At 38.2% G+C, this 576,716-nt stretch overlaps 2 protein-coding genes across 14 annotated transcripts; one reads left to right on the top strand and one right to left on the bottom strand.

The window, feature by feature from the left end:
* Positions 1-101,781: 101,781 nt before the first annotated feature.
* On the bottom strand, positions 101,782-250,508 carry LOC136873612 (deubiquitinase DESI2). Of its 8 annotated transcripts, none has more exons than XM_067146717.2 (6): positions 250,159-250,508; positions 215,649-215,802; positions 166,140-166,212; positions 165,902-165,995; positions 144,647-144,788; positions 101,782-103,235 (listed from the first exon to the last, which is right to left on the bottom strand). In XM_067146717.2, the coding sequence occupies exons 2-6, from the start codon at positions 215,772-215,774 to the stop codon at positions 103,071-103,073; spliced, it is 600 nt and encodes a 199-aa protein (XP_067002818.1). In that variant the 5' UTR covers positions 215,775-215,802; positions 250,159-250,508; the 3' UTR covers positions 101,782-103,070. The 8 variants fall into 8 exon arrangements, with proteins under 8 accessions (XP_067002818.1, XP_067002815.1, XP_067002834.1 ...); XM_067146714.2 differs by having other exon boundaries at positions 250,163-250,508; XM_067146733.2 differs by having other exon boundaries at positions 215,649-215,755; positions 250,163-250,508.
* Positions 250,509-250,759: 251 nt separating this feature from the next.
* On the top strand, positions 250,760-462,715 carry LOC136857549 (tectonin beta-propeller repeat-containing protein 2). Of its 6 annotated transcripts, none has more exons than XM_067136303.2 (18): positions 250,760-250,821; positions 252,582-252,778; positions 258,763-259,001; positions 277,341-277,496; positions 291,762-291,893; positions 291,990-292,150; positions 310,762-310,897; positions 337,331-337,637; positions 338,904-339,142; positions 352,185-352,425; positions 359,765-361,206; positions 362,085-362,274; positions 369,121-369,278; positions 372,148-372,301; positions 403,525-403,697; positions 416,834-416,979; positions 450,395-450,516; positions 460,874-462,715. In XM_067136303.2, exons 3-18 carry the CDS (start codon positions 258,777-258,779, stop codon positions 461,032-461,034), a joined length of 4,143 nt encoding a protein of 1,380 aa, XP_066992404.2. In that variant the 5' UTR covers positions 250,760-250,821; positions 252,582-252,778; positions 258,763-258,776; the 3' UTR covers positions 461,035-462,715. The 6 variants fall into 6 exon arrangements, with proteins under 6 accessions (XP_066992404.2, XP_066992402.2, XP_066992406.2 ...); XM_067136301.2 differs by having other exon boundaries at positions 258,750-259,001; XM_067136302.2 differs by having other exon boundaries at positions 250,784-251,129; positions 258,750-259,001.
* The last annotated feature ends 114,001 nt before the right edge of the window (positions 462,716-576,716 follow it).

Genomic DNA, 576,716 nt, shown 5'->3' with positions numbered 1-576,716 from the left:
TGTAACGAGACCGATTCTGAAAAAATTATCAGAGTTCGAGGCTCGTGATTCGGGATGGTCTCTGCTACGAATTCGCGAATTGCGGATAAACATTAATAAAAATGTAGGTTTTCACGTGGGCAAGTCGCCAACTAGTCTAACGTTGCCTACAGCAATTCGAAACAAGAAAGCAGTTATTAATCTGCGGAACACACGAGATGCTTGCTTTGCGTGGAGTGTAGTTGCTGGCTTAGTTCCAGCTAAACATCATGTAGATCGCATTTCTTCTTATCCACATTATAATGCAATTTTAAATTTAAAAGACATACCAATCCCGATGGAAATGAGATACATGAGAAAATTTGAAGATCAAAACGAAATCTCCGTGAATGTATTCGGAGCGCAGTATGACGAGAACAACTGGGTGTGCATAGGACGGAATGATGACAAAAAAGAGTTTACTCTTGTACCTTTGTACATTTCACATAAAACGTGTGAAAAGATCGTAGATCTTCTAATGCTTCAGATTGGCGACAGTGAGAAGTATCACTTTTGTTTGATTAAGAATCTTCCACGTCTTGTGCGCTCATCTCTTACGAAGAACCATAATAGAATTTATATTTGCAGACGGTGTTTGTCTTACTTTTCTAATAAGGAAAAATTAGCTTTGCATACTAATAACTGTATACAATTTCCGGTGGGCAAAAGTATAATGCCTTCGGATAGCGAACGGCTAGTGTACTTTACCGAGTATAAGGTTAAAGAGCCAGTGCCTTTTATTGTGTATGCTGACACAGAATGCATACTGAAACCTGTGTCTACTTGTTTTCCAAGTGATGACACCTCACATTCAACTCCAATTCACGAACATGTGCCATACAGCGTAGCATATTATTTACACTGTAGTTTTGACAGAGATTTGTGCTCTTTCAAACTCTATCGAGGTAGTGATTGTGTAAAATGGTTCGTAGATGAGATGTATAACTTGGTGGACACGCTTGCGCCCTATTATTTTGATACGAAACCAATGTTAGCATTAACTGTTGAGCAAGAAAATGAATTTCTTTCGTCTACATTATGTCACATATGTGAGAAGGAAATTGCAGATAATGAAATTAAAGTTCGCGATCATTGTCATTTAACGGGTGTTTACAGGGGATCAGCACATCAATTGTGTAACTTACAGTATCGTAAAATTTCTATCTTGCCGGTAGCATTCCATAATTTGACAGCCTATGATGGTCATTTCATAATTAGAGAACTGCATAGGAAGGGAGGGGATGTTGTGACAAATCACAGAACGAACATTAAACTATTAGCAGTGAACATGGAACGATACAAAGGATTTTCAAACTTTATACGTTATAACCAAAGACAGTGTGTTGAACTAAGATTTATAGACACTTACAACTTTATTCCTTTTTCGCTGGACAAAATGTCGCTATTACTTAGTGACGAGTCAAAGCTTGTAACGAGACGGTATTTCACCGATGATTTACAGTTTAAACTCGCTTCTCGGAAAGGGATATTTCCATACGAATATGTTACTAGTATGGAGGTGTTAGACGACACTAGTTTACCGTCAAGGAGTTCATTCTTTAGCTCTTTAAAGGGTGAAACTGTTTCGGAAGAAAACTACGCGTTTGCTCAGCTTATTTGGAATAAGTTTAACTGTAAATCGTTGGGTGAATATTCTGATCTTTACTTGAAAATCGATACTTTACTCTTGGCCGATGTATTTGAAAACTTTAGATTGAGTGGAAAAGAGACATATGGTATTGATGCCGCTCATTTCTACACGGTACCGTCTATGGCATGGAGTGCTATGAAGAAAATAACAGCTGTCCAGCTAGAATTACTTCAGGATATCGACATGCTGCAGTTTTTCGAACGCTCCATACGCGGTGGTAATGTGCAATGCGTTACGCGGCATGCAGTAGCAAATAACAAGTACATGTTAACATACGATGAGTCCAAACCGGAATCATACATAATGTACTTTGACGTGAACAATTTGTATGGATTCGCTATGCAACAGTTTCTTCCAACGGGCGGCTTTCAATGGGTCGAAAACGTTGAGAATTTAGACATTATGAATGTAGGAGATGAAGCAGATGTTGGGTTTATGGTAGAAGTTGATTTAATCTACCCGCTAGAACTTCATGATAAACATGCCGATTATCCATTGTGTCCTGAAAAATCTACGAAACTAATGAGCACTCTTTACAACAAGGAACGGTATGTTCTTCATTATAGGCTATTAAAACAGTGTGTAGAATTAGGTATGAAAGTAGCTCACATTTACAGAGCGATTCAGTTTAATCAGAGCGCATGGTTAAAATGCTACATTGATTTGAACACAGAGAAACGAAAGTTAGCAAAAAATGAGTTCGAGAAAAGTTTCTATAAATTAATGAATAACGCAATTTTTGGTCGTTCATTAATGAACGTAAGGAAGCTGCGCGACGTCAGATGGGTCACACAGTGGAAGGGACGTTATGGTGCTGGTACGTTGATCTCAAGAGCAAACTTCAAACGTCGTATTATAGTAGACGAACAGTGTATGGTTATCGAAATGAAGAAACTTCAAATTCATCACAATCAACCGGTTTACCTCGGTGCTACAATTTTAGATTTGTCAAAAATGAAAATGAACGATTTTCACTACAACGTTATTTTGAGAAACACAGAATCAAACTCACAACTACTCTACACTGACACCGACAGTTTAATATACAATTTTTCATTTGATATCTATGAGTTTATGAAGGAAAATTCAGTTTTGTTTGATACAGGAAATTATGATGAAAATAATCCTTTCCAAATTGAAAGAAAAAATTCAGGTGAAATAGGTTTGATGAAGGATGAAAACGGTGGAAGTATTGTTGAAGAATTTGTAGGTTTGAGACCAAAGATGTATGCTATTAAGTTGTGTGAAAAAGAGAAACCTACATGTAAAGCTAAGGGTGTCAAAAAAAATGTTGTCGATCACCTTACAATTGATCAGTATAGACGTTGTCTGTATGAAGGTGAACAAGTGACCAAACTACAAGTGTGCATTACTTCCAATTCTCATTCTGTGTTCACGGTTCGTCAATACAAACTAGCACTCACAGCTAATGATGACAAAAGGTACATCACAGATAACAAAATTAATACATTACCATTTGGACATTACAGTCTTGCAGAGAAAAGAAGTATAACTAATGTATAGCTATCTTGCAAAGTAGGTTTGCTTTTTTTGTGAACACCTCCTCCACTTTGTCATCAGTTTATCCCTCTGTATGTAAAATAATGTAATTTTCTCTGAAGGTGAATATTAAGTAATAAGAGGAGAAGCTCCTATGATTACTTTAATCATTTTTTATTTTAGAGAAACTTTTGTTTCATTCTGTAATTAATGAAAAAAAATGTAAGCTTATAGAATTTCAAACTAGATAAACATTTCACTCGCTGTTTCTTTTATTCAATGTATTGTACTGTATTTATACTTTTAAAGTACATTGCATACTATTATATTTATTTAATTATGAAAAAAAAGGAATCTTATAGAATTACACTCGCTGTTTAAGTACATTGTATACTATTGTACTGTAAGTTAATTTTCTATCATTTATATATTAAAGTGCATTGTAAACCTTTATTTAATCTTTTTTCTTTTTCGAAAAAAATAAAAACTCTACACTAGATGATCAAAAAGTTGATTTTCTTTCAAACTATCCTGCGCAGCCTCTCCTTTTATTCCTTGTACTCTTAACTAAAGTAGGAGTAGGAGAATGAAAAAAAAGAAAACATATTTCTTTTTTACAATCAAGTTTATTGAATAGGAAACTACAGAGGTTTTTCAAAATATAAACTTCTGATTGAATTTGTAACTGCAACCACGAGGAGAGATCTGCAGAGACTGAATCTTCTACCGCCACCAGAGGAGAGTCCTGCAGAGGGAAAAAAAAGAAAGAAAAATTAGTTGATAGCAGCATAAAACAGAAAAAGCAAGCAAGAAAAAAAAAGGAACTATTTTTTTTCTTTACCTTAATAATTGATGAAATAGTAACTAATATCAAGCTCAGACGTCGTTGTTGTTGTTGTTGTTGTTGATCCCACTATGAGGAGACACCTGCAGAGGAGAAAAAATAAATAAATTAGTTAGAAGCAGAATAAAACCGAAAAAAAAAAACAACCAAGGAAAAAAGGATGGTATTATATCTATATTTTTTTTCACCTTAATAATTGATGTATTAGTAGCTGATATCAAGCTCGGACGATGTCGTTGTTGTTAGCTCCTGAATCCTGACAAGCCTGGTGTAAGTTCGCCTTCAGATGATCTGGTAGATACTGCCAGAGCGCACTTAACTGATGTTGTTCGTAAATAGATAATATGTTTTCAGGGAAGAAAGCCCACTCAAATTTATTGAATCTGCTCACACCTTCTTTCTTAAATTTGTTTATCACTGAACACACTATTCTCATCACACCATCTGTCGATTTTAGCCAACTATGAACTGCGTGAACGTTGAACATAGCACAGCTGCCTGAATGTCTTGCAACATGTGGTAAATGGCGCGGACAGTCAACAGGGAAACACTCGTTACGCATTGTTCTTAAATCAGGTACACCTTCTATAGTGTTCAAGTCAATTATGCATGTACGAGGATACTCTTGCAGTGCTAATAGACGTAACTCATTAACACAGTTGCACACAACCAGATATTGGTATTGTTGTTCACTGAGAAGATTGAAAAACGACGTAAGCGTGAAATCTAAATTAGGTACACTCATACCTAATAGAGCAGTAGATAACACATTTGTAGACGAATCTATATTACAACAGGCTATCTCGTAACCTCCAGTAGGTAACCTCTGAATGTCAACTATCACTCCTCTGGGTTTTGCACTCATGGTGTGCTTGATATCGAAGAACTGAAGCAGAGAATCTTCACTCTCTCGTTTATATACACTATTAGAAAGAAAAAAAGGAAGAAAAACTCGCGCAATATTATTGGAAGAAAAATACTTCATTCGTTAGTGGTTTATAATTTATTATGCAATCATGAATAATAATGCAATGCAGAGTAGTGTTGGCTGGAATAGGTTCGTTTGTTTCAATTTCAACGCGAACATCTACAGAGGAAGATTTTATCGATTCAACCTGTTCCATGCAATTAACAACAACAATAGGACAATGCGAGTGAAATTCACTTCGTGATATGTTCGGTTCGGAACGATTATCATCAAGCTGATAGTACGCATTACGAAACTTGATGAACATATCATACAATTCACTGTAGTCGCCATTGTTAAAATTAGCTACAGCCTTTTCATAGGGATAAAAGTTTGAATTTAAGAATACGCCAACGGATCGAATATTACAGTGATCGAACAGAGAAGAAGAAACATTAATTTTCTTACGATCGGTTTGGAAAGCAAGCATAAAAACTCTCGGTTTTTCTATTTGTGACGTAGTCATAACAGTCCAATTAATTTTCGTTGAATTTGGAATAGTAGGTAACTCGTGATAACTCCACGATCGAAATGCTACAGGAATAGAAGGATTTTTTTGGATTAACTTTATGCGTTTAACTTCTTCCTCGTCGGACAGTATTAGAGTTGGTAGCTTTATATACATTTTTCGTACTTTGACTTTAGCTGTATCTTCCGCGTTGGCTGAAAACAGTGCACATTTGTCATCTCTAGAACGAATAAAGATAAATTCAAGTTTACAGTTTATGAATGGTTTCCTGTAGTCTTCAAATAATCCGCAAAGAAGACTCAGTGGGATAATTGCATGGAACAGCTTTGTAGTCGCGTGGACAATATTAGCTTCGTTTGGTGGTGTAGAAATTGATGGAAAATAGCCAGCATTTTGCAGCGCTAACATTTCATTTTTAGAATAAGAGGCGAAAGTTTTTATAGCACTAGTTGTGCCTACACGTCGTGTTCTTTCAATCTCTTTCCCATTCAATTCAATACGCATTTCATCGAAGAGATTTGCTGCAAAGTTTTGATCGGGAACGGCTGTAGCTGAAGGTGTATTATCTGCGCTTGATCTAACTATTTCACCTTCGATGTGAACATCAGCTTCAGAGGGTAAAAATATATGTTCTTGGTTGTGTACAGGAACTCGAATTTCATCGTTGTTTTCATATTTCGTGCCAGCATATGGATGATAGCTCCTTACTTCCCGCCTAGCAACTCTGTTGTCAAATATAACTTTGTCCGTTACGTTGAACATATTTCTCCTTGATGTTAGCGTGATTGTACACAAAAAGAGACTAAAGTAGTTTTTCGTAGAGAATTAGAATTTATATGCTTTATCCTGGGGGGGCAGTCGGTAGCATTGTAAAGTGATTTCGCACAAAAAGAGAGTGATGTTACCTTGATTACGCACACGAAAAGAGAGTAAAGTAGTTTCTGTAGGAGAAATAGAACTTATAGTAGTCGGTAGCCTAGCGATTGTAAAAAGTCTTTATTGTTTGTGGTTAATTTTTTCTTGTCGCGTACACGATGAGATTGTTTTTTTAGCTTTACTCTATATTTTACTACTCTAGCTGCTTCCTCTTTTAATCCTCGGTTTTTTGAGTGGTTGTTGTAAATTACTACCATGATGTTGTTGTTCAACTGTTCCTTACTCGAATGATAGTACATAAGTGTACGCTTTATGTTATATATGATTACTGTATTTTTACTGGACGAATAATTAACTCTACTGTTACATCCTCATTTTGTAAGTCGATTGGGTTTTCGAACTGATCTTCGAGTACAACGGATATATGTTGAATAACACTAGTGTTTACCGGTAAGAAGCTTATAGTTGACGGTTGAACTACGATAGGATAGCCTGCTGGAACAAGCGGTTTAAAATTGTATAACGAATGTGTTTGTTTACCGTTGAGGTAGGAACCGGAACCTAACACGAGATTACAACATACACGAATCGAGTTCACGTTATTAATTTTAATAATCTCTCCTGAAATATGTAATTTATTAGCATCATATTTTCGGCGTGAAAATCCTAACAAATCAGCAATTGAATCGGAAACATCAAAGTCTACGTCTAGGTTGGAGGACATTTTACAGCGAAGATAGGTCTTTTCGTAAGTAATAGTAATAAGTTTACTATCTCCATCTAGAGGGTCATTCTCCTCTTCGAGAATAGGAAAGTTGTTAATTATTGCTTCTTGAACTAGAGCTCCTATTTCCGAAAAAGTGTAACTACCTTCCGGTAATGTGAGTACAGTTGTTTTGTCTCCCTTCATTTTAATACCAATCTGGTTATTTGTGCTATTAACGATTACGTTACCTATTTCATTCAGCTGTGATTCATGGTTAGCATATTTCTCATATACATTTAACAGATAACCTAAGCTAGTGCCAACACTGTTCGGTACATTGAAATCAATGTCAAACGGAGAATGCATAGTAGGTTTGTTGTTAATAGTCGAGATAAAAAAACTAAGTTCTGGAGTGTACTCCCGCAGAAATAGTTTCACATTTTTAATAGTTAGCAAACTTTCTATTTTTGCAACAAGATCTTCGAATTCATAAATGCCTTCTGCTACACTCAAAAGAATTTTTTTACCATTCAAATATATAGCAAACTTATTATTTTTACTAGTGACATTTCGAATACTATTAGATGTAAATAGTGCGGCAAGACCTATTTCATAGAAAGAAGCTCTATTCAAATAAATCGGAGTTTCTAATACTACATCAATCTTCGAGCCTCTACCCTCGAGTGTAATCCGTCTTTCATACGGCATCGTGCACACTGAACACAAATACTAAGGTCTTGCTTTATTTATACAGTATAAAAATAGTAAACACAGATGACCACAAATTGATGAATTAAAAGTTTGATAAGAATGAAAATTATATCGAATGTAACAGTTTCTTAAATATTCTAATACCTCTTTAGGGGGACGTAAATTACCAAAACTATCGAAGTAGTAGACATACGCACCTCGTTTACTGAACGCAACCCAGTGCGAACCAGATTTACTTATCGGATCTAAATTCAAAATACAACTCTCATTTTTACGAGAAATTTTCGGTAACGTATCTCGCATAAACACACCTCTGAAGTAGGGAATTTTTAAACGATATGCATAACGATACAGATCTATGTTAGTTAATGCTCTATTCGGCAGACCTTCCATTATCTTTTGTATGCTGGAGGATTTAAGTAAATGCCCTTTCCTTTGTTTCGAGTAGAAAGCCCTTTCCCACGCATCGCTTCTAGCATTCGATTGTGGCGCTTCATTTCTTTTAATTCTTCCTGTGCGGCTTTCGCCTTGTTTACAGCCGATGCTATGCCCGCAGCTCCACTTGCTAGACCGCCCAAGCCCGACAAGGCTGCAAATATCGGAAGGAGTGGAAGAAAACCACCTTTCTTTTTTTTTTACAGCATGTTGTCTTTTTTTTGGTTTTACTCGTTCTCTTCGATGTTTTGATTTTCTTCTTCGTCTACCACCACCTACTTTAGTTTTCGCTTTCATAATACCCGTAACTGCTAGTGCAGCTGCTCTTTCTCCTAATGATGCGTCCTGAGAGTTTACACGAGACCAAGCCTTAGAGGCTAAGATTTCATCTGCTTCTTTCCTTCTGTTCTGGTCTTTGTATGTAGCGTAAGCGATATCGTGTTCTTTACATGCCTTATCTAATGGATTTATTCCTTGATCACCACGCTTAAGTCGTTTTTCTAACTTTGTCCCAGGTCCACAGAATTCATAACCTGGTATGTGCAATTCTACTGGTAAATTATCTATAGCTTTATTAAGAACTTTGCCTATTATTCCTCCTTTCCCTACTCGTTTACATGGAGCTGATACAACGTTGCGTCTTCGACGCAGCATACTCAAATAAGAGCTCCTGCTATCAAGTGTGTTGTTATATACGAATTACATTTTTACACGATGTGCAACTGTTGAGTACTAAAAATGTATGTAAGTTTATTTTTTTTATTTTTTTTTCTGAAAGGTAGAAAGATATATATATAAGAGAGATATTTTTCTGCTCTCCTCATTTTACAGCGACATGGCGTACATTCCTCGTCCGTTAAATTTAAAATCTGAGGTAGATCGGATAAGGACTTTCGCTAGATGGCGTGTACCGTGGATAGACCCCTTAAGTTTAGCTAAAGCTGGATTTTACTTCACGGGATACCTAGATGCAGTTAAATGTATTTTTTGCGGAATCGAATTATTTTCGTGGGATAAAGATGATGATCCGTTAACAGAACATAGAAAATGGTCGCCTTCTTGTCGGTATATGAGAGGTTGTGAAGTTGGCAACATAGTATTAGATCACTATAACAGGACAGCTCTTCCAGCACTTCTTAATACTACGTGTAGTGTGATGCACGAACCATTTTGGAACTAGATAAGTAAAACAGAAGGTAAAAAAAAGTTCGTGTTTATTTAGTAATCAACAATAACTTTGAGAAAAAAGAAATCCACTGTGCACTCGATCGTTGAAAATTATCATCATCAAAAGAAAGTGATGGTGAAGACAATAAAACAATCGATATCTTTACCTGTTGCAAATCTGAACGACACAAAACGTTCAGTAGGAAAGAAAAATAAACATAGTAAACTGTTGCCGGACACAATACGCTGTCTCATATGCGGACCATCGAATGCAGGGAAGACTAATGTAATGATTAATTTGTTATTGCAACCGAACGGGTTACGTTTTGAGAATGTGTATGTTTACTCAAAATCATTGTCGCAGAAGAAATATATTGAGCTAGAGAAGCTTTTAAAATCTATTAAAGAAATAAAATGCGAGTTTTACTCTGATCGTGAGCAAGTAATACCGCCAGAAAAAGCTCAAAGAAATTCCGTGTTTATTTTTGACGATGTAGCAAGCGACAAACAGCAGCACATGAAAGACTACTTTAGTAGAGGTCGACACCATATCGTGGATGTTTTTTACTTATGTCAGACCTATTCCTGCATTCCCAAACAACTTATTAGAGACAACGCTAATTTCATTATTCTGTTTAAACAAGATGCAAGAAATCTTCGGCATGTCTACGACGATCACGTGAACACCGATATGAGTTACAACCAGTTCACTGATTTATGTTATCGTTGTTGGTCACAGTCGAAATTCAGCTTTCTCGTTATCGATAAGGATAGCGAAATAAGCAAAGGTCGATATCGAAATGGATTCGATATATTTTATGTGATATAAATACGAGAGTGTATACATTAACGAACTCATTTTCGAATTGTTGAGTAGAGAAAGAACATCACGATGGCATCAAACAACAGAACCAGTAACGTGTATGTAACGCGACCATCATCACGTCATGATATTGCTACTAAATCATATGTAGATGAAAAAATGATGGTTAATACAAATTACGTAACATCAACATCTGACGGAAACTTAAGTATTCATGGTAAACGTTTAAAGAACGTCGGCAATCCTATAAACATGGAGGATGCTTGTAATAAACATTATGTGTTAAAAACCGTTAAGGACAGTATTAATAAAGAAGAAATACAACGTGACATTTTAGATCCTAAAAATGAAATACATGACATATGTGAACTAGAAGAGGATGCAGTTGATTTTAAGAACAAAAGGCTGAAAGGAATAGCTCCAGCGATGAATGGAAACGAAGCAGTTTCGCTTGACACAATGCGTACGCACACTAACCATGTGCAGAGAAATTTAGAGAAACGAGTTAACGACGTTTCTGCACGCATAGAATATGTTGATTCTCTTTTACGTGATATTGTGGATGATCACCTTCCTGTAACTGACAATATCCTCAACATGAACAACAAGAGAATATCGGGTGTGGCAGATCCTGAAGAGGAACAAGATGCAATTTCGCTTTTATTTTTAGAAAAGCATACAAAAGGTAGACTACTACAAGTGAATGACGATGGATCGATAGATATGCAAAATAAACGAGTAACAAACATCGGTAAACCTATTCATTCGACGGATGCGATTAATAAAGCATACCTAGAAAAACATTCAGCAGCGCGTGAAGAACTCGAAAAACTGAAGAATGAAATAAGCAATCAACAGAAACTAAACGTTGATGTAGGTGGTACTTTGAGTATGGAAAATAAGCGAATTACTAACGTACATAATCCGTTAAATGAGAAAGATGTTGCAAATAAAGTCTTTGTAGAACAGTATGCAGCTGCGCGGAGAGAAGTTGACGAGTTAAAACTTGTCATATCTAAACTTCAGAAAAATTCTCTACCAGTAGAATCTAACGGAGAATTAAATATGAAGAACAAACGAATTACAAATGTTGATTCACCTATCCACGAGCAAGATGTTGTTAACAAACAGTATTTAGAAACGTTTGCTACTGCAAAAGAAGAGTTTGAAGTGATGAAAAAGGAACTGCACAAAAAACCAAGAAAAGCTCTTTTTCAAATTAACAGTCTACCGTCAAATCAGTCACCAATATATATGCTACAAAACTGTCGTCTTATGTATAAGCTTCCCTATACGGGTACACTTACACCGTTAACAAGTACACGTGGTTCTCTGGTATATGCGATGATTAATCACGTGAACAATCCAATCGAATTAGAAGTAGGTACACCAATTGCTGTAAAGGGAGGTGATGAAATTCAATTCCGCCTAAAAGACCCAGAACAATGGAATACTAACGATCTTCCGCTCCATATACTCTTTGAATATACTATATATGAGTAAAACAATAGACGTTACGCTTCAGTTTAAAAAATGCAGGCGAACATAGTGGAAAAAAGTCGTGTAAAGGACAAACTAGCAAAATTAAGAAAAGATGTAAAAAAAAAATATAACTCTCTTAAAGCAGATATGGCTTTAAACCAACTAAAGTTAGAAGAAACATTTAAACCAATAACTGCACCATTAAATAAACTACAGCAGCTTACAGTTAGCTCGAATGGATTAATTGCAAAGAAAAATCGAAAATTGAATAGTTATATAAGTGATGAGGCAGAAGAAGAATCGGAAGAAGAAGAAGAAACTCTGGACAGAAAGGTTACAACTCTCCTGCAAAATTATCTTAACCCACAATTGAGACACAAAGTTGATAGAATATTCGGGGTTCGAGTAGTTCATGGAGAACACTATTTAGGGAGTAAAAAAGTACTGTTTCGCGATAACAATCTTATAATTGACAATTTTAACTATCCTTTAACTGAAGGTCTCCTTGAATTAATATTTCAGAAAGATCCGGACGCACAGTTGTATGATGATAAGGATCTGTCAGCTTACAGTCATATATTAAATTACACTAACGTGCACAGGAAACAGTATGACGCAGGCAAGCCAATGAGAGGCACGAAATCGCTCAAATTTCAAAAAATTATCAAGCCATTAGTAGAAGATGCAAAAGTGAAAAAAGGAAGGAGCACACCAAAATTTGTAAGTGTGCACAAATACAAACGTACAGGAAGAGGATCAAAAGTAGCCAAGTGGAAAAATGAACAAAGAAAGAAGATCGAATTAGTTCACTGGAATGATCCAAACAGTCTAGTAGAGAGACTGAAAAAGTTAATAGCATCTAGAAGTGCTGGTCATTCGTCACACGAAAACGAAATCTTGTCAATCGAAGAAGAACTTCGAAAGTCGAGGTACATCGAATAAATGAACACTGCGCGGTGGGACGAACTTCCGTTCGCAAATATATTTAAAGCGGTTAGATTCTCAAAGGATATTTCAGTAATCTATGAAATTGGATGTGAAGACAGAAGAAGCAACTGGCAACAACTGGCTATAGATCGACTGCGATTCAAGAAACGAATAGACGACACAGAACGAATTCTTTTACCTATACTTTATGAACAATATCAGAGAAGAAATAGCGAAAGAACTCCACGCTCCAGTGCGAAAGAATTTTGAAAGACGGAGCGTTATTAGCCGGGGGAGAGATGATTTACATCAAGCGGATCTTGTTGATATGTCTCTGTTTTCGAAAGTTAATAGTGGATATAAATACATGTTAACTGTTATTGATGTTTATTCAAAGTATGCCTGGGCAGTTCCACTTAAAACAAAAACAGGAAACGAAGTAGTGGAGAATATGGAACGCATCTATTCAAAATGTAAACGCTATCCAAAACATCTGCAAACTGACAGGGGAAAAGAATTTTATAATAAGATTTTTCAACAGTGGATTACAATAAGAAAAATTAAGCACTATTCGACAGGGAGCAGCTTGAAGGCAAGCGTAGTTGAACGCTTCAATCGAACACTGAAGCAGTGGATGTGGAGGAAATTCTCGGCGTGCGGATCATACCACTGGCTTCGCATGCTACCAAAACTATTAGATGAATATAATAATCGAAAACATCGTACGATTGGTATGAAACCTATAGACGTCACAAACAATCTACAACAACTTGCTACTGTGTACAAATTACGGGAAATGAAGAAAAAGAAGTCACCTTATCCACCAAAATTTAAAGTAGGTGACACAGTACGAATAAGTAAAATTAAGCGATATTTTACAAAGGGCTATACTCCTAATTGGAGTAATGAATTATTTACTGTAAGAAAAGTAAAAGAAACATCACCGAGAACTTACTTGCTTCACGACTATCAAAATAAACCAATATTTGGTGCGTTCTATGAACAAGAACTGCAGAAGACAAAACATCCTAAAATATACCTCATTGATAAAATTTTAAAAAGAAAGAACGACAAAGTTTTCGTATCGTGGCTAGGATTCGACGCCACGCATAATTCATGGATTCCGAAGGAATATGTATTCTAAAAAAAAATCAATAGTAAGTACGCTAGTATAATATATTTTTAATTTTTTACTCTAATGTCTGATAGATTTACCATCTTATAGTGTCCTCTCTCTATTGTTGCAGACTTCCCTTGCTCAAGAAACTGTGCTGTTTGTTTTGTTGATGACAACGTTGGACATTACCTCAAGCAAGAAGATATTTCCACCTCAACTCTGCATAATTAATTCGAAACATTTGTGTAACATGTGTCGTAATAAATTATAATAAACAAAATTTAACAAAATTTAACTCTTATAATTTTTTTAATAAAAAATTAAACTCCATCCTTTTTCCTACTCCTTTACGTATCTGTGTTAGTGTGACATAAAATAAATCTCTTTAATTAGTTTATCTTCCTAAGAGCAGAAAAAAAATGAAAGCAAAAAAAAATATTTTTTACACTCACCTATATCGGTTCAAAGAAATTTAATTCTTCTGGTCTTACAGGCTCTTCTACTTGTTGTTGTTCATATACTATATTAAAGAAAAAGATAATGTAAAATTAAAATCTTTCGCAATCCTACAGTAAACGAATTTCTTAAAATTAAACAAAAGTTGAAACTCACCAATAACATCTTCATTACTTTCTTCTATCATAGCTCGTAGCTCAGCTAATATCGCGCAGCAGAGAAAGTAATTAAATTTATGAATTAAAAATAGGTGGAAATAAGGGCTATTGCGCCGTGATATAATGTCGGAGTACACACTAATAAAGAGCTGAAACTCTTCGTCAGTGAACTCCCTCATTCTATTCACAATGGCGCGTTCAAAGCCACCCTCTACTTCCACAATATTATTTAATTCACATTCTTCTTGTAGTCTGATTACATCCCTGAGCGCCACTAGCTTTTCTACAAGGCTACGTTGTACAGCAGTCATTTTTCTAAACTTTAACGTACCTACAGCAACCGATTCGCAGTATATATACCTGTTCTAACGGCGATATGTAATTTGAAACAACAACTAGTTTCAAAAAAACCTGCCTGGATACAACATCTGCTAGTAAGCCGCGACCCGGATTTAAGTTCAAGCATCCTTTTTTTTGTAGCCTTGATGAAACCGTGGTCAAAGCACGACCATGACCAGCAATGACCGCGAAAGAAGTAAGGCGTTAACCGGTTTATGCGAAAGCTGCTTGCAGAAAACATCCGGGATAGATATACACTACAAAGGAATGTTCTGCTTCAAACATATGTCTACAAAATAATAATTTTACACACAATAAAGTCGCGTCTGGTAAATATAATGTGAGATTATTTTACACCTAGCATTAAAATTTATATATAAAGCAAGTGAATTCGCTCACATCTAGAAGAGTACAAGTTCGATCCTCCTCGTTGGCAATCATAAAATTATTCTCTCTAGTTCGCTATTTTCACACTAGGCAACTGCTAAGAGAAGTGTACTTTAAAGCTAACTGGAGTATACGCCATGTCAGTGTGACGTAACGTAAACTGTAGCACACTATTTAAAAAAGTGTGTGAATAAATATTAAGGTAATGTCTTTGTTGACAACAGTGTGTGCGTGTCATCAGTCATGGAGCGACAAGTAAAGAATGAGTTTGGTGAGAAGAGAAACCGTAACATCCAGTGTAAATGTGAACTTTGTACACCAAGTATTAAACCTGATCCTTTACGTACAATATATTTCTCACTAGTAAGTGAGGCTATTACATCATACTATACACATGGCAGTTTACTTCGAATGCCACAACATCTAATTCGCTATTTACCATCTGGGTTTCTCTCAACATATGCCGCTAAAGATTTAGATGAAGCATGGGAGAAACTACCCTACTATGTAAAAGCAAAACTGGAAATAGCAGTCTGCAGCCCTTGTGTGAGACATTATTGCTACAGAGGACAAGACGAGGTTGATGGTTTTGACGGAGCGAATCCAATGATTAAAGACTGTGAAGCATGTAAGAAAGAATTTAATCATGTATTTTGAACTAACAGGTAAATAAAACACTGTGATGTTCCACTTATTATTCGAGTTGCTTGAATAATTCATCCTAACCTATATATGCATACACGTATTTTTTTTTACACCAACCAAATGCTATAACCTTGAATCCTTTACCAGATTTTATTTTTTCTATCCTCAAATCAACAACCTGTGTAGGTGTGACAAATTATAGCTTTCACTCACACACTGTCTCAATTCAGAGGTTGATTAAGAAATATTCCTTAATATTTTATTTTAAAAGAAACCATGCTTTACAGTTTTTCAACCAATATTTCGGCTACGTGGCAGCACGTTCTTTTGTTAAAACACTGTTGTGTTTGATGTCTTTGGTCACTGAAGTTCTTTGCTGCTGTTCTTTGCGGTGAATTCACGCGCCCCTAACTGATTCATTAGACGATTTATTATTTCATCTTCCCTGCTAAACATATATATTCGATATAATTTTTGATGAGATGACACATCATGTGTTAGCCATAACTAATTTATTCGTTCGGAGATCATAATGCATTTTTTTTGTGTTAGCCATCTTGGACAAAGATAATAAGAAATCACAGACATGACACTCTCATGTATGGGCTGTTTGACCTCGATGAGTATAAACAGTTGCCAACGTATCCAACAAAAATGGCGAGATGTTTTTGTTTTATTCCGTATGTAAAAATTCATACTATCGCGTTCGTAACAACGGAATGTCTTAATCAACCTCTGATTTCAGACTTTATCCGAGTTTTTTTTTTAATTTGTTTTTTACCTAGTACAATGATATTTCATAGATGACATTTATTGATGTAAGGTTAGTAAACAATGCGTGTATCTATCGTCAAGAATTACAGCTAGATGTGCATCCTGTTGAAAAAATAATTAAAGGTAAGTAGTCATGAAAAATATTTTTATTATTTAATTAAACTAAGCACTTTTAACCAGTTGGCTAGAGTTGTTACTCGCTAACCTTCAACAGACCAAAGCTGGAGGAGAGGAGCGATTCTTTTTTACAAAAAAAATCTCATATCCTGTTCACCTTTTGGGCAGCAAGTAACCTTGTCAAGCAAATCCAGTTGCTGCAATTATTTAACATGTAGCTGTCTCACCTTGAGCAGTGAGAGGAACTCCACCAAGTAACTTTTAGAAGCAAATCTACTCACAGAACCTTGCCTTTCAAGAAATATTTACCTCTTACATAAAGACCTCTGGGTAAGTGTAGTTAACATTTCCTGCATGCACCCTAACAAGTAAAAAGAACTCTGCAAAAAAAATATATATAAATTTAGTACCATATCTAACATGATGATTTTTGTCAAAATGTCTTTCCTGTCACCAACATAAACATTTCAAGAGGTAATCACATAGCCAAGTAGGGTAGAATATTTTTTTTTATAATTGAGCTAAGCACTTTTATTACACTCAATAGAGAATCTTTTTTTTTTTTAATCTCTACTAGAAGAGTGAGGTTAATAGTGAACTTGTATTGCTCTTACAATACCTTTCAGTAAAAAGATACTCAATTACGCACCAAAACAAGTGATGTCACCTATCACGCCCACCCACCCTAAGCATAGCAGTAGTAAGCTACCGCAAGGAGCGACATTCCACACTTGTGTGTAGCCTTGACAGCGAGAGGCGCCCCCCGCACGTGCCTTGCCAAGTGAGAGGCCCCTTCAGGGAGTGAAGCGCACGGGGCATGCGCAGTGGCTGCCGCTGGTCCAGAATTCTTCTATCGAAAGTCTGGTCCAGCTTTCTTCTAGATACTCTACTCACATACATGTAGTCATACTTCGTCTCCCATCATTACAGGCTCACCAGCCTCTCTCACGCTTTATTTAGCCATATCAACAGATAGTGGCTTTACAAAAACATATTTTTCCCTTCTCTGTTTTTTTTTTTTTACCATTCACCTGAAAATAATGACAAAACAAAAAAAGCCCCTTCACACGTTCTCTCCCTCGCAAACCGAACACAATCGTCAAGACACCGATCTGCACACACAAACAAAGTTCAATCAATAATAAGGTTAATTCAATTGCAGGATTTCGGCATTACAATGACCGTCTGTTGCCTTGATATGAATTTACATGACGGTTCCACATGGGAGTACCGTTAACATGACTGACAATCCTTCTCCACTTGGAGATGATATTATATAGCCACCTTTGGCCAAACTACCCTCCTGTGGGAACTTAGTCTACAGAACCGATTTTTACTGTTCTTCTGAGTAGCGTACGGTTGCTTCAAATTCTCTGAACACAATCCGGGATTGCATAATGGCGCATAATTCTTTTATAACATTTACTCCCACTCTCGTGCCGTCTGCATTTACTGCCAAATATTTTACAGGCTCTTTTTCTACCGCATAAAAATGTACTGATGGCAGATCACGAGGTAACACATAGTTGTTCAGTTTAGTAGCGGTGTTGATGATAAGCATATAAGGATTTCTCGTAAAGAACTGAATTGTTAAATTACCTCATAAGATAGGCACTACATTTGGTCGATGTAACAGAGTTTGAACAAATAGGCGCGTCTTTCAACAAATTTCCTTCTGGAGCTATTTAGTGGTCTAAAATCTTTACCATTAATGACCAAATTCTTCCACATTCAATTTCCTGATGTTTACTACGGCAGTTTCATCACCAACTCTTCTTAAAGTGTACTTTTTATTAGAAAAAGTTGTCCGGAAATTTCCTTGCCCCTTCTACACGTGCAAGTGATTAATTTCTTTAGCGTGAGTATGAGAACCACCACCTGTTTCTCCACGTGCCGTCTCTGATCAGAGATTTTAAAAAATAGCTAGAGCTCATGACTTGTAATTTATATGGGACATCATGTAATGACTTTAGGACTCTGGTTCCCTATGGCACAAATGTCATAGGTTCAGTACGAAGAGATAGAAGATTTAATACAATATGTCAAAGGTGACGAGAATCTAATTGTGATGGGAGGCTGGAATGCAGTCGTAGGCCAAGGAAGAGAAGGTGACATAGTAGGGGAATTCGGATTGGGACAAAGGAATGAAAGAGGAAGCTGGCTGGTTGAATTCTGAACCGATCATAATTTAGTCCCTGCTAACACTTGGTTCAAACACCACAAATGATGGCTGTATACATGAACGAGACCTGGAGACACTGGAAAGTATCAAAGAGAATTAATTATGATTAGACAGAGATTCAGAAACCAGGTGTTCGATTGCAAGACTTTCCCAGGAGCAGATGTGGACTCTGACCACAACCTGTTGGTCATGAAATGCCATCTGAAATTGAAGAAGTTGAAGAAAGAAAGAAATGCAAGGAGATGGGATCTAAACAAGTTGAAAGAAAAGAGTGATGGATTGTTTCGAGGAACATGTAACACAAGGACTAAATGAAAAGGCTAAAGGAAACACAGTAGAGGAAGAATGGACAGTCATGAAGAATGAGATCAGTAAGGCTGCTGAAGAAAATTTAGGGAAAAAGGAAAGATCACCTAAAAAACAATGGATAACTCAAGATATACCAGACCTGATTGACGAACGATGAAAGTATAAGAATGCAGAATATGAGGAGGGCAGAAAAGAATACAGGCGAATAATGAAGTAGATAGAAAGTGCAGGACAGCTAAGGAAGAACGACCGAAAGAGAAGTGCAAGGATGTTGTAAGGTTGTATGGTCCTAGGAAAGATAGATGCTGCATACAGGAAAATCCAGGAAACCTTCGGAAAAAGGAAAATAAGGTGTATGAATATTAAAAGCTCAGATGGAAAACCACTTCTAGGGAAAGAAGACAAGCTAGAAAGATGGCAGGAACATATCCAACAGATGCATCAAGGTAAAGAAGTAGATGATAGGGTTCTGGAACAAGAAGAGGCTGTTGATGCTGACTACATGGGAGATCCAATTTTGAGGTCAGAATCCGACAGAGCTTTGAGAGACCTACATCGGAACAAGGCACCAGGAATTGATGACACGCCCTCAGAATTACTGACTGCCTTAGGAGAAACCAGCATGGAGAGGTTATTCCATCTAGTGTGTAAGATGTGTGATACAGGAGAAATGCCATCCGATTTTCGGCAGAATGTTGTTATACCTATTCCCAAGGAAGCCGGTGCTGACAAGTGTGAAAACTACCGCACCATTAGTTTAGTATCTCACACCTGCAAAATTTTAACACGTCTTATTTACAGAAGAATGGAAAGACAACTTGAAACTGAGTTGGAAGAAGATCAATTTGGCTTCAGAAGAGATGTGGGAACACGTGAAACAATCCTAACTTTAAGAAAGACAACCCCACGTACATGGATTTTGTAGATCTAGAAAAGGCATTCGATAACGTTAATTGGACCAAGCTCTTTGAGATTCTGAAAGTGATCGGGATCAGATACCGAGAAAGGAGAATTATCTACAATCTATACAAGAATCAGTCTGCAGTGATAAGAATCGAGGGCTTTGAAAAGAGGAAGCAATCTAGAAAGGAGTGAGGCAAAGCTGCAGTTTGTCCCCTCTCCTTTTCGATATTTACATAAAACAGGCAGTAAAGGAAATCAAAGAGAAATTTGGAAAGGGAATCACAATCCAAGGAGAGGAAATCAAAACCTTGAGATTTGCTGATGATATTACCGAGCTCGATAGCTGCAGTCGCTTAAGTGCGGCCAGTATCCAGTATTCGGGAGACAGCAGGTTCGAACCCCACTGTCGGCAGCCCTGAAGATGGTTTTCCGTGGTTTCCCATTTTCACACCAGGCAAATGCTGGGGCTGTACCTTAATTAAGGCCACGGCCGCTTCCTTCCCACTCCTAGCCCTTTCCTGTCCTATCGTCGCCGTAAGACCTATCTGTGTCAGTGCGACGTAAAGCAACTAGCAAAAAAAAAGATATTGTTATTTTATCTGAGACTGCAGAAGATCTCGAGAAGCTGCTGAATGGTATGGATGAAGTCTTGGGTAAGGAGTACAAGATGAAAATAAGTACGGTAAGTCCAAAACAAAAGTAATAGAGTGCAGTCGAACAAAGTCAGGTGATGTAGGAAACATTAGATTAGGAAATGAAGTCTTAAAGGAAGTAGATGAATATTGTTACTTGGGTAGTAAAATAACTAATGATGGTAGAAGTAAGGAGGACATAAAATACAGACTAGCACAAGCAAGGAAGGCCTTTCTTACAAAAAGAAATTTGTTCATTTAATTTATATAGGATTTTAAAATATGTTTTTGAAGACTTTTGTTTGGAGCGTGGCACTGTATGGAAGTGAAACACGGATGATAACTAGGTCAGAAAGAAAGAGAATAGAAGCTTTTGAAATGTGGTGTTACAGAAGAATATTGAAAGTGAGATGGGTAGATACAATCGCGAATGAAGAGATATTGAATCGAATTGATGAGAGGAGATCGGTTTGGCAAAATTTGACCAGAAGAAGAGATAGAATGATAGCGCACACCTTAAGACACCCAGTGTACGCGGTAAGAACAGTAGGGGTAGACCAAGATACGAATATGACAAACATTAGAGCAGATGTAGGATGTAGAAGTTATGTAGAAATGAAAAGTTTGGCACAGGATAGGGTGGCGTGGATAGCTGCATCAAACAGTCTATGGACTGATGACTCAAACAACAACAACAATAACAAAAAGTATAATTTATAATGATTGGATGGAATGTTGCTGTAATATTCTTAATACAAGAGATGGGTGATTGATGAGTTGAACATACATTAATGAGTCACATTGTAAATGTAAAGGCAGTGAGGCCGTAGATAATGGGGGAACGAACAAAGGACTTACAGGTTAAGAGGAGTAGAAAGGAGTTAAGATCCCACCGAGCGCCGGCTAAGCGTCGGACCAGCCGGGCACTGGCGGCGGTCTTGGTTTTGAGGTGGAGGAAGTGTCCATCGAAATGGATTCTTAGGTATTTTAGGGTGGATTTGGTGCGAACGGGGGTATCACGGATCTGGAGGTGGAGATTGTGGGGATCACGGGTTCTGCTGAATCTCCGGCGTTTGCGATGAAATAGGAGGGACTGGGTTTTAGATGGGTTTAGTTTAAGGTGCCACCGGTCACACCAGGAAATGAAGGAGTCTAGGTAAGGTTGGATGGCACGGTTAATAGATTGTCTGGAGTAGAGTGGGCGAGGATGGTGGTGTCATTCGCAAATTGAAGAAGTTGAATCGGGGTTGAAGGCTTGGGTATTTCTGCTCCAAATAGGAGAAAGGGGAAGGAGGAGAGTGGTTAGCCTTGTGGGACGCCCAGTAGAAGAGGAAAAGAAGGAGAGAATTGCTGGTTGATGGAGATCTGGATCGTGCTGTTGCTGAGTAAGGAGGTGTAAACCAGATGAAGGAGAGAGGAAGAGCAAAGAAATGTAGCTTGGTAAAGAGGGCCGGGTGGTAGATGGAATCAAATGCTAGGTGGAAATCAAACGTGATTAGAAGGGCGAGACGGGCGCAATTAACATTATTGGATGAGATTTGGACCAGACGAAGGAGTTGATCAGTGGTGGACAGTCCAGGACGGAAGGAAGGAAGTGGTTACTGTGTAGATGCGGGTGGAGACGGCGAACAAGGATTTTATCGAGGATTTTGGCAAGGACCGTAGGGCAATAGGAGTCAAGGTCTGAGGGAGGTTTGCCGGATTTGGGGAAAAAGGATCATTGTGGTTTGTTTCCAGGATGAAGGGTAAAAGCCGGTTCTAAGGATAAATCTGTAGAGTGTGGCTAGGATGGTGAAAAGAATCAGGATAGGATTGACGGATGTGTAGGTAGCGGGTCTTGTCATGTCCAGGGGGCAGTATTACGTGTTTTGGATAGGACAGATAGGATTTCGGATGGGGTGATGGGATCATCTAGGGCAGGGATGGCGAACCTTTTCCTACTAGTGTGCCATTTTAACTCTGGTTTATTATTATCATCTGTTGACTGTGCCACTTGTTGTTTTTATTTCCATTACGGGATGTCTACAACCTACAACCCCCACCCCCACCCCACTCTCGAGACTTCCTTTCTAAATTCCCGATTATGTTTCATAATAATTTATTTATTTATTCATTTACTGATTCATTCATGTATTTATTTATTATACATATGTCTTGTAAATACATTTGATTGCATGTTCCGTGGTGCTGTACCTCAATTATGGCCACGGCAGTTTCCCCACTCCTAAGCCTCTCCTACCCCATCGTCGCCACAAGACGTATCTATGTCGGTGCACTTAAAACAAGTTTTTTAAAATAATTATTAGATATAAAAATCAAAAGAACTAATATTGCAAATGGACTTCACTTCCTCCATTAGGAAGTTGTTTGTAGTTTGTACGCTCAACAATTAAACTAATTTCTCCCTCATCACATTTCCATAAGGAAATCTAAAAAATATATTAAAAAACAGCTATCCTTGTTTGTAAGGGCACATTCATGCTTTCATCAAAACATGCTGCATATATGTGGGAGTTATCCAAATTAGCTTTCAATTGCACTGAAACTTCTTCACTCTTTTTTATTATTCTATCCTTGACAGCAGTTCAGTTGGCTGGCATTCCTTTAATTCTGTTAATTATTAGTTGTTTGTTAGGGAAATTTTCAAATAATGTGTCGGACGTCAACAAGAAACTTTCTTTGAACAACTCACCGTCAGATCCCATGCATGCTGTACTGTGCAGTGAAACAGCCGCACTGACATTCCTTGGCCGGACAGATAATACAAAAGAACTAGTTTGTTTGTGTAATGTTCGATATTTTGTGAAACGAACTCTCTTCTTTCTTCATTTGAAATGGAACCAGCATTTGAAAGACCAGTCTCGAAATTGCGCTTTACATTAAATGTGGGGGATACAATTGTTTTCGAGCACAGGCAACACATCTTTTTATCAGTCCGAATACCCTTGAAAAAATACGGTCACCACCTTTGTTAAGTTTCCGTTCTTTTCGGCACCGAAAACATGTTTGCGATGTCCGTATACAAAACTACCAGAAAACGACACTATCTCACTTGACTTTCGGACCTATCAGTGTAGCAGTGTTGCCATATTGCACGTCCGAATGGAACTAGTATTGAGATTTTCGATATTTATTTCTTACACGTGAAACACTATAAGATATGCACTGTCTGTAGTACAAGACGTATATATAAAATACTAGCAAGATACCCGTGCTTCGCTACGGTGTAATACTGAAATTTATAATTGAATGCTTATTGTTTTAGATATAAAATCCGCCGAAATTCGCGATCTTCGTTTACTGCGAGAATCCGCCAAAATTCGCGATCTGACTCGTTTTCTGATAGATTACGGCAAGTTTCCTCCCATTTTTCAATCTTTCCTTCCAGCAATCGATTTCGTACTTCCCGGGCTAGGTCCAGGTATTCCACCCGGTCAGTTGGGTCCCTAAATCTTTGCAATCTTTTCCTATAAGCATTTTTAATATGGATCAAATCTTTCAGGAGATCCGGCGTGGTGTCGTCTTGGGTGCCTTGGCGGTACTGAACTCGCGGCCGGACTGTATTAGGAGTCATTACCAGGCCACAACCCGTTTCCAGCGCGGTTCGCGCTATTTGACGACGGTCCAGAACATTATTATTATTATTATTATGATTATTATTATTATTATTATTATTATTATTATTATTATTATTATTATTATTATTAGATGTTCTGGACCCCACAGCAAGATGCAAGACCGCTACTTAGCGGTAAATTACATCTGCTGCCATTGTCATTGTTGAAAATGTGACCAGCACCATTGTCGCGCGTAAGCAAGTGTGCGGGATGTCTGGCGATACGAATGACATACTTCCGTGCATTATTGACCTTATTATAGAGGTGAACAATGTGACGGTCAATCTCATTCCTATCATTTATTTCAAATGTATTTACATTTGTATTTATATGCCAGGAGAATGTACCGGTACTGTAATCTATGAACGTTCTACGAAGGAAAATATTGCTGTTGAAAACGAACCCAGGAAAGATTAAAAATGATTGGTTTATTTTCAGAATATGTACATCGGAAGTATACAGCCTGTTTCCAGTCATTCGACAGTGTCAGGAAAGGAATGAATAAAGCCCTATCTAGCGGCGACAATAGGAATTGTGCCGGCTGCCGAAGCACTCCTCTGGGGCAATGATCGATGAATGACAAATGAAATGAAATATTGGACAGTGTTGCTGGAATGAATGATGACAGGGAAAACCGGAGTATCCGGAGAAAAAACTGTCCCGCCTCCGTTTTGTCCAGCACGAATGTCACATGGAGTGACCGGGATTTGAACGACGGAACCCAGCTGTGAGAGGCCGGCGCGCTGCCGCTTGAGCAACGGAGGCTCCTTATAAGTACATTATGAACAGTAAAATCAATTGGCCTCACCTCCCTTTACACCCCACCGCCGTTAAGTTCATTTACCCCCCCCCCCCAAAAAAAAAATAATTAAAAGACGTGTTTCTTTATGTTTAAAGGAGATTCCAAACACCAATATTCACGTCTATTACCTTCAGTTTTGAGATATAAGTATCCCCATAAAAATAATTCACTTTTTTCACTTCCTTTCACACTCCTCCCCACCCCAAGTGAATTATCCGGCAAAAAATACTTTTTCTTTAATAGTAAAGGATCTTCTAAATAGCAATTATCACGACTCTAACTTCTTCAGTTTTTGATTTATGTGTCCTCATGAAAGGAATTCAACCTGTTTTCACTCCCGCCCCCCAAGATGGTATCCCCCCAAAACGCGTTTTTCTTTGTTTTTAAAGGAGATCCAAATACCACTTTTCACGTCCGTAACAACTTTAGTTTTTATTAGATGTATGTATTAATACAATTAAGTCAATTAATTTTTTAATTCTTTCATCCCCACGCCCCCCCCCCCTTCATTGGATTTTCCGAGAATACGTGTTTCTTTACTTTTAAAGCAGATTCCAAATATCAAATTTCACGTCTGTAACATCTTCATTTTTGAAATATCAGTAGCCTAATTAAAAGAATTCGACACCATTTTCAGTCACTTTTACCCCCCCCCCCTCCAAACAAGTGGTGTTTCCGAAAACTAAACATACACGTTTCTTTATTTTTAATAGAGATAAAAATACCACTTTTCACTACCGTAACATGTTAAGTTTTTTGAGATATATTGTACAAATTCTCATTTTAAAATTTCACCCCTTTTCAGTTCCCCTTAAGTGAAGTTTCCAAAAAAAAAAAACCACCTATCTTTCTTTACACTTACAGGAGATTCCAAATACCCACTTTTTACGTCTGTAATATTTTACGTTTCTCAGATATTCTGTAGATATTGTCTTTCAAAAAATTCACCCCAATTTGCCACTCCTGATTCACCGCCATTAATTGGACTTTCCAAGAACAAAAAAATACGTGTTGCTTTATTTTTAAAGGAGATACCATATACAAATTCTCAGGTCTGTAATATTTTCAGTTTCTGAGATATAAGTACCGGTATTCTGATTAAAGGCATTCAACCCCTTTTTCACCTTTCCTATTGGGATATTCTGAAAACAAAAAAATACGTGTTTCCTTATTTTTAAAGAAGATTCTAAATACAAATTTTTACATCTTAAAATTAAAAGTTTTGAGATATAGATACACTCATTTTAAAATTTCACCCCCCCCCCCTTTTCACCCCCTTAGCGACGGAATATCCAAAAATCCTCTCTTAGCGAGCACCTACATCTCTATATGAATATATCCCCAAAATTTCATTTCTTTACGTCCAGTAGTTTTGGCTCGGCGATGATTAGTCAGTCAGTCAGTCAGTCAGTCAGTCAGTCAGTCAGGACAAGTTCTTTTATATATATAGACTAGCAAGGTACCCGTGCTTCGCTACGGTATTATACTTAAATTTATAATTGAATGCTTATTGATTTAGATATATAATCCGCCAAAATTAGCGATCTGACTCGTTTTCTGCGAGAATCCGCCAAAATTCGAGATCTGACTCGTTTTCTAATTGATTACGGCAAGTCTCCCTCCATTTTTCAATCTTTCTTTCCAGCAATCGATTTCGTACTTCCCGGGCAAGGTCCAGGTATTCCACCCGGTCAGTTGCGTCCCTAAATCTTTGCCATCTTCTCCTATAAGCATTTTTAATATGGATGAAATCCTTCAGGGGATCCGGCGTGGTGTCGTCTTGGGTACCTTGGGGGTTCTGAACCCGCAGCCGGACTGCATTCTTAGTCATTACTCGTCCAGGACCCGTTTCCAGCGCGGTCCGCACATTTGACGACGATCCTTATTATTATTATTATTATTATTATTATTATTATTATTATTATTATTATCATTATTATTATTATTATTATTATAGATGTTCTGGACCCAACAGCAAGATGCAAGACCGCTACTTGGCGGTAAATTACATCTGCTGTCATTGTCATTGTTGAGAATGTGACCAGCACCATTGTCGCGCGTAGGCAAGTGTGGGGGAATTCTGGCCATACGAATGACATACTTCCGTGCATTATTGACCTTGTTATAGAGGTGAAAAACTGGACGGTCAATCTCATTCCTATAGTTTATTTCAAATGTGTTTACATTTTTATTTATATGCTAGGAGAAGGTACTGTAATCTAAGAACGTTCTCCGAAGGGAAAGATGGCTCTTGAAAACGAACCCAGGAAAGATTAAAAATGATCGGTTTATGATCAGAATAAGTACATCGAAAATCTACAGCCTGTTTCCAGTCATTCGACAGGGTCAGGAATGGTATGAATAAAGCCCCATCTAACGGCGACAATAGGAATTGTGCCGGCAGCCGAAACCTGTCGCACCCCTCTGGGGCAATGATTAATGGATGACAAATTAAATAAAATTATATTGGACAGTGTTGCTGGAATGAATGATGACAGGGAAAACCGGAGTATCCGGAGAAAAACCTGTCCCACCTCCGTTTTGTCCAGCACGAATGTCACATGGAGAGACCGGGATTTGAACCACGGAACCCAGCTGTGAGAGGCCGCCGCGCTGCCGCCTGAGCAACGGAGGCTCCTTATAAATACATTATGAACAGTAAAATCAATTGGTCTCAACTCCTTTTACAACCCACCGCCGTTAAGTTTATTTACCCCCCCCCCCCCTAAAAATTAAAAGAAGGCGTGTTTCTTTATGTTTAAAGGAGATTTCAAACACCATTGTTTACGTCTATTACCTTCAGTTTTCAGATTAAAATAATTCAATTTTTTTCACTTTCACACTCCTCCCCTCCCCTCAAGTCAATTTTCCGGCAAAAAATACTTGTTTCTTTAATAGTAAAGGATCTTCTAAATACCAATTATCACGAGTGTAACTTCTTCAGTTTTTGATTTATGTGTCCTCATGAAAGGAATTCAACTCCTTTTCACTCACGCCTCCCAAGATGATTCCCCCCCCACAAAACGGGCTTTTCTTTGTCTTTAAAAGAAATCCAAATACCAATTTTCACGTCTGTAGGCCCTAACAACTTTAGTTTTTATTAGATGTAAGTATTTTCATACAATTAAGTCAATTAATTTTTCAATTCTTTCACCTCCCCCCCTCCCCATTCATTGGATTTTCCGAGAATTCGTGCTTCTTTACTTTTAAAGCAGCTTCCAAATATCAAATTTCACGTCTGTAACATCTTCATTTTTGAGATAACAGTAGCCTAATTAAAAGAATTCAACACCATTTTCAGTCACTTTTACCCCCCCTCCCCCCCAGCCAAGGGCTATATCCGAAAACTAAACATACACGTTTCCTTATTTTTTTAGAGATAAAAATACCATTTTTCACTTCTGTCACATGTTAAGTTTCTTGAGATATACTGTATAAATTCTCATTTTAAAATTTAACCCCCTTTTTAGTTCCCCTTAAGAGGAGTTTCCAAAAACAAATCGCCTATGTTTCTTTACATTTACAGGAGATTCCAAATATCATTTTTTACGTCTGTAACATTCTATGTTTCTCAGATATTCTGGAGATACTGTCTTTCAAAAAATTCACCCAAATATGTCACTCCGGTTTAACCGCCATTAATTGGATTCTCCAAAAACAAAAAAATACGTGTTTCTTTATTTTTAAAGGAGATTCCATATACAAATTTTCAGTTCTATAATATCTTCAGTTTCTGAGATGTATGTATCCTCATTAAAGGCATTCAACCCATTATTCACCCTTTTACACCCCTCCTATTGGGATTTTCCGAAAACAAAAAATACATGTTTCTTTATTTTTAAAGGAGATTCAAAATGCCAATTTTCACATCTATAAACGTTTAAAATTTTAGGATGTAGATACGCTCATTTTAAAATTTCACTCCCCTTTTCACCCCCTTAGCAATGGAATATCAAAAAATCCTCTCTTAGCGAGAACCTACATCTTAATATGAATGTATCCCCAAAATTTCATTTCATTATGTCCAGTAGTTTTGGCTCGGCGATGATGAATCAGTCAGTCAGTCAGTCAGTCAGTCAGTCAGTCAGTCAGTCAGTCAGTCAGTCAGTCAGTCAGTCAGTCAGTCAGTCAGTCAGGACAAGCTATTTTATATATATAGATTATGTTCATGTGGCGTACCACCAAAATCATGTTCGCCATCCCTGATCTAGGGGGTGGTTTGTGAGACTGTGGTTCGTGGAGGGTGTGAGTGTGGGAGAGGAGGCTAGGTGTAGGTAAAGCTGATTGTCAGAAATATCGAAATTTGAGTCAGCATGTGTGTTGAAACGGCGTTTGAAGTGTTGGGCAAAGATCTCTAGTTTCTCCTTGGTGTTGCGTTGAGCGATGCCACAGTCGATGATCGGGTTTTTAGGAGTAGAGGATTGACCAAGGAGAGTGTTCAGCTTGCGCCAATATTTGGATGGATGTGCATGGAGAGTGTCGAGAGGGTGCAGGTATGGGCGCAGCAGGTATGGGTGTGAGGTGCAAGGTAGTTCTGGATAGTGCGAAGGGTCTGTCGATGTAGGTGGAGGAAGTAAGTATCGCGAGTGGATTTGAATTTGCGAAGGTAGGATTGTGAGAGCTTTTGGGAGTGGACGAAACGGGGAGGAAGTCGGGGTTGGGACGGTGAGTGAAGGGTGGTGGGAATGTGGGCCGAAGATGCAGTAGTAATTGTGGATAGGATATAGGTGTTCAGGGTGTTTACAGATTGTTGACCATTCAGTGGAAGAGGGTTTTTTCAGGGCTTGGGATTGATGAGCCTGGTAGGAGGGCCAGTCCTCTTGGGCAAAGTTGGTAATGCGGATAGGGTGGTGAGGTGGAGACCGGTGGTTAACAGAGGGGATTTGGAGAAGGGTGGGGAGGTGGTCACTGCTAATACTTGGAAGTAGAGAGACTTGTAGGAGGTGGGCAAGTGAATTTTGGGCGATGATGGTGTCTGGGGTGGTGTTGGAGGAAGGCCAGGTGTGTCCAGGAATAGGGATGAGGGAGCAATCAATGTGGTTAAGTAGGTTTTGCCTGAGGATCCTTTCATTTAGTTTCAAATTGTCATTTCATTCCCACCCAGAGAAGGATGGGTGAGCCATTAGCTGAACTAGCAGCTCTTAGGCCTTTGGAAGAGAAAAGAGTGGGGAAATTTTGAAAAGAGAGAGGAGTATGTGGTGCACATACGTAAAGGAGAGGTACGTAGCATGGCGCAGAAGCTAAGGTGAACAACAAGCGGACCTGCAAGAGAGACACGCACCACACTCCCCAAAGATTGAACCCCCACGAAAAACCCCGTTTATTTTCAATGAAACCAAATACAGACATGTGAAGAAAAGCACTGAAAATACAGGACAGAATAATATTACAAGCAAAGAAAATTGTGTCTGCTGATGGGAGTCTTTGCACTAAACATGGGTAAAATAAAGTTTTTCGCTTATTCTGCAGCGAAGTAGTAACACAAGATTAAACATGGTGAAGGAATAAAACAGCAAACATGTTTATATGGGACAACATATACACAAAAATACTAATATGAATAATATAGAAATGAATAAAAAAGTAAAAGGAATACGAATATGAACAAAGTGATAGAAATTCGGAATTAAGTTATACACAGTAAAGCAGGAGGAATAAGATAAACCATTATGTAAAGAAAACAGCAATAATCAAGGAAATGAACGTTTTCCCCTGTATAATGTGACGTCATACTGTCCTGAGACGTCAGAAGTCTGTGGGAATGGGGAGACATGGTATTAAAACTTGAAACAAGTAAACATTAACGTCTGCTAAACTATGTAATAATAAATGGAGAAAGATGTAAAAAGACAGATAATTGAGAAAAACGAACAGAAAACTAACAAACACTGAATATGGAGACTGGAGAGCACAACACTTCACAGCACTAGTACACAACACTGACGGCACTTTTGGCACTGTAGTCGGTACGTGGAAAAATACGTGCAGCCGCAACCAAGAGCATCATGTAAGGTGCCTGTATTACAGTATATAACAGCTGGCAGAGGTTGTGACGGGCGGTATCTAGTGGAAGCTAGGAGTTACAGGGAGAAATACATAAGAGTGGGCAGGAGTACGAGTATTATGTAAAATAGCAGTGGCAAGGGGGGATGGAGAAAGAGCTTTGGTAATGAGGGGATTGTTATGGAAGGTACCAGAAGTTACGTATTTGAGACGGAGTGAGTGAAGGTGGGTAAGGATAGGGGGAAAACTGTAAAGAGGTTGAAAGTGAGCGGAAGGTGTGTCATAGGGAAGGCGGAAGGTGATACGTAGTGCGTGACGGTCTAGTCATGGCAGTCTAGCATAATCAGTAGGGTGTGCGGTAAGCCACATCAGTGAGGTGTAGGTAATGAGGGGGCGAATAAAGAATTTATAGATTGTGAGGAGATGGCGGGGTTTCAGGCACCAAGAGGGGCCAGTAAGGGAACAAAGAGCATGGAAGCGGTAAAAGGGCTTTATGATGATGGCGGCGAGATGGTAATTCCATTTTAGGTTGTAAGGTAAGTTAGTAGTTTAGTTTCTACAAGCGGAATGTTATACATTGTTAGTCGGATGCGGTGACTTGGAGGGCGATATTTAAGTCGAAAAACGACAAATTGAGTTTTAATAGGGTTAACAGAGAGGTGCCACGAGTTGAACCAGGATTCCAGAGTATGGAGATAGGTTTGGAGTTTGTGGGATAGTGAAGTGAAGGAATGACCTAGGGCGAGAATGGCTAGATCATCCGCGTATTGGTATAATCGGAGAGGAGGAGAAGGGTGGGGAATGTCATAATTAAGAGGATATACAGAAGTGGGGATAGAGGGGAGCCTTGAGTTTTACCAGATGTTAGTGGAAAAGTATAAGAAAGGGTAACATGAATAGGAATGGTATCCGTTCTATGTACACTTAAGTTAGTTAAACAGAAGGCGAATGGTTACAATCTTCTTGTCATAATATGATATCTTTAAGTTGACTTAGGACCTCAGGCAAAGAAGTAAATGTCTGATGTAGAACAAGCACTGACTTGCTGGAGGAAGCAGGCAAGCCACGTAAACAAAGGAGTGAATAGGACAAGCACTGACTTGTAGGAAGCATGCAATGTAAAAAAAAGGAGTCCTTGTAAGGTGATTTTCACATAATCTGTTTAATTTTATTTTGCTGAATATGGCCGTCCGCCTCTGTGGTGTAGTGGTTAGTGTGATTAGCTGCCGCCCCCGGAGGCCTGGGTTTGATTCCCAGCTCTGCCACAAAATTTGAGAAGTGGAACGGGGTTCACTCAGCCTTGGGAGGTCAACTGAGTAGAGGTGGGTTTGATGCCCACCTCAGCCATCCTGGAAGTGGTTTTCTGTGGTTTCCCACTTCTCCTCCAGGCAAATGCTGGGATGGTACCTAACTTAAGGCCATGGCCACTTTCTTCCCTCTTCCTTGTCTATCCCTTCCAATCTTCCCAAGGCAAGGCAGGTGAGGTCGCCTGGGCGAGGTAGTGGTCATCCTCCCCAGTTTTATCCCCTGACCCAGAGTCTGAAGCTCCAGGACACTGCCCTTGAGGCGGTAGAGGTGGGATCCGTCACTGAGTCCGAAGGAAAAACCAACCCTGAAGGGTAAACAGATAAAGAAGAAGAATATGGCCACTAAGTAGCTGAAACTAGTCCCAAGACTGATGTAAAATTATTTACTTGATATATTGTATTGAAAAGGTGAACCCTCTTGTCAATTTATTTCTTGTAATTGCACTTAAGTATGCAAAAAAAGAAAAAAAATTTATAGCTTATAAGAAGATTAATATATTGAACTGATGGCATTTGGCACAGTGCGGTATGGAAAACAATGGAAATCTGGTCAGTACTGGATGGGTAGCCTATGAGCTGTTGGCTACAGAAGGAGCAGAAAGCAACTGGCAAAACCACCGCAATTAAACTCCCACTCAGAATGCCTCTGGCCTAAGTGTGGGGTATTGGCTGCAATGCCTAAGGCATCAGAAAGGGTTATAAGACACACACTAGATTCAGTTCACCTAAGATAAGAAAAATTTAACATTGTTAGTTTCACAAATTGCTCACCTGCTTAACAGTTACAAATAGAACCCCATCTGTTTTATTCTTCTTCTTCTTCTTAATCTGTTTACCCTCCAGGGTTGGGCTTTTCCCTCAGACTCAGCTAGGGATCCCACCTCTACCACCTCAAGGGCAGTGTCCTGGAGTGTGAGACTCTGGGTCGGGAGATACAACTGGGAAGGATGACCAGTACCTCGCCCAGGCGGCTACACCTGGTATGCTGAACAGCAGCCTTGTGAGGGATGGGAAGATTGGAAGGGATAGACAAGAAAGAGGGAAAGAAGCGGCCATGGCCTTAAGTTAGGTACCATCCCGACATTTGCCTGGAAGAGAAGTGGGAAACCACGGAAAACCACTTCGAGGATGGCTGAGGAGGGAATCAAATCCCCCTCTACTCAGTTGATCTCACGAGGCTGAGTGGACCCCGTTCCAGCCTTCGTACAACTTTTCAAATTTCGTGGCAGAGCCGGGAATTGAACCCGGACCTCTAGGGGTGGCAGCTAATCACACTAACCACTACACCACAGAGGCGGACATCTGTTTTATTACTCTAATTTATTTCAGGATAACCCAATAAATGCACACGCACATATATACATAATTCTATTCAATCACAAATGGCCACACTCACTAATTGCTATCTATTTACAAGTATCTCCCAGTGGGACTCCGGCTGGACAGTCTTTACCTGAAGGATGCTCTCTAATCTTTATTTTGCGCTCACAAGTCGGTCATCTCACACAGCAGTTGCATGCCGATAGCTAGGTTTCAATGCAGGGCTACGGGCCACACAACATATGATGATCGGTCCTTGATTCATCTCCAGAGAAATTCCACAATCAATGAACAACTACACAGCAACTATTCAACAGTGTTAAACAGCAGGACAATACAATCATTAACACTGTTCCAGCCACTGACTCTACAACAGTTCTCAGTCCACAGAAGTATATACAAATAGTACTCCATTCTGTACCAAACAATGTCCTGACTCAAGTGGAATGACAGGGAAAATCGCCTCAGGCATATTTCATCACACTGCACTCTATACTGGCTGTGAAGGTAAATAGTTTCAATGGTTAATACAAATTGAAAGTTGTTCTTCATTATCTAATCTTGTTATCTCACAGACATACTGAATCCTACTCGTCAGCAAGTTTTGACAGTTTCCCAGAATTTCTCAGCTTTGCACTTAAAGAAATCTTAAGTTCAATCATTTTCTTCATGCTTACAGTTATTTTTGAGACCGATATACTCATCTATTTCCATCTTTTTGATAGCCAACATAAAACCAAAGGTACTTTTCAAATCTTTCCCAAACTTTGAATGGAAATATTCCCATTCATATTCATATTTGTGCATGTGGCATCAAATCCCCAGTACCTCTAACCAGAAATAAATTTCTTGGCGGAGCCGGGAATCAAACCCGGATCACCGGGGTGCTAGCCAACACTGTTAACCAATACACCACGAGGCTTACATAATAATAATAATAATAATAAAAACCTTTCATCGGGTGTACTTTTAGAGATGCTGGGTGCCTGAATTTTACCCACCATAATGTGCCAGTGAATCTGCCCACCCCACATATGGCTGTCTGATATTTATACACCATTACATGCCAAGAACTATTCTAGGACTTGATGCTCAGCTATGGGCAAGACCTATCAGATGTACTGTATTTGCCACCTTATTTATTTTTTACAAGCGTCAATGGGTACTAATCCTCGGTATGTAGATGGAATTCAATTTCATGCTGTCATTGAGCTAAGGGAGAATAACGTTAACTTTTCTGCAAGCGGCTTGGATATTAATCCTTTCTCTTTTACACAGGTACTTCAAATTTAATGCAGTAGAAAACACAATAATGTCATTCTCTCTGTCATTGCAAGAAACATTATCTTCAAAGCTGGATCTTATGTCCATAAAGACTAGAGCACCGTGAACTTCTTGCATATTTTTAGGCAGAGGTGGCAAGTTTCTCCACTTGGCTGCAATGTTTTTCTTTTATTCCCCCCCAATACCATTTGATAATAAACAATCAAACAAGTGCTTAGTGTCACCAAGTACCGGTATGTCCTTTCTTACCAACTTTGATAGCCGTTCACATATCTCGTCACGCACCTTTCTTATTACACTGTTGAAAATAATTTCTCGATTGATCTTACAACATGGTTGAACTTACCTTTGCTCGAATACCTCCATTTCTGTCCATGTTGCATTAATTCACACTTACAAAATGTATATTTTCCTATAACTCGCTAGTCTTTACCTCTCTTGACTATATATGTTAACTGCACTGATTACTTCTACGAAAACTCAGGAAGTCCTGGAGCAGTCGAATCGAGACACCCGTCAATCGACGCTCAACCAACATTTCAAGGGAGAAAACACCTTGCTCCTACCAAAGTCAGTACCACTGAAGATTACACGAGATACCTTTCACCAAGATTTACAGATATAAGCGTTTAAACCGAACATAGCAACAGTAATTTGAAGAATAAACAAGTGATACATAAAATGGGCTAAATTGAATTAAATCTGGCTTTAAAACAATCCCATATATCAGTAGAAAATTACCGGTAACACTCATTTTTTTTTTTTTTTTTAAATCCTCAAAGAATAAAAGCAGTACTTTTCTTTGAATAATACTGGCAGCAATTCTTAACATTCAACATTGTCACTATCTGCTTATTAAAAATTACCCTTAGTATCTGTAAAGCCAAATAAGATAATATGATGTATGAACTGTTTTATTCTTTGGAATTACCGAGAGCTAGTTTTGGGTAGGAAGCAGTCTTGGTATATGTACGGTATAGGGAACCATTCTGATATTCAAACACATTATTTGTTTTACAGGACTAATTACATGATATTTCAGACCTGTCCGACTCCATGGCTAAATGGTTAGCATACTGGCCTTTGGTCACAGGGGTCCTGGGTTCGATTCCCGGCACAGTCAGAAATTTTAACCATGAATGGGGTTGATTCCCCTTCACCATGACTTTATCCTCATCATGAAGCGCAGGTCGCCTACAGCGTCAAATCATAAGACCTGCACTAGGCTGCTCCGAAGGCCTCACAACATTTCATTTCAGATCTCATACCATGATTGAAATCCTTTCAGGATGAAATGGGAAATGAATTCAATCAAAGAGGGCAGCTGGTAACATTGAAGTACAGGGTCTTTTTTTTTAGCTGGTTCCACAGCACCACTCAGAGCACTGCTGCTGCAATGACCTCGGTCACTAATATTAAAAATTTCATATTTGGTCCGTACTGAAAGGAGAATACAAACAACTTTCATTCCTACAACAAATTTTCCACCAATTAATGTTTATAAATATTTTCCTTGCATATAATATTTTACTAGAATTTTAATTACTGTATTATCAAAATATAATTTACACCCTGTGTAGATAAAAACATTGTGGCTACCCACAGCAAACATTAGATCTATAGGTCGAACTGTTTCTGAGAAAAGTGTACCTAGATCCTCTGTGGCTCAGGCGGCAGCGCACCGGCCTCTCACTGCTGGGTTTCATGGTTCAAATCCCGGTCACTCCATGTGAGATTTGTGCTGGACAAAGCGGAGGCGGGACAGGATTTTCTCCGGGTATTCCAGTTTCCCTGTCATATTTCATTCCAGCAACACTCACCAATATCATTTCATCTGTCATCCATTAATCATTGCCCCAGAGGAGTGTAACAGGTTTCAGCAGCTGGCACAATTCCTATCCTCACCGCTAGATCAGGGCTTCATTCATTCCATTCTAGACCCAGTCGAATGACTGGAAACAGGCTATATTTTCCTTTTTTCAAAAGTGTATCTGTGAAGAACTTATACAGTATCATGTGTTTATTCCTTTTTTGAGTGACTATGAATCTATCAATGACCATAATTAACATCATGGTAGTGGTCATGAGCATCACTTGCAAGTTCCTCCCTCAGCAATGTTTATATTAGTATGATGCATAGACTTCAAGTGCTTTATCATACCTGACGTTGTTGGATAATAAATAATTATATCACGTTACTAGTGTTTTCGTTATTGATTTCAAAGTGGTCCCACACTGCCGATCTCTTCAGCGTAGCCATTACACCTATATAAGAATCTGAGTGCACAGTAATCACTTGCTATGTATGAAAGTGACTCGCCACCACTGGCAGGACGTCCCACGAACCATGCCAGTTAGACACCGACGAGCGACGAACCGACAGCGTGGGACACAAATCCAACTACGAGCTTTTTAACCGCAACAACTTTAATATACGCTATTGGAGCTGGAATTACCGCGGCTGCTGGCACCAGACTTGCCCTCCAATGGATACTCGTTAAAGGATTTAAAGTGTACTCATTCCCATTACGGGGCCTCGGATGAGTCCCATAACGTTATTTTTCGTCACTACCTCCCTGTGCCGGGAGTGGGTAATTTGCGCACCTGCTACCTTCCTTGGATGTGGTAGCCACTTCTCAGGCTCCCTCTCCAGACTCGAACCCTGATTCCCCGTTACCCATTACAACCATGGTAGGCGCAGAACCTACCATCGACAGTTGATAAGGCAGACATTTGAAAGATGCGTCGCCGGTACGAGGACCGTGCGATCAGCGCAAAGTTATTCAGAGTCACCAAGGCAAATGGACCGGACGAGCCGACTGATTGATTTTGATCTAATAAAAGCATCCCTTCCACTTCTGGTCAGGACTCTGTTTGCATGTATTAGCTCTAGAATTACCACAGTTATCCAAGTAAAGTGGTGCGATCTAATGAACCATAACTGATTTAATGAGCCATTCACGGTTTCACCTTAATTTGGCTTGCACTGAGACATGCATGGCTTAATCTTTGAGACAAGCATATGACTACTGGCAGGATCAACCAGGGAGCTAGCTGGCTCGAGAGCCGAAACCGAGCGTCGTAGCCCGCCACCGACGAGTGCGGCCTGCGGGACACAGACTTGCTTTTCTCCGTTGGCCGGCCGAGTGGGCGCCAACTAAAATTTCATAGGCCGCCGAGCACGGGCTCTCACCCGGCCGGGCGTGCCTTCACTGGGGATCGGGTCCCTTCACCATCCATAGTCACATCTCCACTTCGTCCGCTGCTGAGGCCGGCAGGACCGTACGAGAGGCGTACGACACTACATTCTCACGCCCGAGTAAGGGCGAGCGGTTACCAACATTACTGAGCGCCGCATATGAGCATGAACACTGGGTGTGCAGAGGCTCGCAGCATTGCAGTCATGGGCGGCCGCCGTGGTTATCCGCGTGCGGTTCCTGCGTGCCGTAGGCGGACCCCGATGAAATCCTACCACGGTGCTCTTCATTGAGTGTCGAGGTGGGCCGGCACGTTTACTTTGAAAAAATTAGAGTGCTTAAAGCAGGCCGGCTGCGTCTGAATACTGTGTGCATGGAATAATGGAATAGGACCTCGGTTCTATTTTGTTGGTTTTCGGAATCCGAGGTAATGATTAATAGGGACCGGCAGGGGCATTCGTATTGCGACATTAGAGGTGAAATTCTCGGATCGTCGTAAGACGGACCGAAGTGAAAGCATTTGCCAAGTATGTTTTCATTAATCAAGAACAAAAGTTAGAGGTTCGAAGGCGATCAGATACTGCCCTAGTTCTAACCATAAACGATGCCAGCTGGCGATCCGCCGAAGTTCCTCCGATGACTCGGCGGGCAGCTCCCGGGAAACCAAAGCTTTTGGGTTCCGGAGAAAGTATGGTTGCAAAGCTGAAACTTAAAGAAATTGGCAGAAGGGCACCACCAGGAGTGGAGCCTGCGGCTTAATTTGACTCAAGACGGGAAACCTCACCAGGCCCGGACACCGGAAGGATTGACAGATTGAGAGCTCTTTCTTGATTCGGTGGGTGGTGGTGCATGGCCGTTCTTAGTTGGTGGAGCGATCTGCCTGGTTAATTCCGATAACGAACGAGACTCTGGCCTGCTAAATAGTCGCATCCGGTATCCGTTCGTGTTACCGGCGACAACTCATCATCTTAGAGGGACAGGCGGCTTCTAGCCGCACGTGATTGGGCAATAACAGGTCTGTGATGCCCTTAGATGCTCTGGGCCGCATGCACGCTACACTGAAGGAATCAGCGTGTCCTCCTAGTCCGAAAAGACCGGGCAACCCGTTGAACTTCCTTCGTGCTAGGGATTGGGGCTTGCAATTGTTTCCCATGAACAAGGAATTCCCAGTAAGCACGAGTCACAAGTGATCTATTACACGCTTGTGGCTTAATGTGTCCTTTTAAGGAAGGAGTATTTTTCCTATTGGTGGCTAAGTAAAATGGGACAATGTAGGATGGTGTCTTAATTTTTTTTACTCAACGAGGAAGAATTCTCTATTTTGTCTGCCCCTAGTGCAGATTTACACAGCAGTGATTCCACTTGTAAGGCATTTTCACACAGTTGAGTGTAATTCGCGCAGTATATCTGTGAATGTCAGTTACGTATGTAGTGTGAATTAAAAAAAAAGCAAAGCAAAATTAAAGTTTTGTGTGATCAAAACTATCAGATTCTGATCACTTGCAAGTGACTTCACATTTCAGGGACTGGATGTTTATGTTTATTCCAACACATTCCATTTCATATTCAAACAGCACTTCACACTATCAACCACCATGCAAACATGTGATTGTGAATACATCCCTCCACATAGGGTTGGTGTCAGGAAGAACATCCGGCCGTAAAACATGGCCAAGTTCAATGTGCGACACTGTCTGCACCCATGAACCTACCAGGATGTGAGAAAAAACTGTAGAAGAAGCAGGTGGTATCATTCATAGACTGGAAGTGCCTTACTATCCCATGTGAAACATGCACGAATTATAATATGGGCGTCATTGGTATAATTCATTCGTGAAACGTCTTTTGTGGGACGAATATTATTCAGTGTTCATTGTCGCAATGTATAGCCATCAACGTGTATGAGAGACAACATTGGCGGGTTTCGTTAAGGCTTCATTCACAGTATTTATTTTTAATGGTTTCATCTATGTTCGAATTATGTTAGTGGCTTTACCCATATTAGATTTTTTCCATCTCTTTTCATGATTTGACATTGATATCTGTTTATCAATTTCCTGATCACGACAAATAAAGACGGGAAATTAAATGCCCGTGGTCTACTATGCTGATACCATCTGACTTGACACGTTTTATTTAATTTCGACTACATCATTATGCTCGTCGTCTTCGTTAACGATACCGTACTTCATTCTACAATACTCGTAAAAATCCAAATGATAGTTAATGTTATTTTCCGCACTTTGACATGCTAGCGGCCCCGCAACAAGAGTCAAGTCAGCTTGGAGTTACGAGGTTTCAAGCAAAGCGACCATGCGGCCCCGTAATGCGCATCAGGTTAACTTGGAGTCGCGAGGCATCATGCGAACAGAGCCCGGTGTACGGAGTCAATGGAGTCAACACTCGATTCCAGGCATCAGTCGTGCCCATCCCTTCATGAAGCAGTGCATGGTGCGCTTCCAACAAGTCCACAGGTGACAGGCTAGAGACAGCAAGAAAGTAGGGCCTAGGTAACATGCATATACAATATTTTTATAACATGCTTCATAACATTCTCTAATAGAAAAACTCTTTTCTTTCTCTATTTAGATAATCCGACACAGCACAATTCTCCAACATATTGCAATTATGAAGAAGGGAACACTTCCACCATCCCACTTCAGATAATGAGGCTTTAAACTTAGACAACTTGAACTCAAGCCTGAAGATTTTAAACTTATTCGCCCCTTCAAAACACACAACTGACACCAATTTTATCGTTGAAGTCAAAGTATGTTGAAAACATCAAGATATGGGATAATGGTACTTTATTATTACACTTTTAGAAAACATAGACTTCCTACTGACGCAAGTTTTATAAAAGAATAGTACCATTTGAATTAGAAATAAGGCGTTTTTTAAATTTAAAATAATAGTGTTTAACATTATAATGCAGAAATGAAAAGAATATGTGTGTGTGACATCATAATGAACATAATGATCTTTATGCTTGTGATCATTGTAATTATCAATACGGGACATGACGCTAATAGATTATGATTCTATTATCATAGTTGGTATAGTAAAACTGTATAAGACATATATTGTCACATTTTGTATTCTCTAGTACTTTTTGGTAGCACCAATAACAAGAATTTTTAAAAAATCCCCTAAACTAACATTTTATCCAGCGTGAATAAAATTATTTACACCTTAAACTGTAGTGCCTTATTCCCATACTTTACATACTGCTTTTCATTCAATTCTGTTCACCAAGTTTCTCATGGTTCGATGTTGATATGGACTTAGCAACAAAAATCATGGTGACAAAATGTAATGACAATTTAAAAGTCTAAAATCATCCACTGGCCAGAATTCAAAATGTGACGACGAATGAATGGATATGAATTTAAAATAATCAGTGGATCCGACCCGCAATGCCCCACATTCCCAGAAACTAGCATTAAACAATAGTATTACTGACCAACGGACTGCTTCTAAAACACAATCCTAAATCGATGATGCTTGTAGTCTAAAGGAGTCCAAAATCCAGGACATTGGCCCCTCATAATGATACTTATCGCTAGGAAAGTAGAACCATGGTATTTGTCATGTTGCAGTACTAATCAAAAGTAGCGTAGACTCGTGGTACTCCACACATTGTGGCCCTACTCACAGGTAATGTAATGAGCACATGTAATATAGATCTATGGTGTTTCTCACAATGTGGCGCCATTTACAGGCAACGCAAACCTATGGTGTTCCTCACATAGGTGTACTAATCCCAGGGACTCGTAATATCCTGTGGTGTTCCTCACATAATGGGTGCTAATAATAGGCAAGGCAGACCAATGGTGTCGCTCATAAAGTGGTAGTAATCACAGGTACTGTAAAAAACGCCATGATTCACACACTGTCGGTACTAATCACAAACCTATTGTGTACCTAACATAGTGGTACTACGCGCAAGTAAAAGTGACCCATGATGTTTCCCGGGTGGTGGTTCTGATTACAAGTAGTCTCATGGTTATAATTCAATCATCCCTTGGTCACCCCTTTTAGTCGCCTCTTACGACAGACAGGGAATGCCGTGGGTGTATTTTTCGCCTGTGTTCCCCACCCACAGCAGGAACAAGAATCAAAATCCATGAATATCTCTGTTATCATAGCCAGTACGGCAAAAATGTATGAGACATAAATGATCGGAAATTTAATTCTATATAACTTTAATTATGTCGTATTTATCAATAGGACCACGAATAACATAGATATTTGTGAATTCATTTTAAGCCTTCCCCTAAACTACCATTTTGCTCAGCATGAATAAAATTATTTATAGCCTATATTGTAGAGCCTTATTCCTCTACTTTATATACCGATTTTCATAACTATCCTCAGCCAATCTCTTGTGATGCATGGGCATACTGTACATACAGACAGGCAGAGATAACAATAAATTAAAAGGTGCATTTTCTTGTTACTGTGGACACGGCCGCTACAAAAATATCATTATTCTTAAACTCTGAGCAATGTACAGACAAAACTCTTATTTTATATATAGGTGTGGAGATTACACTTGTCTTTTTGTGTTTTCATGTTTGTCTTTGCCTTCCCTTTATATTGCTTCCTCTTCCTATACCGACATGTCATTGTGTTCATCTTATTATGTGTTCCTTCCTTTATAAGACTTGCGACACTTGTTCATTCCTTTTCAATACATACAAGGTTGATGCAATGTACAATGGTTGGTGTTTCAAGGAGGATTATCTTGAAGTTCTAAAACTGAGTGAGAGCTACAAATAGAGATGGTGAAGAAGATTTTTTTTTTTTTTTGCAAGTTGCTTTACGTCGCACTGACACAGATAGGCCTTATGGCGACGATAGGACAGAAAAGGGCTAGGAGTGGAAAGGAAGAGCCCATGACCTTAATTAACGTACATGGTCTTAATTAAGGTAAGGTAAGTAACAGAAAACTAAAAGAAGAACACATTTTACTTAAACATGTCATTTGCCTGGTGAGAAAATGGGAAACTACGGAAAACCATCTTCAGGGCTGCCGACAGTGGGGTTCAAATCCCCTACTCCCAAATACTGGATACTGGCCGCACTTAAGCGACTGCAGCTATTGAGATAAAAATTTTATAATGTTCCATATTGAACTGTATCACAATTAAATTGAAATAAGAAATTAAGTGGTTCAACCTATTCAATACAAGTAAATAAGAAATGTAGTGTTACATTCTTATTTGGTTAAAAGTGGTACCAGTTTCGACCACCAATCTGGGTCATCATCAGCCGATTAAAAATACAAGAACAATGCATAGGAAAACAAAGAATTAAAGGATAAGTCTTTCACAAGAAGCAACATAAGACAACAGGGGTTAGCACTGCGTGATTTTAAATCATAAAATCCAGAAGAAGTCGAAGATCAGTCACTTATATATAGCAAGGCGCAGGTCCCTGAACAGTAGCACAACACACGCAATATCCAGCACTGTGCCTTAAAATGTTTACGAGAAGAGGTGAACAGTTCATTAAACAAGCTTGCAAACACTGCCAGGTGTGAAGTCGCAACACGATTTAATAAATGTGAAGTCCCAACATTGTGTAGAAGTCGAAGACAAGTCACTTAAATACAGTAAGATTCTGGTTCCTGAAGATCAGCGCAACATATGCAATGTCCGGCACTGTGCTTTTAAATGCAGGCGAAACTCGGTGAATAGCTTAAAGAACAAGCTTACTTCATTTAAGCGACTTGTCTTCGACTTCTACACAATTTTGGGACTTCAAATTTATTAAATCGTGTTGTGACTTCGTGCCTGGCAGTGCGTGTTGTGCTACTCTTCAGGGACTTGTACCTTGCTACATATAAGTGACTGACCTTCGACTTCTTCTGGATTTATGATTTAATCGCGCAGTGCTTGTCTTATATTGCTTCTTGTGAAAGACTTATCCTTTAATTCTTTGTATGCTTATGCATTGTTTTCATATTTTTAATCGGCTGATGATGACCCAGATTGTTGGTCAAAACTGGTACCACTTTTAACCAAATAAGAATGTAACACTACATATCTTATTTACTTGTACTGAATAGATTGAACCACTTAATTTCTTATTTCAGTTTAATTGCAGCTATCAAGCTTGGTAGAAGAATACTTGAAGAGTCCTTTATCATGTTGCTGAGGATGTTGGCAGGGTGACTAGTTCTACCAGTCTCTTGTAGATGAACTTACAAGGAGAGGCTAGACCCTGTGTCTAACCGAATTCAATGAGCTTCAATGTACATGTTGGGAGACGCTCAATAGTAACTCGTGTATAAGGATTTAGGTCGATACGCCCTTTTTCTTTTCGAAAAAATTGAGGACAAATGTCACGATGCAGAACCCACTTCGGACCAAGTGGAAGTAACAGAAAACTAAAAGAAGAACACATTTTACTTAAACATGTCAGGTCGACATCTGAAATATTGATGAATTCCCCGGTTCCAATTCAACGCATATATACTTGGAGAATTACAATACAATCAAGCGGAGCAGTGGCTGAATAATCACCGTACATATCTATGAACCTCAATGACGTGAGCTCGAGTCTCACCGTAGCTTGTTTTATTTTATATAAACATTATTATTTCAGCGAACGTGAAGATAAAAATGTGCATAAAAATATCAGGCAAACTGCAGAGAACTTTATTTTCTACTTCAAATGAATATATATACAGTGATGACACAGAAGCAGGATATATTGCAGAGGTGGAGAAAATACTTTGAACAGCTTTACAACGTGCAAAATACCTCGGTACAAGGAGAAATTGAAGAACCAGATTTAGTGCACGTGGATGATAAGAAAAACGAGGTGTCCATGGCAGAGATTGAGTGGGCCACTAAAAGAATGAAACAAGGCAAGGCAGCTGGAATTGACGAGGTCACCATAGAAATGATAATAGCAGCAGGAGCAGTTGGTCTACATTGGTTGTATAGACTCTTCAGAGTGATATGGAGAGAATGTTCCAGAAGAGTGGACGAAAGAGGTCATTATACCAATTTTCAAGGAGACAGGAAGCAATGTGAAAATTACAGAGGAGTGACACTGATACCTCATACAGCTAAGATCCTTGAAAGAATCTTGGATAAATTAATAAGAGACAGAGTAGAAGGAAAATTGGTACAACACCAGTATGGATTCAGAAGAGGCAGGTCCACATTTGATGCAATATTTACATTGCGCCAAATGATGGAAAGGTATTGGGAATATGGAAAGGACATGGTAGTAACGTTTCTAGATATTGAAAAGGCATATGACAGTGTCCCAAGGAATTTGGTATGGAAAACACAGATTGGGAATTAAACAATGCAGATGGTAATACCATTGTATCAAAATTGTAAAAGCTGTATTAGAACAAAAGTGGGTCAAACTGAATGGTTCAGAATTGAGACAGGCTTAAGACAAGGAAGTGTATTGTCTCCCTTACTCTTCCTTATCATCATAGATAGAATTCTACATAATATCAAGCAGAAGATGATGGGTAAGCACGTAAAGTCTATGCTCTTTGTCGATGACATTGTAGTTTGGGGAGATAATGAAGAGGAAGTACAGACACAAGTTGATTTATGGAATGAGGAGATAAATTTTGGAGTGAGATTAGTACTGCAAAAATCAATACTTTAATCATGACAAGAGGTAACAGAAGTTCAAAGGGAGTGGTAAAAATAGGAATGAACCCCTTGAAGTAGTGAAAATTTTTAAATATTTGGGCAGCGTAATGTCACAAGATGGAAATTTGGATGGAGAAATTGATTTAAGAATACAGCAGTCTGCAAGTTTCTACCAGTGTGTGGGAGCCATTGTATGGAACAAAGATGTGCCAATGAAGTGCAAGAAGGTTTTATACTCATCCTATTAAAAACCTACACAGACCTACGCTTCAGCAGCCTGGACATTGACTAAGAGGAACCAAAGTAAGATACAAGCAGCTGAAATGAAGTTCTTGAGTAGCATACAGGGAAAGACAAGATGAGATAGAATATGAAATGAGGAAATAAGGAGAAGCATGGGAGTGCGTAAATTTCAAAAAGAGACTGATATAGCAAAGTTAAATGGTTTGGTCACATGATGAGAATGCCAGGAGAGAGAATACCAAAGAGAACTTTCGTGGATACAGAGACTGGAAAGAGGCCTAGAGGACGGCTTAGAATGAGATGGAGGAGCTCTGTTGTGGACTGTATTGCAAATAGAGTAGTCAATAGCAATAAAGTACTAGAGGAGGAATGGTGGAAAGATCGAGTAAGGTGGAGGGCTATGGTACACTAACCTACCCAGAGAGAATCTGGAAAAGGGAATGGATGAAGTAGAGAAGATATACAGAGAGAGAGAGAGAGAGAGAGAGAGAGATATCCAGCAGTAACTGTGAGAACATTTTGGCCTATTCTATTTTCAGGTAGAAAATAAAGTGTACCGCAATTTGAGTAATATTTTTGATCCCATTTTTATCTTCACATTCCCACAAATATCAATTTATTTTGCACAAGAAATATAGCTGTGACGAGACTTGAACTCACATCCTCGAGGTTCACAAACAAGTACAACGAGCACTTGGTCACCACTCCAGTTGACTTTCCTCAACATCTGCCTCAACCTAATTCCTGGATAACATTCTACCCAGGAATTAGGTTGAGGCAGATGTTGAGGAAAGTAGAAGAGAGGGAAGAGGGGAAGGAGAAGGTGGTAGTGTTTCACGTTGGTACCAACAACGTAAGGCAAGCTGATATAAGTACCAACATAGTTGGAGATGTGTGGGATCTAGTAAATGCAACACGGGTGAAATTTAAGAAAGCAGAGAATGTTATTAGTGGCATACTGTGTAGGAGGGATACTGACTGGAGGGTGATTGGGGATTTAAATGAGACTATGGAGTGGGTATGTGGGAAACTCGGAGTGAAATTTCTAGATCCTAATGGGTGGGTAGGAGATAGGGATCTGCGCTCGGATGGCCTTCATTTAAACCGCAGTGGTACATATAAATGAGGAAATTTGTTTGGAAGGGTAATAGGGAGGTACATTCAGGGAAACAGGATGGCCTAGGGAGCGGTGATAAGGGAACAGGGAACTGGAAATCAAGTAGGGATGACATAAAATTGTTAGTGTTGAACTGTAGAAGTATTGTAAAGAAAGGAATAGAATTAAGTAAGATATTGTAATAGGAGTTGAATCATGGCTGAGAAATGATATAATGGATGCAGAAATTTTTCTCACGGCACTGGAGTGTGTATCGTAGAGATAGGATAGGAATGGTGGGAGGGGGAGTGTTCATTCTGGTGAAAGAAGAATTTGTAAGCTACGAAAAAGTTAAAGATGAGACACATGAAATTCTAGGTGTAAGGCTCATTTCTAGAGATAATAGGCAACTTGATATATTTGGAGTGTACAGATCGGGAAAGGGTAGCACTGATGCAGATTCGGAATTATTTGATAGGATAGTCAGCTATGTGGATAACGACATGGACAGAAATGTGATTGTAGCGGACGATCTGAATTTACCAGATGTCAATTGGGAAGGAAATGCGAATGACAGGAAGCATGACCAACAAATGGCAAATAAGTTAATATGGGAAGGACAGCTGATCCAGAAAGTGATGGAACCAACCAGAGGGAAAAATATCTTGGATGTGGTGCTGATAAAACCAGATGAACTCTATAGGGAAACTGAAGTAATAGATGGTATTAGTGATCATGAAGCTGTTTTTGTGGTAGTTAAAAATAAATGTGATAGAAAGGAAGGTCTTAAAAGTAGGACTATTAGGCAGTACCATATGGCTGATAAAGCAGGCATGAGGCAGTTTCTAAAAAGTAATTATGATCGGTGGAAAACGGTAAATAAAAATGTAAACAGACTCTGGGATGGGTTTAAAGAAATTGTTGAGGAATGCGAAAACAGGTTTGTACCTTTAAGGGTGGTAAGGAATGGTAAGGACCCACCTTATTATAATAGAGAAATAAAGAGACTAAGAAGGAGGTACAGACTGGAAAGAAACAGAGTTAGAAATGGCAGTGGAAGTAAGGAGAAATTGAAGGAACTTACTAGAAAATTGAATCTAGCAAAGAAGGCAGCTAAGGATAACATGATGGCAAGCATAATTGGCAGTCATACAAATTTTAGTGAAAAATGGAAGGGTATGTATAGGTATTTTAAGGCAGAAACATGTTCCAAGAAGGACATTCCAGGAATAATTAATGAACAAGGGGAGTGTGTATGTGAGGATCTTCAAAAGGCAGAAGTATTCAGTCAGCAGTATGTAAAGATTGTTGGTTAAAAGGATAATGTCGAGATAGATGAGGAGACTAAGGCCAAAGAAGTAATAAAATTTACGTATGATAACAATGACATTTACAATAAGATACATAAGTTGAAAACTAGAAAAGCGGCTGGAATTGATCAGATTTCTGGGGATATACTAAAGACAATGGGTTGGGATATAGTACCATATCTGAAGTACTTATTTGATTACTGTTTGGTCGGAGGAGCTATACCAGATGAATGGAGAGTTGCTATAGTAGCCCCTGTGTATAAAGGAAAGGGTGATAAACATAAAGCTGAAAATTACAGGCCAGTAAGTTTGACATGCATTGTATGTAAGCTTTGGGAAGGCATTCTTTCTGATTATATTAGACATGTTTGTGAAATTAATAACTGGTTCGATAAAAGGCAATTCGGTTTTAGGAAAGGTTATTCCACTGAAGCTCAACTTGTAGGATTCCAGCAAGATATAGCAGATATATTGAATTCTGGAGGTCAAATGGACTGTATTGCGGTTGACCTGTCTAAAGCATTTGATAGGGTGGATCATGGGAGACTACTGGCAAAAATGAGTGCAATTGGACTAGACAAAAGAGTGAATGGGTTGCTATATTTCTACAAAATAGATCTCAGAGAGTTAGAGTAGGTGAAGCTTTGTCTGACCCTGTAATAGTTGAGAGGGGAATTCCTCAGGGCAGTTTTATCGGACCTTTATGTTTTCTTATATATATAAATGATATGAGTAAAGGAGTGGAATCGGAGGTAAGGCTTTTTGCGGATGATGTTATTCTCTATAGAGTGATAAATAAGTTACAAGATTGTGAGCAACTGCAACGTGACCTCGAAAATGTTGTGAGATGGACAGCAGGCAATGGTATGTTGATAAACGGGGTTAAAAGTCAGGTTGTGAGTTTCACAAATAGGAAAAGTCCTCTCAGTTTTAATTACTGCGTTGATGGGGTGAAAGTTCCTTTTGGGGATCATTGTAAGTATCTAGGTGTTAATATAAGGAAAGATCTTCATTGGGATAATCACATAAATGGGATTGTAAATAAAGGGTACAGATCTCTGCACATGGTTATGAGGGTGTTTAGGGGTTGTAGTAAGGATGTAAAGGACAGGGCATATACTGTAAGTCTCTGGTAAGACCCTAACTAGAGTATGGTTCGTGTGTATGGGACCCTCATCAGGATTACCTGATTCAAGAACTGGAAAAAATCCAAAGAAAAGCAGCTCGATTTGTTCTGGGTGATTTCCGACAAAAGAGTAGCGTTACAAAAATGTTGCAATGGTTGGGTTGGGAAGAATTGAGAGAAAGAAGAAGAGCTGCTCGACTAAGTGGTATGTATAATACCAATATAAATGGTCCGTTATTGGACATTATAAATTTTTCAGCTAACTCATTCTTGGTTGCCAGCGTTTCGCCCTCATGTGCTAGGGTGGGCTCATCAGTTGGTACCTAGCACACCTAGAATGAGTTAGCTGGAAAATTTATAATGTCCAATAACAGACCATTTATATTGGTATTATAAATTTACTCATTCAGGACAAATATTTCAGATTCCCTATGGGAATCAACATCTATATCATCTGATGGCCAAGCAGGCATCAATTTTTAGTGATGAGACAAAGTCTCTTAGTGCATTGGCACTGCCGGTGGCTCCAGTTAGCCTACGCAGTGGCCTCCACAGTATGCACTAGCCAGCGTATTGGTAGGTGTGCTAGGTACCAACTGATGAGCCCACCCTAGCAAACGAGGGCGAAATGCTGGCAACCAAGAATGAGTTAGCTGGAAAATTTATAATGTCCAATAACGGACCATTTATATTGGTATTATAAATTTACTCATTCAGGACAAATATTTCAGATTCCCTATGGGAATCAACATCTATATCATCATAAGTGGTATGTTCCGAGCTGTCAGTGGAGAGATGGCGTGGAATGACATTAGTAGACGAATAAGTTTGAATGGCGTTTATAAAAGTAGGAAAGATCACAATATGAAGATAAAGTTAGAATTCAAGAGGACAAACTGGGGCAAATATTCGTTTATAGGAAGGGGAGTTAGGGATTAGAATAAGTTACCAAGGGAGACGTTCAATAAATTTCCAATTTCTTTGAAATCATTTAGGAAAAGGCTAGTAAAGCAACAGACAGGGAATCTGCCACCTGGGCGACTGCCCTAAATGCATTTCAGTATTGATTGATTGATTGACTGCGGTGTAACTCTCCAAGTTTACACGATTGCTATGGAATCAGGGATTCATCTATTTTTTGGAAATTATTAGGTTGTGGACCTGACGTGTTTAAGCAAAATTTGACTTTTAGTGTTCTATCACCTCACTTGGTCCAAAGCGGATCCTGCTTCATGACATCTGACCTCATTTTTTTTTTTCGAAAACAAAAGCATATTGACCTAAACCCTTATACACCAGTTACTATTGAGCGTCCTCCAAACAGGTAAATTGAAGCTCGTTGAAATTGGTTGGACGCAGGGTTTGGCTTCTGGCTCCAAAGAGTAAGCCATTGACTTTCCATTATTTTGTTTAATGGGATATTGAAGTGTTAGCTAAGGTATGGCAAGCAGGGTTCATATATCTCCCCCTCTTCTCCTCATCAATCTTTGCCTAGTCTATGCTTGTTTCAAATTGGACAATCAGGTCTAAAATTCTGAGAAGTGAGAATGACTAACTGTAGTATCATCAACTCTCCTGCTTGAGCCAGTTTCTGAAATGCAGTGTACTTCATCAAACACTTGCCATTTCTATGAATGCCAGTGCAGTCCACACTCTGTGGTGTTGTGTATTCCTTTGGATTTCACCTTTCACGCAGAAACCTAATACTTGAGGAAGAGTTTCTATTTTGCTACAGCTACAGCACTGTGTTTGAGAGTTCCGATGATGTTACTTACCCAGCTGTTGAAATTTGGAAAATTGGCGAATACCCCCACTCCTTTACCTCTTTGTTTGTGGCATGTCCAGGTCTCAAACTCTTTCTGATGACCTGTCAAGTCATCGGTGTTTTCTGTAGAAACACACAATACTGAGAATGCTTTATATTTTCCAGTTTTGAAATTTTGCACTTAAAAGAGAGGTGCAACTTGTGACTGGGCTAGTATTATTTTTTTTTTTTTTTTTTTTTGCTAGTTGCTTTACGTCGCACCGACACAGATAGGTCTTATGGCGACGATGGGACAGGGAAGGGCTGGGAGTGGGAAGGAAGCGGCCGTGGCCTTAATTAAGGTACAGCCCCAGCATTTGCCTGGTGTGAAAATGGGAAACCACGGAAAACCATCTTCAGGGCTGCCGACAGTGGGGTTCGAACCTACTATCTCCCGAATACTGGATACTGACCGCATTTAAGCGACTGCAGCTATCGAGCTCGGTGGGCTAGTATTTTACAAATGACATAATGCTGAATGTAAGCTTCTCAGCCAACTGTCATTGGTCCAAGGCCTCGGCATTGCTTTGGAGTATACAACATACTGTTGGGGCAATCCTGAGACAGGGCAATGATTTCCGTAACTGCTATCTGAAGTATTCTACCCAAATTGTCTAGAAATTTAGTTTTGATTCTGAAGAGAGGTGCACACTGGAGAGGGTAAACTGAACTTGGCCATATACAGTATATTTATTTATTATCGATCAGGTTTCAGTAGAGCTTTACTGCATTAACTGGAGATATTCTTTTGGATGTTTGAAATGACCTGTTTCTCATCTAAAGCAAATTCATCATTGAAGCTCACACCAAGATACAGGGTAATCAGATATGCTTTACTCCAGCACATGTAGTGTTTTTTCTGTGGGTGATTTGATAGAATCTGACGATGTCTTTTAAGAATGAAACAGGTCATTCTATTTTAATTAAGTTGTTTCTTTTTCCAGTATAATACTGCTACCATATGTTTTCTTTTTTAGTTAGTTTATAAACTTATTAATCAAAATTAATTTTGGCAGACTGAAGAACCTAACAGTCATAAACTTATGTGAATATCGTACTATCCACTTATTCCAAGAAATAACTGACAGGAAGCGTGATTTTACATTTTTTGAACAGGATTCTGTGACTGCTCACTGCACTCTTTCAACAGAAAAGAGCTATTAGTAGGGAATTGTGGCCCCCCTGGTTCCCTGATTTATCTGCCTGCAATTATTATCTCCTTACAAAATTGTACAAAAACTCTTAATCTTCATAGTCAATACTACATATTTTTACATCCAATTAAGACGAAAGTTCACACATAAATAGACATGTTTCGACCCAGCATTGGGTCATCCTTTTTAAAACATGTATGATGTATTAAAAAACATAGGAGAGACACAAAATGATATGTTAGGTAAAAGTTTTTTAGAAAGCATGATGAAAGTTAAAAAACTGTGAAATGTTGATCGTTAAAACAGTCTTGAGCTGGAAGTCTTTCTGTTTCAATGCTTTTGTTGTCCTTTGGTGTGGATCAACTGGTATCTGTATGTTGGCTTAGGTTTGTGTTCCAACATGGGCTGATGTACATAAGCATTATTGAAGTTGAACCGGGAGTAAGTCAGTCGAGAGCTGACTCCATAATCACAGAACACGGGTGTTATAAGCGGGCCATGTAACACTAAAAACAGACGGTTCAACTTAGTTTACCAGTACACCTAAAAATCAGACTTTGAGATGTTACGTCTTCTATACCTTGTTCCATGGAGTTGACACCTGGTCACTAAAGAAGGGGGGGGAGGGAAAGGAAAATAAGACAGATTAGAGGCATTTGAACTATGGACTTACAGAATGATAGAGGTTGAGCTGGACAGATAAGGTCACAAATGATGAGGTAAAGAGGTGATTGGGAAAGGGAAAGAAAATATTAAATAGGCTACTGAAAACCCCGCAAAAGTGCAATATCTCAGTCAAGTGAAGTGAGGAGAGAAATATCATCTACTGCTGCTCATCATTGAAAGGCAGATACAAAGCAAAAGAAGATCAGGAAAATGCTTTTCTTGGATTGATAATCTGAAAACTTGGTTCAACCGTTCCACTATTGAGCTGTTTTGTGTTGCAGCATCTGTGGTCGTCTGCAGTGTGTAAGAAACAACAACAATGAATATTCATCCTGGCGATCCGTAGAGGTTGGTGTTCCACAGGGGTCTGTCCTAGGACCGCTTCTATTTTCTGTCTATATAAATGATATTACGTCGTCGGTAAACAGCTGCAGACACCACATGTACGCTGACGATATACAATTATACTTGCACTGTGAACCGGAAAGACTAACCGACGAAATTAAAAATTTCAATAGAGACTTACAAGAAATCTGTAACTGGACTGACATGCATGGACTTAGATTAAATAACGTAAAATCTCAAGCTATAATAATTTCACATCCTCGGCTTTGTTCAAAAACTATAAGCAAATTCACTTTACCAAAACTTTACCTACAAAATTCACCCATTAATTTCAGTGAATCTGTCAAAGATCTCGGCGTTATGATAGACGAACATCTTTCTTGGAAGCAGCAGGTTACCAGCATCTCCAGGAAAGTATTTGCGACACTCAACTCACTTAGAAGATTCCGCAACATATTTTCTCGAATATTAAAAGAACGCCTTATTTGCACTCTGGTATTGCCTCACTTCGACTACTGTGACGCCGTGTACAACGACCTGACTACTACTCTTAACGACAAACTACAACGCGCGCAAAACGCCTGTGTTCGCTATATATGTGACCTACGTTACTTTGACCATGTTACACCTGCCTACGATGAACTCGGTTGGCTAAAACTCAAACAGCGCCGTAATCTTCATGCTTTATGCCTTCTTCGTCGAATACTCTCCTCATGCTCACCTCCCTACTTGTACAGTCAATTTCACCACCTCTCATCCAATCACAGTTTTGGAACACGGTCAAAATCTGATACACTCTTATCTATTCCACCTCACCGCACCACGCGATACACAAACTCATTTGTTATTTCTTCGGCACGACAATGGAATGCACTGCCCGTCCCTGTCAGAGGAGCTTCGCCTGCTAGTTTTAGGCAACTTTGTCACCGCTACCTAAGTAATGCTATGGAGATATTGTAGATTTAGCCTCCCTCAAACTAGAGACTTTATATAATCCCACTGCTATTACCAAGGATAATAGAAATTAGCTAATCATGTCATAATTGTGTAAATAATCATCATCATCATCATCTTCATCATTCTCCTATTTTTTTTCCTTTTTTTAATCATAATATTGTATTGTTTAGTAGTTGCAAGATGTTTCAATTGTAAGTGTACCTATTTCAATTTTGCACATGTAAAAACTGTCTTTTCTGGTTAGATGGAAGAGAGGGCCTAATGGCCTTAATCTTGCCAGACAAAATAAATCTATTGTATTGTATTGTATTGTAAGGAAAAAATCCCTGTGATGGTAGCAACCTTTTAGAGGGGATGGCACTTGAAGAAAAAGAAGGTACACCAGAATTTGTATACTAATGCCATCTGGGCATGGAGCTGTGTCAGATTTAATCTCTGATAAGCCCCCATTTACTTACCTTTCAGATATCTCAGTTAAATCACTAGCCAGTCTTTGATCATGGTTTACAGAAGTTCCAGGCAAAAATTTCTGCAGTTCTTGCAAATTGTGACTGTATGGAAAACAGAGATGTCTTCTGTTGTCTGGCATGTCCCCTTGACAGAAAAAATTCCTTTAGCTTCTATCTTGTCAACAAGAATAGGCAGGGAGGGATTCAGTTAGGTGAAAATGTAGTACCAGTAAGCAGTTTATCCTATGCCGATGACTTAGGGTTATTAGCAGATTATGCCAAAAGCCTGCAGTCTAATATCCTGGAACCTGAAAGTAGGTGCAACGAGTATGGTATGAAAACTAGCCTTTCTAAGACTAAATTGATGTCAGTAGGTAAGAAATCCAACAAAACTGAATGTCAGATTGGGGATCAAAATCTGGAACAGGTAGATAATTACACATATTTTGGATGTGCGTTCTCCCAGGATGGCATTATAGAAGTGAGATTGAATCAAGGAGCAGTAAAGCTAATGCAATGAGTTCACAGTTGCAAACAACGGTACTCTGTAAGAAGGAAGTCAGCTCTGGGACAAAACTATCTTTACATCGGTCTGTTTTCAGACCAACTTTGCTTTACGGGAGCGAACGCTGAATGGACTCAGGATATCTTATTCATAAGCTAGAAGCAACAGGCATTAAAGTAGCGGGAACAATAACAGAAGGGTACTCAGAATGAGGAGATAAAGGCTAAGGTAGGAATGAACTCGATGAATGAAGCTGTACGCATAAACAGGCTTCAGTGGTGGAGTCATCTGAGGCAAATGGAGGAGAATAGGCTACCTAGGAGAATAATAATGGACTCTGTTATGGAGGGTAAGAGGAGTAGAGGGAGAGGGAGATGAAGACGACAGTGGTTAGACTACATTTTTAGCGATTTAAAGATAAGTGATATAGAACAAAACAAGGCCACAGAACTAGTTACAAATAGAGGATTGTAGTGGCGATTAGTAAAATAACATATGAATTATAATAGAGTAGAGGTTTCCACCTATTCAATACTAAGATGTATTTACAATATTTAAATTACATGGGACTAGTTTCAACCCTCCCATGTAATTTAAATATTGTAAATACATCTTAGTATTGAATAGGTGGAAACCTCTACTGTGTTATAATTCATATGTTATTCTCAGTTCAATACGGACCAGCAACATGAAATTCATAACCCTTGATGATGAGTAAAATCTCAGAGGCTTCCAGACTGAATGCTGAAAGGCACAAGATGGATGGCTGAAGATGGATGATATATGTATGTATGTATGTATGTATGTATGTATGTATGTATGTATAATAATAATACATCCATACATTTTTGGGACAGGAAGTAGGGAAGTACCGTACTTGTACATACGAGGTGCTACCCAGAATTTCCAAGAATGTGAGCATCCTGTGTGAGTAAGTTGATGATGATGCTTGTTGTTTAAAAGGGCCTAACATCGAAGGTCATCGGCCCAGAAGTGTGAATAAGTAGCGGGACCAATTTCTGATGCCAGGTGCCACTTTTGCTTTTGTGAATTTTGAAATGGCTGATGTTAAGAATCAAAGGATCTGCTCAATAAAACTGTTGCTAAAACCCATTAAATGCTAAAGGAGGATTTTGGTGACCAAGCTTGAAGCGATGCAAGAACATTACAGTGGTTTAAATATTGCAACTTAAATTGCATGCGCAATTCCTAAAATGATTGCAAAAGTTTTACAAAGTTGTTTGGAGACAACTGAGGGAAGAAGTAAAGCACAAACAGCCTGACATGTGGAATGACAGGGACTGGTTACTCCATTGGGACAATGCACTCATACACACCTCGCTCGTTGTGAGAGACTTCCTGACGAAAAAAATAATATGACACCATTCCACATTACATGTGATAAAATTCATATTAATATATTAATTTCATGTTAACAACTTTGATAAGGACAATGTCCTAATTTTTAAAATTGTATTGTATTGAATAGGTGGATGAATAATAAAACATACAAGTGTTATTTAATACCATTCCACATCCCAACTACCCACCTGCTCTGGCCCTCTGGGACTTCTATCCCTCTCCTAAAATGAAACTCTGGTTGAAAGAGTGGTGTTTTGACTCAACTGAACAGATACAAGCGGAATTACAGGAACACACTGAAGTTGACAGACTTCTGTGGAGTGTTTCCAAAAATGAGAAAATTGTTGGAATCGCTGTATTATGTTTTTATGAGCAAATTCTTAGAAATTCTGGGTAGCATCTCGTATTAAGGAAGATAAAATGAGCAGTTTAAAATCTTCATTTTCACAAAGTTAATCTTACATCATTTTAACATTATACTCCACTTCATTAACATGATTAATAATCATTAAATTAAACATACATAATGCAATGATAATCTTTTATCATACTTAAATGTAAAGACAGTGTAGTCACATATTCACAAACTGATTGCACAATATTTTAATATAACTCTAATTGTCAAACAAAAATTATTTGTACATTAGTTCAATAAGATCAATCTAATCAAATAAATGAAATAAAGTTGAAAAGGTCTCACAGTGTATTGTTATAAAACATCATTCCAATACATCCATTTCTTCACCTTAAAAAAAAAAAGAGTTCATTTTGAAACTTTAGAGAACAAAATGTCAGTCATTTACAGTGGGGTATCTAGTTTTACACGAATGTCAATAGGAGTTCATAATATATAGGCTACTATACCTAAAACACGCATACTAAATAAAACACTTCATAGAATTCAGATTTCATACTTTATTCCATTATAAAATTTGGTGATCCTCATATCAACTAAAAGAAATATTCCCAAGAAAGAAAGAAGAAAGACAAAGTACAACATTAAAATCTTACTGAAGAATTTTCAGGTATGATTTTATTCTTATATCCAAATGCTTTGCACTGCAGCCTCGGTTAGAATGAGCGAAATTTGAAATGTCAAGTGACGTTGATTGCAGCATGCTCATAAATAGCCATCTTTGGGTGTGAAATCACTCTGAATGTTGGATCTACTCATTTTTTAATTCATAGCATTGAGCAGAGGGAAGTCCAAGTTTCTAAGGTAATAACCTATTTTTTAAATTAAAATTTAAATGATTCTTCTACATTTTCAGAAATTTCCATATGATCCTATTGAAATCTGATTTGCATGCAATTACCTCAGTATCCATGAAACTGATGTAATTGCTCTTTGTAACTACATGATCCCCAAGAGCTGATGTCCGACATTGGTGGCAGTTGTTCTCTAAGCGAAAAACCAATGAAATCCTGGAACATTTATCCAGTTATTTTAGTTTCATGTACATTTTATGATCTTTACTCATCACTTTCACTGTCTAGCTAAACACCTGAATCATTGCAAGAGCAGGGAATTCTGTACATGCAACAATAAGAAAGTTGGAATGAAATTTAATTTGCTCAAGTTGTTGTCCTATATAATTATAGATGTTACACGATACAATAAAGTTGTGTTTTTTTTTTTAAGAAAGTATACCAGCCATTCCTTCAATGGTTAGCTGTTCTCTGATATTACTTCTGTATGTCACCGTGTTTTGTGTTGAATAAATGAATAGCCCAGCCTATATTGTATTATCATTTACAAAAACTCTTACTAAAATTTTCACAAGTCTGCTTTCAAACTACAGCTCATATTTTTCGCTATGTACTTATTCTTATCATGGTGTGTGTGGATCTTTTAAATCTTTGCTACAAAGTCAGCACACCTGAACTCCTCACTTGCCGAACACTTCGAATATCATAAGAAAAAGTAATTTTACCCCAGCCTAAATTGGCAGATTTCCAGCCTCACAGTACTTGTCTTCCTATAACAATCTCTTCTTTTTAACCTAACAGGTTTTATTTATACACTGAGACACTAACAAGCCTCCTAAAATGATGCGATATTAAATACGAGGGCTGAAAATAAAGTAGTGGTAACATAGTCTAGACACTTGCAGGAGATCGGGCATACACAAATAGGATATGGGAGAGGTCAGGTGGCACTGTTGTTGATGTGCAGAGTGCATCTGATGGGCATCTAGTTGGGAGTGTTGTTGCTGTCTGGCATTGAAGTCAATACAAAGTATGTTACAAGTGTTATTTTTTAAAAATATTTTTTATATCCACCTATTCAATACAAAGAGATCTCCTTTTAGAAATTAAATATTATTATAAAATGTTAAGGGACATATTTCGCCCATATTAAGGGCATCATCAGCCTCAAACTCAAACCTGTATGGTGAAAAATCAGGATCCTGATTATTTTTACAAGTCATAAAAAGAGGATATCAATGTAGGTGTTTGTCTAAACATAAAAATTATTAGAATGTCCTTGGTTAAAATCATAGTATCAAGCTGCATGTCATAAGTTCACATGATTATACTTTCCGGAGTGTTGAGTCAATACACCCAAAAGCATACAGAAATGTATTCAAGGAAACACATTTCTGTTTCATTATAAAGATTGAGCTGTTTATTGCTCTACCCCCAACAGGCTCTTGGGCGCACTGACTCAACGCTCCAGAAAGTATAATCGTGTGAACTTATGACATGCAGCTTGATACTACGATTTTAACTAAGAACATTCTAATAATTTTTTTGTTTACACAAACACCTACATTGATGTCCTCTTTTTACGACTTGCAAAAACAATCAGGATCCTGATTTTTCACCATACAGGTTTGAGTTTGAGGCTGATGATGCCCTTAATATGGGCAAAACATGTCCCTTAACATTTTATAATAATATTTAATTTCTAAAAAGAGATCTCTTTGTACTGAATAGGTGGATATTAAAAAAAAAACACTTGTAACATACTTTGTATTTGCGTACATTTCAATACGGACCTAACATAAGAATTATAACGTGTAATATTGAAGTGAATGTCAATTTTACTGCTCTAAAGCATGTTTCCAAAAGGTGATCAACATTCGTGGATTAAAATCGAGATTGCCTGTGGCAAAAATGCATCAGAATGTTATAGAGAATTATGTAAAGCATGTAGCGAGTATGTTTTACCATATAGGACGGTTGCAAGATGGGTCAAGGAATTTCATGCGGGTCGGAATGAGACTGCGGATTTGCACCGCACAGGTCGGCCGTCTGTTCCTCACGATCAGACTGACATCGTGAGTGGTCTTGTTTCTGTAGACCATCAATGGACTGTCTGGGAATTATCTGTAGAGATAGATTTCAGTCATCAAATGGTGTGGCACATACAGACGAAATGTCTTAATAAGAGGAAAATTGCATCCCAATGAGTTGCTCATCAACTCACCAATGTACAGAAATGGCACCAGTATGCACTGGCTGGCATCCACCTGGATGAGACATGTTTCTGCAGCGTATTGTCACTACTGATGAGACATGGGCACGAGCCTATCAGCCTAAATTAAAGTGTCAATCAAATGAATGGCATCACTCAGGTTTGCCACGTCCACAGAAATTTCAGCAGGAACCCAGTCGGGTGAAGCTTATGCTGATTGTGGCATACGACTTCAAAGGTGTTGTTCTTATGTATGCTACCCCTGAGGGACAAACTGTCAACAGTGACTACTATTGCCAATTTCTGGAGCGACATTTGTGTCCGGCTGTGCGGCGCAAACCTCCACGTTTATTGTGAGACAATCACCCTATCATGTTGCATGACAACGCTCGTCATGTCGCAAATGATGTCAAGCTCTTATTGCACGGGTGGCAATGAGAGGTCTTGGAACACCCTCTGTACTCACCAGACATGAGTCCTTGCAACTCTGACCTGTTTCCAAAATTGAAGGAACCCCTCCAAAGCCACCAATTTCCTCATATGGCATCTGTACTCCGCGCAGTAGGGCGTTCCATCCCTATCCTCAATAGAGAACACGGTCCCCAATGGCTTCCCAACATTTGGCGAAAGGTAATAGACTTTGCGAGTGATTACGATGAAGGAATGTAATGCAATTGTACTTGCCAGTTCATTAAATATTGCGTTCTATCAATAGTGCTACTACTTTATTTACAGCCTTCGTAAAATCGTATAACATTTTGGTGGTTCCTTAACAGTAACAATCTGTAAATTCAGGAAGTTGATGGTTCCACAAAAAATCATCTTTCTCTCCATCCTCAGTTTATTTGAAAGTACATGGGATCGGTGCCCTGTTAGGAAGTCAAGAAATTTAGAAACCAAACTTCCATTTCTATAGAGGAGCATGGGCCTCTGTTCACTCAGTCCACGAAGGAAATGAGTATCAGGTTAGTTTCTGGAGGAAAAAGTGGCCGAGCATATGGCTAACTACTCTATGTCATTTGGAACGAAGGTTACAAATAGTGAAAGCCTTTATCTACCACTTCTTCCTACCCCACAGTCTGCATGGATAGTTTTCCTCTTTTACATGAGTTTACCTGAAAAGTCTTCAGTATTTTTTCTACAAGCTATGAAAAAAGAGAGGAAAACACACTCATTTCCACATTTTCTTTATTCTGTCACTGGAAGAATATCTCCAGTATATTACATCTTTGAACTCTTTTAACTCTGAATCTGGGTTTAAATACTCTTATATATATATACAAATAACAAATGCATTGGTGCAATGTTCCTGCACTGCAATATTAAACTCTTTCAAGAACATCAAAACAGGTAATAGACAAGTAGGAGGTAACAAATGAATCCATTTTAACTCCAACCACTATAAAATAAGAGGGAAAAAATACTGCACAAAAACTTTTAGTTCCCAAATCATGAAATTATTTATTCTCTCAATAGTTTGTCTGGTTCAACAGTGCATATTTGATAGAGAAACTTTTAAGAGACTACATGAACTGAGCCGTGCGGTTGGGGTCGCATAGCTCTGAGCTGGCATTCAGGAGACGGTGGGTTTGAATCTCACCGTCAGCAGCCCTGAAGATTGTTTTCCGTGGCTTCCCATTTTCACACCAAGCAAATGCTCGGGTTGTACCTTAAGGCCACAGCTGCTAACTTTCCGATCCTAGCCCTTCCCAATCCTTACGGTGCCAAAATCCTTCAATGTGTTAGTGCGACATTAAAACCACTAGCAAAAAAGGCAGCTACATTATTCTTCTTTTCACCTAATCCAAACTTGAGAGAGCAACATGTTTCTCCAATTGTCTCAGCAAAATCAATATGATAGTCGTACTAGAGTTCGTATTCTAGACAACCTATATAAGTAATTTATAATTTAAATGCTGAGCTCTAAATAGTTTGACTGCTAAGCAAAAATAAAAATGATCAAAAGACAAATAGAAATTCAAAAAATTATGAAGGTGGCCATTTCATACCTTAGATATTAATATTTCATAGATTGAAACTTAATTTCCACCATTTCAAAGCATGCAAGATTTAATAATAATGAGAATTCCTACATCTTCAATTTATGCTAGAATGAGCCACTTTTGAAGCCAAGCATGTTAATTCACACTCAGAATTAAACATTTTCTTCATAACATAAAAATTAAAACCATGCTGAACTCAGTAATGTTACCGTTTTAAAGTTTTGACATCATTTCAGATAAAACCATTCAATGTTTCATTTTAAATCTCATATACACCGATGAGTCATTGCATTATGATTAGAACATGTATTTATAAGCAGCAAGATGTTAGAATGCCAAATTACTGAAGTGAGTACTCAAGTCTGCATAATGGTTCTAACATGACATTAGCGATACAACATTTTTAAAAACTAGAATTTACATTACTCTAGCTACATTACAGAGGAATGGACTAGAGCAGCGGAATTCAAACTTTTTGGTTGGCGTACCCCTAAATTCCAACTGTTTTACCTTCATACCCCCGAAGTACGAGTACCGTATTTATGCGAATAATACCCGCACCCTAACTTTAGGAAGGCTGATTTTGAAAATAAATAAAATAATAAATGCCAACATTGGCGCAAATAAAACCTGCACCCCAATTTCGTGCCTCAATTTTTTTTTAAATATGTGGGTATTATTTGCGTGAAAATGGTATATTGCGATTATATCAGAAATAACAAATTACTGTTGTTGGATGAAAATAATATTTTAACTATAATCATCATGATCATCATCATCTTCTGCAGCTTATCGCGCTTGCTCAAGGTCCCTGCACGCAGAGTGAATGAGTTGTGGCTGGAGATTTAAGGTTGCATGCCTTCCGGACACCACAGGATTTACAACTGAAAATCACACCCCAGCAACACCAGGAATCAGACCACAGTCGCCAGGAAGACACAGGCAATCAGCTAAGCCCCTACACCACCCTGTTCCCCAATAATAAAAATAACGTGTTGTGTATATATGTCGTCATTGGGCAAAGGAAATCTTGTAAATTCTTCAGAGTAAAGTTTAAAGAAGAAGGCCCAAAACTGAGCGGTGAGCAGTAGCCAGAGAACTGTTCCTGGCATTTTCATTGCTTAACGATATCCCAATTATTCAACTATTGGAGTCTTCTTTTCTCTTCTCAGGCAACGTGGCAAGTCTTCACAAGGAGAAACATGATTTTCTCGTGCCTTCCAATGATATTACATATGAGTATTATTATTAACGTAACAATTACTATTGTACTATATATACTGCTATCGAAAAAATTCATTTGAATGAGTGAATTTTGAAAAAAATTAAAAGAGCAGTGCAGCAAGAGTAAGCAATTTCATTTTTTTAAATTTTTTTTAACCTAGTCAATGGGAGGTACAAACTGGCACATATTTTAGAATGAATAGTTGGGAAAGGAGACTCTGTGTAGTGGTAGATTAAAACATTACATCAAAACAAGATTTTATTGAAAATGAGCAGGTTCAACTCTTTTCTGAACTGCTCACTGGAAACAAAAGCTACAATAATTTTGCGTACCCCTTGAGAAGACCCTGCATACCCCTAGTGGTACGCGTACCACAGTTTGAATACCACTGGACTAGAGGACACTTCCTACCAGCTAAATCAGTTTGCATTTTAATCTACTGATGCCTAAAAATCCAGGCTATGATTATGACCACCCCGATTCAGCAACATTCAGTGCATCTGGAGTGGGGAGAGTAACACTGACATGCTGGTAGCATGGTATGTATAGGGCAGTCTACAGACTTACCGTTTGTACTGTCTCCAACATCAGAATGGAAAATGCTGCCAATATCTCTACGTTTGACAGACGGTAAATCATGATCGCATGAGGTCATGGTACCAAAGTCTCTGAAACAGTGCGGCTTGAAGGCTGCCCTTGTGCCGCTGTTGTGAGCCCTTGTCGAAAGTGGTGCAATGACGGACAAACATCAGCTCATTGACGACAGAGGCCAGCGGAGCTTGTCGGACATTACTCAGAGCAACTGCAGGGCCACAGTTCAAGAAATCGCCAACATGTACAATGTTTCCTAGCACATAGTTCATTGAACACTGCTGCAAATGGGATAGTGGAGTCTACAATCCAGTTGTACCCTAATGCTGACTGCACTCCATCGAAAGCAGAAAAATGAGGCAGGCGCAAAATCATCGCTACTAGACCGTGGATGATTGGAAAAAGGTCACCTGTTCTGATGAATCTAGATTCCTGACCAAGCATGTGTACACCAATTTCCATTGGAGTCTATGGCATGGTTCCGCAGTCAGGCAAAGACGGGGTGGTGGATGTGTGATGAACTGAGTGATGTTTCCATTGGACACACTGGAGCCCCTCATTATGATACTCGAATCCCTAACAGGTATCTGGACATAATTAGGAACCGAGTCCATCCATTCATGTCAACAGTGTTCCCTGATGGTGACGGCCACTTCCAAAAGGACAATGTGCCATGCCTCAGCTGCCAGGACTGTGAAGGACTGGTTTCAGAAACATGATAGTGAATTTGTTTTAAGGCCATGGCCTTCAAAGAGTACCGATATGAATTCCGCTGAGCATTCGTTGTTCAACTTGGAGAAGAGGGTTCATGGTTCATCACCACCCAGCAGTGTATGCCAAATGGAGGACCTGCTGTCACGCTTGTGGTACCCCTCACGATACCTTCCGCCACCTCTCTGAATCAATGTCTTGCCGAGTGGCCAAGGTTCTGCGGGCGAAAGGTGGTCCTACATCGTATTAGGTAAGTGGTCATAATGTAAGGGCTCATTGCTGTATATTGAAACTAGTATGTAAATTTGTGTCCCCAATGGAGGTTATGCATCATTTGAACCACAAACCAGCCCTCTCGCCATTCTTAAATCTCTGACAGAATCAAGAATTGAAACTTGGCCTCTGAGGATGGCAGCTAATAACTCTAAACCCTTATGCTATGGTAGCGCACATATCAAAACTAATTATGACTGGATACACAACTAACAAACACACTGCTATACTATTTGGCTTTAACAGAATTATACAGTTGTAGTCACAGATACTGTTACTCTTTGTTTCTTATTTTAAACTAGCTGATGTACCCGTGCTTCGCTACGGAATTCTACATTGCATACAGAATTCTAGGTTACGTAGTGTACACATTGTGAGCAAGATTGTATTAAATTGCACAGCTCTTAATGTTACCCTAAAAAAGCGACGGGGAAGTCACCAAACGTCTTCTCCTATGAAGAATGGGTTAGGAAATTTTCACTGTAATGGTAGGCCTGCTTGTCTACCATCAGTCACAATCATGCTGGGGAGTTTTCATTATAATGGCAGACACTCACTCTCTACCTGCCGTTTTACATCCTCAGAAAGACTGTCTTAGTGGTTTTCCCAACTGAAATGAACATAGGTCATTACAATGATGTCAGTAGGAATGGAGCGATTAAAAGCAATGCTTTCATATGAAATACTAGATCAAATGAAACACCACACATTTTCTCACTTTTAACGAACAGTACTACGCTGCCGATCTAACAGACCACAATTACAGAGCTGGAATGACCAAGCAGCAGACAGCCGTGATCCATGAACACTCTTCTCAACACTGCTCATTCAAAACAGCGCGTCAGAGTAGGGATCGAATAGCTGGAATACTATGATGAACCAGAGGAATGGCATGCTACAGAAGAATGTTTTCTAACTCTCCAGCTATTTCTCGCCAATATTCAGACAGGCTGTTATACTCAGAACGCAGCAGTAATCCCATATATCAGAGTTGAGTGGCAGCATAAGAGACAAAGAACATCACAACAAACAATGGTCAATGTAACGTTAATGTTGATCAATGTTATGAGCTTTCGACATTGTAGGCCTTCACATTTAGTTTTCTTCCGACTCTGAAATACCACTCTTATCATATTTAGTACGGTAAAACTGAATACCAGTAATCATAATCTATGTTTCATTTCTGTATTGCTGTTATACACAATTACAATGAGAAGAAGACTTTCACCTAATCAATACTTGTTTATTAAATTAAAAATTAATACTAAAGGACCAGTTTCAACCTTTCTAGGTCATCTTCAGCTGCTCACACAATCGCATATAACATATCATGCAATCATAAAACATCACTAGATCTAACAAAGAATGTCATACGACGGTAATATGTCAAAATTATTCTCATGATTGGGGCAATTGTCGAATTGGAACTTGATATTCACTGTCTTTTCATGAATAACATATATAAAAACACATTCATAAAAGTTTGGATTGTTCATAGGCATAAGTTTTTCTGAAATTCTATGTATTGATCACAATTTGTTAGTCTTGTGGGTTGCACTTCCTAGTTTCTTGAACCTTCAGTTGTACTTATATTGTGATAGAATCTTGTTGCTCAATGTTAATTTGCCTTAATTTTTTAAACAAATTAGTTTTGTCCTTAAAGTCTTAATGAATAGACATTATTATGAACACTTAATGATAACTGTAGGAATATAACATATGTTAAAATTCAATGACCTGCATTGTAGGTATAAATGACACTATAAAATGTCAGATTCTGAAGTATGAGTTTTGTGCAATCAATCAATCAATCAATCAATCAATCAATCAATCAATCAATACTGATCTGCATTTAGGGCAGTCGCCCAGGTGGCAGATTGCTTATCTGTTGTTTTCCTAGCCTTTTCTTAAATGATTTCAAAGAAACTGGAAATATATTGAACACCTCCCTTGGTAAGTTATTCCAATCCCTAACTCCCCTTCCTATAAATTAATATTTGCCCCAATTTGTCCTCTTGAATTCTAACTTTATCTTCATAATGTGATCTTTCCTACTTTGTGTCACCATATATATACGAAACATAAAAACACATGTGAATGTTGAAAAGCAATATATGAGATTGCGTTAACTAGTTGAGGCTTGAATAGAAAATGTAGATTTTTAAAGCGTGCACACATAAAATCTGTGCTGTTTGTTTGGAAGGTAAATCATAAGGTCCCGTGTTGAATCCTGCTATATGGCATTTGACTAGAGTAGAGGCTCCTTCGCTTCGCAATTGCGTGTAGATGTAAAAATTATCTGCGAAAGATAAACTGAACAAAAAATAAATTATCAGAAACTGTATTATCTATAACTTTTGTATGTAGTACTTTTTGATAGAACTAATAACACAGGTACATAATTTTTTGGCGCCTTCCCTTAAACTATGATTTATCCAGGGTGAATAAAATTGTTTATAGCTTAGACTGTAGTTTCTTATTCCCTGACTTTATATACCAATTTTCATTAAAATCTGTTAACCCATTTTCTCGTGGCTCGACGTTGATATGGACTTAGCAACAAAAAATACAAATTCATGAATATCTTTATTATTATAGCCGGTACGGTAAATATGTATAAGATATAAATGATCAGGAATTTAATTCTATATAGTTATGTAGTATTTATCGATAGGACTACTAATAATATAAATATTTGAGAATTAAATTTTAGGCCTTCCCGTAAACTACCATTTCCCTCAGCGTGAATAAAATTATTTATAGCCTAGATTGTAGTGGCTCATCTGGCGACTTTACATACCAATTTTCATTAAATTCTCTTCAGCCGTTTTCGTGTGATGCGTGTACATACATACAAATAGACAGAAATTATGGAAAAGTAAGAAGTGCATTTCCTTGTTACTGTGGACATGACCGATACAGAAATACCATTCTTTTCAAATTCTGAGCAATGTACAGACAAAACTTATTTTATATTTAGAGTATATAGATTATAGATGTTAGAGCTTGTTAGAAAATAAAAGCATTATGGAATTGAAGCACCTCAAACGACTTTAGAATGTAAGAGCTAAAATACTCTCTGCACATGTATTGTTTACTCTCTGTATCAACAAGATATTTCTTATTTTGCATGAAATGAGAGTATGTGCATGTTGAAGTTTGTTAGAACAATGAACAACGAAGATTGAGATGCCTACAGTCATGAATATGTTAGATAACCAGCAACACCAAGGACACAATTCAACTGACAGATTAAAGTTTACATAGGAAGAAGTTACAGTGGGTGATATTAATGAAATAGTTACAGAACACAGCAATTCTAAAACAGAAGATTATTATAATTTCTCCACTCCCTTTTAAGAGAAATTATCGATTTAATAGTGTTCACCCGAACTACACTCATAAACTGGGCATTCAACGAAGGGGTTTTCCAGACTGCCTGAAGATTACAATCATAGTTCCCCTGTACAAGAAAGGAGACAGAAATAGTCCAGATATCCCAGTAGCACTTCTTCCAATCTTATAGAAAAATAACAGAATACTGTACAAAAATGCAACTTTCAAAATATAATAAAGTATAACAACTTAGTGAATACTTCTCAATTTGGTTTCAGGGCAACAAAATCAACAAGCTGTAAAATGTGTTATCACTGAAATAACAAATAATTTTGAGTTCCACTCAATTACTTGTGCAATACTTATTGATCTCAGCAAAGCTTTTGACAAAGTATTGCATGAGATACTAATTTCTAAATTTAAACACTATTGAGTTAAAGGGTCTTCAACTATCATTAATTAAATATTTCCTCAATAACTGAAGTCAAAAGATAATTGTTGACAATTAACACTCAGTTACTCAATTTAATAATACCAGTGGTCCAAGAGTCAGTAGTAGTGCCATTACTTTTTCTTGTATATATTAATGGATTTCCTGGGAACTTGTCAGGCAAATCTGTACACTATGTGGATGACAGTATTCTCATAACAGCAGATAAGGAATTAGAAAATGTAGTTAATAGAAAAGAATGAAAAATGCTCATTTGCATAAGTATATCAGGTGCCACAAAGTTTTCTCTCGGCAATGTAAGCAAATAAAAGCTTTTAATTTTACATGAATTGTGATCATAGCCACAGGAATCCAAACCACAGGGATGTGACAGTTTACTTCAAAAATCCCACATGCATTGGTTGCCTCAGAGAGAAGCCACCGACGATGCCATTTGGCTTTCACACACCCCAGCAATGGAAGTTTGGTCATATAGACACAAGCAGAAGTAGCCCCATAGAATCGGAAAAGTATTATCGGTCTGTTGAGCAGTCCAGTGGGCTTTGCCATATATGTAACAAACCAGATAATGAATCACAAGTGAGATAAGTAAGGGTGTCAAACAAGGGATCTATGTGAAAATATGTGAAATGTGCACTGGATTTTCGCTAGACAGAAAAGTCACAGATATAGCCTGTAATATTAAGTATCTGGTATAAATAAACACATCAATCATTAACTCACAAAACTAGTTCTGGCTTGGGAAGTTTCATTCTGAAGATGTGATATAGGAAGATGCTACAATACAGTAACTTAAAAATCCCAGACTAAAATCAGATCATCACTAATAACTTTGCTCTTTGCATGCTTCACAAAAAGTTCAAAAATCTAGCAGCTATTTAGTTACTCTCCAATGCACAGGAAAGGTTTCTCCTTCCTGACAGACAATGCTTGCCCAAGCAAAGCACAAGTACAGACAATCCTAAAACTTTTCTCAACTATCATTTCCCAAGAAATTTGAACAGTAAATCACATTTTCTGGTATGTAGCAAATATCCTCCCACAAAGGGGCCACTGTACTGACATTACGCGAGTGAATCAATATAAACAGAAGATAGCCAATGATCCCAGTTTACAATGAAAGGTGGTTCTTCAGATGATATGAGTGACGTAATAAAAATGCTGGTCTTTCATTTAAAATAGAAATACTTCTATGGCACATAATCTTTTGATTTGCCTTCCTTGAAATACAAGTGAAACACGTGAATTTCCAATACTATTTTATACAATGGGAAACTATTTCATTGTTTTTCATGCAACAACACAATGTATGTGCAAATAATTGCATTCTTAAACCCTTTCTCCTCAATTTATTTTCAGTAGTTCACACCTAAACCTACTTTGTAACTCATGTGGATAAAACAAAGAATTCACCAGAATTCCCTCTCCTTAATATAGAGTACAACACAAATTCAAATGTGAACGCAAAAATATTTCAATACCTGAAAACTACTTTTTCATTTACTGTACAGCATCAAATAAAATATGTTCTAACCGACACAATAATTTCTTAGGTGATGGTGACAATGATAATGATGGTTTTAATTTTACAGCAAACATTTCCACAATTAATACATGTGAATAAAATAAATGAATGTTTGGAAGCATAATTTCCTAATATTGTCAATATTAAAATTTTGTTTTATTATTGCTCTTGTTAACATTACAGAATGATCGTAACAATATGCACCTTAAACCCAGGTTAAGAGAGAGCCTACACTGTAACAAATTGTTGAGCAATTTATGAGAATTGTGAACCCAAAATTTTCCGTACACTTTAAACAAAAATATTTACAAAAATCTATCGGATGTCTGTGTCAGTGCATCACAAAATAGATCATGGAAATTAAAGAACAACATTATGTGGAAATGAAATAGTTTTAAATAATTTCTTTATGTTGGGAGAGTTGTTCTGCTTTGACAAGAATGGTTTTAAACCAAAATGCTTCAGAAAGTATCTTGAGAAATACTCTGGTTCAGCTACCTTTCTATTCACAATTAACAGACATTATTTTTGCCACAGTTTCACTTTAGTTAACGGTAGCTGCCACCTGCAGTTCAGTATTAATTTTGAGAACCATCTGTACAGTCAATAGTGTTGTGTTTTCCTAGTTCCTTTTTGCATTGTATGTGAAAGATTTTAATGTTAAAAACATTTCTTAGCAGACAAAGTAGGGGTAACCACACTCAGGCAATTGGAGTGGGACACTGATGATGATGACGACGATGACAAAATAGGATCTCCATACTATGAAAAATGTAAAATTAAGTAATTTCCTGAATTGTGCCAAAAGTTGAAGTGCTAAAGGGCACAGAAAGGTTTCAAATTGTGAGTCTATAGCTCTATCAAACTAAAAAAACAAATTTAAAAAATAACTTCCAGCCTAAATGCAGTTCCGGAAAAACAGCCTAAAATTGTTTGTTTCCTTACTCATTTCCTTTTTGATTCATATCCTAGCCAAATTTTCTTATTTACATAATTCTTTCTGTAAAGTGTCCCTTGGTTCAATACCCTCAGGCATTTTTTTTATTTTTTGAAAAATGTCCACACCGAACGTAGTTATAAGGGCTTAAGTGAAACTCAGCATTGACTCACATTAGCGCTCGTAGTGATAGAAAAAGGCAAACTGCTAATCTAATCAACCGGATAACGATGATTAAGAAAAGGATTGTAACTTTTAGGAACAAATAAGGAATATATTCTCATACCTTTTATGTATATTATTTGTTCGGGCCATCTAGTTCCACGTTAAGTTACTTTGTTATATTTTATTTAACTAAAATTTGTAGCTCATATCCCTAGGATGTTTTCAACATTGAGTTGCTTGCCTGAAGGGCTAGAACAGTGGACTTTTTCCATATTCCATGCTAATATGACTTATTAGATAGTATTTTTACAACCTGTTAAGCAGTGGCAACCATAGAAATAGGGAATTTTTAAAATAAAATAATAATGAACAGCAAAAATGAATAAATAACCAATAACTACTTCTTAAATATAAGTTCTGTTCATATAGTTACACATCTGAGTGAGAGTTAATATTGTTAATTCTGATTATAGAGATCTAAATAAAATAAGCAATAACAAAGCAGAATTAATCAGGAAAGGACAGTAAAGTATTTGGATTTAGATGAAACACATCAGTTTTAGAATTATCAGTCAAAAATGAAACATTATTTCATACACCTAATAAACTCTCCCAGCATACAGAACTAAATCTAAAGTTCTATGTGGTTTACAACATATAAAGTAGATGTCTCCTTTCTAAAAAGAAGCATTCATAAATTGTAAAATCACATAATTAATACACAGAACTTACTTTTATTAGATATCTCTTACTATTTACAGAATTTCATTTAGGATTACTGTATACTTATAAACGATCTAAAAAATTTAATAATTTTTTGTTTATGAGTGAACCACACTGTAGTTCATTTTTCTGAGCAAATCTAATTTTGTGCCCATACTTTCTTCAATATTTTTTTTATATATAATGTTAATTATTCATAACTTCTATAATAACAAACATTTAAATATAAACATTAAGTAACATATTTGCTTACATACTGTAGATACAGTAAGTAAAATATATATATCAAATTAAATAAATGACTAAAATTAAACATAATGAAAGGCAGCTATACAATATTCCTCTTTAATGCAGCCTAGTACACATTTGGGCTAGAAACAATTAATAAAGACATCAATCGTTGACACTCTGTTAAGACAATGGTTCCCAGCCTTTCAGTATTGCCTAATAAAAGCACTGGAAACAACTTTGAAAGAGATAACAACTTCTTAGTTGGTTCGTCTATTTCTTTAGACTACATGAGCATTCTTTTCTTTATTCGTATGAATCAAATATATTTTATAAGAACTACACAACAAATTCACTATACCTAAGATTCTAATATTAGAGTTTCTTCAATTTGAAACTACAATTTCAAATCAAAAGGTAGAAAAGTGTGTAAGATACAGAACATATGACCACTTTAAAGAGTTTAACTCTTGTCATCAGTTCAAATGAGAAGACCAACATTTTTCCAAAGAAGAAGGAACACAAGACCACAGGTCACAAAAGGTATAAATGAAAACTACTTTAATATTAGTGTAAAATTCTGATATAAAGAAAGGACTGTTAAAGGAAAGGGAGACATGAAAGATGAGAATATAACCAGGCACAATAAGGGAAAGTAATGCCACTTAACCCACAGAAGACATAATACACATCTTAGTAACACGATATCCTTAAAGAGAGACATAGAGGATCAATGATGAACATAAGTGGTACAATGATCTATACAGCTTCTATCCATGAAACAATATTTTGAAAGTCAGAATGATTTAGGTCACTACCAATCAAAATATCACAAATTAACATTCTTGAATATCCTCTAAAACTGGCATCATCATCATCATCATTTTATTTCTTTTTTTTGCAAGTTGCTTTACGTCGCATCGACACAGTTAGGTCTTATGGCGACGATGGGACAGCAAAGGGTGAGAAGTGGAAAGGAAGCAGTCGTGGCATTATTTAAGGTACAGACCCAGCATTTGCCTGGTGTGAAAATGGGAAACCATGGAAAACCATCTTCAGGGCTGCTGAGAGTGGGGCTTGAACCCACTATCTCCCGAATACTGGATACTGGCCACACTTAAGCGACTGCAGCTATCGAGCTCGGTCAACAGCTCTTAAAAGCAGTAATTTACTGAAGATGTATCAGTTGAAAATGCAACCAGCCTCAGGGTATGAACACATATTCTCATGTCTCCAGGTGGGTACAAGTAACGGAAAAGAACAAACAAGTGTGCATAAAGTTATATAAAGAAAGATAGGAACATAAAATAAGGAATGTGGATATCCGACAACAGCTTGGATTGGAAAGAAGCTTGCTGGAAAGCCTTGAAGTGAAGAGATTGAAATGGTATGGTCACATGAAAAGCATGGATCCCCATAGGACTCCTTTAGCATACTTTGTCTGCAGTATTCCTGAAAAGAGACCACGAGGAAGATCTCGTGATGTTTGGGAGAAGCAGATTTTCAAGGACCTTAAAATCAGAGATGTAAATTGGCATTGCAAATATGATCATCATCAGTGAATGGACAGGACAAACTGGAGGAGGGTCATACACAACCGCACCTGGCTTGCTGGAGCGAAGAAATGATGATGATAATGATGATGATGATGATGATCATCGAAAGGAACACACTCCGACACCGACATGTATTTGTGTTTTTCCTGTTACAGTGGAACCTTGGATTGCAAGCAAAATTCGTTCCGGCAACATTCTTGTAATCCAACGCTCGTATATCAAAGCAAATTTTCCCATAAGAAACAATTGAAACGTGGATGATTCGTCCACAACACAAAAAATATTCATTCGCATAACATTTCTAAAACAAAATATAACATAAAACAAATTAAAATGCACTTTTCCTTATAACAGAATCATTGCTGATGTGAGGGAGACAAGAGATGACTAGAGAAGAGTTACTGTGCAGCACGAATTTCACTAACAGAATCTCTGCTATCTGTTAACTCACTGGAATTGTTTTCTTTTCATGCAACTTTAACGAGAAACCTGTCCAATGACCGTTGCTTTTGCCTCTTTTTGAGGATTTCACGAAAATTTGACATTGCACTGTCAATGAACAGATTCATCACTCGCACTGCTACAGCCTTATTTGGGTGGTATTTTTCTACAAAATTTTGCACTGTTTCCCACATTTTTACACTTCTCCCAAATCTCAGTTGAAGTGAGAGATTCCATTGACTTTTCCTCCTCCTCTGCCCTGGACGAGATCTCCTCCATAACCTCCTCCTGTTGTTCGCGATGCAGGTCCATCTGTTCGTTGGTGGTGAATTCCTGGCTATGTTCTTCCACCAGCTCTTGAATGTCCACGTCATTCACCTCCAGCCCCATGGTCTTCCCCAGTGACACAATTTCACCGGTAATAGGTGGCTCATGGTCACCAACAATCCCCTCAAAGTCACGTCCAAGAACACAGTCAGGCCACAGCTTCTCCCAAGAGGAAGTGAGAGTTCTCTTAGTGACCCCCATCCCAGGCTTTATCCATCTTCAAGCAGTTCACAATGTGGAAATGATTTCTCCAAAACTCTCGGACGGTAAGGTTTGTTCCTTTGGTCCCTTCGAAGCATCGCTGAAATAGTGCTTTGGTGTATAGCTTCTTGAAGTTCAAAATGACTTGCCGATCCATAGGCTGGAGAAGTAGAGTAGTGTTGGGAGGAAGGTAGGAAGGAATTTAACCTTAATGAACTTGAATTCCTCCAGTAAGTCGTCCTCAAGGCCTGGAGAATGAGCAGGAGCATTGTCCATAACCAGCAAGACTCTGAGGGCAGATTATTTTCTGAAAGGTATTTCTTCACTACAGGACCAAAGACCTCGTTCATCCATTCAATGAAGGAAATACGAGTGGCTCAAGCCTTAGTGTTGGACCTCCATATAACATTTAACTAGCTCTTCTGCACCTTGCATTTCTTGAAGGCTTGTGGATTCTCAGAATGATACACAAGCAGGGACTTTACTTTCAAATCCCTGCTCGCATTAGCACACAATAACAGGTTTAAACGGTCTTTCATGGGCTTGTGACCGGGCATTGAATTCTCTTCCGCAGTAATGTAGGTCCTTCAGCATCTTTTTCCAAAAAAGTCTCATTTCATCGCTGTTAAAAACTTGCTGTGGCAGGTAACACTCTGTAACAATGAGCTTCTGGAACCCAACAGTAAATGCCTCAGCTGCATTAGCATCCGAACTGGAAGTCTCCCTGTGCCTCACAACACTATGGATGCCACTTCTCGTCTTAAAGTTATCAAACCATCCCCTGCTGGCCTCGAATCTTTCTTCGACTTCTGTTGACGTACGTGTACTACATGGTAATTTACTTACGAGGTTGGTGTACGTCTTTGCCTTCTCACAGATTAAATTCTCGGTCATAGTATCACCTGCTAGTTGCTTATCATTTATCCAAATGAGAAGCAACTTTTCTACATCTTCCAGAACACGTGGCCGTTGCTTTGATACTCTTGTAACTCCTTTTACTTAATCTATCCCTTTTATTTCTTCTTTAATATTGTGCAAATCATTGATGTAGATTTGTTATAAAATCTTGCGATATCAGCAACTCGCATACCTCGTTCGTGCTTTTCGATCATTTCCTTAACTTCCATCGTAATTACCTCCTTCTTCCGACCGAATTTCTTTTTAGCCTTCTTTTCGTTCACTGGGCCCATTGTTGCAGAACAGTTATAACACTAATGAAAGAAACAAAACATTTACACTCGTATTATGCAAGCGAAGCACGCCAACTGAAGTAGAACGCGGGAGGTGATTACACATACTCACCCAGGAAAGAGAGAGGCAGGAGGAAGGCGAAAACGTAGGCATATGTGACGCTCGTATTGCGGAACCTCACTCGCTTATCAAGTTACAATGTACTTAAATTGTTTGCTCGTCTTGCAAAACACTCGTAAACCAAGTTACTCGCATTCTGAGGTTTCACTGTACGTGTTATAATCTATGCACAAGGAAGCACATTTCATCTCTCTATATGGAGTGTGTTGTTGATGAAAACTGAAATAGTGTTGAGTCCACTGGGCGCCGACAGTGATCCATGCCAGTCTGTAACAAAACCTAACTTGGAAATCATTATATTAGTCACTGTCAACAAAGCACGCCAGATGAATATTCAACTTCAAAGGACTTGAAATCTGTTTTCCTGTGTGTAGACTGTCCTAACAGGACATGGCAATACACCTAATCAGAACTCAAGGGATTTGAACTAAAATCCTCATAGTAGCCACATTTTCACCTTTTACTGCCTACCTTCCTTTATACCAGAAAAATATTTAATTTTCTTTCTTTTTAAACTGAGTCCCAGAGCAGCCTCTTAATCCAGTATCACATAATACAGTAGCACCACATTTACATTTAAGACACTACAAATTAGATATACATTGATGATGTAGTTCATCTTACTTGATGGACATGCTTCACAGAACAAACATTTCCAAAGGAAAAAAGGAGGAAGAGAATGATTAATATCACAGTACAATGATAATGAATTTGTCTTTTTTGTGAATCTCTCAACATCCATCATTATTATAAGAGCCCATTCTTAGTAACTATAGACTGGGAACCATTGTATTCTATTTTTAGAATCTATTATATAGTTATTCATTTGCAAATAACTACAATGCAATAAAACCTCTTCCAAAAATAAGACAAATATTGTGCTTCATATTTCACCTAAAATATACTCGTATACAGGGAGTTATTTTTGGCCTTGGTCTGCTTTTCAATGCACCCAGTATTGAGCAAAGGCCACAAAAGTCACTGGCGATCGACTGACAAGTTCCCCTTACAATACGACTTACATAACTTTGATCAATGAAAGCATGCACATATTAATTTTTATTTCATAATAAGTACTAACCAGCATCATGGGAGTAGTTCTAAGTGGTGTCTGTCCACAGTCACACATTCTTGACTTGCAACACTTCTACTTTATTTCTTCTTCCTAATTTTTGCTCTGATATGATAAGTTCCTCTACAGTATATGAGTTATTCATTTTGACTATTATTTTTAAGGTTCCTCACAGATAAAAGTTGTACATGTTAAGGTGAATGGAATGCACAGGTCATTACCCTGTACTAGTGATCCTGTCATTTTCTGTGCTCCAGTATGTATTGTACTTTGAATTAACATGACTATTTGTCTTAGAATATTAGTTGCATATCTAAAATTCCAATACCAATGTTCTACAAAAATCTAAAATCATAAATTCCCTAGACTTGCATTGTCACACAGTTATAAATCTGTGACTATGAACATACTATAAGGTTTCAGTTTTATAAGTTTAGTTGCTCAGCTGAGAATTCTGACACCTATTTCCTGTGCCAGATGATGCAGAGATTTTTTTCCAAGAACATTCCGATATTTAGATCAAGATTTTTTCTCCTAGAACATGACGCTTTCTTTTAGGTTATTGTTTAGATTTTCTGTTTCCCTGAATCTAAGAATTAGTTTCCGTACATTAGCCCCAAGTGGAGCTGGCTTGCCAGGGAATTTCTCTAAAAAGTGCCAACAAATTTCCCTGCATGAGCTTGTTAGGTCATGTTATGTCATACATAAACAAAAATTCTATTCAAGTGCTGATATTCCAATACACTACAGTAAAAATCAACTTCACTAACACACTATAATTAATTACACCAAATGTAAGAAATAGTATATAGACTTGAGTAATACCAATATAACAGCAAACTGTAGACTGAGAAGTTAGGTTTGCTCTTGTAACAACTATGATAATTGTCCACATCCAGCAATCTGCTTTTATGACAGGCAATAAGTATGGTCTTGGTCTAGTGCAGGCTGCACTAAGCTGTGGACAAAAGCCAGAAATAAACTTCCTGTATGGAGTACCATGTATTTTAAAAAAGGAAAGAAGACTATGACGATTAGCAATCTATTTAATTGACTTCAAATTCCTGGCCGAGTCAACAAAAAAAACTACACACAGTTACGATTTTCTCTTTCATTAAACATGTGGAATTCTGTCAAGCAGCAAGAATACTAAACAAATGTACAGCAAAATAACAGAACTGATAAAGCTTCTAAACCTATCATTCCTTTGGTTGGTCTTTGGGGTCCCAGGTTCAATTCCCAGCCTAGTGAAGGGATTTTACTCTTAACTGGTTATTTCCCTTGGTTTGTGAACAGGACATTTGTGCTGTTCCCAACATTCTTGCAACTTATCCACCACACATACCACTATCCTCCACCATAACAACACGCAGTTTTCCACATGCAGCAGATGTCGCCCACTCTCGTCAGAGGTACTGCCTCACAAGGGACAGGCTAGCAACAGCCACACAAAATTATTATCTGCAACCTAACTGCAAGTTTTCAAAAACCACTTTTGGATCATTTTTGAAGTCCAACTAAGGATTCCATTTCTTCTATACTCTGGTTGAATATATCAAGACTATATTTTTTTTAAAAAACTGAACATTTCCTGACATCAAAAACTTTCTAGACACTTTATCTTCTTAAGAAGATTCTTTTGTACATTCTGCTTACAAATATGTCACCTTAAAAATTCAATTGAATCTTGAAATTATACTACTGTATATCAAAATTAGCCTAATGAAACCTTACTAGTGGCTGCAATTCATTACTTTCCTTATTCATCCCATTCTGCCAGTCTTGATAAACCCTACTGGTAAGATGGTGAAATGCTGGGCACTCGCCAACAGAGGAAGTGACACAACAGACCAGATCACAATGGACAATAATCATCATCATTTTCATTTCCCCTTGTCCAGCTCGTGCCAGGTCAGGGTGTTGATGGCACTTCTCCACTACTGTCTCTCCTTTCACCACCCCTCTTCAGTAGGCCCTAACTGTATTCCAGGCCAGTCTTCTTTTTCTTATACTGTTCTTGACAGAGTCTATCCATCTTGCTTTGGGCTTCCCTCTTGCCCTCTTTCCTTCTATCTTAGCCTCTAACACTTGTTTTGGTATCCTTCCCTCCTCCATCCTCATAACATGTCCAAACCATCTCAACTTATTCTTCTTCATCCTATCAATGTTTTTCTACCCCTATCTCTTTTCTGACCTCAATATTTCTTACTCTCTCTCCTGTCTTCCCTATCATACTCCTCCATCTCATTGGCCTGAATTTTACTTTCATTTCTTGCTGTCTTACTATCTCTGATGCATATGTTAAGACACTGGTACAGTACATACTCTGATTATCCTATCACTAATGTAGTCTGTCCTATCCACTTTTTCATCCAGGTTTTGTTAATCATTCTTACTCCATTCTTTGCCTCACCACCTCCACTCCAGTATAGGGTGTACCATCTACTCTTCACTCCCTTTCCCCTCCACTTGACCTCACTCAGTCCCATCATTGCAACACATTCCCCCTCCATAAAATCAATCAACTCTTCTGATTTTCCTGTCAGGATCATGACATTTATTTATTATTCCCACCTTTATCTGTCTTGCCCATCTCACTTCAAATGGATCAACTGAGTTATATCATCAATTACACATTCACAGCCTGTATTAAAGTTGAATCCTGGTGCAGTTAGTTGGCATTTAAGAATACTTATAATTATATGAGACACCTGTGTCAATAATACTACTGACATGTGAAAGAACCACTTTTAGGGGTAAATTTTGGTACGTGTACCAACAGTAATTGAAGGGACATCAAACCTGTATTATATTTTGGTTTCCCTATAACTGCATAGACTTTGGTGGTGCTATTTGAGGATCAACCAGCCTCTGGACTGATGACCTAACAGGGAAACGTTTCAAATTGATCCACTTTATAGTAGCCTACATAAGACTGTACTTGAACTACTCTGAGTTGATGCGAGCTTCTTCAAAACATGTAACTCAAAAACTACTTCTCAGTAAACTATACAGTGTTTATTTTGATGTTACATTTTTTAGATAACAAACAACACATCATTTCTGAAAATAAAATGAAAATATAAATATGAAAAGAAATATTACCTTTTATAACTTGCAATGTGAATGGGTCCACCAACATTGGCCAATCAGACCATTAACTACTTTCAGGAAAAGAAAACCAAAGGGGCCTGGTTAACTGAGGTAGAAAGAATCTCGAACAACTAGAGGTCACATGTAACAACATCTTGGAATGTGTTCCACTCAAGAAGAAACATCAAGCATGTCAGTGTTTTCAGAAATAAGCCAAAGCTAAAAAAGGGGAAAGGCATGAACACAGGAGAGAAAGGAACAACATCAAGAACAAATGAGGAAGTACTGGACAAATGTCAAAGCCCGAAGAGGGGGACTCGAAATGATGTGGTCCACAGATGGCCGAAATGAGATGAATGAATCAAGGACAAGGGACTTACAACTTTAATTTGAGGATTTGTCAACTGCAATTATTAATACTTAACTTCCTTTCCTTTTATAATAATTGTTGCTTGAAGGGGCTAATATATAAATATAAGCCTCTTTCATTCCCTATAACTACATGACCGAGCTCGATAGCTGCAGTCGCTTAAGTGCGGCCAGCATCTAGTATTCGAGAGATAGTGGGTTCGAACCCCACTGTCGGCAGCCCTGAAGATGGTTTTCCGTGGTTTCCCATTTTCACACCAGGCAAATGCTGGGGCTGTACCTTAATTAAGGCCATGGACGCTTCCTTCCCACTCCTAGCCCTTTTCTGTCCCATCGTTGCCATAAGACCTATCTGTGTCGGTGCGACGTAAAGCAACTTGCAAAAAAACCCTACATGGAATGAAACTGAGAACAAATATTTTTAAAAAGTTAGGGACATATGGATCTTCAATACCAATGTTTAGCATTAAGAAATGTTCATATCCTCTCCTGTTCATGACTTTCTCTTATATGAGAGGCTTTGCCATTCCATCTCGCACTGACCAAAACACAAGCTTGCAGTTTTATGCAACTGCTGGTATCGAACATATCCACAGGACTTCCGGTGTCTAGTAATTGGAATGACAGGAAAATTTCCATTTAAAAAACTTCACATGCACTGGCATGGGATTCAAAAAACAGTGACCTTGGTAGAATGGCATTCGGCTATTGCATCCCCTAAAGTACATATTAATGTACTTGAGAAAACCAACATATACAAATTCGCATTTTCAGTAGTACAGCAGAACCTCATTAATCCGCCACCTTCAGACCTGAGGGCATGGTTGGAATGCAAGAAAGGTTGGATGCCAGAGGGGGAATAGTATTAACTGTAATACTGTATCTATATAAATAAAATCGTAACGACCGCGTGTCTGTACATTGATTATTTTGGCGAAATTTCCGTACAGTTATCCGTTTCAGGTGTAATAATGACCATCTGCATAATTTTTAGCTTTGGTGTCTGTTTGTCTGTCCTTCTATAACTTGAAAACTACTGGATATATTTCCACCAAACTTCATATTTAGAATCCACCTGTCCTTGGGTAGGTTTTGGCGCAAATATCGTTTCTAAATCCCTGAAATGAGTGGGGATTTTCACGAAACCGAAACCGTGATTTTGCACTCCCTCAAAGTATACACAACCGAACTTAATGGAAATCTACCTGCCTTAATGAAAATTAATTTCTAAACCTTTTTTTCTCATGTGCATCATTTTGATAACAGGATTTAATAAGGGAGATATCATTAACGGACCGTTTTTCGGTTCAAATCCCAGCGGACTTAATGCAAGAGCGGGTGCGTGTAAAGCGTATTTCTTACAACTTGAAAACTACTGAAGATATTTGAACCAAACTTTATATATAGCATCCATCTGTCCAAGGGTAGGTTTCCTTGGTGTCTGTCAGTTTGTTTGTTTGTTTGTTTGTTTGTTTGTCTGTCTGTCTTTCTATCTTTCTTTCTATAACTTGAAAACTACTGGATATATTTCCACCAAACTTCATATTTAGAATCCACCTGTCCTTGGGTAGGTTTTAGGGCAAATATTGTTTCTAAATCCCTGAACTAATTGGGGGTTTATACAAAACCGAAACCGTGATTTTGCACTCCCTCAAAATACACACAACCAGACTTAATGGAAATCTACCTGCCTTAATGGAAATTAATTTCTAAACCTGTTTTTCTCATGTGCATCATTTCGATACCAGGATTAATAATGGAGATATCATTAACGGACCGTTTTTCGGTACAAGTCCCACCGGACTTAACGCAAGAGCGGGTGCACATAAAGCGTATTTCTTACAACTTGAAAACTACCGAGATATTTGAACCAAACTTTATATTTAGCATTCACCCCTCCAAGGGTAGGTTTTAAGGTTTATACCATTTCAAATTCCCAGAATGGACTGGGGTTTTATAGGGGACCGAAATGGTGATTTTTACTCTCTCACAATATATAAAGTACAAGACCAACCTGACTGGAAATCGATCAAACTGTTTGGAAATCCAATTCTAATTTCTTTTTCTCATGTGCATTTTTCAACGGGAGGATTAATAAGGGAGATAACATGAAAGGTCGGTTTTCAGGCTAAGTCTAGCGGACATAGCCCAAAAGGTGTTATACGTGGAGCAGATTCCTTATCTATCTAGATAAATCATATTGTAACGACCGTGTGTCTGTGCATTGACTATTTTGGCGAAATTTTCGTACAGCTATCAATTTAAGGGGTAATAATGAAAATCTGCATATTTTTTAGCTGTAGTTTCCTGAAGGTCTTTTATTTTACCCCCCTCACCCAAAATCAAGATTGTGGCACAATTTGCCAGGCGAGCTAGAAAATTAAAATTAGGCAAAATTACACATTTTAGCTGATAACCAACGGAAGACCTCCAAGATCCTCAAATTTTTCAGTGATCTACAACCTTGGTGTGATGACTCTTTGTCGTATCTGTATCCGTTAAATTGGTCTCTATTTCTCGTTTTAAGTAAATTTGGACTTTTTACACGCATAATTCATACTTTGAATCACTTGTAGTAAAGATAGAATCATCAAATTCTACACGAACCTTGACCCACCCAGTAGCCATATGTGAGGCAAATGCCATGTTTGTAGCTGTCACATGATTATACGAAAAGTAATGCAATGTGAGATAATCTTACCCAAACTTCACCCTATTCAACTTTTCTAACTCAATCTGACCCATGAATAGATGAGATGCAAGAAAATATCATAGGACCAGCCATTTAGGCCGCTAAATATGGTGTCTTATGGTAAATCCGTTTGTCGATATGACGTACCGCTTAGCAGCAGTTAATCTGTAAATGAAGGTCTTCAATATTGTAAACATGCGTATACTTTCGTATGGCGATGTATATATATTCATTGATATCAATTTTTAGCGATGGAGAAATGGTGTGTCTGCTATTGTAATCAGTACTCCCCACATCGACTTTGACTGGCAGTAGGAATGGGATCCTTCTCCAACTCCTGTGTAACTGGCATTAGTACTGGGGGCCTACCATTGTAATGAATAATTCACTTCTCGATTTAACTTGCAGAAGTCCAGGGAGCATGTAATTTTGTTCAAAACTCCCCTACCCGATTATGTTTGGCTGTGGGCAAGAGTGCCCGCCTATATAAACAATATTGTACCCATCTGAAATGTGACTGGCATTAGGCATAGTGGCCTGCTATTTTAATGGAAACTCACCAACTTGATGTGACTGGCAGTAAGCTGGCTGGCAGTAGGAAGAAGGGCCTCTCATTATAATGATAACTACACAACTCAAATTTGACTGGCTGTAGGGATGTTTTCTGCCATTAAAATGCAAACTCATCAACTGTAATCTCTCTGGAAGTTGGAAAGGAGACCTGCCATTGTAACGAAAACTCCCCAAATCGAATTTGACGGCGCAGTAGGCAATGGGGCCTCAAATTATAATGTAAACTTCCCAACTCGATTGTGAATAGCTGTAGGCAAGTGAGCCTGCCGTTATCATCACAATTCCACAACCCACACTTTACATTGGAAACAACGTATGGGGACCTGTCCATGCTGTTTCTCGGATAACGCTAAGAGACATGCAATTTTAAAACAATCCTATTTACTGCATGTTCAGTAAATTACTTCGATATGCATATACATTGTAGAATACCGTAGCGGAGCACGGGTACGCTTGCTAGTTTAGTAATAAAAGTACCCTAAGTACATACAATACAATAATAAACAGGCATACCTTAAACACTTAAGAATGAAAACAATCGGTAATGCTCGTTTGTCTGGCAGATGACATATTCTGCTATATCCTTACATTTCCTTATCCGTAATACAAAATGTCCACAGGCACAGAACAAGAATTCTGTTCAACGTACAGAAGAGCTAAGTCAAAAGCTTCTGCATGGGCTCAACTAGAAGATTAGTAGTTTTCATCATCATAGACTTCTTTTTCAGTATTGTCTACACTGGATAACAGCTCTGATGATCTCATTGTCGTCTAGTTCTTCCGTTGTGCCATCAGCATCAGTTTCAGAAAGCCACTCATCAACATCATAAGTTTGATCAGCTTTCAAGATTTGCACATCTTGGACAATTGCCTGTGTATCTTCATCTCCATTTTGATCATCTTGATCATTTCAACTGCCGTTGTCGGCCAAAGTTTACGCCAGGATTTTTCAAATGCCGAGGCCATTTCTTCTCAAGCCTCAGCAATTTTGTAAATAGCATTCTTTTCCATTTTCATTTCATATTTTTTTTTAAACTTCATTGCCTCAAACAGTTTGCTGCCTTCTATATTCTTTAAAATGGATGCAACATATTTCTGGTATTTGTACCTCAAGATTGCTCTTTTCCTACACATAGAGCTTGTTACACAAATTATGAAAAAAAAAAAAAAAAAAAAAATCCATACTCATTATTCATACATGATAACTCCTTTTCAGATGCAATAAGCAGGCTCTCTTCATAGTTTTCATACCATAACCACACAATGCTCTACGTTTATTGCTCTTAAGTCCCAGTTTTCCAAATTCAAAATTTTTTTTTCCAAGTTTTTTCACTATTCCTTTTTGATTGCATCACCATTTTAAAAATAATAAAATAAAACTGTTCCATTAACATTCACAACAAAATTAGTATCTAGAAACAGCCCTGAAGACTGTTGGCACTGGTATCTCTCACTTGAAATTCCGGTTCTCAGTATAAAAGCTCATCCTAATTCTCAAATGTATCACCTGATTTTACTTAAATTTAAGCATATTACCCTTCTTATGATAGGTAAAATTTAGCATAAGCACATCCCACATTACCACCTACAATCTAAGAATTACTGAATCAGGTAAAAGTAAAATTAAGACATTTATATACATTAGTAGAGACTACCGAGTATGGGTAGTAAACAGCCAAGTTTACTATACAATACTGGAACATTCACCTTGACGTCTGCTCAGTCTTATTTTTGGAATGTATTAGAACAAATAACACGTCAAACAAAACTATTGCATGCTAAGCTATTATAGGCCATGTCATGTAACTTTCATCCCTAAGGGAGCACAACCTAGCTATTTCTGCCCTGTTACTACCCATAGTAGTGATAAGTAGCTATTTTCTAACTATTGGATTGCATTCTGCACGGCCAATCATACAGTGTAGTGAAGCTGCTTGCTGATATGATGTCTTGCAGCTATCTCGCATGTTGATATTATGTGATTTTATTTATTTAGCATATGGCCTTACAGATACAATACATACATATATGCTATCTGATTTAGTAAAAGAAGACACACTATAATCTTTATATTTAGGTTGTTCATATAACCAATTGTCTGTAGTAACGCATCAGCAAAATCAGTGATGTTGCCACTGTACTTTCTTTCTGGACACTCAGTGATAATATACTGGATGGTCTGCTTAGAGGCCCCATAACTGCAGTTAAGCATAGAAATTCTTTTACATTTGCAATGGAAATCTGCATAGTTACTATGGCCCAATCATATTCTGTTGAGAGTAGACCATGTTTTCCAGGAAACTCAAATCCAGGTGACAGTGACGAACCAGTGCGTGGCAGAGTTGTCTTGTCTTCCCTACCATTCTTTAGTTATAATGAAGTTGGTATTTTCCAATTGTATTCCAGTTCTTACTGATGGATTTCGAGACCATAGACAATTCAGATGGACGTCAGCAATGTCGGTATTACGTGATTATTTCCTTTTGCAACTAGCAAGATTATTATGTACTGCCAACAGTTATACTGCCACATTATGAAGTCGCCTGGTACAATTGGGAGTGTAATTAATGAATATTTTCTTCTGCAGGACTGTAAATCTATCTGGATAATACCAGGTAAGCAGAATAGTAGCAGGTTCAAAATGAATAATGCATTGAACATAGTTGGTGTAAGATGACGAATGGAGCAGATTCTACAACGGTCTTATTTCACCAAATTCCTATTTAGATTATGATTACGATGTCTAAGGAGCAATTAAATTCTGCAAGAACTCCTCCAAAAAAGAAAGTGATGTCATCTGTTCTACAAACCTCACTTCAGAACACTATCATAAATATGTCTGAGGAACTGATGTGAATCACAATCATATTAATAGTTCTTAAATTAGTGGGGGTAAGAATTTATTTAATCTTGTTTCTATATAAGTTACTGACATAATCAGAATCATGCAAAATTGAAGGTAATTTCAACTTTTGTGATCAATCTAACTTAACAGTAAGTAGTACATTGTTGAACTATTATTCTTCATTTCATAGTAGAACTGTTTTGCAGACCTATGCCTTCCTGTATTCTTACTGCTTTTTTTTTTGTTTTGTTTTTTACAACTGGCTTAACGTCGCACTGACACAGATATGCCTTATGGCGATGATGGGATAGGAAAGGCCGAGGAGTGGAAAGGAAGCAGCCGTGGCCTTGATTAAGGTACAGCCCCAGCATTTGACTGGTGTGAAAATGGGGAAACCACAGAAAACCATCTTCAGAGCTGCCGAAAGTGAGGCTCAAACCCATTATCTCCTGGACACAAGCTGCACGCCCCTAACCGCATGGCTAACTCGTCCGGTCTTACTGGTTTACAGCATATGTAATGTATTTGCTTGTGTATATTACTACAGCATGGGCTCACCACAGTCAAGAGAGTGATGATAAATTACAAATCCTTAATTACGCTTTATGAACAATATATTCACTTACATTACTGCTCCTTCCTTGAGGTTAGTTTGTTTTGGTAAAGTTCGGTGATTTTAATATGTAACTAGTCACATTGACAGCAATGATGAGCCTTACTTAGGGCAGGTTCATTTCCTTTTTAGGGACCAACATTTCGTGATTCCAAGTCTTTATAGCTGCCTTCTCTAATGTGGACACTTTTACCAACAGACCATAGAACTGGAGTGCATTCTTCTTTAACTACTAGGCCACACTTGTGAAGCATGCATGTCTTACTTTTTATTTCCTCACACCTTTTTCCATGTTACAAAGAAAGTAGAGTCACTGACTTCTATTAAATATTTGAGAGACAAAACTAACATATTACAATAAAATAATTTACTAAAGTTCCTACTAATAATCATTTCATAGCAAATGTGTTGCAAACTCGATCATTTTTCTGATGGTTCTGTCATGTACCAAATCAAATATTAATTTTACAGGTCATTGTGATGAAAGAGAGAGGCTGTGTTTAGAGAGCACTGTCATGGAATAGATATCAGAAGGCTCAGAATAAACAGTCTCAATTAAATGATAGAACAGTCACGTTTGAGATGGTTTGAGCACTTGCAGAGAACAGAGGAAAGGAGAATGCCAAGAAAAGTATTGGAATGAGAGTATCAGGCACAAGATATAGGGGGACAGACCCAAAAGATGATGATTGGAGCACACTGAGGCAGATCTGGGAAGAAGAGTGAGAGATGTGGAAAGGGTGTTTAAAAAGGAGTAATGGACAGAAGCAGATGGGAGTCATTGATCCACAAACCATTTCAAACTTAATTTGAGAAGGGGAAACAGCAGCAGCAGAAGAAGAAAAATTCCACTTACAGCTGGAGAAGATATTTATGACCCAGAAGGGAAAGCCACAAGGGTAAGCAAAGCAGGCTTGCTTGGGGTTTTACCTGACTGCTGGCATTGTGATCTCAGCTAGGGGTCGTCAAGTTTTATGTGGACTCCAAACCACAGGGATGCAACTTTCCATTTTAAAAATCCCACTTGCATGAGTTAGAATATGAACTGTGATCACTAAGGTGAGAAGCCAGTGATGATGTAACTTGGCTATCACAACTCTTTGTTTGAGCAGTAAGCAAGAATTGTGCTAAGAGTTAACATACCAGCTAATCTGAAGTGTCCCGAGCCTTTTTCAGCCGTTAATAGCATTATAGTCTTACATACTCTGTATTCCTTTTTTATATTATATATCTTCTTCTCTTCAGCATTTGTTCTGGCAGGTGGTAGGGTCTGCTACTAAGTTCTGTCCAAGGCCATATGTGGGTAGAGACATGTTCTTCAGATCTTTTGAAGAGTATCACTTTCACTGTCTACGTAGCCCCTTTGGTCTCATGCCAATAACTTCTTAAGTGGAACCTACCTCCTGGTCTTAGCACATCACAATCATCATAGACTGTTCTCACGTATTTTATCTTGTACCAACGCAATGTAAAATCTTTACTGGATTGTATCATTGGAGATGCAACGACACCAGCTGTCCACCTCAGCATCTTCGTCTCCATTATGTCTAGTCGACTTTCTGTCTTGGTCATATTCGGCCAACATTTACAACCAGACAGTGCTACAGGTCAACTTTCAGTAACATAGATTTTTGATCTAAGATTATCTTTTGTCCTCCAGTTATAAGTGACTTAGGTCACTGTTTGCCATTTCATCTAGTCTGTGATTACCCTTGTGTTGATCTCTTTGATAAGTCAACCATCATCAATGATTGTGGAGCCAAGATACATCTTGCCACTTACGGCATGTCCTTGCTGTCAAGCTGAATGACTCCAATTGATTGTGGATCTACGTCATATACCGAGTCTTCCCTCTCTTACAAATGAATCTTCATAACGCTGTCTTAAATACTGTGTGTTCGGAATTAGCTGGGTTAATAGTAAAAAGAGAATGTACAGGAAAGTGGAAAGAATGCAGACGTGCCAGCTTTCAAAAGTAAAAAAAATCAAGAAATTTGTATGCGGCATATCCTGACATGTTACAGCACATCTCTGATGTTGTAACTTTGAAGAATAAACACATTATACTACTCACTTACATAATTTCTCTTACGTATTAATTAACTAATTTATACTGAAATACTGCCTGTATCTCAGCTTTAGAACACATGACTCTTCATTGTAACTGCCTTGGGCCTCTTCATAAATTTCTGAACTAGATTTATTGCTCAAAGCACTGGCGTTGTTGAAAGGGTTTTAAGGTTTAATTTTTTCCAGAATTCTTTTTCGGGAAGCTTTGATCTGAATCGAGTTTTTGTCATTGTAAATATGTTAAAAATAGTCTCACAGCCAGCATTGCTATGTGGAAATGATAAAATAAAAAGCGTTACGTTAGAGATTGTCATATTTAAGAACAAAAACAGAAGCAGACCCAGCCAACAGCAGGAAACTGCAGATGGTGATGATGAACAAAAACAGCCGATTGCATCTGCCGTGCCAGTGCCCACTGAATATCAATTCCCTCCAGCTGCTTAAAAAACGAGGGAAAACCTGGGGTTAAAAAAAATACAGGAATACAAAATGTGCTCTTAAAATCGGGGAGATAAGTCTCTGCAATCGGGAGAGAGGGAGAAAGGACAAAAAATAGGCAGTCTCCCACTTAAATCGGGAGAGTTGGCATGTCTGAGAATGGTTAGGTGTAATCTTATAAACTTTGATGTAATTTTTCCCAAAAAATGTTACCCTCAAGTAAAATAAGCTTTGAATTATGATCTGGAAATGAAGTTTTAAAACACAATTGATGTTAGTAACAAGCTTGTGATGAAAGAATGATTAAACAGAAGAACAACAATTTAGGCTACACCAACCTGAAGAAGATACCTGTACTGCTGTATGTTCAGATGCTTAACCCCATGGTACTTAATAATAATAATAATAATAATAATAATAATAATAATAATACACAGCGAACTAATGAAAACTTACTGCATCAATCGAAAACTGAGTAAACGCCAGAATGTGTAACAAAACTTACTGTGGTCCCTAGTTGGCCAATTAGCAAATAATAAATAAATTAATGTTATTGGTTTTACGTCCCACTAACTAACTTGTTTAAGTTTTTCGGAGAGGGTGAGGTGCCGGAATTTTGTCCCGCAGGAGATCTTTTATATGCCAGTAAATCTACCGGCATGAGGCTGGAGTGCTCTTATCATCTGAGCTACTCAGCCCAGTTGGTACTAAATACCAAAGTCACACAATGCTAAGTATCTTCCTTTCTGCATGCTGTAAAGCAAGCATACAAACCTTGTACTGCTAATTTACCCACTTTCTAACAATAAATAGCTCCCGATTTTAAAAAAAAATCGCCAATCTTTTCAACATTAATACAACAAACAGAAGTGAAATGTGCAGAGATGAATCTAGTTTTCTTCTCTTTCTGTTTTACCTTTCCCTGCCTCAAATACATCTCATATGTCCCTCCTACTGGCAAGTATTATTTCCTTACCCAGCCTCTCAAATACGCTCAAGTGCTTCTAGGTACGCTATAATATAGAAAAACCTATTTCAACCAAAATTGTTTGCTATTTCAAATATTGCCAAGTGATGGCCTAGTACTGCACACTGCATATAACCTATAGTTCTATTTCATACAGTATATACGGGAGAGTGGACTTTGTTTTACATTTTCTTTAATTATTAATAATCTTGACCATGATGGTCAGGATTGGATCCGTATTGACTTAGTAACAATAAATATGTTGGAAGATGGTCCGCCTAGTCAATACTATGTATTTATTTACCTTTCACCTTTGTACTTGACAAAATGGGATTTTAATTCTATGTTTGTACCATCCAAATTTTTAAGTGTTACATTGTAATACTCATTGTTTTGAATTTAATGGGGGGCCCCCCTATTTTAGTCAGGTCTTATTGTATACTGAATTTTAATCCACTAGCTGAGGAAGAGAATGCATAATATTCTCGAAACATGTACTAGATGTTAAGGTGAAAGGTAAATAAATAAATAGTATTGACTAGGCGGACCATCTTCCAACATATATATTTTCTTTAATGACGACAGAACTTGCGATCTTATTTTACCCAAATCCTGGACAATTCTAGGAAACCTGCAATAATATTGTGAGCAGATGAACTTTTATTTAGATCATTATGTAATGTCCTATTACTGCACAATAACACCCCTTACATTTTACCAGACTGCAGACATTTAAATGTATTTATCAAAACACTTACGGAAGTCACAGTCACAGCACTCAAGTGTTCGGTTTGCATACTAAGGAATCACTTATATGCTTTGTAGTTAGGAATTACTTATACGCTTTGTAGTTATTTTCTGAACTCTTTTTTGTTTGACATTTCTTGGCAGTTTTATATTTGATTTAATTTGTGGACTCAAACATTTGTAAATCTATATAACAATTTTAGGACACAGGCAATCTGTCGATCTGACAACCATCAGTGTTCTCCTTAGAACCTTTTTAATGGGCGCACCGCCCAGCCGTTTTTACATACTGCCCGGTTAACTTAACCTACTCCAAATTATTATGTAAATACTGTAAAACAGTTTATTTAAATAATAACAAGTCTTCATTATTATCAGCATATTTGCATCAGTTACATCAGAGTTTAAACGTTTAGCACTCAATTCCACGGGATGACACAAACTCATTGGCATTCTCCCCTGTGGGTGGAGGTGGTAGAATAACACCCACGGTATACCCTGCCTGTCGTAAGAGGTGACTGAAAAGGGCCCCAGGAGCTCTTTAACTTGGGAGCGTGGGTTGGCAACCATGGGGCGCTTAACTGAGTCCTGGCTTTGCCCCCACTTACTTGTGCCAGACTAACTCACTTATCCGACATCCCTTGGTCAACTCTTGTTCTTTTCAGATGCCAACGGTATTAGGTCACGGGATCTAGAGAGTTTTTCACTTTCATGTCCTGCGTGGCCCTGTCTTTCTTTGGCAGATACCTTAATTTTTCGAAGTGTCTGACCTCCTTTCCATTTTTTCACTCTGATTGATGTTAATAGAGGACAGTTGACAAGTTGTATTTCCTTTTAAAACTATAACCACTACCACCACACTCCACAGCAACCGAATGGTAAGCCCCAGAGTTAGATGATTACGAACGAGCAGTAGAACACTTGAAGTTCAAAATACTCTGTTATGGCTCGTTTGTCATAATAATACTAAAATAGTTAAATTTTGCAGTTAATATTTACCTGTCCGATATTACTGTTAAAGCCTTGAAGGGAATACATAGAAATTTTGATGATGATGATGCTAGTTGCTTTACGTCGCACCGACACAGATAGGTCTTATGACGACGATGGAACAGGAAAGGGCTAGGAGTGGGAAGGAAGCGGCCGTGGCCTTAATTAAGGTACAGCCCCAGCATTTGCCTGGTGTAAAAACGGGAAACCACAGAAAACCATTTTCAGGGCTGCCGACAGTGGGGTTCGAACCTACTATCTCCTGAATACTGGATACTGGCCGCACTTAAGCGACTGCAGCTATCTAGCTCGGTCATAGAAATTTTATCATGTTCATTTTTTTTAATGTAGTATTCCCCCCCCCCCCGGCTACTTGTTCCTGCCACCTGACTAACGAAAATTTCTGGGGAGAACACTGACCATTTAATAAAGGAAGTAATCATCATAAAAATAATAAAAAATCACCATTACAAACTTTCAAAGAAAAATATCTGAGGATTTTTTTTTTTAAAGCAAGAAAATATAGCACACACCATGAAGAATGAAATGGATTCCACAAAATAAAACTATTCATAATACAAATATAAAGCAGCTTGCACAATATTCCAAATGATAAAGGCTTTTAAAGAATGCTTAAACTTCCTCTTACTGCATTATACAATCAATAAGTAGAAAATGAAGCACAATTTTATTTTCATAACAAATAAATACTGTAGATCTGAAAAACTCGTCAGGTTTAATTTTTATGGGAACCTTTTTCAAACATGAAGTAACTTCTGAGTTGCATGTAACAACTGAAAGTAACCTATATCATTAATCTCAAAATACTCTGGAACTGATTTTATTCAATACAGTAAATATTTTTCCAGGTAATTTAAATCCGTATCACCAGATGTTTTACTGCATTTCAATAGTATTCATACATCAATATTTTTACTGAAAGTTAATTTCTGTAATTCTTAGATCGTATACCAGACAGGTAATGAACTTAACTTCAAATTAATTTGTACAATACAAGTACTAGTAAGACTACTATACAACTACTATGCAATTTAAGATTTCTTCCCCCTCATTTCAGTTATAATTCCTATGATTTCAATAAGTTTATTCATATCATCTACTTGAAAACCCCAACAGAAAGCAGCAATTCTGATTGTAGCACCATACTATCTTCTCAAGGGATTAACTAGAAGATCTGAACTATTACAATTTTTAAGTAGAAGAGCTGGGAACATTTCCATGAAACACACAGTAGAAATTCTGCCCCAAGCCTACTTTATGTCACAATATTTCTAATGACGTGTATGCAGGACAGCCAAGGTCTGAATCTCAAAAATAATATTTTCTGTATCTACCTTGAGCCATTGTCTTGCAGTCTGGGTATGAAGAAATACTGCTTTTGTGTAATTAGAAAACAGAACAGCAAAATGTTGGAGGATTAATAGTCTAATATAAGATAATTGCAGTGGTACCTAACACTCAGTTCCAGAATGTGATCAGGGAAAAATTTGCCTAAGGTCTGAAGAAAGTAATTTCAAGTTTACAATAAGAATTCCTGAGAATGAAAATAAACTATAAACAGGGGAGTTCACATTATTGCATTCTCCCATAACACCCAACAGATACTTACAATGCCTTAAAACGGTAGTTTTCAACATAAGTAATGCTATTCTGTCATACTGCTCCAAAAGATATCTAGGACCAACTCCTAGTAAAAAATACTAAAATTTAAGCCAATGCATGATGGTTACTGAATATTTTAATTTAAAAATAAATTACCTCATTGTGCTCCCTGTCATTCCATGGCTACTAGCCACTTTCAAGAGTCATTCTATAGCGATCCAAAGTATCTGTATTTGTAACACACATCAAACCAGTCTTTGGTGTTACAAAAACCTACCAATATAACCTGTACTAACATTAATGATTGAAGGCCTGATGCTAGGATTGAACATTAAGTCCTGAGACTCTCTTTCCAACCTTAACTTTAAGATATATCCACATACACTTGCAATCATAGACATCAAATATCCTAAAAATTCAAGCCAGATGACTTCTAATCCTAAAACACAGAGCGCCTATAGTTTTATGTGGGATCCAAACCATAGAGATGCAACTCTCCATTTCAAAAATCTTATCTTCAATCCATAACACCCACTTTGTTGAGAAGCTAGCAATGATGTTGCTGGCTATCACACCAACACATACTAGGTATGCATGGCAAGTGTAAGTTCACCAGTTTTAACATCTTGCCTAATACTCAGGTGCTTACATCTGTGTGTTCCAAACACTGAAAAATGTAACTGGTAAGAAGTTCAAAATTTCTGACTATCTTTTCATACTCATTTTTATGACAATTCCAGTTATCATCATTATAAACTGATCAAATATTATATCATGATCAATTATTAGTACATTCTTCTTATTTATTTTACTATTAGGATTATATCATGAATGAAATCAAGGTGCCAAAAGTGTACAGCTGTGATACAAAGTGGTTTGTCAAAGGATCAGCATGAACATTTATGCACGTTCAACTGTATAAAGATTCACATCAAGGAGCAAAGAAACAACTAAAACATTCTGCATATAAGTGATCTAGCAACATCCTAACAAAAAACTACCATCTGAAAGCACTAGTTTTCAATTCATTAGAAGCATAATTATATAAGGCTATCAGCGCACTAGTAGCCTAACCCATATTTTGGAAAAAATTGAGATATTCACACATAACATCCCTTTATACCCTAACCTCACGTCTTACAATGGCCATAAACATATTTACAAAACTCAATCCTGGTTGCCAGCATTTTGCCCCAGTGTGCTAAGTTGGGCTCATCAGTTGGTAAACAGTACACCTACCAAGACAGGCTCCCTATGGGAATCAACACCTATATCATCTGGTGGCCAGACAGGCATCAATTTTTGAAAATGAGAAAGTCTCTGATAGTGCCGGTGGCTCCAAGTAGCCTACGTAGTGGCCTCCACGGTATGCATTAGTAATGCATGCATCTTGGTAGGTATGCTATTTACCAACTGATGAGCCCAAATTAGCACACTGGGGCAAAACGCTGGCAACCAGGATTGAGTCAGCTGGAAAATTTATAATGTCCCATAATGAACCAACTATGTTGTTATTACAAATTTACTCATTCAGGACAAATATTTCAGGTTCCCTATGGGAATCAACATCTAAATCACCAGAAATATTTGGATATGAAACTAATACTGATGACTCTGAAGTGGAATATACCCCCTGCCCACCCAGCCAAAGTAAGAGTATTACATCAGACAAGTTACATGTCATGTTATCAGAACCCAATGTACCTGGTACATGTAATGATACTATGCCGACTACATCAATCACGGATGCATCAGAGATCGTAGTACTGCTAATGTAAATGAACCTCAGCAGTGAAGAAACTGGGTCGGGAATGAAAAACTGTGGGCATGGAGCATGCCCATGTAAGAATGAATGTTTTTGATACTTTTCACCTGAACATCAGCAACATCTATTTGACTTTCTACACATTAGGTAGTTTCGACCTGCAGTCTGCATATACACTGACCAGCCGGAACATTATGACCACCTACCTACTATCGATATAAACTCGTCCAGGCAACAGTAGCGTCACCTGATGAGGAATGACTGCTAGTCAGGCACACGCATGGTGCATGTAATATCAGCGAGCGTGCTGTCCACGTGTAGAATGGGGAGGGTGTGCAATCTGAGTTTGACCGAGGGCAGACTGTGATGGCCCAGAGCCACGACTTGTCAAGTGTTCGAAGAGTGCTGTGGCGAGTGTCTTCAACAAGTGGCGAAACCAAGGTGAAACCACGTCGAGATCGAGGGGTTGGGCGGCCACCCCTTACTAGAGATGTCAGACGTTGTAGGCTGAGCAGACTGGTAAAATAGGACAGGTGCGAACTGTGGCGGAGCTAACATCAGACTTTAATGCTGGGCAGAGTACAAGTGTGTCTGAACACACAGTGCACCAAACACTCCTAACGATGAACCTCCGCAGCCGACGACCCATGAATGTGCCAATGTTAACACCATGACATCGGCAACTACGACAGAAATGGGCACGTGACCATCATCACTGGACATTGGTTCAGTGGCAGAGCATTGCATGGTCTGATGAATCCCAATACCTTTCATCATGCCAATGGCAGGGTGCAAATCCATCATCTTCCAGGGGAAGAGCTCCTCGACACCTGTACTGCAGGACAGAGACAAGCTGGCGGCAGCCCAATTATGCTCTAGGGAACATTCATTTGGGCATCCATGGGTCCAGTGGAGCTCGTGCAAGGCACCGTGATGGCCAAGAAGTATCATACACTGGTTGCAGACCACTTACACCTCTTCGTGACAATCATGTTTCCCAACGGCAGTGGCATTTTTCAACAAGATAATGTGCCATGTCACAAGGCCAGGAGTGTGATGGAGTGGTCTGAGGAACACAGTGGCGAGTTGCAATTGATGTGCTGCCCCCCAACTCGATAGATCTTAACCCGATCGAACACATCTGGGATGTGATTGAACACGGCATCAGAGCTCATCGAACCACTTCCCGGAATTTATGGAAATTATGTGACTTGTGTGTGCAGATGTGGTGCCAAATCCCTCCAGCGACCTACCAAGGCCTCATTGCTTCCATGCCAAGACAAGTCACCACTGTTACCCGTGCCAAAGGTGGACATACCGGGCTATTAGGTAGGTGGTCATAATGTTCTGGCTGATCAGTGTATTTTGGCATGGTAAAGGTGGTTTCTAAGGCATGCACATATCCCTCTCTTACAACCGACTCACAACAAGGAACAACACAAATATTACATTTTCAGAGGGACTTGAAGTTAAGGTGTATCATGTGTTCTTTAAGAAAATTTTTCAAATATCAAATGGCAGGATTACAGGGGTTCTTTCACAAAAAATTCTGCAACAGAGCCCACCTGTGGATAAAAGATGCACATGCCCTGCTAAATCAAAACATGAATGGAAAAGACTGTTGAAGTAGAGAACTTGTAAAACGTTTCCCAGCATATCAGAGCCAATATGCACGAATTAATAAAAGGGTGGATCAGAAGATTTTGTCACCGGACCTTAGCCTGGGGAAGTTATATAATTTATATGGAGCAGAGCATATTGACCCAGTCTCGTACTACATTTTTTATACAGGATTTAATTTGTCATTTCATTCCCCTGTAAGTGATTTCTGTCAAAAATGTTACTTGTATAAAATCAAACTTGAAGCAGCCAACACCACGGAAGAGAAGGCTAAATGGGAGACATGAAAGAGAGAAACAAGCGAAAGACCGAGCATGCGTGGATGGGACTGCATTGAGATTCAGAAGGAGGAACGCACCCAGACAGCGATATGGCTATTATTGCATTCGATTTGATGAAGTCTTCACCAAGACCAGTACTTATGACAGGTATGTGTCACTATAAGAGGCAATTTTGGACGTACTGCTTTGGAATACATTACTTATACACCAACAAATCAACCATGTATGTATGGGGTGATTGCAAAGCATCCCGAGGACTACAAGGGACCGGATCGTGCCTCTTACATTTCATTAAAAATAACGCCAAAATCAAGAGACTGATTCTGTATTTGGATTAATGTGGTAGCCAAAATTGTAATATAAAAATGGGCTTATTGTGTTAGTTCATGGTTTAACCAGACTTTACAGTGAAAGAAACCCACCATAAATTCTTAGTTGGTGGTCATTCATACTTACATGTGACCACGACTTCAGTATCATTGCAAAAAATAAATTTCACCCTGACATTGTGACACACCTTCTGACTGGATGAATGTTATTACCAGTGCCAAAAAAAAAAAAATCCCATTTACCACCATACTTATGACAAGGAACGACTTCCTGTTCACATTACATTTAGCGATAAACATCATCAGTAACTGAAAAATGTCTAGACAAAATTCCAAGGTTCTATGTCTGAATATACAGTGGCTTCTCTCTACATCTTCATCTCCACATAATGCATTATAAGTATTCCAATGAACCAGATGTTCCCTTTGCTTATGTACTGTAAGTTTTACAAAACGTGGCTCGAAGGTAACAGACTCCGGACTTACTACATCCCAATGGACATGCTATTAACGAATTGAAAAGGAAAGATTTAATGACCTTGCTGCAATTTGTACCCCCCTGTTATCATAACTTGAAGACATCTGCACTGCAGTTCGCAGGCACCATTCCTGTAAATGATGATGCTGATGACGATTAATGCCATATGTGTTTGCTGTCAAATGTCTGAATAAAGTTTGTATTGCAATAACAGCATATTACAGCCAAGTGTGATGGAACAATAGTGGCCTAACCCACAGCAAAATGGTCAATAATTATTAATATTAACTATTAATATTAACCACATGTACGTCCGTAGACCATACCACATTATTTATACAACAATCATGTCTGTGCCGCAAACACTACCTTACACGCCAGATTTTCAAACGTCCATATCTTCTACTTACCATTCCAACAAACCAAAATACTGAGGGTTAGGCCACTATTCTGCTGATAGCCTCATATTATCTCCAAAATGACTGTATTGTATGCAATGCACTTTAAAAGATGTACAACTTGAATTGCTTAATAAGCAGAAAATATCATCAATGAGTCCTTAAAAAAATCAGCCACAGAACATGACATAACTAAAAGCTATAAATATTAAAAAGCAGATAAGAGTATACTTACCTGAAGATATGATCATTGTTCAAGTATTGGATCACTTACATGGTTTTATCCCATACAAATCATGTACACAGGAAGCAAGATCTATGGGTTATAGAAGTCAACATCCTAGAACCAAAGTGTAATGGTAAACCATAACATCCAAAGTAAATGGGCACTCACCCAGGACAGTTTCATCCCACAATGTAGAGCAGTGGAACTAGATCATTGAAATCACTTACTACATTTGTACGGTTATCGGTAGGTAGTCTTTTACCTTCCTCAGCTCTGGAAAGATGCTTTAGGGCCATGCTAGTATAGCTATTATTGAGCTTTTCATCACAGAGTAATGGTTATATCTCTAAATGATTGGAAGCATTACCTTTGGGAATATGACTTCTCTATGGTCTCAAAAAAAATATATTCTTGAAAGGAATGACATGGATAGAAACACTATAGAATATTACGAGGGCACATCAGAAAGAAACACACACTTTTTTTCTCCTCTGGTATTGCAGCTGGAATGTTGAAATTTCACGACACTATGGTTTGAAGTTTCCGCAACAGAGGGTATTTTGTTTTCATATGCAGCTCTAGCGAGAAAAGTCTGAACTACGAAACAAATATGGTGCACATGTTACTGTCGTCCATGTGTGAAGAGATTTGTGGGCCAAAGGACATGCACCGAGTGAAATTCACAGGGACATGCATGGTGTGTATGGGGATGACTGTCTGGACCGTAGCAATATCTCCAGGTGGTGTGCATTCTTCCAAGACAGCCGTGTGAACCTTAGTGATTCGCCACACTCTGGGTAGGCAGTAACAGCTTCAACTCCACAGAATGTCCGTACCATTCAGGCGGCAATTTTGAATGACAGGTGTGTGCACCTTCGAACCTTATCACAGACGTTCAAGATTTCCTATGGTGCGGTGTATGACACTGTTCACGACACGCTGAAATTCCGTAAAGTTAGTGCCCACTGGGTACCTAAGAACCTGACAAACAACCACAAGGGCCAGCGAATTATGACAAGCATGGATCATTTAACGCATTATGCCACAAGAGGGCATGACTTTGTGAAAGGAATCGTGACTGGCGACGAGTTGTGGGCATACCACTACACGCCCGAAACCAAGCAGGCCTCTATGGAATGGAAACATGCTGGTTCTCCAGTAAGAAAAAATTTAAAGTGACTCAATCTGCTAGGGAAAATTTATTGTGTGTTACTTTCCGATCTGCCCTCATACTAATCTTCCACAGAGTAGTTAGCTCAGCCTTGGACTGGAACAGCACATACATATGAAGCAGTAGCTGCTGGAGTTGCCTGCAGCAAGGAAGCATGGTGAACCTCGCCTTTGAAGATCGAGCAGCATGTGTGTCCCTTTCTTCTGTCTGCAGGCTGCTTTAAACACTCTACTTAACCAATATATTCCCGAAGTCCCAGTAGCTATACTTTTCATCCACTCCTGGGGATTCTTTAGTGTTGCTTCTATTTCTGACAGAGTTACATCATTCTCATGAAGTGGATCATACATCAGTGTCCAAGAGTCCTCGCTTGATTTGTGTAGGTTCTACTACATTCAGTAGATTCTGAAAGTACATTTTCCATCTCTAGATGGCAGGAGATCCGTCCGTCCGTCCGTCCATCCATCCATCCATTTTCATTCCACTTGTTGTTTTGTAGGGTGATCGCTTGTTCTTGAAGGAATCTATACAGCAATGTTGCCTATTCTTTTGATAGACATCCTGCTCCTTATCTGAGAAAGAGTTGAAAATGTGACCGTCCTTGGGGGTCAAATCCCAATTCTCTGCTCTTCAGACAAATTCATTAACTATTTTTCCATTTCTACTAGCACAGTCAACATACAAGAGCATCACACTCTGATCTATGATGTTGAACTGGTGATCATTTAATTCAGGTTTGAGTCTTGAGAGCAGTCACATTTACAGCTTCTTCATCTTAGATAATTGACTGATTTACAAGAAGTTATTCAAGTCATTTCTTAAGTTTAACATATTTGATCATTTCTGGCATGGCTGTAAAATGCTTTGGCCATTGCCATGTGGATTCAAAGTAATTCAGTCCTTATCTGCCAGACCTCTCTTTAAAATGCCAAAACAATATGAACGAATTGAGAGGGACACTTTCATGCATCAACCATTCTAGTGGAAGTAATTAACACACCCATCTGGATGAGGGGTATTTGGGTTCAAGTCCAAAGAGTGGTGGCATTTCTGGCTTCTTTGTTTTCTGCTTTTTAATAGTGATTAGTTTTAAGAGAAGCTACACCCTAAAATCATTCCAATTTCAATTCTTGATGTTTTACTTGCTGGTTATAGTGATTGTCCTTTCTGTTTTTTATATATAAAAAAAACAGTTTATCAGGATAATAAACAAAACTCTGAGATGATTGATCATTATTGGACTTTCTTATTAGTTTCACTATTACATAAATTCCTCAATGTCCAATGACAATTAATTTGGCATTTTTAATGCTTACTGAAGAACATTTGTAGTGATATCCGTTGGCAGTATACAAAACCAAATTGCATTAAAATTACAAAAAAAACACATCAGTCCAAATGCAAATAATAATAAAATATACATTTAGTCAAATTCTCAATGTAAATACTAAAGCTTACTTTTTTTGGCTTTCCTTCCAACAGTAATAAAATTCTTATTTTAAATATTGTCATTTGAGGCTAAATTCTTACAAAATTAGTTTCAATACTTACTTGTAATGCTTGTCCTTCTAATATATCTTTCTCTTTCTTCCTTTCAAAATATCTTTTCATTACTGAAGTAAGAGTAACTCAACCATATGTTTATCTCAGGCGTAAATATTCTGAGAAACCGAACTGCATGTATTATTCCAATCAATATTAACCATCAATGCCTTTTCTCATATTCCTGGATCATGATGGATAAATTCAATCAGAACATACGGTGTATAAATGGAAATGTGCCCTTTTTCTACTTAAATAATGAACACATCGATAATAAGAAAATATCAACAGTTCCATATGCCTCCGAAATGAAGTTGTCACATACGTCTCCATCGATAACAAGAAGTGAACTATTTCCTTCGTGGAAAGCAGTCATATACAATAAATGTTATAAAAACTGTGAAGGTACTGTATGTGTACTATCCTGGAAATAATAATTTCTATGACTTAACCATTTCCTTCTGTCATTTCTCATTATTTTGACATTTGAATCTTTTATTAACGAGTGCCAGAAAATAGTGTCATCATACATCTTCATTATATGCAAAAGATCCTGAAATTATATTTTCCTGAATATTTTTAGGTACAAACTGCAGCACAAGACAGAAGACGGAGTGTGGTATTGTACGTTGGAAACTTTGAAATTACAACATTTTTTTAAAAAAAAGATACATTTTCAGTTTCCACATACTTGTTGAGATTATGTGAAACAGCTTTATGTCGCCACCATGCATCCCCACCCACCTTAGGCCATACATTTTGCTTTCACACCTTAAAGCATCGTTGGTGTGAATTTATTTTTTTACTATATACCCCAAAATTAAAGTATTTAACATTGTGTAATAAGAGATAACAGTGTAATATAAAATAAAAATGTATGGCATAGTGACGACATCAGCATCTGTTCAGCCATCTTCAAGGAAATTTTAACCGACGGATATTATTTACAGCCTATGGCAATGGCTTGGTGTTACAAAGATGTGTCAGCAGGATTTTCTTGATGCGAGCTGAGAGAGTGTTGCAGAGCCATTGGTGTCAGCCATTCTCGAGGGAGACAGCGCTGCAGGAAGGGAACACACGAACTGAAGTACGCTAATCTGTTCACCCAGGAAGGAATCTCCTGACCACATAGAATCTGAAACACACAATATATACAATGATGAAAGTATGGCTGAGGTGACCTTGAAACCTCCTAAATAGAAGAAAGAAAAGAGAAAAAAATAAGTATTTGATATATTTTGTCTTGTGACAACTTTCGGAAGTTGTTCTAAATAAATTTGATTCTTAATGTAATTCATACAAAACAATTAAGCATCAAACAATTAACAGGGTAAACTTATCAGAATACAGTGGATTGACATTCTCCTTTCTATATTTTGTTCTAGCGGTTCTGTGCTTTTCCCTGCGTGAAAGTATTATGTTAATAATGTATGAGACATACCGATCTGTTTTGTATGTGGTAGTTTTGCGTATTTCAGTGTCTTTTTGTTCATTCCTACTTCATAATTTTAATGAGTTGAATGTAGTATTTTAGGGAGTTGTGTAGATGACAGTTTCTGGTATTTTCTCTTCACGTTATGGCCAAAAAACGTAACAAACGTTATCTCCAAGGGTTCAGAGATACCTATAAAATTAAATTTCCGTTCAATTTACAGTCTAATAAAGGAAACTATTATGCATTTTGTTGCGTGTGTCAGTGTGATATAAATATAGTCGAACCTCGATATCTTGAATCACCTCGGGAGATAAATTTTATTTCGAGTTATCAAAATTTCGAGATATAAAGAATACCGTTTTTGAGCATGTATATATAGCACATAATTGAATCATATGTGTCTACGGGCTTTCACTGAATACATTATTTTACGGCATCACTTTAATTATAACACTTTTTATAGTAACTTTTTAGAAGATGGGATACCACTAGAAAAAAATGAACTTCTGTTCATAGTAGGATAATTATATATATAAGGGGGTTTTAATCACACCGTAACTATTTACAACATTGATAATAATAATATAAATTAAGAACTTAAATTATTATTAACGTGTTCAAAATCTCAGAAAATGAATAGTATGACACCCTCTCTCAACAACTGTTTTGTGGTCAGCAAAATTCAAAGTTGTTATATTGACTAAATTTTGTGCTGATGTTATACTGTTGGCAACAAACTCAAAATCATTTGTCGTTTCTGTTATCATCAATGAAGCTATGCAATCCTCCCATGCTATGAGTGATGTGTGTTAGAAAGAAATTGTTAATGAGATGCCTTCATATTTCACTGCAAGTTAAGGTTTAATTTAATTTTATACCAGCTGTAGTTTCATACTGATATTTTGGTCATATAAATAAAAATCGGAAACTTTCATCCCCCCCCACACACACACACACAAAATGCTCCATGCCACTGGTAATCAAAACATCCTTTACTCCAAGCATCAAAGGAATGAGTCAGCTGTCATGATGTTGATATAGGCTATTTCACGGACAGTAAACTAGCTTCAGATAGGAAAATCTACTCTGCAGATTTTATTTCACTGGAGTAGTCTCAATCTCACTTCTACTCATCTTTTAAATGGTACATCTTATCAATCCTATGCTCTCAATATACCACGTATTTAATTTCTAGAAATCTCATCTTTGAAAAAATGTAGGTACTTTATTTCCTTCCCATTCTAACAGCTAATTTTTAAGAGCCCTAAATAGCCCTTAATCTTCTATTACTGTAACCCCCCCTTGTTCATCTCAACAACTACTGCCTCCTTCTGTTTTTATTGCATACTCATAACCTCTTTCCTTGTTTCCCGTCTTTAGAAGTATGGTCTTCAAACTTTGGTATCTCTATTCTATTATCCACATTTCCTTCTGTTTCTTAAGAAGTTTTTATTTATATGTTTATTTATCCATTTATTTATGCAATCATAACCATCTCCCTCTTTCAAATAATTTTATACTGAAGAAATCTGTAAACCTTCGTTAATTATTGATTTTTCTTCTTGATCATATTCTCTATAATCATCAGATTTCTCAGGTAAAAATCAACAAGCACATTGTCATCTTTATTCGTATTGGCGAACACATGAAATCTATTGCTCTTCTACCTTTTAGAATTTTCACTCTTCCAACTCCATTCATCAATATTTCCTTATCTTGTAACATACTTCCTCCAGGAACTGCTCAAGGTTCCACTTTGTAGGGCACATACTTGGAAACAAATTCCTTGTTCCTTCCTGTGATTTAATTGTGAGTATACTAATTTAATAATTTAATACTTGAAAAAGGCTAAGGAAAATAATAGAACCACAACTACAGGAAGAACAATATGGATTCAGAGAACACCGATCAACTACCGATCTCATATTTCCACTTAGAATACTGTTAGAAAAGCATTGGGAGAAGGGCAAAGACTTAACACTAGTGTTTTTGGATCTCGAAAAAGCATTTGATAGTGTTCCAAGGAAGACAATATGAGAATGCTTAAGAAAGAAAAATGTACCCAAAGGTCTTATCCAGAAAGTTAAAATGTTTTACGAAGACTGCTGCAGTTGCGTACAGATAGGAAACGGTAATTCTGATTGGTTCTAAACCACTAAAGGAGTGCAACAAGGCAGTACCCTTTCACCCTTACTTTTTATCACTGTCATGGATGACGTCATGAAAGAAATAAAGCAGAACAATATGGACATCAATGCATTTGCATTTGCAGATGATGTAGTAATTTGGGGAAATACAGAGAAGGAAGTCCAAGAGAGGCTGAACACCTGGAATGAACATTTGAAAGCACACGGATTAACAATAAATAAATCGAAAACTGTTACTATGTCTGTCAACAGGCGGAAGAAGAAAGGAAAAATAATGCTGGAAGGTACACAGCTGGAAACAGTAGACCAATATAAATATCTTGGGTGCATCATTTCAAGTGATAACAGAATACAGCATGAGATTAACAACCGCATTCAAAAATCAGCTCAGTTTTACCATCAAGTTCGGAACCTCCGCTGGAACGAACAAGTTCCCTTAAGATCAAAGCAGATTCTATTCCAATCATACTTCACCCCCATACTAACATATGGCCTAGAAACCTGCACAACAACCCAACAAGTGGATAGCAAACTACAAGCCGCAGAAATGAAGTTCCTACGTACTATGGTACCGAAGATAAAAAGGGACAGGGTAAGGAATGAAAGAATAAGGGAGGAAGCTGGTGTGTACCCATCCCTGAATGAAAAAGTGACAAGGGCCCGTTTGAAATGGTTTGGCCATGTCAAACGATTGGACGATGGAAGGACAGCAAAACAATGGCTACACACAGTCGTGGCCGGAAAATGACCGGTAGGAAGACCTAGGAAGAGATGGCTGGACCAAGTGAAAGAGGACATAGGGACAAGAGTCAGCTGGAATGTCGTCTTGAGAGAAGAGTGGTACATGGACAGACAGAAGTGAAGAGTGCTCGTAAACACACCCGGGCAACTGGAGTGGAAAACTGATGATAATGATGACATACTATACCCGTTCCACATAACCTTGTCTCCCTCTCTCCACCCCCCTCGCCCCTGAAGATCATTCCTACCACATATCTTCGACCTAATCTCACTCAGCCCAACAATAGCTATGTTCTTCTCCTCCTTGAATTTGACCAAATCTCCAGTTATATTTGTCAAGACAAGATGCAGACATGTCAATCTGGATGAAGTTTGATATTGGTTGCAGACTTTCCACAGCTATCCCAGTATCCAAAGCGATTTGCTTCAGTTGCAGATAACACCCAAGCATTCTCCATAGAACCTCCACCATCCAAAAGTTTTGGGACTGAAGCTATTTACCACCACTCAACACTTGGTGGAAAGTTGCTGGCTTTATTGTTTACTCCATTACTTTACCAGGTCTGTAACAAGACACTGGCTGATATTAATACTAAATATAGACTTACAATACTTTGTTTAATATACTGTACATCGTCGTTGGACCTGAAAATACTGTGCAAGAAATCCCAAAGAATTTTTATTCTTAATGATATACAAGGTACGTGTCGGTATTTATTTCTTCAATATGTTAATATGGCTAAACTTCATCTGCAGGTAGCCTTCCTTGTGTCCAAGTTTCGCACTGGCAGTCAAAAGTATATTTTCGTACATTTCTTCTATGGACTATTTTATAGGTTATCGGGGAGATCTAGTTCACGTTTCATTACTGCCTACTTACTTTCTTTTACTTTACTTTCTTCCTACAGACATTTTACAGTTTTAATGTAATCATTCGGCAGATACAGTAGAAGTCCGTTATAGTGAGAATTCATAACGGTGAAAAATTTACTCGCTATAGCAGATTGTCGTTATATCAGATTTTTTTGTAAAATTCGGGGGGAAAACCCATACACATTAACACATTCACGCCCGTATCCGAGTTACTGCCTATAGCGCATGACCATGCTGTGGACCGTATCCGAGTTAGCCCGGATAAGCGCAACCTTGAACTGGAGCCGTTCCTACGCAGCTGGGATCTATTTTGGTCACAAATATGTGTGAGAGAGATGAAGGTAATACCCTTATGAATGCTTCTACTCACCAGAAACCACATTGCCACGGCGATTCTCCCTCCCAATGCTTTTTTTTGTTTTGTTTTGTTTCTGAAGGTAGCCTAGCGCTGGCCCAACTAGCTGCGTAGTTGGTTTGTGATTGCACAAGCGTGTGTATAATCGCGTTCTGAAGTGTAGCCATGGCGTGTAGGGACAATATAAATTATGCACGTGGTGCGAATTTACAAAGCACAGTTTTTCAGCTGCTTGAAAAATATCTTGGCCAGGGGTATACAGTCTATATGGACAATTATTACAATAGTGTTGGACTCATGAAACAATTATGGGAACAGAACACTGCCGTATGTGAAACAATATGGTCAAATAGGGGTGTACCAAAAGATCTAAAGGAACACTAGGCAATTTTCAAACGGGGGGGGGGGGGGGGGGGGTATGACTTTCAGGAGGGACGAGGATGTATTGCTTGTTTCTTGGAGGGAAAAAAAGGTTATTACTATGGTAACTACCATCCATTTGGCAGAAATAGTCAAAACAAACAAATCTGAAAAAATACAAATGAAACCAAAGTCTGTGACCAACTATAATCAACACATGCATGGTGTTGATACTGAAGACCAGTACTTGGCACTCTATCCTTTCATGAGGAAAACTATAAAGTGGCCAAAAAACATTTTCTTTTATTTACTGTACTGCTCACTTCTTTTACGCATTTCGGCTCTTCTAGAACTAAAAAAAGGAAAATTCTGAATTTCATGCAGACAGTAGTTGGGAACTTGCTCCAGGCAAAAAGTGAACCCGACATACAAGTACAGTCACCTCTCTCCGACATCTCAGCTCCATCTACTTCAACAGCTCCAAGTCAACGCCCCGCGATTTTGCTGCCAAAAAGGGCACCGGCCAAGGACCCGCCATTTAGGTTAGATGGAAAGAGGAAAGACCATATTCTTTTGAAGTTTCCACCATCAAATATAGTCCAGTTCCCCTCAAGAAGGTGCAAAGTGTGCTTTGAAAATAAAATTATTACTGAAACACGCTATTTTTGTGGAAAGTGTGGTGTTCCCATTCACCCAGGAAAGTGTGACATTACCTACCACATCCTACAGAGATACTAGATGACTTCATTAAAGTATGTCGAAAATTTTGTTTCCATACCTTGCTTAGTTCAGAACTTATTGTGAAAAGAATTCATTGTTGTTTGCTCTGCCACTAACAGCTGGAATAGCTTTAAATAGCCAGCTCAGATGATGGGCGTGAATGTGTTAAAATTGGTACGAAACGGCAATCATTTTGTTCAAAACTTGCGTTTTCGCGGGTGATATCCACACTAGGACCTCTTTGTTTGTTATTTTTTGAAATCCGACACTATGTGAAAGTGTACCGGTATGTTTAATTTCAAATTTCATTCTGAAAATATTATAGTATCACTCCAGAGGCTTCTGTAGCAAACATTTCGGTTTTCTTCTTCAAATGGTGTCACCTAATCTAACCGTATGTGTATCATGAAAACATATTTCAAGCGCCTGTAGAGAAATGATAACCTCCTCACTAAAAATTTCTGAAATTTTACTAGACGCGAGAAGACAAAAACTATCCTCTGAAATCAGTGATGTACTCTGCCATATCTTGAGATCTATCAAATTCTTACTTAATTTCAGTATATAACATTGAAATTAAGTGATCATTTACTTCAGCCTTTATTTTTAATGAGTTAATGACTGCTATCGGCCATGTTATTTGCGCATTTACCGGTATTAGAAAAACGCGTTCTCTTTCCTTTCGAATTTTCTTTAGAGAACAGCAGTTGATGGGTATTATGAAACTGATTCAGACATCAATTCATAGCTGCAAACTTTTAGAAATAAAAAATTGGAAGATTTTTTAATTCTTGGATTTCATCACATATACTGCGCCATGGTCTAAGTGAAAAAAGGACAGGATAAAAGGCATACATATCTACAGTTACAATGTGAATTGACCATTAAATTTAAAATCTTAAACTAAAAAAAACTAAAATTGTTACAAGAAAATGTACCTATCACTCATTTATGACACATACAAACGAATAATAATACAGTCGAACCTCGATATCTCAAACCTCCATTACTCAAAATTTCAGTACCTCGAAGTAACTTGAATTTTCCAGCCGTTTGTCCTATTCCTCACGTGTATTTATTTCTCTATTACTCGAAATTCAGTTACATGAATTTCTTGAAGCAAACATTTCCTCCTTTTAAGCAACAAATACTCTACAACTCAAATTTTGTGCAACATTAACTGTGCAATACCGCATTTGTGGTTTATGACGAACAGTTAACAAGTAAAGAAAGGATTACAGTGAAGCTGGGAACTAATATGACAGGAACCAAAAAACTCGAACTTCTAGTGATCGTAAAATCGGCAATGCCGTGCTGTTTCTCGGATGTCAATTAATTACCGGTCATGTACGAAAGCAAGCCCAGAAGTCGCGGATGACGAGCTCCATTTAAAAAACTCTGATACGTGGTACTGACAAGAAGTTTCAACGTGAAGGGGGGGAAAGGTTAACCACAACAAACAGAAGAGACTAACAGATTTTTTTCCAAAGGTGTTAACGGAGCTATGTTTCTTGTTTCACTACTATATGTACTGTAACCTGTCTTCTAAAAAGTTACTATAATAAGTGATATAATTAAAGTGATGCCGTAAAAAAATGTATTCAGTAAAAACCCGTAGACACATATGATTCAATTATGTTCTATACGTACATGCTAAAAAACGGTGTTCTTTATATCTCGAAATGTCGATAATTCGAAATAACACTTATCTCCAAAGGTGATTCGAGATATCGAGGTTCCAGTGTATTTATATCACACCGACACATGCAACAAAATGCATAATACAGTAGTTTCCTTTATTAGACTGTAAACTGAACGGAAATTTAATTTTATAGGTATCTCTGAACACTTGGAGAAAATGTCTGTTATGTTTTTTGGCCATAACGTGAAGAAAAAATACCAGAAACTGTCACTGACGCAACTCCCTGAAATACAATCACCTCATTAAAATTATGAAGTAGGAATGAACAAAAAGGCACTGAAATACGCGAAGCTACCACATACAAAACAGATCGGTATGTCTCATACATTATTAACATACGACTTTGACGCGGAGAAAAGCACAGACCCGCTAGAAAAAACACGTCGCCTACAACTCCAACGAAATTACGCACAGAAACGATGTTAACAGTGCGTGAACCACACAATAAGAAATTCATTCTTTCGTCCCAAATAACTGAGTCGCTAGTGCGTCCTAGCCTCTTGCTTGTAGGATGATTGCCACCCCAAATCCCCAGCTGTAAAGCACACATACAGTTGTAGAGAGCAGGAAACACGATACTCGAAGGCGGCAGATGATACTCTCGTGAAATAAAGCATCAAATAAATACGCTTAAAAATGAGGTTGGGTAAATTACACAAGTACAAAAGAATTTTGCCTTTATTCTAGGGGAAGGAGATTATATTGGTAAAAAATCGAAAGAGGAGTTAAAAAAGGAAAGTTTCCAGATAAATCGGAAGGGTTGGCAGGTATGCATCATCTTCGAATTTCGACGAGATAGCCCGCAAGTGTACATAGCGCGAACACGTTACCGAAGATGTTCCATCACATTTTGTGGCAAACGTTTCAGTTTTCTTATTCAAACGGAGTCACCTAACTCAATCGTACTATATATATGATGAAAACCTATTTCAAGCTCCAGTAGAGAAGTGATAACATTCTCGCTATAAATATATGTGGGAATAGCCTTTCCAAAATTTAAGCAAATGCAAAAAAATACAAAGTAACCACTAAAATCAGTGATGAGCTCGGCCATATCGAGGTGTATCACATTCTTACTTAATTTCAGTGTATAGTATTAAAATTAAGCGATCGTTTACTTAGCCTTCATTTATAACAAGTTGACAACTGCTATCGACCACTGTAGAAATAAGCCTAAGACTTGAATAATATTGATTACTAGCCGATGTACCCGTGCTTCGCTACGGGATTCTCAGAAAGACTGACTTCATGGTTTTCCTAACTGAATTCAACATAGGTCATTACAAAAACGTCAGTAGGAATGTAGCGATTGAAAGCAATGTTATCATATAAAATACTTGATCAAATGAAAAACCACAGACTTTCTCACTTTCAACGAACAATACTACGGTGCCGATCTAACAGTCCAAAGTTCCAGAGCTGGAATAACCAGGTCGCAGACTGCCGTGAACACTCCTCTGTCATTGTTCCGTTAAGTATGCACACTACTCATTCCAGTTCCAGTCAGTGCCCCAGAGTAGGGATTCAATAGCTCGAATGCTATGATGAACCAGTGTGTTACGTACCAGTAATATCAGAAAATGTATGAACCAGAGGATTGGCATGCTAAAGAAGAAAGTTATCTTATTCCCCAGCTACTTCCCGCCAAAATACAGGCAGGCTGCTACACTCGGTACGACCAGGCGAGTTGGGCGTGTGGTTAGAGGCGCGCAGCTGTGAGCTTGCATCCGGGAGATAGTGGATTCGAACCCCACTGCCGGCATCCCTGAAGATGGTATTCCGTGGTTTCCCATTTTCACACCAGTCACACCAGGCTGTACCTTAATTAAAGCCTAGGCCACTTCCTTCGCACCCCTATTCCCTTCCTATCCCATCGTCGCCATTAGACTTACCTGTGTCGGTGCGACGTAAAGCAAATTTAAAATAAAATAAAAACGGTACGCTGCAGTAATCCTATCTAACAGGGATGAGTGGAAACAGAAGACAAAAAGCACATCACAACAAACAATGATCAATGTAATATTGTTGATAAAGAATATGAGCTTTCTATATTGCAGGCCTTCACATTAGTTTTCTTTCGATTCTATGATATTAGGGCGTCTTACAAAATTATTTATATTGTAGACTGTAGTTCCTTATTCTCAGACTTTACATACCTATTTTCACTAAATTCTGTTAACCCATTTTCTCGTGACTCGGCGCTGATATGGACTTAGTAACAAAAATCCAAATTCATGAATATCTCTGTGATTATATGCGGTACGGTAAAAATATATAGGACATAAGTGATAGAAAATTTAATAACTTCTTACATAACTACCACTAACTTACGACATAACTAATGTTAGTTATGTAGTATTTATCGATACGACCACAAATAACAGAAATAACTTATTTGAGAATTACATTTCAGGCCTTCCCCTAAACTACCATTTCACTCAGTATGAATGAAATTCCTGACAACCTGGATTATAGCGACTTACTCCCCGACTTTGCATACCAATTTTCGTGAAGATCATCATCATCATCATCAGTTTTCCACTCCAGTTGCCCGGGTGTGGTTTACGAGCTCTCTCCACTTCTGTCTGTCCATGTACCACTCTTCTCTCAAGACGACATCCCAGCTGACTCCTCTTGTTCCTATGTCCTCTTTCACTTGGTCCAGCCATCTCTTCCTAGGTCTTCCTACCGGTCGTTTTCCGGCCACGACTGTGTGTAGCCATTGTTTTGCTGTCCTTCCATCGTCCAATCGTTTGACATGGCCAAACCATTTCAAACGGGCCCTTGTCACTTTTTCATTCAGGGATGGGTACACACCAGCTTCCTCCCTTATTTTTTCATTCCTTACCCTGTCCCTTTTTGTCTTCTGTACCATAGTTTGTAGGAACTTCATTTCTGCGGCTTGTAGTTTGTTTTGTGATACGACCACTAACATACATACATACATACATACATACATACATACATACATACATACATACATACATTATCATTATAGACTGTTATGCCTTTCAGCGTTCAGTCTGCAAGCCTCTGAGAATTTACTAAATGTCGCCACAATCCTCGATTTGCAACTAGTGTTGTGGCCTCATTTAGTTCTATACCTCTTATCTTTAAATCGTTAGAAACAGAGTCTAACCATCGTCGTCTTGGTCTCCCTCTACTTCTCTTACCCTCCATAACAGAGTCCATTATTCTCCTAGGTAACCTATCCTCCTCCATTCGCCTCACATGACCCCACCACCGAAGCCGGTTTATGCGTACAGCTTCATCCATCGAGTTCATTCCTAAATTAGCCTTTATCTCCTCATTCCGAGTTCCCTCCTGTCATTGTTCCCACCTGTTTGTACCAGCAATCATTCTTGCTACTTTCATGTCTGTTACTTCTAACTTATGAATAAGATATCCTGAGTCCACCCAGCTTTCGCTCCCATAAAGCAAAGTTGGTCTGAAAACAGACCGATGTAAAGATAGTTTCGTCTGGGAGCTGACTTCCTTCTTACAGAATACTGCTGATCGCAACTGCGAGCTCACTGCATTAGCTTTACTACACCTTGATTCAATCTCACTTACTATATTACCATCCTGGGAAAACACACAACCTAAATACTTGAAATTATCGACCTATTTGAGAATTAAATTTTAGGCCTTCCCCTAAAACTACCATTTTTCTCAGCGTGAATACAATTATGTAAAGCTTATATTGTAGCGACTTATTTCCCCATCTTTTTCTACTGATTTCCATTAAGATACGACCACTAATAATATAAATATTTAAAAATTAAATTTTAGGCATTCCCCTAAACTGCCATTTCATGAATACAATCATTTATGGCCTAGATTATATCAACTTATTACTCCGACTTTGCACACCGATTTTCATTAAGACACGACCACTAATAACATAAATATTTGAGAATTAAATTTCAGGCCAACTACCATTTCACGCAGCTTGAATAAAACAATTTATAGCCTAGATTGTAGTGGTTTATCACCCGACTTTACATTCCGATTTTCATTGAATTCTCTTCAGCTGTTTTCTCACGATGCATGTACAGACAGACAGACAGACAGACAGACAGAAATTACAGAAAAGTAAAAAAATGCATTTCCTTGTTACTGTGGACATGACCGATAAAGAAATACCATTCTTTTCAAATTCTGAGCAATGTACAGACAAAACTCTTATTTTATATATAGAGATTTTGAACAAATGAGGCGTCTAGTATCAAAACCGGCCAAGTCACTCAAGGCATATTTTTCAATATGGACGAAAAACCTGTAGAGACAAAGCAATGATGGTCAGAAAAGATTTTTTTTTCACAGTTATATCCTTGATGGTTTAATATTTAAGTTCCCCTGTTTTGAGAAATCTAACTCATAATTAACCCATCTTTTTTGTTAATTTAAATTTTGACTTGGCCGTTTTTGTTGCAAATTTGTACAATTTCACAAGGTATGAAAGTAAATCTTTCAGTTCACCACTCGGAACAATATCCACGTTACAGCACACAATAATGACCAAATACGAGCACACCGGAAATAGGATTGCTTTGGCGCCAATGACGGTAAGAAGCCCGCGAATACGTAAATCAGTGTTGCAAACGAACAAAAAACAAAATATTATGACTTCAAAGAATATACATTACAAGGAACGATTTTTCCTACTGATATTATCACATTGTTGCTTAATGTAACAACACAAGATTCCAGACAATAATGCTGCATCATAAAGATTGTCGCTCGTTCCTTGACTTGGCCGGTTTTGAATTCACTGGCTGCATGACTTGGCCGATTCTGTTGCACGACTGAGAATTCAGTGCTCTATAACATGAAGACATGGACGATTTTAAAGCATATTCTTGTTTCACCTGATAGTGCTATCCTTCTACTTCAAATTGATAACCTTAACTCATTTTCGTAAATTTTGTGACTTGGCCAGTTTTGATACTAGACGCCTCAAATGTCTTCCATGTGTCCGTGTTAAAATAAATGTGTTCGATTATTGAGGAATTGTACCCGTGTTTTATCGTTTTTGAAGTGCATTCCCAACATACGGCGACCGTGACAGGGCATTACCAGAGATGCCAACTTTCAAGAAAGGTAATTCGTAATGCAACCATCCGGGCCCCGGGGGTGTGCGGCGGCCGTAGAATTTTTTTTCTGAGATCTTACTAACTTACGTATCATTGAAAAATCAATGAACATCATACAATTCAACCAAATATTCAAAGACTGGCATATAAAGAGTGTATGATTGTTACCTGCTAAAGTAACAGGTGATCTGCAATAGGCCTACATATCTGAGTGGAGGCTGAATGATCATTTCTTTTGTTGAGTACTGTAGTTGCTCCCTTAGCAGCTTGTAGTTACTGTTTGGTAAACGTACACTGGTGACCTGCTTTTCCTTTTGATGTAATGTGTGTCCTCTGCACTAACACAACACTTAACCCTGGAGTGGTCGCGATGGGTCTACGAGACCCAGGCTGACATACATATTGGTGTTCCTGTTGTTGGAATGCAATGAGCGCTTCCCCATCCCTGGTAGCTTATTGGCTCCCGACCTTCAACCGAACACAGTAGCCCGCTCTCAGTTGCCTTGGAAAATTTGCACGTACAGGCTATTCAGGTACTCGCAGACCCGGTGCGACTGTTAACGTTGGTCTTTTTTTGTCAACCTTCGCATTGTTAGTTTAGTACACTTTTTCTTCTGTGTAACAATGGATGAAGCTAGTTCTGCCTGAATTCGTTCCATATTGGATGAATCTGAAGATGACGAAGCTCTTGGTCATTTCTGCCCAACAAACAAAGACAGGAAGACATCCTCCATCTGAACAAGTGCCAAAATTTCATTTCCGGAGAACATGGACAACTTGTCTGCAGAATGTGCATAGAAATTGATTAAAGTGATGTTTCCCTGTACTTGGATGTGTTTCTAAAACTAATTTGTTTTTTCTTTTATGAATTATGACACATAATTCACACATACCTAAAAAATCCATATTTTTGTACCAATAGTACAAGTGTGAAATTCTCAAAAATATGTTTTATTAAGACGGTGTAGAAAATAGATGAAAGTGTTGCTTTGTGCATGTCGATGCAGGAAAAAGTGAAAAAAATTATCTAAATTACATTTTACCGTTACAATGTTTTACCTTTCACAAGTTAACCGAAAGCAATAAGTTTTTTTAGTGTAATTATAAATATATATTTTTTGGTTAAGAAACGGGATAGTTAAATATTGTAATCATGTAATCTGCATTAAAATAAATGAAATATTGACCTATAACACTGTAATTGGAAATAAAGTATAAAATCTGATAGTAAGACACTGAGAAAAAATAGATCCGAGAGACCCGGTGCGACCATTAATATTGACAAAACCCATGCGACCACTCCAGGGTTAACAGTTCGGTGTTCATATTAGCACGGAACTCACTCTTGTTCTTCCTCACCATGCACAACTGAAAAATCGCGGCTACACACACTACAAAACACGTGTGAATGAGATTTTGAGGGATGCAGTAAACAGGGCCATTCTTTTGAGTATTCCTCCCTAAATTTTTCAACTATTTTTGGTTTATTATTAGCGTCACTAATCACAGTAATGTCACCACAAGTATTTTCCTGCACAAGAAATCGCTTCATTACTTCAAACCTTTTGCATTTTGTAACACATGATTAGCATATATCCTAGAAGAGCAATATATGTGCAATTGGCAACCAAAATTGAAATAAATACTTCAACAGTCACACACACGGTATCCACAATGAAACGGTGTTTGTCACCACTTTGCCACTGAAACAAAGACAAAAGAACTCACATGCTTGCATGGTTTTCTGGTCATGTGACAAACAAAGACAACGACTCTGCAAGATATACCACCTCACAGGTGCCTATTTTTCCGGTATTGGAAGCACACACTGCGGTCGGCGCGTGAAAACTCGAAATATTCTTAAACGGGGAACAGGAAAGGGGTATAACTTATTACTAAGAAATCTCAAAATAATATTCTGAGAACTCAAGCTGTAATGGCATTCCTTGTTTATCCTTTTGAACACTTCATACACCTAGATTTAAAAATCAACAAAAAATCATAATTTGTGGTATGTGATTCGTAAAGGCATAACTGTGATGGGTAATTCGTAATTATTATGACTGAATCATAATAGTTAGCATATCTGTTAGACATATAATCATAGAAACAGTTTCATAAGTAGTATCTGAAGCATGGAAGTGAATATAGCAGTGACAAAGAAATCAAGAGCAGTATTATGGTGATCAATAACCAAGATCTACAATGAGCTCGACGCGTTGCAACAGATGCCGGAGAAAGATACGGAAAGCATTAGCGCATACATGCATCTATTAGAAACGAAATATCACGAATTAAGAGGTACGGATACTCTTATCAACACTAATATGATTGAGAATGTGGAGGTTAGGGATGACGAGTTAGACAAAGAAGTCAATATGGCTGACGAGTAAAAGTTCAAATTATAAGGTTAAGACTGTTACAAAATTATTAAATGAAGATCAGAACTCAGAAGCAACTGCAGTAACAGTTAATTCTAACTCGTCACTCCAAGTTAAGCGTTCATTCAAACTGCCTTTGTTAGAAATGAAGAAGTTCAGAGGTGAACTACAAGATTGGCTTCCTTTCTAGTCGCAATTTAAGAAAATTGACGAGGACCCTCTTTTAGACCCTAGTGACAAATTCCAGTACCTCGTACGACCACCATTTCTGGATCCAGAGCAAGAGATTTAGTTGAGAGCTTTCCTGCTACCGGAGAAAATTATTCTAAAACAATATCAAGTCTCAAAGCACGCTATAGGAAGGATGATTTGCTTGTAGAAGTGTACATGATGGAGTTGTTAAGTTTAATCTTACAGAATGCTATACGCCCTAATAAGGTATGTTTATCATCCCTCTATGATAAGTTTCAGAGCCACATAGGAGCCCTAGGAAGCTTAGATGTCACAACAGACAAGTGTAATTCCATGCTTTTACTGCTAGTACAGTCATGTTTGCCCAAGGATATTCTAAGAACTTGGGAAAGAACTACTTCAATAGCACTCATTGACCAGTTTTTAAGTTATTCAGTTGCTGAACCAGGGGGCGCTGGTGTCAGTGACCAGAGTGTGAATTCCAAGAATCGTTTAGACAGCTTGATGCAATTTCTTAGATGTGAAGTAGAACAGGAACAGAAGATTGCTTTGGCTATGTCAGGTTTTGGTGTTTTGCCTTCCGTAGCTGTCAAGGGAGGTCTAAAGAAGAACGACAAGAGCTTGAATTACACCACTAATCCGAATGAGAACATTCCTACAGCGGCAAGTCTCCTTACTGCATCTAATAGAGAAACAACAAGGTGTGTATTTTGCTCGTAGAATCGCAAGTCTCAATACTGTATTAAGGCCCAGAAGATGACTTTGCAAGAACGTCGTCTTGCACTTGAGACTAAAAGATGCTGTTTTTCTTGTCTCAAGGTCAGACATCAAATGAAGAAATGTAGAAATAGGCCTAGGTGCATCGTTTGTGGTCGAGGACATTTTGTGGTTGTGTGTGATAAGTTGCCACAAACCCAGGTAAACTCAGCCATACAGAGACCGAACTCAACAGGAGACAAAATGGCTTCTACTGAGCAAGTCTGAGGCTTTAGCTAGTTTGCCGAACTATAGTGGGGTGTTAATGCAAACACTAGTTGTCAAAGTTTGGAAACAAGTAGTTGAGCAGACTGTAAGAGTATAGATTGATTCAGCATCGCAATGTTCCTACATTTTGAAGAGTATAGCCACGGAAATGGGATATCTAACTGGTAGACAGGAAAATATCCAACACTCGCTGTTTGGAAGTACAACTACTGGAGTATACCATCATTGTGTGTACACAATTTCTGTAGTCTGGATGGTAGCTACAACTGTCACTTTGAAGCATTAGACCAAAGAATAATTTGTGGTGTCATACCTTCAGTAAATCAAGGTCCTTGGATTGAGGAACTAAGTAGTCAGGACATTGTTCTGAGTGACATCGAATCTTATGGACCAATAGAAATATTAACTGGAGCTGATGTTGCAGGCAAATTGTTTCCAGGAGGCCACAAGATACTAAGTACTGGACTAGTGGCCATGGAAACTCATTTGAGATGGATTTTAATGGGCAAGTACCTTCAGGACATAGTAATGAGGAAAGTATGGCTATGGTAGTGACAGCTAAGCTAACAAGAGAAGCCCGTGTATCATATTTGTGGACTCTGGATGCCCTTGGCATAAAAGGACCTTGCTGAGAAGAAAAGTAAATTAGAACTTCAAGAGGCTGCTCATCAACATTTCTTGGATACAGTCAGGATCAATGAGGATGGTAGATCTGAGTGCTGCCTACCCTGGATAGAAAATCATCTTCCACTAACGAACAACTACTACAACATGGCTGAAAAGAGAGTCCAGTCCACAGTTAAAAGATTAAAATCTGAAGGCTTCTATGATGCATATCAGTCTGTACTGGACAAGTGGATACAGGAAGGTGTAATAGAAGAGGTACCTGAAGAAACAATGGATTCTCCGTGTCATTATTTGCCGCATCGTCACGTCGTGAAACAGAATAGTACCACGCCTGTTCATCCAGTGTTTGATGCATCGGCATGTGAAAACAGGAATCCCAGTGTTAACAGTTGTGTTGAAAACGGACCGAATCTCATAGAAGAGAATTGTAGTAATGGCCGGCATCCGGTGTGCTTTCCTGCAGATCAGCATCTCTAAAGGAGACTGGCCATTTTTCTAATTCTTGCGGATCGACCGTCAGGGTACCTTGAAGATCTATCAACACTGCTGTGTAGTGTTTGGAGTGATATGTACCCCATATCTTCTTGGAGCAGTAATCAAGTACCACCTGCAGACTGTACTAGACCAGTGTAACCCTTTCCCACGGTCTATCTTTGACTCACTGTCTGGCGAAATCTAAAGTAAAAATTTGCTTGTCAGGTATAGTTGTGGAAGTACCTTCAGTAAATAATTTATTCTGTAAAAACGACTTAAGGTATTGCTATTATAAGTTAAAAACTTCATTTTCCCGTATTGAACTGAGATTCACAATTGAAATATCAAAGAAGGTTCAACCTTTTCAATACAAAACGTGTTGTATAAGAAGTTCACAACATAATATTTATTGAATAATTAGGACCGGTTTCGACGCTCACTGCGTCATCATCAGCGTCGAAACCGGTCCTAATTATTCAATAAATATTATGTTGTGAACTTCTTATACAACACGTTTTGTATTGAAAAGGTTGAACCTTCTTTGATATTTCAGTTAAGGTATTGCTTTCAAATTGTTTTAAAAAAATGGAAAATACACTATAGTTATTCTAAAATGATACAATGAGATCACCTAATTACCGTATTTACTCGTGTATTAGACCCCCTCGCCTATTAGACCCCCCCGGCTTTTTGAGACCAAGAGAATGGAAAAAAATAAATCTCGCATATTAGACCCCGTAACGAAATTCTGCTGAGACCAATAAACGATTCCACTTCGTAGCGGGTACTACAAGCTGTACTGCAGCTCTGATGACGTCGTACAAATGTGTGTACAAGTTTGCGCACATTTTCTTGAGCCCTCAGCTGCCTTTTGCCAGATCGGCACAATCGGAGCTGACAGCTTTATCTGCGACAGCCACTACAGCAGTACGGTACAAGCATCACAGAATATTGTCCGAGTTCGTAGGTGGATTAGCGTAAACGGAGAAATAGGCCTACTACTTTTTTATTCTCGACTTTCCAACTACAGACTATCACAGTACGTGTGTCTGTGTCTTGGAAAATTGCCAACATGTCAGAAAATACGGTGGCGAGTATTCCTCCGTAGACTCGCAATCGGCCATCAGTGAATGAATTGAGACTTAAAATGTCCCGTAAAAGCTGATATAATCAGTACTTGTGACGCAAATGGCGGTTTATGAAAATATGCTTTGAATTCTTAACCTTATATATGTCAATATGACGAACTTTGTTACTGTTGGTTCCATTACCGGCTGGTTGGCCTCCCTGCAGGAAGAGAGGCGGAAGTGAAACTCTCCACTCACTGCAGCTTTCTACACTGAGAGAGCTCAAGGTTCGTCCGTCCGACCCGCCCGATTCAAGCTCACACCAAAATCGTGTGATACGTCTGTCTTACAGTTAAGAGATGTCTATTTCCGTAGCTTTAGCACTATTAGCTGCCGATACGGTTTGCGATCTTGAACATTTTCATCAGTAATTTGTGTTTTTTAAATTGTTATATTACTTCTAGTCTTCATCTCTCTAGGATAGTGTAGTTCACAGCATTAGTGCAATAACGTAGTTTTTTATGCGTTTAATAGTTTATTGTAGCTGTAGTTTTATTGATATTTGTGTGTTGGTTAGTGTATCTAGTTCTGTGTGTACCATGTCTCGTTTATTCCGGGAAATACACGTGGCAAGAAAGTTACTTGAGTCTCGGATCAGTGGAGTGTTTCTTTTGTACACCATAACCTCCCTTAACTAAGTACCGTAATTTGTTATTTCCTCACTCTCTTTTATTCTTGTATTCTCATTTTAGTGCCGGGTGTTGTTAGTAAGTGTATATTTTGTGAATTTATTTTACCTCATGAATAATTATCTTTTGGAGTACAGTATTACATTTTATGCAGGCTGTGCGCCGCGGTCGTATTGCATCAGCTGAGCGTTGGTAACGTAGGTACGACGATGCTCGCGTGTTTCCCGAACTATCAAATACAACTGACAGTGACAAATGACTGGCCATTAAGTTCTTTTTCATTATTTTGTGTTAATATTGCTTAATACGGTAAATAAAAGTGATTGATTATATTTAAAATATATGTAGGCCTAAAAGTCATGTTCACCATTGTCTTTTTAAATTTATAAATTTTCGAACGAAAATAGCCAGTAAAACGCAGAATACATTCATAAGTTTATTAAAGAATAGTGTAGAATGTTTACGTGTACAATTTATAGCCTAGAAGTCATGTGTTCACTGCACGAAATTTGACGTTATCGCATATTGGACCCCCCTTCGCATTTTTTGACTGTAAAAGTGGAAAAAAAAAGGGGTTCTAATACGCGAGTAAATACGGTACATGCAGGAACCCCCCTTCGTTCAGAATGATACATCAAGAAGCATCCAATATGGTGCATAATGTTAAATTGCTTGTTCTTGAAGTCAGTCTGAATTGCTGGACCTGATGGAGCTCTTATTTTCTTGGTAATGCAGAGAACGCAGGAATTCACCCTGAATCTCCCAATTTATTTCATTTTCGTGATCAGACAGATGAAAATATATAGATAGCAAATCATACTTCCTCTCAGAAATACAAATTATAAACAATTTTTCACTGAATGGGATTGGAAAATAAATTGACATTAGTTGGAATATTATGCAATTACATACAGGCTCATAGTCCAAAACAGAATTAACTGGAGAATTAAAACTGATAATCATGTTTTGTACAAATAGGCCTAATATTTTAAAAGGAGACGGTACCTGAATGAACATTTCCTGTCCTGTGCCGTATTTTGATTTCCCTCAGATTCATCTACAATGGAAGAGAAAATATGAGACTACAATCAAAAAACCAAATATGAGTCCTGGAAAAATTACTGCACTTTAACCAAATCATCCAATCCATGGAATACAGCTTACAAAATCGCATTTGGTAAGTTAAAACCAAATATTATGATGACAATCCTTCATAAACTCTATGGCTCTTGCCTTTGATGCTTTCATGGCCCGTACTTATAGGCATGATACTGTACTGTTTAACAAATCTTTCTCGTGGACAGTCAAGATTTCTTCTGAGGACGCAGAGCACAGATCTCTGCAAAATGTAAAGAATTTCACCTTATTTTTCTTGATACAGTATCATGTCTATGGCTCTTACACAACAGACTTGAAAGAAACCAAGGAATTAATGATGGGCTCTTTTGCCCCAAGAAAGGGATTATAATAACCAACATACGGAAACTAGAAAAGAAGCAGAGAAATCTTTTCACGTTCCGGATGACAGACTATTTATGAAAGAAGAAATCAAAATGGTAATCAACTCAATGGATACAACCTAAGCACCAGGAGAAAATGGAATTACAGTAGGAATTTTTTAACTTATTGCCCGAATTCCTCACAGCAATATATAATGGATGTCTTAGGACTGGATTATTTACGAAAAAGTGGAAACACGCCAAAATTGTACCAATCATACAATCTGGAAAAGAAGATCATGATGACGTATCCAAATTTCAGCCTATCAGCCTCCTAGACATAGCAGCTAAGGTACTAGAAAAGTTATTAATAGGTAGAATACTGCAGCATTCGTACTTATGTGAATAATCCCCACCGCCGAATAATCCCCGCACCCTAATTTTAGGACGGCTCATTAAAAAAAATTAAATGAACTAAACTTCCCTCCATCAAAAGAGTAACATAGGCATAAACATTTAATATCACTCCACGTAAATTTACAGATACAGCTCCTTTGACTGAGATGATAAAAATACATTATCACTGCTATGAAATATATTTGCCATGAAAATTAACAAGTACGTCTACCTACGTGACAGATATTTCATTAATCTGAAATTGCAATAGGCTCCATTCATTGTAGATCGGAAGATTCGTGGTCTCTTGTATCACTAGAATCCTCTCCTAAATTACTTACAAATTCATCACACTGCACTTCTAAAATACTTCTCACACACGGTCTCTTTTTATTCGGATAGTAACATGACCGGTGGTGGATAATTCTTTTCGTGCAATGTAAACACTTGAAACAGACATACTGGTGCATTTGGATGTCAGTTTTACGATACAGTAAAACCTCTTTAATTCAAAGTCTTTGGAATGCAGAAATCGGACTTCGAATTACGCGATTTCGAATTAACGCCAACTTGAAATTAAGAAATGCCAACCCTCGCCACATCACAAAATAGTCTAATACCCATTTTGCAAGCAATTAACATTGATTCACAGTTTAAAACTTTAAAATTCCATGAAAAGTCTATTTCCAAAATGTATCCAACAAGGTGCACTTGGATAATTCGCTGGCAAACATAACTTAGTGAAACGAAAGAAAAATAATTATTCAAAGGCGAGGAGAAATCTATGCTGACTCCCCTGTGCAAATGTTTTATTCATTGGATTACTGTACTGTATGCATTTTAGATGCCTTGTACTTGCACGGAAATTATCTGATGCCCTTAAAACATTGTGGTTTATCGAACTTTCCTACGACAAGGGGAGGAAGTAGGAAGTCTCTAGCTTCTTCTGCTTTTTCATCTTTGTATTTGATGGACTTCGCTCGCGTGTTATGTCCAGCCACCAGTCTTATATATAATGAAAAGGAAGTTTCGTGAATAAATGAGATTGGGACAAGTTTATAATTGGATTAAGCCTGTAGGATTTCCCTCTCTTGTTTCTGTTTGCATTGCAATACAATATAGTGACTCTCCTTGTATGATTTCCTGCCATGGCACTTAACGTAATGCCAACCCTTGCAACGACATAGCAAAGTATTCTAAGACCCATTAATGCATGCAATCACTTTGATTTACAGTTTAAACATTTCAAATGCCATGGAGGAAAAAAAAACCACCCTATTTCCAAAATGTATCCAACAAGGTGCATTTACATTATTCAAATAATGCACTTACTTAAATGAGTGGCAAACATGACCTTACGCAATGGGAGAAGAAAAAATCATGATTCAAGGTCGAGGACAAATTATGCTGGCTCCCCTTCTCATCGCAAGTGCTTCATTTCTTTGGTTTACTATCCTGTTTGCAGTTTTAGATGCCTTGTACTTGCACAGAAAGTGTCTGACGCCCTTAAAATATCGTGGCTTATCAAACCTTCCTATGACGAGGGAAGTCTTTTGCTTCCGTCTGCACTGCAACACAGTACAGCACCACAAGTCCGTTTGGGCTCAGCATTAAAAAATAAAAAAAAAAAACCGTTTCATCGGCACTGACAATTCGTTCAGTGCGTATGAATTGATTATAATTATGACCCACGCTTTTTCGCCAACTGTCGGCATCGCCAGTTTTCATGGATTCTGCTTCCCAGCACACTGCCTGCTACACGATATTGTGGCGTTCCTTAAAATGCTGAACACAAAAGAATCACGATTTCACTTGAACTTCAACTATGAAACACACACTATGACGAGTGAGTGAAAGTGTGGAAAGCTACAGCTGCATGTTCTGGAAAATGCGTTCTACAGTGATGTGGAGAAATTTCTGAATTTAAATTACTCTGTAAAATAATATTTTGTTAAAAATGTAAAGGCAGTTCAGAATTAAAAGTATGAATTGTTTCCATTTAAATATGACATATGGGGACAGTTTTCTTCCATCTGCGGTATCACTGTACACTCAACATCAAAAAATAGGTGAGCCAGGAGCGTGTTGCCAACCTTGATGCAAATAAAACCCTCACCCCAATTTCATGCCACAAAATTTTTTTTAAAATATGTGGGGATTATTTGCGTAAACACTGTATTTACTCTAACAATCTCATGATTGAATGAAAATTTGGATTTACACCTCAGACCAGTACAGTGGATGCAGTATTACCATTAAAGAAAACAGTACAAGATAAGCTTTAAAAGAGGACACTACGTAGCTCTCATCAGTTTAGACGTAAAAGGAGCCTTCGACGCAGCATGTGGCCGAGCATACTAGCATCCCTAAGAGAATTCAGATGTACCAGAAATATTTACAAGCTTTCCTCAAGTTACTTTAACGAAAGAACTGCGTCATTAACTCTAAACATTTTGTCTGTTCAACGAACTATTAGCAAAGGCTAGCCTCAGGGATCCTGCTGTGGCCCGGGATTTTGGAACATTCAATACAATTCAATTTTAAATATAGAATACAGCAAGTACACAACGGTCTTACCCTTTGCAGATGATTTTCTTATGATCGCCAAAGGAAGAAGCCTTCTTGAGTTGGGAAATTACTCTAAAACGGACTTGTATAAGGTAGAGAAATGGGCCAAAATTCACAAAATCATGTTCAACGAGCAGAAATCAAGGCTTTTGGTGATGAAGAAAATATTGCAGGAAACACCAAATCTGAACATCTATTTGAACAATAAATCTCTTCCACAGTCATATAGTTTAAAATACCTGTGTATAATAACTGATAAAAGTTTAACTTCCACGAACATATAGAACAAGTGACACAAAAATGTACTAATCTGATACACACATTGGCTAAATCGGCAAAAATTAACTGGGGACTGGGCCATGTTGTAATGAGAATTATTTACAAAGGTAAATAATTATTTTATATGGAGTTCCAGTCTGGATTGAAGCCGGTAACAAGCACAACGCAATTAAACTTAAAACGAGTTCAAAGATTAATCAACACCTATATAATCTGATGGCCACACAGGCATCAATTTTTGGTAATGAGACAGTCTCTCATAGTGCATTGGCACTGCCGGTGGCTTCAAGTAGCCTACGCAGTGGCCTCCATGGTATGCACTAGCCATGCATCTTGGAGAGTGTACTATTTGCCAACTGATGAGCCCAACTTAGCATACTGGGGTGAAACGCTGGCAACCAGGAATGAGTTGGCTGGAAAATTTATATAAAATAAAAAAATTGGTTTCAACATAAAAATAACAAAGGCATTCCGAACCACATCAAATGAAGCATTATGTATTTTAACAAAAACCACTCCTATAATTTTAGAACTTCCAAAAGCTAGCAACTTTCTATGAAATAAAAAAGGGAAAAAATAAGGAAATAACTATGGATAATTCCAAAGCACTACTCGAAGAGGACACATCCTGCAGACATATGCACTATTAAAGCAAGATAATATACACTACAAATTTGAAATATATACTCATGGGAGTGTTGGAGTTGGAGCTGGGGTCGCCATATGCAATGACAAATAACTAGTACATCAACTACAGTATAGCCTACAGGACTACTGCTCAAATAACCAAGCGGAACAGTTAGCGATTTTGAAAGCGCTAGATTATTTGGAAACTTGTCAAAAGTTCCCTAACCACCAGAAAACAGCAGTACTTCACACAGACAGTAGGATAACTATAGAATCACTAAAAAATCATTTTATCCAACATTATCTAATAGCATTAATAAGAGAAAAAATATGAAAACTAGAAATTCAAAACTGGATAATTCACTACACCTAGATTAAAGCACACAATGGGGATCCCGGTAATGAAATAGCGACACACCGGCGAAACAAGTAGCAAGGAACAGAGATAGCACCATAAATGTAGAAGTAACAAAATCATTCATACGGAGTGTGAAGGACGGATCGAAGTTAAATTTACCATTAACCGGAAAAATAATGACTTTCTTAACCGGACATGGTAAAATAAATTCGTATTTTTTTCCGTTTTAAAATAAAAGACAGTCCTTTATGCACGTGTGGGAATGAGGAACAAACAGTGGATCACTTGTTATTTAGATGTGTAAAGCTAGATAGAGAAAGACAAATGTTTAAGAACAGTATGATAAAGAAATGTGGAAAATGGACATTCGACAAAGTGAAACTAATGGAACACCATACAAAAGAATTACTTTTATACTTTAATTCGACAGATTTAGACAAACTTTAGAAGATCATTACATGTTAGTGAAATGTGCATAATATAAATTAACGTAGTTACTGTAAGCGATTTGGTCAGGTTCTAGGATAATACAGCAGAATATCTAATGTTATTACAGGGTAAATCCACAAAACTGAAACAAGATAATCATGAATAACACTGGAAAAATGTAATGGAACACGCTGTTAATAAATAAATTTTAAAAAATTTAAAAATGACAATCCCGAGGTTGGAGTTGTTACCTGCAACCAATAGCTTCTAGGATGTACTCTAACATTGTTCATGATTTCAACATCCCTGCTGTTAAGACAATATTTTGGAGCGACACAACAACGGTCTTAGCATGGATTCAAAGAGAAGATCAATGGGATGCGTTTGTATCCAACCGAGTTAAAGAAATCAGGGAACAGACTGAAGGACGGGAATGGAGGCACGTTCCACGCACCATGAATCCTGCAGACCTGCCGTCCTGTGCTGCTACTGCTAAGAAGTTGTTAGAATCAAGATGGTGGGAGGGACCTAACTGGCTACAAGAACAACCTATTACATGGCCCAAGGTAGACGTACAGTTTGATGAAGAAGAGTCTACCCATGGCAAGAAGAGAAGTGTTGTTTCCTCCATGCTGTCAGCTACAGTTTAATGTGATTGGTCTTTTTGACCACTTTTCTACTTTTAGGCAAAGCATGCGTTTAATTGGTTGGTTATATTGCTTTGTGAAGATGATGGATTCCATGGTAACTTGACAACAGAAAAATTAGCAGAGGCTGGGCTTAAAGTTATAAATATGGTTCAGAAACAGGCTTTCTCTGGAGTGAATGACCCAAAGTTGTCTAATTTGGTCCCATTCGCTGACAGGCCTAGTAATGGAATTCTACGCCGAATGACAAAAGTATCGCACAGAAAGGATCTAAATGATTTTTGTCAACCAGATGTTCTGCCTAGTTCTGAGAATAAGAATCGTGTCAATCAGGTCCACAGATGATGAGGACTCACCTTAAAGAAAAATTTAAGATACTTCATGGAAGACTAAATGTTCAATCAGTTCTGGATATATATGTCTTCAACGTACGAAGAAAACTGTAAAGCATTTAGGAGTTAATCCGGCACCTCTTAATGAAATGATAAGATATTTGAAGTCACTGGTGACGATTTAGCAGGTCCGCTATACCTCAAGATGAACGGCAGTAAAATGACAGCTTCATTCAGAGTTTTAGGAGATTCATCAGTAGAAGAGGTCGGCCATCTCTCGTCTATAGGCTCCGTGCGCTAATGAGAGAAATGCACCGCTTGCTGAGAGTGGCGAACATTGTAAGTTAATGCGTTTCACCGCGCACATGTCCGCTGTCCTCTCACCGTGTGCTGCCATGGCCGATTAAATAATAACAGTGGGATTTCTGAGTATTTTTTGCAACACCACTTGGCCACATTATTCCAAACTTGCAGAAAGTGGTCATATATTAAATTTACAAGAAAAATAGTTCAGAAGAAATAGAAACAGAGCAATAACTGCAAATGTGATAAGAAAGAAACATTGGTTCACTAGATACACTACTATTTCACGATAGAGGCAACGTAGTAATTTATTTATCAGTAGTGGTTTTTTTTTATTTATTTTTTTATTTTTTATTTTTGCTAGGGGCTTTACGTCGCACCGACACAGATAGGTCTTATGGCGACGAAGTAGTGGTATTAACGAGATTAATATTCATATACACACTCAACAATGCTGTCTTCAGAAAAATATCCTTGGCCTGTTTCTAATACGGTATCATGTTAACGCAGGTTAATGCTGTTAGGTAGACGATTAATGTTAAATTTTAATTTTAATTAATTTTAAACATAACCATGTTTTCTAAGGAAGGCCTCTGTAACAACTGTTGTTATTTCATGAAGGCGAATAATTGTTTCCATGAAATGTAATCATATTTCAGCTGTTATTTATGCACTTTGCTCAGAACATGTCACCTCGCGTACTGATCGACCCTATGAATAGTCTCGACCTTGCATCTCAAACACAGGGAAAGAGAACTACAACAGGGGGAAGAGTGTGGAGGAACTTTTTCTGATATAAAGGCGCAGGCTTGATGTTGGACCTATTGAAATTCCTGATATTAAAACAGCATGTACACTATCAAAAATTCTGCATGAGAAAAAAATTCAGAATCACTTGAAGTTGCCAATAGGTGATTATTTATATTGTGTGTCTGTATTTATAATATGATCAAGGCCACCTCTGTAATATAACATTTAACACTACTAGCTGCCTTCCTTGGTGCCCCGGGCTTGAATCCGGACATTGTCAGAAACTTAAGATCAGCATGAGGGTTGATATGTGGTTAAAACAGTGCATGCAGCTCACTTCCATTACGGGTGTGCTTGAAAATAAATGCACCGCCACAGGATGAGGACATGAATTTACAGATGTAAACTACGGCATTTCTGTGAGCTATTGATATTGCGTAATGTCAACTGCCTTTCCAAATCCATTTCATTCGGTTGTGATGGAATAATAACAAATTTCACAATTTGGTCTGTAGTACAGTAAGTATATTATTTATTATTATTATTATTATTATTATTTTCTTTCTTAATCGGTTTACCCTCCAGGGTTGGTTTGTCCCTCAAACTCAGCAAGGTATCCCACCTCTATCGCCTCAAGGGCAGTGTCTTTGAGCGTGAGCCTTTGGGTTGGGGATACAACTGGAGAGTAGGACCAGTACCTCACCTGCTATGCTTAACACAGGCCTTGTGGGAGGATAGGAAGATTGGAAGGGATAGAAAAGGAAGAGGGAAGGAAGCAGCCGTGGCCTTAAGTTAGGTACCAACCCGGCATTTGCCTGCAGAACCATGGAAAAACATTTCGAGGATGGCTGATATGGGAATCGAACCCACCTCTACTCAGTTGACCTCCTGAGGCTGAATGAACCCCGTTCCAGCCGTCGTACCACATTTTCAAATTTTGTGGCAGAGCAGGGAATCGAACCTGGGCCTCCGAGGATGGCAGCTAATCACGCTAACCACTACAACACAGAGGCAGATTATTATTATTCTACTGGCTATAATTAAGACTATGGCACTAGAATACAATGTATATCTATTATGATGTGTGCGCTTACAGAAAGATGGCCTACTGCAGCTTACTTCGAAAATATAACATTCCTATAATAATTTGTTTATAATTGTTAAACTATTTGTAAAATGTTTAAAATACATTATGTAAAGAGTTATTTTGTATTAATTAAAATGTATAAAAACTCCGCCATTGTCCGGTCCCAAGTCCGGAATGAGAAAGGAGGAGGGTTTGCTGGTCTGGCACCCAGCTGTAAAATTGCCAACGCCGAGTGTTGGGCGGCGGGAAATAACCTGACTCCCTAAGGGGGCCAACGGCTTCGGGCGAATGAGCCCCTTTGGGTGGGGTGATGGTCCCCACAGTGGAGGAAATGCCACTGGAATCCATTATGCAGCGTCTGTTCTCCAGGTTAGGGGCGGCTGCACAAGGCGTCTGTACTCCAGAGGAGCGGCCTCATTATCACCTCACTGGATCACATCCAGAGTTGTAATTCGGGACCTAGTCCCACACAGGTGACACCTTGACAGTCAACCATGGAAGGTCTTTTAAGGAATACTCCACCGGCTGAACCAAGAGTTCAGAGAAGGCAGCATTCGGATACGGTGGGCTGCCACCTGAAAGATACCGTGAAGTCGGAGGCACGGAAATACCCCAGTACTACATACACGAATGAGACAAAATCAAGAATCAAACCAAAGCAGATAACATACTTCTCTACACACAACATAAACTCACTCATGCAAACCGGTAAACTAAAAGTGATCACCGACATAATGGACCAACACAAAATTCTTATCATGGGATTACAGGAAATTAGAAACACTGACCAGGATGCCTTGGAATCTCAAGGGTACAGACTTTATAAAGGTATACCCGGGAAGAGAGTGATGAAGAATGTCCCACAATTTGGAACAGGATTTTTGGTCAGCCTTAAAATAATTAACTCAGTTCAAGAATTCAGATCACAGTCTCCACGACTCTCAACGCTCACCTTAAAGGCATCTAATAAAATCTATACTATAATAAATGCCCATGCTCCCACTAATGATAAAAACAACTCCTCAAAAGACCAGGAGGAAACAGGAGAATTTTGGGACCTATTGGACCAGACCATAGATAACATCCCCAAACACCATATAAAATTATTAATAGGCGACTTCAACGCTCAACTAGGCAGAGAAAGAAAATACCGTGACATCATCGGAAAATGGCCAGCACACAAGAAAACAAATAAAAATGGAGAGAGACTAGTTGACCTGTGTAGAAACCATAATTTAATCTCAAAATCTACATGTTTTAAGAGGAAACCTCAAAAACTCAAAACATGGAAACACCCTGACTACACTAAGGGAGAATGGCAACTGGACCACGTCTGCATGGACAAATACCACCACAAAGAGATCTATAACGTCAAAGTCCTCCGAGGAATAGACACAGGTTCAGATCACTACGTAGTTAAAATTAAAATTAAACTCACTCCCCAGAGGAGACAACAAAAGCAAGCCCTTAAAACTAAAAGAAAAATAGATCCTACCCAGCTAATCAACAACAAAAATTACCAGAAAGCAACTGAAAAAATAAAAATCACAGACAAACTTGAAGACTTAGTACACAACCTTAAACAAATTGCAGAAGACCTAGCTCCAATTAAACCACGTAAAAAACACCAATGGTGGAACAGTGAATGTGATGAAACAGTGGAGAAAAGACATCAGACATGGCTATTACATCAGTCCCAAAAGACAGAAATATCCTATCAAAAGCTAGTAAAACAGAGAAAAGAAACTACCCAAGTCTTAAGAAGAATAAAAAGACAACATCATAAGGACACCCTGCAGTTAATTGAAGAACAGTCCAGTAAAACTAAATCAAGGGACTACTACAAAACCTTCAGAAAGCAGCTCCAAAAATATGAACCCCCGACCCTACTGATGAAGGATGAAGATGGTAAGCTGGCCCATAACAATAAAGACAATGCAGAAATTCTGGCTAAACATTTCAACAAGCTTTTAAATTGTGAGGAACCTACAGAACTCCTTCATTTGGACACCAACACCCCGATAAAAACATCACCAGAAAACATCAATCCCCCCACAATAAAGGAAGTTTACCAAGCTCTGAATAAATTAAAAAACTACAAAGCGCCAGGAGAAGATCAGACCTTTGCGGAAATCTGGAAATATGCAGGAACCTCAGCAAAAGTTGCCCTCCATCAACAACTTGTCTCTATCTGGATTAAAGAAGAACTACCAGAACACTGGACAACAGCCCTCATTCATCCTCTGCACAAAAAAGGGGACAAAACCGACCCTAATAACTACAGGGGAATCTCTCTCCTAGACATAACATACAAAATATTTTCAATAATCATCCTTAATAGGATAAGTTTACAACTTGAGAAAGAACTAGGAGAATATCAAGGAGGTTTCAGACCCTGGAGGAGCTGTCCTGATCAGATCATGAGTCTTAAGTTGATAATGGACTATAACAGGAGAAGAAACAGAGATATGGTGATAACATTTGTAGATTTCAAGAAAGCTTATGATTGCATCCATAGAGAATCTCTGTTTAAAATTTTAAGACACCTTGGACTACACCCCAAATTAATAAACATGATAAAATTGACTCTCACCAATACCAAGTCAAAAGTGAAGTTTAGGGGGGAAACATCAGAGACATTTGAAATTAAAACTGGACTACGGCAGGGAGATGGGCTCTCACCACTATTATTTAACTGTGCTCTAGAAATGGTAATGAGGGAATGGTTTAGAAAATGTCCCCCCAAAATAAAGATTGGCCGAAAAATCAAAACAAATTGCCTGGGTTTTGCTGACGATTTAGCATTACTAGCAGTGGACATAAAAGAAGCAAAAACCCAGATATCAGAACTTCAAAACATTGCAAATAAAATTGGCCTCAAAATATCATTTGAAAAAACAGAAATTATGCCCCAAAAACCAACACAGCTAAAAGAAGTCACCATAAATGGTAATAAAATCAAAATAGTAACTCAGTTTAAATATCTTGGAGAAGTAATAACACATAACTTAAATGAAAAAATCTCAATCCAAGTAAGAACAAATAGATTAGCTAAAGCACAAAAATTAACATGGGATATCTACAAAAAGAAATGTCTATCAATAAATACAAAAATAAAACACTACAACACAGTTATAAAACCGGAAGCTACATATGCAGCAGAAACACTCTTTTACCTGAATAAACAATCAAAGACTGACAGACTTCAGAAAATTGAAAGGAGGATTGGAAGAACCTGTATCAACAAAAAATATCAGAAAGATGGACAGTGGCGGTTAATACCTAACAAAGTCGTGTACAAAGAGCTAGAACCCATTACAGATACTATGCGTAAGAGGAGACTGGGATTCTTTGGACATATCATGAGGATGCAGGACTCGAGACTTCTGAAACAACTAGTACAACACAATCTCGTCTCAAAAAATACCACAACAGGATGTAAATGGATCAGAGAAGTAAGAGAGGATCTGAAGGAAATAGGCCTTACAACAGAAGACACCAAAAATAAGATAAAATTGAATACAAAACTCAAGAATACAAACCTCCGCTTTACCCTTACACAAAACAAACCAACAACACGCACATTTTCAACTGAGGAAAGGGCACGAAGATCGGAGTGTCTGAAGAAGTACTGGGAGGACCGCAAAGCCCGAACAATCCCTTCAAAGAGACCTGAACGACGGACTGACTAAAGTGATCCTATGTGGTCATAAAAGAAGAAGAAGAAGAAGAAGAAGAAGAAAATGTATAAATCCCAAATTACTTCTTGCGATTTAGTGCCATGATCTACCATCTTTTCAAATACATTTCATGAGGTTATATCACAGCATCTATTAATGCAGCCAACAAGCGCATAGTTCTGCCCGAACGTTATAACCTTAAAAAGTAATCATCTGAAGTCAGCATCATAAACTGACTCTTCATCTTCTGCTTAATTAATTAATTAATGTATTTATTTATTTATTTATTTATTTATTTATTTATTTATTTATTTATTTATTTATTTATTTATTTATTTATTTATTTATTTATTTATTTATTCGGTTCCGCTTTTGCGTTATACCCAGCCACTAGTCGTTTTATCAAGTAAAGCCAAAACTCTGAAGGATAATATATTAAATGTAAAGGTGGGAAGATAAAAATTAGCTGAAAAAACATGCATAAGTATCATAATATACTGTGTCAAAAAAAAAAAAAAAAGTAGGAATAGAAAATGTACGGGGACACAAGTTTCTACTCTTCACGCCAGTGTGATCCATTACAGCGGCTACCTACACCACAAACATGACCGCATCAACACATAGGAAATGGGGTCTTAGATTATAATAATGGCTTCGGACAAAAACATAGAAAGGGATTCAGCAACAGAGGGCCACTGTAATATGATTGAATGTGTGTATGTAAACATCACATAAATTCCATCTTCTAATGGTCAGCCACAGATGAAGGTGCCTCTAAGTAGTTCTCATAATTTCTACCCACAGCAGCACATTGCTATATGCACAGAGTCTATAGTGAAAATGGTACTTTTCTGGCACTGATAATGCATGTAAAAAATTGGACTGGAATGCTATTAACCTTTACAGCACTGCCAGAAGAATTAAATGGAAGTTTAATCCTCCAACTGCATTCTGGTGGGGTGGTTGGTGGGAGCGGCTTATCGGAATATGTCCTAGGACGAACATCAGTTGACTACAAGGAGATGCAGACAATTTTGTGCGACTGTGAGGCCTTCATCAATACTCGTTCCCTAACTTTTGGGTCACAAAATCCCAGTGATCTGACTCCTCTAACACCCAGTATGTTCCTACAGAAACTTTAAGAGATAGGAGTTCCAGATTTTGATTTAGCTGAATCCACTGATCTAAATAAAATACTTTGCTACCGACAAACGCTGTGAGAATACCTCAAATGGAGGTTTCATTCTAAATACTTGGTACAGTTGATGATGTTAGCCAATAAACAGCAGCATAGACCAATTTAAGTTGGTGAAATAGTGTTGGTAGGTAATTACACAAAACGTGTAGAGTGGCCTTTGGCAAGAGTTGTTGACCTCCTAAAGGGAACTGATGGTGAAACCAGACTGGTCAGAGTGAAGATCTCAAGCAGCTTGCTTCTGAGACCAGTGCAGAGAATCTAGCCCGTTGAAACTGAAACTTGGCCAACAGAATGAAAATGCAGTCATCAGCAGAAGACTTCGAGAGGAAGTTGCTTAACTACCCCAAGATGAAACCACGACCATCACCAAAGAGACTCCCAGTGAACTGGTGGAAACAAGATCTGAAAGAATGGTTTGTAAGCTTCCAATACTGAATCTGTCATTGTGTTGTTTAAGTTATTGTTGGACTGACCAACGTTAACTTGGGTGGGAGAAGATGTAGAAATAAACCTGAGACTTGAATAATATTGATTATTTTAGAGAGAGAGAGAGAGAGAGAGAGAGAGAGAGAGAGAGTGTGTGTGTGTGTGTGTGTGTGTGTGTAGAATTTCTTTGGATTGAGTGTTTTGTTGTTCACAAGATGTCTTCAATGTGTCTGGGTTAAAATAAATGTGTTTGATTACTGAGGAACTGTGCCCGTGTTTTATCGTTTTTGAAGTGCATTCCCAACAACCACGTTATTTACATATTTATTACGAAAACATGTTCTTTTCTTTCATTTCTAATTTTCTTTACGGAACAGCAGGTCACAGGTGTTAATAATAGTCTCCGACATTGGCTTCAAATGTCAACGAGAAAGTTCGCAAGTGCACATAGCGAGAAAAGGTTGCATTTTGTGGCAAACGCTTGAGCTTTCTTATCCAGAGTCACCCAACCTAACTAAACCATATATATGCCATGAAAACATATTTAAGCGCCAGCAGAAAAGTGATAACCTTCTTGCTATATATTTACATGGGAATAGCCTTACTGAAATGTAACCAGATGTGAGAAAATATACTCAAACCTCTGAAGTTAATGATGTACTCTGCCATATCTTGAGGTTTATTGCATTCTTACTTGATTTCAGTATTAATATTATACGATTGTTTACTTTAGCCTCTATTTCTAACGATTTAACAACTGCTATTGACCACATTATTTATGCATTTATTACGAAAAAATGTTCTCCTCTTTCATTTCGATTTTGCTTTATGGAACAGCAGTAGACGGGTTACTAATAGACTCCAACATCACCTCTGAATGTCGACAAGAGAGCTCACAAGTGCACACAGCGAGAAAACGATACCGTACCTAAGATGATCGATCACATTTTGTGACAAACGTTTCAGTTTTCTTATTCAAACAGCGTCACCTAACATAACTTAACCATACTATATGTATGATGAAAACATATTTCAAGCACCAGTAGACTCCAGAGATTCATTGGACATGGATAATCTGAACTCTCTTCTATTTTTCTTCACAAGGCTGAAAACATGTTCACATTCTGCGTTGCTATGGGTTATGGTGAGAAGAGAGAGCATTACTCCAGAAATTCGGGTGTATTTAAACAGTCCATCGGCTCCATGAATTCTTGATATTTGTGCCCAACTGGAATCACTTGCAGCATCTTAATTTGCAGCCAAAGTGTCATCTACCTGAAGAGCTGTGAACTGTCTATGAAGCTCACTCACTACCTCATCTGTAGTTTCATTCTCTTCATTGCATAACATGATAGGAAACTTTTCCAAGAAAAAACGAATGGAAGAAAACTGTGCATCTTCAATTTTGTCTAACCTAGCAACTTGACCATGCTTTTAATATACATCATCCTTGAGTGGAAACTTGTTGATGATGTAGTCACAGGCAGTACAAAAGAAATTTCTCAATGATGAAAAGAAAAGGGATTTATCTGTATCCTGGAGATCATTCACTATGTTCGAAGCCTGAATGTCAATAACTAACTCATCATCACTTCTTTGATTTTGAATCAAGTTGTACTCAACTTCAAGCACTGAGGAGCTTCTGACAATTTTGGGCTTAAACTTGGTGAACAACTACTTTAGCAAATCCATTACAAGTTCTAATAAAACGTGAACTTGTGGAGAAGAAGTCTGAAGGGCAACACTGAATTGGTCAAATACAGGAATAGTCACATGAAGGAAAGAGCAAAAGGCCTTGTTCAAGTTGGAGGACAGGAACATACACAATTTTTCCTCACGTATTGCAGCTGAAGTCTTACTTTTTGGGGTGGGTTTGTCACATTTGGAAAAATATGCTATATTTTAGGGGACATGTGTAGTAGCAGAATCAAGAATTCTCTTCTTCTGATACTCCTTGGATCCACTTTGTTCAACTCTAGGCATTCTGAAAGATGTCCAAACTTGTGGAAATCGTCCTCCTTGAAGGAAAAAAGAAAGAAAAAAAAAGAAAAGAAAAGCGGATCCCACTGGTCCAGTAATCTATCCTAACATCTGCCTAAAGATAACCACCTAGAATTTTCTTTGCCTCTTTATTGTGCAAGTTCTGAAATTTCTGAATGTGTTATTTTCTTTTGACACTCTTCTCTAACAAATAAAATATATCAACAAGGATCTCATCCACATTAAGTGGTAATCTTCCAGCACCTTTTCCAGCTGCTAGATTAATCAGGTGGTAAATGCAACCTACGATGGCAATACCTGGTTGAACTTCCTTCAGAACTGCTGAAACCCCATTTTTGTGTCCTGTCATAACAGGAGCATTGTCGGAGCAAAAAGCCACACAGTTTTCAATTAGTATGTTATGAGAATTCAGCTGTGATAACTTCAGGTTACCTATGTTTCGCCCTGTTGAGTCCCCGTTTAACGCTCATATGGATAGCACAGTACTGACTACATTTTCCCGCAGAATATCATAGAATATAACAACAATAGGATACAACTAGGCATTCGTATCATTGCTTTCATCCGTTGCCAAAGAAAATGGTCTGTTCTGAAGGCACTTAACAACTTCAGATTATGCCTTTTTTGTCATTTTATTTACAATGCATTTTGTTTTTGTGTGACCACAGCTATATTTCTTTGCAACTTCTGGTGTGGCAAACATCTTAAATAAAGCACCAGTATGATAAGCCACACTTAAGGGCATACTGCGTTTCACCAAAAAGGAAGTAAACACACACTCGGCCCTAATTATGTCACTGTCAACGTTTCCAGACTTGGCAAAAGAAAAGCTGTTGATTTTCTTGCCATCTTCCTTCGATTTAACATTACTTACGTGTTTACCACACTTCACACGATTACTTACATTATTTCTTCCACCATGTGCAATATTAATATCACACCCACATACCACGCAAAAGATAAATTTTTCTCCTTTTCCTGATATTAGTATCCATGGAAAATCAACAGAATATGATTCTTTAAATGTCTGGAAGTACTGTTTCATGTTGGATTTATTCATGAATCTTACAATAGGAATAGAGCGTATGAAAATGTCCGAGAACAAATGTCTCAATATCTACTGAAACTGTTGATAAACTTAACCATAATAGGTATTTATTTGATCCTGTACTGACTTGTCTGAATCTATTAAAGAAACCATTTAAAATAGTTTACGTCCACCTTGTCAATATACTTTTAATGACTGAAAATTATTTATTTTATCATACATGTTTCAGGAAAAATATACATTGATTCCATCCATCAGTGATGTCAATTCAAGGAATAAAACAATATAACACTATCTTTTGTTTTTCTTACAATTTAAAGAGTACTGTATTCTAATTCACCATATCAATGATATGAAAATAATGATAATTACATAAAATTTAATATTTTGATGAATTGAAATAGAATACCTAAATAAAGATCTTCAAGTTTTTCTTCTTTTTCTTCCTTAAATGATCAAACGCCAGTCTATACAATGGGTTCTCTTCTGTACTTCTTTCATTTAAACTTGATTCAAAGTTTTTTTTTTTTTTGTTTTTTTTTTTTTTTTTTTTTTTTTTTGCAAGCATGAATTTTCCCTTTTCGGCCAAATGCCATTAGAAATGTCCTTTCCTTTCCCTTCCTTTCTCCTCTAGCTAAACCATTTTCTTACTCTTTGCAGGTTGATTTTCACTCCATAATTTTCAATAATCTCACCATAAAAATAAACATACAATTTAGGGTAGGTTGATGGGTCTCCAGCAGCAGCATACATGACATTCGAGGCAAGATTTACAAGATTCAGTTTCACAGATTGTGCAGTTTACCTCCACGACCATTACTGAATTTATACCAACTTCAATAATTGAGTACGTAAATTTCAGCCTTGTCACTATTTTGCTATTGGAATTTTCTTTATATACATCACCATCAGAATCACGTCTTGTTGGCCTTTCAAAACTAAATCGGAGACACTTTGTAAAGTATACAACAAGTTCAAGTACCGGTAACTCCACAGCAACAATTCACAGCGACAAGCTATAGGAATAAAGAAAATCGTGGTCTTTCATGTCCAACAAGCTTTAACTCCATCAATGAAATAATACTCGCTAACTGGTGTTTAACCCTCGGATAGTTACATGCTTTATTACAACAATAGTGAGTCATCATCATCATCATTTCCCCTTATCCAGCTGACAGAGTCGTCGTTGGTACCTCTTTTAATCAATGTGAACTTTACCTGTGCAATGTGTATCTGGACACTACTCGTGACATCACAGAGAGGGAAACCACTGATAATAACTGGCGACATCAACTCTAAACACAACTCCTGGGGCAGTCCTGTTGAAGATGCTCGAGGAAGGAATTTTTACGATTTCTGCAGTGCCAAGAACTCCAACTAAAAGTGATAAAAATGTGATTGGCAGAGGTGTTACATTACGAAAACAAATCGTGTTTTGGTGAGGAACATTAAAGATTTCTTACGAGGTGTTTTAGGAAATGGCTGAATTATAACTGGTAAAAATTTCACTAATTTAGCATTGGAAGCGATAGGAATCTGTGTTACTATGGTGAAAAAAATAGTTAAAATCAGTGATGTCAATACCTATGTAACCCCCGCTGAAAAGAAAGTTCGGAAGCAGATATTTAAATTTGATAAAATAGGTCGTCATGTTTTGTCCCCAACTATAATCCAAAAGATAAAGCATTTGCACAGGGGAGGCAGCATAAATTTTCCTCGTCTTTGAATCGTGTTTTTCTTCCTTTCGTTCCGTGAGGTTATATTTGCCATTGTTTTATCCAAGTGCATTATTTGAATAATGTAAATGCACCTTGTTGGATTACATTTCTGAAAGAGTATTTTCCAGGGCATTTGAAAAGTTTAAACTGAGAATCAAGGTGATTGCATGCATTAACGGGTCTTAGAAGTGCCATGGCGGGTAACCGTACAAGTATAGTCACTGTACTGTTATAATGTGGACAGAATCGAGAGACTTTCTTCCCTTGTCATAGGAACGTTTGATAAGCCGCAATGTTTTAAGGGCATCGGGTACTTTCCGTGCAAGCATAAGACATCTAAAATGCATACAGTAAAGTAATCCAATGAATAAAGTACTTGCACAGGGGAGCCAGTATAGATTTCTCCTCGTGTTTGAATCATGTTTTCCTTCTTTTGATTTCACTGCGTGAGGTTATGTTTGCCAGTGAGTTATCCAAGTATATTATCTGAAAACTGTAAATGCACCTTGTTGGATACATTTTGGAAATAGTTTTTTTACTATGGTATTTGAGAGGTTTAAACTGTGAATCAAGGCTAATTGCATGCAGTAACGGGTCTTAGAATATAGGAAGCGTGCACGATACTAGTTCTGAGTATTAATACGGTGAGAGTGCGTTCCGCTGAAGTGAAGACTTGCGTCATAGTTACGACAAAAAATATCTTAGCATCTTGTCGTCAAGATATGAAGTAGTGCTATGGAAGTTGTAAATACAGAATGGGTTTGAGTACATACACTTCCAAAATAGTCGCAAGTCAACAGTGAATAAAGCGCAGAAACTAGTTGACAGTGGCCATGTGTTACAGTTCTATGTTCTTTATTATTGGCGGCAGAAATTTGTTAGCACAAAAGCTACATAAACAATGTCGCTGATATATGGAAACAGATCTTTAAGAATATTTTTCAAGATTTTAAAAATGTTCACCCTCAGTTTGCATCTTTCAAATGAATTTGCGCACTTGCTACACTCTGAGTTTGTAACACTTCATCTTCTGTAAATCTCCCATTGTGAAGGAAAGGTGGCATAACAAGTAAAGAATGAGGTGACTGTTTTAATACCTGGGAATCCTTTGTCGGCTAATATAACGTCCCCTTCACGCAAAAGATTTAGGAAGCCTGAATTGTTAACAATAAAAGTATCACTAGTTTTCCACCAAAACAAGGGGAAACAAAAACAATAGTTCAATTTAGGGCCACAGCTAATAAAAATTTAAATGTATAACATGACTTGTACGAAGAATACATGTAAAATCTCTCACACGCTGATGACCTACAGATATATATACACAGCAAACCCGAAAACCTACTCAGAAACACGTCATCTGAATGAAGACTTGATGACCATAGATATATAGGCCAGAAATCATGGATTAAAATTAAACCCATCAAAATCCCAGGCAATAATTATTGGTTACCCTAAATTACTTTGCAAACTCAATCAAACAGCGTTACCACAGTTGTCCATAGAATGAGCAAGACACTTTCTTATGGGGCTGATTGATCGAAAATCATGTAATGAAAGGTAATGAACTTACGACTGTATGTAAGAATACATATAGTATTTTGTACTGCATAAAGAATAAAGCCAATCTTTCGATTAACTTCATTGATAACTGCAGGCCAAGCTCCCGTGAATAATAGCGGCAAGCATGGACACCGCAGTAATGCAGTACCTCACAACATCCGACAGCAGCTCGCTTTGAAATGTCGTTAAGATGCGGACTTTTAATCTTTGCAGTTAATTCCTCGCAAGTACTACACACATCAATTTGAGGACGTCCAACACACATCAATTTGAGGACGTCCAAATCTATAGTCATAATTTTCGTAGAAGTACTTTCTATAAAAGTCATATTTTACCTTACTGGCAAGATTGGGATGTTGTTTACAAAAGAGTTCATACATAGCTTTTAAATGAAGATTTACTTGCATTGTACTAGAATAACTAGGGGGGACGTTCATGAAATGGGCCCAAAATGTCAATTTTCAATTTATTTATTTAATAGTAGAACTCATTGACAATATGTTCCCAAAGTTTCAAGGATGAAATTGCATCCGAACTGCCTGAAAGATAATAATTGAATGTGTGACGCGACCTTACTGCCACGCCCACTTTTGAAGTATTACTTCAATACTAGCTCGGTGAAGAACGATTCCGTCGATGAACACATTAAAGAATCCACCAAAGTTTTCAAACAAAGTTCCCTCTCATCTACACTTAGCCGTTCAGTACATTTATGTTTACACGAGCAAACGCCACTATTTGACTTGGCAGGCACTGTAACACCTGTCCAAATACTTGTATACTCTTCACCATGAAGTCTTTTGTTTTTCTGCACTTCATAACTATATGTTTCTGGACGACGTATCCCTTTCTTCTTCTTTATAGGAGTAGCTACAATGTCACTTTAGATGTGGATGAAGACATTATAGCACTAGCCTAAACACCAAACACGTAGCAAAATAAGCCTAGCAGTCACAATGCTTTCCAACAAAAAACATGACATCACATAAGAACGACCGAACTAACGCGCTTTTAAAACATTCACGGTAGGTTAAGAAATCAATTAAAAGAGAATTATAAACTCATACTTCACAGATTAAACACAAAACAAAAGTGTGACGAACTGCATAAAATGAGGTATAAACTGCAAACAGAACAGGAGATAGACATACCAGCTGTTAGAGAGCGCGACCACAGCGGTGGACGAGCTCGGTATCAGTTTGAAGAAGGAAACAAAACCGGGATATGTTCCCTTCTTCCAACTGACGAATATTTCCAGGGCCAATTACACCAGTACTTGAGTAGTTTTTGTTCCCTTTTTATAGCTAAGAATGAGTGTCTATATGTTAACACCCGTCTGGCACCAAAAAAAAAAAAAGAAAATTTAAAAAATCGATTTTTTGGCACTTGTTCCCTTCTTCAAACTGCTGATTCATATATCGTCTTTATTATTCCACTGAATACTAAGCATTCATTGATATGAAAGGAATTTCAAGATAAGTTCTGAAACATACAAATTAAAAAGTTATCACTATCAAGAAGTAGCAGGATGCTTTGAATGTATTTTAAGAAGTAATGGGATGCTAGCCCACCCCACCTCGAGCACTAAAATCCAAACTCGTGTTTTCGCATTCCTCGAGGTGGTGCAGCTCTTTTCAGGCACACCCCCAATGAAGGTGAGCTGCAGGTAGCTTTTTAACCATTCTTAAATATCTGGGAGTAATGAGGATCGATACATTACAGAAGCGGACTTCAAGCACTCACTATATTACATGTTTGGAATAGTATTTCTACAAGGGTCTTGAGGCTCTCAAAAATATCATTTCAAAATATATTTATTCCACCCAACAAGAAATATAAAATCTACATATTTACCAGAGAAAATGAACCTGAGAAGTGGTTGCAGTTCTTATTCATCAAGTGGTATCTGTCACCTCTGAAGTCCTTCCCAAGTTCTGCAACGATTCGCTTGACATCATCTTCAGTGAAGTCCGTGTGACCCAGATGAACCGACTGCCTGAAATAATTTCAGAACAATTAAAACATTTTAAATATAAAGGACCAATGATAGCTTACCAAAAGAAGAAATATATCAGTCATCATAAGCTGAGGGACATCACAATGAAGGAAGAAAAGTATAGTGTAGTTAAAGAAAGAAAAATATAGTGCAGATAGAATGGAGTTGTTGCTACTAGAGGTGTACATGAATTGACAACCTGATAAATCAGCATCATGACCTAAACTAATATTACCAGGCAAACTGGCCGTGCGGTAAGGGGCGCCCAGCTGTGAGCTTCCATCCGGGTGACAGTGGGTTTGAACCCACTATCAATTAAGCCCCCAGCCGCTTCCTTCCCACTCCTAGCCCTTTCCTATCCAATTGTCACCGTAAGACCCATCTGTGTCGTTGCGACATAAAGCAAGTTGTTAAAAAAAAAAAAAAAAGGGGGAAAAAACTAAGATTGGTTTTCAACAGATGATTTATCCCCACTCATTGCCAGAAAGGTATCTGTCATCATCAGTATCATTGTACAGTTCCAGTTTGCTGGGTACTGTTAATGAGCCTCTTTCACTTCTTCCTGTCCATATACATCTTGCCATGGAGAACATCATCCACTGTCCATCCTCTGGTAATTAGATCAACCTTGATCATGTCCATCCACCGGGTTTTAGATCTTCCTGCAGGTCTTTGTACCGCCTCAAAATAATTTTATTTTTCGTCAGATAATACTTCGCTATACTCTTAATACCAAACATGTATCGGTCCTCATAAGAAGTTCATAATATAATATATGCTCGGGCAACAACTAGCTTCCAGAAGTAATTTGTGAGCTTTCAGAAGCATTATTATTCAAGCAATAATACTGCTTAAACAGTGACACCTGGCAGAAAAACATGTTGTCCTCTTAACCAAGTTTGCAAGGACTGTTTGTGATCACCAGTATACGTAAGTGCCTTTTAACAATATCGTAATTATAAAGAATTTATTCCTGAATTCTTAATATATGGAAAGTTACAGAGGTGAAAATAACAGTACTGCATTCTGTAGGGTAAAACCAATCATGCTGCAGGTGTATAAGAGGAAGTTGGGACCAGGTGGAAAGAAGAGGTACAACCCTATTTATGTTGAAAATGCTGTCCATGAGGTGAAGTATACGGGTAACCTCCAAGAAATTTTCTGTACCATATACAACTCTAAATGGCATATTATATGGAAGATACAAGCACAAAATAGGAAGGCAACCAGCCTTCGCAAGATGAAGAAAAACAGCTGGTGGAGTGTTTAGTGAAGTGGGTTCTCACTAACGAATCCAGATATATGGGGCTTGATTGAAGATTATTTAAACCACATGGGGAAAGTTGAGTCCTGGTTCAAAGATAATTGTACTGGACCAGAGAGGCTGAAAAAATTCATCCTCAGTCAGCATCATGAAATATCTGTGAGAAAGGGACAAATGTCGAGGAGAGCCGAGCTACAGTAGCGTGACACCATCAGAATGTATTTTAGTAACTTACTTGCTTCCATAATGTGTCTAGTCATCTCTCCCTTAATATGATAAGACTATGTCAGGAGCACGATATTACTGTAGGTTTATTATGCCAGCCCCGTGAATTGGTTTTTATTTTTTCCACTCCTTGAAATTGGCGTGGATGCAAGTGCTGGAAAAGTGGAAAAATATAACGTGGCATTCATGTCTCCTGAAATCAGCCTTCGAAAAGATTGGCCTGTCGTCTACTGCTAATGTCATCGGTGGGTTTCAGAAAACTGGGACTGTGCGCCTAAATCCTGATCAAGTTTTGGAACAAATCCCAGAAAGTTTTAGCTGATAGTTCCTTAACCGAGACAAACTGGACCACTTCCAATTGTCGATCTTCTGAAAGAGCCACGATTCAGTGAACCAGCAGCAAACGTTGTGCGGAGGAGAGGAAAGAGGCTGGACGTATCCCGAGGAAAAAGTGTTGTAGTGAGCGACTTTCAGCTAGACAAAGATAGAGGTGGAAATCATGGTGAAGATGGTGGTGAGGCGAGCTATCATAATGCCTGCATCCTGGATATACATAATAATATATCAGTTGCAGTTCCTGAGAAAATGAAGCAAACAACTTTATGCTAGTTCAATTCCCATCCAACAAACTGCAGAGATGATATACCAGCAGAGTTGAGGAGATGATTCGTGGTGATAACTATGAAATGAGCTTCATGAAAAACTCAATTTGAAGTATAATTACCATTTCTCTTCCACTGTTCTCGAAATGCAAAATGTAACAAAATGTAACAAGGATATCGGCATGGAAGATACATTTTTTTACTGGTGCTGATGATTTTCACATTCAGTTTCAAGTTTCATTGCTCCTGACCTCTCAAAAAATCCAATTAGTTCAAACTATTATTATTCGGATTTTGATATTGATTCATTGTTGTTCATTATGTATTTTAGTAATTTGACGTCCCTAATGCTCATTTTCTTTATAAAACTGTCATTCTATACAATTTTAGTGTAATTTTGCTGTCTCTAATGAAATATAAATGAAGGTATTTGCTTCCTATAAAACTGTTTAGTACCAAACACAGTAGAGTCTCCTTAATCCGAACTAATTGGGACCAGAATCTGTTCGGATAATGAAATTTTCGGATTAACCGGAAAATATTTTCTATTAATAATGTTATTGTTTTTAGTCCCAATAACTACTTTTATGGTTACGGAGACACCTAGGTGCCGGGATTTTCTCCCGCAGGAGTTCTTTTACGTGCCAGTAAATCTACTTGCATGAGGCTGACGTATTTGAGCACCTTCAAATACCACCAGACTGAACCAGGGTTGAACCTACCAAGTTGGGGTCAGAAGGCCAGCACCTCAACCGTCTGAGGAAAATGGTTTCTACAAAACAGTACAGTACAGTACATAATGTAATTTGAAATTTAATAGTTCTGCCGCTCTCTCAGTGGTAGCGCTGCAGAACGTGAACATGTGACTCACCGCAGCATGCCACAGTTGTGATGGTCTCTGGGTGATTCTGCCTCCCCAGTTAGCTGCTGGCTTTGTCTCAGCTTCTTAGCAGCGCTATACTGTGATAAATTTGATTAGGTTAAGGCTTGAAAATGGCAAGCAAACAAAAGCACAGATCTTGTATTCTTAAAGAAAAACTTGAAGTGCTTAAACAGTTGGATAAGGGTGACAGTGCATCAAAATTATCTGTTGAGTTTGGTGTTGGAAAAGCTACAATTTCCGACTGGAAGAGAAACCATTCTAAAATCAAACAGTTTTGTACAGCATCGTCAACAGACATCCTTAAAATGCGCCAAACATCAAAAGTGTCCAAATTCGATAAATTTGATGAAACGCTTTATTTATGGTTTTCACAGGAGAGGCAAAAGAGTACTCCATTAAGTGGACCTCTTGTTCAAGAAAAGGTGCGTCATTTAAATACATTACTGAATGGAGATGTTTCATTCACTGCCAGTACTGGATTGGTTCGATAGATGGAAGAAAAACGGGAAAACAGTTATCAGGTGATTATGCCACTGCAGAAGATTATATCAGGGAATTTAATGACTTGGTAGCATCAGGAAATTATTCACCACAACAAGTGTATAACGCCGATGAAATTTCAAGGCCCTTCCCAGTAAAAACCTTGCATCTGTGGAGGAGTCTCGTGCACCTGGGTTTAAGATGAGTAAGGAACATGTTACTGTATTAGCATGTAGTAATGCTGCACGAATAAATAAATTGCCCCTAATGCTTATCGGCAAATTAGCAAAACCAAGGGCATTTAAAAACTGTAACATACACACACTTCCAATTTACTACAGAAATCAAAGAAAGGCATGGAGGGATGCACAACTTTTCAAGGAATGGTTTGAAAAACAGTTTGTTCCCTCGGTAAAAAGTTTTAGTTTAAAAAGTGGTTTGCCTTCTCGAGCATTGCTCTTAATTGACAATGCTTCATCGCACCCAGCAGTGAGTGGATTAACTTGCGGTGAAATAAGAGCAATTTTCTTGCCTCCTAATGTTATGTCGATATTGCAGCCAATGGACCAGGGTGTTCTGCAAAATGTAAAACTTGTGTATAAACGGAAACTTCTCAGGTACGTGATTGAGAATGACAGTTCACTTACTATTCTTCAAAAACTGAAGAACTTGAATGTAAAGGACGGGGTTTACTATGCAGCAGAGGCACGGGAGGGTGTAAGTGAGCAGTTCATGAGGAAAACGTGGAAGAAATTGTGGCCGAGTCTCGCATTCATCGAGAGTCCAGCGGAAGAGTCTGCAAATGTCAATCTCCTTGAAATCATTCTACAACTTCCTGGGTGTGAGGAAGCCAATGAAAATGACATTGGCGAGTGGATGGAAACTGACTGTCATCAATTACAAAGAGACCAAGAAATTGTAGCTATGGTGGAGAAAGAACTTGCCGTGCGCTACGTCGAGTAACACTCCGTTGCTACGCCCACTAATGTGATGTTTATGAGACGCTGGTTTAATACTGCATCTTCGAGTAGGTTCCAATCACTACAGCAAAAGAAACTAACAGACTTTGTAAAGATAAACGACCAGTGATTGATGGTTTATGATGTGTAATTATGTTTACATTAAGGGGGGACGTGCATGAAATACATATGCAAATATAATCATTCACCAAATCCACAATTTGTAAGGTACATAACTGAAATTTAGTACAGAGGTTAAGAATGGTTAAATACATCTCTTCACTATTTTTCATAACTTAAGCAAAATTAAATTGAAGCGTTTTGCAATTATAAATTTAAGACCCCGTGATCAACAAAGGTACCATTTTCTCATACACTTCTCAACAAATTGTCAGGAAAATTGTACAGTGTAACCTCAATATGTATAGACACAACAACACAGAAGCATTTTTAAATAAAATGATATTTAATTAATTTCAGTTTACAAAATAAAAAAATATCCCTAAAAAATCAATATTTTTTCTTGTATATCTCGGCGTACATGAATGATATTAAAATTTGGCCCTGTGTGTATGTTTGTTATACACACAGCAATGGGGATGCCAAAAATCATGGCTCTCTCTCTCCCAGTTTCTGAGAAAGGTGTACTTTAATAACGGAAATGGTGATTCTGAGAAAATGCACTTTGAAGTTGATCTTACTTTTTCCTTGCAATTCTGTTTATTAAAACGCTCCAGGTGCCTGCTGCCATTTCTTGATGGATACAGTACTTTTGTATCCATCTCTTGGCACAGGCCAGAGTAAAATGTAGCTTCCACCGAAGTCCCAGTCTCATCCATGGCTGTGACAATATGGAAGCAGCTGGGGTATGGGTGGTGCTGAGTAATGACATTCAGAGCACGACTAGTGCAACTGAGTGCTATGAAAGGTGTTGCTCATAGGGTCAGTCGTGCTGCAATAGCACTTGCTGACCCAGTGAGGAAAGCAATGGCAAACTACCTCACTCCTCGTCTTGCCTAGTACGCCTCATTGTGGGCTGCCATTGGTTTTTGCGGTTTCCTTATAACCGCATAACCTTTGGTGGTGCTATTTGAGGATCCAACCAGCCTCTGGGCTGATGACCTAACAGACACAGACAAAAGGCTCCAGAACTGTACTGAGTGTCCTCCTTTCCTTCAAGACTTCTCTTTTGGTTTCTTGTTTTCTGCCTTCTTTGCTTTACCAGGTCTTCAACTGACTTTTCAGCTGCAGAGAGGCGCTGTAAATCTTTTTTTCTCAAAATGTCTCGAGTGAAAATTCCTACCTTACAGCCCATTCTCTCCAATACCTTCATCCTCACTAAGTTTCCGCCATTAAATACAAGAAGTGTAGCAATTCTGACAACTGTAGCAGGTGAAAATGTGGTTTTAGGGCATCACTTCCTTACGAGTAAATGCATTACTTTGTCAATTTTATATATTTTTCATCTAAACAGTGTTATGTGGCTGAAGATGTTGATAATATACGAAACATGTACCACTTTTGACCATTAAAAATTGCCTTAAGCAATCATTGTATCGACTAGGTGGAAAATAAATAAATACTTAATTGTGAGACATCCGGTCAGCGGATTCACAGATAATTCAACGTCTTTCCTAACCAAGCCATTATCACGCCACACGGAACAGTTTACCATCATATACAGACCAATTTACAAAAAGTTATCAGAACATGGACAATGGAGTTCGCACAACAACTGTATTGTAGTAACATCAACAACAACGATGATAACTCGCAAATTTAGTTATTTCAATGTACATATACATAAATAAATTATTTACGGAGAATTTGGCGCGGACCGTACGAGGCAACACGAGATAGCTGTTGGACTGGCACCTAGACACGGACTACCCGACTGGTGTGAGACTGGATAGAAATGAATAGGACAGCAATAATCACATCTAATATGAATGGAATTTGTTTTAAATTACGATAGTAGATGGCAGAAGTGAATAAGAATAGTCAGACGTCTATAGGAAGATAACCCAGTTAAGAGGTTAATAAATGTTCATTCTTATCTCTTCTACAAGCGTGTTTGATGTCACTGTTCATTTTTTCCATTAGTCGTCCTTGTTGTTCTGGATCTGTAACTGTGAGCTGGATGTTAGGTCTCATTTCAACCAGTGCCAAAGTTTCATCTGTCATCCAATATTGTTGCTTCACTATGGTGTTCATCCTTGGGACCTTGCTCGCTGCATCTGTGATCCATTCTTCAATTCTCTCCCAAGCCATATCAAATTTCCCTCTAGGTCAGGCGGTCCAGTGCTTCGGAGTATTTATTGGAAAGTAATTGGCTCAGGGGCTGTTAACATTTTCGACTTTATTTTGACCACTGGTTTGCTCAGTTTGATTCTAAGGTAGGCCCAGAGTAGGCGATGACCCGATCCGCAATCGGCACTAGGTTTTGTTTTCACATTATGGAAGGAAGTTCTCCATCTTTTATTGACAAGGATGTAATCAATTTGGTTCTTAAAATGCTTATTCGGGAAGGTCCACGTAAACAGACGACGTTTGTGGTGTTTAAACATGGTATTCATAATGGAAAGACTGTTGTCGGTTGCAAACTGTATCAACCGATTGCCTCGCTCATTGCGTGCACCCAGGCCATACTGTCCTACAGTTTCTCGCAAGTGGTTGCCCATCGAGGTGGTTCCTACTTTTGCATTGAAGTCTCTCAATATGATGGTAGTACCTCTTGGTTCAAGTGATGCTATAGGACCTTCCCAAGGAAGGGGAATTGCGGGAGTGATTAACGACGAGAATATAGCAGCAACCGGAGAAATATATCCAGGAGCTTCTATCAGCAGGGTTGTGGAAAACGTAGAAGCAGCAACTAGGAACTTCGGGAGCGGCGATGCAGTGCTTATCATCGGTGGGACGAACGACGTAGCTCGCGACGACGCCAAGAATGTAAGATCACAACTTAAGCATACACTAGGGAAGCTGACCCACACTAACGTTTTTGTAGTGAACGTGCCCCACAGGCATGATTTGAGTAGAGATTCGTGTGTGAACATTGAAGTGGACAAGGTCAATACAGATATTGTTAAAATTTGTAAACATTTTCGGAATACTCAGGTTATTGAATGCAGCAGTTTTGAGAGATACTGTTATACAAAACATGGCCTCCATCTAAACAATTCAGGTAAACGAAAGATAGGAAATATTGTTCTAGATTTTATTAATCTTAAGATATGTACTGTAAAACAGGCAACTCCCTTGAGTTATAATACTGACCAGGAAAACTAGCAGAAAGAGCCAGCTATACTTCAAGCTGGCTCAGTCAACTAGAAAAAGAAACTCAGGATAGTAAGGAATTTCAAGTTACCCAATTGCAACAGTCAAGTTTTAGGGAGGAAGGGGGTCTGAGATTGCTCTTGGTAAACTGTCAAAGTGTAGTAAATAAACAATTAAAATTCGGTACATTGATGGAATCTTATGAGACTGATGTGGTGATAGGAGTGGAATCGTGGTTGAAAGAAGGGGTGGGTAATAGAGAAGTATTTCCAGAAGGGTACACAGTCTATCGTAGAGACCGAGGAGATAAAAAGGGAGGGGGGGGTGATTATTCTGGTGAAGGAAACTTACTGTTCACATGAATGGTTTACCGATGAAAGGGATGAAATATTAGGGATAAAATTAGTGTGTGATAATATGAAGGAGGTGGGAATTATAGGAACATACAGGCCTGGAAGAGAGGAAAGAGACATGGAAATCTTTGAAAAAATAATAGATTATACTTGTAAAAACAATAATAATGATATGGTAATAATTGGGGGAGATCTAAATTTGCCTGAAGTTGAATGGAAAGGAGCTGCAAGCGAAGCCCATGAACAGAAACTGGCAAATAAGTTAATTTGGGAGGGAGGATTTACACAAGTAGTACAAGAACCGACTCGTCTCAATAACTTACTAGATGTATTCTTGGTTAAACCATGGGAAATTGTTGATAAAACTGAGGTAATTGAAGGAATAGGAGACCATAAGGCTGTAATAATGGATGTAGGACTCGTACCAAAAAGGCTTAATAAGAGTGTTACACAAGACAAGAAATTGTACAGAAAAACTAAAGTTGATGAATTTGGGACTTACCTTAACTCACAATTCAGTTGTTGGATAAGTGAAGGGAGTAACGTGGATACACTTTGGGCTAAATTTAAAGGAATTATTTGGGAAGGAGAGAAGAGATTTGTACCTGTTAAGAAGGGTAAAATGACCTCAGACCCTGTTTATTATACAAGGGAAATAAGAAAATTAAAAAGAAAATGTAGAATAGTAAACAGGAAAATCAAAGAGGGTAGGGAGAGTAGAGAAACTAGAAAACAGCTAATGAGGGAACTGAATAGAGTGAAAAAGGAAGCAAAAGAGAATTATATGAATGGCATACTTCAAGAGGGTAATGACCACAAAGGGAAATGGAAAAAGCTGTATTCATATATCAGGAATCAAAAAGGAAAAGGAATCCAAATTCCTACAATGGTGGGAGAAGGGGGTGAACACTATTTAACAGATACTGAGAAAGCAAACCTATTTAGTAGGGAATTTAGAGATTCAGTAGATGATTGTCAAGAGTTGGAAACCGAAACAGAAGATAGAGAGGGAGAGAGACAGAGGGAAACAAGAAGCTTCTCATTCACAAACGAAGATATTTTCAGAGAAATCCAACTGCTTCAGCAAGGAAAAGCAGCAGGGAGTGATCAAATTACTGGGGAGGTATTAAAGACAATGGGGTGGTACATAGTGCCTTATTTAAAATTTCTCTTTGACTATGTCATAAATAATAGTGTAATACCAAAGGAATGGAAGGAATCTATAATAATACCAATTTATAAAGGAAAGGGTGATAAAAGGAAACCAGAGAACTACAGACCAATCAGCCTGACCAGTATAGTTTGTAAAATTCTGGAGAGTTTAATATCGAAGTACATCAGAGGGATATGTGATGATAAAAATTGGTTCATGAGGAGCCAGTATGGATTTAGAAAGAAATTTTCTTGTGAGGCACAACTGGTGGGATTTCAGCAGGACATATCAGATCAGTTGGATTCAGGAGGCCAGTTAGATTGCATAGCCATAGATCTTTCCAAAGCCTTTGATAGAGTGGAACATGGAATATTATTAAAGAAATTGGAGGGAATAGGATTGGACGTAAGGGTTACACGTTGGATAAAAGCATTTCTAAATTCAAGGGTTCAGAAAGTCAAAGTAGGAAATAATGTATCTCAGGAAGAGAAAGTTTGGAAGGGAATTGCGCAGGGTAGTATAATCGGTCCGTTACTTTTCTTAATATACGCAAATGATTTAGGGAACAATATAACATCAAAAATAAGATTGTATGCAGATGACATAATTGTTTATAGAGAAATAAACAACATTGAGGATTGTTCAGAATTACAAAGGGACCTTGAAAGTATCCAACAATGGGTTGAAGAAAATAATATGAAGGTTAATGGAGGCAAATCAACTGTTACAACTTTTACAAACAGGAGCTTTAAAACTGAATTTGAATATACTTTGGATGAGGTAGTTATCCCAAAAAATGGCAAGTGCAAATACTTAGGTGTGAGATTTGAAAGTAATTTGCACTGGAAGGGTCATGTTGATGACATTGTTGGGAAAGCATACAGATCATTACATGTCATAATGAGGCTACTTAAAGGATGCAACAAAGAATTAAAAGAAAAAAGTTACTTGAGTATGGTTCGTCCATTATTGGAATATGCAAACAGTGTTTGGGATCCTCACCAAGAATACCTAATAAAAGAAATAGATAGTGTGCAGAGGAAAGCAGCAAGATTTGTAACAGGGGATTTCAGGAGAAAGAGTAGTGTATCAGAAATGTTAAAGGAACTTGGGTGGGAAACTTTAAGTAAGAGAAGGGAGAAAACTAGACTTACAGGATTATATAGAGCCTATACAGGAGAAGAAGCATGGGGAGATATCCGTGAGAGGCTTCAGTTGGAAAATAATTATATCGGCAGGACTGACCACAAATATAAAATTAGAAGGAATTTTAGCAGAAGCGATTGGGGTAAATTTTCATTCATTGGGAAGGGTGTGAAGGAGTGGAACAGTTTACCAGGGGTAGTGTTTGATCCTTTTCCAAAATCTGTACAGATATTCAAGAAGAGAATAAACAGCAACAGAGAAAATAAATGAAATGTTAGAGGGCATTCGACCAGTGCAGGTTATTGTATATAAAAAAATGTGTGTGAATAAATTAATTCCATCCCCTGGTCTAAGGAGTTTGGACAGCCAAAGTAGGGGACTGCCTGTAGGGGTGAAGTACAGTGGGGACTTCGAGGGCCCTGGGACCGCTACGGTAGCTGTGAAGGCCCTTCAGGAACTCTGAAAAGTGGTGGCAAAAGGGGCTCTGGTTAAGACGCAGCAGGTCGTTATGCTACTTAGGACCCAGAACGGGTAAAAAAAAAAAAAAAAGTAAATAAATAAATGCAATGTAAATATTAATGTTATACCAGTTGTATAGTATCATTTGAAGTAATTCCACATACTGTATATCAGTTGACTATATTTGTAAGTAGGACAGGATATATTATAAGTAGAATTTTGTAAACAATATAAATTTATTAAGGATGAGCTGTGTGTTTAATAGAAAACATTGTTAGCGTAAATTGTATAATATTGTATTATTATTTATTATTATTATTTACATATTTTACGCCCACATTGGAGCACTGAAATCAATACATTTGAGTTAATTTCTTCTTCTTCTTCTCCCAGAACTTTTTCATCCTCTCCGACCTGGAAGCCCTTTGTGTGTCCGATATAGTATATTGTTTCCGTTCAACTGCTTTTAGTTTGAGACTTATGCTTTTGTTCTTCAAAATCCTCTTCTCTTTTCTGTCTTTGATTTGTTGCCGAGTTATACCCAATTCTTCCAAATCGTCCTGAACTTCTTTGAACCAATTATTATTGATTTTATTCTTCAAAAAGTAATCGAATAGTTGTTTCAATATCCTGGTGTCTGCTAATCTTGATATGTGACAGAAAAAGGAAATTCTTCTTTTACGCATTGTAGATATTATTGATTCACATTCACGATAGACAATGTTGTTAGGCAACAATCTCCACTGTCCATCAACTTGGTGTTTTTTATTAATAATTGTTCTAAGAATTCTTCTCTCAGTTTTCTGTAATTTGTCTGTTGTAGATTTTACATTTAATTTGAATAAAGTTTCACTAGCATAGGTTGCCTCTGGTTTAACTATGGAATTATAGTGTTTCAGCTTAGCGTTTATCGAAAGAGATTTTTTTTTATAGGTTGGCCAGGTAAGTCTTTGTGCTTGTTTAAATTTAGTTGTTCTGTGTTCTATTGCTTCTTTTTCATTTGTGTTCCATGTTATTATTTCCCCAAGATATTTGAATTTCTGAACAATTTTAATCTCTTTATTACTGTTCAGCTGAATAACTGGTAAATCAACTTTAAAAGTTGGCATCATTTCTGTTTTTTCAAATGAAATTTGTAATCCCATTTTTTTAGCTATAATTTCTAGTTGTTCAATTTGAAATTTAGCCTCTTCTATTGTATTTGCAAGTAATGCTAAATCGTCCGCAAAAGCAAGGCAGTTGAGTTTAATATTTCTACCGATCTTGATAGTTGGTTGGCATTTCTTGTTCCATTCACGCATAACCTTCTCCAATGCACAATTAAATAACAATGGTGAAAGTCCGTCTCCTTGTCGAAGTCCAGTTCTTATAGTGAATGATTCTGATAATTCACCTCTAAATTTAACTTTTGCCTTCGTATTTTTAAAAGTCATATTAATGAGGTTAACAAGTTTTTGATGTAAGCCAAATTCTTTAAGGCTTTTTAATAATGAGTCACGATGAATACTGTCGTATGCTTTTTTAAAATCTACAAACGTGATGACCAGACCCTTACTTCGAACTCTTTGGTGCTTCATTATCCATTTAAACTAATGATTTGATCTGGACAGCTTCTACCTGGTCGAAATCCTCCCTGATATTCTCCAAGTTCTTGGTCGAGTTGTTCTTGGATTCTTGTGTATATAATCTTGGATAAAATCTTGTATGTAATATCAAGTAAGGATATCCCCCGATAATTATTTGGATCGGAGCGATCACCTTTCTTGTGCAGCGGGTGGATTATCGCTGTATTCCATTCCTCAGGAAGCTTCTCCGTGTTCCAAATATCAATGATGTATTTATGTAGGTTTTGAATAGTCTGATCATTAGCATTCTTCCATATTTCTGCTACTATTTGATTCTCTCCTGCTGCTTTGTAGTTTTTAAGTGCATTAATTGCCGTTTTCACTTCATTGTAAACTGGTGGTATAATCTTTTGTAATGGAGTTTTATTTTTTGGTCCCAGGGCCCTCGAAGTCCCCACTGTACTTCACCCCTACAGGCAGTCCCCTACTTTGGCTGTCCAAACTCCTTAGACCAGGGGATGGAATTGTATTATAGGAAAAATTTTCTTCTCTTGTTAATTTAATATTTAGTGCTTGACAATAATGTATTTTAGTGTACCATTTGCCACCGAGGTAGACACCTCATTTGCAAATAAAGAGATTTTGATTTGATTTGATGTCTGCATAGAAGTCTTCGATCTCTAGGTCGTCTGCAGCGATGGTGGGTAGATATACCTGGATGAGATGTAGTTTATATGGTTTGGTGTTGAGAGTGAGGGTCAGCATTCTTTCATTTATAGGTCTGTATTCCTCAACATATTGGAATATACGCTTATCAACAAGAAACGCGACGCCATTCTGGCCTGTATCATTTGCCCCGGCGATGTATATTACATGGTCATCTGTTTCAAAATGCGCACAGCCCTTCCAGCGAGTTTCTGACAGTCCACAAATGTTGATTTGATGTTCCTTTAGTTCTCTTTCTAGTTTCCCGCTTAACCCGTTAAGTGGGGAGGTCATAAACGAGGACTTCCTGCATAGTGGGGAATCATTTTCAGTAAATTTTTTCTTTAAAAAAGAAATCGTTTTTGCCAACCTACACCCTCTTAAATATTCTATTATGTTAAAATTAGCATAAAGTTACACGTTGCGGTGTAAATTGCGCTATTATTTACAATTGAAACGATTTTTCAATCCATCCAGTGTCAGTGCAAAAAATGCATATGTGCCATTTCATATTTACTTCGATTCGGAGTATTATTTGTGTTGCTTACATTAATTCAACGTTGAAATACGTAACACACAAATAAAAAAGTATCAAATACTCCAAATAATACAGACACATTCACTCAAATATCACATTTTCCTGAAATAAAATAGAAAAATGTACTCACCACGTAGGCCTATAACTTGCCATTGAAGAGGGCAGCGAGTAATCCATGAGTTCATTCATCACAATTTTGTCACCACATTACACAAAATTACACTACACTGTTCAACACTATTTACACTCAATAGCTATAACAAATGACTGGAGAGAAAATTGAAAAGAACTATTTCAGGATGGTCACTGATAGTTGCCGGCACGCAGAATGTACAGCGGTCACCGAGTGTGGACTACGATCTTCTCAGATTCCCCGAGTATGGAACCTGAGACTCGCTGGCATATTTGCAATGCTCATACTTCAACCGTATGGTATAGCCTGAAGCAAGGAAAGGGGCACAAAGCGACATTGCATACTGCACAACAATACTGAGTGTCCCGCCGCTGGCCTTTCGCCACGCAAACAACGCATCTCTTATTTGCGTGCAGTCTTGACTTCGAGGCTGGATTGAAATCTGGAAAATGCCTTCCCGAGAATCGAGTTGACAAGTCAACGGGTGCGGGTCTCACTAATCGAACTGGCAAGGCTGCGTTAGGGGTAGCATTCGCATACTTTTGAAATAGTTTCTGCACAATTTGAATACGAAACTCCAGCTGAGTGAATTTACCACCGTGTTTCTTGTATATCACAAAAGCATTGAACACTGTTATATCCAGTAGGTGTCTAAAAATCTTGTGGTAATATTTCTTCATTCTTTTTCTCGCCATACTGTATGGCACGATACATTGGTCCGATAAGTCCACCCCTCCCATTGAGTCATTGTACTCAATACATACGACCGGCTTCTCTTTGGTTTCTCCTTTCTTGTTTAGAACAGTGCGCATTTCCGCGTCATGAATACTACTCAGCATGCAGACTTCTCTCTTGTCTTTCCACTTCAAGGCCATGAGTTTGTTTTTATAGGCAAAAGCCACCTCCCCTTTTTTCAGCTTTTTCCCCATGACGTCCTTCGGAAGATTTTTTCTGTTAGATTTTACAGTGCCGACAGCGTCTGTCTGAAACTCATTGAGCTGATCGAAGAGTTCCGGGCTACTGTAATAATTGTCTAGAGCTATGAGATATCCCTTATTTAGAAGAGGTTCGGCTAGGGCAAACACTACTTTCGAGGGCTTGGTATACTGAGAAATATTTACCCCACAAACCTCATTTACTAGCTCAGTTTCCTTGCCTGTGTACCACAGGATATTCCACACATATCCTGTTTTAGCCTCACACAATTTAAAAGATTCCATCCCGAAACGAGCTTTCTTCTTCGGAATGTACATTTTCCACCCCAAGCGACCTTTCCAAAGGAGTAAACTTTCATCAATTGATAGACGATCATCTGGTAAATAGGACATTTTAAATTTTGATACAAGAATGTCTAGAACTGGCTTCACTTTGTAGAATTTCAGTAGAAGGAAAAAACGTATCTCGGACATGGTCTCGTAAAAGACGGGCGTAGCAAACAATCTATTACGTGAAAAATAATGAGATAGCTTCGGCTTTTGAATTATACCCTGAAGAAGAAAGATCCCAAATAAAAGTTTTATTTCTTCCTTGTTAGTAGGAACCCAATCCCTCTCCCTACTTCTCCTTTTCATCTTAGCTGTTCCTATACTAGCTTGTATTGACTGCTGAGCGTACAGATTAGTTTGCTCTGCAATAAGTTCGCACAGTTCATCGTCAATGAAATGCTCATATATTTCGTCCGGTTCTTTTTTATTTAAAAGTTCGCCCTGAATTCCACTTTGATATGTAGCTGGAAATCGGGCTCTCCTACATCCCCTTACATCCCAGTCATTAGGCGGAATAGGAGGCAAATCGCTCTCACTTTCTGACTCGCTACTCTCATCGGAGCTCGAACTCGACACCTGTCCACGGCATCTAGGCAACAGGCCTACTCCGACGGAAGCACTCGTGCTTGGAGCATCTAATAGCGGGATAGTTTCACCATTACTATCTAAACTAGAATCACTGCAACTATCTTCCTCACTGAGCTCGAGAATATCCCGTATATCATCACTCGGAAGATCTACAATTCTTTTGGACATGTTGATTACAAATATGAAACGCTACATGTAGAATTAAAACAATAAATCACAAGATAAATGTGTATACCAACGAAACAGCTTATGAGAGCTGAAAACATTCACACCGAGACACGAAATACTACGCTCCGCGCGGCACACTGACTGAGCTTCTCGCCAAGCGCCACATAGGTTGTTCTTGCGCTACGCAGCTATGTAGCAGATAATAAGGGGATTCCTAGACGAGAACTGCTTAGATACACGAAGGTGAAAAAAATTCTGTCAGATGGCAGCACCTCTCGGAACATACGGAGAAAGTTTCAAACCTACCGCTTGTTTCGTAATGGAGATGAAAAATAAAAACTTTCCGCGCTTCACATGACGCGCGCCCACCATCGGACTCGCTCCAGCCGCGTCACCTGAAGCGAGCCCCACTCTACGGGTTAAGTAATCCTCTCTCATTCCATGTAGCTATTATTTTACCCTTGTGAAGTTGGTCTGCATTTGGTCGATCACTATCAGATTTACCGTGTGAGGCCTGATCGTTCACTTCTGCACGTCCAGTCGCACACTTCACATCGTTCGGCCCAGACCCAAACTGACGCCGATCGCTACTCAGATCGCGCAGCATACCAATATTCATTTTTTGACTCTGCATGATGCGCTCATGGGATGATAATCAGGTGGTTTCCCCTTGCCTTCCTGATCCTATGCTGTTGGCCATCCAGTGGCTCTTCTGCCTTTAGGGGCAGCTTCCCACCCCGAGGACAAAAGGGTGCCCTGGACCTCTACCTGTTCATCCGCCCTCCGAGGAGGCCGTTGGCATTTGGTAGATGGGGACCACTTATACCAGTGGTCATACGGTGGATGCAGTTTAACGTCATGCCTTAGTTCAAAAGGGCTGGCTCTTCCGACAGTTCTGCCTTACTGATGATCACCATCTCAGCCTTCAATGTCCTAGAGGTTTGCACAGGTAATATTGTGGCAGTGTGCAGAAAGAAGGTTCTGGATAATAGGACCCAGATGAATGCATATGAAAGCAATACAAGACCATTACATCCACTGCAATGGCACCCAGAAGAATAAACTTCATGTCATAGGCAATGCTGATGAGAACCTATATAGTGCCCATCCTCATGGTTTCCATGGCATACATGGTAAATATAATAAGATGGCTGACACTACGGTAAAAGATGGTTAACATATAACTGAGTGTCTCTCTACGTAGTGTTATCTATGGACTGAATTGTAGGAAAAACAAAATGGCTGACATTTAGGACACAAATGTACATAAATTGTGCCAAAAATCCACATTAAACTATATCAGATCCATTAAACAACACTAACATACACTCAATACACGTTACAATGTCACAAACACTGCCAGGAAATAATAGACGAAGCATAGTTCCTTCTTACAGATGGAGATTTGCTGCAGCAACACTACTCATGTCCACCTTCCATAAATACTACGTCTATGTTGGGAAAATATTGATAATATTAAACTAAGTTTCAGAAAAATTCATGAAAATTTGAACTGGAAAAATCCACTCAACACTTTGAAAACTGATAGCATTTACCCTCACTTCCTGGTATTTGATGCATATTTTCCCTCAAAATAATATACAGAAAAATGTTTTTATTGTTGCAGAAATTCAGCTGTCCACAGTCAGGCTACATTTGTGGCTTGAATATTTCCAGCAGATAGTACACGATATTGCAGAACTTCAATTAAGCATGAAACCTCTTTCTCAAGTACACATTTATTTAAGTGCATGAACTTAACAATAGAACACGTGAGAATCTCACATTCTTAGAACAGCGGTAAGGGGACATTTTGACACTTCATAAGATATGCTCAGAAACGTTCTAAATAGAAGACAGTAAGAGATGTATTTTCTTCTACCGTGTTTCCACAAATTTATTTTACACACAAAGACCTGACGTTAGTGCATGAACCTTTTATATTACTCATGGACACATGAATACTGTAATCACAAACAACTGCACCATGTTTCGGTTTCTCTAAGGAGCTTTCACAAAATTAACCAATTAAACACCTTTCCTTATTCAGTCGTCCGCGTTGTAACAATTGTACATTGTCAGAAATATTTTAAGAAAATTAAAAACACCCTAAACACATTTTTTACACACAACTTCTACTTTTCGTGCACATTTTCCGCACACTGCTTTGAGACTCTTGTTGCAGGCATCGCTAGATTTGTTGTCTTTACACAGACCAACTTAGCACTTCTTCCGGTTTTTAGATGGACATGGTCCTGCAGCCTACTGTTGTTGCCGCCCTTGCTCGTCCCACCTTGTTATTTCACTCGCCAGCTGGAGGATGAGCTTCTTCCGCTTTATCTCCCCAACGGTTACTTGCTTGTAAATGACCCAAGCATTGACAGTTGGTAGGTCTGGGATATTGTAAAAGACATGCATTGGCCACCTCCTGCATGCAGCCTTGGTGGTATATTTATTGAGTTCTTTCTGAGCGTTTGATTCTGTGTGTTGTTTCATTCGACGGACCATTGATTCACCAAAGAGAAGACGAAAGACACTAATGACAGAGTTATCTACTCTGCAGTAAGCATATGGGGTAAGACCTTCCCGCTCTTTCAGGATGTTAATTGCAGCCCGCCTTCCAGATGAGTTCAAATCCAAGACCTCCCACTCAGTTCCGTCTCATCTTTGCAGACAAAACACCCTGAGGCAGATATTTGGGGCGAGTCCAGAGCTCTTTTGATTTCCCCTGCTGATAATTCATCCTCTGTTTAATTATGATCTTCGTCCTCACTAATTTTGCGTGTCTCAAGCAAGAAATTACCATCCGAATTGGATAGTTCACTTTCAGACTCGACATCTGAATTTTCTAGCATGCGAGACTCTTCATCAGTAGAAAGACGATCGTAACACGACATGTCTGTAAGAAGAACACTTTCTAAATGATGAGATGAACACAATAATCCCCCTTAACTGGAGCATTCACCTAACAGTAAGAGTTCACCAATACTAATAATCCAGGCTGGGTTACACAATGACAATGCAAACTGCTGCATTGTAATAATTTTACAGGTGTCAAAAATAACCCCTACTACTGTCCAGGGCATGCCATATCAAAAAACTATGAAGATGTAAATATTTTTCTGAGTGCGATACATCACCGTAAACACGATGAAAAACGATGAAAAGTCAAAATATTTGAAGAGAAATTATACAAGAATGCGTATATTATTAAAGAAAAATCGAAGGCGAGTGTCATTTTGACCCCTTCCACTGTTCTAGTGTTAAACAATTTTCAGTTACTGACAGACTGGAGTTGATGGAGCTGAAATCATCTTCTCAAGGATCTTCTTGTGCAGAAAGCTATATCTGTTAGGAGGTAATTCAAAAGAATAATAAATATCATCAAATCAGCACACATCATGCTAGAAAACCATCCATTGGAAAGTGTGGGGAAAACTTTGCATACCTTTCTCAGGACACACTAGCCACAAAGGAGATGGCATACAAGCACAGTTTGTGTCGCTCTAGAGGCCGCATGGAGAACCATACCTGCAATCTGCTTTACGTCGCACCGACACAGATAGGTCTTATGGCGACAGTGAGATAAGAAAGGGCTACGAGGAGGAAGAAAGCGGCCGTGGCCTTAATTAAGGTACACCCCCAGCAATTGCCTGGTGTGAAAATGGGAACTATGCGTTAATAAAAAAATTAAGGCAACGATCATACGAAATTAAACATTATGATAATAAAATGGATTACTGCCACACCTGTAGATATCCATAAATGCAGCAAACTTTCTGATTATTTTTAAAATCTTCCTGTCGTGGAACTTCTGGCACTATGTGGGAACTTGATAGCATACCTAACCTAAACAGCGCGGTCTCTCTTATCTCATTTATAGCTGTTTAGGTAAATCCTAATGAGATAGATATGGAGAACAAGCATGAAATACACTTAAAAATAAGGATTTGGCTTTCAACAGCAGCAGTTATCCAAAGAACGCTTCTAGTCACTATGTGGTACATTCGGAAGTACAACTCGTAACCCACGACTGCAACGCTGCGAGCCTCTGCACACCCAGTGTTCATGCTCATATGCGGCGCTCAGTAATGTTGGTATAACCGCTCGCCCTTGCTCAGGCGTGAAAATGTAGTGTCGTACGCCTCTCGTACGGTCCTGCCGGACTCGGCAGCGGACAAAGTGGAGATGTGACGATGGATGGTGAAGGGACCCGATCCCTAGTGAAGGCACGCCCGGCCGGGTGAGAGCCCGTGCTCGGCGGCCTATGAAATTTTAGTTTGGCGGCCACTCGGCCGGCCAACGGAGCAAAGCAAGTCTGTGTTCCGCAGGCCGCACTCGTCGGCGGCGGGCTACGACGCTCGGTTTTGGCTCTCGAGCCAGCCAGCTCCCTGGTTGATCCTGCCAGTAGTCATATGCTTGTCTCAAAGATTAAGCCAAATTAAGGTGAAACCGCGAATGGCTCATTAAATCAGTTATGGTTCCTTAGATCGTACCACTTTACTTGGATAACTGTGGTGATTCTAGAGCTAATACATGCAAACAGAGTCCCGACCGGAAGTGGACGGGACGCTTTTATTAGATAAAAATCAATCGGTCGGCTCGTCCGGTCCGTTTGCCTTGGTGACTCTGAATAATTTTGGGCTGATCGCACGGTCCTCGTACCGGCGACACATCTTTCAAATGTCTGCCTTATCAACTGTTGATGGTAGGTTCTGCACCTACCATGGTTGTAACGGGTAACGGGGAATCAGGGTTCGATTCCGGAGAGGGATTGAATTGAGATTTTTTCATTTAGGTTATATGTTATTATTTCTCCAAGATATTTAAATTGAGTTACTATTTTGATTTTATTACCATTTATGGTAATTTCGTTTAGTTGTGTTGGTTTTTGGGGCATAATTTCCGTTTTTTCAAATGATATTTTGAGGTCAATTTTATTTGGAATGTTTTGAAGTTCTGATATCTGGGTTTTTGCTTCTTTTACGTCCACTGCTAGTAATGCTAAATTATTGGCGAAACCCACGCAATTTGTTTTGATTTTTCGGCCAATCTTTCTTTTTGGGGGCATTTCCTAAACCATTTCTAGAGCACAATTAAATAATAGTGGTGAGAGCCCACCTCCCTGCCATAGTCCAGTTTTAATTTCAAATGTCTTTGACTGTTCAAAACAAAACACACAAAAGAAACAACATTAAAAAAAGCATGTTGTAATGATTTTTTGAAAAAAAAAAGTTACAGTATGTTGCCAACCCTATACCTACAATTAGTAATGGGGGTTTAGGGATTAGGTTAAGGTTGCTGTCCCATGAAGATGAAACTTACCCAATTTCAATTGAAGTTAACAGTACCTGAACTGAAATTGCTCTCCTAGTTCCTCTGCATCTCTTGGGGCGATTTCAAAAATCCCAGAGAATGGAAAAGGATGACCACCATATGCATATTCTAAGGAATAACAATAAAACAACAACAATCAGGCTTCCCAGCAAGGAGTAGAAATGCAACAAGACATTTATTTGAACATGGACAGAAATATGTTTTGGAACATTCCAAATCATTAAAAGCATAACTTAATAAGCAATTTCATACCTGTGCCATATATTTCAACACCTGAATGGAAGACTCCTAGTCCCAGGGATGTTGTGTACTCGTTTATCCAATACTGAAAACAAAATATTAAAATGAAGTTAGCCCACTACACACACACACACACACACACACACACACACACACAAACAATCAAAAGCTCACACAAAAAACATCAGAATTACTGAAGGAAGGTCCAGATTCTCCACAAGTACCATAAAACGCAAGGATAAACACAGAAAACAATTCCATAACAACATAGGAATGCACACTGTGGCCTGGTTTAGGTCCAGAACTTTCTTCTTTGAACAGGGTGACCAACTGTTGAAGGGAAGAATGAGGGACAAGAGAGTCAATAAAGGGGCACATTCCACAATTTTGAGGGACAGCTACATCTTTAGCTGTGATTTTAAAATGACAAAACTTGTAACATTTTCAAAATCATTGTGTTGCCAGTTCCCCTCTCACTATACTTCCAATTTCCTTGTCCTGGAGATTTTCTATTCTTATCCATCTGCAGACAGACTTCACTTTATCTATCCTAGATTTAGTGCTACCTCACTGCAAATCAGATAGTGATCTATATCATCAAAAACATTCTTGGGATAAACATAGATTCCTAATGGATTTCCTGAATTCAAAGTCAGTTATGATATAGTATACTATGAATCGGATGCCCCAATCCTCCGATGTGTAACCTTATACATGTATCATAAATTAACAACTGCTATTCCCATTCTACCACAGGAATCCCATGAAAACTTCCTGTTCTAGTTTTTATATCTTCCCCATATTTACTCATTACCTGTTCATATCCTTCAGTCCTATTACTAATTCTTGCAATGAAATCGCCCTTTAGTACCACCCTATCCTTGCTGCTGAGCACTACTACCATCCCACGTTGTGCTTCATAAAACTCGTCTACTTCATCCTCATCTGTTTCGTCAGTAAACAAAACAAAGTTGATTCTCATTCCAATACCTACAATCATGAAATCTATCCACATCATTTTACAATGACATGCCTAACAGAAATGTTGTTGCATTCTATATTTCATGGGATATGTCACAATTTATTAGTTTTGAGAAAAAATTCTTAAAATTCTGTTTGAAACCCAAAATGTAGTTGAGGAATATAAATAAGTTGAATTTTGTCTACAGATACCTAATAACATTCACAACAATGGGATAAAGTGTCTAATAAATTCCAAGTAAATTCAGGTAGTCAGGGAGCCAAACAACACAAGGTGTCACATAAATTATGACTTAACACACTTTGCACAACCAAATTTAGTAATATAATGCAATCCTGTTCAATAATATGGATATGAATTAGCTTAATTAATATTACCATCTCCAGTATTAATACAGATGTTATTTACATAACTTACTCATAATTTATTCATACGTATTTGATCAAATACAGTTCACCTCACAAAAGGTCACATTTTGTTGACAGTAACATTATTTTCACATTAACATTGTGTTCTCCATTGTCACCATCATTGAGGGTCTAGGGGTGAAAGACTCTTGCTGCGCTTGCCAAGGGAATCTCCTTGTAGACATCGTGGAAAACTAGCAAGATAAACTGGAGAAGATCCACTAAATCATTGTTTTTGCAGAGATGGGAACTGGACCATTATAAGTTACATGTAGCTTTAGGGTGACGCTTACCCCCACATAAAAAAAAAAAAAAAAAAAAGAGACCTCTTCAAATTCACTGGCATCAAGTTTTGCTTTATAATGAAGGGTGCTCATGTCACTTTGGTCAAAATGTAACCATTTCACTTCGCTCCAGTCGAGATGATCTCCATTTATGTTCACCTTTGTATTGCAGAGGATCTCCCAAAAGCACTGCAAAATCCAAAATGTCCTTTACGATAAAAGGCTTTATCTTGGCAAACTGCCTAATCAGTTGGGTCCAGTTCGTTAGAGTGATTAATTCTTCCACTGAACCTCTTCTTTGCTTTTTCAGTCATATTGTGATCACAATCACATTCCATATGGTATGGCCAGGGACTAGGAATTTATGATCAATGGTCTGCAGCACTTCAGAATCTTGCAAAACCATTATACACACCACTGCAACGTAACTGTTTTGTTTTGCCCAGTGCATGTATCCGAAAACATTGTAATATGGTTTTACTTCCAGCTTCAAGTTATTAAAAAGAAACTCATACAAACAGGAGCTGACATCATTTGCACCCCTCCCGGTGACTGGATCATGTGACATGAAGCAATAACACTGGCCTTCATCACCATCTTGAACAGTCAAGTTGAATGTCCCGAGTTATCTTTTTGGATTTTATTTTGAATCACGATTCCTGGCCAACTTAATTTCGCACGCAATTTCTGCTTCCCTCTGCGATCCTGGAGCTGTTTCTTTATATCTTCCTTTCCTTCTTCTCCTGCCATGAGGGCCAACGGTACCATAAGTTTGACACATGTCTTTGTGGGGTTTCTTTATTGACATTTCATGTACTAGAACATTGCTTCAAAAATACACCTGCTCACTGATTCACTTTTGCATTCTTTTCTGAAGTCCTGGCAATTTTTTGCTAGTGGCATTACGTCGCACTGACACAGATAGATCTTATGGCGACGATGGGATAGGAAATGCCTAGGAGTTGAAAGGAAGCGGCCATGGCCTTAATTAAGGTACAGCCCCGGCATTTGCGTGGTGTAAAAATGAGAAACCTTGGAAAACCATCTTCAGGGCTGCCGACAGTGGGATTCGAACCCACTATCTCCCAGATGCAAGTTCACAGTTGCGCGCCCCTAACCGCACGGCCAACTCGCCCGGTCCTGGCAATTTGGAGCAAGTGTGAAGTATAATAGTAAAAACTTCTTGGAAGTGTGTCTTCTGGTGTAATGGCTTTTGTATGCTGGTAAATATTCTTAAAAAAAATAAGTACACTGACTGACAGAGCAAATGCAACACCAAGAAGGAGTGGTCAGAACTTTATGCCAATTGCAGGGTAGACTGACGTCACTGAGGTATGCTCATGATGTGAAATGCGCCGCTGTGCTGCGCACGTAGCGAACGATAAATGGGACACGGCGTTGGCGAATGGCCCACTTCGTACCGTGATTTCTCAGCCGACAGTCATTGTAGAACATGTTGTCGTGTGCCACAGGACACGTGTATAGCTAAGAATGCCAGGCCGCCGTCAACGGAGGCATTTCCAGCAGACAGACGACTTTACGAGGGGTACGGTGATCGGGCTAAGAAGGGCAGGTTGGTCGCTTCGTCAAATCGCAGCCGATACCCATAGGGATGTGTCCACGGTGCAGCACCTGTGGCGAAGATGGTTGGCGCAGGGACATGTGGCACGTGCGAGGGGTCCAGGCGCAGCCCGAGTGACGTCAGCACGCGAGGATCGGCGCATCCGCCGCCAAGCGGTGGCAGCCCCGCACACCACGTCAACCGCCATTCTTCAGCATGTGCAAGACACCCTGGCTGTTCCAATATCGACCAGAACAATTTCCCGTCGATTGGTTGAAGGAGGCCTGCACTCCCGGCGTCCGCTCAGAAGACTACCATTGACTCCACAGCATAGACGTGCACGCCTGGCATGGTGCCGGGCTAGAGCGACTTGGATGAGGGAATGGCGGAACGTCGTGTTCTCCGACGAGTCACGCTTCTGTTCTGTCAGTGATAGTCACCGCAGACGAGTGTGGCGTCGGCGTGGAGAAAGGTCAAATCCGGCAGTAACCGTGGAGCGCCCTACCGCTAGACAACGCGGCATCATGGTTTGGGGCGCTATTGCGTATGATTCCACGTCACCTCTAGTGCGTATTCAAGGCACGTTAAATGCCCACCGCTACGTGCAGCATGTGCTGCGGCCGGTGGCACTCCCGTACCTTCAAGGGCTGCCCAATGCTCTGTTTCAGCAGGATAATGCCCGCCCACACACTGCTCGCATCTCCCAACAGGCTCTACGAGGTGTACAGATGCTTCCGTGGCCAGCGTACTCTCCGGATCTCTCACCAATCGAACACGTGTGGAATCTCATTGGACGCCGTTTGCAAACTCTGCCCCAGCCTCGTACGGATGACCAACTGTGGCAAATGGTTGACAGAGAATGGAGAACCATCCCTCAGGACACCATCCGCACTCTTATTGACTCTGTACCTCGACGTGTTTCTGCGTGCATCGCCGCTCGCGGTGGTCCTACATCCTACTGAGTCGATGCCGTGCGCATTGTGTAACCTGCATATCGGTTTGAAATAAACATCAATTATTCGTCCGTGCCGTCTCTGTTTTTTCCCCAACTTTCATCCCTTTCGAACCACTCCTTCTCGGTGTTACATTTGCTCTGTCAGTCAGTGTGCATATTCTAAATCTTCAGACAACTTCTTGTGTGAGGGTTCTTGAATGAAGTAGATGTTGATTCCCATAGGGAACCTAAAATATTTGTCCTGAATGAGTAAATTTACAATACCAATATAATGATCCGTTATTGGACATTATAAATTTTCCAGCTAACTCATTCTTGGTTGCCTGCGTTTCGCCCTCGTGTGCTAAGTTAGGCTCGTCAGTTGGGACTTAGCACACCACCCAAGATGCAAGGCTAGTGCATACCGTGGAGGCCACTGCATAGGCTATTTGAAGCCAGCAGTGCCACCAGCAACCAAGAATGAGTTAGCTGGAAAATTTATAATGTCCAATAACGGACCATTATATTGGTATTGAGGGTTCTTGAGCACCTCTGCCATCTTCCTGAATAATCCCTGTTAAGCTGGAATGTTTCTTGTTCAACAAATTTCAAGAAATTTGGTAGATTCTCCATATACCTTCATGAAGCACGACTTGCATCCTGCTCCCAAGCACTTCAACATGGTAGGTTACTGGGATTTTACAGAAATGATTATCATCATCATCATGAGATGGATTTCATATTGTTGTTGCCTTCTTTTTTTCCCATCAAATTACCAATGAAAGTCAGTCAGTCACTTGTTACATTCTCCCTTACACCATTACCGTGTAAATATCTATTCACAATCTTCTAGAGACGATAGTTTATCATTGCATTTGTTACGACATAAGAAGCAATTCTTCACTTAATTCTCTACGCATCACAGATAATCAATTGATTTATTTCATATACCTTCCCTCTAAGTCAACACCGCCCAGAATTAGTAAATATTGGAAACCAGGTGCCTTTAATTAAATCATTCCCAAAACTAACGTGGAGCTTCCATAAGACACACTCAACAAAGTACTCCAAGAATGTCGACTTTCAGCTTTGATGGATACCAGCAAGTGCAAACAACTACAAAAGGTTAGTTGGAGTCATCATAGGAAAAGCAAAAGTAACAATGTATGGGTATCGTAATACATTCTCTGTTGGATCACAATTTTTCTTTACACCACACCGACACACATAGTCTTATGGTGACATAAGATAGGAGAGGTCTAGGGAATAAGAAGAAAGTGGCTATGGCATTAATTAAGCATTTGCCTGGTGTGAAAATGGGAAAACACAGAAAACCACCTGTTGGAACCAAACTGCTGAAACGTTATACAGAGAATGAATACATGGTAACTGGTAAGAAAGAGGTAGGGAACAAAAGTCTTGAGTCACCGGGCGAGTTGGCCGTGCGCGTAGAGGTGCGCGGCTGTGAGCTTGCATCCGGAAGATAGTAGGTTCGAATCCCACTATCGGCAGCCCTGAAAATGGTTTTCCGTGGTTTCCCATTTTCACACCAGGCAAATGCTGGGGCTGTACCTTAATTAAGGCCACGGTCGTTTCCTTCCAACTCCTAGGCCTTTCCTATCCCATCATCGCCATAAGACCTATCCAGCCCCTAGCAAAAGAAAAAAAGTCTTGAGTCAATAAATAGAGACTTAAACTATACACACTAGTCACAAAAGAGGGTCTCTTCTTTGACGTCTAGGTGCTGCTACTCTTGTAACAATCAAGGAACCTCAGATCTCGCAGACGACTGCACTTCACGTCAATTGAAAATCAGAAAAAGATAATGATGTTGATGCTTGTTGTTTAAAGGGGCCTAACATCTAAGGTCATCAGCCCCTAATGGTACAAGATGGATGCATGATATGAAATTGAAATTTTAAAAATGTATCCACTGACTAGAATTTAAAACAAATGAAGATGAATAGAGATGGTGAATTTAAAATAATCAGTGGATCTAATTTCCAATACCTTATTTTCAGTAAAATGAAAGATGATAGGTTATGGTAGAACAAGACATTGCCATAAAATTCAACAAAATATCATGCAAATTATTATTTTAAAAAACACATTAAAATATACAGACACAAATTAAAACTGAGTCAAATTAATAAAACTTAGTGAACAATAATATAAAAACTAGTACAAAACACCACAATTATATCCGATAAAACAAACCACTATCCCTCATAAAACGAGGTTGCTGACTGCTCGTCATCTCGCAGGATGAGGGAGATGGCGCTCGGGAATTTTAGACTACGGCGCAGATCAACCAGGTCCACGCACTCCGTAAGGATGTGTACCACGGTAAGATGATCGCCGCAAGTACATACCGAAGGCAGTAAATAGGAGTGTGTTAGTATATCGTGGCCGATACGAAGACGACATAATACCACTGCTTCCCTCCGAGAAGCTCGAAGGGAAGTCCTCCATACCATCGTCGTACTTTTTATAGCTCTCAGCTTATTTGGAAGTGGAGTGGCCTGCCACTCCATCTCCCAATGGGACATAACCAAATGCCTCAGCTGAGAGCGAATATCACTTGCTGGAACCTTGTAAGGCAACAGGGGCAGTGTAACTGCCTCCTTGGCAGCCTTATCTGCTAACTCGTTTCCCTCTACACCCATGTGGCTTGGGAGCCACATAAACGTGATTCTGGTGCTGACATCCAAACACCCGGCCAGCAGGTCCTGGATCCACTGCACCAGAGGGTGGCGAGGAAAACAAATGTCAATAGACTGTAGCGAGCTCAAGGAGTCAGTACACAGCAGAAATTGTTGGCGCTCATCGGACAGTGCATACCGCAGAGCTTCACAGATAGCATAGAGCTCTGCTGTGTACATACTAAGGTTTCCGGGAGAGTGAAAAGAAACCTATCATTGTTGACGACGTATGCACAACCCACTTTCGTTTCTGCCCTCAAACCATCCGTGTAAACGACGAGTGAACCTGGATAACAGCCAACAACGGACAGGAAGAGCCCCCGATAAATGGAGGGATCCTTGCTCTCCTTCGGGTCGGTGTACAAATAGAGAATGATTTTGGGTCGTTGTATTATCCACGGAGGTACCTTACGTGGTCGTCTGACAAAACAAGGAACCGAAGGTACATCAAATAATCTGTGAATGCTAATCAAAGTATTCCAACCGGCCTTGTTGCTCGAGGGTAAGCAGCCTACATCCGACAGCTTCTATTGTGGAATACGCAAAGATAGCTTGGGTGAAGTGGCATCCGTCGCAAATTTGCAGTATACGACAAAAGCATTTGCTGGTGCTTCAGGTGTAAAGGCAGCACACTAGATTCAGCGAGCAAGCTAGCAATTCTTTTCCACTGCCATTGGGAGTAAGGACCTTACCAAGGTACTGTCAAATGGGGGAATTCCGATCATCTTTTAATGTCCTTTTCAGATACATCCCACGTTATTTACGTAGTACTTACGAAATTAAGATTGACTCTCTAGCATTTATTAGACATAATAACAAATCATAAGTAGCTGATAATATTGCAAAAATAAACAAATCAGTAATCAGTTACTTATTTTGCTTGGTTATTGGTATTTGACCATCGTATGTGTAATATCGATCACATTTTTTATTTTTACAAACCTAAAACAAAGCATATAAACAATTTAAATCACTAAAAATAGTGAAATTGATACAATTACACAGAACAATAAAATCTCTAAATACATTATACAGTATTTTCAAGCTACCCAGGAAGAGTGTTCTAACCTATCATAAACAAGATATCGAACATTAACGCTTAGGCTGAGGGCGAAGGGTGAATTTCGGAAAAAATAATTTGATGTAAATACCACTTAGACTATCTTAAATTATGCATTCGTGCATAAAATCAAGATATATTTAGGGTTTCGCTGAATTTCAGCACCAATCTGCTCCAGGAAGAAAGTTTTATTATCTTGCAAAAATTTGTTACCTCAAAATGGCACTAGTGCCATTGAACTATTTTACCTGTATAATGTAGTTTGTGAAATTGTTACTGCACATTTATTACTGTAATCACAGTTCACTAACAAAATACAACATGAGACACAAATAATAATAATAATAATAATAATAATAATAATAATAATAATAATAATAATAATAATAATAATAATAATAATAATAATAATAATAATCCTGAAAATAAGCTGTGCACAGTTCTGAATTTTGTTATCACTGTAGTAATTGTTCATTGAATAAATACAACATAAAAAGAAGGAGAAGAAGAATCCCATTCACCACAACAATAAATGCTTTCATGCCTGAAACAGTTGGGGGAGACCATGATGCAAATCTTGCCCTTTTAGTCTGGGGTGTTGCTTTATTTTTATTTGTGCTTCCCTGAATTCAAGTTTCATTCATAATTATCTCAAAAATCTCATCATCAAAGAAAAGATTAAAATACTCTAGTGGATCAGTAAGTTGATCAAAATGTGGTAGCAATATAGACCCCTGCTGAATATTATATACTGGAATCCCAGTTGATGGGCCAGATCAAAATTACCTCAGTCGCGGCAGCGCCAGGTGCACGTGCATTATCGTCTGTAGGATCACTTGTGCCGCTCTTGCATTCACTACCATTGCCGTAAGAAATCTCGGGAGACTGACCTTCACTTCTGCTACATGACAATTCTGAAACTTCACTGCCACTTTCATTAACTATCTCATCACTTTTGATTAGGTTCTTTTTAACTATTTTGCCAAAAATGCAGGGAAAAAACTGAAAATATAAACCACAATAGTCTACAATTGCACACAGTCAACGAACTCAGCTGATAACTCACAAAGAAATGTGCCTAATATAATAGTAACCCCACCATCCTGCTTTAAAATGTTTGGAAGTGCAGCTTATGTCATCTGTTGACCATCCGTGTAACTATTTGAACTCAGAGAGCCAGTAACATTTTGGTGTGTTGTGCAAGCCCATATATGGATTTCCGCCCGTGAGGATACGGAGAGGTAACAAACACACGTATGGGTTTTTGCCCAGGTAAAGTTAAGTTTGCTAACAATAAGGTAAAACATAATAAATATTTCGGACATTTTAAACAGATAATACAGATTAAAATGTTACATTTAAGAGGCTTTAATCACAATTTTTTACACAAGAACATAGTAACTTTCTACTCCACACCAGTATGTTTTATATCAGAGAAATGAACTTCCCTCATCTGCAGAATGCTGATGCAAGTTTCCTCTCAATGTGCTCCTTTTCGAATGTTACGTCTGAATTGTTTGGAAATACAAAATATGTTGTGCCAGCTAGGATCCTCTTATTCAGAAAATTTGCTTCGTGTGTGCCCGGACTAATTCTCATAAGTTGGCCAATGAAATGCCGAATCCTTTCTTCATCGGAAATGCAATGAGAACAAAGCCGTTCACAGACAACTCATCTTCCCCCTCTCTCTCATGAGAAGGTAGAGTTCCGACAGTGGAGATGGTGTGACATGGTTCGCTCGCCTCAAAACTCAAATTGTCTCTTTCTGGTTAAGTCGATTCTTTTCCTGTAGTTACTTTAGTCTCTGTACTTTCACTATCATCTTTGTCAGCACCATTGGTGGCCAAATCTCTCACCATGATCCCTTTGCTGGGAGGAACCGTCTGCCACTCTGCATGGCTGGTGCACTTGTACTTGCCTCTCAAATGCGAGCCCGCTCACGATGTTGAGCAAACAATTCAGTCCACTATCATTCTCGATTGACATTATCAGCACTGCCATGTGGAATCTGATGCAGTAAGTTTTCTAGACAGAAAGGAACAATACCAGTTTTCCAGAACCCAGATATAAAATTGGTTGCACAATTTACACCTATCTTCTGAAGTATTTCTTTTAGAAGTTTAGGGAACTCTGACATGTGCTCAAGGCATCTTTAGGGGGACAAAAGAAGGCAACATCAAGAGGATGGTGGCTAATATTCGAAGGCAAAAGAACAAATTTGACATCATGCTTCTCACACAGCTTGATTACGTTAACTGAGAGATGACTCAGCAAATTATTGCCAATCATTGCCCCTGTAATGTCTTTACATAAGGCAACATAATTTTCTTAAACCATGCCTCGAACATCATAAGAACAAACCAGCCGCTCATATTTCGTCTATAATCAGCACCGTTGATCCCTCCTTCTGTCCATGTGTCATGCATGTGTTTACTTTTGTAAACCGCGAACGGTGGTAACATTGTCCCACCTGCAGCCGCAGCCCCCATAACACTGCTACTCGTTTCCGATGAGTTTAAAATTCTCTCTGGATGTTTGACCCCGTATTTCACAACCACCTTCACATTCCCTGGGTCATCACAGAAATTTGTCATCATAATTTATAATATTTGAGGCAGGAACTACCTCTAGTGTGTTTTGCAGGTTATTGAAATACAGTGCCGGAAAAATTAATAGCAACTCGCTGATTTTTTTCCTTTGGATTAAGGTGTATCGTTTTAATGTGACAGGTGTTTAGAAAGTAATACATCTATATATTTTCTGAAAGCTTGTTTTATTCCCTTTCTAATGATATGTAACAACTTCATTTATGATCATTTTAGCTGGTACTTTTTGTAGGATTTGTTAATGGAAAGCACAACAGCAATATTCTGCATTAGATTTCATTTCAGCACTAATACTTGGTTGGATACCCTTTCGACTGCACAACTTGTGCACACCTTGTTGGCATGAAATCTAATAGATGTCTGAAGGTTTCTAAGAGCATAGCATGAAACAGATGTTCACAATGGCTTTAATCAATTGCAGTTTTGTTCCTTCTTCAAAATCATCCACAAATTTTCAATTGGATTTAGATCTGGTGAATTTCCAGGCCGAAACAGTGTTGTGACATTTTCTTGTTCACTTAGGAACTCTTTCACCACTTTTGAATGATGGCAGGGTGCTGAATCGTCTTGAAAAATGAATGGCTGTCCTGCAAACAAATCCCTTCCTGATGGTATTATCTTCTCCAAAAAATGTTCTTGTACTTCTCTCCACTGATTGTGGATTCTAAGACATCAACACACCCAATACCATTGTATGAGAAACACCCCCAAAGCATAACACTAGTCGGAAACTTCACCGTTTTTAGAGTACAGGCAGGATTCAAAGCTTCACTTGCCTTCCGAAACATTCTACAACCCGCATCACTTCCATCAATGTTAATTTTAGATTCATCACTGAACAGAACATTGCGCCACTGCTCATCTGGCCACGTCTGATGTTCTTTAGCCCACAGTACACGTTTCATACATTGTTGTTTGGTGAGCATTGGTTTCTTTACTGCCTTTTTGGACATCAAACCAAATTTTTGCCATATACAGTTCTGGAACAGACATCAAACCGAAAAGTTACCCTCCATTTTTCTGTAAGCACTTACGAGGTAGCAAATCTGTCCTCCACACATCTGCGTATGAAGTTTTCAGTTTTCTACCACTCACGACTTCACCCCTGTCTCGAAACTTAGCCAACTATCTCCCAATTGTGCTTTTATGCACTCCCACTGTGTGTGCTATCTGACTATTTGTTTTTCCACATTCACTTCATGCTGCAATCCGTGCAGCCTTTTTAGGCATTATATCACATTTCTTGCCCATTTTAAAATAAGAATTTGACACTTGCAAGAACAAATACACAACAGGTAACCATGAAAAAGGTCTATGAACATTCAGAGGGATTACTGACAAACATGAAGTAGGAATCAGCAACTGCATGCATTACAGACACATCTATGAAAAATGAACAACATTAGCAGAAGCATTTACTGCCATCTGATGGCACATGTAAAGTGAAAAATTTTGGTGTTCTGCTTTCCATTAACAAATCCTACAAAAACTGCTATGTAAATAGGCCATAAATTAAATTGTTACATACCATTAGAAAGGGAATAAAACAGCTTTCAGAAAATATATAGATGGTATTACTTTCTAAACATCCATCACATTAAAACATAATATACCTTAACCCAAAGGAAAAAAAAGTCACAGAGTTGCCATTAATTTTTCTGGCACTGTAGTCCATGATAGTGTATCCACTGTCATCACCATTGTAGGGAAGCCCAGTTTTCAAAAGGAAGACTGAATGATCGATAATGCCCCATTATTCACAACTAAGTATTTTTTATTTTCCACCTTGTCGATAGATTAATTGTTTAAGGCAACTTATTGGTTAAAAGTGGTACATGTTTTGTATATTATTAACATCTTCAACCACATAACATTGTTTAGATGAAAAATTCATATATTGACAAAGTATCAATGCTTGAGGTAGCAAATCTGTCCTCCAAACATAAACGACGCAAAGCATTGTCACATCTGCGTGTGAAGTTTTCAGTTTGTTGCTTGAGAGCATTGATACTTTGTCAATATATGAATTTTTCATCTAAACAGTGTTATGTGGCTGAAGATATTAATAATATACAAAACATGTACCACTTTTAACCAGTAAGTTGCCTTAAGCAATTAATGTATCGACAAGGTGGAAAATAAAAAATACTTAGTTGTGAATCTGTTAAAGTGCGATACGGACCATAAAGCCGATTTTATGTAATGGCCCATTATATCGGAATTACCCCACGTTATGGTACTTCAATTTCTCAGCCCTCCATATACTAACTGAAGTCAAGATATTTCCGTACACCATTTTAATCTTGTGGATAGTGTGTTTTAGCTCAGTCCATGTACATTGTCTCTTCAAACAAGATCCTCAGGCCAGTCTTAGTAGCTATATCTTGTAATACTTCTATTCGTTTCACTCCTGTTGGGATGTTGTATACAAGGATCACTACATAATCAGCAAAAGCCAAGCAATCAAATTTGATACCAGATTTTTTGCTGCCTACTCTTACTCCACTCTGGATATCATTTGTGGTCAACTCCTTTTATCATTCTTGGATGTATTTCTCCAGAACACAACTGAAAAGGACCAGGAAAGGCCATCTCCCTGTCTTAGTCCTGTTATAATTTTGAATATATGACAGCTCGCCCAAGAACTTAATTTGTGAATACGTGTCTGTGAGGGTCTGTAGGATCAAAGCTAAAGATTTATCATAAGCTCCCTGGGAATATATATTCTTTTTATAGGAGTCTCACGATTCAGTGCAACAGACTTCGGCAACCAACACAATTCCTGTCCTGGCCGCTAGATGGGAGCTTCATTCAACCAAGTCCTGACCCGGTCAAATGACTGGAAACAGGCTGTGGATTATCATTATCTCATGGTCCACTGAATCGCGAGCCTTCTTGATATCATAATCTTGATCAATGATTTGAGGATGAAAATTTGTTCTAGACATGAACATCCCTTTCAGAATCCTGCCTGGTATTTCCCCCAACTGTTTATCCAAGCAGATCTTCACCCTAGTTTGAATACTTTTGACAATACCTTGTACGTGATGGGAAGAATGACTGGCATCTGTTTTATTATCCTTTTTGTGCAAGGGATGAATCAGAGCATTCTTCCAATACTTTGGGATCTCTTCTGTTAACCAAATATGAGCAAAATGTCCTTCCAACTGTTTAACCACATTTTTGTCTGTGATGTCCTTCCCAGAAGCCTTGTTGTTTCTTAGCTCTTTAATTATAACCTTGATTTCTTCATTGTCTAGAGGACATGAATTCTGCAGTTTTACTATGGGGTTCCTAAAACGAGTCCTTCCTAGGGGAGAGCCACAGTTCAGAAGTTTCGGAAAATAATTAGCTAAGTGTTCAGTTTTTCTTGTTGGTTGTGATGAGCTTTACTTACTCATTCTTAAAATCCAGTTTCCTGCAAGTGAATTCCTTAATTTTATTATGTTTAATATATTCAAACCGAGCTCATACTAACATGCATTTTAATACTTTGATTATTCATATTGGAGATACGTTAATTATTGTTTAACTTTGGTTTTACGTTTCTTACTAGTACTATTCACTCCACTGAATATAGCTGATTGATATGAGTCTTCCGCTCCATGCAGCATGAATGGGACGTGTGTCTGTTAGCGTGTTTGCGACTATGCCATGTTAGTAACTGGGTCTCAAAATTTGGTTCTGTTTATGTCCACTGCATCGTATGGTATTTAGCCATCATTTATATGTATGCTCTCCGTGTCAACTGGAAGCTTCATTCTCGTCGTACGAGGCGCGTGACATGATGGTTACGAGTACGGGATTCATCCGACCCCTTTGTATTATTGTTTGTGTCGTGCACACTGCTGTCTGGTGAATGCGAGACCTGTAGTTCATGACCAGGTGAGTCACCCTATATGAATTGGTGTTCTGCTTTATTAATTGGAGCTACCGCTCCTATTGCCTGCCGTGCTGGCATGTGTGTATGAACCTGGGTGCGGGTGTGCGAGTGAGGGGAGTGGAAAGACGATGTATCGGTCACTTGTATTTTCGTTTATGATTTTGTTTCTATACCTTTTGTTTGTTCTTGGTACAGTATTGCTTATGCTGCCTTGGTCTCTGTCTCGGGTGCTTGCTTGCCCGTGAGGCAGCCATGATTGCTTACTTTTATTCAATTGGGCTATGTGCTTGCCTGTTTTTTCTCCTTTTGATTTAATTCACTTCTTTGGTCCAGAGACGTTTCTCTCTCTGGCGTGCTATTATCTAATGTTTTTGTTTTACCTTTTTTCTAGCTCCGTTATGTTTGGAGCCCTTCTTTTTGGATGAGCTATGACTATTGTTGTTGTGTGGATAATGACTGGAAAGAGAGATATGCTGCGAATGAAGTAAATCTCGTAAAAAGAATGACCTAATTGCGCCGTGTGAGCTATATAATTACCTGCACATGATGTAACCTGGTTATATTCGATGCGGCAACTTTGTGGTAATATTTATTCCTATCATGGAGTGTAAAAAAACACCGCACTCACGCTATAATGTTCAGACATCCATTGAACGAGGTATGCTTACGTTATAATCCTTTACCCGTTTTTATGTTATTGACATCACAATGTTACCTTTCTGCTTCAATCTTATTTTATCAATAAACCTCCATTTAAATTTTATTTTGATTTTATTGCTGTAGTTTTAGACTGATATCCTTATTCATCAATAATGAGGATCGTTTTCAGCTCAAGGCTGTTCTCTGCTGGCCTTTTCTAGTCGCAGTTCACGCCTCGTTTTTCCCTACGTACGCATGATTTTACATCTTAGAATATCGCTAGGGGGGTGGGGGGGGAGGTGGGGGGTGGGGGGGTTGCACAGCAATCCTGGAAAGATAGTCCACTCTCTCATTCCCCGGAAGTCCCGTGTCCTTTAATCCCGTGAAGAGTGCTCGTTTTGTTGAGGATAAAAAGTTTGTCTCTGATTTGAGTGGCGAGAGGATGGGTAGTTTTCTTATTAGCTACGGCAAAAATTGCCGCTTTTGAGTCAACATGAATAGCATAAGTTGAAGTAGGTAGTTTTTATGTAGTTCTATCCATTCCACAGCCATGATGATGCCCAATAGTTTTTTTTTTTTTTTTGGTAGTTGCTTCACGTCGCACCGACACAGGCAGGTCTTATGGCAACGATGGGACAGGGAAGGGCTAGGAGCTGGAAGGAAGCGGCCTTTGCCTTAATTAAGGTACAGCCCCAGCATTTGTCTGGTGTGAAAATGGGAAACCACGGAAAACCATTTTCAGGGCTGCCGACAGTGGGGTTCGAACCCACTATCTCCCGAATACTGGCCTCACTTAAGCGACTGCAGCTATCGAGCTTGGTGCCCAATAGTTTGGCTTGGAATAACGAGCAATTGATATCTAACCTTTTTATTTCAATGAAGATTTTCTTCGAGTTTTTCTTGACTTCTACTCCTGCTCCGACATGGTTTTGCATTTTCGATCCGTCTGTGAAGATAAGGACATCTGCTATAACTACAGCTCCTGAAGTATATATGATTCTCTCTAGGATGGTTTCTTCTTGATCTTGTTTGGATTTCAGTTTCTTTCAGTGAAGGAACTACTGCGTTTGGAGATGGCTTTGATGTCGTTATGTAAAAGAATGGCTGCATCTATGGGCATTGCCCAGGCTACAGCTTGCAAAGCATTGTTGGATACTGTTCTGTATGCCTTTCTTGCAAATATCAGAATTTATCTTTGTATTTGTTACAATTTCAATTTGGCTCTTTTTTATATGGAGATGCTCCATACTTCTGCAGCATACAATATGACGGGTAGAATAGCATGATTATATATCTAGACGTTCAGAGAGCACAAGTCACAGTCGGAGAGAATGCAAAAATGGATGAGTTTCAAACTCCCACATCCTCCCCACCCTGGTCGACCTCCAGGGGGATGACCAGCTGCATTGGACGTGTAATCTGATGTCCATCAGTCGCACGGAGTATCAGCGTCCTGATGTGGCCGTCTCGTCCTTGTCGTAACTCTTGGACTAGTGCTTTCTCCCACATGACGGCGGTGTGAATCGTTTTGTAGAAGAACTACATCTCCCACTCATAACGGAACTGATCTTCCATGTATCTGCCTGATATGATGATAGTTTCTCAGTTCCAAGAGAGGGTCCACCTTTTCATAAGATTGATTGTTGTCTGTCGCTGAAGTCTGAATTGTCGTTTCAAGTCTCTGTGCAAAAGTGGTTCAGATCCCGTAGGGACATAAGTAAATCGTCTTCCGAGGTTTAGGAAGTGAGCAAGAGTTAAAGTGGTAGGGCCTTCATCCTGGAGTAATGGACGTGAATTTATTGCGGCCTCCACACTGGCCAGAATTGTGTTAAGTGTTTCATGGTCCACTTGTCTGCGCCCCAAGACTTTTCTAATACACTGCTTAACTGTGCCAATCATATGCTCCCACCAAGAGGTAATGATCTGCATCTACATTGGCTCCTTTCTTAACCCAGACTTTCATTAATTGTCGGGGGGGGGGGCCTGGAGATTGCCTCATGATTGAATTGAAATTCTGCCAAGCTGGGATTCGGAGATAGCCATATCATCCTTTTGGTTTCTTTCTTGAACCGAGTGTACAATAACTTCAGACTGAATGAATCACAGACTTCAAACATCCTTTGTTTATTCTAGTTGTCTTTTTATGGCATGGATATCTTCCAACACCTAGTAGTAGTGTAAAGTACTAACAGCATGGAGACACATGGTACTCATTAACGTTTTGGTTCTGACCTCCACGTGTCAGAAAACAAAATAACCTCCCTTCCATTTGCATGCTTCTGAAGGAAGATACAAATGCAGGACGAGATTTCTATTGAACCCCTTTTTCCGTTCAAGTCATCCCAAATAAAGCAATCGACTTTGTTAGAACACACAGTACATCAAGAACAGTAAGGCTGTATACCGAGAGCTGTCTTTTATAGAAAATAGGCTTGGACTTTGTTTTCAGACACTGGAGAACGGATTGCACATCTAACTCCGCTAGCACATTTTCAGCGTTCTTATACTCACTGGCCATTTCTTTCATTCTTAAGTGATCATTGTGCTCAAGCTTCAAAGTTTCATCCTCCTCTTGTCTCGAAAGATGTGAAAATGGGAAGCATTTGTCACACATTTTTCCCTGGTGTGTAAAAAGTAATATGGAACACTGTAGCAAATATCTGCCAATATAACCAAGGCTTCTTCCTTCCTCTTCACACTGCTGCTTGTACAAGTCATACATTAATGTCAAATTCATATCGGCAGATAAGCAATCATGCATAGAGTTCGTTCTTTTGTAGTGAGAAGGGAGAGTACGGAAACTTTTGATATGATTTCTTATGATTTCTCTTGTGTTTTCTGGTCTCATTTTACTGTGTTCATGATGTCCTTTCTTTCCTTCTCAATTATATTGTGTTCATTCCTTTTTCACATGGGTGCATACAAAAGTCTCTGAAATATCAAATGTCTTCAAACAGAATTCCATACTTATTTGAATTTTTTAATTCCCCTTAATCAGAAAGTTCCTCTTCCTCTTATTCCTTCGTGATGTACTCGCCCTTGTCCTTAAACTTTGCTTGTCATACTCTTCAACCAGGGTGTTAAGATAATGATAAGATAAAGTGAATTTTTCTCCTACCATGTTCACTGGAAGTATTGCTGCACTGTCTGACAGACTTAGAATGATCTTTTTCATTCGCACTTCTCACAGGAACTAAGACATCTGTAGTAGAAATAAGTGATTTTCCTAGTTGCCTACTGATTCATCTTATGTTTCTTTTACACGCTTCTGGAACTGGCACCTTCTTTCATTCCCTTCTAACAGTGACTGCAGTGTATTCAACTTATTCCAAATTTTCCCCCCCAACTTTCCAGCAATTCTTGCCTCTCCTTGTTCAGCATTTTTTTTTTTTTTTCACATTCTTATATGACTTTCTTTTGTTAGAACTTCGAAAATTTTCTTCACTGATATCCATGGAAGAATACAATACAAATATAAAAGAGGATTTGTCATCATGTTCTGGGCTAGTTTTTATTCTTACTGCCTCAAACATTTTCTTGACCTACTTACCACTGTCAGCTGAATCATCTGGCTGATAATGAGGATCATCATCAGAATTAGAACCTAAGCATTTCCTTAGTAGCTCTTCATCCTTTTCTTTTTCTGATATTTCAGTTCTCGTGGATGCTGTAATGTGTTTCCTTTCACTTAGTAACCAGTAAGGATAATACCAGTACGTGCTACAGGGTGTATCCATGATTATATTACAAATTTTCAGGGATGATGGAGGATGGCAAATGGATCAATTTGAGATAAGGAACTGTAGTCCAGAAACGTTTGAGTCAAAAGTAATTAATAATCCAAGTTGTTTAACATCTGTCTGCTCATTCACCTTTTCTCACCCCACTTGTGGGGCCATGTGAAAAGCCTTGCGTTTGAGACACACCTTCATAAGTTGTTATTTTCATTTCCGTGCTGACGTATAACTTATATAATAGGAATTAATCGAGGGATGTTCCACCATTCAACACAATATATAATACATTATATTTATTAAATGAAAACCGGTTTTGATTCCCTGGGAATCATCATCAGTTCACAGTAAATAAATAAACAAACCAACGGATCTTAACAACAGTCAACATGAAATCTGCCTTTAAATATATTTACAATGGCTGACATGGGATATATAACATGAAACACATTCATATTTACAGAACGTCCTAGGATCCAGGTCACAGATGACTGCAGTGCATTTGTACAATGTCTAACAGAGATTTAAGATAATGCATAAAAACATCAAGTTAGGTACTGTGAAGTTCTGATTTGTTACTGTGGATATAAGAAAGAGATGTTAAAATGTAAATATTTGTAGTTGAATCGTCGATGGAGGGTAAAAACATGTATCAGACTTGACGATCTTGTAAAGTGCCTATGTTAATACAATTTGCAGTTGAAACAATTAGCTGAGGAGTGGGGGGAACACAGTATCGTAAAAGGTAGATATCTGAGGAAGAAGAAAGAAAGAAAGAAAGAAAGAAAGAAAGAAAGAAAGAAAGAAAGAAATGAGAACTGATGTGTGTGTTCGGATTTAATTATTGGAAAGTGGTTTCAGAGTACTTACTCCCTTGCTCCTCGCTCTCATTAACCTGCCGTCAGAAAAGCAGGAGGTGCACTGCTCGTCTGTGTCTGCATGGAGCTTATTGCTGGTTCTGAGGAGGGAGGGGGAGGGTGACTTGTTTAGAATTGGCTGTGGTGTGGAGGGGATGCGAGAGAGTGGGGAAGTGATCCGTTGTCGCGCTGTTTTTCCTAGATACGTCTTGAGAATAAGGTGGTGGATGGCTCCGTAAAGAATGTTTGTTTTCTCAATGGATTCATTAAGATTGTGATTAAAATTGATTCATTGATCCAACAATATATAAAACATTTCCATGATATTCAGCAGAGGTCCCTTTTCCATAATTTCAATAATTTGCAAGTCCTTGTATATATCGGAAAAATTGTGATTAGATTTGTGCATATTCCCATGGCAGAATGCCTGTTATGTTTGACTGCATTAATATGTTGTACCTGGTGTTAAAGCTTCTCTCTGTCTGTCTTGCTAAACAAGACTAGCACTGTAATCTGTAAATACCTGATTTAACTAAAAGGTTATGTTGCAAGGAGATTCCCAACTTCCAATACTTGTCAGTTCCTTATTGCTAGTTTATTACTTACATAACATAATCCAGCTTAATCTCTGAGTATAATACTAAATAGAACATGTTTCGTTCCAATTATGGAACATCTTCAGCTAAAAGATTTAACAAAAATTGACAAGACAAATGAAACACTTGTGATGATGATAATGAAGAGATAAAATGTTCATTCATGTTGGGTTAAAATTTTCCAACAAGTCAATGTCCATATTAATGAATAAAATCTTCTTTTTTTTTTTTTGCTATTTGCTTTTCACGTCGTACCTACTTACCCCTACCTACAAATTAGCACAATTATCCAAAAATTCCTCAAAAAACACCATGTCTTTCAAGCAAAAACTTCCGTTAAAACACATTAGAATTTGTAAAAACAACAAAAACCTCACAATTCAATCTTATCATTCATTAGCATCCTTCAACTTCAAGAATATGTTCCTGAGCATTCCTTTCGACGAGACTATTTCCATTATACAGAGTAACTTGCACAGCACAGCAAACTAAGTAGATTTGAAATAGAAGCATTTATTAGTTTGATTAAATTTACATTCAATAGTAATTATTTTGTTTTTAACGGGATGATATATCAACAAAAACAAACAAAATGACCTTCCAATGGGATCCCTGGCATCGGGCATAATGGCAGACTTTTATTTAGACCATCTGGAGCATACACACATCAGCAAAATGGAGCACATTTTCTTCTGGACAAGATTTGTCAATGACACCTTTACAATTTTAGATGGAAGACATACCTATATCCGAACCATACTAGAGGAGTTAAACAAACAGTATCCATATACAGTTCACATTGGAAATAGAATCCAACAGTTCTCTAAATTTTATAGACTTAACAGTTTAAATCTAAGAATTTCATTTTTGTCCGTATTGAACTGAGAATGGAAGATAGGAAAACTTAAAAGGGTCCACCTTTTCAATAAAAAAATGTTATAGTTTATTTATAACATATATTTGCACTTGGAACTAGTTTCGACGCTGTTTGGCGTCATCAGCCAAAATGTGGGAAATAGGCCAGCATGTAGGCATTTATATTACACAAGGCGTTACATTAAACAATACATATCTTACAAGGAGATAAAAACAGGGACGAATATAGAAACAAATGAAACGCTGAGAAAGCAAAAGTTATACATATTAAAAATAACCTTAACCACAATTCTTGCAGTGCGAAAATATTCGTCTTGAATGATTCCTGAATACAAAACACACGCGCACACATTTCTGAACAGCCAGCAGGCAGGAAAAAGTAAAGTGAAACCTTAAGAGTTCTTCTGAGAAGAGTTCATCATTTTTGCTATGTTCCGACTAACTAATGAAGTCTCCCTTGAGTTCCTGATAAACATACACAACAGGAAATTCTCCTTCACTATCAACAATAGCTATAAAGACCAACGGTAAATTTTTATCTCCTTGTAAGATATGTATTGTTTAATGTAACGCCTTGTGTAATATAAATGCCTACATGCTGGCCTATTTCCCACATTTTGGCTGATGATGACGCCAAACAGCGTCGAAACTAGTTCCAAGTGCAAATATATGTTATAAATAAACTATAACATTTTTGTATTGAAAAGGTGGACCCTTTTAAGTTTTCCTATCTTCCAGACTTAACAGTCACAAGAAATCAACACTTCCTTTCTTATGACATATACAAGAAGCCTACACAAACCAACAATATTATCAAACAACTTTCAGTCCATCCTAATTCCCATAAAAAAAGAGCCACTTTTTATAGCTTGGTCCACAGGGCATTCAATGTACCATTATCTCATCCTAACCTAAAAAAAAGAACTGGACACCATCAGGGCAATAGCTAATTCCAATGGGTATAACAGAAGGTTCAATGACCAAATAATATCTTAAATTCAAAATTCAAAATCTATTCTTATTAAAGAGAAGCGGAAGGACAGTTATTTAGTTTTCACCTTCAACAACAATTCTGTATACCAAATAAACTTTAAGAAACACGGGGTAAAAATAGCATTCAGGAAAACCAACAACAATCTATCTCACTTCCACAATGCAGGCACCATGAATAAATCTGAAAAGTTTGGTAAATCAGGTATATACAGATTACAGTGACAGTCTGTTCAGCAAGCTATATCAGACAGACAGGCAGAACCTTTAACACCAAATACAACAAACATATTAATGCAGTCAAACATAACAGGCATTCTGCCATGGGAATACGTATACATGAATCTAATCACAACTTTTTCGATATAGACAAGGACTTGCAAATTATTAAAATTATGGAAAAGGGACCTCTGCCCAATATCATGGAAATGTTTTATATATCGTTGGGTCAACGAGTCAATTTTAATTACAATCTGAATGAATCCATTTAGAAAACAAACATTCTTTACGAGGCCATCCACCCCCTTATTTTCAAGATGTATCTAGGTAGAACAGCACGCCAACGGATCACTCCCCCACTCTCTCGCATCCCCTCCACACCGCAGAGAATCCGAAACAAGTCCCCCCTTCAAAGCCAGCAATAAGCTCCACACAGACACAGACGAGCAGTGCACCCCCTGCTTTTCTGGCAGCAGGTTAATGAGAGCGAGAAACAAGGGAGTAAGTACTATCAAACTACTTTCCAATAATTAAAATCGAACACACACATCAGTTCTCATTTCTTCTCCTTCTTCTTCTTCCTCAGACATCTACCTTTTACGATACTGTGCCATTCAACTTAGGCAATACCATCATTCAACTTTTACTTCAACAACAATAACAGCGACAGTTTCAACAGCCAAGCAGACGTTACGAAATAACGAAGGATGTTGCCCCAACTCCTCACCTAATCGTTTCAACTGCAAATTGTATTTTAATATAGGCACTTTACAAGATTGTCAAGTCTGATACATGTTTTTACCCTCCATCGATGATTCAACTACGAATATTTGAACATTTTAAGATATGTTTCTTATATTCACAGTTACAAATCAGAACCTCACAGTATTCCTCAACTTCAAGTTTTTATGCATTATCTTAAAGGTCTGTTCAACATTGTACAAACACACTGCACCGAGCTCGATAGCTGCAGTCGCTTAAGTGCGGCCAGTATCCAGTAATCGGGAGATCGTGGGTTCGAGCCCCACTGTCGGCAGCCCTGAAGATGGTTTTCCGTGGTTTCCCATTTTCACACCAGGCAAATGCCGGGGCTGTACCTTAATTAAGGCCACGGCCGCTTCCTTCCACTTCCTAGGCCTTTCCCATCCCATCGTCGCCATAAGACCTATATGTGTCGGTGCGATGTAAAGCAAATAGCAAAAAAAAACACACTGCAATCAACTGTGACCAGGATCCTAGGACATTCTGTAAATATTAATGTGTTTCATGTCATATATCCCATGTCAACCATTGTAAATATAGTTAAAGGCAGATTTCATGTTGATTGTTGTTAAGATCCTTTGATTTATTTATTTACTGTGAACTGATGATGATTCCCAGGGAATCAAAACCAGTTTTCACTTACTAAATATTGTGCATTATATACTGTGTTGAATGGTGGAACATCCCTCAATTAATTCCTATTATACATGAGACACCTGTCAAGACTGAAGAGGATCTCTTGGCAAGAATTCTCTCTTCCTGCAACAATGTTCAAACGACACCGGGAATAATCGAATGGGTACGACAGAACTTCGTGCGACGATGCCATGCCTGCTTTGAGGCAAGGGGATGCCATTTCGAACATTTGTTGTAAATAGAGCAGCTTGTAAAACCTGTGCAGCAGGTAAACGGACTTAAATGAGTAGAATTTTGCTTAACTTTTGACGCAATCTTTGCCGGAATATGGTTCTTTATCTCAAACTGATCTCTTTGCCATCCTCCATCATTCCTGAAAGTTTGTAACATCATCACGGATAAACCCTGTGAAATAATAGGTTATGGTAATGATTAGGGCTAGAATGTTTTAAGACATAATAAAAGCCCAAATACGCAAGCAAATATGACCTCAAAAGTGATCAAATTTGGCCTGAAATGCGACAAAATATGACCTCAAAAGTGGAGAAATATGACTTAAAAATTACCAAATATGATCCGAAAATGATTAAGCTAAATATGGACATTTTTTATAAATTATAAATCAAAAGGGCAATTCCATCTATACATATTCGTTAACTAAATTCTTTATTCTTACTTTCATATTCATTCTCTGAATATACATGTTTAGCAGTTATTCACAGTCTATTGTCCTTGATTCACTTATCGTACTTTTTTGTGAATACAAAGCTATAAAGTACTGATACTAGGTTCGATAAGATAATCATATCACACAACATTTTAAAATTCAAAACATGTTTGCACCCTGTAGTGGTGGTTTAAAATACGAGAAAACTAGAAACGAATCTATTTTTTTAAATATTTTGTAATGTTCAAGCTCAGATTTCATTAATATTATTAACTGCATTAAAATTTAAATTGAGCACCACAAGACGAATTAAGTAGATGTCTTTCAATACACTATGGTAAGGCGGCAGGGCCCACAGTACAAACTAACACATCTTTTTTATTGTTCTCGGCGGGTGGAATTGAAGTATATGACAAGATTCATCTTCAAATCATTGGCGCGAAAGAACTCTGATCATCACTTAACACATTCTTGTAAGAAGAGAAGCTCATTTCTACTTCACAAGGTTATTGGTTCATATTTAAATCATGTAAAAAGTGCAGTGAAGTATATGGCCTTCATTCTATACAAACGGTATTCTGATTGTATTAACTGCAGATGTAATACCGAGAAGCACTTTTGTGAACACTAGTTCGCATTCGATAAATTGATTTTACAGAGCTACAGCTGTCGTCAGACCACCCAAATATGACAGAAATATGACGTTTCTATGAAAATAGCTCAAAATATGACCTTATGACAAAAAATGGCCAAAATATGCATTTATATGACAAATAAAAATCACTTAATTGTGACAATAATCACCTGATTTGCACCAAAATACAATCAGGCAAGAAAATAGAGACAAAGAAAAAATACGACTTTTCCTAAACATCCGAGCCCTAGAAATGATGATAATACTCGCAACATTCAATGACATTTCTTTTATTCCTCTGCACCATCAGAACCATTCTAACTATGTTCTTTCTCTTGATTCCATTGCAATGCTTAACACTCACATAACAGTCAAGGAATGAAACAAAATTTTGTTTCCTTGAGTTGGAATCATTTAATGAGCATTATTACTCATAGAATAATCACCAGCAGTTGATAAACATTTATTGACAATGTTCCAGTAGTATGCAAATTTTCATCTTGAAAAGATAAATCAGCTTTCCTGCTTGTTTGATCTTTACTGTATTTAGGGTCAGAGACTGAAATGCTTGATCCATGTTATGGTTAGGATCAAATGGATGGAACAGCTTTTACATCTGTATGACCCTTAATATTATTTATGAAATGTAGATACGCCAACACTAAACTTCTAAAATATGTACCGTTCAGATACGTTCGCCTGATCCCAAGATAGATATGAACTTTGCAGTCCCTTAAGTAGCAACATGTAGAAAACGAAAAATATGTAGTAAGGTCTGTCTGATCCTAAGCAGCCGTGTCTCTTTTGAAATTAGTGAATTACAAACAGTGAGTGCATTATTTTTTTTAACTTTCTGTATTTGTCTGTGCTCTCATGTCACAAGGAATATTATTTTGTTACTTCATTGTTATTTAAGAAGTTTATATAATAATGTTATTGTTTTTTTACGCCCCACTAACTACTTTTATGCTTTTTCGAGAGACAGCAAGGTTTCAGAATTTTGTCCCGCAGGAGTTCTTTTACGTGCCAGTAAATCTACCGACATTGGGCAGACGTATTTGAAAACCTTCAATAATGTTACTGTCCCACTAACATCTTTCTGACGGTTTTTGGAGATACCAAGGTGCCAGAATATGGTCCAACACAAGTTGTTTTAAATGCCAGTAAATATATCGATACGATGCTGACGTATCTGAGCACCTTCAAATAAGTTACAACTGGGCTGAGTCAGGGTCAAACCTGCCAAATTGAAAACCTTCAAATACCACTGGACTGAGCCAAAATCTAACCTGTCAACTTGGGCTCAAAAAGCCAGTGCCTTCACCAGCTGAGCCACTCAGCCCCGCTCCAAAGAAGTTTGCCATAGTTTTTAGTGTGAAAGGAGAGTACGGATTTCCACAAGTGAAATATACATGTAAAGAAACAAGCAAAAGAAAGAGATATTGAATTTATTTGTAGATGTTAAGAATCCACCATACTCCACAACTTTTTAGTCTTATATATGGACAGGGATGAGATCAGGAGACGCCTTGCAATGTAATGCAATGTGATGGCGAATATGACCAGGATCTTGAAAGACAGAGTTATCACTAACAACACTGAACTTAGGCTGGTAAATGCTCTGGTTTTCCCCATTGCCACATACACAGCTGAGGTAAGGTAAGGGTGTACTCTGCCCGAAGGCAGGTCCAAACCTCCGCAGAAGTGTTCCTGAGCCGGAGTTTACGTGCGGCGGGGTGGCCAGTTCCTTTCCGCTCCTCCATTCCCTTACCCCCCACCAACAGCGCGTGGCAACCCATCCAACTCCTGACCACGTCCAATGTTGCTTAACTTCGGATATCTCATGGAATCTGGTGTTTCAACACGTGTACGGCCGTTGGCTACACAGCTGAAACCTGGAAAATTTATTTATTGTATGGCAAGTATACAAAAGAAAATATACAATATCTACACATAAAGACAAGAATGTTGGTAGCATTCACATTTACAAATCGATATCCAGTTACTGTAGCCAGTCTTAAGAAGGGAGGTGCAGCACTGAGGACATCTCGGGCTAGTCCATCATACTTCCTCACAGGGTGCTCCGCAATAATGTGTTCCACTGATTGGGAAAGGGCTCCGCAGTCACAGGCAGGGGATTCTCGAAGTCCCCACTTATGTAGCATGGCATTACACCTCGCATGGCCTGTTCTCAAACGGATGAGTTTAGTCCATTGGTGTCTCTTCAGGTGAAATCCTGGGAGTCCAGCTGTGGAGTTTGGACACCTTGGTGTTTCACAGGTGCAGAGTTCTAGCTTTGGTGCCATTTTTTCTGGATAATGAAGCAAGTTATGTCAATGCCATATTGAGTTCTTTGATTTAAGACGAGAAGGGAGTAGGTCATAAAGGATCTCATGGATTGGGAGATCCTGTGGATGGTTAGGATGGTGTAACTATCTCCATCTCAGTTCTGGAGGGGGTATGTTACTGATAATATGTAACTACACGATTGGGGTGGATTTTAGAGTGCCTGTTAGGTTTCTCATACAGTCACTCAGATGGACGTGGGATGCATCAGCTATCCATGTAGACAATTAAAAAAACCAACAGGAGGAATACTGAAGTGATGGAAATGTGGGTGTACCGCACAGTTCCAAGACTATCCTGGACTGAGCACCTGATGAACGCTTCTGTCCTAGAAGAGCTCAAGATCAAGGACAGGCTCATGAAGAGGATTAACCAAGCCTATTTGAGATACTTTGACCACATATTAAGGACGACTGGAGCTATGGAAAAGCTGATCGTAGAGGGCAACGCGTAAGGAACAAGGATCCAAAGAAGATTCTCAGCAAGGTGGATTGACCAGATGGAGTCGGTTAGGAGGTCTCTACATCAAACAACGCACCTAGCACAGGATAGAAGAGTATGGCAAAAACTCTGTAACCATGTGACATGCCACTACAATTTTTGTGCGATTGACTTAAATAATGTTATTAATACGAAGGCTATTTTTTAAGCAAGGTCTGCTTGTCAATAAAAACAAAAGTAATAATGATATTGCCAAAACCTTTTTATTATGTCCTCTTTACACATTAAGCTATTATTCTACATAGTTATAGTGTCTGTTTAAACATTTATCCCAGTGTTCCACCAATTTTTGTATCCCTTCTCCACAGAATTCTGCCACCTGTGACTTAAGCCAATCTTCAACTACTGTTTTCACTTCTCTGCCGGTGTCAAACCAACGACCAGCGAGGAACTGCTTCAGGTAACGGAGCGGATGATAATCGCTCGGCGCAAGGTCTGGGCTGAACAGTGGGTGGTCGATTTACTCCCATCCAAAAGATTGGATTAACTTTTGAGTTTGAGCAGCAGAATGTGGTCGTGCATTGCCATGCAGCAACAAACCTCCAAATGACAATAGCCCATGTCACTTATTCTGTACAGCATGCCGATGAATGTCCAACAGCTGGCAGGTTCCTTGCTGTAAAAAATCGAATCACAGACCTTATTTCACACTCAGTGGGATGCTCAATTATCTAAAACATTCCAACTGCCCACACTGAAACATATGCAATGATACTGCGACTGCAACTGGAATAGTCTCGTGCCCAAGGCATACTTGGTAGACAGCGCGCATGCGAATTTCAACAGGAGCATCAACTTAAAAAAGCTACAGCCTATCGGACCTTTGTTAATGAATAACCCTTGTATCATAAATGACAGTCATTAATATTATGTGTTTTTATGTTTCACTAATTATTTTTATGGTTTTTCAGAGATGAGGAAGTATTAAAAAGAGTGAGTGAAGGAAGGAGAATGATATTGGAATGAATTCAAAGACGGAAGAAAAATTGGTTAGGCCACTGTTTGTGACGAAACTGTTTAATAACCAAAGCACTGGAAGGGAAGATACAAGGAAAACTGAAGATAGGAAGGAAGAGGTATCAGTTAGTAGACAGTGTAAAGATAAATAGAAGCTACTGGAAGACAAAGAGAATGGCTGAAGACAGAACAGCGTGGAGAATTCATGCAAAGACCTGCCAATAGGCAAACCACCAGTGATGATGATTCAGAGATGCACTAGTGTTGGAATTTTGTCCCGCAGTAGATATTTTAGATGCCATTAGGACTACTGACTTGAGGCTGATGTATTTGCGCACTTTCAAATGCCGTTAGACTTAGTTGAGATCGAACCTGTCAGTTAGAATGCTGGCAGCCATTACTGTTGAAGTTAAGACTGCATTCTTAGATTAGCTGCTCCAATTTAGGGAAACAGGGTTAATTAGGGTGCAGTGATAAGAGTACATGGAGCTGGAAGTTAAGGATGGATGACATCAAAATATTAATGTTAAACTGTAGAAGTACTGAAAAGAAACAGAATTCAATAATTTAAACAGATATAGACTGTTGGCCAAAAGTTTCTGGGCAAAATGTATGTACCCGCACAAATATGTTTAATGATTGTTTAATGACATTATATTGCTGCAACCAAGTTTCGAAGGTTGCCGGAAGTGTAACATGTCTCCAAGTAAGTTGGTGCCGGCAATTGTGTGGCCAGTCGCTCAAGGTCACGCATGTTTGGTACTTGTCCCACCACTCTCAGATTGCTGTCTGTCGCGACAACAAGTTATTGCTAAGTTGGTGCACTCTGTGTGGTTTAATTAAGTGTTCTGATGCAACAGCTTGCGATTTTTATTGGAAGGGGAGTTTGTTCAATTCTGATCATCAAAGAAACCGTAAGCATTACGTTATATTATGAGGGTTGGAACTTAAATAGTGGCAACATGCTGTGGAGACGCTATGCAATGGAATCTAATATTGTCGCTGATAGCACATGCTGGTTACATATCTACCTTACCTCAGAGCAAATTCCACATCACCTGTGTGTGCACAAGCAAGAGAAACAGTCACGTGTGAGCCAGCGGTCTAACGTAACGTCACTATGTTTTTCCAAACAGGAACAACGGAGTTGGATCAAGATTGAATGTGCCAGAGGTCGTACAGCACGACAGTGTCATCAAGGTCTTCAAGAGGCTTGCAGGGAATCTGCATTGCCTTACAGAACAGTGGCACACTGCGTAAAAGCCTTCAACGATGGTCAGCAAACTGTGGTGGACATTCATCGAGCAGGTCGTCCTATGAGTGAAGAAGAAGTGCATGCTCTTGCCGCGTTACTGGAGAGTGATCGAAACCAGACGATTCATGAGCATTCGCTTCAGAACTGTTGCAGAGATTCGACAAGCAGTAGACCGCTCCATTCGCACCATGAACAGAACAGGCTCTGCTAAAGGTATACTACGATTTCCACATTGCTGGCAATGAGTTATACACAACGCAGGTGACTACATTGAAGGACAGTAAAGGTTGCTAACATGTAACTCTTTTGTATCTGTTGTAAATAAATAGCTGCCACTATTTAAGTTCAACCATCATATAACGCAATTATTATATTGTTGCAATCAGAACGTGCATTAATATTGTGACATCAGTATCAAATGTAGCAAGGTTTTTATGTTTTCTTTCTAGATAATGGGCCGTGGAAAGACATTAAGCATAGAGTTCTTCGAGAAGAAAGGTATATGAGACAGGAAATCACCAAAAAGCTCTAAATCTCCCTTTGAAAAGTTAGAGATATTATTTCAGGTAAGGGTAAAACGAGGTCTAACAACGACAGACATCACTCTGGAAGGCCTCCCTCCAGTGACTTCAAAAGCTGATGACAAGTATATTGTTGCAGTGAGCAAATGAAATAGAAGAATGATGGCACCTGAAATCCAAAATCAATTAAACAGGCAGCTTGGGAGTAAAGTATCGGTGACCATAGTTAAGCGTCGCCTGAGAGCTGCTAATCTTTGTGGGCGAATTCTACTAAAAAGCCACCTCTACGATGTGGGAATAAACAGAAGAGATTGAAGTGGGCTAAAGTGCACAAAAATTGGATCGTTAAGGACTGGAAAAATGTGCTGTGGACACATGAGTCCAAGTTCAAAGTTTTCGGGCAACGACAACGAGTTTGTGTTAGACATTCAGCATAGGAAAAACATGAATCCTGACTGTATAACACCTACAGCGAAACATGGAGGGAGCTCTGCGATGGTTTGGGGTTGTTTCACATTCAGTGAAGTTGATACACTGCACCAAATTCAAGAAATACTGGACAAAAACAGCTACCATTCCATCCTATCTCGTTATGCTCTTACGTCTGGACAGCAACTTATTGGACGTGGGTTTGTCCTCCAACAAGACGACCCAAAACACACGCCTCGCTATTGCACGAATTATCTGCAGAACAAACAAAACTATGTAGAATTGTTTTTAACCACTGGACGTACTTTGACGGATCTCTTCGTCCTGGCTCTCGACTGCACTCCGGTACAAAGACGGATCTCTCCGTCCATGCATAGCGTTTATTTCTGGACCCGCTCCAAGCTGGTTTCCTTTGTGAAAGGATTTGATATTAGTAAGGTAACCTCTTGACAGATGGAAGCACTGTTTTATTTCATTGATGTATTCGATAAACACTTCTGTGCAGTTATTCCGTGGAAAGAATAACTTGTATCTTAGCAACCTCATCGTAAACAAAATCAAGGCTGCCTCCAAGTTGAGTGATGAAGCGATTATAACAGAATGTTTAGAAGAGAGTGCCATTGATATAGAAATAAGCAACGAAGAATTTAGTGGAAGTGAAAGTAGCTCGTGTGACAGTGAAGTGAGCGGTGGTAGGGGTGAACAAAGTGCTGTTTTGCCGTCAAATGTGTCAATGAATTTTAGGCCTACATCCAATGCCACACCAACGGCTTCTAATCATATTTTACTGTTAATAAACTTAACCATGATAGGTTAATATTGTGTTGGTCCGTATTGACTGGTCTGAATGTACAATATAACTATTTATAATAGTTTATTTAAATCCGCCTAGATCAATACACTCATTAAATGAAAGAAACATTATTTATTAAACCATACATGTTTCGGGAAATCTCAACCATTCCCTTCATCAGTGGTTAGATCAAAGAACACGTTAATGCGGTCAAACATAAAAGATATTCGGCAATGGGAGAACATATGGTTGAAATGAATCATAAATTTACAGACATTTCCAATGACATGAAATTATTACATTCGACCGAAAAGGGAAAACTAATGAATGTTTTGGAAAATTTAGAAATTTACCTTACAAAAAAATGTAATTCTGAATCAAGTTTAAATGAGAAAAGTACAGAAGATAACCCACTGTTTAGGCTAGCATATAATCATTTAAGGAACAAAAAGAAGAAGAAAAGAAGAAAAACTTGAAGATCATAAATTTGTATAGTGTTTCTCATTTAGTTCAACCAAAATTGTATGTATTGATCATTTTTATAATATTTCATAAGTTCTCTTTACTCTTTGACATGATGTATTGGGACACAATACTCCTTCAAATTGTAAAACAAAAGATTGTGTCATATTATGTTATTCTTTGATCTAACCACTGATGAAGGGAATGGTTGAGATTTCCCGAAACATGTATGGTTTAATAAATAATGTTTCTTTCATTTAATGAGTGTATTGATCTAGGCGGATTTAAATAAACTATTATAAATAGTTATATTGTACAATCATATTTTACACAATACGGAATGGAACTGGGAACACGTAAGTAATACTCCAGAGTATCACTCATGCATCACAACTGGTGGAATAAATAGTGTTATTCAAAAGCACCCAAACAAACTGCAAGTTGTGAATGAATTTCTAACAGCAGAATTTTTGGAACATCTAACCAAAGAGACAAATGCTTATGCAAATAAATGTCTTGTATCAGCTGCCAAGGATATAAATAGGGTAATGTCATATGAAAAAGGAACACTGGTTTCCTGTATCTGTGGATGAAATGAAGGCCAGATTTCCTTGAAGTGGTAAAGTACGATGGCAAGAAGAATTACAGACCCATTCTTGTTGTTGACCACAACTGCGGAATGGGTGGTGTTGATTCTCATGACCAGAGACTCGCATCATTCCCCTTGATGACGAAGTATGTAAAAGGATACAAAAAATATACTTCTACATGCTAGACATGACACTTCTGAATTCCAGAATCATTCATCGCCTCCTCAACCCTGACAAGAAGCAAGTAGGCTTTAACAGCTTCCGGATCAATTTGGCCGAACAGCTGTTGCCACGTGTGACCTTGCCTAAGTATCCAAAACAAGGACACCCAAGCCCTGGGGATACACCACTGAGACTTCAGGGGAGACACTGGGGACACTTTCCAATGAAAATACCCCCAACAACGAAGAAGATTATCCCATCACAGAGATGCAAAGTCTGTGTGACACGGGGTCTGAGGAAGGAATCTTCATTTGAATGCCCCCGGTGCAAGGTGGCGCTGCACGTAGATGACTGTTTTATGATCTACCATACACAAAGACTACATCTGACAGTAGTTTGGATATTTCCTCCCATTAGGTTGCTGTAAAGCATGCTTTTTCAGCGTCGGTGATAATATCATGTAAAGTAATGAAAATAATTGGTACACCAAGGCATTAAATAAGCTCAATTAAATGGTATGTGAATGGGTTAATGGAATGCCCCCCGCCCCCAAATCCCCGGGCTTAAATCCAATTGAGCTGCTGTGTGAGGAGTTGGATTGGCAAGTCCAAGAAAGGCCTGTCATCAGAAAAGCTGTGGGACATCCTGCAGAATGCCTGGCTAAGTATACCAGCATCAGTGTTAGAAAAACTTGGTCTGAGAATGCCAGAATAGAGTGTACTCGCAGCAAATGGGGATTTCTTTGATGAGAAGAGAGTTTGATGTGTTCTGGTGATCTGCGAGAGTAAATGTGTTCATACTGTCTATTTCTTGCTGAGATGTAATGTAAAAACATAGTTTTCTTATAAAATATTTGTTTTAGAATATATATATTTGTTAATTCCTTGCGTAGGTATTGTACCAGAAAATTATCTGATAATAAGGTACAACTAGATATTTTGGAGAATGTCATCTTAACGCAAGGCACACTGGGTGTAGACCTGGAGCTGGGTACAGAGAGAGGTCCTGACTACAATGAGTTCCAAACTCCTTAAAATGAATTACTTCACATACGGTTCACCTTACAATTGTGCTGATTACAGTGAAGTTATTTCCATAGATTCTCCTTGATGGACAGCGACCCAAACATGGAAACACAATGCCTTATGAGCAGCAACCAAACCATTCAATCACGATCCCTTATAGGCACCAATAGGTCGTCATTGATTCTTGAAGGTTCTGCCGCGGCGTAACCACTCACTGGTTATGTTACGCAAGTGTCCACATTTAACTGTCCCCTGAGTATCGGAATGATTCACATAAACCACAACACTTTGTGAATTGTAATCGTTGTCTTGGTTCTGACTTAGAACGCAAAATGTAAAATTTGAAAAAATAAGTTGCACATGAGAAACTTGTAGCATTCCAAAAAAAAAAAAAAATTTATTTCTATCACTTGCGTAGAGTTGTTCAACCAAATTAAAATTTGCACTGTTCATTGGAACTCAATCACAACACAGTTTATTCCTATTCACGTCAGAACGTCTGATGGAATAACTGCACTCTTACAATTATTTATTATTTTAAAAAATACAATGTTTGTAGCAACATGCTAAAAGCAAAGTTTACTTGAAAATTTCACTTGCGTTTTACAGGAATATCTATGAGTGCACTTGTGTCTATTTGTGTAGTGTAAATGAAAAATCACTAGCATTTCTCCTACTGCATTCTATGCAAAGCGTTTATTGTTATTATCGTTGTGAAAAGTCTGTTCACAGAAAAAACAACATATCACTTTCAACTACCGCCTTTGATTAATGTCTACGTGAATTATTAAACACTTGTTGTTCGAAAAGTCAAGTCTTTGAATTTTCTGTTATTCACATTGTAATGTTAAAGTGTAAGTCGAGTCCGCTTGGAAAAATCACTATTCTGGCTTCTAGCATACATGTAAATGTTAGTTATTCAAGTCTTAGAATGACCTTCAATTTACAACTTCGTCAACGAGGTACTACTTACTTAAAGTTTATAAGTACTGTAATGCCGGAATTATTCTATGTTCCACAATTTGCACGTCACTTAGAGATAATCTCACCCTGTAGGCTGACTTTGTACTATGCGGAAACCAACATCATCGTGTTGTCGATGTGAATGGAAGTAACAGGCACAAGAGCTATTACCTTTTATACAAATCTAGCTCCGACATAATGTTTTATAAAATCTTTAATATCTTCGTAATCCCTGTATCGATTTCGGAGAAATTAACAAGAGGAGACATGTAAAATGTGTTCTATAAGATGCCGTTGTTTCTGAATCGATACCTCAATTGGTTTAGAATATAGCAAGTTTCTTGTATGGATATTTCCAGATCGTATGATGCAACCCATCCTTGAACCGTGCTGGCTGTGTGATGAAGAAGGTAGTGTTGTGGCAGGTTGACTACTCGCTCCTGCGAGACTTTGTTATTATTAACGCTGAAAGTAAACTTGCTAACAGTTTATAAATTATTTATGACTTATTTTATTTAAGAAATACTTGATGTACGGTCAGTCCCGGTACAGTATGAATTTCCTTTTAATCTCAGTTCATTCTTTAACAGTTCAATACTTATCCGGAAACTTTTGGCCAGCAGTGTATATTTACCAGATATTGTAATAAGAGTTGAATCATGGCTGAGAAGTGATTTATGGATGGACAAATTTTTTTTTACGGAACTGGTGTATTTATTGCAAGACAGGATAGATTTGATAGGAGGGAAGGAATTCCTCTGTTTATAAAAGAATATGTAATTCAAGTGTCTGCCATGCTGTACTCAGACATGCCAACTTTCAAAAGTAAAAAATCAGGAGAAATTTTGCAGCGAATCGCAACATGATGACATCACTGATAACAGAACATATACTAATTCATTATAATTCGATACATTAACAACTCTATTTGGCCTACATATATATTTTTCAATATTTATATGTGAATACTAAATACTGGACATACCTGAACTTTTGAAACATGTGACTTCTCATCCTTCAACATGCTGAACACATTACGACTAATTGTTGTTCAACACATCCGCAGCTGATTTAGCCCTCTTCAGAAACTCGGAACTAAAGTTTGCTCAAAGCACTTGCCTTGCTGAACTGATTTTTGTCTTTGTGACCCTGCTAAAAATCCTTTCACATTCTGCATTGCTATGTGGAATTGATAAAATAGCAAGCATCACCATAGAGAGTCTGTCATATTTAAGGACACCATCAGCTGATTTCATCTGACCTACCAATGCCCACCTAACAATTCTTCCTTTTGAGGTCTGTTTCTTCGAGCTGAAAGTTATAGAAATGGGAGTGCAGAGTATCAGTTCCTTTATCTAAATGTTCTGCTTCATTAGTCGGAATGTTTGGAAACTTGTTCATGAAAAATCTAAGGCTACAAAATGATGCCTTACTTATAGCAGAAATATTTGCTTTTATGCACTGCTGGAATTCAAACTGCTCAGCGTCCAAAACTTCTGCATTAATTAAAACTCCATCTTTGAATGGAAATGTAGTGACATGATGAAGAGAAATACTAACAGTCTTAAAGAATATGCACTTTTCCTCAGACTTCAAAGTCTTCACCATAACAAACGCAGAATTCCCTATCATATCACAATCATCCTTTTGATTTGCTGCACTATGATAATCTACATCAAGGAGAGAGGAGGTGTTTTTAATAACATGTGGTTTCACAAACCCTGCCATCACATTTTTTAAGTTCCTCCAAAACTGACTTCAATAAGTGGATGTGTGGGATACTTCACTGAAGAGCTATGTTTGGAATCTTAAAGGTATTCATAAAACTTGAGAATTAAAAAAAATGTAAATTCGATCAAAGGAACATGAACAGTCGTTCATGTGACAAAGCATGGCTCTTAGTGTCATCAGTAGTTTCATTTCTTTGAGGTGAAACTGATGACTGGGTTTCCCTCTTAACTGAGGAGTGTGGTGAAATGTTATGACAATGCTTCACCTTTTCAGACTAACAAGACACATCTGCACTTAGACTGTGCTTAGGAATTTTGTAAGCCTTCAAAGTTCCCATCTGAGAATCCTTATTCACAATTTTGTTCCTGAATAAAATAACCAAAGGGTCCAACTGCAGAAAAATCCTATCTAAACAACTTCTTAGTGATAACAATTGAGTAGGCACATGACTCAGAATTTTCCTGACCTCTGTGTTGTGTAAAGCCTGAAATTTTCTGAACTTTTCTTTCCTCTTTGCACTCCTTTCCAGATAATAAACTATATCAATTATATTTTCAGCTACATTTACACGTAAGCATGCTGCATCCTTCTCTGCAGCACCATTCTTTAATCATACCATTACTGGAGCATTATCAGCACCAAGAAGTAGGCAGTTTCTTAATGGAATGCAGAATTACTGAAAAATTGGAAGCAAAGGATTGGCAATGTTAGCTCCAGTAGCATCCCTTTCTAAATTAGGCATGGAGAGTAGACAACTCTGAATTTCAATTTCAGGCTTAAAAAATCTTACAACAATAAGATATATTTTCAAGTCCCTTTTATTGCTACCATCAGTAGCAACAGAAAATGCATTCACCAGCAAATGTGATACAATTTTTGCCCTTTCTTCCATGAACATTTCTGTAATGATAGCCACTGTTTTTGTTACAGCACACCCACAACATTTAGCGAATTTCGAATCAGGAAACATTTTGCAAAACAAAGCCCCCAGTGGTAGGCACAATTTACAGGCAGGTTATATTCTACAATAAATAACGTAAATAAAGCTTCGGAATTCGTCACATCTTGGTTTTTACATGAAAAGTTCAGTTTCTGGTTTCTTTCTACAGACTGGACACACTGTGTATGTTTTATTCATTTTCACGTTTGAGTATATCGCACTTCCCGCCTACACCTGCATATAGTACAGAATGTGAATGTTAGTCCCTTCCTGGATTCACTAAAACAAGAAAACTCTTCCCTGTAAGTGCCTTTAAACACTGCATCATATTTCTTCTTTAACATTTTGGCCACAACAAATATTAAGACATACAGTACAACCAAGAAGCATTACTACATGACATAACACGAGCACTCATGCATGTCCTGCCCTGGTAGACATCTATGACGTGCTACTTCTAACGTTAGGTTACTCGCTTGCGACTTCCACTTCCTATTGTACCATTACGTTACATTAGCGGCCGTAAATGTCATGGAAACAGTGGATAAATATGGCGCACAATAGCTTTAGGTGCAAGTACACAGAGTAGAGATCTAATAAATCAATATCGGCCGGCCGCAAGGAAAAAGAATCTCAAGAATTAAATAATGATGGACTGAAAAAATTTGAATGAGAACGATTCTTGACTACCTTGTGAAGAAGATAGAGTTACGGGTTGAAGAGAAGCAGCACGACTCTCAGAAGGATTTAAAAGGATCAACGGAACATTAAATACTAGAATATTAATATATATAAACAGCAATGAAGACTACATCTACAAGAATATCGGCAGAAAAGGCATAGATTTGAAGGAAATATTCATTACTGTAACATCTAAACTCAGAAACCAAAGGAAACTTCAGCCGAGTTATACAGTGCCGAAAGTAGTAGTATAACGGCAAATCCTTGCTAAGGAAATAATAATTTTTGTTTCCAGGAGGGAGACAATATCTGTTTAAGCGAAAGAAATAGCAAGAAGTAGGCCGAATTAGAGAAATCTAAAATTTAAAGAAAAGAATATTCTCGTCCAATAAGAGTTTCCGAAAACAAATATTACGTATTGAATTGCCTACTATTCACCAGTACACTATGAATTCTACTATGTATTTGTTCTTTTATGATTGCATGAGAACTGGTGACAAGATGGACTCAGCTTAAACAGAAGGAAATGATTGCTCAAGACTGAATAGCTCAAGCCAAGATCCCGAGCCGGAGCCGCAGATGACGTAATCTTTGGATCGCAGGGGCTGCCTACTCCATGATGCCGTAGTCCAGGAGAGATCCAGCAGCAAAATCCCGTTACGAGATAAGTATTATGAGTTGCATCGTAATGAATTTCAAATCAATTGATGAAAAATATTTATATGTGTACAGGAGTGCTAGATGTAAGAGATGAAGTGCCAATGAAAGGATATATGAATATAAATGCCGATTATTAGCCGATGAAAAGTGCCAATTTATGCTATATAACTATGGTGCTAATGTGATAATTTTAAGGTTAATGGAAACTAGATCTGATTGAGCATTTGTGCATGTTTTGTGCCAATCAATACGTGTAGACCGTGAAACGTTTAACCAGTTATGATAGTAGAAAATGTAGGCGAGATATAAGACGTAACCTAAAACTTCAGGTCAATATGTGAACCAATCATGGCCAGTACGATAATAGCATTGTAAAGAAGTGTTTGAAATATTACGAAGTTGCAGTGTATGAGAGAATAATCGGGTTATTAAGTATTGCTACCGTAACACAGAGGTTATTTTAGTGGAATTGAATGATGAGATTTTTTAAATATGGAGGTATATATATATATATGAAGGAAATGGAATGTTAATGTGGCAAGTTGTAATTAGAGTGAAGAGATATGTTTCTGTTCGTTGTTTAAGAATGGGATAGATGATTGAATTGCAAATTCCTGTGTTACATATTTTATTTATATTTGGGTTAGCGCTGCAAGTGAAGGATTTAGGCCATGTTGAGTTGAATGTATGTCTCGAGTCAAATATAATATGTCTCGTTGTAACTTTCAGCGGAAGATATTGAGAGGTTACGTGTTTGTTATACATTACGTAAAATATATATTCAGGAATAGAATGGAGTCTCGCACATTTACATATTGGAAGGTCGGCGCGTTAACGCTAATATGAAGTACGGTTTACTCTGACTAAGCATTGGCACAGCGAAGAGATATTTGAGAATATGTAAATATATTGGCACATGATTAAGAATGAATGGCACGATTTTCGCAGGTTAGACTGACGTACTATCAAATCTATGGCACTCTGTACTAAAATTATTTGGTTTATTTTGTACATATGGTGATGTACTGTTTTAATTTATTCATGTTGGGTTATGATAGGAGTATTAGTAACTGCATGGGTGTTTTGAACCCAGAGTTTAAACATGGTAATGCTTATCTCGTAACGTGGTGAGTCACAAACAAGAATCCAAACATGTATCCAAGTAAATTTTGTCAAACAGACCGAAAGGAAAGACTTAAATGTTGCCCCAAAGAAAATCCCAAACAATATAAAAAGGAAGATATTCCACTCCTCCTTGGATTAATAAAGTTATGGTCCCTATTTTCCCCCTTGTATCAATTTAAGCATGGAAGATATGGTATATTTTGATACTTAACGAAAATGTAAGCAGATAAGATGATAACTTAAAGATTTTTCAAATATGTTTATCTCGGAAGTTAAGCATTTGAGAATGATATTTGTAATTTCAGACAACTTTCCTTCCTTTATTGCCGATGGATGCATATTATTCAATTTTATTATACATTAGCATGCTAATAAACTAGATATAATTTTGATTTCGCGTTTCTATTCCTTAAGTAACTTGTAATATATAGTAATATGATAATATACGGATCTATTAAATTAATTTATGTTAGATATTAGGTGATGATTAGATAATTTCCTTCACGTATGGATTCGGAATGACTATTTCAACGGACCGATACTCTTCAACGGAATCTACGATTTATATAAAGCATATGGGAACATAAGGAAGCGAATTTTACCCTGAGAAACGAGTATGCACCATGTTATAGTTGCTCGTGTTCATAAGTTATATCTCAGTTCAGAGTCTAGGTATGATTTACGACCCGATGCATTGAATTTTTGTAGCCGGAGCAATATTTATACAGGTGTATATTCAGTTAATGCTCCAACGCGGCGCTATAGCGGGAGTCATCGCGGGAACATTAATATATTAATAGGTGCACTATTATTCCATTATTTGAGTATTTGACTGTATTATAGACCAAAGAGGAGCACATGGCTGGCCACCGTGCTCCGTACTGCCATCCGGTTGCGATTATTAGAACTACTATCCACCAGCCATACTCAGCCATATATGAATAGAACAAGGAAATGCGCAGAAGTTTAAATTAATAAGAAAATTACTGAAACTGCTCTAAAAATAGGGGGGATCAGTCCCGGCAATCAGAAAGAACGATGAAAAATTGGGAGTCTCCCACTTAAATCAGGAGAGTTGGCTCGTCTGTGTACTGTTCATAGATATTTTTAATGTATGAGTAAAATTGGGACATCTCTCCAGGAAAGTTAACCATGCGTTATCATTACAGACAAGAATTTGCCTATTTGATTTCTGTGTTCAGAAACATAGGCTTTTATATAAATCAGTTTTAGGGTTTTTTAAAAGCTATATTTTGATGGTTTCATTGTGCCTATAAATGCCTATTTCAGGGGTTGATGCCTCTTTGGAGTACAATTGCCTATTTGATGCCTTTTGACTGTATTTTAATAATAATGTTATTTGCTTTACGTCCCACTAACTACTTTTTTTTAAGGTCTTCGGAGACGCTGAGATGCCGGAATTTAGTCCTGCAGGAGTTCTTTTACGTGCCAGTAAATCTACCGACACGGGGCTGTCGTATTTGAGCACCTTCAAATACCATGACTGTATTTTTAAAAGGAAGATTATCTTCCAGTGCATTATATTATAGCTATTGTGCTCGACCGAATTATCTTCTCTTTTCTCAATATCTGTTTACCCCACGAACAAAAACGGGAATTCTCAGAAGTCACCAGAAATAGTTCTAGGGAAATTTTCAACAGGAGAAACAAGGAACAATTTGACCTCGAAGCCTTCAAACCCTCCAACCTCCTAAGACATATGCGAGGGCCAGTCAACGTCGAACTATGTTGCACAACCCATATGCCCTGTACCTCCCTTTCAATGCGAACTGTTGTACGCGTATGCTTTATGTTCAGAACGTCTTGTGATTTATTGTGAAGTGGAAGAAGAAGAAGTGTGTTTGCGGCTACGACCACAGAAAAATTGTCGAAGACCTACTGGCTAAAGCAGTGAATCACAGGGGATCCCAATTTCACTACGGATAGAAGGGTAGTCTGTCAAGCTTGCTGTAAGGAGGTAAGTTCGTTTGTTCCTTTTATCTTTTTTGTGATTGAGAACTACGGTATGACTGCATTTCATGGTAGCATATATAGACCTATTAATTTATGTATTGTAGCAAGTTGTTTTGTTGCAATGCTGTATTAGTCGTGAACTTTCAATAATTTATATTGCTAAAAACGTAACTAATCGTTAAATTACTGAATGGGGCGTTAGAACGCCGGTGGTCACTTGTCACAGAATGGATGAAAATTAAATCGGTATTTTGAACTTTGATTAATTTACTGTGAAAATAGAGATTTACAACAAATGCAATGTTTAAAACTCCTTTTAAAAAATCATGAATTCTATTACACTTCCCCTAAGCCTTCATGAAACACATATTTCAGATCCAATGTAGCCCGACGAGGACGATGCCATAACGTGTTTTACAAGGTTGTTGCCCAGGCCAGTGAAAAGACCGTCGATATGGATTGGTGAGGTCCAGTTGTTAACCGTTGTGCTTGGGGTGGGAAAGTCTGGAAGCAAAGAGAGTCTGAGGGGCGTAAGCTCCCATGTTAACAAGCCTCTAGCATCCCCTCTAGTGTCATGCTAAATTGTGACAAAAAATAAGGTTATGGGTGCATGTCACAACAATTTCAAATGATGTGGTTTTTAATTTTCAACGAGGGTAGCGGCCTTGTGGGCACACGTGATGCAGGATCTATTGCAGGCAACAGAAAATAGTCTTAATGACAGTTGACCCTGCTGACCAAAGCCAGCGAATAGAAACTAATAAAATGTTCACAAATCTGAGATTTATATTGCCTCCGTTTTCATTCTTCTATACAAGTAAGAACACTGCTATGGCCAGCTTGGTGGGTCCTTGGCAAGCATAAAGGACGGATCTCTCCTCTACGCTACTGCGGTATCATTTCACTTCTTTATTATATTTTTCACTCGGTGATCTTGATACGATACTGGCAAATAACTGAAAATCCTTCAGGACATATTTCCATGTAAATTACTAATTCCGTTGTTCCTACTTTAACGTTTTGTACTTCTAGCAACATCATATCTAATAGTCTTTTTTTATGAAACAAATGCATGATATATACTAAGCATTATTGCCAATTAGCCCAACTGTAGAAATTTAAGATATACGGACAATATAATTTAAGTCAATTTTATTATACCACATAGATCAACTTAGAAATAATGCAATGCATCTGACACAAGTAAAGAAATCTGTATCAACGCAGCCTTTCTACCAGTCCACTTTGGGCAGTGACCAACAACCATTTTCTTCAGACCTATGCACTGCAATGTTGGGCGCTAATATGCCCCTGCATAAACCAGAGCATCTTCAAATTTCAACAAGCTGCCGGGAGCAATCACCAAGTTGGAGAAGAGTGGCATGTCCCTGGTGGAGTCACGTAGGATTGTGGAAGAAGTCAGGGGAAGTTCTGACTGAACCTCTGGGAATGCAGCCGCTGTCAGCAAAATAAAACCAGATGAAGTGACTTCTTTGAAGTTTTGTCCAATCACTTCATGTGATGTTGAGAGATCTTTCAGTACAAAAACATTATGCATGAGACGAGAACAAGAATGTTACCGGAAAACATTGGAACGTTGCTTGTAAATTCCTTTTATAGTAATTGAGTGTGTTATTAAATGACTGTATAAGTAATTTTTTCATGCCTATTTTGTCGCCTATTTTCCATGTTAGTGCCTATTTAAATGCCTATGTTGGCTAATTTAAGAGCCTATATGCATGCCTATTTTAACTGTTTTTAGTGCCTATAATTCTCGTCTCTATCATTTATGGCTAGTGGTATGCCTCATCCTACTCCACACCAGATATTTTGACACCTCGCATAACTAAGGCATACAAGGATGGATATATTCATCCACTTGTCTGCAACCAGAACGTCCACAAGATAAGTTCCTTGCCACCTACTGTTGAAGCAAGCCAAGACAACAGAAGAAGACTGTTATATTATCATGGTGTCATCTCCACAGCAGACAGCGTTTATTTGCTTCCCATTGATCTTGATTCCTCTATCAACTTCCTTAAAGGTAATTTGAAAAACAGATTCTGAGTGCAAGTTAAAAAGGCCTGGAGAAAGCATACAATCTTTTTTATCTTGATCTGTTTTGTAATGTGGTCTCCAATTCTGACATGAGCTGTTTAGTTCCAACACAAGCAACAATTCTATGACAGGGGTGCCAAAGAGTAGAGGCAGAGGTTCAGTGCAAAGCAATGTTCCTTTGTTGTTAGAATAGGAGAATGCCGATAGCATTCTTATGTGCTACCAACTGAAGGGTATACATTTTATTTACAGCTGTTCTTTACTGGCTTGCATACATCCTGGATAACGCCAGACAACCAATGGTCTAATACATCAAGGATGTTTAACACAAAGCCCCTCGAAGTGTCAACCACTGGCCCACATTTGGGGTTATAACTCTTATTAGCAACCATTAACAGAATGAAGTTGGCAATATCTAGCTCCCATGAATTATGGGAGCAACAGTATGTTCCATAAAATGTGTCCAATGGAAGTTAAGTGTTCAGCAGAGGGTTGTGGGTAATGGTGCACGATTTCTATGGTTTGGTTACAAAAAGTTTCCTCCGGGGGCAGGATTGTTACACTTCAGCATTGGTAATGAACACACCTCTCCTCTACAAGCAATTTAAGGTAATATTCATATATTTTATCTCTCAAAGTAATGTGTTACATGCTATCTTAGGGCATTAACCAATACAGCTTTTTGATGACGTTTTCACATCTTCGCTGTCAAACCCAATATATTTCAGCTGACGTAGAAGGATATCATCAAATGTTGACAAAAGCTTTTTCAAAATCAATGAAGCAGGAAAAGACAGGTCGAAATGTAATCAAAATCTTCACACCTACAGCCGATAAACTGCAAGAGGAGATACAGGAATTTCATGAACGAACAGAAATACTAATGGGAAGAATCAGGACATAAACACAGTTACAGGAGACCTGGTTCTTCGGCAATCACTGGCATACAGATGTTGTCCTTCAAAGAGAAAGGTTGTTCCTCTTCATGAACCTACAGCGCCACCTTTCGCTTTCTTCAAACTATGTAATTTCTATATTGCTTTACTCTGGAATATTGAGCACCTATAGCTGTAACATTCCGTGCAAAATGGGATAGTCATAATTTCGAATCCAGCTACATATTTTAAGCTTATTTTTCAGTTTCTGGATACTGGCCTGCTTTTGGTCCCCAAAATGATACAGCTTCCTTCTTTGCACATTGCAACTGTTCTTTTTATTCACAACAGAAGTGTACATGCGATGCCTCTACACAAAACTCATGTTGCAGCATGATTGCCATTATTTCCTGAAAAAGCAATCACTGTTAATTTAAACTATGCGCTGTAACTCCGGTTTCTTTTTTCTTTTTCTTTTACCCACCAGTAACCACTATTCTCTAATGTATGTAAAACTAATTAAAGAGATCAGTATATGTTATAGACCAAGAGCACACCTCTCGTATAGATACTACAAGCCTACTAGTGATATGTGTACAGAACAACACGAGTAGCTTGCCAAGCAGCCTTGTTACTGCGACACTGCTAACTGTGGTTCTCAGTTGCTGTATACAAACTTATGATCCACCATTGAAATAATAACACTTCGACTAAACTTGCATTTTGCAGAAGACCAATTTCATGTTTTTTGCCCGTATTGAACTTATTAATATTAGTTACAAATTCTTGTTATTATATCCACCTATTCAATATATGAAATGTTTATTGTCTCTAAAAGGACATTTACCACAACACAAACATTAAATGGGACATGTTTCGCTCGTTATGTCGAGCATCTTCAACCATTCTTTACAATTATCTCAAGGTTGAGTCCTTATGTTAAACCTTATTTACAATTATTCATTCATTAAAATGTTATTATACAATAAAATATCCTTATTATATAAAAAGTATATACATGAAGAAGTAACAATTAAAATGGATCATAATAGACTTGACATTAATCACAGGAAGTTGATGTCCAGGTCATAGTAATGTGCCAACTAAATTATATGATCTGGCATGAAAATTCTGTTTTTTTCTAACACTGCTTGTGTTATGTTATTTATCAAAGTATGAAAATTCATATAAATATTAATGGATTAAAAGAACAAACTTGCAATATATTCTCGTAAATGAGAATTACACCACTATTAAAATTGGAACATTGGAGGTTTGTAATCTGTTGTATGCGTCATAACTTAGTCTTCACCAAATTATTATTATTATATAATAATTCACTATTATATCAAAAGTAAACATGAAGGAGTAACTATCAAAATAGTCATTAATAGAATGCACATTATTCACTGGAAGTCGATGTTCAAGTCATAGTAATATGTCAATTAAAATTGTAAGATTTGGCTAAAAAATTCTTTCTATCACTTCTAGTGCTAAATTAATTTTACAAAGTATAAAAGGTTCATATGAAAAGAAACTTGCGTTATGTTCTTGTTGGATGAGAATTACACCATTATTTAAAATAGAACTTTTTTTTTTTTTTGCTACGGGCTTTACGTCACACCGAATAGAACATTGGAAGTTTGTAGTTTGTTGTAGACATCATACTTGTAGTCTTCAGCAATCCCCAATCCAATGTTGAATCAGCCAATTTTTACAACGGTTCATTGAACTTCCTACATATAAACGTTACAGGTGAAGAATTTGGATTCGATTTTCAGATATATAAAAAATTAATACACACTCCAATTACAATAAAAAACTACTCCCTTCATCCGATATCCCATAAACAAGCATCCTTTTTTAGCCTAGTCAACAGAGCCTTCTAAATACCATTATCACCTGTTAAAGAAAGAACTCAGATTTATAAAAGAACTAGCATGGATTAATGGTTACAAAAGAGAAATAATTTATTGAATCATTAACAAAATAAAACTTAAACTAGCTGCTAACCTTACCCCAGAGAAAACTAAAAAAAATCAAGGTATGTTACTTTCACCTACACTAACTCTGCGATTCACCAAATTACAAATCCTTTGAAAAATTGAGATTTACAAATAGCTTTTAAGATACACAACACTAACAGAAATATATATTTTTAATCATAATAGAGTTAATGCAAATAAAGAGGAATATCAGGGTTCAGGAATATATAGATTAACATGCATACAGTGCAATTTTTCATATGTTGGACAGACATACAGACAGGCCGTAGTCTTATCACAAGATATACGGAACACTATAATGCATTAAAACATAATAAGTATTCCGCAATGGCCAACCATATGAAAGAGACCAGCCATCAATTTAGTACTATAGATAGGGACCTCAAGATAATAAAAAGAACTGAAAAAGGAAAGTTAATGACCAAATATGAAAACATTTATATTCACTTAAAACAGTTCTTCAATAGGAAAAAAACCTAAACAATGCAATCGAAATAAAAAGCCCATTAATAGAACAATTACCAAAATTGTTACAAGCCTTTAAACCAGATAACAGCAAAACCTTTTTAAAAAATTTCAATCATAAACCTTCTAATACGTCAACAAATACAACTCCCACCTTGAATATATATACAGAGACCCACCCCCAACAAGTTAAGCCAGCATGCAATACTCGACCTACACCTTATTCCCCTACGCCCCCTACTTGTCCTCCTCATGTTATGCCAGCACCCAACGCCCCGCCCACAGCTCCTTCTTCATCCCCACCTACTCGCCCTCCACCATACCTGCCCCATACGTATAACACTAGACGTAAGAAGAATAAAGGTCTCAGTACTGCAACAAGCACAGCTAGGCACTAAAGCGTGCCAAGAAAAGGGGTATGTGATGTTTCCAACCTTAAGAAACTATAACAAGGATTACAAACCATCACACTCAAACCAGTAACATTTTTCTGTTACAGACGTACTGTATTCATCCATAACGTTGCAGTAAACATCACACCAACATCTATATAACAAACAGTTGTGTCCCTTTTAACTACTCTTAAAAACAAACAGACCAGTAATAATTGGCTGATTCAACATTGCTTTGGGGATTGGTGAAGTCTACAAGTATGATGTATACAACGGATGACAAACCTCCAATATTCTATTTTTAATAATGGAGTAATTCTCATCCAAGAACATATCGCAAGTTTAACTTTTCTAATTCATTAACCTTCACATGAACATTTTATACTTTGAAAAATTAACACTAGAAGTGTTAGAAAGAATTTTTTAGCCAAATCTTACAATTTTAAATGACATATTACTATGACTTGGACATCAACTTCCAGTGAATAATGTATGTTCTATTAATGATCATTTTGATATATACTCCTTCATGTTTACTTTTTATATAATGGTTAATTATTATATAATAATTATTTGGTGAAGACTAAAAGTTATGACGCATACAACAGATTACAAACCTCCAATGTTCCAATTTTAATAGTGGTGTAATTCTCATTTACGAGAATATATTGCAAGTTTGTTCTTTTAATCCATTAATATTTATATGACTTTTCATACTTTGATAAATAACATAACACAAGCAGTGTTAGAAAAAAACAGAATTTTCATGCCAGATCATATAATTTAGTTGGCATTACTATGACCTGGACATCAAGTTCCTGTGATTAACGTCTAGTCTATTATGATCTGTTTTAATTGTTACTTCTTCATGTATAATTTTTATATAGTAAGGATATTTTATTGCATAATAACATTTTAATGAACGAATAATTGTAAATAAGGTTTAACATAAGGACTCAACCTTGAGATAATTGTAAAGAATGGTTGAAGATGCTCGACATAACGAGCGAAACATGTCCCATTTAATGTTTGTATTGTGGTAAATGTCCTTTTAGAGACAATAAACATTTCATGTATTGAATAGGTGGATATAATAACAAGAAATTGTAACTAATATAAACTGGCATTGTTAAATATAGCAATTTTTATGGAAATGAACATGACATTTTATTCCGTTGCTGATAAATAACAAGAGGAGAGAGAGGAATTTTATGAACAAATAGAAATACTAATGGGAACCTTGAAGGATCAAGACACTAATATAGTTATGGGAGACCTGATCCTTCAGCAATCGCTGGCATACAGATGTCCTCCTTTGAAGAGAAAAGCCTGTCTAGCCTACCCTTAATGTTTTCACGATTGTACATTTTGCGTGTGGGCACACACACACACACACAAACAAAAGAAAGAAGGCAGAAAACACAGTGATAATGGGAAACGTTGACATAATCAGAAAAATTATACCGTATTATTTTTTCCCAAATTTCCATTTCAAAATCGAGGACAGGAAAAATTACGTATATTGTACAATACTGAATATACCCTGAATGCAGTCACTCTGAAACATACAATAGAACTTACCATGTCGTAGACATTGAGGATCACAGGCTCTCGAGCCATCCTCCTAGGGAGCAGCTCGTCAGTCTCAGGTGGGAAGCCCAAGCAGCTGGGGAATGGGATGTTGCAACCTAGGCCGGAAGGAAACATTCAACACAGCACCATGTTCCACTAGCACCTACGAACAACAAGTACAAATAACTACACACAAGCTGATACCTCCAAACAGTGATAATGTATAAGCCATTCCATACAGATGAACTCTTTGTTTTATAATTTAGAATAGGATAGACTCCATTTTACTATTGCTGAACACTGACTTCATCATCATCATCATCATCATCATCATCATCATCATCAATAATGCCCTGTGGCATTGGGCTAGATAACACTGATGTATCTAATTTGAACAGCATTTAGTCCTTTGAAGTAGTATTGCTAAATCTACATATTCTATGAAACCGTTTATTTTAACTTTTATATTAAACTTTCTGAAACAAATTCTGGCCCCATTGATAAGTACTGAAACTGACTGCAGAGCTAGCTGAAGAAAATGAAGCATTAATAACAGCCCCGTCAACATACCTCCTTTGGAGGGAGCTGGGAATCTATTGGAAAGGGAAAAAAAAATCCATGATTCTTCAAGCAGGATAGCTTGTATTCCCATTTTTTTTTAAACTGGAGACTTACACATCACCATTTGAAGAGTATCACATCTAACAAACAACAGTACGGTGCACACTACCACTAAGATCTGAAAGACAAATGTAACATCTAATTATACAGTCTAAACACAACATACACACTCAACCACATAGAAAGAACACATATGCTCATGAATCACAGCTAAACCACTTAACATATCAACTAACATACTAAGGGAAGGGCTCATACAATATCTACTGTCAGGGTCTAATTACAGATAAGTTGAAACTATTTTCAAGGGAATCTTTTTATCTCTTGAATTCTCTGCATCTCATTCAAATTATTTTGGCATCAAACAAGCAATCATATCATATGGAAGACAGACAAAGCTATCTGTAAATCAGGATGGAGTGAAGTGGGTGTAAGCCACATACGTATCATTCCACATCAAACGAGTCAAAACCTTGAGGTTTTGGATTTCTATTAAACATTTCAATCTAGTCACTGGACGAAAACAGCAAACTGAAGTATTTTATTTCCTGAAATTTATTCTAATTAAACACAAGATAAAACATAGCAACATACACACAAGACATAAAATCTCATACAAACACGAACACTGTCATTACTAATTATAAAATGCACTCACACCATAATTATTGTCTACTGATTAATAATTAATCAATTAATTAAAACTGGAAACAGGAAATTAAGAAGAAGAATTAATTTTTTGTCACTTGAAAAATGTTGGTGGTTATGAAGTGGTGGAAAACTATCTACCTGGGCTGCACTGTAACAAACTCCATTAAATGTGAGAAATCTGAAACGGTACTAAAATCATCAGGACAGCCATAGTGAAAATGAGATACATCTGGAAAGGGAGTCACATATCCAGGATTCTAAAACTGCGACTAGTAAACTCTCTCAATTTCCCAATCGCCACATTGCTGCCGAGACATGAACAGCAAACTTGAGCTCATGGACAGCACATCGCATTAATGAATCTATACTGAAAGAACTTTGAATTTCAGCATGACTGTTCATCATAATACAACAAGCACCAAGATTCTTTGGCCATGTAGTGAGAGTTAGCAAAGACAAACTGCTATGGGCATGTTGGAAGGTATACAATAATAAAGTTTTATTATGAATCCACCTGTTCAATACATTATAATGTTGTTACATTTAAAATAACTTCATTAGTTAAAAAGGTATATATGGGACATGTTTCGCTCCCTTATAGAGCATCAGCCAAATCTGAATCTCAAATAATTGTTATTTACTTAAATAAATACTTAAGAACTATTAGAACATTTTTGACAAACTTAAAACTTATTCTATTGGAAAATCATAAAATATAAAATCTTTGTATACATGGCTTTTATATTTTATGATTTTCTAATAGAATAAGTTTTAAGTTTGTCAAAAATGTTCTAATAGTTCTTAAGTATTTATTTAAGTAAATAACAATTATTTGAGATTCAGATTTGGCTGATGATGCTCTATAAGGGAGTGAAACATGTCCCATATATAACTTTTTAACTAATGAAGTTATTTTAAATGTAACAACATTATAATGTATTGAACAGGTGGATTCATAATAAAACTTTATTATTGTATATCAACAGATTTCAATATGGATTAAAACATGAGATTAGTCACTTGCATGTTGGAAGGTTCGAGCACAAGGGGTTGCCCTACAATGGCTGGATTATGCAATCGTAAATTATACTGGATTAAGTTTCAAGACATGGTTAAACAGAGAGGCACTTGGAGAAGACTGATTCACGCCACCAAGTCCTTCTGATGATAAAAGGAATGAAGAGCATATACAGTGAAACCTCGGAATGCGAGTAACTTGGTCTACGAGTGTTTTGCAAGACGAGCAAACATTTTAAATAAATTGTAACTTGATAAGTGGGTGAGGTAGCCACGGAGGCTTTTTTCCAGAATAAAATAATCTTTGTAAATAGCATACACAACTGTAAGCAGTTGTATGTGATGGGGGAAAGAGAAGAACAGAACATGCAAAGAGGAGAGGAGAGGTGAAGATATAGACAGATGTTGGCTGTGATTGCTGACATGAACAGGCATGTACTGTACAATTCAAGGCGTGCACCATGAACTTTGAGCTCCAAAACCCCACTCAAAAAGGACTAGTGAAAAATTAGACCCACCACTACCTGTTTCAGCTTACAAAAGACTTTCATGAATATGTTCAAATAAAATCTATATTTGCCATGTGACTTCATACCATTCCCTCATCAGAATACTTCTTCACTTCATTTTTTCATATGCACTCCATGACAATGTATCATAGTTCTAAGTGCTAATTCTGCATTTTGTTATACCCAGTTATTTCATGCAACATCTTAACCCTTCCAGTGTCAGAATATTTTGTATCTTTCCGAGTGCTTTTATTTTTCAAAGAAAATTTTCAAAACATGCACATTGTTTTTTTTTTTTTTTTTTTTTTTTTTTTTTTTTTTAATATTGTCCACAAAGACATTTTAAAAGGGAAAATTAATAGTACAAAATGTGAATCAGTTCAACGAAACCATGGTATTCAGACTCACCAAATTCAGTCTGCAAACCAGTCCCTTTTGCTCTTGAATTGTAAGACCAGAAGTTTTATATGCATCAGAAACGCTGGGCTTGAGAAACTAGAACGAAAGATGGGGAAGAATATCTTAGGACCCATCAAAAGGGAAGGAATATGGAAGCTCAGAAAAAATGAAGAAGTGCATAACAAGATGGGCAAAGTAACGGATGTTATCAGGAAAAGGAGGCTGGCTTTCTTCGGTCATGTGTTCCGTATGTCTGACAGCAGACTGACGAAACAGATCCTAACACAAGTTTGGAATCCCAAAGGTAAACCCAGATGGCACCAAGGAGTGCCCGATGATTTGAAGCTGAGAGGGATAATGGAACAAGATGTCTTTAAACATAAAAGTCCAGGAATGGAGGGTACCTGAAGATGAGGTCAAATCAGCAAAATGACCTCCCTGGTCAGAGGACAGAAGACACTCTCACATTAAAAGAATGAAGGACATGTGGGCAAGGATACGTAAACATGGTTGTAAACCTAAATAAACGTGGTCCTCGTAGCCACATTTTCATAGTACAAACCTGGCATTTCACTGTTTATTTTAATCAGCTGATACTGTCAAACTCAAGTACCTATCAAACCAAATCTGGAAAAATATAAATGAAATGACTTAGTCATTTCTGGTTCAAGGTGCGTTCATGAATGTTATCTAAAACCTTCCCGCCACCTGCCGTAATCATCTGTAAACTTATACTAGCATGTGGAATATTCCGTAAACAACCTGCAAGAGCGGGAATTATGTTGCGGAATATATTGTAAATGACACGGAAGAAAAAAGTGTTGGCACGGAATATTCCAGAAAAGACATGGGAAGGGTTAACATAGTTACATGGTAGACTGACATACCATAAATGTTGAAAGGATATCACACTTTTCTAATAAACTATAGTCACATGACAGAATGATAATAGTGTTTAGAATTGTCTGCAAGATCCTGATGCTTCAAAATAGTTTCTATCACAAGAACTTCAGAATATTCAACATTCAGTCACTCATTTCACATACGTCCTAATTTCTCGAATTTTGCCAATTTTCATATTTATACAGTTAAGTTATATTTTATGTTCCTACAACAATCAAAAGAGAAAAGAAAAAGGGTCAGCACTACAAGGCTTTTTATAAGTTATTGTGATGTTTTGTGGGGGTATGACGATGATTGTTGTTTAAAGGGGCCTAACAGCTAGTTTAGCAGCCCTTATAAGTTCTTGATCACAACCTTTAAGCTTACAAAGACTAGTATAACAGAAGTGAAGGACAACAGAACAACAAAACAGTACAAGGATGACCTGCACTCAGTACTTAAAAGCATCAGTAAGGCAACAGGTAAAAACAAGATTCACAAACAATGAAGAGTAAGAAATGGAGGGCATAACAGGGAACTAATTTTTGAACATTTTAGGAGTTAATATTGCATCTTCCTATATATAAATATGACATCTACTGGAATGTTCCAGTCTTACAACAATGTAACTATATGATGTTGCAGGCTAACCCACAAGAAAAAAAGAAAAACACTTCAAAAACTGTAAAGTGTGTTTCATTATACCATGAATTGTATTCAAGTTCAGGAAATTCTACTTTGTTAGCAGTACTAATGTAGAAGTAAGACATTCTATACTCACACACCAAAAAGTATGTTTTCTATGCAATAGTGAGTCAAGCTGCATTCAACTTACTGTCTAAACATATGCTACATGACAATGAGGAACAGCTAACAACGAAATAGATCAAGAATTCACACAATATACAGTATAGGCTAATGTAAGTTCCTTTGAAACAAAATACTTATGTTTGTTATATTTCCAGTAGCTCATGGTTCAAACAAACTTCTTGCTAAATAGAAAATTGAACTATGCTTCTTATCAGTATTAGTTTCTTTTTTCCTAGTCAATGTACAGGGTGTTTAATTAAAGGTGTCCGATATTGCAAAAGGGGGTGGGATTGGACAAAACGAGAAGAAATGTTCCTGTAACCGTATGTCCAGAAACAAATACCTGTTGAGATATGCGCTACTGAACCTGCACAGAGGAGCAATGTGTTCGGTGGTGCAGGCATCTTCCTACTGAAGGTCTTTGCACGCGTCGGATGTTCAGAAATCTTATGCACTTGTGCTGGCAGTGCGTCTTTCCGTTGAAGGTCTTTGCACGAGTCTGATGTTCTGTCGTAGTATGCGGTTGTGCTGGCAGTGCAGTGACGTACCCAAACCAGACTAGTGGTCCAGTGCTGTGTGGACGACGTAAACAGTGCGACGGGGTATTCCTTGAGAAAAATGGCAGATATGGTTTTTGCTATGGATTAGCCAATGGTAATGGACGACAGGCCCGTATCATGTATGCTCAACGACATCCACAATGCAACATTCCACTGGAAAAGATTTTCGCTCAGCTATACCAGTGATTTGTAGGAACGGGTTCGTTTGCTGCCAGGACAACGGATCACGGCAGACGATGTAGCATTAGCACACCAGAAATGGAGGAACAGGTGTTGCAACAAGTGGAAGGTGATCCTCAAACAAGTGCACGAAGAACTGCAGCTACTGAGGGTATCAACCATACTCTTGCGTGGTTTGTTCTACACGAGCAGTTACTGTATCCGTACCACGTCCAACGTGTGCAAGATCTTCAGCTTCCTGACCTCCCTGTCAAAGCACAATTCTGTCAATGACTTCTATGACAGAGGGCGCAAGATCCAAAATTTTTACATCCTGCATTTTATTTACAGATGAAGCAGAATTCACCAGAAATGGCATCTTAAATTACCACAACACGCATGTGTGGGCAGTGGGTGACAAACTAGCAGGGCCAAGCATTTTATTCCTGAACGATGAATTACCTGGACTGTTGGAGGACGTTGGGCTTCTAGAATGCCAAGGCATGTGGTTTATTCATGATGGGACACCACCCCGTTTTCCACGCATTGTGACAATACCTAAACCAAACGTTTCCTGCATGATTGATTGGTCGAGGAGGTCCAATAGCATGACCTCCCCATTTTCCAGACCTCAATCCATTGGATTTCTGGCTATGGGGACATTTAAAGACATTGGTGTATGCCACACCCATCCACAATATTCAGATGATACGGGAGCACACGACCAATGTGTGTGCCGATACCCGCGAGCAGCCAGGCGTGACTGGACGCGTTCAGGATTCCTTGCGAAGAAGAGCCGAAGCATGTGTACAAATGCGCAGTAACCATGCGGAACATCTTCTGCAACGTGCAGATAGTATCTGCGGACAGGCTGGCTGACATCATCACAGCTCTTGGTTGGTGGTGTTGATGGCTGGTTTCACAATGCATGTTCTGTGCAATGTATGTGACAGTCATATGTTGATTAGAAGTAGCTGATAGGATAACCTCCATTGCATGACAATCATGTGTTCATTAGAAGTAGCTGGTAGGATGACGTACAATGTCTGAAATATAAATACGCAACATGAATAAAATGGCTCATATCTCAATGGGTATCTGTTTCTGGAAATATGTTTATAAGAATATTTCTTTTCGTTCTGATCAATCCCAACCCCTGCTGCAATATCGAACACCTTAATTTAAACAACCTGTATGAAGAACCATGAATCACTTCATTCAGTACGTACAGAATAAATACATGCAATCCAGAAACAGACCCTTTAAAATTATAAGATTATAAATTTTCACGTTGATAAATATCTGCCAGAAAAAACATTTAAATAAATCATACATCCAGTAAAAATCCAAATGTCCTGAATTTAAGCAGATAAAACTGGATCACATACTAACAAAAATATTTGCAAATGAAAAAAATGAACAGAAACAGAATTCTAACGTTCATTCGCAACTCAAGTAAAATATTTGCTTTTTTCTCAACACAATTTACAGACCCAGATAAACTAAGAACATGAAATTTTCAGAATTCTTCATACCTGAAATGCTGAGACAACATCCAGACTTTTTAAATGCTAATCATGGAATATCACTCTGTGATTATTTTCATGACCAACATCTTATAGTTCAATTTTTAAATGCATTCCCTGCTCATTTTTCCAATCCAGTTCCAAAAACCAAAGAAGCAACTGGTCGGCCTGGTGAATAATGTTAAACAATACAAACTTGCATCCATGCAAAGAAAAACGTTCAAATAGAGGTGGAATGTGTTGAACAGCAGAGATTCATCTACTACAAACATTATGTTTTACCGAGTGAGTTGGCCGTGAGAGCTTGCATTCAGCAGATAGTGCGTTCGAACCCCACTGACTTTTTTCAATTAGTTTTTTTACGTCACACCGACACAGAAAGGTCTTATGGTGACGATAGGATACAAAAGGCCTAGGGGTAGGAAGAAAGCAGCCGCAGACTTAAATAAGGTACAGTCCCAGCATTTTCCTGGTGTAAAAATGGGAAACCACAGAAAACCATTTTCAGGTCTGCCGACAGTGGGGTTTGAACCCACTATTTCCCAGAGAACCCCACTGATCTCTGAATGAACAGCAGCATCGCTTGGAAATCCAACCTTTTCAGATTTCCATGACCAGCAACTTAAGGATTACTTTTACAACTTTTATATGGCGCACTGGACTTTTTTATGGATCTCTATTTTAAACATAATGTAGCGCACCTCTGGATTCTTAAGCCTCCACACGCAACAATCACCTTCCTTCAAGTTCCAAAAAACTGAAGATCCTTTCTAGTTTAAATGTGTTTTTAAATCTATGAATATATTAAAAAACGATGTAATTTCATCTCAGTTGTTCTTCGAATATACAGCAGCACATTTAAGGAGCCAGCATATGTTAAATTCCTTGACCTACAACTGAAAAATTCCTATCCCCAACAACGTTTTAATGCTGTACGGCATACTGGACTTTAATCGTAAACAAACGACGTAACTTCGGCTCAGTGGTTCTTCAATTGGATACCAGCATCTTAAAGGAGCCAGCTTATACTATTCTCCTTATCCAGCAACTCAAGGATTCCTATCTATAACATCTTTTAATGTGCAATGGACTTTTTATGAATCTCTTTCAAAGAGTTTTTTTAACACAGTGCTGCATTCTACATGGTATGTACTATTACGAGACCTTATGTGTCTTTACATTGTTAAATTTCTTCGGTATTTGTATTTTAATTTTCTTTAGGCTGACGATAACCTAGTACTAGGTCGAAACTAGTCCCTAATCATTTATCTAATTTAAACACTTTTTATTTTGTATTGAAAAGGTGGACCAATATAATACATTAATTTAACTACTGTGAACCCAGTCTAGGAAGCCAAGAATAACGGCCAAGAGCATTCGTTCTGCTGACTATACCTCATAATCTGCAGGCTTTCAGGCTGAGCCAGGGTCGCTTGGCAGAAAATGGCCCTTCGGAGCTGTTGCACTATGGGATTTGGTTTTGGTTTTCTAAAACATTATTATTTATGGGCTAAATGGATATTATGATGTAAAAGAGCTAATAGAATCAACTCTAATGCTGCTAAAATTTGTTCTGAACATTTCTACCCTCACAGCTATGAACAGGATCTAAAAAATAAACTGCTGATCTTGCAATTAAAAAAGGAAGTTGGAGGCAAATCCTGTACCCTCCCAAAATATTCCTAATTGACATGGAAATTACATCGATGCTACGACGATCAGCTGACAACATTTGTATCATTAATGGTATTAAAATAATTACTATACTGATATCCTGAAAGAAAAAAATCTGAATTTATTGTGAATAGGTTATTCCTGTTACTATATTTCCTTCTCTCTATGATTTTCTACTTGTATACGGAAATTATTAAATTAGGTTCTACAGAACTTCACCAGTCAATGAGTACAGACACGATTCTCAAGGTAGCTGACAATACTAAAGAAGAAATGAATCGGCTGAAAATAGAAATACAAAGACTGAAGATGGAAAATTTGTCATTAAGGAAATAATTTATGGCTCTGAACAAGTCCCAAATTACAAAATATGCTGTGCCTTTTACGAAGCGATCTCTGCACAATTAAAAAAAAAAAAAAAGAAGCACATAGTGAACTGAAGCGTGTCTGGTCATGTTTCTCTCCGCATCAAATTCAATCCCTTCTGAGCAAAAACAAGAGAGTGAAGTGGGGTCTCTAGGACATTGCAAATGCCCTTGCCTTAAGAACTCTCTCGTCTTAGTCATATGTTTATTTGCGAAAGCAGAGATATCCTCTGCCTTGTCGCTCAACCTTTCAATATTGGGCCAAGCATTTTTGAGTGTAAACCTGGAATTCTGACAAGAGGTTCTTGATCTCATTAATGCTAAAGGCAGAAACATTTAAGCACTTACAAAAGGTAGCAGTTATCAACTTTGACAAAATGATTATACATGGTTGTGTATTACGATTCATCTGATGACGTGATTCCCTGAAATTCACAACAAAATAATATTGCTGTTATGCGAGAACAAAAACATTCATTAGGATTAGACGAAACAGAAAAGATATATGGACATACATACATACATAATCATTGAAGACTGTTATGCCTTTCAGCGTTCAGTCTGCAAGCCTCTGTGAATTTACTAAGCCTCGCCACAATCCTCTATTTGCAACTAGTGCTGTGGCTTCGTTTAGTTCTATACCTCTTATCTTTAAATAGTTAGAAACTGAGTCTAAACATCGCCGTCTTAGTCTCCCTCTACTTCTCTTACCCTCCATAGCAGAGTCCATTATTCTCCTAGGTAACCTATCCTCCTCCATGACCCTACCACCGAAGCCGGTTTATGCGTACAGCTTCATCCATCGAGTTCATTCCTAAATTAGACTTCATCTCCTCATTACAAGTACCCTCCTGCCATTGTTCCACCTGTTTGAACCAGCAATCATTCTCACTACTTTCATGTCTGTTACTTCTAACTTATGAATAAGACATCCTGAGTCCACCCAGCTTTTGCTCCTGTAAAGCAAAGTTGGTCTGAAAACAGACCAATGTAAAGATAGTTTCGTCTGGGGGCTGACTTCTTTCTTACAGAATACTGTTGATCGCAACTGCAAGCTCACTGCCTTAGCTTTACGACACCTTGATTCAATCTCACTTACTATATTACCATCCTGGGAGAACACACAACCTAAATACTTGAAATTATCGACCTGTTCTAGCTTTGTATCACCAATCTGACATTCAATTCTGTTCAATTTCTTACCTACTAACATCAATTTAGTCTTTGATTGGCTAATTTTCATACCATACTCATTGCACCTATTTTAAAGTTCCGAGATATTAGACTGCAGGCTTTCGGCACAATCTGCCATTAAGACCAAGTCCTCAGCATAGGCCAGACTGCTTACTACATTTCCAGCTAACTGAATTCCTCCCTGCCATTTTATACCTTTCAGCAGATGATCCATGTAAACTACGAACAGCCTTGTCTATCCCCTATAAGTACCCTGAACAAGAACTCATTCTACCATCAATTCTCACTGAAGCCCAATTGTCAACATAAATGCCTTTGATTGATTTTAATATTTTACGAAATAATGCTGTGAAGAAAAATCTTCCCTGGATAGCATTATCATCATTTAAGACTAGTTAAATCTAATCTCCAATAAAACGTAAGTCTAGATGTAGCCTATACCAAATTATTCTTAAATTATTGCATTTCCTCTAACCTACAGTCATATAACTTGTATTTTTCTTTCTTTTGAAGCTGCGATAATTATCAATAACAAGTTGGATAAACCACACCCAGCCGACTGAAGTGGGACATTAACAATGATGATGAGTAAGTTGGATACTGACCGCCTTTTATGTTAAGTTAAGAAGTGTTGGATTCACATATTTACCTCGTTTGTATGCTTATTAGTTTGAGTACTGTGAGTGTATGTGTATCAGTACAGCTACAGATGTGAGACGCTATATTTTCGTATTAATTTTATATGATATATGTTGCATATGTACAGTATGTTCAGTCCTTAGCCCGAAGACTGGTTCGATCCTCAACAGCTCGGCCATCAGCTGTCATAGATGGCCTAGGCATCACTGAAAAGGCGTACTACGGAAATGAGGAGTGAGGTAGTTTCCAATTGTTTTCCTCACCAAGCCAGAAGTTGCAATTACTTAACAGTCTGTCAAGCCCACTGAAATGCATGCAACAATCGACCCTATGAGCAATATTTTCACACCAATCATAGCAGGGACTGGCTGCATAAGGAATGGCATTACTAGCATTGCTCATACCTCAGTCACTTTCATATTGTCAAAGCCAAGGATAAGATAAAGACTGATCAATAAAAGTAACAAAATTGCTCTCGCCTTAGTGCGATGTAAACACTAGGTCCTGCCAGCACAGGCCATGATAAATGTTATACATGACTAAGTGGAGTGTAATTAAAATATCTAACAAGATCAACTCAAGGGGAAAAAAAAAACTCTCAGCTAACTGTACTCTTCAATACTTAACACATTGAATCTGGTGGTAGCACTTTCCTCAGGGTGACGTCACGCGCACCAGCCAATGGCAGCGCAGCTCCCCGAAATGGCCTAGTATTCTAGTTACATTGGGTGCCGTCAACTTCCGCGTGGAATGTTAGCAATGCACCAGAGTACGGTGAGCTATCTGGTGACAAGTGAACGTACCACTTATTATCCGCGAAACTTTTAGTGATACTTTTTTTTACAGGGCTGAGGAGTATGGAGGGAGCTACCATGGTAATACTGCCAAATGAATTGAATCGATAGTAGGATCGATCAATATGAATCTTCAACTTTATTGGCATGAATTCTCAGAAATATCACTTCCACAATGACTTTCAAAATCATCACTGCTATCTGCAGTACTGCTTCCAGTATTCCTCTTCCAGTTCTTTCACCTTTCTGCTGTAGGCTACCCTTCCCAATCTGCGGCAGATACTGAATGGAATGCCTCGATGGTCAGTCAACGTAAGTTAACTGCTGACATGTCTCCCGTAATATTGTGTCCTTTAAATTTGAGTTTTATTTTTCCCAATGCCAATTCAATGATGTTCAGATCACAGTTGTATGGGGGAAGACGAAGGACGACTGTGACCTTTTTCAGCAGCAATGACGTCAACAGCATAAATTGTATCAGGAGGTCTGTTTTCCTGAACTAATGTATACAGGGCCTCTTTCCTTTGATTTGCGTGGTAGACAGTGCCTCTCCTCTGTAGGCACTGGACCATCATCACTTGTGTATCATACCTTGATGGTATTTTATCTACCTGTTGAGAATGATATGGTGCATTATCCATCACTATCACAGATGCAGGAGGCAAATTAGGGAGCACAGATGTTTTGAATCATTTCTCAAAATTATGGGAATTCATTTGGCCACGGTAATTGCCTTGGGTACTTCTGGCTTCAAATATTAATTGTGCTTCTCCAAAGAACCCTTTCTCAGATCCAACACTTGCAATGATTAGCCATTTTGAAGATCTTCCCCATGCTGTAACACCCACATCTCTCTCTTCCAGCACTTTCCAATTGTATTATTATCAATCCAGGACTCATCCAAGTAAAATACTTCCTTGCCTTCATCCCCAGCATGTTTAATTTGGACGAGGAATTGTGCCCACCAATCAACGATGTCTGCCCGCTCCAGCAATAAAACAAGTTTGTTCTGGACCTTCTTCCACACAAAACCCATACTTTTCAAAACTTTTTGGGGACGTTATGTTCCACTTACACTTAATTTATTTCTTCAGCATTTTTGTTCACGGTAGGTACAACTTTTTTGACGGCATAGAAGTCTTCGATGGTGCCCCTTATCACTCATTTGTCGAAATCGTTAAGTTCTATCTTCCCTTGCATTCTCTTCCTACGAGAAAGAAGAGAACATCACATAAAACTTGCACATGACAACCTACTAGTATTCATAATGATATTGGTTAGAACAGAACAGTCAGACTGGTTAGACAGACCTACCTCTTTTTACCAGGGGTGCCCGGAGATTTGCCAGGGTGAGATGCAGAAAATGCCTTAATCCTCTTAATAGTTGCAACAGATTTTCCCGTATACGCGGCAGCTCATTGAATAGACTTGCTGAGGGGGAAAAGCAGTTGTTTGTCTTTCTCCATAGCACAGCACTTTGCAACTTGCACTATTATTTTTCTTCCCTCACTGTGTATAGCCATGGATGGTCTTTTCCATGTAGGGGTTCTAGGTCGTTCCTGTGATATACTTGGATTTTCCTTATTCATGTTCACTCCTAACCTATATTTTGGCTTTGTTGTGTAAACAACAACAGTATGTAAAGTGTAGGCCAGATGTCTCACGGCAATGCATAATCAATTCATATTTTTTGTGTCAAAGGTTGCCAATACGAATCTCGAAGATTAACGTGGTCTACCGATTCAGCACTAGGGATTACAAGTCATTAATCTCATTTTTTGGTCCGTATTGACTACAGTTAATTAATTGTAATGATAAGAAGTTTTGTTAGCAGCGTTGGTCTCCAACGCTGCTAACAAAACAAGATAGACACTCACACGGCATTTGATTTAACAACACTCTACCCGTCAAGATTTCCTACAACATCTGGAAAACTACTAACATATGTGAAAATCAACATAACTATCGAACACAGATAAATCTCAAACTTATACTCCATTCCAACGATTACGTCAGAGTATATCTTAAATCAATTCAACCCAACGAAGGAAGACCAATTGCTTCTTTTCAACCTAAATTTAACAGTTGGAATATATAATTTAAAACAAAATTCATCCTTTGATCTACTTAGCAGCGATCGCAGCAAATATTTTTGACTTTCAGTAAGAAGAGGATCCATTTCAATTCCAGATACATGCCGATTTTAAAAAACTTCTTATCATTACAATTAATTTTTTAGACAATATTTTAAAATATACTACAATAATTTTATCATGTGCTCGTATTTCCCATATCAAATTTAACTACTGTACCATAGAATTTTTTTATTTTTATTTTTTATTTTTATATCACAACATATCTCATCTCAATTTTTCATAAACAATAATGTAATCTTCTTTTAAAAAATTGTTTGTTTTAAGATTAACTAATGTGCTGATGATGCCCAATAAGAAGGGCGAAACATGTCCACATTTTTCAACATTTTATGATTATTTAACCACAAAATGTGGTACTGTAGGTATTGAATAGGTGAACAATAAATGTATACTTCGCAAATTGAATGTGATCAGCACTAGGGAGCCGAAGTATCACTAAAAGTTTTGCGGATAATACACTTCTATTACTAATGGCTAATTCAAACTTTCATTATTGGAGAAGTCTTCCTCGTGAACAGTCAAGATTTTCTTCTGAAGACACAGAGCTAAGTTTGCAAAACGTAAAGAATTTCACTTTATTTTCTTGACACAGCATAAGCCCAAAAAGTCTATATCATGTCTGTAATAACAGGCTATGAAAGCATCAATGGTAACATCTGGATTTCTGTTCATAAAAGCTATGTTTTTATTTAGACTCAATGCTTCATGAATAATCATCAGCTATCCCTGTAAAAATAATATGGCATGGCACATTTCCCTCCCTTGCTTGCAACTAGTTTTCATAGTTTTAAGGTTAGGGCATCCCCTTCTAAAAGCGACGCACAGCTCATCTGGTGCTGGGGAAACTGTGAGAAGTGGGCAATCAACACCAAACTACATCAAGATTGCAACAATAAATGTCCTGACACTGACGGGAAAGAAAGACAGAACAATTGGCGACTTCATGAAAGAAAAAATTATAGCCATACTTGGACTGTGTGAGACCAAGAAGAGGGGTACGGGAGAGATTCCTCTGAAAGAAGGTTACAGGCTGAATTACAGCGGAGGACCCGAGGTAAAATATGGAGTGGCCATCATATTTAGAAAAGAAATCCAAGAATATCTGGAATATACAAAATGCGTCAGCGATAGGATGATGGTGACGAGACTCCAGTTTGAAAATGGCATGAAAGATCTATTTCAGTTGTATGTCCCACAAACGGGTTGCATAGATGAACATCTAGAGGACTTTTTAGGGGATGTGGAGAGACAGATAGAAAATAAGGAAGTGCTATTGATGGGAGATCTAAATGCACAAGTTGGAATGGAAAGACAAGGAAAGGAAGATGTTGTAGGGCCCTTTGGATACGGAAATGTAATACAGAAAGAGAGTTGTTGTTGGATTTTTCATGAGGAACCAAATGATTGTTGGAAACTCCTAGTATAGGAAGAAGAACAGTCAGAAGATTAAAATGTATGGTTGGGGAGACAGACGAACAAAGACCATGATTGATTACATAATCATAGAGAAAGAACACCGGAAGAATCTTTTAGATGTTACAACCATGCCTGAAGAAGCCTTTGGTGGAGATCATAGAGTTGTGATAGGAAAATTGAAAATGGGAAAGATTGAAAAACCCCCATTAAGAAGAGAGAAAAGAATTAAAGTATGGAAGTTAAAGGAGAAAAGCATACAAGAAGAACTTCAAAGGGAAATAATACCCTTGGCACCCAGGACAGAGGTGGGGAATGTTGAAGTTGAATGGAAAAGATTTAAGGAAACACTGGTTGGATGTGCAGAAAAGGTATGCGGTGGAACATCAGGAAATGTGAAAGACAAAGAAACACACTGGTGGAATGATAGGGTAAAGATTAAAGTGAAGGAAAAGAAAATGGCATGGAAAGCATGGAAAACATCTAAACTGAAGGAAGTAGTAGAAAATATGTGGAGGCAAAGAATTTGACCAAGAAAGTAGTGGAGGAAGAAAAGAGGAAAAGTTGGGCCTTATTCACACAGAAATTGAGAGATGATATGCAGGGCAGCAAGAAATTACTGTATGGTATCTTAAGCAACAAAAAGAGAGATCGAGTAAACACCAGATTTGTGAAGGATGAAGATGGCATAATATTAACAAAGCCAGAAGAAATAAGAAATAGATGGAGGGAGTATTTTCAGAAGTTGCTGTACATGAAAACTAATGACAGTCATTCAATGGACCACCAGGAAAGGCAATTATTTGATGAAGAAATGGATAAATAAATTAGAATGAATGAAATTAAAATGGCAGTAAGAAAGATGAAGAATGGAAAAACTGCCGGAATAGATGAAATTTCAGTGGAGATGATAAAGGCAGCTGGAGCTGTAGGTCTGCAGTGGACATATCCAGTTCACAGGATTGTCTGGGAGAATGAGGAGGTCCCTGAGGATTGGCAAAAAGGAATAATCACCCCAATTTTCAAGAAAGGTGATAAGGAAGTATTGAAGAACTACAGGGGAATTACTCTGATATCCCATGTTGCTAAGATAATGGAGAGAATACTGGAAAGTAGGAAAAGGTTGATGGTTGAAAATCAGATACAGGAAAATCAGTTTGGTTTCAGAAGTGGAAGGTCAACAATAGAGCCCATTTTCATTATGAGACAACTAATGGAAAAGCAATGGGAGTAAGGGAATGAAATGGTGATGACATTCATTGACATTGAAAAGGCATATGACTGTCCCCCGGACTAAAGTTTGGGACAGTCTGGTGCAAAAGGGAACTGGACAGGGATTAATAAAAATGATCATGGCAATGTACAAGGAATGATGTACTTGCATGTAAACACAAGTTGGTAGAACAAGTTGGTTCAAAATCACTAGTGGGCTAAGACTGGAATGTGTTCTATCACCAATCCTGTTTACAATAGTGATAGACAACATCATGAGAACAGCAAAAGCGATGTATGGAGGAAGAGAAATTAACATCATGTTATTTGCAGATGATATTGTGATTTGGGAAGAAGAGGACATGAAGGTTCAAGAACAGTTGGATGTGGTGAATGGGAAGATCAATGAATGTGGATTGAAAATAAGTGTAGAAAAGAGTAAAACTCTTGTTATGACTAGAGGGGAGACAGAAGGGAAAGGTCAGATTAAACTTGCAGACAAGCCCCTGGAAGTAGTGGAGTGAATTAATGGAGAATGCTCGAGTATTTCAGATGATTTTGCTGAAATATATTGTTTTCGCCAGTAAAATAGCACATTTTCACAAATTCGCACCAAAATTGCATATTCATATTAATTTCGCTTTATGGGTCACAATTTGCATTGTGTCACACTTCTATTTATGAGTAAAAATTATTTTATTCCACATTAGAATTACCGCAGGCTTGGATTTAGTACAAGATTCAAAAATTTGCATTTATCGCAAATGTGATTTTTTCAGGTCCCTACTAATGCAGTATTATAGAAAGAAATCTGGACTGGGACACAGTGTTAGAGGAGGAGTGGTGGAAAGACCAAAGAAAGTGGAGGGGAACCATACTTGCCCCTACCCGGCTACAGCTCGATAAAGGGAAATTATGATGACGAGTTTCAAGAAACATAAGAATATCCTTAACTACATCTAACAAGTGGTCATGTTTGTTCATATTGTACCCAGAGTTATCATGAAGCATGCTTGATAGCTTTCATTACATTCTACTTAGCAGTAAATGTGAATTACAGATTCAAAGGGTACTCTGAGGAGCTCCTCCTAGATCATTACCACCTAAACAAATTATGAACAGGATTGATTCAGACAATATGAGCTGATCTAGGTCTAAATTGCTTTGTTAATTCCCACCTGATTGAGTGCACAACTGTACTGTAATGAAAACAGCCATGGGTTAAGGAAATTAGAGAAAATATAGAACTACAAATGATTTGCAAAACAAAACAGAAAATTTAACTGAGAAACATTTTTTGTTTAAACCAAAAATAGACAAATGACATACAGTGAAATAGGTATTTACAGATGAGGAACAACAGAAAAGATAAGAATGAATGAAAGGCTAGGCTACTGGGCAATTCCAAAAGAAAACCTATCGCAGAAGATGACAAGAAAATTGATTGAAGTGGTCCAATGGGTCCGTAAAAGCAGAAAAGAAGAAAGGAGCCATTCACTATCTGAAACTATGTCACAGAATTCAGAGAAAACAAAATAATTTTTATAATACAATAAATATTATTAAAATTATTTTGTAGCATTCTTATGAGCGACAATGGTATAACCTCACTTTGAACAAACAAACATGCCAGTGTTTTGACTGTACCGGTATGTCATTTCAAATAATTTGGCAAGTTCTTCACAATGTATTTACTAAATTAGATCGGAGATGATCAATCAAAACTGATACATCATTGTAAAAGTTGTAAGACATGGCAAAAAGAGGAGATGGCCGGTGTTAAACAGCAAGGGTGAGATTAGATCTGTGGTGGTGGCGATTATTGTTTTAAAAAGAAAGACATCTAGGCAATCATCCTCTATTAACACTAATCAGAGAGAGAAAAAAACTAAAGGGATCAGACACTTTGAAAAAGGAAGGTATCAGCCAAAGAAAGACCAGGGCCATGAAGGGTGTGAAAATTAAAGACACCCCATCGCACAAGTAAGTGGAAGCGATGCCAGGACTCTGCTAAAGGCCCCGTGGTAGCCACCCCACACTCCAAAGTTCAGAGCCCCTGGGGATTAGATCTGTGGATCACGAGCTTGTTAAGCAAAGAGCTTGCTCATAGCATTACGTGCTCATTGTAGAAATGTGTCACGCTGGTCTAGTGAAGCACTATCAAAATATCCAAATTCCATTTTCTCAGAAAGGGGTGGGATTCGTGCCTTACAATTTGAACCAATGATTTGCATGTATACTGGAACCTGGATCAAATAGGTGAGGACACATTGGCAAGGTCTCCTTGTCAATCCAGAATTAATATCCTCAGGCTGGTCGGGAATAGAAGCCAACGCCTCTGGGTACAAAACCTAACAGAATTGATAGACATCATCAGCTGTGAACTGATTACTAGAGTTTAAGACTATGTATTTATCATAGAACAGATTCAAGGAATGTGACTGTCCCACATATGTTTGACTGGTGCAAACAAGTTTTATAATGCCCTATTTTACCAAAATAGAAGTAGGATAATAGAATGTGAACTTATCCTTAGAATTTAGGACTGTGCACATGAACTCTGAGAAGAGTCAATTTGCTATTTTAATTATTAATGGTGTGTAGGTATAACAACTGAAGATGATCATCATAGGATCGAAACTAGTAGGTATTGCAATTATAATGTATTTTTAAATGTAAATACATATATTCAATATCAAACATAGTATTGATTAGGTGGAGACATCCAAATTTCCAGTCATTGACCGGGTCAGGGATGTAATGAATGAATCATATATAGGCTAATAGTACATCGCTTATAAATCTTTTAGGCCTATTTGCTGACAGCTACTTAAATTTGCAAATCCATTAACTCTGCGAGATATGATTTTAAACTTTTAACAAATGGGTAAAACTGGTATTTATATAAATTTTTTCAACTAATGTAGCCTAAGATATTTCGGCCCCACTGGCAAAGGACATAATAAATTCCATTTCAGGGTCTAGAAAACAGGTGACTGAAAACTGATAGTAGGTCTACTTGATAGAACTGAAAATGTAGGTTTTTAAAAACTATTATCTGTATGCTTTTAATCAAACTAGACTTAACTTGTGCAGCATTTTAAACCAAATCACCCAAAATCAAATTCTTCTGGATTAGTACACAAACGACATGATAAGTCAACAATAGTTAAGTTTTATAATGTTGAAATAATAACAATTTGTGAAACAATCAGATCTTGCATTGTTCCTGGGTATAATACGTAATCCATTACTTCATAATTTAATTCCGCACAAATGGTTTTAGATCTCATTTTCTGTGGCATCCTTTCTACAACTGCCCTCTCTCCAAGCAACACTTGCCAATGTTTCCACAAAATCACAATCATTGCTACTTCTGTAGGCAAGACTAAATACAAAATACACACACAATAATTCCATATATTACACACATTCAAACGAACCAGTATCCAAGATTAATATTTTATTGAAAGTTATGATTTTTTTTTTTTGCTATTGGCTTTATGTTGCATAGACACAGATAGGTCTTACGGTGACGATGGGATAGGAAAGGCCTAGGAGTTGGAAGGAAGCGGCCATGGATTTAATTAAGGTTCAGCCCCAGCATTTGCCTGGTGTGAAAATGGGAAACCATGGAAAACCATTTTCAGAGCTGCCGACAGTGGGATTCAAACCAACTATCTGCCGGATGCAAGCTCACAGCCGCGCACCTCTAACCGCACAGCCAATTCGCCCGGTAGTTACGAATTTAACCAGTACTCTTCATTACCCAATTTCTAACAACCTGGATACTCGAAGGGAGCTGTGTATCTTCAACTTCGTATTGTATTTTCTTGCACCTCATTTAACCCTCCAGTACTAACATCCGGTCTCCGAGACAGACAGTCCAATTATTCTCCTAGAACTTTAGTGCACGTTTCACTTACGCTTTGCTCATTGGTACCTTCAAATCGGTCAGTTTACTTATTGCTGCGTAATGTTAAGTGCCTGGCTCAAGTTCTTAGCAAGAAAAAGGAATTCTCTCAGACCGAAGTTAGTACTCATGCTACTTTCTGCTGGAAATGAAGCGAAATGAATTACGAATGTGAACAAGAGTACGTGCTGAAATTATTACTGGAATCTGAAGAGAATGACATGGGTGCAGAAGATTTTGTGGAAGAAAATCTCCTTGAATGTCGTGAAGAAGATTCGGAGTCGGAACAGGACGTGGAGGAAATACAGGATGAGCAAGATATTGATAATGGGACTTCTCAACAACAAAAACGACAACGTAATGTTCATTTCACGTAAGAAATTTCATTATTCCGTATTGAACTAAGATTTACAAATATATAAAGTTTTGGTATTTCCACCTATTCAATACATAATTGAATGCTGTTATTCAACTACAACATTTATAGAATTATACAGAACTACTTTTGACACATAATAGTGTAATCCTCAGCTGTTAATGAAAAATAGGCATACATACAATTCATAATATGACTTAAAATAATGGGTATAGAAAAAACTATTTAAAACTGTTTTGAAAATATTAACACATTAAAAACATTTATAATAAGTAGAAAACTTGCAAGTCAGTTATATGTTAAAAGAGTTCATTATGTCTCCTTATAAACAGCAGGTTGCGATGTTCTTGAATTTGTGCTCTTGATAAAATGCTGTGTTTTATTCATATGGATAATGCAGCAGTATCATAAAAGTTGTGAAGGCTTACAATTTTTAGTCTTAGGTTTATGAGGTGGAAAACATTCAGATGGCTTCTTAAGATCTTACTAGAGCATATGTTTCCTAGTTCAATATGGAACCTGTAATGAAATGAAACGCTGTTAAAAAACGTATGTTGGAATTGTCCGAGTCTGTACAACCTGACAATGATGAAATGTTTGTAAGAGGAAAGAGAGACTCTCCTCAAAATGCCGTAGGACGAACCGCCTGTTAGCCACACGCTATGACCGGCGAGAGAACACTGAGTGTGTGTTTGCAGTCGGACGATGTTAGGAGGGGGGAGTAGGGGCGGCCGAGGCGGTGCATGTGGGTTGCGCATGTGAGGGGAATCAGGTGGGCGTGGGCTGCAGAACGAATATTGAGTATTATTGTGTATTATACGTAAGATTAAATTCTTATTTGGAATCTGGACTTTATTAAGAAATGTTATCAAAAAGTCGAAAAGGACTTTCGGAGTTTCAGATATATCATTGAGATTAAGACTGGCATTAAAGTATTGGTCTATATGAATATAGCATAATTCCGTAGCGTCAAGTAATGGTCCTTTACTCAAAGGTATCTAGTATTTGGATATCCTGTTCCAAATTTTAAAATTTGGTTTTAAATCAAGTATGGGGTTGCCCAACAGCGGAGAATCTCTTATATTTTACTGCGTTGACATGCTCAGCGTATTATCTAATCTTAAAGTTGCGCCCTCTTTGCCCTAGGTAGGCGCTGCCGCAGGTATTGCATTGAAATCTGTAAACACCTGATCTTAGATAAGGGTTGGATTTTTTAAGGTAGCTGTGTTGTGTAGAACATCGGAACTTTTATTATCCGTTCGAAAAGAAATCTTTACATTGTTCTTTTTTAATATGTTGGTAACTCTATGAATGTTATTATTAAACATAAAGGTTGAATAAGAAATATGACTTGGTGTATCCCTAATGAGCTTACTTTGTGAGCGATGTTTAATCTTATTGATTATGCCTTCAATAAAAGAAGTCTTGTAGCCGTTAGCACAAGATATTTTACGATTAATATCCAACTCTTTATTGAAAACAATTAAAACAAACACTAAAGAAAACAAGTTTTCTATTTACAGAACAAGAAAAAACGAAATTAATTAACTTGAACCCAGGGCTTCCAACAGTTAAAGCCCTTCCAAAAATCCACAAGACCGGAATCCCCATTAGACCGATAATTAATTACAGACCAAGTCCTCTTTACAAAGTAGCACAGTTCACTCAGAAATTTCTAAAACAACATTACAGATTTAGTGCTAATAAATCAATTAAGAATACCATTGAATTAGTTAATCATTTGAGTAACTTTGAACTACAACCATATCACATAATACATTCGTTCGATGTAGTAGGCCTAAACATGTTCCCAAATGTTAATACCAATAAGATAATACCGATCATTTCTAAACATTTAAAAACTTACAGTCACCTTAGTGAACTAGAGATACAGGACTTTATGAGTTTATTAAAGTTGTTAATCAACAACAATTATTTCACTTTCGACAACACGATTTATAAACAAAACGGGCTATCCATGGGGTCTCCCGCTTCAGGGATACTTGCAGAAATTTATATGGATTTTTTGGAAGGTTCCGCGATTAATAACATGAACACGTTCAACAATATACACTATTGGTCTAGGTATGTAGACGACGTATTCGTAGTGTTAGAAGAAATGTTAGTAGATGCTAAGACCACTTTGAATAAACTCAATGACAAAGACCTGCACATCAAGTTTACCTTGGAGACTGAAAATAAGGAATCAATTAACTATTTGGATTTAACTATTAAGAGACAGTCCCCGTCATTTTCTTTCAGCATCGATAGGAAGCCAACACAAACCAGCGTAACCATAAGGCATGACTCAATACACCCACAAGCCCATAAAAGAGCCACTTATTTCAGCCTAGTAGACCGTGCTTTTAGAATTCCAATGCCAAAAACCGATTTCAATAAAGAGTTGGATATTATCTGTAAAATATCTTGTGCTAACGGCCACAAGACTTCTTTTATTGAAGGCATAATCAATAAGATTAAACATCGCCCACAAAGTAAGCTCATTAGGGATACACCAAGTCATATTTCTTATTCAACCTTTACGTTTAATAATAATATTCATAGAGTTACCAACATATTCAAAAAGAACAATGTAAAGATTTCTTTTCAAACAGATAATAAAAGTTCCAATGTTCTACACAACACAGCCACCTTAAATAAATCCAACCCTTATCTAAGATCAGGTGTTTACAGATTTCAATGCAATACCTGCGGCAGCGCCTACCTAGGGCAAAGAGGGCGCAACTTTAAGATTAGATAATACGCTGAGCATGTCAACGCAGTAAAATATAATAGATTCTCCGTTGTCGGGCGACCCTATACATGATTTAAAACATCATTTTACAAATTTGGAACAGGATATCCAAATACTAGAACCTTTGAGTAAAGGACCATTACTCGACGCTACGGAATTATGCTACATTCATATAGACCAATACTTTAATGCCAGTCTTAATCTCAATGATATTTCTGAAACTCCAAAAGTCCTTTTCGACTTTTTGATAATATTTCTTAATAAAGTCCAGATTCCAAATAAGAATTTAATCTTACGTATAAAATGCAATAAGTTCTCTCAGTATTCGTTCTGCAGCCCACGCCCACCTGATTCCCCTCACATGCGCAACCCACACGCGCGACTTGGCCCGCCCCTACTCCCCCTCCTAACATCGTCCGACTGCAAACACACACTCAGTGTTCTCTCGCCGGTCATAGCGTGTGGCTAACAGGAGGTTCGGCCTACGGCATTTTGAGGTGAGTCTCTCCTCCCTCTTACAGACATTTCATCATTATCAGGTTGTACAGACTCAGGCAATTCCAACAAACGTTTTTTAACAGCATTTCCTTTCATTACAGATTCCATATTGAATTAGGAAACATATGCTCTAGTAAGATCTTAAGAAGCCATCTGAATGTTTTCCACCTCATAAACCTAGGACATAAACTAAAAATTGAAGCCTTCACAACTTTTATGATACTGCTGCATTATACACATGAATGAAACACAGCATTTTATCAACAGCACAAATTCAAGGAGATCGCTACCGGCCGTTTATAAGGAGACTTAATGAACTCTTAACATATAACTGACTTGCAAGCTTTCTACTTGTTATCATCATCATCATCATCATCATCATCATCATCTAAAGGCTTCGCCTTGTCGCTGCAACCATTGATCTCTTCTCTCTGCGATCCTTTTCATCTCTCCATAACCTTGGCATCCCATTTCTCAACTACCTCTTCAATGATCTTCTTCCGTGGTTTCCCTCTGCCTTTCTTTCCCATCACCTTGCCTTCGAACAAGTTCTTTATGAAGTTATTATGCCGGAGAATGTGACCGAAAACTGATGCTTTTCTCCTTTTTATCGTTGTTATTAAATGTCTCTGGGTGTTTATTTCTCTAAGCACTGCTTCATTAGTTTTCTTCTCAATCCAGCTAGTTCTTGTCATCTTCCTCCATAGCCACATTTCCACTGCCTCTAGTCGTTTCACGTCCTCCTTCAAGAGGGTCCATCCTTCACAGCTGTATAGCAGCACACTCCAAATGAACGTTTTGATAAATAATTTCTTTTGTTCAGTATTTAAGGATTTATTAGTTAAGAGCTGCTTCTTCTCCTCAAAGGCTTTCTTACACAGGGAAATCCTTCTTTTTATTTCCACAGTGCATCTGTTGTCATCGGTAATAACTGATCCTAAGTAGCAGAACTTGTGCACCTGTTTTATTAAAATATTTCCAATTCTGAGGTGTGCCTCTGGCTTCATTTAAGATTTTTAATGTGTTAATATTTTCAAAACAGTTTTAAATAGTTTTTTCCATACCCATTATTTTAAGTCATATTATGAATTGTATGTGTGCCTATTTTTATATTAACAGCTGAGGATGACACTATTATGTGTCGAAACTAGTTCTGTATAATTCTATAAACGTTGTAGTTGTTGAATAACAGCATTAAATTATGTATTGAATAGGTGGAAATACCAAAACTTGACTTCTATTGTAGATATATGGAATTGTTTTTTTTAAGCTGGAATTCTAAACGTTCTGGTCGACTGTACAAATCTTTCTATAACCTGTGAACCTTATGACCAAGAATATTAAACTGCAAGACCTACTGACTTAGGTTTCTGCTGAAGCATATTAGATTTAACAACAAAGAAAAAACACTGCACCATCAAGAAACAGATAAATTGGTTGCAATTCGGAATGTACTTGACGTTTTTGTGGCAAATTATCAAGCTAACTACACCCAATCTGTATATACGACTGTTTACGAAAAACTTGAGTCTTTCAGGGGAAGATGTGGCTTCCGCCAACACATCCGAAGCAAACCCATTAAATATAGGATTAAAATCTTTGCGTTAGTATGTGCTAACATGTTTTATATGTCAAACTTTCAGGAATATGTTGGTAAACAGCCCATATTCTGTTGATAATACTGTGAAAGCAGTAGTTGAAAGATCAGTGAAACCTATTGCCAATACAGGTAGGAATGTGATCATGGACAACTGGTTCACCTGCATAGAATTATCTGCAAGTTTGTTGAATAACCATAAATTGACTTTACTTGGTATTATAAGAAAAAACAAAAGGCAGTTACCTCGTGAATTTCTGGAAAGCAAAAATAGACCCGTCGGCTTCAGCATGTTTGGGTTCCTAGGAAAATACCACCCCAGTACTATACATTCCCAGAAAATGCAAAAATGTGCTGCTTTTGTCCACAACGCATCGTGACGACAAAGTTGACCCCAACACTGATAAACCTGAAATGACCGTGTTGTATAATGACACGAAAAGGGGTGTTGATGTGGTTGATAAGCTTAGTGCAGGGTATAATTGTACCAGTTTGCAAGGGAAATTTAATATGTTCACCTATTCAATACATACACATCTCCATCATTAGATGGAGTAGTAATAGTCATACAAATGATGCCAAATGATCGTCTTAAACAATTTAAATGTTTGAGAAACACTAAAACACCCTCGTACAACAAAAATAATTGTTCATCTTAAATCAGACAGCTTGAACCAATCAACAACTCTCATACCGACATTGAGGTGATAAATCCGGAAAAATCCCAAGAACCTCATGAACCAGATAATGATGCAATGGAAAACGCTAATCAACTCTGGACTGTGGCCCAATCCAAAAGAGGGAAAAAACACCGCACACAGGCAGTAATTGGAATAAAGTAAGGTGAAGACAGTTTAAAGCAACTGACAAAATTGCGTGGTTATACGTAGGAAAACTAACGAAAAATGTCACTACGGACAAAATCAATTCGTAGCGCATCGAAAATGGAATTGAGGGACGAATAGTGTGTGAAGAATTGAAGACGCTTGGCGAAAAGAAAGCCTTCAAAATTGGTGTCCCTTTCACTTACATGAAAGAAACATCGGACCCACAATTCTGGCCTAAAGAAATACTAGTGAGATGTTTTCGTTTGTATTACAGAACTATTTAAAATAGTGTACTGACAACTGAAATTGTAACTGACCAACTACACAAGGCCTCGCTACCAAACAGAAAACGAATAGCTCAACCTTGGTTCGACGACGAGTGTTATGGTACAACTTTTAAGGAATTACATCTTTCTGGTCTGGAATGCTCATGGCATTCATAAGTGGCCCATATTTCGTCCCCTCAGCAGACATGGAGTTGTAGAAATTCAGGCCTATTATGACAAAGCTAGAGATTGGTATATATATTACTGAATACATTTTCCACTTACGGGCAAGTTGCAATGAAACTGTTATAATGCAACGTAGTCAATATGTGACATAAACATGAGCACTAGAAAAACTAAACTACCAACAATGTGTTCGTATTTTCGTCCCCCACCAAAATGATGAAAAGTATCAAACACTTTCCCTATAATGAATTACTTGAATGCCATTTATTAAAACATATTTTCTTGGTATTCTCTTTAACATAGTCTTTCAGCATTGTTCGTGGGATGTTAAAATCTTTACTTGCACATTTGTAAAACATTATCTTGTCCCTCACTGCCTCCATAGCCTTTTTCATAGCCTCCTTATCCCACTGCTTTCGTTTTGCCATCTGAAAATAATAATAAACCTCATAAATGAAAATAAAATGAAGGGGGATAAAATTACAAACATTCTCTACTGCTACAGTAACTCACGTCAACACCTCACTGTAAAGTAAACTCTTTCAAGATTAAAATGATTGTGTCCACATTTTCAATACAAATATATATTTTTTAATGGTTAAATTCTACATGAATGAAACACACCAGTTAGGGACATGTTTCGCCCTAGTTATGGGCATCTTCAGCCTATATTAATCCTAAGGTCAAGAATTATAAATATAAACATTGGAACTTATAGTAAACTAACTTAATACTAAATACAGTTGTCTTATGCTATTTACACAGTTTACAATATGTACAGTATGTACAATAAGTGCATTAATCTTGCCAGAATTTATGAACAATGAATTACATATTTTACAATGACCAGACCTCCAATTGCAGATTGGATTGATCACAACTTGAATTGGGGCTTCTCAATAGTTTTGACTAGAATTTATCACTGCGTGAGTTGGGGTTTCTTCAGCTGTTATAGTCGCCTGAGTCATAAGAATTTTTACAACACCGGAATCTTGGATAAAATCGTTAATATTCAATTTATAGTCCACATGTAGTTGGAAATGAAATCCATTCAAACGAAGACAACATTTGGGCCAAAATAAATGAAATTTATATAATTGTAAATTTAAGAGGGCTGTGGACTATAAATTGAATATTAACGATTTTATCCAAGATTCCGGTGTTGTAAAAATTCTTATGACTCAGGCGACTATAACAGCTGAAGAAACCCCAACTCACGCAGTGATAAATTCTAGTCAATACTATTGAGAAGCCCCAATTCAAGTTGTGATCAATCCAATCTGCAATTGGAGGTCTGGTCATTGTAAAATATGTAATTCATTGTTCATAAATTCTGGCAAGGTTAATGCACTTATTGTACATACTGTACATATTGTAAACTGTGTAAATAGCATAAGACAATTGTATTTAGTATTAAGTTAGTTTACTATAAGTTCCAATGTTTATATTTTTAATTCTTGACCTAAGGATTAATATAGGCTGAAGATGCCCATAACTAGGGTGAAACATGTTCCTAACTGGTGTTTCATTCATGTAGAATTTAACCACTAAAAATATATATATTTGTATTGAAAACGTGGACACAATAATTTTAATCTTGAAAGAGTTCACTTATTGTATCTTCAATACGGAACAAAATGAGATTAGTTACTTCTAACACCTCACTGTAGCGATAACACGCCAAAAACTACACAACACGACTGAAATGAAGTCCAGTATTTCATACACATATCAGTGTTCTCCCTAGAAATAACAGGCTCTTAATATGAATGCTGCACTAACTCAGCTCAGCATGAAAAATGAATCCTCCTCGTACACGGAAACTAAACGTGGAGCACACAACCAACACTTGTTGGCTTGTAAGTTGTCTTTGTTTGATGACCCTAGTACCATGTCATCTGCGTAGAGGATAACTGTCGTGTCAGGTGAAGATTTTATTATATTCGTAATGTTGAACAGTAGAGGGCTCATCGGGTCACCCTGCAGTACTCCATTCGTTTGTCTGATCGGATCCGAAGTGTCGACTCCATCTTCAATCTCTATGTAGTTCACCATCAAGATGTTATTTAGCCACTTAAGGGGATGAGCTTCGCTGATCATGTTTTTGATCTTCATTAGGAAAATTTCTCGATTTACTGAGTCAAAAGCCTTTGTGAAATCCTCGAAAACTGCATAGTACTTTCCTTTGGGTAATCTTAATGCTTCTTCTACATCCTGTAACAGATATTCTTCCTGACATAAATCCAAATTGGCATTCCGGGATTATTACATAATCTTGTAATTTCTTTGTAAGGATCTTCATAAATATTTTGAGGATGTTTTCCAATGCAATGTCTCGATAGGAATTGGGATCATTTGTCTGTCCTTTACCCTTGGATAGTATTTTCACTGATGATCTCTATTCCTCAGGTATAGTTCTAGATCTTAGGCAGGCATTGAGTAAGTTTGTCCAGAAAGGCAGTAACATTTCTTGAGTTTCTTTGAGATGTTCTGTATGAATACCATCTCGGCTGGGAGCTTTCTTGACTTTCGACTGATTCACAGTTACTCTGACTTCATCAAGTGTTTTTTTTTTTTTTTGTTATTTGCTTTACATCGCATCAACACAGATAGGTCTTATGGCGACGATGGGATACGAAAGGCCTGGGAATTGGAAGGAAGCGGCCATGACCTTGATTAAGGTACAGACCCGGCATTTGCCTGGTGTGAAAATGGGAAAACACGGAAAACCATCTTCAGGGCTGCCGACAGTGGGGCTCGAACCCACTATCTCCCGATTACTGGATACTGGCCGCACTTAAGCGACTGCAGCTATCGAGCTCGGTATTCATCAAGTGTAACCTGGATATTATTTCCATCTGAAGTCATGCTGATCGCAGGGAACGCCTGGGTTTTATTTTCCAGATTCAAAATGCCTTTGAAGTGTTCTTCCCATTTTTCCATACGGATTTCTTAAGACCTTGAAACAATATTTTTTCGAAGGACTATAAATGGGTCATGTTTTGCCGCTGTAGCTAGTTTCTTTGCTTCGGCTTCCAAATATTTACATCTCTTGGAACGTAGGAGTTGTTTGTACTCTCTTCTACCTTGTGCATAGAGATGAAGATAATTGTCTGAGCCAACAGTACGGGCATTATATAGCTGTTCCAGGGTTTTCTTTCATTTGAGATAACACTCTTCGTAGAACCAAGGTTGACCTATTCGTTTTCTGTTTGGTAGCGAGGCCTTGTGTAGTTGGTCAGTTCATCTATATGTCCTTCAGTTGCAAGCTGTTCTGCCTTGAGAATTTCTTCATGATTGAGAGTTCTTGAATCTATTCTTCTTGAATACTTTATCTTGTTACTCGATGTGAGGTTTGTTGTGGGCAATGGAAAATAATATCTGCTGCAACTGGAATAAGTTTTCTTATCGGAGCTGCACCTGTGGTCCATAGTCCTCCCTTGATTTATTATGACAATTCTATCCCCTTTATAGAAAACGAGATCAACAGTGCTTGATCCATTGCAGGCAATGTAGGTCTTCTTTTATTTATTAGATTATAGCCTTCTTCTGTTAACATTTTGAGCACAAGATGTGATTTTCAAAGGGGTTTATCAACACGACAGTTTAGATCACCTGCTATGATAATGTTGGTATTATTGTTTGTTTTTGAGATAGCTATGGAGAGTTTCTCTATGGTGTCCCCCGACGAGCTTTCAGGACTGATATATACGCCAATTATGTAGATGTCAGTTGTATTTACTATTACCATAGTGTCCTCTTTGTATATTTCTTTTAATTTACCAATTGTAGGTTTCAGAAAGCATGAAACTCCCCCTTCTGGTCTGCCTTCAGTTGGTTTTGCGAGAGCATGAATTCCATAGAAGTCTGGAATGTCTACTGGTTGAAGTAGGAAGGTCTCTGTAATTATCAGTGCTTCTGCTCGATTTATTGATTCTTATGGTATCAGTGAAAGTGTATTTTCAGGCCTTCTGCATTCCATAATATTATCTTGACAGCCTTAGTTTTACTGCAGGGATGCCCCATCATTTCTTCTCCGTGAGAAACGAAAACGTCTCGCTAGTATTCCTTTAGGCCAGAATTGTAGGTCCGACGTTTCTTCCACAAGCAACCTTATTAGAGTTAGAAAAGTGGGTTAACGAAAATCAGTTCATGATCAACCTTCAGAAGACGGTCCAAATGATCTTCAGAAAAGGAGGGAGACCTTCAACAAAAGACACTCTTACTCTATGTAACAACGATCCAATAACAGTCAACAAATTTAAGTACTTAGGAATAACTCTTCAAACCACAGCACTGTCCTTTAGTTAGCACACAGAAGAAAGAACAGTAATATCACCTGTCTTGACTTACGGATTGGAATTAATTTTGAATCATCTCAAACTCAGAGATCTTGAAAGGATAGAGAAAGTAAAAGCACGCTTTCTAAGTACTTGACGAGTTGGAAAATCAGCTCCATCACGTCTAGTATATGAATTGGCCAAAGAAACATTTTACATTCAGGACCTCAGAATGCGACTCCATCTGCCATCCACTGGAACTTACAATGAACTTCTACGCAGAAGAGAAGAAAAGAAAAAGGAAATCGACTCCGACTTTTATACCTCAGATGCCATGTTGGTAAGAAACTGGACCAAAGAAAATCAAAATCAAAGACAGATCATAACACGTCTCTTCATTCATGGTTTTCGTCCACCTCTGTAGCATAATGGTTAGTGTTATTAGCTGCCGTCCTCGGGGGCCCTGGTTCGATTCCCTGTACTGCCAGGAATTTAAGAATGGCAGGAGGGATGGTACGTGGTTGAAATAGTACATGCAGCTCACCTCCATCGGGAGTGTTCCTGAAAAGAGCTGCACCACATCGGGATGAGGACACAAGTTTACTTTACCACAAGATATGCACTGAAGTCTTTTCGCAATCCAGATGACAATTGTATATGCGTTTTATGTGGCAAACAGTGTGACAGGTATCACATCAGGACTTGGAACAAGAGAATTATGTCGACAAGCGAATATTGTAAATCCTAATGCCCATTCGGGAGCCCCTTAATAATAATAATAATAATAATAATAATAATAATAATAATAATAAAGTCATACATGTTTCAACTTGTTTGAGCCATCTTTAGTGAAAAAATGTTAGTTTTTTATATAAATGATGCTAAAAATGTGTTAAAACATGTTTCTCATACAATCTCTCTCTTTTTTTCTTTTTTACCCATCACAGATTTGAACTTCATTGGCGGTTTCCACTATGTGTCACATACATTTTACCTGGCATTTGATATCTTCTCAAACAGTTTCTCAATTTTTCACTGCCCTCTTGACTATTTAAAAATAAGGCAAACACAGCTGAGCAACATTAGATATAATCATTGAGAACGGGACCGCTAATCTGAGAAGGTCAGGCCCTTCGAGAGGGCAACTACTTAATAAATTTGAACTTCATTGGTGGTTTCCACTATGTGTCACATACATTTTACCTGGCACTTGTCTTCTTCTCAAACATAGTTTCCCAAGTATTCACTGCCCTCTTACCTATTTGTGGTGGTGACTCAACGAAGACAGACTGTCATTTTAAATTTTAACCGTAACAAACTGCACGTTTTAGACTAAGAGGTCCACAACCTTCCCATAATCAATTATTGTATTTATTCAGTCATGTCTCATTTGTTTTCATTCTTCTCTTCATTATGTTTTAACACATTTTTAGCATCAATTATGTAAAAAAAACTTCTACCTTTTTTCACTGAAGATGGCTCAAGCGAGTTGAAACATGTATGACTATTATTACTCCATCTAATGATGGAGATGTGTATGTATTGAATAGGAGGACATTTTAAATTTCCTTTGTAAAGTGAAAACCATCAATACAGAATGATTCTAATATTTTGTAATAACAACTGTGCCAGGCAAACTTGCCAGTGGCCTATGGTAATCTTTTTCAGTATGATAAACATTGCTGCTATAAATGCTTTTGTGATAATGAACAGCAACAATCCTAAAGCTAATATGATGCGCAGAATTTTCTTAGAAACACTGACATTCGACTTAATTGGAGATCATCTAAAAAGAAGATCCGCAGTCAAGCAAGTTTCAAGACTGACTCGAATGAGAATTCAAGAGATCTGTAACATTCCAGCTGAGAACATGCCAGTGTCTGCACAGGAAGAAAAAGCGCATAGTCTGTGTACATACTGTGACTCAAAGAAAAATCTTAAAACAAAATACAAGTGCTATTTGTGTGGGAAGTTCATGTGCTTGGAGCACATTGTGGTTCTTTGTCCAAATTGTTCTGAAAAGAGGGAATGAACATGGTGATCGACTGTGACTGTGAATTGTTCATTGCATCTTCGTAAGAACCGTCACTATCCAAGTTTTCTAGTTAGCCTAATCATTAGGAGTGTTCATTTCTGTGTTTGCTTTCTAGTTAATCATTAGGAGTATTTATTTCTGTGTTTGTGTCTCCTGACAATGGTGAATTTATTTCTGTTTCCTCTTTATTGTTAACAGTAACAATGAAAGGCTTAGTAATCAATTTTCGTAGTGTGGTTTCTCTTTAATAAATTATTTACTTGCTTTAAAACATAAGAAATATACATGTTTATAACTTCAGACTCACAGACCGATGTTAGCACTCACGCTAGGATTTGTCATGTTAGTAGAGGGTTAAGAGGCACATCATCCTATTCTAGGAAACTGCCTTTCCCACAAAATCAGCTATAAAATTGTATTATGAATTCCTACTTTGTACACAAGGCCAAGAATGTTATTGTAAGCAAGCCATGAGCATAACTTACTGTAAGCAAGAAACCAAATGCAGTTTAAACATAACTGAATTCTTTTCAAGAACAAATGATATATGAGGGAACAATAAACGTTCACCATCTATCTCTAGTCCTACAAAAGGCCTCATGGGCAACACTACTGTTTTGAGTAAGAGCAGAATCTTTACAAAATAACTTAGTGGATAAAGTAACATTCTAAATCCGAATAGACAAACAGGGATGAAAAGTGAAACCAAGACATAATGAATATTTACGAATCAGTTTGGATACATACTGTGATTTTTTAAAACAGCCCTCAATTTCCTTACGAAAGGCATTTTATTGTTTTTAAGTACGAAAGTTAGAGGTTATGTAAGAAAATCAAAGAGACTGCTCTCTCTTACGGTAACCATTTTCCTCGGCTTTTCATGACTATAATTATTTTATTTACGGTTTAATCGAAAGAGTAAACAAATTTATATCACACAAATAATTTGCAAGAAAATATTGCCATAATGTCAATCCATGGAAACTGCAATTGTTATGACAGCACTAGCATATTTTGAGAACATTTAATGTACGTTGTGAAACATATAATTCAATACGAACATTTTCTAAGTATCAAGTCATTATTTAATAAATCATACCGCAAAGCGTTAAGTATGGGGTTCAGCTAAACAAAGCCAAACTCACTCTGAAGTTGCTAAAAGGAATATAATAACACAAATATACAATCAACCACACCAGATATACCTACAGCCAAAAGTTATAATCTCAAAATTATGTGATATGTATGCTGTTGCATGGTTCACTTCCAAATCACGACACTCACGAAACCACAATAAACCGTCTGAAAGACACCAGAAGACCCAAAAAACACTCACAAAACAATCGGAGAAAGTAAACAGCTGTCCCGGAAACTTGTCTACTCAAGGACTGCTCTTTCAGCCTTTGCTTACAAAACCATCACTGCGCTCGAAAATCACATGCATAATTCTTGTCTTCCAATTATCGCGCATTGCCTATAACTTACAAGTTAACGGGTTTAATTCGCTTCCACTCCATTCACAAAAATTGCCCCCCACTAATTTGAGGTTTCATCTATCTTCACCGAATATTCTTTGGATTATTTGAAATGCCAATACAACAAACTCAAACAACTCATCGTTACAGCAATTATCATTTGAACTCATCAAAATTACTTTATACGATTAAATAATAATGCTCATTTAGAATTATTTTCTTTAAAATTACTCCCAAATAAGCTCCAATTATTTTACGTAAATAAGAGAATATAAGAAGTACAAATTGCATGGTGATGTTGCTGGCACTGTTGAATCTTGTTTGCTCCTGTGTTCCATACATGTCGTATCTGTCGTACGTCAAAGTGAAATCCTCTGAGCTGAGTTTTTCCGGGTAATGCTTGCAGTTATACTGTTTCTCTCTTCGAAATATGTTCGCATAAATAAGCATTACAAAGATATTTATATTAAGGAATCCTTGATTTGCGTTGTCAATTTCGGGTCTTATCGGTTATAGTAGTTATTTACTATACAAAAGTGGTGCGATTCTACTCTTATTCCACGAAGACATACAATTAAGTATTAATTTAGGCAGTATTTAGGATAAGTACTTTATAAAATGACAGTCACTAAGTTTCAACGGAAATTACTTTTTTCCATAAGAAATTCATCGTAAGAAATGTGACTTTCTCTTAACTAGAGGTATGTATGTACAATCGGATAACAGAATTCATGTTTGTACTGTGTAAAATTCGCATTATGAATCCTGTCTGATCTTTTCTGGATCTAGAAAGTGAATAATAAAGCTACAAACACTGCATAGCCTTCATAGTATGATAGTATTTGTTTTTCCTACAATTATTTTACTTCAGTGTAAAGAAACCTGTGTGGGACCCTCACTACCATTCTGGAGAACCTTCCCTATTCTTTAAATCCTTCATATATTTACATTAATAATAGTATAATGGAGAGAAGATAAAGCAAAAGAGCCCTTAAGATTGTCATCAATTAAAAGTCCATCACTCTTTATAAACATGAAGGATTTGGAGCACATTTATAAATTATTCACTGTATGTTGCATCATGCTGAGAATTAAGAAATAGCCTGATGTTTCAATTCAGATTGAAGTATTCAACATAGTTCTCAAAATTAAAGAAATCTGAGAACAGTTCGACTGAGTTGAAAAATGAAATAATTTATCATCAAGTTTCCCAGTGAAACGTATATGAAAATTTGAATCCAGTTCACATTGCATCACAGAATTTCATTCATAGTATTTTGAATACTAGCCTAAGTGACAGCACATTGCCACCAAAGTAGAAAAGAATTGATCTTATAAAATCCAAGTAAACTGTGGGCTGTAGCCCATTTATTTTCTACGCCTTTGCTGGCGGGACCTAGTGTTTACAGTGCACTATGTCTTCTGGTATGGGCTAGAGCAATCTTGTTACTTTCATTGATCTGTCTCAGCTTTAACCTTGGCTTTGACAAAATGAAAGTGACTGAGGTATGAGTGATGCTAGTAATGCCATTCCTTCTGCAGCCAGTCCCTGCTATGAATGGTGTGAAAATATTGCTCATAGGGTCTGTTGGTGCATGCATTTCAGTGGGCTTGGCAGACTGATATGTAATAGCAACTTCTGGCTCGGTGAGGAAAGCAACGGGAAACTACCTCGCTCCTCATTTCCCTAGTACGCCTCTTCAGTGATGCCTAGGCCATCTATGACAGCTAATGGCGGAGCTGTTGAGGATCCAACCAGCCTTCGGGCTGAGGACTAAACATACATACACAGCAATCTTATCTGTGAGACATCAAATGATGTTGGAACAAAGCCAGAATCCGCCGGCACAGCTATGACGACATACTTACAGGACCCCGTCTTGCTAAATAGGCCTGTTTACTTCTAGTTAATATTTTGTTACTCTTAATTCAAAATTAAAGGTAGTTCATCCATATTACCTTATATTCCTTATCAGAGTTGGGAAGTAGGCCTAATTGAGTAAAAGTAATCGAATTACTTGTAACAAATACTTTTTTAGTAATTTTTAATTTTGATCATTACTTTTTACAAAATACAATTTTTACTTGTAGGCCTAATTTACTTCTTGAAATAGAATTGTACTCGTTAAATTCTAGTAATCTGTATATTACAGATATAAATCACATGGAAGCAGAAACTGAAAAAAATTAAGTGATCATGAAGATAACATTCTCAGTTCTACTACAGCTGAACCAACACCTTCACGAGTGCTGGATGAGGTACTTTCTTAAATCTCCAGGACTTCCGAAGACATCAAACTTATTCTACAATATCCAGCACAGCTGGGGATGTTCTTAAAACTAAACACAGGTAGTCCAAGTGCCCCTGTATAGTGTCTTTCCATTAAATGCAATGATGCATTTTAGTTTCGCAGTACGAATTTTAAGAACCAGTTATTTCGTCAAGTAAAAGACAAATTACTTGAAATGGTAGAAGTCACTAACATATAATTGTGGGAAAAATCATTTAGGAAGTTCCAAAGTCTCTATGCTAAAAAAAGACCACCACACAAATTGAAGTAATATCTTCCTTTTCTCCAACTTTGTATCATTCCATCCTCATGCAAAAAGAATATCGGTGATTTTTTTAAGACAGCTGTTCTGTCAAGTAATTGTAATTTACTGAATACTTGTTTAAAATATTTGTAATTGTAAATGAGTAAAACTCAGGTAAACATAATTCGACCCAACTACTTTTTTCTTGTACTAGTTTCATCACTGTTCCTTATGTTGCATGCATTGGGAAGTTCATGGTCATTTTAATTGTTCAGGTCTGCTTGCATTACCAGCCCTGTAATGTAGAGGTAGTGGTAGTGTGTCTGTTCCCAGCCAGGTTAGGAGAATTTTTACCAGGATCTGAGTACTAGTATGAGGTCAACTTTGCTTTTTGTTTTTGTCCATGAAATTCATGGCGGTTACTTCTTGTCTGTTCATGACGGACCTTCTAATCACGTGTGGAACTGTCTTCCATATCTTACTTCCCTCAGCACGATTACTAATTTACTCTATCTCTTCAGTAATATGGAGCTTTTCTTAAGCCATTCAATGTTAGTGAGAATTTTCAAAATGGAAAGCTTTACCCCTCTGAATGTTCAGCATGCTGATCTTTGGTTCAGGCAGCCCCAGATTTTATTTCCAGCTGGACTGGGGATTTTAACTTTATATGGTTAACTAGCTGATGTATCCGTGCTTCGCTACGGGATTCTCAGAAAGACTGACTTTGTGGTTTTCCTATCTGAAGTCAATATATTATCTGCACACTTTTTAGTGATAGATTTTTGTACTCGTTGGAGAAGTAAGAAGGGTTCCGTTAATACTGCCAACTGAATGGAAATGAAATCTGAATTGAATCGATAATATGATCGATCGATATGAATTTTATAAACCTTTATTATTTTAAGCAAACAACGGTGTCACCCACACAATATTTAATACTATATAACATTTCCCGTTGCGAAAAGTGTTCCTAGCATGAATTCTATAGTTTAGCTTTGCTGTGTAAACAACAACAGTACGAGTACTTAAAGTGTACGCCAGATGGCGCACAGCGATGATAAGCGATTCTTAGTTTGTGTTTCAAAGGTTGCCAATACGAATCTCGAAGATAACCGAAGTCGACCGCTTCAGCACTAGGGTGTAAATCTATCACTAAAAAGTGCGCGGATAATAGGTCATTACAAAAAAGCCAGTAGGAATGTCAATTAAAAGCAATCTTATCATATAAAATACTTGATCAAATGAAAAACTGCACATTTTCTCACTTTTAACGAACATTACTACAGTATTAAATAACACTAGTAACACATGTAATAGTAACAGTACTACGGTGGCGATCCAATAGTCCAAAGTTGCAGAGTTGGAATGACCAGGCTGCAGACAGCCGTGAACACTTCTCTGCCATTATTCCGTTAAATATGCACGCTTCTCATTCCAATCAGTGCCTCAGAGTAGGGATTGAATAACTCAAATGCTATGATGAACCAGTGTGTTACGTACCAGTAGTATCGGAAAATTTATGAAACAGAGGAATGGCATGCAAAAGAAGAAAGTTACCTAACTCCCCAGCTACTTCTCGCCAGTATTTAGGCAGACTGTTAACACTCGTACAACTGAGCGAGTTGGCCGTGTGGTTAGTGGTGTGCAGCTGTGAGCTTGCATCCAGGTGATAGTGGATTCGAACCCCACTGTCGGCAGCCTTGAAGATGTTATTCCGTGGATTCCCATTTTCACACCAGGCAAATGCTGGGGCTATACCTTAAAGCCAAGGCCGCTTCCTTCACACTCATAGCCCTTCCCTATCCCATCGTCGCCATAAGACCTAACTGTTTCGGTGCGACGTTAGGCAAATTTTAAAAAAATACTTAGTACGCAGCAGTAATCCTATCTATCGGAGTGGAGTGGCAACAGAAGACAAAGCACATCACAACAAACAATGTTCAATGTATTGTTATTGTTGATCAATTTTATAAGCTTTCTATATTGTAGGCCTTCACATTTAGTTTTCTTTCGACTCTGTGATCTTAGGGCGTCTTACTTATTCTGACTTTACATAACGATTTTCATTAAATCCTCTCTACCCATTTTCTCGTGACTCGGCACTGATAAGGACTCTGTAACCAACATCGAAATTCATTAATATCTCTGATCATAGCCAGTATGGTAACAATGTATAAGACATAAATGATTGGAAATATAATACTTTATAACTTTAGTTATGTAGTGTTTATTGATAAGACCACTAATAACATATTTGGGAATTAAATTTTAGGCCAACCGCTAAACTACCATTTCATTCAGGTGAATAAAACTATTTATGGCTGAGATTGTAGCGACTTATTCCTCGACTTCCCGTACCGATTTTTGTTAAGATACGACCATTATTAACAAATATTTGAGAATAAAATTTTAGGCCTTCCCCTAAACTACCATTTCACACAGCGTGAGTAAAATTATTTATGGTCTAGATTATAACGACTTATTCCCCGACTTTGTATACCAATCTTCATTAAGATATGACCACTATTAACATAAATATTTGATAATTAAATTGTAGGCCTTCCCCTAAACTACCATTTTGGGTCAGCGTGATTAAAATTATTTATGGCCTAGATTGTAGCGAGTTATCAGACTTCGTATACCGATTTTCCTTAAATTCTCTTCAGCCGTTTTCTCATGATGCGTCTACATACATACATACATACATACATACATACATACATAAATGACAGAAAAGTAAAAAGTGCATTTCCTTGTTACTGTGGACATGACTGATACAGAAATACCAATCCTTTTTAAATTCTGAGCGACGTACAGACAAAACTCTTATTTTATATATATAGATTCCTCTGGCTTAAGGACCCGTTGTTTTTTACTTGTCTTAATATACTTCTTCTCTTCATCTATGTACAACACACCTCATTATCTATCACTACAGAAACCCACTTTAGTGAATATATCCCTCCAGGAAGATCATCTGATCGTAAAACTGGGGCCTGTCCACATCAAATGCAGACCCCAATAAATTTGGAAGAAGAAGAAGAAGAAGAAAGTCATGCCTCTGTGGTTATATGGTACTGTACACTTATTGAAACATACCACCTAAGATCATCGTAGTGCTTTATTCAGAGGAGTACTGTAATTGGGCAAAGATACAAATGTCGCACTTATACCAAGGCCCGGCTTTGTATGAACTTTCACTTTACTCATTTATGTCAACCTTCTTCTTTTCCTTGACGATTGTCCTGCTGGTGTATGTCTCCCTACTTGTGTTAAAAATAAATAAGCAAATAAATATGTATATCTTCTTCATTTTAGTATATATTTCTTAACAAACGAGGAAATTACCTGTTCCTATACTCTTGCTCTTTTGTCCAATTACAATTTACTTCCTCCTTTGAAAAGAACTTGCTGTATGATTTTCCTCATATGACAGAGAAAGTATGTAAGATGGTAATTGGCACAGTTAGCGTCATCATCCTCGGCTTTCCACCTGGGAAAATCTCAAAAATCAAGCTTAACTTCTACATGACTGTCGATATGATATATTCACAAGACTTCCAGTTTTTGCATGGAATCTGAACTATTAGGACAATTGTCAATTAAGCTACAGGGCCTGGACATTTATGTCCTATTGGCTAAGTGTCTCAGCTCCAGGTTTAACATTATTTTATTGTATTTATTTGACTTTAGCAGTGGCAAAGTTAGGGCTCGTGGCTCTCTTTTACACTTAACCACATAAATTACAAGTTAATACATATATAAAAGAGATGTAGGCTACTATTCTATTATAAAACAATGTTAGAGGAAAAATGGCCAGTCACCAGATTTGTACTATTTACAGTATTTATTTACTTATCTAGTGTATGTCATTTAGTGCTGGGAGAGTCCGAGGACATGTTCGGTTCAACTGGTGCAGATCTCTCTGGTTGACACCCATAGGCGACCTGCATATCTGGGATAGCTTATTCCAGTCGAATAACACCAAGAAGTCTGCTTAAGGCTTACTGTTCCCACCCAATGGATGAAACACCATCAACAGAGTCTTGTGCCCTCACTCCACATGAATACTGCAGAGGTTTGGAATTGAATCCGGGTTTTGGCACACAATCCAGTGATTAGAAGTTGTATACCACCACTTCTCCTACCCTGCTGACCAACATTCTGATAGTATTTTTTTTTTTTTTTTTCCCACCAACAGGACTCGAACCGGCTAACCTCAATGTCAGATCCTATAGGCTTGATGCCTTAATGATCATGGCACCAGATGGGGGCACTGTTTCATGTCAGACCCTTGGCCTAACGGTGCAGACTTTTAGACATGATATATGAGCGTTTGGGTTTATGCCATATCAAGCAAACAAGGTGAAACTCTTTATGTTTCGCAGAGAAGTTTGCTCCACATCTTCAGAAAAAAAATCTTGATTGTTCACGAGGAAGACTGCTACTGTACAATAATGAGGGTGTGAATTTAAGAATGCTTTACCGTTAGAACTGTAGTGGTATGCTCATTCGTCACCAGGTGGCTCTCTGTATGCTGATATAGTGCTAGTGATCCAAGCGGAAGCTGATGACAACCTTAAGCTCCAATTAAGTTGTTCTATCACACCATGTGTGCGTGAGAAGTAACAGAGAGGACATCAGGCGAATCAGGAATGAATATGGTAGAAGAAATAGTTTCTATTTATTTTTGTGTTAGAACATCTTAATTGGAACGTAATGTTGTTGTCAGCTCCTGCTTGGAACACTAGCTCTGTGCCAGTGTACAGCAGACCACCTGGTGATGAATGAGCGTACCATTACAGCTCCAATGGTAAAGTATTCTTAAATTCAAACCCTCATTATTGTAGAAATCTTCTTCGTCAACAGTTGAGATTTTCTTCTGAAGACGCGGAGCAAAGTTCTTTACGAATAGTAAAGAGTTTCGCCTTGTTTTCTTGACATAGCATACACCAAAAGGCCCATATTATGTCTACAAATAAGGGCCGTGAAAGAATCATTGTTAACAGTGAAGATTTTTTTTTTTTTTTTTTTTTTTTTTTTTTTTTTAGGAGACGTTAGCCTGTTGTTCAGTGGTTGGTAATGAACTCTACCTGTGTTGAATTCTGGGAGTGATGTCAAATTTAATGAAAGTAAATACTGTATATTTCTGTGGGCAGGCTGGTGTGTCGAGGCTTAGGAAGGAACTGAACACTTCTTCCTGGATGTAATTATGAAATATCCTGAGGACCTGTTCGCTAGTTTTACAGTTAACTAAATAAAAACTTTCAGTTAGAATAGCCTACATCAGGTGAATAGTGCTCTTTATAATAGTTGTGGAGATGGTAGTAGTAGTAGTAGTAGTAGTAGTAGACCTGTAGCTAAGACATACAGCTAACAGAGCCAAAATGTAAAGGCCATTGTAGCTCAACCAGTTCAGCATCAGCCATAAAAGTCAAAGGTTGCATGTCTTGGTACCAGCAGTGTCCAATTGGCCATTTTTTCTCAGTATTAACATATGTATTCTATATGTACTCAATACAACACAACCTAAAAGCTGAATTCCTAATTTGAAGCATAATGGGGTCCTAAGGACTGAATACTGTGTTGTATCTGCTTTGATGATGTTTGTTAAAATAAAGGACCACTTGTGGTGTTCTAAATATATTGAATTTATTGCAGTGGCTAAAAAATGCTTTTAAGTTTTTATATTATCCTGTTTGCTGAATGTTTGAGATCTAAGGCTAGTTAAATTACACTTCAGCATTTTTGTTCCTCAATTCTTTTTTAATTTTTATTCATTCCAGCTTCTTGCTCTAGTGTTGTGAGAGGCAATGGCAGACCCATCATCAGAAGAGGAGGCATCGCTGAGAGAATGGTCACCTTTGACTGCCTTTCTACAGCAGGTGCCCCTCAAGGCCCAGAGGGGGATCTTCACCTATGATTTGAACCTAACCTGTGTCGATGCTTTGCCAGATTTTATTGCTGTTGGCACTAACATGGGCTTAGTGTACTGGTACAATCGGAAAAAAGGAGATCTCCAGAGACTAAGATGCGAGGTAAGATAAGCATTGCCTCTCTCTTTTCTGAAAGAACTCTATTTTGTTTTATTTATTAATGCATATTATTCCCTTTAGCATGATAATGCATAAGCTTAACCTTTACTTCAAGAAAACCCACCCTCTTAAGCTAGTGAATTTACAGCATAATCATCAGTTGGGATTACCCTGCAGTGTGTCAAAGTTACATAATCCTCAGTTTTTATTATCCTGCAGTATGAAAGCATATAGTTGTCTGGCTGTTTGGCAGAATAATTAGCATCAAAACTTTTGGTTCTGGGTTCAGTTTCCAGCCTGGTTGGGAATTTTTACTCCATCCGGTTAATTCCTCTGACTTGGTAACTGGTGTTTGTGTTTATTGCAATTCACTCCTCTTCATTTACATACAACACATTACACTACCAGAGAAACATGCAGTAGTAATATTTAAGAGTGCTAAGGAGTACAATTGTAGTCCTCCCAACTCTCGCTAAAATTGCCAGGAGCATAGTTGCAATCTTCTTTATTCAACCTTGCAATTTAGTCATTATACAAGTGCCATTCTTGTCATACCCACTGTAAATAGGCCTGGTATTAAGAAGGTTAATACGTCCCTCTATACAGGCTACGCGGACACGTTGTTCAAGGGCCTCAACATCATGAACAGGCTCACCGTACACATGCCTTTGAGATGACCCCTCAAGCAAAAATTCAGGGGGTTTAAGTCCAGTGATGGAGCAGGCTATGGAACAGAGCCTCCCACCCCCTATCCAACGTCTGGGGGAAGCTGCTGTTGAGGTGTTGGCAAACAGTAATGCGGAAGTGGACTGGTGCTCATTCATGCTGCAGCCAGATTGCCTGTCGTATTGCCAAAGGTACATTCTCCAGCAATGGAAGCAGAGCATCTTGCAGGAAGTTCAGATACATTTTTCCGTTCGGATGTTGTGGAAGAAGAACTGGTCCAATTACCCCTGTCCAAACATTGATGTGGAACTGCTGCTAATGAGATGCTTCAACCATTCCATCAGGATTTTCTGTAGCCCATAGATGATTATGTGGTTAATTATGCTGTCTACTAAAGGTTGCTTCATTGGTGAAGAGGATTGAAGACAGAAATCCTGTAATGGTGATGGTCTCTTGCAGAAACCCACGACAGAATCTCATAGAGGAAAATCCACAGGTAGTAACTCCTCCACACAGTGAAGTTTATGGCGATGATAGCGGTTGTTATAAAAGATTCGGATAAACATCCTTTGGCTAACACCACGTTGGCAGGCCACTTGCCTGGAGCTTGTATCAGGTTTGTTCTCGAAATCACAGAGGACATGTTCCTGCACATCTGGTGTACGCAGTCTGCAGCTGCCTGCACATTCTCCTTTCACAAAAGACTTATGCTCACACAAACTTCGGAAAATGGTTCCAAATGTTGTGTGATGATGTGGGTGGTGTTGTCTGTCATGGTGCATGGCTCAGTACATCCATGCTACCTCTTGACCATTTCCACCTTCTTGGCCATACACGAACACCATCTCAGCTTGTTTCTGTAATGAATACCAGACAATTATGCTTCTATGTTGCTTAAATCATACTATCTGCCACGCACAAAACACAGCAAGTTATGAGAGAATGTTGTTAGTGCCATCTACCGTTGAAACTATGCATTTCCGGGCACAAGGTGATACAAACTTTTGTGCTCCATTTTCAGTCAGAAATAACCCCCTGAAGTTTGTTGGTATATACCCTGTATATGGTTTACATCAAGAAGGGCATCCAGCCATAAGACATGGCCAAGTACATGTGTGACAAAGTTTGCACCTGCCACTTCAGCAGGGTGTTGAAGAAACATATAGTTCCCTGCATGGCTGTATGCGAATATGCTCACATTAATGTTGTATACACTAAGCTGCACAGTTTGGTTCATGTCACATAAGCTATCACTTGAGAGATGGTGGGCATCCCTGAAGATAGTGACATAAGGCTTTTATTGTGAAAAATGCCACGGTTAGTTGTTGGGTCCACCCTGTCAGTATTTATTATGCAATTTGTAAGTTTACATAGGTGTAATTACACTGAGCAGCACAAAAAACGCAACACTTCAATTTCTTTCAAAACTGAAATTTATTTTAAATTTATGACACTTTTATAACACTAATCCACTATCTTATGGTAGAATATTGTGGTACGGTCCCATCCAGGTGTCTAACAGTGAAAAGAATAGACTATAATAAACAAATTGAACAAATTAAGCCAGAGATGCACATTTCAAGGAAATATTGAGTAAGTTCATAAAAGTAATGCTCTTCCGTTTTGATGTTATACACTTCACACTTTATTGCACAGACCTCAGAGATGATCTTAGGGACCTCTGTTCGCATCGTCAAAAGCGTGTATTGCCACCTCTTGCACCAATGATGGCATTCAATCTTACAGGCATGCTCCTGATTAATGCGGTAATGTCATGTTGAGGTGTTCCGTAGGTCCTGTAGGGTCTCTGGATAGTGCTGACGGGCTCTTCACGCCAGCTGGTTCCAAACATGCTCAATAGGATTCAAATCGGGGCTTTTAGCAGGCCAAGCCATAGCACAAATCTGTGTTTCATCCAAGAACTCTTGCACAATTCATGCAATGTGTGGGCATATATTGTCGTGGATTAGTGTAAAATAAATGGAGCGAAAGGCACAACATGATCCGGAAGGATTTCCTCCACATACCGATGTGCGGTAAGGCTCCCATTCTCTACGAAGACCAAATCCGTCCTTGCAGCTGTATTAAATCCTGCCCACACCATCACAGAACCGCCCTGGAAAGGCGTCCTGAATGAAAATGTGCAAGGGAAAATGCCTTTCCCCAAATCGCAACTCATCTGTGAACAACACTTGATCCCATTGTTGTACTGTCCAGCCAAGATGTTCACTTGCGAAACTTAGTTGAGCTGTGCGATGCTCTCTGGTGAGTTCCAGACCTGTAGCAGGTCTTCTGGACTTAAGATTGGCTTCTTCCAGTCCTCTTCGAACGGTTCTCTCAGTAACGTTGACCCCTTGAACGTGGTGGAGTCAATTTCCTGCTTCAACGGCGATGAGTGGCGGTTGCGGAGAACTTGGAAGTTCAAAAATAATAACGGCGATCTTTAATCCACCTATTCAATACAACTTGGAAGTTGTAAGAAGCGGTCATCTCTCTCCAATGTTGCTCTTCCCGGGCCTGATCCTGGTCTCCTTGCAAAGCGTTTAGTTTCCCTGTACCTTTGTACTGTTCTGGAAACCGTGGAAGGTGTAGTCCTCAACACTTCTGCAATGTAATGCATGCTGCGACCATCTTCTACCAAAGCAACAGCTTTCGCAGATTATTTAGGGCTTAACGGCATATTTACTCCAGAAAGCTGATTAAGACAATCGCAGAAAGATCCTACAAACACGTGTGATTGAAAGGGGAACAACTAAAGGTACAACAATAAGCTCTACAAGAGTGGGGAAAACATTATTGGCTCACATCCAGCGATGTGTTTTTTCAGGTTGCGCGGGGAAAAAACAATTGAGGCTAGTGCAATAAACAATCAACACTTTATTGTTTGCTCGCAAGGCAGTACCAATAACATAATCCATCTTAAAAATTGTTTGAAGTGCTTCACTTTGACTAAATTCATAATTACACAATAATTGCGTATCATTTATTGGGTGTTGCATTTTTCTGCCACTCAGTGTATTACTTGTACATGTTTTGAGAGATGGCCCACTCTCTTCATTAGTGAGCTTCACATCTCAAAACAAAATTCAACGTATTCTAAGATCTATAAATACTAACTTCCACTAAAAACATAAATAGTTAAAATAGTAAATTATTTTAACAAACACACACTAAATAGTTTCCTTAAAAATGCTTAACTAAATAGCATTACAGTAATAGTTTTTGGAATTGTCCTTATTATTGAGGAAACGTTTAAGCAAATTTGTATTAGAAAAGCAGTCGTTGATCTCTTGGATTAACTCAAAATAAGACAATTAACTTCTTGATGTTGCTTGCAGTTAAAAACCCATCTAAGAACTCGTATCCTTCCCTGAATTTCTTTCTACCCCGTATGATCTATTTAGAATAAGATGCCCTTTGAACTGTAACTTAGCTGTACAGACTCGTCCTATGATAGTGCTTAGCCAGATATAAACAGAGCTTCAGACTTGTTGCAACACCTGGTGGTGGTAGTGTGTGTTTGCCTAGAGAGCGAGTAGGTTTTCACTGCTCTGATATATTACAGGAAGAAGAACATGTACCAGGCACTCATTCAGGGGTGCAGCGCGATTGTTCGATCCGCTCTGTTGTTTAATTTCTGCCTTACAACGGGGTTGATAGGCATTTCCCTGACTGGTAGTTGCACAATGTTTAGTGATATGACCAGTTCCTTCACATCAGAAACATATTCTTGAAGAGCTACGTGAGAAAATTCATTATTAGTTATGCAAAGAAAAACCATCAGAAAAATAAGCTATTTTAACAGGGAACAATTGTTATAACAGGAATAGTCTTCTGTGCCAACACTGGGTTCTGTCTACCTCATTATCACCATCTCACGTGCAGACCTGCAGGTCATCCAAGGACATCTAATGGAAAGACCTGAATTTGACAAATCTAATGTGTCCTCAGATGTTTCAAGCACTAAAAGCCATTTGCTAAATTATTATGTACATAAATTGTCTTCTACTTAAATAAATTAATTTTCATAATTTCACATAAATAAATAAAACATTTCTGGTGATTTACCATCCAATACCTGTTGCATTCTGACATTTCAGTTTGATTGTTATTGTCATTGACAGATTGATGTGATTGATATGATCACAGAGCAAAATCCATCATATTTCATATTTGGTAATAACCTGGAAAGGCTAGGTCAGGCAGCAGGGAAACCTTTCTGGACAGTAATAAAGAATCTTAGGAAGGGAGGGAAAAAGGAAATGAACAGTGTTTTGAGTAATTCAGGTGAACTCATAACAGATCCCAGGGAATCACTGGAGAGGTGGAGGGAATATTTTGAACATCTTCTCAATGTAAAAGGAAATCATCATGGTGGTGTTGCAAACAGTCAAGGTCATGGGGAGGAGGAAAATGATGTTGGTGAAATTATGCTTGAGGAAGTGGAAAGGATAGTAAATAAACTCCATTGTCATAAGGCAGCAGGAATAGATGAAATTAGACCTGAAATGGTGAAGTATAGTGGGAAGGCAGGGATGAAATGGCTTCATAGAGTAGTAAAATTAGCGTGGAGTGTTGGTAAGGTACCTTCAGATTGGACAAAAGCAGTAATTGCACCTATCTATAAGCAAGGGAACAGGAAGGATTGCAACAACTATCGAGGTATCTCATTGATTAGTATACCAGGCAAAGTATTCACAGGCATCTTGGAAGGGAGGGTGCGATCAGTCGTTGAGAGGAAGTTGGATGAAAACCAGTGTGGTTTCAGACCACAGAGAGGCTGTCAGGATCAGATTTTCAGTATGCGCCAGGTAATTGAAAAATGCTACGAGAGAAATAGGCAGTTGTGTTTATGTTTCGTAGATCTAGAGAAAGCATATGACAGGGTACCGAGGGAAAAGATGTTCGCTATACTGGGGGACTATGGAATTAAAGGTAGATTATTAAAATCAATCAAAGGCATTTATGTTGACAATTGGGCTTCAGTGAGAATTGATGGTAGAATGAGTTCTTGGTTCAGGGTACTTACAGGAGTTAGACAAGGCTGTAATCTTTCACCTTTGCTGTTTGTAGTTTACATGGATCATATGCTGAAAGGTATAAAATGGCAGGGAGGGATTCAGTTAGGTGGAAATGTAGTAAGTAGCCTGGCCTATGCTGACGACTTGGTCTTAATGGCAGACTGTGCCGAAAGCCTGCAGTCTAACATCTTGGAACTTGAAAATAGGTGCAATGAGTATGGTATGAAAATTAGCCTCTCGAAGACTAAATTGATGTCAGTAGGTAAGAAATCCAACAGAATTGAATGTCAGATTGGTGATACAAAGCTAGAACAGGTCGATAATTTCAAGTATTTAGGTTGTGTGTTTTCCCAGGATGGTAATATAGTAAGTGAGATTGAATCAAGGTGTAGTAAAGCTAATGCAGTGAGCTCGCAGTTGCGATCAGCAGTATTCTGTAAGAAGGAAGTCAGCTCCCAGACGAAACTATCTTTACATCGGTCTGTTTTCAGACCAACTTTGCTTTATGGGAGCGAAAGCTGGGTGGACTCAGGATATCTTATTCATAAGTTAGAAGTAACAGACATGAAAGTAGCAAGAATGATTGCTGGTACAAACAGGTGGGAACAATGGCAGGAGGGAACTCAGAATGAGGAGATAAAGGCTAATTTAGGAATGAACTCGATGGATGAAACTGTACGCATAAACCGGCTTCGGTGGTGGGGTCATGTGAGGCGAATGGAGGAGGATAGGTTACCTAGGAGAATAATGGAATCTGTTATGGAGGGTAAGAGAAGTAGAGGGAGACCGAGACGACGATGGTTAGACTCTGTTTCTAACGATTTAAAGATAAGAGGTATAGAACTAAATGAGGCCACAACACTAGTTGCAAATCGAGGATTGTGGCGACGTTTAGTAAATTCTCAGAGGCTTGCAGACTGAACGCTGAAAGGCATAACAGTCTATAATGATAATGTATGTATGTATGTATGTTCATATTTTTTTGAAATGCATAAATTTAAATACATTATACCGAGCAAGTTGACTGCACTTTTCGGATCATGTAGCTTTGATCTTGCATTCGGGAGATGGTGGGCTCGAACCCCACTGTCAGCAGCTCTGAAGATGGTTTTCCATGGTTTCCCATTTTCACATCTGTCAAATGCTGAGGCTTACCCTTAATTAAGGGTGCAGTCACTTCCTTGCCAGTCCTAGCCCTGCTGTATCCCATAGTCACTATAAAACCTGTCAAACTCAATGTGACATAAAAACAATAGCTAATAGTCTATTGCCTTGTGCTTTATTTATTATCTGTGACATTCAGGAAATAACAAAGACTTCTCATTATATTACTGTTAAGATATTAAGTGACAGAATTTTTGCAGTGGCTTAGCTCTTCATGTATGTCTTCTTCTTATGACACCGTCTCCCTCCGAAGGTTGGCGATCCAATTGATTATGATTACACGCGAAACGGCAGCCCGGTCGATTTCTATCGACATGTCTATACCACCGCCGCAAGTCTTTCAGCCAGGAATTTCTCAGTCTTCCCACAGATCTTTTCCCATTAATCTTCCCTTGAACGATCAGTCAAAGAAGTTTGTATCATTCACCTCTCATGATGTGCCCGAGGTAGCTGAGCTTACGCTCCTTGATGGTTATGAGAAGCTCTTTCTTCTTGTTCAAGATGTTGAGGACTTCTTCATTTGTCTTCTTTTCTACCCAAGATATTCGGAGTATTCTTCTGTATAAGTACATTTCAAAAGATTCAATCCGCTTCTCCAATAAAGGGCTAAGCGTCCACCCTTCAAAACCATACAGAAGGACAGGAAAGACATAACAATGTAGCATTCGAACTCTGAGCTGGAGGTTGAGTTCTCGGCTGGTGAATAAGGTCCTCGTGGTATTGAACATATTTTTTGCTTGTCCAATCCTGGATAAGATTTCACATTTTTAATCACAATGCTGGTTCGCTAGAGTTCCAAGATATTTGATGGAAGATACTCGTTGGACGATGTTGTTGTTGATGTAAAGGGAGGCCTGTTTTGGTGTTTTTGAAAATACAATCAGCTTGGTCTTGGACAGAAAACAATAGAGGAAGATATTCCAATTACATGGCCAGACGTAGAGCAAGCTCTCCATAGGATGAGAAGTGGTAAGTCAGCAGGAGCTGCTGGTCCTCCAGGAATACAGTGCCTGTATAGAGTTCTCAGAACAATATGGAAGGATAACAAAATATCTGAAGATTGGGCAAAAAGGATGATAGTCCCTATCTTGAAGAAAGGGAGTAGAAGGAAAAGTGAAAATTATCACATGGCCTTAAAATTAGAGAGATCATTGAAGCCAGAGTAAGGGACATACTAGAGCCTATCTTAGAAGAGGAACAACATGGCTTTAGGGCTGGAAGAAGCACAACAGATCTGATATTTGCTTTGAGGATGTTGGCAGAGAAACCCTGGGAAAGAGGAAAATTCCTAATTATTGTGTTTATGGACCTTGAAAAGGCATATGATAATGTTCCTAGATCAACCATTTGGAAAAGTCTTAGAAAACTTGGTATACCGGAGTACCTTATTAGGAAGATCCAAATTATATACAGTAGAGCCTCGATTATCCGACCTAAACAGGATCCGGAGTATGTCGGATCAGCGAAAATGTTGGATAATACAGAATTACTTTGAAAATTACTAAAACAAACAGGAAGGCTATAATGTATTACTAAAACAATAACATGTTTTACAGCACTCTGTTTATTGAATTATCAATTCAATTGTACAGTGCATGCAGTATTGAACGAAAATATTCCAAATATCTTATGAAAAGAAACTTGCCAACAATTAATGATGAAAGGAGTTTCCGCCGATATTTCCTCTTCAGTTTTTCCAGCACACCTTGGTCCAGTGGCTGGCATAATGACGTCACGTCAGGAGGGAGGAACATTAATTTGATGTCACCACCTCTAAGTTGCTGTTCATTTGGGTGTGATGGAGCGTTGTCTAGTTGAAGAAGAGGTTTTCTAGGGAGATTATATGAAGCTAGAAATTTTTCTACATCTGGAACAAACTGTGTAACAAAACAGTCTTTAAAGATGTCAGCAGACATCCAGACAGCCTTCTGATTTGTGTAATGGACTGGAAGAGCATTAACAGAAATATTTTTATAAATGCCCTAGGCTTCTTTGCTTTACCAATCATAAGCAATTTTCCTTTTAAGTACCCAGTAACATTACTACAGGCAAGAACAGTAACTCTTTCCTTACTACGCTTGTAGCCAGGTGCAGACGTCTCGGCTTGGGCTGCGAGAGTTTTTGATGGCAGCCCAGTCTCATCACAGTTAAAATTCTGATAACCGGTTAATCCTTCAGGAAGTATTATTACTTGACATTACTTTTTAAATTTCGCAACCTCATCGGATTTAGCTGACAGTTTTTCTCCACAGATATTAAGCTGCCTAATGCCGTACAGTTTTCTCCACCGATGAAGCCACCCTGCACTGGCAGTAAATTTAGGGTCCCCTTCATTAAACTCTTTCTGGAAATACACCGCCTTTTCTTGCAGAATGGGGCCAGATATTGGCAGGCCCTTTAGTCTCCACCAGAAGTTCAAAATTAAGTCTACCAGTGTCGGATAACACGGAATGTCGGATAAGCGAAGGTCGGTTGAGCGAGACTCTACTGTATACTGATTGCAAAAGCTGTGTCAGTATTGGAGATGGTCACTCTGAATGGTTCAATACAACCAAAGGAGTACAACAGGAAGTGCCTTATCACCTCTTCTATTCATAGCAGTTATGGATATAATTTTAAAGGAACTAAAAGGGAAAGGTAATAAAGATCTTCAGGCTCTGGTGTTTGCAGACAATGTGGCAATATGGGATGAAACAGAGGAGGGAGTGCAAAATAATCTGAATACATGGTGTAAGAAGTTTGATTATGAAATGAAATTGAACCCATCAGAAACAGTAGCATTGAAAATCAGCAGACATAATACAGAATGCAACATAAAAATACAGGACCACCAAGTGAGAAGTAATACACCAGTTCTGTTATTTAGGAAGCGTAATGGCTAGCAATAATAGAGCTGAGATAGAAATAACAGTGTAACCAAAGGCTCTAACTTTTACAGTATTGCTAGACACCCACTATGGGATGAGAAGGTCCCACAAAGAACAAAAATGATCCTGTACAAGTCATATTTCATTTCCATCCTTACATATTCTCTAGAAACCTGCACACTAACATCAAAGGATTGTAGTAGGATTCAAGCCTTTGAAATGAAATTTCTTAGAACTGCCCTCCAAAAGAGACGATTTGATCATGTGAAAAATGATGAGATCCAATCTAACCTAGGTCTAAATGAATCGATGGAGGAAAGACTTAGGTCATCTAGACTTAAATGGTTTGGGCATGCTAAATGAATGAATAGCACAAGGTTACCATGTGCTTATTTGGAAAAGAGAATAAAAGGTAGAAACCAGCTGGAAGACCAAGAAGAAAATGGATGGACCAACTGAGGGAAGACATGGAGAGAAGAGGATGGAATTGGGAATCTGTCATGGACAACGAAATGTTTTTGAATAGGCAACTTTGGAAGACGCTCGTTTTCGAACACCCTACCCAGCTCACTGGAAGGGCAAACCGATAATTTGTTTGTTTGTTTATTTATTTATTTATTTATTTATTTATTTATTTATTTATTTATTTATTTATTTATTTATTTATTTATTTATTTATTTATTTATTTATTTATTTATTTATTTATTTATATCAGAAGCAATACATCACTTAAATTATTAGTTAAGAATGAGAAATAATTAGATTAGCCTAACGGGTAAAAACATACTAGAGGTACATTCAAAGTAACAATCATATCATATCGGATCAGAATTTGGCGAGATCTCGACCATTTGGTGTGGCCTTCACTAAATCTTGCGTGGTGCAAACGAGTGGGCAGGAGTTGCAATTAAGAAGGTGCGTCATGGTTTGTTCTTCTCCGCAGGCACAGAGGATTGACTCTTCAGATAGACCCCACTTCTTCATATTGATCTTAGATCGACCGACCCCGGACCGCAGCCTGTTCAGACTCTTCCATGTAGACCACCACTGTTCATAACTGGCTGGAAGAGTTTCAGATGGATGCATCCATCCATTGAGATAAAGGTTTCTGGATTTCCAGGAAGTTAGTCTTGATGATTGAGGTGACTCCGAAAGGCACTCAGTAGAATGAAGGAAACTTCTCCTCGATTTCAATCATTGTTGAGCAGGTTGATAATCATGTAATGGATGTGTTTGGGAAATGTCTAATTTAGATCTTTCATGTTTGGCAGCTACTTCACGTCTAATATCTGGGGGAGCAATGCCAGTCAAGCAATATACCTTATCACAAGGTGTAGATCGTAGGCAACCAGTTAGAAAACCGGCAAGTTCATTTAAAGCAATATCTACTGGTTTGACATGACAAGATCTATAGGCCTACCAAACAGGGCATGCATATTCTGCTGCAGAGTAGCTCAGTGCTAAAGCAGTAGTTCTCATTGTTTGAGCTTGCATTCCCCAGCTGGTATCGCATAAGTTGCGAAGAATGGAATTTCACGTAGATACTTTGTGTTTTGTGTTAACACAATGTTCATCCGTGAGTGCATGATCCAGAGTTACACCTAGATATTTAGGTGTTGAGCAATGATCCAAGAGAACACCATCCCAGAAAATCTTCAGTTCTCTTCTTGCCTACATATTCTTTAAGTGAAAAAAAAAAAGATGATGATGATGATGATGATGATCTATGCCTGGGTAATTACTTTAGGTGATGCATCAGCCCAGACACTAACAGGTCTTCCAGACTGTCACAGATCACACTGCTTGATTCACGTACGTGCTTAAATGCTGTCCATCTCACAACAGTTCTGTATGGAAGGGCATTATTCTCCACAGCTTCCACAGGTTCTCTTTGACATTCTTTGGCATTGCCACCCCGGCAAACAGCCAGTTTGATGTACACACACTCTTCTTGCCTCATCACATCCATTCTACACAGAGCCTGACTGCAGTCCCATCACCCTGTGCGTGGTACCTGTCCAATGCACCGCCATGTACTATGAATGTCATGCTTTCTGGGTCAATGACCATTGTATGGTTGCACCCTGAAAATGTGAGGAAAAATGATTAAATAATGAAGTTAGTCAAGCAGGATAATGTCTAATAAAATAACTACACTACTATTTTATAATAATGGTGTGTGGGTTTGGCCCTGTTTTACTGCCAGATGCCTTTCCTGACGCCAACCCTATATGGAGTGATGTAATCACTATTGCGTGTTTCTATGGTGGTTGGTAGTGTTGTGTGTTGTCTGAATATGAAGAGGAAAGTTTAGGACAAATACAAACACCCAGTCCCCACGTCAGAAGAATTAATCAGACATGATTAAAATCCCCGACCCGGCTGGGAATCGAACCCAGGACTCTCTGAACTGAAGGCCTCAGTGCTGACCATTCAGCCAATGAGTCGGACAATGGGGCTCTACCTGTGATGAATTCTAATGATGAAGACCACACAAACACAGACAGCCCCCGAGCCATTGGAATTAACCAATGAAAGTTAAAATCCCCGACCTGGCCAGGATTCTAACCTGGGACCCTCTGAATGAATGGCTGGCATGGTAACCGTTTAGCCATGGAGCGAGACACTATAATTCTAAACTGCACTTAGGTGTATCCTAATTATAACACATTAACCGAAGCAATAGAATGAAGTTAAAACATATTACCAAGACAGATTAGTGTTATTAATTCCAGGAATTTAAACTTCCATTAATTGCTGAAATATTGAAAGTACAAGGAAAGATGTCTAAAATAGTGACCCAATAATTTCTCTTGAAACTATGCTGGAGACTTCTACTATGAAGTTTACGGTACAGTATACGAATCAGCTGATTACTGGAGCATACGCCAACAGTGGAATATTTGAATATGAAAACCAAACCCCATGGCGCAACAGTCCCGAAGGACCATAGCCTATCAAGCGACCGCAGCTTAGCCCGAAGGCCTGCAGATTGAGATGTTGTGTGGCCAGCACGACAAATCCTCTTGGCCGTTGTTCTTTGCTTTCTACACCAGTGCTGCCATCGCACCATCAGATAGCTCCTCAGTTGTAATCACATAGGCTTAGTGGATCTCGAACCAGCCCTCAGATCCAGGTAAAAATCCCTGACCTGGCCAGGAATTGAACCCGGGGCTTCCGGGTAAGAGGCAGGTACGCTACCCCTAAAACACAGGGCAACTCAATGTTACTTGAATATGACAGACAGCAAAATCACCAACAATGCAAAGACGGTTAACTATCTCGTCAGTGAAATACTGTATATTCTCTTGAAGTCCTTTTATTTCTCTAAGTAAATAAATGATGGTACTGATATTGTGTTGTTTATTTAAAGATTGTTTTATTCATGTTAGATGCAATGGATTTTAAAGTACTATACAAAATATTGTGTCTAGTACCTTTACAAATGTAAATGTAGAAACTGCAGAAGGTACAACTCCGTATCATACCCTATCCTTGTAAGTGACCTACCAAACTAACCATAGATAATTATACCAAAAAAATGGAATCTTATTTCCTATTTCCCCAAAACCAGATACAAAACGAAGTAAACCTAACCTACAGTATGTAATATACTGACCAGCTGAAACTACTCAAAGTAGAATTTAAAATATCTTCAATATTGATTACTTCCGACAAACACAAATCGTGTATTCCACTAATTGGATCACTTGCACACCAATTTTTTTTGTATTATGCTTAGTAAGAAATACTTAATCACTTTTAAAACAACTGACCATTCACTAGTGCATCCAACAATGCAGTCTGTCTGCTTTGTCGTTGCATAATTGTTGGAAATGTTTTGTGGTTCTCAGCATTCCTTGCTTTGTTCCTCTCCATGCAATTCATTGATGTTGGAGGAAGTATGTAAACCAAAATGTTCTGAAATGACTTTTTCGTATGTACATCACATTACTCCTACAATTTTTAATATATTGTTCTCAAGAATTTATTCTGTTTGTTGCAATATTGATTTTCATTATTTCACTTGTGTGTTTTATTATGATAATCATTGAGTTTATAGCTGTTAATGAAAAATTTTTAAAACTTCACAAGTGCTCCAACTCGTGCCTAACATGTTGATGCAACCACAATAAATTCAGCAAAAATGCCTTTACATAGAAAAATTGTTTTACATGAATGTATTACTTCAAAGTAGTAGTATTGCTGTGAAATCAAAAATTCGGAGAAGAAAATTCCAGCATTAATGAGTGAAGTAATTGGGGAATAAAGATTGACCTTACAAATATACATACAGTGGATAATTACAGGCCAGTCAGCTTGACATTTGTACTTTGTAAGCTCTGGGAAAGCATTCTTTCTGATTATATTAGACACATTCGCAAAATTACTAACTGATTTGATAGAAGGCAGTTCAGGTTTAGGAAAGGTTATTCCTATGAGGCTCAACTTGCAGGATTCCAGCAGATATTTTTGATTCAGGAGGTCAGATGGACTGTATCGCTATTGACCTATCCAAGGCTTTTGATGAGGTAGATCATGGGAGGTTACTGATGAAAATGGAGGAAATAAGTAAATAAGTAAGTCCATTTTCCTTCCCATTTCACTGCCCCATTGAACCTTCACATTGATTTTAATTATTATAATTTATTTTAATTTACATAGATTTGAAGCAAAACAAGGTAGTCATTAAGATGTTTTTAAGAAGATACAATAATATACTTTGTAATTTCACCTAAATGTTGTAATTATAGCTGAGGATGTTCCAAATGGAATGAAACATGTACTGTAAATGATTAATTGATTTGCTTAAAGCAACTATAAGTATCACAAAAGTAGAAATTTACTGTTATTGATTCAATGTATGTGGTATGTTTCAAGCTGTTGGTGGTGAGTTGGTGTGGAATTACATAAGTACAAGAGTAAGCTTGAGTGGAGCTTTTAAAAGTAGGAAAGATCATTAATATGAAGATAAAGTTGGAATTCAAGAGAAAAGATTGGGGCAAATATTCATTTATAGGGCAAGGAGTAAGGAATTGGAAAATTATCAAGGGAAGTGTTTAAAAAAATGTCCAAATTTGTTGAAAATAATTTTAAAACAACTAGGTAAACAATTTTAAATAAATGTAAACATGAGGTAAACAGTTGATAAGGGAATCTGCCACCTGTTCGACTGCCATAAATGCAGATCGTTGATGAGAAGGGGAACGAGAGAAGCCTCCTTACAGGATGTGTTAAGAATATTAATGAGATTCATCCGGGCGTTCCTTGGGCAACGGACTAGGACATTTCCTAGACAGCTGATACTCTCACACCAGAAGCATCTTTTGTAAAATATTTCATTCAGGTGACCACCTAGAATTTAACATGGCAGCAAGGAAATATCCTTTTCAGGACCCAAATTTTCAATCGTGTCTTTTAACACTGAAGGCATATCATCTTGTAAAGAAGAGTTGCTGAGCCGAGTTTGTAGAGAGCAAAACGTTGACATTGCGTACATCCAAGAATCCCACAGAGATATTAACCAGGTGCAACCCAGAATTCATGGCATGCGCCTTATTGCTGAAATTCCTCATAGCAAATATGGAAGTGCCATATTTACAAAACCTGAAACCTTGATTCTGTCAACAACATTTACAATAGATAATGAGATTGAAATTATAACAATTGAACTTTCCAGCTGTACAGTTACATCGATCTACAAGCCTCCAATTTCTCCTTCATAAAACCAGTGAACTTTAGAAATCAGAAAGTGAATTTTGTGGTGGGAGACTTTAATTGTCACAGTACTGAATGGGGATATGAACACAGTGGTGACAATGGCGAGCTACTACAGCACTGGACAGATGCTATGGAACTCTCTCTTATTCATGATAGTAAACTGCCACCTTCTTTTAACAGTGGCCGTTGGAGAAGAGGATATAATCCAGATTTGATCTTCGTCACTAACAACATAGCACAACAATACAGCAAGGGAGTATGCAACCCAGTCCCCAAGTCTCAACACAGACCAATCCTATGTCAGTTTTACTCCGCTATCCGACCTCAGTATGTTTCCTTTCATCGTAGATACAATTTCAAAAATGCAGACTGGTCAAAATTCTCCGCTGTACTGGATGATATGGTCCAAAACATCAAACCAGTTCCTGAAGCATATGAACAGTTCACTGAGGCTGTTAAGAAAAGTTCTCGTAAGTCTATTCCCCATGGATGTCGCACGAGTTACATCGAAGGTCTTAATCTGGATGCAGTCTTGCATCTAGAGGACTACTACAAGCTATTCAAACAGAACCCAGTGGGCGAGGAAACTATTAAAGCTGCACACGCCCTAACTTCTGTAATAGCCTCATCGTAAAGAGAGAGCTGGTCAAAATTAATGGAAGAATTGGATATGACACAGAGCAGCCAAAAGGCCTGGAGACTCCTAAAGAAGCTGAGCAGAGATCCAACCATCAGTAACACACATTCTTCTGTTACAGCCTGTCAGATTGCCCACCAACTTCTCATGAATGGCAAAATGAAACAAGAAGCCAAAACCCCCGGAGAGCTCTGTTGAAAGTACCTGCAGGTAGGGATGAAGAAACATCTCAGCTCATGCAACATTTCAATTTCACTGAGTTGGAAAATGCAATAATCAAGTGCAAATCGGGTAAAGCTGCGGGTCTGGTTGATGTGCGAGTTGAGCAAATAAAGAATTTTGGAAGAAACATGAAAGAATGGTTGCTACAGTTTTATAATAACTGCCTAGAGATGTCCAAGTTTCCAAACTTGTGGAGCAAAGCACGTATAATTGCTGTTCTGAAGCCTGGAAAGGACAACAGAGACCCCAGGAACTACAGACCAATATCTCTCCTGTGCCACCTATATAAGATTTTAGAAAGGATGATACTCAACAGACTCATCCAGACTATCAACAAAAACCTCATTCCACAACAGGCAGGCTTTAGATCAGCCAAGAATACTGTTGCACAAGTTCTCAACCTCACGCAGTACATTGAGGATGGTTTTGAAAATCGACAAATTACAGGGGTAGCTTTTATTGACCTCAGTGCTGCATATGATACAGTGAACCACCGGATACTGCTTCATAAGATCTTTACACTCACGAAAGATTCAAAACTTACCAGATTGATGTCAACCTTGTTGCAGAACTGCAGGTTTTTTTTGTTGACTTTCAAGGAAAAAGAAGCAGATGGAGATCACAGAAAAATGGATTGCCCCAAGGAAGTGTACTGGCTCCATTGCTATTTAATATTTATACCAATGACCAACCACACCCTAACAAAACAAGAAGTTTTATATATGGAGACGACCTTGCACTAGCCTGCCAGAGTGCAACTTTTGAGGAGGTAGAAATCACTCTTGACAGTGCTCTGAAGGAATTAGGCACATATTACAAGGCTAACCACCTAAAGCTGAATCCATCAAAATCTCTGCTTTGTGCTTTCCACCTCAAGAACAGAAAGGCATCAAGGAAATTACATGTCTCCTGGAATGGAACCCCCTTGGAACATTCTTTCACCCCAAAGTACCTAGGGGTAACGCTGGACCACTCCCTCACTTTCAGAAAACACTGTTCCAACATCAAACACAAAGTCAGTGCCAGAAACAACATCCTGAGGAAGCTGAGAGGTACAGACTGGGGTGCAAAGCCACAAGTTCTTAGAACCACTGCATTGGCTCTGTGTTACTCTGCTGCAGAATACGCAGCCCCTGTGTGGTATAGATCATCCCACGCCAAGACTGTGGACCCTGCCCTAAATGAAGCTTGTGTAGATTAATCACAGGATTAATCACCTACCCCTGTTGAGAAACTATACTGTCTTAACTGGCGTTGCACCTCCAAGTATTCGTCGAGAAGTCGCTGCTGATCAAGAACGACTAAAGTTTGAGAACGTTGAAGCTCACCCGCTGTTTGGTCACCAACAATCTCAATCTAGGCTGAAATCCTGGAATAGTTTCCTCCAGACATCAAAGCCCTTGAAAGGAACACCAGATAAAGCAACACTTTCCTTGTGGAAATCTAAGCAACAACAATGGATGGAGCCGCGTGAACAACTTCCGGCTGGCTACAATGAAGACTGGAGTGTTTGGAGGTCCCTTAACCAGTTAAGAACTGGTGTCGGCAGGGCTAAGTCCACACTTAAGTTATGGGGTTTCACATCAGAGGACAGCAAGTGCGACTGTGGTGAAGAACAAACAGTGAGCCATATGTATCAATGTCCTCTCTGCCCATTTTCATGTTCAGAGCAAGATTTAATGCTTGCTGATGACAACGCCCTAGGTGTGGCTCAGTTTTGAAAAAACACTATCTAGATGTACAGCAAATTTGGTCAATTTCCTTTGTCTGTTAATTTTTGTAAATAGTTTAATTATTACTTTATTTTTAACTGTATGATTAAGTATGCTTCTGACACGAGTAAATAAATAAAATTGATGAGAAAAAAGAAATAAAATAATTTTGGTAAGATTGTATTTTTTTAATTGACACTGTACTGAATTTTCAGTGTTCCATGAACGTGAGACTGAATATCAAATTAAAATTTGAAAATATCGACATAAAATTGGCTCAAATTACAAATTTTGCTGCTCAATTATTGATGTATGTCGCATTATGTTTCAGAACACTGCATCATCTGTCAGTTGTGTGAAAGTGATTTCCACTGTAGATTATATGGTGGCTGCTGGCAATGAATTGGGCATTGTCACTGTATTCCAGATACCTAAAGCAGTTCCTGACTGTCTTCCAGAGAGTATGAAGCCAAAGAAGAACAAACAGGTAATATTCCCATGTTTGCATATATAGTTCTTTTTGACTAGGTGTGTGATAGCAAAGTGATACTGTCGCTGGCTTTCCATCAAGCTGCCACACTTTGAATTCTGGCTGATGCAGTTGGACGTTTCGAAGTAAATAATCAAGTCCCAGTGGTTCGGATTCCATGCAAAACTGGATATCCCATGGTTATGATCACCATTCATTCATTTCTGTGTCCAGTCAGCATTTCCAAAAAACTGGAGCTGGGATGGCCTTGTTGTTTCCTCTAAAAACATCTTGTGATGTGCATGGGCTGTCCAGGAGGGGGCAGGTAAGTAGGTGGCTTGGTCTTGTTCAGCACCACATTTACACGAGGTATCTTCATTTGCTGGAAGGATCCCCCCATTTTTTCAGGTTGGTCTTGCATTGAGGGACACCCACTCTTAAGCGGTTGAGGAACCTCCATACAGGTTAAGGTAGGTCGACCCTGGAGCTATTCTTCCTTTGGTCACGTATCTGTGGGCAGCGAGCTCCTCCATCTGTTAAGATGAGTTGTCTCTAGTGTTCCTTCCAACGGTAGAGTCCTAGCAAGGAAGCTCTTGCGGGATCTGAGGTGAGACCTTGCAGCTTGGTGACCATGGAATGGGGTGTCTATGATCATTCTCCTGCTTTATTCTCTCGGCGCCTGCAACAGTGGCTCTCTGGATGTTGGGTGGTGCTATTCCAACAATCGGGTACAGTTTCTGCACTGGCATTGCTTTTAGGCATCCCAAGATTATCCTTGCAGTATCATTAACCGCGATCAACCTGCTTAGCATGTGCTGAAGTGTATGTTCACAATGTCAACTGTTCCTCTTCTGATGTTGAACCATCATTGTGTTTATCCTGTTATGACTAATTAAATATACAGGGTGTATCCGTGATGATGTCACAAACTTTCAAGGAGGATCGAAAGTGGATCAATTTGAGATCAGGAACCATATTTCGGAAACAATCGAGTCAAAAGTGAAGCAAAATTCTACTCTTCTGCTCGTTGGGATTGTCTCCCCTGTTGTGCTTTTGGCACATGTAGTGTACCGTACAGTCGGAGGTATCAGACTGATTTTTGCTTTAACTTTTGCCTGCCAACTGCAGTGGTGTGGTGGATACGGCTTTGGTCTACTAATCCCAAGTTAATGGGTCCCAACTCAACTTTGGTTGGTGGCTTTTAAGGGTGTTTAAAGGTGACATCCTCATGTTGTTGGCTTCCGTCACGTTAAAGAACTACTGCAGGACGAAATTCCGACATCCCGGCGTCTGTTAAGGAGGGACGGACGTTAAACAACTTGTATTTTTAATAACTTTTGACTCAGACGTTTCTGGACTATGGTTCCTTATCTCAAATTGATCCATTTGCCGTCCTCCATCATCCCTAGCAGTTTTAACATCACAGATACACACCCTGTATAAGCAGGAGATTGGTCCTGGTACCTCCCAGAGCAATAAGGACAGGATTGGATATATTTTTTTTTTAATTAAAGAACTTCTCCTCTTATCTAGTGGCAATTTTGATCCCAAAAATGTATTTTGAATCATAAAATTATACAGGATATTTAAGATAGGAAAAGGGATAGTTTAATTAGATTTAGTCAAGAATATGAAAACATACTACTGTACTACCTCCTTGAAAGGCAGCTACTCAGAATTTAATAAGTCAAACAAATAAACCACTTTAAGATAAAGGCAATTGGTGGTGGTAATTGTTGTTTTAAGGGTCAAAACTATAGGATTATCAACTCCTTTTGAATAAATGTTAATCACGTTCTTACAGTGGACTTGCCTTCCAGTGTGAACAAATTAACATACATATAAATTCAGACCATTCGAAACAAATTCTCAATATGTCGACCGAGTTGTATATTAGAAGACCTCTGATCCTGTAATTTTCTGGGAATTATGTGCAGTAATCTGGTAGCAGGTAGGGACCTACGGTAGCAGGTAGGGACCCTCTTCGGAGGCAGCCCTACCCAGGGAGTGGCGCCCCTGCCTATGTGAGTCCCAGAGCACACTGACCCGGTGTGTAACATCCGGTATGGGTCCCAGCTCAGGGTTACGAGTGAAGACCTCAACGGCATCTACGGCGGAGAAGGTGGACTTCGGTACGGCGGAGATGGTGGAAGGGGCATATCCGTAGCGTCTGTACTCCAGAGGAGCAGCTACGAAAGGTGTCTGTCTCCATGTTAGGGGCGGCCTAATTTTGAACCTGGCAGTAGGTATAAAATGCCTTTGGGTGTGGCGAGCCCATCGTAACAATAGCCTATATGGACAAAGCAGATATGGTGCCTCAGAAAAGGTTAGGGCGTCCCCTGCTAAAAGCGATGCGCAGCTCTTCAGGTGCTGGGGGAACTGTGAAAAATGGGCAACCAGCACCAAACTACATTAAAATTGCAACAGTTAATGTACTGACACTGACGGGAAAGACAGAAGAACTGGTTGACTTCATGCTAGAAAAAGATATAGCCATACTTGGACTGTGCGAGACCAAGAAGAAGGGTACAGGGGAGATCCCTCTGAGAGAAGGATACAGGCTGTATTACAGCGGAGGACCTGAAGCAAAAAATGGAGTGGCCATCATACTTAGAAGAGAAATCCAAGAATATCTGGAATATACAAAGTACGTCAGCGATAGGATGATGATGATGATGATGAGACCAGTTTGAAAATGGTGTGAAAGATCTATTTCAGTTGTATGCCCTACAAACTGGTTGCATAGATGAACATCTAGAGGACTTCTTAGAGGAAGTGGAGAGACAGATAGAAGATAAGGAAGTACTCCTGATGGGAGATCTAAATGCACAAGTTGGAATGGAAAGACAAGGAAAGGAAGATGTTGTAGGGCCCTTTGGATATGGAAATGTAAATCCAGAAGGCGAGTTGTTGGTGGATTTTTGCATGAGGAATCAAATGATTGTTGGAAACACCTGGTTTAGGAAAAAGAACAGTCAGAAGATTACAAGGTATGGCTGGGGAGACAGACGGACAAAGACCATGATTGATTATATAATCATAGAGAAAGAATACTGGAAGAACCTTGTAGATGTAACAGCCATGCCTGAAGAAGCCTTTGGTGGAGATCATAGAGTTGTGAAGAAGCCTTTGGTGGAGATCATAGAGTTGTGATAGGAAAATTGAAAGTTGGAAAGATTGAAAAACCCCAATTAAGAAGAGAGAAAAGAATTAAAGTATGGAAGTTGAAGGAGAAAAGCATACAAGAAGAATTTCAAAGGGAAATAATACCCTTGGTACCCAGGACAGAGGTGGGGAATGTTGAAGAGGAATGGAAAAGATTTAAGGAAGCACTGGTTGGATGTGCAGAAAAGGTTTGTGGTAGAACATCAGGAAATGTGAAAGACAAAGGAACACACTGGTGGAATGATAGGGTAAAGATTAAAGTGAAGGAAAAGAAAATGGCATGGAAAGCATGGAAAACATATAAGACTGAAGAAAGTAGAAGAAAATATGTGGAGGCAAAGAATTTAGCCAAGAAAGTAGTGGAGGAAGAAAAGAGGAAAAGCTGGGCCTTATTCACACAGACATTGGGAGATGATACGCAGGGCAGCAAGAAATTACTGTATGGTATCTTAAGAAACAAAAGGAGAGATCAAGTAAACACCAGATTTGTGAAGGATGAAGGTGGCATAATTTTAACAAAGCCAGAAGAAATAAGAAATAGATGGAGAGAGTATTTTCAGAAGCTGCTGAACATAAAACGGATGACAGTCATTCAATGGACGACCAGGAAAGGCAATTAGTTGACGAAGAAATGGATAAAGAAATTACAATGAATGAAATTGAAATGGCAGTAAGAAAGATGAAGAATGGAAAAACTGCTGGAATAGATGAAATTTCAGTGGAGATGATAAAGGCAGCTGGAGGTGTAGGCCTGCAGTGGACATATCGGGTTCTCAGGAATGTCTGGGAGAATAAGGAGGTCCCTGAGGATTGGCAAAAAGGAATAATCATCCCAATTTTCAAGAAAGGTGATAAGAAAGTTTTGAAGAACTACAGGGGAATTACTCTTAATATCCCATGTTGCTAAGATAATGGAAAGGATACTGGAAAGTAGAATAAGGTTGAGGGTTGAGTAGCAGATACAGGAAAATCAGTTTGGTTTCAGAAGTGGAAGGTCAACAATTGAGCCCATTTTCATTATGAGACAACTAATGGAAAAGCATTGGGAGTACGGGAATGATATGGTGATGACATTCATTGATATTGAAAAGGCATATGACAGTGTCCCTAGGACTAAAGTTTGGGACAGTCTGGTGCAAAAAGGAATTGGACAGGGATTAATAAAAATGATCATGGCATTGTATAAGGAATGTTGTAGTTGCGTGCAAACACAAGTTGGCAGAACAAGTTGGTTCAAAATAACTAGTGGGCTGAGACAGGGAAGTGTTCTATCACCAATCCTGTTTACAATAGTGATGGATGACATCATGAGAACAGCAAAAGCGGCATATGGAGGAAGAGAAATGAACATGTTATTTGCAGATGATATTGTGATTTGGGGAGAAGACGACAGGAAGGTTCAAGAACAGTTGAATGTGGTGAATGGGAAGATTGAAGAATGTGGATTGAAAATAAGTGTAGAAAAGAGTAAAACTCTTGTTATGACTAGAGGGGAGAAAGAAGGGAAAGGTCAGATTAGACTTACAGACAAGCCCCTGGAAGTAGTGGAAACGTTTAAATACCTGGGGAGTGAATTAATGGAGAATGCTCGACTGGATGCTGAGATTAGTAAAAGGATTCAAGCTGGAAGTTGTTTCTATCATAGTGTAAGAAATATGTTATGGGAAGCAAAGGATACTATGTACAAGATGTATTACGTACCCATAACAACTTACGGAGCAGAAACTTGGACAATGACAAAGAAGGATGAGAGTTGAATACAGGCAGCCGAAATGAAATTCTTGAGGAGTATGATACAGAAGAGTAGAAGAGACAAAATAAGGAATGAGAAAATCCGGGAAGAAATTGGAGTGGAAAAAATGAATGATAGAATAGAGAAGAGCCGACTAAGATGGTTTGGGCACATAAAGCGAATGAGCGACGAAAGTATGCCAAAAAAGGTGATGGAAATGCAAATCCAAGGAAGGAGAGGCCGTGGACGACCACGATTGAGATGGAAGGATACCATCCAATGCAGCATTATAGAAAGAAACCTGGACTGGGACACAGTGTTGGAGGAGGAGTGGTGGAAAGACCGAAGAAAGTGGAGAGGAACCATATTTTCCCCTACCCGGCTACAGCTGGATAAAGGGAAATGATGATGATGAATCTGGTTCTGTGATGGCAAGTTTGCTGTGGAAGTGATAGTCAACATACAACATTGTTTACTATGCTAAAGCGTTGCAAAGGTGTGTTTATATTATGAAAGTTGTTCTGAGGCTAACATATGGACAAAAAGAAAATTTTAAATCACTTGATGATTTAGAAAAGATATTCAGCAAATTAAAAGATTTGTAAGGATAATCTGCTTTAAGAATGTCCTGTATTAGCTTGACTTGTCGATATTCTAAGCGAGCTTTGTCGTACTACGTAAGAGAACCAGGACGAAACCCACTTAGAAGGGATCAAGGGACGTAAGAACTCCAAATAGAATATCAAGTCAAGCCAATACATGATGTTCCTATTTTTGGCATTTCACCACATAAGCTTCCTCACAAGCACCCTCACAAAAAAAGATTCATCAAGACTGCAAGCATCAGAGATGAAATTAGATCCACCATCCAGAAGACAAAGATGGACAAGTTAAGAAATGAGGAGGTGAGGAAAGAAGCTGGAATAAAGACATTCTTATTAGACCAAATCGGCACATCCAGACTACGGTGGTACGGGCATGTGATGAGGATGGAGCCTACAAGAACAGCCAGGATAAATTTGGAAAGATAGGTGGAGGGGAAAAGACCTACAGGACAACCTAACACCACCCGATGGATGGACATGATCAAGGTTGATCTAGTTACCGGAGAATGGACAGTGGATGATGTTCTCCATGGCAAGTTGTATATGGACAGGAAGAAGTGGAGGAGGCTCATAAACAGTACCCAGGAAACTGGAACTGTACGACGACTACGATGATGATGATGATGATGATGATGATGATGATGATGATGATGATGCAGCTTCCTCCCAAGTTAAATACGAGCAAGGAGTTCCTTCAGTCTAACTTGAATACCTATCCATCAATAAGAAAACGCCTACAATTTTAAAACATCATAAGAATTAAATAGATCAACCTCAAATTCATTCAAGCAATCAAATAGTGTACATTAAAAGCATTAAATTGGAAAACAGTAGATATCACGATTGACACTTCACAATTTACAATAACTTATAATGTGAAAATTTGTTTAGTATTAAGACATATCACAAGTGTTCTTTTTATATTGTAACACCACATTTTAATGTATATTTAATCACAACACCTCATCTATTTTATGTAGGATTTGTTTTTGGTAATTTTATGGAATGTCTTTGATCAATGTAACTGTGAACCAGCTGAGGATGACCCAGTAGGCATTAAAACTGGTGTAATAATAGAAAATGCTTCTCCATTATGTATTCATAATGTAAAGGGTCTTTCCTAATGTTGTATTGAAGCATGTTTTCCTATCTTTCCGCTCACTACGGCATCCATGTACGCCACCCATTCTCTTTCTATATCCTAAACCTGATGCCTTTCTATTGCCTGGAACTTTTCACTAATCACATCCATGTACTTACTTCTAATTTCCTCATTGTGGATATTTTCTACCCTTATTTGTCTACAGATAGATTTCACTTTCTCTTTTTTAGGCCTAGAGATGCTTAGTTCACTACAGTTCAGATAGTGGTCTGTATCATCAAAAAGACGCTGGAATACCCGCACATCCCTAATAGATTTCAGGAATTCGAAGTCTGTTACAATACAGTCCATTATGGATCTGGTGCCCCTACACCCCCATGTGTAGCGGTGAATAGCCTTATGCTTCAAGAATGTGTTCAAAACTGCTAATCCCATACTAGCACAGAAGTCCAGTGAACGCTCCCATTCCTGTTAGCTTCCATATTTTTCCCACATTTACCCATCACCTCCTCATATTCTTCAGTTCTATTCCCAGCTCTCGCATTGAAATCGGCATCCGGGAGATAGTAGGTTCGAATCCCACTATCGGCAGCCCTGAAGATGGTTTTCCGTGGTTTCCCATTTTCACATCAGGCAAATGCTGGGGCTGTACCTTAATTAATGCCACGGCTGCTTCCAACTCCTAGGCCTTTCCTATCCCATCGTCGCCATAAGACCTATCTGTGTCGGTGCGACGTAAAGCCCCTAGCATTGAAATCGCCCATGAGCACTATCCTATCCTAGCTGTTGACTCTGACTATGGTGTCACTTAGTGCTTCATAAAACAGGTCATCATCCTCATCTGTGCCAGCCCTGTGGTATAGAGGCCCCAGGTTCGATTCCCGGCCAGGTCAAAGTTTTTTTTATCTGGATCTGAGGGCTGGTTCTGGGTCTACTCAGCCTACGTGATTAGAATTGAGGAGCTATCTGACGGTGAGATAGCGGCCCCAGTCTAAAAAAGCCAAGAATAATGGCCGAGAGGATTAGTCATTCTGTCCACACGACACCTCGTAATCTGCTGGCTTTCGGGCTGAGCAGCGGTCGCTTGGTAGTCCAAGACTCTTCAGGGTTGTAATACCATGGGGCAGGGGGGGGGGGGGGTGTTATCCTCACCTGCACCCTCATATGGTGAATACAATGAGATAATTCTCATCCTATTATCTCCAACAGTTAAATCTACTCCTATCATTCGATCATCTAGCAGATGGAGGACCGTAAATAAGAGCCTATCTCAGGGATCATTTCTGGCCCCTGTTCTGTTTAACTTGTGTATCATCACATGCCAGACACAGACTCGTTGAAAATACAGTATGCAGACGACCTAGCGTTAGTCTTCCAGAGTAAAGATCTTATGCACTGTGAGAATGTATTGACAAGTGATCTGACGAAATTGAGTGACTACTTCCATAAATGGAGACTTCAACCTAACCCAAATAAAACTGGGGTTACTGCATTCCATCTAAATAATAACGAAGCCCAAAGGAAGCTACATGTGACTTTCAACAAAACCGAAGTACCGCATAACTACAATCCAAAATATCTAGGAATCACTCTGAATCAGTCCTTGACATTCAAACAACAGTGCATCACGTTATCTAAGAAACTTGGCTCCAGAGTGAATCTACTCTGCAAGATTGCCAGAAGTACCTGGGGTGCAGACGCCAATACACTACGCTCTGCTGCACTCGCTCTTGTGTATTCTGCTGGACCAGGCTAGTTGGCCATGCGGTTAGGAGTGCGCAGCTGCGAGCTTGCATCCGGGAGATAGTGTGTTCGAGCCCCACTGTCGGCAGCCCTGAAGATGGTTTTCCGTGGTTTCCCATTTTCACACCTGGCAAATGCTGGGGCTGTTCCTTAATTAAGGCCACGGCCGATTCCTTCCCACTCCTAGGCCTTTCCTATCCGATCGTTGCCATAAGACCTATCTGTGTCGGTGCGACATAAAGCAAGTTGCAAAAAAAGGAAAAAAGTATTCTGCTGGTAATTACTGTGCTCTTGTATGACAAAACAGTGTTCACACAACAAAGATTGATGTACAGCTTAATGAAGCCATGAGAGTTATCACTGGTACTGTCAGATCTACTCCAATTCAGTGGTTACCTGTCTTGGCTAATATTGCCCATCAAGATCTAAGTAGGAAAGCAGCTAAGGTATACTTGCTCAAGAAGATCTCTTCTTCTCATAAGAACTCTCCCTTGTATGATGCCCTACAAGACCCACAAACAACTCGTCTGGAAATCACGCAAACCACCCTGGACTGATTTTAAAAGTATCAGTTCTTTTGACATGGCCGCTGAGTGGCGACAGCGTTGACATGAACATCCACCTAACTATGCTCACTTAGTTCAAGATCCAACAAAGAAGGTTGAAGGATTCCAACTGCCGCGTCAAACCTGGTTGAAGCTGAACCAAATTAGAACGGGTCAAGGGAGGTGTGCTTACATGTTGAAGAAATGGGGTTTCCGTTCATCTGCTGACTGTGACTGCGGTGCGGAGGAGCAGACATTGGAACACATTGTTAAGGTGTGGCCACTTTGAGCATTTAGCGGTGATCTGAGGCTTCTACACCAAATGATTCCAAGTGCTCTGGACTGGTTGTCAAATTTGGACATTTCCATTTGATATTAGATATTTTGTGTACTTTTAACCCGTACCACTTGTCTGTCGGGTGAGGCCCGACATTACGATATTCCCGTTCCAGTCGCATGTTGGGGGAGACCCGACACGACATTTTATCGCCCACCGCTTGTCTGCCGTCTCGTAGCCGACAAAATACACGATGATATACTGTACTGCCATCTTTTGGTTCGACGTGGAATTTTGTAGAATCCAGATACTATTTGACAGTCAGTCAAAAATCTATTATTTAGATGGCAGTGTAGCCGTCAGCTGTCCACTCACGCACGCGAAAGCTCGAGCGATAGTAAACAAACATGGTCGCCATGTGCTCTTCTAGTCATATATATGTTGTATATGTCAGGCAACACACGAAACCATAGTATTTTCGCACCTCTGCGCCTAATGAATGTATCTAATAGCATTTAACGATGCCTAAAAGTGAAATGACGATGGTTGGTTTGTGTACCGTAACCCAACATGTACCTGATGCTGACGGCTGGCACAATTATAAATCAACAGATCCAGATTTCAAGAAATCACCGTTTACAGTGGTTTCAGCCTACAAACTACTGCGAGGTATGAAACCAGAGACTGAATAGAGTTTTTCAATTGCTTTTTAGCGATAATTTGTACATTGAAATTATTAACAAAACTAATCGGTATGCGATAACGATAATAATAATAATAATAATAATAATAATAATAATAATGCAAAATAATTTGTCTTAAATTCCACATATTGCTTTTATTTGCTCCAGTATAGCTTGCTGTAAACGTGTATAGCCTAACTACGTCATTTAAAAGCAAGTGGTATCTCCAAAATCGTGAAAGATGAACACAGGTCATATAAGATAAAAATTTACATTTAAAATACGAGTAGTAGAGACAACACAGAGAATTTTAATTTGAGGGGTAAGGGCTAAAGCCATACGATATATGTATTCGGTCATCTACTTGCTTACCAGAAACTAAGTTGCGTGCAATAGTATTCCTGATAAACAGTCCTGCCCTACACTCTGCCTTTACATTTTCAACACCTGTTAAGAATTATACAAAATTAGTTACAAAGCCAACTGAATGTGATTCGGACAGCAAACAAGACAATACAAAGAGAAAGGGGAGTAAGTAATTTTAGATTTCTCTTCACCCAATTTTTCCTTCGTCTTTCCATTTTCCTATCTGATTGTTCAATCTTTTACATTCTCTCTTTCCAGACTTCTCAGTTTAATCAAACGAGTTCACAAAGCAATTTCGCGTACCAGAGTTTACATATTGACAATAATAAGAAACTGTCCACACAAATTTAATGTCAAATTCAAAGAATTCGAGAAGTTCTGAGAACACATCAATTCCATGTATCAACAAGAACAGCTTCACAAATACATTGTGAATTTTAATGAAGACAAGAAAAGAGAAGTTTTATGACAGACTCTTCACCGAGTGTTTTACATAATAGTTCACCCTCTATTTCACTTATTATGTACCTGTCCATTCATTGTAGTTTTTGAGATGTTTTCCTATGTTTTACTAATCATATAAGGCTGATGATGACTGCAAATGGCCGAAACATGTCCTTAAAACATAACATGACTGAACTTATTACTTCTTTTAAGTGTTAGTAAATAAAGTATTGAAAAGGTGGAGCAAAAAATCAAATTTTTTAGAATTTGTAAGTCATGTAATGAAAGTCATTATTTGCAACCTGTTAAGAATACTTTATAATCTGTCTCTTCCTCGTTATCTTCCCTAACCCGAATATCATTAATTCCTGACACACCCAAATGCATCCTTTTTGCTGACTCAGCCGGTTCTACTTTCTTTTCCTCCATAAACCGCAGTAATACCAATAGCTCGCCATCGAGTTCCATTTTGTTTACAAAGTCGTTTCCAAGTAGTATGTTGCCTGTAAATGGAAGTAGGACTTTGTTACTCCCATAGTTCCGAATCTTGCTTAAAATGTTCTGAGCTTGGTAAAAAAAGTGAAGCAGGATGCTACCTTCTTACACATAGTCCCAGTGAGGATCTCTCCTTTAAGGAGGGCCGTGACTCACAATATGTCCGAGATGCCCACACCTGATGATGACTGCAAATGGCCGAAACATGTCCTTAAAACATAACATGACTGAACTTATTACTTCTTTTAAGTGTTAGTAAATAAAGTATTGAAAAGGTGGAGCAAAAAATCAAATTTTGTAGAATTTGTAAGTCATGTAATGAAAGTCATTATTTGCAACCTGTTAAGAATACTTTATAATCTGTCTCTTCCTCGTTATCTTCCCTAACCCGAATATCATTAATTCCTGACACACCCAAATGCATCCTTTTTGCTGACTCAGCCGGTTCTACTTTCTTTTCCTCCATAAACCGCAGTAATACCAATAGCTCGCCATCGAGTTCCATTTTGTTTACAAAGTCGTTTCCAAGTAGTATGTTGCCTGTAAATGGAAGTAGGACTTTGTTACTCCCATAGTTCCGAATCTTGCTTAAAATGTTCTGAGCTTGGTAAAAAAAGTGAAGCAGGATGCTACCTTCTTACACATAGTCCCAGTGAGGATCTCTCCTTTAAGGAGGGCCGTGACTCACAATATGTCCGAGATGCCCACACCTATTCCATACTAGCTGGTATCCTGACTCTCAGGACTACTTACTAGGCCACTCAGCCATTGCCCGTAGTTCATGAACTAGGACGCAACTAGAGTAACCCACACCATGAACCACCATCATTATATGGCTGCAGCTGCTCTATGCAGGCATTTCAATTTGATGCTATTTCGGCTGCTTAGTATCCATTCCAACATTCCACTTTACCAAATGGCTGAGTGTTCTGGATCTCTGGGGCAATCAGTGGCAGTTTTAATTAATTTTGTCATGTAGACACCATATTTGTCACCAGACATTTCTTACATGTCAACATCATACCTGTGGGTGGGGGATGCAGACAAAGAATGCACTCACGGTATCCCTTGCCTATCGTAAGAGGCAATTAAAAGGGGTGACCAATGGATGATGGTATTAGAACCATGAAATTACTTGTGATTAGTACGATCACGCATGGAACAGCATAGGTCGCGCATTATGTTAGGTACACAATAGGTTTGTGATTAGTAGCAGCAAAGAGTGCTTCACTGTGGATTTACAGTACCTGTGATTAGTACCACTACACGTGGAACACCAGGGGCTTACATGACTGTGATTAGTACCACTATGTGAGCGACAACGTGGATCTGTGTTGCTTGTGATTAGTCTCCACTTTGTGAGGAACACCACAGGAATATTGGCGCCCATGATTAATACACCTATGTGAGGAACACCACGTGTTTGCGCTGCTTATGAGTGACACTATTATGTGAGAAACACCTTAGGTCTGCGATACCTATGCGACGTACAATAATAATTGCGTTGTGCTATGATGCGTGGAGCACAGTGAGTTTACGCTACTTTTGATTAGTATCGCATCATCATCAATACCATGGTTCTACTTTCCTCGCAATAAGTACCATTATGAGAGGCCATTGACCTGGATTTTGGACCCGTTAAGACAACAAGTATTATAGATTCAGATTGTGCTTGGAAGCCGTCCCTTGGTAAAACTATTGTTTTAAGATAGTTTCTGGCAAGGTGAGGCATTGCGGGTCAGATCCACTGATTGTTTTATGTTCATAATCATTGTTCGTCATCCTTTTGAATTCTAGTCAGTGGATCGATTTTGGAATTATTTTTAAATTTCAGTATTGAGAGTTGGATCTGCTGATTATTTTAAAATGTATTCATCCATTCATTCTTCATCACGTTTTGAATTCTAGTCAGTGGATGAATTTTGGCCTTTTAAATTGTCATTACATTTAGTCTCATTTCGTACCATTAGGAGCCGATGACCTAGATGTTAGGCCCCTTTAAACAACAAGCATTATCAACCACTTTACTAGATGGCTGAGTGTTGTGGATCTCTGGGGCAATCTATGGCAGTTTTAATTAATTTTGTCATGTAGACACCATATTTGTCACCAGAGATCTTTTACATGTCAACATTGTATGACATGGAGTGTCGAAGGGACTTTTTTCTTCCCTCCAAAAATCACTACTACCTCTGCCAGGTTTGAACCTGCGATCTTTTGATCCAGAGGCCAGCGCTCTACCACTGATCTACACAGACAGGAATTATTCAAACCTAATTGGAATTTTCTGGTTTCCCATCTCGTTAATCCAGTGCAATAGCTTTGATCTTCCCGTTTTGCCTTCTTGGAAAATGATTTCTATGTGACAGACAACTTATTATGTTCCATAACATCTTAAAACTTGCGTTATAGCAAACTTAAAAAAAATATTTGCTTAATGCGCCTGTTACTGATCATGCAAGTTTTTCATACTTTCTCGGTTAAGAGTTACGATGTTTTGTTATATTTCAGTACATTTTCAGATAATATAGGCCTACTGTAATTCATGTTACATGAAAGGTGGAAAGAATTTAATGTTTACTTGAAAATATTACCTAGTTCATGTGACTGCAACAGTTTACCTGTCATTAGTTGTTTTATTTTATCAAATAAGCATTATTACAGATAACTAAGTCTAAAGTATTTATTCATTATCAATGGCCAATGAAGATTCAGTAAGTTCTGCCTACTCGGATATCAGTACATGGTTTACAAACTGGTCGCTGGAGAACTGAATAATTCACTTTTTCTGTTTTGCATCAATAAGCAGCTTAATGCACGACGTTTTCAATCTTTGATCCAAATACCTCAGTTTCAGAAAAAAAATCATGACTTACGAGGTTTTCATTCTTAGGAGTCAATTTATGTTCAATTTTGTGTGTTCATATTGACATGTGCTTTGTTTGTACAAATAGTATTTATACCTAACTAGTAGTCGAAAGGATAAAATTTCATTCTTAAATACTGGATATATTTATAAATTTAGAGCAGATAAGAATTCACTTAGAAGCCTATACCAAAACACTAAAGTTATTTTTTGTAAAAGAGATGTAAAATGCATATTGTATAACTTGTGAAATATTGCAGGTGGAGAGGTACACTATTAGTGGACTTCACACTGCCCCTGTGACAGCTATAGAATGGAGTCTGAATGGTATGAAACTGTTCAGTGGAGACAAGAATGGAATGGTGGTCCTCACAGAAATAGATTTCTATATGGTAATATCTTGCATTACATGTTATATCTTTGAATAATAAAATAAATTATATTTTAATCAATTACTGATATGAGATTTTCTTGGTTGGTGTATCTAGCATCTGAGCAAGAGCATAGAGTTGCTGAATGAGAAGTATGAAATTGTCCAACTTAGTTACTGTCAGCAGCAGCTGTTAGTATCCACCCTCTACCGTAGCATTGTGTGCCATCGGGATGATCGCTGGCGTGTGGCTCAGGTGGGCCAGAAGGAAAGGAAGTCGTAAGTCATATACTGTTAACATTAGAAACTTTAGCACATGATGGTTTAACATTTTACCACGTCATTAAATTGAGATTGTGTCATTTTGAAAGATTGTAAGCATACTGAATTTTGCCTGCATGAGTTAACTTGTGTTTTTGTACATGATTGTAATTCACTTTGCATGCCATGTCTTTGAAACATAATTTGACAGAAAGTTGGCATTTTCAGCTGTGTATTGCATAGTTTAAGGATATTTCTCACACAGTCGTAAAAATCTCTGTTTTTAGAAAGTCATAATAGCAGACCAGCTCTCTCGGGTTATGTGGCACCTCAGTAGCACCAAGCACCTCACCGGAATTCGCTCTTCTCAAAAAAGCAAAAATTCCTAATCCATTTCAAAGGCCTTTCTTCTTCCGTGTATTGTGCAGATAGATTATGTCTATAGACATACATTTGTGTAAAGTGAACCACCGCCAAGTTAACAAACACTCTTTTCCAAATACACAAATTTTGAAACATCTGAGGACTATTCCAAAGTATTACAGAGAAGAACTGGAACACACACACTCAATGCATGAGAATGACCTTAAAAGAAACTTTTCACACGATGGGTGGTTTTTCTTTCTTAGCATTTGCTTTTTAATGCCAGGAATGTCGAAGGACATAATACCAATATAATGGTCCGTTATTGGACATTATAAATTTTCCAGCTTTCTTGGTTACCTGCGTTTCGCCCTCGTGTGCTAAGTTGGGCTCGTCAGTTGGGACTTGGCACACCTCCCAAGACCAGTGCATACCGTGGAGCATTGGCTACCTGAAGCCACCAGGAGTGCCAATGCACTATGAGAGCTATGTCTCATTTCCAAAAATTGATGCCTGCCTGGCCTGTCGAAGGACATGTTCGGCTTGCCAGTTCTGTGGCTGCTCTCCTGGTATGCCCCAGGAGAGTGAGTTACACGTACTGCTATATCAGGATATTGTCTGTGGGTGCAGATGTAATTGTATGGGCTAGGAATGGGAAGAAAGTAGTCAAGGCCTTGAGAAAGGTACAGTCCCAGCATTTGGCTGGTACTGAAAATTAGAAACCACAGAAAGCCATTTTGCAGATGGCTGGTGGAGGATTTGAACCCATCTGTCTCCCAAATTCAGAGCTAGCAGCCATAACTGGCTGTGCCACAATGCATTCACCTAACCTGTTCAGTGACATGATTAATGAGAAAGAAAGCTGGTTGGCTCAGGAGGTAGAACACTGGCTGTTCCGATGGGTTTGATCCTTGCTCAGTCCGGTGGAATATGAAGACTCTCAAATAAGCCAGCCTTGTGTTGGTAGATTTATTGGCATATAACGGAACTCCTCTAGGACAAAATTCCAGCACATTGGAGTTTCTAAAAACCATTACATTAGTTATTGGGATGTAAAACCAAACATTTTTAAAAAAATACATAATGTAAAGGCATGATTGGTGCAAGACAAAATTATTCAATGTAGCAGTTGTGGCCGAGAGGATAGAACATTGTTTTGCAGTTGAATGGATGCCATACTTTGACAGACAATTCCGTCTGCGCACACAGATTACTGAGCCAGCAAGGTTTGTTCTGTACGTTTTAAAATTTAACCAACAGATGTGAAATTCATTTTTATGTCATAAACGGTAACTCACTCCTGGAATAAGAAAAACAAAACGCACCTCACAGTGTGTAATTTGTAAACAAATATGTCAGTGGCCTGGAGTGGCACAGATGATGTTAATCATGATTGGCTTGGGAATATTGATGTTCAGATTTACAATGCAAGTGTGCAATATGAAAATAATTCATATTCAAATGATATTGGTGAACGTGAACCTGATTCTATTTCCGAAAAGCCAGCACCAAGGGATAATTCTAGATTTACACAAGGTGCAACAACCTCAACTGCTAGGAATGTTAGTAATGACTGGATTTGGAAACTTAAAAGAAACTGAAGCTAATAAATCTACTGATGTTACATGTGAGACAATTTGTGAAACTCACTCTCCAGTAAAGAGAAGGTTAGGAGATAATCCAACAGAACTGTAAGTGTTCAATGAATTTCTAACCCCATAGTTCTGGGATCATATAATAAAAGAAATCAATGCTTATATCTCTAATGCCTGGTTGCAAGAAGGTCCATCAAATCAGCCCTTAATGGCAGATCAGTTGATTGTCTATCAACTTTAATTCCAGAGTGTGTTGCAGAAAACCTAAACCCCAATCAACTTTCTCCAATTAACTGATTGAAGTTCCAAGAAGGAAATAAATCCGGCAGCAGCATAATTATTGATCACTGCTGTGTTGATTCATTAAGGATGGTGTCTATTTTATCCTTTTTGGTATCTAGGAAAGACATCAAAGTGGCAGTGAATTAGGGAACAGCTGATCCTGATCGTGTTTGAGAAAGGTGAAAACAGGGCGGATTTGAGGCTTTCATTTGATTTAATTAATTTTCGACAATATGAGTGATATCCCCACTAAGAAAGGGAGAGGGCCAGATTTTTCATTGAATGATAGAGCCCTCTTACTTAACCCTTTCAGACCTGAAAGAAAACTGGAGGTGTGAATTTTTGTTTGTATGTCAAAAACTGACTAAAATGCTCCTCAATACACATATTGATAGTTTATTTTACAAAATAAAAACTAACATCCGAATAAAAGGACCCACACAATTGTGCGTATCAAAATTCAAAACCTCGTATCACATACGATGATGTATCTTCAAAATTTACATTCACTAACCAATGTACACACTTCATTGAATATATTCCGGTATTCAGTAAAGCTTCTAGATTAATATAAACGCAGTAATAAATACTTACTTTTGGCAATACTGCTTCCCGCCATCTCGCCGATCAACTGTGCTTTTTAAACTCTTCTTCCTTCGCCCTGGCGGTCAAGCGCATACTAAAAACCATTGAAATACACGCCACGTGTCCTGCACAATCACTGCAGTCCGGTCTATCGCCGAAAAACCGTCAAATGCGGTCAGGGATAAATAAAATACGGACCCGCACAATTGTGCATACACGGTCTGAAAGGGTTAATATAGTTGAGGGATACGTGCATATAATTGAAAAGTAAAAAACGGATGCTGTATGGGCAAAATTACTGTGGATAAGTTGAAGTTTTGTCACATTGGCTTATTAATTCTAAAAGTCTGGGTTTACATGGATATTAATATGCCAGAGATAAGTATTTATTTCAAGATTTGATGGATATAAATTAACTCGATCCATGTTCAAGATTGAGGAAAACAAAATAGTACGTCACTCGCATCGCACTTCCTACATGAACTTGAATTTATGTATCATTGAAACTTTTAATCTGATGTATTTAATGAAAGGAAAGCATCCTTGAGTTTAAAGACTGCAGTCTGCAAGCACTGATTTGAGATTCAGTGCTTGATCAGCATGAATTTGCTGGTCAAATCTGATGGGAGATTGATCATTGATCAAACACTGATTGCTGTTTCTGCAACTCACATAGGATGAATGCCAGTCAAACCCACACTGATTTCCAATCAAACTCCAGTCAAACTTTGATTTGCTTTTCTGCAACCAGGCATAAATATCTTGCACCTTTGCTAAATTCCCCTCATTCTCGTAATATTCCCCTGAAGCCTCAGGATCAACATACTGGCCAACTGAGAAGAAATTAGAGCCATCCAGGCAATGCAGAGTTGTGCAGCACGGGGACTCTTCAAGGATACTTCATTAGAATACCTCAAATGAGAGGTTGCTTTGCTTGTGGACACTTGTTTGTTTAGTGTTTCATACTTTAGAAGACTTTCCCAAACCATGAATGTATGTTGGAATGCAAAAAAAATTTGGTTTATATGTGTGTAACATCTGTGTATATATGTTGCCATTTATGCTTTCACGGCCCGTACTTATAAACATGATATCGGCTTTTGGGCTTATGCCATGTCAAGAAAATAAGGTGAAATTCTTTACCTTTCACAGAGAACTTTGCTCTGCATCTTCAGAACAAAATCTCAACTGTCCATGAGAAAGGCTTCTCAAACAATGAGGTTTGAATTTAGACGTTATAATAGAAGTGGAAATGGTGCGTTCATTCGTCACCAGATGGCTCCCCGGACACGGTACAGCACTAGCATTCAAAGCGGAAGCTGACAGAACCATCAGAATCAGTCTGAGAGGGTCAAATAACATAACAGGTGTATGCACATATGAAGGTTTGACATTGGCACAAGCCTGGAATGAAACATCTGGCAATAAGGAATGTACGAATTTGAAAAGAAAAAAAGAAAAAACAGTAGTGAAAGGACAGGGAAGGGAACTACCTATGAAAATCCTTAATGGCTGGCAACCAGGTATTACTTAATTGATAGCCAGTGTCCCTGTTAAAATTGTTAGGATTTTTACGTATTTCCACAGCTTCTCGTATATTCCTGGACCTGTAGTATCTAGTGTGGGTAAGAGCTAGAGTATCTTGGAACATGACATCATGACCCGATGATAGAGTTTGCTTAGCTATTGCTGATTTGTCTGGCTGGTTGAGAATAATATTTCGTTCATGTTCTTTGATGCGAGTACCAATGGACCAGCATGTTTGGCCAATGTATACCTTACTGCAAGTACAGGGAATTTCGTATACCCCCAGATGTAAAAGTGGGGACAATTTGTCCTTGGTTTTACCCAGACTGTGAGCAATTTTAGTGACGGTGCCAAACAAGGTTTTTATATTGTGTTTGCAGAGGATCTTGGCAGTTCAATCTGTGGTGTTGTGAATGTAAGGCAGGTAGGCATTTAGGCAGTTCCCTTCACTTCACTTCTTCCTTCTGCCTTCCTCGTGGACAGTCAAGATTTTCTTCTGAAGACGCAGAGCCAAGTTCTCTGCAAAACGTAAAGAATTTCACCTTATTTTCTTGACACAGTAGAAGCTCAAAAGCCTATATCATGTCTATCTATGTATATAGTCGTCTGCATTTCCTTAAAATAACTGAAAAATAAATAGTATGTAAGGGTACAATTTACTTTTTTTTTAATTGATAGGTCAGAGGATTAAAATGGTTTATATTTCATATTTTTCACATGTATTATACAGAGTATGTGAAGAAACTGAGCAGTATGTCCTAAAGAGGACAATAATCATCATCATCATCGGCCATCTCCAGTTGCCCGTTTGTGGTGTATGAGCCCCTTCCATCTTTGTCCATGAACCACTGTTTCGTTGTATCTTTCCCAACCTTGTCCTCTCTCCTGTACATCTTTCTTCACCACATCAGTCCATTTTCCTCTGGGTCTGCCCACTGGTCTTTTTCCTTTTACTTCTCTTTCATATTCTCTTCTTGCAGTCCTGCTTGCACTCATCCTTCTTACATGGCCAAATCACTTCAGTCTTGTTTTCTGGATCCTCTATAGTAGTGTCTCCTATTCTCACCTCCTCTCAGACTTTTTCATTCCTGGACTTGTCCTTCCTGATCTTCTGTATCATGGTGCATAGGAACTTCATTTCTGCAGCTTGGAGTTTCAAGTTGTCTCGTTAACAATGTCATCTTAGCTTTCAAAGGTACTTATTCATCCCACAGCAGTTATCTTACTTGGTGGTAAAATTGAGTGCCTTGGTAATTTGACTGTCCACCTCATATTTTGTAAGGTTGTCTTTTGATTCTATACTACCCAAGTACTTAAACATTGGAACATTGTCCAGTTTGGTGTCATGTATTCTGACTTTGGTTTGTCATCTCCCCTCTGCAACTTCATCACCACCGTCTTAGCCTTATTGATATTTAAATCATACCTCTTAAACTCTTGACTCCATTTCTGCAACTTTTCCTCCACATGAATTAGTATTATTGAGAACATTATGTAGGTTTTAAGTTTGTCGACAATGAATAGAACAAGATGCTTCTTTAGTTATAATTTTTTAAGGAATATTAAATGACACTGTTAATTTTGAACACACTGGGATTCAGTGCGATGGTGGGTTGATGCATCTATCAATCATTTTGAACATTTCATGTAGAAAGAATCTCATGCTGCTACATGCTGTTCCTGTAGGGTTTTTTGTTTTTTTTAATGATTAATGTACAATACTATTGATGCAAGTGTGTAATGGACTAGTATAACTTGAAAACAATTCTCTAAACCCACGGGTAAATAGCGAAAATATCGAGCTCGATTAGTAGATATCATCATCATCTACGAAGTTACATACGACAGATTGTCAGTACGGACTTTGTTTGGTATCGTAGTCGTATAGTTTATTTGTGTGTTGTATAATCTGTCTTCTGTAACAGAACATGTGAGGTTGTCACGATACTTCTGCTGTATGTTTATTAACACAACTTTATTTAATGTAAGAGCACGTAATTAATAGTATATAATTTACTAGCCGTAAATGTGAGGTTAGTCCCCTCCAAGTGGCGTCTGTGAGGTTAGGCTCTCTCTTATACAAAATCTGTGAATCGGCATAGACATCCTGGAACGAAACTTAATTTTCCATGGACGCAATCATCTTTCTTTTCAGACCCCAGGGTGATGTTGCTCATATCGCGTTTGAATTGTCCTGTGTTTTTAGCGATTATTTTGCTGGTGTGTAGTTGCCGTTGCTCTATGAACCTTGGGATTATATTTCTGGTATGCCTATGCCGCTGCTCTATGAACCTCAGGATTATTCTTCTGGTACGTGTCCGCTGCTGCTCTATGGACTTCGGGATTTTTCTTTTGGTATGTACTTGCAGGAATGGTATGTGCGGAAAGATTATTCTGTAAAAATGTGGCTACTGCTTTTTTTAATTGTATTTTTCTAGTAGCATTTCAGTATCGAGTACGACGTTTTATGGACACCGGTACTTTTGTAACAATGATTGAAGCACTTGTTTCTTCGCACAGACATTCATATACTTCAAAATGTCCGTTACAAAGATTACCAGTAAATCGCAATCTTTTTACGGTATTAGCTTCATCGTATGTCCAGTATAACTTTTGATCACAATAAACTTCAAAGTGTATGGAAATATTTTTCCTGCTGCCATCAACTCACCTGTTCCACCATAAGTTGAATCTTCTGATGTGAAAAGTTGGTACTCTCCTGAGGAGGAATAGTTATTACCAAGATGATTTTCAGACAAAATGGAGAACTGTACCCAAGTGTTCACAACATACAAAACAATAGCTTCACGAATGAGTATAAAAAGAGTATAGAGTATAAAATGTAAGAAAGAGATCTGAATAGACACGCACCGTCGTGTAGAATAGAAACAATGTTATGTGGCAACACTTCACCATTAATGTTTAGATAAGTTACTGCCATTATGCTGTGTGCGTGAAAAAGATGTTTTCGTGCTGCAGTCTGTTATTTCACTGTCTCCTTGAAATATCGCACATCGGAACGTTGAATCTTCTGATATGAAAAGGGTATTCTTCTGAGTAGGAATAGTTATTACCAAGGACTGCCAAGGTTCAAAGCCTTCAGCTCAAGAGTTGTATCACACTCAGTCATTACTGGTCGACAATGCGCAAGTTGCCACCAGTCTCTCCTTCATCAATATGAGTGACATATCTTTGAACCTTAGACAGCTTTGCTGATGACGCATGCACGCGCCGATCATAATGAAGGAAGAACTGGTATTACTTTCGCCTGGCCTGTTTTACCAATTGTACGGATGAAATAATTCCTTTAAACTGTAAGTGGCTGCATAACTACTCACTAACAAAATATAAAACGGTAATAATTTTCCCTGATAAAACAATGTTCCTGTGTTAAAAAAAATGCCAAGAGGCAGATTCAAACCTGCATTCCTGCAGTCTGCAGTCTGTTGACTTAACCATTGCGCTATCAGTGCTGCATGAAGTAGCCCCTCATTAATTCACTGTCTGTTGGTTAAACATTAACCATTATATGTGATGTTTTTGTAGATATTTTGTATGTGTCAACTGAGGATGACCCCTTAGGGGTCGAAACCGGTATTGATCTCAACAGACAGCCACACAGAGTGCACGATCTCAACAGCTAACATATATTAATTTACAACACGCTTTTACGATACAACCAACGTGCAACCCAATTAAGACATACGACATCCAAAATGTACTTCATCTCATAATAGTCACCAACCCAACCTGAATACGACACGCGACAAGAAGCGAATGCTTTCTTAATAACATTCAAGATTTCCAGCTACAACAATAGCAGCATCCCACAAAATTGCCAGTTATTACTACCGAAATGTTACGCAATTTCACTCGTAATGCATACAGAATGAACATGTATTCGGTCCTATTCAAGTAAACATTTATATATTTCTAATGGACCAACCATTAAACTACAACAACTAATCATAATAACCTACAGTACTGTTATCAAACTATGTTAAACTCATTTATGTTTCAAGAATATGCACATAGCACCACATATCAGTACTTTTAATCTAAAGTATTCTAACAGGTACCTCATACCGGTATTTTAGCCCTAAGGGTTCATTTTACAAGACTTTTATATGCCTGCACCTAACAAAATAAACAGTGTCAAGGCACAACTCTATTTTAAGACAAAAAACAAGAATAGAAGGTGCTACAAACTGAACTAAATAAGTGAATAAGTAAACCTTATAAACCACTACATGAAATGTAATCAGGATACTGAAAATCCAAACAGTATATCTTTAAGACCCTACATTGGACTTAATCTATATAAATAAAATTGTAGGGGGTCCGCTGTCTGTAATTTCTTTTGTTTTGCCAATTTTTCAGATATTTGTCCATTTTAGGTCAACTTAAGACCGAATCGGTGTTTTTTACGTTTCGTGTCTGTCTGTTTGTCTGTCTGTTTGTCTGTTCCACCATCACGTCAAAACGGCTGGATAGATCTCAACCAAACTTCATATTTAGAGTATACTCATCCCGGGGAAGGTTTCGATATGCACATCGTTTTAAAATCTTTGAATACACGGGTGGTTTATAGGAAAACCATAATGGTTTTTCCACCATCACGTTGAAACGGCTGGATAGATCTCAACCAAACTTCATATTTCGAGTATACTCATCCCGGGGAAGGTTTCGATATGCATATTATTTTAAAATCTTTGAATAGACAAGGGATAGGAAAACCACAATGGTTTTCCTCCATTTTCTCTTATACTATTGATTTTCTGTAAACTTAGTTTACCGTACGTGAAACGTCTCTTCATTATAAACAACTTTCGTTATGTTCATAATTTACCTTACTCTTCACATGACGGAGACATTTACAATTTTCCGCTGGTATCATGCTCTGCATCGACAACGAACCTACAGGTTACCATGGCAACGTTTCTGACTGCATGCCAGCAGGGAAGTAACGTATTGCCATTTTCCTCATCATGCTTTTAAATTCGTGGTTGTTCCTTGGGTAGAAGGCAAGAGAGGCGTCAATCGGCTTATCTGCGGGATATTGGCGGAATATCGTTGGATGTTATAACCGCCCTCGAATAGATTAAGTAATAACACCATTAGTCATCTTATTATTTGTTTACCTAAGAATCATTGGACCTAAATTTCTCCTCTGTTACCGCTTTATTATATCCATAACTCACACTAGCATAATTTATTGAGGGGCATTTGATTTTCCAATACATTCACTTGGCATTTACATATTTGTCGTTATCCGGCTGTCCTCAGTTATAATCCATTTTCTATTACTTTCAACTTTCTTAACTGTATTATTTTCTTCCTTAATTACGCCGTATGTACGCGAGTGCTACAAACTACTGGATGTATTTCCACCGAGACTCATATTTGGAATACACCTGTCCTTGATAGGTTTTAGGGCAAATATTGTTTCTAAATCCCTGAACTGACTGGGGGTTTATACGAAACCGAAACAGTGATTTTGCACTTCCACAAAATATCCACAACCAAACTTAATGGAAATCTACCTACCTTGGTAGAAATTAATTTCTAAACCTTTTTTCTCATGTGCATCATTTCGATACGAGAATTAATAAGGGAGATATCATTAACGGACCGTTTTTCTGTACAAGTCCCATCGGACTTAACTCACGAGCGGGTGCGTGTAAAGCGTATTCCTTACAACTTGAAAACTACTGAAGACATTCGAACCAAACTTTGTATTTAGCATCCACCTGTCCAAAGGTAGGTTTTAAACGTAAATAACATTTCATGTTCCGGAATGGACTGGCGGTTTATAGGGAACCGAAATGGTGATTTTACTCTTCCACAATATATACAGAACAAGACCAACCTGATTGGAAATCGACTGGAAATCGACCAAACGTGATGGAATTCCACCTCTAAACCTTTTTTTTTCATGTGCATTTTTTCGTCAGGAGGATTAATAAGGGAGATATCATGAATGGTCACTTTTGCAGGTTAAGTCCAGCGGACATAGCCCAAATGGTGTTTTACATGGAGCAGATTCCTTATCTATATAAATCAAATCGTAACGACTGTGTGCCTCTACACTGACTATTTTGGCGAAATTTTCGTACAGCTTTCCGTTTAAGGGGTAATAATGACCATCTCCATAATTTTTTGTTTAGTTTCCTGAAAGTCCTAATTTTTACCCGCCTCGCCCAAAATCCAGATTGCGGCATAATCTGCCAGAAGAAAAAGAAGATAATTGAAATTTGACAAAATTATACGTTTTAGCCTGTAACGAACGGAAAACATCCTAGATCATTAAATTTTTCACTTTTTATCCCCGAAGAATATCAAAATATGCAGGCAATTTTAATGATGGTGCACACCTTCGGAAATTCCTATCACATAACGGATTGCACAATCTCCGTTCAATTTGAAATGATCTACAACCTTGGTCTTATGACTTTTTGCCGTATCTGTATCCCTTTTACGTTTGATTTTTCTCTATTAATCGATGTTAAGTCAATTTGGAATTTTCACATGCATAACTCATATTTTTAATTACTTATATGAAATACAGAATCATCAAACTCTTCACGAAAATTGGCCCACCCAGTAGCCATATGTGAGCCAAATGCTATGTATGTAGCTGTCACATAATTATCCGAAAAGTAATGTAAGGTGAGATAATCTTATAAAACCTTTACCCTGTTCCACGTTTCTAACTCAGTCTGACCCCAGAATAGATGACATATCATAGGACTAGCCATTTAGGCCACTAAATCCGGCGTGTCTTATGGCATAATCCTTTGTCGATATGACGTACGTTTAGTAGCAGTTAATCTGTAAATGAAGGTCTTCAATATTGTAAACACGCATATACTTTCGTATGTCGATCTATATATATTCACTGATGTCGATTTTTAGCGATCGAGAAAGGGTGGGTCTGCTATTGTAATCGGTACTCCCCACACCGACTTTGACTGGCAGTAGGAAAGGGTCCCTTCTCCAGCTCCTGTGTAACTGTCATTAGTAAGGAAGGCCTACGATTGTAATGAATAGTTCCCTTTCGATTTGACTTGCAGAAGGCAAGTGAGCATGCAGTTTTGTTTAAAACACCCCTACCCGATTGTGTTTGGCAGTAGGCAAGGGTGCCCGCCATTATAAAGAAATGTAATAGATAAGAAAAATGTTCCACCGATCAATACATTTATTGTGGATGAATTATTACACTAGTACCGGTTTCGACCTATCTTGGCCATCATCAGCTAGCACACAAATTTACAGTCATGGGATAAATTACAAAGAAGTTACTTAAGAGCATCCGGATGTCTGATAAAAAATGGAAGTAAAATATATTGCAGTATGTTGCGTTAAAATAGCTCTGATTAAAAGTAGTGATGGTTAGAATAAACTAAAACCTATTGATTGAGCATGGACATGAGTACATAAACACATTAAAATATATATGCCACATCATAAGACACAAAAAATATATAGCACATTAAACACATTAAAACATGGTATGTTATAAAACGTCTATTAAAATAGGTTTTAGTTTATTCTAACCATCACTACTTTTAATCAGAGCTATTTTAACGCAACATACTGCAATATATTTTACTTCCATTTTTTATCAGACATCCGGATGCTCTTAAGTAACTTCTTTGTAATTTATCCCATGACTGTAAATTTGTGTGCTAGCTGATGATGGCCAAGATAGGTCGAAACCGGTACTAGTGTAATAATTCATCCACAATAAATGTATTGATCGGTGGAACATTTTTCTTATCTATTACATTGAATCCAATCAATACGGAATATGAAACTTATAAATGAAGAATGAATGCAACGCAACATGAACTCAAATTTTAATAGACGTTTTATAACATACCATGTTTTAATGTGTTTAATGTGCTATATATTTTTTGTGTCTTATGATGTGGCATATATATTTTAATGTGTTTATGTACTCATGTCCATGCTCAATCAATAGGTTTTAGTTTATTCTAACCATCACTACTTTTAATCAGAGCTATTTTAACGCAACATACTGCAATATATTTTACTTCCATTTTTTATCAGACATCCGGATGCTCTTAAGTAACTTCTTTGTAATTTATCCCATGACTGTAAATTTGTGTGCTAGCTGATGATGGCCAAGATAGGTCGAAACCGGTACTAGTGTAATAATTCATCCACAATAAATGTATTGATCGGTGGAACATTTTTCTTATCTATTACATTGAATCCAATCAATACGGAATATGAAACTTATAAATAATAATATTATAAAGAAATGTCCTCATCTAAAATGTGACTGGCATTAGGCATAATGGCCTGCTATTTTGATGGAAACTCACCGACTTGGTGTGACTGGCAGTAAGCTGGCTGGCAGTAGGAAAATGGGCCTGGCATTATAATGATAACTGCACAACTCAATTTCGAGTGATAGTACGGCAATTGCCTGCCATTATAATAGAAACTCCTCAACTGTAATCTGTCCGGAAGTAGGAAAGTGGGGTTGCCATTTTAACGAAAACTCCCCAAATCGATTCTGTCCGCGTAGTAGGCAATGGGCCTGCAATTATACTGTAAACTTCCCAACTCGATTGTGAATGCCAGTAGGCAAGTGAGCCTGCCGTTATATCACAAATCCGTAACAAACACTTTACATTGGAAAAAACGTACGGGAACCTCCCCATGCTTTTTCTCGGATAACGCTAAGAGACATGCAATTTTAAAACAATCTTATTTACTGCATGTACACTATTTACTTCGATATTCGAATACAATGTAGAGTACCGTAGCGAAGCACGGGTACATTCGCTAGTATCATCATATGTGTGCAAATGCAATAATTTTACTTCATATTGTGTAATATAAATTGTAAAGTAGAATAGCATGTACCTCTCAGTAAATGTACATACTTAATAGTCAATTCACTAGCATTTTGTCAAATGGATGAATTACATTCAATATAATACTTTTGACACTGTATACAAGGGAACAGAAGACCTATATAATAGCTCAAATAGTGCAAACTTATAAATCCCGTTATATACGCAAATCCAAACTAAGATGTACTTACCAGCATTTTATTGACATATGAATTTTAAACATTAACCATTATATGTGATGTTTTTGTAGATATTTTGTATGTGTCAACTGAGGATGACCCTTTAGGGGTCGAAACCGGTATTGACCCTATTTACCAGTTTGGTAGTAAATAAAATAGTGTATTGATAAGGTGGTGACTCATATTATTTCTATATAGGTAGCCTCTGTACGAGAGGGAGTATTTCATAAATAAATTTTAATTTATTATATTTATTACATTTTTACTGTATGCATGTAAGATAAAAATATAAGCCAAGCAGCCAAGAGGGCAGGAGTGGGGGTTGCGAGGAAAGCCTGGAATCAGGAAGGAGTGGGTTTTATCGTTAAACCCACGCCATTTGCTTTTACTTACTGAATGCCACAGAAACCAAGGACAGGCAACATTGACAGATTTAGGATGGTGGTACTGTACCTCTTTTTTCACAGTTCCAACTGAAACAGTTGAAGCTACAAACTCAAAGTGCTAGTTTCCTTTCAATATTGTTCTACTGTTACAAAAATGTCTAAACAAAAAACTTGTCTGCATTAACCCATTCACCATTGCCCATTTAAATCTCCTGCTGGCACTAGCACGTTGCCCATTAGGCATTGTGAATTCACTCTGCGCATTTCATTGGAAAGCGATTTGTATCTTTGGTCATAATACAACTACAGTGATCGTGAATCCATCCTATACCTACTTAAAAACTTACAGGTTTATTATGTGAATATTTGAGATATTATATTTATAGTTTTATATCAGGAGTTTATTTGACTTTTTTTAATGTTGCAAGAAAATGCCAACAGTAGATAAAATTTTGGGTTCGGACTTACAATCTATGTGGCCAGGTGAAAGAAACCCACATAGCATTTAATGTCAGCAATATCGTTTCCTCATTCTGAATTAGATACGTTGGCTAGTTCTCGCTACGAGTTACGAGCGCTGGCAGATGCTGTCTGATGCATTTGCTTATCTTGTAATATACACATCTATAAATAGCACATGAGATTACAAAAATAAACATACAGGCCTGTAAATAGCTCATGATATACAAATAATATGCCTTGAATATTTAGGTCAGATCACTGTCACTCGTAACTATGGCTTCAACAGGTCTAGGCAACCATCAACAGAGATGAGAAGGTCCACATGTATTTTGAAAAACCTTTACATACATCTTGAACAGTACATCAATCCAAATTACAGTATCAATTAAATTAATGAGAAACTTAACATTCTTTTTGACATGGTAATTCTTTCTATTTATATCAAAAGAATAACATACAAAAGTACAAAATTAAACCCTCCATTATTCAATTGCAAAGGGCAACAGAGAGCAAGGAAGCTGGGAGAAGCTTGCCAATTTATGCGCCTCACAATCTGAGAGACAGTAAGAGGAGTGGACAAAAATATAATCATGCACAAGCTAAGTAATTGTCCCATCAATGACGGGTACTACAGCTAGTTCATTTTATCAAATGAAACAACCCAGACTTTCAGAGCTAGAGAGTTTGTGGTGCCATTAATGTCAAAGTATCAATTAAAATCAAGTTGTCTCATTTGCAAATGCTAGTCCATTGTCTTTAAAGAAAATAACACCTGGCTATGGAAAATAAAATTCTTTCCATGATAAATGTACCTCAGAATGGAAGAACTGCTACAAATTGTATCTGAATGCCAGTTAACAAGCATATGAAGTTTGATGTCTTACATACACGAGAGTAAATTGTTACATCTGTGTGAGAGAGCGTGAATGGCTGCAGTTCAGATCCTTCCCAATCCATTTGAGGGTTTTGGGAATAACAACCTCTTACCTTTTGAATTTATGGAGTCCATTAACTTTTGAAGGAAGAAAAGTAAGTAAGCAAGCAAGCATGTAGTTTTATGTGCTTCATGATATCATGACCGTAGTGTTGTGATTTAATTCTCACATTCAATCGCTGTCCATAATTGTTTATAAATCCCTGGGCTAAACTGTTCTTCTATAACATGTGATATATTCCCCTCCTCTTTAGGGATATTTCAATCACAATTATTGTAACGTTATTTATTGAATTGTAAAATATTTTCATCCAAACTCTTCTGCATGTACTGTCTTCACATCCAGCAAAGTTTCTATTACATGCTTTGCATTTACCTATTTGCTGCAATATGGTTTAATCTGTCAGCCACCGAGCTCGATAGCTGCAGTCGCTTAAGTGCAGCCAGTGTCCAGTATTCGGGAGATAGTAGGTTCGAATCCCACTGTCGGCAGCCCTGAAAATGGTTTTCCGTGGTTTCCCATTTTCACACCAGGCAAATGCTGGGGCTGTACCTTAATTAAGGCCACGGCTGCTTCCTTCCCACTCCTAGCCCTTTCCTGTCCCATCGTCACCATAAGACCTATCTGTGTCGGTGCGACGTAAAGCAACTAGCAAAAACAAAAAAACAAAATCTGTCAGCCATTTATGTTCCAACACCTGAATGGTCACAGTGTTAACCATTCCAATGACAGAAAATGCTCTGATAAGAGAAAAAATGTGTAATTAAAAGAGATTTTTACAGCGAACAATTAGATTTGGAATCTCATCCATAAGGACATTAAGTTACCGGCCAAGTTGGCCATGCGGTTAGGGGCGCACAGCTGTGAACTTGCATCCGGGGTTCGAACTCCACTGTCAGCAGCCCTGAGATTGTTTTCCCTAGTTTCCCATTTTCACCCCAGGCAAATGCAAGGGCTGTACCTTAATTAAGGCTACAGCTGCTTTCTCCCCACTCCTAGGCCTTTCCTATCCAGCTGTCCACCTAAAGACCTATCTGTGTCAGTGCAACGTAAAAAAAAGTTCTAAAAATAATTTTAAAAGACATTTAAGTTACATTTACAAATCCTTCATGCATTGAGCAGAATTCAAATCTCAGCTGTGTTGGTGAAAAGCCAGTGACGATACCATTCAGCTACCATGCCCCGTCAGTTCTGAATTCATGTTCAGTGATGCAGTCATTATTTAATTGTATAAGAATGCCTTCTCTTCTTTTAGTTGGTATTTTCTGTCTGGAGAATCTCTTTTCCTCTACAGTACTTGACATTCCATTCATTTAATTCTCTTCTAGAAGTTGGAGATCAGCAATTATTGCAGAGGTCTTTATTAAATATAAGTTACTGGTACGTTTATGCTTCGGAATTAGGCTATGCAGTATATTTACAGTATGTATAGTATAATGAGTTAGTAATGAAATCATTAAGGAAGTAGAGGAATTTTGCTGCCTAAGAAGTAAAATAACCAATGATAAAAGAAGCAAGTAGGACATTAAATGTAGGTTAACATTAACAAAGTAAGCCTTCATAAAAAAAGAAAAGTCTACTCACCACAAACATAAATATAGGTAGGCAAGTCAATAAGTATCAGCAATTTTTCTCTAATTGTCTTTAGATTGGCTCTATGGCGTTGTGTGCTCGCCAGCCGCTAGATGGCACTGTTGTCTACATCTGTGGTAGGTTTCAGTGTTATTGGATGAGTACAGCTGACGCAGTTGCGACATAAAGATGGCCGTGCCACTCTCTGTTTGCACCAAGGAAGAACAGCGTTCCGTAATCCGTTTTTTGTGGTCTGACGGTCACCAGGAGCGGGAATTCATAGAAGACTTTCATCATAATATGGTGACAATGTTTTGCCACAGCAAAGTGGATTGAACAGTTCAAAAGGGGTCGAACGAGCATGAAGGATGAGGAAAGATCCGGGCATCCATCTACAGCCGGAGCTGAATCGTCATCAACAGTCACCCCTCTGTTATTCAGGATCATATCACATACTTGTTCGATATTGCCATCAGTTACGGCTCCGATCAGCAGGTGAAGGAAGCAGTGCATATGTGTCTCGCTTTACAACCAAAAACTGTTTGTTTGGTTTTTTTTTTCCTTGTTTTTTTTTTCATAGGGTATCATTGAAAAGCAGGGTGATTATGTTGAGAAATGAAATCAATAAAAAGTATGTACTCTTTTTGTAATAAATTATAAAAATTGATCGCAGGTACTTATTGACTTGCCCTCGTATTGCACTCGTACATGTCAGACCGTCATTTCTGCAAGTACAGTATATGTCAGGAATGGGGCTCTTCATCGGAATAAAATGTGAATGATCACTGCCGTGGAAAGAAAGAAATGAATAAATAAAGAAATGCGGGATTGCAGAAGAATCATCATCATCATCATCATCATCATCATCATTTCCCTTTATCCAACTGTAGCCGGGTAGGGGCAAATATGGTTCCTCTCCACTTTCTTCGGCCTTTCCACCACTCCTCCTCCAACACTGTGTCCCAGTCCAGGTTTCTTTCTTTAATGCTGCGTTGGATGGTATCCTTCCATCTCAATCGTGGTCGTCCACGGCCTCTCCTTCCTTGGATTTGCATTTCCATCACCCTTTTTGGCATTCTTTCGTCGCTCATTCGCTTTATGTGCCCAAACCATCTTAGTCGGCTCTTCTCTATTCTATCATTCATTTTTTCCACTCCAATTTCTTCCCGGATTTTCTCATTCCTTATTTTGTCTCGTCTACTCTTCTGTATCATACTCCTCAAGAATATTTGAGGTAAAATGGGTCAGTCGAATCACAAATGAAGAGGTATTGAATTGAGTCTGTGTGAAAAGAATGGTTTGGTGGTATTGAACTCGGAGAGATAGGTTGGATAGTCACATTCTGAGACATGCAGGATTTGTTCATTTAGCTTTGGAAGGAAGCATGTGAGATAAAAATGGGCAAAGGAGACCAAGAGATCAGTATGGTGAACAGATTAGGAAGGATGTAGGATGTGATAGTTATGTAGCAATGAAGAGATTGATCCAAAATGAGGTGGTGTGGGAAATGCATCAGACCAGGCCAGTCAGGCAATACCTTAATGTTCACTGTATCTCCTCAGATGTCCTACAGCAACATACGTGGGTGTTAACTTAAGTCATGGCGAGGTGATCACATTTTAAGAGAGAATTATTTTTCACCAAAGGGTACTAGATAATTATATTAATCTTTGCTTCATATTACACAAAATATTAACACTTCTAACATTATAAATTAAGCTGTATAAACAAGAGAATGTGTATGGATCCAATGCATGGTCTTCTTTCTCCTATCCATAGCAGTAGCTAAATTTAAGTTATTTTATTTCTTAAATTCAGCACCCAACTATTTGTAACTATAGTGTACTTTCCATAGGTTGGGAAAGTTGGGAGCAACTTTCTGCTATGGCTCCGGTCGCCCTCAAGAACTTGTGATATATGCTAGTCGACCAGGATTACGGTTGTGGTTGGCCGATAAGAATGGAATTGTTCAGCAAACTCTAATCTACAAGGTAAGCTGTAGTATTGTGCAGTGTGGTGTATGCAACGCTTGCAAATATAGTAACTCTATTGAGTGTTTACATGGGGTCTAGGAATTTTGTACTATTAGTATAGGGTGGCCCTAAATAATTGTTAGGGTACCAGAGTTCTTTAATTTCTCATAATTGTGGTGTATACGAGAATAAACCTTAAACTGAATAAGGAAACAAGAAGTAGTTTACAAACTTGCACACTGTACATTTCAAATATGCAACTTGCATTCAACCAATAATCCCATTCCCATAACATCCCTGCATATCGATTTGGGCAGATATGGAGGTAATGTTGACCAATACACTTGGTCCATTACATAACTCCACAGGAATATGCATAAAATTTGTTGCTACTGATATTGTGGAAAACCATACCAAAGTATACAGGGTGTCTGAAAATAAGTTACGGATAATGTATGGGCATAATAAATCCAATAATGAAAGAGAAGATCTGTCCTCCATTTTTTCCTAAACCTTATGGTTAATCACCAACGGTAATTGGTTCATATTTCTGATATCCTGTGACATAGTGCACTGAATTAGCAACAGAACGTTAGCGGCGAAGGGTGTTAATATTAGCATTCAAAATTCCTAAGTAAAGTGCATGGAATACGCAGAAATGATCATAATCTCTGCTAGTGAACGGAGTAGCCTACAGACGTGAGCACGTGACTGAGAACCACACGGTATCGACTGTATACATGTGCTGTGCAGTTGGCAATCACTACAGTAGACTGCATTGTGCGACTCAGCACTTGTACAGGAGGGGAGTGGATAAGCAGGACATTGGGAAAGAGAAATTTAAAGCATCATTTCCTGTAAGTTTTTGTGCTTGTGCCCTGTGCTGTGTGAAACACACTATAAAAATGAATTTAAAATAATAATGTTCACAGTGTGTCTGATACATTAACAGAAATTGGTTATCACTAGACACATCTCCTAAAGGGGCTAAGGACTCTTAAAGTTGAGCTGTATAGGAAATCTTCAGAGCAAATAGTGTAAATAAGTTGTTGCCATAGGTACAGATTTCTGTTGTATGAACTGAAGTAACTCAATGTTGTTTCACAGTATATTCAATTGAGCACTGACCAGTCAATGGCAGAAAGTGCTCTGATAAGAGAAAAATGTATAAATAAAGAGATGGCAAAAGTTGCCCTCCATCAACAGCTTGTCTCTATCTGGATTAAAGAAGAACTACCAGAACACTGGACAACAGCCCTCATTCATTCTCTGCACAAAAAAGGGGACAAAACCGACCCTAATAACTACAGGGGAATCTCGCTCCTAGACATAACATACGAAATATTTTCAATAATCATCCTTAATAGGATAAGTTTACAACTTGAGAAAGAACTAGGAGAATATCAAGGAGGTTTCAGACCCTGGAGGAGCTGTCCTGATCAGATCATGAGTCTTAAGTTGATAATGGACTATAACAGGAGAAGAAACAGAGATATGGTGATAACATTTGTAGATTTCAAGAAAGCTTATGATTGCATCCATAGAGAATCTCTGTTTAAAATTTTAAGACACCTTGGACTACACCCCAAATTAATAAACATGATAAAATTGACTCTCACCAATACCAAGTCAAAAGTGAAGTTTAGGGGTGAAACATCAGAGACATTTGAAATTAAAACTGGACTACGGCAGGGAGATGGGCTCTCACCACTATTATTTAACTGTGCTCTAGAAATGGTAATGAGGGAATGGTTTAGAAAATGTCCCCCCAAAATAAAGATTGGCCGAAAAATCAAAACAAATTGCCTGGGTTTTGCTGACGATTTAGCATTACTAGCAGTGGACATAAAAGAAGCAAAAACACAGATATCAGAACTTCAAAACATTGCAAATAAAATTGGCCTCAAAATATCATTTAAAAAAACAGAAATTATGCCCCAAAAACCAACACAGCTAAAAGAAGTCACCATAAATGGTAATAAAATCAAAATAGTAACTCAGTTTAAATATCTTGGAGAAGTAATAACACATAACTTTAATGAAAAAATCTCAATCCAAGTAAGAACAAATAGTTTAGCTAAAGCACAAAAATTAACATGGGATATCTACAAAAAGAAATGTCTATCAATAAATACAAAAATAAAACACTACAACACAGTTATAAAACCGGAAGCTACATATGCAGCAGAAACACTCTTTTACCTGAATAAATAATCAAAGACTGACAGACTTCAGAAAATTGAAAGGAGGATTGGAAGAACCTGTATCAACAAAAAATATCAGAAAGATGGACAGTGGCGGTTAATACCTAACAAAGTCGTGTACAAAGAGCTAGAACCCATTACAGATACTATGCGTAAGAGGAGACTGGGATTCTTTGGACATATCATGAGGATGCAAGACTCGAGACTTCTGAAACAACTAGTACAACACAATCTCGTCTCAAAAAAAAACACAACAGGATGTAAATGGATCAGAGAAGTAAGAGAGGATCTGAAGGAAATTGGCCTTACAACAGAAGACACCAAAAATAAGATAAAATTGAATACAAAACTCAAGGATACAAACCTCCGCTTTACCCTTACACAAAACAAACCAACAACACGCACATTTTCAACTGAGGAAAGGGCACGAAGATCGGAGCGTCTGAAGAAGTACTGGGAGGACCGCAAAGCCCGAACAATCCCTTCAAAGAGATCTGAACGACGGACTGACTAAAGTGATCCTATGTGGTCATAAAATAAGAAGAAGAAGAAGAAAGAGATGGCTTCAGTGAAGAATTAGTAGATTCTAATTTGGAGTAAGATATCTAGAAAGAAGTATAGGTCACAAATATCCAGTCCAAAAAATTAAAAAAACTTGCAATGAATGCAAATTTTTGAATCTTGTACTGAATCCAAGCCTACAGTAATTCTAATGTGGAATAAAATCATTTTTACACCTAAATAGAAGTGCGACAAAATGTGAATTGTGACCCAAAATGCAAAATTAGTATGAATATGCGATTTTGTTACGAATTCTGCGAAATTGTGCTATTTTACTGGCGAACACAACATATTATTACAAGTGATGAAATTCATTTTTCGTCTGTATTGAAAGTGTCATAAAATGTATATAGGAAAATATTTAATATTTATTTCCACCTATTCAATACAATATATACATTTTTAGAACACAACATATTTAGGCAAAATTGTCAGAAATACTCATATGATGCATAAAACTTTCGACCCTTCCGATCGATGAAGAAAAGTAGTCGATCGATTGCTGCTTGCTGACTTTAATCAAGACCGACTACACTAGATACTTACAATGGGAATAGCAAGGAGAATAAGATCTGTATTGATTATTATCAAAATGTAAATCAAATGTCATGGAAATAACGAGATAGACACAGCATTGTTTTCCTGTTGTTCAAAATTGAAACTGGTGAAGTGTAGAAAGTCGAGCGATCGTTTAGGTTATGGGGCGCACGACAAAAACTGCGCATGAAAGGGCTCAGCAATATGCAAAGGGTGGTTTATATGCCACAGATTCAGCGACAGTGTTTTGCAACTATTGTAATTGCCGAGTTGGGTGGGGGGAAAAAAAGATAGCATTGTGAAACATGTTAAATCTGAAAAACATGTGGGTAAGCAACGTGATAACGAAAGTTCAACTCCTGCTGCTAGAATGTCTCAAAGAAAGCAATCTTCTGTGCTTACAGCGTTAGATAGTTGTAAACGACAAAAAATTTCCAGAGATAACTTATCGAAACACACAGTTGAAGTATTTGCCAAAGCAAATATACCTCTGAAAAAGCTGGAAAGCAAAGAGCTAAGAGCCTGGATTACTGAGTTTTCAAATGAAGAGCTGCCATGTGTAAGAACTCTACGTGAAGTATATTTACCGGGTAAGTTTCAATTTCATTGATCGGATACGGTTTAGGTATTACGACATCGAAACCACACGCAAAATTTAATGATACCAAATTTGAGTGCGATTTCCATATCAAACCTTACCTGTACCCAATTGATCCAGTAATTTTAAATTATTTTGTTATATTTGAGGTCTTTCTTCCTTTCTAGAAGTTGCATCTGACCACCAAAAAAGAACAGAAGAGGCTCTAGTGGGGAAGAACATCAACGTACTCTGTGATGAAACTACAGATAGAATGGGCTGTTGTGTTTTTATCATCATATTCCAAGTCCCAGCCGGATCGAAAAGAGAGCTGCACATTGTTTCTGTGATCTATCGTGATGCAGGAAATGCTACAAACTGCTCTCGTGATGTTTTAGAAGCTCTGCGCAGTTATAGTGTACCATATGATGCAGTTACAGTGTTTGTTAGTGACAGTGCCCTGTACATGACCCGGTGTTATGAAACATTTAGTGTGGTCATAGGGGATCATTTAATGCATGCACAGTGCTGGGCACATAAGATCAGCTTGGTTGGCAATAGTTGGGTCACAGTGATGACAGATTTAAATAGTGTGGTTGTGATGGTAAAGTCTGCGTTTCTTAACACAAGAAAGCAAAAATATAATTATTTACAATTCTTAACATCAAAGTATGGTGCTTCAAAGGAAGCAAAGCTTTTTCCTGCACCTGTCATAACCCGATGGAATAGCTGGTTTCAGGCTATCTTCTATTTGAGTGCTTACTCTACTGATGCTGTTACATTTTTCAAGATGTCTGACATGAAAGACATCAACAACTGTGGTATTAAGTACCTGACTGATCTGAGTGACTGGGAAGTGAATAGGCTTCACTCCCACATGGTTTTTGTCACAGATCATGCAGCTGGATTGGTTGACCTCCTTACTGAACTTGAAGGATCTCTGTATCCTACCTCTCATCTCCTTTACCCCAAACTGCATAACCTTGATGCCAGTTTTACCTTCATTTGTGAGGGGAATTTTTCTGAGGCAACTAATGATGCTTTGATTAAGCTCACTCCTCTACAGCAGGCTGCATGTAGAGACTCATTTGTCAAACCTGCTCATTCTGCACAGTGCAAGCTAGCTACATTGGAAGCTAAAGACCCCAACCATAAGCATTTGGTGTCAATTTCTCAATTTTTTATATCCAAAAAATATAATTTTGAATAACACTGATAAATTAGATGAGCTTGAGAAATTGTGTGGAGTAACAGATCTCTCACAGAACAATATCTGGTTTGGTTGCTGTTCTCTGAAACATGCAATTCAAACCCAGATGAAAGAAAGTGAAAAATGTAATGTCATTCTTGCATTAACTGCAGTTCAGACAGAGTTCAGCACATTTGCTAAATACTGTCTTGAATTGTTGTGGACCCCAACGAACAATGTAGATAGCGAGCGCGTGTTGTCTCATTACAACACAGTGGTTACAGACAGATGGTGCAGTCTGAAAAAAAAAAAAAGCAGGGCCGAAATACTGACAATGCATTCGTTTCATCAATGAATTTATATTGTGTGTGAACCAAGGACAATAATTGCACTTCATAAACTTGGAATCATTAAAATTTATAATATATTTTCACTTTGTAAATAGATGCAAATTTTGGAAAAATAGATGTTAATTTTGGAAAAAGTAGATGCTAATTTTCAAACAAATAAATGTTAATTTTGTAGGTCCCTATTAATTGGGTAATGATCAATATATTATGAAAAGCTGTCAGAAAAAATTGGAGGATTTTGATGAAGTTTTTCAAGGCTGCATTTAAAACAGAATAGTCTAAAGTCGATTTTTGTATCTGTTTAAGGGGACTCATGAGTGAGTTTTGAAAATCTGAAACTACTGGACGGATCATTTTGAAATTTTAACCACAGGTAGATATGCCTATAGTTAGGACACATTGTGAATTTTAACTTGATTGCTCAAATTGTTTTTGAAATAATAAAAATTTGATCAACCATTGGGTCATAAAAAATGTTCCTTGCGAATGAGTTTTCACTCATTTTTATCCATAGTTGGGAAACATTACCTAAATATATGTATAATTAGAAATTGCTTTTGAATTTGATGTACCTTTAATATGAGATTCAGGAGAGAGAATCAAAATGATAACATTTATGTTTTGCCCAAAAATCAGAAATTATTTATATTTGAAAGCACAAATAATGCAGTTATTTTTGACTGACATAAAAATCCAGAGCTAATTACAATTTTCATACATATTTAAATATCTAAACCAACTTTGAACTAAATAGAAAACTACAATACAGGGAGCTTTTTTATCATAATACCTGTTGCAAAAATAACTTCATGAGAAAACAGTAAGTAAAGTTGGGTGTTTAGTTACTTACATCAGAACTGTCCTGCACCGTATGTACAGCCCTCAGATCTCTTCATACTTTTGCAGTTTTCTATCCTGAGGTGCTCCTTTTTCTGCCCTGACGAAGACGGCTGTGATCACGTTGCTCACTGATCTTCAATGAAGAACTTGTCATAGGTTCTTGCCTAATCTCATGCATCACTTCTAATGTTTTCACACATCCCATGTTAAATTCACTCACTGCTTTTGTAACAGCTAATTCCAGCTTCTTCTTTGAAACGAAGACATCTTTAGGGCAGTTATCCCATATAATGCTATGGAAACTCTCATTAGAATTTTCAGTTTTCCCTCTCTTGCACCTCTCCAGCAAGGCATGATAAGGATTTTGATGATGATGCTTGTTTAAAGGGGCCTAACATCAAAGATCATCGGCCCCGATAAGAATTTTCACAGCTCTTATTTTGTTAGATGTATGTTTAAAAAAGACAGGTAGGCAATAAGGCTTCGTAACAGCAATAAAAATTGACCTACTGATGGATTTTCACTTCGTAATTCTTACTGATTAAAATCTATTTTATTTGTCTGTATAGCTCTCTTCAGAGTTCGAAGAATATTTTACCTTTTATATTGCTTGTAATGAATACATCTGAATGGTTTTATAGATACAGATCCCATTTCTGGGAAATTCCACAACTAGTCATACTACAGTGGTCAAAAAAAAGTTTAACTTATTACGACTTCACATGGTATATGTCATGGTACCTCAAACATGTTTAAAGTACACGTTGTAGGCCAATGTCTGAGACAAATAGTGACTTTAAACCCAGATCAGGTTCACTATTCATCTGATGGGAAGCATTTGTCATGTCGGTCAATTTAACATCATTTATGGCAGGGATGGCGAACCTTTTCCAGCTAGTGTGCCATTTTAAGTCTGGTTTATTATTCTCAACTGTTGACTGTGCCACTTATTTTCCATTAACCCCTCAGCGTCGCAGCCATTTAAATAGCTTCCTACTCCGCGGCCGGATGAGATTTCAACTACGCGCGACTGAAATGCATCGATTCACTTAAAGCGTTACTACGAGTATAAGAGTAGCCCGATTTTCACGAAATTTGGAATTCCTTATGACAGAACTATGTATATACAGTTAATTACATAATTGTTCCATATTTCCTTAGTAATTTAGTTCCGTGTGATAGAGTTCGAAACACTCTTTGAGACAGGGACTCAAGTCATACTCCTGGCAGCAGTCTTCTTTTCGCCGTGTTTTGAACACAGGATATAGTGTCTCTGAGGTTTGGATTTCCAACTCTTGGGTGCTAATTTCATGATAAAATGTCTTTCCTGCAACCTTGGAACTGTATTATCTGATGCGCGCCGGCCTTGAATATTTCGTTCCTCTCCCTCCCGAGCGTATTTTGTAAACAAACCTTTCACCAGCTGAACCCGATAAGGTAATTGCTCAATATTTGTCTCTGTGACCTCTGTGAGTATTATTAGAGAATTTAGCAATCAGAATTCACCGTTGAAAACTTCTCTTTGACCTGTATAATTATCTATAGTCTCTTACACGAAATTTCCAAGTACTGTTTCCTCCTCATCGTCACTCTCATCATTTACCACTGCTACCTCATCTATTTCATTATCACTGCTGCTTATACTGTCACTACTACTTCCGATTAAACTTTTATCTGAATTATACAATATTTCAAGCACGTTACTGTCAGTCATACCTCGGCTGAGCGCGGCGCGTCACACGGACTGGTGAAGCTGCTGCGAGACCGAAAGCAACAGGACGAAACTGAATGAGGGGAATAACATTTATGACGAAACAAACAACTCGATACATATTTCAGATAAAAGATCGAGACAACGTCTTTCAAACGAGATATATACCATGAACAACTGGTTCTCGTATCGTATGACAGAAAGCAGCACTAACTGTTGCCTACACAGAGCGCTCGTGGAGAGTTACGAAAATATTACAAGCTGAGAAATAAAGACAAATATAATAAATAAACCTCACTCCCAATGTACAAATGGAGCAAAGAACATCACACGAAAAGACAAACTTCTCCGATCATCATTTCTTTATTTTATTCTGTGGGAACGAATGAAGCAAACGGACTTTAAAAAAAAGAAGAGATTAGTGCTCAGACTTATTTGACAAATACTTATTCTTGCAAAAACAACTACATTATAACGATTTTTCAATTCTTATTTACAACACTGATAAACCCGAAAATGTCTTCTTGGAAACAAACCAATTTGCATATCAATAACTCCAAAACTCTTCGAGCTAAAGCCGTAAATGTGAAACCATGTATGGGTCTATACCACGTATAGAGGTCGGCGGCTACGGAAGAAAAGAGGGTCTATACCACGTATAGAGGTCGGCGCTGAGGGGTTAAGGAATGTCTACAGCTTACAAGCCCCCACCCCGCGACTTCCTTTCTAAATTCCCCATTATATTTCATAATATGTTATTTATTTATTTATTTATTTATTTATTTATTCATTTATTAACTGATTCATTTGTTTATTACACATATATCTTGTAAACACATTTGATTGCATGTTCCTTGGACCTGTACCTCAATTAAGGCCATGGAGATTTCCTTCTCACTCGTATGCCTCTCCCATCCCATCGCCACCGTAAGACCTATCTGTGTCGGCACTACGTAAAGCTAATTGTAAAAAAGGAAAATTAGCCATAAAAATCAAAAGTAGTAATACTGCGAATGGACTTCACTTCCTCCATTAGCTTCATTATCTTTCCATGTTGTGGTTGGTATGCTCAACAATTAAACTAATTTCTTCTTCATCACAGCTATCCTTGCTTGTAAGGTCACATTCATGCTTTCATCAAAACATACATGCAGGAGTTATCTAAATTAGCTTTCGATTGCTCGGAAACTTCTTCACTCATTTTTTATTATTCTACCCTCGACAGCAGTTCAGCTGGCTGACATTCCTTTAATTCTGTTAATTATTAGTTGTTTGTTAGGGAAGTTTTCAAATGATGTGTCGGACGTCAATAAGAAAGTTTCTTTCAACAACTCGCCTTGAGAAATCGGTTTCCCATGCATACTGTACTATGCAGTGAGACAGATGGAAACAGCCACACTGATATTATTCCTGGGCCAGAAAGATGATACAAAAGAACTAGTTAGTTTTGTGTAATGTTCGATATTTTGTGAAACGAACTCCCTTCTTTCTTCATTTGAAATGGAACAAACATTTGAATGATTAGTCTCGAAATTGAGCTTTAAATTAAATGTGGGGGGTACAACTGTTTTCGAACACAAGCAACGAATCCCCTTGTCCAGAGGTCTTGACAAGTACGGTCACCACCTTTGTTAAGTTTCTGTTCTTTTCGGCACCGAAAACATGTTTGCGATGTTCATATACAAAACCACCAGAAAACGGCACTACCTCACTTGACTTTCGGACCTATCAGTGTAGCAGTGTTGCCATATTGCACGTCCGAATGGAACTAGTATTTAGATTTTCGATATTTATTTCTTACACGTGAAACACTACAAGATATGTATTGTCTGCAGTATAAGACGTATATAAAAACATTATGTTCATGTGGCGTGCCACCGAAATCGTGTTCGCGTGTCACTAGGCATAGGTTCGCCATCCCTGATTTATGGTGTATGAACAGCACGTGGAGGAGTGAGTTACGTATAGTAAGAGTACTCATTCTTGCTGTTAACCACATTTGAATTGTGACATTACTGCAAGAATTATGGCATCAAGTTGATATCGCCACTCATGTTCGAGTAAGTCTTTGGAGGGCCGCCGGAGTGAATACTGTATGTCGGAGCATCTCAATGTGATTTGGTCAACTCCTGGCGCATGGCATCAACAACAGTGGAAGCATATGCTTTTCTGATGATACTGTAAGCTTGCACCCATTCAGCTGGAGCATTAGAGACAATCCAGTGAAGGATGGTATGAGCCCTTCATCCTAGAGCACCATCAGTAACAAGGTAGTTCCTCTCCAGGGTACCGTATTTCTTCAACTCCTAGACGACTTATTTCCTTAGAATCTCCTGTGACAAATCAAGGGTAGTCTTGCATTCGCAACCTAGCTAACCACTGGCAGCTATCACGGTAACCAGGTGCTTGTTTTCACCCCCCCCCCCCCCCCTCCATCCACCCCCGCACACACACACAAAACTTGTTGACAGTGTCCGCCTCATTATTATACATTGCTAGCGGCAGCAACCGATTTTACAGTGCCTCTGTGCAACATCACTGGATCTCGGGAAATAGTGGAGAGAGAGTGACATTCTATTAGCATCCACAAAAATGTTTCTCAAATCCGCAGAATGGCATCAAAACATGCGAGCCTTTGAATTCGTAGAAAGGCCATGATTATTTAGTGGCAGAGTTATAATGCATCTACTGTACCTGACAATTAGTAAAATTTAGTTTTATAGACAACAGGAATATTTTCGTGATGGAATGTCATATTGTAAAGATACGTGGAACAGGTATTGCCGGCAAATTTTTAGCGGGTTCTCGTCTATATTATGATGCCACTTTTAAGTTCATGGTTATTAAACAGGTGGAAATGAAGAATAATTGTGCAGCCACAATACGGCATATGCCTAAAGCCAGTATTTGGCATTAGCGTGAAGACAAAGGTAGCCTGTACAAAAAAAATGCATTTAGTGGGCTGCAACAAGGACGCTTTAAAGATATCAAAGATGAAATTGTGAGGTATGTGCGCAAAAAATTGCAAGGGCGGAATGGCCATACCATGGCACAGTAAACTCATTCGTTGACCATCAACGTTGGTCTTTATTAGACCTATACATCACTAGTTGCTGAAGTCAGCTGAACCCAGAAAGTGAGACATGCGTGTAGTGTCAGCTGGTTGTACCTGACGCTGAGTAAAAGTAACAGTTTTATAGACAGCAGGAATATTTTCCTAAGGGATTGTATTGTAGAGATGTGTGGTACTTATGTTATGATGTCAGTTTTAAGTTAATGGTTATTAAACAGGCAGATAAGAATAATTGTGCAGACGCAAAACAAATACGACATAACTAAAGCCAGTGTTTGGCGTTGGCATGAAGAGAAAGATATGCTTAGTGGAAGAAGTATTCAAACACTAGTCAGTTTTAACAAAAAGATTCTATATCTTCTTGGTTCTTTGGGAGTGGCGACCCCATCGTACAAATAGACTATATGTGGTTCATTCATTACATCCCTGACCCAGTCGAAGACTGGAAAGCAGGTTGTAGGTTTTTATTCATTTTCATCTTCTTTGTTATATATATATGTCCAATAACGGACCATTATATTGGTATTATATATATATTTGTTGCAAATATATAACACAGATGTTCTTTCATATGCAAACATTATATTATTAGAGAAATTAAACTAAATATTGGCATGATAACGAAAATTTAAAAGAAAAAATTGAATGTGCATTCAAAACACTGGCTCAGTAAGTATTCGAACAACCTCAGTTCACAGGAATTCAGTCTCTTAACTCCACACAGCAATGTTAATGCTACAAATTCAGTACTTAGTGTGATTGCCTTTGGATTGGATATTAACCTGAAAGTGTCTTGGCAATGAATTCACCAAATTAGATGTGGTAGCTCTTTTTTACAATTTGCTTTGGGAAATCGCATATCTTCTTCAGGGCTGCCGAGAGTGGGGTTCGAACCCACTATCTCCCAAATGAGACGCAGTAGCAGGGGGAGTGTTGTTGTTGTATTCTTCTGCGAGTGCCAATTTTTGATCTGCTTTGGGAGAAATGTGTCCAGTATGAATTCTTTTCTCGAGGTAACCCCACGGATGTTCAATGGAATTTACATCTGGAGACTGAGTAGGAGTTTGGAGGTATCTGAGTCCTGGGTGTGTTGTAGAGGATCCACATTCTTGTATTTCAAGCTGTGTATGTGGCAGCATTATCCTGCATGAGTACAAAATTGTCTTTAAACCCCATTTTTTTCCGCAGTAGGGATGAGATGAAGCTTTGATACATTAATGTAGCACTGGAGGTTCATGCTTCCTTTGGTAAAATGATGGGCTCCAACACCTGCGGCACTCATGTAACACTATACCATTATGGAGCATCCACCGTGTTTTACCGTAGGAGAGAGGTCCTCCTTCTTCAGTTGTGTTCTTCTTTCTCCACACCATGCATCTCCCATCAGAAGCAAAAACATTCAATTTGCTTTCATCAGTAAAAATAACCCTTTTTCACAGGTCCGTGGAGGAGTTTATGTATCATTTTGCAAACTGCAACCTCTTCTTTCTGTTGTTCTCACTGACATAATACCTTCTACGGGCAACTCTTCCATGGTAGTCACTCTTTCTAAGGAAATTGCGAACTGCGCTGTGACATACATTTATACTGAAAGCTGATTTCAGTTCCACTGCGATAGAGAGCGCACTGATCTTTGGATATCATTCAATTTTTCTTAGAATCGCTCGGCCGTCAGTGCCAATTATTTTCTTGGCTGTCCAGTTCATGGCAAATTTTGTAACGATTTTAGTTTGCCGAACCTGTTGCATTGTTGTTACAGCTGTACGTACTATCTTAGATATGTCTCACAGGAATTTCGGTTCTGAAATCTAATAATTACCCTTCTTTCTTCCAAAGTAGTTTCTTTTGCCTTCCAACCCATTTTAGAGGGTGTTCTCTTTAACATGCTAACAGTGCAGCAACTGAAACATCAGACAGGTACAAGGACATGTGTGTACCACTGCCACGTTGACAAAGCCCGTACTGAAGGGAATAAAGGGTCGATAAGAGTGCATACAATTCTGCTGTTCAAATACTTTTTTCACCTGTATAATGGTGCGGATATGAATGTTGTGCGGTCAGGGTAATGTTCCTGTGTAGTTATCTGTAAACATTTATCTGCACACTTAAAGGAATATTTGTTATATAGTGGCTAAAATGACTGAAAAATTACAGGAGATATATTGCCCTTTCAGTATAAATACGTTATGTTTGAATACTTCTTACACTCGCTATTGTCTAAAAATGCGTACTCAACAAGAAAGGCAACCACTTTTTAAGCCTGATTTAATGTTTGGAAGGAAAAAGTGGGGGTCGTCTTGGATTCGGAGAAATACTGTAATATGAGTGGTCTGGTATTCAGAGATGTCATCTTCCAATCTGTAGTTATAGGACTTGCTGCCCCTGTGAGCAAGGGCTTTACACTAGTGGGTGATAATGCTCGTGCCCGTCAACCTGGAATGGTCTGTCAGTTCCTCAGATGCATGGCATTTAGGCTAATGGTATGTGCTATGTTGAACATGCATGGCGTGAACCAGAGAGAGCAATATTCCCACCATCCTGCTCGTCCTGCTAACATTCAGCAACTGACTGAAGCTGTTATCCAAGAGTGAGATAATCTGCCCCAAATCTAGTTGGATTCTATGGTACTGATCCTCGTCATGTTCAAGCATGCCTCAGGGCTCAGTGTGGCTATACACTATTGATCTACCACACAATGAACGGTAATTTTATATTGTTGCATTTCTGTTGGTTTTGCTTAGCTGACTACATATTTTTTTATTTGTCTACACCCTTCATAATCTATAATGCATGTACATACATATAACAAAATAAATAAGTGTAGTAAAGTAGAACATGCAAACTTTTTTTTTTTTTTTAAGCTTGAATTCAGGAGATAGTGGGTTCGAAAGCCACTGTCAGCAGCCTTGAAGATGGTTTTCCATGTTTTCCCATTTGCACACCTTAAGGCCACAGTCGCTTCCTTCCCACTTTTCGCCTTTTCCTATCCCATCGTCACCATGAGACCCATCTGTGTTGGTGCGACATAAAGCAAAAATGTTATTTAAAAAACTTTTTTTGAGCACTGTATTTAGAACTCATTTGGGTACAGTGTATAGTTTGGTATTAGTGGAGAATTGTCAGTAAGTTACAACTGCTTTTTCAGTCTTTATCATAATCACATATCCTGATGCAGCTAGTTCAGGATAAATGTGATTCCAACTAGTTCAGGATAAATGTGATTCTTCATCAGTGTTTTAGTGCCTGTTTCTTTTCCTTCTTGTGTTTGAAATTTGTCCATTCATTGTAATCTGGAGTTTCTTTGGCCTCCTTTTTTTCTTTTTCTTTTCTTAAATCACAAAATTTGTTTTTGCATTTTCATTCATTCATTTACCAAGCGGAGTGGCGTGTTAACGCATTACAGCTGTGGAGCATCATCATCATTATCATCATTGTACAGTTCCAGTTTCCCAGGTACTGTTAATGACCATCTTCCACTTCTTCCTGCCCATATACAACTTGGCATAGAGAACATCATCCACTGTCCATCCTCGGGCAACTAGATCAACCTTGATCATGTCCATCCATGGGGTTTTAGGTCTTCCTGCAGGTCTTTTCCCCTTCACCTGTCTTTCCAAATTTATTCTGGCTGTTCTTGTAGGCTTTATCCTCATCACATGCTCGTACCACCATAGTCTGGATGTGTCTATTATGTCTAATAGGGATGTCGTTATTCCGGCTTCTTTCCTCACCTCCTCGTTTCTTAACTTGTCCATCTTGGTCTTCTGGATGGTGGATCTAAGAAATTTCATCTCTGATGCTTGCAGTCTTGATGAATCACTTTTTGTGAGGGTGCACGCTTCAATACCATAAGTCAATATTGGTACGAATAGCTGTTAAACATCATCAGTTTGGCTGGTTTTGGAATCATGTCATGAAGACAAACTCTGTATTCGGTAGATACTTGGGTTCTGCAACACCCCCTAACAATGATGGTGAATGATGTTCGGCAAGTAAACGTCATAGGGAAGTGCACACACAAGACAAGTTAAAAATAGAGCAAACAAATCCAAAAAAATCAGGTAATAACACATCAAGCATATTAGGAAGCAAGGAAGAGTGCTGTAACCCACCTAAAATTAAAAAAAAGAGTGGGGGATCCCTAGGAATTACGTAGGAATTCACCAAAAAACGATACCAAGATTTTCAAGAAATTTAAAATAAAAATATAATTAATAAATAAAATTTACATTAAAACTAAATTTAAAAAATTACTACACTCTGGAAAATAATTATGAAGAAAAACTTGCAAACAATAAAATAGTAGGGAGTATAATAAATAATATATAAGTAATAATAATAATAATAATAACGTAAATGTTTCCACCTTTTCAATACAATATATTCACAAAATTACAAAATTATACGGTACTAGTTTCGACCCATCTAGGGGTCATCATCAGCCGTATTGGAGCAAAGATCATTTGTGGCGAAATCCTAAGACAATATTATTTTAAAGAATAACAAGTGAAATGAGATGTTATGGTAATAGTTAATAATACAAGGAATATAAATACTAAGAGGTTTTTAACAAAGAATAAAGTATAAATGGGGTGTTGTAAAAATTATAATCATGGAAATCAGTAAGTTCTTGTATTGAAATGAAATATGGCTTAGGAAGAGGGCTTAAGGTGGGGCTGAAGGGTGCGGGAGAAAGTGTAATTGTCTTGGAAAAGTACCTTTGATTAAATGTAGGATTGAGTTTAGGTTGGCTGCATTATTGTTTCTGAGGAAAGTGATAAAGTGGGTCGAAACTAGTACCGTATAATTTTGTAATTTTGTGAATATATTGTATTGAAAAGGTGGAAACATTTACGTTATTATTATTATTACTTATATATTATTCTCAGTTCAATACGGACCAAAAACATGAAATTCATAACCATCAAAGTATAATAAATATTCATTAAATAAATACTTTAGATGTAAATAAAGTTAGTTCTGAAGTAAATGATATCATTTTTATCACACAAAATATTGTAATGGTTATGGTGTCCACCATGCCAACTCACTACACGCCGGGGGCGTCATCGTATCGGCCCCACCCCCCTTACGCTCGAGCGCGCCAATCCTGAGCAACACTTGGTGCTAGGCCGGCCCTTTCGCCTCCGTCCGCGGCCCCACAGCAGAGGACGACGGAAATTACTCGACTATTAATCTGGAGTCTAGTATCCAGGAACCTTGCGAGATAGATCTAGCATCCGGACTGTTCTGGAAGGCCCAGAGCAGGTATATAAGGAGAGGAGTAACTTGGAGTCAGTCAGTCAGTGAGAGACGGAGTTAGTGAGTAAGAGTGAGTGAGAGCGAGATTGAGTTCGCTGGAGCGCAGTCAGTGATGGCCTGGGAGAGTGCAGCTTGATAGAGCATCTGCCTGTTGCAGCCGAGGGCTCGTTCCTGTTTCCCTGATGGCGTGTGTGTGTGCCCCTTGAGGCTGGCTGCTGGAGGAGAACCTGGAGTGTTCTGGAGCAGCGCGAAGGGAACACTGGGTGCCGACGTGTGCGGACTGCGAACGGGGTTCGTCGGATTGAGTGAACAGCGGATACTTTCCTGACCTGCGAGACTGACATGTAGGCCGTGGACCGTGACAACGCTAGCGAGTGTGACTGAGTGGCTGAGTGAGTGTAGTGTACATAATCGATGACTCTGTGTATGCGTCTGTGTCGTAGATGGAAGATGAGAAACTAAGAGAGAGCGCAAACCGTGTGAGTGTACTTGCGTAAGTTGTAATCTCGGCTATCGTCTATGTGTGTGTAAATCTGTAATTGTAGTGCTAAGTTAATAAATCTTAGAAAAGGACGCTACCAGGTTCTGTACTCATTTATTTACTTATTTACCCTGCCAACACGTTACAATATCCTGGTGCACCAGCCTACTCCAAACTTTACCATTAATAATCACATTAAGTGTAATTTAAATTTAAAAAAGGAAAATGGGTTGGCAGGTTAAATAGAGAGTTTTTTGACAGGACCCAGTGGAGGCTAGTTCCCCACAATACCCACAAAAACGAAGCTCCCACGACATTTCACATTAAATTAAAACAGTACACAAATACCGACCATACTGTCCCCACAGGCTCGCCCAGAATTAGAAATATCAGCCCAAATCAAAAATTATTTAAAATCACAAAGCCATAGTAGGCTAGGGCAATCAATAAAACACCTGAAACTTATGAAAAATAGAACGAGCCAGTTCACTTAACATGACAATCAAACACACGAACTCCACTTAAGATGAAAACAGTTCGTTATTATATGCACAAAGCCACACACAAGTTGCTGCTATCGCAGACGAGACAATTAATAATAATAATAATAATAAAAAATTACGTAACTGCCAAGCACTAAGAGATAAGCAACAATAATACGAAGATAAGAACCAGACTCCAAATCTCTCGCACTAGGGCTGTCCGAGAACCCTCGATTAAACCCAACATTGCAATAGCATAGTTGACATACAATCATGTTAAAATTAATGCGGGTTTACATATAAATAAAACAAGGATCTAGTTAAACGCCTGCAATAGAAATGAAAATAAACCAATCCAACCCAAAATATATATACCCCAAGAGAAATTAAAATTTACAAACTTATAATAATAAGAAGAAATTAAAAAAAAAAAAAAAGAGGTAGATGCTAGTGTAAGCGTAGTATTAACTCGAAAAACGGTCAAGAGAAGGCCAAAACACACAAAAGGAAGCAAGAATAAGATGAAATACCCAACACAAATAAACACGAATACTTGCACAAAACACGGCCATGATAGCGAACATTAATTAAGTTGAGTATATTAAAATATTAACCGCACACACAATAAAGACAGAGCACAGAAAAACGCTCGCAAATGCACAGAAAAACAGAATTAATACAAGGGAAAAACCAATTTAAATCCAAGCAACGGAGAATTTCAACGGTTACCTAAGCATGACAATGGCCTACACCATTGCACGCAACACTCACTTGAAGCAAGAACGCCACACCAGAAAACTTAGATACAATTCACATTCAAATTAAAATACAAATGAAATATATATAATACACACCAATAAAAATAATATTAACACAAATAATTCATAAAGCGTACTTGCAGGAAGGGCATTCATGCCTAGCCAACTCACTCGTGTTTCGAATTACACTACTGCACTTACCCGTAAGAAACTAAAATTAAATACTACATATCTGTACTCAAACAACTATTATAAAACAATAATAAAAGGTTAAAGGACACAATTTCCCAGGTGGGGTAGTTCTAGGCTTTAGCCTATGCCTGAAGGTAGATTCATTGTGTTAGCAGCGGCAACGCATACCATAGCTCCAGTCAACGTCTGCTTTCAAACAGTTTCAACCGTAGACAGGCACACTTCACTATCCGCCGCACGCGGCGACACAGTCTAGCATCAGTACACGCTCTGGCGGACACCGTCCAAACACACACTGCAGTTGCAATATACGCACACAGATGGTGTAGGAGTTCGTTTAGCAGAGTCCACCGTACGAATATATACACCACAGATAAAAAGAAATTCAGGATACTTAGGTACCGTAATGTCCCAGTAGCCACATATAGAATGAGTAGTTGACATGTAGACTAAATGCCCCGTGCACCCATGCACTTAAATTATCAGAGTCCACCAGATACGTAGTTTAGTCATACAGTTCGTCAAATAGTGTTGAATTCCAATCTCATATGGTTATTGTAATACCACAGCTCGGTATACAGGTACCAGGCCAAGAATGCAGACTTCAATAGCAGAATGCATAAATCACAAAAGATGAGCTGTGCCAAAAATGCACGCAATTCAATATATGTTGGGCAGACAGTTCGAACCAACTGTCTGCTGTCCTAAGAATGGTTTTCTATGGTTTCCCATTTTCACTTCCAGGCAAATGCCAGAACAGTTTCTATTCATAGGCCACGACAGACTCCTTCCACCTCCTTACCTAGTTTCATTCACCATCATTCATTTCATCTTCATTAGCTCCTCAACTGAAGTTGGCATCAGGGAGGGCATCCAGCTGTAAAAACATGCCATGTAAATTAATCTCATCTCATCCCCGACCCTGCATCAAGAAATGGGAGTAAGGGGTATACATACATTTTCATTCGTTCACTTAACATACCCTAACCAATTCAGATTTATTTTCCCTTTTTTATCACTCATTTTTTCCACCTTTATTTTTGTCCAAATATCTTAATATCCCAATCTAACAAAACTTGTTACATTATTTCAAGGCCTATTGTATACCTGTTATGGAAAATGCTTCTAAAATATGGAGATAATCAATATTGTAATAAGCCAGCTGAAGCAATTCTTGGAACTTGTGAGGTGCCATGTGAATGAATACTGTGATATCAGCAGTTCAAAATGTTCTTAACCCAAATGATGCCAAGCCAGAGATAATATATATAATTAATTAAAAACATTGTTACATGAAAGCATTCATACATATGAAAGCAGGGAAAATTAGATCAAAATAATTAACACTGTCAGTAATTACTCTATTGATCTAGTAATTAATTGAATAAATCCTAGTAAATTATTGATGTATGTAAATGATTACAATGTCAATTTTTAAGTGCTTATGAATACATTGATATTAGTGACTCAAAACAGTGTTTTAATCTTATTCTCTACTGAAGAGGGCAGTTGAAATTCATCTTGTTGACCCTACTCGTTGGTCAGTTGATGCCATTGTTAATGTGTGTAATTAGAATTTACCACAATAATCATAATTGTGCAAAAGGTGTTTTTATTACTTACACATAATCCCTTTTATCTTAAGGTAGCTGTATTCAAGATACGGCTTTCTTTTTGTTATCACAACCAATGTTTACGGTGATTTTAATAGGTGAAGTGTATTGTACCAGACCACTCAGTTTGCAAACAGGTACCTAACATTCCCATCATTACTCAGTATTGTGATGTATTCCAGTACCACCCTCTTCTTTGCTTGTAATCTTAGAGTACAAAATCTTGTTACATTTATCCTTGTCATTAACTTCAGGAGTTCATAGTTATGGTATTTGGACAAAGCTATACAGTATTTTGCTCTTGTTTTAGACCTCAGCTGCAATGTATTGCAGTGTTGGTTGCTATAGCCGTGCAGAATTGTTTTGACTGTTGCTGTCTCGTAGGCTAATACTCATTTGATGGGTTAAGATTTGTATTACTATGTTGACTTTCTGCTTTTTGTAAGTTGTGACTTTGCAAAATAGTATATTGCTTAAGAGATGATGATGATGATGATGAATGTTGTCTTTGACTGGGATTATAAGAAAATATTTTTTATGTATTATAAACTTTTGGAATGTCTTCTGTTGTTGTATGAGGGCTGTTTTTCAACCTCTGATGGGCTGTAAAAAAAAAAAAAAAAGATTGTCATGACAAAATTATTTTATTACTAAAAGTTTTGTAGTTCCATACTTATTTCTCTACATAATTGCCAAAACGATTTCGGCATTTGTCGTATAGTGATACCAGCTATCCAATGCCCTCTGCAAAGAAGTTTGCCACCAGTGAGGTGAGGTATGTCTGGACAGCCTCCTGAAGTTCTTCGTCGGTGGTGAAGCATTGACTGTCCGCCCAAACATACCGTAAATTGTTGAAAGAGGTGAAAATCAGTAGGTGCGACATGTGGAGTATATGCTGGATGGTCGAAAACTTCCCACTTGAATTGTTTGAGAAGGTCTCTCGTCATGTTGGCACAGTGCGGTCGAGCATTGTCGTGGATCAGAACCACGCTGGACGAGAGCATGCCTCTTCGTTTGTTTTGAATCGCTCTGCAGAGGTGATGTCAAGTTTCATAGTAAGCTTCCTTGTTATTGTTGTCCCCTGTTCCATAAAGTCCAACAACAAGACACCTTTATGATCCCAAAAATCAGTATCCATTGTTTTCCTGTTGTTCAATATGAATTTAAACTTTTTTGGCTTGTTTGGAGAAGGATGCATCCACTGCTTAGACTGTTCTTCGGTTTCTGGAGTGTCATACGAGACCCAGTTTCATCACCAGTAACAGTAGACTTTAAAAACTCTCCCCCCTCACTATGGTAACCTGTGAAAAATATTACGGCTGACACCATTCGCTAGGTTTGGTGATTGTAAGTAAACATTCTTGGGACCCAGCATGAACAAAGTTTCTGGTATCCCAAGTACAGAGAAGACCTTGAAATGTCTAGGATTGCTGTAAAAAGTTGACTGATCGTAAACCTCAGTTTGTCACAGACAAACTCATAAACACACTCAACCATGCGTATGGTAGCGACAGACTTGCATCCTTGACCGCCTTTGTCATGGATGTCTGTCTGCCCTTCTTTAAATTTCCAACAATCAGGTGAGTTGGCCATGCGGGTAGAGGCGCGCGGCTGTGAGCTTGCATCCGGGAGATACTGGGTTCGAATCCCACTGTTGGCAGCCTTGAAGATGGTTTACTGTGGTTTCCCATTTTCACACCGGGCAAATGTACCTTAATTAAGGCCACTGCCGCTTTTTCCAACTCCTAGGCCTATCCCCATCATCGCCATAAGACCTATCTGTGTCGGTGCAACGTAAAGCCCCTAGCAAAAAAAATTCCAACACCATTCCTGTGCACTACCATCACTCATACAGTTTTCACCATACACTATACTTGTTCTGCAATGGATTTCAGCAGCGCCCACACTTTGCAACTCATACTTGGCGGAAGTATCTATCTTAGCGGCAGTGTTCAATTGCCCATAGCTTGGCTATGACTGGCGCATTGCAACCGACAGTGGCGGAGGTTTTTGTTTTTGTTTTGTTTTTTTGCTTTACGTCGCACTGACACAGATAGGTTTTATGGCGACGATGGGACAGGGAAGGGCTAGGAGTGGGAAGGAAGCGGCCGTGGCCTTAATTAAGGTACAGCCCCAGCATTTGCCTTGTGTGAAAATGGGAAACCACGGAAAACCATTTTCAGGGCTGCCGACAGTGGGGTTCGAACCTACTATCTCTCGAATACTGGATACTGGCCGCACTTAAGCGACTGCAGCTATCGAGCTCGGTGGCAGAGGTTGTGAAGGGGATACTGCGCAATCGCATGGCGCGGTACACAGACCTGACTCATAACTATTTCTTGTTTACTTACGTGCATGATCATAGATTGAAAAGAAAACAGCCTTCGTACTATTGTTGAGAGATTATTTTTACCTCTTACAGTTCAGTGGTGTCCTTCCAAGAATTTACAGGATAATAACAGTAGGTGTGGCTAGATGTTGACTGACGCTGGTACACACAAATTGCTGCTCCCAAAATATACTGTACTTCATGACAAACTGTCCTTTTCATCAACAGGAGAGACAAAGGAACATCTTACAAAATATTATTTAATGAAATCAATAAATTGGGCATACTGATATACAGTAGATGTCCTTGTCGTACCTGCATGTTATAGCAAGTGCTGAAAGTAATGACTTTTCATCTGAGCTCACCAAGGAATTTCTGTGACAAGCATTGTAACTGGGCTTCAATAATATTTCATTTTCTAGCGCGTCAGATGTGCATGCATTGTTCCTGTAGACATTCTGTTCGAGATTACCCTACAAATAAGTCTCATACTCGGATCTGGTGAACAAGCTGACTACAAAACCCACATAATCACTGTCGCAGAAACTATTTCTAATTGCTTGTGTGGAATTTACATTGTACATGTGTCATAATGGTGATTATTTTATGAATGTATGTATCCACTAATATGAAGCCAAGCATGATCATGTATGATTAGAAGAGAAGGATCTTCTCTCTCCATCATGCAGAACCTTCAGCATCAAAATGGACAGAAACATTCTCTGCCGGCATTTTATATAGTGAGAATTTCAGAATTCAAAGCCATCTTAACATTGAGCCCACTGAAGTGCTTTTTTCCTGTGGTAGAAACTGAAAGGTTTAAAGAGACGTTCTGGAAGCTTTGGCTTGCGTCCCATAAAGCTCTTGTGTAAGGATTTGCCCATTACACAATCTAAGATGAAACCTGGTTCACACCATATTTTTAAAAAATCGTGAACATATTGATATACAGTAAAACCTCGTTAAGACATTTTCTGCAGGGGACAACAAAAAAGAATGTGTTAAGTGAGGAAACACACTACTGAATATACGACAAAAACTATCAACCAAAGATATAGAAACACTAAATATGATTTTTTCCAACATGAGGGCATTTTATCTCGTTTATCCGTGGGTAGGTACAGTGTAAACTATATCTACTATTATCTACAGATGAGAGGAAAGTATTAAAAGGTGTGAAAAACACGAGAGAACAATTATAAAAACCTTTTCCACTGGGACTTATAAAATAACAAGTGCAATGAAAGTTGTAAAAAACACCATACAAATAATATGAAAACCTGTGCACAGGGGCTAATAAAAATAAAGTATTATTGGAAATCACACTCTTTCTAAAATAAATGTTAGTAGAAGCCTTTTATTTCAGAGCAGTGGGTATTAAACATTATTCTCTGGTCACATATTTTGACAATGTATTGGAGGTCACTCGACAAGTGCAACTGGCAAGAATGACTCTGGCCGCCATTTTGTTTCAAACAAAACTTCGACCTTCTTGTGTGCCCGAGTCAAAACTCGAAGGTGCGAGTTCAACATTCGTGACCTCTGCGCACTTTTAGATGTGGACGCCAGTCCACTTTCTGACAGATTTTAATTTTGTCTTCATTAGTAAGGAATTTCACGGCTTTTTCCATGTCCATAACCAGACTATCATAAGACAAATATGCACCACGTTTATCAATTTCACACTACCATGTTCCTAATCCAGATGTAGGCTACCGTATCACACAACAAATATTCGCTACACTTCACTGTACCACTCAACAAAGAATAAATTTCTAACTTCTGAATGGAATGCGAAATACAAGCACAAATGGATTCACTGTGTTATTCAGCAGTCTTGCTGCTAACCGGCAAGCAAAACTGAACATTACTGAGGTTAACAACTTGCTCCCTGAAGTTGCAACTTATCCTGTGAAGTTCAAGAATTCAAAGCCTTTTCCTGTAATCACGCAACTGTGGCGACGGCTCTTACCCGAGAAATCCATTTCTTTCACAAGGGATGACAAATAAGATTTTCAGGGCTAGGAAAAGTATGATTGTACTAAGCAGTAATAGCAAAAATCTGTGACGCGATAAGTGAGGTATTTCTGTATAGATTTAATACAATGAGAATCTGGATTATAATTTACGTTGTGTTAAGCAGGAAAACGTATTAATGAGGAACACACTAATGAGGTTTCACTGTATCTCAGCAATAATATTCTTTGCTCAGTAGTGTATTCAACTATGATAACACCTAGTTACAACTATTTTCTCGTGTATCATACCCTAACAATTAAGTTACCTTCTCTGATTTGCTTTCATTGTTTTTGTTACCGTTTTTTTGTGGTAGTTATGCGTGAAAGAAGGTGCGGGTGTGAACGGGTCTCAAGCTACGAAATTATAGTGCATGTAAAATTAACAAGGTTATATTTTCTTTTCCAAATAAAGAAATAACAATCATGGCAGGTACAGAGTAGCAAGGCAATAGAATTACAATATTTACAGGATTTGGGCTTCGAGCCCCAGCCTCACACTTCTTGAGCAATTAGCCCAGTTTTACCCCAAACACAAGTTTCAACAGAGGGGCAGAAAACCCCATTCATGCCTAGGAGCACTTGCTCCAAAATACACAGTAAGGCCTCCAAGAGGCACGCAGAAAACAAAATTTTCGGGTAAAGAGCAACTTGCTCTCAAAATTCAGGCCTGTCAAAGGCCACACCTAATTCCACCTTCAAGCTGTCCTCCAAGGACCTATACACAGGGGTAAAATACCCAACCTACTGAGGTCTATTAAATGAGAAGAAGGTTAATTACATGACCTCTAAAATAACAATTAGAGAGGAGGCGATCTGCACTCCTAATGCATTTGTTTTTAAAACCTAATCTGGTTCTAGGCCACAAATGCAAGGGCTAATCCCATACTACAGAGGTGACTTTAGAAAAGAACAATTTGCTTTACGTTAACGAAGAATAGGTTGAGAAAAATAAGTTCACCTCAAAACAATATGATTGGGAGCTCGAGAGGGTTAAGCACTCTCTATCCCGATATGCAGTTTAAAGATAGAATAGATACATTTTAAGGAAGGTTACATAATGGAAAAACTTCGGACCCGCCCCGAGAGTTAGCTGAGCTAGCAAAGAAAGAAGTTATTAATCGGCCATTACCTTGTTGTTGACCGCTGCCGAAGAAAGAGGCGCTTCCCGCCCCCTGCTATGTACTTTACACACTGAAAGATGGAACAGAAGTGGCGCAGAGACCCTCAAATCAGCAGTTTATATACTCTCGCGGAAAGTTCGAGGCGTTTCAGGAAGGAAAACACCCGCCCACAATCTTTTTATTGGTGGATAACGAAAACCCCAACACAAGATGAAGAAGAAACACATTATTGGTGGAAAATTAATTTAAGAAATTCGGGATTGGCTAGATTCAAAACAAGGGGAAAGAAAGGGTTAATATTGCCAACTTAAACAATGACTGAAAGAAATTTAGCAAAGAACAAACTCTTGAAATTAAATTTTCTCCAAAAAAACAGTTCTTTCACTCCGCACTAGGGTGCACTATTGTTGATCTTCAGTAGTGTCCTCTAGAAGAGAAAGTTCACACTTCTTACTACAAGCAAAACAAAAATACGTCGAAAATGACACAGTTCAAAAACTCCAAAATTTCCAGGTAGTGACATCTTCTGAGAAAGTAGAAAATTAATACCGTAGATAAATTTCAGACTTCCTCCAGCAGAGGAGTTTCAACTGGCGCACATTTTAAATTAGCGGCGTGGAGGTGTACCGCCCGGTACAGTTTTAACTTGTTACAATTTAACTTTTAACATTAATCGTTGTATTTGCTGTCATGTGTTTTATATTTTAACTAGTCATAATTTAACATTTGTCTTATAGGTGCTACCATGTGTTATATATTGCCATTTGATAAGTTGTATTTTACTCAATTGATTAGTTGGCTGATGATGAAGCGCAATGAGCGTCGAAACTAGTACCAATTTTCTTTAAATGTTACGTGATATATATGCTCACATCAATAAAGATTCATGGTATTGAAAAGGTGGACCTTTAACATTTTGATTTTACTGTCCTCATCTTTCTCGCGCAAGAGCTTAGTTAAGCCCTGAGGGGTGAAGTGTGAGAAAGAATCAGCGTGAGCTTCCTGTCAGCACTCTATAAAGCACCTGCCATCATCATACCATAAACTGATGGATAAAGGACACTGTAATTTACTGATCTTGACTTTGCATATAGTGCTTTAGAAAGTTTATTCTTTCCCCTTGCAAAGATAATATTTAGGACAATTTTTCTAGGATACAATGCTGCAAGCTCATACTCACGTTCCTTTGATCAACCCAGCTCCTGCCCACGTGAAACAGGGCCGAGGTGAACACCAGTTTGGACCACTATTAGTCTTCAAGGAAAATCTCCTGCTCACATACAGCAGTGATGTGGTATACATCCTAAACCCTTCAGACATCAGTGTAGTAGCTATGATAGTGGACTTGCGTAAGGTGCTGGATGTTTCTGTCAGCAAGGATGAGATTTTTGTCCTAGAAGGTAATAGGAGTCTAATAAGGATAGCCAGTGTTCCTGAGAATGGTACTTCACAAGTTTCAGGTAAATCATTCTGCTAATATTTAGAATTATGTTTTAATTATATATTAAATATTATATATATATTTAAATATACTGGTGCTTGATTCCTGTATTTGATGTCCATTAATGTATAGAAGATGGTAAGGGATTTGGTATTTTTTCTCGCTCTCCCTTCCTTCTCTGAAGTCGGTGAACTTGGATCAGATAATGTTGAGGATACAGAATAGTACTTTTGAAAACAGATAGAAATCAACAACTTAACAGGTTAAAAAAAAAAATCAAGCTTCTAGCTTTATGTGACCCTTGCTGTCATAATCATGGCCACAAGACCTCCAGTTCTATGTGAAATCCAAACCATATACATTGGCCGGGATTCAAATGGTAGCCACCTGGGTGAGAAGGCAGTGATTATGCCCCTCCATTATTACGCCCGCACTTGCCAGACCTGTAGCTTAGACGCAAAATCGGGAGGTTATGGGTTCGGATCCCACTGGTGTTCGGTTAGCCATTTTTGTTCTGTACTTATCATCCCTTCAATGTGTACTATATGTACAGAACATGACCTAATAGGTTGAAATTTTATTTTGACAGTAGTTTGGTTTTAACTAAAGTTTAGTTTTTTTGCTTTACATCGTACCGGGCATCAGGTTTCTGGCAGCAGAACGTTATCACTTGACATGGGCCAAGTCCATTATCAGACTGTAGAGGAGAAATCCACAGGACGACACATTAGGTTTTTGAAGAGAATAAGATTAAATAAGAATGTAGTGCTTTCACAAGAAAAATTGTGTGTTTATTCATATGATTTATTCCATTCTTTAAAATATTTATCTATGCTGAAAATTGGCATGTTTCAATATAAATCATATGTTTAAAATTTTTCTTTATAACCGCGATGCTCTGGACCAAGACCAGCGCCGCTCCAGAGAATTGCAACATACAGTTCAGGAACATTTAAACATTCTTTTAATCTCTAATGTTGGTTCTCTCCGAGTTAGCAAGATTTATGTTTGGAATTTCTAGTTAGCAGGTTAAAGGTTCCTGTTTAGGCCTACTGATATAATAAGCAAAGATAAAATTCAGAGAAAGATCAAATGATTTGTAAAATAATTTTTTTTTAATAAAAAAGTGATGTTCCTGTCAGTTTTAGATTCTAGTGTAGATTGTTGTTTTAATCACATTCCAATGGAGTACTGTACAGGATTTCCCTTGTTTAATAATTTTGTGTATCATACATTACCATTCATGTGGCACATCTGTACATTTCTGGATTTTCTTTCCTTTCAGGATCCAAATTGGAGCAACATCAGCCAGATGGACCTTTCATGTCTATTCCTGTTTCTTTGTCAGACATGTCTGTTGCCTCTTCACTTCGAGGTCTCACATCAAAGTTCAAAGACACTGCCATCCCATTCCATCTGTTTAGTCAGGAGAGTATAGAGGAGCAATGTACGTGGAACCCAGTAGTGACTGCTGATGAGGCTGTGGAGTTGCCACCAATTGTAGCTCTTCCTGTTGAAGATTTGGTATGTTAGAAAACTCACTTGATCTCACCTCTTTAATCTTCGTGTATAACTTCATGCAATGACATAACGTGCTTTAAAGAGAAACTAGTATAAAACTGCCACTGCATTTGGGTCACTTAGCTGTCAGCTTGCATCATGTTCGATCTCCACTGTTGGCAGCCTTGGAGATAAACATATACAATTGTTAAGGATCCACCAATTCAATACACTGTTTAATCAGATAAAAGACATCACCTGACAGAAATTAACATTTAAATTGTTAAAAAGAGAACAATGGGAATTATCCATAGGGTAACTACAGTAATGCAAGACCCATTAAAATTGTGGAATGAAGCACCAAATTAAAATACATGAAATACGAGTAGAAAGTACATCTATCGAGTCATAAAACATCAAATATTTTTGCGTGGCAAACTATTCACATGAAAGTCTTAAAATTGTTCGTTGACATGTTAATACTGTTGATCAAATGATTGTTAAAAAAAAAAAGTGATGTTCCTTTCAGTTCCTTTCAACTGATGATGTAATGGGGAAACCAAAGACACTGTGCATTAACATATCAATGAACAATTTTAACCTTTAGCTTAGAGGGCAGAATTTAATACAGTGAAACCTCGTTAGGGCGTTCCTTATGAACACATTTTCCGGCTTAGCACATCGTAAATTTGAAGTCCCAATTCTCATCATATTATATCTATTTAAAAATACCTCGCTTATCACGTCTCGAATTTTTGCTAGTACCGCTTGGGATATTTTTCCTAGCCGTGAAAATGTTATTTGTCATCCCTTGTGAAATCATAGATAATAAATTTCAAATTAATCTGTATTGAAGAGCTATATACTATAAAACAAAAGCTAAAGGTTTCCACCTATTCAATACTGTTTGTTGTAACCTTAAAAGAGTTACATATATTTGTTGAAACTAGTTTCGGTCTTACCAGAGACAATCATCAGTCAAAATCAAAGTAAAGGCAAGACATAAATAAATAAATAAATAAATAAATAAATTATATATATAATATGCAGTAAGCATGAAATTCAAGACAAGTGAAAGGAGAATGATTTCCAACTTGGCTAAGAGGCTTTGCTGCAGTTGCATGATAATGGCAAAAGGCCTTCAGTGTTCTCCCCAGAAATTTTTGTCAGCCGGGTGGCAGGAATGAGTAGCCTGGCGGGGAATACTGCACTGCATAAAAAAAAATCAATGTATTGATTTCAGGGCATTAACAATATCAGAGAGGTAGACATTAACGGCAGAATTGAATTGAACCATGTTATCACGAACAAGACATAACAGAGGAATTTGAACTTGTAGTGTTCTACTGCTCGTTCATAATCATTTAACACCAGGAACCATTCGGTTGATGTGCAGTGCCAAACGTCATGCAGAATCGAATGTTCACATACGATTCCACACTAATACAGACACTGCTCACGCACGATACAGCGTGATAGTCAAGCTAAACATTTAGAATTTTATGTAATAGACACAATAATGAAGATTTATCATTTAGAGTGTTTACGTTTCAATTTAGAGCACAATATGTATTAATATGATGTAATTTGCACATATCTAGGTTTTAGCCGGGCGGTCTGTAAAACCGGCCCATTAAAAAGGTCCTGTGGAGAACACTGGCCTTGAATTCTTGAACTTCACAGGATGAGTTGCACCTTTGGCAAATCCTCGGTTTTGCTTGCTGGTTAGCAGTGAAACTACAGAATAACACTATGAGCCTGTTTAGGCTTGTATTTCGCATTCCATTCAGAAGTTTTAAATGTATTTCGTGTTTAGTTGTACAGTGAAGGGTAGCGCATATTTGTCACACGATAGCCTACATCTGGAACATAATCGTGTGATGTTGACCAGCATGGTGCATATTTATCTTGTGATATTCTAATTATGGATAGGGAAAAAGTTGTGAAATTCCTCACTAATGAAGACAAAATTAAAGTCTGTCAGCAAGTCAACTGGCATCCACATCTTCAAGCGGGCGGAGCTGGTGTGAATGTTGAAACTCGCACCTTTCAGTTTCGACTCGATCACTCGAATAGGTCTTGGTCAGTCCAGGTTTTGTTTGATTCAAAATGGCGGCTAAAGTCATTCTGGTGGTGGTGCAGTCGCTCATGGCCGTGCATAACCTCCAATTTATTGTCTATGTGTGTGACCAGAAAAATAATGTTTAATAACTAACTGGTCTGAAATAAGAAGGCTTCTACTCCCACCATACCACCCATACCCATAGAACCATACGACAGCATCATTGTCCCCAAAATTTCTGGCTACCGCCATATAGCACCATACGCCAAGGGGTTCAATGGTATAGGACCTTTTCAGTCAAGAGCCACCTCATCTAGAAAGCGAAGAAAAATGAACTTCAAAGTGATGGGTGAACAAAAGCTCTTTTGACCATGCAAGGATCAACTGCACTCGACCGTTCCATAGAATCAAACCAACAACCTCCCAGGCCCATGGTGCGTTTGCGGCATAAGATCTAAATACAACACTAAACTAACTTAAAGGCATAAATGAACGGAGGAAAAATTAGGATGCATTTTTACGGCAAAATGATGAGCAAAGTTTAAAAACCTAATTATTATACCTTGATAAACACAATATTAATTGAATAATTGTACAATAATAAAAACAAATATACAATGTTCGATTAACTAAATACAAATTTGGATATGTCACTCATTGAAAAGTTTTACAATTCATTATATTTAATCGTTTAATCAGTTCATTGATCCTTTCCTTTTTTGACATGACAATTAGTACACCTATTTCATTATTAATTTCAATGCTTGTTAAGTACAGAAATATCCTTGTAAATGTGACGGTTCTCATTACAAGCTTTTTTCACTATTAGAAGAAGCTCATTATCTATGGTGAAATCGGAGACAACTTGGAGCAGTCGCCTAACTAACTATACTACTAATTAATAAACAAAAGAATAAGCTAACACTAGTTGGCAAAATCACAACCTACAAATAAAATTAGACAGATGTCGGGTCCGGAATCAAACCCATATCGCAATGAACCCGTTGACAAAATGACAAGACAGAACCCGTTCTCGAATTCATACAGGAAAAAAAAAAAAAAAAAACATTAAACACGTCTCAAAAAGCGTATTCAAAAATTATGTTCACAACCTTTTATCAACAGAAGTATAAGCAATAAACACATGCAACTCTCTGTACAACAAAGAAATTTAACTTGTCTGTGACAAAAATCGAGGGTCTGCCTTGGACTTCGAACCGGTGGTCTCCAGGATGCCACCGGCAAACGGATCTCTAAATATTCCCCATCTCAATTATTTATAAGAACAACAAACAATACAATACTGGCGTTCCAGTTATTTAATTTCTTTACAGAAGTAAACATGAATGAGTTAAATAGAAATCCTCTAAATGCAATCGCATTTATGTGAAACCCCAAGCATTCAGTCTTCGTGGACAAGCTTGAACAATACTCTTGACAGTGTCCCTTCTAACAAGGGAGTGCTAACGCACCCTTTTAAAATCATAAATTATACAGCGCAGAACCACACCTAGAAATGGCTGTCCGGATCGCTCCTTTTAAATATAATCAAGGCGAGACTAAACGTCTCCCTGAGAAAAACATATATATATCATTATTATTTATAAATTTCATTTTCCGTATTGACAGATTCAAAGTATAGATAAGAAAAGTGTTTTTCCACCAATCAATACACAATTTATTTTAAATAGATTAAACTAGTACCGGTTTCGGCTCTTTAATGGCCATCATCAGCTAGTACATGATTTGTTTCCAGCCATTAGACAATTCACAAGTTGTTATTGTATTAGACATCCGGATGTCTAATGGGGGATGGAAATGTATACAGTAGCATGTAATTAAAATATCAGTAGTCAAGGTAAAAAGTTACAATAAGTTAGAACATAAGTATGTAGGACATATTAAAACATATGGGCCATAATATAAAACACTTAAAAAAAGTTTTAACACATTAAAATTTGGTAAGTATAGGTAGATACTTATTAAAAAAATTTAGTTCATGTTACATAGATTCCATTCTTCTATCTTCTGTGTAGTTCCTTTGTTAAAATCAACATAACTTAAACATATATAATAAACATATATAATCATATGGTGGCGTAAATTTTCACATGTTGAAATTTTATAAACGATTAGAATTTTGGCAGAGGTCTTTTATGAAAACATATGACATGCCGAGGTTTCTTTTACTAATTATTATGCATATCTCGAAATCTTACAATACAAATCAGACTTGCACATTGGCATTACCGTCTTTTGGCCATTTTTAGTGGGCGGAGTTATTACTATAGATTTTCTTTCCTTGTCATTTGTCATAGCTCGCCCTCTTTCTGGGGATTTTTCCAGCTATGACGGACTCATGTTTACACCACCAAGTTGGAGGTGTTGTGCAAACTGATGCAACCTAATGCAACTTTACTCTAATATGGACAAGGGAGCTTGACAAAAGTTTCCACCGCCTAAATCAATTTTTAATTTATTATGTGTCTATGACCAATACGGTCACACTACTAACAGTTGTTTTAGATAGTGTGATTTGCAATAATACTTTCATATTTTTATGAGAACCATTCAAATGTTTTCATATTTGTTGTTTGGTGTTTTTAACTCTTTTCAGTGCACTGTTATTTTTTAAGCCCCAACAGAATATGTTTTCATATTTGTTCTCTCATGTTTCTCACAACTTTTAATACTTTCCCATAGAGTTTTCACTGTACCCGCGGATATACGACGTAAAATCCCATAATATCGGGAAAAAAATTGTATCTTTTTCCATATCTTTGTTGGATAGTTTGTATTTGTGTATTCAGTAGTACGTTTTCTTGCTTAACACATTCTTTTTCCTTGTCCCCTGCAGAAACGTCTTAATGAGGTTTTACTGTACCTGTATATTAAATCCCATAATAGGTTGCCTGTGAGCGGAATTTAATATATTAATGGGTTATGCATTAGTTACCCTATGGATATTTTAATTCCCATTGTTCTCTTTTTAATAATCTAAATGTAATAATGGTTTGGTACTTATGTAGCTGAAGATGTCCACCAGGTGGATGAAACATGTACTGATAATTTCTGTCAGGCGATGTATTTTATCTGATTAAGTAGTGTATTGACTTGGTGGATCCTTAACAATAGTACAGTAGAAGTCCGCTATAGCGAGTACGGCATATAACGAGAACTCCGTTATAGCGACGACTTTTTTCTGTCCCTTCAAAATTCCTATATTAAACTGTGTATCGTCCTTCGGTTACAGCGAGAACCCTATCACTGGCGCATCCATTATTACGAGCGATTAGGCGCACCCGATTTTTTCTGTTACCGATATTTATGCACCCCAGCGATGATATTGCATGCGATCAATTACCTTCGTTTCCTCGCTATGTGCACTAGCGATTTCTCTCGTCAACATTCGAAGGCGATGTCGGAGTCGATTAGTAATAACCATCGACAGCTGTTCCGTAAAGAAAATTCGAAATGAAAGAGAACATATTTTTGTAATAAATGCATAAATAACGTGTCCGATAACGGTTGTTAAAAATTAAGGCTGACTAAACGACAGCTTAATTTTGAGGCTAAATACTGCAATTAAGTAAGAATGGGATACACCTCGAGATATGGCAGAGTGCTTAATTGATTTCATACGTTAGTTTGTATTTTGTCGCATCTGGTTAAATTACGGAAAGGCTATTATGAAAATTTATAGCGAGAAAGGTATAATTTCTCTACCGGCGCTTGAAGTGTGTTTTCATCATACGTTTAGTACAGTTAAGTTAGGATACGTAACGCTGTTTGAATAAGAAAACTGAAATGTTTGCAACAAAATGCGAACGATCATCTTCAGTACGGTATAGTTTTCTCACTTTGTGCATTTGCGAGCTCTCTCGTTGACATTCAAAGGCAATGTTGGAGTTGATTAGTAATACCCATCGACTGCTGTTCTCTAAAGAAAATTCAAAATGAAAAAGAGGATAGCACGTTTTCGTAATAAATGCGTAAATGACGTGGCTGATAGCAGTTGTTAACTCGTAAAATTAAAGACTGAATAAACGATACCTTAATTTTAATGTTATATACGGAAATTACGTAAGAATGTCATACACCTCAAGATATGGCAGAGTACATCACTGATTTCAGAGGATATTTCATATCTTCTCGCGTCTAGTTACGGCTATTTACATGTAGGCCTAAATTTTTCGCGAGGAGGTTATTTCACAATTAAGTATTTATTTATTTTCCACCTAGTCGATACAATGATTGCTTAAGGCAACTTTTAATGGTCAAAAGTGGTACATGTTTCGTATATTATCAACATCTTCAGCCACATAACACTGTTTAGATGAAAAATATATAAAATTGACAAAGTAATGCTTTAGATGAAGTGTCCTTAAAATTAACATAAGACTTCATCTAAAGCATTACTTTGTCAATTTTATATATTTTTCATCTAAACAGTGTTATGTGGCTGAAGATGTTGATAATATACGAAACATGTACCACTTTTGACCATTAAAAGTTGCCTTAAGCAATCATTGTATCGACTAGGTGGAAAATAAATAAATACTTAATTGTGAATCTATTGAAGTGCGATACGGACCATGAAGCTGATTTTAGGAGGTTATTTCTCGAGATGCGTTTCAAATACGTTTTCATGATAGGCTACATATACGGTTAGGTTAGGTGACGCTGTTTGAAGAAGAAAGCTCAGGTGTTTGCCACAGAAATCTCTGGAGTGATACCGTATTTCTCCAAATCCAAGACTTTTTTTCTCAGAATCTCATGCGAAAACTCAAAGCTCATTGCATTCGCAGCCTAATAGTAAGTTAATGGTTACCACTGGCAACTACCGCGATAACCACGCTGCTGCTTTTCACACACGCACAGAACTCATTGACAATAAACGACCGCCTCTTTACTACACATCGCTACCGGTTGTACAGTGTACAGTGCCTGTGTGTTTCTCAAATCTGCAGAATGGCATCAAAACATGCGACCCTTCGAATTCTTAGAAAAGCCATGGCTACTCAGTGGCAGAGTCATAACGTGTCTATTGCACTTGACGCTTAGTAAAATTAAGGTTTATAAACAGCAGGAATATTTTTGTAATGGATAGTCGTATTGTAAAGATATGTGGAAAAGGTATTGCCGGCAAATTTTCAACAGGTTCTAGTCGATATTATGATGCCAAGTTTATGTTTATTAAACACTCGGAAATGTAGAATAATTGTGCAGCCACAAGAAAATACGGCATAGGCCTAACTAAAGCCAATATTTGGCGTTAGCGTGAAGACAAAAAATGCGTACCGGTACTGTACAAAAAATTGCATTCAGTGGTCGCAACAAGGACGCTTTAAAGTTGATGATGAAATTGTGACGTATGTGCACAAAAAACACAAGGGCGCAATAAACTCGTTCGTTGACTTTCAACGTTCGCGATTAGGCCTATAAATCGCTAGCCGTTGAATTTGGCCGCACCCGACAAGCGAGACGTGCGTGTAGCGGTAGCCGGTTATATCTGACGCTGCATAAAAGTAACAGTTTTATAGATAGCAAGAATAATTTCCTGATGGTTCGTTGTATTGTAGAGACGCATGGAATAGGTATTGCAAGAAAATTTTCAACGAGTTGTCTTCGGTATTATTATGCCAATGTTAAGTTAATGGTCCTTAAACCCGTGGAAATAAAGAATAATTGTGCAGCCGCAAAAAAATGAAATACGGCGTGACGAAAGTAAATGTTCGGCGTCTAAAAATGCGTAGGCTTGTATGATTTTACAAACTTCTTTTTGAGCCTGATTTAAATTTTTTCAGAATGAAATTAAACATACACTTTCACGTAGTATTGGATTACGACAAATAGCAAACAAGTAAATCGTAGTGTGGATATCATCTGCGGAAATGCAAGTTTTGAACAAACTGATTGCCATTTCATACCGACTTTAAAGTGCATGAAGGGTTTTCCGACTTTTATACAAAAATCGGATATAACGACAATCCGTTATAGCGAGTAAATTTTTCGCTGTTATGAATTATCACTATAACGGACTTCTACTGTATATGTTTAGTGACATCAATACAGAACCAATATTAAACTTTTAGTATGTAGCGTTGAAGATGATTTTCCTTACTTAAGGACTGTCGCTTCCTTCCCAGTCCTAGCCCTTTCCTATCCCATTGTTGCCATAAAATCTGTCCATGTTGGTGTGACGTAAGACAAATAGCCAAAAAAGAAAAGAAAATTTAAACCTTCCTGATAAGAGATTACTAAGAAGAAACAAATTATAATGTAGAATTTCAGCCATGGAAGACATTGCTGTCTACATACTTCTCCACATATATTATTTATTGTCTTTTATATGTGATGGATACTGGTTGTTTCAAATATGCAACAAGAACATCACAAGTTATTCAAGCGTACACCGGTTGTGTGGTCAGTTTTGATGCGCCTGGATTATAAACAGGTAACAAAAACTATGCCTTTTATTGTACTATAGTATACAGATAATGTGAATGAAGTGCAGTTGAAATATGCAATTTTGATCACATCGAATCCTGGGCAGTTTCTGAGTGATCTTGAGAATCAGATTAAGTTCTCGGAAAAAAGGCTTTTGGGAAAAATTTTACCAATTTGTACTCAGCAGCTGCGAATATCCAACCCATCAGTTGATGCCCCTGAAATAAATGATAATATTCATATTAGACTGCATTGGCATTGTAAACATTTCAATGTTACAACTACTTTTAAGTAGCCCTTCTCACCCTTATCCAAGGAGCTCCTGGGTCGGTCTGTGTATCATTGACCTCCATTCGCATCTTACACTTCTGTGGAGACAAAAGAGATTCCTTTGTTTCCGGTGTACTCTTTATATCTTTCTTCTGATCCTCTCTGACTGAGCAGAGTTACCGGCTGTGGTATGGAGTGGACCGTACAGCCAGCAAATCAATGCTGAGTGTTGGGCAGTGGTAAATTACCTGACTCTCTAAAGGGGCCAACAGCTTTAGGAGGAATAGCTCCTTTAGTTGTGTGCTGGTCCTCCGAAATAGCACTGACGTCCAGCAGGCAACGTATGTTCTCCAAAAGGCTTATGTGCTGCAGGATACAGGCAGCCTCCTTGAAACCTGGCAGTTAGGTATAAAATGCTTTTGGATATGGTGAGCCCACGGTATATGAAGCATCCAGTAGCTCTCATCAGGATAAAATGACACAAACGGGATCGGTGCCACACATTTATAGCAATGAGAAGGCTTGGTGCGATGATGCTGCTCTTGCCTTGCCTCTCAGCTTGGTGTTACAGAACAGGAATATGTTGCATTCAATAAGGATCCAACTTTTCATCCAATTGTTTCCTGGTAGATTTATAGGTTTCATGGCACATGATCACAAGCTTGTCACTTAAAACTACTGAGAACAGCGCATTTACTAGACTAGTTTTTGTTTTATACATCAGGCTCATTATCTTACAAAACTAAGAAATACTGTCCTGAGAGCATAATTTACAACGAATTGTGTGATTTGTTAGGTTAAGTATATATATATATATATTATAATGCATTAGTGGAAGTGTATTTCCAAATTACAGATGGATGTTCAAAAATGCTGTGATGACTAGACTATTACAAGAATGAAGATATGCACATTTAAAAATGCATTCTTTTTACTGTCCATCCCCATTTAAAATGTGGATACATTTCCCAAAATTATTACAGTCCAGAGAGTAAGTGCTGATATTAATCAAAGAAATTAATTTTTAAGAATGAATTGTTAAACTGTTCTGTAATTGCATACTTGTATGTGTTAATTTATGAAGTATTTCTCTTACATGACAGCATACAGTTGATAATGCAAATAATCTCTCGGCAACTGTTAAATCTAGAGTGAAATGCAGTAAAATCTCGTTAAGACGTTTCTGCAGGGGACAAGGAAGAGGAACGTGTTAAGCGAGAAAACGTACTACTGAATACACAAATAAAAACTATCCAACAGGAGTATGGAAACACTACATAAGATGTTTTCTCTTTCTAAAACAGATGTTAGTGGAAGCCTTTTATTTTGGACCAGTAGGTTATTACACATTATTTTTCTTGTCACACACTTAGACACTGAGTTGGAGGTTATACATGGCCATGTGCGACTGCAACAGACCGACTTTGGCTGCCATTTTGAATCAAACAAAACTTCGACCGACCAAGTCCGATTCGAGTGATCGAGTCCAAACTGGAAGGTGCGAGTTTCAGATTCATACCACCTCTGCGCGCTTAAAGATGTAGATGTCACTCGACTTGCCAACAGACTTTAATTTTTTTTCATTAATAAGGAATTTCCTGACTTTTTCCGTATCCATAATTAGGCTATTACAAGACAAATATGCACCAGGCTGGTCAACTTCACATTATTATGTTCCAGATGTAGGCTATTGCGTAACAAATATTCGCTACCCGTCACGGTACAACTAAACACGAAATATATTTCTAACTTCTGAATGGAATGCAAAATACTACCACAAACAGGCTCATTGTGTTATTCTGCAGTTTCACTGCTAACCGGCAAACAAGGCTAATGGCTTGCTCCCCAAAGGTGCAATTTATCCTGTGAAGTTCAAGAATTCAAGGCCTTTTTCCAGTTATCACACAACTGCAGCGAGGGCTCTTACCTGAGTTGGAAATCATGTTCTTTGCACAAGGGATGACATTATTTTAAGGGCTAGGAAAAATGTGATTGTATTAAGCGGTAATAGCGAAAATTCATGACGTGATAAGTGAGATTTTTTATGTTGATTTAATATGATGATAATCGGGACTACGAATTTACAACATGCTAAGCAGGAAAACTTGGTAATGAGGAACGCACTAACGAGGCTTCAATGTATTTTTCATTGTAAAGATCTGAATTTAATGGAGATACATTATAGAGGAATTTACAGTGGAACCTCGATTCTCCGTTTTTGGAGGGACCACCGTAAAAGAACGTACAACACGGTAAAACATAAAATTTGGGAATGAATGAACCATGAACAATTTGGCTAAACATCACCAAAAAAAAAAAAAAGAAATATGTATACTTAAAATCTTACAAACACCTCTAAAACAAACCAAACTACACCCCCAATGGGCCTTCCACCTACCAAGCGACCGCTGCTCGGTCCGAACGCCTGCAGATTACGAGGCGACGCATGGTCAGTGTGACGAATCCTCTCGGCCGTTATTCCTGGCTCTCTAGACTGGGATCGCCATCTCACCATTAAATAGTGCCTCAATTAAAGGTAATCGTAGAACGAGTGAACCTGGAACCAGCCCTCATATCCAGGTAAAAGTGCCTGACCTGGCCGGAAATCGAACCTGGGTCCTCCGTGTGAGAGGCAGGCAAGTTCGACCGCGGGGCCAGCTTCAAACATTAATTACTGGTACGCGACTTAAGTCTCGCAACTTTACATTCATTTTTACCGGGGAAACTTCGTCGGTTTCCTCTGAAAACGTCTCTCAGTCCAGCAACTTTGATCGGTCAAACTGTTTGGAAAACCTAATAACATCAAGCCAAACAATCGACCACAAGTATTTTTTAATTCTCTAATCTAATAAAATAAAGCACACTGGATACAAAAGCGCCCAACATGATGGCAAAATCCTTTTTTCTTTAAATCTTCCATTGCAATTTGATCACCGGTATACTGTTCGTAGTCAGTTTGTGGAAATCTTGTACTGCGCAAATTAGGTCTACGACCTACATCGACTTTTAAAGGTTATGTTGAACTCGAGAATATTGTTTCGAATGCAAGTATCGATTCTCAAGTTTTCGAATGCATTATATTCAATTATGTTCGTCACTAATCACGATTAAATTGGTAAGAGAAAAAGTATCATCAAAACTTCCGAATTTATGGTTATTAGTGACCTGGAGCTCAGCTGAAAAACGCGCTCTGCTGTCCGAGTCGGTACGAGTGCGAAATGATGCAAAGGTTTTTACATGTAACGTGCGCAAATAAAACGACTGCGGTTTTAACATTTTAACAGAATAACGTGAAATTCCTAGTCTTACATTAGGACCAAAACAGTAATATGCAATCCCAAAACCTCCCATGGCTTTATGTATGTAAGGTGCAACAACTGTTCTGGTCTCGATAACGTAATCGTATACGATAATATTAAAATACTAAATTTGTGTTAGTTAAGGAGGAGCAGTTTAGATTCCTGCCTGAAAGCTCAGTGACTATACAGTGCCCTGAGGGAAGTGCCGAAAACCTGTTTGGTGATACACTGGGGGGGGGGGGGAAGTTAACATCTAACCCTGGACATAATGTAGACGCTTTGCAAGTACGAACATTTGACAAAACTCGTTCCGTCTTCAAGTAGAGCTGTCGAAATGCGCTCTGTCTCCTTCCAATTGTTGTGGACCCTCTCTGCTTTATGATTTCAATTCTCTAAACAATACCACCTGAATGCGATGCTTAAGATGGTCCCTTATGCAAGTTCACCGCCGATCGCTTTTCTGCTTCCTCAAAATACCGCAATGACTGGACGTTAACACCAAGATCCACAAGTATGCCGTAGCCGTCCTTTCGTGAGATACAGTTTCTTCAAAAACGCGTGATCAAGGATTTAGCGTTGATGGGACTGAAGTTTCTGAACGGTTGATACGGGAAATCGTTTTTTCGAGGATCGCATAATGCGGGATTTTTACAATGTGATTTAATTAGGATGCTCGCGGGACCTCGTAATTTGAACGGATATTTACGGGAAAACATAGTTTCCAGGAACGTATAATCGAGGTTCTACTGTAATGATAAACAAGAAAAGGAACACGTATAGGACAAACACGACGACGTGTGGGAAGAGGGAGCACACAAAGAGGGTACATGGATGAACATAAAAACACAAAAGGACAAAGATAATCTCCACATCGTCACAAATAGATAGGCTGTCCTCATCTATTCCAGTCCTTCTAAATCCCTCTCTTCTCAGCCCCCAATGACCTTTTTTCTGCTTAACTTCATTATTTCTTGTTATTCTACAGACTGGTCTAACTGTGGAGAAGGGCACTTTTGATGAGAACAAAGTTTACAAGGAAGTTTATAACCGCTCTCAGTGGAGCAGCATCAATAGCCGTCGAGGTTCAAGTGTGTCTCGAGACAGTTCCAGGGCTGAGTTGCTGGAGAAAATTGGAGAACAACAATTTGAAGAAGTTGTTTTCAAACCAAAGCACAAACGGAAGAAAAAGAAAAGAACAGCATCAAAACCTAAACATCTAGTATCAGGTTAGTATTTTATAAGAAATAAGTGACCTGTCCTAGTTAGCACTGGAGCAGTTTTGAATTTATAGTGATAACCCTTCTAAGTTTTTCTCGTAGACAACATCCGTTGTTTTTCCTCTTTATGTATTTACGTAGCTCAGTGTGATGTTTTTCCAAGGCTCTTCTGGTCGCCTGCCTACTTTTATCCCCCTGTGATATTTAACCCTTACCCCTGTATGTTGGGAGAGCCTTGAAATGATATTCCCTTTCCAGTTGCGTGTCGGGCAAGTATTAACTATAGCTGAAAGTTTAGAAATCTCTTTAAACATACAAGTAATAGTTACATTTTCCTTTGACTTTTTTTTTTTTTACACAACTTGCTTTACGTCGCACCGACACAGATAGTTCTTATGGTGACGGTGGAATAGGAAAGGGCTAGAAGTGGGAAGAAAGCGGCCGTGGCCTTAATTGAGGTACAGCCCCAGCATTTGCCTTGTGTGAAAATGGGAAGCCATGGAAAACCATTTTCAGGGCTGCTGACAGTGGGATTCGAACCCACTATCTCCTGGATGCAGCTCACAGCTGTGCGACTTTTAACCGCAGGGCCAACTTGCCCAGGCCTTGACATTATTACCACAGTTGAAGGAGCCAGAGCCACAGTGGGCCATCTCCAGAAATTGGTAAAATGAGATAATACCATCTAGAGCAGGGCCTGTCAGGATACATGGTGCAAAAGACGACTTCGCTTGGTCAACCAGAGTGCAGACCCCACTCCTCGATTTGGAGCAATAGTGTTCTCTCTCTCTTTCCCCATGTCTGTCTCGCTCACTCCGTCTGTCTCCCTCTTCCTCACTCTCCGTAGCGCTCCAAATCCAAGCCTAGCTTAGCCGAATTGCCCCGAGACGGCGTGCTGGTCCGAGCCGAGTAGGACTAATGCACGGTGCATGGGACCTCTGCGCCTCAGTTTGCACGCGTGAGATTTTGGGCGTTTGAGGGGCCCTGATCTAGAGGGATAATTTTGCACTCCCTAACTGTTATGAAAGTGGCCCATCTCCAGCAACTTTCATTCGTGTAATATTGTGCCTTCAGAATATTAAGCAAAATAAATTGCCCACTTATTTTAGAGCCAAAGTGGTCCAAATCCTCGCAGCCAATCTGAACATCCTTAATAGTCATGTGATATAGCCGTACATCATGGTGGACGCTAAGGCAAGTGAGGACGTAAGGAAAGCAGTAAAAAAAATTTAAAAAGATTTATAAATACCAAAAGTTGGATTAAAAATAAGCGAGAAATAATGTGAAACCTTTTTCTGTAAACCAAATAGTACAGTCTGTTTTTGTCCAAAGAAAAGACCTAGTGAATGGGGTTATTAGTTCTTTTACAAGATATTAGAATCATTCTGTATTGACTGTTTTCACTTTACAAAGGTGAAAAATGAGAGTATCCTCCTAATTCAATACAATAAATATTCCGTCATTAGACGGAGTAAACAAATTCAAACATGTTTCGACTCGTTTGAGCCAGCTTCAGAGAAAAATGAGGGGAGTTTGAAATAATTTACATAATATAAGTTGAAAAAATGCTAAAAAACATAATGAAGGAGCAAATGAAAAAACAAACAAAAGAGAGCCTATACAGAAACAAAATTAGCACAAATATACAATATTTACATCAATATGCGGAGCAAAAAACAAGTCGCTGCGACAAAATTCAGCGAAAAGGTGTTAATTTAAAATAATAATTGAAATTAAAAACTGCGTTCACCTAAGAAAACAAAGGAATGAAAAAACAAATGATGCAGATGGAAATGAACAATAGTAGCACATGGTGAGGTTGTGGACCTCATAGTTTACAAAATATTGTTTAGTAACAATAACAAAACAGGTTGAAATCACTGTCGAAAATCATCCTTGTAGAAAGCCATCACATTAAATTGGTCAGGAGGGGAGCGGGAGCAAACATTTTTGAGAAACCAAGCCTGATATAACGTGCAGGCGAAAAGCCTGTGACAAGGAAAAAACACCAATGAAATTTAAAGCTTTAGAAACAGCAGCATTCTCAATATCTTCTCAATCTAGCGGTCCCTTTCTTGATTATTGTTCCATAATATTGGCTGGTGTCTTGCCTTATTATAAAGGGTCGGAAGGGCCGCGATATAAAATTGAAAAGCTGTGTTAGGTAGAAGACAGATGCATAGTAAACTGTAAGTGATCTAGTGGAAACCATCAATGAAGTTCTAATCTGTAATGGAAAAATGAGGTTGTGTGAGAAATGTGGGGTGATAAGTAAAAAGTGTAGAATGGGTGTGAAGAAAGCTTAAACTTACAGTGTTTAGCAGGTGGTTGTCCTCTCAAATGGCCTGGCCTTCTCAAAGTAACAGTCTCGTTCGCGTGATCGAGTCTATTGTTGGTTCGACTGTGTTTGCTAGGATGGAAGGAGCGGAGGGGGAAGGGGTGGTCCAGGGCTGGTGTGAGCAGGGGCGGAGTGGTGGTGAGTTGGAGAGATGGAGGTGGGGTTTGTTTGTGTTATGGAAATTCTGACAAATATATGGAATGAATGTTTCAAGTAGAATGTTCTTTTTCTCGCTGACTTCATTTAAATTGTGAGAGGGGTTTAAATTTCATTGGTGTTTTTTCCTTGTCACAGGCTTTTCGCCTGCACGTTATATCAGGCTTGGTTTCTCAAAAATGTTTGCTCCCGCTCCCCTCCTGACCAATTTAATGTGATGGCTTTCTACAAGGATGATTTTCGACAGTGATTTCAACCTGTTTTGTTATTGTTACTAAACAATATTTTGTAAACTATGAGGTCCACAACCTCACCATGTGCTACTATTGTTCATTTCCATCTGCATCATTTGTTTTTTCATTCCTTTGTTTTCTTAAGTTAACACAGATTTTAGTTTCAATTATTATTTTAAATTAACACCTTTTCGCTGAATTTTGTCGCAGCGAGTTGTTTTTTGCTCCGCTTATTGATGTAAATATTGTATATTTGTGCTAATTTTGTTTCTGTCTAGGCTCTCTTTTGTTCGTTTTTTCATTTGCTCCTTCATTATGTTTTTTAGCAATTTTTCAACTTATATTATGTAAATTATTTCAAACTCCCCTCATTTTTCACTGAAGATGGCTCAAAAGAGCCAAAACATGTTTGAATTTGTTTACTCCGTCTAATGATGGAATATTTATTGTATTGAATTAGGAGGATACGCTCACTTTTCACCTTTGTAAAGTTATTAGTTCTTAATGAAACTATTGATGGGTAAAGGTACAGTGGCTCAAAATAACATGATTCTGGTTTGAATCAAAATATCCATTTTAGATTAGGTTTCCTATACTTAAAATGAGATGCAAGTTTGGCAAATACTTGATTGTACTCCTAATCATAGAGGAAGGCATACAATAAAGGTATCATCATCAATGCCTTCACCTTTCAGCTTAAGTCAGGCATACGAAGCTCCTATTCCAGTAAAAAAATCTAAGTGTGATGATTTAATTTCTATGCTAGAATATATTCCTTCCATTCACCATGACTTCTATAAAGACTTAACTCACAATGAAGCCACTGATGAGCACCAATAAAGTAAATTTCATACTGAATGGTGATGGCTCATTGTGTTGCATAGTGTAAATGTAGAACCAGAATGGACCATATCCATGATGTTGAAAATTGTTCAAATTCATTGCTGTTATATTTGTATTTGGAGTCAAGATAACCATATTACTTTTACTCCAAGATTGAGGTATCCTTTAGTTACAATGTGCATGTATTGATTTTTGTTACATGTAACTAATCTCATGATTAGATCCGTATTGAAATTTGCTATAAATGCTTACAATATAGTGATTATTTTAATCCACCTATTCAGTACAAATTGGTTTTGTGTTACTAGTTCATAATACTACAACACGAATTTACAGGAACATTTTTCGCTTTATTTACAAGCATCTTCAGCCTACATAATTGTCTCAAGGTTAAGACCTGTCATATTTGGATTGTTTTTACAAATTTTTTGCTTGAGTATAAATCCATGTTTAGTAATAATATGTAAAAAACATAGGAATTATGTACACATTAAAAGTATGACAATATGAATTACAATGTTGAATTGAAGTAACCCTTAATTCTAAAATACATTGACGTCCAAAACATAGCAATTACAATTTAAAAATTTGGTTAAAATTGTTTTCACAATTACAATGTTGAATTAGAGTAACCCTTAATTCTAAAATACATTGACGTCCAAAACATAGTAACTACAAATTTGAAAATTTGTCTAAAATTGTTTTCACAATGCTGTGGTTGATTGAATCAAATGTAATATGGCTTTAAATTTGAGTCATAAATATAAACTGAAGGTTAAAATATAGGAGCCATTTTTTCTAAAATCCATTGATTTCTGGAACACAGTAACTTCCAATATTGAGAATTTGGTTAATAATTGTGATCTCCAATGCAATTATTTAAAAACAACTATGATTTGACTCCATGTGTAATTTGAATCGAAATGATATTCTAAAAATTAAAATCTTGGAACCGTTGGAGACCAGCTTCTAGAATTTTCGAGGCTTGCTGCAGTTTGGTGATTTGATCAGTGAAAGTATTAGAATAATTATTTCTTGTTTATTGCAACTTTAATATCCATTGGTAGCAGATTGTATTAATGTAGTTGTAGTTAAGGGGGGGGGCTTCTATCCAAATCTTGAGTAGCTGTTTATGTTTCTTTTGAGGTAATAGAATGAGTGAAGCATCTGGAACAAATGGAAATTAACTTGAATACTGTTATGTGTTGCTGTGCTTGTAATGTGAGTTTGATGTTGTATTTTTTCACTTACCCCTTTGACTGCTGCTACAAAGTCTTGTGGTCTTTCTTACATTACTGTGACTAATGTCTATTGTGGTTCTATTCCTTGTGTTGTATGTGTGGAGGGGCTGTTGTGAGGGGCAAGTAGGGGGTTGAAGGGGATAGATGTTAGGCGGGGCGTTTGCTATTGGCGTACCATGTGATGGGGGGTTCTTATCTGTTGTCGAGGTGGGGGTAGGGGATGATCCTGCGGGCGGGACGTTAAGCTTAAGTGTTATCTAGAGTTTGAAAACATACATTTATTTGGATCAATATTTTGATAAAGATATCGGACATCATCTTAAAGTTGTCACGTACAATTAGACACAATTACACATTGCACAGTCATATACCAAAACCAAACACTGATTAAATGGATATTGAATGTGGGATCTGATAAATTATGGGTAATAATGTTCTACCAACAGTAGCCGTCAATTTCTGTACTTAGCCTACTCATTTGTGTACTTACTGCTGCATACAGTGCCAGATTGCGTATCCTTTATAATTATGTTATATTGCTTCCGTAATAGACCTTGTTAGAAATGAATGGCCTAGTCGCTTATTGACGCTTATTTACGTAATGGAAAAGGCTCGTGGTTGGCTATTTGCATACCCAGCACAAACGGCATTAGTATACTTTTTAAAGGTACAGTCAAAGGTTCCACCTTTGCAATTAGATAGCTTAGTAACATGGATTTTAGTAAACTCAGATTGCAACACATTAATATTCAATTCATTTCATTTTGCCTCATATTAGAATAAGTTTTACTTTAAGCTAGATAGTAGATACATTCTTTAGTTATTAATATGATAAATTTCTGTTACTGTGTACGCACTAGTTATCCTGTACATTTTTCATCAATAGTAATCTGTAATAGTACTGTAATTATCATGATATTTTAAATTACATTATCATTATAGACTTATGCCTTTCAGCGTTCAGTCTGCAAGCCTCTGAGAATTTATTAAACGTCGCCACAATCCTCGATTTGCAACTAGTATTGTGGCCTCATTTAGTTCTATACCTCTTATCTTTAAATCGTTAGTAACCGAGTCTAACCATCGTCATCTTGGTCTCCCTCTACTTCTCTTACCCTCCATAACAGAGTCCATTATTCTCCTGGGTAACCTATCCTCCTCCATTCGCCTCACATGACCCCACCACCAAAGCCGGTTTATGCGTACAGCTTCATCCGTCAAGTTCATTCCTAAATTAGCCTTTATCTCCTCATTCCGAGTACCCTACTCCCATTGTTCCCACCTGTTCGTACCAGCAATAATTCTTGCTACTTTCATGTCTGTTACTTCTAACTTATGAATAAGATATCCTGAGTCCACCCAGCTTTCACTCCCGTAAAGCAAAGTTGGTCTGAAAACAGACCGATGTAAAGATAGTTTCGTCTGGGAGCTGACTTCCTTCTTACAGAATACTGCTGATCGCAACTGCTAGCTCACTGCATTAGCATTACGACACCTTGATTCAATCTCACTTACTATATTTCCATCCTGGGAGAACACACAACCTCAATACTTGAAATTATCGACCTGTTCTAGCTTTGTATCACCAATCTGTCATTCAATTCTGTTGAATTTCTTACCTACTGACATAAATTTATTCTTTGATTGGCTAATTTTCATACCATACTCATTGCACCTATTTTCAAGTTCCAAGATATTAGACTGCAGGCTTTCGGCACAGTCTGCCATGAAGACCAAGTAGTCAGCATAGGCCAAACTGCTTACTACATTTCCACCTAAGTGAATCCCTCCCTGCCATTATATACCTTTCAGCAGATGATCCATGTAAACTACGAACAGCAAAGGCGAAAGATTACAGCCTTGTCTAACCCCTGTAAGTACCCTGAACCAAGAACGCATTCTACCATCAATTCTCACTAAAGCCCAATTGTCAACATAAATGCCTTTGATTGATTTTAATAATCTACTTTTAATTCCATAGTCCCCCAGTATAGTGAACGTTGTTTCCCTCTGTACCCTGTCATATGCTTTCTCTAGATCTACGAAACATAAACACAACTGCCCAGATGACCCTGACTAAAGGTCAAAACCGGTCCCAATTGTGATTGACTTATAATGTAACCTTGCATTACTAAGTTTTCCTGTATTGAATAGGTGGAACCACAATATATATTTTTATTTTAATTGTAACGCAGCTTGTTCTCAAGATTTCTTGATATTTCTCTCGAGAAACAGGTGCTTGCCCTAGTCTCGAGAAATCTCAAGACCCCATCTCAGACTGCCCATCGCTACTATCCAGTCTTCGTATATTTCTTTCGTTCCTTTCACTATCATTCCCTTCATCTTATCTGAATCTCATCTCATTGCCTTTGTTCCTTGATTCATTTTTCTTCAACTTCAGTGGCATTTTATGACCACCCAGTTGAGATTGAGATCAGGTCTGCTCCTGGGAAGGTCTTGTAATCAAACACGTGGGTTCTGAACCTTTGCCTAACCATAAATATAAGTCCTAATTATAAAATGTGTTTCTCTTACAGGCACAGAATCAGGATCAGACACGATGAGTACGAATAGTGTCCGCTCAAATGCCTCGGACTGTGAAGATCCTTGGAGTAGTGAACGCTTAGATGTCAGCAGTGACTGGAGTAGTGTTTCAACCAGACCAGGATCTAGTACCAATAATGATCGTCCTGCACTTCGATCTTCGTCGGAAGAGACATTGGTCAGGCTTGGTGAGAGTATGATTAGTGAAATAGGTACTCTTCCCAGTGACAATCGTAGTGACATTGAGAGTCAATCTGTTGTAGAACAAGATAATAGACCTGATGACTTGAAATTAAATGTTGAAGGTTTCATTCCACCATGCATTCAACCGGATCTTAGAAGTCCTGCTACCATCGAACGTGATGTCGCTACTAAAGAAAAATTACTTGCCGAAGTACTCAATCTCGATACGTTGTGTATAGATAAAAACGAAGCGAAAGAGCATGATGTAAATAAGGTCCCTGTTAGTTTAGAAAATTTAACTAAACCTAATGGTATGCTGACATTAGGATGTTGTGTTACTGCCGAGTTAACTCATGCCGTTATAGTGGAAGACAAAAGGACAGAGGAATGTGAGACAGTAGGTTTAGTGAATGAAGATAGGTATGAACTCAGTGAAAGCGCAACGTATGTTGCTGAGGATGAGAAACTAGCTTCATTTAATAGTTCATTAAGTTACGGACCTCCATCAGGTAGTAGTGCTCCTCCTAGCAATCATGCTTCTCTGGAAATAAGTCATCCTGTTGATGGAGATTTTGATAAAAGTAATTTCCAGACATCAGACAGATCTGACTGTTGGGTTCAGTATTGTACTCCTGATGATATGGTCAGTTTTGCTGTGTGTCGCCATTATGTTTGCTGTATTGATTCCAGGGATATTTTGCATTACAGTGGTGTTAATGGCTTAGGTTTGAAATGGCAAAAGGCTGATGACCGTGCAGAACAAATTGCTTTAAGTATCAATGGTATGTTAGTATGGAAGCTACAGAAAGGTATAGCATATTCATTAGTGAATCCTTCTCAGAAAGGACCCTTTGGAGAGAAATGGGTGGAAGCAGCCAAGTATGTTCAGTCTATTGCTGTAGATGACAACATTGCATGGTATGTCACCTTAGAAAGTCAAATCCATGTTCAAAAGTTCCTTACTGCAGATAAGCCTTGCAGCACTCCAATTCCTGTTCTCTGTGTTTATCCTGCAACTCGTATCTGCTGCTTCCAAGGAATGGTGTGGGTACTCACAAGTAATTCCAAAGTACTGTACCGTGCTGGTATCTCTCCAATTGTACCTGAAGGCAAGGAGTGGAAGGAGGTAGCTGTACCATTCCCAGTCATTGATATTGCTCTGGGTTGCCATGGAACTGGATGGGTGGTAGAAACAAAGAATGTTATTCATTTTACCAAAAATGTCACAGCTGAAACTCCCCAGTGGTGGCAGGTGAGTTACAGTATACTGCTTCTGAATAATACATTTTTTTAAAAATTATTTTAACAAATGTTTAATTACATTATTTTTGGATTTTGCTCCTTCAAACACAGCTACTCTCTTTCCCATTTCCTTATTGAATAGTGTTTCACACTTATTTATCTATGGATTACCTGCATCTGCCTCTTTTCCTGCACTGAGAGACTTCAGTTGCGTCCACTTTATTCTCGAATCCAGAACTGATCCCAGAGCTAGATGTTAGATAGCTCCATCAAATTTTTAAACTTTCCATTCATCTTTTATTACCCCACTCCTGTGTACTGAAGGCACCCTGTCCGTTCCGTCTGGTGCACTCTACATACATTCGACTCATTCCTTTCTGATTAATAATAATGATTCAGTATATTTTTTATTGTACACTTTTCAGCTGTATGCATTCTGTATATATTCTACCTTTCTTTTACGATATACCTTAAGTATGAAATTTGTTGGTATTCCTACAATAGTAGACACCCCTGAAGATGATTTTCTGTGGTTTCCCATTTTCACACCAGGCAAATGTACCTTAAGGCCATGGCCACTTCCTTCCTATTCCTAGGCTTTTCCTATCCCATCGTCACCATAAGACCTATCTGTGTCAGTGTGATGTAAAGCCAATTCTAATTTTTTTTTTTTTTTTTTAAATAAAAAAGTGTTTGTGGGCTTCAAAATATCTACCTGTAACCACAGAAAAGCTTGTGATGTGGATTAAAAATCAGCTCCTCTTCTTATTAGGAACTCATCAATAGCATGTTAACCTGAACTTTGAAAAATATCATATTTTGTATCAAATTATGAGTGAGTTTTATATTCAGCTGTTCAGAGATTATTGTAATACTCTTTCTTCATAGGTTTTGATCAGTGATTGCATATTTCAACCAATATCAACCTCTTTACAACATTTGTGCAGCAAATTGACAGACAATTATTTAAAAAATCTACGTCATTCTTCTACAAACATCATAGCTGCTGGTGAAGATTCATTGTGGATTTCAGAGAAAATGGCAGACAAAGTTCACATGAACAAAACAAAGTTCACAGGTTTGTTTGTTTTCAGAGAATGAATTTTTAGAAATATTACTGTTATAATAATTACTGGTGTATATTGTAAATATATTTTAAATTCATTATTACTGTATTTACTTGTGTAATTATCCCATTTTAAGCAATTCTTAACCTTAAGAAAATGGCGGGAGGGAAAATTGTGCAAACTGAATTTTGAATCTAAAATACCAATGGAATTCCACCACTTTTTTCTGTATGGTTCTTTGGTAGTTGCTGGCATATAGATGTCCTCCTTCAAAGAGAAAGGTTGTTCCTCTTCATGAATCTACATAGCAACCCTCTGCTTGCTTTAAACTGCAAGATTCATATATTGCTTTTCTCTGTATCTCCAGTGTCTAACTATAACATTTTCTGTGAAACTGAATAACCATCTTTTCTTAATTCAGTTACATATTTTAACAGCTCTGTCTTTGATTTCTGCATACTGGCCTGATTTTGTCCCTAAAATGATACAGCTGTCTTCTTGGTACACTGCAATTGTCCTTTTTATTTATCCCAGTAGCATACATATGATGGCTGTACAGAAAACTCACGTGCTTTAAATTTAAACTGTGCTTTATAACTTCCATTTTTCATACCCATCACTAAACACTATTCATTTACATATGTAAAAATAGCACAGAGACTGGTATATGTTATAGAACAAGTGCACACATCCCACATGGTTACTGCTAGCGATGCATGTACACACCAACATTGTGTTGCTCGCCAAGCCGAGCAGTATTGCCACTTGCTCTTCTCAGCTGCTGCATACTAACTGATGATTGGCTGTTGAAACAATAGGCCTATGGCTAGACAGACATTGTTAAATGTAACATTTTTTTTTCACAAATGAACATAACATTTTATTCCGTTTACCCCAGCTGGACTGTATATTAAATAATACAGTTATCTCTACATTAAATCCTGCATTTTTTCGAATGCATCGGCAACACTGTGTATTTTAATTGTAGTTGCCTCGGTGGAGACCCTTGCACTTTCAAAGTAATGAAGTATCTTGAAATGTCTTAACGGAATTATGACCAAAAGTAATTATTTTGTTATTGCTTGTTAGATTACATCGTGAATAGAAATGCAGAGAAAGTGGGAATACAACAAATAATTGGCAGTCAACCTGATCACTCAAACACTTAACATGTGGTACCTTACCAGAAGACTGTGGGCCAAAATCCATTCTTCTGCACTGTGACCTTGAGGACAGCTTTGTGCTTTGATATTGTATGATAACTACCATATTGTCTAGCCATGGCATATTGTACACTACTCTGTTCATATTTCCTGCATTACTCAATGGATGAATGTTACTTTTAGAAATGCACGTCAAGCTGTGATCTTAATGTTTTCACGGCCACACATTTTGCAAAAAGAAGAAAAAAAATACACTGATAAGGTTATGGTGGTGGTGATTATTGTTTTAAGAGGAAGTACACACTGATAAGAGAAAACTTTTTAAATAACCATGGCAGGAAAATTACAGTATATCCAAATGTTTATTTTTTCTCCAAACCTCTATTTCAAATTTAAGGGTGAGAAAATTATTCAAGGAAGAAAATTTCCAAATATTAGGATCCTTTAGATTAATTTTATTGATTTGAAGCTTATGGATGGTATGGAAGAGGAATGAACATTTTGTATCATCATCATTAGTCATTGTGCTCATTACTGAGTGTCGTGACCTCATAACTCTATCATTTCAGTGTTGCAACCTTGACGGGATGTCTCCATCCCAAGCAGTTTTCACATTTCTTTAATATGATATGAAATGGTAGACCAGTGATCTTCTTCACCTGATCTATCCATCTACTTTCTGTTCTTCCTCGTGTTTCAAAATAGTTCCTAAGAAAGATATTTCCACCAGCTGAGTAGCTTCAACGATAGAGCGCTGGCCTTCTGAGCCCAACTTGGTGGGTTCAGTCCAGCTCGGCGTCTCCGTAAACCATAAAAGTAGTTAGTGGGATGTAAGATGAATAATATTATGCTTAGAAAGATGCATCTTTATACAAAGATTATAAGATAATACCTAAAGTCTTAAAAATTACATTTCTGTCTAATTTCCCCTTGATAGAACCAACTGATGAAATATTTTCAATACCTGCCCTTGCAAAGATGATCAACTGATGATGAAGAAAATGGAAATTGCAACACCCGGAAAGAGTGGTGCTACATTGCTGCAATTGAACATGCAGGACGAGTGTTCGATTGTGATTCGATGATTACACTTTCAGGTCCCTCTGGCCGCAAGTTTGGACAACAATCAATTCAGGATGTGCCCATCAATAGCTGCAATACATTGATGAATTCGTCGAGGCATGGAGTCATTAAGGCCCCGGATTGCTTCCTGAGTAATTGTGGCCCATGCTTGCTGCACTGCACGGGTCAGTTGTTCAAGAGTTGTGGGTGGCTGAGGACGGTTGGCCAGTTGGTGACCCAACATGTCCCACACATGCTCAATAAGACTGAGGTCCGGGAATCTGGCGGGCCGTTCTAAGGTTGTGATGTCGTGGAGAGCTTCTCTGGAGATGCGTGCAGTGTGAACGCGGGCATTGTCCTGCTGAAACATCCCATTAGCAATGTTCACTATCATTGTGACAACCACAGGATTGAGTATCCTATCAACGTACTGTCAAGCAGTCATAGTGCCCTCAACAAGCACTAATTGTGATTTCACATTAAAGCCAATAGCTCCCCAGACCATAATGCTTGGTGTTGGCCCTGTGTGCCTCTCGACAATAAGATCTGGGCGGCCACTCTCTCCGGTACGTCGGCGCACATGATTCCGACGATCACTGCGCGCAAGACAGAAGCGCGATTCATCACTAAAGACGACCCTATGCCATTTGTCAGCCTACGTCGATCTTTCTCGACACCAGGCCAGCCTTACACGTCGCTGTTGTGGGGTCAATGGAACACCTTCTGCAGGGACACAGGCTCGTAAGCCAGCTGCACGCAGGCGATTACCAACTGTTTGTTGTGTAACGTGGGGTGCCACAGCTGCTCGAATTTGCGCTGCTGTTGCATGGGGTTCCATCCGGGCCACCCGAATGATGCGGCAATCCTCTCTTACAGTTGTCTGTCGCGCTGGGCCTGTGCCAGGTCTACGAGTGTGGGTACCTTCATTTGACCACTGCTGCCATACACGTTGTACCGTAGATGCCTGTCGGCCAACACGTGCAGCGACAGTCCTTACCGATAATCCAGCCTCACACAGCCCAATTATCCGAGCCCTCTCAAACGGCGACAGTTGTTGATAGCGTGCTCTTCTCTGTCATCGAAGCATGTTTGACGGGGAACACTTCACTGCACAGACTGCAAGTCAACTACGCTACACCAGAGTCCATATACTGGAGTTGATTCCTCCGTGACCAATCACGTGGGGAGACCTGTAGCAACAATCCAATGGGTCTGAAACTTTGATCGTCTAGATACCTACATGGCATCATTCCATATCTTGAAAATCAACACAAGCGACCATTGCCTTCATGGTGTTGCAATTTCCATTTTCTTAAGTGTGTTATCAATGTCCACACTGCTTAAACATCTCAGCAGTCATTATTTTGTCAATGGAATAAACCAAGAATATGTTTTTAAGTAATTATTTTATGTGAAATCTGTTGTTATGCAGATCATATGGAAGAAAATATACTCTTTTTCAACATTTAAAAATTTGTATTGAAAACTTAATTACGAACTGTGTACTGTATTTATGAAAGGAGAACTTCAAAATACATCTTGATGTTTGTCACCTGGCAAATAGCTGGTTTTACGTGCACAGTCTTCTCGGATATTTCTGGTCATAAAGGGGCTAATGTTTAAGTATTGTTGTTAGTAACTAGAAAAATTCAAGAAATCAAAATGTACCTTATTAGAAAATGCACCTGTGTGTTTTAATGTGCTTGTAACTCCTATTCTGTCTGATCTAACTTTAGCTTTTCATTGCATTCACATAAAATCTGATATTCTCCTATAATGACAATTTTGTAAAATACACTGAGTGGCCAAAAGTCACGGGAAGGGGTGTCCCATTATGTGCCGTGTATAACCCCTGAACGTTGCGGTTAGCTGCGGCGTAGCTGAGCAGTCTGTCGCAGACACCAGTGTCGTGAAGATGGCAACACGTCTTGAGTTAACCGACTTTGAACGTGGGATGGTCATTAACGCACAGTGCATGGGTCATAGCATTGCAGAGATTACACGCAAATTCGGGTTTCCGAGGTCAGCAATGTCGAGGGTGGATCTTCAATATCGCAGGGAGAACGTTACCACCCGCATAAACAGCCGCAAGGGAAGACCATAGGTGTTTAACGAAGACATCACCTCGCCTCCACAGAACCATACTGGGCGCTCGACGGGCTACTGCGAGTCAGATCATCGGCCAGTTGAATTCTGGGATTCAGAACCCATTTCTACAAGGACTGTAAGGAGGCAACTGCACTGCATTGGCTTCACCAGCCGACGGCTAACTCGTGTCCCTTTGCTGGCAACTCGACACAAAGTTCAACGACATGCATGGGCCTGCGAACATCAGGAAGGGACCATGGAACAGTGGCGGCATGTGGTATAGTCAAATGAATCCAGTCTTCAGTTGCATCGAACTGATGGGTGCGTAAGAGTGTGGCGTATGCCGTATGAGGCTATGGATCATGCATGTCAGCAAGGTTGTGTCCAGGCGGGAGATAGCTTAGTTCTGGTCTGGTTGGCATTCTCATGATCACAATTAGGCACCATTGTCCTGCTGCAGGGAGTGCTGACAGGTTTATGATATGTGGACATTCTTTCAGAGCATCGGCATCCCTTTCTGGTGCTAGAGTACCGTGATGGAGATGCCATGTTTCAACAGAACAGTGCCCCATTTCACTGCTCTGTGGTGGCACGCAGGTGGTTGGAGGAGCACTTCAGTGAAGTTATGACCATGGATTGGCCGTCCAGATCCCCAACCTTAATCCAATCAAGCATTTATGGGATGCTGTCGATGCTGGTGTATGCCCCATTAACCCTGCACCAACTACACAAGAACAATTATGGGTACCAGTGCAAGATGCATGAGTCCAGATCCCTCCAAAATGATTTCAACACCTTGTAGAGTCGATGCCTCACCATATTGCTGCCGTTTTGAGGGCTTGCAGAGGAGCAACTCGTTAACATCAGGGTGTCTTCCCATGACTTTTGGCCACTCAGTGTACTTTGATGAAGAATAAAATTGCAACACCAGAAGGATGATATGGGTTTTGATCTGGCTTTAACTTATAAATGGTGGATTTTGGAGGAATTCTGAATTTTGAGGGCCTTTGATCATTAGATAAAGTTATTGCAAGTAATGGAAAAGAGAAAACAAGTGCAAATTAAGTCATATATACAAAAATAGTAACATCGAAAGGAACTCGGAATAGGATAAATGCAAGGACATGTCAGTGTGTCAGGAGGGAGAGAAAGAAGGAAATTACTAAAGATCAAGAACAGTCTCCACATCTTCATATACTGCTGTCTTAATAGACAGGCTCTCTCCTCATTAGTCCCAGGTCTTCATCTATTTTTTCTTAGCCTCTGACGAGCTCATTTCCACTTCCCAGCTTCGTCAGGAGGACAGGCTTCAACGCTTATTGAGGGGCCATCCTGACAGATCTTCAGTCTTGATGTGGGAAGTGTAGGATAAGAAGAATGCCGGAGAAACGCAGAAGTAGGTAAGAGACAAAAGAATAAAAAGAAAGAGAAAGATGAATACAGGTGTATCATCTGTATCCAAGGTTCAAACATTCATGCATTCTAAATTTGAGTATGATTTAGAAGTCAGTTACAACTAATGCTTTGCCTCAGTGATGTACATCCTTCATGTATATTCATAGCTCTTTGAGAGGGATCAACCATCCAGAACACAGATTAGAGCTCACCAGAAGAGTTAATAGGGCTGAAAATCTTGGTGGGTTTTTTCTCCATAAAACAATAATTCTCATCAAACAAATTAACACAGAATTAATGGGGGAATGACTACTTCTGTGCCTCTGGCCAGAATTTCTTTTACATCACTCATATCCTTTGGTATATTATGATTAAATGACTGAAGACAGTTCTACTTCAGTAGCTTTTGCTTGTAGTATTTTGATCTGAAGAGTACCTATATGCTCGTCCTATGTATATTCACTCGCATCACATAGGCTTGAGCCAAACATCGTGGTGTAGGATGCTGTAAGTTATAACTATCCCTAAATCTTGGTGTTTAGCGGAATAGCCCATTGTTCGTCCAGAACATTCAACTCATTTTGTTGCTACAATTCTAACATGATGTGCAGAACATTGCGCTTCTACATGCTCATAAAGGTGTTCAATTTCCCTAACTATGTAATCATCAAAGTGCTCCATCCCTCCAGAACAGGTTTGAACATTCGGAACAATGCCTCATTGTGACATGTTAAGAGTTCTTATAGAATGGCATAAAAGATCCTACATCCATGGATTGATATTTGCCATTTCTAAGATCATATTGCATGCAAGAGTGCAGACCTGAGTTATTGTCCAGAATAGGTTCAGAATAAATGTATATGCTGTGCGAATACCTTAGGCACACTGTGATCTTCAGAACTAGGAGAAATAATCATCTGTTAATATTAACATTTATTGTATTTATGGATGAAATTCTGAGTAAATAGAAATTTATAATCAGTGTTGCAAATTTATTTTCATCAATGAGTCCTTGGAGCACAAGAAGTTACAACCTGTTGATTATTATTTAGGTGGTACACATCTCACATTTTTCCTTCATTATTAAATCATTTGCGTATTATCAGAAAGAAAGTCTACTTCTGTTTTTCTCATGTTGCTTCCCATCAGGTCATCAGTGGAACAGAGTGCTCTTAAAAAATTTACGACCCAACTACAAATGGCAGAAAATTAGTGCTGAAGGAATGTGCAAAGACAAAGGCTATCTGTGGATGTTGGCTGAAGCTGGAGATTTGTTCTTTTTATCCCCAGCAACAGGGAACTTCCATGTGAGTTTTAATTATTATGCAATGCTAAGCACCTGCCATTTCCTAACATACTTTATTTTTTTACTGTGATAAGTTACAGAATGTTGTTCATTGTATCATAGATACACACTATCTGCAAATTAAACTTTTACAAACTCATGTTTTTCTTCCAATATTTAATGCAAATAAACAGTAATAATGATAAAGTTAGTTTTTGTTTTGTTTTTAAGGTTGTCCCTTCTTCACTCTGCCGTAGAGTACTGTGCATTACCTCCTCTGGCATTGTTCAGGTCTCTGACATGCTGTGGAATGCTTCTGTTCGGTACATTGTTATCTTCAGGAAGGAGGTCCCATTCCATCTGGGCAACTGTAATGAGGTCTGGGAGTGTTTGAGGAGTTTGTGGACGATCAACAGCAGTGGTTTACAACCTGTCCCATGCATGCTGAGTGTAGTTCGTCTGGTGAATTAGCTGGCCAATTGATTTGGTTGATATCTGCTTCCCTCATGGAGTTCTTAATTGATGCATATTGATGAGAGTGATCATTGCCATCAACAAAAATGAATTCAGCACCATATTCATCTCCAAAGGGTTGTACAGATGGTCAGAGAATTTCATTGGTATACCACTCGGCAGTTAACGTCCCTTGAATTGGTATCAAAGGTGTAGGGCAGTCATGCATAATCCCAGCCCAGAACATTAAACCACTACATCGAGACGAATGCATGCATGTCTTGAATGTGCTGGTACTTCCACCGTGTCCTTTACATCTTAATGCCTTTTGTTGCTGTATATATGGCCTAACTGATATCTGTACTTCATCTGCAAACATGACATTATGCCATTCATCCAACCCCCAATTAATATGTTGGATGGTCCATCTTCTCCTCTCAACATGATGATTCCCTAGTGGAACATGTTGAACCGGTCAAAATGATTGTAATTGAGCACTATACAGCCAATTGTGTACAGTTTGTGCGGATACACTGACCTTGGTGGCCCTCAGAAAGTCGTCACATAATTGTTGAGCAGTCAAAGTTGGTCTCCCCTGCGCTGTTACACAGATGTACCAATTGGACATGGGATTGTCGCCCTTGGTTGGTCAGTCACATTATAGGTCTCACATTTCCACATTTTTGACACTGCACTTTGGGTAATCCCTGCAATGCGTGATACCGCTGCTCGTGTACATTCATCCTGAATCATTGCCACAACTCTGGCTCCGTCAAACTGGGAAATATTTATAACACACGAAACATAAGCACTAGCTGAAGAGCATACTGAACTATATACTCTACTACCATTCTTCACCTGAGATTGCATAATTCACCCCTGGCTCAACACAGACCATAGGCAGCAACATCTGCTTTATTGTAAACAAGCAGTTGAATTAACACTTACAACAGGACTACACATGCCCTGCTACATAGCGTGCCTAATCCACAATATTATAAACTTTTTTGAAGTGTCTATGTAAGAAGGACCACTGAATATTCATATACCATATTTCTCTGAATCCAAGACAACCCTGAATGCGACACAACCCCCCACTTTTTCCTTCAGAAAAAATTTAATCAGGTGTAAAAAGTGCTTTGTAAAATCATATGAATGCATTTCTTGTACTTCATGCATTTTTAGACTATCTTTGTCTTTATGCCAACGTGGCGGCTGAACACTTATTCTTTATTTCCGTGAGAACCTATTGAAAATTTGCTGGCAATACCTGTTCCACGTCTCTACAATACAACAATCCATCAGGAAAATATTCCTGCTGTCTTTAAAACTGTTACGTTTATTAAGCATCGGGTACAACCAGCTGCCGCTACATGCACGTCTCGCTTGCCGGGTTCGGCAAACTCAGCGGCTTGCGATTTATAGGCCTAATAACGATGCGGAAATTGAAGGTCAACGAACGAGTTTATTGCGCCGTGGTATGGTCATTCCGCCCTTGGGTTTTTCGTGCACAAACCTCACAATTTCATCTTCGACTTCTCTAAAGTGTCCTTGTTGTGGGCCATTGAATGCATTTTTAAGCATTTCACGCCAACGCCGAATATTGGCTTTAGTTCGGCCTATAGCGTATTTTTGTACGCCTGCACAATAATTCTTCATTTCTGCATGTTTAATAACCGTTAACTTAAAATTGTCATCGTAATATCTATTGAGAACCCATTGAAAATTTGCCGGCAATACCTGTTCCGCGTATCTTTACAATGCAACGATCGATCACGAAAATATTTCTTCCTGTTGTCTATAAAACTTAATTTTCCTAAGCGTCAGGTACAGTAGATCCATTATAACTCTGCCACTGAGTAGCCGTGGCCTTTCTAAGAATCCGAAGACTTGCATGTTTTGATGCCATTCTGCGGATCTGAGAAACATTTTTGTAGAGGCTAATAAAATGTTATTCTCTCTTCACTATTTCCGGAGATCCAGTAACATTACACAGAAGCAGTGTACAGCTGGTTCCCGCAGCTAGTGATGTACAATAAAGAGTGGAGGTTGATTGTCAACGAGTTTTGAGTGTGTGCGCACACGCCGAGGGGGGAGGGAAGCAGCATGGTTACTGTGGTAGTTACCAGTGGTGTTCTTTACTGTTAGGTCACGAATGCAAGACGACCCTTGATTTTTCGAGATTCTGAGGAAAAAAGATCATAGTCTCGGATTCGGAGAAATACAGTACTTCTTATCCCTGGAACATCAGTAATCTAACAGGAAGGATAACTGATTTTCTTTTCACACATTACGATGAGAGAATGAAAAAGTTATTACTGCATGTAGAAATTGGTTTTAAAAAAGATTAGCAATATTTTTAAAAAGAAAAATTATTTAGATATTATTGTAGTGTATAATGTTTAAGTATAGCAACATTTTTTTTTTATTACTTTCAGGGTGTTCCCCTCCCAGACTCATCTAACATCTTATCCTTGGCTGCTACTCCCCAGGCAGTTTGGCTTCTTTTTGCAAATGGACAAATTTTTGTATGCCAGACAGGGAAGATAACTGTGGACAGCAGCTGGAAGAGCATCAATTTGACTCAGCTTGGTAAGTATAGCTTAACTCCTTCCTAATATTCATATAATTTACATTTTACTGGTACATTTCTCTAGTATGTGAATGCCTCCAATTTTATTACTTTTCTGTACTAATAGTATTAATTATCTACTCTTCTCTAAGAATTAGTTAAGCATCCATCCGATGAATGACTGATCTAGTTCTTCAGGACTTTCTTATTGCTATTGAAAGTACGTGCTCGAATTCCCTTTCTTCAGATTACCAGTTCCTTTTTTCATACACTGTCCTCTTACCCTATTAATTTGTATATCTTGCTGATTTAATGCTGCTATCACTCGGGCACTGACCAGTAAGGGAGCACCGTAGCTTACCTCCAAATCTCGCAGTAGTCCAGAAGACCATTGAATAATCCAAGATGCACAAAAGCACCTGGTCCCGATGGCGTATCTGCAGAAATATTCAAGGAAGGTGATAATACTGTATCAGTCAGTCCCTTGTGCAACTATATGGTCAAGATGTGGAACAGAGAACAGATCCCAGTAGATTTTTGAAACTTGTTGCTGATTTTCATCTTTAAAAAAGTGACAGAGCAGACTGGGGGCACTATTGTGAAATCTCTTTTTTGACTGCTGGAAAGGTCATAGCCCATATACTAGCGAATGGTATCTTATCACTGGCGGAAAAAATTCTACCACAAACTTGGTGCAGGCTCATCAGATATGATCTACGCAGCATGAAGTGTGATGAACAAAACAAACCTCTTTACTTGGCTTTTAACCCTTAACCCTCGTTCATTTCTGAAATTCTTGCCTCTCCAGCTCCATTTAAGAATCTGCTTGCAGAGGGATAAGAAACAGCACAAAAATATTGACAGCATATTTATAAAAATCAACTAAAGGAAACACAAAATAAATATAATACTAGTACAATACAGTATTCACTTGCAATGTTCAGCATTTTCAAACCTGAAATTATCTCAGACTGTCACTTTTTGTCTGTAATAGTGCATTGTGTGCAACTTCACAAATCACTCGCCGGGATGTAATCCAGGCTTTTTCCTACAAGTATTGCTGAAAAACACAGTCTCACGTCGTAATTCAGGCTTGCTGTTCATTGCCATATTTAGGATTACGCCTAAAAATGCTTCGAATTCAGGAAGAGCAACATTTATACACGACCTCCTAATAGACTCACGTGTGAGGGGCGTAACCTTGTGCATGTTTACACTAGCATACCGGTTAGTCTCGCGCACAATTTCCGACAATAACTCGTCAATACAGAGTATGTTACAAGTGTTATTATTTTTTATATCTACCTATTCAGTACAAAGAGATCTTTTTAGAAATTAAATATTATTATACAATGTTAAGGGACATGTTTTGCCCATATTAAGGGCATCATCAGCCTCAAACTCAAACCTGTATGGTGACAAATCAGGATCCTGATTGCTCTTACAAGTCATAAAAAGATGATATCATTGTAGGTGTCTGTCCAAACATACAAATTGTTAGAATGTCCTTGCCTAAAATTGCGGTATCAAGCTGCATGTCAAAAGTTCACACGATTATACTTTCCGGAGCGTTGAAAAAATTTGTTGGGGGTAGAGCAATAAACAGCTCAGTCTTTATAATGAAACAGAAATGTGCCTCCTTGAATACTCCTGTTAGAGGATAAGAAAAAGCAAAGCTGATAAAATGTCACAGATGCCAATTTCGTATGTTGTGAAAAGACAACAGCCTTCTTAAGTGGCTGTTCAGCTGCCTATAGTCTATTTAACTGGCTGAAGGAGTGAAAGTCGAATGCGTTATGATAAGATATCTGTCCTCCTTAAGTAATTGTGGGAGCAAGGAAAAAGCATTTGGTTGTCTATAGATGTATTTATCTTGTTTGAAGGAGCAAAAGTCGAAGGTTTATCGACGCTGATAGAGCTCTTTGGTGTGAAGTCTGTAACAAGAAGAGAGTGAATGCTTAGGAAGGTATTTTTGAAGAGAATGTGGGTTTAAAAATGTAAAACATGCAAAATGTATTAAACACTTACCCTTTCGTCTGTAAAGATGTAAATTAGTTATGGAAAGGTTAGTTGAAGAAAAACATTATGTGTAGGTTCATTTATTTCTTTGACTGTTATGCAGTTGCTATGGTAGCGTTGAATGCCTGATACTTGTTCTTCTAGTATTGTATCGATGTGAGATTGGCGGAGGAGGGTGTGGTGGAGGGGAGGGGGTAGGTGGAGCATTAAGTTTGTGTGTTATTGGTTGCGAGAGATTTGCATGGTCGGACAGGGAGGGAGTCGTGTTGGGTTGCGGGAGAATTGTGGGGGCGGACATGAAGGGAGTCAAGTTAGTTAAAGTAGTGGAGGTTCTAGAAGATGTTAATTTAAGATTTTTAAGAATGTAGTTATGTTTTGAATTTAGAGTTTGCACAATTTGGGTAAACTTTCGTATAATTAATTCATTGAGGTTTAGATTTTTGTTGTAGTATTGGTCCAAAAATATATAGATGGTTTCAAGTTCATTCATCAACTTTCCTTTGTCTAATTCTTCTTTTTTTTGCTAGGGGCTTTACGTCGCACCGACACAGATAGGTCTTATGGCGACGATGGGATAGGAAAGGCCTAGGAATTGGATAGAAGTGGCCATGGCCTTAATTAAGGTACAGCCCCAGCATTTGCCTCGCGTGAGAATGGGAACCCACGGAAAACCATTTTCAGAGCTGCCGATAGTGGGATTCGAACCTACTATCTCCCGGATGCAAGCTCACAGCCGCGCGCCTCTACACGCACGGCCAACTCGCCCGGTGTGTCTACTCTTTTTATAATTGTGAGGTCTCTTTCTGTCGTCGTGAAGTGATGTCCTGTTTCTTTCATACGGGAGCTCATAGCTGAAAATTTATTGTGTTTAATGGCATTATAGTGTTCTAAGTACCTAGTTTGAAAACTCCGGCCTGTTTGACCAATATAAGAGACATTGCATTGCGTGCAGGTGAGCCTGTATATGCCTGAGCCTGAGTAAATGTTTTTGCTTGATTTGACTGTGTTGTGATTAAAAAATAATTTTTGGTTAGTGTTTGTTGTCCTAAAAGCTATACTGGTAATTTTTTTTTATTGGGTTCAAAACCTGGTGAAAGTTTGGATTGTTATAGGTGAAGGTAACGAATTTAGATTATTTGGGGTTTGTCAGGGATGAGGTTTGTTGTTAATTTGAATTTGACCTTAAAACTGTTAATCATTTTAGGTTTATATCCATTGATTTTTGCTAAATCCTTTATATAATTTAGTTTTGTTTGAAGGTTTTTGGGTGTTAGAGGGATTTTTAAAGCTCTGTAAATTAAACTGTGAAAAGTGGCCAATTTATGGGAGTTAGGATGTAAAAAGGTATTTTTGATTGTTAATGGGGTGTGAGTAGGTTTTCTGTAAATTTTAAAATCGAAGTTGCCATTAATACGAGTTACTGTGAGACGAAAGGGTAAGTGTTTTATACATTTTCCATGTTTTACAGTTTTAAACCCACATTCTCTTCAAAAATACCTTCCTAAGCATTCACTCTCCTCTTGTTATAGACTTCACACCAAAGAGCTCTATCAGCGTCGATAAACCTTCGACTTTTGCTCCTTCAAACAAGATAAATACATCTATAGACAACCAAATGCTTTTTCCTTGCTCCCACAATTACTTAAGGAGGACAGATATCTTATCATAACGCATTCGACTTTCACTCCTTCAGCCAGTTAAATAGACTATAGGCAGCTGAACAACCACTTACGAAGGCTGTTGTCTTTTCACAACATACGAAATTGGCATCTGTGACAGTTTATCAGCTTTGCTTTTTCTTATCCTCTAACAGGAGTATTCAGGGAGGCACATTTCTGTTTCATTATAAAGACTGAGCTGTTTATTGCTCTACCCCCAACAAATTTTTTCAACGCTCCGGAAAATATAATCGTGTGAACTTTGACATGCAGCTTGATACTGAAATTTTAGCCAAGGACATTCTAACAGTTTGTATGTTTGGACAGACACCTACAACGATATCATCTTTTTATGACTTATAAGAGCAATCAGGATCCTGATTTGTCACCATACAGGTTTGAGTTTGAGGCTGATGATGCCCTTAATATGGGCGAAACATATCCCTTAGTATTTTATAATAATATTTAATTTCTAAAAAGATCTCTTTGTATTGAATAGGTGGATATAAAAAATAACACTTGTAACATACTTTGTATTTACGTACATTTCAATACGGACCTAACATTAGAATTATAACGTGTAATAACTCGTCAGTCATGAATAATTGGAAAAAGTCAAGTTCACTCAACCTTGCAGTGGTTTATAACCTGTCGAACCTGTGAATGTGCTTTTGAAGTCCAATTCAGTATCACGGCATTTCCTCCAGCTATCAGTAGAGGTACCAGCACTGCCATTTAGCATAATTTTCTCATTATCAGGATTTTCATCACTCAACTCACCAACACAATCTCGTTCCGCAACATCTTCCTCACCACTTAATTGAAAAATCACTCTCACTATCTCTGAAATCAACGTCACTTTCACTTAAAAGTCTGGCTATTTCTTTCTCATGCTTTTCGAACGATGCCATGTTGCTAAGCAACATCTGTTTACAAACTCACATGGTCTTCAAAGAGTGTGCAGAAAGCCTGATTTCCGTGGTTTCCCATTTTCACACCAGTCAAATGCTGGGGTTGTAGCTTAATTAAGGCCACGGCCGCTTCCTTCCCATTCCTAGGCCTTTCCTGTCCCATCGTCGCCATAAGACCTATCTGTGTCGGTGCGACGTAAAGCAACTAGCAAGAAAAAAGAAAGCCTGATTTCAAAGAGATTATAGCTATACATGGCTTCAAATTGTCGTCCAAGGGTGGCAGTAGCTTACTGTACCCATAATTCATGCACGCGTAACCCAACAAAAGAGTTATATAGGGGAAAAAATCATGTCGGGCAATGCCTGACATAGGATATATGCAGGATATTCTTGTTGTCAGACAAGGCCCGCCACATGAGTGCTAAGGGTTAAAGATCTAGTGAAGGTCTTAGACCCGGTTGATTATTGCACCCTTAGGATAATCGTTGCCCTTAGTAGATGTTCAAAGTTCACAACTGTTTTGAAACTACTCCAAGATAACATAATAGCTGCAGTGATCACAAATGCAAACACTGGAGAACTTACCAAACTTCTAGACCAGCACGAAACAGGGCTGCTCGATACCACCACTTTTTTTTTTCCTCTATAAACTCATCACATAGTGTCCACATTCTGGAAAGTCAGGGAAATCTTCCTCAATGATGGATTTGAGAGGATATTTTTAGGCTCTAGTCTGCTGTAACCCAGGCTGTAGCATTTCTTTTTCAGGTATTTTTTTCACAAGAAGTGCACAACAATTCTACAATTTTTGTTTTGCCCTTGTCATTTCTTTCAGCCAATTTGTCATTCCTTTTTATTTCAGTTGTAGGATGCTTTCTTGAAACTCATGACAATGGCTGACAAGCAGTGTACATTTAATAAACTTTGGCTAGACAGTAAAGTGTTTCTTGAACTGAGTGGTTGGTTGGACATATTGGTAAATGATGCAACTTAAGCATATTGTAAAGTGTGCTGTAAATCATTCAAACTTAGTAGTATGGGTAAAGAAGCAATCACTTCTCATGCTAAAGGACCCACTCACATAAAATACATGAAAGCTAAGTCTTCCATGTAGGTGAACTAACTGTTGGGCTATGCGAGGAGTAACATAATCACGATACCACATTTTAGTAAAAAGAATGGTTTATTCAACATCCCAACATCTCTGTACACGTTGAGTCTTCTAGTACACAGTTTACTACGTCGTAACTCACCTACAAGTACCATCCAACTGTTCGCATATCCAGCAATTGTACATCTACTACTGGATCTCTACTACTGCTGCAACTGGTACTACTATTGACACATATTAATATAGGTACACAGCTGATCCAAGGAGTCTATCCATTCTCACTGAGTAAATGCCTTAACTAAAGAGTATAAAATATGAGGGAACAATGACCCTCAACATTCCCAGCCAGGAGATAGTGGGTTTGAATCCCACTGATGGCAGCCCTGAAATTGGTTTTCCGTGGTTTCCCATTTTCACACCAGGCAAATGCTGGGGCTGTACCTTAATAAAGGCCATGGCCGCTTCCTTCCAACGCCTAGACCTTTCCTATCCCATCCTCGCCATGAGACTTATCTTTGTCAGTGCGACGTAAAGGAACTAGCAAAAAAAAAAATCGTTCCCAGCCAACAATTTCTTTCTTTGCAAAGAATACCTCTACTCCATCTCTACTTGAAGATCAGCCAAGAGTTAGTACTACATCCATGGCTAGAAAGGAATTAGCAGTGCCAGGATCAAGGATCAGAGGAGTTTAAAGACTTCCATTGTGATTGGAGATGATGTTACATCAGCTGAAGCCATATGGGTTCTCCAGGTGTCACTGGAAAGATGTGTCTCATTTCTTGTGATGAAACCTCCACAGCATTCAAAACAATGTTCTCAGACAGTAAAATTGCCCAAAAGTTTACTATAGACAATACCAAGGCTTAGTATGTCTGCAAGATGACTTACAACAGTCCTCTATGTTGTTTGTTTTGATGAATCGTTAAACAAATTTTTCCAAAGAGGACAAATGGACTTGTGTGTTTTGGAATGTAAATTTTTTTAAAGTTGTAACAAGGTATCGGAATAGTGTATTTGTAGGCAGGGCAACTGCGGATCACTTATTAGATGGATTTATACATGGACTCTCCTTTCCTTTAGGAAATATTTTGCAAGTCTCACAGGATGGGCCAAATGTTAACCTCAGTTTATTTAAAAACTTGAATATAATTTGCAAGTGCTAAATCTCGAGGGCAAAACTCTTCTTGATATAGGCATATGCAGTTTGCATACAGTGAATGAAGCCTTAATGGGTCTCCAGAATTGACTGGGACCTTTTTCACTTTTTAAGGTCTCTGTATAATCTTTTTAAAGATAGGCCCGCTCGACATGTTAAATGTACAGACATAACAAGAAGTTGCTTACAAGTTCACTGCAATAATATGGTTGGAAAACGGACACTGTTTTGATCAAACTCTTAAAATATATGACCACATTGACAAATTTGTGAAAGAGTACAGTGAAAAAAAAAAAAGAACCTTCAATGCCTTAGAGAAGCTGTGAAGAATCCACTACTTAAGGCAAAATGAAGTGTTTTTAGAAATATTTTGTCTGATGTTGAACCTTTCCTCAGAAGATTTCAAAGTTAGAAACCTGTGGTGCCTTACCTTTTTACATTGCTTGAAGAACTTACGAAAAACATAATGATGAGATTTGTTAAGTCTGAAAAGATAACTGAAGGAAGTATTTCCTAAAAGTTAAAATACTTAGACTTACAAGATAGTGCCAATGTGCTTTCAGTAGAAAAATTGGATATTGGTTATGCTGCCAAGAGCTTACTCAAACAAGTTAAATGTTCTGAAATGGAAAAAGTTACTTGTGAGAATGAGTTTTAAAAAATCATATTGGAAAAACTCAGAGAGAAAAGTAGTCTAAAATCACATTTAGCAAGGGGTCTCACTGCCGTAGACCCTAAAATGATATTGCTCTAATCCCGTTTGGCAATGAAAAGGATTGATATCATTCTTAAAAATTTGCAGAGCCATACAAGAATGTGATAAAAGTGCTGAAAAGGACAAATGACAGTTTTGCCTAACAATAATGATAATAATATGGCCTCAGCTACCGTGTGCAGACATTTCAATTTGACGCCACCTGGCTGTCTGCTCATCAATTTTGACGTTCCATTTTACTCTAAGCCCACTAGATGGCAGACCGAGTAAACCGAAACTCTCTTGGGCGTCTATGGCTGAGATTTATTGAATTTTGTCAGGTAAACACCAAATGTATCACCAGAGTTCTTTTACATGCCGACATCGTACGACATGGAGTGTCGAATGGACTTTTTTCCGCCCTTCAAAAATCCGACTACCTCTGCCGGGTTTGAACCCGCTATCTTGGGATCCGGAGGCCGACACTCTACCACTAATCCACAGAGGCAGCTACAGTTCTGCCTGCTAGCCAAGGAAGCTCAGAACATGTAGGAATCAACAAACAAATAAATTACTTCATTTTTAAACGAATGGATGACTAGGGATTGAATGATTTTTACTACAATCTTTTAGGAGATGATGAGAAATATGAAGATTTCTGGTCTGTAATGAAACTGTTTCCTTTTATCCCATGGTAATACATTTGTTGAGACAGACTTTTCTGTCAAATAACAGTTACGAGAACCACTTGTGTCCCTGAGAATAATTTTTGATAGTGTGAACTACATTGTTGGTTCGAGGAATGTATGCTGACCTCGATCCGAACTACTTTTTTTTCAATTTGTTTTACGTTGCACCGACGCGGGTAGGTCTTATGGCGACGATGGGATAGGAAAGGCCTAGGAATGGGAAGGAAGTGGCCGTGGCCTTAATTAAGGTACTTCTCCAGCATTTGCCTGGTGTGAAAATGGAAAAACGATGGGGAAAAAATCTTCAGGGCTGCTGACAGTGGAGCTCGAACCCACTATCTGCTGGATGCAAGCTCACAGCTGCGTGCCCCTAACTGCTCGGCCACCTCGCCCGGTGATCCAAACTTTATGAAGAAGGTATCAGTAATACCTGGAAAATAAAAAAATATAAAAAAGGAAAAGCAATCAGAAGAGGAAAAGAAGAAAATGGAGAAAGGGAAAATTGAATTACAATTGAAAGATTTGGAGGAAAAACAGCAATGTTGAAAATTGAAAGAGGAAAAAAAAAGCAGGATGCTGAAATTGGAAAGAAGAAAATAGTTCTAGAAAAAACATAGAACGAAAACAGTAATCGTTTTGATAAGTGCAAACTTTTCTTTTTCATTCCTATCTTTCCTGACTGATTTGTCTTCAAATTTAAAAACTGTTTTGAATATAGACCTAGACTAATTGGAATTAATTATATTCACCTACAATAGAAACACATGTTAAATGCTTTTGATCTCAAGAGTGCTTTAAATCCACATGAAATAGTATTAGATTGATGTGATAAAATAATTTTATTTTCATATTTCAATTACTCTATTAATAAGTTAGATGTACTTTGTTCCTTGGAAATGATAAGATAAAGGTATGTTAAGCCTACATGTTACTTTTAAACAATTTGTTTATATATAAATTGTCATCAGTGTAATTGTTTTTCCATATAATTGAAAAGAAAAAGAAAGTGGAGAGAGAATTAGGCTAGCTATGGGAATGGTGGAGGATGGAATTTCCTTTTTTGTTCCTTGTACACTGACTGACAGAGCAAATGCAACACCAAGAAGGAGTGGTCAGAACTTTATGCCAATTGCAGGGTAGACTGACGTCACTGAGGTATGCTCATGATGTGAAATGCACCGCTGTGCTGCGCACGTAGCGAACGATAAATGGGACACGGCGTTGGCGAATGGCCCACTTTGCACCGTGATTTCTCAGCCGACAGTCATTGTAGAACGTGTTTTCGTGTGCCACAGGACACGTGTATAGCTAAGAATGCCAGGCCGCCGTCAACGGAGGCATTTCCAGCAGACAGACGACTTTACGAGGGGTATGGTGATCGGGCTGAGAAGGGCAGGTTGGTCGCTTCGTCAAATCGCAGCCGATACCCATAGGGATGTGTCCACGGTGCAGCGCCTGTGGCGAAGATGGTTGGCGCAGGGACATGTGGCACGTGCGAGGGGTCCAGGCGCAGCCCGAGTGACGTCAGCACGCGAAAATCGGCGCATCCGCCGCCAAGCGGTGGCAGCCCCGCACACCACGTCAACCGCCATTCTTCAGCATGTGCAAGACACCCTGGCTGTTCCAATATCGACCAGAACAATTTCCCGTCGATTGGTTGAAGGAGGCCTGCACTCCCGGCGTCCACTCAGAAGACTACCATTGACTCCACAGCATAGACGTGCACGCCTGGCATGGTGCCGGGCTAGAGCAACTTGGATGAGGGAATGGCGGAATGTCGTGTTCTCCGATGAGTCACGCTTCTGTTCTGTCAGTGATAGTCACCGCAGACGAGTGTGGCGTCAGCGTGGAGAAAGGTCAAATCCGGCAGTAACTGTGGAGCGCCCTACCGCTAGACAACGCGGCATCATGGTTTGGGGCACTATTGCGTATGATTCCACGTCACCTCTAGTGCGTATTCAAGGCACGTTAAATGCCCACCGCTACGTGCAGCATGTGCTGCGGCCAGTGGCACTCCCGTATCTTCAGGGGCTGCCCAATGCTCTGTTTCAGCAGGATAATGCCCGCCCACACACTGCTTCATCTCCCAACAGGCTCTACGAGGTGTACAGATGCTTCCGTGGCCAGCGTACTCTCCGGATCTCTCACCAATCGAACACGTGTGGGATCTCATTGGACACCGTTTGCAAACTCTGCCCCAGCCTCGTACGGACGACCAACTGTGGCAAATGGTTGACAGAGAATGGAGAACCATCCCTCAGGACACCATCCGCACTCTTATTGACTCTGTACCTCGACGTGTTTCTGCGTGCATCGCCGCTCGCGGTGGTCCTACATCCTACTGAGTCGATGCCGTGCGCATTGTGTAACCTGCATATCGGTTTGAAATAAACATCAATTATTCGTCCGTGCCGTCTCTGTTTTTTCCCCAACTTTCATCCCTTTCGAACCACTCCTTCTTGGTGTTGCATTTGCTCTGTCAGTCAGTGTAAAACATGCTGTTTTGCGAATTAACTTGTCACTCAGTTTTCGTCAGTCAGGGAAATTTTTCTTAGTAGGTCAGGGAAAATCAGGGAAACTTGAGAGAATATTTCTGTGGACACTATGTTATCAGCAGTTCTCCTGCTAATCGAAGACCAAATTCCACCAGAGCGAGTTGGCCGTGCGGTTAGAGGCGTATGGCTGTGAGCTTGCGTCCGGGAGATAGTGGGTTCGAATCCCACTGTCGGCAGCCCTGAAGATGGTTTTCCGTGGTTTCCCATTTTCACACCAGGCAAATGCTGGGGCTGTACCTTAATTAAGGCCACGGCCACTTCCTTCCAACTCCTAGGCCTTTCCTATCCCATCGTCGCCATAAGACCTATCTGTGTCGATGCAATGTAAAACACTAGCAGATTCCACCAGGAATACAAATTACATTACGTTAAAATAAATTTCATTATGTAGCCCGTATTGACAATGAACGGAGTAGGAGTCCGTTTTTTCAATACTGGTCAATACTCGTAAACAGAATGACTTGACTTACTTGACTTATTTCCTGTATCACCTAAGTGGAGCATAGGGAATCAATGAACTTCTGCCACTGGACTCGTTCTGCGCCATCGTCCTGATCTCAATCCAAGTCTTCTCTCCTTTCACCATTCCTTCCGCTATTACACTCCTCCTCCATGTGTTCCTTGGTCTGCCTCTTCTCCTGCTTCTTTGTGGGTTCCATTCCAGGGCTTGTCTTGCTATGTTGTCTTTATCTCGCCATAATGTATGGCCAATCCACTTCCATTTTCTATGACGCATCTCAGTGTGCATTGGTGTTTGATTGGTTCTTCTCCACAACTCTTCATTGGAGATTACTTGTGGCCACCATATCCCGAGTATATACCTCAAACTTCTGTTCACAAATGTTTGGAGACTGCTAAACAGTTGTTTGTTAGTCTTCCAAGTTTCACACCCATAGACCAGTATTGAATTGACATTTGTATTGAAGATTCGTAGTTTGGTATAGGTTCCCTTGATTTCCAGATTTTTATCACTATTGCAAATGTTTCTTTAACCTTATTTATTTCATTTCCTATATCCTGTATAGTTCCTCCCTCAGTGGTGACCAATCTTCCCAGGTAGCAGAACCACTCGACTTGTTCAATCTCTTGGTTTCCTAAAAGTAATAGTGCATTATTTTGGTTACTATAGCTTATCTCCTTGGTTTTCTTTCCATTGATCTTCAATGCCACCTCTGATGCTTTGGTTTTTAAATCATTCAGCTTTGCTTCCATATCCTTAAAACTGCTGGCTAGCAAACACAAGTCATCCGCAAAATCCAAGTCCTCCATCCTGTCTATCAGTCCCCACTGAATTCCCCTTTGGCGATTCATTGCCTTCATCATAAGATCCAGCATCATAAGAAATAGTATAGGTGACAGCAAATATTCTTGCTTACCTCCTGCATTTACTGGGATGGGCTCAGACAACATCCTCTGATGTAAAACTTGACATTTGTAGTTCTCATACATTTCTTGAGTTATCTTCATAATTTTCTTTGGAATCCCAAACTCTTTCATGGCTTTCCAAATCATCTTCCTCATTACACTATCAAATACCTTTTCAAAGTCTACGAATAGTAGATACAGTGACAATTACAGCTCCATAGATTGTTCTATAATTATGCGCAGTGTATTGATCTGGTCTGTATAGGAATAAATCAACTTCTCTACATCCTGCTTATACTCGTACTTTCCTCAGCCTTGAGTTAACTTGCTGTTTTATCCTTTCTAAAATTACTTGTGAGAGTACCTTACTTGATATCGAAAGGAGGGTAATCCCTCTCCAGTTATCACATTCTAATAAATCTCCTTTCTTTGGAAGCTCATAAACAGAATACATTTACATATTTATTAACATACATACGAGGATTAGGGCAAAAGTCATGGCAACTATTTTTTTTTCTTGTAGATATGTGAACGGATCACAAACATACATGTGTCGTGTGGAAGTTCTGCAGGCATAGTGTGCATGCAGAACAACAGATGGCTCTGTGATAGCTGGTAGTAGCGCAGCGAGGGCTGTGAAATCAGTCAATTAGTGAGTGCCGTGCAAGATGGAAGTAACCCGTGTTGAGCAGCGCACTTCCATCAAAATAGCCATTCTCCGAGGGAGAAATGCGATGGAATGTCACAGTGAATTAGTGGAAGCCCTTGGGAATAATGCCCTACTATACCGTACAGTAGCACAGTGGGTAGGAAAGTTTCAGCAAGGTGTGTCAGCCAGCGATGAGCAACGTTCGGGACGACCTGTCAGTGTGCGGACCGACATGGCACGAGCAGCTCCTGGATGAAGACGATGGACGCTACTGGAGTTAGAGAGGGCAAGTGGCATCGAAACGCACCGTCCACAGGATATTGCTTAATGAGCTTCAACTGCACAAAATCGCATCACGGTGGGTACCGCATGCTCTGACGGAAGTTCAAAGGTCGATGCACTCTGCAATATGCTCTGACCACCTTGCACACTGGCAACAGGACGGTGATTAATTCTTGTCACGAATAATCGCCATCGATGAATTTTGGGCCAGGGCGTACAAACCAGAACTGAAATGTCAGTCCGCGGAGTGGCGACGTGCTGGATCACCAAGGAAGTAGAAGGTCCGTCAGAATCCTTCCCCAGTCAAATTGATGGCGATTGTCGCGTATGACGTCAGGGGTGTCTTTGTTTGCCACTTTCTTCCACATGGCAGAACAGTGACCGCACAGTACTACAGGGACTTCCTGGTGCGACAGGTACGACGTGGCATTCGGGAGAAACGTCCGGATTTTGTGGACAGTGCAATAATCCTGCACGACAGTGCAAAACCACATAAAGCAGAGTGTGTAGGGCAGCTACTGCGACGTTGGGGATGGGAAGAATTGGAGCACCCACTGTACTCTCCCGACATTTCGCCCTGTGACTTTGATCTCATTCGAAAGATTAAGGAACCACTACATGGTAGGCGGTTTGCAACACGAGAGGACCTTGCTAATGCTGTGCGCCAACAGGTGACCCGATTCACACATTGTGCGGCAAATGCTAAGGCAGATGGTATTCAGCGCCTCCCACATCGTTGGCAGCGTGTGGTGTCAGTAGCAGGGGACTACTTTGAGGGTCTTTAGGCCCAGGTTTGTCATGTCAACTTTATGTGTACTGTGTTGTCATTCTTTTGCACCAGGAAGGCCATATTGCCCTGTATACTACCGTGATAAATTAGTGCGTTACGATGTTTCAATGCTATTCATTGTCCACACATGCAGTTAACACCTTGTCCTTTCGTATGTATATGTCGCATTTTCCAACCAGACTGGTATCTTCAAGAAAAAAAAATAGTTGCCATGACTTTTGCCCCATCCCTCATATGTTTCATCTGTATGAAGGACATCCTCAGCTGTAAAAAGATTGAGTACAATAAGACCAGAAAGTTAAGGATACACAATAAATAGCTGAAAAGAATATATGACATGCACTTATTGAAGAGCACTGTAGTTCAAAATTTGTCTGATGTTAGACAGGGATCGAAATGTGTTGGACCTTAATAAAGGTCCTAAACACAGTGAGCCCAGTTTTCATTATCAGAATAACATCAGTAATATTGCAGAGGTAGAACAAGTCATCTCTAAACTACTTACTGAAAAACAAGACAAAACTCAGATTTGAGGTAATTCCTGCTTTAGTTAATGATCAAAATATAAAAGTATCTCCTTTGTTCATTAGACCTAAAAGAAAAAATTAAAGACCATAATCTCATTGTTACTAAAGCTGAATCATCTTTTTTTTCTAACAGATCCTGTATAAAAAGTGAGAAGTGGTTTAGCCTCATACCTGAGATCATTAGGATGGGAAACCCATGAACTGGTACATTGCAAGTCCTCTGAAAGATCTTTTAGATGAGTTAATATTATTGGAATAAACCAGCACACCGGAAAAGCTGTTGTATTAGATCCAACCCTTTGCTTTGAAAGGGATCAACTTCAGGTATCTGAAGTCAACCAGGAGAGGTTGTCCATCTACAAACCTTGTCTGCCATACCTCTCTGATCACTACCATGTTTCATTGAAAAACTGGTGTGTTATAGGAGTACTGTTCGGCAGTGAGGGTGCTGAAAAGCTTCAGATTGTCTTTAACTTATCCAAATGACATCGCCTTAAACATTATTAAGGATTCTCTAAAAATTCTCTGTTATTTGTATTTCACTATGCGTACTGATACTCAATAATGCTAGAAATTGTGTTCTTGTTTCAGGACCCTTGTGGTCGCTTACTATTTGTATTCTGGTATCTCTCTTGGAGGATAAATGAGACTCTACTAAGAAGATTCAGAGAACTCTCAAATGGATTTTAAGAAATACTTCCTTCATCTTAAGCGCCCAAGATCCGTCGAAACTGATTAACATGAACCCAAGACTTCCTATAGCAAGAGATATACAACTATGTGATTCACAAAGAAGGAGCCCCCATTAGACCCATAGTTAACTTTAGGAACAGCCCTACTTATAAAACCTGTGTTTATTCACAATTTTTTAATAAATTTCTTTTAATGAAACACCACAGCAAATCTTTTATAAAGAATTCAATTGAGTTCTGCAACATTGCTATAAACCTCAGTCTACAACCTTCACACTCTGTCTATTCTTTCAATATTTCCCATAAAAGATACTATCAGTATAATTAATTATAATCTCCGCCATCATAGTCTTACTAAACATGAAATAAATTATTTTATGACTGTTTTAGTTTTTTATATTTCCAGTAATATTTCCTCATTCAGTGACAGTATATACACTACAGTCCCATTAATCCAAACCCCGTTAATCCGAAATTCCGGTTAATCTGAATTGAAATATTCAATTTTTTAAAATGCTCCTTATTGAAGTGAAAGAAGATGATATAGAATGAAGATTTACTTGCATTTTACTAGTCATATTTCACTAGAATAACGGAATGTAAACATAATTACACATCATAAATCATCAATCACTGAACATTAAAAACTTCATATCTGGTCCGTATTGAAAGGAGATAACATACAATAGAAGGAAATTTGATTGATCCACCTTTTTTTTTTTTTGTAAAATGCTTAAAAAAGAATATTAAAAAGTTATGTGCTTGCTGGTCAAAGTATAAAATGAAAGTGAAGATATTAACAAATGGTTGAAGATATGATCACTTTGAAATAGTTAAAAAGTTTCAAGCGTAGCACTGCTAAGCACTAGGTTAAAATAAAACGTGGACATCCAAAAACTGTCGTATGTAGTCCTTCCACAGAGTATAGAATATAAAGTAACATAGGTAAGTTTGATGGTGGCTTGTAACACCAACTCATAAAAAGAAGCCGTCATTTATGAGGTACTCAAAGAAGTGGATCATATTGCAGGCAAAGAGAAAGTAGATATATGGCCAGAAAGTTCTTGATCCAATTCGGAACCTGAAGTACGAAGAGAAAGTTAAGAGTTAAAATAAAATATTGGAAATAGGGCAAAACACTGTGAAGTTAAGTAGGAGACACTCGCCTCTAATGGCCTGATGTGTGCGTGGAGAGTGACAAGAAGCAAGTGCTGGAGTTTGCTAGAAGCATAGAACATAGTTAAGGGGGGGGTCTGGAAGGGGGAGAGGAGGGGTGATGAGGGGGCAGAGTCAGGTGGGCGTGGTAGGGAAGGATACCGTGATAACATATGACGTATAATCTGAAAAAACAAGCTGTTTTTAGGGAGTGTAACACTGTTGAGAACTGGAATAAGAGAATCAAATAAAATTCTGGGCTTTTCGGAAATGTCGTTCAAGTTGAGATTAGGATTGAAATATTGGTCTAGATGTATGTAACAGGCTTCAGTGATATCTAGTAGGGGGGCCTTTGCTCAACGTGTCTAGTATTGTTAAATCTTGATCTAATCCATTAAATTTGTGTTTATAATCTTTTATGTGCTGACCAACTGCGGAAAACCTATTGTATTTAATTGCATTGAGATGTTCGGCGTATCTAATCTTGAAGCTCCTGCCAGTTTGTCCTATATATGAACTGTTACAGTCGCTGCACTGAAACCTGTAAACTCCTGACTTAGTAAAAGGATCCTATTTATTGACCAGGTTGGAATTGTGGAGAATATCCATATTTCTGTTGTTGGTGCGGAAAGCAATATTGACGTTATGTTTCTTGAATAGGTTGGTAACACTATAGATATTTTGATTGAATGTAAAATTTGAGAATAACTTAGGCCTGGGATTATCTTTTATTTAGATTTAGATCAATGTCTGCATTTGTTGATAATACGTTCGATGAAACTATTATTATAACCATTAAACCTGGCTATCGCACGTATAGTATTAAGTTCTTCGTTTAGGTCTGCTTTCGACATTGGAATTTTGAACGCGCGATCAGCTAAGCTATTGTAAGTAGCACGTTTGTGGGAATAGGGATGCATGGAATCCTGTTTTATTGTTGAAGCTGTATGGGTAGGTTTTCTGTATATTTTATAAGAGAATGAAGAAGGGAGTCTGGTGATCGTTATATCTAAAAAGTTGATGGAAGCATTAGTTTCTGAATCCAGTGTGAATTTGATATCAGGGTCCATGTTGTTGAGGTTTGAGAGGGTATTCAGTGCATCGACAGAACGCTCATCAATGAAGACAAACGTGTCATCTACAAATCTGGCCCAGAACTTAATATTACTAAACTTATCATTCCTTTCAATGGCATTGTGTTCCAGAAAGTCTTAAGTATATTTCTGCTAAGATGCCAGAGGCTGGTGATCCTATAGCCAAGCCGTTTTGCTCATAAATAACATTGTCAAATGTAAAATAATTATTGTCCAGTAATAATTTTAAAACAGACATAAAATCAGAGATTTCAAGTTTGCTCAATTGAGGATTAGAATTCAGATTATTCTTGATGATGGTAAAAAGCTTGCTTGTTTTTATGCTTTGATACATGTTAATGATATCGAAAGAATTCAGTGTGTGATGCAGTTGCAAGTTAAATTTATCTAGTTTCTTAATAAGCTCTGCAGTATTTTTAATGGATTTTTGAGCAGCAAAAGTGAAATGTTTTTTAAGGAACTGTTGAACAAACTGAGCAACTTTGTATAAAGGGCTTGGACTATAGTTTATTATAGTGCGTTTGGGAAAACCGGCCTTGTGGATCTTGGGTAGTGCTTTTGCAGTTGGTAAGCTAGGGTACATGTTGATGAGCTTCAACTTTTCTTTTTCAATTAAAAGAAATTATGCATTCTTGAGTGTTTAAGTTTCCTCTGAATTATCAGCGTGGGATCTTTGTTGACAACCGAAAAAGAGCTATCTTTAAAAAAAGTTTTTTGTTTTTTTAATATAATCTGATCTTTCCATAATAACGGTGGCATTTCCTTTATCTGCTTTAGTGACAGTGAGTTGATTCTCTTTAATTTTCTTAAGTTCAATGATGCTGGTCCTTTCCGGAAAATCTTTTTAAGTTCTATTGGATTCGGGAGATGTGAAAATTTTATTAAAATGTCTAGTCTTAATTCATCTTGTAAATCTTTCGGCAATTTGTTAATGGCGACTTCGGTTTCAATAACTAGTTTTGAAGCGATGTTAGGCGTATTTACGTTCGGCTCCTCCATCACCCCTCCTCTCCCCCTTCCAGACCCCTTTCCCCGCCTTATCGATGTTCTATGCTTCTAGCAAACTCCAGCACTTGCTCCTTGCCACTCTCCATGCACACATCAGGCCATTAGAGGTGAGTCTCCTACTTAACTTCACAGTGTTTTGCCCTATTTCCAATATTTTATTTTAACTCTTAACTTTCTCTTCATACTTCAGGTTCCGAATTGGATCGAGAACTCTCTGGCCATATATCTACTTTCTCTTTGCCTGCAATATGATCCACTTCTTTGAGTACCTCATAAATTATGGCTTCTTTTTATGAGTTGGTGTTACAAGCCACCATCAAACTTACTTATGTTGCTTTATTTTCGATACTCTGTGGAAGGACTACATACTACGACAGTTTTTGGATGTCCACGTTTTATTTTAACCTAGTGCTTAGCAGTGCTACGCTTAAGACTTTTTAACTATTTCAAAGTGATCATATCTTCAAACATTTGTTAATATTTCACTTTCATTGATACGTTGACCAGCAAGCACATAACTTTTTTATATTCTTTTAAGCATTTTACTTCATCCTATTAATGTCATTTATTAAGGGTCTATTATATGTACTACATACTTGTATATCTTTGTTCGTACCTTTGTTCATACAACCTCTTTCAGCTGATGATGGTGTCCATAGACACCAAAACCGGTACTGAATAAAAATGTTGTGATCATATTAACAACATATTATGTATTGAAAAAAAAAAAAAGGTGGATCAATCAAATTTCCATCTATTGTATGTCATCAATCACTGGTCGTTTATCTTTACAAAGTCTGTTAGTTTCTTTTGCCATAGTGATTGGAACCTACTCGAAGACGCAGTGTTAAACCAGCGTCTCATAAACATCACATCAGTGGCCGTAGCAGCGGAGTGTTGCTCGACATAGCGTACGGCAAGTTCTAAGGCGGCCACGGCATCTGAATGTGACACTAGTTGTTCATTGTGGTCTTCTTCGTCGTCAGTCTGTTCCTCATCAACTCCAGGTTCTTTCTCCACCATAGCTACAATTTCTTGTTCTGTTTGTAATTATGATAGTCAGCTTCCATCCACTCGCTAATGCCATTTTCATTGTCGTTTTCTCCTCTACGGGTTCTTAAATACCCTACTGTAATTTTATATTTTATTAATGTAACTGCTAAAGAACGGATATTTCAAATTACAGTATGTACTGTACTGTCTTATAGAAACTATTTTCCTCAGACGGTTGAGGCGCTGGCCTTCTGACCCCAACTTGGCAGGTTCGATCTTGACTCCCGGTGGTATTTGAAGGTGCTCAAATACGTCAGCCTCGTGTAAGTAGATTTACTGGCATGTAAAAGAAAATCCCGGCACCTAGGCATCTCCGGAAACCGTAAAAATAGTTAGCGGGGCGTAAAAACAATAACATTATTATTAGAGAATATTTTCCAGTCAATCCGAAAATTTCGTAATCCAAACAGACTCCGGTCCAGTTAGTTCGGATTAACGAGACTCAACTGTACCAGCAAACAGGTCTTCCAGTGGGGGACCCAGCTACAGGAATCCTGGCAGAAATCTATATTTACAGTTTAGAGAAGCTCTAAATCGAAAATAACATCAAAGATATTGCGTTAAGTGTTGTACATTGACGATATCTTTGCAATTATTGATCTACAAATCACTATTAGTTCAATAGTATTAGAACAGCTTAACTCATTAGTCCCTTTCCTTCAGTTTACACTAGAATCTGAAATCAATAACTCGCTTAATTTCTTTGACATTACAGTAATCAAAAACATAAATAATTTTTCTTTCAAACTCAAACAGTTAACACTTAAGCAATATTCCCTTTGCCATGGAGCTCAAAAGAGAGCTTAGTTTAATTGACAGAGCTCATGGTATACTCTTAACACAGAGAGGTTTTTAAAAAGACATTCAGGCCATCTATGCAATCACACGTGATAAGGGTTAAAATTAAAAAATTTGTTGTTAGAATCATCAGTAAAATTAGAAGCAAACCAATTTTCCACCTTGTTGATACATTAGTTGCTTAAGGCAACTTATTGGATAGAAGTAGTACATGTTTCGTATGTTATTAACATCTTGAGCCACATAGCACTGTTTAGTCTGTCTGATCATAATCATCATAATTTCCCATTATCCAGCTGTAGCCGGGTAGGGGCAAATATGGTTCCTCTCCACTTTCTTCGGTCTTTCCACCACTCCTCGTCCAACTCTGTGTCCCAGTCCAGGTTTCTTTCTCTAGTACTGCATTGCATTGTGTCCTTCCATCTCAATCGTGGTCGTCCGCGGCCTCTCCTTCCTTGCATTTGCATTTCCATCACCTTTTTTTGGCATTCTTTCATCACTCATTCGCTGTATGTGCCCAAACCACCTTAGTCAGCTCTTCTCTATTCTATCATTCATTTTTCCACTCCAGTTTCTTCCTGGATTTTCTCATCCCTTATTTTGTCTCTTCTACTCTTCTGTATCATACTCCTCAAGAACTTCATTTCGGCTGCCTGTATTCGACTCTCATCCTTCTTTGTCATTGTCCAAGTTTCTGCTCCGTAAGTTGTTATGGGTACGTATTACATCTTGTACATACAGTAGTTTCCTTTGCTTCCATTGGCACATCTTTGTCCCATAACATGTTTCTTACACTATGAGGGAAACAGTTTCCAGTTATCTGATGTTGGGACAAAATTGGTGATATATTTCACAAATTCTGATTTTACAAATATTGCTACACCATTTCTGTGACTAGAGTTTCAAGTACTTAGGAAGTATCATAGAGGAAAGTGGAAGAAATGACAAGGAAATAATCAAGCGTGGAAGACAAGCAGGAACATTCCTAAAAAGTATCAGAAGCCTGGTTAGGAGCAAGGATGTCCCTCAGAGAAGCAGAAGGGTGATATACAGGATGTACTATATACCTATTCTGAAATATGCAGCTGAGACTTGGGTAATGAGGCAGAGAGCCGTGAATAGAATACAGGCAAGTGAAATGAAATTTCTGTGAAGCAGGATAGGAGCGACAAGATGGGATAAGATGAGAAATGAGAAGGTTTGATATATGGTAACAGAAGAGCCACTACAGAATAGGATAGAGGCATCTAGACTTAGATGGTATGGACACATGAAGAGAATGACAGAGGAAAAGATACCGAGGAGAATGCACGAAATGGAGATAACAGGTAAATGGCCAAGAGGAAGACCAAGAGACAGGTGGATAAAAGGACTGGAAGAGTGTGTACAGAGAAGAGGAGAGGACTGGGCAAGAGTAACTAGGGAAAAGTGGTGGGAAGACAAGAGGAGATGGAGAGGCTTATGTTCCAAGTAGACCCGGCCATCAGGGAAACTGCAGATGATGATGATGATGATGATGATGATGATGATGATGATGATGATGAAATTAAGTAAAGGATGCGATACACCTCAAGACATGGCAAAGTGCATCAATGATTTTGGAGGTTAGGTTATATTTTCTTGTGTCTGGTTAAATTTCGGTAAGGCTATTCCCATGTAAATTTATAGCAAGGAGGTTATAATTTCTCTACTGGCACTTGAAATATGTTTTCATGATACATATAGTACGGTTAAGTGATGCTAGTTGAATAAGAAAACTGAAACAATAGCCACAAAATGCGATCGATAATCTTCGTTGTAGTTTTCTCACTATGTACACTTGCGAGCTCTCTCAACATTCGAAGGCGATGTCTGAGTTGATTAGTAATACTCGTCGACTACTTTTCTCTAAACAAAATTCAAAATGAAACAGGATAACAAGTTTTTGTAATAAATGTGTAAATAACGTGGCCGATAACAGTTAACTCGTTAGAAAGGCTGAAGTAAACGATCGCTTAATTCTCATGTTATATACTGAAATTAAGTAAGAAAGTGATGCACATCAAGATATGGCAGAGCACATCACTCATATCAGAGGATAGTTTGTATTTTCTCGCATCTAGTTTAATTTTGGAAAGGCTATTCCCATGTAAATTTATAGCGAGGAGGTTACCATTTCTCTCTGTGCGCTTGAAATATGCTTTTATGATACATATACGGTTAGGTTAGGTGACGCTGTTTGAAGAAGAAAACTGAAACGTTTGCCACAAAAGCCTCTGGGAGTGATACTCTAATTTTTTTTCAGAATGAAATTGAATATACGCTTTCATGCAGTATCTGATTTCAATTGATAACAAACAAATAAGCCATAGTGTAGTAGATATTATCCACAAAAAGACACGTTTTTAACCAACTGATTGCTATTTCATACCAATTGTATTGTGTATGGGTTTATTCCCAATTTTTACAAAAATCGGATATAGCAAGAATCCACTATAGCGAGTATATTTTTCGCTGTTATGAATTCTCGCTATAACAGACTTCTGCTGTAGTAATATATTTTCTAACTCAGGAATATACAAGCTAAAATGTACTCAGTGCAAATTTCATATATAGAACAAACAGGAAGGAATTTTGTAATCTGTTACCAAGAATACACCAATGCAAACAAAACACTAAATATTCAGATACTTTCCACATATTTTAAACTTTCCTCCTTGTAAAATTAAGCTTTAACTGTATATGTAAAATTTCTTTCCCATCACTTTTATTCATACTATGTAATGTGTTTTCCGTGTACATCTTATCATTTGTATTAAGCTGAAGACAACCTCAACATAGGTCGAAACATGTCCTTTTGACATAACAGTACAGACCATTTTGTATTGAATAGGTGGACAATATATGTCAATTCTTACTAAGAATTTTAACTATATTAAGTCAATATGGAACCGAAGATGAAATGTATCACGTGTAAATCTTACTCTAATTAAATTTATGAGAATATTTTCATTCATTTAGACCAGAAGTTTAACCCCAGTTACAATCTTAATGAAATAAATAACAGCTACATCATTCTTTTTGAAGAAATAATTAAATTTTTCCTCTCTTTCGGCAAAATAGTAACGATACAACGGACATGATCTCCTCTAATCCCTACCCCCTGTGGGTGGGGGACGCAGATGAAGAATACACCCACGGTATCCCCTGCCTGTCGTAAGAGGTGACTAAAAGGGGCCGCAGGGGCTCTCAACTTGGGAGTGTGGGTTGGCAACCACAGGGCCCTTAGCTGAGTCCTGGCATTGCTTCCACTTACTTTGCCAGGCTCCTCACTTTCATCTATCCTGTCCGACCTCCCTTGGCCAACTCTTGTTCTTTTCCGACCCCAACGGTATTAGAGCATTCGAGGCCTAATGAGCCTTTCATTTTCATGCCCTTCGAGGCCCTTGCCTTTCTTCGTCCGTGACGGATCCTTCACTTTTTTCTTTCTGTCTACCCCGTGTGGGTGGGGGATGCAGACGAAGAATATACCCACGGTATCCCCTGCCTGTCATGAGAGGCGACTAAAAGGTGCAACCAAGGGATGTTTGTATTAGAACCATGAAATTACTTTTGTTTAGTACCATCACGCGGGGAACACCATGGGTTGCCTTTACTTGCGGGTAGTACCACTATATTAGGTACACAATAGGTTTGTGATTAGTAGCAGCAGAGAGTGGTTCACTGTGGGTTTCCAGTACCCGTGATTAGTACCATTGTGAGAAACACCACGGGTCTGGGCGTTGCCTGCGATTAGTACCACTATATGAGCGACACCGTGGGTCTGCGTTGCCTGTGATTAGTATCCACTATATGAGGAACACCATGGGAATACCGGTGCCCGTGATTAGTACACCTAGGTAAGGAACACCATCGGTTTGCGTTGCATATGTGTGGCGACATTATGTGAAAAACACCATAGGTCTGCGTTACCTGTACAACGTACAATACTTGTGAGTAGTACCATCATGTGTGGAACACCGTGAGTCTACGCTACTTTTGATTAGTACCCAACATGACAAATATAGATGCGAGCTGAAGAGAAGACTAGCGGGACGTGAGGTGGGACACGGGGGAGCAGCTTTCTCTCTCAGTCGTCTCGGCTATGGCTCTTCCTAAAAGTATCGTCAGCCAGCAGCCAGTCTCCCTCTGATGATACAAGTGGCCAGTCGAACAGTTCGGTAGTGTTGACCTTTTAAATGTTGAACAGCGATTTATATATTGAGACTTACATAACTGTGTTATATTGCATCCGGGAGATAGAGGGTTCGAATCCCACTGTCGGCAGCCCTAAAGATGGTTTTCCGTGGTTTCCCATTTTCACACCAGGCAAATGCTGGGGCTGTACCTTTAATTAAGGCCACGGCCGCTTCCTTCCAACTCCTAGGCCATTCCTATCCCATCGTCGCCATAAGACCTATCTGTGTCGGTGCGACGGAAAGCCCCTAGCAAAAAAAAAAACTGTGTTATAAAACATTTATGTTATTATAGTGCTACTTTGTATTACTATTATGGTACCCTGCCGGAAGAAAGGATAGACTATCCACAGCGAAGCTAGGGAGGTTATCAGACATGTTATCCAATAATGTGATGAATAGGCACGAGAAGGGAAACTGTTTTGTGTGTCACCAAGAAAAGTGACATAGAGACACAAGGTTTGATGAAGCTAATTTAGGCCTACAGACTATTGTTTTAATGTTATTTTATTTCATAGTTTTGTCTATCAAGAAAAGTGGCATAGGGACACAAGGATTGATGAAGCTAATTTAGGCCCACAGTCTATTGTTTTAAATGTTATTTTATTTCATAGTTTTGTGTGTCATCAAGAAAAGTGGCATAGGGACACAAGGATTGATGAAGGTAATTTAGGCCTACAGTCTATTGTTTTAAATGTTATTTTATTTCATAGTTTTGTGTGTCACCAAGAAAAGTGACATAGGGACACAAGGATTGATGAAGCTAATTTAGGCCTACAGTCTATTGTTTTAAATGTTATTTTATTTCATAGTTTTGTGTGTCACAAAGAAAAGTGACACAGGGACACAAGGATTGATGAAGCTAATTTAGGCCTACAGTCTATTGTTTTAAATGTTATTTCATTTTCATTCAGTTTTGTGTGTCACCAAGAAAAATGACATAGGGACACAAGGATTGATGAAGATAATTTAGGCCTACAGACTATTGTTTTAAATGTTATTTTATTTCATAGTTTTGCCTATCAAGAAAAGTGACATAGGGGCACAAGGATTGATTAAGCTAATTTAGGCCTACAGACTATTGTTTCAAATGTTATTTTATTTCATAGTTTTGCCTATCAAGAAAAGTGACATAGGGACACAAGGATTGATGAAGCTAATTTAGGCCTACAGACTATTGTTTTAATGTTATTTTATTTCATAGTTTTGTCTATCAAGAAAAGTGGCATAGGGACACAAGGATTGAAGCTAATTTAGGCCTACAGTCTATTATTTCAAGTGTTATTTTATTTCATAGTTTTGCCTATCAAGAAAAGTGACATAGGGACACTAGGATTAATTAAGCTAATTTAGGCCTACAGACTATTGTTTCAGATGTTATTTTATTTCATAGTTTCGCCTATCAAGAAAAGTGACATAGGGACACAAGGATTGATTAAGCTAATTTAGGCCTACAGACTACTGTTTCAAATGTTATTTTATTTCATAGTTTTGTGTGTCACCAAGAAAAGTGACATAGGGACACAAGGATTGATGAAGCTAATTTAGGCCTACAGTCTATTGTTTTAAATGTTATTTCATTTTCATTCAGTTTTGTGTGTCACCAAGAAAAATGACATAGGGACACAAGGATTGATTAAGCTAATTTAGGCCTACAGACTATTGTTTCAAATGTTATTTTATTTCATAGTTTTGCCTATCAAGAAAAGTGACATAGGGACACAAGGATTGATTAAGCTAATTTAGGCCTACAGACTATTGTTTTAAATGTTATTTTATTTCATAGTTTTGTGTGTCACAAAGAAAAGTGACATAGGGACACAAGGATTGATGAAGATAATTTAGGCCTACAGTCTATTGTTTGAAATGTTATTTTATTTCATAGTTTTGTGTGTCACCAAGAAAAGTGACAGAGACACAAGGATTGAATAAGATAATTGAGGCCTACAGTCTATTGTTTTAAATGTTATTTCATTTCATAGTTTTGTGTGTCACCAAGAAAAGTGACAGAGACACAAGGATTGATTAAGATAATTTAGGCCTGGAGTCTATTGTTTTAAATGTTATTTTATTTCATAGTTTTGCCTGTCAAGAAAAGTGACATAGGGACACAAGGATTGATTAAGATAATTTTGGCCTGGAGTCTATTGTTTTAAATGTTATTTTATTTCATAGTTTTGCCTGTCAAGAAAAGTGACATAGGGACACAAGGATTGATTAAGATAATTTAGGCCTACAGTCTATTGTTTTAATGTTATTTTATTTCATAATTTTGTCTATCAAGAAAAGTGGCATAGGGACACAAGGATTGATTAAGCTAATTTAGGCCTACAGACTATTGTTTTAAATGTTATTTTATTTTATATTTTTGCCTATCAAGAAAAGTGACATAGAGACACAAGGATTGATGAAGATAATTAGTTAGGCCTACAGTATTTTTAAATATTTTGTGATTAAATAAAATTCTATAAAATTGAGTTCGTCAGTAAACTAACTCGTCGAATAATGAATAAATTCCCTCCTCTCACCCATTTCAGATGGTACAACGCTGGCTTTATGAGCGTACAATATGTCTGTGGGTTCGACCTCGGCTAAGTGCAATGGTATCTGAAGGTGCTGAACTACGTCAGCGTCGTGTCGACAGCTTTATCGACACGTAAAATAACCTTTGCGGCACAGAATTCGTGACGCACAAGCGAGAATATTGTTATACAGAATAGTAGAATAGAATAATTCCATCCCCTAGTTCCGGATCTCCTGGAACTGGGGACAGAGTAATCATTTATTGCTATTTTTTTATATGAATGATCTTCTTATATATATTACTACATTAAACATCATAATTACTCCTAATCACTATTTAGCCTACACCCAATCTCTAAATTGTAGTTTTTTAATTTTATTTCTTTTGGTCCTAGACATTAACAGTGTTATATTGTCTAGGACAACACGTATCTTACCGGTACTCCTATTATTAATTAGTGTAATTTGTTTTAGGAGTCCGAACATATTTTTCCTTAGCTTACAATAGACATTATATATTAACTGAATGGCTGAATGAGTGAATGACTGACTGATGTCTGGATGAGTTGAATGATTGGATCGTAATCATAAAATTGTTATATGCGCACATATTCAATCTGGTTCATTATTATTATTATTATTATTATTATTATTATTTTCATTTTCTTCACGTAACGAACACGCCGGGACATGTGTTTGCAATTTTTTTTTGCTAGGGGCTTTTACGTCGCACCGACACAGGTAGGTCTTATGGCGACGATGGGATAGGAAAGACCTAGGAGTTGGAAGGAAGCGGCCGTGGCCTTAATTAAGGTACAGCCCCAGCATTTACCTGGTGTGAAAATGGGAAACCACGGAAAACCATTTTCAGGACTGCCGATAGTGGGATTCGAACCTACTATCTCCCGGATGCAAGCTCATAGCCGCGCGTCTCTACACGCACGGCCAACTCGCCCGGTACATGTGTTTGAGAGAGAATGCATTCGTAACTCGGCACACTGACGAGCGAAATTGACCTGCCTTTAGTTCACTTCATGAAACTAACTGCATTTGAAATACAGAAAATAAATATCGTCTTCTTCTAGTAATGTAACCGTCATCGGACGTTGGCGATCATTTTGTAAAAATATGTAAAAAGTATTATAATAATTAATACAATATATATATATTAAAATAAAAAATAACAAAAGCTCTTTCGATCTGCACCTTGAGGATGGACTCTGCCCGTGATAAAATCTAATTCTGAAGATGGCATAAATTCCCAGTGTCACTGGAACATAACCTAGATTACTATTAGTTGGAAACTGCCTTGTCTTAATATTTCGCTGATCAGATGTAGTCTATTAATAGATGAATCATTTTGCCAACCTGCGGTATACAAAAACACATCAAGTGTCTTGCAGGAAGAGACCACCTGAGGACACTGCGACTGCGAGGGCGAACGTTTTCAGAAACTCAAGTACATACACCAGCTTGGTGACGATAAGACAGGGACGAGGGGAGAAGCGAGGGCTAACGCATTCCCGGCCACATTCCTAGCGAAATTCTTCTCTTGAGCTCCCATCTATACCATGGTTCTACTTTACTAGCGATAAGTATCATTATGAGGGGCCGTTGACCTGTATTTTCGACTGCTTTAGACAACAAGCATCCTCGATTCAGGATTGTACTTTAGAAGTGGTCCCTTGGTCAGTAATACTATTTTTATGATAGTTTTTGGGTCGGATCCACTGATTGTTTTAAATTCATATCCATCCATTCATTCTTCATGGCATTTTTTATTTTGGTCAGTGGATGATTTTGAACTTTTAATTTGTCATTTCATTTCGTACCATCAGGGGCCGATGACCTAGATGTTAGGCCCGTTTAAACAACAAGCATCATGATCATCAAACTCTAACCCTCCCTTTTCCTTTCCCTTCCTGCCTCCCTCATAAGAACAGTTGTTTGCTGCCGCGAGCCAGCAGTCTTAACATAGCCCAGCAAACATGCACATACATGCACACACACGCAGGGGAGTGAGTACTTAAGTATCTTTTCTTTCTCAAGTTTTCTTTCTTTTTCCTTTCCCTAACTTCACTCTAAGTTTTTCTCCTATTTTTTAGACTCCTCCTTCATAAAGATTATGACTTCTGTAAATCTTTGTTCTTCGCTGATTTACTCTATTCATTTATACATTTTATGAGAATCTTCACTGTCTCAAATTAGGAGTTCCCCTTGCTTCAGGAAGCTTAAAGTGATGCAGCATCAACATGTAAAATTTTACATTTTATTCTTGTGATATCTTAACCAGATTTCACTCAGTTTTAAGGATTCGAGATTTAATGACATTCTTTCCATTTTAATTTTACTTTTTGTCTTGCACTTTTTAACATCTTTCTTTTTGGGACTGTACAATCCAACACATTTGGATCCCTATCTAACTTCGGATGAATTTTGAACTATAGAGTTCTTTCAATAAGTGTACGTCATATATTCTTTTTAACTAACTATTTATTGTGTATCTTCAACTATTTTGGACTTCTTTTACTCCATATTCTAGGGAGGTTCACATAGCAATGAAAAGGTTAGAATACATTATTTCCAGATGTGGAGTGTAGTGAATTTCCTCCCACTAGAGGACCTGTGATAAGGTTTCTTTGATGTTATCCAAGATGTAATTTCAGGTTTCAGTCATGACATGTTCAGGTTTTTAGTTGAAGGATCAACCATCATATGATATAACAACCAGCTGGTCTTTGAGGCAATAAACTCAGGACTTGCTCAGAATGAGTTGAATTCATTTCATTGTGGTAATCACTGCCCCCCTTTCTTGCTAATAAAACAAAGTTCTGCACTGTCAAGAAGTCCTTCTCCACTTCCCATGTGTAAAATTATGGTGAGTTTCCCAGCTCCAGTGGGTGTTTTGAACACTCCACACCTTCCATAAATTTTCTGAATGTACCCTCTGTATTGATTATAGTTGTCAAAGTTGTTCTCTTTCCACCCATATTTCATCATGTTGTTCTGTCCACATCGGGTCTTAACTGTAAAGATGATCTTGTAGCTCTGTGCTCGTAGATCCATCATTCTTCTAAGATATATATGTCAGAATGCAGCAGCTGTCAGATTCCATTAGCACTGGTTTTCTGTTCAGTTTTTTTTTTAATTAAAAAACAAACACCATTAAAAGAAATACATATTACCGGTACTAAAATTAAAATTGTAACACAATTCAAATATCTAGGTAAGTTAATAACAAATAATTTAAATGAAAAACCTTCAATTCAAATAAGGGCAAACAAATTATCTAAGGAAACTCACCATAACTTTAAAAAAGAAATGCTTATCCATTAATGCAAAAATCAAAAATTACAATACAGTCATAAAACCAGAAGCCACATTTGCTGCAGAAACATTATTTCATCTAAATGAACAATCCAAAACTGACAGGTTACAGAAGATTACAAGTCGAATTGGAAGAACTTGTATCAATAAAAGCTATCAAAAAAATGGGCAATGGCGAATAGTACCTAACAACGTTGTATATCAGAAATTTGAACCCATTATTGATACCATACACAGGAAAAGACTAGTGAAACAGCTAGTGCAGTACAATCTTGCTTCAAAAAATACTACAACTGGATGCAGATGGATAAAAGAAATTAGAGAGGATTTGAATGAAATTGGCCTTATGCCAGATGACACTGTGGATAAGAAAAAAATTATGACTTTCCACTTTACACTCACAAAAAAGAAAATCCCAACTAGAATATTCTCTACATAAGAAAGGGCAAGAATATCAACACATACAAAGAAGTACTGGGAGGACCGCAAGGCTTGGACAGTTCCTACCAAGAAACCAAAGGTTTGATTAAAGTGATCCAATGTGGTCTCAAAAGATGTATGATTTCTCAGTTTGACTTGCTATAACTTAAACAATTAAAAACATATCTCTTCTATTTTCTAATGAAAAGAATAAATATTTAATGCTCATATAATTGTTCCATTACATATTTAATAAATTTTGCCTACATGATTGTTATGTATATATTTCTCAGATATTGTATGAAATTGTTGTGCTAATAACACTGCAATAATATTTTGCTTTTAGAACTGTTATTATGTTCTTTGTTTATTGAATTGTAGTTACATACAAATAATTAATATGCACACTCTCCCATGACATGAATTAGAGTATTATATATAATGGTGACACAATAATAGCAGTTTTCCTAACTTATTCACCTTAATTACAATCTGTGTCTTATCATATTACAGAATGATTATATTATAAACTTATGCATTCTTCTATGTGTAGGAACCATCCGTTTCATTCATCTCTCATGCAGCAGTGATAGTGTTTGGGCTTGTAGCGACCAAGGTGAAGTATACATGACAATCGGATCTCCACGCTCGATGGCAAGTTCAACATTTGCTCCCGCTTGGATTCCAGTTGATGAGAAACCTGACATTAAAACTAGCTTCACTAAGGTAATGGAGTAATAATACACATGTTATGAATGAAATTTATTTCTGAGTTCCTTTCAAATATTTCTAAATTCTTCCATGTATATGTTTTATGTGGGACAGGGTTGTAGAATATTTTTAACCTCAATTTATTAAAAGGGAATTATCATTAGTATTATGTTAAATAGTAGTTATGAAAGTTAAACAAACATTGAAGAATAAAAAACAATTAGTATTTTCATGCTATATACAGATTACACATTTGCAAATCCACTTTTTTGTAGTTTTGTCATGCTACATAATCGCAATCGTTCCAAGAGTCTAAATCTATTTAATAAATTAAAGTTTCTCGTAAGAAAATATGAAGAATGTAATATAATAATTATATTGTCATTAAACAGCATACAGTTGTAAATAAAAAGTCAATCACTTGGCTGGTTTGGGTGGCTCAGGCGGTTGAAGCGCTGGCCTTCTGACCCGAACTTGGCAGGTTCGATCCTGGCTCAGTCCAGTGGTATTTGAAGGTGCTCAAATATGTCTGCTTCATGTCGGTAGATTTACTGGCACGTTAAAGTACTCCTGCGGGACTAAATTCTGGAACCTCGGCGTCTCCAAAAACCGTAAAAGTAGTTAGTGGGACGTAAAGCCAATAACATTATTGTTGTTAATCAAAGGAATAGACAGGCTCAACTGCTGTTCATTAACAATCATTTCATACTTTATCCTTCATACTTTCAACATCAGTCAGTCATCACTGATCTGCATTGAGGGTTGATGCCCAGGTGGTAGATTCCCTATCAGTTGTTTACACAGTCTTTTCTTAAATGATTTCAAAGAACTTGAAAATTTATCTAAAATTTCCCTTGGTAAGTTCTTCCAATCACTAATTCCTCTTCCTATAATTAAATATTTGTTCCAACTTGTCCTCTTGTATTGCAACTTTATCTTCATATTATAATCTTTCCTTCCTTTAAAAGCTCCATACCATCTCTCCACTGGAACATACAGCTTACAACAGGCGACCAGTTTATTTCCTTACTCCCAAGTTTTTTCAACCCAAAGTTTGCAACATTTTCGTAACATTACTCTTTTGTCAGAAATCACTCAGAACAAATCATGCTGCTTTCCTTTGGATCTTTTCCAGTTTTCGTATCGTAATACTAGTGTGGGTCCCATACACTGTTACAATACTCTATTTGAAATCTTACCAGTGACTTACACGCCCTTTCCTTTGCATTCTTCTTCTTCTCCTCCTTCTTCCAGTCTTCTGGGTCGAGTTATGAATTGAGGATCTCCTCACCGATATTTCTTCTAATTTTCTCTTCTCTATACTCTCCTTCACTGTATCCATCCACGTCTTTCTGGACCTTAAGCTTACTAACACCTACTGCCATTCATAATCTTTACACCCACCATCCTAATCATACTATATTTAATAACTTGGAAATCATCATATATATCTTTCTTAAATAAAAATCTAAAGAAAACCTCATTTCTAACTATTCTAGTTCTTAATTACAGCTTTGATCTTATATTCAACATTTAACTCTGAATGAAATGTCATTTGCCTTGAAAAATTAAGTGACTCCTTAAAACTCAATACTATAGCTCAGTTATCATCTCAGATGTCAGAACTATTCAAATACAGCAACATATACATATCACCTATTAACCTGTGCAATACCCCTATAAGATATTTAATATGGGTATTTCCTAACAACGCAACCTTATTTTATATGTAGCAAGAATTATTTGCCTTGACATATGCGTAGGCATGGCTAACCCAAAAGCAAAAGGATGCAAATGCATGGATATTCACTCGTTGAGAACTCTATCCATGCATTTGCTTCATGTACATGATCCAGAAATTAAATATTAGCATTCAGTATCCATCATTACATCACCTCTGTAACTAATTCCATATCAATTCACTTCAACGTCTTCTCATTTCATTACATCCTACATATCATTCAACTCATTCATTAAATCTTCTTAACGTAACCATTTGCCTAAATATTATAACCTCTTCTCGTATAAAATGTTTCCCACGACATATTAAACTTCATTAAATCTCAATTCACTTCACTGGATCACATTTTATCTCTCAGAATAACATTTAACCATCTAGTATACTGAGATACTTCTTCACGTTCAACATCGACAATAAAGATTATCTACATATCCTTTCCATATCATATCATATTACGATGACCAACAAGCATGTTCGGATTTCTAACCCATTTAAGAAATCAATCACTCACATATGCTTTCATTTTGCTGTGTTAAATCTATACACGCAAATAATCATAAATTCCATAGCCATCATATTACACTAAACTTATATATACGGTCACTTCTTTGAGATATATAGATTCTAATATAACTTAACTTGAATGCTCAATTCAGAAATTGCACTTCACTGAATCACTTGACATCTTAAATACACCACAATAACTAACAATTTCATGAGATTTACATCCTAACTTAATTAAGAACTATAATTTAGTAAACTTAGCTTGTCATTCTCTGGCTTACGATGATTTTGTAGCCGTCTGAGCTACAGCTGCTGTCCTTGGCCAGCTGGAACCCATGGATCAGCTGGTGTCCACTCCTTCATCAGGTTGGTTGGTTGGCCGGTGACATACTCATCTCCAGGTTGGGCCAGGGCAGATTTAGCAACACATAGTCATATTCTTCTTTCTTGCGCTAAATTCAACAAAGTAAAATCCTGATATGTAAAAGTTCATATCAATGCCTCCAGTAGTCAAAAATATTTTTCTCAATGCTCTTCTTATATGCGCTTACTTATTGAGCTGACTACTTTCAAAACATTTAATACTGGGATCAGTGTATTTCCAGTATTAATTCTGCCTTTATTTTTATATAATTTTGGATAATAATTTGGATAATAATGCTCTTGAATCTCATAATTCTGTCTTCTTGATAAGATTCTTGAATTCTTTCTATCTGCTGATCTCTAATTTTAAAAGCCTTCGATGTTACGGTCCTTGTCTGACCACTTACTCGCTTATTTAATTTAAATCATCTCAGTTCACACCGCAATTCTGTTCTTTCAAACTGAATGTATCTTCCTCTCACAACAAGTATTTCTAGCATCCTCTACTTCAATCTGGCTTATTTCTTTCTGATTATACACAGCTAATGTCTTCAGTGACCATCCAGTCTCACGGCAATTTAGTTGTATAATAATATAATAATTTTATCTTGTTTCTTTTAAAAAATCCTCTTGACATTTCAATATTCTTTTCTTACACAGCCTTCGTGATGATGCTCTCTTTCTCCGATCTCAGCCCCCTGTGAACTTTTGAATTACAGTTCGTTTTACATAATTCCGTCTTGCGTGGGCTGTACATTACTTTGACGCCATTTTGTAAAATGCAATGGGCACAACGTTTTTTAATAACAATTAACGTAAAATTGGCATCATAATATTGACGAGAACCCATTGAAACTTTGCCAGCAATGCCTGTTCCACGTGTCTTTACGAAACTATGATCCATCACGAAAATATTCCTGTTGTCTAAAAAACTTTTAGTCCTAATTTTACTAAGCGTCAGGTACAGTAGACACATTATAACTCTGCCACTGAGTAGCCGTGGCCTTTCGTGAACTTTGAAGTCTGGCATGTTTTGATACCATTCTGCGGATTTGAGAAATGGTTTTTGTACAGGCTAGTAGAATATCATTCTCTCTGAACTATTTCCTGAGAACCAGTGACGTTACACAGAGAGGCACTGTACAATCGACTGCCGCGGCTAGCGATGTTTAGTAAAGGCATGGACGTTGATGGTCAACGAGTTTTTTGCGCGTGCGCAGGGCCGTGGGTGTGAAGGGAAGAAGCAGCGTGCTGTGGTAGCCGCCAGTGGTGTTCTTTACTGTTAGGTCACGATTGCAAGACAACCCATGATTATTCACCAGAGATTCTGAGAAAAAATCGTCTTGGCTCCAGAAAAATACGGTACGGTGATCCACATTAGGTACTTTCGCCCCTTCAGCACAGTAATTAAAACTGACCCCCTGTGGGTGGGGGACGCAGACGAAGAATACACTCACGGTATCCCCTGCCTGTCTTAAGAGGCGACTAAAAGGTGCGACCAAGGGATGATTACATTAGAACCATGAAACTCCTTGTGATTAGTACCACCACGCGGGGAACACAGTGGGTCGCTTTGCCTTGCGCGTAATACCACTATGTTAGGTACTAAATAGGTTTGTGATTAGTAGCAAATGAGAGCACGACGGCTTTTACAGTACCTCTGATTAGTAGCACTATATGAGCGACACCATGGGATGATAGAACCCATGATTCTGGCTTGCCTATGATTAGTAGGGCCTACCCACTAAATGAGGAACACCACGGGATAGTATGAGTCCCTGTGGTTAGTACACTTAGGTGATGAACACCGTAGGTTTGCGTTGCCTGACATTGGAGCCGCAATGTGCGAAACACAGTAGGTCTGTAATACATGTGTGAATTTCATTACCTGTGAGTAGTACCATAATGTGTGGAATACCACGAGTCTACGCTACTCTTGATTAGTACCGCAACATGACAAATACCATGGTTCTACTTTTCTAGCGATAAGTACCATTATGAGGGGCCGATGACTTGGATTTTGGACTCTTTTCGACTACAAGCATCATCTATTCAGTATCGTGCTATAGCAGCAGTCCCTTGATCAGTCATACTATTGTTTTATGCAAGCTTCTGTGCATGAGATGCACTGTGGGTCGGTTCCACTGATCGTTTATAATTCATATCCATCCATCCATCCATCCATCCATCCATCCATCCATCCATCCATCCATCCATCCATCCATCCATCCATCCATCCATCCATTCTTCGTCCTCATGTTTTGAATTGTAGTCAGTGGAGGATTTTGGGTTTTTAATTTCTCATTTCATTTTGTCTCATTTCGTACCATTAGGGGCCCCATGACCTAGATGTTAGGCCCCTGTAAACAACAAGCATCATCATCATCATCAATTAAAACTGAGAGCACTTTTCCTCTTGGAGAAACTTACAACCTAGCTTTTCACCCCATTTTGTATTATACTATTGTCTGCTGTCCTTCTGACAACTGCCTTGAATTCCTCACTGACAATCCTGTAACTTATTACTCTATACCTTATAACATCATCCGCAAAAAAGCCTCATCTGTGATTCCAGTTCTTTACTCATATCATTTATATAGGTCCAATAATACTGCATTGCGGGACCTCCGCTCCCCCTCTCTCCCTCGCCCTCTTAATCGTTACGGGATCAGATAATACTTCACCTACTCTAATTCTCCTAGGTCTATTTTCTAGTAATTTAGCTACCCATTCAATCATTCTTTTGTCTAGTCCTACAGCCCTCATTTTCTTGAGCAATCTCCTGTGATCCACCATACCAAAAACCTTGGATAAGTCAGTAGTGATATAGTCCATTTGATCTCCTGAATCTAAAATAGCTTCTATATCTTGCTAGAATTCTACAAGTTGATCCTCACTGGAATAACCGTTCAGAAACCTGAACTGCCTTCTGTCAAACCAGTTGATAACTTTACAGACACATCTGATATAATCAAAAGGCTTTCCCAGAACTTACAAGCAACATGTCAAGCTGACTGGCCGGTAATTATCTGCTTATGTGTATCTCTTTCCTTTGAACACTGGATCTACTATAGATGCTCCATTTGATATAGCTGCTGCACACAAACAGTAATCAAATATTTCAAATATGACACTATATCCCAACCAGTTGCCTTCAGTATATCCCCAGGAATCTTATCATACCCAGCTTTTCTAGCTTTCAACTTTAATAACTTTTTGTAAATGTCTTTACTATCATAGGTACTCGTAAATTTCAATATTTCACCAGTATTAATCACCTCAGCTACCTGGACATTATCTTTATACCTAACTATCTTTATATACTGCTGACTGAAAACTTCTGCCTTCTGTAAGTCCTCATATATACACTTCCCTTGTTCACTAATTATCCCTGGAATGTCCATTCTGGAATCTGTTTCTGCCTTAAAACCTATACATATCCTTCCATTTCATATTGCTACCAATTATGTCTGCCATCATGTTGTCCTTAGATGACTTTACTCGCTAAATTCAATTACTCGTAAGTTCTTTCAATTTCTCCTTACTTTCACAACCATTTCTAACTCTATTTCTAACCTGCACCTCCTTCTTAATCTCTGTATTTCTTTGTTATAATATAATGGGTCTTTACCATTCCTTATCACATTACCTTTATTCATGCAAATTCATGTCACTATCTTTGCATTAGGTAAGTGAATATCATATTTAGTCAAATGAGAAAGAGCCTGTTAATGAACATGTACAAACTATATTTTATGACCTCAGAAATCAACTGATTATCTACACCTCTTTTGATTACTCGTTCCAAACTTTTATCAATTTTTTAATGTTACTATAGGTTTAGTTGCACTGGCCATTGTGGCCAGTGTGCTGTATAATACTAAGACTACATACTAGCAGCTACAAAGTTCATAGTGAGCTGTGTTTTTGTTTCAAGTAATAAGAGCTTGTCTGTTTCAAGTATAGTTCGTGAAATATTTCTACAACACTCAGCACTCACACTAACAAGACAGTATCCTGGCACCAGTATGCTAACGTTACACATACCATCTGTCGTAAGCCTACCCACACAAATCGCTATGTTCATTCAGATTCTTGCCACCATCCAGCACAAAAACAGGGCATTCCCACGACACTCACCAAGAGGGCAATGCGAATTTGTGAGCCATCAGATATCCAGGAGGAGATGGACATGCTCAGTCATGTTCAAGGATAATGGTTACAGCAATGTACAGATTCATAGAGCCCTGCATCCCAGAGGGACGACAAAGCAAAGTTCACAGAAAGAAGTGAAGGGAACTGCCTACCTGCCTTACATTCACAATATCACAGATCAAATTGCCAAGGTCCTCTGCGAGCATAGTATAGACACTACAGATCTAAGATAATACGGGAAGCTGTGGAAATATGTAGAAATCATAACAATTTCAACACGGACACTGGTTATCAATTAAGTAATACGTGGTTGCCAGCCATTAAGGAGTTATATAGGTAGTTTTCTTCCCTGTCCTTTCACTATTGTTATTTCATTTTGATGGTGGGGGGGGGTCTTCATATTCATACATTCCTCATCACCAGATGTTTCATTCCAGGCTTGTATAAGCGTCCTACTTTCATAACGTGTGTACACCTGTTGTGCCCCCCCCCCCCCTCCCGGACCGACTGTAGATGGTGCTGTCAGCTTCCGCTTGGAATGCTAGCGCTGTACCAGCATGCGATGAGCCATCTGGTGATGAATCAACGTACCATTTACACTATTACTAACGGCTAAATTCAACCCTTTATTATTGGAGAAGTCTTCCTCATGAACAGTTGAGATTTTTTTCTGAAGACGCAGAGCAAAGTTCTCTACGAAACGTATAGAAATTCACCTTATTTTCTTGACACGGCACAAGCACAAAAAGCCTATACCATGCCTGTAGTGTGCACAACTACTTACTCATGTCAACGGACTACACAAAAACTAACAACACGCATAAAATATAAGTCCAACAGATCTCTCTTCTTAATATTCAAAGATAAAAACCAGAAAAGTAAATTAAATATATACAGAAAGCCCTCATTCACAGCACTTCCAAGCACCCAGTAAAACACAAGCCTCAGCATTCTAACTCATGTTACACTGACTCAGTACAATACTCTACAAAGATTACAGTGAAGACCTTTATACTATACCATAAAGTACTAGGCAGTTTTAAATTGTTAAAACCACACATCCAACTTCTGCTTAAAAGAAAGAAAAAAAATCATTATCCAGCCAAAAATCAAAACAGAGATAATACTGTTGTAAAACCTTGCCCTGTAATTCAGAAAACTAGGGTACAAATTGTCATTCAGAACAAAACTTTTAAAAAACACCACTCAGGGGAATTCCATTTAGGAATAATATCTGACTCAGGGATGTGTAAAACTGCATGACAAACTGAAATGCAGGGGATGCTCCAATTTCTACATTGGACAGATCAATCAAAATTCCAAAACAAGGTTCGCAAAATACATTAATTATTATGTGGTTACGTGTATGAGAGGGCCGTGAGCCCTAACTTCACCCAAGACATAAATAAATAAATAAATAAATAAATAAATAAATTAAATAAATAAATAAATATAAATAAATCGCCTTTGGAAAGACCAAAATAATAACCAACATTAAGAATCCTCCAAAATATTTGAAAGTGGGGGAACAAAAAATAGAGATCGTCACAGATTTCAAATACCTTGGTGAATGGATCAATTGGAATGGTCTTGAGAAGAAAGCAATGGAATCTCGACGAACCAAAATAGAAACAGCCTTCCAGCTTACGGAAGACACCTATAACAAAAAAATCCCTCTCGTGGAATTCCAAGATCAGACATTATAATACAGTAGTCCAGCCTGAAGCCCTTTATGCTGCAGAAACTCTATCTATAACCACACATGGTCCAATGGAAAAGTTGGAGATAAAGGAGAGGAAAATACTATGAAAAATTCTAGGCCCCAAATTCCATAATAATGAACTTTCACACATCAGCAATGAAACCCTGTATAGGAAATCAGAAAGGATTTCCGACACAATAAGGAAAAGGAGAATTGACTTCTATGGCCACATCCTAAGAATGGATCCGAAAAGGATAACTAAAAGAATCTTCGACTATTTCCGTAATAAGAAAACCAAGCCGAACTGGTTTGAGGAAACTGAGAAGGACCTACGAGAATTCCAAATTACAGAAGAGATGCTTGTAGATGAATCTGCAAAAAAAATAACCAAAGATAAAAATAATAAAAAGAGGTTTCAGGACAGGGTGAAGCCCTAACGACTATACAGAATTTCTGAAGAAGAGAGGAAGGCAAGATCTGATAGAATGAAAAAATACTGGGAGGATAGGAAAACACGACTCACTAACCATTGATAGATCTATCATACCCCAAAGAGGTTGAAACGGACAAGAAGAAGAAACCAGATACTGAACTGCAACCATTTACTGGACACATGATGTGAATATGCAGATCCTGCAGGCATTAACATAAACATGGAAATTCCCCGCATCAACTTTGAGGGCATGTGTGTGTCTCTCTCTCTCTAGATTATGATGTAATGGATGTTAGCATTTAAAGAACAAAAAGGAAAAGATATGGCTTTATAAAATACTTATGTTTTAAGTTGAAAGAGCTGAAAATGCTTGCCATTGGGACTTAAACCTGAATCTCCTGCTTTCCAAATGGATTCAACTAGAATGATCAACGAAATAATGAGACACTCGGCTCTCTGATGTGAATTATTGACTGTCTTTTAAGACATTTTCTGAGCAAGGACTGGGTCACTCCAAAACCACTTGGTGATACCTAGAGTGCATTCTGTCTACTATCAGACATTAAACAAATTTTTGAAACTTAGTAATAGTTTTAGGGGATAGCGTCTCTTAAAATAGTCAATATTCTAAGATGAAAGAGCTGAAATGACACCACCCTTGCGATTCAAACCCCACTATCCAGATAGTGTATTAACCAATTCCTCTAGGACGGTACAGATGGTTTCCAATCCCTTAACCCTCTCAGTGTCAGGTACTAGCCAAGAGTGCCCCCCACGTTTTGTCCAATTTGCAACTCTCTAGAAAAAGATTCATTACTCTCTCAAGTTATACCAATTTTCAGTGATTTTTTTTTCTCTTATATGAAAGGAATGTGTCTTTGAATTAATGGCACTTTATCTCCAGAAGTATTTATGGATAAGGAAAAAAGTAAACACAACACTTAAAAATATGACTTTCCACTTTACACTCACAAAGAAGAAAGTCCCAACTAGAATATTCTCTACACAAGAAAGGGCAAAAATATCAACACATCTGAAGAAGTACTGGGAGGACCGCAAGGTTCAGAAAGTTCCTCCCAAGAAATCGACAAATCAAAGTGTTGATTAAAGTGATCCAATGTGGTCTCGAAAGAAAAAGTTAAATAAATCATAAATTTTAAAAATTCAATTCAATTAATGAAAATCCATATTTTAAGACAAATATGCAGTTCTAAAAATCAGTATGACACACTAACTGTTCATATTTCTTACAGTACATCCTCTTGGAATGATAATATGTCAAAAGAATCAAAATTTAAGCTATAGGTTCAGGATCATGGGGCTCGAGGAAAGGGTGAGATGGTTGCCAGAAGTAACTTCAATGACTAACGGCTGTGTGCTGATAGTGTTAATACCGATAATATCATGGAAATCTTCGTTACTTTCCTAATTATCTCTAACCATGGCAGTTGGCGGTTTTCCACTTTTCCACTTATAAAATAATTTTCAGAATCACTCTCACTGACTATAACCTCACTAGAAGTGTCTTAAATACTGTTATGAAGTCCAGTTCACTTTCTGACTCTACATAATCATTATTCCCTGAAGTATTTTTGTAATCAGCTAGATCATCATTTGTAAACATTTTTCCGCCTATGTTCACCTCGGTGAGTTGGTGGAGGAATGAAAAATCATTCCTTGGTCCTCAGAGAGTTAAACGTGTAGATTTTACAGGGGCAATAATCAAATCACATTCCTTTAAAGAACAAGGGCCTAGTGTATATCTCTGTTTTCACTAGATGTGAGGCTGCATGCAACAATTACATTGAATGGACAACAATAATGTACAACGGGTGATTGTTATTACGAGTCAATACGGACCAATCAAAGACAGACATGGTCAAGTTTGTCGACTTTGAACGGACAATGCAAAAAGAATAACATATTGTGAATAGTTTCAGTGATTCATAAATCGACATGGAGTCTATGTTTTTGATTGAACCTGTCACAGGTGAACAATATTGTGAAAGTGGAAAGTGTTTTTGAAGACTTTATTTGTAAAGTATAATATAACGTTTTATTTGTAATGACCTAACCTGTACTGTGTAATATTTGTAACATATGTAATTGTAAATGGTAGATTTCTATTCTGTATGTACTGGAAGTATCTAGAAAATTGTTGAACAGGGTGTGTGCCTTTTGTGATGTTTTCTAGAAGGAATTTTCTTACTATTCTGGAAATGGAAGATTCGCGAACGTGTGTCTTCGAGAATGTTAGTTAAAGTTCGCGACGGGAGTAGGAATTGTGATTGGTGAACCTAGGAGGGGATGGGCGGACTCATACATTCTGATTGGCTACTCCAAGCCAGAGTTTTCCTATATATAGTAAGCGAGGCAGCGATCGTGATTATTCTGTCTTGTCTTGGCCTGATCTGCCTTTAGTCTGTGTTGGTCTGCAGCCAGTGCAACGCCTCGCTTCGGAAATGGCGCATCCTCGGGTAAGCACTCTTGAATTCCGTTCCTGCTAAAATTTCCATAATGTTCCGATTTGCTTTTCATATAGGAGTCTGCCCTAGCCTAACCTAGATTCGCCAAATTAATTATTTAGGATGCCCTAGCTTTTCAGCTGGGCTTGCCTGTTTGTTTTTGAGGCTTCCCCTTTTCTTATTTCACAAAATATGTAGATTGTAAGTTAATATATTTACCTTGGGCTTTGCCTTTGGTAGTTCTGTATCACTTGAGGTACGCTAGATTTTGGAAAACCTGTTCACTTCACTGTAAATTGCATTGTACGACTGCATTGGTAACTAGATGTATAGTTGATTTGAAATTTGAATTTATACTGCTACGAAGGTATTACCAAAGAACCTATAGTTCGTAAGTCGGGATTGTATTTGGAATGTATTTGTAATATTCTTTTGTAAATAATATTTTTCAAATCTAAGGATCACGGCAATTTATTTCGGAATCCGCAATCTAAGCCATGTCCATGCCTTTGGGAGGTTCCCAGCCCTTTCCACCTTCCCGGTTTGTTGTCTGGTAGTTGGCCGTACTGATATTTATGTACATGTTATTGTTGGAGATCCGCGTAATACCAGCTAATGTTTTTCTGAGTGTGTAGTGTTCTCTGATATTGTGTAGTTGCTCTTACCTTCCCCCTTTACTGTGTTTGCGCCTTGTTTTGTGTAACCACTGTAGTTAAGGTTACAGAACCTTTTTCACTTATGGGGATTGGTTTCACCTTTCCAGCTATATTAAATCACAAAATTCAGTACAGTATATTTTATTTACTATTTTAATTGTAATGGTGTTGAATCCCACCTCCCAACATAACTGTAGCCCCTAGTGTGTACAGTACAGCGCCATCTCCTCGCTGCAGACTCCCTGTGGGTGGGGGCGGTAGAGTAACACCCACGGTATCTCCTGCCTGTCGTAAGAGGCGACCAAAAAGGGCCCCAGGGGCTCTTAACGTGGGAGTTTGGGTTGGCGACCACGGTGCCCTTACCTGAGTCCTGGCATTGCTTCCACTTACTTGTGCCAGGCTCCTCATTTTCATCTATCCTATCCGACCTCCCTTGGTCAACTCTTGTTCTTTTCCGACCCCAACGGTATTAGAGCACTTGAGGCATAGGGAGTCTTTCATTTTCACGCCCTTCGTGGCCCTTGCCTTTCTTTGGCTGATACCTGCATTTTTCGAAGTGTCACAGTCCTTCCATTTGTTTCCTCTGATTAGTGTTCCATAGAGGATGGTTGCCAGGTTGTACTTCCTCTTAAAACAATAATCACCACCACCACCACCGCCAACCTAAGTTTTCCCTCTAGTGGATCTAGCTCGCTGCAGAGTGAGTTTGCAGATGCACTGTATCTCTTAAGTATATGACTTGATTTCACTCCTGTTTATTCCTTTTCAGTACTTGTAATTAATGTATAGTAATTTTAATACTGTGATATAACCTGTCAAAGTATTTGAGGGGTATGTTATTCATTTCATTTTTAAGCTTTTATTTGAATTGCTAATGTATGTATGTTGGGTATTCAGCCCGAAGGCTGGTTTGATCCTCCACAGCTCTGCCAAAAGCTGTCATAAATAACTTAGGCGTCACTGAAGAGGCCTAATAGGGAAATGAGGAGTGAGGTAGTTTCCCGTTGCTTACCTCTGAACTACTAAAATAGTTTTAAAATATTTATAGTAATATATGTTTATATTTCGATCTTATAGAATATTACCATTTCACTAATAAAGTGGAGATTCATTTTCCTTTCAACTTTTTCAGGTGTATGTTGGATCGCAAACATTTATGGTTTGGGCTTTGGATAAAAAGCGACACATATATGTTCGAACAGACATCCAGCCTGACTTTCCCCTTGGTAGAGGCTGGTCATTGGTATCTGGTATTGAGGCGATTGAGCTGAGTATCAGGTAAGTGTACTGTTATAATCAGCTTTCATAGATTTCCCTTACCTCTTTATCCATTATCCTAATAACAGCCCACTTGGTGACCATGATCGTTACGGTCTCACACCGTGGTTCAAGTCCTATTGGAGGAAAAAAGTTTCACTATCAAAATGTTGACTGGCAGGGTAGGAGAGGTGGTGGTATACAATTTCTAATTTCTAGATTGCATGCCCGAAACCTGGACTCAGTTCCAAACCTCTCCACAATGTTCATATGGAGTGAGGGTATATGACACTGTAAATGGTGATTCATCCATTGGATGTGGTCGTTAAGCCTTGAGCAGACCCCTTAGTGCAGTTCAACAGGAGTAGGCTATGTGCTGACACCAGATTTCACCTTCTCCCTACCTCTTCATCTTCTCACACCCAAACGGGCAGGTCGCCCATGGCCGTCGAATAGAAAGACCTGCACCAGTCATCTCCAGAGGCTGCACACAGTCAGTCAATCAAAAACCATGATAATATAAGTGAGCACATCAATGTCCCTTGGGTGATGACCTTTTTCCTGCTCTAGTGCTGTTGTGTTTATGCTCATGATCGGTGTTATTGAAAGAAATATCATTCTCACTGGAATGGCTCCGTTTTTTGGTTGTCTGAAGTACGCTAACATAGGTTTGCTATACTGCTTAGAAGGTGCTGAGCATGCTTTCTACTCTCAGCCAGTGTGATGCACAACATTTTACAGGAATTGGCTGCGCATGCATTCCCACTTGAAAGTGTTCTGATGGTGGATACAGACATCACAGCAAGAAGCTAAGATTCAGCTAGCTCTTTAGTTAACTTACCAAGCATGTGACTCTTAGAGAAATTTTTAACATTGTTGTAGATATTTAGTTTTGGGTAGTTTATTTAGGAATGAACACATTGGTAGAGAGTGAACTGAATATGTTGGGCTTAATAACTCATACGTTTATAACAAATGATACATATTAGACACCCCCTCCCCCATCCCCACTTTTACAGCCAAAAAAGTAAAGAGGGTCCAATATGCGATAACCTCAAATTTTGTGCAGTAAAAACAGGATTTCTAGGCTATAAAGAGCTATAAATTGTACATGTAAACATTCTACACTATTCTTTTACAAACTTATGAATGATTTGAGTTATACTGGCTATTTTCGTTGGAAGGCAGTATTTCTAATTGTAAAAAGACAATAAATGGTGAACACTACTTTTAGGCCTACATATGAAGGAAATATAATCATTTTTAGTTACTCATATCACGTCAGTCATTTTATCTCATTAATACCTATAATGAGGTTGACGTCGGGAAGGGCATATAGTCATAAGAACTCGCTACGAAGATTAGTCGGGCACAAAACTATTCACATTTGTGCAACATCATCAGAGCTGCACTAGGTCTACGTTACGGAGGCGGACATTTCTTAACTACAGAACACTGATGTACCACATGACTTTGACGCGTGTCTTCATTGCTTGGGTTGTATGGATGAAACTATTCACAAATTTGTGCAATGTCATCAGAGCTGCAATAAGACTTGTACCGGCTTCGAAGTGGAATCGTTGTTCTTCTCTGACAAATTACATTGTGGGGTCTTGTATGAGAGATTTTTTACTTTCTTCGTCTTGAAAAGTCGGTGGGGGGTTGTATAATACACAAGTCGATATGGTATTTACACCATTTATACTTTATTTCAGGGTGCCTTCTTGGCTCAAGTGGCAGTGCGCTGGCATCTCACCTCTGGGATCCATGCTTCAAATCCCAGTCACTCCATGTGAGGTTTGTGCTGAGCAAAGTGGAGGTGGACAGGTTTTTCTCCGGGTACTCCGGTTTTCCTTGTCATCTTTCATTCCTGCAAAACTCTCCAATATAATTTCATTTCATCTGCCAGTCATTAATCATTGGCCCTGACGAGTGCTACAGGCTTCGGCAGCTGACACAATTCCTATCCTCGCTGCTTCATTCATTGCATTCCTGACCCAGTCAAATGAGTAGAAACAGGCTATGGATTTTCATATACATTATTTCACACTGCATGATTTGTTAACAACCATTTTTTTGCCATGATTGATACTACTGTAATTTGGGGCGATGGGTGCAATAACCACTTAAGTCGTCTTAAGTAGTTTTTCCGGAGAAAGGATTTTTATAATCCTCAATATGTTCATCTATCCTCCAAATATTATTTCATTATGTCAACACTAGATGTTAGGAGCTTGCATTATATACAGCTGTGTAGCAAGTTGTTGTTCCGACAAACAGCTGGGAGACGCGTGGGTATCGGTGAGTGTTGTTTTGTGACTGTTGCTTGTGGTTTTGGTAGTTTTATTCTGTCAAGATGTTTGATCAGGAGGCACATGAGAAGTTAAATGAATGAACAATGCGGAATAAAGGAAAGAAGGGATTACTTCAACAAGACTCTTGGAAAGTGTGCAGAACAAAGCCAAGAAGAATCGTGGTGACAGCTATGTGTGTACAAGTGGCAAGAATGTTTCCAAGAAATGATTCAGTTATACTGAAAATTGTTGCAAGAGAAACTGCCACACATTTTTCTGAGAGAAAGACAGGAAGAAATATTTAATTTGTTGTGGGAACTAGCTGATAAGATAGTGCAGGACACTTTTCTTTGTGGCCTCATTGATAAAAAGGCTTGAACTTAACAAAGGAAAATGTTCTTTCTTTACGCAAGTTTTTAAAACCAGAGAATGCAGATGCACTTAAGCACATATTAGAGAAAGAGACTGTTGCGGGAGAAAGTGAACTGCAAAGTGAAATCAGTGAGACGGGAAATTATTCAAGAATGAACATTCATAAACTCCTGTTTTGTGATGATGATGATTTATTATTATTATTATTATTATTATTATTATTATTATTATTATTATTATTATTATTATTATTATTATTATATGAATACATTTTACTTAGTCTACCTTATCAAGGCCATGCCAGTGTATAAGAAATCATTTAATCATTATTCTCTGATTTAAATTTCTTTCAAAAGTGCATTATTAAGAAAATAGTGTAATTTTTTTTGTAAATTCTACTTATACTGTATGTATATTATAGTGTTGTTATAAAAATATACTTACCAGTATAGGGTAGCTGTTTTTCCGTCTCAAATTATTCTGAACAAATCTACTGCCCATAAATGCCAATTTAAGGTGCTGATTTTCAGTCTATGCACCAACAACTTACGTAAACTCACATTAAAATCAAAATATTTAAGAATTAAATTATATGTATAAATTAAGATGTCCATAAATTAAAAACTTGGATATTTACAGTGTTTCAAAACTTTGGATGTGATTTTCTCAAAACAATATTTTCAGACTTAAGTTGTTATTGCACCCATCGCTTCAATTGATAATGGACTGTATTCCGTCACCATGTTATGCCAGCTAACTGATGCCAACACACCAATACCCACAGTTCAACAGTTCAAAACACACATTACCTAAATAATTATCATCATCATCATCATCATCATCATCATCATCAATGTCCCACTCCAGTCGCCCGGGTGTGGTTAACAAGCCTCCGCCACTCCTTTCTGTCCTTCCACTTTTCCCGCTCCATTACTTCCGCTACATCCAATCCAGCCTCTTTAATATCCTTCCAAATCTGATCCATCCACCTTCTCGGTCTTCCAACTGGTCTTCCCTTAACTTCTCTTTCCAATTCCCTTCTTACTACCCGTTCCTTTCCCATTCTTTTTACATGTCCAAACCATCTGAGTCTTGCTTTCTGTATGTTCTGTACTAACGGTTCTATATTTAGCTCTTCTCTGATTTTAATATTTTGAATTCTATCTCTTCTTGTCTTTTTAACCGATGTTGTTAAAAATTTCATTTCTACTGCTTGGATCGTACTATCTTGTCTCTTATTAGTTACCAGCATTTCTAGTCCGTATGTTACAATTGGTATGAAATACTGCTTATATAATGTTAATTTTGTTCTCTTGGGTACTTTGTCATCCCATAAAAGCTCTCTGACTTGCTGATAAAATGTTGTACCTTTACTTAGTCTGTTATTAATTTCAGGGTTGATTTCATTACTTCCATTAATAATGCTACCCAGATATAAAACTGTTCTACATTCTCTAACTGTTCTCAGTCTATGTTCACTTGGCTTCTCTCTTTCTCTTTTCCACAGTGCATGACTACAGTTTTCTTTTTACTAATTACCATTCCAAACTCCTTCAGATTTTCATTCCAAACGTCCAGTCTCCTTTGTAATTCCTTTTCTCCCTTTCGCCAAATCACCACATCATCTGCAAATCACTTCATCACTACTGATACTCTGTTTTACACGTTTTATTATTTCATCCATCAATATAATAACCAATAATGGTGACAGTGCACTTCCTTGCTTAAGACCTTTCTTTGTATAAAATGTTTTGAGTCACCACTCCCCACTTGCACACTGCTTTTATTCTCATTATACAACATTTTTATCTTGTTAATTAATTATTTTGCTACATTCCTTTTCCGTAGGCATTCCCATACATGTTTTCTCTTAACTGTATCATAAGCTTTCTCAAATCCAAAAATACGAAGATGACTTCCGTGTTTCTTTCCAGATGTTTTTCCATTATAGTTCGCACTGTAAATATCAAGTCTATTGTTGATCTATTCAGTCTAAAGCCATATTGTCTTTCCTGTGTTTCTATTACAGTAGAGTCTCACTCAACCGGCATTCGCTTATCCGACATTCTGTGTTATCCGACGCTGGTAGACTTAATTTGAACTTTTGGTGGAGATTAAATTCTGGGATAACTGGTGTGGAGGGTGCGACCGTGAGTAAAGCACTGGCTTGATTGCTGGTGGTAGGACAGGTTTTTTTTTTTTTCCCCAACAACAGGTGCAGCGAGGCTTCAGTCATTGTTCAGTGTAGTATTGGTTGGGTGCGGATGTTATATGTTTCATATCCTCTGTGAGTATGGCAAGTAAACGAAAGAAAGTGATTCTTTCTATGGAAGACAAGTCGAGTGCGTTAAAGAGACTGGACAAAGGGGAAACTCTTCAAAAAGTGGCTTCAGGTTATGGTGTTGGACGTGTTTCAGTGGGAGACTGGAAAAGAAAGAGGGAAGAAATTGAAAAGTGGAGCTCTACTGGAGCAACAAGTGATGCACTGAAAATTAGAAAAACAATGAAAAAATGTGAGTATGAAAAAGTAAGTAAAGCACTTTGGTTCACTCCAAACCTTGAAAAGGGCCTGCCAATATATGGCCCCATTCTGCAAGAAAAGGTGGTGTATTTCCAGAAAGAGTTTAATGAAGGGAATCCTAATTTTACTGCCAGTGCTGGGTGGCTTGATCGGTGGAAAAAACGGTACGGCATTAGGCAGCTTAATATCTGTGGAGAAAGACTGTCAGCTAAATCCTATGAGGTTGTGAAATTTAAAAAGGAATTTCAAGAAATAATATTTGCTGAAGAATTGACCGGTGATCAGATTTTTAATTATGATGAGACTGGGCTAAATTTCAAGATGCTGCCATCAAAAACTCTCGCCGCCCAAGCAGAGATGTCTGCACCTGGCTACAAGCGTAGTAAGGAAAGAGTTACTGTTCTTGCCTGTAGTAATGTTCGTAATGTTGCTTATGATCAGTAAAGCAAAGAAGCCTAGGGCATTTAAAAACATTTCTGTTAAAGCTCTTCTAGTCCATTACATGAATCAGAAGGCTGCCTGAATGTCTGCTGACATCTTTAAAGACTGTTTTCTTTACACACCTAGTTCTAGATGTAGAAACATTTCTAGCTTCAAACAATCTCCCAAAAAAGCTCTTCTTTTACTAGACAATGCTCCATCACATTCAAATGAGGAGCAACTTAGAAGTGGTGACATCAAAGTCATGTTCCTCCCTCCTAAAGTGAAATCATTATGCCAGCCAGTGGACCAAGGTGTGCTGGAAACATTGAAGAGGAAATATTGGCAGAAACTCCTTTCATCCCTGATAAAGGAAATGGATAATGACGACATGATAGAAAAGTTAAAATGAATCAACATGAAAGATGTGGTATACTGGACAGCGCAGTCTTGGGAAGAAGTTGAAACAACGACATTAGCAAAGTCTTGGAACATATTGTTGAGTGAGGTTGAACATCGAGAGAAGGTAGTACAAGAAGACATAGGAAACATTGTCTCCTTACTGAATTGCATTCCTGGCTGTGAGGATGCTACGACTCAAGATGTAAGTAGTGTGCACAAAATCAGCTGTTTGAACTACCTGACCCTGATATTATTGATTTTGTGAATGCTAACAAAAATGATGAAGAAGAAGAAGAAGAAGAAGAAGAAGAAGAAGAAGAAGAAGAAAGAGGCATTGCAGAACAAACCGAGAAAACAATGACTCACAGTGAAGGATTAAGTGCATTGGAAATGGCATTAACCTATGTTGAGCAACAGCCAGAAAGCAAGCGCAACGGAGGTGTTGATTTTTCATAGATGGCGGTATCTCGCAGCAAGAAAAGGTGAATCAGCAGGCAAGTAGACATTGTTGACAAGTTTCTTTTCGTAAGACATTTGGAATGTTTTCATTCAATACTGCGTGTAGGCTACTGTACAATTGAGTTGATAATTCAATAAATAGAGTACTGTAAAACATGTCATTGTTTTAGTAATACAGTATAGCCTTCCTGTTTGTTTTAGTTCATTTTCAAAGTTATTCTGTATTATCCAACATTTTCGGTGATCCGACGTACTTGAAGTCCTATTTTTTTTTTTATTTTTTTTTTTTTATTTATTTATTTGTCTTTATTAGTGGCAAAGTTAGGACTCATGGTCCTCTCTTGCACTTAACCATGTCATTGTACAGAAAAAAACTGTAGGGAATATTAAATATTTTAAAAGAAACAAATTTGTGTCAGAAATTCAAAATAAATGCAACATCATAATTATACCAATATGAACGTATCATTTGTCAAACTACTAAATGAAATTTAATGATAAAACAGTTTAAATTAATTTAAAGAAAAATTAACTAAATTATACACACATCCATACATCACCATTCACTCATCAAGATTTACACCATAGGCTTATGCATGTGAGATACCTTCTGTAGGAAGACTTGAAAGACTCTAGCGAGTTACTGCTTTGGATGTTATTTGGAACAGAGTTCCATAATCTACTTCCCGTCGCAATAAATGAGCGATTATAGGCAGCTGACCTGCTAAAGGGAATGGCAAGTGTAGTAACAGAGCATGTATTATGCTGGTGAAAAGAGAAAAGGTATGTAAAGTTTGATGACAGGTACAGGGGAGTTCTCTCAGTTAGTGATCTAAACACTAACAGGGCTACATGAAGATTTCTGAGTTCTTCAAATTTCAGGAGGGAAAGTTACTTGTATTAAGGTGTGGCATGAGTGTCATAGCATAACGAAAATATAAATCTGATGCAGTAATTCATGATGCTTTGTATTTTTCTAATTTGTTCTTTCGTGCCAGGCTGAGTGGCTTAGTCGGTTAAGGCGCTGGCCTTCTGACCCCAACTTGGCAGGTTCGATCCTAGCTCAGTCCAGTCGTATTTGAAGGTGCTCAAATATGTCAGCCTCGTGTCGGTATATTTATTGGCACGTAAAAGAACTCCTGAGGGACTAAATTCCGGCACCTCGGCGTCTCCAAAAACCGTAAAAGAGTAGTTAGTGGGACATAAAATAAATAACATTATTATTATTATGTTCTTTCGTTGCATCTATGAATACAGCATCACAATAGTAGAATAAAGGGAGAACTAATGTTTTTATAAGCCTGACTTTCATATTTAACAGTAAAATGTTATGGTGGTATTTCAGAGGATGGAGTGAGGCATATACCCTGTTACAGATATGTGTGACATGTTCATTCCAATTTAGCTTTTCATTTCTAACACCTAGATTATTTACCGAGCTTTCATGCAGAATTTTGGTACCAGATAGAGTGAATGAAGGGATGTCAAGACTTTGTCACGTTTATTAATTTCGATTGTCCAACTATAATAGCTTTTGTCTTGGAGGGATTTATTAATATAGAGTTTTCACAAGCATATGATATATTTTGTAAGTCAGCATTCATTCTATCAGTTGCTAGACGAATCTCTCCCAAATTTGTGTGATAATATATTTGGAGTTCATCTGCTTATATATTATAATTACAATATTTCAGTCGAGATGCTATGTCGTTTATGTATAAAATATAAAAAGCAGTGGTCCAAGTACAGAACCTTGGGGGTACTCCTGTGTGTTTCATTGCCCATTGAGAAGTCTTATTCTTTATAATGACTCGTCTGCGGTTTGTGAGGTAAGAGCTAAAGAGTTGTAAAACAGTCTGATTTAGATGAAGGGATTTTAATTTGGCCAGCAATATGTCTAAGTTAACAGTGTCGAATGCACTGCTAAAATCAAGAAGAGCAATTAATGTGACCTTCTGTTCACTCATTGCGTATCTAATGTCATCTGTAACCTTCAATAGGGCAGTGGTCGTGCTGTGTCCCTTTTTAAAGCCTGACTGTAATGGGTCAAACAAGAAATATTTGTTAAGATACTCCGTTAGTTGCCAATAGATTATCCGCTCGAAGGGTTTGGAGAGAGATGAAAGTATACACATAGGTCAATAGTCTGATAGGAAAATAGCTGGAGACGTTTTTGGTACCAGATTTATGATTGCATCTTTCCATATCCTTGAATATGTTCCAAAACTGAGGCAGAAATTATATATGTGAGTAATTACTGGGCAGATAATATCTAGAATGCGTTTAATGATGATGGGGAGATCATCAACTCCAGTGTCATTTGACTTGACCAAAAGCAGTTCACACTTCACCTCAGTTTCATTAACAGTAAGGAATTTGAACATTGGTCTATTTGGTGGCGGTTTAGTCAATAATGTGTTAATTGTATGAGTTATAATCTGTGGTTGCTGCTTAATTTTAACATCAGAGAAGTGTTTATTTAAGTCGTCAAGTGATATATCTGGGTTACAATGGTTAGCTTCAAGTTTCCCTATTCCCATGGAGCAAAGCTCGCCATGTGCTTCGTGCATTCATATTATTATTGACTAGCTGTTGGTAGTGAGAGAATTTCTTATTTCGGATCAATACTTTAATTTTGTTGCATAGAGACCGATATTGGTCAAGAACATCAGGAAAGCTGGTTCGTCTATATAGCTGATGTAATAAATCTCGATGGGACATCATGCGTTTGACGTCATCAGTTAGCCATGGTGAGGGAGGTCTAGATACTTTCTTGCCAGTTGAATTTTGGTAATGACTCCCATCCACCACTCTAAAGGAGGTAGATTGTCTTCATGAATAAGCACCACTGCTCCAGGTAGCAGATTGTCTTTGGAAGTTGCCCACTTTCTTCTCTGCTGTAATGAATTGAGGTAATCGGATGACCATCTCCACAACTGCTGTTGCATACCCTGCTCTCGCTGCCATCTGGACAATTTACTCAAGGGCAGATCAGTTAAATCATGTTGGGGTAGGCAGGTGAAAGGTTCACCGATTGGAAAATGACCAGAGATAAATAACTTGGGGCCATAAGATAATCTGACAGAACTGTTGAAGAATGGGAGTTAAAGCAAGCTTCTGTCTTAGCCGTTAGTGTACTTAATTTCCTACTACATGTTTAAAATGGTTTTTCATGGATTTCACCACTGTTTCTCACAGACCGCCGAAGTGAGGTGAATAGCTGCTCTGCTGCATGATCATGAAGTCTTAGATTGAATGATTCAGACAGGAACAGTTTTTTCAGATAATGTAGTTTTATTACAAGTTATAAATCTCATTGTCACACGTCGAGGCAGCGGTCAGCTGACCACCGAGGGGGACCGGAGCCATTACCCCAGCTGTCTAAAATACAGGGGGGACTCTATGTGGGTTTGATTTTTAAAAAGGTCATTGAACTCTGCTGTGCAGGTTGCCTACCACACAGGCGGTTTGCTCCAACGAAATTGGTTCTATTGTCACTGTATATTGTATGTACGCACTTCTCAATCTTCTTGCTGTAAACATTTTGAGGGCAGCTATAAAGGCCTCTGAAGAAAGATTACTAACCACTTCTAGATGGATTGCCTTTGTTGACAGGTAGACGAATATTGCAATATAGCATTTCAGTGTTGTTTTGCTCCACATTTTCCCAGACTTGATCAAGATTGAGCCCACGTAGTCCACACGAGCATTGAGAAAAGGTCGAGATGGTTGGACCGTAGGTGATGTTTAATTTCCCCTTAGTTGCTGAGAAACTCTAGCCGTCACTCTGAAACATTTCAGGCATTTATGCAAGATGGACTTGATCACTGATTTGGCTGTAGGAGTCCAATAATGTTCTCTAAATGTTGCTAGTAAAAGCTGTGGTCCAGCATACAATAACCACAGATGTTCTGATGATACTGTCAGTTTTGTCAGGTGATGCTTTGGAGGAAGAATCAGCTGATGCTTTTTATCAAATATTAAGTTATAATTGTCGAATCTCCCACCAACCTGTACCATTTCATGACCATCAAAGAATGGATGTAGATCCATCAGTTTGTTTTGCTTCAGCAGTTGTTTGCCTATCTTCAGTTTGTGTATTTCCTGGGCGTAGACCATGTGTTGTGTAATCTTGAAGCATCTGTCTAGTTGTGTATGTAGTTTTTTACTTGTTAATGCCCCTGCAGTTTGAAATTTTGGGTTCCCTGCATTGCAAATGAATCTGATGCAGTATGCTGTTACTCTTACTAAGCGTGACGTCGAAGAATACCGTTCCATGAACTCTCCATGAACTTTCTTGCAGCTGATGATGGCGCTAAAGAAACGCCGAAACTAGTGCTGCTAAATAAAGTTAATATGTTGTAATACATTCAGGCAGTATTGTTTTGTATTGAATAGGTGGAACCTTTAAAATTTTATAAGTATTTGTGGTCTCCTGTAGTGTTGACACTGCTAAGTTTACTTGGGTCCTTCTCTGTTCTTCGGTCACTTCTAATGTTTTAACGACCTGTAAGAAAACAGGGCTTTTAAGGGTCTGCCAGTCAATAAAATTGATTTACACAATTAGTATATGGTGATTACTTATTTAATTCATTTCATCATCGTAAATGTTTTGAGAAAATGATAATTTCTCTTCTTCAGCGTTAATAGAAAAAACCAAGCCTTAAATGTGATTCCAGTTCTTTGTATGTATGTTCAGTCCGTCAGCGATTCCTCTGGTGGGATCCTCAACAGCTCTGCCATCAGCTGTCATAGATGGCGTAGGCATCACTGAAGAGGCGTACTAGGGAAATGAGGAGTGAGGTAGTTTCCTGTTGCTTTCCTCACCGAGCCAGAGTTTCTGTTACATATCAGTCTGCCAAGCCCACTGAAATACATACACCAACCGACCCTAAGAGCAACATTTTCACACCATTCATAGCAGAGACTGGTTGCATAAGGATTGGCATTACTAGCATCGCTCATACCTCAGTCACTTTCATATTGTCAAAGCCAAGGATAAGACAGAGACAGATCTATGAAAGTAACAAAATTGCTCTAGCCTATGCCAGAAGACATAGTGCACTGTAAACACTAGGTTCTGGCAGCAAAGGCGTTCCAGTTCTTTACTGTCGTTATTTATACAGGCTGTATCAGAATTAATAGCGCAAACTGAAAAGGCTGTAAGTACACGATACTGGAAGAAAAAAATTCTTGGTAAATATGGGTCCACAAATGAGCCGTCTGCAGAGTAATTGATATTGTGTGGTTACCAGCCAACACTAACTCGATTGTGTGTAAATGTTATCCTAGTTAGTCTAATAGCCCTCATTTTCATCAGTAGAACTGGCTGAGTCAGCAAAGAGGTTGCATCTGGATGTGTTAGGAGTTGATGATAATTGGTTAAGAGGTGATAACAAGGGGAGATATACTCGTCCTATTATAAACCTATACTGACCTATGCTTCAGCAGCCTGGATGTTGACTAAGCAGAACCAAAGTAAGATACAAGCAGCTGAAATGTGGTTCTTGAGGAGCATACAGAAAAAGACAAGACGCAGTAAAATACGAAATGAGGAAATAAGGAGAAGCGTGGGAGTGTGTAAACTTCAAGAAGAGATTGATATAGCTAAGCTAAAATGGTTTGTACACATGATGAGAATGCCAGCAAAGAGAATACCAAAGAGAACATTCATGGATACAGAGACTGCAAAGAGGCCTATGGGACAGCCTAGAATGAGACGCAGGAGCTCTGTTGTGGACTGTATTGCAAATAAAGGAGTCGATAGCAATAAAGTACTAGAAGAGGAATGGTGGAAAGATCGAGTAAGGTGGAGGGCTTTGGTACACTACCCTACCCAGAGGGAATCTGGAAAAGGGAATGGATGATGAAGAAGAAGAGAAGAACGAGGAAGAGATAGGAGATTAGAAAGTGTCAAGGGGTCAAAAGGGGAAGGGCAGAGTGTGTGGAAGGAGCGTTTGTCAGGAATTCTATTGCACACAACATAAGTTTCTGTTAGTCATGTAGATGAGCAAATGATGTGGGTAGATTAGGCAGTTGGAGGTATTAGGGTGGGAATTGTCTATGTACCTTGTGAGAGTGATGATGGTGTAAGAAACAATCTTTTAATACTGTAAAAAATAAATTCTTCAAAAAACGGGATAGCCATAAGATTACCAGATATGGCTGGGATGGGAAATCAAAGACATTTATTGATTATGTAATAACTGATAAATTAATTGGAGAAAAATCGAGGGATACGAAAGTTACCCAAGTGAAAGTTTGGATAGCTACCACAGACTTCTAGTAGTGGATCTAAATTTCATACTTAATGCTACACCTGCTGCAAAGAGATTGCCAAAGATTAAAGAATGGAAACTGAAAAATGAAGAAATCAAGAAGGATTTTCAAATTTGATAGCGACTAAATTGCCAAAATATGAGACAGGTAGTGTTGATGAAAAGTGGAATGCATTTAGAACAACAATAGTTAACTATGCTATAGAGATATGTGGTAAAAACTAAAGTTAGTCAAGGAGAAAGGTTCAAGTTGGTGGAATGATAGAGTAAAGCATACAATGGCAAAGAAACACAAAGATGTTGAGAAACGTAATCAGGTTCGGGGAATTGTATCAAAGGACGATGAAAAGATAGGAAGACTGGAACAGGAATACAGGAATAAGAAACTCCAGGTAAAAATAATAGTGAAAGAAGAAAGAACTGGGAAGTGTTCACTCAAAGAATTGAGGAAGATAGTAAAGGAAATCAGAAAAATGTTATATGGATTAATGAAAAGTAAAACATCAGATAGGGAAGAAATTAATGCTGTTAGAACAGAGGACGGTATTATCAGGCATGGTAGGAATCAGAGAAGAGATGAAGAGTTACTTGGAAAAATTATTGAATGGGAAGTATGAACAAGAACAAGTTACGAAATTCACTAATGAATTACAGAAGGAACAACCTCCAATTACTTGGAAAGAGACATAAAATGCCCTGAAGAAAATAAAAAGTGGAAAGTCAGCGGGAGCAGATGAACTAACAGTAGACATGATTAAGGCAACTGGAATCCCTGAAATACAGTGGCTACACCGAAGACATGGAAAGAGAACAAGTTGCCAGATGACTGGAAAAAAAAAGGAATTATAATACCATTGTTTAAGAAAGGAAGTAGAAAGAAGTGCACCAATTATAGAAGCATCACGCTTTTGTCACGTTGCCTTAAGATAATGGAGAAGATTATAGAACAGAGACTGAGAGAAATAATGGAAGATCAATTTGAAGAGGAACAACATAGATTTAGAAGAAATAGAGGAACCACAGACATAACTTTTTCACTCAGGCAACTAAAGGAAAATTTTTTGGAAAAAGGGAAGGACTTGATAATAGTCTGCCTGGATTTGGAAAAAGCATATGACCGGGTGGAGAGAGGAAAAATATGGGAATGTTTAGAAAAACATAACATCCCAGAAACACTAAATTAAAACGTTCAGATGTTGTAAACTCCTGACGCTGAATGTATACCCATGCGGCAGCTTCTGATCTCAAAACTTGGCCCACCCTGGTAATAATGAGGGTTGTCAGTCTGTCCGCCCTAGTTATAATAAGGGTTGCTAGTCAGTTTATTTTCTCTAAACACAAGGGGCGCGTGTCATTTAAAAAGGCAAGTGAATGCTGTCAAGAGCATGGTTGTCATATTTTGTGTCGATTATGTAAACATGTTAGCATTTAATTTATTCTAGTCAAAATATAAATATAAAAACCTGATCATGAACCACAGCACAAACCAATATCACAGAGTAATTTGTTTCGTGCTTAACCTGTGCAGTGGTCGCAGATGTTAGAAGAAAGAAAGAAAGAAAGAAAGAAAGAACTAAAAAATAGGGGGAAGGAATTGGCAAATAACTCGACAGAGAACTTTCAAATAGCTATAGATGATCGCCATGAACTATTTGTGCATACAAATAGGTCTCTTAAAATACTAAACTTAAATTAATATTAAAGTAGGCCTATTAAAATATTAATTTTATGCTGGTAATATCAACGTCTCGCTTTCAGTAAAAAAAGGAAAAGTGCAGCAATTTTTTACCATTTGTTTTACATCGCACCAACACAGATAAGTGTTATGGCGTTGATGGGCTAGGAAAGGCCTAGGAGTGGGAAGGAATTAAGACAGCATTTGCCAGGTGTGAAAATGGGAAACCATGGAAAACCATATTCAGGGCTGCCGACAGTGGGGCTTGAACCCACTATCTCCCGAATGTAACCTCACGGCTACGCGCCCTTAACCACACGGCCAACTCGTTCAGTAAAGGAAAAGTAAAATCACAAACTAGGGACTGGGATGATGATAATAATAATAAATATCGGAGTATGTATCTCGGACATAAAAATACTGCTGTTTTTTTAAATAAAATGCGGTATTTACCTTATCTGTATTCGTCGTCCTCGTCATTGTCTGCTAGATGAATTACAAATCTATCTTGGTTGCTATCCGTGTCATGTTTCATGTACTTCTCTTCTGTCTTAATGGTGTGTCAAACACAAGCAGACCACCTCTCAGGACCGATGATTCCAGCTCCTTCACGCAGAAGTTGATACACACTAGCACTCAAAGTTGGTGTAACATTATTTTTTCTAACATACGCCTTCATTTGAGACCATATCTTTTCTATGGGGTTTAAAATACAGTGATATGGAGGGAGTCGCAACACTTTGTGTCCACATGAGACTGCGATCTCTACAGCATACCTTTTACTGATATTGACTGATTTTCTGCAACATAACTGCCTTGATGGGTATAGGTTTTGGCACGGGAATGTTACTGTACTCCATAAACGTAATGATGTCCTGAATATTACTGTACCAAGCTCGATAGTTGCAGTCGCTTAATTGCAGCCAGTATCCAGTATTCGGGAGATAGTGGGTTCAAACCCCACTGTCGGCAGCCCTGAAGATGGTTTTCCGTGGTTTCCCATTTTCACACGAGGCAAATGCTGGGGCTGTACCTTAATTAAGGCCACGACTGCTTCCTTCCCACTCCTAGCTCCTTCCTCTTGCATCGTCGCCATAAGACCTGTCTGTATCGGTGCAACATAAAGCAACTAGCAAAAAAAAAAAAAAAAAAAAAATGTTAATAATTAGTGTTCATGATAGGAAACCTCATCAGTTGCCATGAATGATAGCTTGCGTTGTCCCTCACGATTACACATTTTCAGTCACATGGTAGGTTCTCTAGAAGATGAGACCTAAACCAGTTTTCGAAAACTTGAGCTGTCATTTCGTCATGGCTATCAGCTTTGCAGTCTCCAATGTTTTTAGCCAACAAATAAAAATAATTCTCAACCCAGCCCTCACTGCCTCCAGCATGCAATACCATAATATGCTTGCCTCGCAGTGTTGGTGCTTTCAGTATGCAATTACAAGTTCCATCATCCCACCCTTTCTTCACATTGTCATGAATATCGTACCAAGTTTCATCTAGATAGACAACTCTGCACCCCTTGGAATGCAACTTCCAGAGACGGTCTATGAATTCATATCGCCAAGCTACTGTTCTAGCAGATTCCATTACAATCTGTTTTTTCCTCAGAATACGGAAACAAAACCCAAGTTTTATCAACAGCTGTCGTAGAGTAGTTTTTTTTTTCGTAAGGGAAGCCACACACATTTTTCAAATGTTTTAACAGTTCCTGTACGGTTGGTGACTTACCTTTAATAAAGAATGTATATACCTCGCGTCTCACCAAGTCACGGCAAAAATCATCAATTTTATTAAAATTAACCCTATTATTACCACACTTTTTCAGAGTTGTAGGTCCCCCTCTTTACTATTTTACTTATAGTTTTCCTGCATACGTTCTTCATAACTTATTTGTATGCGTTACATACCAGCCATTGACTTTGCTTACTCAAAGTTTTAGTCGTCTTTCATCTCTCCGTAGTACTACTACTACCTAGCTGAGTATCACTCGCGGGCGCGGGACCACTGCTACTCGGTTGAGCATCACTAATATGAAGTTTTGAAGCTTCCACCTAATCGGTACATATATTTATATATTATTGTTCTACAGTACCGGTGTCGACCTTGTGAAGGTCATCCTCAGCTGACAATCATAACATAGAATTAAAACATCACAATAAGAATGTTACATGGTATGGGTGAAAACATAGTCATTATAATTGTTCTAGTTTAAATAATTGTCTGCAATAACTAATATAATAATTAAAAACTTAACATTACTATATGTACATGAATGATGTATGTTAAAATATGTTTTCTTAAATCAGATGAAGGGAAGATCGTTGAGTCCGGATTGGGCTATACCATCGTTTGGAAAAGGAAGGAGGATGGAGAAAACCGCATTCATGGGGTTGGATTCGCAGTTAAGACAAAACTGTTAAATGATCTTCAACTCACACCCATTGCATTCAGTGAAAGGCTTATGTCACTCCGTGTATCACTCTCCGGAGATAGTTTCATCACACTCATCTCTGCATGTGCTCCCACCCTGAAAGCCGATGAAGAAACTAAGAATCATTTCTACCACCAGCTGAACTCCATCACCAAGATAGCACCATCAGACAAACTGCTACTGCTTGGAGACTTCAATGCCAGAGTGGGAAGAGATAATGGGTTGTGGGAAAGTGTAATGGGTGAACATGGTATTGGTAATTGCAATTCCAGTGGTCTGCTACTTCTCGGCCTGTGTGGAAAACGTGAGCTGTTCATTACTAACACTCAGTTTTTCGCCTACCTAACCATTACAAGACCATATGGATGCACCCACGATCTAAGCACTGGCACATCCTTGACTGCGTCATCACCCAACAGTGTGACAAGAAAGATGGTTAAATTGAAATAAAAATTAAATTGAAAAAGCAAATAATGTAGTTCATCACTAAGACTGCGAGGAGTATTGATGATTGTTGGACAGATCACAAACTTCTGATCTGTTGACTCAGAATATTCTTCCATCGGTAACCAACTGTGCATCACCCAAGTAAGCCCCGACGCAAGTTTGTCACTTTCAAGCTCTCGAATAAGTGCACATCATCAGACTTCCAAAATGCGATCATGAACCGATTGGCAAGCAATCCAACATGCACAAATAACGTGGAGCAAGAATCATCAACACTCCAAAGGGCTGTCGTTGAGTCAGGTGAGGAAATCATCGGCTATGAGAAAAGAAAGAGGCAAGACTGATTCGAGGACAACAGTGAAGAAATTCTGAGCCTTATCAATGCCAAATGGAAAGCCCACCTATCCCTTCTTCAAGATCCGTCATCCAGTGTGAGGAAAACTGTGTTTCAAGATCTGAAACAGAAATGTCAGACTCAAATAAGAGCAATGAAGAACTGGTGACAGGAGAAGGCTCTAGAACTCCAAAGACTATCTGATGCCAGAGACCTGTGGAACTTCTACGTCCATTTCACTCTTCAGTTGGAACTCTGAAAACAGTTGATGGTGCTAACACTCTTACCGATGGTACAGACATTGTGGAGCGCTGGAAGGAACACTTCTCCACTCTTTTAAACAGAAGCTCCACTGCTGCCAGTTACTTTCTACGGGATGTGCCACAACTCCCCCCTCAACCGTGGATGGCGATGCCACCAACTTATCAGGAATTCTGTGTGGCTGTGTGGAACTAATTAAAGGTGGATGCTTACCCCTGAAAACAAGACTCTTTACTCTAATCCTCTCCATTTGGGAAACCCAAAAAGGACCCAGCGATCTCAAAAATGCCAATATCATTACTATTTTCAAGAAAGGTGACCATAGTATATGTGACAGCTATCGTGGCATCTCTCTGCTATCCATTGTAGGTAAACTTCTCGCAAGAATCCTGCTTAGCCGCCAGCAAATCATCTCCGAGAGGACTCTACCAGAGTTTAAATGTGGTTTCCGAGCCTCCAGAGGTATTGTTGATATGATCTTTTGTGCAAGGGAAATGCAAGAGAAATGCAGAGAATAACAGAAGCCTCTCTATTTTGTGTTTTATGACCTGGAAAAGGCTTTCGATAGTGTTCCAAGATTGCATAAAATCAACTTCATGGTCCATATCTCACTTTAACAGATTCACAACTATTTTTTTAATTTTTACCTTGTCGGTACATTAGTTGTTTAAGGCAACTTATTGGTTAAAAGTGGTACATATTTAATATATTATTAACATCTTCAGCCACATAACACTGTTTAGATGAAAAAATATTGACAAAGTATCGATGCTTTGAGAGTGTCCTTAAAAATAGCATAAGAAGATTAAATGACAACATTAAAGACAAAATACTCATGAGAAAATATATAAATTCTTTTTACAATTGAAAGCGGTTGTCAAGGAAACACTAGGGATCTGCGCTCAGATGGCCTTCATTTAAACCGCAGTGGTACGTATAAGTTAGGAAATTTGTTTGGAAGGGTAATAGGGAGGTGCATTCAGGGAAACGGGATGGCCTAGGGAGCGGTGATAAGGGAACAGGGAACTGGAAATCAAGTAGGGATGACATAAAATTGTTAGTGTTGAACTGTAGAAGTATTGTAAGGAAAGGAATAGAATTAAGTAATTTAATAGATATATATTTACCAGATATTGCAATAGGAGTTGAATCATGGCTGAGAAATGATATAATGGATGCAGAAATTTTCTCACGGCACTGGAGTGTATCGTAGAGATAGGATAGGAAGGGTGGGAGGGGGAGTGTTCATTCTGGTGAAAGAAGAATTTGTAAGCTATGAAAAAGTTAAAGATGAGACACATGAAATTCTAGGTGTAAGGCTCATTTCTAAAGATAATAGGCAACTTGATATATTTGGAGTGTACAGATCGGGAAAGGGTAGCACTGACGCGGATTCGGAATTATTTGATAGGATAGTCAGCTATGTGGGCAACGACATGGAAAGAAATGTGATTGTAGCGGGAGATCTGAATTTGCCAGATGTCAATTGGGAAGGAAATGCGAAGGACAGGAAGCATGACCAACAAATGGCAAATAAGTTAATATGGGAAGGACAGCTGATTCAGAAAGTGATAGAACCAACCAGAGGGAAAAATATCCTGGATGTGGTGGTGATAAAACCAGATGAGCTCTATAGGGAAACTGAAGTAATAGATGGTATTAGTGATCATGAAGCTGTTTTTGTGGTAGTTAAAAATATGTGATAGAAAGGAAGGTCTTAAAAGTTGGACTGTTAGGCAGTACCATATGGCTGATAAAGCAGGCATGAGGCAGTTTCTAAAAAGTAACTATGATCGGTGGAAAACGGTAAATAAAAATGTAAACAGACTCTGGGATGGGTTTAAAGAAATTGTTGAGGAATGCCAAAACAGGTTTGTACCATTAAGGGTGGTAAGAAATGGTAAAGACCCTCCTTATTATAATAGAGAAATAAGGAGACTAAGAAGGAGGTGCAGACTGGAGAGAAATAGTTAGAAATGGCTGTGGAAGTAAGGAGAAATTGAAGGAACTTACTAGAAAATTGAATCTAGCAAAGAAGGCAGCTAAGGATAACATGATGGCAAGCATAATTGGCAGTCATACGAATTTTAGTGAAAAATGGAAGGGTATGTATAAGTATTCCAAGAAGGACATTCCAGGAATAATTAATGAACAAGGGGAGTGTGTATGTGAGGATCTTCAAAAGGCAGAAATATTCATGTCAGCAGTATGTAAAGATTGTTGGTTACAAGGATAATCTCGAGATAGAGAAGGAGACTAAGGCCAAAGAAGTAATAAAATTTACGTATGATAACAATGACATTTACAATAAGATAGAAAAGTTGAAAACTAGAAAAGCGGCTGGAATGGATCAGATTTCTGGGGATATACTAAAGATAATGGGTTGGGATATAGTACCATATCTGAAGTACTTATTTGATTATTGTTTGGTCGGAGGAGCTATACCAGATGAATGGAGAGTTGCTATAGTAGCCCCTGTGTATAAAGGAAAGGGTGATAGACATAAAGCTGAAAATTACAGGCCAGTAAGTTTGACATGCATTGTATGTAAGCTTTGGGAAAGCATTCTTTCTGATTATATTAGACATGTTTGTGAAATTAATAACTGGTTCGATAGTAGGCAATTCGATTTTAGGAAAGGTTATTCCACTGAAGCTCAACTTGTAGGATTCCAGCAAGATATAGCAGATATCTTGGATTCTGGAGGTCAGATGGACTGTATCGCGATTGACCTGTCTAAAGCATTTGATAGAGTGGATCATGGGAGACTACTGGCAAAAATGAGTCCAATTGGACTAGACAAAAGAGTGACTGAATGGGTTGCTATATTTCTAGAAAATAGATCTCAGAGAATTAGAGTAGGTGAAGCTTTATCTGACCCTGTAAAAATTAAGAGGGGAATTCCTCAAGGCAGTATTATCGGACCGTTATGTTTTCTTATATATATAAATGATATGAGTAAAGTAGTGGAATCGGAGGTAAGGCTTTTTGCGGATGATGTTATTCTCTGTAGAGTGATAAATAAGTTACAAGATTGTGAGCAACTGCAACGTGACCTCGAAAATGTTGTGAGATGGACAGCAGGCAATGGTATGTTGATAAACAGGGTTAAAAGTCAGGTTGTGAGTTTCACAAATAGGAAAAGTCCTCTCAGTTTTAATTACTGTGTTGATGGGGTGAAAGTTCCTTTTGGGGATCATTGTAAGTATCTGGGTGTTAATATAACGTAAAGATCTTCATTGGGGTAATCACATAAATGGGATTGTAAATAAAGGGTACAGATCTCTGCACATGGTTATGAGGGTGTTTAGGGGTTGTAGTAAGGATGTAAAGGAGAGTGCAATATAAGTCTCTGGTAAGACCCCAACTAGAGTATGGTTTGTGTGTATGGGACCCTCACCAGGATTACCTGATTCAAGAACTGGAAAAAATGCAAAGAAAAGCAGCTCAATTTGTTCTGGGTGATTTCCGACAAAAGAGTAGCGTTACAAAAATGTTGCAATGTTTGGGTTGGGAAGAATTGAGAGAAAGAAGAGCTGCTCGACTAAGTGATATGTTCCGAGCTGTCAGTGGAGAGATGGCGTGGAATGACATTAGTAGACGAATAAGTTTGAATGGCGTTTTTATAAAAGTAGGAAAGATCACAATATGAAGATAAAGTTGGAATTCAAGAGCACAAACTGGGGCAAATATTCATTTATAGGAAGGGGATTTAGGGATTGGAATAACTTACCAGGGAGATGTTCAATAAATTTCCAATTTCTTTGAAATCATTTAGGAAAAGGCTAGGAAAGCAACAGATAGGGAATCTGCCACCTGGGCGACTGCCCTAAATGCAGATCAGTATTGATTGATTGATTGATTGATTGATTGATTGATTGATTGATTGATTGATTGATTGATTGATTGATTGATTGATTGAATGATTGACTTGTACAGTAGTCCATAGAGAATATGTCCTATTGAATATTCTTTTCTTAAAAAGTTCATGTTAAAGATTTAAAGTTCAGGAAGTGCATGAAGCTTTTAGCCAGATTTCTCACCCTAAACTTTAAAGTGTTTTACAGCATAAAAGCCTTCATTCACCATTTCAAGTCTGAACGACACTATTGAGATTTAGACATTCAGTGTTTAAAAGAATTCTTGAATTTTATTGTAATTAATCTAATTGATAATGTGCAGAACTGTCAGTTTTCTTATTCACATAATCTAGAAGTTTCATATCCGTATTGATTTTTGATATTCACAGATATGAAGGTTTGAAGCTTCCACCTAATCAGTACTTTATGTATTGTTATTTTACAGTACCAGTTTCGACTTTGTGAAGGTCATCTTCAGATGACTAACATAACATATAATTAAAACATCACTGATACAATAAGAATGTCACATAGTATAGGTAAAAACATTGTCAATTTGCAAATATTTTTCGTCCTAGCTTAAGCAATCGTGTTCATTAAATGATATGAGAATTAAAAGTTAACATTACTATTATGTACATGAATATGTTTAAAATACAGTTTTCTAAATTATAAACATTCACTGTTCCACATTAAAACTTATAGCTAGATTGAATGAAACATTTTGAGGCACAAATGAGTTCATACGGCGTATTGTACTTATGTAACTATGTTATATCATGTGATCAGCCGTGTTTGTCTACTGATGGTATAATGGTGTAAGTTTCTTGAAGTAATATTAACACTTATGTTGAAGTCAAGGTTGTTGTCTGGTATTTGATGATGTGGAACTTCATCGATCTATACTTGAATGCTTGCAGTCCATCTTAAAAAATTATAATTTTACCATAAAACCTAGCAGAATTTGTGTAAAATTATGGATAGATTATTAGTCTTACGAAGTGCTTCCGTTGGTCTTTGTTATCTATTTTTGTTACAATGTCATTACATGTTGCTTGGTTTTTGACAATTAGCGTGAAAGCTCCTTCTTCATGTTGTGTATATTTAGTATTGCTGTTGTTGACTCTTGGTGAGTGCTACTTGTGCACGACGTGCTCCCGTAAGACCGTAATTAAGTACAAATAACTTATAAAGATTGAAGTCAGGATCCTGAACTAACCTTGAGACATTATTATGGCTGATGATGCCTGGTGGATGGGCAAAACATGTACCAAATATAGAATTTATAACAAGGATGAAGTCCTAATTATAAATGTATTTTATGTATTGAATAGGTGAACTTATAAACAAACACTTGTATTTTAACATTATATTTAATTTCAATACGGGCTCAAATATGAGAATATTTACTTGTAACATACCACTTATAATACCAATATAAATAGACATTATAATGTCCAATAACGCACCATTTATATTGGTATTATAAATTTATTCAGGACAAATATTTCAGGTTCCCTATGGGAATCAACATCTATGTCACATACCACTTAGTCGAGCAGCTCATCTCCTTTTTTCCAAGTCTTCCCAGCCCAAAATTTGCAACATTTTTGTAACGCTACTCTTTTGTTGGAAATCACCCAGAACAAATCAAGCTGCTTTTCTTTGTATTTTTTCCATTTTTTGAATAGAGTAATCCTGGTGAGGGTCCCACCCATACACTGGAACCATATATCAGTTGGGGTCTTACCAGAGACTTATACTTTATGCCCTATCCTGTACATCCTTACTACAACTCTTAAATACGCTCATAACCATCTGTACCCTTTATATACAATCCCATTTATGTGATTACCCCAATAAAGATCCTTCCTTATATCAACACCTAGGTACTAACAATGATCCCCAAAAAGAACTTTCACCCTATCAACACAGTAATTAAAACTGAGAGGACTTTTCCTATTTGTGAAACTCACAACATTATCAAGGTCATTTTGCAGTTTCTCGCAATCTTGTAACTTATTTATTACTCTATACAGAATATTATTTTTTTTTTTTTAATGCTATTTGTTTGAGGCGTCGACGTGTAGAGATGTTTTGCCCCTACTTGCTTCATGTGATACGATCCTGCATGTTATTGGAATGGAGGAAGTGTAGAGTGTTAACTTTGAAGAAAGGAATGTTACGGATGACACAGACACCCAGTCCCCAGGCCAGGGGTGTTAATCATTTACAATTAAAAGACCCTAACCCAGCCGAGAATGGAACCCGGGGCTGCCAGGTGACAGGCGGATGCGTTGCCCCCTACACTGTGGGGCCGATCATCCGCAAAAAGCCTTATCTCTCATTCTGAATCCAAGTAGTCATGGGAAGATTTCAGTAATAACCTGGAAAGTATTCTAACCGACACACAAGACAATTTTAATGAGGAAATGGATGCTCTACATTCCTAATTCTGTAACTTACAACTTGAGGATGTGACATTTATTCAGGTAGAAGAGAAAATTGATGTGCAGTGAGCACTAGTTGGCCACATGAAATCTAGTGGAGGAGTACTCAAGTATGACAGATTGTCTAAAGTGATGCTTTCTGTTCTGACCATTGTACTTTGTAATGCAGAGTGTGAGTGGATGTTCAGTCTAGTCAGAAAAACAAGAATGCAGTTCAGGTCATCTCTCTCTGACAAGACTTTGAATAATTATAAGCTATAAATTTCATTTTTGTTCTGTATTGAGGTGAAATTATCATAAATAATTTTCAGTACAATATATCAAGTAAATAAAATTTGTTCTACATCAGACATTAGATAGTATACTGTACATTTCACTATAGAGATTTACTTCATTGCCTGAGGTCCTAACTCAACTTAAAGATCATATAAGATCACAAACATAATTTTTGTTACCGTATGTATTTTAATGTTATAATTATTCCTGCAACATTGTCATGTCTTGTATACATATGTTCTAGCTATCACATAATCTATTTAATTTTTATTTTGGCTGAAGATGGCCACTAAGTGGCTGAAAATAGTCCCAAGACTGATGTAATATTATTTACTTGATATATCTTATAAGACCTTGAATAAACGTATAACTCTCAAATCGAATCAGAAAGGCAAGTGTTTTGCGCAAGAATATAGCAAGACCTTTTTGAAGAGGGGAAAATCAGCCGCAGTCACCTGCTACAACAAGCACTAATGTGATTTTCTATATGCTACTAGTTGTATGCTTGAATATGATCAAAGAAAGGTACGATAAGTTGATAGTTGGAATTTAAATTTACTCAGGATAACTTCAGTGTTCTCCCTAGGACCTTTCTAATGGGCGCACCACCCAGCTGTTTTCACTGACCGCCCAGCTATCATAATCTAGATAATATCTGCTAGTTACATAATATTTCAAGTTGCTTTACTTCACACCGATACGGCCGCTTCCTTCCCACTCCTAACCCTTTCCTGTCCCATCGTCGCCATAAGACCTATCTGTGTCGGTGCGACGTAAAGCAACTAGCAAAAAGAAATGTGTGTTGCCTCTGTGGCTCAGGCGGCAGCGTGCCCGTCTCTCGTCGCTGGGTTCCGTGGTTAAAATCCCAGTCACTGCATGTGAGATTTGTGCTGGACATAGCGGAGGCAGGGCAGGTTTTCCCCGGGTACTCCGGAGGATAGGAATTTTGCCGGCTGCCGAAGCCTGTCGCACTCCTCTGGGGCAGTGATTAACGACTGACAGATGGAATGAAATGATCGTAGAGAGTGTTGCCGGAATGAAAGATGATAGGGAAAACCGGCAGTGTCGTGCGCGAGCGGTGTCTGGATTAGCGTGGAATCGCATGCGAGCACTCGATTCCGTGGGAAATAACAAACCCGTCTGCCTCTCCACAGCAACCGAGTGATTATGAACGAGCAGTAGAACACTAGAAGTTCAAACTACTCTGTTATGTCTTCTTCGTGATAAAACTAAAATGGTTCATTTTTGTAGTTAATGTTTACCTGTCTAATGTTATTGTTCATGGCCTGAGGGGAATAAGTTGACATTTTATCATATTCATTTTCTACGTAGTATTCCCCGCCTGGCTACTCATTCCTGCCACCCAGCTAACGAAAATTTCTAGGGAGAACACTGAATTTAATGCATTTGTGAACAGGTATGTCATAACATTTTAGTTAATTACAATTTAATTGTATATGTATAAACCAAACCAAACCTCATGGCGCAATAGCCCCGAAGGGCCATGGCCTACCAGGCGACCGCTGCTCAGCCCGAAGGCCTGCAGATTATGAGGTGCCGTGTGGTCAGCATGATGAATCCTCTCGGCCATTATTCTTGGCTTTCTAGACCGGGGCCACCATCTCACTGTCAGATAGCTCCGCAATTGTAATCACGTAGGCTGAGTGGACCTTGAACCAGCCCTCAGATCCAGGTAAAAATCCCTGACTTGGCCAGGAATCAAACCTGGGGCCTCCGGGTAAGAGGCAGGCACGCTACCCCTACACCGTGGGTTTGGCTTGTATATGTATATATTTGTAAAAAATTCTTAGCCTGTGTTTGCATCATGTTCGTAAGAAAAATCCAGATGTTTATCACGTAACCAATAACTGACGCCCCTCACCATTGTCAAATCTCCCGATTTTTCAGTTTGGAAGATTGGCGGGTATGGTATTAGTTTAGGCATATACCGAGCTCGATAGCTGCAGTCGCTTAAGTGCAGCCAGTATCCAGTAATCAGGAGATAGTGGGTTCGAATCCCACTGTCGGCAGCCCTGAATATGGTTTTCCGTGGTTTCCCATTTTCACACCAGGCAAATGCTGGGACTATACCTTAATTAAGGCCATGGACGCTTCCTTCCCACTCCTAGTCTCTTCCTATCCCATCGTCGCCATAAGACCTATCTGTGTCAGTGCGATGTAAAGCAACTGCGAAAAAAATGTTTAGGCATATGCCTAGGTTGAGAAGTATTAATCCATTGATATTGCAATTATGAAGATTTTGGTTGCCCATGAATCGTTTCTGTTTAATATTCTTTTCCTAAGTGAATCATTCTGCACTAGCCAAACTTTTAGAATGTGTGAGTACAGGATTTGCCATGTAATATTACTTCTCAGTGATGTTGCTCTAAATGTGCTGCAACTGAATTTAAAATATATTCAAAATTAATGTCTAATATACCTTGCTCATCAAAACTGTTAGAAGCCAGTCTGTTTTGTTTCCAGTTCGAAGAAATTATTTTTGAAGGACATATTCAAGTGGAAAACTAAAATTGAACTGACACCAGCAGTCTTAGTTCTATATCGTAAGATAAATTTAACTTAATTTTCTTCAGGAAGCCATTGTTTTCTAAAATTGCATATAATGAGCTTACCTTACAAAATATCTATCAAAGTGTGAAAGTGGTTTTAAATTGGAAATAAAGAAGTAGCACGAGCTTTTGTGACATGCAGCGGTTATTATTATTATTATTCTCGTATCAGAAACATACATGTTGTACACAGTTATAATTACTATATTACATTTGCCCAAAACTTGGCCACTTCCAAAGCATTTTTTGATGCTTGATATAGTTCATCTTCTGTGCAGGAGGCTGGACATAGACGACACTGGAGCATATGTTGGACTGTCTGGTCTTCTCCGCAGTCACATTGGATTTTTTCTTGATCTATATAGCCCCATCTTGCCAAATTAACTTTGGATCTGCCAACTCCAGATCTCAGTCTATTCAGGGACTTCCAGGTCATCCATTCTTCATTGTAGCCAGGAGGTAGAGTTTCAGAAAATCTTATCCAGCCAGGAGGAAGGTAGGATGTAGCCCTCCATAATTGCAACCTGGCTTTTTCAGTAGTGGTTCTAAGTTCCTTTGAAGTTCTGAGAAAACTCTTCCTTGACTTTAAACGTTGCAGATGCGGTGCATGCCCATATAGAGGGTGGGTCCTTTCCTGTTCCACTGTCTTTCTTTCCTTGTTCGCAGCTATTTCTCTTCGAACAGAAGGAGGTGCTATTCCTGCAAGGTGGTAGAGCCATTCAACTGGAGTGGATTTCAAACAACCTGTTATAATTCTGCAAGTTTCATTGAGAGCTATATCCACCTGTTTGGCATATGTTGAATTATACCAGACAGGACACGCATACTCTGCTGCAGAATAGCATAGTGCCATTGCAGAAGTTCGGATGGTTTCAGGTTGGCTACCCCACTGTGATCCGGCCAGTTTCCGTAAAAGATTGTTCCTGGTGGAGACTTTTGATTTGCAGTTCATGCAGTGCTTCTTGAAAGTAAGAGATCTATCAAGTGTCACTCCTAGATATTTTGGAGACTCGCAGTGTTCCAGTTCGACTCCTGACCATACTATCTTTAACTTGCGAGTGGCTTCCCTGTTTCTCAGATGAAAAGCACACACTTGTGTCTTTGAGGGGTTCGGTTTAAGCTGGTTTGTGCTGTAATATCTAGAAAGATCATTAAGGGCATCCGTGAGGGTGATCTCCACTGTTTCAAAATCTCTTCTCTGAGTGGCTAGGGCGAGGTCATCAGCATACAAGAAGCTACTGCAATTGGGGGCTATGGGTTGGTCGTTTGTGTATATATTGAACAGAATTGGAGCCAGCACACTTCCTTGCGGAAGACCGTTTTTCTGTAGTCTCCATCGACTACGCTGTTCTTGGAAATCAACAAAGAACCTGCGATTCTGCAAAAGAGTGGCGATGAGTCTTGTTAGGTTAAAGTCCTTGGTTAGATTGTAGACCTTCACTAATAGTAGCTGGTGGTTGACAGTGTCATACGCTGCTGATAAGTCAACAAATACCACTCCTGTCACCTTACGAGCCTCAAACCCATCTTCTATAAACTGTGTAAGGTTTAATAACTGTCCAGTACAGCTTTTACCAGGACGAAATCCAGATTGCTGAGGTATAAGTAATGGGTCAATTACAGGTAATAGGCGATTTAAGATCAATCTTTCCAGCAGTTTGTAAAGGTGACATAGTAGCGCAATTGGTCTAAAATTCTTTGGATCATTCCCTTCTTTACCAGGTTTCAGCAAGGCAATCACTCGGCTCTTCCGCCATATCTTTGGAATTTGGTTTCTGCTCAAACAGTTATTGAAGAGTTGGAGAATCCATTTCTTTGTCATTAAGCCAAAGTGTTTAATTTGCTCAGTTCGTATATCATCCAAGCCAGCTGATTTTCCATTTTTACTCTGTTTGATAGCCTTCTCTAATTCTTCCATGCTGAGTGATGATGTTAGATCGTCGCTCTCTTCATGCTCTTCTCTTTGCAGTTTCGGTTTTTGTGATTTGTGGTTTGCCTTCCCGTTCAGCAGTAACTGATGTGCTATTTGGTTAGCAGTGATATTATGATGTGCGGTGGTCTTGGTTGGATCATTGCTTAGACGTCTCAGAAGTCTCCAAGCTTTATGACTGTCTCTTTTCAGGTCCAAGTTTTCAATAGTTTGTATCCACTGATCCCTTTTGGTCTCTCTAATAGAGGAAATAAGCTTGTTCCCTGCTTCCACAGTTACTTCATTGAAAGGATTTTCTTCAAATAAGTTTTTGTATTCTGCAAGTAGTGTGGCTTGATCTGAAGTAAGCCCGGGGATATAAGATGTTCGACAGCCACGGGGGATAGACATCCTTGAGCATCTCTTTACAGCTGTGGTGAAGGTGTCATAGTAACTGGGTACTGGTTCTATAGCAGATATTTCAGCGTCCAGTAATTCCGCAAATCTTGACCAGTCTGCCTTCTTAAAATTAAACCTCCTCCGAAAGGATACCATCTGAGGTCTTATAGCAGCAAATACTTGGCACATTATTGGTCTATGCTGTGTATTGGGTATTGGGGAACAGACAGATTTTACACATTGTTGGTTGATATTGCTGCTGCCAAATATGAGGTCAGGATTGTAAGCTCTTCTCCACCTGCCACTGTTAAAGGATCCAGGTAGTTTTGCATCATGGATTAAAGTCAGCTGGCTTATTTCTGCCCATTCTTGTACTGCTGTCCCATTCTCATCTTCATGGTCATAGCCCCAGAGAGGACTATGGCTGTTGAAATCACCGATCACAATTTGCACATGCTTGTTTCCGAAATTGGATGGTAGGTTTACAGTGAATTGAGCACCAGGTGGTTTATAAAGGGATGAAATGGTGCAATTAGCTGTTTCTACAGTAAGGATTTCAATGTTGTTTTCCTCTGTGAATGCTGTGGATGAAATCTGGAAATCTGGATGAACAAAAATAGCACTTCCATATTTATCATGAGGTCTTTCAATGGCGAGACGCATTCCATCTATTTTTGGCCTGCGAATATCACAACCTCTATGTGTCTCCTGTATGCACAGTATGTGGCACTGGTGCTTCCTGCATAGTTCTTGTAGCAGTTCTTCTTTGGCTGGTGTAATGCCTTCTATGTTAACAGAGATAATCGTTAACTGTGGCCAGATTTAGAGGCTTGACAGAAAAGACACTTCATGGAGGTTATAAATTATACTGGAGTGGACAGGAGAAGGTAGCGAAAAATGGTGTTGGATTCTTAATTAACGAAAGGACTGATGCTACAGCTGAACTTATCTGCAAAAGTGATAGAATCATTAAAATGTTCATGAAACTGGAGAACACTAAGTACACCATCATACAAGTGTATGCCCCACAAACAGGCTGCAGTGAGGAAGACAAAGAGAAATTTCGGCAAGACCTGGAAGATACAGTTAATGAGGAAAATGTTGTTATTATTGGAGATCTAAATGCACAAGTTGGGGTAGACAGACTTGGGTACGAGAACATCATTGATCCACATGGATATGGACAAAGGAACCCAGAAGGAGAACAACTATAAGATCTGTGCAGAAGAAATGATCTTATAATCAAAAATACATTCTTCAAAAAAAGAGATAGTCACAGAATAACAAGGTACAGTTGGGATGGCCAGTATAGAACATTGATTGACTACGTAATCACAAATAAAGATGGTGGCAGGTACATCACAGATGTAAAGGTCATCCCTAGTGAAAGCATGGACAGTGACCACAGATTGTTGGTAGTAGACTTCAAACATAAGGCAAAAGAAACGCAGAAACTTATTATGAAAAAACCAAAGGTTAAAACTTGGAAGTTGCAAGAAGTCCAAATAAAGGAAGAATACAAACTAAGGATTCAACAGAGTTTGCCGAACTGTGAAGTAACCAGTGTTAATGAAGAATGGAAGGCCTTCAAAGGCACCTTTGTGGGAGAAGCCAAAAACCTATGTGGAGTTACAAGTTCTATCAAAAGAAAAAAGGAGACACCATGGTGGAATGATAGAGTGAAAACAGCGGTGAAAGAAAGAAACCAAATAAAGAAGGCACTGGACAAGGAAAAACAAAAACAGGGACAAGAACGAAAAGAACAAGAAATACAAAGACTTCAAAGAGTATACAGGAACAAGAAACTTGCTGTAAAGAACATTGCAAGGGAAGAAAAAGAGAAAAAATGGAATGAGTTTGCAGACAAACTGGAAGAGGACAGTAGAGGAAATATGAAATTGCTATACAGAGTAGTGAAAAACAAGCGAAGGGATCAAGAGACCATAAAAGCAATAGAACGTGATGATGGAACTCTGGCACAAGAAGAGGGAGAAATTAAACAAGAACTCAAGATCTATTTCGAAAAGCTGCTGAATGGAGATACAGAAAACATAACAATGGATAGAGGAGAGCCAAGTCAAGGAACCACAACTGAACCACCAATTACATGGCTTGAGGTTGAAAATGCGCTCAAGAGCATGAAGAAAGGAAAGGCAGTGGGCATAGATGAACTAAGTGCAGATATGCTGAAAGCAGCAGGAATTCCAGGAATCTAATGGCTCTACAGACTGCTCAACAAGATATGGGAGGAAAATACTATTCCTGAGGACTGGAAGATGGGCATCATTGTACCTCTGTTCAAGAAAGGAAGCCGACGAAAATGTACTAATTACCATGGTATCACACTACTGTCTCATGTCCTGAAAATATTGGAAAAAATAATAGAGACCAGAATCAGAGATATTGTTGAACCAGTTTTGGAAGAACAGCAGTATGGTTTCAGACCAGGAAGGTCAACTACAGACCTTATATTTGCAATTAGGATGCTAATGGAAAAATACTGGGAGAAGAACAAGCCTTTATTTCTAATATTTTTGGACATTGAGAAAGCATACGATAGTGTACCAAGGGAAAGAATTTGGCAATGCATGAAAGAACTTCAAGTGCGAGACAGCCTCATAGACAAAGTGAAAATGTTGTATAGTGGGAACAGAAGCTGTATTCAAGTAGGATGTGGTTTGTCGGACTGGTTTGAAACAAAGAGAGGAGTGCAGCAGGGCAGCTCATTGTCACCACTTCTATTTATTATTGTAATGGATGTAGTAATGAAATCTATTAAAAGGAAAGAACATGGAGATATCAAAGCCTTCACATTTGCAGATGATGTTGCGATCTGGAGTGACTCAGAAGAGGAATTGGGAGAGAGAATACAAAGCTGAAATGAGGAGTTTAAGAAATATGGTTTAAACATCAGCAAGACCAAGACGGTGGTGATGAAAGTGTATGGGGAAGGAGCAGAACCAATTGTCATGTTAAATGAAGCTCAACTGGACAGCGTTCCAGTTTTCAAATACTTCGGTAGCATTATATCAAATGACAACCTAGCAAAACATGAGGTGAACAGTCTAATCAATAAGGCAACACAATTTTACCACCAGGTAAGACACCTGCTGTGGGATGAGTAAATACCCATGAAAACAAAAATGACATTGTACAAGTCCTATTATACACCAATTCTTACATACAGTCTCGAAACCACAACACTGACCAATAGAGATAATTCCAAACTTCAGGCAGCTGAAATGAAATTCCTACGCACTATGATCCAGAAAACCAGGAAAGACAAGATTAGGAATGAGAAAATTAGAGAAGTAGGAATAGATGATTCTCTCAATAAGATTCAGATATCAAGACTGAAGTGGTTTGGTCACATGAAGAGGATGCCAATAAACAGAACTGCAAGGAAGGAATTTGACAGAAAGGTAGAAGGAAGACGACCCGTGGGAAGGCCACGAAGGAAATAGATAGATTTAGTTAAGAGCGATGTACTGCTGAGAGGTCATGATTGGGACAAGTTGGTGGAGGAAGAATGGTACAAGGACAGGATGAGATGGAGGAGGCTCATATACCACACCCGGGAAACTGGAGATGGTTTAGGATGATGATGATGATGATGATGACAGAAAATATTCTATGATCACATTCATTATATAGTGTAAGGTAAGGTTTATTGCAAAGCATTTTGCTTTTATATAGTATAGAGTTAGCTGTTACGTATAATTGCCTTCATTGTGATATTCAAATCAGAATATTTTGCACTTTATTAATTTGCAGTGTGGTAGGTTCATTAAGTTGTATGTTGGTAATTGTATGTTCAAATTATTGTGAGCATTATCATGTTTCTGTTGCAAAGAAGCAAAAGAGCATGTTGAAGTAAGGACAACGAGTTCATTTTCCTTCTAATTTCAATATGTCAAATCCTAAAACTGAAACCTCCCCTTGCCCCAGGATTTTAGAACTAATATCACAGCCATCTTCAAGTCTTTTCTTTTTAAACATGAATATGCAATTTCATGTGTAATATATGAAGATTTTTCACCATATTCAATTCCTTTTCAAACCGTTTTAGTGAAACAGCCGTGTGGGCTCTATCACCAAGTGGTTCTGTGTATAGAAGATATGGTATCACTCAGAAACATTGTACAGGAGACTACTGGAAAAAAATTCCAGGCTCTGTAGAGGCACTTACAGGTATGTCATAAAATCATTTATTAATTCATTTTAATGTGAATTTACCTGCAGTTGTAAGATATGTCAAGTTTTAAACCAAATGCAGTAGTTGTAATATGAATTGCTAGCAGCTGTGAGTTTTTGTTGTATTCACTCTTAAGATAGCGGTGGAAATTGTTTTTATGGGAAGCAGTTTTTATGGTGGTAAATCAGTTCAGATATTATTTGACATTGTCAGCCCCCCCCCCCCCCCCTTTTTTATGAGAGCAGGATATTTGCACATATCAGCAAGGTAATAATGTAATAATCCAAAATAACAAGCCTGAAGGAACATACGTCAGGCGATGATACACCATTAAAAACATTTCAAAATTCAACAACATACACATGGCTAGAAACAAAGATACACAGAATTACCAACATGTTAACTAGAGAAAGGATATAGGAAACAGGCCGGGAAACCCTACAGAGAACGTGCTCTTACATAACGTTGTAAGGAAAAAGACGTGAGAGCATTTACCCTTCATTCAAGTTTATTAATAATTAAGAAAATTTAACAAATGAATATTACAGCAATTAAAAGGATAACATTAACAAGAAAACAAGATGAAACGAAACACAAGATTTCTGTCCATGGTTCTTCAGAAAATCAAAATTGCGATAAAATGTTTTAACTACTTTTAAGGAAGGTGAGCATAGCTTGACAATGAAATTCACAAGGGAAATTTAACAGGGAATATAAACATAATTACAACCATCTTACAAGGGAAATAGAAAAAGAGCTTATAAATTATTACCAATAGTTTACAAAGAAAATAACGGAATTTGAAATTTAACGCAGAGGGCTTAAGAGTTGCTATCCTCTCCTAATACACATCAGCGAGAGACGCATAGCTCTACAGGCTTACCCTAAATTGACGCAGCACTACAGGAGGCAACCCGAATGGAAAAATTAAATTTTACATTACACAAAAGGTTAATAAAAAGGAATTGCCTCCAAAACAAAGGATATGGCTAGCTGACAAGCTAAGGCATTACAAAACAAAACGGTGAAAACCAGGGTCTAAAGGTAAACTCCAAAACCAATAAATTTACATATTAATTTAACATTAGAGAAAAGAAAACATGTTTACCCTGAGGTGACCGGAGCCGCCAAGCGGACCACCGTGAGGACGTACGAAAACCAAAGACGCGGAGCAGAGCCCTGCTACAACAGACTAGCCAAAGGCCGGAAATTGAGAAACACTCAAACAGCCAATCAGGGAAGCTACCTACTATTCGACCCGAAATTTTCACCAATAAAAACGGCCGTTATTCCAGCCAGTGAAAATACCTTACCTAATATGGTAATTTGGGAAACACATTCTAGAGGTTTTTGATTGTGAAACTCAGCGATTTCGTGATCAAAGCCTCCACATGGCAAATACAGGATGATACAAAAGATGGGTTACAATAAGCATACTACTGGAGATCTCCAATACCCAAAATACAATTTCTTCCAACACTCATAATGATTAAATAAATATCAACTGTCTCTCCTGTGAATCCTGAAAATTCTTATTAACATTTTTAAATTCACACAAAAATTCACAACAAATAAAACACACATTTCATCAACTTCGTCGCAAATATCTTAATTCTTGCAATGGCGATTTTACCAAAAATTTACATAAATACAGAACCAAACAAAAAAAAAAAAACAATATTTAATTGAATTCTTCGAAAATGTCTGAAGTTCCTTAGTTTTTTCAATGACAATTTCACAACAAATTTTTAGCATAATGACAAGAATTAAATGAATCCATCCACGTTATGAACTTCTCACCACCGGCGACAGACATAATGGATAAAATATAAAGTAAGGATATATGACAGCAACTGGATTTGGAACAGAGCCTAAAGCAAACATTACGACAAAAAGATTGAAATACTGTATAATAGTGATTAATAGACTGAGGAATGAAGCAGAAGTTATTGATCCAGTGGTATGCTAAATCTTCAGTCTCTCAACCAACTAATGTGGACATGAGAAAAAAGAATATTTATCAACCAACCATCCCTTTCTTCCTTGAGTTTTATAACCTTTGTAATATTATTGTGACTGGACTCTTCTTTGGAGCGAGGGGAACTTCCGAAATCTTCGTTATATGGCGACAGAAATATCAGCTTTCATGATATCTGCAAGACGAGATAGTCGTCTCAATAATCAAATACTCTTTCTCATTTCTTTGACATCATTTATATGGTTTTCATTACATTTAACATGGTTAATTATACCTGAAATTTTTACTGGTTCAGAAATAAATCATCTTTCATCAAAAACTTCACTGTGCATTATTGTCATTTGGCAAACCTAGAATGGCCTGGGTCAGATTAAATCAATAAAATAAAAAAATATTCCAAGATGGCATCAGTTCACAAATTGTGAGTGACCATGAGGATCCTGAATTCTAAATGAAAGCCAATTTATTTGAAATATACTACTCTGTAGGAAAAAATGATCGACATCAGTATTGTGAATAGCACATATCAGAGTCTGTAAAATACCGGTGAAGTATATATAATAGAGATGGTGATTTAGGATGCTGACTGTGTCTTTTATGATACTTACTATGATGTTCTCTAACAGAGGGTGATGAATACCCAACACTGATACTCCATGTGTACTTGGTTACACTGCCTCTGTCTGGACGGATGTTGTAGTGTTTACTGAGGTACGGAATACATGGTTCGTACATGTTCTTCTTTTCAGAGTCTTCCTCACTGGCTTCTTTAACATGCATCTCAAAACTGACTGTTGATCGACCACCACGCCTCAATGCGATTGACAATGGATAGAGGCATGACTTTTTCCCATTAATTTATGTTCGATTTCACGAAAATTAAACAATTTTTTGCGTTGTTACGTGAAATAGGACTGACCCCCATCGCTTTCATTTTGCTTTAATCCTTTCCTAAAGTTATTCATAAAAAGTTTAATTCACGAGATTTGTAAATTATTTATGTGAAGGATAGATAAATAAAGAGAAGCAATATTGATAATCATTCATTATTCCTTATGTAATCTTGATAAGAACTATAATGTATCCCTAATCGTCCTAATCAAGATTACGTAACAAATTACCATTTCACCCTATATGGCCATGGCTTTCACCTTATATGGCCATACCATTAAGGGGTTCTATGGAATGTTAATACGAAGAGAAACTTCTGTCAAAATGAGAAATCCTTATTCTGTCTTCTGTGTCCCTTCACACACATGATATTGGAATACAATTTCAAGATTATTTTCCATGAATTTCGCTGCATTTTTGCACTTATCCCAAAGTAAGTCACTTTTGCTCTAAACTGGCCTTGTCGCTTTAATTCATTGTAATTTGCAAAAACAAAATCACTCATTTCTGAGCCAGAATCGTATGATTCCTGAAGATATTTCAAATCGCTTCCAAATATTTTTTGTCACGTTTATCGTTAATGCGAAAAAAATCATGCCTCTAACAATGGATCACAACGATGTCTGCTTTTCTTACAGATCCAGTAGTAGATAGACAGTGAACTTCTTCATGGACTTGTCAACCTGATTCCCACATTGCAGGCACCAAAGCTATTCTCACTTTGTGGTGACTAGAGTTCCTTTAAAATTCTCCCTTGCGACAGAACCCAAGTACGTGTCCTATAGCTTCGATCACACTGCAGTCTGGATGATGGGAGTGGGTTATGCTGGGGCATCTGCCAGGTATTGCTCAAACTGCTGAAATATTGTAGGTCATTTTCATTGCGTTCATTTAGAATTTAGTAATACCATTCGATCGCTCAACTAGAATTTAATCTGTGAAGAGTTTGCGAGAGGACCAGGTGTGGAAGGCTTGCTCTCTCAGGACTTTTCTTATTTGCCTACCTGTCCATTGCTTGTTGTTGTCTGACTCACCAAGGTTGAGTTTCTCTAGTACTGCTTGCGTCTCACGTTCCAGATCTTGGATGGAATGGAGGTGGGCATCTTTGACGTGAAGTAAACTTATACAAATATTGAAGTTCTGTATGCAAGCCTCCCATTTGGCTTTCATGAGGCCTAAGCTGCAAAACTTTTTTGGACTGTATATCATCATATTTCCTTCAAGAGATTGTCCACGTCATGTAGAAAACAGTTTCTGATCTTCATCAAAGGGGCGAATTGCAGAGGATATTTCAGGCTGGGCCATATGTACTGATTGATGATCGACAGGTTTTGGTCATCCTTCAGTTGATGACTTCAAACAGAACCTCAAGCATATCAAATACTCAGTGCATATATTTTCTGGAATTTAGAGAAGGAAAACTGGGGTGGGCTCATTATTTGAAATACGGTTGGTACTGCTTCACCTCAAGCAGTAGATCTTGTTATACTATAGTGGCATCCAGCCTCAGTCCATGTGGTATCAGTTGCATGTTAGAAGTGAAGTGTAAACCACATGTAAAGTATGGCTACAAGTTCTTACTGTCATTTTCTCATGGCTAAATAGAAGCTTATTGTTATTGAAGATGCAGAGAACACTGGAAACCTTCAGCAGGAAGAAAGTACAGTGTCATGAGAAAATTGTACAGTATTTGCAAATGGGAGTGGGAAGCGTTTGCTGGACTTCACTGCTAGTATGGGTTTAGCAGTTACGAATATATTCTTCAAGCATAAGGCTATTCACCGCTACACATGGGAGGCTAGGGGTACCAGATCCATAATAGACTATATCTTAACCGACTTTGAATTCAGGAAATCTGTTAGGAATGTACGAGTTTTTCGCGGATTTTTCGATGATACAGACCACTATCTGATCTGTAGTGAACTAAGTATCTCTAGGCCTAGGATAGAGAAAGTGAAATCTGTCTGCAAACGAATACGGGTAGAAAATCTGCAGGACGAGGAAATTAGACAGAAGTACATGGATATGATTAGTGAGAAGTTTCGAACAGTAGACAGTAAGCAGGTTCAGGATATAGAAAGTGAATGAGTGGCATACAGGGATGCTGTAGTAGAAACAGCAAGGGAATGCCTAGGAACAACTGTGTGTAAAGATCGGAAAAGGCGAACATCTTGGTGGAATGATGAAGTGAGAGCAGCTTGTAAACGTAAAAAGAAGGCTTATCAGAAATGGCTCCAAACAAGGGCCGAGGCAGACAGGGATTGGTACGTAGATGAAAGAAACAGAGCGAAACAAATAGGCCTAGTTGTTGAATTCAAAAAGAAGTCATGGGAAGATTTTTGTAACAACCTGGAAAGGCTAGGTCAAGCAGCAGGGGAAACCTTTCTGGACAGTAATAAAGAATCTTAGGAAGGGAGGGAAAAACAGAAATGAACAGCGTTTTGAGTAATTCAGGTGAACTCATAATAGATCCCGGAGAATCACTGGAGAGGTGGAGGGAATATTTTGAACATCATCTCAGTGTAAAAGGAAATCATCCTGGCGGTGTTGTGAACAGCCAAGCTCATGGGGAGGAGGAAAATGATGGTGAAATTACGCATGAGGAAGTGGAAAGGATGGTAAATAAACTCCATTGTCATAAAGCAGCAGGAATAGATGAAGTTAGACCTGAAATGGTGAAGTATAGTGGGAAGGCAGGGATGAAATGGCTTCATAGAGTAGTAAAATTAGCATGGAGTGTTGGTAAGGTACCTTCAGATTGGACAAAAGCAGTAATTGCACCTATCTATAAGCAAGGGAACAGGAAGGATTGCATCAACTATCGAAGTATCTCACTGATTAGTATACCAGGCAAAGTATTCACTGGCATCTTGGAAGAGAGGGTGTGATCAGTCATTGAGAGGAAGTTGGATGAAAACCAATGTGGTTTCAGACCACAGAGAGGCTGTCAGGATCAGATTTTCAGTATGCACCAGGTAATTGAAAAATGCTACGAGAGGAATAGGCAGTTGTGTTCATGTTTCGTAGATCTAGAGAAAGCATATGACAGGGTACCGAGGGAAGAGGTGTTCGCTATACTGGGGGACTATGGAATTAAAGGTAGATTATTAAAAGCAATCAAAGGCATTTATGTTGACAATTGGGCTTAGTGAGAATTGATGGTAGAATGAGTTCTTGATTCAGGGTACTTACAGGGGTTAGACAAGGCTGTAATCTTTCACCTTTGCTGTCCGTAGTTTACATGGATCATCTGCTGAAAGGTATAAAATGGCAGGGAGGAATTCAGTTAGGTGGAAATGTAGTAAGCAGTCTGGCCTATGCTGACGACTTGGTCTTAATTGCAGATTGTGCTGAAAGCCTGCAGTCTAATATCTTGGAACTTGAAAATAGATGCAATGAGTATGGTATGAAAATTAGCCTCTCGAAGACTAAATTGATGTCAGTAGGTAAGAAATTCAACAGAATTGAATGACAGATTGGTGATACAAAGCTAGAACAGGTCGATAATTTCGAGTATTTAGGTTGTGTGTTCTCCCAGGATGGTAATATAGTAAGTGAGATTGAATCAAGGTGTCGTAAAGCTAATGCAGTGAGCTCGCACTTGCGATCAACAGTATTCTGTAAGAAGGAAGTGTGCTCCCAGATGAAACTTTCTTTACATCGGTCTGTTTTCAGACCAACTTTGCTTTACGGGAGCGAAAGCTGGGTGGACTCAGGATATCTTATCCATAAGTTAGAAGTTACAAACATGAAAGTAGCAAGAATGATTGCTGGTACAAACAGGTGGGAACAATGGCAGGAGGGTACTCGGAATGAGGAGATAAAGGCTAATTTAGGAATGAATTCGATGGATGAAGCTGTACGCATAAACCGGCTTTGGTGGTGGGGTCATGTGAGGCGAATGGAGGATTATAGGTTACCTAGGAGAATAATGGACTCTGTTATGGAGGGTAAGAGAAGTAGAGGTAGACCAAGACGACGATGGTTAGACTCTGTTTCTAACAATTTAAAGATAAAAGGTATAGAACTAAATGAGGCCAAAACACTAGTTGCAAATCGAGGATTGCGGCGACGTTTAGTAAATTCACATAAGCTTGCAGACTGAACGCTGAAAGGTATAACAGTCTATAATGATTATGTATGTATGTATGTATGTATGTATGTATGTATGTATGTATGTATTTGCAAATGGTGAAAAAACATGACTTAAAGAAACAAAAAGCAAACAGCAACTGGACCATGAGGGAATGGTGTGATTTAATAGATGATAACCTAGCTCGTTAGCTGCAGTCGCTTAAGTGCGGCCAGTATCCAGTATTCAGGAGATAGTAGGTTCGAACCCCACTGTCGGCAGCCCTGAAGACGGTTTTCCGTGGTTTCCCATTTTCACACCAGGCAAATGCTGGGGCTGTACCCTAATTAAGGCCACGGCCGCTTCCTTCCCAGTCCTAACCCTTTCCTGTCCCATCGTCGCCATAAGACATATCTGTGTCGGTGCGACGTAAAGCCAATAGCAAAAAAAAATTAATAATAATAATAGATGATAGGAGACAATACGGTTACTCAGTTACAAGTGAAATGTGTGAACCGACTATATGAAATGCAGCAGTGAAATCAACAACGACTGCAGATGTTTTAAGCTGTCTCTGGAATACTCCTTATAAAGCGGATTTGAATTAAAGCACTTAATTGCAACTGCTGTACAGCATACATGAATGAGTTCCAATTCTGTTATAGGTAAGAATCTCTAATAGTTTATAGCAACAGGTAAGGATGACTATAGTTCTATAAATTTCAGGTCTGTCTGCAGATTTGCCAGGTTTCAAGATGGAAATCATTTTAGCCTTCATGAATTCCTATGGGATTTGGCAGTATGATAAAATATTAATGTAAAACTTCTGTCCTTTTTGTTGCATTTCTCCTATGTTTCAGGAATTCTGGGTGAATTCAATCAGTCCTAGGATCTCGGGTCCTTGAATGGTTCATCAATGTCACAAGGTCTACATATTGATATATTTGTAGTACTGTTGATTTCAGAGTACAAAGTCTTTGTTTGTCTAGAAAGGAGAAATCTACTTATCTATGTCATTATACCTACACTATGACTGATAGAGGTGTTATCAGGAAATGATCATTTATTTGAATTGCAGACTAACAGACTTTCTTTTTAATAAAGCGAGGTATTTGAAATCTACACAGTTCAGAAAAGTTAATGGAACATGTTTTATAACATCTGGTATGTAAACGTTATTTTGGTAGATGGGGTTTCAATGGTCATACAGCATACCTTGAGACCTTAGCTATTCAGGATATGTCAAATCGAAGTTATACTGCATCTGTAGGCATAGCCGTGCATTATACTATGACCCCTCAAAACAAAGTGAATAATGGTGCATCCGTGTGTCATGAGACTCACTGACACTACTGGGGTCATTTGAGCATGTTGTACATAAATCAGCACATCCCATGAGACATCTTAACAAGGTTCAAGTCGCAAGGGCTGTCACTTTGATCCAGGAAGGATGGACTTTTTGTCATGTTGCTGTGGTTCTCAATGTCTCTCCATCAGTTATTCAACGCTTGTCGAATAGCTACATTGAGAGAGGCCAGTTCACAAGGAGGGTTGGACAAGGTCGTGGACGCATGACAACCCCATGGGATGACTGATATCTGACCACCTGTGTATTGCGGCGTCGTTCAGCAACTGACAGAACTGCAACAAGACCTTAGGAGAGTCACTGGAGTCACAGTGTCTGACCAGACAGTAAAGAACAGGTTAAGAGAAGTGTCTGTACGACCCAGACGTCCGTTTGAGTGCCCCGCAGCAACATCGCGCAGCTCGCCTTCTGTTTGCCCGTACCCACGTCAACTGGCAACTTCACCAATGGAGACCTGTGTTGTTCACAGACAAGTCCAGATTTCCCCTGACACAGCGTGATGGACGTCAACATGTATGGAGACGCCGTGGTGAGCAGTACATGCCAAATGTTGTCCAGGAAAGCGACCGATTCAGAAAAGGTTCTGTGATGGTGTGGGGTGGCTTCAGTATTTATTTATTTATTGCACACTACAGGACTTAATGTCCCAATTACAGTGGCAACTACTTCAGATAAGCCACAATTAACATAGTGATACTTATATCTAAACAATATTCGACAATTTTATCTAATCTCCTATAATATTGTTATAACATATCAAAGTATTTTTCTAAAAACTAAAGAACCTTATGTTAATATGGTAGAACAACACACAACAAAGTAAAATGACAAAATAAATTAAGCAATACACGTACAAGCATAATATTATCGAACTTCACCTTACAATTTCCCCTATTTTTAGGACTTTATACAGTTGCGCAATGAAGTTCAGTTACAAACTTGTGCATTGGCAGACTGAAGTCAAGGCAATTATTATTCTGAATGGCACTGTTGAAGATACTACAGAGTCTGTTTACTGGCGAGTTATCATGAGCACACGTCCTGGTTTTCTCATTTAAAAATTTTATGTTCTTTCTGGAATCGAAGCGAGGTATATGGAAATTTAGGAGAGACAGTAATTCAGGATTATCAATAGGATAGTTTACAATTTTGAAAAGGAATTCTACTGTATCCTGTACTGTATTGATGGCCATACGGATCTTGTTGTCGTCCATGGTAATCTTACCGCTGCGGAATACATTGAACAGATACTGCTACAGCACGTGTTGGTTGCTGCATATGGGGTTGGCCCTGAATTCATACTCATGCACGACAATGCCAGGGCTCGTGTAGCGCGCATCACCAGAGCTGTCTTGCGAGAACTGGACATTCAAGAGATGGAATGGCCAGCAGTGAGTCCCGAACTTAATCCTATCGAGCATGTGTGGGATAGGCTTGACAGAGTGTTTGTGGGCATCCTGTTCCACCACAGACTCTCCAAGACCTCGAACAGCCTCTCATTAAAGAATGGGACCTGATACCGCAATGTGACCTCCGTCGACTTATGCGGAGCATCCCACGTAGGTGCCAAGCTGTAATAATGCTCATGGAGGACATACACCATACTGAAGCTCTCCAACTGTGATAAAAATGCACGCTGGAGGACTGTTACCACTTTGTTTTCGCCCCTATTTAGACATTTCCGTTTATGTTCTGAAAATGAACGTGAATCCATCGATGTTCTTTTGTATACTTCAACGGTAAAGAATAAAGGTTTAGTTGGTAAAATACCTGGGTGTGAGGTAGTTTTTGTGGAGCATGTCATGCATTCAAAAACATGTTACCCTAATTTTTTTGAACTGTGTACTTTCAGCCTATTAGGTCGTTTTATGTACAGTACATGTAGTACGTGTTGAAGAGATGTTAAGTACAGAGGTTATGGGTTCGGATACCACTGGTGTCCGATTGGCCATTTTTGTAATGTAACCTAATAGGTTGAAAGTAGATTTCAATTACAATGCGGTCGTGAAAATTCAATATTCAAAATAAGGTATCTCTATATTTCAGCATCCATGAGTGATGACCTTTGGGCACTGGACAGGAAATCCTTACTGTTACAGCACAGTCAGCTAGCAGTCACATTATGTTCAGATGACATTCTTTCAAGAATAAGTGATCTCAACTCTTCTGTAGATGGTGATTGGGAACATGTTACAATGAAGATGTGAGGTGTTTTTATTGCAGAATAGAGATGTTATATATTTCGTATCGTAACTTTTCTTGGACTATCATTCGTCATTATGTGGCTTCAAGAATTGTAATTTGTTGAATACAGTTGTTGAGAAAGTTACTAAGTCCCAAAGATCAATTGGACAAGTTGAATTATTGATAAAATATCTATAAGAATCATGATTTTTTTTTTGTATGTAAATAGGTTTGAATACTATTTAAACCTTTAAACCATGGGCGCCCGCAAGGGGGGGGCGCTTGCCCCCTCCCCCCTGGAATTCTAAAAAGTTGATGTTCAATTGTTTAATATCATACCAGATTATTTCATAAACTGAACTTACTGACAGTCATCTAGCATCTGTTATATTTGCAAATTTCTGTAAAAAATTTAATGTTGCTGACGTTATATTGGTATTTATATTCAAGAAAATTGTTAATGTGCCCCCCCTTGGAAAAGATCCTGCGGGCGCCCATGCTTTAAACTATTCCAAATGTTGGCTAAGGACAAGTTTTCAGTCATTTCCTATTCTTCAGAACATCTCTTGATATGTTCTCTGCTCCTAGGAAGCAATTTCATTTCAGAACATCTGTAAGTTGCAGAACCAGTTGAAATAGCCTGAAATCAAATTGTTGTACCTTTTCCATGCTATAACTAAATCACTTGGCTGATGTCCATGCACAGATAAATTTGTTTGTGCATATTGAATATGCATTCTTCTGTTAAAAAAAGGTATTGAATACAACATATATCCAAATATTCTGTCCAAAATTTACGTTCATAATAAGCATTGTTAGGAGTATTAGACAGGGTGACAGACATCCAGGTCTGATAATCACATTATTTTTCCCCTTAAAACAAGTTACCATGAATCACTATCTGACACTCAAAATTCAGTCTTGAAACTTATTGCTCAACTTTTTATTAAAAATACAGTTATACTCTGTTGTGTTAATATTTATTGCAGTCACTCATTTAGATATTACTTTCTGGGCAGGGAGATGTTTCAAGTTGCCCTACTCTCTGATCCCCTCCCAAATATTCTTCCCTTAATCAAGACATGCTGAAACCTACATTTCAAAGGATGAATGTGAAAATACGATTCAAATGGAAATGCTACCTTATGACATTTTGCATGCTCATTACTGCATTTACTGTATGTATCTATGTGTGTATATATATATTAGGTTAGTCTGAAAAAGAAAACAAATGGTAACTTTCAATACATGTGAATCTTAATTTTTACCAGGGTGAAATGGAAAAGTTTTCAATTAAACAGTATTAGTCATACCATTCCATTCTATGTAAAATATGTTGTGTTTGGAGCAACAGTATGTAACAGGATAGAATCCAAAGGTTTTGCCCTGTTATAGTTGTTCAATATTGATCCAACAACACTCTTCCATACAAGGTTGTATTTCTGAGAGCACCTTGTTAACCCAACTCTGCTATGATTTCCTCTTACAATCGTAATATGTACTGTAAGTACCTCATTTACTGACTCCAGTTGGAAATACTGTACTAGCATAAGAAATTATAAATTTAGATGTAAAGAAAATTCATATCTAGTAAGACTTCTTTGATCTTTTTTAAAGAGCCATAAGGTACATATCTACATACAAAAAGCACATGAATGTTTTCTTGTATATTTGGAATAATATAAATTCAGAGTATTAATTTTATTAAGTGTATTAAATCAAGCATGTGAAGAGAGGAAACCTAGAGAAAGTGAATAAGTTTCTTCAGAAATAAGAAATTATAATCATGACTGTTCTTTTTGAATGCCACAGGAGTGCAAACTATACTTTGCAATAACTATCCTATCCTTTTTACATTAGACACATACCGCTGTATCTCTGATTTTTTTGGTCATACTTCAAGAGATACAGTAATGGTTATAGCCTCTAAAGTTACCAAGTATATGTTACAGTTAACAGTATCTATTCATCGAATGATGCCTGATCTGTCAATCTGCTGTATTCTTTCAACCAACATCATCTTCATCATAGTCCTAATAATTGCTAAATCATGCTTTATGGGAAATGGCTACAGATAGTGACAGTGAATGGTGTCATAATGCACTCTTAGTGTATTTCAAACATCACATATTAATACAATAAGAACTACAGAAACTCAATATTCAAATGAAAAGTTTTAAATAAAATTGTTTTTAATCTTATTGTTGGATTTTTTATGAGAATGATCCTTTACGTTTTATTTTGAAGGCTCAAAGAAAACCCATGGACAGAGAAATGTGAATGACTTCATTAATGAAGGCTTATACACAATAAGTGGATAAGTGCATGCCTTCCAATTTCTAAGGATTGGAGGGCATATGATATCATCTTATGAAAATGCAGCTCAACATTCTGTATGTCGCAAGGTTTAGCGGTTGTACAGTTTGGAGGTAATAACTTCATCATCAACAAATATCCAATCGAATGACTGGTCTTTTGCCACAAAATGAATTCCATGCCACCCAACTGAATGCTGTTCTCTTCATTGCTACATGCTTTCCGCATCAAAGAATGAAGTCCGAGGTCTTCCCCAAGGCCTTTTCCCAGCAATATAGCCTCCTTCAGTAGTAGTCATTAATAAGGAATGGCTGAGACCTGACCAGGAAATACATCATTTGCAAAATAATTTCAGCAGAGATCTCTTCTGCCTAACTCTGCTCAAAACCTCAGCATTTATCTCATCTGTCTTTTTTTGTTGTTGTAATCTCATCTGTCGACGCAACTGTAAGCATTTTGTGGAAACGCCACTCTTCAAAAGCTTCAGGTATTCAATATTGCTTTTATTTACTGTCCATCTTTGTGAGATGTACAGAAGTATCATTCAGATGAATGTATGTAGGATCCTTATACGAAAGTAGAGGTTAAGCCTGTTCATACACAGTAGTCTTTTATTCTATATAAAATTAGACCTCGCTTGACCAATCCAAGCATTCAATATTGCTTTTATATACCGCCCAGCTTTCTTAGGTCTACAGAAATATCGTTCAGATGAATATACAGTCGAACCTCGATATCTCGAGCCTCCATTACTCAAATTTCCAGTACCTTGAAATAATTTCAATTTCCCTACCGTCTGTTCTATTCTTCACGTGTATTTATTTCTCTTACTCGAAATCGATTATACAAATTTCTCAATTTCCCAAAGCAAACGTTTCCTCTATAGCAGATAAAAATATTCTACGACTCAAAGTTTGTACAACATTAACTGTGCATTACAGCTTTTAAGGTTTGTGTGTTATTGTTCTTTAAAGTATTACAGTATATCTTATCTGTCCATCCCTGGTGCGTTGACCATAGGCAGTTAGAGCTATATGAACCCTCTCCTGGATCATCACTAGACTGGGCGTTAAGAGCACTTAGTATTCTTCGATCCTACATAGAACTATATGGAAGAAAAGAAGCTTAAGAGTGAAAAACATATTTCTCTACTGTATGTATTCTGTCTTTAATAACTTTCTATTATACAGTAAGTGTTGTAATTAAAATGACGAAATACTTCGCATTTATTTTTACATGGTTAAATAACACTTATACCAGTATCAAGGCATAGTTACACATGATTTGATTTTGTGCAATCTCGAAGGCGGAAATTCTCTATATCTCGAAATTTCGATAACTCAAAATAAAATTCAGCTCCTGAGGTGATTCGAGATATCGAGGTTCGACTATATGTAGGATCCGTGGTCCAAAAGCTCTGCACTCTCTATACGAAGGTAAGAGTTAAGCCTGTTGGTACACCGTAGTCTACTGTTCTACATATAAATAGCCTTCACTTGAGCAATCCAGCGCTCAATTTTTGTCATGCAGCTACCATCCTCTGTAAATTTTTGGCCTAAGTTGGTGAGTGTTTTATTGGTCATATTTTCAGAACAGGTCTTTTTACTACCCAATAAAAATATTTGCTTTACGTCCCTCTAACTGCTTCTTTCCTTTTTTTGTTTGTTTTGTTTTTGGCATCTCCATGTTGCTGGAATTTAGTCCCACACGAGTTCTTTTACGTGCCAGTAAATCTACGGACACAAGGCTGACATTTTTTAGCACCTTCAAATACCACCAGACTGAGCCAGGATCAAACCTGCCAAGTTGGGGTCAGAAAGCCAGCGCCTTAACCATCTGAGCCACTCAGCCCAGCTTACTGTCCAATACAGTAAACAATAAGATCATACCTACCCTTCATGCCCAAGTTTTTGTGTCGATTATTGATCAATCACACAGCACAGTCCAATTATAATCATTATAAAATATCAAAGCCATTTTAGTAAACAGTGCAGATGATAGTATTATTATTATTATTATTATTATTATTATTATTATTATTATTATTATTATTATTATTATTATTAAACACTGTTGATAAACTTAACCATAATAGGTATTAGATTTGATCCTGTATTGACTTGTCTCAATCTATTAAAGATACTGTTTAACTGATGAAGGGAATGCATTTTGTTCCTGAAACCTGTATGAATGAATAATTAATTTTCAATCATTAAAAGTGTATTGACAAGGTGGACCTAATATAAACTATTTTAAATAGTATCTTTAAGAGATTTAATCACAAACAGTTGTATCAGCACACTATTATAATCCATAATCGGTTTTTGGACTCTAGGTCCATCATCGTAACAAACAGCATAGTTCATTTGGCACTCATCTTCTATGCTTAACCCATTCGCTTACCTTATAAACATCAGTTCCGGACCTTTAAATTACTATTTAAATACTGGTGTTTATAAGGTCCATGCAAGACTGTGCTTAAAAGATATCACTGCAACTACTGGCTCAAATGTTGTCAAACGTTCATAGAAATACTCAAAAATAATCATTTCAATGCAATGTTCTGCATTACAGTGAAAAAAAAAAAAAACTATGCACTATAAACTCACCTAATAATTCTTGTTAGTGTGGAATATCTTGAAGCATTCAGGCATGTGAAGAGCTACTTTGCAGACCTCGCACTCCCATGTTTAGGCGTAATTTTGATATTTTGAAAAACAGGATTTACCCCAGGAATTCCAGTGAATGGTATTTTGGTAGGAATACCTTGCAGTGGACAAGCAGATTCCCATTTCCACTCTCTAACTTTGTTTTTTCTAACGGTGCGTTGGAACATTTACATTCTTAATATTTTTCTGCTTCTTCACTCGTATTACTATCACTAACTTCACTAAGCACAGATAACGTATCTGCATCACTAGATTCACAGGAAGAACTTACAGATAGATTATAATCTTCTTGACAATCACTATTCAGTAAAATATCCATGACTTCTCGCTTGGTAATAGCCTCGCGCGTGCTCATCTTTACTCACTGAATACCCGTGACATCAGCTCAATGCTATCTTCAATTTATGCGGTTAATCCCCTAAACATGACTCAAATACAGCTGAAGAGACTTCCTTCAGATATAAAGAATGATTGTAATGCCATCTGTTGAGTTTTTAATCTACTGCCTTCCCTTTACCATCGATAAAGCAGGATACTAATTACCCTGTTGATTCAATGGTTAGGTAAGCCGGGCACAGGCTCGCACATCCCGTCGATTCGACGGTTAGGTAAGCCGGTGGGTTAAGGTTGCAAGAAAAAAATACCAGTGCAGCCAGTTGGAATTTAAGAGAGCTGAAATCGGAGACACATGTCAGTAGATTTCTTGGCATATCACATAACCCTTTTTCAGGACAAAATTCCAACACTTTGACATTACTCAAAACTGATAGCAGTTCAAGGAACATTAAACATGCATAACATGCATTTTATTACAGTGTGAGGAACTTGATCTGGAATAAGGATGTACCAAGGAAGTCTAAAGAGGTGATGTTAAGATGTATTATTGAACCATTCTGACATAATACAATAGAGACTTGTACACTGACAAAAAGATGGGAGAATAAAAACTTGGCCAGTGAGATTAAAATATTAAGAAGTGTGATAAGAAAGACAAGAAATTGGGAATGAAATCTGAGTGGAAAAGTTTTCAGACAGATTGGAGGGAAATAAACTGTGTTGATTTTGACACATGAAGAGGATGGAAGAAAGAATGAAACTGAAGGGGATGATCGAGGCTGACTGAAGGAAGGAGAATAAGAGGTAGACCCATGCTAAATTGGCTGAACTTGATCAAGACCAGCATAATAAGAAGGAATCCCAATTTTAACACAGATAAGGGACAGGAATGATGGTTGGATAGAAGAAGGTCGAAAGGTGCCATTAACGTTCTGACCTGGCTGGAGCTGCAAAAAGAAAATTTGTGATAGTGGTGGTGGTGATTGTTTTAATAGGAAGTACAACTGGGCAACCATCCTCTCTTAACACTAACCAGAAGGAATAATGAAAGAAGTCCAAAACTACGAAGAATGAAGGTACCGGCAAAAGGGAGATCTTCGATACATTTCCAACTTCTTTGAAATCATTTAAGAAAAGACTACTTAAACAACTGATAGGAAATCTTCCACCTGGGCGACAGTCCCAAATACAGATCAGTGACAAATGTTTAAAAAAGAGAAAGGCCACGAAGGGCATATAAATAAAAGGCTCTCTAGGGCTTGCAAACCTAACACCATCAAGGTTGGAAGTGAACAATAGTTGACCAAGGGAGATCGGACAGGAAAGGTTAAAGTGAGGAGTGTAGCACAAGTAAATGGTGGTGGTGGTGGTGGTGGTGGTAGTAGTCGTCTCTCATAACCCAGATCTTGATTTATGTCTCCTTGTCATTTATTTGTCTTGGAGGAAGTTTCACAATATTCTTATATGATTACTTCTGGAATTTTCCTACCATTACAAGTGTTTTGGCTTTATTAATGACCTGCAATCTGATTGCTTTTTTGCTAAGTATAGAATCAATAATATTTATTTATTTAATTTATTTATTTATTTATTTATTTATTTATTTATTTATTTATTTATTTATTTATTTATTTATTTATTTATTTATTTATTTATTTATTTATTTATTTATTTATTTATTTATTTATTTATTTATTTATTTATTTTACATGTTATGGCCTACATTGGACCACCCTGGTCAGTTATACAAAGGATTTCTTGATTTCCTATCAGCCCAATATTTTTTCATTCTGAGAGATACTGCCTGCCTTTGTTCTGTTGAAAATTGAATCTAGCAAAGAAGGCAGCTAAGGATAACATGATGGCAAGCATAATTGGCAGTCATACAAATTTTAGTGAAAAATGGAAGGGTATGTATAGGTATTTCAAGGCAGAAACAGGTTCCAAGAAGGACATTCCAGGAATAATTAATGAACAAGGGGAGTGTTGTATGTGAGGATCTTCAAAAGGCAGAAGTATTCAGTCAGCAGTATGTAAAGATTATTGGTTACAAGGAAAATGTCGAGATAGAGGAGGAGACTAAGGCCAATGAAGTATTAAAATTTACATATGATAACAATGACATTTACAATAAGATACAAAAGTTGAAAACTAGAAAAAAGGCTGGAATGGATCAGATTTCTGGGGATATACTAAAGACAATGGGTTGGGATATAGTACCATATCTGAGGTACTTATTTGATTATTGTTTGGTCGGAGGAGCTATACCAGATGAATGGAGAGTTGCTATTGTAGCCCCTGTGTATAAAGGAAAGGGTGATAGACATAAATCTTAAAATTACAGGCCAGTAAGTTTGACATGCATTGTATGTAAGCTTTGGGAAGGCATTCTTTCTGATTATATTAGACATGTTTGTGAAATTAATAACTGGTTCGATAGAAGGCAGTTCGGTTTTAGGAAAGGTTATTCCACTGAAGCTCAACTTGTAGGATTCCAGCAAGATATAGCAGATATCTTGGATTCTGGAGGTCAGATGGACTGTATCGCGATTGACCTGTCTAAAGCATTTGATAGGGTGGATCATGGGAGACTACTGGCAAAAATGAGTGCAATAGGACTAGACAAAAGAGTGACTGAATGGGTTGCTATATTTCTAGAAAATAGATCTCAGAGAATTAGAGTAGGTGAAGCTTTATCTGACCCTGTAATAATTAAGAGGGGAATTCCTCAAGGCAGTATTATCGGACCGTTATGTTTTCTTATATATATAAATGATATGAGTAAAGGAGTGGAATCGGAGGTAAGGCTTTTTGCGGATGATGTTATTCTGTATAGAGTAATAAATAATTTACAAGTTTCTGAGCAACTGCAACGTGACCTCGAAAATGTTGTGAGGTGGACAGCAGGCAATGGTATGTTGATAAACGGGGTTAAAAGTCAGGTTGTGAGTTTCACAAATAGAAAAAGTCCTCTCAGTTTTAATTACTGCGTTGATGGGGTGAAAGTTCCTGTTGGGGATCATTGTAAGTATCTAGGTGTTAATATAAGGAAAGACCTTCATTGGGGTAATCACATAAATGGGATTGTAAATAAAGGGTACAGATCTCTGCAGATGGTTATGAGGGTGTTTAGATGTTGTAGTAAGGATGTAAAGGAGAGGGCATATAAGTCTCTGGTAAGACCCCAGCTAGAGTATGGTTCCAGTGTATGGGACCCTCACCAGGATTACCTGATTCAAGAATTGGAAAAAATGCAAAGAAAAACAGCTCGATGTATTCTGGGTGATTTCCGACAAAAGAGTAGCGTTACAAAAATGTTGCAAAGTTTGGGTTGGGAACAATTGAGAGAAAGAAGAAGAGCTGCTCGACTAAGTGGTATGTATGAACATTAAAACAAGAATAATTGGTATGTTCCGAGCTGTCAGCGGAGAGGTGGCGTGGAATGACATTAGTAGACAAATAAGTTTGAGTGGCGTTTATAAAAGTAGGAAAGATCACAATATGAAGATAAAGTTGGAATTCAAGAGGACAAACTGGGGCAAATATTCATTTATAGGAAGGGGAGTTAGGGATTGGAATAACTTACCAAGGGAGACGTTCAATAAATTTCCAAATTCTTTGAAATCATTTAGGAAAAGGCTAGGAAAACAACAGATAGGGAATCTGCCTCCTGGGCGACTGCCCTAAATGCAGATCAGGATTGATTGATTGATTGATTGATTGATTGATTGATTGATTGATTGATTGATTGATTGATTGATTGATTGATTGATTGATACCCTCCCAGTAGACCTTTTATTGACCATGGTCTGCAGCTCATGAGTGTGTCTTGAAGTATCTTAATTTTTTTCTGTGTTGTTTATGAGATCTTCTATTGTTATTTGTAGTTCTTTAATATCCTCCATAATTTCCATGATCCATTTAATCTTGGTCTTGCTATTCTATAATTTTTCAGTTAATCTTCTGCTAATTCTACTATCAGGTGTTCTGATAAGATGTCCAAAGAATGATATAGGTTTTTTCCTAATCGTGCTCAATACTCGTTCAATTTTCTTATAAACTCTTTTAGTTGATGCTATTCTTCATTGTCCATTAACTTGATACAGTTTATTTATGCATGTTCTAATTCTTCTTCTTTCTGTCTTAAGTATGTTGTCTGTTTCAGCTGTATTAGTAATTTTAAAAATGGTTCCTGGTTATTTCTGGCTCTGTGACTGTTTTATAATGTCTTAATTTTTCTGCTGTCGATAAGCTTTTTTTTATTTTACGGTATGTAGTCTTGGTAATATAATTTGCTTTGTTTAATTTATTCATTCTGTTGTGCCAAGCTGGTTTCTCGTTAAGATTATAAGTTATGATTCCTCCTAAATACTTCTTGATTTCTTGCCCATCAATTGTTATTTTATTTACCAGTGGGTATGTTCAAGTTTAAAAACTTCATGTTTATTCCGTATTGAACCGAGAATCTAATGGAAACAAGAGAGGTCCACCTATTCAATACCATATAATGTTATAAGAAAAATTATAACATTTTATTATACTCGGTACCGGTGTGCATCATCATCAGCCAAAAATAAGAAAAATATACATAGACAAAGTTACAATAAACAATGCATGAAGTACATACAAATTTTACAGAACTGGCAAGACCTAATTAAAAATGGGATCCATGAACATTAACCTATGACTTAAACTTAAAAAATAGCACCATCTGTCTTAAAACTATGAATATACATCCTGGTATACATCCGAGTATAATAAAATGTTATAATTTTTCTTATAACATTATATGGTATTGAATAGGTTGACCTCTCTTGTTCCCATTAGACAGTGGGTATGTGTAAACATGATCTCAGTTTTTTTCAATCAATATTGTGAGACATATTTTTATGCTGTTTCCTGTAGAGATTTAATTTGGTGTTGAGTTTCCTGAATATTATTGGACAATAGAGCAAGGTCATCAACAAATCCTAAACACTTTTTAACTTAATTTTTTTTTAAAGCTTCCAACTTTTATGTTCTTTGGGTTGACCTTGTACCATTCTCTTATTGTAAATTCTAATGCACAATTTAGTAGTAATGGTGATAAACAGTCTCCTTGTCTTAAACCTGTTTTAATCAAAAATGGTTCAGAAACCTCTCCTCTAAACGTTATTGTTGATATGGTATTAGTTAAAGTAAGTTCCATCAGTTCCAGCAGACAAACACATGAACTTAGAACCATAATCGTGATAGAATCGCTAATAAAAATGGTTTCTGCTCTGTGCCTTTGTACTCGATTTAATGAACCTTTGTCCAAAAATTTGTGGTTCTACCTTAAATCTGCCAGCACCCCTGCTGGAGATTCCATAGTTCCACTTTCTTGAAGCTCTGATGTCTTGGTGGTGGTGTTTGTTTTAAAAATAAGGACTTTTGAGCAATCTTCCTCTCTTAACACTAATCAAAGGAAAATGAGGATATCAGCAGTAGAAAGAGAAGGGCCATAAAAGGTGTGAAAATGAAAGACTCCACAGATCCTGTGTTCTTATTACCATCTGGGTCGGAAGAGAACAGGAGTTAACTAAGAGAAGGTGTATAGAAATGTGCCACTTTCAAGGTTAATTAAGATACAGCCTCAGCATTCACCTGATGTGGTAATACAGGGACATTATTTTATCTATTCGGGGGATTCTTACTCGCCTGCGCTGCGAGCCTGTCTCCTGCCAAGCACTTTGCTGTAATGCAGCCAGCGCGTGTTTTTGCATAAGATTTCCTGTACTTTATGAACATATTTTGTATATACACACGCTCATGTAATGAAAATGACATTGGAACAACACATTGAGCACCAAACACGTGAACACTTCACTAAACTCTGAACCTTATGCTAATAAATCTCTCAGCAGACTGCATAAGCGGGGAACTTGTGACGCCGGGAAGTGCATAACGGTATGTTTCTCTCTTAGAAATATACATGTGAATTAGGAGGGTAAGTTGTATAGGAAGAGACTGATGTTGAGCGGTCTTTTCCCAGTTACAAGTCAGTGTTGCGTGAAAATAGAAGATCGTTCCTGTTTGAAAACTTTAGAATGTATGTAATCAGCTATTATAATTCTTTCTGATTGCCCATCAAAATGTGACATTTATTTCATTCTGTGCAGAGTTAAGAGTTACCTCTGGTTTGAGTAATTAAATACAGTAAATCAAAATACCGTATAATAATACAAATTAATATTATTACTTATTATTATTGAATGTGCTAGATTTTAAAATTATATCTTCAATATAAGGTTAATTTAAACAGCAGGAAGATTTTGAAAATGTTACCAAAAATGTTTGTCAGATTTATTATTATTATTATTATTATTATTATTAGAAAAGCGCCCGAATGTGCATTACAAAGATTATTGACCATTTTAGTCTTTGCTATCATTGCGTAGAGATTTGTTTTTACATCTTGTGATGTGATATATGTCACAGAACTGATCACACAGCAAACACACACATTTTTCATTTGTCATATTTTAATACTTTTATAGGTCATAAACATCCAGGTCCTATTTATGAATGACTATACATTTCTAAATATTTTCTAGTGTGATTTGATATAATCTGATGTTCTTTCAAGAACAAAACATATCATTCTGTTTTTAATTAAGTTGTTTCTCTTTCAAGTATAGTTCTGTTACCATACGTTTTCTTTTTCAGGTAGTTTCTAAATTCATTTATTTATTCATAAATTAGTTTTGACACAATAAAGAACCTAAGAGTTATAAGTAAAAGAAAAGAAACTAATTCAGGATAAAATATTGAAAAAAAGATAACATTTAATAACAGACTATTCTTGAAAATGTGAGAGTTTTCATATAAGATGTCATCTTCTGTGACTCAGATTCCATGTAAAACTGTAAGTCTCATGAGTATACAACTGGGTAAAACTACAAGCTTGCTTGCATTTTGTTATACTTTCTTTATACATCTCCTAGTCCAAAAATTAATATCAGAAATTGGATATTATGTAAGAGTACTAATTGCTGTTCGAAGATTGATTTTACAGAATAATTTATTATTTTTACAGTTTTTAAATATACAGTTAACCCTGTACTGGTTGATTTGTTCCTCCTGATAGATTATTTTTACACTCTTCTATCATTTTTTTACTATGGATTATGAATTCTGACAAGATAAATACGGAATGCTCGATCATTAGTTTTTATTTAGTACTGAAGATCTGCTTCTTTTTCCCACTTTCAAAATCTTATGAAACTGGAGGTTTGGTCAGAAATATTTCACAGTGGTTGTGTAAGTACCATATTGTTTTATTAGATAAATTGTGTGTGGAATAAATGGTTTTTAATGACATTTATATTTTCAAAGTTTTGTGATAAATTTATTTACTCTTTTGTTCGTTTTTCATGTTTGTGATAAGTGACTTTTTGTTAAATCATTCCACATGTTGTAACTTTTTATATTTATTGTATTGTAAAATAATGTAATTATTTTAGTGTATGGATATTACCAGAACATGATGAAATTATTTCCCTACCTGAGAAGCAATGTGTTAAAGTAGGACATAAGCCCTTTTGCTTCTCATGTACGGATTTAAAAAATTGTATTTTTCATGAGGTTTGAGAAGTTGTACCAAAGGTCAGATGTTGTTTATTTTTCATACTTCTGTTGAAGAGGAATTTCCAGGTCACACTTTTTAGTGAATACAGAGACGTTATATTGTAAAGCAGCTTTTAAACTAGAATAAATAAAAGGGGAGTAATGACTATTCCATTGTGATATTGTTTTTATATTAGCTAGTAAAAATATATGCAAAATGATTTAATAGAAATTTTCTCTGGCATATTTCCTTACAGTGCTTCATTATTTTCCCGAAATTAAAATTGAATAGACCTTCAATAATTACATCAGCGATATTTCTAATTTAATTCATTCCCACTATACTATATGTGATCTACTGCGCAGAAAGGGACCCAAGGTTGGCAGTGGAAATTTTACAGCAGAGCTGAACAAAGGTGTCTGGGGTGCATTTCTATGTTTTGAATTCTTGCGCTACCTATGGGTCTTCTTAACAAACTGAGTTACGCAGCAGTTCGAGTATTCACCACTCATTGTCATTAAAATTTATTGATAAGAATATTAGTGAAAGTCAATGTGTCATAAAAATTGTTGTGATAGTTTGGAAATCTAGCAGCCCGAGATAGATTGCATTTCTTAATAATTGTAATCATTATAAGTAGGATCATGTTAAGCTGATCCTGTGTTTGCATATCAGATTATGTATGAGGAGCAACCAATCAAAACATACAATGTCCAAACCAAACCCCATGGCACTACAGTCCTAGAAGGTCTGCAGATTGCGAGGTGTCATGTGGTCCGCACGACGAATCCTCTCGACCGTTATTCTTGGCTTTCGAGACCAGGGTCGCTATCTCACCATCAGATAGCTCCTCAATTCTAATCATGTAGGCTGAGTGGACCTCGAACCAGCCCTCAGGTCCAGGTAAAAAACCCTGACCTGGCCGGAAATCGAACCTGGGGCCTCCAGGTAAGAGGCAGGCATGCTACCCCTTCACCACGGGGCCGGCTCTGGACTAAATTGAGTTTGATGCAGTTTCATGGAGTATTTTTGGTGCTCTACATATTACTGCATTCAAATTTTATCTATATGTATACTGTAAACATTGAAATATCTTGAAAATGGGCAGTTAAAACAAATCATATATTGTCCACGCGGGTGACTGAATCGGAATGTAAATCCACCAGTGATGTATCACTTTACTTTCCTTTCATAAAATGCATAAAATGTAGTAAAAATAAAAAACAAATAAAAAATAAATTAGCCGTATGAATCCCCTAAGGGCTATGGCCTCCTGCAATGCAGGGACAGTGCTCAGTTTAGCTCATCAGGTGAGCAGGTCCTGAAGAGCATTTAAAATATAGTAAGTGTAGCTAATTCCAGACAGTAATATTCTGCCTATAATAAATTATTGTACTGGACCAGTTTTTACAAAGTAATTTTAATCTTTGTTGAATTCCTTCAGGTAGATATGCATTGTATGCTCTTCTAAGTAGGTACTGTGAATTTGAAGTGGCTGAAAGTGTAATTTTGCAAGTTACAATTTTCAGGTATGAAAATTAATGTGAACTAATAATGATAAAAATACAGTAAACTCATGTAACGTGTAATGTCCGATAAAATAGATCAATATATTATAGATAAGAACGGTTTCGACTTTTTATACAGTCATCCTCAGCTGTACATTAGTACCTTCTCATAAGTCAAAGTTGGTTAATATGCCTTGCCTAATAGAAAAGCCATAATAATGGAATGTGTCCAACGTTCAAATTGGGCATGTTTCAAAGTAAAAGCTGGCTATATGTACATTCTAAAAATGAGTGTGGGTATATCTTTTAGGCCTAAAATTCGTGTGGATTAACTTATTTTAAAAGTACAGGTACATAAACACTTTAAAATATATAGTACATATTAAAATCGCGTATTAAGATACACAGTTCATGTTAAAATCCATTATGATGACTAAGAACACTTCATTAAAATGAGTTTAACATCTTGCGTTTGTCGATTTTCTTATTTTTCTATACTAATATTATAAAGAGGAAGAATTTGTTTGTTTGTAACGAATAGACTCAAAAACTACCGAACCAATTTTAAAAATGACTTCACCTATAGAAAGCTACATTGCGAATGAGTAACATGGGCTGTATTTTGTTTTCAAAACATATAATATAATAATAATAGGCTAATATAGGCAAAATATCGAATTTGTCGTATAAGGACGCGACAAAGCTCAATTTAATCCTCTTGACGCAAAAAATAAAACTCTGTAAGCCCTTTGGGCCCGAAAACCATATTTTAAGGCCCTAAAATCAACCGTTACGGAGATATTGGCACCACATTACCCCTGCTCAGGGAATCAGATAAAGTAATGAACTGCCGTAACAATGGCGACGTCAGCTCCAGGATTCTACAACAGCTAAATTATCTGCAGTATATCACAGAAACCTAACATGTTACAGACATTAAAATTGATATTTGGAATCCCCTTTAAAAATAAAAGAACACAAATATTAGTTTTCAGAAAATCCACTTAAGGGGGAGTGTATGAAAAGAAGTGAGGAAGGAGTTGAATTATTTATATAAGGATACATATATCTCTAAAATGAAGATGTTGCAGACTTTAAAATTGGTACTTGGAATCTCCTTTAAAAATGAACACACTCTTTTTGGAAAATCCACTTAAAGGGGTGAAAAGAATAAAAAAAAGCGGATGAATTTTTAAAATGGGTATCTTCTTCTTCTATCGCTTTACCCACACCTGTGGGGTTGCGGGTGCGAACTGTGTTGCACATGTGGATTTGACCCTGTTTTACGGCTGGATGCCATTCCTGACGGCAACCGTATGTGTAGGGATGTAATCTATACTTCTATACTAATATTATAAAGAGGAAAAATTTGTATATTTGTTTGTAACGGATAGACTCAAAAACTACTGAACCGATTTTAAAAATTACTTCTCCTATAGAAAGCTACATTGCCAATGAGTAACATGGACTGCACTTTATTTTCAAAACAATTCGAGGGTGGCGACGGGGGGGATATAATAATATTAAAAAATAGGCTAATATAGGCGAAATATAATTTGTCGTACAAGGATGAGACAAAGCTCATTTTAAGCCCCTTGACTCAAAAAACAAAACTCGGTAAACCCTTCAAGCCCTAAAACCAACCATTATGGAGATATTGGAACCACACTACCCCTGGTCTAGGAATCGGATGAAGAAACGAACGGCCGTAACCATGGCAACGTCAGCTCCAACATTGTACAGCCGCTGCATAGCTGCCAACCAAAATTGATACACATATAACTTTCTATCTGGAAAAAATAAACTGTTATGCAAGACGCTCAAAGCACTCCTTTGGGCGGGGATGGAAAGAGAGTGAAGTATAAAAATAATAGCCCCGGAGATCTCCGTAGTACAGCAACCGTCGTGCCTCCGTTTTTACGTACTGGCTTAGGTTGCAGCATTTTGCGGAGTCTGTTACCTATAGTTTAAACTATTTTCTATCAAATCTTGGAGTAGTAGGATCACTGATGTTATTAGTGCTGATATTTTGGTCCACTTTTACGATCATTGTAACCATGGAAACAACCTATATACTGTACCCAATTTCTCAACATTTATACACAGATTCATTATATGATGTGCGACATGAGTGACAGCCCTGAGAATTATAATTCTTGATAATTTTAGTAGTTTCTTTTATGCATCGTGTATTTCCTTGATCAGTTGTAATAGTTAGGAAATGTCTGATCAAACAAATACATTCAATAATATTTATATTTTTGGTACTATCTAGCGGAAGTATACTTACACTAATCCTGCAACTTTGTGAAGGAAGCATTTATATCTAGATGGGAAAGAAGGAAAAACATGGTAGCAAAAGGTCTTAGAGGTCGACTCTAATAAGGAACTAATATTTAGAGGCCCCCATGAAGTAAAGAAGAAGATACACTATAATTCCAAACATGACAAATAATGTCTACGTACTTACGTAAATACACCAGTGATATAAATATCTAATGAAGTCAGTCACACCGATAGTATGAGTAACTAAAGCCAGTTTCAGATAACCCGTACGAAGAACGGGTACTTCTGCTAATATCCAATATAAATGGAGAAGTCCGTGCTTGTATTCATAGGCGGTGCTCTCTTGGGGTTCTGCTATATGTTAGGCTTATCCACTAGTATGATTATTAGAATCTTCAGTTATTGATGACAAATCTAATGTGTAACCAGAGGTAGATATGTGCAGTTGTGATTGAATGTTGCCTTAAAGTATTAAAATACAGTCTGCTTTTGTGCATAAGTGTCAATTGCAGAATGGTGGCTCGTTTCTCGTCTATAATTGCTGATGTGTGTTATTGCTGTCGTGGTTGGGTTGCGTTAGATTTGGCTGCCTGGTGTGTACTTTCCTTTCATAAAATGCATAAAATCTAATAAACTAATAAATCAAGATGAAACTAATAAATCAAGAAAAAAAAAGATCAAAACGAATATTGTCCAAAATGTAAACTTTCTAACATCCCCAATAAATTATTGATCTCTTCAAACATGACATCTAATTCAGTTTCCCAATAAGTAACTAAGTGTGAAAACTGCATTATATTTTATTTAATACTTTAGGAGCTATCAGTTTTCTGCTTCTCCTGAAAAATTTGTATTAATGGACATTACACATTTTGATTGGTTGCTCCTCATCTAATCTATGGATGAATCATGTTCGTATTGGTCCGACTTTCTTCTTTCATACTATAAAAGATAACATGTCTTTCAACTAAGTGGGTATTTTTTGCTTGCTTGTCATTTAACTACTTGGTACCAAAGAAAAACAGGTTCTTTGCATGAATAAAGGCATGTTGACCAATGAAATTGACTATGAAAATTATTATGAGGAGTCTTCAAGACCAAATGCCACACGGTACTTTCTTTGTCTCTGGTTTCATTTGATTCTGTTTCTTCCAAGCTTTCATAGGTTTAAATTAGGCCTGGCACTGTCCACTAGATAAAAACAGATTGCACACAGCCAGTTCCAAGTATATTTACCATTCACAGCTCTTATATTGGTAAGTTTATATATTTGTATTTACCTCATTCTTGTATTTTTGTATTTATAATTTTGCTCTCCATGTTTGCTTACCAACTTTTCCATAGAATTTATAGAAATGTGTAGATTTTTTTCAGTCTTGTAAATGAGGTACCCCTACATGCAAACAATCCCCACACGCCGAGCTTGATAGCAGCCAGTGTCCAGTATTCGAGAGATGGTTTTCCATGGTTTCCATTTGTCACACCAGGCAAATGCTGGGGCTGTACCTTATTAAGGCCATGGCTGCTTCCTTCCACTCCTAGCCCTTTCTTATCCTATCGTCGCCATAAGACCTATCTGAGTTTGTGCGACGTAAAAGAATTATCCCCACACCCTAATTTTAGTAAGGGAATTTTTATATTTTTTATTTATATAGCTGTGTTAAATATTAATAATACTTCATTACAATAATTATGTCTTGTCTGCTTTACCAATTAGCAAGAGTAAATACAAATTTCTGTGATGTAAAAATGTAGCAAATCTGTGGAACTTAACACGGTTAGTTGAACTCACGACCATCGAATTACCAGTCCAAGCTCTTACCGCTACGCCAGCTACTGCTCGGCGTGCGCACTAACGTAAGTGGCTTATACGGTGCGAGAGCCGTGTCAACATTCTTATTTTTACTGTTATTTTCTATACGCTTGACCATCTGGAGTTCCCACTTTGGGTACTTTCATTTCTACCCAAACCCTGCATGTTCTATAAATTTGAGCGAAATCGGTGGTGACGAGTAGGGAATGCCCCCTTGTGAGTATGTAGGTTAACATTTCCCAAAAAGGAAATGATGGTTCATTAGTAATATTCTTTCATTTTTACTTCCTGCGCTTTTAGCTGTAGCTTTGTTTTCATAGCTGTGACACTTCTCCTGTAATTGGCTTGCCTGTTGTCTTTCACTGATTTACCAGTGTTTATTTTTGTGACTCATCAGTCACTTAGGATTTTTTTTTTCAGTATGACATATGACTATATGAAATGTACTCCTAGTGTAGGTGGTCATGCAGGTGTTACACCAAAATAGCAATCCATTGAAGGGCATGGTTCTGAATGAAATATCCGATTATGTGACCTTTTGCATGGAAAGGGACCCAAAGTCGGCAATGGAAATTGTCACCTTTCTTTAAAAACCCTGTAAGTCAGAATCACCCAAATGATGACCTGTTTGTCCTTTTATAGGTGCCCACCATTAATTCGCCATGAAATTCATCTCGTGACCAGGCTGACATATAAGTTTAAGTAATATATATTTTATAATTTGATCAAATATGGACTTACAAGCTTTTTAATCTTACATTCAACATATTTTATGTCATGAGGTTTTTGAAGTAAAATTGTGGAATGAAGAATTACAAGTCCATAGTTTTTTTTTTTTTTTTTTTTTCATAATTTTTACTTTTTACCTACCTGGTGGCCGTGATCATTAAATCCTTGAAGTCTATTTGGTCTGACACCGGGGTTAGCCGGTTTGAGTCCCGTTCATCGAAAAAGTGTTCAACATCAGAATGTTGGCCGACAGAGTAGGGGAGGTGGTGGTATACAATTTCTAATCACTAGATTATGTGCCAAAAGTTGGATTGAATTCCAAACCACTCAACTACGGTGTGAGGGCATATGTCACTGTTGATAGTGATTCGTTCGTCAGATGGGGACGTTAAGCTTTGAGCAGACCCCTTGGTGTTATTCGACAGGAGTAGCCTACATGCCGGCACCGGGTTTCACACTCTCTCTACTTCATCACTACATCATCATCATCATCAACATCATTCCACATCCAGACTCGCAGGTCGCCTTTGGGCATCAAATACAAAGATCTGCACCAGGCGAGTCGAACATGTCCTCGGACACTCCCGGCAATAAAAGCCACATGATAAAGAAAGACCTACCGACGTACTGATTGTTGATTTGTAAAGTTTTTGGATAAAGTAACACTGAAGAGAAAATTTAAGAGTTCACACATTGTAGTTATTCATAGACTATTATTAAAGAATAGAAGAACCAATTTGGTAATTATTTTTAGTATTTTTTATTCCATGTAATCTAAAAGAAAAAAGTACAACTGAACTAAAACTAAATATTTACAGTTATGGCCCACAGTTCAGTAACATATGACTGTCCTCCTTATTCATGAGGCAAGGTATCATAGAAATGGTGATATTCACTGTCCAGTACTTGTTTTAATTGTTGGAGGTTGTTCCATTTCTCTGTCGTGATCTGCAGCTTTTGAGTATACAGTGGTGGAATCTTTTCTTTTGCACACTGAGTATCACCCCTTTGTTTCCTTTGAGGAAGATTATTCCAAGAATCAGAGTGATTCAGCTTGTAATAATCGATAGTCCCACTTGGGTTGTAATGAATGGCCCGGATGTCTGTAACAACAGGATCTCCCACTTTACTTCCAGAACGCAATGATTTGTAGATCGTACAGGCTTTATTGTAATTCTTGAAGAAGTCGTGCCGAAGATATTTGACATTGTAGGGTTTGGGATTCATATCCTAGCATGTTTAAAGACATCTATATATGCTGCTGGAGAATAGAAACGTTTCTCTATCATGGAGTGCATGGAGTCACACTCCGTTTGTGTGTGCCCCTTCTCTAAATACTTTTGTGTAATAGTAATATCACACAAAGAAGAAAGGTTTAGAAGTGCATTAGATAGTGATATTCCTATTGTGATGTCAACATCCATCACTATAGAGAATTACTTCGTCACCACGCTCAAATGGTACCTCATTACGTATGATAAAACACATAATTGAAGCAAATTCTTTAGCTGTCATACATCCCTCTGTTTCGTTCCACAAATAACAAAATCCATTCCTTGATTTTATATCAAAAATAGTGAAGTTGTGCACTACTAATTTTGTTTTATAGTATACCGCCAATGCTTTCAGGGATGGACAAAGAAGAACTGACTGAAGGTCCATCATATACACATGTTTGCCTACAACCTTATCTCTCTCTTTTTCTTTTCTTGCCTCATCTTTCTTCTTTTGATGTTCACTGTAAGTTTCAAGAGATACGTTTTTTTATCTTGTATCCAATGCAGATAACATACTGATCCTTTTTCTGTTGAAATATTGAAATATACATTTCAGTCAATATGTCATCAAATGCTTCGAATCTCATGGCTTCTAAATGATTTTAACCACAATTTTGACATTCCTGGAATAGGTGAGCTTTTGATGTCCAGACTGGTTCCAAATACAGCTTCGTAGTAGATTTTCTGGAGTAATGAGACGGAACTTTGGGCAACATCATAAGATAACTGCGAATATGTTCTCGACTTTCATTGCGTTTCTGTTGCATCTTGGTCAGTGATTTCTCTTCATTTATGAAAAGTCAGTGGCCTGTTTTTTTGAGAAGAATCACCATGGTGATTTTTAATATCCTTAGTGTGTGAAACGTCTACCAACATTTTTATGTACATTTTCTTCTCTTTCCAACTTGCTTTCCAAAATTGTTGAAATATGTCTTTCCGTTCCAAATCCGTCAACTCTTTGCACCTTATTACCGATTTCTTTTCACTTAAAGTGCACCTACACCTAGGCAACATCTTCCTTTCTTGACGAGCAGTTTGGTATTTCCACTTACCATCATTGCCTCTTGAAAGACCTTCATATGTCAATCCCATTTCCCTCTTCTTTTGATTTTTCCTGACAACCCATTCATCAGGTCGAGCATGGTTCTTTCCTGACCTCTTCCATTTGATTGGTTCCACTTCATCAGCACTAACAGATGCGTTATCATTTGGACTAGCTGCATTAACAGAACCAACAGAATTCACAGGTAATTTATCACTTTCATGTTGAGGTTCGTCAGTAGATCGATCACAAATAATATTTTCCGTAGATGCTATAGCAACAAGGGTTTCCTATAACTCCATATTAGAAACAGCGTTAAGCACTTCAATAATTGGAACAGTTTCTTCAGTTTGAAGATCACCTTGTAAATGTTGCTCATTGTTGCAATTATCACTACACAAGTTTACCGGAATAGGAGACGGCTGTAAGGGATTGAATTTTTAGAACCCGTCCAACTCTTTCCTCAGTTCTGCATCATAGATTTCTTCAGTGAATCCTGAAACGCACAGAAGCAATTCGATAGCACTAGAATATTTCCAAGTTTGGTATGCTTTAACACAAGACGACAAGTGAAGGAGATAACCAAGAACACTTTTATGCAGATATTACCAGTACCTTTTTCACTAGTACTGTCTTCTCCGTCTTGTTTTACATTCTGTACTTAGGAACAGTTATTGACACTATGTTCTATATTGCTATCACCTGAAAATATAATGCTTCCACAGTAAAAGCAGTAGGTAAAGAATATTAATGTAATCTAATAGTAAATAATATTTGTAACATCACCGAAATAAGATTGTAATGCTTTTTCCACAAGGATTTTACCCCTGTAGCACTTGTAATCCATCTTCAATCGAAAGGGAAGTCAACTTGTGAAATGCTCGTAAAGTATAACTCTATTGTCGTCTTCTTTACAGTGTGGTACTGGCGGTAAAATTGTAACATTGTTGGCATTAAAAAGCACGTATGTCAGACTTACGAGGTTCTTAACAGTATAAATTGATTTTCCTCGTAAGTCTCCGATACGAGGTTTCTAATCTATGAACAGCTCGCTTGGACATACAAGCTTATTAATTTGGCCAATAGAGGCACAGGGTTCCTCCACAGACTTACGAGGGTTTTAAATTCAGTTAGAGCGCATTTTTTCCTTTAAAAAACATGTAAGACCCCAAAAATGACCAAAATCGGACTTACGAGGTTTTTAAAGAAAGACGACGATATGCAGTTACCAGCTGTTGACCAGATCTGCTTGGAACATAAGCCTCTCCATCTTCTCTTGTCTTTCCACCACTTCTCCCTCGTCACTCTTGTCCAGTCTTCTCCTCTTCTCTGTATACACTCTTCCACTCGTTTTATCCACCTGTCTCTTGGTCTTCCTCTTGGTCGTTTTCCTGTTATCTCCATTTCATGCACCCTCCTTGGTATCCTTTCCTCTGTCATTCTCTTCATGTGTCCATACCATCTATGTTAAGATGCCTCTATCCTGTTCTGTAGTGGCTTCTTTTACTATATCTCTAGGCTTCTCATTTCATTAATTCTTGTCACTCCTATCCTGCTTCTCAGCAATTTCATTTCACTTGCCTGTATCTTAGCTAAGGCTCTCTGCCTCATTACCTAAAGTTTCTGCTACATACATCACAATAGATACATAAAATATAATTTCTATGTTTTGACTTCTTGCATTACCTATGGGTCTTCTTAACAAACTAAGTTATGCAGTAGTTTAAGTCTTTGCCACTTGATGTCATGAAAACTGTACAACTGGTAAGAAAATTAGTGAAAGCTATAATTGCATTTTTCTCAAAATACAGTTTTCATAATAAAAATAGTCTGTAATTAACATATTCTGAATTATTGCACCTAGAAGCATGAAACCTTTTTTTTAAAATGCTCAGTTTTTTATGCCGATTTTAGAGCCTCAAAAATCTCCCACTTTCGGTCCTTTTCCACGCAACTGGTCACATATTATCACTTTATTCATAATCAAAAAAGTGTATGGTTTTCGTCCAAATGGAATAAAATAATAAATACTGTGCTGTCTGTACTAGCATTAGAGGAAAACTTGATTGCGTTTTATATAGAAAACTTGACAACTTCATGGTTGATGATCAAATCCCTAATGAAAACTGTGATTTCTGGTATAGTAATGCTTCTGGGACAGAAGATTATTTCTGCAGTTTTAGGAAACATTCAGCCATATATGGTAATTTTTTTTTACTGTATTTCTATTTGGTTCATATTTTTGACTCCCAAGGTTGATGCCAAATAGAAAGAGAACCAGAAAGAAAATAGTTCTTGATTTATTCACCTTTCCCCCCTCCCCTCCTCCACAAAAGATGTTCATAGCCTTTCAGATGTGGTGTAATTATCCTGAAAAAATTAAGAATCTGTCTGCAACTTATAAGACATTGAACAAGGCTCATATTTCTTTCCTACCTGTTATTTAGCTATCATTTGTCAAATTCTGCATCATCTTTTAGAGTGCTTCCACCAAATTTATATTTATGACTTACTAAAATGGCATAAGTCCATAGAACCTAATTTTAAGAGACATAAAAAAACATATCAACCAGTTAATTTTGTTCTTGTAAATTGCACTATTCTCATGATTCAACCTGTAATATATAACATGTAGGATATGTTCTTTAATTTTAATGCAATTTTACATACTGATTAAGGTGTTTAAAGTACATGGACTTAGTCCTTTTAACAATCCATTCTTAAATATTGTTAGTATATGACATAGTTTGAAACCATACACATGTAAATAGTTTCATTATGCCTGTTTTTAATATTAATACCACTAAATGAACATAGGCACACTCTTTACAGACGTATAAGGTTCGTATAAAATATTATTTGCAAGGTATTAAGACATCAAAGGCTAACTACTTGAGAAGTCATGAGCATGACAATATTGCTTCATTAGTCTTTGTCACTAACATCACCCCCTCTGTCCTCATTGTTCCACTACAGAATCTCCTCGTAAAATGTGTCTTCTTCTGTACCACAAGGAATGTACAGTAGCTCCTGTTGAATATCAGCTAGTCTTTTTGTGTTGATGGCAACACTACTCTGTGGGTATGCTAAAGTTTTTGAAAGAACTATTGCGTGTACTCCCGACTGTGCAATCTGAAAGTATGACAAACAGGATTGCTGATGTATGGAGAAGTAACTACAAAACTTTTCGTATCTGTGGAGTATTTGAACTCCATGTACCGGTACTCTGTAGGTTTTGAAGCTTATCTTCTCAGAATGTGGGACAGAACATTTCATGATTTCCAGTGATATGTTTTCTTAAATCCTATTAACACTTCATCTCAGAAATGCATCTTCAATATTATGCTGCAGGATTCCATGTCTAAAGTTGTTTTAACATAACATTGTGTATTGAGATCTGTAGACCTTGTATTGATACTTAACTCAAAATTGCTAAAAACTGGACTTAAGCCCTTTTAACAAGTTATGATTCAATTAGTTAAATATTCACCATTGTTTTCATGTATGGTACTGTGCAGTATCACTTAATTTGGAATAAAATATGTATGTAAGGTTCATTATTGGGATTTGTATATGGAATATTACAAACTTTCAATACAAGGCTAAACCCCGGAATCTCTTTTCACTTCATCAGTTGACAAGGTAGTTTTTCAGAAAAGATTTCCCACATTCTTGCATTCGTAAAGAAATGAAGAAAATGAATATGCTGTGAATGAGTTTCAAAGAGCCATTCATGTAGATGATAACTGTATAGTCAGTAAAGAAAAAATAATTAATGGTGTATGCTATCTTTTGAGTTGACACTGTATAGGCGACCTGCACATCTATGAGGATGGGGCCCTACCTATGATAAATTCTAATGATGAATACAGCATAAACACCCAGCCCCCGACCCATTGGAACTAACCAATGAAGGTTAAAATCCCCAACCTGGCCAGGAATTGAACCTGGGACCCTCTGGACCAAAGGGCAGCATGCTGACCATTTAGTCATGGAGCTAGACAGACAAAATTATGTAAAATGAACATTTATGAAATATTTGTGGAGCTTATGTACTTCATGAATATCACAGGATTTCTAAATTAATGTTGCCATTTTATCCATGGTAATGCAGTGTAATGGCATTCTTAAGATGGTAAAAAGAACAGTATGCTGGTCATTTTGGAAATTGACAGGTCTGTGAATAGTTTTAATTAAATTTGTTGGTGTATTTCCTGATGTTCAACCTTTTTGCTTAACTGGATTAACTTGTTACACGAGGATTTTTTAATATTATAATGTAATCCTTGCACCACTATTTCACAAATTATAGTTTTGCATTTCAGTGAAACTAAATCATAGATTTTTTTTCTTCAAAATGTGAATTGCAAGCTAGGTTGTCTGTAGACGTATATTTCATTTTAGTTTTTTAGTTATCTATATCAGCTGGAATTGATTGATGTTTAATAGACTCCTCCTCTCATGTGATAATTATAGCAAACCATAATACAATTTCCTGTGGAAATGTGTTACTTTATTCTTTAATCATAGCTGTTCATCTTGAGTGATAACTAGGGTTTGCATATTCATGAAATGTCATATTTTTTCCCATCTGTCAGTTCGGCTATTTTTTGGAATCAAGGATGAACGGGACTTTTCTGAGCATATTTAGCTTCATTTTATACAGCATGTAAATGCATATTCTACTTTTTTTTTATTTTATTTAGGTCATTTTAGGTGTTTAAAGTCATATTTTGGTTATATTTTGCACAGAAAGATGTACTGTACTTTGAATGTGATATCCGATGTTGCTTCTGTAAATGTGTATATGGCACTGTGGCTAAACTTGAAGCTCTGGCCTCAAAGCTGAAAAGTAGATGCTTATTGTATCTTGTCTTGAGTTTACATCACTAGTTTTAGAATAATTCCTCCCCCCTTCCTGCAATAATTGAAAATGGGCCCATTATTTCCTGATAAGGAAGGTTACATGTTTATTTTGTAATACAAGATTGCATACTTCTATAATGAACAGCAACTACAATAATAATAAGAAGAAAAAGAAGTTGCACACCGAGCGAATTGGCCATGTGGTTAGGGGCGCGCAGCTGTGAGCTTGCATCCAGGAAATAGTGGGTTCAAGCCCCACTGTCGGCAGCTCTGAAAATGGTTTTCCGTGGTTTCCCATTTTCACACCAGGCAAATGCTGGGGCTGTTCCTTAATTAAGGCCACAGCCACTTCCTTCCCACTCCTAGGCCTTTCCGATCTCATCATCACCGTATGACCCACTGTATCTGTGTCGGTGTGACGTAAAACAAATTGTAAAAAAAAAAGTCACACAATTTTGTTTTCAAATCTGAAGGAATAAAAATAATACTTACATGGTACGAATACACACACACACACACACACACACAAAAGAAATGCATATTCCAATTATAGTAACCAAAAATTGTTGACAGTCACAATATTAACAGATAATCTCGTTCCCAGTACCAAATAATTTACTGCTGTGTAGAACTCAACCATTCATCATAGGCCTACTTAGCTTCACTGACTGCCGAGAGTTATAAACAGGCTCAAAACTTCAGTATTTAGAGCTTAGATAAGGAGGATGTATTCGTTACTGCATCTTCCCTGAATACTGGGTTCTCAGAACTGGCTAATTACTTCAAGAGCCACCGAGCTCGATAACTGAAGTCGCTTAAGTGTGGCCAGTATCCAGTATTCGGGAGATAGTAGGTTCGAACCCCACTGTCGGACGCCCTGAAGATGGTTTTCCGTGGTTTCCCATTTTCACACCAGGCAAATGCTGGGGCTGTACCTTAATTAAGGCCACGGCTGCTTCCTTCTCATTCCTAGGCCTTTCCTGTCCCATCGTAGCCATAAGACCTATCTGTGTTGGTGCGACGTAAAGCAACTAGCCAAAAAAAAAAAACTTCAAAAGCCTTGCTGATTGTTGTGAGTGGCAGCAAGGGATGGTTATTATTGCAACAGGTTGGGAAACCCACATTTTTTCAGAAATAACTACTGTATTCCTTTTGAAGAAAGAAGCTCTGCACTACAATGGCCTAAGTTTGGAATAACCCTCTGTAATACAAATAATACTGTTTTGTGTGCTGTAGCTTTATCAATATGTAAAATCACTCTTCAGCTACTGAAACAGTCATGTGCCCTGCAGGGTCTGCAGAGTCCTTACCGCTGCCACTGGTGGGTATTTACAGCCACTGGAAAGTCACCCTTGTTCAGAGACAAGAAAATACCACCTGTCTTAGGACTTGTGGTTAGTAACCACCTCAGGTAGGGCCTAAGTTACCTTTCTCCTGTGACCTTTCTTAAAAATGTCAACAGGGACAATTTTCAAGGCTTCATAGATACATCAGTGATAGAAATATAAGGATGTCTAAACAAAGTGAATTAAGAAATTGCATTAAAGAGTTTGGGGAGGAATGCTTCTCTACTAAAGGAAACATCCTCTGCGACACTGCTAGACACAAAGATGCCGAGATGAATGAGGAATAAGAGGTATGTTTATTTTACTTCAATTAAATATTTTATGTCCGTGGCGACTGTTGGTGCATTCTTAATTCTGATAACTAATATGATTTTCCTTGGTTTGCAGGAGCACCGATGTGGTCTGTCATTATGTAAGATTGCAATAGTAATTAAAAACTGACCACAGTTTGATTATTGATAGGGAATTTATGATAGAGATTAGTGGAATTCATATTTGTTTTAAATCTAGTAAGGAAATTAATTGAAACAACGCAATAAGACTGTATAATGAATTGTATCTTTAACAAAAAAGCCAGCCTAAGTGACTCAAATGATTCAAGCACTGGCTTTCTGACCCCAACTTGGCAGGTTCGATCCTGGCTCAGGTGGTATTGAAGGTGCTCAAATACATCAGCTTCGTGTTGGTACATTTACTGGCACGTAAAAGAACTCCTCCGGTACAAACTTCCAGCTCCTTGGCATCTCCGAAAACAGTCAAAAGTAGTTAGTGGGACGTAAAAACAGTAACATTAATACAGGGTGTAACAAAAATGTACGGTACATATTGCATAGATGAAGAAATTATGTTATATTAACATGGGTCTGGAAACGTTTTGTTTCCACGTTACACCTCATTGTCTCCAACTTGTTAATCATGGGAAACACACAAGAACAGAATGTACCAGCATATCACATGTAACTCTTTCTAGCAGGAGATGTTCAATATGCCCTCCACGAGCTTTGATACATGCTTGCCAAGGTTGTACTGATCACTGGAACAGTTGGTGTTACCTGTAAACAAGCAATGATGTAAGTCTCATGGCAACAGGGACATGTAAAACAAAACACAACATTGGCAGTGCACCTACGATACTGACACCGTTACCAGACGCAACAAAGAGTGCATGTTCCCACAATTAATGAGTTGGAGAAAATGAGGTGTAACATGGAAACAAAGCGTTTCCGAACCCATGTTCATATAACATAATTTCTTTGTCTACGTGTGAGGAATGTAGCCTGCAGTTTGTGCCATACATTTTTGTTACACCTTGTATAAAAGAATTAGTGGCAAATATCATTCATTGGAAGTACATATGTTTGGTCATATTTTCCATTTTTGGGTCATATTTAGCTACTTTTGAGAGCATATTTGGGCAATTTTTTAGGTCCTAACATCTGATCCCTAGTGAGAACTTAATTCAATATATTGCATTCTGAATTTGTTCTTGACTAGAGATCTGTTCCATCACTTTTGTATTTTCACACTTAGTATTTTGCTTCACTCAGGTAATCCTGTCATGTCACTACGGACAAAGTAAAGAAAGAAAGAAAAAAAAAAACTATCAACTTCTAGAGAGAAAATTGAAATCTTTTAGGTACCGGTAGCTTTGTCATGACAATAGATGGGTTCTTCACTGCTACTTAGATTGACAAAACCACTAAAACAAGTAGAAAGGATTTGTATTAATAGCCAATTCAGAGTTGCAATGCACATCCATGTAAGTCATTCTGTTATTCCACTTAAATAAGTATGCTAATGAGTTTATTTCTATGGAAAGGAAACAATTCAGCTGTTAAAATATATAACATTATTTCACCTCAACATAGTGTGCTGCTGGGTATGCAAATTAGTGTTCCAAATGGGGTCTGTAACTCTTGCTCTAGCAGTTTTCAAGTAGACACCTTCTTGTTTGGTCTTCAATCTCATGGTCCTCTTTTCACGTATTCTTTTAGATTAAGGCTAGTCCATTTGACAGTGCATTGCCCCACTATCTCCTTTTCCTTAATCACAATTATTTCCAGCTTAAATGTTTCTTAGAATGGAAAGAAAACCCTGTAAATTATTGCATTTTTGTGCTAAGGAAGAACGGTAAACCTTCATGTTGATACGAGGAAGAAATTTCTGATTCTATTTTATTGCATTTAAAATTAACTAATTTGCCTGGAATAAGTAGAAGCTTGTTAGGGAAGGATTGTGCAGGTCTAGATCTATTTTTGCATTCTAAAGTTTCCCTTCACAGAGCAGGTTTAGTAGACTGTTCCCATCCCCTACATAGAACTGGTAATAACATGATATTGTCCTCTCTTAGTTAATATGATAATGGCTATTCCTGTCAGTATGGTGGCTGAGAAGTCTTTCCAATTACTGTTTTATCTAATCTTGTAAAATGGATTTAAAATTAAGAGCTAAAACAGCATTATAATCAAAATATTTTAACTGTCCCATTTTCCAGCTAATTGAAACCTATCATTTTTAGAGAGTTGGGTTTTAGTTGCACTATAAATGGCTCATATCAAGGGAAGGTTTACAAGACAGTATACATAAATGAAGCAAGAAGGTCAACAATAATACTCCTGTACGTACCATAAGTTTCGTAACAGTCAATCATGTTCAATAGTTTGTTGATGTTTCTCATCAAAATTAGGATAGGGCTTTGTGAAAAGAAAAAAAAAAAAATTGCAATCTACGTATTGATAGTAAATTTATTTTTTCTATGTTGCACAATTTAAATAGTTGTGCATGTTTTATGTTTTACTGGAAAATTGTTAGTGTGTGAAATACATTTATCATATTGAAAGTACTGTCTGTATATATCATTTTTTTCTGCCAAGTGGCTTAAAAATATTAAAATTTGGAAGATCCTTAAAATATTTAAATTTGCTGAAGATGGTTGAATCTTAGTGGTGAACTATTGTGCCTTGGTTGTTAAGTTTCCTTCCTTTGGAACATCTGAATATTTTAATTGGTGGTATGAAAAGTCCTTAATGTTCTGTTTTTATTTGTAAGCCACATGCTCACTTTGATGTAAGTGAATAACATCCCAATTCTAACAATATGTAAGAAAAGAAAAAAAGAACAAAATTTTCCCGAATAGCTGAGATCATAAACCTTGTCACAGAAGTCAGGTGCCATCTTCTTGTTGAAATATGTATATATGTGTCTTATAACTTTTACAAAGTCTTATAAAGTGTATAATGTATGTAGAAATATGACATTAAATTAAACTTATGGACATAGATCAGAAAATATGTATCCATTTCATTTTTCTTTCCAACAACACTTTTTAAGTATAAGTGATTCTTTCCATGCTCTAATTTATTAATAAGGTACAATAGGAAACATTGAAAATCAGTGTTTAAGTGATGGAACTCTGTATTAAATGTACTTTTCAATTTGTCATGTGAGATATAAATATAACTGCAATATTCCTCTGATATAGTTTTCATGACTTTCTAAACATACAGCATTTAAATTATATTTCTCCTAGCTCTTTACTAGTTTCCTTAGTCACAAGGAGAGATCCACGGCTTTTGGAAGACCTGGGAATAAAAATTCCAAACTTTAAAAAAAAAAAAATAGAATATTCTACGTGGATAGACAATTTTCGAACATAATTTGTCTATTGAACTACAGCTACATTTAAAAGAAAAGGGTGAAATTATGGACATGATTGAATTTTAGAGTCAAGGTCACTACAGTCATCTTTCAAAACAATCCAAAATTTAATTTTCTACATGTGGATTTACTGTTTAAAAATACAAATATCATGCACAGTGATAAAAGATACTCTGATCAGTTACATCTATAATCAGTATTCCAGAATCATTTACATTGCTGAAGACTGGCTCTGTATTGCAGTTCCCAAAACTTGATTTTAAAAATACTGTGAATACGTTTTTACCGGGGACCACTCATTTTTGAGACCGTTCTCCCAACCTCCGTTCATTTTTGTTAAATTTTTTGTTTACCATAAAATTAATATTTTCAATTTTAATCTATTTTGATCCCTGGCAATCGATACAGGGGAATACAACTACCTACAGTATGTCTAGCTAATTTTTCACACATTGTATTTTTTTCTTTGCGTCGCACCGATGCTTTTATTTTTATAGATTTGAGTATATTTCCTATCATATTTCCTTCTAGCGAGTCTTTTCTGATATCAGTTTAAAGTTGGCAGCACTGAAGGCGCCACTCGGTTCTCGTAACTATTTTGAAGACTACTAATAAATAAAATCATGAATAAGAATATATAAATAAAATTACTCAAAAAGTTAATAAAATGAATAAACATAATTAACCGAACTGTCCGTAGTATGGGCGCCAGAGTTCACCAGAATGGATCCCTCGAATTTAGATAGAGCATGATAAACTTTATATCCCAGGGCGTGTACATAATGTTGCATACTGGTACATCTGCTGCAGGCCTTACCTAACCTCCTGAAAACGACAAAATTGGTAGGAACTGCACCTAGGTTCATCAATAACTCCACTGATTCTAAAATAGCTAACTATATCCTTAACAAAATCCGTGCATGAGCACCTCATCAACACACAACATTATACATATAATACACACATAAAATATTGCTGGAAGACTCCATATTTACAACAACAACAATAATGAAAACCGTGGGAAAACGAAAGCGAGAACTAAGCTACCATTTGTAGGTAGTCCGATGAACAATGTACATGTATGAAGATAAATACCCTTCACTGTCTCTATATCAATTCGACTTACCGATTCTCATAATCGGCAGTTATCACATTACACAGATACTGTACCTTGTAATACTGTGTTCACATATTTTAACACTTGTAAAGATATATACACACGTCTGTCGATCCTCAACATAAATTATGGAAAGTCTGAGATAGCTTTCACCAACATATAATGCCAGACCTCCACAAGTACTACAATACTTAATGCATACGCCCTCCACAATTTGTTGATCAGCCACTTCCCACGAACATAACAAGACTACGTTCCATGAACGTTTGAAGTCCAGTCCATTGCAGCCGTGTCACTCGAATACCGTATATCCAGCACTACTTCCTTCTCGTTCCTTTACAATGTCTCTGGTTGCCGCCGTATGATCAACCTTTATAGACATCAACATCCCCCTCCTCTCAGATGATACGTCTGGATTGGTGCTTGCCAACCAATCATGAGTGAACCTCTTGTCAAGACATGCCCTGAACTTCTCCTTGCTCCCAAGAGATAAACAAACTCTGGGGTTTATTACATGAGTCAACGAACTTCCCTAATACAACAAGAAGCTCATCTCATCAGGCTGGGATATATACATGACTCATGGAATTTCCTGACACAAGTACTTCACAACAAACACTGGAGTAGCTACATGACTCATCCAAATTACCAGAGTTATTAAAGCAATGTTTTCCCACTCGTGCAAAACATATTACTCATACCTACATATGTGGATATCTTTCAGCTTACAAATATAAATGGCAAAATATACAAATGTAATACTGATAATAATAATGATAATAATAATAATAATAATAATAATAATAAATCAAATACTGACAATAATATCTCTAACTTCTACATATAATTCGGGGGTGTGATATATGTACTATCACATCGTGTGTAAATTTTATTGGTTAGCTCTTGAAAAGAGACTGGTAAGCAGTCGATACATGTGAGGTATGGTATTTTTAAAGGGTGTTAATATTTTGATTAAATTAATTGCTTTAAGAATTTTCTACAAATGAACTGTGCAACTTTAGTAGGGAAAAGTGTTGCAGAGAAATGACACCAGTACATATCCAGCAATGTTGATTGTATTGTTAAGAGTGGTACAGTACTATTTTGTCATACCTGCACTTAACACAGCTGTAGAGGGAATATTTTCTCTTCTGAATTTCCAGTGGACAGATGAGCAAATTAGCTCACAGTGGAAAATGTAAAATGGGAGTTAATCATACTGTACAATGTGAAGAAGGTTGCAAAGTATGATAATGAAAGTATATTAGGCAATGAAGTTGATATGAATTAACGTGGTCCTCAGATGGCCAAAACGAAAAGAAGAAAAAGAACTATGGCATCATTGTCACTTAAACAGATTTTCTAAAAGAAACAGTGGCATATGCTGGGATCAAGATATGGGCTACCACCAGACTTAGGTTACCCCCTTTTCGATGTTTGGTTTAGTGAACGTCAAGGCTTAAGCATTTTAAGCTGCAGCCAATAGCCAACCGAGAAGCTTGCTCTGTTGTCAAGGCTGCTTTACAAGCTACTGTCCTGGCCTCTGCTACTGTCAATACTCACACCTGATCAGTTCAGGTGGTAGCCTAAGGTTTCGATCACATTGGAGGCACGCTTGACGGGTGAGTAGGAGTGTCTCGAAAAGCTTGGAAATTATACTGAGATATGTGATATTTCCAGAAAGCTGACTTGAGGGGAAGATTTCAAAATTAATTCTTAACGTAAATTTCTAAAGTTTAATATCCTCTTTTAAATGTAAATTTTCAAGCAAGTCTAAGGACTCTATTCAAATCTCTGCTACCCCTGTGGGTGCACTACGCAGAATACACCCACGGTATCCCCTGCCTATCGTAAGAGGCGACTAAAAGTGACGACCAAGGAATGATTGTATTAGAACCATAAAACTCCTTGTGATTAGTACCACCACATGGGGAACACCATGGGTTGCTTTTACTTGCGCTTAGTACCACTATGTTAAGTACAAAATCAGTTTGTGATTAGTAGCAACAGTGTGTGTTGCCGGCTTTTGCAGTACCTGTGATTAGTACCACTTTAGGAGTGATATCATGGTTCTGGCTTGCCTATTATTAGTACCCACTATATGAGGAACACCACAGGATAGTGCGAGTCCCTGTGGTTAGTACACATATGTGATCAACCCATAGGTTTGCGTTGCCTATAAATGGCGCCGCAATGTGCAAAACACCATAGGTCAGTATTACATGTGCGAATTACATTACCTGTGAGTAGTACCATACTGTGTAGAATACCGTGAGTCTATGCTACTTTTGATTAGTATTGCAGCATGACAGATACCATGGTTCTACTTTCCTAGTGATAAGTACCATTATGAGAGGCCGATGACTTGGATTTTGGACTCCTTTAGACTACAAGTATCATCGATGCTATAGAAGCATATTGTTTTAAATTCATATCCATCCATTAATTTTTTGTCCTCATGTTTTGAATTCTGGTCAGTAGAGGATTTTGGGCTTTAAATTTTCATTCGATTTTGTCTCATTTCATACCATTAGGGGCCGATAACCTAGATGTTAGGCCCCTTTAAGCAACAGGCATCATCACCATCATCAAATCCCTGCTGGGAAAGATGTAACTTAGGGAATAAAGAGTGTTCACCCTCTTTTAATTCCCATTCAACTTGGTATGGGGGTGACTATGATTTCCTACAACTTTAAATTTTAACTCTATTTTGCAACTTATTATTTTCATCATCTAGTCACCCTCTGTAGTATAGGCTTAGCCTCTGTAACTTCGGGCCATAAGGCCATATAGAATCTTAAGTGTATTTCAAAAGGAGTGCAAGTGTTTCGCCTCCTAGCATTTTGTTTATGGCCGATTTCTTAAACCTTTTCTCTTGACCACTAAGACTATTTAGAATAGGCACTTATTGCCTTTGTTTAAAGTGTCATTAATTATGGATGAGTGTGTAATAGACTGTCGAGCTGAAATGACAGTGAACATTGTTTTCGGAGTGATCTAATGTAAAATTTGGATAAGAAACTTGTGCGTTTGAGAGGCCTGACTGTACTAAATTTTGGAGCTCAATCTCCTAAGGTGTAATTGAGGGGAGCAATTATGCTCTTTGTTACAGTGTACCTTTAGAGCTACCATGCTCATTCATTTGTAAGCTATTGTATCAAAAACCTTCTCAATTGTACTAAATTTTGATTTTAAGTCAATGTTGTGATCGGAGCTGATAAGCTCATCATTTTCCATTTAACTGTTATTTATTATTGTTCATTCAGATTATTTATCAATTTTAAAGTCAGAAAAAAAAGAAAGGAAAGAAATAAAATCTCAAACGTAAGTGTTTTAAATTATGCTCTCATCTTTTCTCCGTCCACCCATTAACCCCGGCACCTTCTTACACCTCCCCAATCCTTGGTAATCCTGTAACAAGTGGTAGCAGAGTGTGGTTGAATGGGTCTGACGACGTTTGACGACATTTCATAGAATTTGGAATCGAACTCTATAAATTTTTCTGTCTCCGGATTTTTCCAAACTTTCTCAATCTGTCATTATGTATCGTCCTAGAGAAGTCCTTGCTCTGTTCTGTCTGTACAAGGAAGAACTAATTTACAAACTTTCTATTACAAAGGTCCACTTTGGTGACACGGTTGCAACAGACGCAGCTAGGCTTAAAGATTCTTTACCGAGCTCGATAGCTGCAGTCGCTTAAGTGCGGCCAGTATTCGGGAGATAGTAGGTTCGAAACCCACTGTCGGCAGCCCTGAAGATGGTTTTCCGTGGTTTCCCATTTTCACACCAGGCAAATGCTGGGGCTGTACCTTAATTAAGGCCACGGCTGCTTCCTTCCCACTCCTAGCCCTTTCCTGTCCCATCGTCGCCGTAAGACCTATCTGTGTTGGTGTGACGTAAAACAACTAGCAAAAAAAGAGAATTTCTTTAGAGTTCTCCATCACTATTCCGGTGTATGGGGAGAAAGAAACTTTTGATGCTCTGTACACCATCACTGCCAATATTACTGTTCTTAGCTTTTTTTGAAGGAGGTGGACCCTCTGTAATAGAGCGAGGGACCTATTGTCTCTGAAACTTAATGAGGATCATTCTAGTATGGCTAACACGCCGGTTGAACACATTTATGATTTGTCGAATAAGGTTAATCAGTTGTTGTCCTGAGCAGCTAGTAAAAAAATGACTATCGTACCCCATTAAATGTACAAACTGAAGAGGACCCTAATAATTCTTCTGACAGTAGGAAATCTGTTGAGCCACAAGAAGTTCCTGGCCCATCTGAACAAGCTGTTAGTCATCCACCACAACTTTCACCCTTCTTCAACAGTGATGCAGCTTTCAAACCTCCTCTACCTTCAGTGCCCTTGCCGGTAATAACACCAGGTTTCAGTAGTTTGCCTCACCCCTTAGGCATGTTGCTTAAGCACATTTCCAAATTCTCAGTCAATTCTACTAATGACATAATTGCTTTTCTAAGACTTTTTGTGGAATTTCAGAATCATGCCTTAGTGTTTGCCCTTTTCATTCACAAATATTACAGATCATTTACCCATACTCACACAAAATCATAAAGGCCATAGCGGATAGAAGTTCTATCAAAATCTTCCATGCTCGTCACTTAGCTGATTTCATTCGTGCAAGAGCCATGTCATTAGTGCAAAAGTACTACTTACGAGTCCAAAGACTAGACGAGAATCTAGCAGATTTTATCCAGGACATCAAATTTTATACACGGGTGTTTGCCCTCCAATACTCTGAAGGTCAAATTGTACAGTCCATTGTTCAAGGGATTTCTTCATCTTATCGGTCCTATTTGCATTTTGCTTCCCGGCTGCAAACATTTTTCAGAACTCGAGGCTATGGCAGAGTCCGCGGAGGGAGGGAGCCTCCACCATCGTCTGATAGTTCTCGGTCACCACCTCGCTGAACCTTCCCTCCCCGCAAATGTTATGTGTGTGGATCGGCGGACCATCTCCGAAATAAATGTCCTCTTATAAAATCTAATGGATCTAGGAAGGAAGCAGGATCGTCTCAAGATTGTTGTAAGTGTGGATCGTTCTCACACCTTGCTAAAAACTGTACTTCTGCTAACAGCACACCTTCTGTTCCACTTCTGGTGCTGCCTCCGATAATCTAGACGATAGAAAGTGACTAGCGTGCACGGCTGAGTCATCACTTTCAGCTTCTCAAGGCTCAGCCCAATTCAATTCGGGCATTGAATTTTCTGAGGAGGGAAGACCCTCTAATTCATCTTTTGAAGGTCCTAGAGAATGTCTCAAAATCACCTCCGAGACTCCAGGATTTTTGCCCTTCCACAAAATTGAAATCAATAATGAACCGGTCACGGCACTGTTAGACTCAGGAAGTGTTAGCTCTATTATTTCTGGAGATCGGTATTCCAAATTCTTCTGTTAAATGTGTTTCGGTGAACTCTTCCCATTTAGAAATTTTAGGATTTATTCATGTCAAAATTCGCATTTATAAATTTACATGGAAGATTAAGTTGCTTGTTGCCAAACATTTGTCATGCCCTGTGGTACTAGGGGCAGATTTCATGTCACATTCTTGTCTGGTGCTCGATCTTCAAAGTAAATCTTGGACATTCAATTTGAAAGTAATTTCCACATACCCCTCTTAAAATGTAACTCTGCATCATCTTCTGTGATTCCGCCTACCCAAAGTGAGATGTCATTAGACCTTAGACATCTACCTGAGAATCAGGCTAATAGTATTTGCAAGTTATGTCAGTCATTTCCCGATGTATTTTCGGGAACTCTTGGTGTCACTGATTTAATCAAATATGAGATCGAAGTGACGGATTCACTCCCTTTTGTAAGTTTTCCTCTATATAGTCTATATAGTCTATCTCCACCTAAGGAAATTATTGATCAAATGTTGAAGGATGGTATTATTCGGCCTTCAAAGTCGGCATTTTCATCGCCTATTTTTCTAGTAGCGAAACCTCAAAGTGGTTTGAGGCCCGTTATTAATTACAGGGCGCTAAACCGTAAGATTTTATTGCAATCAGTGCCCCTTCCTGACCTGCATTCATGTTTTCTTCTTGGTTTCGTAAGGCTAAGTTCTTCACCATCCTAGATCTGAACGAAGCATATAACCAGATACCTCTGGCGGAAGAATCGAAACATCTGACTGCTTTCGCTACCGACTGGAACTTGAACGAATACAGCCGCGTGCCTTTCGTGCTGCCGACGGGTGCGGCTGTTCTTACTATACTGCTAGACAGGGTCTTCTCCGACATAAAATTTGAATATATCATTATCTAGATGGTGCCGTTATTTTCACTGAAACCTTTGAAGAACACTTAGCTCATCTATAGGAAGCCCTAAATCGCCTCGTAAGGCTGAATTGACAGTCACGTTATCAAAGGTATCTTTTGCTAAGTCATCTGTGGAATTCTTAGCTCATATTGTGTCACCTGACAGGGTTTCAATCGATCATTTCAGAACGCAGGCAATTCGTGACTTTAAGCCTCCCAAAGATGTTGAAGTGATTGCTAGATTCATCGGCATGGTGAATTTCTTCAGGAAATACATCCCCAATTTTGCTAATAGGGCGCCACCCCTAAAACTCCTCCGTAGGAAAGGTGTCAAGTTTGAATGGGGGCCATCGCAGCAAGCTACGTTCGACGACTTGAAATTAGTTGTTTGTAATGCCCCAGATTTCCCTAAGAAATTTATTGAACAGACAGACGCCTCATCATCTGCAGTCGCTGCAGTTCTTCTTCAGGAATGCGAACTCGGAAGGCGGCCAATCGCCTATGCGTCTAGGACATTATCGTCTCAAGAAGCCAAGTACTCCATATACGAGTTAGGACTGGCTGTCCTGTTTGCCTTGCAAAAATTCCGCCTTTACCTTGAACATGTTAAATTTGAGTTAGAGACAGGCAATCAGGCCTTGAGCTGGGTTTTGCCTAGACCCCGTCGTGCAGGGCGAATCGCCCGTTGGGCTGTTCGGATATCGGCGTTTCAGTTCGACGTGCGACACATTCGGAAATCGGAGAATGTTGTCGCAAATGTGTTAAGCCAAATGTTTTCTGGTGAGGTCGATTCTGTTGAGGAAAGTTCTCCTCTTTCTATTTCCATACCTCCTAGTGTACCGTACGTGCTGTTTTGACCGATGCCTCTATGTTATTTCATGATATTGCAAAATATCAACTTGAAGATCCAGTTCTGGCTCCTATTATGGAACCCCTTTCTTCTGGGGACCATGTTTTCCCTTATGTTCTGAGGAATGAGGTTCTGTGTTGCCCTTTGTGGCATAATCAAAATATGAAAATTGTAGTTCCGGTTGTTCTAGTTCCTATGATCTTCAAGTATTACCGTGAGATCCCATTAGGGGGATATTTGGGCATTTTTAAAACAAGAGTGAAGATTAGGGAAATGTTCATCTGGAATAGTTTGTACGGCGAGATTAGGGAAATGGTTAAAACATGTAAATCTTGTTTGTTTAGTAAGCCCACATTGTCTACTAAGGTAGGCCTATTGTCATCTAATCAAGTAACTCTTCTTGTGGAACGATTATACATAGATAGTGTCGGACCTTTCCCTCAATCTAAGGGGAACAGAAACAAATTCATCCTTGTGTGTGTAGACGGTTTCACATGGTTTTCATGGCTGTTTCATGGCTGGTAGTAGTACCAGACCTGTAGCTTAGATCCTTTACAACAGAACAAGGATGGCCTGGGCCACTATAGCTCAATTGGTAGAGCAAGCGACGCGAAATCGGGAGGTTGTGGGTTCGGATCCCACTGGTGTCTGGTTGGCCATTTTTGGTCTGTACTTAACATTTCTTCAACACGTACTAAATGTACGTAACACGACCTAATAGGTTGAAAGTCGGTTTTGACTACGAATAATTATTTATTACACCACGGCATCCCAACAGAAAGTTTAGGCTTTTGCTTACGCGTGTACTATGAAAGGCTGTAAAGGCCGGCATTTATATACTCAGTGATACATATGAATTCATTGTCAATATCATCAGTATTTACGACAAATCCTTCGGTATGAAAATATTGATAATCTGTGGAAATCTACACGATTACGTGTCAGTTCGCTTTGGAAGAAAGGTTGTTTCACAGTAGTCGGATGTGAAACAGCTTTATGCATTCTAGACAGATATTGCTTACATACGTAATATTCCAACCTCTTTCCAAGCTCGATTAAATGTGAGACCAGAATACCCAACTAAAAAAAACGAAACCGAACTTATTGAACAAAACGAAATTTTAATGACCTTATTTCTAAAGAAGGTGTAAATACTGCAATAAAAAGAATTTCGGTAGACATAACCATCTGTAGAATAATTGGAGTGGTAATTGAATGAGTGGTAGACCACATGTCTCATCAGTATATTAGTTTTAATCAGAAGCTGAGAGGATTTGATAAACCCTAAGGTGCACATCTAAACATGTCAGTATTAGAGGCGGTTTTGAGTTGAGCTAAAGTGAACAACCACGAAGCATGCGTGTTTTTTTAATTATTATAAAAGCTTTCGACAATGTGGAGCACCACCATCTACGTAAGTCTCTCGATTCAACAGATATACCCAATTAATTTACGAATCCCATTATGCATTTACAATAAAATAATAGTATGCAAATCGAAACACGAAACCAGAAAACTGATCTCGCACAGTTTAAACATGGTATTTTACAAGGTTCTACACCATTTCCTGCTCTGTATAATTTATTTATAGATCACATTCTTGCAGGTTTATCTAAAGAATCCAAATTTAGGGTATATGGTTTCCTTCCAATCTAAGGAGACCAAAGACTGCCGATCATGAAGTTCGCGGATGATACTGTAATCTTCACTAACAGTGTGGAAGCAGCAGCTGAACCGACAAAACTTGCCCTGCAACATCGTAAAATAGGCCCCGACAAAAATGTTTCTAAATCTCTAACCGTATGCGCCAAGAAAGGGAAGTATTCAGACGAAAACCTCAGTATAAATCAACAGGAAATACGATATCTAGGCATAAACTTCACCGATGCACTGATATTTGATCCTCAAACTACGCTGAAAAACTACGAGGCCGTGTAGAAATTCTTGTTAAATCACCATTTGCTGCAAGCAAACCATAAATTCTGAACTGTAAACTGTCCAGTCACTCCAACACTCCTAATCCATTCCAGGAATCACCTATGCACAAACTTCCACATCTTTTTTCTATCCGATGCCGATAACATAACAAAAAGCACCGTGAAAGAGGTCTTTCAACTAACGCCCGAAACGCCAGATCATACGCTGTACAGAGCAAGGAATTCAAAGGCCTTGGTATCTTCTTTATATAAATGACATAAGGAACCAAAAAGCAGAGAGTTAACTGCTTGAATCAAGGTGGCATTGAAGTGACTGACCCAATCATCAGTAGGGGCGATTGGGAATGAAAAGTAGAGGGGCAAGAAAAGTACAGACAACGGAAGCTGCCAAGGACGGAGGGTTATCGTTGTAGGGAGTTAGAATTCTTTAAAAAGAAAAGGAACAAAATAGCTCTTACATACATCTACATCCAGCTGAACGAATTTATCCAGAAAAGTTAAGGTTGACAGTTGAGTTTACCCAACTTAACTGCGGTAATAGTAGTTTCTTGAGATTTTTATTTAACTCTAGACCTATACAATAAAACTTTCACCAAAGGAACAATTTCACATGTATTATAATTAAATAGGAATGTTTCTTTCTTTTTCTTTCTTTCTTTCTTTCTTTCTTTCTTTCTTTCTTTCTTAATTCGTTTACCTGCCAGGGTTGGTTTTCCCTCGGACTTAGCCAGGAATCCACCTCTACCGCCTCGAGGGCAGTGTCCTGGAGCGTGAAACTTCGGGTCTGGGTATTAAACTGGGGAGAAGGACCAGTACCTCCCACAGGTGGCCTCACCTGCTATGCTGAAGAGGAACCGTGTGGGAGATGGGAGTATCGGTGAATCATAACCGGGTGAACATTCCCTCCACCAAGACAAGGAAGAGGGAAGGAAGCGGCCGTGGCCTTAAGTCAGGTACCATCCCGGTATTTGCCTGAAGAGAAATGTGAATCCATGGCAAACCACTTCGAGGCTGAGCCCCCTCTACTCTGTTGACCTCCCAAGGTTGAGAGGACCCCGTTCCAGCCCTCGTACCACATTTCAAATTTCGTGACAGAGCCGGGAATCGAACCTGGGCCTCCGGAGGTGGCAGATAATCACATAAACCACTATACCACAGAAGCGGACATATCGAAATACTCTGAGAATTCACAAATGATTTCATTCAAAAGTATGCCTTGTTGAAAATAAACACTAAAAAGTGATAATTTGCCAAATTCCCACCAGTGAATTTACTCTAGGCCCTCTTTTATGCCCCGTTAGACTACAAAATGTGTAAAGAGTAATAAAATATTGAGCTATATTACTTATGTTACATAATAATATTTATTTAAATGTAGAAAGCAATATAGTTAATTCCATTATTTAAAGTAACATATACAGTATAAATTAGATTTCTCAAAGTCACGTATTTAGTCTTTCTGTTTTAAAACAACGGTAAGTGTCTTTGTTTTCTCCTGGCGTAGACTTCCACACAGTAATCCAAGTTGAGGTCCGTTTTTGTAATGGCCAGCATTACCAAATGTGACAGACATTCTTGAAGCATTAAATTTCTCAAATAATTTTTCACTCTTTGGAAGACACTGAAAGACCGTTCTTCCGATGCAGTGGATAGAGGGACAGTTTAAAACAGTTTTAAAAGCTTGAAAAGTTTTGGAAATACTTCCTGGTTGTGAATGTTTTCAGATTGAAATTGCTGTACTAACTTTGATATCAATTTAAAACCTCTTTGTTCAGGCTCTTTCCTAGAGAACACACCAATTTCCGCAGATAAACTATCACTTTCAATCCCAAACGCGTCACTCACTGCTGAACACGCTCCTTTGATCGAATTGTTCTTCATTGAAGCAGTCAGTAATGTTTCCATATGGCACAGTAAAGTTAGTTAGCTTTTTTTGAAAACGTGACTTGATGCTCTCAGAGATGGTGTCTAGTAGAGGGCAGTAAAATCTTCTCATATAAAAGTCTTCAGGCGACTCATAACCGGGTGAACATTTCCTCCACCAAATTTCTGTTTAACATTTCGCTTACGTTGAACAGCTAGGCCTCGAAACTGTGACTTTCAAAAAAGGTAAGTGCTTCAGACCAAAGTTTCTTGATTTCGTGTTCATTTCTAAAATCAGCAACAGAAGTTATTATTCTATTAGCGACATCAATTACTTCATGAACTTATACCTCATGGTTTTGTATGTATTTGGAAAGAATGTTCGTCTTTTCAAATACCGGTACTTGTTTAATGACATTTAGTCTAAAAACAAATTCAAACTTAGTGATGCACACTATCAAACCGTGAGCTTCACCATCAGTTTTTGGGTCAGAAGCTTCAATTACTTCTAAAGTATGTAGTATATCTATTAGGTGCTGTTGAACAGCTCGCAAGCTTTCGTATCTTCTGCTAAATCTTGTGTCACTTAGTGCTTTGAGAGACAAATCATTACTTTCATCACTGACTGGCTTGACTGCATTAGCTAAATTCTTAAATGTTGCAAATACTGCATGCAGTTTGGGAGAAGCTTCAACGAAACAGTATATTTGTTGTATTGTACTGAAAACATTGCGTACAGATATAATGATCTTACATGCATCTATAAGTGCAAGATTTAGAGAATCCATGTAGCAATGTACATACATTATATGGGGATTGTTTTCTTTCATTATCGGTGCCACACCTTTCTAAACACATGTCATGCTTCCTGCTCAGTCGTAACATTGAGCAATTATATTTCTAGGATCGATCCCAAGTTCCTCAAAAATAGAGAGAAGCAACTTGTACAAAGTTTCACCGTTAGTCAAATCGGTTTTGTAAAAACCAATGAAGCGTTCTTCGATTTTCAGTTCCTCAGTGACATATATTATTAGGAGTGTTAACTGTTCATGATTTGAAACGTCTAGAGTTTCATCAACCAATATGGAAAAATGTTTGCTTTTCTTGCACTTTCAAGTATGCTGTTCCTGGTTATATTCGCCATGATTTCAAGCATTTCATTTTGTACGTCGTGATGAGCATAGGTAAAAAACCTTTCTCTGTCTAAGAACATACCTTTCAAGAGCATTCAAGAGCATATTATCTGTTGATCTGAGCCTTAATAATTCTACATAATTACCTCTCTTGTCTGAAATCTCATGTTCTCTATGTACGGTACCCTTAGCGCTAAGCCTTATCTTGCCAGGAAAAGCGAAGACTGAAATAGAATCTTAAGATATTCATGATTTTTAGTCATTTCTTCCTGATGTTGGGTAGATATCTCACTGACTACACTTTCCTTCGATTTTAGAGTCTCTTGCCAACGTTGCGAAGCATTTAGATGAGAAGACGTTCTTTCATGCTCTTTAAATCGTTGGACAGCTTTTTTCCAGTTTTTAATACCGATTGAAATAAGTCGCATCATTACAACATGTGCTACCAAATAAACGACATGGAAAACAAACGGCTTTGTCTCGTGCAACACTGTATTCAAGCAACTTATACTCTGCGAACCATGTACTTCTGAACTTACTTCCTTTTGTTTCCGGATATTTGTTAAGACTAGGTTTAAATGGACCATCTTTGAAATAGTGTAACGCTCCTTGCTTACTATGAAGTGGATCTCTAGGTTGAAGCTCATTTATGAACATTTACAGACGACACGCTGGACACGCAGGCAGATGGAACTTCTGCTTCAGTACCTATCTAATGAAACACGCCCCTCGGCACTATTCGTGGACACAATATCTGCAACGACGGCGGAGTCAAATTGTTCTGAGTCGTTTGTTCCATCCAAGTTCTGTCTTTTGGCAAAAATCAGTCAAATAACGTGTTGGGTATAGTGCGCATTAGTATCACCCATATATCACTATAAAATTTGTCATAAATGGAACATAATAATTGCTTTTACACATATAAAGTGAAAAATCCCTGGCAAATTAAGAAATATTTGATTTTTGGAGAATATTATGTATACGTACTTTACCACTTTACAAGTACATTTGGTGTTGCGCTCACAGTGACACACGTATGTCTTTTGTCTTACACTTTCAACGATTTCGTGTGTGATATGTGTTCACTGAAGTTCTTTGCTTTCGTTTCAATGCTTCACTTGTCAAACATCATCATTTCGTGAATTGCATCGCGATATGCAATATTTAATAGGCGACAAAATGGTATGGCCAATGTACATAAGAAAAATTCAGTGGACTAGTGATTTATTGGTCCAGGGATCGAGCTACTTTCGTTCGAACAGAAATAAAAATATTTATTGGTCCAGGGATCATGCTATTTTTCTGTTGACCTCCATTTTGCTGTTTGAACTGGCCGCTCTAGTCATATGGACAAAGATAATGAAAATCTACAGACATAGCACTCCCATTCCACGGTGCTAGCCCTGGACCTGAAGAAAGTAACAAAAGACGGCACCACCAGAGCAATACGGCATAAACCAGTCCTGTCTACAAGCCTTAAGTGTGTTTTCATATTTCTCAAATAACGACGGTATTTCTTAATTTGCCAGGGATTTTTCACTTGATATATGTAAAAGCAATTATGTTCCATTTGTGACAAATTTTACAGTGATATTTGGGTGATACCAATGCGCATCGTACCCAACATGTTTCCAGTAGTACGCCAAGACCGACTCCAATCCTCAGACCTTAATGCCACTCTCGATCGTTCAAAGATGGCGAATCGAGTAGCCGAAATTGTTGGAAATGTGGGTTTGTTTTGGTTTGTTGTTATCGTATGTAGTCGGTGTAATTTTATTAAATTTGATGATAAATGTTAGTTTCTTTGTAGAATATAAGTGTGCGAGTGTATTTATATGAGTCGGTGGGTACATAGGATCTGTAATTATACCCAGTAATGTGAGAATGTGCTTGTTTTGATCGTATTTTTACTCATTAAAAAACATGAGTACACTAGGAGGACCAGTTTTTAGTCTAACTATGGCAATGCCTCTCATACAACTATTCTTAAGTTTCCTACGAAATAGAACATTAGAAGAGAAATCGATTAGGAATATACATCGTGATTATTTTGAAGTCCATGGCAGAACCGTAGCGTGCATACATCAATTTGAGAATAGGTCTGAGGTTAGGAAATCTAGTTCTCTACTTCCAAACTATTCGTGTTCCTCGAAAAATATTAACTTAGATAGAATATAATTGATATTGTGTTATTCCGTCAGTGTCTATGTGCTTCAAAGTGTCCAGTGATTTAGATGCAAGTGTATTTTACAATAATCTGTGCTTTGCCTGCGGAAATGTTTGGCTGGATCTTGGAGTATAACAAAACTTATAAGTGTGACAGATGGAGCAATCTGTATACTGTTACACAAAAGAAATAGTGACTTAGGGGGATTAGTTGGGTTTGTAACGTAGGGTTTTACACTATCAACACCTTCCGATTCATGCTGTGGCTATCAGTTATCAAGCAGACTGTGCCGAACTGAAGCTCGTGCATGTGGTTAAATATCAATGTTTAGTCAATAGAGTTTTTCCACTCATGTTATTTAATGGGTAAAAACCTATTAGGCTATATCTTTAGTGTCTGAACGTTTCATTACTAAGGTTACTATCATTGCGTGAAGTGCTGTTATGCCATATGTCAACATTATATTAACATCATGTTAACATAATCATTTCGGGTGTACTTGATCTGAGTGACACCGAGCTCGAAAGCTGCAGTCGCTTAAGTGCGCCAGTGTCCAGTATTCGGGAGATAGTAGGTTCGAACCCCACTGTCGGCAGCCCTGAAAATGGTTTTCCGTGGTTTCCCATTTTCACACCAGGCAAATGCTGGGGCTGTACCTTAATTAAGGCCACGGCCGCTTCCTTCCCACTCCTAGACCTTTCCTGTCCCATCATCGCCATAAGACCTATCTGTGTCGGTGCGACGTAAAGTAATTAGCAAAAAACTAGCAATGATCTGAGTGACTCAGACGGTTAAGGAGCTGGCCTTCTGATCCCACGTTGCTGGATTCGATCCTGACTCAGTCCGGTGGTATTTGATGATGCTCAAATACGTCAGCCTCGTGTCGGTAGATTTACTGGCACGTAAAGGAATTATTGCAGGACTAAATTTCGGCATTTCGACGTTTCCGAAACCCGTAAAAAATGTAGTTAGTAGGACTTAAAACGAATAACATTATGATTTCGGGTGTAATTCCCTTTCATTGGGTGGTGAATTTAAGAAATTATCTACCACTTCAAAACTAAGGCAACAAGTTATGTTTGTGTTTCACAGTTCTCATGAGAGCGAATAAATCGAGGAATTTTGCACCTTAATTTATTTTGAAACATTCAAAATGATGTTAGAAATATCATTTTAACAGTTTTATCACGTATTTTCATCTATCCAGCGAAGTGAAATCTAAGAGAAAACGTTACCGGTATTAGAAGAATTGAAATGTCTAAATAATCAGCTTGTTGGTCTCTTTTCTAGTAGAATATATGTGATTCTAGTTGATTATATGTGATGCGTACTTGTTGGCGAAGCGATTTCATACGTGTAAAAGTGATTTTCCTTACGATGTTACATTTATCATATTAAATTACGGCCGTTTATATAAAATGCACGTGATATTTTCGTGTTAGCCAATACCAGCAATTCGGCTACTTCGGCCGCCATGTTTTTCTTATATTACTGTCTGAGGATTGGAGTTGGTCTTGAGTACGCTTCATTCCCGTGTAATCACAAGTTTGCACGCAAGAATGTGTTAATGATAAACATCACAAGAAACTCTTATGAAAACAACCAAACATTTGATTAAACAAATAAAACCACTTGAGACTCGTGTCTGCATGAGTTGAGTTTTATGTTAAGACTTGCGATTTCAAAATACCAGAAATGTCAACTAACAGTGCATGCGACAAGCTGTGATCTAACCTTCTCTTTGAAAAATATAATTTTTCAGGCGTGATTAAACGGTTATAAAGTCACTTAGTAGGCAATCTTAATACACACTTGCAGAGTAACAGACACATTGACTGAGTGAGACTTTCAGACTGACTAATGCGCGCGGCAAGCGGGTAAATATTACCAAATACTTTATTGGAAAAATACCGAACAGCTCTAGCTCAACAGCATTGAGTGGAGTGCGGACAGAGTTGGTGATTGTATCTAGACAGCGTCTAGGTGTGGCAAGTCCAGTAAATGCGTATTTGCTTATGCTACAGTTGAGAGAAAAGCGTCTCCACTCCTTGGAAATATTAATAATGTCTTAGAACTATGTATATAATTATTTAACTTCTGGTCATTTATGTTTTATATATTTATTATAGCCCCATCGAACGAAAGCGGTAGGATCCAGTCGTAGTAGGGGATGGTGATTACTGTTTTAAGAGGAAGTACAACCGAGCAACCATCCTCTATTAAGACTAACAAGAGGGAAACAATGGAAGACGTCCGACATTTCTAAAAATGAAGGTAATGAAAAGGGCGTGAAAATGTGACTCCCTAGGCTTCGTAAACCTAATTCCGTCGGGGTCAGAAAAGAACAGAACAGAACAAGAGTTGACCTAGGGAGGTCGATAGTAAGGGTAAAGGATGCAATGCCAGACTCAGCAAAGGGAACCGTGGTCGACAACTCAGGCTCCCAAGTTAAGATCCTCTATTCTCGGAACTTACTGGGGTCATCAGTACCAGTTAGTTTTGCCGCTTCTTCCCGAATGGTCTTCGGTAGGCTTTGAGTATGGACTCCTTACGCGATGTGGAATTTACTAATTTCCTCCCAAATTCATTCAGGAGCATTCGGCGTTTGAAGAAAATATAACCTTGCCGTTAATTTCGACGGTGAAATGAATTGGCGTATGGCTCTTAGTGCCGAGAGTGTCCGAGGACATGTTCGGCTCGCCAGGTGGAGGTCTTTTGATTTGACTCCCGTACGCGACCTGCACGTCGTGATGAGGATGAAATGATGATGAAGACGACACATACACCCAGTCCCTGTGTCAGCGAAATGAACCAATAATGGTTAAAATTCCCGACCCTGTCGGGAATCGAACCCGCGACCCTTGTGACCAAAGGCCAGCACGCTAACCATTTAGCCATGGAGCCGGACATTCCGGCAGTGACAAGAATCCTGAAGAATGTCGGTATGTTCCTCACAATATTATCACTTTCTTCTGGGTCTGACGCATCGAAATTTTCCTGACAACTTGCATCTTCTTCTAAAAGTTCGCATATACTAGCCTCCTGTTTTTCACAACTACACTTTTTACAGAAAATAAAACTTTCACCTTTCAAACGACAGATGAGCACTGGGCCGGAAATTCTACGACAGTGGTCGCAGGGGGTATGACGACACCCACGTGTGAAGAAAGAGCGTTAACGCCTGTCACAGCAATTCTAATTATAAGCACTCCCTGAACACTTCGAGATGATGGTCAATTTGAGAGATTACAGCAGTCCACTTGAACTCGATCCCAAGACGTAGCTTAACAAATGTAAGTGGAGTGTGGTCAACACCTCGCGCGACTCTTAGAGTGTTAAATTAAAATTCCTAGATTAATGGGGCTGAAATGGAATTTTTAAAATCCTCAAAAAGTGGGGTGGGAGCGATTGCCCCTCTCGCCCCTTCCCTAATCACCGTTGCTGCCAATCGTCAACAGTCACTCTAAATTTCCTGTTACAACGAAGGTAACGTGAATTTTGCACTGTAGTGAAATGCCCCATAAGGGTATCACGTTATTTAAGGAATTTATTGATGAAGAACATTATAGGCTTTCGGCCCGAATACACGTTCCCTTTGCAAAGAAGAAAAATGTAAAATGAAAAGAAAATATGAACTAAATCCACCATGTGGACGCACACACGGGCGGAAAACCGGGCCACATGCAAGCGCCATCCTTATAACTACATAAACTAAGTCTACTATGTGGACGCTCATATGGGCGGAAAACCTATCCACATGTCAGCGTCATCCTTATCACTAAACCGGGTGAGTTGGCTGTGCGGTTAGGAGCGCGCAGCAGTGAGCTCGCATCCGGGAGATAGTGGGTTCGAACCCCACTGTCGGCAGCCCTGAAGATGGTTTTCCGTGGTTTCCCATTTTCACACCAGGCAAATGCTGGGGCTGTGCCTTAATTAAGGCCACGGTCGCTTCCTTCCCATCCCGAGGCCTTTCCTGTCCCATCGTCGCCATAGAACCCATCTGTGTCGTTGCGACGTAAAGAAACTAGCTAGAAAACGTATAACTACCTTACTGACAGGCCGTGTCAGCCCCCTCCCTGGTGAGGAAGAAAAAGGGGAGCCGCCCTCCCTAGAAAGAGACGTCCGGCCCTCTACACCGTTGATAAAGCTATATCCTCACCATTCCGTTTGCTTACAGGCCACACGTGTGCTGGAATCCAGCACTCCATGCACCCCGTCTCCCTCTATTCGTCCCGACCTCCCTTCTATTCATCTTTGCCAACAACATTTGGGATTGGCCCGTCCTATCCATCCCTCTTGTCTCATTCCCTCCCCCCTTCCTACAAGAAAAAACAATAAAATAAAACATAAAATATACATATACAAATATACAAAATTCACTATGTGGACGCTCACATGGACGGAAACCAAGCCTCATGGAAGCGCTACGCCTATGCCCAACTCCTAAACAACTTTACCCAAATTCTTACACTCAATTATTTACTCAAGACCTCAAGACCTCAAGACCTGCCCTATTATATTCAACCCTCTCCCCTTCCAGCCTTTGAAATGTGGCACCGGCAAAAAGAATCCCAGGGTAGCTGAATGGGTACCACCCACAAAGATAACTTCGAATAGTATAACTAACCTTAAATTATTAAGCAGGAAGGATAAGAGAGAAGATAAAATTAAATAAAAGATCTGAATGAGAACTTTTGGTAAAAACACACATCTATTAAAATAAAAGGTTAAACTTTGGCAAAGAAAAATTCCTACAGAAAAATTAAAAAATTCGGACTGTACATGGATACGACATTCATTACCTCCGTCAACTCATATGTCAAATTGGTTTAATTTACACAATTATTTGCTTTAAGTCACTCCCTAATATCATTATCTATTAAGAATTTGTCAACCTAAGTTATCAAATCAAATTTTATTCCATGTCAATTATGGCCATGAAAAACCAACAATCTTGTCCATGAATTGAAATTTCATCCAAATACATCTCACTTAATTGAGTTCATATTACATCTCATTATTATTTACCAACATTACTTTACTCAGCTAATTCTTTTACTTAATTCATCTCGGTTTTTATTATGTTTGGTTGACACCATATTTAAAAAAATAATAATACTAATGTAGTTGATCATCATAACATCCGTCACTTTCGTCAGAGTGACCTTTGAAATTAAAAAAACCTCAAAATACATTCACCTATACCGTACATTAACTCATTACTCCGTATCCACTTTCCCTTGTATCCATACATCACTGAGAAAATGTGAACAATTGAACTAGATACTAAATCACTAAGTCATTATACTTACAAAATGATTCACTTGTTAAGTTATAAAAATCTTGTTACAATTATTAAAATATTTAAATTGTTACAATAATTTCGATCATGGAATCGTGAAGTTGTTTGAAATTATTAAATCCTTACATTTGTTAAATCGTTCATGAAATCCCCAATTTATTATATTTAAAATCATTAAATCATTAATGATCATTAAGTATGAGTTCATTACATCATTAAAAATCATTAAATCTGAACATCATTAAAATGATTCAATCCTCCAATTTGTTAAATCATTAACTTATTAAGTCCTCAAATTTGTTAAATCATTAAGTTATCAAGCCTTCAAATATTGTTAAATCATTCTTTTATATCGGCTTCCTCCTCTCATCTACATACAGTTAACACGGAACGTGACCGAACCGATAATTACCCCTGATACGAAGAAATTTAACTTACTATTCTGATTAATTACTAAAAGGAAAAATACTTCACATACGCATAATCAGCTATTTCACTAATACATAAATAAACACAAACTCTGTAGCAAAAGGCCTGCATTAAATTGAAATTCCACCAAACTTATTCTACACTGAATCTATGACAATAGGACAGAACCATATTGCCGCAAACACATCAACCACAATGAAATGAATTCACCACATCAAAACAAAAGTTGCAACTGCAAACCAGAGTTTGCATTGCCAAATGCATAGTAAAATACACATTACATATGCAAAAAACACAAAATCAGTCATATTACTAGGAAAATCGTGTTCATTGACTTGGTCGGGCGTCGAACTCCGACCACCTGAATCGCAACATTACAGTGACCTATCATTTCCTATCTTACAATGGACCGTCACGAAATATATTTAGTATTTTATCTTCAATGTGCTGTTCCTAAATCACTCAATCAGAATAATATAAAAATGGCATTTATTCTTTCATTTTATGACCCTAATCAACGCATTTAAAATCTTCTTTAATATACACGCCTAGCAGTAAACGAACGTCTTATCTGTGAGCGCAACTCATATCTGTTTATTCCACTGACACGGCAATCATTCCGTCAACAAAAAATGAATATATCTCCGTTCAAATTAACTCCATATGTTTCTCTTAAATCAGCTTTCGTATAACTGAGCCTCCCTGGGCGACAATAACAATTATTTATAAGCATTCAACGCTTTCAATACACATTATTCATTCCATACTTCACATCTCTATTTGCGCACTCCTCACAGGATTCATAACATATTAGGAAACACTTCACTTTGCCAGCACTACATTCAAATATTACGCTCCACAATATCACCGGTTCGTCTCCTGCTACTGGCGTTCGTATCTTAAAGGTCTTACTTCGAAGCTAATCTCAACAAACTCTCAAGTGAATTATATGACAGAATACCTATTCCCTCACAGCACATTTTCATCTACTGGTTATAAATACGGGTTACTTATTAATGAAACAGACTCTAAAATTTCACTGTAATGTGGATGGATGGCCAATGGTTCGTATCTTCACGATGTCAATGCATTCTCTCTCGACGATCTTAACATCATGCAGCATGCCACAACTATCCTATCCTATTCTCATGACTATATAACACACACTGATTGCCGTCTATGCTACTTAAGATATTTACACACACGGATATCATATTAAAAGATCACACATTATAAAAGATCATATTTCAACACACGTCTCTTATTACTATAGAAGATCGTATTTCAACGCACATATCTTATTATTATAGAAGATCATATTCCAACACACGTTTCTTATTCTACACAAATCACTCCCCCAAGGCATCAGTATTGAAAGTTACTCGCTACATCTAGCTACCCTTGCTATAATAAAAAATATATAAAGTGAATTTTCTATGCAAGAAATTTATTTACAAGTTAAAATACAGCGGATCATGCATAAGCAAAATATTATGAATCAGGAGGTACTTACCGAGTTCGGCAGCGTTCCATGTCAGCCGCACAGCATATTTGGCCTCAGGTAGGCCCCATCATGTGGTTTATTCCATCATAATGGTGGCATTTACATGTGCCCAAATGCATTCCTCGACATCCATGTTTTTCACTCTTGTTGGTTTTATAATTTCACGTGGTTTCACACACATTATTACACTAAAAATATACAGAAACACGTACATGAGTTACATATAAGTACACATTACACTCTTATCACAATTTAATAATACTCCGTCTTCGCAATACTTCGCGATTCACGACACATGGCATTGCAAAGCGTCCCGCGACTTGATATCGTTCCGGTCTATACTGCCCAACGAAAAGGTGATAACGTGAGGCTTTATATCTCCAAAATCTTGACTAATTACACTCCCTAGAATCTAAGTGAAATGAAATCCTCGGATCCAATTATACTTTATCAATTGTTAAAATTCTTAGGCTGAGAAATGCTCAAGATTTTATTCTACAGCGAATACCATACCCCTTCCGTCCGAATCGCCCCGAACCACACAGCAGAGTGCTTCTCCCGGACTGCGCGTGACTTCTTCCTGCTTAAACACGCGGAATTGCAACACATATCCGGCCTCTCATGCAACTTCACTCTAGATCTCCCGAAACTTTCTATCATTTCAATATTCTATGCCAATGATATGAGCCGTTTTGTTTCAATATTGAATCCTCTTAAAATCAACATTTCGTCCTCAGCAGAACACTGTTTTCCAGCTCGGCTTACTTAGCATTCTGTTATCCGCAGCGCATGTGCCTTCATTCTTATTACCTAATCGCCTTATTCACCTACTAACTTAGCAGTTCCTAATGTTACTTGTGCACTAACCTTCTTCCAAATACACTCCAGATCACTTGTGAGTCAACAGTTGAGTCATGATTTTCCTTATCTAACTTCCTTACAATTACTATAACAATTATGCGACCAGGTCTTGCCATCTCATTATAAACATGACCTATCTCTATCACTTGCACCTTCAAAATTACAATATCTTACCCCTTCGCAACACTTCTTTGCACTTCACACACCTTTCACATTCACCATGTAATTCCACGTTTTACAATCAGATATAACATAACCTACTATTTTTCTTTATCTTAACTATCTTTCACACACTCTTCACAGACCTACATCTGTAACCACACTTTTTTACTTAACGGTACTAATCAACTCTAAACGTACAAATCCTTATATCTAAAACATTTGCTTATCACTCATGCACGCTCCTCAAATTCATTTTCCTTTTGTACCCTTAGCTCTTTGAACATTTTCTATCTATGAACTTTCCTCTTTTAACTTTATTTCACAAACTCTCCTTACCGCACATAAATGCCTGTTTAATTATATCCCTTTCTCTCATTCTTTGATAATCCACTATGATTTTTTGCTCATTCCCTTTTACTAATAATTCCCGATTATTGGCATTTAAAGGTTTACTTGTTTTCTTTTCCGTATCTTTACAATTACCTATACTTGTTTTCTTTTCCGTATCTTTACAATTACCTATTAAGTGTAGATCATTGCCTGATATCACACCTAACACGCATAATGTCTTATATTTACACTTTGTTCATCCCTTATTCTTGTATAATCCTATCAGCCACCTCTTATGTTTAACCTGTCTACATTCTACATTAATTTCACCCCTGCATTCGCTGTGCACTACCTTAACAAATTTACTAATATTTTTTTCCGCTCCATACATTATCCTACCGAATACTACTGATCTTAAAACTAACCTCAAGGTTTTATAGCTAATTCCCGGAAATTAAGCAACTAATATTTTGACTGAGGCTAGGGCTGCCATTCCCTTACTCTTTGCTTTCTAAATTTGAGCTACCCATGTCCCTCTTTCGTTTAAAATTACTCCTAGATATTCTAATTTATTTACTTGTTCCAACCTCTCTCCCTGTATCATCCAAATCATTTCTCTTTTTTACCTTTATGTTTCTACGTTACTAACACTTTAGATTTGGTCCCGTTAATTTTCAGGGCCCATTCCTTTGCATATTCTGACACTGAATTTAAACACTGCTGCATCCCACCTGCAGTTAATGTTAGCAAACCACATCGTCTGTAAAAATCAACCCCGGCTTCTCCAACCCATTAAGCACCGGTGCCACACATTTATTCCCGCCGTGTCAATCCAAAACGTCATTAATAAGAAAAATAAGCAATATCGGGGATAATTTGCATCCTTGTTTTAAACCCACCTTACATCACTAAAGGCCTACTAAACCTGTTTTCCTCCAGCTTAACACAGCACCTGATCTTCATATATCGCCTCCACTGCACTTATCATCTCCCCGAAAGCCCCAACCTATCCAATTTTTCTACTAACGCGCTTTTGTTTACCTTATCAAACGCTTTTTCAAAATCAATTGTCGCCACAAACACTTTGCCTCTTCCCATACTCACGTATTTCTTTAAAATCGTCTTCACTATCATTATATTATCCACTGTTCTTTTTCCTTTTCTAAAGCCCCCTTGGTAAGCTGACAAAATCGAGTTCTTTTCCACCCAGTCACATAATCTGTTAGATAAAACTCCTGCATACATTTTACTTAGAGAATCTAACAGATATATCCATATAATTATTCGTGTTCTTTTCGTAAAATTTCTTCTTGTATATTGGACATACTGAATCCATGACCTTTGTGCCCTAAGAACATTATGCATAATTGACAATTAAATTAAAAGTTGGATTCTTGATAGCATGGATTTGACACGTGACGAGGGGGTGATTACCTTCGGTCCCACGCTCTGGGATACGTGACGTCAGCCGCACGTGTTAACGGCGGAAGAAGCTTAAGTCAGTTTTGCGAACTATTTCAAAGCGCGTGTACATGGCGTGACCCAAGCCAAGTAAAAAAATATAGTACCTATCAAAGGAGGTCATTTATCCCACAAATCGAATCTATATACATTTTAAATGTCCATGAACACTACCGCAAGAAATGTAGCAAGTATGTAGTCACTTTCAAAACACTTGTAATTACAGTTTAGTTAAGTCAGAAAATTTATAGAAATTTTCTTGGCGGCAAAGGGAGATACCCGAAGAGAGGGGGTAACTGGTATATATATGAAGGGACGCCATGACGAAGTCTCCTTCTCCTGCATTTTATGTACGAAGCGGACGATGAAGTATTGAGCTGCTCTGTAAAATCAAACAACAAAAGTAGACTGAGTTCAACTGCAGATTTTAGCCATTGTGGCTGGGGTCTTGACTCCATGAGGAGTGAAATAATTGTAACAGATAGGACGGTTAAGGTACCGAATAAATTTGTAAAGAAAGTAATTCGTGTGCGGAAAGAAATTACAGTCCATTGTGTGCGCTCAACAAAAAAGTGAAGGGCATTTCTTTTTTTATGCTTTATTACAGGAAACCTGAAGAAATATAATAATGATCTGTAAAGCCATGAATGTAAAAATGGCTAAATAAAATGCCAGGGCCGCAGGTGAGTCCTATGACGAACACTGGTGAGACTACATAAGGTAATGTGACTTTCCATCCTACTACCTATTATATCTTGTTTCATGGTCTCTAAGAGTGTATTTGAATGGGGATATACGATGCAGTGGTCACCCCTATTAAGTCTTGTAAATGTTAGAATACGACTAAAAGAGTCATTTGTTTTATTTTCCACTTGGATAAATTTTTGAAGACTTGCGAGTGCCGTATAATGTTGTAAAAGTTATTGAATAGGGTTTCGAAGTGATATGTCCAATGTAGATCGCCATTCCCGTGTGTGTGTACTGCCTATATTTTGTGATGTCAAATTAAGATGTTCATTCGACGTAAAATTTTTCTGTCTGTAATTTTGACGTAAATAATTTAGAAATCCATGGTTACTCATTTTCAATCGAGTGGAAGCGCGCTGTCGGGTGAGAGTCTAGTGTGATGAATTTGGTCACGGAGTGAAACGTTTTTCTAGGCCCATTTTAAACTGTGTCTGACTGACAATAAAAAGATCTAGTAGAAATTTTCAGTCATATTTCGTGAAAATCCAGTTATTAAATACGATATCATTTTATGCGAAGCTATTCATTATTAAAGCACTGTGCGTATTGGACGTTGTGGATTCTAGTAAGGATTTATTCCAGTTCCTTTGGGAAACAGCGGTTAGTTTGTCGTATGAGTCGAAATGAGATGTGCGAATCAGGTTAGAGTCCTGTCATTGAAGCTGGGACATGGAAGCCCGAGGAATATTTTATAATGTTGGGAATGGAAATAAATATATCGAAATATATGGCGGTATAAATTTGCGACGCGTATATTTATTGTGGGCATCTTGAAGCATAATCTGTGCATTTTGTTGGTTAGAATATCGTATTTGTTTAATTATGTCGGCAGAGTTTAAAAGGGAGCATTTTGAGAAGCCAGTCATGTAGAACAAACCAGGTGTTTCATGTTACTGCCAAGCGAACTTGGGGACGAGAGGCCTCAGCTGAGAGGGTTTCACCGTAAGATAACGGGACACACGTGGAATTGAGATTGTATTCTCGGCCGGGGAGAACTTTAAAAGTTGAACTTAGTTGGAATTCATATCCGGTAATAACCTGAGTATTGTGGAATACTGTAATTGGGGACGCAATGAACATTTGAAACCACGAACTTCGAGTATAAAGAGTACTAGTAACCAAATTCAGGGTTGTCCAAAATATAGAGCGATGGTCGTGATAGTCGTTTGTCTGTGAGGGGTGCGCAAAATTCATAAATGGTATGATGAGATATGACATCGTAATTATATGGTGAGTTGTTTGGTTTGTACGTAGATTATTAGGATATCCAAGTGTTAATAATGGCTAGGACTAGATTAGATTTAAAGTGTGAGATAATGAGACAAGATATACATAACTGGACATGAATTATGTAACAGTTCTTTTCCAGCCAGATAAACATCACATGATTGAATTGACATCACAGCTGCGTAGGAATTTGTGAAGAAACCAGAGTCCGCGGAGATAGAAATTGTCGTTCTTTAACATTTCGTTAAATCATTTAAATTTATTTAATTATTAAATTCAGTGAAACCGCATTTTGAAATAACTTTAATCAAGCGAATAACTTGGAGATGCATTCTGGAAATCTTAGTTTGTTTTCTGGGGAATATTTAAATGGTAAAGTAATGATTAAGGGGACATATCCGAAGGAAATGGATTTTTCTGCCACAAAGTTTGTGAGCATGGCTATTGTTGTAATTATTTAACTTTGATTGATTAAGCAGTGGATATGCTGGGGATAGTAAAGTGGAAACTTTGGTCATCAACCGATGTAATTTAATTGTGTTTAGCCTTCAGCCTAGAAACTTGGATGGTCAGGGGGTCATCAACCTAAGTGACTCAGATTAGGGCCATATGCCACTGTAGCATCATTTTCCTTGCACTCATCATCCACAATGACTTTAAAGTAACTTAGAAGTTTAGATGTCGGTCCATGACATAGACGCAGGTCACATCGATTCAATTAAGGGTCCATGTTGTATAACCACTGTGTGGCACACACCGATTGGACGGCCTTGATTATACCCAGAGTCCAGAGTTCGTGTTACGAGGCCTGGACCATAACGAATCACTATGATGGTACATGTGGTCTCACATGGAAGCCGAATTTAAGGATTTCCAGACTTTCCTTTCTTAAATAATTAATAATTGGGACAGTGGTTTCTAGTAAGAACGCCCATCAGGCAGTTACGTCAAAGTCTCACACCAGTGTTCTGACCTTTATGTAAAAATGATTGTGGTGTCCAGCGGACACAATTGACTTCTATGATACCGTTGACATATCAGAATGTTTCAAATTTTCCTGAATAAATAGAAATCTTTTAAACAGACCTTTCATTCAAGTAGATAGATTAGAATTACTGAACCCTACCTCCACCCCAGCAAGTGACGAAGAATCCGATACGACCCAAGAGACAGATCTTATGATGAAATTTGCTGATAGGTAAGAAAGGTAGGTATCCCTAAATATGAACCAAAAGGGTTCAATCCAATTACTGTATCCCACTCTTTAGGATACTTACCCTCATCAAAAATCTTGTTAAATAATTTCACAATAACCTCTATTATCAGCCCAATTCTGCTTCTTTCCAAAACCTATCATTAATACCATTGCATCCGCCCTAAGACCTACCCTATTTTACCTCTCACTCCCGGGACTCCTTTTGAAATTTCTTTGTAGAGTTCGAATATTGATGGCCACCTATCTCTCCAGATAACTTCTTCTACCTTCTCTCTATAGCACTTATCCCCCCGCGAGTAATTCACTAAAATATTTTTCACCCACTGCTCATGCTCAATACTTGGTTTCTCAAATCACCTTCCACACTTGACTATTATTTATTCTCTCCCAAATTTGTTCCATTTTATTAGTACTGCACTCTTTATTTATCACTTCCGTTTGTTCTTTCATCCATGATTTCTTTCTCCCACTGATTTTCCTTTTGTAGTTCATGGTGTGGGTTACTGTAGTCACGTCCTAGTTCGTGAACCATGGGCAACGGCTGAGCGGCCTAGTAAGTGGTCCTGAGAGTCGGGATACGAGTTGCTATGGAATGGGAGTGGGCATCTCAGACATATTCGGAGTCATAGCCCTCCTTGGGCTCAGGCGTCTATGACTATACAATCCACCGGTGCTCCATAACCCGTTAGAGGAGAGATCCTCACTTGAACTATGTGTAAGTAGGGAAACATCCTGCTTCATGAATTTACCGAACTCGGAACATTTTAAGCAATTTTCGGACCTATGGGAGTAATGGAGTCCCACTCCCATTTGACAGGCGAGGGACTCCTTGGAAACAACTTGGCGAACGAAATGGAATTCGATGGGGAGCTATCAATATTAATGGGGCTCATGGAAGAAAGAAAGTAGAACTGGCTGAGTCAACTAGGAGTAAGTGATATTCGTGGAAAGGGAGATAACGAGGAAGAGATAGGAGATTATAAAGTGTACTTGACGGGTGTTAGAAAGGGAAGGGCAGAGTCTGGGGTAGGGCTCTTTATCAGGAATACCATTGCACGCAACATACTGTAGTTTCTGTTAGGAATGTAAATGAGCGAATGATGTGGGTAGATTTGGCAGTTGGAGAAAAAGGGCAAGAATTGTGTCCGTGTATTCGCCATGTGAGGGTGCATATGAGGATGAAGTTGACAAGTTTTATGAAGCATTGAGTGACATCGTGGTCAGGGTCAACAGCAAGGATAGGATAGTGCTAATGTGCGATGCCAATGCAAGAGTTGGATATTGAACTGCAGGATACGAAAGGGTGATTGGTAAATGTGGGGAAGATATGGAAGCTAACAGGAATGGAAAGCATTTGCTGGACTTGTGTGCTAGTATGGCTTTAGCAGTTACGAATACATTCTTCAAGCATAAGGCTATTCACCGCTACACATGGGAGGCTAGGTGTACCCGACACATAATAGACTATATCGTAACAGCGAATTCAGGAAATCTGTTAGGAATGTACGAGTTTCCCTGGGATTTTTCGATGATACAGACCACTATCTGATCTGTAGTGAACTAAGTATCTCTAGGCCTAGGGTAGAGAAAGTGAAATCTGTCTGCAAACGAATAAGGGTAGAAAATCTCCAGGACGAGGAAATTAGACAGAAGTACATAGATATGATTAGTTGATTAGTGAGAAGTTTCGAACAGTAGATAGTAAGCAGGTTCAGGATAAAGAAACTGAACGGGTGGCATACAGGGATGCTGTAGAAGAAAGAGCAAGGGACTGCCTAGGAACAACTGTGTATAAAGGTGGGAAAAGGTGAACATCTTGGTGGAATGATGAAGTGAGAGCAGCTTGTAAACGTAAAAGGAAGGCTTATCAGAAATGGCTCCAAACAAGGGCCGAGGCAGACAAGGATTTGTACGTAGATGAAAGAAACAAAGCGAAACAAATAGTTGTTGAATCCAAAAAGAAGTGGTGGGAAGTTTTTGGTAATAACCTGAAAAGGCTAGGTCAAGCAGCAGGGAAACCTTTCTGGACAGTAATAAAGAATCTTAGGAAGGGTGGGAAAAAGGAAATGAATAGTGTTTTGAATAATTCAGGTGAACTCATAGTAGATCCCAGGGAATCACTGGAGAGGTGGAAGGAATATTTTGAACATCATCTCAACGTAGAAGGAAATATTCCCGGTTGTGTTGCGAACAACCAAACACATGGGGAGGAGGAAAATGATGTTGGTGAAATTACGCTTGAGAAGTGAAAAGGATGGTAAATAAAATCCGTTGTCATAAAGCAGCAGGAATAGATGAAATTAGACTTGAAATGGTGAAGTGTAGTGGGAAAGCAGCGACGAAATGGCTTCATAGAGTAGTAATATTATCATGGAGTGTTGATAAGGTACCTTCAGATTGGAAAAAAGGCAGTAATTGCACCTATCTATAAGCAAGGGAACAGCGATTCTTGAGACTCTCCCTCGCTCACCATTTCCCGACTCACTTCTTCCTCATCCGCACTGCGCTGCCCACTTCCTCGTGGATTGCTCTCCTCACTTACCTCCACTCGATCCATAATTCGTTCTGCAGCTTTCCTTCCATCTTGCATTCCCATCAGTTCCACCTCCGTTCTGTCCTGATCCATAATCGCATTCAATTTTGCCACCGACGACCCTCTAAACCATTTTACATTTGACACCACTAGCCGCTGCACCCTTATATGTGCCTCCAGCCGTTGTTGTCTCGCCGTCCAAAGATGTCTCTTCAAAGTTTTCATATTTTCACTTCCTTCTTTACCCATATCCCTCTTTACCCAGAATGTCTGTCCTTGTAAGTAGCTGGCGTTTCATAACACTATTTCTGCCGTTAAAGTAGACGATAACTTTACTCTAATTGGTCTGTTACTTTTGGCTTTACCCACTCTTTTCACACCGTCTATATCCACTTCACTAAAATTTATTTTCTTAGTGTTCTGCATGACCTCCAGCACATTACAAATTACGAACACTTTACCTTCCGTTTCATCTTCCTGATCACCATATACAAATATGGATTTCTTCATCCTCTCCTGGTTGCACACTTCTGCTTCCTTCATCTTCAGCACCCCCTCTTCTAGATATTTTACTTACCCTCTTAACAGCTCTACTTCTTTCGCATTACTACACGTTTTGTTCATCGTATCCTCTGTCTTTGCTTCTATCCATTTCTTCATATTCCCTATCTCCTTTGTTTTCTCCTTCACCATATCCTTCATTTATTTCATCTGGTCCCAAGGGCAAATTCTTGTATGACTTCCCTCACAATCTCCTTGATTGCTGCCAAATCTTCCCAGCTGAAGTTGCCATTGGTATCCGGGCCAAGGTTTATTTTCCCCCTCCCCCCCCCCCCAATGATCAGAAGCACAGCTATCACTGCTGCCACCAGTACCGGCTCACCCATCTTTCCAAGCTCTTATTTTATCCCCAAACCATTCTTGGAATTCTTCCCCTGCTTCCACTGCCACCTCTCAATCGCTGCCTACTGTTCCACTCCCACCATACTTCATGTCACGCACTACGCAACACGCCCACTCTCACCGCTTGCTCAAGCTTGACTCGAGGTCATTTTAGGAATACACGCCAGCCAATACCTGGAAATCTGATCACCATGGTCTTTCATGATTCGATGGCGGAAAGCAATCAAGATGACAGCCAATGTTGTCGCAGTTCGCTCCTTACTGGGCTTGTCCCAGGACTACACCGTAACTGTCGGCGATGCCATACAGAGCACGAAACATTAACCCACGCCCTAGTTGCATGTCCGATCGCAGATGGTTTTTGGGAATAGTCAACACCACAAGATTCGGTACTCTAAAGAACGAGGCTAAATGATCTACAAGGAAGTCTCTTGATTGGTGGCAAATGGAAGTACCAATCTTAGTCTTTAAACAGGACTCCAAGGACGGAATAATCATTGACCCACTGTGTGACTTGAATTCCACTCTGGTCAACCGGAAGAACAGTACTTAGGCCTGTATTCTCCAACGTCAGTTACTTTTGCTCTTATCTTAGATTTCCAAACACTCGGATAATGTCTTTATCTCGGATAACGCTCACTTCTATATTCAACACAGAATCAATTACCGGTATCTTGGTTTACCAAAACTGAGTTTTCGTTTCAATCTGAGTTAAACCGCAAATTTTTCATACTGACGCACGGAAAAAAGGACTACGTGCAGTCACCACTATCGAAATGTAAACAAGTTTTCGATTCCATTCGGGGTTTCCAAATAATTTGCATAAGTTATGTCCGCTATGGGGTACAAGCGAAGAAAGAAAGCCTAATATGACTTTCCAAGAGAGTTAATCGTTACTGAAAGCATTAACAACACAGAGAATAAGAAAACAAATTACAGCAAACACATCGCATATTTCGTTAAAAAATAAAGCTGTATTTCTTAATTCGTCATTAAAAATTCACCCAGTCGTGTACTGTAAGGGATATAAGCTACAATCGAGAATTCAACGTAGTCCAACCAAGACCAACTACAATATCTCAGACCTTAACCGACCTATCGAAACTGTCCATAATGGCGGCAGCTGGAGTGCTAGCATGCGTTTTTTTTATTTTTGTAAGACGTGTTGTTACCAAATGTTTACGGAAATTTGAATATTAATAATCGAACGTTATATTTATAGTCTTAAGATGGTTATAGATCCTCTTTCAGTGCCGTAAGAAGCTGTTCGTTCTCAAAGAGCTTATTTATTCCAACAATATCGGTGGAGATTAGGTTAATGTTGATTCTTGTATTCTTCTCTGAAAGTATTTCCTTTATTTTTAATTACCTATACAATATGTTTATAATTTTGTGCTATGTGCCTGGATGTAATTAAGAGGTAGGGCACAGACTTCAGTGTTCCCGTTTCCAAAATACCTAGTATTAAGGCAAAATTGGAAAACTTCGAACCGAATGATAGGCCTAAGAATGTTGTGTGAATTAATCATTTTATCATTTTTGAATTCAAAAGGAATTGTTAGGGAAGATATTATATACCCATAGAAGGTGGTGATCTAATTCGAGTGCCGCGCAAACTTCCGAAGTTAAACTAATGATGCCTGTCCTAGTATTTGCCCTATCAGACAACGTGCCTTACTACCAAGAAAGTCAACCAATTAATCAATACCGATCTCCATTTAGGGCAGTCGCCCAGGTGACAGATTCTCTGTCTGTTGCTTTCCTAGAATTTTCCTAAATGATTTCAAAGAAATTGGAAATGTATTGAACATATCCCTTGGTAAGTTATTCCAATCCCTAACTCCCCTTCCTATGAACGAATATTTGCCCAAATTTGTCCTCTTGAATTCCAACTTTATCTTCATATTGTGATCTTTCCTACTTTTAATGACACCACTCAAACTTATTCGTCTACTGATGTTCTCCCACGTCATCTCTCCATTGACAGCTCGTAACATACCGCTTAATCGAGCAGCTCTTCTTCTTTCTCTCAATTCTTCCCAACCCAAACTTTGCAACATTTTTGTAACGCTACTCTTTTGTCGGAAATCACCCAGAACTAATCGAGCTGCTTTTCTTTGGATTTTTTCAGTTCTTGAATCAGGTAATCCTGGTGAGGGTCCCATACACTGGAACCATACTCTAGTTGGGGTCTTACCAGAGACTTATATGCCCTCTCCTTTACATCCTTACTACAACCCCTAAACACCCTTATATCCATGTGCAGAGATCTGTACCCTTTATTTACAATCATATTTATGTGATTACCCCAAAGATCTTTCCTTATATTAACACCTAGATACTTACAACCATCCCCAAAAGGAACCTTCACCCCATCAACGCAGTAATTAAATCTGAGGGGACTTTTCCTATTTGTGAAACTCACAACCTGACTTTTAACCCCGTTTATCAACATACCATTGCGTGCTGTCCATCTCAAAACATTTTCGAGGTCACGTTGCAGTTGCTCAAAATCTTGTAACTTATTTATCACTCTATGGAGATTAACATCATCCGCAAAAAGCCTTACCTCCGATTCCACGCCTTTACTCATATCATCTATTTATATATATAAGAAAACCTACTCTAATTCTCTGAGATCTATTTTCTAGAAATATAGCAACCCATTCAGTCACTCTTTTGTCTAATCCAATCGCACTCATTTTTGCCAGTAGTCTCCCATGATCCACCCTATCAAATGCTTTAGACAGGTCAATTGTGATACAGTCCATTTGACCTCCAGAATCCAAGATATCTGCTATATCTTGCTGGAATCCTATAAGTTGAGCTTCAGTGGAATAACCTTTCCTAAAACCGAATCGCCCTCTATCGAACCAGTTATTAATTTCACAAACATGTCTAATATAATCAGAAAGAATGCCCTCCCAAAGCTTACATACAATGCATGTCAAACTTACTGGCCTATAATTTTCAGGTTTATGTCTATCACCCTTTGCTTTATACACAGGGGCTACTATAGCAACTCTCCATTCATCTGGTATAGCTCCTCCGACCAAACAATAATCAAATAAGTACTTCAGATATGGTACTATATCCCAACCCATAGTCTTTAGTATATCCCCAGAAATATGATCCATTCCAGCTGCTTTTCTAGTTTTCAACTTTTATAACTTATTGTAAATGTCATTGTTATCGTATGTAAATTTTATTACTTCTTTGGCCTTAGTCTCCTCCTCTATCTCTACATTTTCCTTGTAACCAACAATCTTTACATACTGCTGACTGAATACTTCTAACTTTTGAAGATCCTCATATACACACTCCCCTTGTTCATTAATTATTCCTGGAATGTCCTTCTTGGAACCTGTTTTTGGCTTAAAATACCTATACATACCCTTCCATTTTTCACTAATATTTGTATGACTGCCAATTATGATTGCCATCATGTTATCCTTAGCTGCCTTCTTTGCTAGATTCAATTTTCTAGTAAGTTCCTTCAATTTCTTCTTACTTCCACGGCCATTTCTAACTCTATTTCTTTCCAGTCTCCACCTTCTTCTTAGTCTCTTTATTTCTCTATTATAATAAGATGGGTCTTTGCCATTCCGTACCACCCTTAAAGGTACAAACCTGTTTTCGCATTCCTCAACAATTTCTTTGAACCCATCCCAGGGTCTGTTTACATTTTTATTTACCGTTTTCCACCGATTATAGTTACTTTTTAGAAACTGCCTCATGCCTGCTTTGTCAGCCATATGGTACTGCCTAATAGTCCTACTTTTAAGACCTTCCTTTCTATCACATTTATTTTTACCTACCACAAAAACAGCTTCATGATCGCTAATACCATCTATTACTTCAGTTTCCCTATAGAGCTCATTTGGTTTTATTAGCACCACATCCAGGATATTTTTCCCTCTGGTTGGTTCCATCACTTTCTGAATCAGCTGTCCTTCCCATATTAACTTATTTGCCATTTGTTGGTCATGCTTCCTGTCGTTCGCATTTCCTTCCCTATTGACATCTGGCAAATTCAGATCTCCCGCTACAATCACATTTCTTTCCATGTCGTTTCCCACATAGCTGACTATCCTATCAAATAATTCCGAATCCGCGTCAGTGCTACCCTTTCCAGATCTGTACACTCCAAATATATCAAGTTGTCTATTATCTTTAGAAATGAGCCTTACACCTAGAATTTCATGTGTCTCATCTTTAACTTTTTCGCAGCTTACAAAATCTTCTTTCACCAGCATGAACACTCCCCCTCCCTCCATTCCGATCCTATGTCTACGATACACACTCCAGTGCCGTGAGAAAATTTCTCCATCCATTATATCATTTCTCAGCCATTATTCAACTCCTATTACAATATCTGGTAAATATATATCTATTAAATTACTTAATTCTATTCCTTTCTTTACAATACTTCCACAGTTCAACACTAACAGTTTTATGTCATCCCTACTTGATTTCCAGTTCCCTGTTCCCTTATCACCGCTCCCTAGGCCATCCCGTTTCCCTGAATGTACCTCCCTATTATTCTTCCAAACAAATTTCCTAACTTATACGTACCACTGCGGTTTAAATGAAGGCCATCCGAGCGCAGATCTCTATCTCCTACCCACCCATTAGGTTCTAGAAATTTCACTCCCAGTTTCCCACATACCTACTCCATTGTCTCATTTAAATCCCCAATCACCCTCCAGTTAGTATCCCTCCTACACATTATTCCACCAATAAAAATCTCCGCTTTCTTAAACTTCACCCGTGCTGCTTTTTACCAGATCCCACACATCTCCAACTATGTTGGTACTTATATCAGCTTGCCTTACGTTGTTGGTACCAACGTGAAACACTACCACCTTCTCCTTCCCCTCCTCCCTCTCTTCTACTTTCCTCAACATCTGCCTCAACCTAATTCCTGGATAACATTCTACCCTGGTTCCCTTTCCTCCACACACTTTCCCCACGTGTCCTACGATGGAATCCCCCATGACCAGAGCCTCAACCCTACCCACCTCATTTCATCCCCTCCCCTCCTTGTCAGCCCTATTTTTCCTGATAGCTGCAGAAGCTACTTCCTCCTCCCTTTTCTCCTTCCCATGACTCTGTTCCACCTGTCTTTTCCTATACTCTACTCTACATTTCCCTTTCCTACCTTTTTCCCTTCCTTCTACTTCCACACATCTCAGCAACAGTTCCCTGTCCCTCATCTTCCCTCTGTTGTTCTACGTGGAGTGACTCGTACCGATTTCGCACAGACACATGTCCTGAATTCTGATCCTGAATAGAGCCCTTAGCCTGCAATCTCCTTCCCCTTAGAACATTAGACGACCTGTCTTCTACAACTCCCCCCTTTCCTTCCCCTCCCTCTTGTACACCTACTGTAACCTGTACATTGTTTGAGGGAGTCCTATCTTCCTTCCTGTCTTCTGTGAGAATCCTAATTATCTTCCTCAAACTTTCCAACTCCTCCCTCATACCCCTCAATGCCTCGCCACACATACAGTTCGTACACTCGCGCTCCTTAGCCATTCTTTACGGGGAAAAATGAAATTAAAAATAAAAGAACTTATTTGCAAAAAATAAATGAACGGAGGGATATATTGTCTGGGATAGTACTCAAAGATCACCCAACAATAAGGTAATTAATATACGACTACAACACTACAATACTACTTAGTCGTGCTCTATTTTTATCCTACAACCCCTAACACGATAAAAACTGCTGTTAATTACTGAACATCGAAAGTAATACACAAGAACTACACAATTCCAAACTGCATTTAAGCCTATCCTAATTACAACAGTATTTAGTAAGAGTTTCTACGGATACCTCTACTACTCCAATACTACACTAATATTTTACAATAATAAAATAAGCACACTAAATTCTAATAGGATATTACTCGTATACTACTGTACAGTACATTACAGTAATTTTTAAACTACTTTCAGACGTGTCCTAATTAGGATATCGGTACCGTATGCCGCTACTAAGCACAACAGAAATGAAATTTCCAAGAACTACTGTACTCAAAGATTACCAACGAAGCTAAATTCTTAGCCAATTTTTTATTAGTATTACGGTCTAATAGATACACACGAAAGATAACACACGAATATAGCAGGCAAGATACGGCACTATCTAAATATACTGTATCTATACTTCAATGATTCTACACTACACTACACTACACTGCGTTTGGTTAAATGCTTAAGTATCGAAAGGATTGCCGTACACGAAGAAAAACACGAATATAACTGGCAAGATACTATCTAATATATTATACCTTATCCTCACTACAATTCTACCGAAATGTGGTTATTATAGCTTGTGGATTACTATTATTTCCCTACTCCACGGGGCGGAGAATAAAAGTGTCCTTAATTAGGCCTACTGAAAAATACAATGTTGTCTACAATAATTTCCCAAATATTTCTATCAAAACTACTCCTACTACTCCAGGGACTTGAACTGCAATTACTGGGATATATGAACTTTATCATTATTATTAGCTAACCGCTCATAAATACTGAAAGATCGAGGGAGCGAAATATAAATTACGGATACTTTAACTACCTACTCAGAAGTACAAATGATTGGAATACAAGATCAGCTGATTTTTATTTACATTTACTTGACTACACTACTCCCTTTGTTCACGACTGTAGCCAACAATGCAATATTTGTATATGAGGAGCGACAATAATCAATAACAATACAACGACTGTTAACTATTACCGTGTAATCTCTTTAACTACTCTTTAAATGGAAGTTTACAGGCGTATCGTGTTTTTTAATGTAGTAAATTATTACCGTCGCGATAGTTTGGTCGGATGTCTATAGATAGATAGATAAATAGATAGATAGATAGTGCCTTTATTGGTGGCAAAGTTAGGGCTCAAGGCCCTCTCTTACACTTAACCACTAGGCGAGTATACATGTACATAACTTATACAGTACTTACAAATACAAATAAAACAAATAATATTAATAGCAAAAACAATAGTAATAATATTAAAAATGACAACAAAAGAATCCTTAATTTTAAAATACACAAAGTAAAATACACTGCAATAATCCGTTCATTCATCCCATTCATTCTTTCATTCTCTCAACAATTATCCAGGAATTCAGCAGGACCTAAGTTTACTCAACAAATACTCGCGGCATGCCACTTTAAACTTGCGATGAGAGGGATTGTCCCTAATGTTCGCAGGTAGCAAATTCCATGCCCTGGACGCAGAGACTATAAAGGAGCGGTTGTAAGCAGCAGTGCGCTTTACAGGTATGGTAAGAGAGGAGCCAGATCTCGTATTGTGGTCATGATATGATGAGAGATAAGAAAAAGGTGAAGAAAGATAGTTGGGAGTATTAGTGGAAAGTATTTTGTGCAGAAGTGATAACATGTGATATTCACGGCGCTGATGCACTCGAAGCCACGACAATTCCTTATAATATGGTGATATGTGAGCATCATATCGCAGATTAAATATATATCTTACGCAGCTATTGAGGCTCCGGTCGAGTTTCTTGTTACTGTCGCAGGTAATTTCAGTCAACACAGTGTCACAATAGTCAAGTATAGGTAGTATAAGAGAGTGAATTAGTTGTACTTTAAGTCGAACCGAGAATGCATTGCAGAATAGCTTCGAGGATATAAGCATTTGTGTACTTTATTACATGTGCTTATCACCTCTTGAGTCCAATTTAGGGTCTCAGCCATAATAATTCCTAAGTTAGTCACTGAAATAGAGTAGGGTATGATTTTATTGTTTAAAATTATTCGAGAGATGTCCCGTTGCTGAAGGGAATATAGGTTTTTACTGGTACCAATAATAATAACTTGAGTTTTATTCGGATTTATTAGTAAACTGCTTTCATTTGCATAGTCACTAAGATGTTTTAGGTCGGAATTTATTTTAGTAATTGTAGTATCAATATCACTCGGTTTTGAATGACAGTAAATTTGTACATCATTTGCGTACATTTGCACTTTGCAGAATTTAAGAGCTTTCGATATATCATTAATTTGGATGATAAATAACAGTGGTCCCAGGACCGACCCCTGAGGGACACCGAGGGTCTTACTTTGCCACCCTGAAGTCACATTTCCCACTGTCACACGTTGCCGGCGATTTTCAAGATAAGAGGAAAAGAACCGAAGCGACACACCATTAAAATTTAGTTCTCGAAGTTTGTGCAGTAGTAACTGAGGGTTGACAGTGTCAAAGGCACTACTGAGGTCTAATAATGTCAGTACAGTCACGTCCCGTTGGTCCATTGCACGTCTAATATCATCTGTCACTCGTAGTAAAACTGTCGCTGTGCTATGTCCTTTCCTGAAGCCGGATTGGAAGGGATTGAGGAGGGAATGTTTGGTAAGGTATTCAGTAACTTGTGTGTGAACTAGGCGTTCACGTACCTTGGATAGGGGTGGTAGGATGGATACTGGACGATAATCTGAAGGAGAATCTAACTTGGAGCTCTTCGGGATGGGTCCAATTAGTGCATCTTTCCAGACATCTGGGAACACTCCGTTTGTCAGGCAGTAGATAAATATATGTGTTAGTATTGGCAGAACAGCTCCCAAGATATCTTTAATCAGCGATATAGGAATGTCATCATTACCTGTGGCATTAGATGTAATTGAGTATATCACACCTTTAACTTCATTCGAAGTGACATTTCTAAAAGAGAATTGCTCATGCACAGAATGCTGTTGAAACAAGGGTAGTGAACTTTTAGGGAAGGAGGTAGAGGCTATTCTTGGCCGTGCGAGATAATCATTTAAAGTCTCTAGTAATATGCTTGGTACATGTTGTTCTACGGTTTTACCTATACCTAACGTACGTAATTTACTCCATTTTTGTCTCGGGCTGTTAGTGTTCATCAGTTCCTGAAAGTATTTATATTTAGAAATCCTAATTAGTTGCTTTGTTCTGTTTCTCAGAATCCTGTATCGCTCAAAATCATCTGTGTCATGCGTCAGTTTGTATTGTTTGTACAGTTTGTCACAACTAGCCATAGCAGATATTATCTCGGCCATTAGCCACCCGGAGAAATTTCAGCGGAAGTTACGGTACTATTCCTTATGATAATCTGCCTTTGTATGTATTATTCCAACGAACCTACATATATCACAAATATTTTGAAAGATAATATTATTACCTAAATTAAATCACTCCCGGAAAGATCCAGAAAATTGTGACGAAGATTTATTATTTAGAGACTAATTTAATCTTAATCTGTGGCGCAAGCATGATGGAATTTATTTTCAACGTTTTAAAATGAACGTGCGTAAACTAAACCTAATCCCCAATTCCTGTGAGTGAACACGAGGATTATGTTCTTTTTTATACAAAATACAGTTGTGGCATCAACTCTGGTGACTTTTAATGTGACAAGTTCTTTAGATGGTCAAGTATATCATACAAATATCGCCTGTACCTACTCAAAAATACAGGTGGATTTTTGAGAGTTGAAATTTCCGTGGAGAAATTTGTTTGCGTGTTTTATATAATGGGCTGTGGTTAATGGTGGAGTTGCATAGTATTTCATGTAAGGTTATTAACGTTCTTTGTTGACATCTATATATCTTATTTGCTGACCGTATTTTCATATGTTAAATATTTTTATACTCACTGTCTGCTTCAACCTGACGTTGATGCAATAATTCTCCCTACCTTATTTTCTCCTCTGAAATTACATTTAGACTTACAATTCGCAATAACGCTACTTTTGGTGTTTAATTATTCATATTTTGAATTATTGAGTTGAATTTCATGACGTTCGACTTGTGATCTTTTTAGGTGACTCGGAATAAGCATGCATAACCTTCCCCTCAACCTCTCATATCGCCCACCGATATCCGCCATGCTTTTTCTGGACTACGGTATGATGTATTATAATTGTAGTTGGTCTTGGTCCAACCTATGTGTTGGGAATTCCAGGTTATGTTTTATCATGGATAATAATGACAGTGTCGAAGCCTTACATAATTAAAAATATGTCAGAAATTCAATGTCGTCGTAGTCCTCGAAATATGTCGCACGCTCTTAGATCTACCTAGGACTTTTATTAATTCCATAAATTTGATCATATTGTTCGTCGCTGTGATTAGCTCTTTCAGTTAGATATTCCAGCCGTCTACGAGCTGCTGTCTTGCTGTCTTGGAAGGCTATTATCTTAGATTTCCAAAGTTACCGGCCAGCCAAACTCCGGTAAGATTTTAAACCGAGATAACACCCGTGATCCGAGATAATGTTGTTGGTGTATAAAAACTTAAAAGTTATCTCGGTTTACGTAACTTTAAACTAAGATTTTTCAAAAGCTGTTACTCGCGTTGATGATTACGGGCCTATGAGCAGAAGCGCTTTTATGAACTTACAGTTCCTTATTTTAAAGAAAAATGTGGACTGCAAAATACACTGACTGGCAGTAGTATTGGAGGCCTTGTGAGCAGTGTCTGTGCATGTGACAGGTGTAACGTGGAACGTCGTCGTGAGCTGACACCGTTCGAACGGGGTATGGTGGTCGGTGCCCGACGGATGGGAAGTGCGATTTCGGAAGTGGTGCAGGAATTCAGCTTCAGACGATCAACCGTGTCCAGGATGTATCGTAAATGGTTGAATGCGGGTGTCACCGTCCACAACAGACGAACGACCTGCCGTCCAGCCACCCTCGATGACCGTGACAGGCGACATCTGAGATGGATTGTCAATAGTGACAGACGGGCAACCGTGCAACAAATCACGGCTCAATTCAACACAGGCCGTGCTAGACACGTCTCCCAGTGGACAATCCGTAGGAACATGGGTTTTATGGGGTATGGGAGCCGGCGCCGCACACGGGTGCCACTGTTAACACAACGAGCACAACAACCCGCATTTGTCGCGTCACCAGGGATGGACAATGGAACAATGGCGTAACGTGATATGGTCGGACGAATCACGATTTCAACTGCACCATGCCGATGGGAGGCACCGTGTATGGCGCAGACCACATGAAGGGATAGATCCCGCCTGTATCGAAGGTGTGGTCCAAAGCGCTGGTGTCTCTGTTATGGTCTGGGGTGCATTTTCCTGGTATGGAATAGGCCCCCTAGTTGTTCTGGAAGAGGCTTTGAATGGTACGCGGTATGTTGAGCTGCTCGGAGACCATCTCCACTCATTTTCGGCCTTTCAGCGCCCAGACGGTTCTGCGGTGTTTCAAGATGATAACGCGCCGCCACATCGCTCCAACGTCGCCCGGGAATTGTTCCAGGAACATGCAGCGGAGGTCCAACGACTGACATGATCACCCAGGTCACCCAGGAGCCCCAATATGAACCATATCGAGCATATCTGGGATGTCCTTGAACGCAGACTCCGTGCCATTGATCCTGCACCCACGAACAGACCAGCATTGGCCGCCGCTCTGCAAACAATTTGGTGTCAGCTGCGTCCAGAGGACTACCAGAGACTTGTCGACTCACTTCCACGGCGTCTCACTACAGTTCGCAGGGCGAGAGAAGGCCCACACGCTATTAGGTGACTATCACATGACATTTGCTAAGTCAGTGTATAATAGTCAATGGATTAATGGTGGCAGCCTGGGGAACAATTCCTAAATTCTTATCCACTTATGGACCGCATTAGGCATAGAGAAACTTATGTTATCATACATAGCGGTAGCTGTCATCCGCGTTTAAGTATTAATGTTGAGAAATTAATTATTCAGTCAATAGCAACGTGGGTTGCGTAATCATTGCTTCTTAGTTATTTCTTATCTTTTATGTGAAATATATTTTCATGTTCCATATTAGTATGAGTTATTATATACCTTGGTAATTTTATAACCTATTAAGCTGTGATGGTAAGTTGTATATTGGATAATGAAGTACCGCTATACCATACGTCGTCTTAGTGGCAGTCCTGTAATTAGGGAAGTCACGAAATAAAAATAAATTCGTTTTAATTGGTACTTCATTAACACAACGGTTTTTTACGATACCCTAGCACAACGAAATAGTGAGATTTTATGTAGCATACACCTATCCAAACCCCATGGCACTACAGCTCCGAAGGGCCATGGCCTACCAAGCGACCGCTGCTCAACACAAATTCCTGCCGATTATGAGGTGTCGTGTGGTCGGCTCGACAAATCCTCTCGGCCGTTACTCTTGACTTTCTGGCCCAGGGCCGCTATCTCACCGACAGATAGATCCTCAATTATTATCGCGTAGGCAGACTGGATCTCGAACTAGCAGATGTGTCGAGCAGAGTAAAGCGAGTGGCAAAATATTTGGAAGTGAAGGGTGATCGCTTTGATTGGACATTTTCTCTATGGTCCAGTCGCTGTACTCTGCTCAACACAACTGCATCCACCATTGCCGAAGCAGCACGAACGTGAGCTATTAGGTCTTGTACATTAATACGCGGAGGAACATAAACCGGCTACTTCAAGTATCCCCACAAATGAAAAATCTAGTGAATTGCCGGTAAGGACTAGGGAATGTGTAGGTCAGAAAATTCGACCTCCACGACCAATCTATTTCTGCGGAAAGCTCGATGTATATATCCGTGCACATTCAGTCCAAAGTGTGAGGGTGTACCATCTGTTGCATCCAGTCTTCGCCGAGCGTCAAGTAGCACGATTTCTAGTACGTCAGACAAATTGTTGCAAAGAAACGCACGATAAAGTTGCGCATTCAATTTGTCTGGCAATTAGTAATGGCCTTAAAACACTCTTTCCACGATTCCAGCCCTCACATTTATGCCAAATCGAGTCTGAAAGGTACTTTCGCGGGTGAAATGTGGGTTCTCTTCAGGACAATAATGGCCGTTATGGAGGTTGAAAATACCCTAACGAGTCAAGCTAGATTCGTCACTGCATATCGCATTATTTGAGAAATATTCACTAGATTCCACTTGTTCCTGAAACCATATATAAAACTGTACTTCGCGATTGCTGTCTTCTGGATGATGATATTGAGTTAAGGATTAATGATATAAATGCCTTTTTTCATCGCACAACACGTCAACAACCGGTTTTTAAAATATATTTGAAGCTGCCTTACAATACCACGCGTACTCCGTTTAGGTTTTTGGTGAATTCCTTCAATAATATCTTCCTCTCTTTGTGGAGTACGTCAGTAACTGTACTGCACTGCGTGGTTATTAGTAGACTAATGCAGGCAATGTAAAGCATCTCAGTGTCGTGGGGACTCAGACTTCTACTGTCATGCGATGGATTATTGTCGTCATGAGACATAATAACAAACTGCTGTAATGCTTGTAAATGTGTGAAGTAACCAGTGAATGGAACCGGAAAAATGTATGACTAGACCACGATTCGAACACTAGTTCCATGGTGTAAGTTGATTTGCTAATCCAGCAGTCTACTCACTGAGCTTATGCCTTCGCTGGCGAGACCTATTGTTTACAGTGCGCTATGTCTTCTGGTATGGGTTAGATCAAATTTGCTACTTTCTTTGATCTGTCTCAGTTGCGTCCTAACAGTGACAACATGAACGTGGTAATATTGTTTTAAGAGGAAGTAACAACCATCCTCTATATAACATTAATCACAGGAAAAATATCGAAGTGATCCGACAATTCTTGTTGTTGATCGATCGCCCAATGATAGACAAGGGTCACGAAGGTTATGAAAATGAAAGACACCCTGGTCTCGGGAACCTAATACCGTCGGGGTCGTAAAATAACAAGAGTTGACCAAGGGAGGTATGATAGGATAGATGAAAGTTTGGAGCCTGGCACAAGTGGAAGCAATGTTAGGGCTCAGCTAAAGGCCTCTTGGAAGCCAACCCACGCGCCCAAGTTGGGAGCCCCTGGGGTCATTTTTAGTCGCTCTTACGACAGGCAGGAGATACCGTGGATATTATTCTACCGCGCCCACCCACAAAGAGAACACAAAATGAAAGTAAGGTATGATCGATGTTGTAATGTCCTTATGCAGGTAGTCCGTGTTATGAAATTGTGGTATGCAAATGTCGTTTATAGGGTCGGTTGATGCGTACATTTCAGTGGGCTTGCCAGACTGATAATAAATAAGTAACTTCTGGCTCGAGGGGAATTAAAATGGAAAACTACTTCACTCCTCATTTCCCTTGAACGCTTCTTTCGTGATGCCTTGGCCACCTAACCACCCTCCGGGCTGAATCAATATACATTCACTGAGCTATTACTTCTCCTGTGGTGTTGAGTCGTGATTTACGTTACTACTTATATTCCGACGCGCCGCACGATGTTGCAGGTCGTCTTTCGCTTACGTGTTTTCAGATGCACACGACTTTATTTTGCTTGAAAAACTTTTGTCTTAAAGGTGGTTAAGGAATCGCATAGCGTAAAATAACTCCAAATCTTCTTCAGATGGTTTTGACTTTATTGTTGCAGTTCCTTTTTCTGTACGTCTTTTGAAACCAACATGTACTTTTAATTAATTAGATTTCGCGCGAGCTGCGTAGCACGTAGTCGAGTCCTCTAGCGGACGTTCATGAAATTACAGCACCCACTATACTTCCCGATATCTCGTAGGTAACCGCCAGAAGACCTCATAGTCTGACATATCTGACAATGCTCATTAGACCTTTATTTTTCTCCCGATCTTACACTTTCACAACCTAATTGATCTTAACGGAGAAAAATGCCCATTCTCAATTGGAAAAAACAATCAAGCAAAATTAAGAAAGTTACGAACAAAAACAAAAAACAATGAAACCAAGATTACATAGACATTGCATTATAAAGATACAATAATACCTCACGCTGGTAGGCATAACAACGCTAAACACAAAAAAACAATAAAAAAGACAGCCCAAGTGCCTCGCGACCAGCTGAGTTAAGAGGGCAAAGTACGACAACCCAAGATTAAACAACCTCACTTCCTGGGTACGTGCTGGGATGTGTCACGGAATCCCTCCTGATCTAGCATCTATTACATATGCTAGAATGCCTCATTGTGGTGGCACACGCCAGCACCTCCCCCCTTCACCGCTGTTAGTCAGCAGCGAGGAAGGCCGACAATTCCACTGTGCTGATTCACGAGATTTAACAAACTGCCTGTGGCATGACAAACCACTAAAAAGATCTTCCTCCTCTAAGGCTTCTGTACATCTGTTTCTGATTTTTGTCAAAATCCTACTCAAATTTCCATCACTCTTCCATTCCGCCACTAACCACCTCAAAAGCTTATCTCCATTACATGGATGAGAAATCCACTCCAACTGTTGCTTATTAAACACCCGCCTCTCTGCCAGGGATTCTTTACACTCTGTCAGCAAATGAAAGTCCTTCCTTTCTTCACCACATAATACACACAACGTTCTTACTTTCAGCTTCGTCCAACTTTTATTAATATATACACCTAACAACCATCAGATTAGCCCTCTTCTCGCCCCCCTATTTACATTTACCACTCTCAAATTTACCATCTGATTAACCCTCAGAATCATTTTTAGGTTATTCCTCATCCGGCATTCGGCCTCCAGCTCAGCAATAATTCTCGCCCTCTTAATCACATGTTTCCAATGTGTGCCCCTACTCCTCCTCCTTTTAAAATTATAAAACTCGCCCAACCCCAGTCTATCTAAGATATTTTTCACCTTGTCCACCCAGTAATAACCACAATTGTCCTCCATTTGACACTGGTAGGCCGACTGTAGAATCAGGCCCCCTTCACCTTCTCTTAATCTACACCAGTAACCAAGCATTCTTTTTAAAATATCAATCTTAATGTACTCTTTACACAACATCTCAACACCTGCACTCGCGGTGCACAAGGGTAGGCCCATAACAATCTTACACAACCTACTTTCTACCTGCTCTACTATCACACACTCCTTTTCTACGCCCCAGACCTCCGAAGCATCCAGCATTTTACTCCTCACCGCCGCATTAAACACCATACTTTGTATAGCATAACTTGCCCCCAAATTTATTTTCCAATATCCTAGTTACTGTGAGTGCCGCTTGGCCTTTCCATTTGGCCCGCCTAATCTGCTTCATCCAGTTACCATTTCTACTCAGCATCATCCCCAGGTACTCCATATTTTCCACCATCCCTATCACTTCTCCGTTTATTACCCACTTTGTCCCCGGTTTCTTTTTATTCCATTTCCTGCATACCATCACCTTAGACTTCTTACTGTTGATCTTCAATGACCATTTCTTCGCAAAAGTCCCTACTTCATTCAAACTTCTTTGCAGTCCCCCCGACAGCAACAATACATCATCCGCAAAGATCAACCCCGGTATTTCTTGATTGCCTAGTACCGGGTAAGCCCATTTCCTCTCTACATGGCCACAACTGGAAAAGGATTGGCGACAATTTACATCCCTGTTTCAACCCAACTTTCGACTCAATCACTCGACTCACCACCCCTTCCTCCACCCTGATTCTACAATAGACTTTCTCGTATATACTTCTGATTGCTCTTCTCATCTTCTCTCCCACCCCAACCCTCCCCAATCTTTCAAACAGAGCTTCCCTACTCACTGTATCGAACGCCTTCTGGAAGTCAATTGTAGCAATAAACACTTTAGCGCCTACTTTTCCCACACATTCATCAATTATAGTTTCCACAATCATTAAATTATCAGCCGTCATCCTTCTCTTCCTGATCCATTTTGAAAATTCGATAGAATTGAGTATTCCTCTGCCCACTTCCTCAACATATTTGCTAGAATACCCGTGTACACCTTGCTTTGGGAGCCCAGCAGGGTTTTACCTTTATAATTACTGGGATTTGTCCTCTCCCCTTTATTTTTATAAATAGGACATATAGTCCCCTTCTGCCATTTTTTGGGGGAATTTTGCCCCTTCAAATATCTTGTTTAGGAATGTTACCAAATTCTCTATCATCTGCTTATTTTTTGCTACTTCCTTCCAATGCGCATTAGTTATCCCACTTTTCCCTCCCGCAGTCTTGATCTTCAATTTTCTTATCACTCCCATTACCTCCTCACTTGTTTTTCACTTATCCAACTCTTGGCAGCCCCTCTCTAACCCCCTTTCCACTTTATCACCTTCTTCGACCATTACCCACACTTCCTCTTTGCCTAATATTTCCTGGAAATACTCTACCCATGTTACATATTCGATTTTCGGTTCCGTCTCTCTAATCGTCCCCCTATTAATTTTTTTAACCCTTGCCCACACCTTATCTCCTTCCCTGTTTTTCACTCCCAGTTTACAGCTTCCGTTTGAGTCTCCTGTCATACCTTTTTTCCTCTCTCCTAGCATTTTCTTAAATTCCTTCCTCAACCTGCAGAATTTTTCCCTTACCCGCTGTCACCATGTTTCTTGAACTCAGCCAGCGATCTCATCACTGCCTTCCTTTTTGCCTTATTCCTTATCGAACCAACCCTCCCCCGCCTCTCTAGTCTTATTCCTGTATGATTTCTCCTCCGCTATTCTCCTCCCGGATATTCCAGTAGCTCTACTGCCCTGTCAATATTATTACCTTCCAGTGCTACCTCAAACCCCACACTGATGATCTGAAATTCTTCCTCTTCCAGGTATTTGCCTAACTTCGCTTTAGACTCCTCTGACCAGATATACTTAGGGACTCTGCGGCCTCTCTCAATCCCCCCTCTTCCTGATTCCCTCTCTTCTGCACCCCCGTTCCCATTCACGATTATATATACTGGGGAGTGGTGGGATTTCACCCTATCAATCACTTCCATCCTGTTATTTTTGTTCAACATATCTTCCGAACTAATAATCAGATCAATAACACTTCCTCCTTCATTTGTAATGTATGTCATTTTCACTTCCCTATCGCCCTTCCACCACCCATTTAGAATATACAAGTCACACGCCCCACATACTTCTACCAACTTCTGTAGTAAATATTCCTCCCTTTATCTTCCACTTATCCTACCTCCCATCTTTACTCTCCTTTCCTCTTTACCATACTCTGAACTAGAGCACCCAATTCTTGCATTTAAGTCCCCTAACAAAATCAATCTTTCCTCTTCGTACTTTCCACTAATAATATGTATTTCCTCTATCAGACCATCAAAGAAGTAATCATTCGCATATATTGATCCCTTTGATGGGTTGCATATAAAAACACAAACAGACATTCTTCCTTTCAGCCCTCCCCCCCATTTTAAACCTAACCCAAAACCTCTTCTAGCTCATTCTCCATATCTGTAACTTGATCACTTAGTTCTTCTTTAACTAATAATGAAATTCCGCCAGAATTCCTCCCCTTCTTTCCCTGCTTTTTAAATTTTATTCCTTATCACGAACTCCTTCCAGGTTATATTTATCCCTTCTTTTAGCCATGTTTCTAGGAGGGCCACTATATCAAAACTCTCCACCATCTTGCAAACTTCTCCATTCCCTAACTTACTTCCTACCCCTTCAATATTTATAACGCCTATCTTACACCCTAGCTACATACTACCCTCCTCTACCCCCTCCTTGTTGCCCTTATTTCTATTTACCTCAGCAGCATTATTTAACTTACTTATAGTTCTACGCAGTCCTTCTGTTTCCTCTCTACTCTCTCCCTTCTTAGACGTCCTTACAGACTCCTTGCTCCCCCTTTCCTTCTGCCCTTTATTTTTCTTCTTCCACAGATCTTTCAGACTTACACTTCTAGTCCTGGTCGTTACCTCTCCCCGGCTACTTGCCACCTTCTCTACTACAGTACTCTCCGGTAGCGCACGACTGTTCACGTCTCTCTCCGCTCGCTGATTGTCCTCTTCTTCTTCCCGGCCATCTTCACTCTTGCCTCCTCTTCTTCCTTCGCGCTGGTCCTCGCTCATCCCCTCGCTAACAGCCAGTTCACCATCAAACACCGCCGAGCTCTCCTCTTCTCTTGTCGCACCTGCCGCTCTCTTTTCCCTAATCATCTGTATGTAATTTTGGTCCATATGTTGCAAACTTTCCATTGACCATTCTCTTAACCAGCGGCCATTTACCACCACCAACTTATTCCCCCAATGAACGCTCTCAACCCTTCTTTCCTCGCACAACACATGTGCCTTCCTAACACTTTTAACTCTCTGCTCGCTTCACTACCTATATCCTGTTTCAACCATATCTACTCTTCCTTTAAATTCCCTGCGTTCCTTAGGACAATGTCCGCCATCAGGGTAGATATCAGCGTGTGGTTAATTGGTCTCCCACCTCCGCCTTTCACACTTCCCAATCGCTGTGCCTCATCAATATTTACGTAAAAAAATTGATCTTCATTCTGTCCCGTATCAAGTTCACTATCTTATAAATTAATGCCACTTTACCTTCTTTCGCTGCTTCTTCAACTCCGTGTATAAAAATATTTTTCTTATTCGTTCCTGGATTCCATCAACCTGTTCTCTCTTTTCGTCACTTCCCCCTCCAGTAACTGAACTTTCAATCGCATTTCCTCCATCTCCACCACATTTCTCCCGACCTTTTCCTTCAGTTCGTCAACCTCACTTATAACGCACTGTCTCAAGTTCTTTAGCTCCTTGGAATGATCACGTATCATCTCCTTCAGTTGGTCTATCTGACACGCCTCCTTCACCACTTCTTTTAGCGCCTCTATCTCCTCCCTCCCTAGGGCACCAATTGGGGCTGGTCCAGGGTTTAACTCTACTCCGCCTATTATGAGCAGCGCTCATAGCACAATCGCCACCGGCAGCTCAGCTATCACCCCTACTTCCTCACCCTTCATCCTCTTACTCAAGTCCGTTTTCTTCTTTCTCCTGCATTGCCAACTTCCAATCTCCACTCGATAGAGCTCTAGCGCTACCTCTATACTTCAGCAGACACTCAGCACATCCGTCCACACTGCTTACTCGATTGAGAATGGTATCTGACAATGCGAAACCGTGTTTCAAATTTGGTAGTTTTCCCACCAAATCTAGTAGTTTGGATGCCTGTCTGATGCAAAATTTTTATATCTCATGACTGTAGTATGTGGTTAATGGATTCTAGAGGTATTTTGGTGGCAATCAGATGGTTTTGTATTTTGTTTTGTATTTTTATCGAGATTACTTTACAAAAATAGTCATCATTACATCATCAATCGCCAGACGCTCAGGTGGCAGATACCCTATCTGTTTTCACTTAGCCTTTTCTTGAATAAAGCCAAAGGGGTCGGAAATTTATGGTTAACGGAATGGTTATTTTAGTATATAATAAAGCACCTTTAATTTACTCACTGGTTAATAGGTGCATGTTTCCATTGTTTTATACCTTCTCAGGAACCACATATTTAAGTCAAGCACTTCGATTCCCAACACTAATTCGGATATAAATTTATGAAAGAAGTTGAAGTCAGGAGTCAGTCTCAATTATTACTACCAGGGCAAGAAAATGTTCTGAGTCATGGATATATTCAATTTGTATCAAATGTTAATGCTGTCGCAAAAAAATCTTCCGAACAACATCGAAATGTTTGAGGTATTTGTTACTCCCTCCGGTGTCAAATGTACTTTAATTTCGGTGCAGTTCAGAGTCATTGATTCTCCTTCTTGGATGGCGTAACCTTGATGCTAGCAAAAATCACTCAAATTGCTTTCATAGCAATGGTGACCTAAGGAACACATTAGGGTGAATTTGATACTGCGCTACAATAGGTCTTAATGGCACAAACTCAGTTTCAACGGTAGCCAAATACTACAATCACGCTGTGGCAACACAGTCACGCATTCGTGGACTGGATTCCGTTAACATAAAAGGTTATTTTTGGCCAATATCTCCCTTCATTTAAAATTTTGGCTAGGCCACTATTGGGCTGATAGCCTCAATTGTCAATGGTAAAATTTGACCCCTGGAAAATTATATCAACTCATGGACACCATTCAGTCATCATTTTTCTGCACCATGGACTACCGCCCAGGAGGCAATTCCCTATCAGTTGATAATCTTATATTTTCGTCAATTATTTCAAACTACTTTGGAATTTATGGAACATTTTGCTTGGTCAATTATTATATTCCCTAATTCCTCTTCCTATAAATGAGTATTTGTCCCATCGTGCCCTCTTGAATTTCTGGTATGAGGTGATGGTCAAATGCGGAAGCGGAGAGAATTTTTAGTCAGTGAACATTATTAAATGTAAAGTCAGAAATTAATTGATATCCGACATAATAAATTCGTTTTATCGATTCTTGCACGATTTAAGAAACAAAAAACGCTGCAATAATTATGTTCCCTACTACCAAAGGAAATATTATAGGGACATACAAGGTATCAAGCATCCGTTTCTGTGAAAGCCAACATAAATACTTTTGAAAACTATATAAATAGCTGTGGGCTGTTGTCAAATATACAGTTCATTTAAATAGTCAAGTTCTTTGCTATCAATAATGAATCTTCAATAATATATTGATATGATTTTCCTTACCATTAGACACTTTCGTTTTGTAAATATGTATGCACTAATCAGTAGCGACGCGTGACGTTTTGAAAAGTGTTTCAACACTCTTTCTGAGAGTATACTGTCGCTCGCACCGCAACATTTTTGTTAGCAGTAGAGATGCCATTTCATAAAAGTGAAAGACTTGATAATTGATATTACTTTTGTATAGGATAACATAATTTGAAAATGATGAAATGGCACATAGTATACTTTTTTTGCAAGTAGCTTTACCGACACAGACAGGTCTTACGGCGACGATGGGTCGGGAATTGGCTAGGACTGTGTAGGAAGCAGCCGTGCCTTAATTAAGGTACAGCTCCAGCATTTGCCTGGCTTTAAAATGGGAAACCACGGAAAAACATCTTCTGGGCTGCCGACAGTGGGGTTCGAATCCACTATCTCCCGAATACTGGATACTGTCCGCACTTAAGAGACTGCAACTATCGAGCTCGGCACATATTATATCGAACACTAAAAGTTTAAAATTCATTTCTAACGGAACTTCAAGGCTTACCTCAGTATTTCATATTTGTACTTCAGCTCGATACGACGGCATGTTGTGGCATCAAAAATATCTATCAAAGCATCGTAGAAATTAGGCCTATTCATTATGTCACTCAGAAATTTATTCCCAATCGCAATCAAAGAAAGTGCAGAGAGCCTATCCTGTATTTGTGAATTTCTTTGTAAGGTGTGTATCTTTTTTTAAGGCCGAGAAGCTCCTTTCAGCGGAAGCGCTAGTTGCCGGGATGGCGAGAATGAGGTCAATCAATTTCGTTGCTTCTGGATATGTTTTTTATGACCACTGGTGTTCAAATATTTTTCACAAGGTCCGCCTTCGTGTAGAAGACAGACAGACAGACAGTTCACATTTAAATTTCATGCAGTCAAAATTTCGTCCTAAACTAACGACTTATAGGCACTGTTCGGGAACTCCATCGCGAAATTGTTAAACTAGTCAATATCAATTAACTGAAGGAACTCCAGCTTGTTAACATCAGAATATCTATCTGATAGTTGCACGGATATGATGTCAATTATTTCCAAATACAATCTGAGACACGATGTTATTTCAGTTCCTATAAAGTCAATTCTCTGGTGCTTTTGAGGATAATATTGCTCCCTTCATTGTCTTCACATTGTTTCAAAATTATTTCTGGTTGTCTCCAAAAAACGGTTTAAATTGCTGGATCTCTTTGGAGCAGAAGGCAATATCAAATTTTCTTCTGAAGTAACATCAGATTGAGGAAGCACTTCAGCAAATCAATTTAATAGGAAATAGAAATCAAAGTCTTCTAGGGTAACATAGTAACCCTTAGCTTGAATTCTCGTTCCACCGTCCCATTCGTCTGCGTGATCTTTCATTTCTCTGTTGAGTTCAAGGAGATCTGCGTAGAGAGAGGACACAACTTAAACGAGCCTACCAGTATATATCCATCGGGTAAGCGCTACTATTGTTAATCGTCTCCGTATTACTTTTAGGAGATGATGAAAAGAATCCTGCTCATCCGGACAAGGTCTGAAAAAATACTTTGCATTCCGTGATGTAGTTAACAGATTGCTGTAATACCAAGTTGAGCCCATGACCGTAGCAGTTAACAAATATAGTCTGGTCGCATTTATCCCTGACTATAAAAATTTCTGCAACCCTCTCTGCTGTCTTGCCATCACTGCCGCGCCATCAAATGTTTCTGCTACTATTTTTTCACCTCACTGAAATTCTTGTAACACTCCAAACAAATGTTTAGAGACAGAAACAGCAGAACGGTCACCGGTTAATCACTGAATCTCAAATCTCTCTTGAATTTCGCCTTCTGGTCTAACATATCTAAATACAGCCAAGTATTGTGCTATGTTAGAAACGTCTGTACTTTCATCCGAAATAACGGAAATAAAGTTTGCTTTCTTAACCTCGTCTTTAATTTCGCTGGTCATTAAAGTAGCTCTGGGTGTATTGAAATGGTTGTATTGAACTAAACAGGCCTTCGGCCAATACAAAGTTCACATTGGTAATAGCTTAAGCCTAAGAAACCATATAAAACGTATAAACAAATAATAACAAGTTAAGAATACACGGCCAGCGGACAAGACGCTCCCGGAGTGCCGTTGGCCCAGTGAATAAATCTGTACTATGGAAATGATTGTTGTACAGACAATGGTCTATAAGATGGACTCCTCACCCAGTGACCATTGCCCGGCGACGCCCGCTACGATGAGGCTACTGCCCGCAACAGAATGGTTCACCAGGCAATGCCCACCGCGCACCTGAATCTGGTGCAAACCAGAAGTAGTATGATCTGCCGGGTCTCGCGAGAATGCTCACGAGACCAAACTAATTATTATTAACAAAAAGAAAAGAATAAGGGATAGTATTAGAGCTCTTCCCAGCAGTGCTGACTACTGAGGAAGTCTGGTGTAGACCAGATAAATAAGAAATGTTCTTTTGCTATTGGTTTTACATCGCACCGACACGGATAGGTCGTATGGTGACGATACTAAGAAATGTTACGCAGCCTGTAGATGTTACGTAACGTATAGATATGCTACGTCCGACCTTGTCCCGACTCCACTTTGCTTGGGTCTGCCAGTCGGGCAATAAAATGCCTCACCAAGCAAACCCCAGCAATATCACACCTCCCGCTGAGTGCACTTGCTTACTCAGGGCAATCCTCCTACCATTTAAATTATTTTGTACATTACATTCACAAGACACCTTCACTGCCCTTATTCACTCTACTGAGCTGTGCCTACCTCACTTTTTGTTCTACTTAATGTTCCGACTCCTCGCTCACTTACGCAATAAGAGAAAAGAAACACGGCAGCATGATTCGCAATCTCCTCCAACTCACCAGCTCACAAAATTTCTCAATATTACTTGCCCTTGTTTAAAGCCATGACAACTTATTCAAATAAACCTCCACACTAGTTTTCTTAATTTCTCTCAACAATACTCCTCAGCATATATCACGTTTAATTTCACTGTATACCATCACATACCACCAAATACCAACTACACATCGTTCTCATCCTCTCTCTTACCGCTACCAAGTATAATAGTTACACACACTACAAACCATTTCCAACTTACTTAAATATACCACTTACTTAAATATACCTCCATACTAGAATTCTCCTAATTTCTCTCAGGCCAACATTAACAACAAACATCACCTACCCACACCTACCTTTCTCTATTTGATTCACTCCTTTAGATAAACTCATTCCACCATACCCCAACTTGAATATCTCCTTCAATTTCACTGTATACCAGCACGTACCACCATATACCATCAACTACACCTCATTCTTATCCTCTCTCTAACAACTACCAAGTGTAACAACACCTATAATTGTTACACACACTACAAATTATTTACAACTTACTTAAAAGTAAACATGATCCTCACATCCACCATCCTCTCCCAATGCCATTCAGTTACAACAACTATAATAAACACAATACATACACACACCTACCTCTCTCCATTCAATTCACTCCTTTAATCAAGTACATTCCACTATACACCAACTTGACTATAAGCACACCCCCATAACACATTTCACCATTTCATTCAATACACCATACACTCCAAACCGATTACAACTCATTGAAATAATCCTCCACACTAGAATTCTCTTAATTACTCACGTTCAATTAAATACCATACCCTTCTTTTAACCATATTATATCTTCACATCCAATATTCCTCCAACTACACACTTTTCTACTTAAATCTCCATATCCATACACCAATTCCACCCCAATATCATCCTCTTTATCGCCATTACCAGGTACTATTCCACACTCTCAATACTTTTCCGTTACAACACTCGATATACATTCCAATACAACAACTGTGATAGAGACACTGCATACTAATTACAACTTACTCTACATACAAATACCTACCTCTATATTCTACTCCAACTCATCAGCTAAAGATCTTTTCAATATAACTTGTCCATAATTACACCAATTCCACCCGAATATCCTCCTCTCTCTCACCATTACCAGGTACTATTCCACAATCTCAGTACTTTTCCGTTACAACACTCGCTATACATTTCAATACAACAACTGTGATAGTTAGAGACACTGCATACTAATTACAACTTACTCAAAACACAAACACCTATTTCTATATTCTCCTCCAACTCACCAGCTAAAGATTTTTCAATACAACTTGTCCATAATTCAAACACTTCATCATTAGCTTCTTTATACATACACTTACCTCTCATCATTAAGTTAAATTTACCACTTCATTACCTATCCTCACACACTGCAAACCAATTACAACCTACACAACTAACATAAAGACTCCAATCTCACTCCTTATGTTGCCACCCTCCCTTACTTACTACTAACTTGACTAGAGTTTTTGCTTCTAGTTACGATACCGTCATCATTTCTTTTCATTCCCCACATATCCCTTAATCTCTTGCTCCTCCCTCTGGTCATAAATAGCTCTATTATCTTCTTGGTTGCCTCTGACCATTCCTTTTCCCTCTGTGCCTCCAGTTCTTCACTGCATTCACATCTCTGACTTTCCTCTTCTATGGCTGTGACCTTGGCTGTAGCCCTAGACCTTCCTATCCTATTCTCGCCCCATTATCCACTACTCCTTCCTTATCACTGTTTATGATCACACTTTCACTTTGCACATCTTCCTGCCTTTCTTCATTCATCTTACTGTTTCCCTTGGTATTTTCCTTATCACCTTCTCCTTCTTCTCCAATACTGCTGTCTTAAACTTGTCTTTCTTTTACTCTAATAACCATGCTCCTCTCCGTTACTTTCTCTTGTTTCATCTTCTTGTCTAGGTCCAGCAGTTTAGTCACGGGCCAACTTCTCAAGCTGCCGTTTGTCACAACTAGTTCCTGTCCCCTTCACTTCCCATATCTCTATTGATCCATATTTTATCCCTCTGAATGTTACCCGCATTTCCAAAAACAATATCGATTATCAACGTGGATAACAGTTGAACTTTAATAGATCTGTTGCCATTAACTTTTCTATTCTCTCCGCATCGCCTATGTCAACTTCACTAAATTAATTTTCATTTTCCCCGGAATTAAGTCCACCACTTTGTAAATTGTAAGCACTTTGTCCTCGCTCTTCTCCTCAGGCACACCATATATAAACAGATATTTCTTTCTGCGATTTTGAATACTGGCTTCCACTTCTGCTTTAAGTTTCAGCACTTCCTCTTCTAATCGTCCTATTTTCTCCCTTAATGATGCAACTTCTTCAGGATTGTTCCTCACTTGGGATGCTGTGTCATCTGCCTTTTCTCGAACCATTTCTTCATTTTGTCGAACTCCCTCGTTTTCTCTTTTATCATATTTTTTAGTTGCTCGAATGGGCAGACTACTTCAACCATCTCTTTTATTACCCTCCTGATTACTTCCACGTCTTCCCAACTCATGCTTCCACTGGCAGTCGGACCGGGGATCAGTTCAAATCCCCCGATCCATAGCATTACTATAATCACCGCCGCTGTCAGCATCACCCTCTCCCTTCATTCCCATTTCCATTCTACATCCTTCTAGTTTCACTTCTTCTTTCTTCCCTACCATCTCCCTATGATTGCCCTGTATTGCTCCACTTCAATCATCTCCTATAAACTCTTCACTTCCTTCCTGCACTCCACTCCTGCGATCCCCTCTCCCTCTACTGGGACCCTCCACTCAACACGTCCGCTCTTGTCGGTTGCTTAGGCCATACTGATAAAAGTAAAGGTAGCTATAACTTCAATAATATAATTTTGTATATCAGATGAAAGTCCTGAAGAAACTTTAGATGTTTTAAGTGTTGCCGAAATACGTCATCTTTCTTAGCAATTAATGCTAGTAAATCCCTGCGATTGCCTCTTATCGGTTTCTTCACCTTCTCGCTGATCCCTGGAAGGTAATCATTGCTTTGAAAGAAAAAACACAGCATCTATTAAAGTGCTGACAATATATCTGTTATTTTTACTAGCTTATTATACTTGGTAATTTTCTTTCTGTAGGGTGTACTCAAACAGAACTCTATTCTGGACCTTCTGAACTGAATCATATCGGCAACAGCGTTGGTGTGTGCTTGAGACACCTCATGGCGTCTCTTCAAAACTCTGAAACTATCTAAATTGTCCACACCGTCTTTATTCCAAGCATTTTTTTCCTGAAGAAAATACAATACACGGACAACAGTACAGTTTATTCGTATTTGCACAACCTTATAACCAGTCCAGATTTATGTAACACGAGTATTTCGATTCCTTGAATAAATTTTTAAGAGGAGGCGTGGGTCAACCTTTTTCAATTGTTTTCCTTTCTTCAAAAGTTATCAACGAAAATGACGTGTTCATGAAGCTTTCTATTATACATGAACATTCTGGACCCGCCAACTCACTTATTTTTTAGATGAAGCGATAGCACTCACTTTAATGTTTAATATGTTGTGCAGTCCTATAGGCTATCCTTACCTAACATAAATTAAATATAAATTCACACTTTAACAAGAGAAGTCACATCGTATTATAATAGAAAACAATAACACAATAATATAACAATGCCCTGTTGAGCGCGCCGGAACGAACGGACGGAACAGCTCAGCACCGACGTTATAAGCTTTTTCCGCTTTCCACTGTGGTAACACGAGCGGAGAACGTAGTTGGATACATCCAATTGTCGAGGGTAAAGGGGCCTTGCTTGGTGCAGTAATACTCGCCTAGCTGTTAGAAAAGATCATGGCCAGACTACACTAAGGCCTTGACACTGAAACTTCGCAACACTGTACGCTGCTCCTTGGAGTTTTACTTGTAACGTATGAGAAGTTAACCTTCAATTATGTTTTCTCAAATAAAACGTTGATGGAAGAGCAGTTTCCATTGGATACATATAAAACAAGGTGAAAATTGAAATAAATACGTCAATGTAAATATGAAAATAAACAAGCATATGGCTACGACTAGAACAATACAATCCCATGTCCATCAAAATACAATTTTAACATTGGGAATCAACCTACAACATAATCACTCCAGGATCATCAGTTTTCTTTTCTTGCCAGGACGTTCACCATAGCATCAGCATCATTAACGTGTTTGTGTAGTTGTTGATTAAAATATTTGCAAAATAGGGCAAAGATAGGCAGAGAAGTTCATATAGAGGTTTTTCACAATATGAGCAGCAATGCCTTGTATCAGTTTCAATTTGCCTTGTAAGCTGAATCAGTACACACTTCTGATACTTTCTCCAAAAGAATGCTACTTCATATTCCTCAAAGTTTGAAATCTGCATGATTTGATATATACTTGTAAACACATTTAAGAGCAATTCTGATGGGACCGATAACCCACCTCTGTTTAAACTATTAAGGCCCGGTTGTATAAAGACATCTGACTGGAGATCAATTAAGAACTTAGTTATGAAAATGAACTGAGATTACGACTTCATCGTGTTGTATAAAACTGAACTCGGTTTACACATATGTAGTTCAAATGTAATCGGAGTTCAATAAAGTGGATGTGGCAACACCGCAAATCAAATGAAATACGAAATAGCTCGGCCCTTTGGATAATACATAAATGGCGGGATTTACCTGACCGTGAGTGTAAACAAATGAAATACGAAACTGCCGTGACTGTCGAAGAAGGAGAAGAAGATAATATTAAAATCTCGCGAAGTAAACATGGAAAGAACTTCAAAGGAGCGTTCTGCGAATTTCACACCGAAATAAAAGGACGATCTGGTGGATATTGTACTATCAAGGTACAAACATAATAGAAAATAGAAAATAGAAAATAAAAGAACCAATATGGTGACATCAAAGTTGAAAGAGAAAGCCGTTGACTTGTCAATTTAAAGAGATCTCCAACAACCATTTGAAAACTTCTTGTAGCATAAAACATACACATGGGTGACAGGGGATAATTTCTTTGAGTAGGTTTTTGTAGTGTGTCCCTTAACTTCAGTTCCAGTCGTTCCTCAACATCTTTCGAGAAACGAAATCCATTTCAATCATCGGATTCCGTCTGTACCGAAAGACGCGAGGAGCTCATCGTAAAATCAACTCTTCTTCATCAGACGAAAAGTCGGAATAATCTGACATCCCCGCTAAAGAATATATATATATATATATTGTACCATTTCATTGCCCTGGTCATTTAGAATCGCGACATTGAAATCGTCATTTGCCGAGAATAGCGGTAAAGTTCCGTAAATCGTGCGGCAGAAAGTTCGAAGTAATGAAATACAAACTAATGGAATCCATGTGGCCGCTAACATAAGGGAAAATATACAGGCAAACGGAATCCAGGTAACCGTGATATAAGAAAAGTTCACTATAAACCAACAATATAGTAATGGGAAGGAGCAGTTCACCTGTGGGAACTAGTTCATTTACTCTCGCTCCCAAGAAAGAACTACTTCATGAACTACTTCACCAACTACTTCAAAATGTTTAACTTTCCCGCTAGACTACTCTGCAACCGCTGAAGTAGTTCGTCAGCGAACAAGTTCTTTCCCATTCCCTTCACACTTGTGAAGTTCTACAGTTCGAGAAGTAGTTTTCGAGAGACGAGTAAACACTTCACAGTTCGTGGGAGTGAAGTAGTTCCCGAGAACTAGTTCGTTCGCGAACTACCCATCACTACAACAGTAGGAACATTGGAAGATCGTAAAAAGGAAGAATATTCACAGAAGATTTCAAGAAGCTACTGTATAAAGAAATAGCAGATTTTAGAGAGAAGATACTAACATTATCGGAAGAATTAACAAAAATACGAAGTCCAAATGTTATATTTCTCGTAAAGATATAGGCTCATAGGCAAATTACACTGCAATTCGTGTTGTTAAAACTGCAATACCGTAGTTGAATTTACGTCATCATATTCTCCTCATAAGATCCTAAAAAAATTTAAGAAGGCTTTATAACTATGGAGACCGTGGAATTAATGTTATATTTATCTATGTTTTTCATGCATGTACGTGAAAACGCTGTGATGGCCTGCTAAATGAAGATGGGATTGGCGACAGACGGGAACCGAACCGGCCTTGCCCGACAACACAAGTCCAGCGATCAAGACTCGGAGATGCCGCAGATATAAACCAGAGATGATCGCCACATAAGAGGACGAAATGACAGCAGTCCCAGCCCAAAACACAGGCAGAATAAGATAAGTTTCAAAACTGTATTTTTTATTTCAAAAGTAGATATTTGTGTAGTATTATGTAGTAATTTGTTGGTTGTGTTGATGTAAGGAATGGATCGATGTATCTTCGAGAGATGACTTATAAAGATAGTTTCATCGCGAACGTATTGATAATGCTGTTCAGATGAAGGTGTTTGGTAATCTTCAAAAGCAGATAAGAACTTCCATATGTAGGAAATGTCGCATTCGCCAATGAAGCACTATAATAACGTCTTGTCAGTCGATTTTCAAAGAGTTATGCCATAATCAAGCCGTTCAAATGTACTTGGAGTAAGTAAATACCGGTAATGCAGACCGAATCGTAGGTTACCTAGATCATCATTAACACCAACTTATCGCCAAACGTGAATAAATATGGGTTATATTTATACATATATATTTTGACAAATCAAGTGCATATTGTCAGAAATAGATGTTGTCGATCCATAATATTGTAATTTCATTGGGATATGGAATTATTCAAATCGAGCGTTACATTGAATAGATCAAATGAAGTTTATGTATGCGGTGATGTAAGGATATGATGGAAATATGAGATAGGGAGTGCGAATAATAAATAATAGATATCCTTGAATATTTGTTTGGGGAATGATAATAAATGGAAGGTCGTTTGAGGAAAGAATCTCACGTATAAGTAATTAATGAGAGTGTATGTAACGTAGTGTAGAATTAAGGTTTTATTTAATGCTTAAAGCGACGTAACCTCGAATAATCTATATGTGACGTATTGGCAAATTGAAGATGGGTTTACAGGATGTTAATGAAGTATGGTCATCGGAAATTAATATCAATTAACCTACAACTCAGGCTATTATGGCAACCTCAAAGAAAATTTCCACATCCTATTTGATATTTAAGTTGATTTAAGCTGAAACACTAGATTAGTGTCGGCAGGTATGAAATTAGTGTCATCGTAATGTTAGCTAATCACTATTAATGGCTTAGGAACTGTCATCTAAGGTATTCCTTGACTTATTGCAAACATTTAATTGAATTTATTAAGCGGTGCGACATATTATAACCTGAATGCAAAGCTGTTGAGTCTATCTTGGAGATTTTACAGACTTTATAGGTATATTTTTATTATATCTAGTCATGTTAAATGATGATTTTTTTAATATTAAGATAGGTAGCTATTAAGAGCTACAGACATGAAACATTTCTTATTCTGCGTGAGTTTTTTTTTTAGATGATAAAATTAGTTGAAGAAAGCCTAGACAGATGATTACTTACCAAAAAAAAATATTCTCGGATTCTTAAGTTTGAAACTTTGTAAAATATCAATAACCGAAACTGGATGTTTGTCAGAACTCAACTTTCTGCTGGAATTTCACGAGAATTTGACTTTATTCATGAAAGATTCACTTTTATTTTACTCTTGTTGTGTCATTTACACAATTTCAAGCTAATTCATTAATCTAATTAATTTATAAATGTCAATATAAAGAACTATACAATTATAATTTTTTTTATAAGAGAATGAGAATATGAAGATAGATTGTAATTCATGAAAAGTCGGGATGAATTCATCAAACAATCTTAATCCATGAAAAATTTTAGGAGAAGAATTATTTGGTAGGATGAGACCATAGGTAATAATGAGGCAGTTTTTTTTGATTAATTATCATGGAGTTCAAGGACTAGTTCAAGATTTTTTTGCTTGGATGAAATACCAATGTACATACAAAATATTTAGAAAACATTTAGCTCATCTGAAATATGATATAATTTTGAATAAATATTAATAATTTAGAATTTAAGCGATTTTATATTATTTATAGATTATAAGATTAATTTAAGGTAATATCTTACCTGATGATGGTAACTAATTGAGTTTGAAACCGAGTCTTCGTGACCAAAATATTCCAATCGATGTTCGCATATAATGAAAGGTAGAGAAGGTAATCCCAGTCGGATTCACGGTAAAAAGGAATGCTGATGTAACTTATTCCCTGAGATATTGTTCGAACATTGAATTTTCTTGATTGCTAAGTAGGACCGAAAGGTGGTATAGGCACTGTAGCACGGCTCTAGATAAATAGTCACCCATAAGAATGGTGCAAGAAAGGAAATTGTTGCCCACTCGTAGAGCTTGAAAGGAGAAGGACGCCGCGGGACTAAGCGTTCGATCCAGGAAAAAGGTAGTCGCCCACTCATGGCAAGAAAATTTTTCCCTACTTCGGCTCAAGAAAAATTGGCGCCCATCGTTGGAGCAAGACTGAGGATACCCGACGCGGATACAAAAATAAATGTTGGGCGTAACGACAACAAAAAGTCGATGCCTAACAGTACAGCAGGACTGAGAGATTGGAGGATGCCCAACAGTGAGGCAAGTCGTAGGAAGAGGATAACATGACCAAGAGAAAGAATAAATAAGAAAATTTGATACATAATTTTGAAATGAAACTGAGATGAATGCGAAGATAGCTAAAGTTGACACTCATGATGGAGGTCAAGAGAGGAAAAGGAGAGTAGAAAAACAAAAATTATGTAATACTACGGTATAGAAGATTGAGAAAAGGAGGACAAATCAACAGTCAAGAGAGAAATCCTGCAGATGCATACAGAAACAAAAGAAGAAATAGATAATAAATATTAATTAAACTTGCAATAATAATTTGAATAATTGATAGGCTAAGATAATTAATAGTATTATTTTAGATTATGGTATGATTTAATATTAAGATAGATATAGTTAATTAGACAATAATTTAAGAAATACCGAGAATATTTTTTTATGAAGGGCTGGGACAATAGGATAGTCTGTTTATTGGTGAATGTCTGGTCGTCAATCCCAAATTGGATTGAAGTATTGATATAAGTATTGTAATTATAATCTATACATATATTGAGAAATTGGAACTTTAGCGAAACTGTATAGTTCAAATATTAAAATGTCCAATATAAATCAACTTCGCTCACAATTCGAGGAGTATCAGAGGGAGCAGCAAGAGAGATTACAGGAAAAGGATGAGGAGATAGAGAAGATAACCGAGGACTTAGAAAAGGCAAAAGAAGAGCAGAAAGGAATAATAGAAATATTGAGAGAGATGAGCAGAAAACAAGAAGAAAAACAAGAAGAAATGATCAGAAAACAAGAAGAAAAACAAGAAGAAATGATCAGAAAACAAGAAGAAAAACAAGAAGAAATGGTCAGAAAACAAGAGGAGAGACAGCAGGAAATGATTAAGAAGCAAGAGGAGAAACAGAAGAAGCAGTTGGAAGAATTATTTGGAAAATTTCAAGAAGAGTACCAACAGAAACAGGAAGAGCTGCAGCGAAACCAGATGGAAGAGATAAGAAAAATGGAAGAGAGGCAGAAGGAGATGATGAAAACAGAAATTGGTAAAATCGGAAGAGAAGTTTTCGAAATAAAAACTGGGTTAACGAATCTTCGAACCGAAATGATTGAAACAATGGAAAATAAGAATAAGGAGATCTATGAAGAAGTAAACAGAATCAGAGGCGAATTAACAGAAAGTAAGAAGTATATTCAAAGCTTGAAAGAGGATGAGATCAGGAGACTAACTGACAATATGGAGTCAATAAAAATAGATTCACAAGAAAAATTGAATCAGTACGAAGGAAAGATAGAAACAATAAACGAAAATGTACAAACGACGAACAAAACAATGGAAGTGAACTTTATAACAGCGCGTGACCAGATTGGAGACAAAATAGGTATCATAAAAGAAGAAATAGAAAAGAATAAGAATGAAACTGAGGAAAGAATGATTAGGACAGAGCAAGGATTGGATCAGATGAGGAAGGAGATCCAAAATATTAAAAATGAAATCCAGATAACAAAATCGGTAATATCCAAGCAACCGAATGAACAGAGGATGGTGGAAGTGCAGATTAATGAGAGAGAGGGAACACCGACTGTATCTGGAGAAACAGACCAGAGCAATAAAGACATCATAATAGGAACTAACGGCAATGGACATCCAGCTATCATAAATATTATTAAAACTTACGATGACCGACCTAGACATTTCAACAATACCGCAGCCATGTCACCAAAGAGATTTCTGCGTGAAATTGAGGAGTATTTCCGAGAAAACAGGATACCAGATGAGAAAAAGCTCAGGGTAGTCGAGAAACACCTAGACGCCAACCCAAACCTTTGGTATCAGGCTTTTAAATATACTTTTCACGATTATGAAGAGTTCAAATTAGCCTTTCTAAAACGATTTTGGAATCCTGAGATTCAACAGAATCTCAGATTAGAGTTGTATTCAAAGAGATACTCATCAACGGCACAGACTCGATACAGCGAGTATTTTTCATACCAGTTCCATAGATTTCAAGATCTGGACTCAGCGCCTAGTGAACTGGAGGCGATAAAAACTATACAAAAACAATTCCCTCCTGAGATCCAAAGGCTACTTGCGGCTGCAAATGTAGAGTCGGCAATAGAAATGGAGAGCATACTCAGACAACTCGATATGACATGTAGTCATACAACGAATAGAATAAATAGAAGCCCGAACAATGAAGAAGTAATAAATGTATTGACTCGGGAAAACGACAAGAGGAAATCGTTTACCGAAAGGAGAGATAATGATAGGGATCATAGAAGAAGAGAACGGAAAGAAGATGAGGAAAGGATGAGGGAAGAGAGCCGATGCAGGTGCAGGCAGGAGTGTCACGAGGTCGGAAGGCAAGATGGAAACGGAAGATTTGTGCCATATCATCGACCATATAACCAATACAGGATTAGTGGAGATAGAGGCAATTATAGAAGGAGACCTATGTATCGAGGAAGACAGATTAACAATTATGACGGAAGAGAAAACAGAAATAGGCAATACATTCAGGATCTGAGGAGAGAGACCCAAGAGAAGAAGAAATGGGAAGACACAATCAAGGATCGGGATATAAACGGAGACTTAGAAGGAGCCGAGAGCTTGGAACTACAAGAGTATAAAAGAAAAAAAAGAGATGAACAAAAGCTAAACCCGGAAGCCCAGGCATATGAGCTGGATACCCGGAACAAAAAAAACGCCAATTTTAGATTAGGGAATGAAACAAATTATATGAAGGATGAGCTAAATCACCAAATTGAATGCAGGTATATATTACAAATCGAATCGTGGGATGTAGATCCAGATGAATTATTGGAGGAAACACATAGAGGTAGTGATGATAAGAGAGCACGCTTACCCATTATTGTCGTGCGGGTAAACGAGCTAAGAACGCATTGCTTAGTTGATTCTGGAGCGAGCATAAGCGTAATATCGAAAATATTGTTTGATGAAATCAACCTGAAGGATAAATTACCTGTAATACCTGTTGCACAGACTAAAATACGAGGAATAATACCAGATAAAACAATTGAATGTAAAATACAAACATACTTGAAGGTAAAAATTGGCAGAATGATATTCGAACATCCATTTATGATTATGAACAAGATAAAGTACAATATAATCCTTGGAATTGATTTTATGATAGCCACGAACATGACCATTGATTTAAGGAAACAGGAAATAAGATTCCCTATTATCGAGGTAGATGGAGAGATAACAAAAGAAAGAATCAAACTGAATGAAGAAACTCAGGATTCAGGATTTATGAAAGTTGAGGGAATTAAAATACAAAGACAGGCGGAAGATTATACAGCACAAGGGAGGCTAAGTGAATCGGAAGAAGGAGAGGAGATAATGCAAAGTTTAGAAAAGATTTTGAGTGTTGAAGACGAAAAGCAAGAATCAAGCATATGGGAAAAGATAGCTGAAACCAAGTTGAATGCAAAGAAAAAACAAAGATTGTATGCAATTTTAGAAAGGTATGCCTTTGCTGGCAGGACCTAGTGTTTACAGTGCACCATGTCTTCTGGTATAGGCTAGAGCAATTTTGTTACTTTCATTGATCTGTCTCTGTCTTATCCTTGACTTTGACAATATGAAAGTGACTGAGGTATGAGCGATGCTAGTAATGCCATTCCATGTGCAGCCAGTCCCTGCTATGAATGGTGTGAACATGTTGCTCATAGGGTCGGTTAGTGCATGCATTTCAGTGGGCTTGGCAGACTGATATGTAATAGCAACTTCTGGCTCGGTGAGGAAAGCAATGGGAAACTACCTCACTCCTCATTTCCCTAGTACGCCTCTTCAGTGATGCCTAGGCCATCTATGACAGCTGATGGCAGAGCTGTTGAGGATCCAACCAGCCTTAGGGCTGAAGACTGAACATACACAACATACATTCTGAGATATTTAAGGACAAACCTGGCCAAATACCAAATTTTAAGTACAAAATTGTAGTGAACGACTGGACTCCGTTCAAGGGAAAACTATATGACGTCCCTGAAAAATATTTTCAAGATGTAAAGAGGCTAATCCAAGAAATGGTCAATGATGGAATAATCGTTAAGACAACAACGCCATATTTAAATCCGATTGTAATTGTGAAGAAAAGTAACGGGAGTTTGAGAATTTGTCTCGACGCTAGAAAATTGAATGAAAAGCTAATACCGGAATATAATCAAGTCCCGAAAATCAAAGAAATAGTGAAGAAATTCAAGAACATGAAATATTTTACAAACTTGGATTTCACATCATCATTTCACCATATAATATTAGAAGAAAAGTCAAGACTTTTAACTGGATTTATGTTTGATAATCAAACTTACGCATATTGCAGATTACCGTTTGGATTAAAAAACAGTTGTGCGGTGTTGATAAGAGCTTTGGACAGGCATTTATTGCCTGAAATAAAGGAGTACGTAACATGCTACGTAGATGATTTGGTATTCGCAAGCGAAACTTTCGATGACCATTGTGATAAGCTCGACAGATTGCTAGAAAATTTGGAAAGTACTGGTTTCAAAATTAATCTAACTAAATCAAGGTTCTGCCAAGAGCAAACACTTTTTGTAGGGCACGTTATCGACGGAGAAGGAATAAAACCGAATCCTGTAAAGATCAAAGCGATATGTGATTTTCCCCGTCCGACGCGAATCAAACAAGTCAGACAATTTTTAGGAATGACCCAGTTTTTCGCAAATCATTGTAAGGGATACACGGATACAGCAGCACCATTACAAGAATTATTAAAAACGAATAACAAATGGAAATGGAATGATAAGACTGAGCAGGCATTTCTTGCAATGAAAAGTTTACTGGCTCATAGTATCAAACTGGGATATCCAAATTACACCAAAGAATTCGTCATTCAAACTGACGCTTCCAACATTGGAATAGGTGCTTGTCTATATGTAGAGGAAACAGACGGAATGAGGAAACGAACTTACTTGGCATTTGCCAGCCGTAAACTGCGAAAACACGAACTAAATTACACTACCACCGAGCAAGAACTATTGGCTATTGTGTACGCACTGCAACAGTGGAAAAAAATTATATACGTATTCCCCATAACAATTCGGACCGACCATAAAGCCTTGGTATTCGGACTCAAAAGCGGCGATGACAAGTGAGAGGATCACACGCTGGATCTTATTTACCCAGCAGTTTCAAATTAGAGTGGAACATTGTAGTGGGAAAAATAACATCTTAGCTGATGCTCTAAGTAGGAATCCTGTAGAAAAAGACGAAGTAATCCAACAGATTGAACTGGTACAGCAGGATGAAGAATTTCTAGAAAAATTAAGGAATATTACCCTTTTGCAAAAATCGGATGAGAAACTAGCACAAGAAGTCATAAGAATAGAGCATAATAATCCAGAAGATAACGGGCAAGCAAATAGAATGGGTCAATATGTACTAAAGGATGGGATGTTAATGAGTCATATCAGCAAGCATAATATTAAATTAAGGATAGTAGTACCGCAGGCATTGCAAAAGGAAATGGTTTGGCACACTCATAGGATAACAGGACACGGAGGGGTGGACAAAGTAACAAAAACTATATTAGAAAGATTCACATGGAAAGGGATGAGAAGAACAATCAGGAATATCGTTAGGACTTGCGACACTTGTCAGAGAACGAAACACAATTCATTCATAACTAAGCACAAACCAATTGCCATATTGCCGACAGCCCCAAGAGAAATATATGCAATAGACATTTTTGGTAAATTACCATCTGCTACTAAAGGACGGAAGTACATTGTTGTCATCATGGACGTATTTTCAAAATTTATAACATTGCAGCCGATTCAGAGAGCCACAACCAAGCAGTTACTGAGGGCAATAAATAAATATGTAATACCTAAAATGGGGAAGCCGAAGAAAATACTAACCGATAGAGGCACCCAATTTACGTCGGCTGAGTTTCAAGATGCAATGCAGGAGATGCAAATTAAGCACATATTATGCTCAGTTAGGCATCCATCAGCCAATCCTGTGGAACGATGTATGAGAGAGATAGCAAAATTTTGCAGAATATATTGTTCTGAGAATCATTGGAAGTGGATTGACGTTTTAAACATAATTGAAGAAAGTGTTAACAATACTGTCCATGAATCGACCGACCAGATACCTAGTGTTGTGCATTTAAATCAATATCCGAAGAGGCCATGGGATACAATATTTGGAGAGAATGACGAACAAAGACCTGGTAGCGGAGAAATCAACCAGATGGTAAACGAAAGACTGAGGAGACAGGCTGATAGGCGACAGAAAAGAGTCCAAAATAAAAGATTTCATCCACCTTTCAAGATTAATGATATGGTGCTGATAAGAAAATCACCTAGCTCAAATGCATCAGAACGCATATTTTCCAAATTTGTCCATTTATTCGACGGCCCATACATCATAAAGAAGGTATTAGGTAACAACGCCTACATTATAGAAAATTTGACAGGTACATATAGAAACACACATAATGCCATCAACATGAAATTGTACCATGAACAAGACCAGGAATAGAGCCTAAAATATGATGTTAGAAATTAAGAAAATGATAAAATAATACAAATAGGTCAATGAAAAGTTCCATTTGTATGGAAAATTGGAATGGAAATAAATATACTGCAAGCAGTACATTTATTTACCCATAGCAGGGGAGAAAAATGTACCATTTCATTGCCCTGGTCATTTAGAATCGCGACATTGAAATCGTCATTTGCCGAGAATAGCGGTAAAGTTCCGTAAATCGTGCGGCAGAAAGTTCGAAGTAATGAAATACAAACTAATGGAATCCATGTGGCCGCTAACATAAGGGAAAATATACAGGCAAACGGAATCCAGGTAACCGTGATATAAGAAAAGTTCACTATAAACCAACAATATAGTAATGGGAAGGAGCAGTTCACCTGTGGGAACTAGTTCATTTACTCTCGCTCCCAAGAAAGAACTACTTCATGAACTACTTCACCAACTACTTCAAAATGTTTAACTTTCCCGCTAGACTACTCTGCAACCGCTGAAGTAGTTCGTCAGCGAACAAGTTCTTTCCCATTCCCTTCACACTTGTGAAGTTCTACAGTTCGAGAAGTAGTTTTCGAGAGACGAGTAAACACTTCACAGTTCGTGGGAGTGAAGTAGTTCCCGAGAACTAGTTCGTTCGCGAACTACCCATCACTACAACAGTAGGAACATTGGAAGATCGTAAAAAGGAAGAATATTCACAGAAGATTTCAAGAAGCTACTGTATAAAGAAATAGCAGATTTTAGAGAGAAGATACTAACATTATCGGAAGAATTAACAAAAATACGAAGTCCAAATGTTATATTTCTCGTAAAGATATAGGCTCATAGGCAAATTACACTGCAATTCGTGTTGTTAAAACTGCAATACCGTAGTTGAATTTACGTCATCATATTCTCCTCATAAGATCCTAAAAAAATTTAAGAAGGCTTTATAACTATGGAGACCGTGGAATTAATGTTATATTTATCTATGTTTTTCATGCATGTACGTGAAAACGCTGTGATGGCCTGCTAAATGAAGATGGGATTGGCGACAGACGGGAACCGAACCGGCCTTGCCCGACAACACAAGTCCAGCGATCAAGACTCGGAGATGCCGCAGATATAAACCAGAGATGATCGCCACATAAGAGGACGAAATGACAGCAGTCCCAGCCCAAAACACAGGCAGAATAAGATAAGTTTCAAAACTGTATTTTTTATTTCAAAAGTAGATATTTGTGTAGTATTATGTAGTAATTTGTTGGTTGTGTTGATGTAAGGAATGGATCGATGTATCTTCGAGAGATGACTTATAAAGATAGTTTCATCGCGAACGTATTGATAATGCTGTTCAGATGAAGGTGTTTGGTAATCTTCAAAAGCAGATAAGAACTTCCATATGTAGGAAATGTCGCATTCGCCAATGAAGCACTATAATAACGTCTTGTCAGTCGATTTTCAAAGAGTTATGCCATAATCAAGCCGTTCAAATGTACTTGGAGTAAGTAAATACCGGTAATGCAGACCGAATCGTAGGTTACCTAGATCATCATTAACACCAACTTATCGCCAAACGTGAATAAATATGGGTTATATTTATACATATATATTTTGACAAATCAAGTGCATATTGTCAGAAATAGATGTTGTCGATCCATAATATTGTAATTTCATTGGGATATGGAATTATTCAAATCGAGCGTTACATTGAATAGATCAAATGAAGTTTATGTATGCGGTGATGTAAGGATATGATGGAAATATGAGATAGGGAGTGCGAATAATAAATAATAGATATCCTTGAATATTTGTTTGGGGAATGATAATAAATGGAAGGTCGTTTGAGGAAAGAATCTCACGTATAAGTAATTAATGAGAGTGTATGTAACGTAGTGTAGAATTAAGGTTTTATTTAATGCTTAAAGCGACGTAACCTCGAATAATCTATATGTGACGTATTGGCAAATTGAAGATGGGTTTACAGGATGTTAATGAAGTATGGTCATCGGAAATTAATATCAATTAACCTACAACTCAGGCTATTATGGCAACCTCAAAGAAAATTTCCACATCCTATTTGATATTTAAGTTGATTTAAGCTGAAACACTAGATTAGTGTCGGCAGGTATGAAATTAGTGTCATCGTAATGTTAGCTAATCACTATTAATGGCTTAGGAACTGTCATCTAAGGTATTCCTTGACTTATTGCAAACATTTAATTGAATTTATTAAGCGGTGCGACATATTATAACCTGAATGCAAAGCTGTTGAGTCTATCTTGGAGATTTTACAGACTTTATAGGTATATTTTTATTATATCTAGTCATGTTAAATGATGATTTTTTTAATATTAAGATAGGTAGCTATTAAGAGCTACAGACATGAAACATTTCTTATTCTGCGTGAGTTTTTTTTTTAGATGATAAAATTAGTTGAAGAAAGCCTAGACAGATGATTACTTACCAAAAAAAATATTCTCGGATTCTTAAGTTTGAAACTTTGTAAAATATCAATAACCGAAACTGGATGTTTGTCAGAACTCAACTTTCTGCTGGAATTTCACGAGAATTTGACTTTATTCATGAAAGATTCACTTTTATTTTACTCTTGTTGTGTCATTTACACAATTTCAAGCTAATTCATTAATCTAATTAATTTATAAATGTCAATATAAAGAACTATACAATTATAATTTTTTTTATAAGAGAATGAGAATATGAAGATAGATTGTAATTCATGAAAAGTCGGGATGAATTCATCAAACAATCTTAATCCATGAAAAATTTTAGGAGAAGAATTATTTGGTAGGATGAGACCATAGGTAATAATGAGGCAGTTTTTTTTGATTAATTATCATGGAGTTCAAGGACTAGTTCAAGATTTTTTTGCTTGGATGAAATACCAATGTACATACAAAATATTTAGAAAACATTTAGCTCATCTGAAATATGATATAATTTTGAATAAATATTAATAATTTAGAATTTAAGCGATTTTATATTATTTATAGATTATAAGATTAATTTAAGGTAATATCTTACCTGATGATGGTAACTAATTGAGTTTGAAACCGAGTCTTCGTGACCAAAATATTCCAATCGATGTTCGCATATAATGAAAGGTAGAGAAGGTAATCCCAGTCGGATTCACGGTAAAAAGGAATGCTGATGTAACTTATTCCCTGAGATATTGTTCGAACATTGAATTTTCTTGATTGCTAAGTAGGACCGAAAGGTGGTATAGGCACTGTAGCACGGCTCTAGATAAATAGTCACCCATAAGAATGGTGCAAGAAAGGAAATTGTTGCCCACTCGTAGAGCTTGAAAGGAGAAGGACGCCGCGGGACTAAGCGTTCGATCCAGGAAAAAGGTAGTCGCCCACTCATGGCAAGAAAATTTTTCCCTACTTCGGCTCAATATATATATATATATTACTACACAGTTGCTTTGTTTTGTAAACTTGAAACATAATTTAAAATTATTCATTATTGAAGCAGTATCATAAACATAAGTAACAACAACGTGTTGGTATGGCAGTAGGCTATTGTTTATATGATATTCACATAACCTCACTTCTGAAAAATCGAGCGATCTTTAGCAATATTATTTAACTACTAGCATTCAAGATATTTATATCTTATCTCGATATTATTAAGGCGCGGTATTCTTACGCAGATGTGATACAAGGAAACACTTCTCAAGTCTTCAGGGCTAGTTCAATGTTTAATATAAATGATAATGATCTAGGTTCAAGGAGATTAACCGACGAATATTCGCCAGTCAAATCTGAACTTAGATCGAGACGAGATAACCTTAGATTAGTGTTTATACAACGGAAAATCGAAGTTCAACTTGACTGGCAGCCATTTTTCCTCGTTAAACTCAGATCAAATGTTTTATACAACCGGGCCTTAAACATGTCATTTTCCGTTGTTTCATTTGATTTGTTTGACATACAGTATCTGAAATTAAGTATACTGGCTAGCTTAAACGCTACATAACCTGAAATGTAAATGACAGGAAACATGTTATCGAAGTCTACTTCTATTTCATTTATTTTAAGTAGCACACAGGAAAATTCACTGCATATATGTGCTTCGTCAGTTATGTTCAATGAATCGGAATATAATTCAAACATGTCTTTGCTTAAATATATTTCTTTATATTTTGCAGACTTCAATCCTAGCAAACACTGTACCCTTATCTTCTTCTCAGCTTCAAAAACTGTAAAACAGCAATGCCTTGGCATCTGAAATTACGCCTAGCTTCAGATGTGGTTGTGAAACTTGTGCGACGTAAAATAAAATAACACAATCATGCTGCACTTTTAAACTACTGCAATTTGATAAATACAAACACAGGGTGGCTTTAAAATTCATGCGGATTATATAGTTCATACTGCAACATGAGAAAGCTCACCTTTGCCGTAAATTAATGTCGTTTCCGGATACCAAATAGCGTGTAGGTTAATTTTTAAAACTATAACACATAAAATATCTTCAGTATACTCTTAATTTAAAACAATGCCATCAAGTTAATTCACGCACAACACAAAATATTATAATACACCACGTTAGACTTGTTTACAAGTTACGAACACAGAAGTCATAGGCTTGACTCGAAGCGTCGTTGTCGGATCTCCACTGTCACGGCCTTGTAGTGTACCTAGTCCGGCCATGAAGAGATTCAACGCGTAAGGACTGCATGGAGTGGAAACAGCCTCTCGCTCAGCTTTGACGGTAGGAGACTGCTGCTACAATTGAGTTCAGTACGATAAATATAATGACCCTATTTATAAATAACGGTGACATTACAGTTAGATTAAACTGTCCATGTTATTTTCTCCTCTGCCTTATTATTATCATATATATTTAACGAACTCGTGCGCACATGTTCATCGATAGTACCAATATATAGGCTACTCGCTGAACGTATTCATTATGTATAATTATTATGAAAGGTGTTGTCAATCAAATTTGGGGTTAGGTATATACATAATTCCTAATGACGTTTGCAGGAAGGAAATATCCATGTAAGATCCATCTGTGATGTTAAAAATGTGTAGAATCTGTTGAAGTAAATAACAAAATTCGTAGGACTATATGCTACATATAGCATACTTGAATTATATATTATATTGATTTAAGTAGTATAATTGGATGGTTCGGCGGCCTCCTCCGCCTCCGGCTCTCCGGAGAGGCCTCCGCCTCCCGCGGGAAATTTGAATTTTGGCGGGAAATTTGAATTTTGGCGGGAAATTTGAATTTTGGCATAGATTTGAATTTGTAAACAAAGCCACGTGCTTTTTGACGGCTGTTCTCGACAACAACGCATCGCTAACCTCACTGCTGCCATCTTGACGGGCCTAATCCTCAGTGGTACCAACTTAACCTAACTAGCGCGAGATTTGAATAGATAAACAAAGCCACGTGCTTCTTGACAGCCACGTACTTTTTGACAGACAACAACGCATCGCTAACCTCAGTACTGCCATCTTGACGGGCCTAAACCTCAGTAGTACCAACTTAACCTTACTAGCGCGAGACTTGAATTTGTAAACAAAGCCACGTGTTTTTGACAGCCACGTGCTTTTTGACAGACAACAGCGCATCGCTAACCTCAGTACTGCCATCTTGACAGGCCTAAACCTCTGTAGTACCAGCTTAACCTAACTAGCGCGAGATAAACAAATCCACGTGTTTTTTGACAGCCACGTGTTTTTTGACAGCTGTCATCAGCCATCTTTAAACTACAGAGCACCGTGCTGCCCTCTTTATCGCAGTAGCTGCAAATTCGTCACCTGTCATCGGCAGTGCTGCCATCTTGGCGGGCTTAAACCTTAGTGCTACCAACTTAACCTCACTAGCGCGAGATAAACAAATCCACGTGCTTTTTTGACAGCTGTCATCCGCCATATTTAATATATAGAGCACAGTGCTGCCCTCTTCAGCTACTTACCTTTGAAATGTGGTGGCGGATAATTTGAAAAATGCTTTTTTGACAGCAGCCATCTTTAATCGAGAGAGCACCGTGCTGCCCTCTTTAGCTAGATACCTTTGAAATGTGATGGCAGGCAATTCCACGTGACAGCAGCCATCTTTAATTAAGAGAGCACCGTGCTGCCCTCTTTGTGGCGGTGGCAAATTCCACGTGCTCTTGTTTGGAAACAAACTCACGTGCTTTTTTCAGACAGCTGTCATCCGCCATCTTGCATCACAAACCTCAGTGCTGCACTCTTTAGCTAGACACCTTTGAAATGTGGTGGCGGCAATTTGAAAAATTCTATGTGCTCTTGTTTCGAAACAAAGCCACGTGCTTTTTTGACAGCTGTCATCCGCCATCTTTAATCAGTAGAGCACTGTGCTGCTATCATGCGGGCAATTTCGTCAGCTGTCATACGCCATCTTTAATCCACAGAGCACCGTGCTGCCCTCTTTATGACATGTAGTAGCAGGCAATTTGAAAAGTTCTGTTAGCTGTCACCCGCGATCTTTAATCTAGAGAGCACCGTGCTGCCATCTTTAGCTAGATACCTTTTGAAATGTGGTGGCGGCAAATTGAAAAATTCCACGTGCACTTGTTTAGTAAACAAACTCACGCGCTTTTTGTCAGCTGTCATCCGCCATCTTACATCGCAAACCTCAGTGCTACACTCTTTAGGTACATACCTTTGAAATATGGTGGCGGATAATTTAAAAGGAAAAATTCTACAGCAGCCATCTCTCGGTGTTAATTGCACAAGATGGTGGCTATACATAATTCATTAAAGGTGCTTATGCAAGATGGTCGCTATACATAGGTTCTTATGAGACGCCTTGGGATGCTTGCGCAAGATGGCGGTTATACAAGGCTCCTTATGAGACCCCCTAGGGATGCTTGCGCAAGATGGCGGTTGCTCTTATGAGGCGGCTTAAGGGTCCTTGCACAAGATGGCTAGAGACACCCTAAGGATGCTTGAGCAAGATGGCGGACGCAAAATGGCGGCTATACACGACTCCTTATGAGACGCCTTAAGGGTGCTTGCGCAAGATGGCTGCTGCTCTTATGAAGAAATCTAGCTTAGGGGCTAACGTGTCGTGCTAGTTCGATTCATTAAATTTGGGGCTTAAATGCAAAATGTTAAATATCTCGAAAACGGTGCATCGTAGAGCAAAACGGACAAAATGTTTCTGCCCAATACCTCGGTTCGCAGTACGAGGAACATGATAGCATAAGAAAAACATAGTCTAATGATGAGAACAACGGTTCGGTTCCTACTTAGGCCCTTCGGCATTCGCTCTGTTTTAGCTTGTATTGAAGCAAGTCTTCATAACATTATCAGGTCTAGCTATGGTAGAGAGTATAACGTGCCGTGCAGGTTCGATTCATTAAATTTGGGGCTTAAATGCAAAATGTTAAATATCTCGAAAACGGTGCATCGTAGAGCAAAACGGATAAAATTTTAATAATACCTACACGACGTAATTCATGCTCTATTTCAAAAATATCTTCTTTGTACTGTATGTAACCAGCATCATGATAGGCTCTAAGCAGATGTAAACGTTTTACGAGTACGTTGGGGTCTTTACAGTAGCTTATATCTACATAGGGTAACAGAGGCTTGTTGTGAACTTTGAGTCTATATGCAGACAGTTGATGTGTAGGGACTTGTTTTGATGTAATACGTGCTTCAGCAGTAGCGTTTCTAGGTACAAACTTAACTTGTTTCGATAGCGATGAAGCGTTGAAATTTCCTTCATCTTTACCTTGCATCTCTTCTTGAGATGTTTGCACTGCGACAGAACGTGTAGTAGGCTTAGGAAATGAAGTAAAATCATCAAGCTGTAATGGCAATGAAACATTAAGATTTTCTTCTTCTACTACTTTCCCTTTACTACTGTTTTGATCAACATCATTATCCTTATTATCATAATCATGATCTTGCCTCTCTTTATCTTGAAGTTTGTGCTTAGTTACAGAACTTGCAGCAGGCCTAGACAACAAGGGAGAATTAAAAATATCTCGCAGAGGTGTACTTTTTAAACATAAATCAGTGTTCTCTTGAATATGGTTGAGCTCTTTGTATTTTGTTCCCGATGAAGCTACATTACACGCGGCTTCATGACGTTGAGCGTTGTATGCGTTGTTGAATTCTCTTCTACAATGTCTGTATTGAAAAATTGTCCTACATGATATCTCATAACGTCTCTTGTGATAGCTTCGGGAAAATGCTTTTCTACACTCTTCGCAAATATACCTAGAAATAGGTTTTTCCATGACAGACTTTTATCTTCTGCTAACAGATACTTCTTTAAATCTACTTGACATTTGTTTCTCTCTACTTCGATGATGCGAACAGCTTAGCGATTAACAGTAAACTAACACAAAAGCGTATAACCAAGGTAGCAACAGTAAGGTTTAAGCCCACCAAGATGGCAAGAGGGAGGTTAGCGACGTTCTGTTGCTGGATTTTAAATTCCGCGCTATAACATGCATAAGGTGGCAGCCTTGAGGTTTACCGCCGTAAAGATGGCAGCAGTGAGGTTAGCGACGCTCTATTGTCCTTCAATGTGAGGTTAGGGTCCGTCAAGAAAACAGCTGTCAAAAAACCACGTGGCTTGGTTTACTAAACAAGAGCACGTGGCACTGACGTCACGGTCACGTAGTATGCTGCTTCAGCATGCAAAGTTCAATGTCTACACCTACGTAGTTAACACTCTGCTATATTCACAAGATTTTTGTACCCAATTATTCTTTATGCTTTAAGTTCGTCCACATAGATTATGTTAAGATAGCAGCACAAGTACAAGCGATGGTCGCACGCTCGCGAATCGAACTAGCACGACACGTTAGCTAGCTTTCTTCATAAGAGCAGCAGCCATCTTGCGCAAGCACCCTTAAGGCGTCTCATAAGGTGTCGTGTATAGCCGCCATCTTGCGTCCGGCATCTTGCGCAAGCATCCTTAGGGTGTCTCTAGCCATCTTGTGCAAGGACCCTTAAGCCGCCTCATAAGAGCAACCGCCATCTTGCGCAAGCATCCCTAGGGGGTCTCATAAGGAGCCTTGTATAACCGCCATCTTGCGCAAGCATCCCAAGGCGTCTCATAAGAACCTATGTATAGCGGCCATCTTGCATAAGCACCTTTAATGAGTCATGTATAGCCACCATCTTGTGCAATTAACATCGAGAGATGGCTGCTGTAGAATTTTTCTTTTTAAATTATCCGCCACCATATTTCAAAGGTATGTACCTAAAGAGTGTAGCACTGAGGTTTGCGATGTAAGATGGCGGATGACAGCTGACAAAAAGCGCGTGAGTTTGTTTACTAAACAAGTGCACGTGGAATTTTTCAATTTGCCGCCACCACATTTCAAAAGGTATCTAGCTAAAGATGGCAGCACGGTGCTCTCTTGATTAAAGATGGCGGATGACAGCTAACAGAACTTTTCAAATTGCCTGCTACTACATGTCATAAAGAGGTCAGCACGTTGCTCTGTGGATTAAAGATGGCGTATGACAGCTGACGAAATTGCCCGCATGATAGCAGCACAGTGCTCTACTGATTAAAGATGGCGGATGACAGCTGTCAAAAAAGCACGTGGCTTTGTTTCGAAACAAGAGCACATAGAATTTTTCAAATTGCCGCCACCACATTTCAAAGGTGTCTAGCTAAAGAGTGCAGCACTGAGGTTTGTGATGCAAGATGGCGGATGACAGCTGTCAGAAAAAAGCACGTGAGTTTGTTTCCAAACAAGAGCACGTGGAATTTGCCACCGCCACAAAGAGGGCAGCACGGTGCTCTCTTAATTAAAGATGGCTGCTGTCACGTGGAATTGCCTGCCACCACATTTCAAAGGTATCTAGCTAAAGAGGGCAGCACGGTGCTCTCTCGATTAAAGATGGCTGCTGTTAAAAAGCATTTTTCAAATTATCCGCCACCATATTTCAAAGGTAAGTAGCTGAAGAGGGCAGCACTGTGCTCTATAGATTAAATATGGCGGATGACAGCTGTCAAAAAAGCACGTGGATTTGTTTATCTCGCGCTAGTGAGGTTAAGTTGGTAGCACTAAGGTTTAGGCCCGCCAAGATGGCAGCACTGTCGATGACAGGTGACGAATTTGCAGCTACTGCGATAAAGAGGGCAGCACGGTGCTATGTAGTTTAAAGATGGCGGATGACAGCTGTCAAAAAAGCACGTGGCTGTCAGAAACACGTGGATTTGTTTATCTCGCGCTAGTTAGGTTAAGCTGGTACTACAGAGGTTTAGGTCTGTCAAGATGGCAGTACTGAGGTTAGCGATGCGTTGTTGTCTGTCAAAACACGTGGCTTTGTTTACAAATTCAAATCTCGCGCTAGTAAGTTTAAGTTGGTACTACTGAGGTTTAGGCCCGTCAAGAAGTCAGTACTGAGGTTAGCGATGCGTTGTTGTCTGTCAAAAAGCACGTGGCTTTGTTTACCTATTCAAATCTCGCGCTAGTTAGGTTAAGTTGGTACCACTGAGGTTTAGGCCCGTCAAGATGGCAGCAGTGAGGTTAGCGATGCGTTGTTGTCGATGACAGCTGTCAAAAAGCACGTAGCTTTGTTTACAAATTCAAATCTTGCGCCAAAATTCAAATTTCCCGCGGGAGGCGGAGGCCTCTCCCGAGAGCCGGAGGCGGCCGCCGAACCATCCAATTATACTACTGATTTAAAGTTGGGGTCCGCGGCATGTTCGATCTCTAACATAAGTTTCGCCCAGTGGGTACCGAATATTTTATCGATTTATATACATGTATTCACTTTGGAAGCTCTTAATCTGGTCATAGGTCTCTAGCAACACTTGGACATTTCATTGGTCGGAGTTGACGTCCAGATAAATTCCTCACTCTCCTCTTCTGTCATTGACCTTCAGGCAAACGCGGTAAAAATCCAAATTCGCTAGGAATTAGTACCAAATACAGTAGAGACAATACGCGACACTTCCGAATTCAGCCTTGTTAAAATGGAAGACAATTCGCAAATGGCGCTCCTAGTGGCTTGATCTGAAAATTCGCGCTAAATTAAAATATCAATGGAAATGTATATACCGAGCTCGATAGCTGCAGTCGCTTAAGTGCGGCCAGTATCCGGTATTCGGGAGATAGTAGGTTCGAACCCCACTATCGGCAGCCCTGAATATGGTTTTCCGTGGTTTCCCATGTTCACACCAGGCAAATGCTGGGGCTGTACCTTAATTAAGTCCACGGCCGCTTCCTTCCCAGTTCCAGCCCTTCCCTGTCCCATCGTCGCCATAAGACCTATCTGTGTCGGTGCGACGTAAAGCAACTAGCAAAAAAAAATGGAAATGTATATACGGACATGGATAAATAAATTACGTCTAGAAAGAAAGTGTTATTAAGATATTAACCTAACAGTTGATTATTTAAAGACTGAAATTAGACATATAATCAAGATGTGAAATGGACTGCTGTGAAAGGGCTTGATCATTCATTTATGCATTGCTTTTTTAGCTTTAGAATTTCTGCCTGAACGTTTACGGCTAGATTTTTCTTTTTTTTTCTCATTTAAAACCATTGTATCATCGTATTAAAACATTTGTCAACAAAAATATCGGCACATTCCTTACCCACATGATTCAATGAATTTACATTTAAGAGATGGACAATTTTCCTTTTAACTTGAAGAAAGAAAATCTATAAATTTAGCCTGACAAACATTCAAACTTTCCCTATAAGCAATACTTGCCATAATCCCATTACATTAGGGTAAAGCAAATTTACACCATCATATTTTTTCTACAAAATATGTACATTTCTTAAATCACTCATATTTTCTTCAGTGCTTGACAACACATTACGGCATTCCAAATGGGGTAACTTGGAACACAACCAGCCACACTCATATGCACATGCATATGTATTTTTCTGACTTAAATCAAACCCACAGATCACACCTACAACAACACATCGGTATTGAAGGTTAACTGCTGCACTATACAATAAAATATGCGTATTATATTTTAAGCCAGTTAAAATATGGGTCGAGGAGGTCAGAAGATTATGAAGTACTATAAAAATATCTTTGTCACTGGAAGAATATATATGCAAACACAATATTACATTTTCTTGTCACGACGGAAACGGAAGAAAGACCGCGCATTCTTCTCTACTTCATAGTTACTGCAGCCAAACACAGCACATACCGTTCCCCTCATGTTGAGAGGATATATCAAGGAATGACACATGCTACTATTTAATTATGCATAAATAACACCAGAAACTTCACACACAAATACACGTGCTCTTATGACAGAATCAGTAGTTCTCAGGTCAATCCGCTAGAGAGAGCTCCCCCTCGATATGTTGCGAGTGTCTACTGTATTTGGTAGTCATTATCATCATCTGTTTACCCTCTGGGGTCGACTTTTCCCACGGACTCAGCGAGGGATCCCACCTCTACCGCCTCAAGGGCAGTGTCCTGGAGCTTCAGGCTCTTGGTTGGGGGATACAACTGGGGAGAAGGACTAGTACCTTGCCCAGGCGGCCTCACATGCTATGCTGAACAGGGGCCTTGTGGAGGGATGGGCAGATTGCGGCCGTGGCCTTAAGTTAGGCGCAATCCCGGCATTTGCTGGAGGAGAATTGGGAAACCACGGAAAACCACTTCGAGGATGGCCGAGGTGGGAATCGAACCCACCTCTACTCAGTTGACCTCGCGAGGCTGAGTGGACCCCGTTCCAGCCCTCGTACCACTTTTCAAATTTCGTGGCAGATCCGGGAATCGAACGCGGGCTTTCGGGTGTGGTACTACACCACAGAGGCGGACCCCTATTTGGTAGTACGCAATAGAAATTCAAATCGGCGGCTATTACCGCTATTCCAATAGTTTAGTTGAATGGTGACAGAT

The sequence above is a fragment of the Anabrus simplex genome, chromosome 1 (genome assembly GCF_040414725.1).
Source record: "Anabrus simplex isolate iqAnaSimp1 chromosome 1, ASM4041472v1, whole genome shotgun sequence".
Classification (NCBI taxonomy): Eukaryota; Metazoa; Arthropoda; class Insecta; order Orthoptera; family Tettigoniidae; genus Anabrus; species Anabrus simplex.
The sequence above is the reverse complement of the archived record's forward strand: the minus strand, read 5'-3'. Positions and strand labels throughout refer to the sequence as shown.

Bases quoted from the DNA above. Each gene is read 5' to 3' on its own strand.
- LOC136857549 (XM_067136303.2), top strand. From the start codon at position 258,777: ATGGCAGACCCATCATCAGAAGAGGAGGCATCGCTGAGAGAATGGTCA. The intron at 361,207-362,084 runs GTGAGTTACAGT...CTTTCTTCATAG, and splicing joins AAACTCCCCAGTGGTGGCAG to GTTTTGATCAGTGATTGCAT. The intron at 450,517-460,873 runs GTATGTCATAAA...TCTATATTTCAG, and splicing joins CTCTGTAGAGGCACTTACAG to CATCCATGAGTGATGACCTT.
- LOC136873612 (XM_067146717.2), bottom strand. From the start codon at position 215,774: ATGTTTCCTTCCGGCCTAGGTTGCAACATCCCATTCCCCAGCTGCTTG. The intron at 166,213-215,648 runs GTAAGTTCTATT...TTTTGTTTTCAG, and splicing joins TCCTCAATGTCTACGACATG to TATTGGATAAACGAGTACAC. The intron at 144,789-165,901 runs GTACTGTTAACT...AAATTATTTCAG, and splicing joins GGAGAGCAATTTCAGTTCAG to GCAGTCGGTTCATCTGGGTC.